This window comes from Equus asinus, chromosome X (genome assembly GCF_041296235.1).
Source record: "Equus asinus isolate D_3611 breed Donkey chromosome X, EquAss-T2T_v2, whole genome shotgun sequence".
Taxonomy (NCBI): domain Eukaryota; kingdom Metazoa; phylum Chordata; class Mammalia; order Perissodactyla; family Equidae; genus Equus; species Equus asinus.
The window spans coordinates 68,094,975-68,671,690 of record NC_091820.1 but is presented as its reverse complement, the minus strand read 5'-3'; the positions used below and the strand labels follow the sequence as shown (position 1 = coordinate 68,671,690).

At 36.5% G+C, this 576,716-nt stretch overlaps 5 protein-coding genes across 20 annotated transcripts; 2 read left to right on the top strand and 3 right to left on the bottom strand.

Moving 5' to 3' along the window:
* Window positions 1–186,328: 186,328 nt before the first annotated feature.
* POF1B (POF1B actin binding protein) lies at window positions 186,329–262,192 on the top strand. 4 transcript variants are annotated; one of them, XM_070502921.1, is made up of 17 exons: window positions 186,329–186,426; window positions 186,549–186,871; window positions 205,448–205,522; window positions 207,841–207,921; window positions 215,648–215,749; window positions 220,747–220,929; window positions 234,809–234,939; window positions 239,629–239,656; window positions 241,040–241,114; window positions 245,739–245,831; window positions 246,686–246,799; window positions 247,617–247,769; window positions 248,074–248,193; window positions 249,513–249,641; window positions 250,464–250,546; window positions 257,594–257,708; window positions 260,205–262,192. In XM_070502921.1, exons 2-17 carry the CDS (start codon window positions 186,587–186,589, stop codon window positions 260,208–260,210), a joined length of 1,773 nt encoding a protein of 590 aa, XP_070359022.1. In that variant the 5' UTR covers window positions 186,329–186,426; window positions 186,549–186,586; the 3' UTR covers window positions 260,211–262,192. The 4 variants fall into 4 exon arrangements, with proteins under 4 accessions (XP_070359022.1, XP_070359020.1, XP_070359023.1 ...); XM_070502922.1 differs by having other exon boundaries at window positions 186,357–186,464; XM_070502919.1 differs by lacking the exon at window positions 260,205–262,192 and having other exon boundaries at window positions 186,349–186,426; window positions 257,594–257,747.
* A 3,464-nt stretch (window positions 262,193–265,656) lies between these two features.
* Window positions 265,657–292,291, bottom strand: ZNF711 (zinc finger protein 711). 8 transcript variants are annotated; one of them, XM_014827505.3, is made up of 11 exons: window positions 291,892–292,094; window positions 290,065–290,191; window positions 288,862–289,118; window positions 288,383–288,487; window positions 280,680–281,240; window positions 274,796–274,951; window positions 273,631–273,768; window positions 271,441–271,578; window positions 270,278–270,325; window positions 268,854–268,997; window positions 265,657–268,357 (listed from the first exon to the last, which is right to left on the bottom strand). In XM_014827505.3, the coding sequence occupies exons 4-11, from the start codon at window positions 288,459–288,461 to the stop codon at window positions 267,180–267,182; spliced, it is 2,442 nt and encodes an 813-aa protein (XP_014682991.1). In that variant the 5' UTR covers window positions 288,462–288,487; window positions 288,862–289,118; window positions 290,065–290,191; window positions 291,892–292,094; the 3' UTR covers window positions 265,657–267,179. The 8 variants fall into 8 exon arrangements, with proteins under 8 accessions (XP_014682991.1, XP_070359018.1, XP_044619083.1 ...); XM_070502917.1 differs by lacking the exon at window positions 271,441–271,578 and having other exon boundaries at window positions 291,892–292,291; XM_044763148.2 differs by lacking the exon at window positions 288,862–289,118 and having other exon boundaries at window positions 291,892–292,283.
* Window positions 292,146–415,383, top strand: SATL1 (spermidine/spermine N1-acetyl transferase like 1). 3 transcript variants are annotated; one of them, XM_014827512.3, is made up of 10 exons: window positions 292,146–292,448; window positions 306,240–306,361; window positions 329,242–329,346; window positions 369,960–370,096; window positions 397,427–398,423; window positions 401,891–401,942; window positions 413,186–413,275; window positions 413,689–413,790; window positions 414,365–414,405; window positions 415,062–415,383. In XM_014827512.3, the coding sequence occupies exons 5-10, from the start codon at window positions 397,608–397,610 to the stop codon at window positions 415,230–415,232; spliced, it is 1,272 nt and encodes a 423-aa protein (XP_014682998.1). In that variant the 5' UTR covers window positions 292,146–292,448; window positions 306,240–306,361; window positions 329,242–329,346; window positions 369,960–370,096; window positions 397,427–397,607; the 3' UTR covers window positions 415,233–415,383. The 3 variants fall into 3 exon arrangements, with proteins under 3 accessions (XP_014682998.1, XP_044619447.1, XP_070359024.1); XM_044763512.2 differs by lacking the exon at window positions 413,689–413,790; XM_070502923.1 differs by lacking the exons at window positions 292,146–292,448; window positions 306,240–306,361; window positions 329,242–329,346; ... (1 more) ...; window positions 413,186–413,275; window positions 413,689–413,790 and having other exon boundaries at window positions 397,471–398,423.
* On the bottom strand, window positions 315,283–368,095 carry LOC106822370 (uncharacterized). Of its 2 annotated transcripts, XM_070502924.1 has the most exons (7): window positions 367,937–368,095; window positions 365,849–365,954; window positions 359,852–360,043; window positions 357,349–357,442; window positions 326,391–326,473; window positions 325,676–325,814; window positions 315,283–315,923 (listed from the first exon to the last, which is right to left on the bottom strand). In XM_070502924.1, the coding sequence occupies exons 1-7, from the start codon at window positions 368,013–368,015 to the stop codon at window positions 315,792–315,794; spliced, it is 825 nt and encodes a 274-aa protein (XP_070359025.1). In that variant the 5' UTR covers window positions 368,016–368,095; the 3' UTR covers window positions 315,283–315,791. The 2 variants fall into 2 exon arrangements, with proteins under 2 accessions (XP_070359025.1, XP_070359026.1); XM_070502925.1 differs by lacking the exon at window positions 359,852–360,043 and having other exon boundaries at window positions 315,647–315,923.
* A 3,028-nt stretch (window positions 415,384–418,411) lies between the features above and the next one.
* Window positions 418,412–488,866, bottom strand: APOOL (apolipoprotein O like). 3 transcript variants are annotated; one of them, XM_070502926.1, is made up of 11 exons: window positions 488,755–488,795; window positions 482,037–482,121; window positions 480,663–480,719; window positions 454,103–454,207; window positions 441,595–441,714; window positions 438,612–438,666; window positions 437,083–437,181; window positions 432,482–432,573; window positions 425,993–426,106; window positions 425,669–425,786; window positions 418,412–418,976 (listed from the first exon to the last, which is right to left on the bottom strand). In XM_070502926.1, exons 4-11 carry the CDS (start codon window positions 454,205–454,207, stop codon window positions 418,888–418,890), a joined length of 792 nt encoding a protein of 263 aa, XP_070359027.1. In that variant the 5' UTR covers window positions 480,663–480,719; window positions 482,037–482,121; window positions 488,755–488,795; the 3' UTR covers window positions 418,412–418,887. The 3 variants fall into 3 exon arrangements, with proteins under 3 accessions (XP_070359027.1, XP_014682997.1, XP_014682996.1); XM_014827511.3 differs by lacking the exon at window positions 482,037–482,121 and having other exon boundaries at window positions 488,755–488,857; XM_014827510.3 differs by lacking the exons at window positions 480,663–480,719; window positions 482,037–482,121 and having other exon boundaries at window positions 488,755–488,866.
* Window positions 488,867–576,716: the final 87,850 nt, after the last annotated feature.

Sequence of the window (576,716 nt, the reverse complement as noted above, 5' to 3'; positions counted from 1 at the left end):
TTTTCACCTCCAATACTCCCTCTACATTCACCAGATAGACCTCAACATTCTACTTTAAGAAAGAGTCCTTATCCCATTTTTATTTATATATTTATCTATTATTATCAGCGTGGACTCATGAATTCTTATTTTTATCAATGGTTTACTTAATTCTGGTGCTCAAATTGTCTCAGATTTGGCCAGTGGACACCTTTTCAATCATCCTTGTGACATATTCCCAATAAAATAAAAAATAAACATTATATTTTTGGTATAGTGAGATGTTCTAGGTTTCTCTTATGTCTACCCTACTCTAGCCCTGGAATCAACCATTCCTCCAAATATCTGAGAAACAGTTTTTTGTTACTGTAATTGTTGTATTGTTACATGTTTTGAGAGAGTTAAGGTCTCAGGATTTAGTTATTTTATTGTCAATCCATTTTCTTTCATCTTTTCACATTTTAATGACATTCCAGTATGAATGAGTCACTCTCACTGGGTGGAAAGAGACATTAACTTGGACATTCCCCACTAAAAACTTTCTTCTCACTCCTTTACGTAGATCTGAATTAGCCCCATATCTAATTTGTGGGTGCAAGAATGTGTGTGCCAAAATAGACAAAATGTATCTATTTCACTTTCAGTTTGAGTATCTATATAGTTTTGTGTATGAATGCCTATTGAATGTATTTAAATATATATATTCACCAACATATATAATGCAAGAATACAGAAGTTAAATTAAGCTATTTCCTGTTTCCTCCAAAATGCATAGGATGACTTTTAAATGCTTGGAAGGAAGGACAAGACAAAAGCAAATGAGAGTGTGTAATTCTCAATGTTTAAAAAGCTTTTTCAGTGCAACTTTTACATCAAGAAATAAATGAATAACCTGGATGTTTTGTGGTACTGCCTGGGGCCCCAGGTATATTGTGCATCACCACACTGGAAGAGAAGACTTGTTACAAACCAAAGCCCTAGACAAGTAAAGATTCTGTATGAAACCATTTAGTTATAGCAAACCCTTTTTCCTGGAGCAATCTAATAGGAGGTGAGGATGGCAGTGCATCACTTATGGGAAGGCAGAACAACTGTGATTTGGTTGATGAAGTGCCCTAATCATAGCATTTCTGGCTCCAAGAATAGTCCATGCTAACAATAACTATCCTTTTTGAAGCTATGAGAGGCTGAGAAAATGAATATGAGCTCTTTACCACATAAAGATGAGGAAGTTCCATTTCTAGGGAATCATTTTTCTCTGTCTTGGAAGAGAATAGCCAGGCTATTGAGAAAGCAATGAAAAAGGGGAGGTTGGAAAGTTGCATGCACGCTGACGTGTGCTCTGCTGCAGCCAGCCCTCTCTCATCTTAGGGAGGAGTGCAGGGTCATTCACAGGAAATTAAAATTTCAAAGGATGAATTTAGCTATGTAGTAGAGAATGGGCTTCAATCAAAGAAGACTATTGCAATCTGGCTGAGAATATCTTCATTATTAATTTCCCTTTTTTTGTTTCAAGACTTCTTGTGTAAAACAATGCAAGGTGAAATTCATAGAAAAAAAACCCCTGCCAACATTTGATGGTGTTATTTCTCCTGGTACCAGCATCTGCCTTTGACCTATGAGAGACAGCAATATCTCTCAAAGCAACTTTAAACCTAAGAAGTTATATTGCTTCTCGGCCTTTTGGCTAAGAGCAAGTGTAAACCTAAGAAGTTATGCCTTGTCCAAACCAAATCTAAGAAATAACTTCGGCATTAGCTAGGATATCAGATTGCAACATTGCACCTACTACAGAGGCCCTGAATAATCATGGAAATCTATAGCTGCTTCTCTGAAGCTCTGCATGAGAGATACGTTCTATGTTAATTTCCCAAATAAATCTTTTTTGTTCGTGACAGCAAATCTTCACCCTCAGCATTTTCTTCCTTGGAACATTTATTAAGCAACTGTGTCCTAGTCAGGATCTACCTTAGGAATTGTCATAGTAGAAAGCAAGTCCTTCATGGTTGGATTTATGGACACATCATATGAACTGATATTTCATAACTACAGACTGTGCTTTCGGGCCCTACAGCATTTCCAACTACCTGCTGAAAGTCTCCATTTGGATGTTCCTCAGATACCTCACACTCAGTAAGTCCAAAAATGAACTCATCTTCCCATTGAAGCCTGCTTATCCTTTTGAATTCCTCCTGGGCTTGAAAACTTCAACATCTCAGTGTCATCTTTGACTCTTCTTTAAACCCCAAGTTCAGTAAGAATACACATTCTGGAGATTCATCCTTTACAGTATCTCTAACACTCAACTCATGTTTTCAGTCTCCATTGCCATCAACTTGGCTTAGGCATTACCACTTCACCTGTGAATGTATGCCACTCCCAAATGTAGACTTAATACCACCCACTCCTGTGTCCTAGGAGGAAAGCTCTTAAGTCAATACCCTCTCCCTTTACCCCCACACAACTAACAGGGGGCTAAAATGTTGAGAAAGTCCCCGTATAAATATAGATCATGCTCTCTATTCTACATCGTGATATTAGAGTATTGCCTCTGGGAAGAAAGGCCAGCAGATTGTCTGCCAAAAGTTTCACAGGATAGTCTTCTTGGTGTGTCAGAAGAGGATTCTCTGTTTCCTCCTTTCATTTAACTATTTCTTATCCTCATCCATAAGTAAGGAATGAATCTATTAAAATTATGCAAAAAAGTTAAGCTTGAGATATGATCAGTATAAGAGAAAGGTTGTTTTGCCATAAGGATAGTCCACTTGAAGAATCCAAGAGATGTAAGTAACTTCTTCAGAGGACTATAAGGAACCCTTATTACCACACAGCAAGTCTGATTTTGTCAGTTGTATTTGGATGCCTTGTATCCACTGTTGGAATCTGAATAGCTCCCATCCAGGAATTGTGTATGTCAGGATGAATGACATATAGGCTCCTATCAATATGAAATAAAGTTATTACTCACATAGTAAACAGTAAAAATGATTCCCCAAAGAGAAGGGCTCAGGTTCACTGCAGAGTGAAACAGAACCCAAGAGGGGAGCCCATGGCTTTGGGTTTTTATTGTGCTTGGTAGGGGACAGGGTGAAGGAATCAGGTTTGAAATTTCTGCCAGTGTCAAAAGCTAGAGGGAGTGTGGGCATTCTTATCAGATACCCCAGATGTGGAGTAAAAGGGAAAGAGACTTGAAAACTGTCAAAACTTCAGTCTTCTAATTTACCACAATTCACCCATGATGGTTAACTCATAAGTTCCAAGTTTAATTGAATTGAGTTTAAATTTGCTTAAGGATGAGTTTTAAGAGCCTAATAACTAAATACCATATTATAATTAACACGAATAAACCTTGAAATAAATTTCTAATCAAATCATCTTATGCTGAAGAGGACAACCAAGAAAATAAGTCAGTGGGAACACATGACATTTGTTTAAATAGTCTAGTAATATTATTGACCACTTTAATTTTTCTTGAATGATTTTAATAGAGGATTTGGATGTATCCTGATTGGCTTTAATAATTTTAGCTTGTTGTATGATGGTGTAAGTACCAAGAGCAGCTCCTCTTGTTAGAGCTAGTACATGAATTCAGCTAAGTTGCAGAATACAAAATCAACATGCAAAAATCAGTTGCATTTCTATACACTAATAAATGAACAATCCAAAAAGAAAATTAAGAAAACAATCCCATTTACAATAGCATAAAAATTAATAAAATATTTAAGAATAAAATTAACCAAGGAGGCAAAAGACTTGTACACTGAAAACTACAAAATATTGCTGAGAGAAATTAAAGACACAAATAAATGGAAAGCTATCTTGTGTTCATAGATGGGAAGACTTAATGTTGTTGAAATATCTGTACTATCTGTATTAGTCAGGGTTCTCCAGAGAAACAGACCAATAAGTTGCGTATCTATACTTATATCTGTATCTATCTGTCTCTATAGAGAAAGATAAATAGATTTATTGTAAGGAACTGGCTCACATGATTATGGAGGCTTGCGAGTCCCAAGATCTACAGTCAGCAAGCTGAAATCCTGAGTTTGACAGGCTCTAGACTCAGGAACAGCCAATATTGTAGTTAAAGTCTGTAAGCAGGAAAAAATGATGTCCCAGATCAAAGAAAGTCAGGCAGGAGGAGTTCTCTCTTACTTAGCCCTTTTGTTCTATTCAAGTCTTCAACTGATTGGATGAGGTTCACCTACATTAGGGAGGGCAATCTACTCTACTCAGCCTAACAGTTCAAATGTTAATCTCATCCACAAACACACCCAGAATAATGTTTGAACAAATATCTGGGCACCCCATTGGCCTAATCAAGTTGAAACATAAAATTAACTATCACTCAACCCAAAGCAATCTATAGATTCAGTGCAATCCCTATCAAAATCCTAATGGCATTTTCTGCAGAAACAGAAAAAAAAATCTTAAAATTTATATGGAATCTCAAGGGGTCCAATATAGTCAAAACAAATTTTAAAAACAATTTGGAGGACTCACAATTTCTGATTTCAAAATTTCCTACGTCTATAGTGATCAAAACTGTTGTATTGGCATAAAGACAGGCATATACATCAATAAAACAGAACAAAGAGCCCATAAAAAAATCCCTCATGTGTATGGCCAAGTGATCTTTAACAAGGGTGCCAAGACACAATAAGGAGAGTACAGTCTCTTCAACAAATTATGTTGAGAAAACTGAATATCCACATGCAAACAACAAAGTTGAACACTTACATTACATCATATACAAAAATTAACTCAAAATGGTTTAAAGATTTAAACATAAGACCTAAAAATATAAAACTTCTACAAGAAAATATAGGGGAAAGACTTCATGACATTGGATTTGGGAATGATTTCTTAGATATGACACCAAAAGCATGGGCAGCAAAAGAAAAAATAGACAAATGGGACTATATCAAACTTCAAAACTACTTATCATAGGAAACAACAGAGTGAAAAGGCAACCCACGGAATGTGAGAAAATATTTTCAAAACATATATCTGATGAGAAATTAAATTTAGAATATACAAAGAACTCCTATGACTGAACAACAAACAAAACCATTAACATGTGGGCAAAAGATCTGAATATAGATTTCTCCAAAGAAGATATACAAATGGCCAAAAAGCATTTGAAAAGATGTTCAACATCACTAATCATTAGAGAAATGCAAATCAACACCACAATGAGATATTACTTCATTAGAATGGCCACTATCAAAAACAAGCAAACAAACACAATACAGTAAGTGTTGGCAAGGATGTGGAGAAATTGGAACGCTTGTGCACTGCTGATGAGAATGTAAAATGGTGCAGCTGCAGTGAAACCAGTATGGGGATTCTTCAAAAAATTAAAAATAGAACTACCATATGACCCAGCAACACCATGTATGGGTATTTAACCAAGAATTAAAAACAGAATCTCAAAGACGTATTTGCATGTTCATTGCAGCATTATTCCAGGCAAAAGGTGGAAACAACTGAAATGTCCATTGACAGGTGAATGTTTGAAGAAAATGTATTATATATATATATGTATTCAATGGAATGTTATTCAGCATTTAAAAAGAAGGAAACCTTGTCAATGTCCTCATGGAAGAACCTTGAGGACACTATGTTAAGTGAAATAATCCGGTAACAAAATGATACTGTATGATTCCACTCATATGAGACATCCAAAGTAGTAAAATTCATAGAAATAGAAAGTAAACAGAAAGCCCCTGGTGGTTTCCGGAGACTGGGGAAAGGGTGAAATGGGAGTTGTTTTTTAATGGGTATATTGTTTCAGTTTTGCAAGATGAAACAGGCATGGAGACTTGTTTCAAAACAATGTGAATATACTTTACACTACAAAACTGTACACTTAAAAATGGTTAAGATGGTAAATTTTATGTTTTTTTACCACAATATAAATGAAAATTTTAAAGGAACTTATTCTATGAAGAGTCACTGTGGAGGTTCAGGGGGTTTTGACAACCTCCCAGGAGCCCAGACCTAATTGGCAGATTATACAAGTTATATTGGGGAGGAGTGCCCTTTGGGATAGAGAGGGGTGGTAAAACTATAATCCTAATGGAGCTTTAATTTTAGTTTTGTTATTCATGGGTAATAAAAATTTAAAGGATTTACAAAATGCTTATTTGGGCACAATTTTAAGCCATCCTTTAATGGGGGGGTCTCATATTTTAAAGGGGAGACTTGGCATACAATTTAGTGATAATTGAACATTTGGGGATAACTATAAGGCAATGGAGTGAGCAGAAATATCTTCAATAAAAATTCTTGGAAGGTCAGCAGGGTAGTCAGTAATTAGAGAAGGCAGGGCCAATGAGGGACCATGGAAATCCCAACAATTTGCTTTATGAAGGATGTGGGCTGTAAACTTTGGGTGCAAGAGGAAAAGGAGTAGAAAAATGGGTCCTATAGATTGAATGTTTGTGACATCAAAAATTCATATGATAAAAACCTAATGTGATGGTGCTGGAAGATGGGGCCTTTGGGAGGTGATAGGCCATGAATGGGGAGCCCTCATGAATGGGATTAGTGCCCTTATAAAAGAGGCCCCAGAGAGATCCCTCACCCCTTCAGTCATATGAGGTTACAGTAAGAAGACAGCCATCAATGAGGAAGCAGGCTCTCACGAGACACTGAATCTGCTGGTGCCATGATCCTGGACTTCCCAGCCTTCAGAACTGTAAGAAATAAATGTTTTTCGTTTATAAACCATGCATTCTATGATATTCTGTTATAGCCACCTAATAGTCTAGGACAAGGGGAAATTTTAAGATCTAATTTTGGAGAGATTTGAGGGGTAGTAAGCTATTTAGAGGTAAGGGTATGAAGGGAGAGAGGGGTTATACCTGTGGGAGAGCAAATGAAGGGGAAGAGGACATGGGAGTCGCCCTTGGAATTATGTCTAATGATTGAGATGGATCTCGAAGCTGGATTGTAGTCACAATCAGGGATGAATCTGGAAGCTGGTCTGAGGTTAGGGATCTGAGAATACTCTTGCTCAAATTTGTAATATAGTAATTTTGAGCCAAATCTATAACCTATAGATTTAGAAACTTATCGGTCAGGGTGTCACAAAGAGATATGACTGCCATCCAATAGGGTGCACAATGTGCATTTTGACAATGGCGGTTATGTTACCTCGTAGATATAAGAAGACCTAAGGTTCCCCAAGTATTTGGGTAGTCATTTCTAGTATTTTAAAACAACTTTGCCAATAATATTAACACATAATGGAAAGAAAGTTAGAGGACTTGCATGGGGAAAATCTGTCAAATTTTGGGCTTTGTGTTGTAAAGTGCAATTTCACTTAAAATTTTAGATTGCTGGGAAAATGATGGCGTAGGTGAACTCTGAACTCACCTCCTCCCATGGATACAAGAAATTTAAAACTCTCCTTGGAACAATTATGCCTGAGAGAGAACCGGAAATTGGATAAAAAGAACCCCTACAATAAGCAACAGTGCTGACTGAGGTGGACGAGGCAGAAATACCTTTCTGGAGAGGAAAAAAACACATTCTAGCTACAATGCTTCACAGCCAGGAGCAATATTATAGTATGAAGCTTTTCCTGGAGGAGCCAGGGATCTGAGTGGGGTAGCTTTGCCACAATAAGCAGCGTTTGAACTCAGCACAATTGAGATGAGTGTCATAATATCTGGCTTTGCTAGCTATTAAAAACAATGGGAGGGCAAGCCCCAGTGGCCTAGTGATTAAGTTCAGCATGCTCTGCTTTGGTGGCCTGGGTTCAGTTCCTGGGCATGGACCTACACTCCTCTGTTATCAGCCATGCTGTGCTGGTGGCCTACATACAAAAAAAGTAGAAGACTGGCACAGATTTTAGCTCAGGGAAAATCTTCCTTGGCAAAAATAAAAAGAAAAAGAAAACACAATGGGGAATACCTCCAGAAAAGCTATTAAGCATAAGACGAAGAAAAGCCTGTTCTTAAAGGGTCCATGCACAAATTCACTCATTCTGGAAAGCAACACAAAATCACCAGAAAGAAAGATGCACACCCCTTTGGTGAAAGAGACTCACTTGATAGGTTCTTGACACATCTCAGGGAGGCGGGAGGTGGCTGAGACCACCCTCCTAGGGACTGAGACATTGGCGGCAGCCATTATAGTGACGTAGTACAAGCAACCTGATACAGACACTTGCAGACACCATTGGAGTTCTTCCCTTGTCCTGTTAGTGCAGGGATTTGACCCACCAACTAGATCACTGATTTAATCCAGCTCAGCAAGGGCAGGCAGCCTGCCCTGGGGACTGACCCCACCGACTAGCAAGCTCTTCGCCAATGTGTGGGCCTGCAGAGGAAGAGTGTGTGGGACCTTTGCAGCAGAGGAAGTGGGTCTGCCTCTGTAGGGTAGGGTGAGTTCAAGGGGCAGGCCTGCACTGGTAGAATGTGTGGGGCCTCTGCAGTGGGCAAGTGGGTCTGCTTCAGCGAGGTGGGGCTTGTGCACATGGTGGGACTGTGTTGATAGGGTATGTGGGCCTGCAGGTAGTGGGGCTTGTCAGTTGCAGCAGACTTGCACTTCTCAAACAGCCATGGAGGAGGCCAGCCTCACCTTCCAAAGCATGAAACAATTGGGTGCTGCCATGCCTTGGGCCAGCCTCACTGAGATGCACTCCTTAGAGAGCTGAAAACTCCAGCAATTGTGAGTCCCTGAGAACAGCAACTAGCCATGCTGGGGACCTACTCAATTAACAATAAAACAGCAGCAGGTATGTGCTATTAGTCCTTGAAGCCAACTGTGCTGGGGCACCCCCAACCCAACCAAGAACTAAAGGAACTGTAGCAGCCACACACAGCTGAGCCTTATAACTAGCCAGCCAGGGAGACAACTTAGCTTTCCCATGCACCTGAAGTGAGAGCAACCCTGCCACAACAGGATACATGTAGCCCATACAGGGGCCACTCCTGGAACATTTAGAACTGGTGATGAGAGGAAAGCACATTGCTGAGCTTCATAAGGCATCTCTTACATAAAGCCACTTCTCCAAGATGAGGAGATGTAGCTGATCTACCTAATACAAAACTATAAGCACAGAGAAAGAGGTAAAATGAGGAGACAAGGGAATATGTTCTAAATAAGAGAAGAGGATAAATCCTCAGAGGAAGAACTTAATGAAACAGAGATAAACAATCCACCTGCTAAAGAGTAAAAACTAATAGTCATAAGGATGCTTACTGATCTTGAGAGAAGAATAGATGAATACAGTGAGAACTTCAACAAAGAATTGGAAAATATAAAAAAGAACCAATCAGAAATGAAGAATTCAATACTGGAAATGAAAAGTTCACTAGAGGGACTCAATAGCACAGTATATGATACAGAAGAATGGATCAGTGAGCTGGAGGAAAGACCAGAAGAAATCACCCAAGCTGAATAGAAAAAAGAATAAATAATTAGAAAGAATGAGGACAGTCTAAGGAACATCTGGGACAGAATCAAGAATACTAACATCTGTATTATAGGTGTCCCAGAAAGAGAAGAGAGAGACAAAGGGGCAGAGAATCTATTTGAGGAAATAATAGCTGAAAACTTTCCTAACCTAAGGAAGGAAATAAACTTCCAGGTACAGGAAGCACAGAGAGCACCAAACAAGATGAACCCAAAGAGGACCACACCAAGACATATTATAATTAAAATGTCAAGAATTAACGATAAAGAGAGAATCCTAAAAGCTGAAAAAGAAAGGCAACAAGGGATACCCCATAAGGCTATCAACTGACTTCTCAACAGAAACCTTACAGGCTATAAGGGAGTGGCATGATATATTTAAAGTGCTGAAAGGAAAAAACCTACAGCCAAGAATTCTCTACCCAGCAAGGTTATCAATCAGAATGGAAGGAGAGATAAAGAGTTTTCCACACAAGGAAAAACTAAAGGAGTTTATCACCAATAAACCAGCCATACAAGAAATGTTAAAGGGATTCATTTAAGTGGAAAAGAAAAGACCACAAATAAGAATAAGAAAATTATCCCCCAAAATGCACTGATAAAGGCAAATATACAATAAAGTTATCAGATCAACATCTATGAAGCTAATATAAGGTCAAAAGATGAAAGTACTAAAATTATCTATTTCCACAAAAAGAAGTTAAGGGATACACACACAAAAAAGGTTAAATATGATATTAAAAACATAAAATATTCTGGGGGGATAAAAGAGTAGGGCTTTTAGCAAGAGGACAAACTTAAGAGACAATTAACTTAATACAGATAGCTATATACATAGGTTATTATATATGAACTTCGTGGTAATTACAAACCAGAAACCTATGATAAATACACAAAAAAAATTAAGAGAAAGGAACCCAAATATAATACTAAAGAAAGTAATCAAACCACAAGTGAAGAGAGCAAAAGAAGAAGAAAAGAACAGAGAAGAACTACTAAAACACCCAGAAAAAAAGGAACAAAATGGCAACTACATTCTTATCAATAGATACTTTAATGGACAAAATGTTCCAATAAAAAGATATAGGATGCCTGATTGGATAAAAAACCAAGACCCATATATATGCTCCATACAAAAGACATACTTCAGACTTGAATACACTCACAAACTGAAAGTGAAGGGACAGAAAAAGATACTCTATGCAAATGGCAGTGAAAAGAAAGCTGAGGTAGCAATAGTTATATCAGACAAAATAAACTTTAAAACAAAAACTTCCAGAAGAGACAAATATAGGCACTACATGATGATAAAGGAACAATTCAAGACGAGGCTATAACACTTGTAAGTATATATGCACCCAACATAGGAGCACCTAAATATATAAAGCAATTACTAACAGACATAAAAGGAGAAATAGACAACAACACAATAATAATTGGGGACTTTAGCACTCCACTTACATCAATGGATTAGATGATCCAAAAAGAAGATTAATAAGGAAACATTGACCTTAAATGACTCATTAGACCAGACGGACTTAGTAGATATATACAGAACATTCCACGCAAAACCCACAGAATACACATTCTTTTCAAATGTACATGGAACATTATCCAGGATTGATCACATGTTAGGCCAAAAAATAAATCTCAATTAATTTAAGAAGATTGAAATAATTTCTGACCACAACCGTATGAAACTGGAAATCAAATACAAGAAGAAAACTGGAAAAGCCACAAATATGTGGAGATTAAACAAAAAGCTACTGAATAATTATTGGGTCAATGAAGAAATCAAAGGAGAAATCAGAAAATACCTGGAAGCAAATGAAAATGAAAATATGACATGTCAAACTTTATAGGATACAGCAAAAGTGTTACTAAGAAGGAAGTTAATAAAAATACAGTTCTACCTCAACAAACAAGAAAACTCTCAAATAAGTAATCTAACAATGCACCGTGAGGAACTAGAAAAAGAGGAACAAACAAAACCAAAATCAGTAGAAAGAAGAAAATAAAAAACCAGAGTGGAAGTAAGTGAAATAGAGACTAAAAAAATCAATGAAACTAAGAACTGGTTCTTTGAAAAGGTAAACAAAATTGACAAACATTTAGCTAGACTCACCAAGAAAAAAGAGAGAAGGCTCAAATAAATAAAATCAGAAATGAAAGAGGAGAAATTACAATGGACACCTCAGAAACACAAAAGATTATAAACGAATACTGTGAAAAGAAATACACCTGCAAATTGGATAATCTGGAAGAAATGGATAAATTCTTAGAATCATACCAAAACATTACAAACTTGAATCAAGAAGAACTAGAGAATGTGAGTAGACCAATCACCAGTAAGGAGATTGAAATAGTAGTCAAAAACCTCCCCAAAAATAAAAATCCAGAACTAGATGGCTGCCCTGGTGAATTCTACCAAACATTCAAAGAATACTGAATACCTATCCTTCTAAAATTCTTCCAACAAATTGAAGAGAAGGGGAAGCTTCCTAACTCATTCTACGAAGCCAACATTATCCTGATACCAACACCAGACAAGGACAACACACAAAAAAAGAAAATTACAGGCCAATAGCAGTGATGAACATCAATGCAAAAATCCTCAACAAAATGCTAGCGAATCGAATACAACAATACGTTAAAAAGATCATACACCATGATCAAGTGAGATTTATGCTAGGGATGCAGGGATGGTTCAATATCTGTAAATCATTCAACGTGATACGCCACATTAACAAAATGAAGAATAAAAATCACATGATCATCTCAATAGATGCGGAGAAAGCATTTGACAAGATACAGCATCCATTTATGATAAAAGCTCTGAATAAAATGGGTATAGAGGAAAAGTGACTCAAGATAATAAAGCCCATATTCGACACACCCACAGATAATATCATTCTCACTGGAGAAAAACTGAAAGATATCCCTCTAAGAATAAGAACCAGACAAGGATGCCCACATTCACCACTCCTATATAACATAGTATTGGAAGTCCTAGCCAGAGAAATTGGGCAAGAAAAAGAAATAAATGGGATCCAAATTGGAAAGGAAGCTGTGAAACTGTCACTATTTGCAGATGGCATGATTTTATATATAGAAAACCGTAAAGAATACACCAAAATATTTTTAGAAAGAATAAATGAGTACAGTAAAGTTGCAGGATATGAAATCAACATACAAAAATCAGTTGTGTCTCTATACACTAACAAAAATTTAGCAGAAAGAGAAATTAAGAATACAATCCCATTTACAAAAAGAACAAAATACCTAGGAATAAATTAACCAAAGAGGTGAAAGACCTGTACACTGAAAACTATAAAACATTGTTGAAAGAAATTGAACACACAAAGAAATGGAAAGATATTCTGTGCTCTTGGAGTGGAAAATTAAAATAGTTAAAATGTCCATACTTCCTAAATCAATCTACAGATTCAATGCAATCCCTATCAATGATCCAAAGACATTTTTTCAGAGAAATAGGGCAAAGAATCCTAAAATTTATGTGGAACAGCAAAAGACCCTGCATAGCAAAAGCAATTCTGAGAAAAAAGAACAAAACTGGAGGTATTATAATCCCTGATTTCAAAATACCCTACAAATAAATAGTACAAATAAATAAAACATCATGGTGCTGGCACAAAAACAGACACACAGACCAATGGAACAGAATTGAGAGCCTAGAAATAAACCCACACATCTATGGACAGCTAATTTTCAACAAGGGAGCCAAGAACATACAATGGAAAAAAGGAAGTCTCTTCAATAAATGGTATTGGGAAAATTGGACAGCCAGAGGCAAAAGAATGAAAGTAGACCATTATCTTACACTACACAGAAAAATTAACTCAAAATGGATTGAAGATTTGAATGTAAGACTGGAAACCATAAACTTCTATAAGAAAACCTAAGCAGGACACTCCTCACCATTGGTCTTAGCAGAATATTTTCAAACACCATGTCTGACCAGGCAAGGGAAATAAGTGAAAAACCAATGGGACTATATCAAACTAAAAAGCTTCTGCACCGCAAAGGAAACCATCAACAAAATGAAAAGACAACCTTTCAATTGGGAGAAGATATTTACAAACCATATATCTGATAAGGGGTTAATATCCAAAATATACAAATAGCTCATACATCTCAACAACGAAAAAGCTAACAACCCAATTAAAAAATGGGCAAAAGATCTGAACAGACATTTTTCCAAAGAAGATATACAGATGGCCAAGAGGCACATGAAAAAAATGTTCAACATCACTAATCATCAGGGAAATGCAAATCAAAACTACAATGAGATAGCACCTTATGCCTATCAGAATGGCTATAATTAACAAGACAAAAAATAACAAGGCATGGAGAGGATGTGGAGAAAAGGGAACTCTCATACACTGCTGGTGGGAAGGTAAACTGGTGCTGCCACTATGGAAAACAGTATAGAGATTCCTCAAAAACTTAAGAGTAGAGCTACCATATGATCCAGCTTTTACACTGCTGAGTATTTCTCCAAAGAAAAGGAAAACAAGAATGCTTAAAGATATGTGCACCCTTATCTTCACTGCAGTATTATTCACAGTAGCCAAGACTTGGAAACAACCTAGGTTCCCGTCAAGGGACAAATGGATAAAGAAGATGTGGTATATATATATAATGGAATGCTACTCAGATAAAAAGAAAAAAGATGAAACCTGGCCATTTGTGACAACATGGATGGAACTTGAGTGTATTATGCTAAGTGAAATAAGACAGGCAGAGAAAGTCAAATACCATATGATCTCACTCACAAATAGAAGATAAAAACAACAGCAGCAACAAACAAACACACAGATTAGATTGGTGGTTACCAGAGGGGAATGGGGGAGGGAGGAGGGTGAAAGGGGTGACTGGGCACAGGGGGATACAGGGGGGATAGTGATGGATGGTAATTAGTCTTTGGGTGGTGAACGTGATGTAGTCTACACAGAAATTGAAACATGATGTACACCTGAAATTTATCTAATGTTATAAATGAATGTTACCTCAATGAAAAAAAAATTAAAAATAAAATTTTAAATGCTGTTAATTGAAAAATCTAAACAGAATTTATATTGTTGGAATTTATTCATTATTTTAGATTCTAAGAAACTATAACCCCCTGCAAAACATTGAGTAAATTGAATAATACTGCGTGGCAGTCAGTCCAAAAGATGGCCCATTGAATACTGCAGAATTGGGTGGGATCTTCTCAGTGGGTGGCAGTATCTCAGATCTAATCTATAAATCAAAGTAAGCAGAGTCAAGCAAAAGGTAGTTAGAAAGTCAAATAGTGACATTTTTGGTGCAATGGCATGGGTTTGAAGACCTGAGAGCCGGGGACACCATAACTTGGAATAGATATTATTTGGGCATCTCATTTAATATCCACATACTCAGGAAGATTTCAGAGCATCTTCTATTGGAAGGCACTTTATGATGTGCAAATTTTAATTCTTAACTTTTGTGATAGAAATTATTACTAATGTTAATTACGCATTTCATATTGTAGGTAAATCTTGCAGTATGTAGGTCCACACTGTGGGGCTATCAAAAACAAAGATCAAGCCCATTTGGAATTTATAATTAAGGGTTCATATTTAATGATATTCACCTTTGCTCTTGATCTTGTCTCCCTTCCTAAAGAGATGAAGTAAGACTGAAAGTGTGGAAATTTCATCTGAGTCCTTTGCTCAAGAGCCTACCATTTTGTATTTTGTCAGGTTGAAATATGAATCATTTTTCACTGTGTATTAGAATGTTATGAGGCAATACATTTTGCAATGCTCTTTTTATAAGTGACAACCCATTGGCACAGCTCAGGAGTCAATAAAAAGTGTGGAAAATGTCCATGGTTGCCCAGAGTATTTTCTGATACTAAAACAAAAGCCTATAGTTCAGCTAATTTAGCTGACCCTTGGGGCCATACTTGGTCAGTGATGTCCTCAAGAGGGAATGGAAAACAGCTGCTCTCCAGTGGGCTCCATCATTTGTGATAGTGACTCTGCCCATCTGTAAAGTGTACAAACTCCTTTTGTTGTTCCCCAACATGTCCCATCCCTGCAAGTGGCTGATGGCTCCAGAAGAGGGGTGACATCCTTTAACATCATAGTCGTTGTCAAGGAATTGAAGACAAGAAGAAAGCATTTCCTCCTACAAATGAAAATCCCATATAGCCCAGATCTGGCTTTGTCCTAAAGATGTCCTTTTTATTTTAGCCAGAGGACTTATGTTGCTGTACCAAGCTGATGGGCCACTGCCTCTGTGACTCAAGGCATAATGGGTAACTGGGGCCAAAGGGCCATTTGTTTAGGACCAGTGATCTTCAGTGTCCAATAAGGCCTAATATGTGGCCAGCAACTTCTAATAGAGTATTTCCAGGAGCTGAAGAAGGCAGTTTTTGTGCCAGAAACCTGTGGACAAACAATGGCCATCCTGAGTAGTCCAAAAGCTCCAGGAAACATGAGTAAGGGTGACTAAGGCTTTATCTAGAAAGGTGTGGCCTGGTAACTTTAAAGGAAGTGTTCGTAGCATAGTACAGCCTCTAGGGCTTGTTGGTGAGTCAGGCTTCATTTATAACAAGCAGATATATGAGTAATAAAATTTGTAAATGGGAATATGTCACCTCAAAAATCCAAATAAGCACTAGAAGTGTTCTTAGAAACGTCTTTAATGAGTATTTGGATGTCTACATAGAAAAAGTGTTATCAACAAAATGTCATACCTGCATTCTGGGAGGGAACTGCATGTGACTGAGGTCTTATCTGCATAGTCTACGTGATGGTATCATGGGGAGCCAAGTAAGGGTGTATTGTGCTCCTTGGAAGAAGAATGTAAATTAAGGCCGGGGGGCTCTTGAAAGAGGCACTGAATAGAACATTAGCAAAATCTATGATAGCAAAGTATTTTTCAACAGCTTACCTAACAGAATTTGTTATTTCAATAATGTTTGGAATTGGAGTTTTATAGGTGGCACTGTGATAGGAGGCATTATAATAATTCATAGAATCAATTCTTTTTTATTCTGTCTTAATATAGGTCAAATGGGACTTGTGAAAGGGAAAAACAATTGGAATAATTATAAACTTCTTCAAGAAGTATTAGAGACTGGTCTTGTTTGGTGCCCTTTATTAGTTGTAATTTTTGAGTGCTATGGCATATGTTTGGGGTCTCATTTAGTGAGATTGACCATTACAACTGAAGATTTAATTGTAGGTAATCTATTGTATATGGTCTGGACCATAGACATAAAGTCAATTACTCTCCCTTTCATTATTATGCAGTCTTATAATAAACTTTGAATTTTAGTCTAAGGACTTTGATTTGACAGAACAAAATTTGTGTTATTATGATAATGATTTCTCTTTTTACTCTTGGTAATTTTTCTTTACTTTTTGTAATTTAGAACATTTTAGGGGAATTTTGAATTTTATTTTAATTTTTTCTTCTCTGAGGAATCCCCCAATGTGGATCAGAATATTGGAACAGAATTGAGGCCAGCTACAGAAATATACGTACATTTGACTTTGCAGAGCTTTAATGAAACATCTGCTGTTGGAAGCATGGAGCTCTGAATGCCACATGGTAACTCTTCCTCACAAAAGCGACTGCTTAAGAGATTCCTAGCTATTTACAGGCAATATTCTGGAAATGCAGAGGTCACTGCCTAGCCACGATACAGACCTGTGGCTCTATCCTCTCCAACAAAAGGACCTGGCACCTCCTAGGGTGTGGTGAGCGATCAGGTTCCTCAGCTTCTATTCCCTTTTATGTTCCCCTAACCCCATTTAACATCAGGCTCCTCATCCCTGTTTCCCCACTTGTAATGTCAGGCTTAGACATTAAATTTGAGGCAAAGTCTTGGTAGAACCCAGGAGACCAAAGCGGCAGCCCTCAAGTTGCTGAAATAGCACTACACTTCCTTCAGTCCTAAATGAATCAGGGTTGTGTTCTGCCCCGATTTGGGAAAATGCCTCTCTCCACAATTTGTGTTGTACTCTATTGCCTAAGCATGAAAGTAGCTCTGCTTAAGCCCTAAATCCCCAAAAGCCTCTTTTACCTTGAGGCTAGGGCTCCACTCTCACTAATGCTTAAACACAGTACAGTAGTTCCCCCTTATCTGTGGTTTCACTTTCTGCAGTTGCAGTCAACCCTTGTCTGAAAATATTAAATGGAAAATTCCAGACATAACCAATACATAAGTTTTAAACTGGGCACCGTTCTGAGTAGTGTGATGGACTCTCTTGCCATCCCGCTCCATCCCATCCAGAAGGTGAATCATAGCTTTGTCCATACTGAATACTACTAGCCAATGAGTCATTTAATAGCCATCTTGGTTATCAGATCAACTGTCATGGTATAGCAGTGCTCAAGCAACCCTTATTTTACTGGATAATGACCCCAAGGTACAAGACTAGTGATGCTGGCAATTCTGGTATAGCAAAGAGAAGCCATAAGGTGTTTCCTTTAAGTGAAAAGGAGAAAGTTCTCCACTTAATAAGGAAAGGAAAAAAATCATATGCTGATGTAGCTAAGATCTATGGTAACTTTTATTGCAGTATATTGTTATAACTGTTCTATTTTATTGTTATTGTTGTTAATCTCTTAACTGTGACTAATTTATAAATTAAACTTTACCATAGGTATGTATGTATAGGAAAAACATAGTATATATAGGTTTCCATACTATCTGAGGTTTCAGGCATCCACTGGGGGGGGGGGGTTCTAAGAACATATGCCCCCATGGAAAATGGGGGACTACTATACATGAATTCAGGCTGGAGAACAAGTGTCAGGCATTCCCCTCCATGTTCCTGTCCCCTTCCACCCACTCAGCAAGTCTTTCAAGCAGAGCTCCTTTTCCCAGGCTCTTTTCTAGTACAAAAAGATGGTCAGTGCATCAGAGAGCCCAGACACTATTGTTTAGGCTCAGCCAGTATCCCTAACAACAGTCAAAAGTAATTCATTTTAAAAAATTGGTCTTTATTGCTGATGAAATGCCACATGAGCAACAAAAATAAGTAGTACTATTACTGCTGCTACAGTGTAGTTACCCAATTCTGTTAGCTAGCAAAACCTAACCAAATAAAAAGTTTTATGAGCATAAGATCAGTGCAAGAACTGATCATTCTTAGGATTTGATTAGGTGAATTTTCTCTTGGTTTCATTCGTCCTAACATCTATTAGTGATATCCCTTTACCAGGTTTCAGGTTGTACTCGCACAGTGAAGAGAGAGTTTTGTGAGCACTATCCATAACTGAAATGAGTATAACCCTTTATGTCTTTCAACATCTGAAAGATGGCTCTGCTCATTGGCAGGTCATGAATAGACTTGGAGTTCAGGGAAAGATACAAAATATTAATTTTCTGAGTTGCCTTTCAGTTCACTCAGAGTCACCCCATATTGGCATCTGGGAATTCCATTTCCTTTTGGTCTCTCTCTCACTCTTCATTTTTAGCTCTCTTCCACCCTGCCACAGTTCCAATTCTAGGCCCTTGGTTACAGGAACAGTCATTCCTGACTCTTTCTTGGGAGGATTTTGGTAGATGGTCATAGGCCTATGTATGGAGAAGTTTAGTTCTTTCAACTTCTTTTAGAATTGAACTAGAATTACAGCAAATAAGGTAAAGGGGCTGCTTTCCAAAAGGGGGGTTTTAAGCTCTTTCATGTTGACTGTTTGCTAATATGAAATTGTTCTCTATATCACCCAAAATGACCACTGTTAGCATTTTGAAATTTTGATTAATTTTCACTCACTCAATAATCTGTGCATGTGTGTGTGTGTGTGCACAAATAATATACAAACATACATAGTTAGACAAAATTTAAAATACCTTTTTCTTTTCTTCAAGTACGAATGCTTTCCAAATATAACTAATCTTTGTTCTTTTCTTATAGTCAATGGGATGATTTGATGTTCACTTCTGTTCTTATTTCTCACCCAAAAATAAATTTTGTAGCCATTTCAATTTTCTTTTTAAAAAGCACAGCTCTCCACAAACATTATCATTAGCTGGAGAATAGCATTAAGGATCTTACGGGATTGCCAATGGAATATAGTGCTTTTGCTTCTACAATTACTGATCTCACCAAGCTGAACATCCTCAGCATTTAATGGTGAGCATGGAAAGCCCTGTAGGTAATTGCCAACATTACTACCTAACCAGCACTAGTAATTAATTTTATTGGAAACACCAAGGACTACTATCAATACCAGAGGAAACTAAGACCTCTTCATTAACTGATCCAATTCCTTTGGCTCAGATCTTCCTGTTCTAATTAACCGCTGGAAACATCGACAATACAGAAGTGGTAAATAATTACCCATTGTTTGCCATGAACACTATCAAGTTGCCAAATGGAGTGCGTAATATTTTCTGAGATGATGCCTTTATGAAGACGTAAAATTTCTGGAAATATTGAAATCATGAAACAGGAGAGTGGGAGAATAAGAAACATAGGAGAATATATACAAAATTATATATTTTATATTATTCTTTACAAATGAAGTCACTCTGTTAGTACAGAAATCTAGAAATATTTGTATGCATAATTTACTTTGTCTATAAAAATGTCATGTTTGATTTATCTAGAGATATAAAGGCCCAGGTAAATCTGTCATGATATTTGTGGAAAAGATTTCTCTTACTTTTTTTTTAAATCTTTTCTTTTTTTTTTTAAGATTTTATTTTTTTCCTTTTTCTTCCCAAAGCCCCCTGGTACATAGTTGTATATTCTTAGTTGTGGGTCCTTCTAGTTGTGGCATGTGGGATGCCACCTCAGCATGGTTTGATGAGCAGTGCCATGTCCGTGCCCAGGATATGAGCCAAGGAAACACTGGGCCGCCTGCAGTGGAGCGCCCAAACTTAACCACTTGGCCACGGGGCCAGCCCGTCTCTTACTTTTTTTGAAATTGCAATGTCCTTGGTTTTGGGGGAGTTGAAGAAAGGGGATGATACTTTTGATCACAGATCTTTCTAGTTGCCTTGAATTCTTCACAACATATCTTGATTTTTGAGTTGGGGTGAATTGGGTTAAGGAAGAGATTTTCAACTTAATAAAGTGCTGAGGGGAGTCAAGGAAGGAAGAAAAAAATTAATGTTAGTTGAATACCTACTGTGTGTCAGCAGTTCCCTAAATGTTTATCTCATTTAATCCTTTGCATAACCATGCAAGATCAACGTTATTTTCAATTTTCAAGTGAGGAAATAGCCTCAAAGGGAATGAGAGACTTGTCAGGGTCACACATATAGTAAATAGGGACATTTTCCCCAAAGCCTGTGGGTCTCAGATTTTAATGTGCATAAGAATGACTTGGGGAGCTTGTTAAATACAAATTCCTATGACAATACTGAGATATTCTGAATAAATACATTTGAAGCAGGGCCCAGGAATATGAATTTTTACAAGCACATCTCATATATTTGATGCAGAAGCTCCTTACCACAGTTTGAGAAATACTGCCATAATCCATATTTCCCCAGACAAAAGATAGTTTTCACTGAGAAGGCGTAGCCTATAGATGTGTTTCACCTGTTTGGAAGAGTACTCCTGGGCCTTAACAGCCAAGGCATATACTTCTCACTCTGTTCTACTTTTAATAAGAGCTTTTTACATCAAACAGAAACTCTCAGTCAAGACTAAGGCAGATAGAGATGATCTGGAGGATAGAAGGAATGTGTTTTCCCTAAGCTTCCTATGTCAACTGCCACCTACTCCTGCCTGGCCTTGGTTGCTTGAAATGAGATGTCCGACCCTAAGCAGCCCCACATGCCAATAAAAGCCAAGCCCCAGTAATTATTCTAAAAGCTGTTCATGCTCACCAACTCCATCCCCAAAATTGGCTGCATACAAAAGATTTATAATCAAATTAGTGTCAGATTTTTCAGTAGCAACACAGAAAGCTAGAAGACAAGAGAGCAATAACTATAATAATAATAATCTGAGTGAAATTATTTTTCAACCTAGAATTTTATAACTGGACTCAATAAAATATGAGGGTATAAATAAGATATTTTCAAACATTCAAGGACTCAACAGCTATCTTCCATTGTGCCTTCTCTGGAACCTAAAAGAGGGTCTATTCCACCAAAAACAGAACAAACCAAGAAATTTTTGATTCTATGTATGATGTAGTAGGTCATAGTAGACAAGTACCTAGAGTAAATCAAGGCAACAGTCAGAGAAAAAAAAGATAAAATTTCAAACCACACTTCAAAATGTAGGAAAGAGAATACATTAGTGAATAAGCCAGTCATAGCTTTGCCATTATAGAGCTTATAATTTAGAATGCTTTCCCCATATTCCTAAACACAAACTGCTGAGTCATTTTTCTCTAGATCTCCACCCACTGAGGTGCCAGGAACCATCCTTTCCTTTCTTCCTTGTCTCCTTTGAATTATTCGATGTAACCACACCATAGGTTTAAGTAAAGAAATTAGCATAGGATGTGAGTGTAAGACGTGGAACTTTGTGATATGAGCCATAGTTATCCAAATAAAACTTTTTCAAAAGGTAGAGTAATTACAATCATGGAATTTTATGTTAACATACTGACAAAAACTGGAAAGTGTCATGGATGAATGAACACAGTAACCTGTTGGAGTAATGGGATTCTGGCTGAATCATACATTTTAATACAATATTATTTGCATAATAAATAAAGACATGGAAGAGGAGTGCGAGCAGCAAGGACCAGATAAACTGAAATTCCAGAAAGGGAAGAGCTCTTCCTGAGAGAGTTGATGATCATTAGCCAATTCTGTGTGGGGGATGAAGATTGTACTTGGCCTAGGCAGAGGGACTTCACTGGAGAAAGAGAAACTAGAAGAGCTTATAGTGGTTGTGCAATGCTAGTAAGAGAATTGGAAACTGGAGGAGCTCGAAATGAATGAGCTTGTTTGAGGAGTTTGTTTCCCCCACAGGAATTTGGTGAGATTGGGGCAGTGTAGGTGGCTTAGGGGATGGCTTGGAAGCTTCTAAAAGGGCACAGAAAAATCTACTGATGTCTCATGGTGCTTAAGAGATAAGGGCCTGTTTGGGAGTTGGCTACTACAAACACAGAGCAAATCTCCCCTTCAAAACATTTGACAAGTTTTGAAGCTGTGTAGTACAGGTGACTAAACAGCTAAACTAAAATCCTCCAGTTGGTAAACCTGAATCTCTGTAAGTCTTTTAGGGCTGAGGAGACAAACTCTTGCCAGGTTTTGAATCAAAAGTCAAGAAGGGCAAGTCATAGGGAATAGAGATGAACCAGAGATGAACTGAATCTTACTAAAATTGTAACACACATACAACCTGGATCAATCTCTTATACTTACGTGATTAACCTCTCACCCTATCTGCCAAGGAAATAGAGAATCTTCTCTGATCAGTGATATAATCTAGATCTTCTACAGTCTTTTTATACACAATGTCTGATATACAATAAAACATTGCTAGACACAGGCAGGAATATCTGGCTTATAATCATGAGAAAAAAATAAACAATTGCATAACCACAGATTATCCAAATGCAGGAGATGATAAAGCCTGTAAAATATTTATAATTAACAGATGAAGGTAAATAGATAAAAAGATGGACAAAATGGAGGAGAATGTGCAAAAATTCATCAGATGGTTGAAATGTATAAAAAAATCACATTGTTCCAATAAAGACATACAGATGGCCAAGAGGTACATGAAAAGGTGTTCAACATCACTCATTACCAGGGAAATCCAAACCAAAATCACTTCATATCTGTTAGAATGTCTATTACTCAAAAGACAAGAATCGATAACAAATATTAGCAAGTATCTAGAGAAAAGGGAACCCTATTGGTGGGAATGTAAATTGCTACAGCCACTATGAAAACAGAACGGAGGTTCCTCAAAAAATTAAAAATAGAACTACCATATGATCCAGGAATTCTACTTCTGGGTGTTTATCTGAAGAAAATTAAAACACTAACTCAAAAAGATATATGTACCCCCATGTTCATTATTTACAATGGCCAAGATGTGGAAGCAACCTACATGTCCATAGATGGATGAATGGATAAAGAAGTGTTGGATATGTATACCAAGGAATATTATTCAGGCATAAAAAAGGAAATCTTGCCATTTGTGACAACATGGATGGACTTTGAGGGCATTATGCTAAGTGAAATAGTCAGAGAAAGTCAAATACTGTATGATCTCACTTATATGTGGAATCTAAAAGAAAAAGAAAGCTCATTGATACAGAGAACAGATTGGTGGTTTCCAGAGGAAGGGGGTGAGGGTTGGGCAAAATGGGTGAAGGGGGTAAAATGTAAAAACTTCCAGCTGTAAAATAAATAAATCATGGGGATGTAATGTACAGCATGGCAACTATAGCTAAAAATAATGTATTGCATATTTGAAAGTTGCTATGAGAGTAGATCTTAAAAGTTGTCATCAAAAGAAAAAATTTTTTAAATATATATGGCGATGGGTGTTAACTAGACTTACTATGGTGATTATTTTGCCATATATACAAATATTGTATCACTATATTTTTCACCTGAAACTAATATAATGTTATGTATCAATTATATATCAATAAAAAATAAAACAAAAAAATTGTTGGTTATACGAAAATTTTAAAAAATCAAATTGACTTTCTAGGACTGGAAAATATAGTATCTAAAATTAAGAATTCATTAGACAGGATTAATAGCAGACAGGACACAACAGAAAACATGGTTAGTAAACTCTAAAGATAAGCTAATAAAAAATAACCAAACTAAGACACAGAGATAAAGTGAACAGAAAAGATAAGAGTGAAAGAAGAATGTGGGACACAAAATTTCTAATATACAAGGAGGAGAAGAAAGAGGAAATGTAACAGAAGGAATATTTAAAGATATTATGGTCAAGAATTTTTCCAAAACTCATGAAAGACATCTTCTACCAGTTTCTATAAGCTCAACAAACCCCACCTACACCTAGGTACTACATAGGTAGGTGTAGGAAAACTACACCTAGGTACAACATAGCTAAACTGTTAAAAAGTAATGAAAAAGGAAAAAAAATTGTAAAAGTAGCCAGAGGAAAAAAGACATATTCTCTTCAAAAGAACAGTAATAAAACTAACAGCTGATTATGTAACAGAATGTATAACCAAGAAAGAAAGTAGAATATCTTTAAAATGCAAAAAGAAAAAAAGTAATAAGCTAGAATTCTATACCCAATGAAAATATCTTTCCAAAATAAAGGTGAAATAAAGACGTTTTCGAACAAGCAAAAGCTGAGAGAACTCACTGCCAGTAGACATTCCCTATAGGAAATACTAAAGAGAAGTTCTTCAGACGGAAGGAAAATTATCCCAGAAGAAATCACAGAACTTCTGGAAAGAATGATGAGTCCCAGAAAGGGCGCATATGTGAGTAAATAAAAAAGAATAGTAATTAATTAAATCAGCAATAATAATTATGTTATTTGGGATTTATAACATATAGTAGTAAAATTATGGCAACAGTATCATTAATGTTGGAGGAATACTGGTAATGAAATGTTGTAAAGCTTTTCCATTTTTTGAGAAATTGTTAAAGTATTAATTTGAGGTGGAGTATAATTAGTCAAGGATGCATATTGTAGTGATAGGGTAGTTTAAAAATACAAGAATATATAACTAAAAGCTAACAGAAGAGACATAATAAAAATCTTAATTAGTCCAAAAGAAAATAGGAAAAGATAAATAAAAGAGCACAAAACACATGGGACAAGGTGAAGACAAATAGCAATATGGTAGATATGAACTACATACACCAGTATTCAATGTAAATAGACTAGATATTGCAATTAAAAGAAAAAGATTGCCAGACAAGATTTAAAAATATAATAATATGAAATGTACTTTAGATATAAGGACACCAATAGGTTAAAAGTAAAAGTACGGAAAAAATATACAGTGCAAAAAATAAACAAAAGAAAGCTGCTCTGGCAGTATTAGTATCAGAAAGTAGAACCTAAGACAAGAAGCAAGTTTAGAAATAAAGAGTGGCATTCCACGATGAAGTATAAATTCCAACAGGAAGCACAGGAGTCCTAACTTCACATGCCTATCTTCAAAAAGTATAAACCAAAAATTAACAGAAGAAAAACATAGGCAAATCCCAATCATTGTTGAAGATGTTAACACATCTTTCAGTAACTGATAGATCAATCAGACAAAAACAAAGTAAGAATATGGAAGATCCAAATAATAGAATGATAAAAATTGACCTAATTGACATACATAGACACCAAATAATTGCAAAATAAACATTTTTTCAAGTGCATATGGAATATTTACCAAAATGAATCCTATATTAGGCCAGAAAGCAAGACAATAGATTTCAAGGGACTAAAGTCATATAGAACATGTTCTCTGAATACAGTGAAATTAAGCTAGAAGGTAATAACAGAAAGATAAAAAGAAAATCCCCAAATGTTTATAATTAAAGTATATACTTTCGAAAAACCCATTGGTCAAATAAGAAATCATCATGGAAATTAGATAAATTTTAAACTAAATGGTAATGAAAATATGACGCATCAAAATTTGTGGGAATCAGATAAAACAGTGCCGGAGGAACATTTATAACTTAAAATGTATATGTTAAAAAAAGAAAATGTTAAAAATGAATTATTTAAACTTCTATACCAAAACCTTGGAAAAGAACAACACACTAAACCTAAATAGAGCAGAAGGAAGGAAATAACCAATAGAAGAAATCAATAAAATAAAACACAGATATAAGGTAGAGTCAATTATAAAGCCAAAAGTTGGTCCTTTAAAAGGCTTCATAAAATCAACAAACCTCTAGCAAGACTGATCCTGAAGAAAAAGAGGGACAACACAAATTACTGATATCAGGAGTTAAAAGGGAGATAATACAGATTCTAGAGACATTATAAAGATGAGGGGACGATATAAATAACAAAGCCAATGAATTTTATAAGCTAGATGAAATGGACTAATTTCTTCAAAAATACAATTTGCCAAAATGGGACAAGAAGAAATTGAAAATATTAGTACCCTGTAACTGTTAAAACCCTTGAATTCATAAATTAAAGCTTTCCCATAAAGAAAATTCCAGATCCGGAGAAAGGGGAAATATTTAACAACTCGTTTTGTGACGTCAGCATAAACCTGATACCAAAACCCGATAAGGACACTACAAAAGAACAAATATAAAAATAGACATTAAAAATGCCAAACAAAATATTAGCAAATTTGAATCCAGAAAAACATAAAAAAGATAATGATCAAGTGAGATTTCTCACAGAAATAGATTGATTTAACAGAAAAACCTACCGATGTAATTAATCGTTGTATAGAATCTTGTATCTTTAAGCTACCCTAACACTACAACATGCATCCTTGACTAATTATAGTCCACTTCATATTAACAGATTAAGAAAAAAATCTTATCTTCATCTCAATAGATGCACAAAAAGCATGTGATCAAGTTCAACAGCTGTTCTAACATGAACTCTTAGCAAAACTAGGATGAGTAAACTTCCTTATCCTTATAAAGGAAACTTACAAAAACCCTACAAGTAGACTACTCAATTGTAAAATAGTAAATATTTTACTACTAACATCAAGAATAAGCATGTCCACTATTACCACTTTTAGTCAACATTGTGCCAGGGAATGTAATACGGCAAGGAAAGTACATAAAATGTATAAAGACTAGAAAAGAAGAAATAAAATTGTCTTCATTTGCAGATGACATGATTATGTACAAAGACCAAAAATAATCTACAAAGCAGCTATTAGAATTATTAAATGAATTAAGGAAGTCCTCCAGATACAAGATGAATACACAGAAATCGATTGTACTTCCTATATAGTGACAATTGGAAAATGAAATAAAAAATAATATTTACCTTAGCATCAAAGCACTTCAAGTGACGATACAATATCTAACAAACTGGAAGACATTTACACTAAAACTATAAAACAGTGCAAGACTTCTATACAAAGAATGTAAAACTATATAATTTTGAAAGACCTAAACAAATTGAAAAATATATCACGATTTTGAATTAGAAAGCTAAAGAATATTAAGATGTCAGCTTGTCCAAACTATAGGTTAAATGCAATCCCAATCAAAATACCGCAAAGATATTTTTTATTGAGGTATAATTGGCATACAACAATATATTAGTTTCAGATGTACAGCATAATAATTCTATATTGTGAAATGATCACCACCATAAGTCTAGTTAACATTCATCACCATACGGAATTAGAAAATTTCTTTTTTGGTGTTGAGAACTTTTAAGATCTACTCTCTTAGCAACTTTCAAATATACAATACAGTATTATTAACTATAGTAACCATGCTGTACATTACATCTCCATGGCTTATTTATTTTACAACTGGAAGTTTGTACCTTTTGACTGCCTTCACCCATTTTTCCCATCTCCCACCCTCTCTGCCTCTGGCAACCACCAATCCATTCTCTGTATCTATGGGCCTGTTTTTATTTTTAATTCCATATATAAGTGAGATCATATGGTATTTGTCTTTGTCTAACTTACTTCACTTAGCTTAATGGCCTCGATGTCCATCCATGTTGTCACAAATGGCGAGATTCTCTTCTTTTTTGTGGTTAAATAATATTCCACTGTGTATATATAGGCCACATTTACTTTATCTATTCATCTGTCAATCGATACTTAGATTGCTTAATTTTTCTTGGCTACTGTAAATAATGCTGCAATGAATAAGAGGTTACATATATCTTTTTGAGTTAGTGTTTTTGCTTTCCTCAGATAAATACCCAGAAGTGGAATTGCTAGAAGATATGGCAGTTCTATTTTTAATTTTTTGAGGAACCTCTATACTCTTTCCCATAGTGGCCGCATCAATTTATGTTCTCACCAACAGTGCACAATGGTTCTCTTTTCTCCACGTCCTCACCAGCACTTGCTATCTCTTGTCTTTTTGACAATGGCCATTCTAATAGGTGTACGGTGATATCTTATTGTGGTTTTCAATTTCATTTCCCTGATAATTAGTGCTGTTGAGCATTTTTTGTGTAACTATTGGCCAACTATATGTCTTTTTGGAAAAATATCTATTCAGATACTCTGCCTATATTTAAATAAGATTTTTTTTTTGCTATTGAGTTACATGAGTTCTTCACGTATTTTGGATATTAACCTCTTATCAGATATATAATTTGAAAATATTTTCTCCCATTTCATAGGTTGCCTTTTCATATTGTTGATGGTTTCCTTTGCTGTGCAGAAGCTTTTTAGTGTGTTGTAGTCTCACTTGTTTATTTTTGGTGTTGTTGCCTTTGTTTTAATATCCAATCCAAAAAATCATCGCCAAGACCAATGTCGAGGAGCTTACCACCTACATTTTCTTCGAGTAGTTTCATCGTTTCAGAGCTTATATTCAAGTGGTTAGTGTATTCTGAGTTAATTTTTATGTATGGTGTAAGATAGTGGTCCTTTTTCATTGTTTGGCACATGGCTGTTCAATTTTCCACAAACCATTTATTGAAGAGACTATCCTTTCCTCATTGTATGTTCTTGGCTCCTTTGTTATAAATTAATTGACCATATATGCATGCGTTTATTTCTGGGCATTTTATTCTGTTACATTGATCTGTGTGTCTGTTTTTATTCAAACAACATACTGTTTTAATCACTGTAGCTTTATAATATGGTTTGAAATCAGGAAGTGTGGTGCCTTCAGCATTGTTCTTCTTTCACAAGATTGCTTTGCCTATTCTGGGTCTTTTGTGGTTCCATACACATTCAAGGAATATTTGTTCTATTTCTGTGAAAAATGTCATTGAAATTTTGATAGGGATTGCATTGAACCCTTCTATTTTTTAGGTAGTATGGACATTTTAACAATATTAATTCTTCTGATTCATAAACATGGAACATCTTTCCATTTACTCACGGCTTCTTCAATTTCTTTCATCTTTGTCTTATAGTTTCTGGTGTGTAGATCTTTCACTTCTTTGGTTAAATTTATTCCTAGGTGCTTTTTTTCATTTTGATGCAATTGTAAATGGAATTATTTTCTTAGTATTTTTCTGATTGTTCATTATTAGGGTATAGAAACACAACAGATTTCTGTACATTGATTTTATATTCTGCAACTTTACTGAATTCATTTATTACTTCTAACAGTTATTTGGTGTAGTCTTTTGGGTTTTCTATACATAATATCATGTCATCTGCAAATAGTGGCAGTTTTTCTTTTTCTTTTCCAATTTGGAAGGCTTTTATACTTTTTCTTGCCTAATTACTATGGCTAGGACTTCCAATACAATGATGAATAAGAGTGGTGAGAGTGAGCATCCTTGTCTTCTTTCTGATCTTAGAGAAAAAGCATTCAGCTTTTCACCATTGAGCATGATGTTTGCTGTGGGCTTGTCATATGTGGCCTTTAAAATCTTGAGGAACATTCCCTCTATACCCACTTTCTTGAGAGTTTTTTATCATAAATTGATGTTGAATTTTGTCACATGCTTTTTCTGCATCTATCTAGATGATCACATGATATTTATCCTTCATTTTGTTAATGTGGTATATCACACTGATTGATTTGCAGATATTGAACCATTCTTGCATCCCTGTAATAAACCACACGTGGTCATGGTGTATGATCTTTTTAATATTTTGTTGAATTCAATTTCCTAATATTTTGTTGAGGATTTTTGCGTCTGTGTTTATCAGGAATATTGGCCTGTAATTTTCTTTTCTTGTGGTGTCCCTGTCTGGTTTTGATATTAAGGTAATGCTGGCCTTGTAAAATGAGTTTGAATGTATCCCTCCTCTTCTGTTTTTTGGAAGAGTTTGAGAAGGAATGGTATTATTTCTTCTTTAAATGTATGATAGGATTCACCAGGGAAGTGAACTGGTACTGGACTTCTGTTTGTTGGGAAGTTTTTGATCACTGATTCAATCTCCTTACTGGTAATCAGTCTGCTCAGGTTTTCTATTTCTTCATGATTCAATCTTGAAAGGTCGCATGCTTCTAGGGATTTATTCATTTCTTATAGTTTGTCCAATTTGTTGGTGTATAATTGTTCATTGTAGTCTCTTATGATTCTTTCTATTTCTGTGGTATCAGTTGTAACATCTCCTCTTTCATTTCTAATTTTATTTACTTGAGTCCTCTCTCTTTTTTTCTTGGTGAGTCTAGCTTAAGATTTGTCAATTTTGTTTATCTTTTCAAAGAACCAAGTCTTTGTTACACTGATCTCTTCTATTGTCTTTTTAATATCTATTTCACTTATTTTTACTGTAATCGTTGCTATTTCCTTCCTTCTACTAACTTTGGGCCTCATTTATTCTTCTTTTTCTTGTTATATGAGGTGTAAAGTTAGGTTGTTTATTTGAAATTTTTCTTATTCCTTGAGGAGGGCATTTATCACTATGAACTTCCTTCTAGAACTGCTTTTGCTGCATTCCGTGAGTTTTGGTATGTTGTATTCCCATTTTCATTTGTCTCAGAGTATTTTTTTATTTCTCTTTGATTTCTTCATTGACCCATTGGTTGTTCAGTAACATGTTGTTTAATCTCAAGATATTTGTGAATTTTCCAGTTTTCTTCTTTTGATTGATTTCTAGTTTCATGCCATTGTGGTTGCAAAAGATGCTTGAAATTGTTTTGATATTCTTAAATTTGTTAAGACTTGTTTTTGTGGCTTAACATATGATCTATCCTGAAGAAAGCTTGATGTACACTTGAGGAGAATGTGTATTCTGCTGCTTTTAGATAGAATGTTCTGTATATATCTGTTAAGTCCATCTGGTCTAATGTGTTGCTTAAGGCTGATATTTCCTTACTGATTTTCTGTCTGGATCATCTATCCATTGATGTAAGTGGTATATTAAAGTTCCCTACTATTATTGTATTGATGTCTATATCTCCCTTTAGATCTGTTAATATGTGCTTTATATATTTGGGTGCTCCTATGTTGGGTGCATAAGTATTTACAAATGTTATATTTGCTTGTTGGATTGACCCCCTTTATCATTATGTAATGCCTTTCTTTGCCTTTTATTACAGCCTTTGCTTTAAAGTTAATTTTGTCTGATATGAGTATAGCTATACCAGCTTTCTTTCAGTTTCCATGCCTGGAATATCTTTTTCCATCCCTTCACTTTCAGTCTGTATGTGTTTTTACATCTGAAATGAGTCTCTTGGAAGCAGTAGAGAGATGGGTCTTGGGTTCTTTTAATCCATTCAGCCACTCCATATCTTTTGATTGGGGAATTTAGTCCACTTATGTTTAAAGTAATTATTGATATTTTACTTATTGTACTTATTGTACTTATTGTCATTTTGTTAATTGTTTTCTGGCTGCTTTGTAATTCCTCTGTTTCTATATTCTCTTGCTCTCTTCCTCTGTGGTTGGATGACTTTCTTCAGTGGCATGCTTAGATTCCTGTCTTATTATCTTTTCCATATCTATTATAGGTTTGTGCTTTGTGGTCACCAAGAGGCTTACATATAACAACTTATATTTATGAACTGAATTTTTAATAGGAAATTGACAATATAATTCTAAAATTTATATGGAACTGCAAAAGATCTACAATAGCCAAGAAATCAACCCAAATGTATAACAACAGGAGGATTGATAAACAAACTGTGCTATATTCATACAATGGAATACTGCTTAACAATAAAAGGGATGACTCATGACCTGATGAGTGAATCTCAAAAATATGTTGAGCAAAAGAAGCCAGCCACAAACGAATACATAGTCTATGACTTAATTTATATAAACTTCTATAACAGGCAAAAGAAATCCATAGTGATAGCAATCACAATAATGGTTGCCTCTGGTGTGGAGAGTAATTTACTGGAAATGGGTATATGGGAACTTTCTGTTCTGCATCTTGATTTAGAAGGTAAGTAAATGTGTACAAATAGCTGTCAAAACCCATCAAACTATACGTTTAAGACATATACATTTTATTTTAAGTAAATTATACCTCACTTTAAAAAGAAAAGAATCAAGAAAGAGGAATACATAAGACCCTGGAAATAGGGGATCTAACATAACCAAAAAGGTAAGAGAATTTCTAGCATGATGCCAAAGAGAAGTCCCAGGATGATGGCTGAGCAGAAGGCCCAGAGAGCAACCAGTCCAGATTGAGCAGGAGAGTAGTGGTCTCCAGGAGAGAGGCTTCCCAGGAAAACTGAAATTGGTGTATTGCCTAATGTATTTGATTACTTGGAAAATTATATTAATGTGTAACAGACCTGACAGAGCATGAAGAAGTAATTAACAATAGATACACAGATGACCAAACAAGTAAAAATATTGGGCAATTACTATCTCTAGAGGGAGACTATAAAAGACAGGAAACATAATTACAGTACATTACTTGGCCTCACAGATAATGCTTAAATATTCATAATAATGTAAACACTGGCTAATAGTTTTTTGAAATGTGAGATAGCTATATTTGGAGGATGAGGGAAAGGGAGGTTTGTGTGTATGTGTGTGTTGAAAGACAGCTAAATTTCATCTACCATAATATGAAATCAACAGTTGTTGAAATGGAAACTTTAATAAATAGTATATTATTTAGGTATATAAATTTAGAACCCCCCAAAAACAGCTAAAATAGTGAAAAATTGTTGCTTTTGGGGAGCAGGTATTGGGGTTGTAGAGGAATAGGCAGGGTTTTATTTAATTATAAGCCTTTTAATAATAACTACGCATATATTTTTAGGTTGAAAGTGCAAGTTAACTTTAAAAGAAAGGTGACTGTTGTAGGGAGAATAATGCCACCAAAGATGTCCACATCCTAATCTCCCAAATCTGTGAATATATGTTACATGGTAAAGAGGAATTAAGGCTGCAGATGGAACTAAGGTTGCTAATCAGTTGACCTTAAAATAGGAAGATCATTCTAGACTATCTGAGTGGGTCCAATGTGATCACGAGTGTCCTTAAAAGTTGAAGCGGGAAGCAGGAGAGAGATCAGGGTGATGTGATGTAAGGACTCAACTGCTATTCTTGACTTTGAAGATGGAGGAAGGGGAAACTAGACAAGGAATGCAGGTGGCCTGTAAAAGCAGTAAAAGGCAAGGACATGGAGTCTTTCCTAGACCCTCCAGATGGGAATGAAACCTTGCCAAAACCTTGATCTTAGCAGTGAGACCCACATCAGACTTCTGGTCTACAAAACTGTAAGGTAATTCGTTTGTGTTGTTTTGAGCCACTAAGTGGTGGCAATTTGTTGCAGGAGCAATAGAAAACTAACATAGTGACAAGGTAACAAAAACTCCAGAACAAATATCTGTATATTTATGTGTATATTTTCTTACGTACATTAAATGATCTTGTCTTTTCTTGTATGTTTAGGATTAGCTTCCAAACACTATGTTACACAAATGCCATTAATAAGAACAATGCTGACCAAAGCTATTAAGGCAGTCATATACACATCTGTTTCATAATGACAATGATATTTTACTCCATAGATGTAGTCAATTATGGCATAAAATTATTCCAGATTCATAGACAAGATTATCCCACAATGGTTTCTAATTTACTTAAGCACCTATTAACTAATGTAATAATTCACTAGTGATTTATGCTATTATAATGGGTGTATTATGAAAGAAATTATTATTTCTACATACTTACCAAACACATTTGTTAGATCACTGCTTTTTCATTAAGGTTTAGTGCATCATCACCAATATATTATTAAAGAAGGTAATGAAAGACTTTTCTAGACCTCAGTGTCAAAAACACTAAAGGATTCATATTATCCTTACATAAGAAATCTTATCTCTCTCCTGTGTAAAGTCTTTCCCTTTCAAATCTTTTCCAGTTCAAGGGCTAGAGAAATATATGAAAGAGGTTGTCTAAAAATACTATATCTAGTCAAGCAGATGAGAAAAATTGAAACTTTTAAGATGCATTGTTTATGGTTACCTTTTCAAGTAAGAAATACAGATAATCATACGATTGCTCAGAGCTGTGTTTTATTTCCAACTGCTAAGATTCAATTAACGTGTAATGTATATATAGATATATACTCTGAAGTGTGTGTGTATATATATATATATATATATATTCTGAAGATTAAATCAAAATGTACGTTTAGGCTGTTTGTCATTATGATTGGTGAAGAATTCTAGCAGTGGCCTGTGTGGTTTGGGGAGAAAAATCTCCTGGCAAGGTTAGTAATTGCCTCAAAGGATGCCTTGTGTTTTGATGTCCCCTTTTTTCAGAAATGATGAGTGGGCTATATATTATTAGTTATTATAGTGTATATAGTTATTATGAGTGTAGAGTCATATGCTTATGATGTCATTAGCACTGACAGGGATCATAGAGGTCATGTAGTTCATTAAAGATGAGAGTACTGAGCTTCCAAGTTTCTGGAAAAAAATTGAGCAGACATTTTTGGCATTTCTTCAGGCTCTCTGACTCGTTCATGAAGGGCTTTCTTAAAATAGATCTCCAAGGTGCCAAATAGTTCAGGGCTCTAATGGTCTTGGGTAGCTTTGGAGGTCTATGAATCATTCTAGATCCTAGTATTGTGGACTGGAGAGACACTGGCACGAGTACCAGCAGGTTTTAAAGGGTGCACGTTAGCCTCATATCATACTGTTTGATGGCAAGGATTTATAAACTCCAATGCTGTCACACCCCAGGGGTATCAGAATTAATTCACTTTTTTCTTCACTATGTCATTGTAGCAGGGGATAATAAGATCCTATGCTAACCAAGAAAAATTAGGCCCCTCCATCTCCAGCCCTGGAAATGGTAGTAATCTTGAAAAGTGCACCTTTTGACCTCCTCAATGAATCACTCGGCAGCACACAAATAATATACCAGTGAGAATTTAGCTTCTCAGAATGAATCATCTCTATTTTCAGCATTAGGAATCCACATCTCTGACCCTCTCCAAGGTAGCATACTAAGAGCCAGCTTGAAAAAGGTGGGCTTAGGATTTTATTTTCTTTCAATTTTGTCTAACTTCTGTGGTGTGCTCTTTCAAAAGATTACTATTTTAAGTAGCTAGAGAATGGCAAGGACATATGTTCATTCCACAGCTCACACAGGCATGAAACTATTCTTTATATGTCTATTTAAATCCAGACCAAAATACATAAAAGGGTTCATTCTTGGATAGTTAGCTTTGGAAAGGCTGTCTCCTTAGGAGCCATCACTGCAATTGATATTCAGATGTGGGCATCAGTTTGAACAGATCAGATGATAACTCTCTCATACTTTACAGGATAGCTGTTAAGTAAGACTGCCCAAAATAACCTCTGGTGTAAATATATGAAAATGTAGGCATTTCTAGTGGATTCATCCTTCTTTTTATTTCAAAGTAAGTTTTAATCATGTCATGACATGCATGAGAAAATTTATGTATTTGATTACTTTGGAAGAAAAAGTTATTCAAGAATGCTTCATTTTATGCCATATATGCTTTCTATAAAAACATAGAAATTGTATCTTTAATTTGGACACATTTTTTGAATGACAAAATACACGATTTCAGGGCCTGGCCAAGTGGTGAAGCAGTTAAGTACGCACATTCTGCTTCTGCGGGCAGGGGTTCACCAGTTCAGATCCGGGTGCACACATGGCTCCACTCATAAAGCCACGCAGTGGTAGGCATCCCACATATAAAGTAGAAGAAGACGGGCACGGATGTTAGCCCAGGGCAAGTCTTCCTCAGCAAAAAAAGGAGAAGGATTGGCAGTGGATGTTAGCTCAGGGCTAATCTTCCCCCCCGCCCCCCCCCAAAAATACATGATTTCAGTGCAACCTGGACTGAACATACCATTTCAAGATTATTGTGAAGTGAGATCTTCAGGGCTTGAATAAATTTAGAAATATGAAGAAATTTTCCACGACATTATTAAGCCAAAATTTAAATCAATTATGTGTTACATAGGCACCTAAATTTGCCATTTGACTGAATTTATTATTCCAAATTAATATAATTCAATGGCAATTTATTGAATATATATAGAATGTTTTCTGTATCTCTCTCAATCCCAAATAAATTGATCCTTCCAAGGACACATCATCTTTTTAGGTAAAAATCTTCTATAAAGTACCATTTTCTTACTAGTATCACTCTTCTAAAGTAGCTATATTTTAGACCAGCATGGACCAGGATATGAAGATAGAGCAGGCAAAGAACCAAGATGAGGTAAGAAATAAAATGAATTTCTTTCCATAGTGGCTGCACCAGTTTGCACTGCCACCAGCAGTGAACAAGGGTTCCCTTCTCTCTACACCCTCTCCAACATTTGTTGTTTCCTGTCTTGTTAATTATAGCCATTCTGACCGGAGTGAGATGATACCTGATTGTAGTTTTGATTTGCATTTCCCTGATAGCTAGTGATGTTGAGCACTTTTTCATATGCCTGTCGGCCATCTGTATGTCTTCTTTGGAGAAATCTCTGTTCAGATCTTTTGCCCATTTTCTAATTGGATTGTTGGTTTTGCAGTTTGGAGTATCCTCAGAAAATTAAGGATAGATCTACCATATGATCCAGCCATTCCACTGCTGGGTATTTATCCAAAGAACTTGAAAACACAAAGGCATAAAGATACTTGCACCCCTATGTTCATTGTGGCATTCTACACAATAGCCAAGACTTGGAAGCAACCTAGGTGCCCATCAAGGGACGAATGGATAAAGATGTGGTATTTATACACGATGGACTACTACTCAGCTATAAGAAATGACCAAATCCAGCCATTTGTGACAACCTGGATGGACCTTGAGGGTATCATGCTGAGTGAAATAAGTCAGAGGGAGAAAGTCAAATACCATATGATCTCACTCATAAGTAGAAGATAAAAACGACAAAAAAAAACAACACATAGCATTAGAGATTGGACTGGTGGTTACCATTGGGGAAGGAAGGAGGGGGGACGGCAAAAGGGGTGATTAGGGTCACATGTGAGGGATGCACTATAATTAGTGTTCGGGTGGTGAACATGATGTAATGTATCCAGAATTTGAAATATGATGTACATCCGAAAAAAATAAAAATTAAAAAAAAATTAATTTCTTGAAAGCTCTTAGAAAGAAAGGGCTATTTCACATACTTTATTATAGTCACAATGCAAGTGATCAGTAAATTTGACTGCATTATTATAATATTTAATTTTCCTGATAACCCTATGAGGTCAGAATATCATTTATCCTTATTACCCTCAGTTTACAGATAAGGAAATTGTGGTTATTTCCAGACACTTACTCTTCAATATGAATTAAAACTCATTTAGTTCAGTCCCAAGGAAAGTCACATTCAGGTTATGGTTGGAACTCAATTAACTTAAAAATTAGTGATTTGTTATTGCTAGTATAGAGAAAGAGTACCACTACGTAAGGATGCGTATATCAAGATGTGATATGCAGCCTGACTTTTAATAGTACAAAAACAGTAGTGATCTGAATGACCATCAATAGAGGAATACATTATGGCATATCCAAATTACAGATTTTTGTGATCCTAGTAAAAAGAGTGCATTATATCTCTATATATTGACCTGGAGGGATGTCCAAGATATTTTATTAAGTGAAAATGCAATTTAAAGGGCAATGTGTGTAGTACGATCCCATGTTTGTAAGAGAAAGGTGTGGAAAAGCATATACCAGACTGAGGACATTGGTTACCTCAGTGGAGTGCACATGGTGAGGAGTTGGTGGAAGATTATTGTTTATTGTTTATATTTCCTTTTTTATACATATTACAATGACCATATGTTACTTTTGTGATTAAAAAGAAATAATAATAATGTCTTTTTAAAAACTAGAGGAAATAGCAAAGTATTATAGTGATTTTCCCTAAGTAATGGAACATGGCTGCTTATATTTTGCATATTTTTTTACTTTTGCAGCATGAATAAAAGTTATTTTATTGAAGAAATAATACCTATCTCCTAGGATTGTTGTGAAGATTAAATGAGTAATGACTATGAAGCCCTTTCCAGATAGAATAATCTTAATGATGATAGCTGCTTGCTCAGAGGGGTAATAGTTCAGTAGAGAAATAATTTGTACTTAGTTATAGAGATAAAGAAGGTAGAATTTGAGATGGCTAAGATTTGAAGAATAAAGTAAGATTGAAGAATGGGTAAGATTTCCACAAGTGAATGTGGGGTAATGGGTAAGGAGATAACAAACATAAGATGCATTGAGGGAAATTGATTGGAAGAACTGTGTTTTAAAAAATTGACGTGAAAGAAAATAAAAGGTGATAATGGTAACTCAAAAGAATTACTGGGTCCAGGAAATGTATTTTTGGATAGGAAGAAACTGAGAATGTTTGCAAGCAGAAGAGAAACAGAGATTGAAGATCAGATTTGAGAATCAATAACTCCTTGTTGGAACAAGGTATAGAGGATACAGATAGGGATGGAATCAGGACATGAGTAGAGGTCCAGCTTTGGCAAAGGGGGATATACTTTATTATAAACACAGAATAAAAGTAAAGTGAGGATTCAAAGTAATTTTTAAGATGGATAGAAAGAAAATTGAGAGAAATTCATATTGGAAACCTTTACTTTTTTCAAAAATAAGGAGGCAAAAAAAGAATAAGAAGGCTATAGTGAATTTTGGTACTTTGAAGAAAACCAAGAAAGCTTGGAACAATTACAAGGGAGAAGACCATAGAGAGTTACTAAAGACACTTAAAGGGACTGGTAATCAGCAGCAAAAGCCTAGCTGAGATCAAAGTACATAATCAGCATGATTTAGCAATTCTTTCACCAAAGCCCTATTCCTAAGAATTAAGAGTGAATGACAAGCATCATCCACAGCTGGAAATTAGTGTGGCAGTGACTGCTGGTGGCCCCCCAATATCCACTCCCTTCTTTTTCTATAGTAATAGAGCCCATGGATTTTAGCTGGACACTTTGATACTCAGAATAAATCTATGTTTCCTAGTTTTCTTTGCAGTTAGGTATGGCTACACGACTCTGTTCTAACTAATGAGATGTGAGCAGAAGTGATGTACACAAATTCCAGATTGTGTCTTTAAATAGAAAAGATATGCCTTCCCCTTCCTTTTTACCCACTTCGAGCAGGTACTAGATGGAACGCAGATATAGGATGGGTCATTGTGGACTCTGTGAATGAGGAGAGCAGCTTAAAGATGATGGACCATGAAGATAGAAATAATTTGGACCCCTAATGACTTTACAGAGCACAACATACTAACTGAAGGGAATTGACATCACCAAGATGGTGACATAGGTCATTCTGGACTTTGCTCCCTTCACAAAAAAAGCAAACAAACAAACAAACAATTATTCAAGAACAAGTCACCATTAAGAGAATCCTAGAACATGAGAGTAAGTCTGAAGCAGCCTCCTGCACCACAGAGACCAAGACAGACTGCATTAGAAGGATAAGAGAAGTGGCTAAACATTGACCACTTTGCCCTTCCCCTAGGCCAGTGCAGCACCATAAGGAGAGGTCTCCCCTGAGCCTCCATTTCTTCCAATGGGAAAAGGGAACCCAGGGAGGCAACAAGCAACCCCCAGTATTGTAGATCACTTTGTGACAGTTTCTACTCTGGTCTCACCCCACAGAGATTGCAGGGAAAACTACAAGGCTTATAGACTAGGAATCTAGCTGTGATGGAGAAGAGGGGAGAGGCTTGCAATAACCAGCACAGGATCTTGGCAGACTGAGTTGATAACTGCAGGCCCTAAGTAGTAATCCCAATCAGTGGCTTTGCTCATCAGCAGAACCGAGTCAGTGGTGCACTTTGACCAGGGAACTTAGTGGGGTGCAGATCTGCCTGATTTGGATTCTCAAAGGAGGAGTTTTATCAGTCCTAGAGCCTGGTTTGCCCACACCCAGGCAAGGAGCTAAGTCATAGTCCCATCCAGTGTGGAGAGTGTCTCCCAACCACATCTGACCAGAGGGGTTATCAAAAACACCTGGAAGCTATGCAGCCCAGCAATGTTTGAGTTGAGAGATAGGCAAGCAGAGCTGATCATCCCCAGAGCAAAGCCAGTACCAGGAACAAAGGATTCCCCTGCTATGCACAGGCAGGGGGAATAACTCATAGCCAAGGTTAAGAGTAACTCCTGGTCCCTTCCAACCAGAAAGCCTGTTTGGGAAATTGAGTTGCCTGCAGTGACCCTACCTTTTCCCACCCAGGCAAGGGAGCTAACACATAGCTTCACCCACTGTGATTCTGGCCCCGTCTGACCATAATGGCTGGTGAGAACACCTGGAATCTGTGCAGCTCAGCAGTGTTGAAGCTGAAGAAGGGAGTCAGAGCTGATAGTTTGCAGAAGGAAGTCAATGGATCTTTTCAGCCAGGGAATTTGAGGTGCAGGTTGGCTTAATTAAGAAAACAAACACAAAGTTTTTGCCAGCGTTGGAGCTACTTCTGCCACTGCCCATGGGCAGAAAAACTAATTCCTAGCCCCACTCATTTATGAATACAGCCTCCAACTTTCCCTACCAGGGAACCTAACCAGAGCACACAGGGAGCTGCATAGCTCATCTAAGATGATGCTTACAGGAGCATTTGAACAGAGAGCACAGCCTGTGGCTTTCCTTCTCTGCAGAGCAAAACCAGTGGCCCAAACTGATTAGGAAATTCAGGGCACACTCTTATCTGATTCAGGTCCCCAAACAATGAGCCATATAGGCTCTGGCTCTCATCCTGTTGCCCTGCCAGGGCAGGGAAGCTAATTCATAGTCTTATCTAGTACTGAATATAGTAACCAATCCCAGCCATCTAGTAAGCCTGACCAGAGAATCTGGGAAATGGCAGAGCCCATCCTACAGCCTAACTTGTGTAGGGAACCAAGCCAGCAGTCCTACCCAACTGTTCTCAGCCAGTGGCACACAGCTTCATCCCTGACCTCAGAGCTTGAACAGTTGCCTAGCCCAAAAATAGACCCTAATAGCAGGCCCCACCTGCTTAAGGACATTAGCAGCAGACACTCCTTGAAACCCAAACTGAGCTGACAGGTGAATATCTGTCTCTGACAAAGCAAACCTGCAAAGTTGGTAAGAGAAGACCACTTACTCAAATGTGCAGATACAATGTAAGTAATCAAGGATCACAGATAACCAGATAAATATGACACCACCAAAGGAAACTAATAAAGTTCTAATAACTAATCTTAAAGAAATGAAGATCCATGAACTATCAGACAAAGAATCCATAATAATCCTCTTAAAGAAGTTTAGTAAAATACAAGAACACACAGACAGACAACTAAACAAAATTAGGGAAACAATACGTAAACAAAATGAGAAGTTCAGCAAAGCAAGAGAAACCATTAAAAAAACCCAAAACACAGAAAGCCTACAGTTGAAAAATACAATAAGTGAACTGAAGAAGTTAATAGAGAGTTTCAAAAGCAGACTTGACCATTCAGAAGAAGGAATCAGTGACATGGAAAACAAGACATTAGAAATTATGCAGTCAGAGGAGCAAAAAGGAAAAACAATGAAAAAGAGTGAAGAAAGTTCATGAGACTTATGGGACACAATAAAAAGAAACAATATTCACATTATGAGAATTCCAGAAGAAGAGAAAGGGACAGAAAGTATACTTAAAGCAATAATGGCTGAAAGTTTCCCGGACCTGAGGAGAGAAATGGACACCCAGATCCATGAGGCCCAAAAGACCCCAAAGAGGTTGCACTGGAATAGGACTACACTGAGACACATTATAACTAAATTGTCAAAAGTCAAAGGAAGGAAAGAATTTTAAAAGCTGCAAGATAAAAGAGAAAAGTTACATACAACAGAGCCCTCATAAGATTGTTGGTGGATTTCTCACCAGAAACGTATCAGGCCAGAAGAGAATGGGATGACATATTCAAAATATTGAAAGAAAAAACTGTCAACAAAAAATACTATACCTGGCAAAGCTGACCCTCAAAAATGAAGCTGAAGGAATTCATTACCATGAGAACTTCCTTACAAGAAATAATAAAGGACATTTTTTAATGGAAATAAAAGGATGCTAATTAGCATGATAAAAACATAACAAGGTAGTGTAAAACTCACTGGTAATGGTAAATATATAGTCAAAGTTAGATTCCATAATTTGGTAGTGGTGGTGCATTACAATTCTAGTTTAAAAGTTAAATAAATGAATGTAGTAAAAATAACCACAGCTACAATAATCTGTTATTAGGTACACAATATAAAATGTATGTAAATTGTGATAGCAATAACTTAAAATGTGAGAGGGAAGAGAAGTAAAAGCATAAAGTTTAGGACTTATATTCAAGTTAAGTTGTTATCAGTTTAAAATAATGTGTTACAATTTTAAGATATTTTATGTAACTTCATGGTAACCACAAGGGACAAACCTGTAGCAATTACACAAAAGGACATGATGAAGAAGTCAAAGCACACTGATACCAAAAGACATCAAAATATGAAAAAAGACCACAGGATAAGAAACAAGGAATAATGGACCTACAAAACAATCAGAAAACAATTAACAAGATGGCAATAATAAGTACTTACTTTAAATGTAAACAGATTAAATTCTCCAGTCAAAAGACATAGAATGGCTGAATGGATAGAACAACCCACAAGATACAACAATATGCTGCCTAAAGGGACTCATTTTAGCTTTAAAGACGCACCTAGACAAACTAAAGGGTTGGAAAAAGTCATTTTGAGCAAATGGTAACCAAAAGCAAGCAGAGGTAGCTATATTTATATCAGACAAAATAGACTTTAAACTAAAAATGGTTAAAAGAGACAAGGAAGGTCATTACATAATGATAAAGAAGGCAATCCATCAAGAAGATATAATAATTGTAAATATTTGTGCACCCAACATTGGAGCACCCAAATATGTAAAGCACAAACTAACAGAGCTACAAGGAAAAATAAACAGTAATATAATGATAATTGGGGACATTAATACCCCACTTTCAACAATGGATAGATCTAGGCAGAGCATCAATAAGGAAACCGTGGATTTGACCAATACTGCAGACAAAATGGACTTAATAGACACATATAGAACACTCTATCCTACAACAGAATAGGTATTCCTCCCAAGCACACATGGAACATTCTCTAGGATAGACCATATGTTAGGCCAGAAAACAAGTCTTAGCAAATTCAAGAAGATTGAAATCATATGAAGTATCTTCTCTGACCACAATGGCATTAAACTAGAAATCAATAATGAGGAAAACTGGAAAATTCACAAACACATGGAAATTAAACATTCTCCTGAACAACCAATGTATCAAAGAAGAAATTAAAGGGAAAATAAAAGTTTCTTGAGACAAATGAAACTGGAAGCACAACATAGCAGAACTTATGGGATACAGCAAAAGCAGTTCTAAGAGGGATGCTCATAGCAATAAATGCCTACATTAAGAAGCAAGAGCAGGGCCAGCCTGGTGGTGCAGCAGTTAAGTTCTCGCATTCCACTTCTCGGCAGCCCAGGGTTAACGGGTTCAGATCCTGGGTGTAAACATGGCACCACTCGGCAAAACCATGCTGTGGTAGGTGTCCCACTTATAAAGTAGAGGAAGATGGGCATGGATGTTAGCTCAGGGCCAGTCTTCCTCAGCAAAAAGAGGAGGATTAGCAGTAATTAGCTCAGGGCTAGTCTTCCTCAAAAAAAAAAAAGAAAAAGAAGTGAGAGAAATCCAAAATAAACAAGCTAACTCTACACCTTAAGGACCTAAAAAAAGAAGAACAAACTGAGCCCAAAGTTAGCAGAAGTAAGAAAATGATAAAGACTAGAGCAGAAACAAATGTAATAGAGAACAGAAAAACAATAGAAAACATTAACCAAACAAAGAATTAGTTCTTTGAAAAGATGAAATTGACAATCTCTTAGCTAGACTAAACAAGAAAAAAGGCAGAGGAACCAAATCAGGAAAATTATAAATGAAAAAGCAGACATTACAAATGATGCCACAGAAATACAAAGGGTCATAAGAGGCTATTACGAACAACTATATACCAACACCACACTGGACAACTAGAAGAAATGGAAAAATTCTTAGAAACATACAACTTACCAAGACTGAATCTGGAAGAAATACAGACATGCACCACACAACAATGTTTTGGTCAACAATGGACTGCATATAGGACAGTAGTCCCATAAGATTATAATGGAGCTGAAACACTCCTATTGCCTAGTGATGTAATAGGCATTGTAACATAACAATGCAATGCATTACTCATGTGTTTTTGGCGATGCTGGTGTAAACAAACCCACTGTACTGCCAGTCATTTAAAACTATAGCACATACAATTATGAACAGTACATAATACTTGATAATTGTAATAAATGACTGTTACTTGTTTATGTATTTACTATGCTATACTTTTTATCATTATTTTAGAGTGTAGTCTTTCTACTTATAGAAAAAAGTTTACTGTAACACAGTATGCCTTGTTACACTGGCAGCAGTCTCATATATCTCATGTTTACTGTTTCTTGATTGCATCATGTTCTCTCGTGCTTGACTTAATCTTGTGGTTTTTTGTTCATCACGGCCCCTAAGTATACAAAATTCACTGCTAATGTTGCCAATAAGAGGCCACATTGAGTGATTGATTTGCAAACAAAATTAAAAGTGATTAAGGACTGTGAAGGTGTAATGTCAGTGAGGGTTATTGTTTGCCAGTCAGGCACGTCCCATTCCACCATAGCTATGATCTTGAAGAACAAGAACAAAGTGATGGAAGCTGTTAAAGGATCTGCTTCATTGGAGGCAAGAAGGCTAACAAAAATTTGAGAAGGGCCTATATCAGACATGGAGAAACTTCCAGGGACCTCGATTGAAAACGAGACACAGCCCTGTATCCCTCTCAGCACCATGATGATCACAGCCAAAGGAAAAAGTTTGTTTGTGATATTGAAAGAAAATGCTGCACCCAACTACAATGTTGAATTTACAGCTAAGTGTGTGTGGTTTAAACAATTCAAGAATTGTTATTCATTACATAATGTGAAAGCGAGTGGTGAGTCTATAAGTGCTGATGTGAAGGCAGCTGAAGAATTTTTGGAAACTCTGGATTAGCTGATTATGGTGGGGAATTTCTTGCCAGAGCGAATCTTCAATATGGATGAAACTTCCCTATTCTAGAAATGGATGTCTCAAAGGACTTTTACCCATAAGGAGGCCAAGTCAATGCCAAGTTTCAAGGCTTTTAAGGACAAGATAATAGTCTTCTTTGGGGCAATGTTGTACGCTATAAATTGAAACCCTTTGTGATCTGGCACTGTGAGAACCACAAGGCCTTCAAGCGTATGAATAAGCACACACTGCCAGTGTACTACAAGAGCAATAAGAAGTCATGGATGACACACCTCCTCTTCCAAGATGCCTTCCTGAATTGCTATGCCAGCAAAATGAAGTACTTTTCCATAATACCTTTCAAGATTTTTGCTTATTGTTGATAAAGCTCCTGGACATCCTCCTTTTATTGGTGATCTTCATCCCAATGTCAAATTGGTGTTTTTCTCTCCAAACACCACCTCTTTGACCCAACCAATGAATCAAGGAGTTATAGCTGTTTTTAAGGCCTACTACCTGATAAAGCTATTGCTGCAACTGAGGAAGACACTGACAAGGCACTGATGTGGTTCTGGAAGGATTATAATATCTATAACTGCATCAAGAACCTTGCTTGAGCTTGAGGTGATGTCACCAAGGAGTGTATGAATGACATCTAAAAGAAGACACTCAAGAGGTTTGTCCATGACTTCAAAGGATTTGCCAAGGATGATGAGGCCACAAAAATCAACAAGGCTGTGGTTGAGATGTCAAACCACTTTAAGCTGAATGTGAATTTCAAATGACATTGAGGAGCTCCTAGAGGTGGTTTTTGAGGAAATGACTAATGAGGAGTTGTTGGAACTGGAACAGGAATGCATAGTTGAGAAAGAGGCAACAGAAAAGGAAACTGCAGGAGAAGAAAAAGAACCCCCAAGAAAATTCACAGTGAAGCATTTAGCAGAAGCTTTTTCAGATCTCAGCAATTGCCTTAAAAGTTTGAAAACATGGATCCCAACACCAAAATGTTTTCAATAATAGAGAGGAATGTCCATGGTGCATTATCTGCTTACAAGCAAATCTATGATAAAAAAAAAAGAAACAAACCACCATGGGCATATTTCTGAAAAGAGTGACAGCTCCTCAAGAAGAGCTTCAAGCGGATCTTTCAGGATGTATTCTCAAAGAATGCATTGTTATAGTAGGCGATGACGGCTCCATGAGTTTTATTGCCCTTGAAGACCTTCTAGTGGGACAAAATGTGGAGGTGGAAAACAGCAATACTGATGATCCGGAAACTATGTAGGTCTAGGCTAATGTGTGTGTTTGTGTCTTAGTTTTTAAAAAAACTTTAAAAAGTTAAAAAAAATGTAAGTAGACAAAAGCTTACATAAAAAGGATGTAAAGTAAGAACATATTTTTTGTACATCTATACCATGTATTTGTATTTTAAGCTGAGTTATTACAAAAGAATTAAAAAGTTAAAGAAAATAAAAGTTTATAAAGTAAAAAAGTTACAGTTAGCTAAGGTTAATTTATTACTGAAGCAAAAAACATTTTTTTATAAATTTAGTGTATCTTAAGTGTACAGTGCTTATAAAGTCTACAGTAACATACAGCAATGTCCTAGGCCTTCACATTTACTCATCACTCACTCCCTCACTCACACAGAGCAACTTGCAGGCCCACAAGCTCTATTCATGGTAAGTGCCCTATACAGGTGTACCTTTTTAAATCTCTTATAACATTTTTACTATACCTTTTCTATGTTTATTTATGCTTAGATACACATATGATGACCATTTTGTTACAATTACCTACAGTATTCAGTACAGTAACATGCTATACAAGTTTGTAGCCTAAGAGCAATAGGCCATACCATATAGTCTAGGTACATAGTAGGCTATTCCATCTAGATTTGTGTAAGTACACTCTATGATGTTCACACTATGGCAAAATCACTTAGTGATGCATGGCTTAGAACATATCCCCATTGTTAAGTGACACATGACTGCAGAAAATCTGTTTAGATCAATTACTAGTAAGGATATTGAATTAGCAATCAAAAATCTCCCAATGAAGAAAAGCCCAGAACTAGATGGCTTCACTGGTGAATTTCACCAAAAATATAAAGAAGAATTAACACCAACCCTTCTCAAACTCTTTCAAAAAATTGAAGAGGAGGGACTACTCCCCAATTCATTTGACAAGGCTAGCATTATCCTGATAACAAAATCAGAAAATGACATCATTAGAAAAGAAAACTACAGGCCAAAAGCCCTGATTAAACTAGATGTAAAATTTCTCAATAAAATACTAGTAAACTGAATTCAGTGGCACATTAAAAGGATCATTCACCACGGTCAAGTGGGTTTTATCTCTCAGGTGCAAGGATAGTTCAATATATGCAAATCAATCAATGTGATACAACATATTGATAGAATGAAAAAAATCATATGATTATCTCAAAAGATACCCAAAAAGCATTTGACAAAATTTAACAGCCTTTTATGATAAAAAAAAAAAAGCTCCTAACAAATTAGGGATAAAAGGAATGTACCTCCATGTAATAAAGGCCATATATGACAGGCCCACAGCTAACATCATACTCAATCGTGAAATGTTGAAAGCTTTTCCTCTAAGATCAAGAAAAAGACAAGGGTGCCCATTCTCACAACTCCTCTTCAACATAGTAGTGAAAATACTAGCTAGAGCAATTAGACAAGAAAAAGAAATAAAACATATCAGAATTGGAAAAGAAGACATAAAATTGTCTATTTGCAGATAGGATGATTTTATATATAGAAAATTCTAAAGGGTCAACCAAAAAACTATTAGATTTAATCAATGAATTCAATAAAGTTGTAGAGTACAAAATTAACATTAAAAAATTAGTAGTGTTTCTATACACTAACAACAAATCATCTAAAAAAAATAAATTGTTCCCATTCACAATAGCATCAAAAATGATGAAATACTAAGGAATAAATTTAACCAAGGAGTTGAAAGATCTCTACTCTAAAAAGTATAAGACATCCATGGAAGAACACGGAAATAAATTAACGGTATCACGTATTCATGGATTGGAAGAATTAATACTGTTAAAATGTCCATACTTCCCAAAGCCATCTATAGATTCAATGCAATTTCTATCAAGATTCCAAGGGCATTTTTTGCAGAAGTAGAAAAAGCACTCCTAAAATTTATATGGAACCACAAAAGACCCTGAATATAAAAAGAAATCCAGAGGAAGTAGAACAAAGCTGGAGGCATCACACTCCCTGATTTCAAGTTATACTTCAAAGCTATAGTAATCAAAATAGTAAGGTACTGGCATAAAAACAAATAGACCAATGGAACAGAATCGAGAGCCCAGAAAAAACCAAACATGTATGGTCATCTAGTATTTAACAAGGGAGCCAAGAATACTCAATAGAGAAAAGACAGTATCTTCAATAAATGGAGCTGGGAAAATTGGGTATTAACATGTAAAAGACTGAAACTTGATTATCTTACACCACTCACAAAAATTGACTGTAAGTACATTAAAAACTTAAATGTAAGACCTGAAACCATGAAACTCCTAGAAGAAGACATAGGAATAAAGCTCCTTGACAAGGGTCTTGGTAATGATTGTTTTTTGGCTATAATACATAAAGCAGAAGCAACAAAATGAAAAACAAGTGGGACTACATCAAACTAAAAAGTGTTTGCATAGCAAAAGAAACCATCAACAAAGTAAAAAGACAGCCTATGGAATGGGAAAACATATTTGCAAACCATATATCTGATAAGGAGTTAATATCCAAAATATACAAAGAATTTATACAACTCAATAGTAAAAAAACAAATAATTCAATTAAAAAATGGGCTAAAGACCTGAACAATTTTCCAAAGCAGATACACAAAACCTTAGCAAGTACATGAAAAAATGCTCGACATCACTAATCATTAGGGAAATGCAAATTCAAACTACAATGAGATATCACCTCATGCCTGTTAGAATGGTCATCACCAAAAAGACAAGAGATAACAAATGCTGCCACAGATGTAGAGAAAAGGAAACTCTTGTGCACTGTTAGTGAGATTGTAAATTGGTGCAGCCACTATGCAAAATAGTATGGAGGATCCTCAAAAAACTAAAAATAAAACTATTATAGGATCCAGCAACTCCACTTCTGGGAATATATCCAAAGAAAATGAAAACACTAATTTGAAAAGATAATTGCACCCCCATGTTCTTGGCAGCATCATTTACAATAAACAAGACATGGAAGCAACCTAAGTGTCCATCAATGGATGGATGGATAAAGAAGTTGTCATCTATATATGTGCAAAGGAATATTATTCCCCCATAAAAAATGAGGAAATCCTACATTTGCAACAACATAGATGGACCTTGAAAACATTAAACTAGGTGAAATAAGACAGAGAAAGACAAATACTGTATGATCTCATTTATATGTGGTGGAATTTTTTAAAAATCTCATAGAAAAAGAGAACAGACTTGTGGTTACCAGAGGTGGAGGATCGGGAAGTGGGAATCGGAAGGAGGTAGTCACATTGCCAGTTATAAGATAAATAAGTACTAGGGCTGTAGTGTACATCATGATGACTATAGGTAACACTGCTGTATGATATATGGGAAAATTAAGTTGTTACGAGAGTAAATCTTCAGAGTTTTCATCACAAGGAGAAAATTTTTTTCCTTTTTCTTTTCTTTTTTTTCTATCTATATGAGAAGATGGATCTTAGCTGAAACTATTATGATAATCATTTCACAACATATGTGAGTCAAGCCATCACGCTGTACACTTTAAACTTATATAGTGGTCTATGTCATTTATTTCTTAATAAAACAAAAAAGATACTAACTTACATTTTTACATAAAGATGAAATAAACTTCTATCTCTTTTAAGTTGCTATTATTTTGGGTCTCTGTCACAACAAACACATTTATATACTAGAAAGTTAGTGAGCCAGAATTTAAAAGATATTCTATAGTTGAAGTGATAATAATGATGACAGTGAGGCAGTATAGTTACTTAATCTTTCTGAATCTAAATTCTTTAATCTTTAAAATTAAATAATATTAGTACATACCTCATAGTGTTGAGATAATTAAATGAAACAATGCATATAAAACTCCTAACACAGTGTGTTCCACATAGTGGATAATAAATAAATGGTAGCTCCTCTTATTATTGCTGGCATAGAGAAGATTAAATCAGATAACATGAAATATGCTTAGCACATCGTAAATAGTAAGTGGTAGATTTGTTTTTGATGTTGTTTTTATTGCTACTATTATTATATTTATTGTTATTGTTATTGTTATTGATGACCATGGGATCCATATTGCATAAGAAAGCAATTAAAGCCTGAATTATTTTGAGATAAAGGAGGGATCATTGGAACAAATGTCACAATGAGTACAAAGATCAGATTTAGGTGTGAGTGAATAGCAGCAATAGAAAAACAAGGAATTAAGGTCAGAGAGAGAAAGAAATTTACAATGGAATCTGAGCTTACACAAGCCCCACCAGTTATGGGTGCAGATGATGCATATTAATAATAATACTTGAACTCTACCAGCTTTTGTTCCCATCTACTCATGTGTAGTCTCAGTCCCCTCTAAAGTGCCACTACCACTTTTTCTCCCAAGCGTTTCTAGAAACATATAGGTAGCATTTTTCATGGTGCTTATGAATACACATACTCCCTCTCAGCACTGTTGCTACCAGACATTCCACTGGGCTGATGCTGGGGATTTTAGTCTCTACCAGATCCTGTGGTCTCTGCTAAGCGCTGCTATTGACTCTATCAGGCACCACAGCTTCCCCTAGGCATCATCGCTGAGAAACTACAGTACTCAGTGCCAAAGCTCTACAGAAGTCGGTAGAGCTCATGTAGAGTCTACATGAGGTAAAGATTGCCTTTCTCCTCTCCTGTGTTGTACTTTCAAATGGAAGAGGCAGTGCTGCTTTTGCCCTAGTTGTCTTGCAGGATATTTAGTAAAACAGCCTTTTCAGTTTTATTAATATCTCTCCTGCTCCCCTTAGGCCCCGGACATGAGTATTTTAGGGGCCAGCCTAAGAAACAATCAGAATTAGAACCACTATATTATACTTAGAATTGTTTCTCCCTCCAGGGATTAAGGATTCATTCTGGGTCAAGGAATCATGCCTGGTTCTCTCTTCCTCTAGGCAGGGTTACCCAAGAAAGACTTGGGTTTCTCTGCAAATGTACTTCTGTCAGGCAATCACACTTTCATCAAACATGTTCAGAAAAATCTGAATCACAGCTTAATTTAAAAATCTGGTCTATCTCTTCACTCTTTTGCAGATAAGCTGGGGCCAGCCCACCAGACATCTAGTTAGGATGGAAGCAGTAGTTGCAGCTGAAAGATGCCCTGGGATGAAAGGGAACAACCAAAACAGTGGGTGATGCCAGGGTCAGAAGGGTAAGCTAAGCCTAAAATCATGCAGGAAATCTGCAGTCCAAATTACCAGGAAGAGAATAAAGAAGTGTGCCATTACCAAGAGAGACCAAAGACAAGTTTTAAAGCCAGAGTACAGAGCCAAGAGTCTGGCAACAGAGAAACGAGAGCAAGTACAGGCAAGTTCATCTCAAACAGGCAGTATCCTGAACAATTGTCTAATGTCAATTTATGTATGCTGCTTCTTTTTGGGGTCTAGTGAGGGCAAGATGTGTGGGTTTATCAGTCTGGTTTGAAGGGCCAGAAGTGAGACCGCCACTCTTACTCCCCCAAACATCTTTCCTGGATGAAATAAGGCTAGGGTTGCCCTGTATTCACTTGATGGACATCCTTGACATATTCTCTGGCATTGAAAACAATTATACAACTTTTTAGTATGTTTTGAAATATAGAGAGATAAAAGAAGAAAAAAAACCAAAATAAAATCGTCCATAAACTCCCTAACAAACTAAATACATTGACAATTTTTTAAAGGAACATGTGAATAAACAGTACAGAAGGATTTTAAAAAGTACAGAAGGACATAAAATAAAAAGTAAAGACTCTGCCCACTCCCTCAATCCTTCTCACCAAAGGTAAGAATTGTTAACAGTTTCTTATAATTATCCCCAGAAAAATTATATATATAAATATTGCTTAGAATTGTTTTCCTTAGTCTTAAAAATAAATAAATTAATAAATAAACTTTTCTTGGAAACTTATTTACTTATTTATTTACTTTGTGAGGAAGATTGGCTCTGAGCTAACATCTGTTGCCGATCTTCCTCTTTTTGCTTGAGGAAGATTGTCACTGAGCTAACATCTGTGCCAATCTTTCTCTATTTTTCATATGTGGGATGCCGCCACGTGTGGCTTGATGAGCAGAGTGTAGGTTTGCGCCCAGGATTCAAACCCATGAACCCAAGGCTGCCAAAGTGGAGCACATGAACTTAACCACTACACCACCAGGCCAGCCTCTTCTTTATTTTTTAATATTTAAGTATTTGATTAATCTGGATGTGCTTTCAGTGTTAAGAATGAGGTAGAGAATCAGTTCAATTTTCCCCAGTTATTGTAATACCATTTTCCTTTCCTTTCCCCACAGGATAAAAATGCAACTCTATTGTAAACTAAATTGCCATATACATTGGTTTTTTTTTTTAGGCTTCTCTATTCTGTTCCATTGATCTATTTCTTCTCCAGTATCAAGCCATTTTAATTATTATAACTTAATAATATGCTTTAATGTTTGGTAGGGTTTGTTGTCCTTCACTAGTCTTTTTTTCATATTTTTTTCTAACTATTTCCCATGTTTATTTTTCCAGATAAAACTAAATATCATTCTGTCATGTTCTAAAAAGACCTTGTTGATATTTTAGTTGGGATTATATTTAACTTTAGAGATTAATTTAGGTAGATTTATTTAGGGAAATTTATTCCTTTTTTCCAGCTTTATTGAAATATATTTGACAGTGATGTTGTGTAAGTTAAAAGTGCACAAAGTGTTGATTTGATACACTTATACATAGCTAAGTGATTACTGCCATAGTGTTAGTCAAGAACGCTGTGCCCCTTATCATCTATTTAAAGTTTCTTTTATGTGTTAATGGGGTTTTAAGGTTTTCTCATATGGCTCCTTCACATTATTTGTTTAGTTACTGCCTGAGTATTTTATCTTTTTGATTGCTTTATAAATTGAATCTTTTCTTCCATTATATTTTTTAATTGAGTTGATGGGCTATCACAGAGCAGTTTGGGGCCATCATATTTTGGAACAATAAACCATAGAATAGCTCCTCATGAAAGTTTATTTCTTTATTTCATAAATGAAGTTCAGGTGTAGGCCCTTTGATGCTGGTATTTTTGCTTCATGGTCATCAAAGAGCCAAGCTTTTTCTATCTTATTGCACTGCCATCTGTAGCACATTTCTGTGTGCTACAATATGCTATACAAATGGTTCCAAATAACTGCACTAGCTACACTTTTCCCAACAGGGTGGTTTCATTGCAATTCTCCACATGGCATGTATTCTTTGTCTGCATTCTAGACAACAAGAGGATGAAAAAGGACAAGAGCCATGAACCTCCTCCAGTCTAAGGAGGCTTCCTGGAAAACCATTACCTTTTCCTTTGTCTCATTGTTCAGAATTTAGTAACAAAACCGCTCAGAGCTGTAAAGAGGCTGAAAAATGTCTTCTCTTCAAAGAAAAGGTATGCCCATCTAAAAAAATTAGGATTTTGTTACTAAGAAAAAAGAGAAGAAGAAATGATAGGGGGGGCAGCTAGCCATCACTGCCGTCCCTCTGCATCTACTCTTGTCCCCTTCAAGCTACAGCCAAAGAGTTTTCTGAAACACAGATATTATATCCATCTATTTGCTTACACCCTTCAGTGCCTTCTGCACCATAGTGTCAAAGACCCTGCATTGTCTTGATTCTGCCTCCTTTGCAGACTCTTCTGCCCCTCTTTCCTCTTGCTTTCTGCACTCAAGCCTCTCTGGCTTTTTTAAAGTTATTTAACCATAACATGGATTCTTCTGCCTCATAGCTTTTACCCATGTTGTTCTCTCTGTTTTGGATGATCTTCCCTCTGACTAGTTCACCTAGCCAAACCTTACTTACCTTTCAGATCTCAGCTTAAAGGTCACTTCCCCAGGGGTCTTCACTGAGACTCCCTCCCAGAAGAGATCATATCTCTCTTGTTATATGATTTCACAGTATTTGTATTTTTTACATCATAACATTTATTTCAGTTTGCAATTTTATATTTGTGTGATTATTTTATTAAGTAATCTTTGTTTCCCCCAGGAGATAGTAATTCCACAAGATCAGAAACAATGTGTATTTAGTTTATTGATGTACCCACAGTGCCACACACAGTGCCTAGAACATAGTAGGTGATTAATAAACATTTATTGAATGAATTAATGAAATTCATCACAGTATTATACCTTGGATGTTTGGGGATTAGGACCCAATATAATGGTTCCTCTAGCTTTTCAGGTCCAGAATTTTAAGAGGTCACTGTGGTCAAAGAGTAGGATTTAGGAATTTAAGATTCGAGATCAATGTGGTTCTGGACAATAAATTTCAGGGTGTGGCCATGTTAATGAGTTATTAAAATTAAGTGAAGATGCACATGGTTGGAGTCAATCAGTTAAAAAAAATTAAAGCTCACTTACATCAATGGATAGATCATCAAAATAGAAGATCAATAAGGAAACATTGGCCTTAAATGACACATTAGGTCAGATGGACCTAGTTGATATATATAGAAGATTCCATTCCAAAACCATGGAATACAGACTTTTTTCAAATGCACATGGAACTTTCTCCAGGATTGATCAAATACTAAGCCACAAAACAAGTCTCAATAAATTTAAGAAGATTGAAATAATACCAACCATCTTTTCTGACCACAAAGGTATGAAACTAGAAATCAACTACAGGAAGAAAATCAGAAAAGCCACAAATATGTGGAGATTAAACACAGTGCTACTGACCAACGACTGGGTCAATGGAGAAATGAAAAAGGGGTCAAAGGGGAAATAAAAGAATACCTGGAGACAAAATGAAAAAACTACATGCCATGGATCTATGGGACACAGCAAAGGCAGTTATAAGAGGGAAGTTTACAGCAATACAGGCCTACCTCAAGAAACAGGAAAAATCCCAAATAAGCAATCTAACAGTGCACCTAAAGGAACTGGAAAAAGAAGAACAAAGAAAGCCCAAAATCAGTAGAAGGAAGGAAATAATAAAACACAGAGCAGAAATAAATAAAATAGAGACTAAAAGAACAATAGAAAAAATCAATGAAACCAAGAGCTGGTTCCTTGAAAAGAAAAACAAAATTGACAAACCTTTAGCTAGACTCACCAAGAAAAAAAGAGAGAATGCACAAATAAAGGAAATCAGAAATTAAAGAGGAGAAATTACAACAGACATCTGGGAAATACAAAAGATTATAAGAGAATACTATGAAAAGCTATATGCCAAAAATTGGATAATCTAGAAGAAATGGATAAATTCTTAGAATCATACCAAAACATTCCAAACCTGAATCAAGAAGAAATAGAGAATTTGAATAGACCAACCACCAGTAAGGAGATTGAAACAGTAATCAAAAATCTCCCCAAAAATAAAACTCCAGGACCAGATGCTTCCCTGGTGAATTCTACCAAACATTCAAAGAAGACTTAATACCTATCCTTCTCAAACTCTTGTAAAACATTAAAGAGGAAGGGAAGATTCCTAACTCATTCTACGAAGCCAACATTACCTGATACCAAAACCAAACAAGGACAGAACAAAAAAAAAAATTACAGGCCAATATCACTGATGAGCATTGATGCAAAAATCCTCAAAAAAATACTAGCAAATCAAATACATCAATACATTAACAAGATCATACACTATGACCAAGTGGGGTTTATTTCAGGGATGCAGGGATAGTTTAACATCTGCAAATCAATCAATGTGATACACCACATTAACCAAATGAAGAATAAAAATCACCTGATCATCTCAATAGATGCAGGGGAAGCATTTGACAAGATACAGCATCCATTGACAATAAAAACTCTGAATAAAATGTGTATAGAAGGAAAGTACTTCAACATAATAAAGGCCATATATGACAAGCCCACAGCTAATATCATTTTCAATGGAGAAAAAATGAAAGCTGTCTTTCTAAAAATAGGAACCAAACAAGGATGCCCACTTTCACCACTGTTATTTAACATAGTATTGGAAGTCTTGGCCAGAGCAATCAGTCAAGAAAAAGTAAGAAAAGAGATCCAAACTGGAAAGGAAGAAGTGAAACTGTCATTATTTGTAGATGACATGATTTTATATATAGAAAACCCTAAGGAATCCACTAAAAAAACTTTTAGAAATAATAAATGAATACAGTCAAGTAGCAGGATACAAAATCAACATACAAAAATCAATTGGATGTCTATACACTAACAACGAAGTAACAGAAAGAGAAATTAAGAAATACAATCCCATTTACAATTGCAACAAAAAGAATAAAATATCTAGGAATAAACTTAACCAAAGAAGCAAAAGATCTGTACACTGAAAACTATAAAACATTGTTGAAAGAAATTGAAGAAGACACAAGAAATGGAAAGATATTGCATGCTCTGGGATTGGAAGAATTAACATTGTTAAAATGTCCATACTTCCTAAAGCAATCTACAGATTCAATGCAATCCCTATAAAAGTTCCAACATTTATCACAGAAATAGAACAAAGAATCCTAAAATTTATATGGAACAACAAAAGACCCAGAATAGCCAAAGGAATCCTGAGAAAAAAGAACAAAGCTGGAGGTAGCACACTCCTCGATTTCAAAATATACTACAAAGCCATGGTAACCAACACAGCATGGTACTGGCGCAAAAACTGACACACAGATAGATGGAATAGAATTGAGACCCCTGAAATAAACCCACACATCTCTGAACAGCTAATTTTCGACAAGGGAGTCAAGAACATACAATGGACAAAGGAAACTTTCTTCAATAAAAGGTGTTGGGAAAACTGGAAAGCCACATGAAAAGAATAAAAATAGATCATTGTCTTACACTATACATAAAAATTAACTCAAAATTGATTAAAGACTTGAATGTAAGACTTGAAACCATGAAACTTTCGAGGAAAAGATAGGCAGTAAGCTCTTCGACATTGTTGTTAGCAGCATATTTTCAAGTACCACGTCTGACTGGGCAAGCGAAACAATAGAAAAAATAAACAAATGGGACTACATCAAACTAAAAAGCTTCTGAAAGCAAAGAAATCCATCAATAAAACAAAAAGACAACCTAACAACTGGGAGAAGATGTTTTTAAACCAAATATCTGATAAGGGGTTAATATCCAAAATATATAAAGACTCCTACATCTCAACAACAAAAAAACCAACAACCCAATTAAAAAATGGGCAAAAGATCTGAAGAGACATTTCGCCAAAGAAGATATACAGATGGCCAACAGACACATGAAAAGATGTTCAACATCATTAACTCTCAGGGAAATGCAAATCAAAACTACAATGAGGTATCATCTCACTCCTATTAGAATGGCTCTCATTAACAAGACATGAAACAACAAGTGCTGGAGAGGATGTGGAAAGAAGGGAACTCTCATACCCTGCTGCTGGGAGTCCAAACTGGTGCAGCCACTATAAAGAACAGCATGGAGATTCCTCAAAACACCAAGAATAGATCTCCCATATGATCCAGCTATTCCACTGCTGGGTATTTATCCAAAGAACATGAAAACACGAAGGCATAATCACCATAGCCAAGACTTGGAAGCAACCTAGGTGCTCATCAAGGCATGAATGGATATAGAAGATGTGGTATATACACACAGTGGAATACTACTCAGCCATAAAAAATTAGGAAATCTTGCTATTTGTGATGACATGGATGGACTTTGAGCATATTATGCTGAGTGAAATAAGTCAGAGGGAGAAAGTCAAATACCATATGATCTCACTCATAAGTAGAAGATAAAAACAACAAACAATTCCGTAGAGACAGAGATTGGATTGGCGGTTACCAGAGGGGAAGGTGGGAGGGAGGAGAGTGAAAAGGGTAATTAGGCACGTGTGTGTGGTGATGGATTGTAATTAATGTTTCAGTGGTGGACGTGTTGTAATCTACACAGAAACCAAAATACATGATGATATACACCTGAAATTTATATAGTGTTATTAACCTATGTTACCACAATAAAAAATAATAAAAATAAAAAATAAAACAAAACAAACATACAAAAATTTAAATCTGAGTTAAGGCTTTTGATAAATTGCCATCAATGTGTCCATCATGTCCATGACGATGACAATAATGGAGACAGAAAGATTGAATCAAGTGCCAGAGTCTCCAGGGAATATGAAAGAGGGATCAGGGGTTTGATAAAGGAAGAGAAAGAAGATGGGGCAGGGTCCTATAGTTAGAGTTTCAAAACAGGAAAGGCTTTTGAAGAAATATGGCAGCATAGCCGCCTGCAAGTGGCAACAGGGAGAATGTTAACCCTGTCTCACAGCCACGTGATATGTGTACTATAAGACAATAAGCAGCTTTAGCACAATAGGGTTGAACTGAAAGTGATGTCTTCTGGATAGCCAAGTTTCAGTCAAGACCCGGAGGCACAGGCAGGGTTTTGAGAAGAGGAAGAGAAGACAGGGGAGTTTAGTTATAATGAAAAGGGAGATTTCAGAGCACAATAGAAACATGAGGAAGGAGGGGAGCAGGGGGAGGATGAGACATAGGAGAAGAAGGAGAAAAGGGAATAGGTAGAAGAGAAATGCCTTTAGAGGATTTGTATCTGGATCAGTGGTCGAGTGGGATTGCTAAAAGGTATTTTGGATGACCTAACTTCAAGACTCTGAGACCTGCTTGGTATCAGAGGAATGATGAGTCTAGTTGGCTGTGACTTGAGCATGAGTCTGTAGCTTTTCCTCAGAGACCAAACCAAAAGTTTGAGAGGAACTGTTTTGATATCCCCAAAAGAGTTGAAGTGAGTCCAGCTCGAGTAGTTAGGAATGAATACTTACCAGCTCAGAGAAAGATTGTCACAAAGAGAATCTTGTTTTACAATAAACTCTCTTGCTGACTATACCTCCCATTTATAATGCTGAAATATTACTTCATAATCATCATCAAAGAACTGAATCAATTATGTCTGCTTTCCTCCCAAATTTTCATCTTTGTTGTAAAATCATGTGACCATAGTCTTCTTTACTGTCCATGTAGCAGTTTCCAGCTTATGCCTAAACACTTTCCCCCCATAATTTGGCAAGTTTATAGTAGTGGCAGGGCTGTTTCTTTAGGTATATGCCATGCTTCATTAGTCTAATATACCACTGGCTGTAAGTCACACCATTATTTTAGGTACCACTAAGAAAGAAAAGATAATGCTGCCTATGATACAATGCTTTCTTATCACTTATGAGTTGCATTTTACACTTATTTTAAGAACTCTTTTAGGATCATTCAGACAGATTTTTATTATATATCACTCTTTTACATACATAGAAATGAAAATATAAGCAAAACACATAAGTAAGGAATTCCTGAAACTTCTTCACATTCACAATCTAGCTTTTTTCAGTCATATTTTGACTCAGAGTTACTGATGTCCATGTATTTTTCTCGCAGAATCACTCTCTATGTCATCAAGAGCATTGATGATAAATCATTCAAAAACAACAAAAAACAAGACGGAGAGGTCCTTTGTTATCTCAGATTTTCTTCCAACCCAGTGACACTCATTTTGCAAGTCTTGATGCTGGCAGTTACTCCTCCGGTGATACATATTTGCTTCGCTAATATAAAATTTACACCCTCCTCTTCCGTTTCCATACCTTTCTGCTTCCACAATCACATTTTGTTCTGATGCTTAATGGCAGTGTAATCTTTTTGAAGATATTTTAAATGGCAATTAACACACGTAGTACCAACAATGCATATAACTCAACTGGAGTGTTGATATGATGAACAGCTATGACAAGGTTTCCACACGTATATGCGATGACAACTACATCACAATAGCTACCCAGCCAACATTGGCTGTTGAGACACATTTGTTAAATGTAAATCCTAATGTCAGAGACATATAATTTGTTGAAGGTAAATCCTAATTTCAGAGATTTGTCACAGAGAAAATGTGACAAATAGTGTGTCTTAGAACTGATGAAATAAGGTATTTACATGAGAATTGATCCTAAGAAGAGAAAATTGATCCTAAGAGGAGAGACCATTAAGGTTTACTAAGTTGTCCCAAGGCAATGAAGTAAGTTCAGAGGGAAGCAGTGGCTTAGAATAATAAGATGACTCATTCCAAATGTTCTCTGGGCCAGTAACCTTGGACTCTTCCTGAATCTCAGGGTAAGGGAACTACTCTCAGTGCAAACATTGGTGGGCATCAATCTATTTGATGAGAATAATCGCACCGTCATTGGTGGTGACAAGAGACATTACCACAACAGGCCTGAGTAGGAGAGACATCTCATTAATTATCTAATCCCAACCCATCCCCAACTTGCTTCCCATTATAGAAGCTGGAAAGCCAAAGACTCAATTTCCCATACTCACTTACAGATAGATAGAGTGACAATGTCACTCAGTTCTGGTAGTGAGACACTAATCAGAAGTCCGCTGACACTGACCCTTTCCTCTTCCTTCCTTCTCTCTGCCTTGAATGTAAACGTGATGTCTGGAGCTTCAGCAGCCATCTTATGACAATAAGGCAACAAGCATAAAGATGAAAGTCAACATATTAAGGTTAGTGGGTCAGGAAAAAATAAAGCTTTCTTGAGTCCAGATGGCTCAAGAACTAAATCAACACCAGCAACAACCTACCTCTGGACCTGTTTTTATGTGAAAAAAATAAGCCCATTATTTGCTTAAGCCCTAACTGTTCGGTTTGTAACTTGCATCTGAACATATTCTTAATTAATATAGAGGCTAATGGCAGCTGCCACTGAGTGGCCAAAATTTCTAATTTGTGGACCATATGATATACTACCCACTCTCCTCACCCCTCAGTCTCTACAGATACAGAGTACCTAGAGAGAAAATGATGGTCTGGAGTTCATGCAGAATGTTCATGCATATTATTTATGGATTCTGTAAGGAAATTTGGAAAGGCATTATGCTAATCTGTGTCATTCAAAAACACAAATAGGTCTATATAATAAAATAAGTTTAAGTATGGACTATGCAAATAATAAAAGTATTTGCAATTATACAGTATTTTTTTCTGAAATGGGGCCTTCAAAAACCCTCCAAATGCTTTCACAAATAAGAATACCTATGATTTACCTAATGTTTCCATTTTCAATTCTCTGAGATAATTTATTGTTTCAGGAATATGTTAATTACATGGTGCACGGATTTGTATTTACAATTCAACAAATGTGCCAGCAATCTTATTACCTAGTGAGCTTTGAAAATGTAGCTTGTAACATGCCTCAGAAACTGAGGAGCCCTGCTGAGCTGGGACCATTTCTCCCAACTATTACCTACAGGGGCAAGAGAATGAGTTTAATGACATTCTGCAACATGCCACTACCAACGGAAAAAGAAGATCCTGCTTCTTCTAGATAAAATTCTAGCTTGAAAACACCCAAAATTGGCAGATTAATATTCCATTGTAGACCATCATGCAGATTTATTTTCAAAGTATCTTTCATATAAATTACATTTGAGTCATATTAGTTCTCAAGATATAAAAGCCTAGGGATCCTATGGTCTTAATCCATTCTGTAGCACAAAAATTTCAAACATCTAAAAGTTGAGATAAAACAGAAATATAGGAGAGAAATTTAAAATTACAAAGAAACAGAAAGCTTTAGAGTTCCGGATGTATAAACATCATCACTATGATCATGATTTCTTTTCTTTTCTTTCCTTTTCTTTTCTTTTGCTGAGGAAGATTAGCCATGAGCTAACAACTATTGCCAATCTTCCTCTTTTTTTGCTTGCGGAAGATTACCCCTGAGCTAACATCTGTGCCCATCTCCCTCTATTTTATATGTGGGACGCCACCACAGCATGGCTTGATGAGCAGTATGTAGGTCTGTGCCTGGGATCCGAACTGGCAAACCTCTGATCACTGAAGCAGAGCACACGAACTTAACCACTACACACCTGGGCTGGCCCAGAGGATCTGCCTTTAAGGAAGAGATAATAACTTCATGTTGGATATGTTGAGTGTGAGGTGTCTGGTGAGACATCTAAGTCAGAACTTTGTCTGAGACAAATTAGTTACAAGACATGGAGACTGATTCCCTCAGCCCTCAGCATGGCTGGGATTTTCCTGGGGCAGCTAGAGTCCTCATCTGGTAAGGCTGCACACCTCAGGCTGTACACTACCCCATGCATTAACTTCAATGTGTTGTATAATTATTTCCATTTTCCACGTGTGCCATGCCATAATAGAATTTGGGAAGCATCAGTCTAGGTGATGGTGCCCAGTTGGCTGCTGAATATATAAGTAAAACTTAGAAGAGCTATCAGGGGTGGAGATACAGCTGTAGGCATCATCCACGCACAGATGCTTGTTAAATCCAGAGAAGCTGATGAGGTAAAGAGATGCACAAGAAAGAGTCGATAAGGAACTAGTCAGAGAGGTCCAATAGAGTGAATTCAGTGTATTTCTGTTGTGCAAATGGTACATTAAATAATAAAAACAATAATGGCTAACATTTTTGAGCAGTTAATGTGTCAGGCATTGTTCTGAGCACTTTGCACTTATTTGATTTACAGCCATCCCGTGATGTAATAAGCATTATTGTTATCCCCATTTTACAGAGGTACTGAGAAGTTAAGTAGCTCCCAAAAAGTCCAGTAACTAGGAAGCAGAAGAGCCAGAGACTAACGTTATTAGCTAGTCAAATCATGCTGCTTTCTCCACTTGTTCAATATCTTGGCTCAACAAGCAAGCTTTTGATAATGTTTTGACTTCCCATATAAGCTACTGGGAGAGAATGGGCTGATCAAAGAATGAGTGATTATGATCCCTTTGACAATTATAACTATCATTATAAAATAATGAGCCAATGTTCTGATTTAGATGCCAGTCTTTGGTGAAGTTGCTGAGTGTTAAGTCAGCACTTTAGAGACTAATCACCTTTAGAATACTCACAGGATTGAACATTTGGCCTTGAAAAGCTGATTGCCGCCTCTAGATTCTGAAAAGTATCAATACAAATGCTACCCATTAAGGTCTCTAGGCAGCTGAAAGACTTCTGGTAAGGCCTGACATAATTTTCTTTTGCATTTCAAACTATAGAAGCAGGAAAAAGGAAAAAGAAGGCAAACTAAATGAAAGAGATGTGGGTGTAGCTTTCTTTCTTTCTTCTTTTTTTTTCTTTTTAAGATTGGGACCTGAGCTAACATCTGTTGCCAATCTTTCTTCTTCTTCTTCTTCTCTCCAAAGGCCCCCGGTAAATAGTTATATATTCTAGTTGTGAGTGCCTCTGGTTGTGCTATGTGGGATGCTGCCTCAGCATGGCTTGACGAGCAGTGCCATGTCCATGCCTAGAATCCGAACTGGGGAAACCCTGGACTGCCGAAGCAGAGCATGCAAACTTAACCACTTGGCCATGGGGCCGGCTCCTGGGTGAAGCTTTCTGTATGCGGAACCCATTGGTGTAGTGATCCTACTCACCAGGATCTACACAAGATGAGGAGGAACCCAGGCTTTGGCTCAGTAAATAGAGCAAATTGTTTGCACAGGTTAATACTAGAAATACTGCATTCAGAGCCAACTATGTCGTTGACAAAGAGCAAACCCAATACGATTACACATGTAGTTTGCATTTGCTTTTTTACATCTGTCAATCAGGTTTGCAGTCAGACTGGAAGGCCAGGAACCCCAGTCAAAGAAAAGTAAACCACAAATGGATTGAAACTCAGAAAAAATGCCATTGTTAATTGGTGAGTTGAGTAGCTCAGAATTGTTTTTCCTTTCATCTGAGAATGAAGAGGATATTTTTCTCTTGGCAATGATGCAAAACTCTATGCTGTCTCTGTTATACTTTCTTAAGTAAACATACTTTCAAGTAATCAAGAATCAAGAACAAGAGTTCTAAGCAAAAAGGTCAAACTTTATAAAGAAAAATAAAGAAATGTTAGATGGGATTTTGTATCTTATGCATAAATATTACCTGCAGAGCAAATTACTTAAACTCTTTAAACCTCAGTTTCCTCACCTATAAAATTTGAATAATGATAGTTACTTCACAAGATGGAGATTAAATGGAATAATTTGTGTATATAAGTATCCAGCACATGCTGCCTGACACATGTTGGACAATCAATAAAAGATGAATATAATACACTCTGTGCAAATCTTCCCACACATAATGTGATTAGAGTTTTCCTTTGAAAATGTAAGTCATCTCACTGTTAACCATATACAGTGATGACTTCTTAGAAGTATTTAGAACAAAGTTTTCAGGGTGTATTTAATCTCAGTTTTCCTTTAAAATGCTCTGTGGCCGCTGCCTGGTAAATCTCACGCTGACGACCTTGTCATATCAGTGCCTATTGTTTGTATACAGGTTTTAGTTGGTGACATCATCCCATCTTGAAACTACTCCTATGCAATGAAAAGTTACTTTTCTTTCATTTTTCAATTTTCAATTCCCTTGAATCCAGACCTGCCTTATACTGCCATCTCCTGGAAGTGTCTGGTCTTGAAGACCGTCTCAATTTACTTAGTGATGTTTTGCTGGTCAGTGGCTTGCTATCAGAGATCAGTGTCTACACGTTGGTTTTGATCTCCCTAGTGTCCCTTCTTTTAGATTACAATCTTAGTGATCACTGGGCAATAAGCGTGCAGATTTTCTAGAGTGCCTCATGACTTGATCCTTAGGCAGTGGTATCAACAGAGGCATTGTAAATGAAAATGGCCAGTAAAGATTGAGCTTTTTTTCTTTCTATAGCAATTTCTGCTGGCTATAAGGCCGAGTGAGATAAACACAATTTTATAAATTATCAAACGTAATGCAGCTAAAATCTACAAGATAATTTCTTTAGAGGATCGTTGGGGGAAAAAAACTCAATGAAAACGTGAAACTAAATATTCATTCCAATGGACCTTGCTTTCAGATGATGACCCCTAGCAGTATGGCAAAGTAAAAGAATATCAAGACTAGGAGTCAGGAGACTGAGATTCTAGGTCTTATCTTAATAGCTGTGTAGCCCTGTACAAGACAACTCCTCTTTCTGGGCCTCAGTTTCCACATGTTGTAAAATAAGGGAGTAGGACTAGGTAATCTATAAGTTCATTACAAGGATCTCACATTCTGTGGTTTCATGATAGGTCCAGATGACATTGCGCTGAATCATATCCAGTGTAAGGAGACTGTTTTATCAAAATGGTGTTGCTGAGTCTTACTGAGACGGGGGGAGTGACACATATATGTTTGCCCATAACTGCTATTGCAAGAAAAGATATTGGTAATAATGGGTGTATGTAAGAAACTTGACTGTGATTATGTCTTACATCGAATACAAGTTTTCTGGTTCTCTTTAGATGTTACTACCCTTTTTGTTGCATTCTAGTATCAGGAACCACAGTTCTGCTATCTGAACACAGGTCAGCTTACACATTAATAGCCAACTAGGAGGCAAGATTCAAGAATCACAGGTCTAAGACACCTGTGGGTTGAAACACCATTGGGCCCTGATAAAACATGCTTACTAACAAGGACACAAAGTCTTTATTGGTAACTAAAGCCTTAATTTGAGATAATTTATCGTTTCCCTAGCACTGCAGGGTTCTACTGAAATTGGGACATTAGACTATGAAGTTCGAGAGCCAGCAGAAAGACAAGAGCAGTTCAAGGTACACTGCCATGGAGGAATGAAAAAAATGACTACAATCAACTAGTTGTAGAGGTTAGAGGAGACAAGATTGTGAGTATAAACAATTGTCATTTCGTGAACCTTGACTGTGAAGGGAAAGAGAGAAGCTAGACTGCCAGGAACAATGGATAACGCCCCAGTTTTTAAAGTCATCATGCCTTAAGACCTTTACAGTCATTCAACCCCATGATGTAACATGGACAGGAGACTAATAAATCTGTGTCAGACCATCCAGATGAGATCCAGATCCACTAGAGGGAAGCACTGAGAAGATGTGTGCTCCACATTAATGGACTCTCTGTGTCCAAGCCAGCTTTGCAGTTGAGTGCATCGACTAGTGCACAGCCTCTGCAGTTGGACATTGCACCTCATTCAAAGAATTGGACCCAATTCACAGGGACTTTTGATGGCCCAATGTATTAGCTTCCTAAGGCTGCCATAACAAAGTATTACAAACTGGTTGATTTAAAAGGAGACAAATTTATTTTCTTACAGCTTTAGAGGCTAAAAGTCCAAAATCAAAGTGTCAGCAGTCGTGCTTCCTCTGAGACTCTGGGTAGAATCCTTTCTCGCCTCTTCCTAGCTTCCCATGGTGGTGTTAATACTTGGTGTTCCTTGGCTTGAAGCTGCATTACTCCAACCTCTACCTGTGTCATCACATGACATTCTCCCTATGTGTCTCCCTGTGTGTCTTCTTCTCTTCTTATAGGGAGGACAGTCATATTGGACTAAAGGCCAGCCATATTTGAGTAGGACCTCATATTAACTAATCACATCTGCAACAACCCTATTTTCAAATGAGTTCACACTCTGAGGTACTGAGAGAGGTACTCAGGTCTTCAACATATCTTTTGGGGGCACACAATTGAATTCATAGCACCCTACATGAAACAAGACACTCTCCAATAGGAGACCATTTGCAACAGAAGATTGGCTTCTTTTTTCCAGTTTTATTGAGATATAATTGACAATTAGAAATTGTATATATTTAAGGTGTACAAATTGATTTGATATACTGGAAGTTTGGCTTCTTCATCTCCCAGTCTCTCAGTGTTCCTGGGACATATTTTGTGTGTACATTTCATCTCTGGCTTGCTCACTATCCCTCATCACTTCCCCCAACACACACACACACATACCTCCTCTAAAATCCTCCCCTAAGGGTGGTGGATGCCCTTATTCAAATGGAAGACTTCATCTCCTACACTGACTCCTGGTCTACATTAGCCACCAGCATCCTACCTGTCAATTCCATTGCCACCTACCCAATATCTGACTGTCATTTCCAATTTGTTCTCCGGTTCTGGAGGGCATTGTTCAAGTTCCTAAAGTCCAAGTCTACATAAAATCCACTCACTACTCACAGACCTGTGCCCGAATACAGTGTAACAAGCTGATACTTGAGAAATACTCCCTGTCATCTCCTACTGAAAACACTGCTGGTGTTTCTAACTACAGAAAAATGCATTGGTAAGAATTGCTTGTATTTCTCCACCCAGAGCACCCCCTACTACAACAACTATGGCTGCCACTCCTGCTTCCTCCGTATTCTTGACAGCGTTTATGACTGAGCAGCTAGGAAGTATGTAGGAAAGCCTGTTGAATAGCTGTTCAGCAGTTGAGAAGAAACTCTTGGACACCACTAGAGGGTTGTTGTAAGAATTTCATGAGATAACGAATACAAAATACCAAGTACCTTACCTGGCACACGTGGTAGAAATTCAATGAATGATAATTTAAGCTATTATTATTTCTCTACCTTCATATAAAAATACCTCCTCTGAGGATCATCTCATCTAATTATACCATGTTGTTGCAAATGGCACAATTTCCTTCTTTTTTATGATTGAATAATATTCTATTTTACATATGTATCACATTTCTTTATCCATTCATCCTTTGATGGTTGTTTAGATTCTTTCCATATCTTGTTTTTTGTGAATATTGCTACAATGAACATGGGAGTCTTTTCTACTGTAATCTTCAAACTTCCAGGGCAATCCCAACATTCATTGAGGACATTAACTTTCTCTCCATATCTTTTCTTGACACCATCCAGGACAACCTCAATGTCTATGCAGATTATTCTAGTCAACCTTCTAGCCCTACCTCTAACCTTGATCACTTCAACACCAAAGGATTTCATTACCACTTCTCATCATTCACCCATTTCTATGACTATCACTTAAATCTTATAGTCCAATATTGCTTCATCTCTGAAAATTTAAACTCCAGTATTCCATGTTCTGACCACAATCTTTTATTGTCCCAGTCATCTCATTCCTTTATTACCACCTCATCTAAGCTTCTACCTGGACCCTCCTTTCCCTGGACCTGGGTCCCCATTGATCAGCTCACTTCCGAATTCACTTCTGTCTCTATCCAGTCTAAATCCTATAATCTTAATTTATTCATTCATTAAACAAATATTTTTAAAGGTGCTTACTGTATGGTAGGCTCTGTTCTAAGGACGTTGGATATAGCAGTGAAAGAAAAAATCCAAAGCCTCATAGAAATTGCATTCTACTGAGAGAAAGCAAACAATTAAAAAATAAACAAAGGACAATATAATATATCAGGAAATAAGTGCTATGGAGAAAATCAGGTAGCGATGGGTACATATGGAAGGTGGTAAGTTGATATATGAGAATGACTTAAAGGAAATGAGGGAATAGTGTTTCCAAATTCCTGATAGATGTTAATCTTTGTAATACAGGATCAATAAATTGGAATTCCTGGGAATTCTCAGAAGTTTCTGAAATCATAAGATACTCAGTATTTTTCATATCATTTATTTCCATGTTTCTAATTAATTGGGATTTTCTATTGTAATAAACAATGAATCATTTTTCTCTGTTAACAAGTTTCTGTAAAATAAAATCTCATATAATATACATGAATGCTTTATTATTATTATGAACCAATATATTGTGAAAATATTATATATTTTATTACATGCAAAAATTCTCTCTACTTGATGTAGACAATTTATAATAGAAAACATTAAAAGAAAGTAAAATTAACACAAAAATGCCAAATAAAAATCATTTAAAAACTTGAAAGATAATGCCACAAATTTTAGTATTTTAAAGATTGCATTCTTATAATAAAATTTAAATAAATATATTGCACTAATTTTTTCCAGCTTTATTGAGGTATGATTGACAAAAATTGTATATATTTATGTTGCACAACATGATTTTTTTAAGATGTACAGCATGATCATTTAATATATGCATATCAAGTTAATTAACACATTCATCACCTCACATAGTTATCTTTTTTGGTGTGTGTGGTAGGAACAATCTACTCTCTTGGAAAATTTCACGTGTACAATTCATTATTATTAACTATAGTCACCATTCTGTACGGTAAATCCCCAGAACTTATTCATCTTATAACTGAAAATTTGTGCCCTTTGAACAACATCTCCCCATTTCCCCCACTTCATAGCCCCTGGCAAACATGATTCTACTCTCCAGTTCTATGAGTATGACTTTTTTAGATTCCAGAGACAAAGAGAGAGACTATGAATTTGAGGAGTGAGAGAAAGTAGTCATAAATGATACTGAGGTTTTTGGTCTTCAATAGGAAGAATAGAATTGCCATTAACTGAGATGGGAAAGACTGCTGGAGCAGTAGGAATTTGAGGGGAGGTAAAAGTGCTGGGAGGATCTGGGGTAGTTTTAGGACATGTTAATTTTAAGATACCGGCAATACATCCAGGTGGAGATGTTTAGTAGATAGCTAGATGTTTAAGTCTTGAATTCTAGGAAGAGGTCTAGGCTACAGATATAAATTTGAGAATCATAAGTGTTTAGATAATATTAAAAGCCATGCAACTGGATGAGCTCTCCAAGGGAACAGGTATAGAAAGAAAAGAGAAGATATCTTAGAACTGATTTCTGGTACTCTGTAACATTTATATGCCAGGTCATAAACAACAGTGGCTAGAGAAGTCGGAGGAAAATCAGGAGAATGTATTATATTGGAAGCCAAGTGAAGAAAGTATGTCAAGGAAGAGGGAGCAAACAAATGTATCACATGCTTCTAATTTTTCAGGTAAGATGAGGACTGAAAATTGATCATTGGGTTTAACACCATGGTGACCTTGACAGGAACAATTTCACTGGATAGGTAGGGACAAAGCCTTCTTGGAGAGGGTTTAAGAGAGAAGAGATGGAAAGGAAATGAATATAGTGAGTATAGAAAATTCATTCAAGGATTTTGGCTGTAAAGGGGAGCAGATAAATAAGATTAATTCCTTTCTACTTCCATTCCTTTCCATTGACACCCACTCATAAACTAAAATCTTAGAATAATCAAACTATTCAAATACTGTTTCTATACAAGAGCTGCTGGATCAGTTGGAGACAACCACACAGTCATGTTGATTGATACCACCAGATATTCATGGTCTTCAACTTTAGCTGGAGTCCAAATGCTTCAAGGCATCCTTTCTACACACCCTAAACAGCTTTTACTACCATTATAAAATTTTTCTTCTTTCCTCAAACTCCCCCAAACCATACTCCTCACTCTCTACTTAATCCCCACAGGTAATCAGTTACCAAATATTGTTTGTTCTACCAGTGCAGACCCACTGTCACCTCCTTAATGATTTAGTTCAGTCTAGTTTATCATCTGGTTTATAACAGTAGCTCACCTGCCTTCAGACTGTCTCATTTGTGGTGCATTTGTCCCACTGCTGCCTCAGTGGGCTTCTAAAACACAAATATGAGCATATCACTCTGTTTAAAGGACCTCAATAGCTCCCTATCATGAATAGGATAAAGTTCAAACTCTCAAGTTTAGCATCTAAGTTCCTTCAAGATATGACACATGCTGTTCATTCATTTATCCATTCAAAAAATATTTCCTGGGAGTCTGTTCTGTTCCAGGTTCTGTGTTAGTTGCTGGTAACACCAAGGTGAATACATCCTGATCTCAATTTCAGTGAGCTCACAGTTCAATTTCATTTCTGTATCACTCTTCAGTACCTACCATTACTTACAGTCAGACTTTACTACTTAGGGTTCCTGAAATATGTCTTACTGCTTCAAAAGCCTTTGCTTTTCTCTACCTAAAATATCATCCTTCTTTCTTCAGATCCTGGTTAACTCCTTTAAAATTCAACTCAAGCATCTCATCTTCATGAACACCATTCTCATTTAAATGCCCTTCCTCTGTCTTTCCTTAGCACTCAGTGCTTACCTCTATCATACTATTTATCACACTGGACTGACAAAATTGATTTATCTGCCTCCCCCAGTGAGACTGTGAGTTCCTTGAGGAAGTATGTCTTGTTTATCTTTGTATCCTCGTCACCTAGCCCAGTGCCTAATATATAGTACATGCTCGATAAATGTTTGAAAACTTGAATGAATTAAGGAAAATGTAGCATGCTTTGCTTAATCTCATTAAACTTTTACCCTGTAGAGAGCTTTATGGATCCTGATTCTTTCATTTTGCATTTTAGCTTTCTTTCCAAGTTTTGTATAACCTGCAAATCTGATCTGCATGCATTTTAGTAGTGTGACACTGCTAGAGACCTCCCTCTAAACTTAGCATTCGTCTGTTAATCACCACTCTTTGGCAAAGGTCTTCCAGCTATTACCCTCCTGGGCAATGCTGTTACCCAGATCAGGTTATCCCAGGACCTTATCAAATACCTTGCTGAAATCCAGATATTTTTTAATCTACATAATTCTTATCATCTTTCTGTATAGTGACCTGATGAAAGGTGAAATGAGGCTAAACTGACCTCTAAATTGGTTACCCTTACTAAAGCCTAGATTTCCCTCCATACTCCATCTCCAGTCCATCCCTCTCTTCCATATTTAAACACAGGGAAGATCATGTTTTCCCATCAGTCCCTCATATGCGTGCCTTTTCTCACACTATTCCCTATGTCTGCTATCACCTTCCCTCTTCTCCACTTGTTAACGTTATTATTCAAGATCAATTTCAAATTCGACTTCCTCCCAGAACTCCTCTAAGAATCCCACCCCTCATTTCACCTTTTATAATGAGGTGAAATGGGATTTTCCCTGTTATTTTTCTGTAGTCTGGGAAGAAAATGAGAGATTTGAGGAAAGAAACTTGGTCCTGGTGTCCTTTACAGTCAATTATGGAGCAGGGAGTAGGACAAGAATCTCTTAGTATAATAGAGTCAAAATTAATAGTCCACATAAAGTATGTTTAAAACTTTCAAATTTACCAGATAGGCCATATGGGGCTTGGGGGAAGAAGACTCATTTTAAGGTGTCAGATATGATCTACATTAAATTTATTAGGAGAGAACATACTTATAACCCTACCCCTATGCTTACCCATACCCACAGAAGATATCTAGAGATGAATTCTGAAGGACATAAAAGAGTGATAGAAATCTATTGCATGGATTCTAATATATCATGTATCTTATAAGCTGCTTTGCATTATAGTAAGTCATCCTTGTGTTAATTCCACATCATACCACCCTACATACACTAGAATATGTACTGCTTGAGTTTTAAGACTGTCTCATAATCACTGTTGTAGAATTAAATTCTTTTGTTTCTGAACATGTTTCCATGAGAACCTAATTTCTAAGTAATTCTTAAAGCTTACGTTAAAAAATATCTGACAAGTTTTCAGTTTGAAAGATTCACTACTATTCTGTCTTCTGTGTTGGTGGCGATGTCTATAATTGTCTAATCAAACAACTAAATAAAGGACCAGGGTTTTTTCAATCTTTAGGAAAGTTCTTACCTCAGTTTCTGCCTGATAGTGCTATCTTCATATGTCCTTACATGTTAATTTAATACCTTGAACTTTCTTCCTTTAAGTTTAAATCCTGGGTCTACCACTTATTAGTTGTCTGCCCTCTGGCAAATTAGTTATCTCTCAGTCTTGGTTTCTTTATCAATAAAAGCAGGAGCATAATTCTTACCTCAAAAGATTTTTGTAAAAATTGAATGAGATAATATATGTGTAACAGGGTAAAAAATATTTAAACCTCACCTTAAATATAACTTCTCTTGCCTCCTAAGGTGTGTGTGGTGGGGGGGTAAGGGCGTTGGTGGTGGCATACATTTTCATCAATAAGAAAATTTGTCTTTATTCTCTTCCAATCTGTATTAGTTTCTTGTGACTGCTGTAACAAATTACCACAAACATGATGGCTTAAAACAATATTATGTAATAAAATGAGAAGAATTAAGTTTGGAGAGACTGACTCTGGTGGAGCCTGGCAAACAGCTTAGCAGGAAGATGTAAGGGGAGCCTTGAGGGCAAGAGGGCTGAGCAATATGGAAGCGTCCTGGAGCCTGGGAAAAAAGATGACCAGAGAAATTCCTCATAGCAGTATAGCCAAAAGGCTTGCAACAAGTGGCATGTCTAAAATTCAGTTTCAAGTTGCTCATTTTGAATCAGTATAAAATCTCTCTTTGGTTCCAAATTGCAAGTAAGGTGTGCTCTTTACTATACATTGCTTGTATGAGCAGTTAAGGAGAAAATCAATGGAAAAGAACAGAGTACCCCAACTGGCTAGGTGTCAAACAGAAAAAAAGAGAGAAACTGAGATAGAGAGACTACTGGAAGCAGGAGCTCAAAACCAGATTTGACTGAGACCATAATTCCCTGAGGACTCACAGAAATCACAGGGAGAGCATTGGACTTCTCTGCAATGTGTGCCAGAAGACTTGTGCCAAAATTATGGAAATCTCCAAGCACTAATATCAGCTGACATCTGGGTAGCATATGCAAATTTCCCAGTACAGTGCCTGATGTTTAATAACCACCTAGAAAGTGATGGTTTATTTTTCCCTTTCCTCTTCTTAATACTGATGAGGATGAGTGGGTCTATCTAAGAGTTGAAATAAAACAAACTTTTCAATAAATTATGGCTGGATAAATATTCGGCTTAATCTTTTGTGTAGTATCTAATACTTTAGTGTTCAGAAAGAAAAGTGCGCACTATTTAAAAATAATGAGCTTCAGGGGCCCCAAGAGCAGTGTGAACATTTTGTAGGTTTTAGGTAAACTAGCAGAAGAAAAATAATACTCTTTTTTGGCATAGTAATTTAGAACCCAAAATTTAGAAATCACCCCAAAACCATAAAATGAAGGCCTGCCACTGGAAAGTTCTTGAGGCTTCCTTTTTCTCTGTTTTCAGTAGCTCAGCTACATACTACAGGCAAGAAGTAGGAATGCATTTTTTCCAAATTTGGCAGAACATGAAGCATCTTCAAAAATGATATAAATCAATCATATGTATTTAGGCTCTTTGAAGTTTTGCAGCCATGAAAGCCCCACAAACTTACAGATTGTGGAAGTTAATAACAAATTCCAGAAGCCTCAGGTCTCCTCTAGAATTCTATTGAATAGGAAGACATGCACAGTGTCTCATATGAAGAATGACAGTCCAGCATTTGGGGAATGTTTTTCTAGCAAAGACTCAGGGAATCACAGCCAGCACTCCTATAACCTCAAGGAACGTCAGTACAGATAATTAAGTCTTCCATAAGAGCCTAGGTCTTCTTTGGACAGTTACATGGATGTCACTCAGCACTCCTATCATTTCAAAGATTCTGCCTTCTCCTCACCCCCATCCCCACAGAAATGGAAATCCTTCCAGCTATTGCTAAGTAAAGTTTTATTACAGAGCAGAAAATTACGATGAGCTCCTCCAACATAACTACTGATGAGAGAGATGGTTCTTAACTGAGTCATTACCCCCTGAAGGAGTGAAGCAAATTCTATTTCTTTAAGCTTAGTTTCGAAAATTATTTCAGGACTGCTGAGGGCAGCAGAAAGAAGATCACTTGCACTTGGGAAGCTCATACCTCCTCAATACTTACATTTTTCAATTGACCAAAATCAGTTCTATAGTGGCCCCCTAGTTAAGTAGCATAATTGTCTGATTGCAGATATTGCAGCTGACACAGAATGAAGTTTCCAGCAGGCAATATGAAAGGATTCCTCCAGACCAAAGCATTGCATGAAAAAAATTGGATTGGAAAGTAACTTTGTAAAAAGAAGCATTAAAGATGCTTAGAACTTTTATGATGGAAAGATATGCAAGACATAAGTGGAAAAAAACAGAGAACCATGAATAATATCCAATTTTTGTTAAAAAATTTATATATTTATTTATATACACACACATACACACACATGCAGGAGTAAAATGTCTGGAAGTGCATATACCAAATTCCTCACAAATATAATCTCTTGGTTAAGTAATTACTGGGGATTTTTTTCCAATTTGTATTTTATACATTTTCAGTAATGAGCATTATATATACAATAATAGAATAGTAATAATATTTTTGAAGAAAGAAATTCAACTATTCGAATCCACTTCACATTTCAGCATCCAGGTGTTACTACAAAATTTATAAATTTGTAGTAAGATTTGTAGTAAAATTTATAAAATTTATAAGCTTTCTATAGGATTTGCATGCCTTTTTCCACAGAGGACCACACTTGTCAAACCCTTGGCTCCTTTCCCCACTTTAAAAAGTAAATTTGGTTCGTCAGTTGAAAAATATTCACTGAAGATTTGGTCTACCATCTTGGTCTAAGAAGTGGACTAATTCTCCCTATTCTCATTGCCTTAAACACGGGATTTTTTAAATGGAGACTTCCTTTGCTCAGTAGGATAGGTCGGTGCACCAATTACTTTGAAAGCTGCTGTCCCAGTCTCTAGAAGAAAGGTTTTAACTAGAGTTTTAAAGTAAAAAAGGGGCATTGATTTCAGAGAGAAGAAAGGGCTTTTCAGGATGGAATGGTGTCTTTGAATAATGATAACTAGTATTGATTAAGCATGTGCCACGCATTTTATATGTTTTTTACTTTGAAACCCTCAAAATAATGTCTTTGATGTAAGTGCAATTGTCCCTATTTTCCAGGTTAGGAATTGAACCCTTACTCTATACCTTTCTTATCATGATAAGTGAGCACCGGAGAGGGAGCAAGAAACACTGGATTTAATTTCCAACGACTCCAGGGACAAATTTGGGGTGCTTATCTCATTGTGCCCTGGAAGGTAGTCTAATTAAATCATTCCCGTTTTCCAGCTGAGGAAACATATACAGAGGACGTTGCTGTAGAGTTAACAAAGCAAAAGAAAAAGAGAGAGAGAGAGAAAAGAATTGATTTCAATATATTTAAAGAATTGTATAACAGGGACAAATATCAGTTTGCAAAGTATATTTTATATACGTATACATATATTAAGTCTGTACATATTAAGGTCTCTGGACATATGTAAATATAAATAAGAAAATTTAAAAATTCTATGATGTAGTATTAATTTACATGCTTTATCCTCAAAATAATGCTTTTGAGGTAAGAACAATTGTTCTTATTTTCCAGGTTAGGAATTGTGGCTTAGAGAGATTAAGTGACTTGATAAATAAATAAAATGAGAAAAAATAAAATACAATATAAAATAAAAATATAACAAAATTTGAAAAATAAAAATAGAGAGATGACATCAGCAAGATGGAGGGCTAAGAGGTCCCAATGTTCATCTCTCCCACAAAAACTACAAAAACAATAAATAAACTACAAACTGACAAAAATAGCTTTAGAAAGCTCTGGACTACAATGAAGAATCAGCAGAAACCCTACAGAGCTCAAAAACTGAAGATGGTCACATAGAAAAGCATAGGAAACATTTTTATGCACCCCAATGTTTATTGCAGCATTATTTACAATAGCCAAGACATGGAAGCAACCTAAGTGCCCATCAACAGATGATTGGATAAAGAGGATGTGGTATATATATACAATGGAATACTACTCAGCCGTAAAACAGAACAAAATTGTCCCATTTGCAACAACATGGCTGGACCTTGAGGGAATTATGTTAAGTGAAATAAGCCAGTTAGAGAAGGACAATCTCTGTATGACTCCACTCATATGAGGAATTTAAAAATGTAGACAAGAGAACAGATTAGTGGCTACCAGTGGAAAGGGGGGGTGGGGGTGGGCACAAAGGGAGAAGTGGTGCACCTACAACACGACTGACAAACAATAATGTACTACTGAAATTTCACAAGATTGTAATCTATCATTAACTCAATAAAAAAAAAAAAAGAAAACCATAGGAAACATTTTACCTGTGTCACCCCAGCCCCCAGTCCAGAGTAGCTTGGCACCAGGAGGGATCCCCTAGGAGGAATTTCACTCCGTGGGGGAAAAGGAGAGCAAGAGAACCCCAATAAGCCTCACCACCATGGATGTTTGCAGCCTTTGCTACTGAGGATTCCCAATGTATTCACCAATGCTGAACCCAGCTGATGGAGCTGCCTGGAGTCCCTGCTGGCTGCATCTTCTTTCTGGGGTTGGAGCTATTGCTGCAGTGAGACTTGCTCCCAGGGAGCCCAGTTGCTGCTGTGCCCAGCTCTCTGGCATCAGGACACTACAGAGCCTCACCATATACAGGACCAGAGTGTCACTGCTCTGTACTTCACCTCTGGGGCCCAAGTTGCAGCTTTGACCCACCACAAACAGGACTGCTTATGCTGCTGCTCTGGACCCTTACCCCAGGTACTAAGTCAGGCCCATGACCCACCATTACTGGGGTCACACTGCTGCTGCTTTGCACCCAACTCCTGAGTGCTCCTTACATGCAGCTTTAATGGGACATCATCAGGCTGAGCTGCTGCTGATCTATGGCTGTCCCCTGGGGCCATAGTTGTACTTTGACCTACTTCCCTGGGGTGTGTTGCTACTGCACCCTGTCCTGTGGACCCAAGCCACCACCACACTTTCCCATCTTAGGGTCTCTGCCACTGCTGCATCTCCACTCCCCAGGACTGAGTATTTGTGGTGAGACTCAGAGACTCAGGTCCTTCTTCCACGGGAGATTTGTATATTCCTGCATCTCAGACATTGGTACCATTATTGTAGCAAGTGCACCTGCGACCCAGGACCCAGGGGCTGTGGTAGTTCCACACATGCTTAATTCCAGAACCCAGGTTCTGCTTCCTTTCAGAGTGCAAGCATGCAAGATCTTCCACCAACACATATCTCCTCAGCTAGAACTTTCTCCTACAGACAAAAAAAGAGAACAGGAAGACCCCAGCAGCCTTTGCTTCCAAACATCACAACAGTCTTAGCCACCACTGCCACCTGCAGGATCTCTAGTGTCTTTATCACAAAAGACCTCTGCAGTCTTTGCTGATGTTGACCTCAGCTGATGGAGATTCACGGAGACTACACCATTGTGTCCTCCCAGGAAGCAGAAACTGTGTGTCACACAGCCCACATTTCACATCAGGTGAAATTCTTTGTCTATCAAAACCAGTTTAAAAAGGCTGGAAGAGGTGACTGCCCCTGTAAATGTGCAGTCATCAACACAAACCCATTCAAAAAAGCAAAAGAACAAAACAGAAATTCTCAAGCTAAAGAACTGAATAAAGGAGATGAAGAAAGCATTGGAAATAGAGCAGATCATATGGAAGATAGAATTAGTAATTGAATATAGAAACCTAGAAATAATGCAGGTAGAAGAAGACAGAGAACTAAGACTTTAAAAAAATGTAGGAATTCTATGAGAATTATCCAACTCCATTAGAAAGGCAAACATAAGGATGATGGATATCCCAGAAGGAGAAGAGAGAGAGAAGGGAGCAGAAAGCTTATTTAAAGAAATAATAGCTAAGAACTTCCCAAACCTAAGGAAGAAACTGGATATACAAACCCATGAAGTTAATAGAACACTCAATTATCTCAACACAAAAAGACTTTCTCTAAGACACATGGTAATAAAACTGTAAAAAATCAGTGACAAAGAAATAATGTTAAAAGCAGCCAGGGAGAAAAAGAAGATAACCTACAAGAGAATCCTCATTAGGCTATCAGCAGATTTCTCAGCAGAAACCCTACATATGAGGAGAGAGTGGAAAGATATATTCAAAATATTGAAAGATAAAACTGTAAGCCAAAAATACTGTATCCAGTAAAGTTATCTTTCAGACCTGAAGGAGAAATAAAGGCTTTCACAGATAAACAAAAGCTGAGGGAGTTCATCACCACTAGACATGCCTTAAAAGAAATGTTGAAAGGAGCTCTCCATTCTGAAATGAAAAGACAAAAGTATACAAAGCTTTGAGCAAGGTGATAAATAGAATGAGAAAATTACAAATCTGTATCAGAATAGGATATCTTAGACATAATTATAACAGGTTAAAGGGGAAAGAAGCATTAAAAATAACTCTAAACACTTCAATTTGGTAATGAAGTCACAATACAAAAAAAGATAATCAACAACAAAAAATATAGAAGAGGAAGATGAAAAGAATGGAATCTGCATAAGCAAATGAAGATAAGATGCTATCAGCAGAAAAAGGACTACCTATGGGACCTTTTGTACAAACCACATGGTAACCAGAAAAAAAATTCAGAGCAGAGTCACAAAACATACAAAAGAGGAAACTGAGAAACACGTCACAGAAAACCAGCAAACTGAAATGGCAGATAGAAATCAGAGGAAAAAGAAACAATGGAAATATAGAGCAATCAGAAAGCAAAAGATAAAATGGCAGTATTAAGTCCTCATATATCAATAATCACACTAAATGTACATGTATTGAATTCACCAATAAAAGGGCAGAGCATCTGGATGCATTAAAAACTGAGAACCAGGAGCCCAGCCTGGTAGCATAGTGGTTAAGTCCATGCACTCTGTTTTGACAGCCCAGGGTTCACAGGTTCAGATTCTGGACATGGACCTACACACCACTCATCAAGCCATGCTGCAGAGGCATCCCCATACAATGCAGAGGGAGATTGGTGCAGAGGTTAGCTCAGGGACAATATCTTACACACACACACACACACACACACAAAATGAGACCAACAGTATGCTGCCTCCAGAAGACCCATCTCAGCTCTAAAAGACAAATGCAGGCTCAGAGAGAAGGGATGGAAGATGACACTCCAAGCAAATGGCAACCAAACTAAAGTGAGTTTAGCCATATTTATATCAGACAAAAAAAACTTCAAGCAAAAAAAAGGAATAAGAGACAAAGATGGACACTATAAAATGATAAAGAGGACATTCCACAAAGAAGACATAACATTTATTAATATATGTGCACCTAACATAGGAGCACAAAAGTATATAAAGCAACTATTAACAGACCTACAGGGAGAAATTGACAGCAACACAATAATAATAGGGGACTTTAATACCCCATTTATATCAATGGATATATCATCTAGACTGAGGGTCAACAAGGAAAGATTGACCTTAAATGAAACATTAGACCAGATAACTTAATAGATATATATAGCATATTCCATCAAAAAGCAACAGAATACACATTCTTCTCAAATGCACATAAAATATTCTCAAAGATAGACCATATGTTGGGAGACAAAACAAGTCTTAATAAACTCAAGAAGATTGCAATCATATCAAGCATCTTTTCCATACAATTGTATGAAACTAGAAATCACCTACAAGAAGAAAGCAGGAAAAGTCACAAATATGTAAAGACTAAACAACATGCTACTGAACAACAATTGAATCAATGAAGAAATCAAAGGAGAAATCAAAAATTACCTGCAGATAAATGGAAATGAAAACACAACATACCAAAATCTATGAAATGCAGCAACAGCAGTACTAAGAGAAATGTTTATAATAATATAGTCCTACTTCAAAAAACAAGAAATATCTCAAACAATCTAACATTATACCTAAAGGAAATAGGGGAAAAAAGAGCAAATGAAGGCTAAGATCAATGAAAGGAAGGAAATAATAAAAATCACAGTGGAAATAAGTGAAATAGAGACTAAAAAGACAATAGAAAGGATCAATGAAACCAAGATCTGGTTCTCTGAAATGATAAACAAAATTGACATACCTTTAGTTAGACTCACTAAGAAAAAAAGAGTGAAGGCTCAAATAAATAAAATCAGAAGCAAAAGAGGAAAAATTATAATGGATACCACAGAAATAAAAGGATTATAGGAGAAAATTATTAAAAGCTATATCCCAAGAAACTGGATAACCTAGAAGAAATGCATAAACTCCTAGAATCATATAACCTTTCAAAACTGAATCAAAAAGAAATAGAGAATCTGAATAGATTGATCATCACTAGCAAGGAAATTGAAAGAGTAATCAAAAATCACCCAAAAATAAAAAGTCCAGGACCAGACAGCTTCCCTGGTGAAGTCTACCAAATATTCAAAGAAGACTTAATACCTATCATTCTGATACTTTTGCAAAAAACTGGGGAAGAGGGGACACTTCCTAACTCATTCTATGAGGCCAACGTTACCCTGATACCAAAACAAGACAAGGACAACACAATAAAAGAAAATTACAGACCAATATTGCTGATGAACGTAGATGCAAAAGTCCTCAACAAAATATTAGTATATCAAATACAACAATGCATTAAAAGGATCATACAACACGATCAAGTGGGATTTATTCCAGGGATGCAGGGATGGTTTAACATCCTCAAATCAATCAACGTGATACACCACACTAACAAAATGAAGAACAAAAATCACATGATCATCTCAATAGATGCAGAGAAAGCATTTGATAAGATTCAGCATCCATTTATAATAAAAACTCTCAATAAAATGGGTATAGAAGAAAAAGACCTCAACATAATAAAGGCCCTATATGGCAAGCCCATGGCTAACATCATCCTAAATGATGAAAAACTGAAAGCCACTCTCCCAAGAACAGGAACAAGACAAGGATGCCCACTTTTACTCAACATAACATTGGAAGTCCTATCCACAGCAATTAGGCAAGAACAAAAAGAAAACATACCTCAATAGGAAAGGAAGAAGTGAAACTGTCATGATTTGTGGATGATATGATTTTATATATAGAAAACCCTAAAGAATCCACGAAAAAAACTATTAGAAATAATAAATATAGTAAAGTTGCAGGGAGCAAAGTCAACATACAAAAATTAGTTGTTTCTGTACACTAACAACAAACCACCAGAAAGGGAAATCAAGAATACAATCTCATTTACAATCATAAGAAAAAGAATAAAATACCTAGGAATGAACTTAACCAATGAGGTGAAAGACCTGTACACTGAAAACTCTAAGACACAGTTGATAGAAATTGAAGAAGACACACAGAAATGTAAAGATATTCCATGCTCATGGATTGGAAGAATTAACATAGTTAAAATGCCCATATTACCTAAAGCAATTTACAGATTCAATGCAGTCCCCATCAAAATCTTAATGACGTTTTTCCAGAAATAGAACAAAGAATCCTAAAATTTATATGAAACAACAAAAGATGCCAAATAGCCAAAGGAATCCTAAGAAAAAAGAACAAAGCTGTAGGTATCACATTCCCTGATTTCAAAATATACTACAAAGTATAGTAATCAGAACAGGATGGTACTGGTAGAAGAAAAGACACACAGATCAATGGAATAGAATTGAAAGCCAAGAAATAAATCTGCATTTATGAACAGCCAGTTCTCGTCAAAGGAGCCAAGAGCATACAACGGAGAAAGGAGAGTCTCTTCAACAAATGGTGTTGGGAAAACTGGACAGCCACACGCAAAAGAATGGAAGTAGACCATTATCTTCCATCATACACAAAAATTAACTCAAAATGGATTAAAGACTTGAATGTAATACCTTAACCCATAAGACTCCTAGAAGAAAATATAGGCAGTAAGCTTTTTGACATTGTTCTTAGCAGTATCTTTTTGAATATGTCTCCTCAGGCAATGGAAACAAAAAAAAAATAAACTAATAGGACTACATCACACTAAAAAGCTTCTGCACGGCAAAGGAAACCACGCCAAAATGAAAAGACAATCAACAACTGGGAGAAGATATTTGTAAATCATATATCTGATAAGGGATTAATATCCAAAATATACAAAGAACTCATACAACTCCATAACAAAAAACAAACAACCTGATCAAAAAAATGGGCAGAGGATCTGAACAGACATTTTCCAAAGAAGACACACAAATGGTAAATAGATACATAAAAAGGGGCTCAATGTCACTAATCATCAGGGAAATGCAAATCAAAACCACAATGAGATATCACCTCATTCCTGTTAGAATTGCTATCATCAAAAAGACAAGAGATAACGAGGGTTGGCATGGTTGTGGAGAAAACAGAACCCTAATACACTGTTGGTAGGAATGTAAATTGGTACAGTCATTATGGAACACAATATGCAGATTCTTCAAAAAATAAAAAATATAACTACCACATGATCCAGCAATCCCACTTCTGGATATATATCCAAAGAAAATGAAACCAATATCTCTAAGAGGTATCTGCACTCCAATGTTCATTGCAGCAACATTCACAGTAGCTAAGACATGGAAACAATCTAAATGTCCATCAATTGATAAATGGATAAATAAAATATGGCATATATATACACAATGGAATATTAGTCAGCCATAAAGAAGGAAATCCTGCCATATGCAGCAACATGGATGAAACTGGAGGGCATTATCCTAAGTGAAATAAGCAGACAAGAAGACAAATACAGTATGGTGTTATATCTGGAATCAGAGGAAAAAAGGTGATTTCATTGAAACAGAATAGAGTGGTTGTTGTCAGGGGCTAATGAGGGAGGAATAAGGAGATGTAGTTTAAAGGGTACAAACCTTCAGTTACAAGGCAAATAAGTTTTGAGGACCTAATGTACACAGGGTAACTATAGTTAATAATAAGGTATTATATACTTGAAAGTTGCTGAGAGTAGATCTCAGGTGTTTCACCCCTCGTGAACAAGTTAACTATGTGAGGAGATGAATGTGTTAATTATCTTGATCTTGGTGGTCATTCTTCAATACATATGTATATCAAATCATCTTGTATACTTTAAATATATACAATTATATTTGCCAAGTATTTCTCGTAAATTTGGAAAAAAATATTCTGATAATATCAAAAAGTACGAAGGGAGATCTATATTTGAATGATAACCTAATCCTCTTCCAATACTTATTCAATTCACAAGGAAAATTCTCTAATGTATACAAATAAGGGAATAAAAACATAATAATGCTTCATTCTTATGAAGCACTTCTCTTGAGGGCTCAAAGCACTTCCAAATCCATTCTCTTCCTCCCCACACTGACATGTAAGCAAGTATATATTTTTAAGAAGTTGTAAAGAAAAAGATCGTTAAAAATTGCAGAGCGAATATGGACAATAGTTAAATTTCAACAGTAGGTGTTGCTGCTTTCTGAGGCGGGATCCCCAGCAGGAGTTAACGAACACTGTGGTCTCATTTCAAACTTAAGAAACCTATTTTTAATTTGCCATAAACTTTACCAAAGAAAAATGATTAGCTCAAAATAATCCCCCTCAATTATACCCACAATTACATCTCGTCATCTGAGAGATTTGTAAGGTAACAGCTCTTGGCTGATCCTGTTTTTCGGTATAAGGCAAACAAGTGAAGTCAGCAACTACTGTATTCAGTAGTGTTGTATATTGACAAAAGGCGTCATCATAAGTGTCAAAAACCACATGAAATTTCTCATTCATTCATTCATCTGGTTTGAATCTGAAGCAAGCCATACCTACCCTGCATTATATATATCAGGGGATACTCTGATTCCTTGCTCTCCCCCAATCCCATTTCTCCTTGAGCTCCTTAGTTGTTCTACAGTCATTCGACACGGGTTTAACCTACTGCAGTTTTTGCTCTATTAAGGTACTGTTTGTTCAAAGCCTGTCTCTCCCCTGCTCTGCCTAGCCTTTGTTTGAAATCACTAGCTGAACCAACACAAACACCTAACAATCAAAGGTCCACTGTGGCTTAGGGGTGGGAGAAGGTGCAGGTGGAAGAGGGTATTGTAAAGGTTTCAGTTCTTATAGTTTAAAAAGTGACTTTTGACGTTCTGCCAAAAGAGGCCCCTACCTCATGATAAGTATTGCTTTGATAAAGCTCTGTACAAATGTTGGAAATGGCAGAGAAACCTTGCTCACAGATTCAAGTACATAACAAGTGAGGCTAAAGCCTGAGCTGCACACAGCATAGTAGTTTCTGGGAGGTTAACCCAGACCTCTCTCAGGATCCAAACATGCTCTGGAGTGAGCAGCACAGTCAGCGCTTGCATAGGAGTAGAGATAGATTTACAATTTATGTAGATCCATACAAACGACTATATGAGTGATTGTGCCAAGCACATCAAATGAAAGGCTTTAAAGGTTAGAATGGACTTTGAAGGGCATCTAGTTCACCTTTCTATCTCTAACCAGGATTATAGCAGAATTATCTCACAAACTCACAGCTATTGTTTCTTGTTTCTTTAAAAAATCTCCGAAGAGATGTCACAAACACTTGGTCGAATGTTCCAATCTTATGCTTCTCATGCAAATATCTTAACCCTAATAAAGTCAGAGTTATCACAGTAAATAATTTCCATTTCCATCACTTTGTGCAGTGAGCAGGGCAAACAAAGCTACCAACAAGAGGCCTTGTACATGGCATGCACTGCTGCTAACAAAAGAACAGATTATATGCACATTTAGCTCTGAAAAGATTCTAAAGCATAGAATAATCCTTACACAGACACACACACCAGACTAATCAGCTAATAATGCAGAAGCTAATCATGAGGATGTCTGTAGGAGTCGTTCACATTTATAATGTTTAACATTGTAGCCTTTGTTTCAGGAAATGTCCCCTGCTTTTAAAATGGGGCTGAATTCCTACTCCTTCTTGCAGCAAAATTCAGACCTTGCTGGAAGATCACAGCTCCCACCAGCCCAGTTCTGCCTAAAGGGAGTTTCATCCCAATGGTCTTTGCTTCATAGAAGCCACTTCCCCTAATGCATCTGCAAGGATTAAGACCAAATGGCAGCCCTAGATTTAACTGGGATTAATAGCCATAGGTCCCAATCTAAATCATTATGAAGACGAGAGCATTTAAGCAAGCATGCACACGACACCCTTTCAGAATTGTTTCCACAACTTGTGAGAGGCTTGGGGGTTTATATTCGCAACAGAAGAAACTGAATCTATGTGTAATTTAGGGGACTACTTTGTGAAGACTGTGTATCAACTGAGGGGCTGCTCTGTCTCAGACTGATGTCTGAGACATTAACACCTCTGAAGAAAAGGGCTGGCTTAGCCAAGGCCATTGCTTCTGCTTAATTTATGTCCCACCATTGTTGGTCCACCATATGCTATTGGGATTGCCATTCCCTTACTCTCCAGGGTTCCAGGGCAGCTGCCATGTCCTCTAATAATAGACCGTGTTTCTCCTGACCAATGTGTTTCAAGAGACTTAACACTACCGCAACTGCTCTTTTTGTATTCTGATCCTAAATACTGTTGAGCCTGACCTCCTCTAGCTAGAACTTTGCTCTTTGCTAGGGTGTTTTAGTTTGGCTTTAAACTGCCAGACAGAGGCCTTTCTTCTCAGAACTGCTTTTCAAAACATCAGTGTGAGACAGAGCAGCCCCTCAGTTGATACACAGTCTTCACAAAGTAGTCCCCTAAATTACACATAGATTCAGTTTCTTCTATTGAGGATATAAACCCCAGAGCCTCTCACAAGTTGTGGAAACAATTCTGAAAGGGTGTAGTGTGCATGCTTGCTTAAATGCTCTCGTCTTCATAATGATTTAGATTGGGACCTATGGCTATTAATCCCAGTTAAGCCTAGGGCTGCCATTTGGTCACTGACTCTACTGTTCTAATAAATGTCTTCTCTCCAAGACAGAGGTGTCTTAACCTGGCTACATATTCAGAAACTCCCAGGAAATTATGAAAATGCGTATTTCCAGGTCCTACCCCAGTCCTCCTTAATCAGAATACTCATTTTTTTAAAAAACTACCTGGGCTAGAGTTTGGAATGACATAACCAAGATGGCAAACTAGAAAGCTCCAGGCCCTCATTCCCCTACAGAAATACTGCAAAACAACTAGATGCTGACTAAAATAACTTTATAGGCGCTCTGAAAATCATTGAAAGATGTACAGTAACCAAGCGAACATCAAATGAAGAAAAAAGCCACATCCAAAACGGTAAGAAATTTTGCGACGTTTTTACTTGCTCTTGTCCACCCTCTTCCTGGTGATGATTCCAAATCCCTTTCCGAGAACTGGAGAGCACAGAGCAGACCAAATTTACAATTTTCTGACCTGTCTGTGGGCTACCTGAGAGATTATTCTCTGTGTAACCTAACTCAAATGTCGGACAGGAAAAGCCACAGGAAGCAGCAAGCATAGCTCCAAATGTCAGCTGATGTATGAATGGATAAACAAAATGTGGTATATACATATAACGAAATATTATTCAGTCTTGAGAAGGGAGTTCTGACACATGCTATATCATAGACGAATCTTGAAGACATTATGCTAAGTGAAATAAGCCAGTTACAGAAGAACAAATACAGTATGGTTTTACTTAGGTACTTAGAGTAGTCAAATTCATAGAGACAGAAAGTAAAAGGGTGGCTTCCAGGGACTCGGAGGAGGGGGAAATGGGGAGCTATTGTTTAATGGGGACAGAGTTTCAGTATAAGAAGATGAAAAAGTTTTGGAGATGGATGTTGCACAACAACGTGAATGTACTTAATACCACTGAACTATACACTTAAAAATGGTTAAAAAATGGTAAACAAACTTCCGAATGATTCTGAACCAGTCAGATTTAAAAATTACTGCTCTGAAGTTATCCTTCTTAAATCCCCTCTCGTCAGAAACTTAAGTGAAGAGTGGAGGATCCTAAAGAGTGGCAGGAGTGAGAGGGTTAATAGGTGAATGTGAAAGAAAGACATCTTTTGCCACCAAAGATTCAAAGGAACGTCTTCTGTCTTAGAGCCACTTAGTGCTCTAAAAGTCACTGGTAAGCAGGCTATCTCAGTCAGAATGGAAATTGACATTTTGTGTCTTGCGGTACTGGTCAGATCTGAGAGATGCCATTTTGGATTTCCCAACGAAAGCCATTTGCTATTTCCAGCTCTGTAGATCCTGATTTTGGCCTGAAGCATTCTCTGAAAAGGTAGTATATGGCTTGAGTCCAAAATTGTCTACTAAGCCCTTTGAAAGCCAAACAGTGATTTCTCTGCCAATTACAAAATATTTTCAATGATGTTAAATACTGTCCTTTTCAAATCACTAACTTACATAAACTAGAAAAGCTTTTAACTCTAATCAACAAATTTTGCATCAAATAGATTAGTAAAGACCTGACACACAATAAAACAATGTGAAGACAAAATCAGTTTTTTTTTTTTTAAATCACTGCCTCGAGCATTCTGTCTAATTTAAAGAATCTATTAACAAGTTTACCTAACACCAAGAGCTATCCCTAGGCAAAACTGAAAGTAGTCATCAATGCAATTTTATTTCTGCCTCCTCTCCTTTTCTGGGTTGTTTCCTCCTTTTTGAGGTCCCTCAACCCCACCTGTTTCATTAGTACCTACTATTTAGAGTGCCATGTCTTTTCACAACTGGCAAAACTATTTCATGTTACCATGCACTCAGGAGCAGTATATAAAATTAATATTTGAAACGAGACTCTCTGGACACTTTAATTAACTGAAAGAAATGATTTACTAAATGGTTGAATTTTAGGCACCTGAAGAAGTCTCCAGGAAAGGAGAGAGTTAAGGGATGAGAAACCTTCGATTTCTCAAACCATACCAGGTACCAAGCAGCCTAACCATAAAGACGGCCCCACTATCACTTTCTTTAACCACAATTTTACGTATCTCGCACTCATTTAAGACGAGCAATTCTCTGATCAAGTTCTCACATGTTTTGTTTCTTAGAAGTCTTTATTAGCCGAAAAAGACACCAGGAACTCCTTTGACTGTCGTTCTGCTTGATTCACGGGGAAAAAAACATGTTTTTATCTCCTCTCCCACTTATTCTTTTCAACCTTACATCCTAGGGAGAAGTTATTCTTTTTCAAGATAGTTAAGAGGCAGATGGATGGACCAACCTCAAGGAGTTGTTGAGTCTCATCAAGACTCTATGTGCCACTATATTTTTGAAAACCCCAGTATTTAAAATTGGAGAGAGAATTTTAAAACTTAGTGTTTATACGCAGTTTTTCGCCTAATATAATGGTGTGTTTATGGGATTCCTAATGTAAAAAATATTCTATTTTTTTGCTTTTGATGCTCTGCTCTGGAGGGTTCTTCCAAAATCAGGCAGCATTTAACAAATCATGATTACTTATGAAATGGACATTCCTTTTAACAATGCCTCATTGATACAAGAATTTTATATCTCTCAGCATTGTCCCAAGATTTACTCTGAACAATAAAAAAGAATTGATTGTTCAATTGCAGCTGTATTATTCCCCCCCCAAATCATTGGCTCTCTTGCTTTCATCAAACTCTTTCCTCCCAATAATTTAAATTTTGTTGCCATTTGGTCCGTGGAAAATGGAACTTATAACCACTGTTAATGTACTGATTATTAATAATGGTAAGGAGAGAAATAATTTACTTGTGCCAAACCCAAAACTCAGACTGCTAACTCAGGGAACTTATTTTGGTATATTACAGGAAGCATGTTACTCCACTTAAAAATATCTGTTAGAGATCATTTAGGTAATTAGACTAGTTGGCAAATATTTTCATTCTATGCCCATTTCATAATTATTTTTTCTCTAGAGTATCTACCATTCCTCCTTTATTCAGTTTATCTTTTCTTTTGTAATACTATTACATTTTTCTAGGGCACTAAAAAGAACTACAGATTTAATTTATAACATAATAGAATCTGATAAAACTGTGATGCCAGAAGGTTTAGCGAAAATCCAGTTAAGGCACGCAGTTGAACCACATACAAATCCTCATTTTCTTTGACAGAAATTTTAGTAATGTCAATAAAATGCAAGGAAGAACTTGTTTAGTTCAGAATACTTTTGATATCATTGAATATATATTTTAACTGCTGGCAGGTCATGCAATATTTTTCCAATAAATCACTTTATTAATATACCTTATGTTTTGTAATATTTCTGGCAGCTAATGAAAATCTTGATGCCACTTATTCTCTTTTTAAATTGTTCTCAATTGTCGGGTTTTTTAATGTAATTTTTGAGGTATAATTGACATACAACATTATATTAGTTTAAGGTATACAACATAACGATTCTATGTTTGGATATACTGCAAAATGATCATCACGATGGGTCTAGTTAACATCCGTCACCACACATGGTTACGTAACATTTTTCTTTTGATGAGAGCTTTTAAGATCTATTCTCTTAGCAACTTTCAAATATACAATACAGTATTATTAACTATAGTCACCATGCTGTACATTACATCCACATGACTTATTTATTTTATAAGTGGAAGTTTGTACCTTTTGACTCCCTTCACCCATTTGCCTACTCCTTACCTCTGGCAACCACCTATCTGTTCTCTGTAGCTGAGCTTGGGATTTTGTTTGTTTTTTTAGATTCCACATATAAGTGAGATCATATGGCATGTGTCTTTCTCTGTCTGACTTATTTCACTTAGCATAATGCCCTCAAAGTTCATCCATGTTGTTGCAAATGGCAAGATTTCATGCTTTTTATGGCTAAATAATATTCCACCATATATATATACACATACATATACATATATATACACACACCCCACATTTTCTTTATCCATTCATTCATCAATGGACACTTAGGTTGTTTCCATATCTTGGCTATTGTAAATAATGCTGCAATGAACTCAGGGGTGCATATATCTTTTCTAATTAGTGTTTTCAGGTCTTTTTGGATAAATACCCAGAAGTGAAATTGCTGGATCATATGGCAGTTTTATTTTTAGTTTTTTGAGGAACCTCCATATTGTTTTCCATAGTGGCTGCACCAATTTACATTTCTACCAACAGTGCACAAGAGTTCCCTTTTCTCTACATCCTTGCCAACAGTTGTTATGTCATGTGTTTATGATAGTAGCCATTATAATAGGTGTGAGGTGCTATCTCATTGACATTTTGATTTGTATATCCCTGATGATTAGTGACATTGAGCACCTTTTTGAGTCCTTATTGGCCATTTGTATACCTTCTTTGGAAAATGTCTATTCAGATCCTTTGCCCATTTTTTAATCGTGTTTGTTTTTTGCTTTGAGTTGTATGAGTTCTTATATATTTTGGATATTAACCCCTTATAAGATACATGATTTGCAAATATTTTTTCCCATTCAGTAGGTTGCCTCTTCATTTTATTGGTGGTTTACCATTTATTTTCTTTATGTACTTCTAGATCTCCTTTGAGGCCGAACTTGCTAAGTGACAGGAGGAAAATATCATGAAAGGAAAGTAGTAACTCCCTTCAACCCCACAGGGTGAAAGCTCTCTTAAGATGCCTCTAAAATAACATAGCCTAACCTTTTTCTTCTTGCAATTTTATTATTTGATATCTGTCTGATATACTGTATAGTGGTTGCTCCCAAATAACAGTTTATTATTTGACCAGTGCCAGTCCAGCAAAGTGAGAAAAATAAGGGCCATATATTGCATTTTTCATAATACAAACTGTATCACATTTTTCAATAGGCTGTCTTTTATTCTAAAATTGTGTCATTTTTACCTGTGTGAAATAATAAAAGTGAGTTATAGTTGTAATGATCTTAACAAGTAAAATAAAAAATTGGCATGGTAACCATATATTGGTCACTATAATTTTGGGGGAAAGTCTACTGGTCCATGAAATCCCAGAAACTCAAAACCATTTCAGAAAATTACATTCACATGGTTTTTGAGAATCTGATTTTTTTCTTTTCCTTTGGATCCCTGAAGAACATTACATTTTTGTCAGTGATTTATTTGTACCTGATCCCTTATGTCCCATAAGTGTTTTCTTGTAGTTGTCATTGACCCACCCAGACTCTCAACCTTATGTTCCGTTTACTCTTTAAATTTTTCAATTTTGCTTGGTTAAAATTCCAAATCTCTTGCAATCATTGTACAACTGTGTTTTTTCTTAAAAAATATTTTTAGAACAATATTTTCAAATATTTCAAAATAGTTCCTAATACTAACAGTAGATGGTGCTAGTGACTTTCTAACAAAATAGTTTCACCCTTAAATTTACTACAAAATGGGGAAAAAAATGGATGAATCACAACTTGAACAAATGTCCAAAGTTTTAGGACTTTATAAGGAGTCACGGCTAAAATACTAAGCTAATTGGTTAAAGCATCAACATTTGTTACGTGGAGTACAACAAAAATTGTCACATCAAATCTCTTTTCTCTGACTTCAGCGCCATTTTATATCCGAAAATGCCGTGAAGGTATTTTCGAGGTAAAACATGAATCCAAATGTAAATTCCTGACTATTTTTATAGAGAAAAGGACTTTTAGAATATCGCTAAGGTAACTCCCAAAAGGACCCTTTGTGGCATGTTGAAAAGGGTACATTCAAATCATTAGGATTGCTCTGAATAGAAGAAGTAACACATACGAGTCACAAGCATTTGCAGTTTGGTATGGCTACTGAGAAATAAGCGAGTTACTTTTTTTTTCATGTGAAATGGCTAACAAAAATGTAACTTTCATTTATTGTTATCCTCAGGAATAACCTGTTTAAAAATTGTGAGCTTTCAATGGAAACGCATCACATGAAAAAGAAACACCTTTGGGATTTATAATGCACCTAGTTTGTGTGATAATGTGATATTGGCAATGAAGTTACCATTCAGTGATCGTGCTTCTGAAAGTATTTTTGGCCGAGATATATTATAAAAGGGTCATAAATTACAAGCAATCTCACTCTTCCAATTTTATTTTGATTCACATTTTTGGAACCTGGATTTCACAATGCATTTCTAAAATTAAACACATATTGTCCCGGGAGGTCTGAGCTGATCTAGGCTGGGAGAGGAGGGTGGAGAGGCTTGAAATGACTCGTTATTTTGTTCCAGTGTTTGTCAGCATTAAATGTTGAACTGTTTTTGTTCCCCCCAGGGAAAACTAAAATAATGTGCCTCCATGGAAGCAGTAGAATGTGAATCATGTCAAAACTAACTAGCGAAGCTTTTTTAAAAACCAAAGTTTTTACATGCACCTTTAAAATGATCATAGCCCATCAATATCCCATCCATGTCTCAAAAAGGTACACTTATGGAAACTATTATAAGCTGATTCTTGCCCATCCACAAATGCTATACTCATTTTTTTTTCTTTTTTGGTGAGGAAGATTTGCCCTGAGCTAACATCCTTTGCCAATCTTCCTCTTTTTTTGCTTGAGGAAGATCAGCCCTGAGCTAACATATGTGCCAGTCTTCCTCCATTTTGTATGTGGGATGCCTCCACAGCATAGCTGATGAATGGAGTATGCCCATATCTGGAATCCAAACCTGCGAACCTGGGCTGCCAAAGTGGAGCATGCAGAACTTTTAACCACTCAGCCATGGGGCCGGCCCCATTATAATCATTTTGAGAGTGAAAAAAATGAAGGAATACATTTACACAAGTTTATTAAAATGAACTAGTTAATTCTCTGCCATAAATCACCTGCTTCACTGAATTCAGTTTTTAAGCTAGTAAGTTTAAACAGTCAAAGAAATCCAGGGTGCCGGCCCCACGGCCGAGTGATTAAGTTTGCAGGCTCTGCTTCAGTGGCCCAGGATTTCACCAGGTCGGATCCTGGGCATGGACCTAGCACTGCTCAGCAAGCCATGCTGAGGTGGTGTCCCACACAGTGGAACTAGAAGGACCTAAAACCAGAATATACACCTATGTACTGGGGGGCTTTGGGGAGAAAAAGAAAAAAAAGAAATAAGATTGAGAAGGTTGGCAACAGATGTTAGCTCAGGGCCAATATTTAAAAAATGTAAAAACATAAAAAAATGAAAAGAAATCCAGATACTATAGGCTATCTTAATTTGTGAAAAATCACTAAAGCTTTTTCCACATAAGAAGAAGATCCATAAGGACATAACTTGTCAGTACCCTAGGGACCTTAAGACTGTTTTTACACTGGCAAAGTGAAGCATTCAAATTTATAAAATTCGGGAGAATGCCAACTTTTCTTCTTAAGCATTTTGTACTATTTGCAAAATGAAAGCTCTACTCTCAGACACTTTTGCAAATAATCCACTGAGCCCATATGGAAAGCATCATGCATTTTGGAGGTGTTGCATATAGTTTATTTTAATTCACCATTACAGAAACCACCACAATGATTTAATTAGAATACAGTTTTTTTGTCTTGTTTTCCTCCAACTGTTTTACCTGAAACCCCTAGTTCCAGACTAATTCTTGAAATTGTCTTGAATTGTAATGTGAAATGGAGTGAATTAAGTGTACAATTCCTCTTGTTACTAGAAAATATATAGTTTTGTGTGAGAGTTCTATCAGAATTGAAAGTTCTCATTTTTTTCTAATTTACAAAACTGATTATTGTATTTAAAGCAGTAAAACCTCCTTTATTTCAGATTATTATCTATCTGCAGTCTCTAAAAATCTACATTGGAAATGTAACCCAGAGGGAATAAGAATTAGCCCAATTGTTATCATATGGCAGGCAACGCAGACACTATACCATTACTGTTAGGTGGTATGACTACGAAAATTTCAAGGCCTCAATATGTAATCATTTACTCGAAATGTTAAAAATAATAATAGTAAGAATTTACATTCTAGCCTTGTGCATTTTAAGCAGGAAAAAAATAGCCAAATGTCATGCTGCTGCTTTAACATGAATGTCACCCAGGAAGCACATCCTCATTCTATGTTATTATTGCATTATTAATATGAAAATATATTTGAAAAGAGCAGGGACAGGATGAATTAGAAAAAAACCACATTTTTACTTGGACTCATTTTGGTAAATCATTCCATTTAATATAGCACCTTAAACATATTTACTTAATTTCATTTATGGATTTGGAAAAAAATTGTAATACAATAGGGCAAAGATCCCTCATTAAAGAATGGGAGGGAATGAACATTTTCTAGCACTTATTGTGTGGCAGTTTCTTTGCTAGGTGCTTTATATCTATTATCTCCCTTATAGATATCTATGATCGTTGTTAGTGGAAAACGATCCCCTGGAAGAGTTTGAGATAATTGATTTTTATGTTCCTGTTTTTAACAGGAACCTCAAATACTGGTAGGGTACAGGATAAATGGGATCTACCTTAAAACTAGAGTATCAAAATAGCTAATCTGGAGTTTAAAACAGCTATGGTTTAAGATCAGAAAATAATCACCTTGGTGAATTATATGTTTTATATGTGTCAAATCTGAAAGATAAATCTTTGACCTCCCCAGGAATCTGAAGATGTGGGCATACTTAGATCCGATGGGATACATTCTTGGGTATTAACTATTTACATATAAGTAACTGTCCTCTATGTAAAGAAATATTTGTGATCAACAAGTGTTATAAAATCTCATGACAGCGCTAAAGCATGCAGTCCTGCCTCTGGTTAGTGGAATGCAAGATTGAGTTTAACCAAAGCAAATGGTGTTAAATAGAATTATACCACAATTCCTTTAGTGCAACTGCTGTTGAGCTGGGTTTAATAAGTGAAGGGGGAAAGGGAGAAATAACATATATTATTTTCTTTTTGTTCTAAGGGAGCATTTACAGAAGGAGCATTTTAATGTAGGTCATCACTTTAAGCTAGTTCAATGAGCCTAACCAAAATATGAATGCATAAATTTCAAAATGTCATTAAAATTTCTATACTACTGAAAGTGATCTACAGACTCAATGTAATCCCTATCAAAATTCCAATTTTTTACAGAAATAGAAAAAACAATCCTAAAATTCATGTAAAATCACAAAAGACCCTAAATAGCCAAAGCCATCTGGAAAAAAATGAATAAAACTGGAGGCATCACCCTTCCTGATTTCAAACTATATTACAAAGCTATAGTAATCAAACAGTATGGTATTGGTATAAAAACAGACCCATAGATAAATGTAACAGAATAGAGAGCCCGGAAATAAACCCATACATTTACTGTCAACTAGTATTTGACAAAGAAGCCAAGAAATACTCAGTGGAGAAAAGACAATCTCTTCAATAAATGGTGTTTGGAAAACTGGATAGCCACATGCAAAAGAATGAAACTAGACCCTTATCTTGCACCATACACAAAATCAACTCAAAATGGATTAAAGACTTGAGCATAAGATCTGAAACTGTAAAACTCCTAGAAGAAAACATAGTGGGTTAGTTCCTTGACATTGGTCTTAGCAATGATTTCTTGAATTTGACACCAAAAGGAAAGGTAACAAAAATGAAAATAAACAAGTGGGACTACATCAAATTAAAATGCTTCTGCACAGCGAAGGAAATCAACAAAATGAAAAGACAACCTATGGAATGGGAGAAAATATTTTCAAATCACATATCTGTTAAGGGATTAATGTCTAAAATGTACAAGGAACTTATATAACTCAATAGCAAAAAAGTCAAATAATCCAATTAAAAAATGGGAAAAGGACCTGAGTAGAATTTTCCAAAGAAGACATACAAATGGCCAATAAGTACATGAAAAGGTGCTCAACATCACTAAGCATCAGGGAAATGCAAATCAAAACCACAATTAGATATCACCTCACACTTGCTAGAATGGCTATTATTAAAAAGACAAGCTATCGATAACAAATCCTAGCAAGAATGTAGAGAAAAGAGAACCCTTATGCACAGTTGGTGGGAATATAAACTGGTACAGACACTATGGCAACAGTATGGAAGTTCTGCAAAACAATAGAAATAAACTACCATATGATACAGCAGTTCCACTTCTGGGTATATATCCAAAGGAAATAAAATCATTATCTCAAAGAGATATCTGTACTCCATGTTTACTGCAGTAGTATTCACAATAACGGAGGTATGGAAACAACCTAAGTGTCCATCAATGGATGAATAGATAAAGAAAGTGTGAGATATATATATATATATATATATATATATATATATAATGGAATATAAATCCGTATATAGTGGAATATTACTCAGCCTTAAAAAAGAAGGAAATCCTGCCATTTGTGACAACAGGGATGAACCTGAAGTGAAATAAGGCAGACAGAGAAAGACAAATACTGCATGGTTTCACTTATATGTAGAATCTAAAAAGAAAAACAAGTTGATCTCACCAAAACAGAGAGTGGAATGGTGGTTGCCAGGAGCTGGAGTGTGAGGGAAATAAGGAGAGGTTGGTAAAATTGTACAAAGAAATTAACAAATCAAAATGTCATTTTAGTCTTTGTGTTCTTATGCACACTTGGGCATATAGTTAAACGTAGGTGGAGATGACAAGGAATAACATTCTCACGTAGTGAAGTCACCATTGAGATGCCACTTTAATTGTGAAATTATGTCTCACCCTTTCTTAACTATAAGTCAATAAGTCCTAAGGGCATTGTTTAATGGACTAAAGCTGACGCCAGATAGGGCCTCTCAATTTGAATTTAAAGTAGCAAATGGAGAATGTAACGATTGTGACTGATACCTGGTTGAGGCCCAGGATGGAAATTTTACTAGAAAAGCCAGGGCTGGTCCAGGCTTTATGTCAGCTGTAGACCTAACAAAGGAGTAATGGCAGGTGCCTTTGACAGAAGATTTTGTTGATTGCAAAATCAACATTTGTAACATCCTCTTATTTGTGTGAATTCTTGGCTCTGGCCTGTAGTAGGAAGGGGAGCACTGAGATGTTCCAGAACATGGGAGAGAAATAGGAAGTCAAAACCAACTGGCTAAGGCAGGTGTCATTTCAGGATTCTGTGGGCTATAAACTCTGCAAGGACAAGGACCATTCTTAATTTGTGATTTGCAACCCCATATTGCCTAACACAGGAATCTACACCAAGTGCATGTGCAATAAACATAGGCTGCTGATGATAATCTTGATGCTAAAGGGTTAAGATGATCTGCAACACAATGAGAAGCAGTTGGACAACCACAAACTTTGAGAAAATGGAAAATAACCCTTTTACCGAGTGACGTGACCTACTCTTTAAATATTTGTGTTAGGTATCATTCAAGGCTGCTGTCCTCTAGGAGTCAGTCTGCTCAAATAGTAACACACATTACACAAACCCAACCAAACATTTATTCCAGCCCTCTAAGCAGTATCCTTAGATTTAACAAATTTGAAGTGGGTTATCAGAGTAAGGGGAATTCTTAGAAAAATTTCAGGGAAACAAAAGTATATTCTAGCGTCTTAGTGAGGGAAATATCAGTATTGTATTTATTCTTAATAAATGGTGAATATCCCAGCAATAACAATTGTTCCAGAAACTACTCTTCATGATGCACAGTGAGGTCAAACATAGGTAAATGGAAGAAATGACAAGACAGTGGGCTCTATTTCCCCTCCTCAAACATCTAATCATCAATGATGTAAACCCAGTTCATGTCTGGCCGTTGAGTAGAGGAACTGTCGTAATTTTCCAGAGAAGTCTCATCAGGAAAAGCCAAATTGAAAGCAAGTTTTCCAAGACTTCCATCTTTTTTGAAGATGGCCAATTCTCATTATAAAAATACCTACCTTAGGGTTTGTATGAGATGTTAATAGATTATGTTGTTACTCGACTATGCTGTTTGAAAAATAATCTAAGAGAATAATCAAAGAGGCTACATTAATAGAAAAATATAAAAATAGCATTTAGAGATCAAGGAAAGCTTATAGGAGCAAACCTTGATGTAGATGAGAAACAGAAAGATATCACAAGGAAAGAACAGCTACAGGAGAGAGTGTCCTTCTTGGAAAGTAAGCAGGACTTGGGTAGAAGGGAAGTCTTGCTATATTGTGGGTATTGTGGGAATCACAATTATGTGGTTAAGGAAAAGTCTAATCTTTGTTTATACTAAAGTAGTAGAGACTTTAAAAAGTCATTGCCATAGAAAAAATATTATTTTAAGGTGCTAGTATACTGTGAAATAACCAGTTATGCACAATCCTTTTCTAAAGCTAATTTTAGAGAACATCTCATAAATAGAGACAACTTCTCTGCAAAGGAAACTGCAGGGAAATAAATGTTTCATTCTTCCAAATCTACAGAAAACCGTCTTCTGTTCTTTCTCCTCTATGTCTGAGGAAGTGGTGTTTCTCCTTTCCAGGCTTTTTCCACTTGTGCTCTTGATTCCATTTCTTCTCAACATCTCCGGGGCCTTGCTCCATCAGTTGCCCTTTCTCTCTGTGTGCGATCTTCAATTTCATCTTTTCTACCCCTTCCTTTCTCTTGACCTACATGCATGCTCTGGTTTTCTTACCCTCAAATTGAAATAAACAAACAAAGACTTTTTTCTTGATCCTTTGACTTCTTTGAACTCTATTTCTCTTCCTCTGTTCCATAGATAAGCTTCTCAATAATCTGCACTTGCCATTTTGCATTTTGGTTACTATCCCACTTCATTTTGCTTCCAGTCGTTTCTTGCAATTGAAACTACATCCCAAGCAGAGGTTCATAGCCTGGCATTCACACACAAGAATTCAGGGTTCTCAGAACTTGCATCAGAAAAAAACTAAGTTTAATTTTCATTAAACTCTAACTGAAATTTGACATTTCCTTCTCCATGAATATAGGCAGGAAACCACAGTAGTATTAGCAGTACCTGTGACTCTGTCACCAAGAGAAATCACAGATATATTCATATCACATAATTATCATTGCATATTTCTTAAAATGCCATTTACACTCGTCACTACTTTGGAATTAAGGTAGTTATTAGATTATACATAATTGCAATCTTCCTGTCTACAGAAGCTTAGTCCACATAGACAGCCAACTATTGGACAATTCCTCACCTACTTGTCATTCAGCCACCAAACAGTGAAGTCAAATGTTCTCACAATGGTGATATAGGCATATAAATTACCTTCTGATAGTCCCTATCTATAATCAATAACTGATCAATACACAAAAGGAGGTGAGCCAAAGATCACTCCAGAGTTTAGTGTCTTCATTCAATCTAAGTAACAACCACCTTCACATCGATATGTCTTTTGAAAAATAAAACCCAACCTTAAATTGCCTGTATTTTAAATGTGTTATCTTATTCAGTACACCGATAAATTAGACATATGTTACTATATAATCAAGTTTTAAAATATTTTGATAAGTAAATTTCTCTTAAAAGCCTACATGTTTTATTTTATGCATTTAAACACATCATTCTGAGAGGGATCTATAGGCCTTACCAGTCTGCCAAATGGCCCATGGAACAAAAAAGGATTAAGAACCACTGCTCTGTAGGGTTACAAATAATGCTTCAGCCAATGGCTTTTTCTCCCAGTCAGTAACGAGAATTGTTCTTGTTCTTCTGAGATTTCAGCTAAATTGAAGAATAGCGAAAATTTATTCTTTCCTCTTCTTATTTTTAGAACTTTTTTCTTCCATAGCCTCTGGCACTGTTGCTCACCCCCTACAACTTGTCAGCCTCTCCTCCACTGGCTCACATGATATCGTAATGCCCCGATTCTCATCATATTTCTCTAGTTGCTTCTCCTTAGTCTCTCACATAGACTTCTTTTCATCATCCTATCCTTCAGTTTTGAAACCTCAAAGTGATCTTTGACTTTTCCACCTCTTGCAAAGCCAATATCAAATCGATTTTGAAGACCTGTGAATTCTTTCTTATTAATAGTGTCTCTCATACATATCTCTTACCTCTCATTATCACTGCCACTGCTTTAGTCTAGGTCCTCAATACTTGGTTCTTAAGCTACTATGACAGCCTCCTAACTGGTAGCCTTCACTTTATTCTCTCTCCTTTCTAATTCATTCAGCATAGTCTTTCCAGAATACTGTTTTTAATACCTCAGTTTGATTGGATAATTCCCCTTCCTTAACTTTGCCTTCAAAGTTTTTTTTTCAGTGTAAAACTGGTTTACTTTCAAGCTTTCATCAGGTTCTTTGGTGTAAACAACAAAATTGACTGGCTAACTGAAGAAAAAAAGGAAAAAATGAAATACTTATTGGAAGGACATAAGGTAGTTCACAGAACTGAAGGATCAACTGAAGAGACTAGGCTTAGAAGGAACATAAACTAGGAAAGATCCAGGATTTCAAGTAGGAGAAGAAAATGAATGAACCAAGCAATAATTTTTCTCTCATTATTTTAGCCTGCTCAAAACCCAAAGTCCAGGAGAACATCAAATGAACCTAGCTTGGTTTACAGGTCCACACTTCAGCTAGAGAGAGCAAGACACTTTCATTTACATTTCAAGACTATCCATGTTAGAGAAAAATTAATTCCACCATAGAACTTCTAAAAGAGGAAATATTTACTGGACAGTCCTACACAGTAAATGTCTACTTTAAAGGTTCTTTTCTTTTATGGCCACAACATATTTTCCAGACTTATGTCTAGTTTCATACACGCTCAAGGCTTTAGTCAAACTGCTCCACTTACTTTTTCATGGGTCATTCCTAGTACTTTTCTGTCTTTGTAACTTTATACATATCATTCCTTTCCTTAGGAAAGTATTGGTCTTTCCCCTTCTTCTGTTGAAATCCTGTTCACCCTTTAAGATTTAAATCAAACATCTGTAAAGCCTATCTGGTTGAATTTAGACAAAAAACATCTCTCACTTTGTTAGTATGATTTTAGGGTGGTTATCTCATACTTGCCTGTATTGTAATTATGTTTGAACAAGGTTTCCCCCCTACTAGAACATAATCTCAGTGAGGATTGAGAAACACAACATTCACCACAGTGCTTTAGATAGAGTAGGTGTTCAGTAAATAGTTTTGTAAAGAATAAATGAATAAGTGAGTAAAAAAGTGAAAATAAATCTATAGTTTTGGGCTCCTGGAACCATATCAGCAATATTGTATTGAATTTAGTAACATGAAATGTACCTCTATCTACCACAAGTGTAGAAGAGACATTTTCAAATTTGACCAATAAATTAGTGTGTTTTGTTAAGAAGCACTAACATATCTATTTGAATGATTAAATTGTTTTTCTTAATAAATCAACTTATCCCCCCAATCCACCAGTTACTTCACTGCCGTCTCTCAAAACCTAAGAGTAATTCTAAAGAACTTCAAAACGAACATTTCACTCAGTGAGAATCTGGAATCTCAAAGCTGTAATGTTCCAAACAGCAATTACAGAAAATATGAAGCTACCTCCTCACTAAAACAATTACAAACCTTCTTTTGTAATGACAGGTGGGGATGGTGATATGATTATAACAATCCCCATCCCTGCAAGAATTTGTGACTTCTGAATATGACTATTGACTTCCACCTACATTGCTCAGTCCAGAACTGTGAATTGTAAACATCTAAATAGATGAGTGAGGCTAAATTGAGTCTCCAAACAAGATTTTACAAAGGAGTGTCCTTCTAGCCTATAGAAATGTTTTCCCCATACTCCCTGAAATATTTTTAAGGCTCTCTCGTACTACACAAACTGTTGGAAGTTTTCAACATCTATGTTTTTAGATAGGTGTTGTGTTGTGTACTACTATGCTTATGACTGGATTTAAAGGTTCCACTTTTCTCTGAGATTTGTGTAGAACAAATATCCTGCTGTAGAAACATATTTTACAATGTTTGAATTGGATGTTTTATGTTAAGTTGTTTAGCCTTTATGTTTTCTTTTAATTGGTAATAATCTTTCTATCTCTTTGTCCTGATGCCTAAAAAGTTTCCTATTATGAAGGGTTAAAAAAGACAAGGGAGTTTGGAGCTGAATTGCAATTGCCTATTACCAGAGGAGGTACAGGGAGGGACAGGGAGGTTCCCCTAATCATAGCAAGAATTATGTAGCAGCAGAAATAACACTGAAATAAACCTTTTGTAACAAAGATCATTCTCTCAAACCTCCCCAACTGGTTAGAGTTGGTTTCGGCTGAGGTGGAGCCAGCTCTGCCATTACATTGTTGTTGTTATTACTGATAATTATTTTTATTGTGCATGCATATCTACATGGTATTTTATAGCTTCACAAATAAAGACCAGGTTTCTTCCTTTCAGTTCTTGAAGTATTACTTGGGGGAAATACTCAACTGTGTGGACTTTTAAAAAGTAGGATTTAATGTTAATTTTATATGCATCTTATTTCCCTGTTGAACTCCATAGATATTTACTAGAAACTTTTAATACTTAAAATGAAATATGTGACAAGACCTCTCAACACAAATCTAACAGCTGCCCTTGGCATACATCTCACTTGAGGGAACCAGTCTTTCTTCCTCCATTCCATTAATTCATTTATTCATTTACTCATTTATTCAAAATTTTCATTTGGTCTATTAGAAGAAAATAGAGGGGTCTATTTTGGAAGTTTCTAGATTGCAAAATTTTTTTCAAATGACAACCATTTGAGCAATATTCACTTATATTAATGGGGGGCTTCAGTCAGTTGCTTTTAGGTAGTGCTTGATATGAGTAGACAATTGAGAGAAATATAAAATATAGCCATTTATATGAAGCCATCCATGATCCACAAAGCTTTTCTGATATTTACATAGACAACTAAATTACTTAAGACCAAAGTATTTCCATCTACTCAGCATCAAATTAGAAATATTCCAAATAGAAATGCTGAATCAGTGAGCAAAATACCTATCATGAAACCTAAACTGACTCTAAGAATGTTACCAAAAAATATAAGGAAACCCCATACGTGGAAACACTTCAGAATGGTTCATCACAAGATTGCCGTTTTTGTGGGTCAACACAGACCTGCTTAATATTGAAGAATAAAGAAAGACCACAGCATTACATTTTCCATGTTTGGCTTATTAGAAATGTCAAGATGCTTTTGTAGTGTGTATGTATATATCTATCATGTTAAGAACAATCAAATTTAAGACATTTATTGCTTCAAGACTGTCTTCCATTTTTTTCTCTCTCCATAGATAGATAGATAGAGATGTAGGTAGATAGAGAGAGAGATACGTAAATGTAGATATATATACATGTAATTTGCTAGTGAGCTTATTCGTTATTTCCTAGGTTTTCACCACATATTATTCTCTAAGCATACAAAGCCTAAAACTAAGTACAAATTACAAGGTTTTTGATATCCTTGTTTTAATCTCCTTGATGAAAACATCTAAATTCTCTGAAATGATTTATGTTTTCTTATAGCACTTTAATGCCTCTAATTAAATATTACAGGAGAATTGTATACTATACCAATATATTATATATTAAAAGTTTGTTCATTTATATTTATTATGCTATTTTTTCCTGTGATATACTTCACATTATTTATAAATTAGGATTTTGAATCTACGTCATTGGGTTCAGGTGTTAAAATACAAATTTTAGCTTGATGATTTGATTTATAATGCCCTGACCAAATTCCCCTATGGTGTTCTGATTTACCAATGTCATAGGTAGAAAATAATGAATTCTAGAAAATATAGCGGATTTTTCATAATATTTTTGGATTAGATGAGGTAAATGTTGAATTTTTATAAATCCTGGGGTATTTCATAAGAAGTTACATCCACAGTTTTCTTCGTATATTATAGTGAAATTTAAATTATTATTGGTAAAAGAAGAAGCTTTTTATTTATGATGAAGATACTTTACTAAAACCTTATTCACAATACTGGTTCCCATCACAAGATATTTAGACTCAAGATTTTAATTTCATTGCTCAGCATGTGAGTAAAACCGTTTTCATGAATGTCAGACACACCCAACTAAACCAGTTTTAAATTTGTACACACTTGCATTGCTTAGATTGACAAGTCACAGCATGCTACTGTCTAGTACATTTGTGAGTCATTAAAAATTTTTGAAAAAGACTTCTGGAATTCCACCTTGTCAACACTGATGACAATTAGAAAAGAAATGCAATTGATTTATTCAAAAGTAGAGTCACTTAAAATTACATACCATCTTTATCATCAGTTACACTACTTCAAGTATACTGGCCTGTAAGAAATAAAATGTTTTTATCTCCCGCAGTGCCAAATGGTTTTACCATTAAGTGGGATAATTGATTTCAACAGTAGACTTAGATGTCACTCTTATCCTTACCAAAAAAATTTTCATTACATAGCTAAACTAAGCAGCTAGTTTTGAAGCCTAAATCTTCTAAACCACTCAGTTTGGGTTAGCTCTACAAGACATGGTGAGTACAGGACAACTACACAGAAAGGAGCCAGATGAATTGAAAAATGGTTAACACAGTCACAAGTTTGTGTTCACCAAGTTGTTTTGCAACTGACAATTAATTGGAGTACATCATTGAAAGGATTATCCATTTATTTTTACTGAGAAAAAAAGATAGCACAAAATAATGGGATAAGCTTCTCAGAGGTCTGGGCACACTCCATCCATTAATTCATCTGTTCATTCATTTATTCATTTATGCAGCTAACATATTGTGTGCTCCATCTCTGTGTGACTCCCTGTTGTTCTAGGTTTTAAGAACTCAACACATTTACAATGCATTGTGATAAATGTTATGATGGGTTTAAGTATGGGGTGCTGTTAAAGTATGCAGGAGGAGAACTTAATCCAATCTTAAGACGTCAGGAAAGGCATTTTAAAGGAAGTGACATGTAAGCTTAGATGTGAAGCCAGGAGAAATGAAATGAGTTGGGTGTTTCAGATGGAGGAGCAAGCAGTGTATACACAGGACTGTAAGAAATGATTTTAAAACCTAGAATTCATTATTTTCTGCGTTTTCTCCACATATTTGTAGTCTCTAATAATGCAAAAGCCTCTTTCTCTTTTCCCCTTGTGGCAGAGCTCAGCCGGGTAACTGTATTTGTTTCGGGTTTTCTTTAAACATTAAGATGAAAATGCAATTGCAACAAAATGCCCGTATACAGAATACAGAGAAAGTATTTCAAGAGCGGCAACCAGTATTCATGGAACGTGTATTCTTTCACAAAGTTTCCTAACCCGATTAACTGTGTGGAATACACAGGAACCTGACTGTGAGAAAAGTTGATTAAATCAGAGAAGCTGACTTATTAGACCAGATATTAACCAGATCAATTTTAATGCTCCTGATTCCATTGTCTAGTATGCCTTCAAACAAATTTCAAGTGACTGATAAGATAGCCTCTGTCTCTTGTCTAAGTCACCTAAGCATTTCCATTTTCAGCGATGTTGGCTGTCAAATAGCTTCAGAACGACGTTAGAGAAGAGGCTGAGAGGATAGAGGACAGGGAAAGCATCTGACACAAGTACATTCAATCTTTAAATTTGAGTCATTCTATAGGGTGTTTCTATTGGAGTTTCTACAGATGTTTTTATTGGGAAATGAAACATTGTTCCATGCTCTATCTCCCTGATAAAAATCATGTACTATATTTTTATGGGAATGATACTTGTTAAATGTCAGCATCAGCTTAAGGCCCAGTCTTAGCCCGAATAACTTTACCCCTAAAGCTTGAATCTTTCTGCCACATAGTTTCTGTAACTGAGTGCCTAGAGCAAAAGCTGCATCAATGGCTCTATTGTCACAAGATAGTCCTTTATCCTCCAAGCGTCTTCTCACAAAACATCTCCTTGTTCAGTAGTAAAACACTAGCTACTTCATTTACTTACCATTAGAAAATCTTGTTCTAAACTGTTTGAAATCTCCAGGGAGGGAAGTAAATGCTATAAATGGAATTTGTTTTCTTTTGCATAAAGTGGGACCCTCTGGGAAGGGCCTGTGGTTATTGTGAGGAGGCTTTAGGAGATCCAAGGTGTTATATGAGTTATTTTAAATTTTGGTCCCTAATTTTTTATTTATATTATGGATGTGTGCAGTTAATTTGGCCCTTCGCATTCCTCAAGTAGTGTTAAGACAATGCTAAATGCTGAGGCAAATTTGAAAAAAAAAAAAAAAGATACAGTTTGTGTTTTGGAGGGGTTGTTAAAGTAGAATGAATTTAGTTAGAATCAATCTTATCTATAAATCAGACAAGTGCATTTTTTTCTTTATGAGAACCTTGATGAAGAATTTAATACCATGAACAAGTAATCAAATTGCTGTCTTTCCACAAATTATCATAATAACACTTTCTACCATAGTTAGAGACATTTCCCTAGATACGCAAACTATACTGATATTATCTAATCTAAAATTTGAAAACTCCTTTGACACATTGAGCACCTGAGAGTTAATGGTGAAATAACTCTTTGTTCAGCTTTCACAAAGATAGCCACAGAAAGGGGAGTTCAGGAAAAATCTGGGAAAATAAATTTTGGGAGAAATTTCAAATCTCAAAATTGAATAGCTATGAGGCAGCAAATTGTGGTATAAAGAACTCTAAATAGGAGCCAAGAATGCTGGGTTCAAGTCCTGGCCTTGCCACATATCAGCTGGGTGAATTTGGGCAACTCACTTAACTTCTGTTGATCTCTGTGAATCTATAAAATGATAAGATTGGAATAGATTATCTCTAGTGTCCCTTCTGGATCTAATAGACTCTGATCAATCCATTACCTTTTTTGAGTGCTTGAATTTTTCTAATTCTTCTTGCAACATCAAATAAACAAGGTTTTACTTACTACCATGTTTTATGAAGTCTTAGAAGGGGTTTCTGTCCTGAGAATGGGTAGTGAGGCAAAGTATAGTTTAAGGGACATTGCTTTATTCAATTTATATGAAATATGACATTGGAATATAATTCTACATAAATCAAATTTCCACACAGTTTTGGCTTATTTAAATCCTTTGGTATTCCAGATTTGAGTATGAGAAGATTAAGAGTGAAGGCAAACCTATTCCTAGTTTGTTGACTAAATACCATCTCTAACCCCTTCCTCCAGCAACCACTAAGGAAAGGCTGGTGTCACTCAGATTTATGCCCTATTAATACACACACGCACATGCACACGCACACGCACACACACACACACACACAGGCTTTGGCATCCAGATTTGAATGATAAAGCTTTCTCTTTCTCCCTCCTCTCTCTCTTCTCTTCCTTCTCTCTCCTCCCACCTCACCCTTCTTACCAAGCACACATTAGGTTTTGTGAGGGTAGGGGAAGGGTAAGCCAACTGATGAAGCAACAGGGGAGCAGTGCCCTCAGATTAGTCACTCAGCTATCTGTTTTGAGGGTGACATTAACCACGATTAGAACTTGACAGGGGCTGGCCCTGTGGCCGAGTGGTTAAGTTCGCGTGCTCCGCTTCTGGCGTCCCAGGGTTTCACCGGTTTGAATCCTGGACGCAGACATGGCACCGCTCATCAAGCCATGCTGAGATGGCATCCCACATGCCACAACTAGAAGGATCCACAACTAGAAATACACAACTATGTACCGGGGGGCTTTGGGGAGAAAAAGGAAAAGAAAAAAGAACTTGACAGAAGTGTCTGCAGAAACAAAAAAATGCAGTCTTTGGCAACAATTGGTAAATTTAGAAAATAGAATGAAATATTTGGTTTTTCACAATAAGAGCAAAATAGCACAAGTTGAAATGATCAATTATCCTCACTAGAATATATCAAAAGAATAACAGCATGGTCTCAGAAGATAATCTAGTCTGATAGGAGTTGGGAAATTTTTCCCTTTAAGTCTGAACTTGTGTTGAATGCCTGATGGGAAGGGATAAAGAGTAGAGTTCTTTATTGCGTCTAAGAATATATTTCAGTAAAAATGTTAATAATGGATTTTAAACTGAGATTTGCTAAAGACAGGAAACCTTGAAAAAAATGTATCTGTAGCAGCGAGACCAATGCCTTGAATGCAGTAGGCTTTCAAATATGTATTAGTCAGTGGAATGGTTAAGTTTTAGAAGTTGGAAAAATAATGAGAGAGTCTAGTCTAGTTCAAATTTTCTCATTTTACAAATGGAGAAACTGAAGTTCAGAGAAATAAAGCAACTCGCCAACGTTCATGTAGCTGTGAATAAGTTAATGCATTGAATTTCTTATGTGAAAGATACCAAAGGCAGTATTCTATCAATATCGGTTGTAAAAGATGATTGTATAATTAATAGGTACACACTGTAATTATGGGAAATTATGAGGAGCGTTGCTACAAAAGAACCCACTAATGCAATTATATAATTATTGGGATAAGTGTTTTCTAGTGAGAGTTTCTTAAAGAGAGAGAGAGAGAATGTACTTGTGGTTAGCAACAGCTCTTTTGAACAAAATCTTTTTTTTTTAACTAGAAATGGAAACAATAAAATTAAGCTGTATAATTGGAGATATCTTTCCATTAACTGCTATAAAACCTTTGCTTTGATTAAGTAATTCAATTTTAAATCAATAACCAAAGTTTTGATCCCCAAGAAAAGGTGGGAAGAAAAGGACTAAAACACATTTAGCAACAACCTGACCTATGGTTCTGAGGTCCTCAAAGTTTATTACTAATTAGCTTAATTTGCCCCACTGTCTATCCACCACCAAAATGTGCATATGTAAACTTGAGTAAAATGATAACAGCTAACATTTCTCAAGTGTTTACTGTGTGTCAGGCACTATTCCATATGCTTTACATGCATAACTTTGTTAATTCTCACATCAGTTTTATGAGATTAAATACTATTATTGTCAACTTGTTATTACATAGGAGGAAATTGAGGCACCCAGAGAATAATTTGTCCAAAGTTACACAGCTCATAACTAGTGGTGCTCAGAATTAAACCTAAATAGCTTGTCTCCAGCACTCCACGTTTAATTATTTATGTGAATAGAGATGAGTAGAAACTAGCCTTTATTTTCTGCTCACTTCCTAATATGATGGGTTTTCATGATAAATTAAAAAATAAACAAATTTATATTTAAGTGTTCATTTGCATTGTAAATTTTGAAAAGGGTAAAGAATCATCATCAAAGAGAAATATTATCTTCCCCAAAAATGACATTTTATCATGAAAAGAGTGAAATTGTACATTTTTTAAAAAGTGAGACATTCACCTCTTCATCTACTATGAATCTCAAAGTTTATAAAGGAGAAAAATATCTTCAGTTAAAAAATGATTTATTCATCTGGATGAGAAAAATAAGGTAGAATAACGGAATATTTGGTCTTACTTAGTGAACTAAGCTAAATCAAAGCATCAGACACTTACCAAGATTGCATAAGAAATGCAAAGAGAAAACCTCAAGCCTCACAAATATAGAATCTATGATCTTTTACATTGGTCTTTGGTTACAGTATAAGAGAAAAATATACTAAGAAAATTAACAAAGAAAATTTCTCTCCTTGCAATCTTAATTATGCCAGTTAGCACAAAATATTCAAGTATGTTAAAAGCACTCATTTACATATAACGTATTTGTACTAATTATAAAATGTTCTCATTTATTCATTTAATTAAAGTTATATAGACTAATGCATGATAAAGCACATTGCAAGATACAAATACATTACAAAATATAAGATTTTAAAAATAAAACTGGAGGGGCTGGCCCCGTGGCCAAGTGGTTAAGTTCGCGCGCTCCGCTGCAGGCGGCCCAGTGTTTCGTTAGTTCGAATCCTGGGCGCGGACATGGCACTGCTCATCAGACCACGCTGAGGCAGCGTCCCACATGCCACAACTAGAAGAACCCACAACGAAGAATACACAACTATGTACCGGGGGGCTTTGGGGAGAAAAAGGAAAAAATAAAATCTTTAAAAAAAAAATAAAATAAAATAAAAAATAAAACTGGAGACTGGACCTCTTCTTAGTAACTTTGTTGAACAATCTATTTGCATGCCTGAGATTAGGAGGTAAGATAAAATTGTTCCTATTATCTACTACATTCAGGAGCCAGGGGAAATAGATAGCTGTCCTTTCCCCTTCTCCCACCTTTTTGTTGGCATTCTGAAGCACTTTAGACCTAAGGCTTTGGTCTATCCGCCCAAATAACTTATTCCTCCTGTTTCCTCTGCCTGAAGTGTTTGCAAGTGAATTAAGATGATTAAATACCTGTTAAATGGGAATAAGATACTTTCCGGCTGCATAAGACCCCTACAATTCCCTTGGGCAGCTCGTATTTGGATGCTACTCTAACACGTGGTTCTTTCTTTCAACTTGTCCTCGCCTCCCACCTGGGACCCACACAATGAATAGAGGCTGCAAAGCCTGTGAGAGGTAGCCTGATGAGAAGCTAAGGCACTAGAGACAGACCACTGAGGCCTCAAACCAGCTCTTCATGTAACTTCTTCAGCTTCAATTTCCCTATCTGTAAAATAGGGATCTTGATAATATCTCCTGAATGGATTTTTTTGTGAAGCTTAAAAATGAGATGATAAATGTAAAAGCATTTAGGATCATGTCTGGCACATTGTAAGCACTCAATAAGTTTCAAGTAAAAATATAAAATAATAAAAAAAATAAGGTGCAGATCTCTGTTGACAAGGAGTTCATAATCTACTAGGGAGACAACTTTGAGAACAGTGTTCATAAGATAAAAAATAAAAGTGATAGCTGAAGCAAGTATAAAGTATACTTTTGGGGTAGTAGAAGAGGGAATGACGAGTATTTTAAATTATAAGTAAGCAAACGAGTTTTTGAAAATCATCAAAATGAATTTGAGCATTCATATTTTGTTCATCTATTTTCACAGGCAAATTCTTTCTTCATAAATCAATTTCAGTCCAACCTCCACATGAATCAATGCATATTTTGCATTTGATGAGTATAAAATAAGGTGTAGCTTTATTGTATTTTGAAAGCTGGGACTTGATTTAATAATATCATTTTCTTATGGTGTTACCTTAAACTCTTCCTAAAAACAGAACGAAGTAGTGGCAGAATTATCTGAATATGCCATAGGCATACAGAAAATAATGCCGCTAACTGAAACGTTTTTTTCCCTTGAACTAACTCTTCAACAAAATATCAAATTTTAAGCACTTTGCCAAGGCAGTTTCTTCATCTAAACATACGAATCACATCCAGATTAGAATAGCTGAAACCTAGGATTTGGTGCTTGATTTGCAACAGAATTTTAACTGTGCCTCTTCTTTTGAGATGTATGTATGTACAATATCTCTTTGTATGGATGACGCATATATTTATTTTTTAACTGATGCTATTGATTCACTGAGTAGGCCAAAAACAAAACACAGGAATCCTTTTGTCATTTCATTTACTTTTAACTAGAATTGTTGACTTCATTGTCTCAAAAAAAGGTGGCTTAGAGAAAGATGATAGTGACAAATTGAAATTATAAAATGTAACATTTTATAACTTATTTTGAATTTGTTTGGGAAACAAGAAAAATACATCAGTTGGTAAACATGGAGCTGAGAGTGAATCTCAATGTTTAAACACATTGGAGAAATGGTGAAAGATATTAACTAATACATTGATGATTTATTGGGTTTCCTTGTATAGGAAGAACTGTAGTTCAAGGAGTGACCCTTTGCTTAGTAAATGGGCTTTTTGCAGGAGTACTTCGTATGTGTCTTGGGCCATTAATCAACTATCTGATTTGATGCTACAATTACAGCCCTAAATCCATAACAGCTGGTCTGCACAAGATCCATACTTGAACACTAGAGGCTTTATTCAGAACAGTTGACCTTTGGAAAGCATTGCTAAAATTTCCAGTCTAGTGTTGCATGTTCCTCTTACTAAAAACGAGAGAACAAATTTTTCAAAGTTAACAAATAGCTCTGAAAAGACCCATTTTCACATAGTGGCTGGTCTTCATGACCCTTCCAATCCTGAGCTCACCTGACATTACTATAGTGAGACAGTAATTTGGCATGATGTCCAATAAGTCAAAGGTAAAAAATTATGGGTGGGAAATAAGAAATCATGTTTCTGAGACCACTCCACTAAATCAATCTACAAGTCGTTTAAGCATAAAAGTGCTTGAAAAAAATAAAATAAGTGTTCCTAGAAAATAATGTGACAGTCACAGGTAACCAAGACATTAACACTCATTTTCCTTTCTAGATACAGTGTTAACGTGTTATTTTTATTTTTGCCTTTTAAAATTATATTCCTTAGATTTGACTATTAAACCATTCTATATTTTACTGCTATCACTTTCATACTTACAGTGAATAAAACCATTTGCCTGTTTGTATCATAAGGCCCGGTTTATTTTCTTGAAATTGACACCAAGTAGGAGTCCATACACCTTCAGGATTTGGGCCTCAGTAAAGCAGTTTAGCATGGATAATAAGACATTGGAATAAAAATTACAAGACTTGAGTGCCTGCAGACTTTGCCAGTGATTTATTCTGCAACCTTAAATAAATTGCCTAGTTACTTTTAGTAGCTTGAAAGTGAAATTCCTCTTACGTATCTAACGTGATGCCTTGCTATTTAAACAGAAAGTGTTGCAAAGATCTTTGGGGAAAGTATTTGGTGAATGCACAGGATAAGTTTTGTTTTTCCCTTCCTCTCAGCTCCATTAGGCACAGCCAGCTGACTCCAGTTGCTATTGGTGGGTAAATAGCTAGGGGATTTTTATAGCTAACATTTACTGAGAACTTACTCTTTGCAAAGCCCTGGGCTTGGTGCTTTACATGCATTATCTCACATCTTCCCAGGATAACTTTATGAGATGGCTATTTAATTACAGGTCTATGGCAGCAGTCAAGGAAGAAATAGCTCCAAATTGCAATATATTGCAGAGTAAAATTGTGAAGAAAGATCTCTATCTTTGATGACTTTTTGTCTTTTTTCTTTTAGATAAGCAACATCTCCCCAGACTCTAGCACCTAAAATACCAAAGTATAAATGACAATTAACAATTTAAAATGTTACCTTATCCCAGAGAATGTCCATTTTAAAGGGAATAAAATTTCACTAAAGAAATGACACTCTACCAATGAGACTTTCAACATCATATAGTATGGACACTTTGCAGTAGATATCAGGAAGTACAGGCAGATCAGAAATCACATGACATCAGAATTGCCCACTGTTGTTGAGATTAATTTCTCAGGGAAATTTCTATAAATATTCTCTCTCTCTCTCCCTCCACAGTAGCCAAATAAATCTTCTCATTTTTAACTACTGAGTTGTTTAAGAAATGTGGGGTGGACATCAAAGGGTTGATCTCTTAATAGTTAATGTTGAGGCATGCCTCAGGAAAGATTCCTATCTCTTAGGAACACATATTCCAAGAAACTTGTTTCCTCACATTCAAAAACCTTCAATTTAGGTAAAATCTCAAAAGAGCATGCACAGTCCTCAGCCCTGACTAGGAAGGAAGTTGTAGCAGCATCAAGCCATGAGCAGCAGAAAAGTTGTATACTACAACTTCCTTAGGAAGTCTTTCTCTGTACTCACTCACCATGTTCTCCAAATTATTCTCCACCTGCCCCCGCCTTCAAACTTTAAACTTCTGTCCATAGTCTAGAGAAATAGCTTTTGCATGCCATGACGGCATCTAGTGACTCAATTTATCTGTTACAAAGTCATTCATATGTAGGTGCATCCCAGGCTGTAGACATACCTAAAGAATCATTTTAAAAGATTAGGCCATTATTTCCAACTTAAAGTACTTCCAATATACACATTCACCAGGACATCATTAGATTTCAGGGCCACATATTTAAAATCTCTGTTTGCACAGTTGATTGTAATAGCCTGAAAAGCTTGATGTGCCTGTTTTGAGAGTATGACTGAAATAAAGTGTCTAGATTTCATATTGTCTGCTCTTAATTATGGAAATATTGTGGGGGTTTTTTTGAGGAAGATTAGCCCTGAGCTAACATCCACTGCCAATCCTCCTCTTTTTGCTGAGGAAGACTGGCCCTGAGCAAACATCTGTGCCCATCTTCCTCCTCTCTATATGTGGGCCGCCTACCACAGCATGGCCTGACAAGCAATGCCATCTCCACACCCGGGATCCGAACCGGTGAACCCCGGGCCGCCGAAGTGGAATGTGCGAACTTAACTGGTACGCCACCAGGTCTGCCTGGGAAATATTGTTTTAAATTCACTTTAGAAAAAGCAAAGAGATAATCAAGATGATTTCATATATGCTAACTAATAGCATTGGCTACTAACATATGTCATGTGGTTATCACAGGCAAAGAACCTGCTTGAAGTTGCTTCTACTTTAAAGCTTTTGTCAGTGGAGATGCCCAGAAAAATACTGAATTTCAAAGAACTCCATTTAACCACTATCTTTGATTACAAAATCCACATATATAATTTAACAACCACTTTGTAACAGAAACAGTAGCATAACCATTCAAGAAGGAAAACAATTCTGATTATGAGAGAAGTGCCATTGTGTCTTCTTGAATTCAGAAACAGACACAGCAAGTCAGAGAAAACAATGGAATATAAATATTGGTCATTAACTGGAACAATGTCCACATCATGACACTCAGTCAGTCTTCCTCATTCTGAATAGTGGTTAGGGCTATTGTTATTTAGTGTTAAGCGAATTGATGCCCTCGTGTCTTTCATTTGATTCCATCATCAGAATCATCAAAATAACATGGCCAGGTGTTGTCATAAAAAAGATAGAAATAATTCATGGAGTGCTTAAGTGGGAGTCAGGTTCTAATAATGGTAGAATTTGTCCATTGTATAGCACATTTCAGTGAAAAAGAGAACATTTATGTGAATTATCTCTTTTAATCTTTGGCACAATTCTCTAAGGTTTGTCTTATTATCTTCCCTGTATAGATAAAGAAATTGGGGCTCAAAGAGAATAGGAGACTAACTGGAGAGCTATACTTCAAACTCAGTTCTCCTATCTCCAAGTCTAAGACTTTGTCTCTTACCCTACAGCTCTGCCTTCCTGTCCCAGTACTGATGCCAACTACCTCAAATCACATGGTCCCTTTGAACCTAATTTTTTCCACCTGCAAAATTGGCCATGGGGTGTGGAAAGTAAGGATTGAATCTCAGTAGTTTTGAAACTGTGAATGAAGGATTCTTTGTGGTAGTAGTGGGGAAGGACTCAAAAATATTTCAAGGTGTACATTAATTCATATGTCCATTAAACATAGGCTTTACAGTACATAAATAACCTATATTGCAATATGTGTATGTAAATGCTGTTGAAATTAATAAAATACACATTCACTCAAAACCGATATTAAATCCATTGCAGCTATTTGTTATCATGTATTTTCTCAATCAACGACTACTAAAAGTACCACCATTATCTTGGGAGAGCCACCAAATTTGCAATGTTAAAAAGAGTCTCTTTACTGGAAAGATCGGGAATCTCTAAACTAGATGATCTCCAAAACATCTTTGAGCTTGAAAACTCTATGAAATTGTTATTCAAACCAGACCTTATTCAGTCATTAAGACAGAATAGGACTGATTAATTGTGATCCAATTGGCTCTGTGGCAATTGACTCATAGTACAAATGATCTGATTAATCATGTAAAACCAGCTCAAGTATATTTTCACCTAAGAAAGCAATCAGGAGAGGGTGAGATATTTGATAGAACAGTGGTTTCAAAAAGAAGAATATATCATTATCTTCATAATTCTCATCTACACTTATTTTCTTATGATTCTGAGTTGTAGTTGGGATAAGACCACTTAACTATATTGGGGCTTGAAACTTCTAGGGGCTTGAAATATAAGATCTTTATTACTCTACTGCTCCCTCTCATGTCTTTTGAAATATTTCTAGAATATGACCAATTCTCACCACTTCTTGTGGTCCAAGCTGCCATAATCTCTTGCCTGTAGTATTACATCACCTTCCAAATTGATTTTCTTCAGCCCTTGTCCCCACTATAGTGTATTCTCAACACACAAGCCAGAGTAATCTCTTTAAAACAGAAATCAGATCATGTCATTCTCACTCTCACAACTCTCCAATGATGTCTCATATCATTCAAAGTAAAAATTGAAGTCTTTCAAATGGTCAGGTGCCCTATATGATTTTCCCCTTACCTTCTCTCTCTCTGTTATATTAATCTCTTCTACTTGGTCCTTTCATTTGAGCTGTGCCTGCTTCCATTTCTGGAACTAAAATTTCCAGGGGGTAGTTTTTACTTTGTGCTACTGGTTCTCTATGGCTACCTTGCAATAAATTATGGTGGTATGAACAAGTGAGGTCACTTCCTTAGTGCAGCAGCTCATATCTTGGCGCAAGGCGTTAACACTTTGATAAGAAAGCTCTATTTGCGATGGCTTGACTAGAAGTGAATCTTGATTCCCCAGGTAACCAAGTAGTAGTAAAAGTAGCTAACAAGTCCCACCTGTTTGTTTTATCTGGTATTTCCCAGGCACCTTTGACTTTTATGTTTTACATTGACTTTTATTGTTTTATGACTTGAGGATCACAACTACTCTTAAACTCAGGGAAATTTGACAGACATAATGAATAACGTAAGTCTTAATTTTATGCATGGATATTACACATTGTTCAAACTGGAATGGATGATAGTCAGGAACAAGTTACAACATGCACTTAATTATGTGTCATGCAAACACATTACCAGGGCAGTTTCTGTAGGCACAGCTCCAGTAACAACGTGAGTTCGTGCTAAATCATATTTACTACAACACAGCGAAGTGTGAGAAAGAAACTCCTAAACAAAGATTTTTTTCTATTAGCATTTTTGCTACTATCATGAGCACAATAAAATAGAGATTTCATTCCTTCTCCAAGTTCACAACTCTAACCTCAGAGAAGAACTCTTGAGTATTCAAATATCAAATGATACACCTCTCCAATAACGTATTGTACAGAGCACCTTCCAAAAACCAATGAGCAAAATATAATTTAAATATATAATTAAAAATATAATTTATATATAATATAAAACATGAAATAAGGAGGAACTGAGAGGGAGTGGTTGGAAAACTCAAGAATATATGTAATGATACAACTCTGAAGAACCTGTTTTTACATGAGACTTGATTTGAATCATCAAAGCTCAGCTATATTTAAGGGGAAAAACGTAATGGCAGGAGATGGTGAGAAAAAGCTTGGGTAAGGAAGGAGCCAGCTTGAATGTTATGACTACGTTCTTGTGACTCTCTGTATTCAGAAACGGATTCACGGGTATAGATCCCTTAAAAGGGATATTTTATACAATTTCCTCAGAGCCAATCAGAAAGAATACAAATGCTAGGACAAAGGAAAGGAGGAATTAAGCAAGAGATGGAAGGCAGGATAAAGGAGGGAAAGAGAGAAAGAAGAAAGAAAGAAGGAGGCAGAGGAAAGAACGTAATATTTATTTTCTGCTAAATGCTGGGTACTTTACATACATGTTCTCACTTAATGTTCACAATAACCCAACAAGGTAGGCATTGTTCATTTATTTTGAGAAGGGGAAACTGGGGCTGTGAAAGGTTAAGTGATTTGTCTAAGTGATCTTGCAGTCACTAAGTGACTCAGTTAGAATTCAAGCCTAGGTTTGCCTGACTCCATGTCCATGTGATCATTATAGTATGTCACACTTTTGTGATAACTCTGACACAGAACTCTGGTTTGTAAGTTGTGGTCCATATTGGCCCTCCAGGTGGCCCACAGGCTATTGTATACCATTAATAAAAATGTACATTACCTATTCTTTAGTTTCTGTTATGCATTCAGAGTTTCTGTTTTTAATAAAAAGGCAGACATAACCTCATCGCGTCTCATCAAAAGTAAGGCTTTCCCTAATTCTGGGGACATTTGGTTGAATTTTCTGCAGAAAGGCAGGAACAAGTAGAGTAGGTGGTCCATGAAGTCTTTGCCCATCAATGGACTTAAAATCTTTTACAACAACTTACCCAGGTATATTTTTAAACCAGATAAAGGAGTCAGTTTAAGCTCTGTAAGTATTTTTTAGAAATGAGGGCAAACGTACTACTGAAACAGTATAATTTGACATGGTGGGACAAGTCTTAAAAGTATAACTTTGGGTGGTAGCATTGGTATGGAAAGAAGTAGTCATAGTTTATTAATTGACTCCTAGATTTGCTACCATATTCTCCTTCATTATATTTTTTTCTCTATTGATCTTTTAAAAGTTAAAAACAAATAAAACATGCACATAAAATCCAAACTATAGAAATGGGTATGAGGTTTCTTTTAGGGATGATGGAAATTTCTAAGGTTAGGCTGTGGTGATGACTGCCCAACTCTGTAAATTTAATATAACTCGTTAAATCATACCCTTAAAATAAACAAATTTATGGTATGTGAATTATATCTCAATAAAGCTGTATAAAAAAGGATTGAATGCAAAAATGTCCAAATTACACAGAAGAGTACAGAATAAAAAGTAAAACACTACAATTTAAGATCAATTAATAAATATACTAAATGACAGCCTTAAAAAGAATGAAAGAAAAATATTGCTATATAATGCTATGAGACACAGAGATTGATCAGTTCAAAATTTCTTTTCATCACAGTGATAATCTAAATAGAAATAGCTAAGAGTATCAATTATGTACCATATACCTGGGACTGTTCTAAGCAGTTTACAGGTACTATCTCAATTTATAGCCACCACAATTTTACGAGGTAAGGAGTATTATTAATATTTTCATTTTACAGATGAGGTAATTGAGGCAAAATGATTAAGTACTTTCCCAAGATCACAATAACCAGCATATTTTGAAATTAGGGTGTGTAATCCAGGTAGTTTGATTCCAGGAACTTTGCTCTTAACATTTCTAATAAGCTAATTAAATTCTATCTAATTTCAAGACCTAGCCCATGTGCCACTGCCTCTGTGAAGCTATCTCCAGGTACCCCTTTCACTTCAATACTCAATACCACACAGTTTTGTTTTTAGCTTGTTTCATGTATTTGTGTGTCATCTTACCAGCTAGACTCATTGAGGATAAAGAGAACATGAATAAGTCATTCTTTTATATCCTCCACAATGCTTAGTTCATGACCAAACATACAGCACATGCCTAATGAACACATATTTATTAATTGGCTGTTCAGGAAAATTCACTATTATGAATATATAATCTGTCTATACAAGACCAGTAAAGAAGAGGCTTGAGGCAGTTTTGTAAATTCATCACACCAAAAGCTCAGCAATTGAGGGATTAAAACATTTAATTTGAGGACCAACATTAGTAGTGACATTGATTAAACTCATTAGATAATTACTCTTCTACACTCTGCCTGAGTAGACCTACTGAGGAGAATATATTTCTGGTATCAATCAAAAAGATGCATTGTGCCCACTTCATGCAGAATATGTGTGTTGAAGCCTTTAATATCCCACTGTTCTTCTGGATCCAAATGAGACAGCTTAATAATTAAAACACCCTTCTATGGAGGTCCTCTTGGTACTTCGTTGCCTGAGAAACTAAGAAGAACATGTCTTATGCAAAATTCCTCTGCAAAATGAAACAAAAAGTTTTACAATAAGATTGCAGTGTATCAAGTTTTGGGTAAAAATAAAAAGACATGTAAACATGGTCCTTGCCCTTTGGAAGTATATATATATATATATATATATATAATATATATATATTTAAGATTAAAAAATGTTCTCTAGGGGCCGGCCCAGTAGCACAGCAGTTAAGTTCTCACGTTCCACTTCTCGGCAGCCCAGGGTTCGCTGGTTCGGATCCCGCGTGCGGACATGGCACCGCTTGGCAAGCCATGCTGTGGCAGGCGTCCCACATATAAAGCAGAGGAAGATGGGCACAGATGTTAGCTCAGGGCCAGTCTTCCTCAGCAAAAAGAGGAGGATTGGCAGTAGTCAGCTCAGGGCTTATCTTCTTCTTCAAAAAAAGTTTTCTAAAGTGGATGGGAAAGATAAACACGAAACTGTTAGCAATAGCTACTACTGGGGAGTAGATTGGGATGGAAGTGGGCATGTCTAAACAGACCTGCCACTTTTTATTGCATATACTTCTGTAGTGTTTAAATTTTCTACAGTAAGATGCGTTCATGTATTATTTGTGTGATGTTAAAAAATTAAACCAGTCATTTAAAATAAAAAAAAACTTTCCAGCTTTGTGATTGTTATTTTAAAAGGTGACAGATTTCGATGAAAAGGAGTAGGTAGAAGGTATTGCTAGGAAAAAGTGAAGAGAAACCCAGCTACCCCAGCAAACCCTCTCTCTCTCTCTTTCACTTTCTTCATTAAACACCCTTCCTTCTTCTCAATCCCTCCCCTCAGATTATCCGCACTTTGGAAAAAAGGAATTGAAACAGATTTTGCAAGTCCAAAGTCTTGCTGGTTAAATAGCTGAACTTTTTTCAGTTGAACCAAAAACTTAACACTGAGTATTGTTCTACTGTTTATGTATTTTTGAGCTTGAAAAATGATGTTTAAATAAATCGAGATTTGCAGTCAGAGAAGGAATCAGAAATTTTTCCAAGTAAAAATTTCAGGAAGAGACTTTTTAGTTTTGTTTTCTGACATTAAAAAAGGTAGAGAATCTGTACTAACAGAGTAATCAAGATGCCAAGGTCCTATTGTTTTCATCTTTTGAATGTATTTATTTATATTAATTGGTCTTCTCTGCTGGAATAATTTTTATGGACGGATAGAATCTGCTATTTTCTAGCCCCTGGTGAATACTTTCTATGTGGTTTTGTAAGAAATCTTCACTTCAAGGCCTATTGGGTTAGGGCACGAAGCCAACTTGAGGCTTCAAGTTGATTATTTTCAGATGTTCTTTCCAAATAATGTGATGTGGCCAGGAGCAACAAAAAGACAGAAAAGAAACAAGACTATCCTTATTGTAGCAAAGGTACGCAATTCTAACTTCTCTTTTCCTAAACAAGATAAACAAATGACTCTGTCTTATTTGCTTTCCAGAAATGAAAGAGTTAAAACAGTCATTCCCTTCCCCTCTGATTCCCACTGAGTCTATGACCTGCCCATAAAGGATATCATGACATATTATGGGCTTTGTTTGTTAGGCTCTTAGATGTGATCTTTAACCATGTTTCCTAAAAGCTTCAGGGCTCTTAGCTTAGCTTAGGAAACTTACTTTAAATATTAGTTTGCATTAATGTTAAAATGTGAGAAATGCCAATCACAGAATAGCCATGTAAAATGATAGAACGAACTACAAATATAGGCCATCATATCCCACATGAATCATTCAGTACACTTTGAAACCAATCAACATAATGACATCCTGGATTAGGAACGTTAGGAACCCAGCTAAGACTCCCTAGCCCTTGCTGGAGGGAGATAAAGAGCAGGCACACTCATCTCTCCAGACCGGAGGATGACTATTATGTTACATCTCACACGGCACATTTTTGCTTGCAATATGCTAAGACCTTGCAGCTATTACCTGTCTTGGAAAAAGACTAAATTAAAAACAAAACATAACAGCAAGAACAACAAAACTGAATAAAATTTGTATCTCCAAAGGTATCCTTTTCTCCAAAATACTTCTCAGCACAGTCCCACTCATAAATTTATGATAAAAAGCACATACATTATGTCTTTTGAAGGCAGTGAAAATTCAACTTTCTTCTCCAATTGAGTAATTCAAATAAAGCTCACACTCTGAACAAACATCTACTAGGTTCTATGCTTTTTAAGGACTCTACTACTATGTCTCTCAGGTTACAGTAAAACTGAAATAATAGGATGGATGAATTTAACTCTTTCTTTCTTTCTCTTTCTTTCCTTTTCTTTCTTTCTTTCTTTCTTTCTTTCTTTCTTTATATTTTCTTTCTTTCTTTCTTTCCTCTCTTCCTTCATCCCTTGCTTTCTTCTTTCTTTTATTAGTATAGTAAATAATTATTAAGTACTTACTATGTGTCAAGTACTGGCTAGGTGACAGGTATATAAAATAAACCTGACCCTTGCCCTCTAGGAGCTCACAATGTATGGGAATTTCCAGACTAGTAAATCTAATAATTATGATATAATGTGATAAGTACCAGGATAGGTAAAGTATGAGATGTTCTATAAGCATGAAAATTGTATTTATCCAAAGTCAAAGAAAAAGAAGAAAAAACCTGAAACCTGGTGGATAAATATGAGCTGGTCTATAGGTTATTGTATGGTAAAATGTTTTTTCAGTTTATTAATTGAATGTTTCAGTTTAGCTACAAATTGGAGAATGGATTTGGGGAGAGACAAAACTGTAAGAAAGGCAACCTGTTAAGAGATTGTTGCAGTAGTCCATATAAGAAATACAGGTAACTTGATCTGAGTCAGTGACAATGGGTTTGAAAAGAAATCGATAAATTGAAGACCTATTAAGAAGATAGAATCAACCTGATTCAGCAGTTGATTAAATGTATGAGATAAAGAAGAAGGAGGAATCAAAGATGACATCCAGATTGTGAATTGAGCAATTAGGTAGGCGTTGGTGGTATTTGTTGGGTCAGGGAACACAGAAGAACATATTTGAGAGTTATTTTGAAGGTGAGTTCAAATATGGATGTGTTCTACTTGAAATGGTTGGGAAACATCCAGGTGGAGATGCTCGGTAAGCAACTGGATATTTGGTCTGGAACCTAAGAGAAATATCTGGGATAAGTGATAGAGATTTGAGAGTCATCAACAGAGATAGTTATTCCAATCGTGAGCATATATGAGATAATCTATGGAGAATGGGTATGGTAAGAAAAGAAGACCCAGGATACCAACATGGACCCAACTAACAGACTAGCCAATTTACAGGAGGTGGCACATCTATCATAATGTATATGTTCATCTGAATGCTTATTAGGTTATTTATGCATTCATTCAATGCGAATTTATCAAGTGCCTACTATGGGCCATACATAGACAAGTATAAAAAATGCACTTGCTGTCACCATGACAGAACATATGGGTAGTGAGAAAACAAAACCAAGACCTATCATGAAGGTGCCCATTTGCCTTTAACAAAAGTGCTTGACAAGTAGCCTAAAATAATCCTTTTTTAGAAAATCAAATGTTGCATTCCAGTTCTTTTATGAAAATTAGCAAAGAAAATGAAAACACAAAAATGGTTTAAATCACATTGCCTTCAGAGGAATATAGAGATTTCATGATACGATTCTTTGTAAAAGACAAAACTTGACTCAGGTCTTATATCAGAATAAGTAGAGAAAATGAAACCTAGCTCTTCTGTGGCCTTGTATCAGATTGCTTATGACTCCACTCATTGCATCCTTCAGGTCATCATAGAGAGTGTTTGAAGAAATCTGCACTGATTAAGCACTATTCCTCAAGAAATTTCCTGGAACCATCCTACAGAAAGATGATGATAATGATAATTTAGCCTCCAACTGATGACTCAGAATCATTATATTAATCAGGTCTAAGAACCCCGCTACACTGAGCTGAACTTTGTTTAGAGAATTTTGTCTTTTATTTATTAGTTAGGATGTATACTGTTAGACGGAAAAGACAAGGAGACAGTTGGAAGTATTGTCAGCAATATTCAATGCTATCTTTACATTTATTATGCTAGGTAACCACTTATGAACATAAATATTACATTGTACCTTAAGTATAGGACTTGCTCTGCTACAAAATATGCAAGAAATAGAAAAATTAAAAGGTAGATGCATGTACAAATTAAAGAACATAGACATTTTCCTGAAAAATATAGGTGATTCTAAGGAAATCAAGGAGAGTTTAGTTCAAGTTAAAAATTAGAATTGGTAAAAAAAAGTATAAGCAGATTATTCTTAATAATGCTTTTTTTAAAAGTATAAGTAGGACCTTAACGAAAGGTACATATTGTTGTTAATTTAGACACTTTACTGTAAAAATTTTGGAATTCTTTTGTTTTGCTCCTTAATCTTTTCGTAGACAGATTTTATCCTAAAAGGGAAGGAAAGCATATGGAATAGGCACAGTCTTACGATGAGATCTCTATACAAATCTAATTTGGTTACTTATAAGAAGAGGAAGAAAGTCTCTGAGATAAGATGAAACTTCAGTATTTACTGCTCTGAAGAGCTGGACCGTGACTATAAGCAATACCTAACATCTGAGTGGGTAGTTTGGGTTAGGTTTTGCATTCCTCTATAATTTAATTACTTGGTGTCAGTATTATGCTAAGAAAATGATCTCTTTGGGGTCCATCTATAGTAGCATCGTATACAAGCACCAAAATTTAATTTAATTATTCTCTCATATGAGATCTGATTTTTCGGTATATTGTCCCAAGTCTCAGATGAATCTTGGTTTGAATTCTAGCTCTGCCATTTTAAGTTGTGTGGCTTCGGACAATTAATTTAACCTTGCTTACCCTCAGTTTCTTTATCTGTAAAGTGCAAATAATTACATTATCTACCTCATATAATTGTTTTGAGGCTTAAATGAGGCAGAGTATGTCAAGGTTATGCATAGCACATGAGCCTGGAATAGAGTAAGCATTCAATTCACCTTAGCTTTTGTATCATCATGTGTGATCTCTGTCATTTCTCTTTTCAGGGAGCAAAGATTTCTGAGAGTTAACACAGTTTTAATCAGTAATTTTTCTATATCTACGAAACAGAGACTTCATCTAAAATGAAGTAAGATCCTACAAGATTTAAGCCCTGAAATCAAGCAACTTAATTCAGAAAATGAGACAATGGATGAGTTGGTACAATGATTTCTGATTCCTATACCGGGACTTACACTCAAGTGTTAAAATTATGACACCTGCTCAGTATTCCCAGTTGTTGCCTCCACTCAATATTTTTCAGGCATTCCCATCATGAAATATCTTTGACAATTTGACCAGGTTTATATTTTAATGTGAAAACCCATGGTGAGCGAGGGAGCATCTAATGGAGACTCCAAAGCTCTAAGAAAATGTGTTAGAGCCTTCTGTAATTCGCTTTTTGATATTTTGGGCAGAGATGGGGAGAAAATGATTCTGGGGAAAAGCTAATAGTTCAGATATTTTAAATGTCACAATATGAGTTTAATGGGCTGGCAAAAATGTCACCTGGAATTCTCATGATCACAGAAGAAGCAGTAATTAACTGTTTCACAATGCTTGATGCAGACACACCTTTAATGTCCTTGTTTTCTGCACTGCCTCTCATTTCCTAATGAGGTCTAGGCAAGACGTTCTGCATGTGGAGGTCCATTGGTTGTTTGTTGAGGAAAGCTGAAATCTATCTGGACAAACTTATGACACACGTACCTTTTGTGCTACAATTCATAGCCTTTTCTTTCCCTTTTGGAAAACTTCCCTCAGGTAGCCCGTCTTTTTGCAGTTCTTTGGCTTTTCATACTCCTGAATTGCGTATTTCCTTCCCGAGGTATTTCTCAGCTCTGAACCTCTATCCTCCCATTAAAACCATCCATCAAAGCTTTTTATCTCTCTCATTCCTCCAGAACCCTGGTAGATGAGAAAAATAAAATCTTTTACCACTTACTGTTAATGTCTGCTAATGAAATACTTGTCTACAGCATCAAATCACCTGGGTTTCCTGGCAAGTATACAGATTCCAGGGCCCCATGGCAGACACACTGAATCAGGTATGTGTAGACTCTGCTAGAGTAGAGTCTAGAAATTTGTACTTTAAACAGATTCCCCAGATATGTCTAATGTGCAGTCATGAGAACCACTGTGAATACTTTCATGAAATCATGACTTGTCACAGGAGACTTCCAGAAAAAATAATGCTGTAAGCAGAAGGAATAATTCTCAGGTGGTAATACTTGGTGTATGGTGGCAAGCTGCTAGAGAGGATGTATTCTGGGTGGGAATGTCACTGAAATGACATTTCACTGAGTACTTTTCAGCCTTTTTGAGCTATTAGAACATTTAGTCTCTCCTTTCCTCAATCTTCCTGGTCCCACTCAGGAGATGCTTTAGCCATCAATTGTTCTCTCTTCCTACGACTTTCCTGAGAACGTAGCTAGTGACAAGATCCATATTTGCCCTCTGTAGCACTCTAGTTCTGTCAGAGACCTCACCATATGAAACTAAAGAACACTCTATACTCAGTGTAGATCTCACAAAAACAGCTCCTTTGTTGATTAGGTCTTTTTGCTTTCCAAAGTTTCCACCTCATGCCACAATTACTGTGAGGTAAATAGCATTATCATAGTTGTTCTAGTGAGAGAAATGGAAGTTGAAAGACCAATGGATCAGTGAAGGAATACAGAAAAGACTTGGGAGTCTCAGTTCTCTCTAGTATGCAGCTCATACTACATGCTTTCTCAGCTTCAATGTGGTTTCTCAGCTTCAATCAAGAGGATGTTGAGTGTTATATTTTAATACTTATATAGACATGTCCATAATTTCAGTCTTCTAGTAGTTACACAGGATTAATTGATATTATTTTACATTTGAGGACAAAAGTTGAAACACTGGCAGGCAAAAATGTTTGGATCTGATGACATTTAAAATTGCCCTAATGCCATGCCTTTCATAATTGCCAAAATTTTGATTACAGATGAGAATAAACAATATAGTCATTTTTCTTTTCCCCAGTACAAGACTGATTTCAATTACCAGGCTAAATGAAAATTCCAAATATCTTGGAGAAAGTATCTAATTCAATGCTGGTTTATAATAATCTATTGGGGTTTTATCTCAATTTGAGGATTTTTCAAGTTACTGTGGTTTCCATAAGTTGCTTATGTTATTATGATTCTTCCTTTCAGCTCATTTCCTTTTTCAAATATTGTAACTTTTAGCTGTTTACTATCAATAAACCTAACGCAAAGAAAGAAGGCCACTTCTGATTGAAGAACTTGTTTTAAATGACATTATTATTGATTTAGAATGTGTTCGTATATTGAGTTCTTTCAAAGTCACATCATTTCAGTAACTATAATAGAAAATTGATCTCAATGAGAAAAATAAGACTCAGAACATAAAGTATAAGCCTTAATTTGTAAATCGTTTACTGAGTGTAACAAGTACATAGAGATCCAAGTCTTTCATACTTGTCGTTACTATTGTGCCACTAATAATGTAAATAGAGCTATAAAATGTTGTTGTAATAATGATAGTAAAGATTTCTAGTTATGAGTCATTGCATGAGTAACTTTTTAATGACTTAAGCTTCTTTTGGAGGGAATGGTTTCATTACTCAACAGCAACAAACTTTTACAGGTTGCTTTTTTTTTGAGGAAGATTAGCCCTGAGATAACTGCTGCCAATCCTCCTCTTTTTGATGAGGAAGACTGGCTCTGAGCTAACATCCATGCCCATCTTCCTCTACTTTATATGTGGGACGCCTGCCACAGCACGGTGTGCCAAATGGTGCCGTGTCCGCACCCAGGAGCTGAACCAGCGAACCTTGGGCCGCGGAAGCGGAACGTGCGCACTTAACCACTATGCCACCGGGTAAGCCCCTACAGGTTGCTTTTCAAGTGACTCCTTTTTAAGAATATAGGTACTTGGGACAAATTATATCAAATAAAGCAATTCTATGTAGACCAACTTAGCATGCTACTACAGCAGTAAACATAATTATTAATAACTAAAAAGTGTGGCTTGGAAAAAGCCTACATTTTACAGTAAATTAGAGATCCATCAAGGATTTGAGAGGTCCCATTATTTCTCAGCACCCTGTTTCCCCTCCAACCACAACGATGATAGGATGAAGCTCATCTTATGTTGTTGCATAAAAATGAATTTCTGGGGAAAAAAACTATTTATTTTGTCTCGGTGTAAATGAGCATAGATCCCTCTATGTGCCCATGATCTCCCAATAATGCAATCATGTGATGACTAGCAAAACTGCAATACATTGAAAGGCCATTTCTCTTCCCATCTCATCCACAGAATTTCTCTTCCTTTTTCTACTTTTTTCTTACAAAGCAGTCATGACTTAGATATCGTGACAATTGATATGTCGTCTGGTAAACCATTAGAGCTCATTCTGTGGGAAAAGAGGCGAAGCAAACAAGCAAGCAAAGGCTGAGCTTTCTGCAAAATTTTATCTTTCAATATCTAAATAAAATCTTCAATACCAATCATTAACAGCAAAATAAACTATCTTCAGACCATGTCAGAGATTGTAATTGGTTTAATTCTATTGCAGATGAACACACACACACTCGCACCACAACTCTTACAGTACTATTCTGTAGCCCAATGAGAATGAAAGAGGAAGATTCTTTTCAATCCATATTTAGTACCTCTGTTTTTCAACTTCAGGGGTCATACACCAAAAATTGAAACCGTGATAAAAATTAAAGAAAGTAAAGTCAATGGTTGATAGAAATGTCTTAATTTGCATTGGAAGTTCACTTGTTCATGTTACAAGTTAAATTCCAGAAATTAAGTTCCGGGAGAGATCCTACAGTAAGGCTGCAGCTCCTTCTCCATCCTCAAACTAAATAAGCCAAAGCCAGTTGCTAACAATGCAGAGTATGAATGCACCCTTTCTCCACTTCCATTTTGCCATCTCCATTCTCCCACGGTGCTCTTCTCTATTCATTTGTTCTGCAACCTGAAGTGGGCCTAAGTGCTCCCAATGAATTGTCCCTTTGCAGAGCCCTCATTACTGCTCTGTTTTCATATCTTTAAACAGAGAGGCTAGGAAGAGGGAAGAGCATTATATTAAACATCAGAAACCCTGGATTTGAAGCCTTGTTTGATTAAAAATATTCACTTTTCATTTTTCTATAGACTTCAAGTTTTCTCCTCTATAATTAGATGTGGTGGTTTATGATTAAGATTCAGCACTCTCACCGCCATGGTCCAGGTTTTTTTCCTGGACAGGGAACCACACCTCCTGTTTGTCAGTTGCATTACCATGAGGTTGCATGTTGCTGTGATGCTGAAAGCTATGCCACCGGTATTTCAAATACCAGCAGGGTCAAATACCAGCAGGGTCAGGTGGGCAGGTTTCAGTGGAGCTTCCAAACTAGACAGACTAAGAAGAAAGACCTGGCCGTCCACTTTCAAAAAATTGGCCATGCAAACTCTATGAATAGCAGAGGCACATTGTCTGGTATAGCACCGGAAGGTGAGAAGATGGCACAAAAAGACTGGGCAGGCTTCCACTCTGCCGTATACAGGGTCACTAAGAGTTGGATTGACTCAAGGGCACTAACATAAACAACTAGATTATTTAGATAATTGCTATGTTTCCTTCAGATTCTAATATTCCATGATTCACAAGTGTTCGTTTGCCTCCTTTGCTTATTGTGATTTTATTTCCAGTTTTCTCCTTTTTTCCCACTTCACAAATGGCTAGGTTAAACAATGAGATATCAAGAATTGAAAGCCCACTTAGTTGCTTAATTATGAAGTCAGCAGAGCTCATAATCTAAATATATGAATGTGCAAAATGGACAACTTCTCTGCAGAGTAAAATAATACATCACCTCAGTAAATACAGTAATAAGGATAGTCTTCAATTCGTGGAGGCTGTTCATTAAATAGCTCACAAAACCAGCACATACACACGCACACTCACTAACTCACAAATATGAATTATAACAGCTAATGAATGTAGCAAGAAAATGTTTCTTAGGAAGCAATTGAACAAATACTTGACGCTCGTGCTGTTTGAGACTGTCCCAGGACAACTTTCATCCAATCTACTTTTTACTTCTTGTTAGAAGAGAACTGTGGCTTTAAGGACAGGGTAGCTGTCATAGTGGCCATTATAGGGGGGCATTCCAGGTATTTGGTGATGATGATGGTGATAGCAACTACCATTTATTGAGCTATTGTGTGGTAAGCAATACGTTACCGTACCAGGTAGATGGGAATGTCAACCTGATATAAAATAATGTAAATGTAAATGTAATGTAATATAAAATCTGGAAACGAAAGCTCAAGAAGACTAAGTAAAGTTACTGAAGGTTATAAAACTAGTAAGTGGCTCTGCCATTATTACAGGTCAGGAAATTAGTGATGTGCTATTTCTGGTCTATATCTAAGGCTCAGAATGAGGAATGCACAAAAACATAAAACAGCCAATTGTTCCTCAGGAATCTTCCCCATGCCCCTCCTTTTTCTCTCTCAACATCCTTTACATTATAAATTTCATCTGTTTTCTTGAAGGTTTTCATGTAAAATTCTGCATGAACCTTTCCAATCCATCTCTCTCCTATCACTTTTTATGTCTCTTTGACTATCCCTCTCTGTCAACATGTCTCTGTGTCTTTCCTAGTTTCTTTCTCTCTCTCTCTCTCTAAACTTCTCTCTAGTGAGAGAGAAAAATAGAAATCACTAGGCTAAAAAGAAAAGTAAATTTGGAACCTAAAACTACACTCTATACCCAGTGGAAAACATCTGTGGACATGCAGCTGTGTGCAACGTGCTTCCCATCAGCAATTTAAAACTCGTGAAAACAGAGAGTAGAATGGTGGTTGCCGGGGGCTGAAGGTGGGGGAAATGGAGAGATGTTAGTCAAAGGGTACAATGTTTCAGTTATGCAGGATGAATAAATTTGGAGGTCTAATGCCCAGCGTGGCGACTATCTTTAATAATACTGTATTGTATAATTGAAATTTGCTGAAAGAGTAGATCTTAAGTATTCTCACCACAGAAAAAGGTAACTACGTGAGGTGATGGATATGTTAATTAGGTTGATTGTGGTAATCATTTCACAGTGTATACATGAATACACAGTGTACACCAAAACATCGACTTATACATCTTAAATATATACAATTTTTACTTGTCAATCATACCTCAGTAAAGCTGAAGGAAAAAGTGAAAACAGAGAAACAAACAAACAAAAGGTGGTCAGGGAAGGCCTTTCTGAAGAGGTAATAATTGAGCAGAAACCTGAAAAGGGAGGGAACAAGCCATGCAAATGTTTGAGGGGAGAGCACTCACAATATAGAGGGTAGGGGGTCAAGAGTAGAATCAGGGAGACCAGTGAAGGGCTACTGCAAGTATGTAAGCAAATCCAGGCAAGGGTTGATAGTGGCTTGGACTAGGAATATAGTAGTAGATATGGTGAAAGATGTTTTGATTTCGAATAAATGTTGAAGGTAAAACTGACATATCTTGTTGACTAATTGGACTGAGGGAGTGAAGAAAAGAGAAGGGTCAAAAATGACTCCTAGATTTTTGACTCTAGGAGCTTAGTAAATGGGAGTGACATTTATTGAGAGGGGAATTACTGAGGGAGGAACCAATTTGAGATGAGGAGAATCAAAAGTTCTATTTTGGCCATGCTAAGTTTGAGTTGCCTCCAAGCGGAGCTTTCATAGGCAGTTGGAATGTGAGTTTGGGGAATAGGGGATGAGGTCAGGGATGGAGATGAATTAAGCAACCACTTTGTGACAAACTTTAGAATAAGAACCATGAAGTACATACTAGAAAATATGATAATAAAAGGCACTATCATGGAAATTTGTAATACACAACATATGCCTGCAGGACATACTCAGTAATGTTTACAAATAGAAAGGTTTGTACAAGTGATTATAAATTAATATAAATTAACATATTGCCAAAATATCCGAGTAAAAAATAAATATTTATTTGAGGACAATGTGGAGCTAATGCAGAGTTCCCTGAAAGGTCTGGGAAAAAAGGATTAATGAAAAGGCATGATTTGTTTTCCTCTTGATAAAGACTTTATAACTAGGTTTGTATTGTGTAGATTTAATTTAAATATTCGCCATTTCATATTTGTAAGATCACAAAAAGGAAGCGAGTGGTACATTTAGTGTTTTTTAAAAATGTACTTACCATTCTGGTTTCGCTGCCTTTGTTAGGGGGAAAGAAAACCAATTAGGAAACAGGTAGCTCACGCGGTCCTACTGCAATTTTCCAGATTCACAATAAGCTAACTCAGGAAACCGGAACAATAAAGCCTGTCACTCATTCAGTCAAGCACATGAGATCATGGAACCAAAAGAGAAGCATGGTTTGAGCAAGAGGTTGGGAACAACACCAATTAGATGGAACATGCTTTATATTAAGCACTATCCCACAGTTTTACTTAAAAGTGGCTACAGCTGCAACATAAGTGTTTCCTATGGGAAGCAAATTTGCTCCTTTAACTTTGCCTTTGTTCTCTCTCACTCATGTCATGGTGCAGATAAGTATGGACATGTACAAAGATATCTCTAGGACACATAACAAAAATAAAAATAATGTATACTAGAAAGTGCTTTAGTGTGTTGAAATGAAAATAAGAAACCTCTTGGGATTTACAGATTCGCAGATGCCCGAGGGTAACATGCATTTCAAGAGATTAAGGTCAGGAAGGATGTCACAGCACCCCTGCACCTGGGGCTTTTTGTCTTTGAGGGGAGGGTGGCAAGGGGTGGGTATAAAGACTAAAGGCTTGAGAAACCTTAGCGTAACACCGGGCACCACTAATCTGTTTCTTTGGTAACCATTATACCTCAGCAGCTATGGCTTAGTTTTTAGTTGCTATCTTAAATTACAAGGCTCAGAAATATTAAGCAAAACCTGGGAGAAAAGAGAAAGTCAATGAAAATGGGAAACTCATTTGGATGACTGCAAATACCTGCAATTAACTCTAGGCTTGTTTTTCTTTTCTTTCCTTTTTTTTTTTTTTTTGGCTTGGAAAATGAATGCAGATAAAAGAACACTAAGAATGTGGATTTACTCCTCAGGGCAAAGATTTTGGAAAGGTCAAATCATCCTACTGGAAGGATTAAACAAATCCTGTAAAATGATTATTTTATGTAAGTTTTAAGGGCAGTTTTTGCAGCTTTGGCTCTTCGAGGAAAAGTGATATTTAAATAGAGTAGATGCACATAGGCACTTCATGTTATTGTTTTCTAACATTGTGAAATATTGTCATCTGATCTCCCATCCTGTTTTCATTGCCTGTTGGTATTATTGAATGGCAAGGCAATAGCCCAATCCATGGCCCAGAATTTTACATATATGCAAAGATCTGTTTAGGGTGATCTTTGAGAAACCAGGCAGATTTTACACAGATTGTCAGAAAAAGAGGCAAAAGAAAGACTTAAACAAACTCCCAAAGTCTACTTCGTTTTCTGCCATTGTCGGACAGTGTACCTGTCTCTGTGCTCCTCTTGGTTCCTCAGTCTGGCAGTTGCTGCTGCTTACAGTAGGAACCACTCCTATTCATCTTTGTAGCTCAGGCACTTAGAACAGAGCTTTGTCTTGTCTTGAGTCCTACTTTGTGCCAGGAATTTTTCTAGGTCCTATGAAATAAAACAGTGGATAAGACAGACAAAATCATTATCCCCAAAAAAGCATAAATTTCAGGTGGAGGGTGGAGCAAGGGGAATAAACAAGGAAGTAAATATAAAATATCTTTGTTAGTGATAAGTGTTATAAGAAAAATAATGCAAGATATCAGGGTAGAGAAATACAGAGGCTTATAATTTTAAGTAGGCTCATTAAGGAAACGCCTCTCTGAGGAGAAATTTTAGCGAAGACTTGAATGAAGTAAGGGGAGGAGTCATGCAAGGATGGGCAGAGATGGTCATGAAGTTGCATTAAGGCCCTAAGGCATGCTTGCTGTGTTCAGAACAGCAAGGAGCCCAGTGTGGCTGAAGCACAATGAGGACGAGAAAAGTGCTAGGTGCTAAGATTGAAAAGGTTGGGGTCAGATCATGTAAAGACTTACAGGTAAGTAAGTGTAAAAGGAAGCTAGTGGAATATTGGGTTTTGAGAAAAGGAGGGAGGGAATGTGATCTCATCTAATTTACACTCTGGACAATGTATGAGGAGCTGACTGGGATGGGGTGGGGAGTGAGCATAAGGGGAAACTGAGAGCTCAATCAGGAGGCTAGTGTAAAAGCTGACGGTGGGTAAAAGTTGATGGTGGCTTAGATAAGTGGCTGTAGTGGAATTGGTGAGAAATGGGCTTATTTGAGATATATTTTGAAGATTATCTGACATCTATTGAGATTTCACTATTCTTTATTTTCCAGTTCTCTTTTATTGCCTCCACATGTGCTGATCAAACCATGGATTCATCTTTGCTTGGAAATGCTTGACTCTTGAAATTTTAAACTTTACTATCCCGCTCTCTGACTATAATAATCTCTAATCCTTTCCATTCTCTCCTTCCTTTCTTTCTGCAACATTCATATTCCACCTTATGGATATCTCCCAGTAGCTTTTCTATCAGGTTGCCAGACCCCTTTGGTCTTTCCTTTCTCCATCAATCAGCCTAGACTGCATCATCCACCATGTCATCTACTACTGACATCCATCCACAAGACTGTTCCTTCTATTTACCTCTCCTTTCAACTCACCCACAAACTCCCATGTCTCCAGTCTCACAGACTATCTCACCTCTTTCACAAGCCATTAGGCTAGACTCTCTAAGCACATCATTCTATACGTATAAACTTATCTACATCTATACCCGTCTTTCCCTGTTTTCCATCTTCCTGTTCCAGTCTAAATAATTCCTTTGCACATGCTCTGTATATTATTCTCTCCCATTTTTTTAGGATCCAATGTCCATCGCATATCCCATCCCTCAATTTTCCTCAAAGAATTTCCCCCTGAATCCTCTATTTTGTTTTCTTTCTTTTAGTTATTTATTTTTTCTTGGGGTAACATTGGTTTACAACATTATATAAATTTCAGGTGTACATCATTATACTTTGAGTTCTATGTAGATTACATCATGTTCACTACCCAAGGACTAATTACAATCCATCACCACATACATGTGCTTAATCACCGCTTTTGCCCTCCTCCCTCCCCACTTCCCTTCTGGTAGCCACCAATCCAATCTCTGTCTCTATGTGTTTGTTTGTTGTTGTTTTTATCTGTTACTTATGAGTGCGATCATATGGGTTTGGCTTTCTCTCTCTGACTTATTTCACTTAGCATAATACCCTCAAGTTCCATCCATGTTGTCACAAATGGCCAGATTTCATTGTTTCTTATGGCTGAGTAGTATTTCATTGTGTGTATATACCACATCTTCTTTATGTATTCATTCCTCAGGGGGCATCTAGGTTGCTTCCAAGGCTTGGGTATTGTAAATAATGCTGCAATGAACATAGAGGTGCATGTATCTTTACGAGTTCATGTGTTCATGTTCTTTGGATAAATACCCAGCAGTGGAATAGCTGGATCATATGGGAGATCTATTCTTAATTTTTTGAGGAATCTCCATACTGTTTTCCAAAGTGATTGCACCAGTTTGCACTCCCACCAGCAGTATATGAGAATTCCCTTCTATCCACATCCTCTCCAACACTTGTTGTTTCCTGTCTTGTTAATTATAGTCATCCTGACAAGAGTGAGGTGATATCTCATTGTAGTTTTGATTTGCATTTCCTTGATAGTTAACATGATACACCGCAATAACAAAATGAAGAATAAAAATCACATAATCATCTCAATAGATATAGAGAAAGCATTTGACAAGATACTGCATCCATTTATGATAAAAAGTCTGAATAAAATGGGTATAGAAGGAAAGCATCTCAACATAATCAAGACCATAAATGACAAACCCACAGCTAATATCTTTCTTTCTTTGTTTTTTTTTTTTTAAAGATTGGCACCTGAGCTAACAACTGTTGCCAATCTTCTTCTTTTTTTTGTTTCCTGCCTTATCTCCCCAAATCCCCCACCCCCCCACCATACAGAGTTGTATATCTTAGTTGCGGGTCCTTGTAGTTGTGGCATGTGGGACACCGCCTCAACGTGGCCTGACGAGCAGTGCCATGTCCGTGCCCAGGATCCAAACCAGCGAAACCCTGGGCTACCGCAGTGGAGCGCGCGAACTTAACCATTCGGCCACCGGGCTGGCCACAAGAATGGCCATTTTTGACCTAAAATATGGAATGAGCAAAGATGCCAAGGCAGAGATACATGTGCTATGTTCAGGGAACTGGGAATAGAAACATCTGATAAGAGTGAAAAGTTCAGGGCATAGTTTTACCATTTTCTCACTGTGTGATCTTGAGTTTCCTCACCAGTAGAAGGGGGTTATAGTGCTGCCTACCTCATAGTGCTGTTGGAAAAGTAAAAATTTAAAAAAATGTATATATATATATAATGTCTGACCCATAATATGCACTAAATAAGTACTATCTTGTGGCTGTTGTTATTACTATTAGGAAGGAGAGAGAGATAAGAGAATATAGGTTGAAACCAGATTCTAGATGACTGTAAATGCCAGAGTGGTTTTTACTTTATCCCCTAGTTCATGGAATATTCTCCCTTGAGCAGAGGAGTGTCCCATATAAAATGTTGCTTTAGGAAGATTGTTCTGAGAGTGGTGTATAGGATAGATTTAGAGGTAGAAAGACCAATTAAGGAGCAATTGCAGTAGTCCAGAGATGAAGTTCTGAGACTCTAAATAAGATGGTTATCATGGGAATGAAAAAGATAATGAAGCACTGAAAAGAATTTAAAGGAGACATTGGAGGTAAGGGAAAGAGATGAGTCAGTGGGCCTCCAAAATTTTTAAGACTGAGTGGCTAACAGAGTGGTAGTGACACTGACAATATTGGCTGATCCATGGGTGGGGAGTGGTGGGAATTGGTTTTCAGAAAAATAAGATAAATTTGTTTTTTGAAAATGCAACTAACATGCATTGATTGAGGGTCTATTTTGGCTGATCATTGGTCTGAGGATATGAATGATACAGAGATAACATCCCTACCCTCAAGAAGTTTGCAATCTAGTTGAGTAAATGAGACTTAATACATAAGACAATAGAGGGCACTATAAGCTAAATACTCAAACTTTGAGGCCAGAGAACCTGGGGAAAAAAGCTGCAATATATTCTTAAATTTAGAGCATATTTCTTATTTACAGAATTCACTTTTTAAAATGTTTTTTGTTAAGAATATGTTTTTGCGAAATTACAAAATATGTTCATTATAACAGATTTGGGAAATACAGAAAATATAAAGCAGAAAATTAAAATCACTTATAATTTCACCACCCAGAGAAACTGCAGTTAATATATTGGTGTATGAACCCTCACTTTTCTCTCCAGAAGGTGTATACATCAGCAGTATATTAGAGTGTCCATTTGACAGTACCATTACTAGTACTAGGTGTTATCATTTTTTTCACTTTTATTAAGTTGATAGGTGAAAAATAATATCCTATTTTTGGTTTAATTTTCACCCCTGATTTATAGTGAGAATAAAATTTTTTCAGATGTTCACTAGATATTTGTATTTTTGTGAAGTATTTGTTCAAGTATTTTACCCATTTTAAGTGACTATTACCCTATTTTTGATGCTTTAAATCAAAGCCCTTTTTAAAAATCTCATCAACCAAAGTTTCAAAACTGATAACCTATTCCTACAGTCTCTGTGGAGGAGGAACACACACTGCTGATCTTCATGTTATGTGTCATTTTATAACCTTTTAAGTATTAACCTTTCTCATTTCTGTTGGCCATGAAGCTCTATGTGGCTGTGACTGATTATACTCCTTTCTGTTTGTTTACCATTCACTCAAGGAGGCAAAGTTATGCCAGTACACACAGGACAGCTCCATTATATCATCCTAATATTCCTCTTGGAACAGAATGATGGCATCATTCAGTCCTTCCTTCAAGGGACTAAATAAGAAGCAGTGTTAAGCCACTTCATTTTGTTTTATGTTAGAAAGTTCTGTTTTGTTGACTTATTTAAATACTTCTAAACTGATAACCTTTTCACACTGCTGCCTCTTTTAGAAATGATGACATTATAGATATTGCTGAGTTGATATGAATGTATACCCACTTTTAAAAATGTATTAGAATAGGGGCTGGCCCCATGGCCGAGTGGTTAAGTTCGCGCGCTCTGCTGCAGGCGGCCCAGTGTTTCGTTGGTTTGAATCCTGGGCGCGGACATGGCACTGCTCATCAACCCACGCTGAGGCAGCGTCCCACATGCCACAACTAGAAGGACCCACAACGAAGAATATACAACTATGTACCGGGGGGCTTTGGGGAGAAAAAGGAAAAAATAAAAAATCTTTAAAAAAAAAATGTATTAGAATAGACTTGCAAAGTCACTCAACCAGGGAAAAGGACAGCTTATTTCAAGCAAGTAGAGAAAAATGACAATTGACATTATTTTACTATTTATGTGTGTGCTGCATAGAAAATGGTCTAGGGGTGTGGTGGGAATGGAAGGTGTGAACTGTTCACAATATTTTATATTTATTTTAATATCTTACACTTACCTTAATTTTTGTTAAATTTCTTACTTGCCTCCCTTTAAAAAAAACATGCACCAACTTACAAACTACTTCTCTCTTCTTGGGAATAAGCAGTCTGTCCAGCTGTTTCTTCATCGATTATTTTTGTCAGTCTTATCTCTGCGCTATTCTGTTGCTACTAAGGTATTTTGTAGTGAGTGAAAGCTGCTCTTACTGATCGTCCAGTGCCTTGTGTGTTTGGGGCTTTGAGAGGGTTTTATTTTGTTTTGTTTTGTTGGCTAGGAAGTCTTGGACAAGTGATTTGTTAATTCAAGTGCTTTTCTGTTCTAGTATAGCAAGACGCTTCTGTGATGTAATTATGAAAGAGGCATGCTTTTCTTGACTAGCAGAGATGGGTGAGATGTGGCACAATTACATTGTTTATTCAATCAAGGTCAGGTTAAAGCAGTTAGTGGATCTGGCAGCAAACGTTGCTGAGAGCAGCAGGGAGAGTACCTTATCTGGAACACAGAGTGTGAATATTGTTTTTATGATTTCCAAGCTAGCTCTCCTTTTACAGGGAGTAAATTTCTTTGTTCTAACATTGTTTCCAAAATGGATTTCTCCCAGCACACTATATTCTGGTACACTTGTTACACTGAAATCTCCTCATAGTGTTTCTAAAAATGTTTACATTGAAAAGAAAATGCCCTTTCAACATGAAGCATTGCACAGCAGCAGCAAAATCTGAATTGGAAACTATGGACAGGCCCTCTGGCTCAGCTGAGTTGTGAAAAAGTCACGCTGCTGAAATGGCAACATCTTCAACTTGATGTGATTCATGAGGCATTGGTGTCTAGCGCAGACCATAGACTAGGATAGCAGATATTTACTTTTACAGTAAGTGATGTTAGGGGCTGTTGGGGTGGGGAGCAGAGGTAGGTTCTAAGAAAAATAGTCCCTACATGGAGCTTAGGGATCACTCTGTGAAAGCTTAAGACAACCTGTTTCACCAAAATCATGTAATCATTGACTTGGAAAGAACCTTAGATGTCCACCAGAGTTTGTCAGAGTGCTGATCAGTAGTAGGGACTCCTTAAGTAATTGTCGATGAATTTAATATATAATATAATATATATGTTATATAATAATAATATGATGAATTTAATAAATGGGTGAATGCATAAATACGCCACATGCAAGAATTCCTTCTACAGAGATTCCTGCCAGGTAGTCTTCTAGCCTCTGCCTGAACACCTTAAGTGACAAGAAATTCACCAGCACCTGAGTAATCCAGTCCAATTTTGAATAGTTCTGATTGTTAGAAAGTTCATTCTAATAGAACTAAGATGAGTCGCCTTGTGGCTTCCACCTATTTATTTCTCTTATTGGTAATGCTTAGAGTCATGCAGAGTAAATTTAATCCTCCTTTACTAACCCTTAATATTTTGGAAGACTACCATTATCTCATTTTTCCCACTCCAAGTTTTCTCCAGGCCTAATATTGTTTCCCATATTTCAGCCCTCCTCAGTATCCTCCACATAGACATACTCTTCCAGATGTGATTTGACACAAGTAAAGTAGGAGTATTTTATTTCTTGTTAATAATACTTAGTGTATTGAATGTTTGCACTTAACCCAGTGCTAAATGTTTTACACGGATTTTGTCATTTAATCCTTACAAGAGCCCTACAAGGAAGGTTTTGTTATCATTATTTTGATTTTACAGATCTGGACACTAGGCTCTTACTAGTGCCAGCAAAGATTGTATTGGTCTTTTTGCTTTGTTGCATTTTGTTGTATTAGTTGGTTCAAAGGATGCTTGTGGTCAATAAAATTCTAGATTTTTCCTGATAAATGGCTGTCAAGTCTTTTTCTCAGTTCTCTGATTTACTAAAATAAATACAGAACTTTACATTTGTACCTATTACATTTCTTATCAATTTCATACAGCTTTTCTTTCTGTTCTTGTATTCTGGATGGGGGTGCATGTTTATAAAATTCTATTTTGATCTAAATAAACATTCAACATCTTTTACAACATTGAGTTTATCACTCAGAATGTTAACTACCTTTCCCAGCTGTGTTTCTTTTACATACATGATGAACTTGCCTTCTGCATCTTCATCCAAATAATAATAAAAATGCTAAAGAAAACAGGGTGAGGAACAAAGTTATGTAGCACAACATTCAATAGCTCTTTCCAGAAAAGCAAAAATCAACACTGTTGATTCAGGTTCCATTGTTCACTCCATCTACCCACTATTCAGCTTTCATTTTCTCATCTTATTGACCGGGAAATTATGAGACACGTTGTCAAATGAGTTGTTGAGAATAACATATACTATATCTGGGACATTCCCTTTTCTACCTATCTAGTCACCTCATCAAGAAAGGAAATGAGACTCATTTGGTATGACTTGTTACCAAAAGACCTTTGCTGTCTCTTAGATCTCTTCTAAGTATGCATAAATCATCCACAATATTATATTCTTAAATTTTTTCAAGGATCAAGGTTAAATCTACTTGCCGATGATTTCCAAAATCCAACTTGCCAGTCTTTTGACATCTTTACAGATTTTCACGATTTACTCAAGATTACTGACAGTGGTTCAGCAACCCTATCAGTAAATTCTTTCTTTTTAATTTGTCTGAGTTGAAGAGTTAAACCTGCAAAACAGGGCTGAGTGATATCTTGCTATTGTCTACCCTATCTCAGGCTTCACTCTTTATTTACTTCAAAGATATATATCAGATGTATTGAGTTTTGGTATTGATCCCCCAGTTTCCTTTCTGTCCTGTCTTATTTCTCACTGGCCAAGACAAATAAATACGCCATTGGCAATTATCTAAACAAAAAATAATTCTAAACAAGAATGTTCTCAAGATAAGAGCAACTTTATATTTAGACAGTGTCATCATCTCTCACTTTTATTTACAATCAAGATAGAATAAAGCGAATTTGATCCTGTGAAGAATTGTAAATCAAAATCTAGTATATTTAGGGGAGGAAAACGTTGGAGTGGGGGAAAGTCACCAAAGCAGAAAGTGAGACACCAAAACTATATGAAGTAAATCCACTAAAATAACAAAAGAAGTCTCAAAACCAAGCAAGAGAAAACTATGACACATAATAGAGATAAAGATCTTACAATTGATGACGAATGGACACTAGAAGGAGAAACTCTCTAGTGAATTAAGAATCAAAAATAATTGAATATTAGTCATTTCAGAAATCAAAATGATGAATTTGGGAAACAGGAATTGCGGGAAAACCAGAAGCTACGTCTTTGACATGCAGTTTCCATAGTAGTAACACTACTCCCTATAATCCCCCTCTCCAAATTCTAAAGTGATGAATAATGTCCTATATCTGCAAATGATTTTATTTATCTTGTGCTTAATTTATCTGCAAAAGAGTCTCAATCAAACAAGAATGTGTTAGGATTAATGACTGCATCATATGGATTAATGCTTCAAGCATGAAGAAATATATATTGAGGTAGAGGTCCCAAAGCTAGGTAGCAGGCAATTCTATTTCATTTGGCCCCAGATCACAGTGAAAACTCAAACCATGGTGTCTTAATCTTTCTGACACACACATACACCCATATATGTATTACCAATTCCTCCCTGACTTCCAGGGACCTTATCACCTTTTAGTCTCAGATACTCTACATCCAACTGGTTGATGTTTACATTCCTCACTGGTTTCTTAAAATTGTCTTACCATAAACTTCTCACTAATCGAGAGAAGCTTTGATTATCTTCTATTTTTTTGAATCTGCATCATTATTTTTCTTCCATAAACATGAATATTTGAGACCTGACTGCACTATTTAACTACTAACCTAACTTTGTCTCCTCCCATCTAAGGCTCTAGTTTCACAGGACTTCTTTAAAGAGCGCTGATATCTGATAATCTTTAAAAACAGAGACTTGTCATGACCTTTTATAAAATACAGGACTATGGTTGTACCTATCTGAGACAAACACCTGATGTGTGACTGTTTGCAGGAACCTAGAAATGAACCAACTGAGAACATACTTGGGTGTGGTGCACTATCAGCTAGTAACTAATTATTTTTTCTGGAAGTTTCCCTTAAGGTGGTAAAACTTATTAGTTGAAAACAAATTTCTATTAAAGTGTTTGGTAGGACAAGCCAGTTCTTACATTTAGGAACTTACCCTAAAGAATAGTGCCCAGCTAGTTCCTTACTAAAAGATTAACTTGCTATTTCTTATGCAAGTTATGTGTTAATCTTTTGACTAGTAAAAGAATATGCCACTTTCTTAGAATTTGGTGAGTTGTTCCAGGAACTATTCTGAAAATTGAAGAAACATTATGCCTTAGTCCAAAATTTAGGGAAATGAGAAAATACCTAGATATATAGAAGAAATTGAATGACCTGTAGTGTTAACTTCAATAGTATCTGAGTGAAAGATAATTTCTTAAATGTTCGGTTTTCAGTATCCTTGTTGGCAATCATTCTACTCAATACATGCCACTGTAACAGACAAGAATCATTTCAAAATAGCCTCCAGTCAGCTTCCTTTTTCAAATCAAACAGAAACGTTAATTAAAAATAAAACATCTTTCACCCATCTGTGAGGTTGAATTTTATATTTTAGAATAGATTTCTTTCAAGCTCTGACTAAGCACAACATTAGATTACGTTTGTGCCTTTAATCTGTCTGTCAGTGCTGAAATGAATCAAACAGGCCTTTGGCCTCTTTCAAAATAATTGCCTTTGCAGTGATTTTTAGAAGCTAATAAAACCATGCTAGAGATAAGGCACTAGGAAAAAGGAGAGGCTAGATAAATACTATCTTTAGAATTGAGTTCTTTCAGCAGTACCTAAAAACAGCAACATTCATGATGAGGAAAAATTAATAGATAGTCATTTATTTCCTTTCTCGTTAAGTAAAGCACATGAAGCACTTAATTCAACAGCATGTGCCTGGTGGCTACTTAGGTAAAGATGGTGATAATAATGACTATTGCTTATGCAGAAAGCTTTCCCTGCAGTAACCTTCAAACCAAGTTTCATCTTAGGCCATTTCTCCTAGTGAACACATATTATTAACATAGATTACTATATATGTTTTTCTCTACACATTGTGCATATTAGTATCTCATTAACTTGTCTTTTTTAAGATTTTAAAAAAATTATGAGAAGAGATGCTTCATATAAAACACATTCAACAAATAGTAGCTATGATTAGTAGTATTTATGCCTGATGGAGTAGCATCCAATTCAATCTGTATGTTCTCCTCAAAGAACAAAATCTGTGTTTCTTTTCCTTGGTGAAAGTACAGTGAGATGGGCACACTTATACACTGATGGTCGATGTACAATTTTGTATATTTCCAAAGGGTAAATCAAAAACATTTTAAACAAAATAATATATACTGCTTTACCCACTTTAATCTATTCTAAAGACGTAATTATGAAAAGTGTGAAGACTTCTTTACAGGAATATTTGTCAAAGCTGTGTTTATAATATCAAAGTAAATGTTTAACAATAAGAGATCTGTTGATTAAAGTATGATACAATTTTATTACATGGCTATTAAAATCTTGAAATGTAATATGTGTTGGCATTGAAATATTTATGGAACATTGCTAGTTGTAAAAGCAAGTTACAAGAGAACGTGTTCAGATGATATTGTTTGTTTTTAAATTTCTATGCATATGCATAAAACAAGACTGGAATGACATTTGTCTTTAGATAGTGGGATTATGGATGATTCATGCTATTTTTTTCTTCCCTTGTTTTCCACAAAAATCAGGTATTATTTTAGAAATTAGGGGGGGAAATAGCAATTGGTACCTTTTACCAGTGAAAGCATGGGCATGGAAGATGCCCGGAAGAGCTTTTACTCCAGCTTTAGCAATCTCTAGCTTCCCTTCCTCTCCTTCATAAAGGGTATCAAGGAACATTAGGTGGAATGGGGAGAGGAAGTAGCTTAAAGCTACTTGCCTTCTCATATGTCTGTTGGAGGGTTGCTACCCTAAATCTCTGGTGCCCTCATTCAAGCCAGGCTCCTGAGAAATGCCTCACTGGCTACCCCTCTGCTAAATGCACTACCTGTTCCTGGACAATGATCTTGGTTCCAAGATCTGCCTGTTTTCCTGCCCTGGTTAACCGGGTTAGTCAATAAAATTCTTTTTACTGCCCTAGCTAAAACCTCTAGAGCTTAAGGACAGCTCTGGCAAGAAAGCCTTGCTTTCTTTCCTCTCGGATCCTCCCTTCTTACTCTGGAGAGTTAAAGGAATGTACCTGACAGAATAAACCCCAGGCCACCAAATTAGCTTCTCTCTGTATAACCACTAAAACAAATCAGGAGAGTAGAGGAGGAACAAAGCTTTTTATAATTCTTTTGTTGTTCTTACCATAAGCACAGAGAGGAGAGGTGGGCACACACCACATCACAGTTCCCAAATTTCTGAAAGTTTTGTAACTCTTAGAAATGTGATGTATGTATCAAAAGTACCTGAAATCAGGTACTTAATGTAAATCATCCTTCTATTTGTTCTGTGAGAGTGTGAAACTCACAGTTTCAATAAGATAGAAGATAAAAGCTGAGCACTAGGACATCTGTGTAATCAATAAGTCTAACCATTTTAGCTACACCATGCATGTGTCACACCACAAAATCTGTACTAACATATCATGTGTTGTACTAACTTGGGGAGGAAGTTGGGTGTGAAAATCAAGGGATGTCTGTTACTCTTTCTGACCCATCAAATGGTATTTTCCACCTCCTGTTACTCTTTTCATTACTATGGTGGCTTTTTAAAGCTGCCTACTTTTTAAGTCTTTGATGCATGTGCCAGGGCCCCTGAGGGGGTTGGAACAAGGACAGGGAATATGGGGCCAAGAAATAATTCACTCAACATGTTAAATCTCTGGTAAAAAAAAGAATCCTAAAACTATATCTTTCAAGTTCCCAGTTCAAATAGAACATGTTCATCTAAACCATAAACTCATAAAATTTAATAAATATTTGGCTTATTTCCACCTACTCTGTATTTTCCTAGACTAGAAAGAATCTTTATGTAAGTCTTTATGCACTAGATAATTTTATTTTATCATCTTCCCTATAAGTTTTCCTGGACATTTTTATTCTATTTTGCTTGACATAGAGTGATTAAACTTAGACACAGTGTTCCAGGTATATACATTATGTTTTTGTACTAGAGAATGTTAATGCTTTGTGGTTTTTTCCTCATACATTTCCTATTTTTTAAGACAATCCATTCTTATTTTTTATTGAGATGTAATTGACACATAACATTATATTACTTTCAGGTGTGCAACATAATGATTCAATATTTGTATACAGGCATACCTCAGAAACATTGCAGATTCGGTTCCAGACCACTGCAATAAAGCGAATGTCACAATAAAGTGAGTCAAATACATTTTTGGTTTCTCAGTGCATACAAAAGTTATATTTACCCTATACTGTAGTCTATTAAGTGTTCAATAGTATTGTCTAAAAAAATACCCAATGTACATACCTTAATTAAAAATACTTTATTGCTAAAAAATGCTACCATCATCTGAGCCCTCAGTGAGTTGCAATCGTTTTGCTGTTGGAGGGTCTTGCCTCCATGTTGATGGCTGCTGACTGATCAGGGTGGTGGTTGCTAAAGCGTGGCTGTGGAAATTTCTTAAAATAAGACAATGAAATTTGTTGCATTAACTATTCCTTTCACAATTTCTCTGTAGCATGTGATGCTGTTTGATAGCATTTTACCCACAAGTAGAACTTCTTTACAAATTGGAGTCAATCCTCTCAAACCCTGCTGCTGCTTTATCAACTAAGTTTATGTAACACTCTAAATACTTTGTTGTCATTTCAACAATCTTCACAGTATCTTCACCAGGAGTAGATTCCATCTCAAAAAACCACTTTCTTTGCTCATGCATAAGAAGCAACTTCTCATCTATTAAAGTTTGACCATGAGACGGCAGAAATTCAGTCACATCTTCAGGCTCCACTTCTAATTCTACTTCTCTTGCTATTTCCACCACATCTGCAGTTACCTCCTCCACTGAAGTGTTGAACCCCCTTAAAGTCCTTCATGAGGGTTAGAATCAACTTCTTCTAAACTCCTGTTAATATTGCTGTTTTGACTTCTTCCCATGAATCACAAATGCTCTTTTTTTTTTGGTGAGGAAGATTGTCGCTGCGCTAACATCCCTACAAATCTTCCTCTACTTTTTGTATGTGGTACACCACCACAGCATGGCTTGATGAATGGTGTGTAGGTCTGTGCCCCGTGAATCCCAGGCCACCAAAGTGGAGGACAGGAACTTAACCACTATGCCACCAGGCTGGCTCCACAAATGCTCTTAATGGCATCTAGAAAGATGAATCCTTTCCAGAAGGTTTACAATTGTCTTCTCCCAGATCCATCAGAGGAATCACATTCTATGGCAGCTGTAGCCTTATGAAATGTATTTTTTAAATAATAAGACTTGAAAGTCAAAATTACATTTTGATCCATGGGCTGCAGAATGGATGTTGTGTTAGTAGGCATGAAAACATCATTAATCTTGTTGTACATCTCCATCAGAGTTCTTAGGTAACCAGGTGCACTGTCAATGAGCAATAATATTTTGAAAGGAATATCTTTTTCTGAGCAGTAGATCTCACCAGTGGGCTTAAAATATTAAGTAAACCGTGTTGTAAATAGATATGCTATCATCAAGGCTTTGTTGTTCCATTTACAGTGCACAGGTGGAGTAGATTTGGCATAATTCTTAAGGGCCCTAGGGTTTTCAGAATGGTAAATGAGCTTTGGCTTCAACTGAAGTCACTAGGTGCATTAGCCCCTATTGAGAGAGTCAGCCTGTCCTTTGAAGCTTTGAAGCCAGGCATTGACTTCTCCTCTTTAGCTATGAAAGTCCTAGATGGCATCTTCTTCCAGTATAAGGCTGTTTTATCTACGTTGAAAATCCGTTGTTTAGTGTAGCCACCTTCATTTATTACCTTAGCTAGATCTTCTGGATAACTTGCTGCAGCTTCTACATCATCGCTTGCTGCTCCACCTTGCACATTATGTAATGCAGTTGGCTTCTTTACATAAACCTCATGAGCCAATGTCTGCTAGATTCAAACTTTTCTTCTGCAGCTTCCTCATCTCTCTCAGCCTTCTTAGAATTGAAGAGAGTTAAGGTCTTGCTCTGGATTAGGCTTTGGCTTAAGGGAATGTGGCTGGGTTTGATCTTCTATCCAGATCACTAAAACTTTCTACATATCAGCAATTTCACTTTCTTATTATTCATGTCTTCACTGGAATAACACTTAATTTCCTTTAAGAACTTTGCCTTTGCATTCAGAACTTACCTCATTGACTGGTGCAGGAGGCCTAGCTTTCAGCTTGTCTTGGCTTTCGACATTCCTTCCTCACTAAGCTTATTCATTTCTAGCTTTTGGTTTAAAGCGAGAAACATGCGACTCTTCCTTTCACTTGAACACTTAGAGGCCATTGTAGGGTTATTAATTGGCTTAATTTCAATACTGTTGTGTCTCAGGGAACAGGAAAGCCTGAGGAGAAGGAGAGAGACAAGGAACGGCTGGTCAGCGGAGTAGTCAGAACACACGCAATATTTATTGATTAAGTTTGCTGTCTTTTATGGGTGTGGTTTATGGCTTCCCCAAATAATTGCAATAGTGACATCAAAGATCACTAATCACAGATCACCATAATAAATATAAAAATAATAAAAAAGCTTGAAATATTTTGAGAATTACCAAAATGTGACACATTTTGTGGCATGAAGTGAGCAAATAGTGTTGGAAAAATGGCGCTGATAGTCTTGCTCGATTCAGGGTTGCAACAAACCTTCAATTTGTAAAAAATGTGGTATCTGTGAAGCACAATAAAACAAGCTATGCCTGTGTATTGCAAAATGATCACTACAATAAATCTAGTTAACATCCATCCCCATACATAGTTATAAAAATTTTTTTCATGTGATGAGAACTTTTAAGATCTACCCTCAGCAATTTTCAAATATACAATACAGTATTATTAACTATAGTCAGCATGCTGTACATTACATCCCCATGACTTATTTATTTTATAACTGGAAATTTGTACTTTTTGACCCTCTTCACCCAGTTTTCCACTCCCCACCTCCTGCCTCTGGCAATCACCAATCTGCTCTCTGTATCTATGAGCTCGGTTATTTTTTTTAGATTCCACATATAAATGAGATCATGTTGTATTTGTCTTTCTCTGTCTGACTTATTTCACTTAGCATAATGCCCTCAAGGTCCATCCCTGTTGTCTCAAATGACAAGATTTCATTCTTTTTAATGGCTGAATAATATTCTATAGTATATATACACCACATTTTTGTTTTATTTTAATTTTTTATTTTCTTGAGGAAGATTAGCCCTGAGCTAACTGCTGCCAATCCTCCTATTTTTCCTGAAGAAGACTGGCCCTGAGCTAACATGCGTGCCCATCTTCCTCTACTTTATATGTGGGATGCCTACCACAGCATGGCATGCCAAGTAGTGCCATGTCCGCACCCGGGATCCGAACCGGCGAACCTTCGGCCACCAAAGCAGAACGTACACACTTAACCACTGTGCCACCGGGCCAGCCCTATACACCACATTTTCTTTATCTATTTATCCATTGATAAACACTTAGCTTGCTTCCAACTAATACATTTCTTAATGATGTCTATATCTGTATAATGGATCTATAATCCTTTACCAGAGTCGTATCTAATATTTTGGATGTTGAATGATTTTATTGCAAATTTATTTAGTCTTACTTGCCCATGATGAAACTCATTCATACTTTTCTATTGGCTTAGCCTTGGGAAAGTCTTCTGAAGTTTTCACCATAGGCTTAGCAGTACATCACCTAGATAGAAGTTAAGTATCCCTCACAAATATGGAGGCACAGAGGCAACGTATTGTGGAAGAAAGAGTCAACTAAGGGTCAAGATGTCACAGTTCTTATCACTGACTCTGTTGCTAACTAGCTGTACGATACTGAGGAAATCACCTAGAGTCTCTTTCCTCTTCTGCGAAGTAATTTCATCATGGACTCCCTCTTCCATGTTTATTAAATTCTCTGGTAGTAGAAAGGAGAAACATTGCCTCCATCTCTTGGATAGTCCCAAGTTCTCAGTCTCCTAATGAATAAAAAGCACTTCTCCTTCAAAGTGGGATGTGTGTCTTTGGCTGCAAAATAATATAAGGTTTAACAAAGAATTCAGAAAATGAATCACAATTAAGCATAAGATAGGATGCAAGGAAAAATTTAAACTCTTGCTTGAATTCACATATTTGCATGATTTTCTGTAAAGAGAACATGAATACAGGGTAAGCATGATTAAATTCATCAAAACCCACACAAGAATATATCTACTCACTTAGAATACTGGGTAGACCAATCTAGGTAGATTTTTACCCTGATGGGCTGCAATCAACTATAGAAGGAAAAAAATCTTTGTCTGGAAGTTCATCTTTTGTATTTGAAAATGTTGTTTCCGATTGTGTATTTTCTTTGACAGACGCATAGTCAACAGCAAGAGTTACAACTGACTTATTTTTATTATTGGCTCTTATATTTTCCATACTGAAAAATTTCAACCTATAACAATATTGTTCTAAAGCACCCCTTATTAGCCAGTTTTTAGAATTAGCAGTTCATCCCCCTTAGGAATAATGACACAAACAGTGACTCTATTCCCCAGCTAGTACACAAAAGTCAATTTAATTCATGATGTGGCTGAGGTATATTATCAATAATTTCTTTAAAATTGTAACAGAGAACACTTTTGGGAGATGGTTCAGAAAAAGTCAGTCGAAAACCAGAAGAAATTTTAGTCGAAGCCAGGATTTGGAGAAGCAAGTGGTCTGGAGTGGTGTCTATGGGAGTTACCTAATAGACAACAGGAAGATAAAGTCCATTAGGCAAAGACAAATTTAAATTTACCTCAGAATGTTTAAGAGGAAGAATTTCCAAGGAAGTAGGGAGAGAAGGGGGAAGAAGCAAAGAGAAGGAAAATAGGTCTTACTTATTAACAATCCAGAAGCTAGGCTATCTTCCTTGCCAAATGAATTGCAATATGATAGCATAAACATTATTATTTCAGGTGGCATCAGTATGGTAGTAAAATAGGGTACTTTGTTAAAAAAAAATCTTTGGATCATTCACTAAAAGTCTAGTCCTGGAAGTATCCTCTTTCTGGTGTCTCTCTCTTGGGGAGATTCTTGAGGTATTTTACATTGCATTCATAAATCACAAGTGCCCACTTTTACAGATGGTTCCCACCACTCTATCTGCCTTTCCTACCCTGGTTCTTGATCACCTGAAGCTTCTATAATACCCCATGAAATCACCTTTCCGAGCTATTGATACCTTTCCACTATTTCTTATGCTTCATTTAGATGGATAGCCAGGGTTTTATTTAACAATCATGACACTGAAGTGAGGGAGAAAACTTCCTCCTTCATTTCCTACCCATCATCTGCTCTGTTACAAGGCCACAAAGCAAAAGAACCTCATGCTTTCTTTTTCTAGTCTACTTTAAGAACTTAAATGTAGACCTTTTGTTTCATTCACTCTTGAGTCAGGTACAGACCACCTTGCCCTAGGGATCTGTCACAGTTTCCCGAGACAGGAACATAAGTCATCACCATCACATGGCACTGACTGACACCAACATTATTGTACTTACGGTCATTCTTCACCTGTTACCCCCACCACACTTCCAAACCAAGTTTGAATATCTTGACTGTTATTTTCCTCAGTAAGTGCCTCCACTATTAAGTCAGCATTCTGAAAAAGCACAAGTCAAGAGGTCACCCTTATTCCCTTACATATGTGTGTCCTTAGTCTGAGGAGGCATTTGTTAGCCCCAATTCATCCAACATGAAGATTGTTAGCCCTGATCCAAATAAACTCCAGTTGAGAGACACAGAGGCCCACAGTACTTTTCCTCAAGTCCTGGAACTATATTTTCTAAATAAGTGATTCTTGACTTCTGGATGCAGAGAAGACAGATTTCTGGAGCTTTAAAAAGCTATTAGAAAAGATGTTCAACATTATAAGTCACTAGGGAATTGTAAATCAAAACCACAATGAGATATCACTTCACACTCACTAGAATGACTATAAAAAAAATCAAACAAAATGATAAGTGTTGACAAGAACGTTGAGAAATTGGAACAGGTATGAATGAAAAATGGTGTGGCCACTTTGGAAGGCAGTGTAATGGTTTCTCAAAAATTTAAATATAAAATTACCATATAATCCAGCAAGTTCACCCCCAGGGCTCTCCCCAAGAAAAATGAAAACATAAATGTTCACACAAAATTGCAAACAAAAATGTTCATACTAGCATAATTCATGACAGCCTAGAAGTGGAAACAACCCAATTATCTATCAACTGTGTGAAGAGGTATGAATGAATGGATAAGCAAAATGGGATATATTCATAAAAAACAATAAAAATTAATGAAGTACTGATACATGCTATAATATGTATGAACCTTGAAAACATTATTATAAGTGAAAGAAGCTAGACACAAAAGGCTTGTAAGATTCCATTGATATAGAATGTCCATAATAGGCAAATCCATAAATATAGAAAATAGATTCATGGTTGCCAGGGGTTGGCAGGGCTGTAGGGGGAGTGACTATTAATGGGTATGTGTTTCTTTTTCAAGGTGATGAATGTGTTCTGGAATTGGATAGTTGTGCTGGTTGCACAACTCCAAGAATACGCTAAAGACTATTTGATGGATAGTAATTAGTCTTTGGGCAGTGGACATGATGTAATCTACACAGAAGTAGAAACATATAACGATGTACACCTGAAATTTACATAATGTTACAAACCAATGTTACCGCAATAAAAACAGACTACTTTATTGTATACTTTAAATGGGTGAACTGTATGGTATGTGAATTATACCTCAATAAAAAGAAAACCTATAGAGACACAGTAGGTTGGTGGTTACCTGGGACTGGGAGTGGGAATAAAAGGTGTCTGCAAATGAATGGAAGATTTTTGGGGGAATGATGGAAATGTTCTAAAATTAAATTGTGGCGATAGTTGCAAAACTTCATAAATTTATTAAAAACTACTGAATTGTACACTTCAAATGAGTGAATTTTATATTATGTAAATTATACCTCAAGAAACTCTTTTTTAAAAAGACATGAATGTCCGGTCTCCTCCTAGACTAATTAAGTAAGAATCTTTGGGAGTAAGTTCTGGTCATCATTAGTTTCCAAATGTTCCCCAGGTGATTGTAACGTGTTGCTAGAGTTGAAACGATTGTCTTAAATCATGGCTTCCAGATTAAAGAATTGATTGATATTGGAATGACAATTCTTATGGCTTATAAAATGTCTGGTACTCTCACTAGTACTACACCCTCATCTCACCCTACTTGCTCCTTACATAGGATTCATTCATGCATTCAACAAGGATTTATTAAGCATATATTGTGTGCTAAGTGCTGATCTCATCACCAAAGACACAGCTTACATTCCAGTGGAATAGAAAGATACATAAACAACAAATTGTCATATAATGTGATAAGAGATAACTGAGATATATACTAGGTTCATAAGTCCAGGGAAGGGATAACTAATTTGTCGAGACACTCTGCTAAAAGCTTACAGTCAAGTGATGAAGTAGACATGCAAATGAGTAAAGTGCAGTATCATAAGAATTGTTATAGCTTACTCATTCACAAAAGGCAATGTGAGCACAAAGCCTACCTGGGGGTCTTAGAGAAAGCTTTACAAAGATGACATCTGAAATTGATCTTAAAAGAAGAGAAGGAATTTGCGAGGAGAAAGAGGTTGGAAGTAAGGGAGAACAACTATCATTCACTGAGGGTTTACCATGGACCAGTTATTGTTTTGAACTTTTTATACATGTTCTTAGTGAGCTTCATAAACTTTTGCAATACTACATAATTAGGAGATTGTAAGGCCAAACTTTGAACCCATTTAGTCTGAATATAGATCCCCAAATCGTAACCACTACACTATTGTAGACTGGGATTCTGGTAGCTAGCAAGACAACTACAGTGGAAAAGCAGCTAAAGTATGAATAGCTTTAACAAACGCCAAAACACCCACTTAAGACGTGACGTTATCTCAAATTGAAGGTTGATTGGTCTGCTACATTATGAGTTTATTAGTGAGTGACAAAGTTAGTCTTGTATAATTTCTGTAATTCCTGTATTCTTTTGTTCCTGTGGTTCCAAAGATAATAAACCAAACTGGTTGAAAAAAATTAGGACATAGAGCTGAGTTACCAGAAAAGAATCTTTATGTTAGCTCTCAGTGGAGTGTACTGTCCTTTGAATCGCTTACTTGAGAAGCTTGACAATAGGATACACTCCATAAATTATACCTAAAGAAGGAATAATAGTCATCGATATCTATAGCAGGAAAGATTAATAGTAAATTCATTCAAATATTGGTACTGATCGCTGGAGTAATCCCTTTTTAGGAGCTGGCTACCTCCTTAATTTATTACTCTTTCATTAGACCTTTTTCCTTTTGGTTATTATATTGTCACCTAAGTTAGTTTAAGACCATAAGACTTAAAATCTGGCTGAACCTACTTTATTATGAGATAGTCATCTGAACTTACGTGCAATTGCCACTTGTGAAATGTAAGAATATGACTGACTTCTAGCAACATAATTTAAAAGGATTGTCGAAAGAATTTTGCATGAGCAGTCCATATAAAAGTTATGACTACAGGGGCCGGCTGAGTGGTGCAGCAGTTAAGTGTGCACGTTCCACTTCAGCAGCCTGGGGTTCACCGGTTCGGATCCTGGGTGCAGACATGGCTCCACTTGGCAAGCCATGCTGTGGTGGGCACCCCACATATAAAGTAGAGGAAGATGGGCACGGATGTTAGCTCAGGGCCAGTCTTCCTCAGCAAAAAGAGAAGGATTGGCAGCAGATGTTAGCTCAGGGCTAATCTTCCTAAAAAAAAAAAGTTACGACTACACTCAATCTGAAAGAAAAGGATCCTGTGGCTCACTTTCTCTTTGGAGGCCTGTGTTTTTATATGCTTTTATAGATATATTTACAGAGACCCAACGGAAGGATTGCTCTTTTTCTCTTGACTGGACCAATTTGACAAGGCAGGCCCAATTCCATGCCAAAGTGAAGACTCCTATAATGATGTCCACTTTCCTTTTCTGCTGTTGGAATATATTCAACTTTCTTGGAGTAGTAAGAGACTAGAATCCCTTGCTTCCTTTTTGGCTCGGTGAAATTAGAGTTAGCCTTTATTTCACTAATACTGTGTAAGTCTATGTTTTCTGTGTAAAGGCTCACTCATTTAGAGGGAAAATAATCTGCTATTCCACTTTGGAAGTTAGAAATCTGTTTTAATCAGATTGAGATAATCCATTAATGCGCTATTCACATTTTGGTGGGACTCTGATCACTAATTTGCATCGAATACCTGGATAAATATCTGACACAAAGTTGAAGACCCTCAATAAATATTGATGGATTGGTTTGATCAGTGAATATACATTTAATTGATAACCTACTTTGAACCAAGGCTTGGAAGAAGTCTCACGGAAGACTGAAGAGAAAACAATGACTGGATCCATCTTGTAAAGAAATTAAAAACTTGCTTGGGCAGAAAAGACTGACACATTTTCAAATAATTGATTAACAGCTATACAAAATAGCATGCAATTAGCATAAAATTAAATTTCACAGGCTAAATGTTCTAAGTATAATTAGGAGCTTTGAGTAGTTTTTGAGTAAATGGAATATTAAATTATTCATATTGTCAATGAATTAAATATATATTTGCATGTTCACAGAAACATTAGACCATGCTACTCTTTTCAACTATAACTGAGGCTCAGTCAATATTTTTCTTTTAACAGATAATAAACAAAATCTTTTCTGGACTTGTGGGAGACATGAATCTGAAGATATGAAAAAGATTATAAATCATTTTCAAAGAAATGCAGTTTTATGGCATGCAATTTTATAGCCATTAAATAAAGCAACAAATTATACAGTACTTCATATAGAATTTGCTTTAGTTAATAGATTTTTAAATGAGAGTTTGAAATTAGCATAGCAAACTTTTGAAAGGTAGTTAGTGCTTTTAAATCTCACTTTGTTCTCTGAGGGTAGCTTAAACATTTTCCAAAAAATGTATTTACATTATTAACTTGCATAGCAAAAGATTTCCTACATAAATATCAAGAAACTAAACTTAATCAAAGGCAATTTCTCAATTGTAAAAAATTTCTAAATTAAAACAACCCGAATTATTCATGCAATAAAGAAATATTTTATAGAGAACCGAATAAGTGCTGGGCAATATTCCAGGTACTTGGGATGCATCAGTGAACAAAGCAGACAGAAAGTTTATGACCTCCTGAAGCTTACATTCTGACATGGAAGGTTCATGAGATTTTAACTACGCTCAGAAATGGAATGAGGATGAGAAACATTTACTTAACCCAAAGGCAATAGCCTTTCAAATGCCTATGTTACACATAATTTAGTAAGATGTTTTGGCTGTTATATTTCAAAAGGGTGCAAGACAGAAATATTAATTCTTGATTCTGTGTCGCCCTTTTATTCTCTTTGTTTGACTTTACATACACTATAACGCACTGTGTGTGTGTGTGTGTGTGCGCTTGGCAGAAGATGGAAAAGGAATGTTTTGTAACTGTAGCTCTGGTCTCCCTCTTGTTTCTTACAATTTCTTTCTGTTTGTCTCTTTTTTTATCTGCTTGGGTCTGTCAGTCTATGCTATGCCTCTCAATGTAGTCTCTGCTTCTATCATATATCTCTAATCTCCCAACAATGCTTTGAGATAAATATGTTTATCATTTCCATTTTACAGCTGAGAAAGTAAGACACAGAGTGGTTTCTACTTTACCAAGATTATCCAATAAATAAGACAAAGCCTAGGTATTCTGACTGTAAATCATGCAATATTTTCACTCCACCACAATGTTCCACATTTGTCTCTTCAAAAAAAAAGACAAGGAATCCAGTTCTAGGTAAATGGAGTAAACACACAGAAACCATTTTCTCCTATAGATGCAACAATAAGATCTGCAGAGAATACATGGTGCAGCTATTTGTGGTCTCTGAAAAGTAAATGTCAGCAGGAGAATCAGGAGAGAAGACCTGAATTTGAATTGTTACTAAACCAATGGTGAGTTTACCATTGTTTTCCTCTGGTGTCCTCTAGCCTGATTTCAATGTTGTCTGAAATGGAAGTGAGCACTGAGAGAGAGAGAAACAGACAGAGAGATAGAGGCAGAGACAGAGAGATCTAGGAGAAACCTGCTAGCTCTGGCTCAAGAAGAAGAGGAAACTCCTAAATTTCAGAGGCAGTAAGGAAAATCCTTCAGGTTTTTTTCCTCTCCTTTTTCTCCATTTACTTGACTTAACCAGGTCAAGTGCTCGCTAAAGCAAAAATATAAATATCATTGATAGACTATAAATAAGAGAAAAAAATCTCATAATGTCCTATTTGAGATGCCTAAAATACAAACCAAAATTACTTAGCATATAAATAACCACACAAATCTCAATTCATGTCAGGAAAAACAATGAACAGATGCCAATGACAAGGTAACCCAGATTTTGGAATTATATGAAAAGATACTTTTCATATTATTATTGTGATGCTCTAACATTAAATCATAAACGTTCTTGAACCAATATAAAATAGAAAGAATCAGCAGAGGAAAATGAAGCATAAAGAAAAAGCAAAGGGAAATTTTTGAACAAAAAATGCAAACCAAAATAAAATATCTCAATGGATGGGCTCAATAGCAGAATGCAGATAACAAAGAGTTAGTGATTTTGAAGGTAGATAAATAGAAATTATCTAATCTGACCAACAGAAAGAAAAAAAGATTGAAAAAAATTAACAGAGCCTCAGGGACCTGTGCAACAACAAGAGGAGCTAATGTTCATGTCATTGGAGTCCAGAAATAGAGAAGAAAGCGTGTGGTGCTGAAAAATAATTCAAGAAATAATGGCTGGCATCTTATGAAGTTTGATGAAAGACATTAACCCACAGATTCCAGAAACTGAGAAAACTCCAAACAAGATAAAACCAAAGAAATTGATATCTAGACACACCATAATCAAACTGTGGAGAACTAGAAAGCAGCCAGACAAAAATGACATATTATCTATAGGGGGGAAATGATTCAAATGATTGTAGATTTCTCTTTAGAAAATGTGGAGATCATAAAGAAGTGGCATATAATTTTTCAAGTGCTGAAAGAAAACAATTGTCAACCCAGTATTCTATATCCAACTGAAATATCATTCAGAAAGGAAGATGAAATAAAAACATTATCAGATGAAGGAACACTAAGGGAAGTCATAACTAGCAGAAGTGCTCTAAAAGAATGGCTAAAGGAAGTTCTTGAAATAGAAAGGAAATAATACAAGGAAATTTCAAACATCCAGAAGAAAGAAAGAACAATGGGAAGAGTAAAACTATGGGTCAATACAATAGACAGTTCTTCTTTTGAGTTCTTCAAAAAATATTTTACTTTTGAAAGCAAAAATTATAGCATTGTCTAATGGGGTTGTTAATGTATATAGATGTAATATATATGAGAACTACAATATAAAGGGGGCAGTATAAAGGAAATGCATAGTGGTAAGGTTTCTACATTTTGCTATAGTAAAATATTGATTCTAGACATACTGCGAAATAGGTGACTATGTATTTTGTAATTCTTAAAGCAACTACCAAAGAACTTATATAGAGAGATATAGTCAAAATTACAATAGATAAAATGGAAAACTAAAAAATATTCAGATAATCCAAAAGAAGACAAGAAAGGGGAAACAGAAAAGAAAGATAGTACAAACAGAGAAGAAATAACGAAGGGGTAGACCTAAATCTTAACATTCCTGGGTATTCATTCTAGAGAACTAAAAGCTATGTTCACACAAATACCTACATAAAAATGTTTGTAGCAACTCTGTTTATAACTGCCAAAAACTAGAAACAGCCATGATGTACTGCAATGGGTAAATGGATATACAAACTGTGGTCCATTCATACAATGAAATTCTAGTTAAAAATAAAAAAGAAAGAACAACTTAGACAAATCTAGAAGATATTATGCTGAGTGAAAGAATCCAGTCTCAAAGGATTACATGTCGTATGATTTTATTTATATGACATTGTTGAAAAGATAAAACCATAGGGATAGAAAACAGATCAGTGGGTGCCAGAGGTTGGGAATTGGGGGAGGATGTGACTATAAAAGGGTAACACAATGGACTTTTGGGGAGTGATGGAACAGTTTTGTATACTGATTGTTGTTGTGGTTACAAAAATATATATGTGTGTTTAATTTTATAGAACTGTACACCAAAAGAAAAAAGTCAATTTTACTGCATGATATTAAAAAATAAGCAAGTTGTAACTTGCTACTTATATGGCCCTGATGTTTATTTATCTGCTAGTAGCCCTGAATGGGCTAAAAATCATCCTCAATACTGGACAGTCTTAAGCTGACCAAAGAATATTTTTTTTACAAACTACAATCAATGTCATGGATTTCCTAATTATTCTTCCCTCCTAACAATAAAAGATTCTGTTCAGTCTTTATGTGAGAAATAGCCTCAATATTTCAGTATGACACTGTACACTATTTGGTATGTTTCCATTAAGTAATCAATTGTCTACATCACCTCCATAAAGGAGAAGTTTGTATTTCAGCACATATTAGGATCGCTACCTAGAATTTAGTGCTTTTGCAGCCATTAAGATGGGTGGTTATTAACGTGGAGATAGCTGAATGGAAACCTGTGCTTGCAGGCAAGTGGGAGCCCCAGATGTATTGCTTTTAATTTGCAATGTTTACGACCTTTAACCAAATGCAGAGCTGTTCTGTTTGGGTCCCCTTCTGAAAGCACAAAGATGGTAAATAACATAGTGGCTAGTAATTCTCCTGAGAAGGTTGTGTCTGCAATAGCATCTAATAACTAGAAATCTTTGATTCTAGTACCACAATAATCTCACTCTCTATCTTTCTTCTGTTAAGCCCTGGCTTTCTTGGGTACCTATCTTTTATTAAGAGAGAACCATTTTGGCTGAGAAACTATGTATATATATTTAAAACCACAATAAAATAGCCCCTTCATTAGATCTTCTGTTTGAGAACAGGGACTTCCACCAGACTTGTCTTATGCACTTTTCTGATAATAAGTGCATTATTGATTTGAGTTAACTGCAGCCATTTACGAACACTAATAAAAAGCTGATTAAAAGTCTCAGCCCTGATCAATAAGCCTGTCAAGAGTTCTCAGTGGTAAGGGTGGAAGGTGTTAAGACTGATGGAAGCTGAGACTGGTCCAAGATGGAGACTAGGGAAAGAATCAGGGCAAAATGACTAGCCACCTTTAGAGAAAAACACAGTCCAAATCACCAAGTTCCAGGAATGTGAGGGAGTACATTGCTATCTGGATCATCATTCATTTGTTTGATCAGTCAATAAATATTCGTTGATCACTATTCCATGCCATGCATAATTCAAGTTGCTGGGGATACTGCAGTGAACCAGACAGCCAAAACTCTTCTTCTCATGGAACTATAAGTTTAGTAGGAGGAGAGACACTAAACAGGTAAATAAGATATTTTCAGATAGTCATAAGTAATATCAAAGAAATGAAACAGAGTAATGTAATAGAGAATGACTAAGGATGAGAATAGAGGTGGAGTTGGGGAGGCTATTTTACATAGGAAGATCAAGGGGACATTTCAATTGAGACCTAACTGATGATAAGAAGGCAGGCACAAGAAGATCTAGGCTGAACGAACAGCAAATGCAAAAACCCTGAGATGAGAACAAGTTTGGCCAACGTGGCTAGGGCATTAGAGAAGCAGGCAGTGGAACAGATCACTTAGGGTTTTAGGAGCCATAGTAAGTAGTTTGGATTTTATTATCGGTCCAATGGCAAGACACTGGATAATTTATTGTGAACAGGGAATGATCTGATTTACATTTTTAAAACAATTAGGATTTGGTTATTGTGTGGAGAGTGGTTTTTAGGGGGTAAGAGTGAAAGCACAGAAATCAGTTAAAGGAATAGCACACTTATCTAGACAAGAGAAGATGGTGACTTGGACCAGTGTAGTGGAAGTGGAAATAAAGGGAAGTGGGCGCACTCAGAATGTATTTTGTAGATGTTACTGACAAGACTCAGTGATGGATTGTATGTGGACTGTGAAGGAAAGTGGAATCAAGAATGACTGAAGTTTGTACTATGAGCAATTTTATTGAAGATAGAAGCATTTGCAGAGATGGGAAGTATAGGTTCTTTTGCTGATGAAGGAAGGAGACGAGAAAGAGTTCTGTTTTGAATTTTTGTGTGTGTGTGAGGAAGATTGGCCCTGAGCAAGCATCTTTTGCCAATCATCCTCCTTTTGCTTGAGGAAGATTGTTGCTGAGTTAACATCTGTGCCAATATTCCTCTATTTTACATGGGATGACGCCACAGCATGGCCTGAAGAGCAGTGCTAGGTCTGTGCCCAAGATCCAAACCTGCAAACCCCAGGCTGCCAAAGCAGAGCGTCCGAAATTAACCACTACACCATTGGGCCAACCCCTTTTTTGAATATTTTTAATTTGAAATGCCTATTAGACATCTAAATAGATGTACCAAGTTTGCACTTGAATATACAAGGCTGGAAATAAGAAAAGAAGTTGGGGCTTTAAATTTAAATTTAGGAGTCATTAATATAGAAATCATAGATGAAAATGAGACCTGGTGTAGGAGATTAGAGTGCAACAGTGAAGAATTCTAAGAAAAGCATTAGTCTAATGTTAAGCAGTTGTGACAACTGTAGATCAAAGCACTCCACCTGAGTTAATACAGTAATAGAAAAACTATGTCCAATCTATGTTGGAGGTGAGGAATGAAGGGGTCAATTTTACTCCCAGTGCAATAGGAAACTATTGGAGTATCTGATTTACGTTTTTAATAAGTCTCTTAGGAGAATCATGTACTGAATGGATCATATGAGGACAAGAGAAAAAGCAAGGTGTGCTAGGTAGAATTCTAACATGGCCTCCAAAGATTGACAGTCTCAGAGTAGACATACATTCTCTCAGTTACTCAATCAAACTCTAATCTAGGTAATGTTGTGAAGGGGTTTTGCAGACATATTAAGGTCCCAAATCAACTGACCATAAAAAAAAGATATTATCTGTGTGGGTCTGATGTAATCAAGTAAGCCCTTTGAAAGCAGAGAGTTTTCTCTGGTAGAAAAAGAGAAAGTCAGAGAGATTCAAAGCATTTGGGGAGGGGGGGAGCGTTATGTAGCATCGCTCGCCTGAAGATGGAGGTCCCACATGGAAGGAAATGAAGGTGGCCTCTAGGACCTGAGAGCAGTTCCTGGCTGACAGCCAGCAAGGAAATGCGCACCTTAGTCTTACAACCAAAAGGAATTGAATTCTGCCAACAAGAAGAATAATCTTGGAAGTGGATTTTTCCTCAAAGCCTCCAGACTAGGATTCACTCTAGTTGACACTTGGATTTCAACCTTTACAGTGCTCTGAGCAGAGAACCCAGTCATGTCACACCAGACTTTTGATCTACAGAACCATGAGCTAATAAATGGGTGTTGTTTTGAGCTGCTAAATTTGTGTTGATTTGTTATGCAGCAACAGAAAACTAATACTCAATGTGTTAGTTTGCAAGGGTTGCCATAACAAAGTACTATAGCCTGGGTGGTTTAAACAAAATAAATGTATTTTCTCACAACTGTGGAGGCTCAAAGTCTGAGATTAAGGTATTGGCTGGGATGGTTTCTTCTGAGGCCTCTGTCCTCGGCTTGTAGATGGCTGTCTTTTCCCTGTGTCTTCACATGACCTTCCCTCTGTGTATGTCTGTGGCCTAATCTCTTCTTATAAAGATACTGGTCATATTGGATTAGGGCCCATCCTAATCACCTCATTTTAACTTAGTCACCTAAAGACTCTACCTCCAAATATTGTCATATTCTGAGGTACTGGGCATTAGGATTTCAACATATGGATTTGGGAGGGATGACATTATTCAGCCTGTAACACACAGGGAGACTAGTTAGATTTTTGTGGTAGTCCAGAAGAGAAATAATAGTGACTCAGACAAGGACAATAGAGTTGGAGATAGAAGTGAATGAATTCAAGATATATTTTTAATAAATTGCTGACAAAGACTTGCTGATAGATTATACATGGACTGTGAAGGAAAAAGTGAAATTATGAAAAACTGAAACGTTTCTTTCCTAAGCAATTGCAAGGAAGGTCGTATTATTTACTGAGGTGGAGGAGACAGGAACAAGTATGGGATTTTTCACAAGGAAATAAAAGTTTTGTTTCGGTTATGTTCAGTTTGACATGCCTATTAGATTCAAGTAGAGATGCCAAGTAGGCGGTGGAAATATGAGTCTGGAATTCAGAGGAATGGTTGGAGACATAAAGTTAAGGGTTATCAGCATTTAAAGATTTTATTTTTTTGTCTCCTTTTTCTCTCCAAAGCCCCCCAGTACATAGTTGTATATTCTTTGTTGTGGGTCCTTCTAGTTGTGGCATGTGGGACGCTGCCTCAGCGTGGTTTGATGAGCAGTGCCAGGTCCGCGCCCAGGATTCAAACCAACGAAACACTGGGCCGCCTGCAGCGGAGCACGCGAACTTAACCACTCTGCCAGGGGCCAGCCCCATGGGCTATCGGCATTTAGATGGTATTAAAGCCACGAGACTAGAAAGGAGAGGGAGATATCTTTCTTGAAAGTGTAAAAAATGAAATGTCAATGTTATTATAAAATAAGTAAAAAAAGAACTCTACATATTTGTTAGATCCAGCAAGTAACCTCTTTAAAAGAGATAATTATTAACCTATGTTAGAAATAAGTGCTCAGATTTCTTTATAACATTCAATAGCCATAATAAGGCATCTATGGGCTGGAAGGTTCAGTGTGGGGGAGGGGGAAGTTAGAGGGGGCACATGTGAGTAAAGACCAATTTCAAAGTACCAGGTACTTGAAAGTAAGGCTAAGGAGTTCAGACTTGATTATGCAGAAGAATGGTGAGATACTAAAGAGTTTTGAGCAGATGCCTAGCCAAAAAAATATGGTGTTTTGAGAAGATTAAAGTCTGGTGCTGGTACAATGGATAGTTGGGGAGAGTGAAGGTGGGGTTTGGGGGACATAAATTTAGAAGTAGAGAGGCCAATTTAAGATTATGATAAGAATTCATGCAGGATCATCAGACACCAAGGATTCATGGTGTTTCAAAAGAGAGGTAATATATTTTCCTGATTAAAAAAGTGTCCAGTTCAACACAGAGTAGGTCCTTAAAAAAATGCTAATTTCCTTCCTTTTCTCCTTTGCCAGAACTCCAATTATTGGGCCCATGAGACACAAATTAAATTCTTCCTTTAAGAGTGGAGTAAGATAAGGAAATTGAATCTTTACCAGTGTCTCCTGTGTTTCAGGGTTTGATATGAGACAAGCAATTAACATTCTTGAACTATGTCTTAGTAAATTATCCCTGAGAGAATTTTTTTTTGTGGACTATGCACCTCCTGGAGTAAATGTTACTTCATAATGTCATTTTCTTTATTTGATCATCAGAATCTTCCATAAATTAATTGAGGGTATAGTCCTGATACATAAAACTCACTAAAGCAATTTTTTTGTAATACAGAAGTTTGAATTTAAGTACCAAAGCTAAGTTTGAAATATAAGTTTGTACTTGGCTTCTGGATACATGATTTAAAAGGTTGGTGGGCTTATTTTATTCTGGCAGTCAAGTCTCTTATTGCCTGGCCACTCTCATTAATTGTCAGTAAGAGTAAAGACTTCATCCACCGACCCTGTAAAGATGAGGGTACAGTGTCTCTCTAGGTCAGCTTGAAGCAACAGATCATGAATCTAGTGGGGCTACTACTGTATCCCTAGTGGAGGTTCTACTCCCCACCTTCCCAAACACACACAAATAGATATGAAAGGTCTGAATTACCTTGGAAACTCTCAGGCTAGCAGAACAACTCCACCATTATTTACCACAGGATATCCCATAGGCTACCCAGTGTGGTGAGGACTATAACCCCTAACTCAGCTATGGATTCTTACTTTCTGTCTTCACTGGGTCTAGGGCAAAAAGGAAGCAGCCATTTAAGATTGCTTGTGATTTACCTTTATGGTGTGAGTCTTTGTGCTCTTGGAGAAGCGCCATTCATCTATCAGAAAAGGAATCCAATTCCAGCCAAACTCCTGGAAAAAGAAATGTAATTAGACACAGTTGCTACCGTCAAGGAATTCTCAGTCAGTCTAGATCATCGAGTCCATCTCCTGTTTTATGTATGGTATATGCCTATGTATGATGGTGGTTGTTTTTGAAAACTATCTTTCATGAGAGAATATATCTGTAGTGTGATTGTATCTAGTATTATATTTATTTTGGGACAACGATGGTAACACTACCATTTGATGAATATCATTTCTCGTTATAAAAGTATAAGAACATGGTCAATATATTCTCCTTAGGTGTGTTGATAATTTTTTTCTCAATGTTCTTTTCTCTTCTCTTACCACATTTATATTACACTGTTGTAATTATTTATTCTAGCTTTTATCAGTCAACTGCACACTGTTTATTGGTTCTATGAAACTTGAATACTCTGTATAGTGCAATTTTTCATCGTGCAGTTTTGCCTTCAGTAACTTGGTCATCTTCTCCTCAGTAGCATGTTTCAAATGGTCTTACTCGAATTAATAGTTTAGCTTTTATTCTTTAACACTTTTATTTTTGAACAAAATCTTGTTTATGAAACTTAACAGTACACAATCAATATTTTTAGGCTTAATAGTTTTATTTACAAACATCCCTCAGATTCATTTTCTTCACCACTTTCAAGGATTTTCATTGATATCATTTCATTTAAGTTATATATTTAGTATGATACCAGAGATTTAAAATATAGCCATAACTAGGGAGAATGTTGCAACATTGCTTGAAATAGAGAAAAAAAAACACAGGTCCTAAGTTAAATATTCATCTGTATGGAGGTTGATTTACAATGCCTCTGTACATTGGAATATTATGTAGCTTTTTATAAGAGTGAAAATTTTCAACATGCTATTGATGTAAAAATTACCCATGATAAATTATTTGGAGGAGAAAGCACATTGCAGAATATTTGTATATGTGTCTGTGTATGTAAATATACATTTATTAAAAGTAAGTATATATACAAAGTAAGTTTGGGGGAAGATCAGGAGGATTTCTGTTTTTACTTTATACCTTACTGGATCATTTGAATTCTTTAAACAAATCTGTATTATTCTTGCAGTTTAATAAGTAAATATTAAAATAGAGAGAAAGGAAGGAAGGAGGGAAGGGAAAGGAGGGAGGGAGGAAGAGAAGGAGAAGTGGCCATATCATGTGGGAACATCTGGAAATCTGATCACAAGCTTCTCAACTGAGGAGATAGTAAATAGTTGAAATAATCAACCAATAACTCATTCAATGAAATTTACTGAATATCAAACTTTTGAGAAGCTCCTGAACATGATGGCATAGAATGAGGTGATGTTTAGGTTCCTTTCCAAATATCAGATTGTTTTTCCTAGTTATCTTTTTTTTAAATTATTTTATTCAATCATAATTGTTTATAACAGTGTAATTTCAGGTGTACATTTTTATTTATCAGTTTCTATATAGACGCATCATGCTTACCAGCAATAGTCTAAGTTTTCTCTGTCACCATATACATGTGCCCCTTCCCCCTTTTGACCAACCCCAATCCCTTTCTCCTCTGGTAATCTGTTCTCTTTATCCACATGTTTGTTTGTCTTCCACATGTGAGCGAAATCATGCAGCATTTGTCTTTCTCTGTCTGGCTTATTTTGCTTAACATAATTCCCTCTAGGTCACTTCATGTTGTTGCAAATGGGACGATTTTGTCTTTTTAATGGCTGAGTAGTATTCCATTGCATATATATACCACATCTTCTTTATCCACTCGTCAGTTGATGGGAACTTGGGTTGCTTCTACGCATTGGCTGTGGTGAATAATGCTGCAATGAACATAGGGGTGCATAAATCTCTTTGAATTCCAACCCTCAGATTTTATTATCTTAACTACCAGCACTCTGCTAGGTGCCAAGGGAGATATAGAAGTAGAATAAAAGTCTTGTATTCAAGAAACTATCATTTATCAAACACAATTTGTTATCTTTGCAGAAGAGGATCATAGGTTCTGTGAGACATACGACGATGTCAAGACATATATAAATGATACGTTTTTAAAAATACATTAATAAACACTGTTGGTTCATTCTCTAATAATCCTTCTCCCTTTTCTCCTTTCTAAAACAATCTCAATCTTGTTTAGGTGTCCACCCCTTCCAATTGCAGTTCACATGCTTCAAGGAAAACTGATCTTACCTCCATCTCCAGAGGTTGGTCTAATAGATCCAGAAGTGAGCATATGACCCAATTTCATACAATTAGACTGAAAGGCTTCCAGTCAACTTATTCCTCAAGATTGTGTGAGGGACTGGCCCGGTGGCACAGACATTAAGTGCACACGTTCCCCTTTGGTGGCCCAGGGTTCACCAGTTTGGATCCCAGGTGCGGACATGGCACCGCTTGGCATGCCATGCTGTGGTAGGCGTCCCACATATAAAGTAGAGGAAGATGGGCACAGATGTTAGCTCAGGGCCAGTCTTCCTCAGCAAAAAGAGGAGGATTGGCAGCAGTTAGCTCAGAGCTAATCTTCCTCAAAAAAAAAAGAAAAGATTGTGTGAGAGAGACCTGATTTTGCAGCTGGATGCGAATGAGGCAGCCTGTAATCCTGATTACTACAGGCAACCATCATATAAACATAAGGGGAAATTGCTTTAGGATGAAATTGATGCTGTGGAGAACAGATTAGATAGATATCCCCCAAATTGGCAACCCAATGACATCATTGAGCTGCTGAATCAACCTTTCTGAATCTCATACTAACTCTGGGCTCCTTATTAAGTAAGATAATTAGTATTCTTATTGTTTATGTTAGGTTGAGTCAAGTTTTCTACTACTTATGGATGAAATCATCCTAATATATAATGTGCAAACCTATCTCCTATGGTGGCGGTATTACAAAGGCTTTATTTCTTTTTTTATACTTGCTAGCTTTTCCAAATATTTTATTTTTCTCTTTATTCTGTTGTTCTTTTTTTAAAAAATTATTTTATTGTGGTCATATTGGCTTATAACATTGTGTAAATTACAGGTGTACTTTACTATATATCAGTTTCTGAATAGACTGCATCATGTTCACCATTGTGTTCACCATCAATGCACATAAATTACTGCTAGAATTAAGAAAGAGAAATAAATGTTACTTTAAATTATATTTCATGTTACAAAACAAATATATGCTCATTGTAGGGAATATGGAAAACAATAAAACACAAATAAAAATTCTTGTAAACACATTATTTCAAAATAATCATATTTTGTTGTAGCCTTCTAGTCCCTTTGTCTATATATGCACATTTTTTCTTTACAAAAATGAGATCACACTTTAAATAACCTGCTTTTTCACGTATTAATTTATTATTTTATGAACATTTTCCATGAAATTAAATAAATTTCTATAATATAATATTAATGGTTGCGTAATAGTTAAAATTATGGATAGAACAATGAATTCTTAGGTATTTAGGTTACCTTGTAACTATACAATTCTTTATTGAAATATATTTGACATATAACATTGTATAAATTTGAGATGTACAGCATGTTGATTTGATACATTTATATATTGCAATACGATTGTCATTGTAGCAATAGCACTTCTACACGTCACATAATTATCATTTCTCTTTTTGTGAACAGAGCAATTAAGGTCTAGTCTCTTAGCAAGTTTGAAGATTATAATATGATATTGTTATCTATATTTACTATACTGTACATTAGATCTCTGGGACTTATTTACTGTGAGTTGGAAATTTGCATCCTTAAACAACATTTTTCATATTCCCCCACTCCCCGGCGCTTGGTAACCACCATTTTACTCTCTGTTTTTACAATTTTGGCTTTTTCAGATTCCACTTATAAGTGATATTATGCAGTTTTTTCTTTCTATATCTGACATCTCACTTAGCATGATGTCCTCAAGGTCCATCCATATTGCTGCAAATGGGAGGATTTCCTTCTCTCTCATGGCTGAATAATATTCTTGTGTGTGTGTGTATCATATCTTCTTTATCCATTCATCCTTTGACAGGCAGTTAGGCTGTTTCCATTTCTTGGTTGTTTTGAATAATGTTGCAATGAATATGAGAGTGTAGATATCTGTTTGATATCCTGTTTTCATTTCCTTTGGGTATATACACAGAAGTGGAATTGCTGAATCATATGGTAGATCTGTTTTTAAAATTTTGAGGAAACTTCATATTGTTTTCCATACTGGCCAAATCAATTTACATTTCCACCAACAGTGTATGAGGTGATATCTCACTGCTGTTTTGATTTGCGTTTCCCTGATGATTAGTGACGTTGAGCATCTTTTCATGTATCTGTTGGCCATTTGAATGTATTCTTTGGAAAAAAGTCTATTTAGTTCCTCTGCTCATTTTTTAATTGGATTGTTTGGGGGTTTTTTGTTATTGTTATTGAGTTATAGAATTTCTTTATATATTTTGGGTATTAAGCCCTTATCTGATATATGGTTTGCAAAATTTTTCTCCCATTCTGTAGGTTGCTTTTTCATTTTGTTGATTGTTTTTTTTCTGCTGTGCAGAAGCTTTTAAGTTTGTTGTAGTCTCACTCAGTTTTTGCTTTTGTTGTTTGTGCTTTTGGTGTCATATCCAAGAAATCATTGCAAAGACAGAAGTCAAGGAGCTTCTTCCCTACATTTTCTTCTAGGAGTTTTATAGTATCAGGTCTTATGTTTAAGTCTTCAGTCCATTTTGAGGTAATTTTTGTGCATGGTGTAAGATAGGGTCCAATTTCCTTGCTCAGCATGTGTTTATGCAGTTTTCCCAGTACCATTTGTTGAAGAGACTATCCTTTCCCCATTGGGTGTTTCTGGTTCTCTTGTCAAATATTAGTTGATTGTATATGCAGGGGTTTAATTCTGGGCTGTCTATTCTGTTCCACTGGTCTGTGTGTCTATTTTTATGCCAATACCATACTGTTTAAACTGCTATAGCTTTGTAATATAGTTTGAAATCAGTAAGTGTGATATCTCCAGCTTTGTTGTTCTTTCTCATGATTTCTTTGGCTATTTGGGCTTTGAGGCGGGGTTCCATACAAATTTTAGTATTGTTTTTTCTATTTCTATAAAGAATGTCACTGAAATTTTGATAAGGGTTGCATTGAATCTATATGGCTTTGGGTAGTATGGACATTTAAAAAATATTAATTCTTCTGATCCATGAACACAGAATGTCTTTCCATTTGTTTGTGTCTTCTTAGATTTCTTTCAACAAAGTCTTGTAGTTTTCATTGTACAGGTCCTTTACTTCTTCAGTTAAATTTATTCGTAGGCTTTTTATTGTTTTTGATGCTGTTGTGAATAGGATGGTTTATTTCTTTTTCAGCTGTTTCATTATTAGTATATTATAATAACACAACTTATTTCTGTATGTTGATCATGTCTGTGGATCGTCCACAAATAATGACAATTTTATTTCTTCCTTTCCAATTTGTCTTTTACTTTTTTGTTTTGCTTAATTGCTCTGGCTAGGGCTTCAAGTACTATGTTGAAAAAGAGTGGTGAGACTGGTCATTCTTGTCTTGTTCTTGATCTTAGAGGAAGTTCTTAGAATTCAATTTTTCACCATTGAATATTATGTTAGCTGTGGGTTTGTCATATATGGCCTTTATTATGTTGAGGTATGCTCCTCCTATACCCACTATGTTGAGGGTGTTTATCATGAAAGAACACTGTATTTTGTTAAACGCTTTTTCTGCATCCTTTGAGATGGTCTTGTGATTTTTATCTTTCATTCTATGCATGTAGTGTATCACACTCATTGACTTGCATATGTTGAACCATTCTTCATTCCAGAAATAAATTCATTTGATCATGGTGTTTAGTCCTTTTAATATGTTCTTGAATTCAGTGTGCTGATATTTCATTGAGAATTTTGCTTCTATATTCATCAAGGATATTGGTCTATAGTTTTCTTTCCTTGTAGTGTCCTTATCTGGCCTTGGTGTCAGAGTAACGCTGCCTTCATATAATGAGTTTGGAAGTGTTCCCTCCTCATCTCTTTTTTGGAAGAGTTTGAGAAGGATTGATCTTAACTGTGCTTTAAGTGTTTGGTAAAATTCACCAGTGAAGCCGTGTGATCCTGGAGTTTTCTGTCTTGGGAGGTTTTTTTTTTTTTTAAAGATTTTATTTTTTCCTTTTTCTCCCCAAAGCCCCCCGGTACATAGTTGTGTATTCTTCGTTGTGGGTTCTTCTAGTTGTGGCATGTGGGACGCTGCCTCAGCGTGGTCTGATGAGCAGTGCCATGTCCGCGCCCAGGATTCGAACTAACGAAACACTGGGCCGCCTGCAGCGGAGCGCGCGAACTTAACCACTCGGCCACGGGGCCAGCCCCTGTCCTGGGAGGTTTTTGATAAATGCTTCAATGTCTTTACCTGTTATCAGTCTATTTAGATTTTATATTTCTTCCTGATTCAGTCTTGGTAAGTTCTGTGTTTCTAGGAATTTGTCTATTTCTTCTAGGTTATCTAACTTATTGACATATAATTGTTCATTGTAGCTCCCATGTATTTCTGTAGTATCAGTTGTAATAGCTCCTCTTTAATTTCTAATTTATTTGAGTCTTCTCTCTTTTTTATTCATTAGTCTAGCTAAATGTTTTCAATTTTTTTGTCTTTTTGAAAAACTAGCTCTTAATTTTGTTGATTCTTTCCTTTTTTCCTCTGATCTCTTTCATTTATTTCCACTCTGATCATGATTATTTCCTTCCTTCTACTAACTTTGGGCTTAATTTGTTCTTTTTTTTCCTAGTTCCTTGAGGCTTACAGTTAGGTTGTTTCAGATCTTTCTAATTTCTTAATATATGCATTTATCACTGTAAGCTTTCCTTCAGAACTTCTTTTGCAGCATCCTGTAGGTTTTGGTAATTTGTTTTCATTTTCATTTGTTTTGAGGGCTTTTTAAATTTCCCTTTTGATTTCCTCTTGACCCATTGGTTGTTCAGAAGTATGTTATTTAATTTCCACATGTTGTGTATATAATATTGGACAGCTTTTGTGTGACCCATGGAGTGTGGTGGAAGTGACACTATGTGACTCTGAAATTATGTCATAAAAATTGATGCAGCTTTACTTTGTAGGAGTTCTCATTCTTGTGGCCTTCAGCCATTAGGAAAGCTGTCTAACTGCCGTGAGAATTCTATGCTATAAGGAACCCCAAACTATCCATGTGGAGAAAAACATGCAGAATTCTTGGCACTTCTTGGAGAGGGACGCAGATCCAGCCTTGATCTGCTCTCACAACTCAGTGTTCCAGCTCCAGCCACTCTCTGACATGCAGCTGCAGAAGATCGTAACACAGAGCTACCTCACCAAGCTTATCCTACAGAAACTGTGAAAGATAATAAAATTATTACTGTTATTTTAAGTCCCTATGCTTGGAGGTAATTTGTTACAAATCAATAGGTAATTGAAATGTCTTTTTCATTCTTGAAAGAGATTTTCACTGATAATACAATTTCAGGTTGGCAGTGATTTTCTTTGAGCATATTGAAGATAGAATTTTCATTGACTTCTTCCTTTTGTTATGTGGCTGTAGAGAAGCCAGCTGCCATTCTAACTATTGTTCTTTTAAATATGTTCTTTTTTTCTGACTGACTTAAAATTTTCCTATCTCTTAGATTTTATGCACTTCCACATGATGTGTGTCAGTATTTATTTGTTTTTATTTCCCTAATTGGGATTCATTGGGTGTTTTGATTCAGTAGATTGATTCCTTAAATCAGGAAAATACTAAGTCATTGTGTTTTTTTTTTAAATTTTGGAAATCTTAACATATTCAAATTAGTGCTTTTTTTTTAAATTTAGACTTTTTTTTTTACTGAAGTAACATTGGATTATAACATTATATAGCTTTCAGATGTACATTGTAATATATTTTGAATTCTGTATAGATTACATCGTGTTCACCACCCAAAAACTAATTATAGGCTATCACCACACATTTGAGCATAATCACTGCTCTGTTGCTATGTGCTCATTTGTCATTGTTTTTATCTTCTACTTATAAGTGAGCTCATACAGTATTTGACTTTCTCCCTCTGACTTATTTCACTTAGCATAATATCCTCAAGGCCCATCCGTGTGGTCACAAATGGCTTGATTTCATCATTTCTTATGGTGGAGTATTCCATTTTGTATACATATCACATCTCCTTTATCCATTCATCCCTTGATGGGCACTAAGGATGCTTCCAAGTCTTGGCTGTTGTGAACAATGCTGCAATGAACATAGGGATGCATGTATCTTTATGCGTTTGTGTTTTCAAGTTCTTTGGATAAGTCCCCAGCAGTGGAATAGCTGGATGATATGGTAGATCTATTCTTAATTTGGGGAGGATACTCCATACTGCTTTCCATCATGGCTGCACCAGTTTGCACTCCCACCAGCAATATATGAGGGTTCCCTTCTCTCCATATCCTCTCTAACACTTATTGTTTCCTGTGTTGCTAATTATAGCCATTCTGACTGGAGTGAGGTGGTATCTCATTGTAGTTTTGATTTACATTTCCCTGATAGCTAATGATGTTGAGCATCTTTTCATATGCCTGTTGGCCATCCGTATATCTTCTTTGGAGAAATCTCTGTTCAGATCTTTTGCCCATTTTTCAATTGGGTTGTTGGTTTTTTTGTTGTTGAGCTGTATGAGTTCTTTGTATATTTTGGATGCTATCCCCTTATCATATATGGTTTGCAAATATCTTCTCCCAATTGTTAGGTTGTCTTTTCGTTTTGTTGATGGTTTCCTTTGCTATGCAGAAGCTTTTTGGTTTGATGTAGTCCCATTTGTTCATTTTTTCTTTTGTTTCCCTTGCCCAGTCAGACATAGGACTTGAAAATATGCCACTCATACTGATGTCAGTGAGCGTACTGCCTGTGTTTTCTTCTAGAAGTTTCATGGTTTCGGATCTTACATTCAAGTCTTTAATCCATTTTGAGTTCATTTTTGTGCATGGTGTAAGATAATGGTCTACTTTCATTCTTTTTCATGTGGCTGTCTAGTTTTCCCAACACCACTTATTGAAGAGACTCTCCTTTCTCCATGGTATGCACTTGGCTCCCTTGTCCAATATTATCTGTCCATAAATGTGTGGTTTATTTCTGGGCTCTTGATTCTGTTCCATTGATCGGTGTGTCTGTTTTTGTGCCAGTATCATGCTGTTTTGGTTACTATGGCTTTGTAGTATATTTTGAAATCAGGGAGTGTGATACCTCCGGCTTTGTTCTTTTTTCTCAGAAATCCTTTAGCTATTCTGGGTCTTTTGCTGTTCCATATAAATTTCAGGATTCTTTGTTCTATTTCTGTAAAAAATGTTGTTGGAACTTTGATAGAGATTGCATTGAATCTACAGATTGCTTTAGGAAGTATGGACATTTTAACAATCTTCTTTCTTCCAATCCAAGAGCACAGAATATCTTTCCATTTATTTGTGTCTTCTTCAATTTCTTTCAACAATGTTTCATAGTTTTCAATGTACAGATCTTTCACCTCTTTGGTTAGGTTTATTCCTAAGTATTTTATTATTTTTTTGCAATTGTAAATGGGATTGTATTCTTAATTTCTCCTTGTGCTACTTCATCATCAGTGTACAGAAATGCAACTGATTTTTTTTTAAGATTTTATTTTTCCCTATTTCTCCCAAAGCACCCTGGTACATAGCTGTGTAATTTTAGTTGTGAGTCCCTCCACTGTGGCACATGGGACACCACCCCAGCACAGCCTGATGAGCAGTGCCATGTCCACACCCAGGATCCAAACAGGCGAAACCCTGGGCCGCCGAAGCAGAGCCCTCGAATTTAAACACTCAGCCACGGGGCCAGCCCCACAACCGATTTTTCTATGTTGATTTTGTATCCTGCGATTTGACTGTATTCATTTATTATTTCTAAAAGTTTTTTAGTGGATTCTTCAGGGTTTTCTATATATAAAATCATATCATCTGCAAAGAGTGAACAGTTTCACTTCTTTTCCAATATGGATCCCTTTTATTTGTTTTTCTTGCCTGATTGCTCTGGCTAGGACTTCCAATACTATGTTAAATAAGAGTGGTGACAGTGGGCATCCTTGTCTGGTTCCTGTTTTTAGAGGGATAGCTTTCAGTTTTTTCTCCATCGAGAATGATATTTGCTGTGTGTTTGTCATATACGGCCTTTATTATTTTGAGGTATTTTCCTTCTACACTAATCTTATTTAGAGTTTTTATTATAAATAGAGGCTGTATCTTGTGAAATGCTTTCTCTGTATCTACTGAGATGATCATGTGATTTTTATTCTTCATTTTATTAATGTGGTGTATCACCTTGATAGATTTGAGGTGTTGAAGCATCCCTTCCTCCCTGGAATGAAACCCACTTGATCATGACGTATGATCTTTTTAATGTATTGTTGTATTCGATTTGCTAGTATTTTGTTGAGGATTTTTGAATTGATGTTCATCAGTGATATTGGCCTGTAATTTTCTTCTTTGGTGTTGTCCTTGTCTGGTTTTGGTATCACGATAATGTTGGCTTCATAGGATGGGTTAGGAAGCCTCCCCTCCTCTTCAATTTTTTGGAAGAGTTTGAGAAAGATAGCTACTAAGTCTTCTTTGAATGTTTCGTAGAATTCACGAGGGAAGTCATCTGGTCCTGAACTTTTATTTTTGGGGAGGTTTTTGATTGCTGTATGGATCTCCTAACTGGTGATTTGTCTGTTCAAATTCTCTACTTCTTCTTGATTCAATTTTGGAAGTATGTATGTTTCTAAGAATTTATCCATTTCTTCTAGATTTTCCAATTTGTTGGTATATAGCTTGTCATAGTATTCTCTCATTATCTTTTGTATTTCTGAGGTGTCCATTGTAATTTCTCCTCTTTAATTTCTGATTTTATTTATTTGAGCCTTCTCTCTTTTTTCTTGGTGAGTCTAGCTAAAGGTTTGTCAATTTTGTTTATCTTTTCAAAGAACCACCTCTTGGTTTCACGACTTGTTTCTAGTTTTCTAGCCTCTATTTCATTTATTTCTGCTCTGATTTTTATTATTTCCTTCCTTCCACTGATTTTGGGTTTTGTTTGCTCTTCTTTTTCTGGATCCTTTAGGTGCACTGTGGGGTTGTTTATTTGGGATTTTTCTAGTTTGTTGAGGTAGGCCTGAAGTGCTATAAACTTCCCACTTAGAACCACTTTTGCTGTATCCCATAGATTTTGGCATGTCGTATTTTCGTTTTCATTTGTCTCCAGGTAATTTTTGATTTCTCCTTTGATTCTTCATTGACCCAATCATTGTTTGGTAGGATTTTGTTTAATCTCCACATATTTGTGACTTTTCTGACTTTCTTCCTGTAATTGATTTCTCGTTTCATACCTTTGTGGTCAGAAAATATTCTTGGTATTATTTCAATCTTCTTAAATTTTTTGAGACTTGTTTTGTGGCCTGATATGTGATCAATGCTGGAGAATGTTTCAGGTGCATTTGGAAAGACTGTGCATTCTGTGGTTTTTGGATGGAATGTTCTATGTATATCTACTAAGTCCATCTGGTCTAATCTGTCATTTAAGACCAAGGTTTCCTTATTGATCTGTTTGGATGATCTCTCCATTGGTGTAAGTGGAGTGAAAAAGTCCCCTACTATTATTGTGTTATTGTCTATATCTCCTTTTACGTCTGTTAATGATTGTATTATATATTTAAGTGCTCCTATGTTGGGTGCATAGATATTTACAAATGTTATATCCTCTTGTTGTATTGTTCCCTTTATCTTTATGTAGTGCCCTTCCTTGTCTCTTGTTACAGTTTTTGTTTTAAAGTCTATTTTTTCTGATATAAGTATTGCTACCTCAGCTTTTTTTTCTTGGCTATTTGCATGGAATATCTTTTTCCATACCTTCACTTTCGGTTTGTGAGTTCCTGTAGGTCTGAATTGTGTCTCTTGTATGCGGCATATATATAGGTCTTGGTTTTTTATCCAATCAGCCACCCTCTGCCTTTTGATTGGAGTTTTTTGCCTGTTGACTTTTAAAGTATCTATTGATAAATATGTACTTATTGCCATTTTGTTCCTTCTTTGCTGGGTGTTTTAGTAGTTCTTCTCTGTTCCTTTCGTCTTCTCTTGCTCTATTCCCTTGTGGTTTGATGGCTTTCTTTAGTATTGTTTTTTGGTTCCTTTCTCTTAATTATTTGTGCTTTTATTATAGGCTTCTGGTTTGTGATTACCATGAGGTTCATATATCATCATCTATGTATATAGCGGTCTATATTGAGTTGATGGCCTCTTTAGTTCGACCTCTTTGTACAAGCTCTACTCTTGCTTTCCTCCTCCCACATTTCATGTTTTTGATATCATATCCAACCTCTTATTTTGTGTGTGTGTATCCATTACCTTCTTACCATTTAAATAGGTAATTTTAGTACTTTTGTGTTTTGACCTCCATATTATCTTCATAGCTGGTGAGTCTGATATCTTTACTGTATTTTTGCCTTTACCAGTGATTTTATTGCCTTTTCTTTTGAGAATTTTCTTATTCCTATTTGTGGTCTTCTCTTTCCCACTTAAATAAGTCCACTTAGCATTTCCTGTAAAACTGGTTTCTTGGTGATAAACTCCTTTAATTTTTGCTTGTCTGGGAAACTCTTTATCTCTCCTTCTGTTCTGACTGAAAACCTTGCCAGGTAGAGCATTCTTGGCTGTAGGTATTTTCCCTTCAGCACTTTAAATATATCGTGCCACTCCCTTCTAGCCTGCAAGGTTTCAGCTAAGTCAGCTGATGTCCTTATGGGCCTTCCTTTGTATGTCACTTGTTGCCTTTCTCTTGTAGCTTTTAGGATTCTATGTTTATCTTTAATTTTGGACTTTTTAATTACAATGTGTCTTGGTGTGGGTTTATTTTGTTTGGTGCTCTCTGTGCTTCCTGTACTTAGATGTCTGTTTCCTTCTTTAGGTTAGGAAAGTTTTCATCAATTATTTCTTCAGAAAGATTCTCTGCCCCTTTGTCTTTCTCTTCTCCTTCTGGGACACATATAACACAGATGTTAGTGTGCTTGACAGTGTCCCAGAGTTCCCTTAGACTGTTCTCATTGTTTTTAATTCTTTTTTCTTTTATCTGTTCAGTTTTGGTGATTTCCTTTGGTCTTTTGTCCAGCTCCCTGATTCGTTCATCTGTATCATCTACTCTGCTATTGAGTCTCTCTAGTGAATTTTTCATTTCCAGCATTGTATTCTTCATTTCTGATTGATTCTCTTTTATATTTTCCAATTGTTTGTTGATGTTCTCACTGTGTTCATCCAATCTTCTCCCATGACCAGTGAGCAACCTTATAACATTTTGTTTGAACTTTTTGTCAGGTAGATTGTTTATTTCTGCTTCATTTATTTCTTTTTCTGGGGTTTTCTCCTGTTCCCGTGCTTGGAATGTATTCCTTTGCCTCTTCATTTTGCCTAATCTATGCTTATATCTATGTGTTAGGTTGGTCAGCTATGTCTCCTGATTTTGGAGAAGTGTCCTTATGTAAGAGATGCCTTTTGAATCCCAGCAGTGTGATTCTCTCTTGTCACCAGTTCCACATATTCAAGCAGTGTCCTCTGTGTGGGCTATGTGTGTCCTTCTGTTGTGGCAGTGTTGCTCTTGCTGCAGGTGCCCAGGCAGGCTAGGCTCTCCTCTTGTCTGGCTTGTTGTAATTCACAGCTGCATGTGGCTGCTATGGACCCTTCAGTCACTTTATAAGGTGTGTGGAACCCAAGCACAGTAGGCTGCAATGTCTAATAACACATTCCTGTTTCAGTTTTTCTGATAGGTTAGTAGGCCCACATTGTTGCTGGCTACTAGGCTCAGGGGCTTAAAATTGCTGCAGGCCTTTGGCCTGCAAGACTGTTGTCTGCTCTCTCAGGATTGCAGGTGAGTGGAGGTGGCCCCAGGCTTGGGAGTACCCAACTGTGTCAGGCTTTGGAAGGCGGAGCTGATCCCCTATGTGGCTGTTGGTGAAGCACAGGTCTTCTGTTGCTGATAAGCCCCATGTCCCACAGGTCCACACATACTGTCAACATAGTCCTAGCCCATGCACACAGAGCATACGCAGTTGCCCCACTACAGAGGCCCACACACACTCCAATAATGCACTACTCACTCCACCTTTCCTCACACGTGCCCTTCCCTGCAGAGGTGGAGCCACTTGCCTGCCTGCAGCAGATCCAGGCACCCAGTATATGCAGGTCAAAAAGTTGCTGGAGAGCTTGCTATTGGGTGGGGCCATTTCCTAGGGTGGGCTGCCTGCCCTGGCTGAGCTGGACTAAATTGGCACTCTAATGGGTGGCATAGACCCCTGGGCTAACTGGCTAGGGGAACAACTTGGATGGCATCTGCCTGTGTCTGTGTCTGTATGCCTCTACTAGGTCACGGTAATGGCTGCCACCAATGTCTCAGTCCTCGGAGAGGTCTCACTTCTCACCAAGACACATCCAGAGCCTATTAAATGAGTCTCTTTTCACCACCGGACTTTGCACCTTTCTTACTGGTGATTTTAAGTTGCTTTCCAAAACTGGTGAATTTGAGTTTGGGCCCTTTAAGAGCTGAATTTTTTCAGCTTATGTCCAATAGTTTTTCTAAGGATATTCCGCCATTGTAGTTAATAGCCAGCAAAGTGAGATATTATAAGACTCATCTCAGTTGTGCTGAGTCCGAGGGATGTTTATAGCAGTAATGCTTCCTCATTCAGTTACCTCGCTCCTCCAGGGAAGGCTGTGTACCTTATAGTTGCTTCTGGCTGACTGTGGAGCACCACAGCTTGTGAAGATGGCTTTTTTCTCTCCAGAAAGAATTTCTACCTCTTCAGCTTCAGTCAGGACTGTCCTTTGTTGCAGGGGTTCTTTTTATCCAGTTTTGACCTCTCTCTCTGGGGTAATTGTTCCCAAAATAGTTGTAGCTTGGTTGTGTTCATGGGAGGAGGTGAGTTCAGAGCCTGCCTACACTGCCATCTTGACATCCTTCAGCTGTTCTTTTTTTTTTTTTTTTAAGAAGGGAATCTTTTTTTAAAGATTGGCAGTTTACCTAACATCTGTTGCCAATCTTCTTCTTCTTCTTCTTCTTCTTCTTCTTCTTCTTCTTCTTCTTCTTCTTCTTCTTCTCCCCAACCCCCACCCCCCACCCAGTACATAGCTGTATATTCTAGTCATAGGTCCTTCTGGTTATGTGATGAGGGACTCTTCCTCAGCATGGCTTGATGAGTAGTATTAGGTCTGCACCCAGGATCTGAACTGGTGGAGCCTTGGGCCACCAAAGTGGAGTGTGCAAACTTAACCACTCACCACGGGTCCAGTCATTTCTGTTCTTAATCTCATTGATTTCAGTTTTTATACTTATTATTTTCTTTCTTCTGTTTGCTTTGGGTACTTTTGTACATATATTGTAAATAATTTGGTTGCATTAAAATTACTCCTTATAATTTCTCTACAACACAGATACCTAGAACAGATATCACAGGACTTTGCCTTGTAATGAAGCTCTTTCATCTTGGCCAAGTTCTTTAAATTATAAATGACTGTCTTACAATCAAAGTTTATTCTGCCTTCTTCTTTTTGTTAAGTTGATTGAGCCTTCTCTGTGACTATGTCATCTGGCATTTCTCCTCTTCTCTTGTTTTCCCCTTTCACAAGTCAGGCCTGCCTCATATGACACTTTCTGCTGTAGTCAGATTTCTATCTGTAAAGCCATGGCAAGCCCTTTCTTCCTTTATCACAAGCCAAATCTAGTGCATAATGTTAAGAACTACCATTTATTGTGGTACCAGACACCATGCTAAACACTTTATGCACATCTTATCTAATCTACACAACAAGCCTTTTGCTAGGGGCTATTATCCATTTCATTGAGAATAACAGAAGCTCAGAGAAGTAACATGATTTGCAACACCATAGAACTAATATGTGGCCTAGCCAAAATTTAAATCTAGGTCTGTCTGACTATAAAGCTACATTCATCAACACTACACTATATAGCCTTCTGGTATACTCCAATATTCTCCTTTTATTAAAATAAAAACATTTTATTTTTAGTATCAGAGTATCTCAAGTAGCTATACTTAATGTACTATACTGTAGTTCGTTCTCGTCCTAACTTCTCCATAGATGTAGAACAGTTTCACTCTTACCCAGCATTGTAGCTCATCTCTACTTCCTCGTAGACTTTTAGTCATCCAGTCCTGAGTTGCTTACAATTTTTTACCCAATACATTGGAAGTCTCATCTCTCTGGCACTACCATCTTCCTCGTTTGTCCTGCCCCCAACGTACTGGTATAATTAGGGGATTTTCAAACTTTAGTGTGAATCAGAATCACCAGGTGGGCTTGGTAAACAGAGTGCTGGGCCCCACTGCCAGAGTTCCCGACTCAGTAGATCTAGGGTGGGGCCCAAGAATTTGCATTTCTAGAAATTTTCCAGCTAAAGCTGATGATTCTCGTTCAGGGACCTAACTTCAAGTATCACTGGTATAGTGATGAGGCTGATCAAATGGTCTTTGGTATGTTTTCATGATATTGGTAGAATTATAAACTAGATCTGAATTCCCACTTTGTGAGTTTGGTTTAAAGCATATGAAGGAAAAAAGCATAAAGAAGAAAAAAGTCTGAAGAACACAAGCCGCAGAAGTTATTCCACACAAAATACATTTCATCTCCAACAAAACTTGAAAAATTCTACACATCTTTGACCCATTTAGAAGATCACAGGGTACATTAGCTTATAAAAGGCTATGTGAATTACGTCAATAAAGCTACTTCTCAAATTATATTTAACCAAGTATTTCTTGAACTCATTTAGTTGCAAAACACTTTTCTAGGTATAACACACTGTAGACTAGTGTTATTCAGGACACACTTTGAGAAATGCTTCTCTAAAGTAATCTTTTTTACAGGAAAGGTTAAGCATCCCTGGGGATTTTCCAGAATCACAGAGGCTTGGTGCCTGTTCAACTGCATTCAAATCATACTGAAGAGTTATTTACTCTGTCCAGAATCCAGGTCTGATTTTCTCTAGTGTGGCTCTTGGTACATTGGAATCAGTTAGTTCTGAGCAAAATTACACCACAGTTAAAATTTATTTAGAGATTCAGAAACCAGGATAGAAGATACCAAAGGTCTTTCTGGGATCACTTATCTCTTTTCTAAGTATATGTATCATCAGACATCTGATATAGACTTTTTATTTGATGTCAGACTAAACTGTTCAGTTTGTAAACTTAGCTATTCATTTTTTCAAATCAAGACAATGTTTTTTCATACCTGATATTCTGCAACATTGCCCAGTGTAAAGTTTCCCAACAGCAGTCAAGCAAGCTCCACTTTACGTTCTGTCAGAAGGCTGGAATGGAGTTCTGCTGGGTCAAGTGACTTAGACTCATTTAGTAAAACATAGGTGCTTTCATATAATCATCTCAATACCTTGGACTTCAGCACCCTCTGACCAATGCCTGTTGACCCTTTCCATATGAACATACTTCTCCTTGATCATAGAGAAGGCCTAAGTAAAAAGACCTGAGTAAATTCTCTGTAACTCTCTATCCTTTGCCATTACACCACTAACCTAAAGCAGTGGGCCAGGGCTAGAGATAGATTTGAGCGTCTTTTCCATTAAACGAGAGGAGGAGTACAGGATTGGGTATACACATAACAACTCAACTGCTGATGCTGATGAAATTCATTTGGTGTTAAATTTATTTTTACTTATATTGTTTAATATTCTAAGATAGCTTTGTACATCAATTTTGATAAATTAATTACTGATATTTTACCTTAATAGTTTTAGGTAGCTAAGCTTTTAAAAAACTGGGCCTGTAGCCTCCATGGGACATTCATATTGCCTTTTCAAAGCTTATGATTTAACAAAAATCATACCACACCTTCTGTGAATAATATGTTTTAAAATCTTATATCTGGATAGTGTATTACAATTATCAGGCACTTTCATGTTTGATCCTAAAAACCATTTTATGAGGTACATAAAATCAGAACTTTTTCAGATGACCTTCAAAACAACTCAGTCAAAATGTAAATCATTGTTGTTTTTTTTATTTATTACCAACAATGTATACGACAGACCTTCCTGATCCTTACTCCATTCCTGACTCCCACCTTCAATATGGGAAATTTCATTTTCTACTTTATTCGTGTCTTTAGTTGCTTGAATTTTTAAAGAATGAATTATTTTTATTTTTATTTTTTTTGAGGAAGATTAGCCCTGAGCTAACTGTTGCCAGTCCTCCTTTTTTTGCTGAGGAAGGCTGGCCCTGAGCTAAAATCCGTGCCCATCTCCCTCTTGAATTATTTTTATAGTCAGAAGCAATAAAGATGTTTTTAAATCTGTTAGAACTGAATTAGCTTCTAAAAGGATATCAGTTCTAAGGAGAAATCAAATCTAGCATCATAAATGAGTTTTTTTCAGTACTAAACAGACAATATACATATTAGTAAGTTAAATAAAATAACTACCAGAAATATAATTAAGGATTCTCTGAACACGTCTGGGACTGAGAACAAAGAATAAACTCTTACTATCTCATCCACCAAAATCACAAAGCTTGCAGAATGCACAGTGTCAATCCCTTGGGTTTTCAAGTAGGAAACAGAGCAAGTATCATTATTAAACAGTCAAATATATTTATAAACATTTATTAATCAAAAATAGGTAAGTTTTAACATCATCTGCATGAAAGAGAAATAAAACAATTGGAGATACACTTCATTGAATGCACAAGTGAATTCTCAGAGAAGAAGTAGAAACTTTGGTGAGAATGATTGATAAACCTCTCTCAGGTGAACAAGAGTGGTCAACATCTGCTTCATAGTTAGATGTGGTGTGTCTGCCAGATAGTGCCTAATCTCATTTCTTATAAAGTATCCCCGAGCATCAACTCTCTTTCCCTCATACCCAGAGATGGGAAACAGTGATGGATGAGGCTCAGTGATTGGATGAGGGTGTCAGTTTTCCACATTAATTTTTGCCCAACTGCATCAAGATGGCTGCCTCAAAATACCATATATTCAAGAAATGTGGAGGGCAGGTAGGGTCACCATTTTATGAATGAAGGAATTTTTATTCTTCATCTTGATGTCTTACTTTATTTACTAGGTCAATTCTTGGCTGCAGGTATTCACAGCACTGTGTGTATGTGTTTGTGTGTGTTTTAAATTCAGATTTGAACAATCAGAGTTGACTGGATGACCACACTTAACACCCATTCCCTGTTCATACATAAAGCTTACTCAAAATGATACTGATGATGATATTAATAAGTTATTGATCTGATAATTTGCCAGGCTGTTTGATGGGTCATGTGCTCCTAATTAAATTTTCATTGATTCTTAAGGAACAGCATTAAAATGAACAAGGATTAGATTTGAAAGCTCTGCATGCAGCACACAAATACAAATATAAATACACAGTAAATCATTTTAAAGAGTTTTTAAGGTCTATTTTCAGCATTTTGCATACCTCTCCTCCATGAAAAATTCAAAGATTCCTTTTAAAGTCACTTACACGCCAGCAATTCAAAAGTTTTTTTTCACCCAGAAGATTATTGTATGGCCAGATACAGAACATAATTTTAAAATTTATCTAGAGGTATAATGTAGTAGATTAGAGCTTAGACTCTAAAAAGAGTTTTCCTATGTTCAACCTCCAGACTCATCATTTACTGGTTGTTTAACTTTGGGAAGTTTTTCAACTTCTCTGTGTCTGTGCCTCAGTTTCTCACCAATAAACCCTCATAAAGTCGTGAGGATGACAGATAATCCATGTAAAGTTCTTTGCGTAGTACCTGGTCATAGAAAGTGACCAGTAAATCACTACCTTTTGTTCACTCAGCAGACGAAAAGCTGGCTAGTCAGCTTGACGATCTTCTCTTCCTCTCCAGAATGGTGACGATGCACTAGGTTCTATGGTGTATAGACACACTAGGAAGACATCCCTTTTCTGAAGTCACCTTCAGTGAGTATTCTAGAGTTCAGTGGTGCTGAAGCATCTTGCAAGGCAAATTCTGATGGGTAAGTAGGCATTACTTACTAGGTAAGTGCTAAGCATGTGTAAATCTCATTACATCGGGAAACCCACCTCTCAGGACTTGCAGCTCCCTTTACAACTAGATATTAAAAAGGCAATCTTGGGGCTGGCCCTGTGGCCGAGTGGTTAAGTTCACGCTCTCTGCTTCGGCAGCCCAGGGTTTTGCCGGTTTGGATCCTGGGCACGGACATGGCACCGCTCATCAAGCCATACTGAGGTGGTGTACCACATGCCACAACTAGAAGGACCCACAACTAAAAATATACAACTATGCACCAGGCAACTTTGGGGAGAGAAAAGAAAAATAAAATCTTAAAAAAAAGGCAATCAAAACTAATGTTTCCTAGGGCACAAATAAAGTCAGGGTACATTTCTTTGTAAAAACACAAAACAATAGACATAAATGCTAAAATGCAGAGCATTTGTGAAATGCTTAGATTTTTCATGACCAATCCCCCATGCATAAACAGTGCTTCAATCATTTAGACAAATCTACTTCAGTGTATGTTTGAAAGCCATACTAGACCTGGAGCAAGATAAACAGGTCCATAAATTAGAGAGAGTTGCTTGAAGGAGACCCCATAGCAATATCCCTTAAATGCAGTTACCAGGTGTGTTTTGCAAAGTATGCAAATTTATCTGTGAAAATTAGTGTCCCTAGGCTAATACCTGTATTTTGGCTTAGGACTCTAGAATGATAATACTCATGCTCATAACTACCTTTCCTAAACTTAAGATCCATGGGAAAGCCACTTTCGTGTGACGTTTGTGACTTTTTTTCTCTACTAAGTCTTGATATGGGCATGTCTTTGTCTGCCTATTTACAGTTAAAGTGAATCTCCAAGTCTGTGGACTTGGAATATCTGGCCTCAGCCCTGAGATTCTGCATTTCTGCTCTTTCCAGACTTCCTTACCTACTCTGCAGCCTTGTAGCTATCTCTGTGGCAAAGCAGAGCCTTTCCTGGCAGGTAAACCTGCCCTGTGAATCCGCCCCTCAAGGGCGTGTCAGTACCATTTCCTGGAGCAATCTCACAGGGTGGCTCCACTTTCCATTTGTGCTCAAATACTTTGCTGCTTCCTCTGCAGCTGCCAGACCTGCTCCTGCTGCTGCTCGGTAACTCTCCTCTCTCCCTGGCACCACCATAGGCAGAGGTGGTTGATAAATGGCTTCTACGTGTGCCTGCCTGCCTGCCTTCCTACCTTTTCTTTCATGATCTCTCTCTCTCTGTTCCATAGGGAGAGCATCTGGGAGCACCTTGCTGACCACTGAGAAGATGATGAGCTCAAGCTATTGGAATGAGACAAGCAGCAGCAGCTGTGGGACTCAGCAGCCCCCAGAGGTGCTGCAGGGCCAGCCCCAGCATTACCACTGCTACCATCAGTCAAGCCAAGTCCAGCAGCCACCAGAAAAAAATGTAGTGTATGAGCGAGTGAGGACCTACAGTGGGCCTATGAACAAGGTGGTTCAGGCCTTGGACCCCATCAGCTCACGGGAAGTGCTCTCCCCTCTCAAAACTTCCTCCTCCTACCAAAACTTGGTTTGGAGCGACCATTCTCAGGTACGGCAAAATCAGGCTACTAGAGAGGGAAAATGTCGACCTCATTTCTTTTTTTTCAGCTTCTTTGCCTCCGTTCTATAAGATATTATCTCTTGGCAGATTGCAGCTATATGTGTAATGTACAGTCACCCAAATTCTATCTCTTGGCTGTTCTTTCATTTACTAGTGCCTGTGGTTGTTTTTTTACCAGTTCCAATGATTTTCATAATCTAACTAGAGCATAGGATGGCTCATTTCTTGTTGGATTTGATTGGAATATCCAATCTGAGGTATTCTTTTGCCCCTAATGCAAAGCAATCCTCAACTCAAATACAGTAATTTTTATAGAATAATTTCCCGCTGATTCACTTCATGTCAGAAGTAAACAGGTTTTTTGTATTAAATATGGTGGTGTGGGGACAATGGCATGTACGGAGCGATGAGCAATTGTTTCTGTTCATCAAACAGTATGCTGCTCCAGGATAAGTGATAAGCACAAATGTCTGTTTGAATTGTCATATGTGTTTCTTCTGAAAATGACACATTGGTTCTTATACAGTCAAGGTGAATAACTTATGAATATTGATAGAAAGAGTATTGAAAGAGCGGATATAGGATTGAGGAAGGAAAGACATAAGCAATTGTTATAGGAAAGCTAAAACAGGTGAAATTCTAAGACAACCTTTAATATGAAATAAATTTATTTTTATTTTTATTTATTTATTTTTTTTAAAGATTTTATTTTTTCCTTTTTCTCCCCAACGCACCCCGGTACATAGTTGTGTATTCTTCATTGTGGGTTCTTCTAGTTGTGGCATGTGGGACGCTGCCTCAGCGTGGTCTGATGAGCAGTGCCATGTCCGCGCCCAGGATTCGAACCAACGAAACACTGGGCCGCCTGCAGCGGAGCACGCGAACTTAACCACTCGGCCACGGGGCCAGCCCTGAGATAAATTTATTTTTAAAGGAGTTATTTCAGCATCAGTGTCTGTGCTAATAATCTTGCCAATGAACGGAAAGGAAAATTGCAAAACTACGTAAAATTGACAGCTCTATGTCTGTTTTTATTCTTTGACTTTCTTTACATTAAATTTGTATGTCTTTAAGCTTTCCAGAAACTTCTGTAGAAATTGGAATTTTATTTTCAAGATACAATTTGTACTGTGAAGAGCTCAAAAAATGATTCAGATGATATTATCCTATGTTGCATGATTATACCAATCTGGAATAATATGGATTATTTTCCCCAAAACCACAATTTAAAGTATGATATGAAGCAACATTTCCAAAGCATATAATAAAACTATTTTAAAAAAATGTTTAAAGGTATAAATAACCCAACAACTACAAAGGCCAGAGTTTTACTCTTTTATTCCACTCCTAGCTTAATTTGAGGGAAAAAATATGAAGAAAAAAGTCCAGGATTTATTGTTAGCAATTTCCTAGTTGAGAAAAACCCTACCTATATTGAAGTCAAAGGAAAGAAAAATATAAAGTTCAAAAAATACTAGTTTGTATAAGTGATAATAATAATGCAAATGCACATTCCAATATTCAGTATGGGGATGTTAATGAACAACAAAGTGGGTGCCACCTATGTTCCTTAGTAGTCAAAAAACAATGCGACGGTCAAAAACAACAATTGCCAGTATCATAGGAATGCTAAAATCACCCTATCTGTTATAGTTATTTGAACATTAACTCCTTTTCTTGTTGACTTGCTAGTAAAAGAAAGATGAAGAGATAAAAATTTAAAAGCCGAAATTTGGCAAGTTATAAATATTGACTACAGAACAATTTTTAGGATCAAACTTTATTGTACGCTCGTTAATTTGACTTTCCTTTTTAATAATCCCAGGACCAAGCTAATCAAGTTTTTTACAAGACTTTCCTTCTTTCTTCCTGATATTTGCTAAAGTGATCCTTGCAAGACTCTCTCCATCCTGAAAAGTAGTTTCCTGTAGAGGAATTTAAAAAGAACCTTAGGGATAGAAAGTATGGCCACAGAAACTGGGATAAGAGATTGGAATGGAGGGTGTTGTGAAGTCCGAAGCTATTTATAATTGAAAAGAAAGAAAAGGAAGGGCTGGGTGAGGATGAAGGAGGTGAGAAGCAGATACTTGATAAAGGAAAAATATAAGAAGGTTTTCCATTCCCTAAGTGAAACAAGAAGAGAGAAAATTTGTCTATAAAATTTCAAACTGAGTTAGATGTCAAAGGCATTCACAAATCCACCAAAAAATAATTTTGCAGAAAAGCTTTTAGATAGCTGCCGCAAAGAATGTGACTAGGAAACCATTCTATTTTATTTTCCTGTATCCTTGTTTATTGGTAGGACAGCATTGGGTACAGTTGGATCTAGATTTGATCTGAAATTATCTTCACGCTAACGAAATGGGTAAGATGTGGAAGCCACTTTATTATGTACCATACCAAGAACAAGCAAGCAGTACATATTACTCAAGCTCTTCTTACTTTTCTGGTTTGGTTTATGTTTTAATAAAATCTCTCCTTAATACGCCATGTTGCAGAGACATTTTGAGTTGATATGTAGCAATTACTCTGATGCTAGAGTTTGTGACCATGGCAGCTAGGAAAATGGATATTATAATCAATTATTGGTTATCATGAATTCAATTAAACTTTTACTTTATATGTTTTTAGCACTTTGGATGACATTCAGAGAATTCATAAGATTTAAAAAATACATATAATCGTCAGTAGTGAAATATGTTCCTTTTGAGAAACCAAAATTGATGGCATTCTGCTTTGCTTCCTGAATCTTAATTTTAGCTTAAATGTAGTAGACATTTTAGATTTAACCAAATGCTTTTGCAGCACTTCAGTATTTTCCATTTCCGGCTTTTCAGTACATGTTTTTCCTCTATTTTGTTCTTGTGCACTAAAATGGTGTTTATAGACCTAAACATATTCTAAATTTCTTGAGATATAATGTTGCTTTGTTTCTTGTCTATAATTGATTAGATATGTTTTATGATTCTCGCGGTTATTATTTTGTCTGATTGATAGAGTGCTTCTCGGAGAAAATCAAATGTACGTATCAGTTGTTGGTGAAATTGTCTAAATTGACAGTAGAATTAAAATTAATAGGTTTATCCATATGAGCAAGTAAAATCAAACACGGGTGTAATCAAGGTCATAGATGCATTTTAGAACTGAATGCAGTCTTGTAAATAAATGGAGTTCCAGAAACTACATAAAACAAAAGAAAACAAGAAACCTTAGAGCTCAAGCTTTTAAAAAGCTTAAATATTAGCCTACCATCATTGACTCAAAATGAAATACTGTGTTAAATGAACAGCATTGACATGAATTATTGATTGGAAATATGTTTGTCCCTTCCCTTAATTTAGCTTTTCATGAAGCTCAAGATATTTTCCATGTATATAGAGGAGCTCTGTTGTGTGATAGAGAAATGAATCAAAATAAAATATTTTTAATACCAGTGATTCATTGAACATATATTTATAAAGTGCCTATTATGTAGGAAGCACTCTGATTACCTGTATAAATACCATTTGCTTATCCAGGGACAGCCCACATTGAGGACAGATATATAGGACCTAGTCCGTAGGTGTCCCATATGTCTATATTTCATTTTTAAATATTATTTTATGCTTTGTCCCTCAATATTTTATTGAATAAAACAAGCGTTGGTGCAAAAAGAGATCTCTTAACATATGTGTTATATGGGCTACCATTCTTTTGAATTTGAAACTTGCAACCAAATTTAGCTCTATAGAGAGCAGCCCAGAGGAGAATGTGTGTTTATGAATGGCCTCTGCTCTCAATAATTATTCAGCTTGGTCTTATCTTTGTTTACATAATTTTTTTTCTTTTTCTTTGGTACAAAGAATGTAGATAGCTCCCTTACTATGCCAGTATTTCATTTCACTAGTAGAAAATTTTCCTCTTCTGTGGAGAGGGGTGTGTTGCTTCAATAAATTGTTGTTCAAGGGTGTGGTACTAAAGTGAATGATTGTTCAAGGAAGTAGGTTGCCTGAAAAAGGAATGAGGTCATAGGATAAAGAGACCTATGTTTTCAGCTTTTGTCTTCTCTTTTGTGCTTAAAATTAAATGAAGCTATAGAAATTCTGAGTGCAACTAATTGTGGGGTGAAAATGCCCATGCCAATTGTTTCTTGTTTAAGGGAGGTCTGATAAATTGCTGGGCCTGTTTTCAGTCAATGGCACTCACAAGCTGTCATTATGTATGTGTGTGGCAAGGTGGGGGTGCTGAGGAAAGGGGAAGAGACATGAAGTTGTCCTTTAACTGTTGTGATCCAAATTTCTTTTCTCGACAATTCATGGTAAAACAACTGGGAGATTAGCCATGCTCTTAAACTCCATTTAAAAGTGAAAACCTTTCTAAACAAATATATTTGAGTTAATTTTTTCTTCACACCAGCAGCTATCTCAATAGTGATCTTTTTTTGACTTCCGGTGGAGCATATATACTTCTAGGTTTTAAAGGCAAAAAGGATGTACTGCAAAAGGACGGTATACAGTCACGCACCATATAACGACGTTTTGGTCAATGACAGACAGCATATATGACAGTGGTCCCATAAAATTACAATGGAGTTGAAAGATTCTTATCACCTAGTGATATTGTAGCCATTGTAATGTCATAGCATGATGCATTACTCATGTGTTTGTGGTGATGCTGGTATAAACAAACCTACTGCATTGCCAGTCATATAAAAGTACAGCACATACAATTATGTAAAGTATATAATACTTGATAATGATAATAAATGACTACATTACTGGTTTATGTATTTACTAAACTATACTCTTTATCGTCATTTTAGAGTGTACTCTTTCTACTTATAAAAAAGGTTTACTGTAAAACAGTATGCCACGTTACACTGGCAGCAGCCTTATATATCTCATGTTTACTGCACTCTTGATTGCATCATTTTCTCTTGTGCTTGATTTAATCTCATGTTGTTTTATTCATCACGGCCCTTAAGCATACAAAATGCACTGCTAATGTTGTCAGTAAGAGGTTATGTTGAGTGATTGACCTGGAAACAAAATTAAAAGTGATTAAGGACTACAAAAGTGGAAAATCAGTGATGGTTATTGCTCGCCAGTCAGGCATGTCCCATTCCACCATAGCTATGATCTTGAAGAACAAGAACAACATGAAAGAAGCTGTTAAAGGCTCTGCTTCATTGAAGGCAATGAGACCAGCAAAAATTCAAGAAGGGCTTATATCAGGCATGGAGAAATTTCTAATGACCTGGATTGAGGACCAGACACAGAAGCATATCCCTCTCAGCACCATGACGATCATGGTCAAAGCAAAAAGTTGGTTTGCAATGTGGAAAGAAAAGATTGGACTCAGCTACGATGTTGAATTTTCTGCTAGCTCTGGGTGGTTTAAACAATTCAAGAATCGTTATTCATTACACGATGTGAAAGTGAGTGGTGAGTTTTCGAGTGCTGACTTGAAGGCAGCTGAAGAATTTTTGAAAATTCTAGATAAGCTGATTGTGGAGAAAAATTACTTGCCAGAGCAAATATTCAATAGGGATGAAACCTCCCTATTCTGGAAACTAATGCCTGAAAGGGCTTTCATCCATAAGGAGGTCAAGTCAATGCCAGGTTTCAAGGCTATTAAGGACAGGATAACAGTCTTGCTTGGGGGCAGTGTTGCAGGGTACAAATTGAAACCTTTGTGATCTGGCACAGTGAGAACCCCAGGGCCTTCAAACATATCAGTGAGCACACACTGCCAGTGTACTAGAGGAGCAATAAGAAGTCATGGATTACCCAGATCCTCTTCCAAGATGCTCTCCTGAATTGCTATGCTAGCGAAAAGGAGAAGTACTGTTTGGAGATTAATATACCTTTCAAAATTTTTCTATTGATAATGCTCCATGACATCTTCTTTTTATTGGTGATCTTCATCCCAATAGCAAAGTGGTGTTTCTCCCTCCAAACACCACCTCTTTAATCAACCAATGTATCAAAGAGTTAAAGTAGCTTTTAAGGCCAACTATCTGAAGAGAATCTTTGCCTAGGCTATTGCTGCAATGGAGAAAGAAACTGGGAAGACAGTGATGTAATTCTGGAAGAATTGTAACACTTATGACTGCATCAAGAACCTTGGTTGGGCTTCAGGTGATGTCACTAAGGCATGTCTGAATGGCGTCTGGAAGAAGACACTCAAGAGGTTCATTCATGATGATTTCAAAGAACTTGCCAAGGATGAGGAGGTTGCAAAAATCAGCATGGCTCTGGGTTGAGATGGCAATCAACTTTAAACTGGGTGTGAATGAGGATAATATTGAGGAGCTCCTAGAAGTGGTTCCTGAAGAATGGAGTAATGAGGAGTTGTTCGTAGTGGAATAGGAACACATAGCTGAAGAAGTGCAAGAGAAAAGGAAAGTACAAGGGAAGAAAAGAAGAACTCCCAAGAAAACTCACAGTGAAGAGTTTAGCAGAAGCTTTTGCAGACCTCAACAATCTCCTTAAAAAGTCTGAAAACATGGACCCAAACACTGAAAGGTTTTCATTGAGAGGAATGTTCATGATACATTATCTGCTTTTAGGCAAATCTATGATGAAAAAAAGAAACAAACCAAGCAAGCCATCATGGACATATTTCTGAGTATGACCTCAGGCAGGTCTTTATGAGATATTCCAGAAGAAGGCGTTGCTATCGTAGGAGATGACAGCTCCATGAGTTTTACTTGCCTTAAAGACTTTCCTGTGGGACAAGATGTGCAGGTGGAAGACAGTGATATTGATGATCCTGACTTTGTGTAGGCCTAGGCTAATGTATGTGTTTGTGTCTTCATTTTTAACAAAAATAAAAATAGAAGAAAGCTCATAGATTAAGGATATAAAGAAAGAACATATTTTTGTACAGCCGTACAATGTGTTTGTGCTTTAAGCTGTGTTATTACAAAAGAGTCAAAAAGTTATAATGTTTATCAAGCAAAAAAGTTATAGTAAGCTAAGGTTAACATTATTAGAGATAAAAAATATTTTTTATAAATTTAGTGCGGCGTAAGTGTGCCATGTTTATAAAGTCCACAGTAGTGTACAGTAATGTGCTATGGCTTCACTTTCACTCCCTACTGACTCACCCAGAGCAACTTCCAGTCTTGCAAGCTCCATTCACAGTAAGTTGCCTATACAGGTGTACCATTTTTTATCTTTTGTACCGTATTTTTACTGCACCTTTCCTATGTTTAGATATATTTAAATACACAATATTTACCATTGTCTTACAATTGCCTGCAGTATTCAGTACAGTAACATGCTGTACAGGTTTGTAGCCGAGGAGCAATAGGCTATACCGTATAGCCTAGGTGTGTAGTAGGCTATACCATCTAGGTCTGTATAAATACACTCTCTGATATTTGCAAAAGGATTAAATCACCCAACAACACATTTCTCAGAATACATCTCCGTGGTTAAGGAACACATGACTGAACTTTATTTTCTCTCCTAGTTTCCTTCAGGAAAAGAAGAAAAATAATACAGGAATGAGTCTCTTAAATGAGGGATTTCCATTGGAGGGAAGGGACGAGGGGAAGGAGTTCTATTACTAGTACACTCTAGTACATTTTCTTGCTTTCATTACATGATAATAGAATCACAGGTTTTATCTTAAATTAAAGAAGTGTTTGTTTCATCTAAAGAGAGATCATTATGATTTTCATGTTTCTTCCTGTACAAAGTTCAGAACAACATCTCAGCAATAACCTATGGCAGGTGTTTAACCATGTTACTGGCTGTGATAGGTTCTAACAAAAACATCTCCCATACTATTCAGGGAATTTATTCAAATGGCAGTTTGCCTTGGCAAATTCTGCCAGCTCAAGCGTCAGGTGGTTTTCAGAGATTTTCAGAGTCATTAGGACTGACAGCAACATCCGTAAAGCTACCATGGTTTTCCTTCTTGGAACATTGTATTATCTATTAGTCTTTAGGTAAAGTTTTAAAATTTAAATTAAACAAAATGAAAGAGTTCCAAGTCCATTCCAACAAGCTTCCAAATATTTAGAGAACAAAGTCCTGTACTATGTATGTAATCTTCTCTATTACTTAATTCTCATTCCCAGCAACCTCACTGTCTCTCCTATCTGTTGCACCAAGGTCTTGAACTCTTTGATCAGAGCTATCAATAGGAAAATGAAAGCTAAGAGGTATTGACTGAAGAGGTTCATATTGTGCAATGTCTAAAGATCAGTCACAGAGAACACAGTGTGGAGAAAACACCCACACAAATAAATCTATGTGGAATGTCTCAGGGAGAGCTGCAAATAATAAACAGGCAGTAATGAGGTAGACTTTGGCAGAGCCAAACTATGAAACAGTCTAGTGCAGTGGCTAAGAGTGTAGGCTTAGGTTTTAAACTTCTTGGGTTTAATTCCTGGTTCGGAGACTTGCTAGCTATACGACTCAGTGGCCTCATTTGTAAAACGTGGCAACAGCAACACCTAACACGTAGGATTGTTGTAGAGTCAAATGCTATAATATATGGTGGAAAGCACAGTACAGCAATTGACACGTAGTAAATGTTAATGCTGTATTATCTAGAATAAATTACTTGACCTCTCAGGACCTCAATGCTCTCATTTGTAAAGCGGGACCATAACACCTTCCTTCAGGGTTGTAGTGAGTATTGAATGAGGTAACATGTGAAAGTGTCCAGCACAATGTCTGGCACAGAGTTAGCACTCAATAATTCTTTCCACTTGTATTACTGATTTATAAAAGTATAGCCAACGAAAGCTCCTACCTGCACAAACAAAATAAGATAATAAAATAAATAAATAGACTATAAAGTAAGAGTTCCTTTGACACTGGAAAGATTAGGTAAACATATGCTTGAAAGGCTTATTAGGGCTCTACTAGCTAAGAGAGACTAATGAGGAAAAGCATTAAAGCAATTTTCTAAAACTCATAGTATATGATCAAAAGACTGGAACAGCAGGAATGTATTTATAATGTTTACTGGCATAAATATCTTTTAGAAAGAGTAATTTCGAAGTTCCCGTGCTCTTAGAGTCTTTGAATTTGAACATCAATATTTGAGATGGAGCTTTTTTATTTTGTGGAACTTTTCTTTTTAAAATGTAGTAACAGTGAGCATTAAAGCTCGCTTGCAGTCTACCTCTTACCTAATGTTTCCTTTACAGCTGCACTTCTAATAGGGTAGCATGTGCCTATTTACATTTACACTTAAATTAATTAAAATCAAATAAAATTAAGTACTCAATTTCTATGTCTCACTAGCCACGTTTTACGTGCTCAACAGCCTCATGTGGTTAGTGGTTACTGTATTGGAGAGCACAGACACAGAACGCTTCCACCATTGCAGAGAGTTCTACTGGACACTGTGGATCTCTATATTCAAGCTACTCTTTTAAATACAGAAATACTTCTAAGATCATCACATTTGAAGAAATTGATGGTGGCACAAATGTATGATCAAAGTGCTGCCAATTTACACCATCAGCTCTAATGGGCACCTAGGAATGGAACAAAAAATGAAGGCACAAACTGTCAAAGTATAAGTTTAGAGTGACTATTTCAGTAGAAGGAGAATTAAATTCATAAACCTTTAAGAAAAGACCTGAATAAAAGATTTTTATGTATACATGTATGTATCTATCCTTCTGTCTATCTATATAATTTTTCCAGAACATCACTTTTTGACAGAGCAAATGCTTAAGTAGGAAAAAGATGAAAAATAACCCCCCTCAATCAAAACGCATCTTCCTTCTTTTTTTTTTTTTTTTTTTTTGAGGAAGATTAGCCCTGAGCTAACTACTGCCAATACTCCTCTTTTTGCTGAGGAACACTGGCCCTGAGCTAACATCCATGCCCACGTTCCTCTATTTTATAAGTGGGACGCCAACCACAGCATGGCTTTTGCCAAGCAGTGCCATGTCCGCACCTGGGATCCCAACTGGCGAACTCCAGGCTGCTGAGAAGCGGAATGTGTGCACTTAACTGCTGCACCACCAGGCCGGCCCACGCATCTTCGTTCTTTTGGGCACATAATCTGGGTTTCATAGCATTACTGGAACTGCCTATCTCTCTTAACCTACTGAAGTAATTTTAAATTTTGGTAAGTAAAGTTCAAATATCATTCCCATTCTTGTAGATGAGGTGACCAAGGCACAGAGACATTATGTGACTCGCTCAAGTTCATACAGCCACTATGTGGTAGAATTGGGATTTAAATCTAGCAATCTAGTTCCAGCTGTGTTCTTATAACCGTCATGCTCTACTGTGTATACCCGATCTACACATTTGACTCTCACGTTACACAGTCTCTGATATCCGATTCCTATTTATACTTCACGATCATTTTCTTTTACGCTCCCATTATGAATCACCTAAAATCTTTTGGGACACAAACCAGGGCAAAAATAAATAATAATTGAATATTTCAATAATTTTTAAATATGTTATTTACCAAGAAGGCAGATTTTTTTGTCACTGTTCAGAATTTTTTAAATATTTTTCTCATAAATTTTACTGATTGTTTCATGTCAGAATATACAAGGCTCCAGCACTGAGTAATAAGTTGATTAATTTTTATTTAAAAATTCATAAATGCTTTGGGAGAACTTTGCTAGAAATATTATGAAGAAATAAAATCAGCTTGTATCTTATTGTCGAATTTATGACCTCAGCAATAAAATGGCATTGGATTTGTAATTTAGAATCTTTTCAAAAACTTTGATAATGAAGTTCCAAAGTTAGGTTCCAACTCCTCGCCTTAATGATATTAAAGACCCTCCTTAGGACAGTCCCATCCTACTTTCACAGTCTTATCTCCCACTACACATCTCCTCCCACCTTGTGTTCTAGACACACTGTACTGTTCTGTTGAACAAACTGAGTATTTTGCCTCCCTCCCATCCCCGCCTTTGTTCATTCCTCCTCCACTCTGGCAACATCCCCCCTTCCCTCACATTTCTGCTGGAATTCCACCTATCCCTCAAAATCCACCTGGAAAGTCATCTTCTTCAAGACATCTTCTCCAACCCGGAACCTTCTTACCCTCTCCTTAATGTAGTACTCCAATCGCACCTCCATTCCAGATGTGGTCTCCTTTTTAAAGCTAATATCACTTTTTATTATTTAACTGTAAGTATTATAAGGTACTTATAATACTGAGTAGTATATTCTTTCTGTGATCCTTCTTTCCCTCCACCACGGACTGTAAACTTGTTGAGGGTTGAGATTTTTTAAATCAAAACTCGAAGATAAATCAAAATAAATGTTTCGGAGAATGGAATGGAATAGGAAATTCCCTCTCTCTTTCTCTCTCCTCTCCCTTCTCTCCCCTCTCTTTGTGATTACAGCTTACAAATATGCCTGAATGTGGCTGTCATCAGGGGCTTTAATAAAGACATATGACTAGGATTGTTTGTGGGTTTCACTCTCCTATGCTTTCTCTTTGAACTGAAAATGGAAAGTAGGACACAAATTGCCTCTTTAAAAAAGTAAACAACATAAATTAAATATTAGAAAGCTATTTAATAAGTCAATTAGTTTTCTATTCTAGTTCTTGGGTCCAATTAAGCATCTAGATTTGACTTCTTTATATTTGATTTACACTTTTTTTCCTATGGACAAATATTTATCATTACTTACTATGGCAAATGCTGTTAAAGGGCTAGTGATTCTGATCTGTCATCATATCATTTCCCTAGGATCTTGTTGTGATGCTTCCTTTAAACAAATTAGCTTGAAGCTGCTAATTAGTCTACTTATACAAATATTCCCTCGACCCCCCCGCTACTGAAATTTTGTCTAGATGAAGTGCTTTTACTTATTGAGTCTTATTCTGTTACCCTGTAACTGGTTGAGCATATCAGTTATGTGCCCTGAGAGTCCCTCATAAAAACTACTACTACTGTTCAATACTCAGTCACACACTAAAATACATTTAGAACTTTCTGAAGAAAGATTTTTATGCTCAAACACAGTATTTACCCATTTCTCTTCTACACAGACTTTAGCTTGGATGCATAGGTTCCTGCATAAAATTATCTAAGAATCTTTACAAATCTAATGTATGTAAGATGTAATCTAAGAATATGTTCTCTAGAAAAGTTGCATAGGGGCCGGCTCCGTGGCCGAGTGGTTAAGTTCGCGGGCTCCGCGTCAGCGGCCCAGGGTTCAGATCCTGGGTGCGGACATGGCGCAGCTCGTCAGGCCACGTTGAGGCGGCGTCCCACATCCCACCACTAGAGGGACCGGCAACTGAGATATACAACTGCGTACAGGGGGGGTTGGGGAGATAAAGCAGGAAAAAAAAAAAAGATTGGCAGCAGTTGTTAGCCCAGGTGCCAATCCTTAAAAAAAAAAAAGAAAGAAAGAAAAGTTGCATAAATTCCCTACAAACACCTTATATCACTCTTCTGCCCAAAAAAACTTCAATGGCACAGCGTCTATAAATTTCTTAGTCTGACTTTCAAAGCCCTCCATTATCTGGCTTCTAGGGACCTTACTTCCTGGAACTCCCCTTCTAGTATTTTGTATTTCAGCCAAAATGTAAACCACCGTTCTCTAAATATAGCCCCCAGTTTTCCACTATTATGCCTTTGTTCACGTTGCTCTTACACCTGAGATACCCCTATGCCCCCCCCATCCTCACCAATCTAGAAATGCTGACTCATATCAATTTTTCAAGACTTTCTTCAGCTGTAACCTTGTGATGAACTCTCAAATTGTCCCAGGCTGAAGATGTCTCTTAGCCCTCGAAACTCCCATGGGAAGTTCCTTATAGCTCTTATGATACTCTATTTGATTTTTATTTACAATAATAGTTTCTACCCTCTAACTGATTACAAGCATGATGAAAATAGAGAGTATATTCTGTCTTTCATATCTCTTTCAATACCATTGCATAACAAGTACTGAAGAAATAATTTAGTTACACGTGTAACCAATCCAGTAAGAATAATGCCTCATATTAATAAAATTTTTATCTTTCAAAATTCTTTTACATACATTATTTACACAACAGAACTCCAAAAATTAAGGAGGAAAATAATTACACCCATTGTACAAATTTTACAGTGTACAAATAAAAATGTGCATTATATATGATTTGTCTGTTGTACAAATAAGGAAATTGAGGCTCAAATAGCTCAAAATAACTTGTCCAAGTTTTAACAGCTAGTTAATGAATGCCCTGGGTTTAGAAACCAGCTCTTGATATTTCCACTGTATCAGCTATCTCCCTTAATTTACCTTAGTTAGATACTAAAATATTTTTAGTTTAAACAAGTTTGTATGCTTTGGTTTCAGTAAATCAATTGATGACTACTCTTCCTGTATGTTTCCCATTCTAATGTTCCATTATCAGAGTGGAAAGTATCAAAAATATATTAGAGGACAAAAATAGTTTGTCATTTAATTTTCAAGGTTTTGTCCTGAAATAATCTTGGAATTCAGAGCCCCAAGTTTTTAGTTTCCCTTCTACCTAAAGGAGAATAATGCCTCTCCTGCTTCTGCTTTCCCTTCTTTCTCCACTGCATTGAGCTACTCAAAAGCTCTCCCTGAGGTAAGTAGCTGAGAAATTAGGGCCATTTGCAGTTCATATGATTTGTTAACTCTGAAAAAGATGCTATTTTAACAAAGAGTTCTAAATAAAATAGAGTTTTGTGACAACTGAATTCTCCCTAGGGCAACTAGGGTTTCCCAGTTCTGATTTAAGGCGTACTAAGGGGTATGGACAATTATCTCAAGTGATGTAGTGAAATTATCCCCCAAAGCAGACTGATTTTAATCTACTCTGATCTTAAAATTGGTAATACCATAGGTACTTTACAAAAGGAGGAGGAGGGGGAGAAGGAGGAAGAAGGCTACTACAACTTTCCCAAAGCTGGAAATCATTACTTTAGGCAGTGGGAGAAAAATAGGCCTGGATTTTATACTAAGTATGAGCCCATCTAATTATAAAGAAAATTATTTTCACCAGAACTCTACCTAAAGAAAGTTGCCAACAAGGCAATATTTGTGTATTTAGCAAATTTGAGCCACAGGAATAAACGGCCCAATACTACGCTGAATATTTCGTCAGAAAAAGTAGGGCCTTCCAGCAAAATTGAAGGGTGCAGATGATATGAGTATTAAACAAAAATTCAATGATTTTCAAGGTTAGAGGCCTGTGAGTGCACTCTGTAAATATATCATGCAGTCTACTAAAAAATCCCTATTAAATTTGTAGAAGTTTAAATTATTTAATCAAGCCGATTCTCTCACACAGTAACTTTTGGGTGGACCTCTTGTTTCAAGCGCCCAAAAGTTGCCTTTGACAGTAAATAATTTAAAAAAGACAAATATCTAGCCTCCTATTACAAGCACTAGTCAATCTAACAGTAGAATTATGTTCTACAACTTGAAAAACAGAAACTATAATGAGGCAAACTATAGATATGGCAAATTATAGTGATTAAGAGCATGAGTTCTGGAGCCATGCTACTTGAGTTGGCATTCCAACACCTTAGTATTAGCTGTGTGATCTTCAGCTAGTTTCTGAACTATCTTTGTCTAACTTTACTCATATATAAAATGGGGTATAACAGTAACTTATTTGTGTGGTTGTTTTGAGTGTTAAATAAGATAATCTGTGTAACATATTGGCATAGAAAGATCTTAATAGGTATTAATTGCCATCATCATCAAAGGAAAACAAGACTGGCAAGTTTAAAGGATTTGAAATTGTTTGTATGGAAAAATAAGTTGGGGATGATCTCTTATATTGACAGAATGTCAGAAATAGAAAGGTGCTTAAAGATCCTCTAATCCACACTCACCCACACCCACATCCCGTTTATCACACATGGAAATCGAAGCTCAGGGAGATGACGTGAGTTGTTCAATATCAACATAGCTGGCTGGTAGTACAACTAGAAGTAAAACCCAGGGCTCCTGACTTCAAGTCCAGAAGTCTTTCCACTATATTATGGTAGTCATCCCCATCCCTTCCCCAGCCTTTAATTATTTTGTTATAAGGAATGTGGGGCTGTGGCACAGAGGGCATAAGCTCAGAATATTTAACTATTGATTAAATTTAGTGATTTCAACATGAAGGATTTAAGTAAGCTATATACAGATGAGTGATACTGAAAATAAACACTGATATAAGTTATCAAGAGGGAAATTTAGACTCCTATTCCCAGGATGCCTTTAAAACCAAGACATCTTCATTCATTGATTCATTCACAAACATTTTTGATCACTTCTTATGGAACAGGCAATGGCTATTTATGGCATGACATGCTGCAATCCTGCCTAGAGCTAGCTGCCACGGAACGTACCTTTCATCATCAAGATAATGTTCATTTTGGACGTTTACTCAAACTACCTTACCTAATTCTGTAGACTTCCAGGGAAAAGGGACTTTCTTTAGCAAGTCTTTCTGAAATTAATAAACCTTATATTCAGATAGGTCTTTTCCACCTTATGATCAGCCTAATACTGCTACAATTTAAATTCATGCTGGTCAACACCATACGCCTGTTGGCTGAAGAAAAATCACTACAATTTAAACAGCAGATATTTATTTGGGCAATCGGAATTGCAATTTGGGAAACACAGATTCAGACAGAAAACCAAAATGTGCTCCAAGGAAGACAAAGAAGGCAAGGGTTTATAAAGGCAAAAAGAGATAAATTAGGGGCCAGCCCGATGGCGTAGTGGTTAAGTTCACGCACTCTGCTTCAGTGGCTCAGGGTTCACAGGTTCGGATCCCAGGCATGGACCTACACACTGCTTATCAAGCGATGCCGTGGTGGCATCCCACATACAAACAGAGGAAGATTGGCACAGCTATTAGCTCCGTGACAATCTTCCTCATGCAAAAGGAAGAGGATTGGCAACAGATGTTAGCTCAGGACCAGTCTTCCTCACCAAAAAGAAAAGAGAGAGATAAATTACACAGGTTGTTTTGCAAGATTTGTGACTGGTGCTGGCAACAACTGTTACTTCTTGGCTATACGTGATTGGTTGCTAAGGCCATCTCTAAGGCAAAAAGTTCTAATCTATGGGAGTAAGCATATTTCTTGAAAGAAGATCAAGATGACAACAGTGAAGCACAGTTCAAAAGTTACATTTCATCTGAGTAGAGAAGTGATATACATGCATAAACCCCATTTCCTTAATGGCTTCCCAGCTCCATTTTAGAAGCCTCGACATATGCCACTCCATTTAGTTATTGCTGTCCACATGTCTTAATCTCTTTGACTCATATTAAGCTACCATCTTAATATTTTATTTTTGAAGCTATTTCATTTGTCCTCTGTTTTCATGAAGGTTGGATGGTAAAAGCCACATTTTCCTAGATAATTCTAATAATGAAGGCTCAAAACACTTAAGTAAATTATAATCTATGGAATCAGTGTACCAGCCTTCCAAATATAAGAAGATTGAATAATTTATTCATTTTAGGACTAGACTAGTCTGTGTGCAAATACACTAATTTGCCTTTTAAATATCTACTATCTTAGCACCTGAATAAAGTAACCCTGACTATACTACTATAAATAAATGTCTTAAGGGTATGATATATATATATATATGTGTATGTGTATGTGTGTGCATGCGTGCACATGTGTGTGTGTATGTGTGTATGTATTTCTACTTGGGTTAATATCTGCAAATTTATAAAACTTCTCAGTACACTCTTTTATCTTAAAAGCTAGTCCACTTGACTGGTAAGTTTCATTCTGTTTAATTTGCTGATGTCATCAGATTTGGACTGGTTCAAGCGAGAGGGAAAGAACTACCATTTATAGAACACCTACCAGGTGCCAGGCAGTGTGCACAGAGTGACCTCTCAAAATGATTCTAGTATTACTAGCCTCAGCCTAAAAAGGCTAAAACATGCAGAAAAGCATTCTTTAGATGTGGGCACCTTTACACACTGCTGGTGGATGTGTAATTGGCATAGCCATTTGGGAAATCAATTGGGGAGTATCTGTTAAAATGAATAATGTACATACTCTGTGTCCCGGCAATACCACTCCTTTGTGGGATCTTAGAGAAATACTCATGTTTCACAAGGATGCTTATCGCAGCATAGTGAAAACCTGGAAACAATTTAAACATTGACTAGTAGAGAAATAGATAAGCTATCAAACAAATATTATGGAACACTATATATTAATTTAAAATAATGAACTGAGACATATCTATAATAAAAGATATTGTTTGGTTTACATTGCAGAATAATAAAAGCAATAAATATTATTGCTTATACATATATCTTTATGTAAAATACAATTGGCAATAATGGTTACTGCTGGGTAAGGGATCTGGATGGAGGGAGGATAGTTAAGGGAAGATCTTTAACTTTCTCTGTTTAAATTTTTATATTAAGATGTATTCATGTACTATTGCATAACTAAAAAGCATCCTTTTTTTTCTTGTCTCTCTAAACCCACTCCTGTTGGATCTGTGGGCCAAATCTACCTGCACTGGGTTGTATTTATAATCATCTTCCTAAACTGAAGAACATGTACCTGTTGGATCTGCAATTTTTAATTCTCTGCACTTGTCTGAGCAATTCTCCTGAGCTACCAGCAGGAAATCTGGGAACATATTCAAAGGCTGCCTTGAAACATTAAGCTTGAAGTATTGCTGCTGATGTAATGGGGAGAGGGGATGAAAATGTTACAAGTTGAACCAAAAAGAAAACCACAGCACAGAACATTTGGCAGTTTGAGTAAACCCATAGTCCTGTTTTAAGAATAGCACATTACACCTACATTATAGCTATACTTTCGTATGAGTCTGTCAGTGTTTCCTTTGGAAGTCCATGATTCTGATTTTTAATAGCGTCCTTGCTCTAAATAAAAAAATATTTTTATCATTGTGGGAACATATCCTGGAGTTGTGTCAATTGGTTGTAAATTATAGTAACGTATGAAGAGATTGGGTAATGCTATCAACTCTTTGCACACTAATAAAACTATGCAGTTTTGCTGATTTGGGAAAAAATGTAAAGAATGCCAACATAATCAATAGAGTGATCATTTTATCTAGTCACTATTAAAAATCATACTCTCACATTTATAGATCATTTTTTTAACATCAGAACCTATACTTTGAAATTAAACTAGAAGCAGATAACACAATTAAGAGTCAGAAGGGCAGTAGTCTTAGCTGAGTTTTCAAGGGTACTTCCCTGTAGTATTGGTTTGAGAATTTTTACATTTAATGTTTTTGTTTGCTAAATTTTGCATCTTGTTAATTGCAGCCATATAATAACATTGGAGTGTATATGAGCAGAGTTCTCAAAAAAGAAAAAGGAATGCAATCTAAAAGTACAAGAAGAATGTATTGTTATGAAAGCATTCTAGAAATTATTTTATCATTAGGCTACTTGCAAAGCTGACAAAGGAATTCAGTAATGTGCTTTTAGGAAAGATGGACATCATTTAAGAAAGCACTAAATAATGTTCTTATTTCTGACAAATTGGGTTATTATAAAAATAAAGGAAATAAAACCTCAAGAATGTAAGACATTCAAATGACACTGTTCAGGAACAATTTCTAAACCCCCTTTTGTTTCTCTCAACAGGAACTCCATTCTCCAACTCTGAAAATATCCACTTGTGCCCCAAGCACTCTACAAATAACCCAAAACACGGAACAGGTAAAAGAAATTACAGATTAGTCTAGATTCTTTTCCTTTTAAGTAAGTCTTGCTCATATGTTTAAGCAATCTGTAGGCCCTCATAAGGCTTTATACATTCACAGAATGTCAGGAACATAAAAATGGAAAGGGGATTCTCACATATGAAAATCAGTCCAGCCCATTAAAGGAATGTGAAACAAGCGCTGAAACAAGTGCTGTGAACTGAGGTTTTTCAGTTTCAGTGTCTGTTCAATCTGATTGCTTTTAGTTTGAGTGCAGTTTATTTTTAGCCAAGGATCTCCTATGATTATGTATATTTTAAGGGTCCTTGATTTGAGCACAAATAAAGTGCCTAGGTCTTGGATTGATTGAGGATCTGACTTCGTGAGTGACAGCACTGTAAGATTACATTCAGAGAGAGTAACTTAGAGAATCAGATTTAGCCCTTCTCAAAGGTACATGATTTGAAAGACACACGGGCCTAATTCCCTTAGCCTTTATGACCTAATAATACTACTTTTAGGATTATTCTTGAATCCAGGCATTATATCTCCAAAAGGTAGCTATAATAACAATGTAATACCATATTATCAAATGTGTTTAATGAGCTAGTCACCATATATCTAAAAGTAAATTCTAAGAAAATAAAACATAAAACATCCTAAGTTTGTTACTACATAGGAGAAGAGTATAAAAGATATGTGATTTGGAGGATAGGAGAGAGAAACATGATGTTCTAAGAAAACAGGCCTGCCCAGATGAGGTGCCAGGATGTGAATTTGGACAGTAAGGTGACAAACGGACCAAAACTGGCCTCTAGACCTTGGGCACAATAAGGAAATGGTGATATTATGCAGAACAAATAAGATTATCAAAGAAAAGTTTGCCTACCACTTCCTAATTTGGCCTAGCCTAGAGCTAGGTCAATTAGAGTCATGCGTTTATTCAGCAAGGATTTGCTGAGTGCCCAGTATGTACCAAACATTGCACAGAGATAAATTAGACCCAATCACTATTCTCAAAGGGCTCACAGATTAGCATGGGTCAGTCACATACATAACAAAACAGCACAGCGGGATGAAGGCTACAGTTGAGTTAGAAATGGAGCCCTACAAGACCACCAAGAGAGGATTACCTCAGAAAATTAAGTCCACTTAAATCACAGAGCTGTTCATCAGACTCAAATCCGATCAAAAAATTGCATTAACTGTTATTTTTTTATAATGAAGGGCTTTAAAATTGAGTTTATTGTGTGCTTTATTTCTGATAATAAAATTGTGTTTATTGTAGATAATTTTGCCACTATAAAAGGATTAAAGAAGAAAAAATAAAAATCACTCATGATCCCCTCCCCTACCCAAACATGCTACTCTTGGCATTCTGTTGTGTTTTCTTCCATTCAAATAAAAAATTGAGATCATACCATATATGCAGCTTTATACCTTCATTTCTCACTTAACCTTATATAATATTGTGAGATTTTTTTCATGTAAATTTGTATTACTCAAGATTATTATTTTAATGGCCGCGTATTTCAGCCTATGGACGATTTTTCAATCTTTCCCTTCCCCATAGGAAAGTGCTCCTCCTACTGGACCCTCATTGGCATCATTATTTTAAAATTTTTTCCAGTTAAAATATGGTATTCGTTTGTTATGTTTATTTGATTCCTAGTTTGGTTGAATACTTTTTGTTGTTTATTAACCATTTGCTTTTCTTCTTTTATAAACGTTCGTGGTCTTTGCTCGTTTTTCTATTAGTATGAAAACATTTCTCCTATTGAGGTATAAAAACTCTCTTTATATTAATGCTATCTACTCTTTTTCCATCAAAAGTTTATAAATGACTTTTCTCTAGTGTTTTGTCTCCCTTTTAATATTCTTTATGACCCTCCCTCCACCACACTGAAGATTTAGTTTAAGTATACACACGCTCACAGATATTTTTCTCTTTGCATCTCCTTCCAGTTTTTAAAATATAGGATGTCCTTTTCAAACAGAAAAGCTAATAAAAAAATATTAAGCTATATTTTCTTCTAATCATTTAGGGGCATTTACAGTGAAACAAATGTTTTGAAACTCTCATCAAATGTTGTTTGGAATGTGATGAATTACCATGAAATGAGTATAATAGAAATACCTAGCACAATGCTGAGCACACAAACACATGCTTTCACATATGTTTTTGAGACTGAAATTAACTAGAATATAAGTTCATACGTCATCATTTATGCAAATGACTTTAAAAATTTTACTCTGAAAATTGCTCCCTGTTATCATGGCTCCAAGGTCACTAAATGACTATGATTATATGCAGCATTTATCTTTTCTTCACAGGAACTCCATTCTCCCACAGTGAAAGTCACTACATATCCACAGACCACTATTAGGAGATACATAGTACAAAATCCTGAACAGGTAAGCTCTGTCACGCGAACTCTTGTCCCAACCTGCAGTTGTTTAGAAACTGATAGATTAAACAAGAAGGATGACTCAGTTACCAGATCCCTAAAATCAGATTGTTGGACTTTCTTCCAGCCACAAAGTTAATTTCTAATCATTAACATAAAGAAGTCATGTTTAATTCCAGACAACAATGTACCCATACATTCTGACTCAGAGATGCAATAGTTCCAAGCAGCATGGAAATTCCTGGGTTATAAAGTTTTCCTACTTCTATAGCCCCATCCTTGTGCTACAAAGGATTTTTGTGCACTTTGAACCAAAGAAAAAGGCGACAAAGTTCTTTCACAGGGTTCATATAAAAAGTATCAGCTGTTCCATCAGGGATTGGAGTCTTTAGTCTATTTAGATTTACCATTGAGGTATGGGCTAGGAAAAAGAAAACCCAAAGTTAAAAGTTCAAAAGTGTCTCCATGCCTTTGTTGCCTAGCAAGGTGTATAAATCTTTGTGCCTAGCAATGGGCTCTTTTGAAAATTACATAACCTTATATTTTACAAAGTAGGATATTATTCCTTGCCTTATTTTGAGAAGAAAATTAAGAAAGATTTTTCTCACAGTAGTAAGCCTTCCTCAACACACATGCATGTGCACACACCCACAGAGCCCTTCTTTAACTGCAACAGGAGGTTCTTCTATGAGGTTATAAGGACAAAAGTTTCACAAATAGAAACAGTGTGCCTCAGATAATAATACAGCAATTCGTTGCTTTGTTCTTTATTTTATTTCTCCACTATTGCGGGAAACAATCTTCCCCTCTCTCACAAAATAAAATTGATTATTTGCTTCAGGTGTGGAAAGCAAATGGTTAAATCAGGGCAGCACACTTGGTGTTATTTTAGGTGGATGAGGAGGATGTACTTCTGCTTGTATCTATCTCTCCTCTTGCTTCTTTCTTTATTTTAAAATCATTTTTCTCAAGTGTCTTTAGCTAAGGAGGCTGTTAGTTGTGCATGTGTGCTTCTGTGAACCTATGAGCATGCAAGCTCTGTGTTGAAGGGGGTGATTTAGACATTTGCTTGCGTTTTCATATAGCTATGTATATATGTATTTAATATCAAAAGTGAATGTGATTACAGTAAAGCAGCTGCTTGCTCCTTCTTTTACAGAATCATCTGTTTAAGCAACAAATCTGAAAAGTGTGTGGGGGTGAGAGGGACATAACGAGGGCCCAGGAGATGAGAGTGTGCCTCTTTCTATAACTTGGCTGATCACTTTATGCTTTCCCCTCTTTCCTCCCTCTTTTCCTTTCTTTCACACAGAAACTGGGGGATATGCATACTTGGATGCATATCACCCTTGATATCCTTGGCTTTCAAAGAATTAGTTCTAGATAGCACTTTTCTTTTTCATGATGTGAGAATTACTATGTTTGTCTAAGATATATCCACAAAGAAATTTTAAGTATCAAATCATTCGGATTCCAACCCACTTTGCCAGCGATTCTTATGTGACTTCGGATGAATTCTTACTCTTTAGTTAAAGGGGAAAAGGAAGAATTAATATTTATTGGGTATACACTCCATGCCTGGCAAGTTACACATTTTATTTCATTTAATCCTGAGAGGTGAGAGAAAACGGAAACACGGAGAAGTTCAAGTCATTTATCAATGAATATTTATTGATTGCCTACTGTGTGCCAAAAATTGCCCCAAGAACTGGGGATAGAGGAGTGAACTCAACAATGTCCTAACTTCCTTTAAACTTAAGTTCTTAACTGGCCCCAAACCATTCAGTTACAGCGGAGCAGAGTTGGGACTGAAATGGGACAATGCAGATGTGGAAGAGAAACATTTACAAATTACGGACAATTGATGATGTACGTGGCTTAGGAGCCAGAGACTCACTTACATACCACCTTCCCCTTCATCCTCCCCAGCCACAGTATAATTACAAAGGCAGAGAAATTAGAAGTATGTATGCAAGTACATAACATACTTGTAACACTGAACCTGCCCCTGTAAAGGCTTATTGTTATGGCTGTGTTCAACTACAAAGAAGCAAACGGTTTCTCAGGGAGAAGACTCAGCAGAGAGTTAAAGAAAAATGATCACTTTAACGCTTTTAACTCTTTTGATTATTGAGGAATAAAATAAATTTCAATCCCCATGCTTTGCAAACAAAAATAATCTGACTAGTTTTGCAGAGCAGCTTGAAAATCCTGTCTAGATATATTCCCTATTTTATTTATCTAAGTATATGCCTTTTTGTTTGCTCTTTTAAATTCCCCCAGGATAAGATTCTGGCTTAATTACAATATTTATAATAAGCTGAGCTTCCTAAATGGCAACTTTACCCTCTTTCACCTCCCAGCTTGTCTAATCTTTACTTCTCCTCCCTGTAATTAAACTGATCTCAATCTACTTCTCTCATTATAATTTCCTTAAACCTCTGTTCAGCCTTTTTATTTTTGGCTGCTCCTAATCTTCCTTATTCTCCATTTATTGTCATTTTAGTCAAAAGATTTATGCGTTCTGGTATATAACTTGACCCAGAAATGAAGGAAATATTTTTGTTCCATCAGTATATAGAATCCAATTGATATTAATCAGTTTCATTAATTTTCCAGTTGTGGAGCTCCTGCTGTGGGGAGGGCACTGTACAGTCTTCAAATAGAAAAAAAAAAAGGAAATAAGACATAATTCCTGAACCAATGGAGCTTCTAGTTCCTCTCAGGAAGAGAAAAAAAGATGTCCACAAGTAGCTGCGTAAGATACACGTGGGGTGTATGATAGCCGCTATGAGAGAAATACAGATGAAGTCTTATTGAAGTTCAGAGTTTGGAGATAATACGTTTATTTGGGGGAATCAGAGAAGGACTTATTGTGATATTTAAGGCATTATTACAATTAACATTGTTATTAGTATCATGTTACTAATGAAGAAACTAAAGCTTAAATAAGTATGACTTGCTCAAGTCTTCTGACTCCAAATCCATCACTCTACCTTTTCTGACAGTTATTCTTGGAGTAGTTTTGACAAGATTTGAAAACTTATATTGCACATGGGGTTAAAAGAAGAAGAAAAGTCAAATATGACCCTAAGCTTTCAGTGTGAGATACTGAGAGTATCGCAGCCCAGTTAAAAGGATTAAGAAGTGAGGGGGAGGAGAAGCTGATTTGGGAAATGGGGAGATTATGAGATTTGTTTGAACCAGCAGCCTCTGAGGTTCATGGAAGGGAAGACGCCCAACAGGCAGTTAAAAATGACTCGGAGAAAGGTCACATTTGAGATAGAAACATGGGAGTTATTCCTCTTAAAGTTATCATTGTAGTTGTGGGAATGAGTGAGATCACTGAGGGGTAATGGAGAGGACTGGGGTCAGAACCTTGAGAAATGCCTACTTTAAGGAAACAGAAGGAAAGAGCCATTTTCACAGGCAGAGGAGTTGTCACAGAGATTTGTGAACACAGAGTAACTGATGCAAATAGAGAATGGGGCTGGTCAACGGTCTCAAATGACCAAAAGGCCAAGAAGGATAAGGTTTGAGAATAGAGTTTGACCATGAAGAAAGCAATGGTGATAATCAGAGAGAGCAGTTTTGGTATACTTGTGGAGGCAATATCTAGATGCAAAAGGTTAATGGGTGATTAACCTTCTTGAATAGATCAAGAAGTGGAGGGAATAAGTATTACTCTTTGAAAAAGGATATTGGTCAAAGGAAGGAGAGATGGGATGGTAGCTAAAGGATAAAACAGGATCTTGGAGATCTGAGAGGTTTGTAGACAGAGGGAAAGAACTAGTAATAAGGAAAACTAAAGATGCAACCGAGAAAGGGACAAATGGGATAAGACTCTGGAAGAGACAAGACAAGATAGGATTCCAAGTATAGACAGAGAAATGACAGAGAAATGACATCAAGAAAAAAAAGAGTATGTCTTTCCCTCTAATAAGATGGAAGGAGCAGAAACTGAGAGATTTTTGAGGTGGGGAGGAAAGGGAGGAATCTCACTGGATAGATTATCTTGGTTTTCTCAATAAGTAGGAGAATGGCGGAGCATGAGCACAGGGGACTGAGGAAAATGAAAAGATTTGTAACCACAGTTATAGAGAATTTGATGAATACAAGTATGACCGTGAAGTTTGGAAGGCCTCTTAAAATCGGATAACTTGAATTTGCACTAAGCCAAACCAGCAAATCTTTTTTTTTTTTTTTTTTTTAAATTTCTCCAGCAAGGTTTCATGGCCTGGGAACAGTAAAGTAGATGTTGGGGACTATGTACTTTGTTAGTTGTGAGAACTACTGCCAGAGGTTCTAAAAGTAACAATTAAAATTATAAGATCAGCCATCTTTGAAAACACCTGTTAATTTTTAGGGTGGATCTGGAACCAATTCAAATGTACAGATAGAAAAAAATAAGCTGCTAAAATAGTAAAACTGTCTAGCAGCTCATTTATGAGAAATCTTTCTGATTAAATTTATTTTGTTGACATATTACTTGTTTTACTCAGAACGATTTATTCATGGTAATATTTGGTTTTACTTTCTTGTAGATTTTGGAAAAATAATAGTCCCCTAAATTTGGACTTTCTTTTTTTCAGTAAGTCATTTAAAATAATAAATGTGACACACATTTTAGAGAGAATCAACACTGTTAGCATCTAAGTGATTTTTCTTCTTCAAGTTTAGCATGTATAGTGAAGTTTAGTTCACTGAGAAGAAAACTTGATGCTTTTGCTAAATTTGTTTTACCCTCTTAGAAGATGCTGATATCCTTAAGATAAAGGTTCATGTCATCTCTTCTCATTCAATCATCTGTTCATTCACTATGGGGTATTCAAGATGGATAAAGTCCCTGCCCTCAATAAGCCTACTTTTATGTATTTTTAAATTTGATATCCTAGAAAATATCTAACAAGATTCTCATAAATTATTTTAAAGGCATTATGGATTTTAAATATTATATCACTATATTATTAAAAACCAATGTCATTTTAACATTAAAATTACAGATTAAAAGTACTTTAAAATACATTATTTTGCATGATATAAAGTACCCAGCATTACTATTCCTGTGATAAGGAAACCGAGCCTCAGAGAAGGTAAATGACTTGCCTAAGTTCCCACAGCAAGTAGGTGATAGAGGCAGAACTGAATACGGGCTTTATGACTCCAGAATTTTTTTCCATTGCACTTTCTTCAACTAATTTTAGTAGTCAAATCCAATGGATTTGTTGTAGTCTAAATCCAGTCCAGTTCGTAATTCTCACCGATTGACCTCTCTGAAGCATTTACACCTTCACTCACCTTCCTACTGCCTTTTGAAATGTTCTCTTAATTTAGTGAAGTTTTTCTCTTCTGATTCTCATACATGTAAAGGCTTGTCTAGTTCTGTCTTTGATCTTCACTTGCCTTTTCAGCAATTGTGTGATTTTAACTAGAACTTGTAAGCATAGGATTCTGAAATCTAGAACTGTAGCTATGAAATCCCCACTCAGTTCCAGACATGTGTTTTCAACTGTGTGCTCGACATTTACACCTGAATGCCCACCTGTACATTTTTTGTAAAAGAGTCTCTTTGCTAGCTTTTTGCAGGAATTTAATACATGTTTAAGGGATTACTATGCACGATATACTTTGCTAAGTGTTATGAGGAATAAAAACATGAATCAGACCTAGATTTTTACCAGGAGCACATAAAACTCAACATGTTTCAACTTTTTCTTTTTTGTTTTTGGCACCATTGGCCAGATAGTAGATTTCTCAGGTTCAATATCTCAGTCATCTTTGAAAAGTACTGTCCTTGATGATTTAGGATAATCTCATAACTGGCCTCCTCGCCTGTACTCTTCCCATTCTCCAATTAATCTTCCTGAATTAGACTTATGTTCACCTCATACCTGTTTAAAAGCATTCAAAGGCTTCTTACTGCTTGCCGAACCAAGCTCCATCTGCCAAGTGTGTCCCCTACATATAACTTACACTTTTCCAACCTCGGTGTCTTGACTAATTTTGTTTCCTTCACTTGGAATACCATTTCCTTCCCTCTCCTCATATCCGAAGCCCACCTTAACCTTCTGTCAAGTGCCACCTGACCCAAGTAAACTACCTGAGCACTGCCAGATGGAACTCAGGTTTTCTCTCTTTTGAATTCCATATCATAAATTATTTCTCTGTACGTCTTAAGGGTATTTACCTCTTTCTACCTCGTATTATAGATGTTTGTGTTCATATATCATCTAGATCAGGGACTAGCAACATTTTTCTGTAAAGGGCCATATGGTAAATATTTTAGTCTTTGCTGGCCACATAGGGTCTTGGTCTTCTCTCTCTTTACTTACAGTCCTTTAAAACTCTAAATACTATTCTTAGCTTGAAGACATTATAAAAACAGGCTGCTGGCTATAGGTTGATGAACCCTGATCAATATTCAATAGTCCTGGTAATAATCTGATTCATGCCCTATAACCCTTAACAAAGTATATTGTGCATAGTAATCACTTAAACATGTGTTACATGATTGCAAATAACTACCAAAGAGGCTTTTTTACAAAATTAAACACAAAATAGCTTCTAGGGAAATCTTTCTAAATATATCTATCTTTAGATTTAATAATTCACCAGCTAGTCAACTTTAATCACTTAAATGTTTGTTTTACCAAAGTATCCCAGGAACATGTAGTTAAAGCACCCTTTCTTCAAACTTGAATGAAAGAAGTGCATAGCTGTGAGTTCAAGAGTGTCTTGCCTTTTCAACAGCCAGCGTTTTAGTCCAGTTGTTCTAAGAGATTTTACAATAGCAGACTACAAAAATGCAAGCACATTTTGTTGACTTTGAAATGGTCCTAAATACATTATCTGGTAACAGGCTTCGTCAATCCCCTTCTATACTGTTCCCTTGTATTACAAAAATAAATGAATGCAATTTTCGGTTTATAGCAAAACATCCCCAATTCTCCCCATACATAAGTAAAGACTCATATGAAAACCAAAAGAGGGGAAATAAATATAGTACACATTACATTTATTTTAGAGTCCTGGTCTGATTCTTAAAAGCTCTTCCTTGGTTTCTTTCAGATCTTGGACTTGTCACCAGCCCTTATTTCATTGGCTGACATCTTCTAAGCACTTGGATAACCCTGTATCAATTTTGTTTATTATATGGAGATACAGTGGCTCCTAAAGGCTCAACTCTGTTCTCAATATTCAAAACATATGTTTGTACTGAGAGACTTACCTTTGATTATAGTCACAAGTAAAAATTTATACTTCAAGGGCACCCAAATTGAGTTTCAGGAAAAAACTCTTTATGGCTCAGTGGTGCTGAATTATGTTTATTTTGCATTTCATGGATAATGCTTTTACATAGACAGAAACCTGCCAGTGAACCCAATTTAGATGAGGTTGACCTCATGCCTGTCTGCCTCAAAGGAAATTCATTATATCTTGCCTTAGGAACAGAAAAAAAATATATATCTTTCCCACTCTTCCACTTTCCCCAAAACACTGTGTTAGGCCTAGGAAAATGTAGTAGCTGAGATCCAGATTGTTGTTTGAGAAACTGGACTATCTTTATTACTATTTCCTTACATCTCTCACAACCTTATTGGGATATCATTCCACTCTCCTCCTAATGTCTGCCACTACCTCAGAGTTCATTAGAGACTGGGTATTTGCTTAAATTAAGGTTCCTCTGAAAAGGTACCTTTCAAATCAAAACACTGTCTTTACTGTCTTTATAGGAACCACTGTCTCCATTCTTAAGAGGAGGCCATTTCTTCCCAGGAAACAATGTTATTTATGAAAAAACAATAAGAAAAGTGGAGAAGCTAAATACGAATCAGGTATGTAAAATTAGTCTTAAGGCTTATTTTTTGTGTATACTTTTGAATTATGAATATTTTAATAGAGCTAAAATGACATTCAGTTGTCTTCAGCCCTTTATATCATCCTTAACTCTTCCAAACCCATTTTCTCATGTGAAGTATTATTGTCCCTGTTCTACTGAAAGGAAAACTGAAGTAGATATGTCAAGTCACGTAGAAAATTAATGGTAGAATCTGAACTTAATAGAGATAGCGCAATCATTTGTATGTCTCTTTTAAACAGGTGTCACAAAAATCACAATTTAAAAAATTATGTTTGTCTTAATTTGTTTAATATGAAATGAATTTTTACATGAACAATATGCATAAACAGATATGTAAAATATTGCATACTGTAAAAGATCTAGAAAACTAAAGCTTCAAGTCGCATTTTAAAAATTCCATTAAGCTCACTTGAGAGACCAAGTCCAGAGCATAAAACTGCAGCAGGGGAATGGTAATTTCATGGCATCTAGGGTCCCCAGTCCTTCAAGCAGAGTTGTTACTGTAACCAGTAGAGGTTTCACATTTATCTGCTCAGTGGATACAAGCATGTCCAGTCCAGACAAAGTCTGGGACTTGTCTCTTGGACATTCTTGAACCAGGACAGTGTATTAGTTTCTTACGGCTGCTGAAACAAAGTACCACAATCTGGGTGGTTTAAAACAGTAGAAATTGATTGTCTCACAGTTCTGGAGGCGAGAAGTATGAAATCATGGTTTTGGCAGAGCCATGCTCCCTCTGAAGCCTCTAGGAAAGGAACTCTTCCATGCCTATCTCCTAGGTTCTGGTGGTTTCAGGCATTCTTCAGCTTATAGATGCATAACTTTAATCCTCCATCTTTCACATGGCATCCTCCTTGTGTGTCTTCCCATCGTCTTCCCTTTGTGCATGTTTGTCTCTGTGTCCAAATTTCTCCTTTTTATGAGGACATCAGTCATATTTGATTAGAACCCATTCTAATGACCTCATTTTAACTTGATCACCTCTGTAAAGACCCTGTTTCCAAATAAGGTCCCATTCTGCGGTATTGGAGGTTAGGACTTTAATGTAGGTCTTTTAGGGAGCGCACAATTTAACCCATAACAGAGAGTTAAATAATATCAAATGAATTTTGATCACAAAATCATTTTCCTCATATACAAAAGAAACACTAAAATATATTAAATTCTCCTTTTTAACTTCCTTGGCATGAGAACGTCTTATTTTTATGAGCATTTATAGGTAAGTGTTATTAGATTCCTAGAAACTAATACATTATTACTTATTTGATGCCCAATAAAAATGAAATAGAGTAAACTCTCAGAATCATAAGCATGCAAGTTTTTACGATTCTGGTCTCTTTGGAAAGCTGGATATAGTCTGAAGGATTTGGTATGGTATGTATTGAACACATATATTCAAGAGGACTGGCAAAATATGTCTGGACATTGTGATACCAAATAGAAAAATTTAGTCAAATATGTCAGTTCTTCAAGGGGCACTTTCCTCAAGCTATCAAATTATAACATTTGTCCTTTATCCAAGTGGACTGCCAAAACAATAAGTTTGACACATTTTAAATAGTAAGGAATGTTCAAGACACATCATTTCATGCTGCTCTAGCTTCTTTTTTTTGAAGAGAATAAACAGATTTTGTAAATCTTGGTCCCTAGAGGAAAAGATTGAATATCCTATACATTATTACTGCTATGCATTTGGAACAATTTAAGAAGAATGCTTTTAAGGGAACACTGCTGCTACTTACTATTCACTTGAATATTTACTATTTCACATCCATTTTTCTTATTAGCGACTTAAATGACTTGGGAATTTTGGAAGTGCCATGGGAGACTGTCTAGGATAAAAGGAACTATGTATATGAAACAAACTACAACTTCTTTGACCTACTTGAGTTTCCTCAGTGGTAGGGATACAGTAGGACAAGCTGGATAAAGCCAGGGTCTGCAGGAACCTGCTTAATGTCACATGAAACTAGTTCAAATAGGACTAGCTCTTAAGAGATGGGATCTGTCCGAAAAAGATGTCTTTGTTGTGGAAGTGTGGTAAAGTGGCGCCAGTTGCAAGATAATTATCCAATTCACATGAACTTTACTGTCTTTTTGTCTATCAAAGAAGACAAACTATATGATAAATCAGAAATGTTTGATCTTTTCTACATTAAAAATTCAGCTTGTGGTATGCTTCAAAAGTATGAGTAACCTATGAATATCTTGCCATGGAACAAGAATTTTAGTAGTCAGATGTGAGAATCGAAAACTGAAAACCTGCTCAGACTTCAGTGGTACCAATAAGTGGTTCAGAGGCCAAATAGGCTCAGGGAAACCACGAGACACCCCAGATGGACAGACTGTCAGCATTCTATTCAAGAATCAACTGATAAATTAACAAGGAAAGATGATTAAGAAATGGGTTTTGTTTTCTTTATTGTCCTATGTTGATGTGTGCTTTCAAAATGTTTCCTAACTTTCTTTTTAAGGAACACATTAATTTTTTTGGAGAAATCCTATTTCAGTAGTGTACAAGCTCCCCACTGGGTGAAGGTTTTCTCAGACTGTCACTGACTTTATCCTAACCCAGTATGTGAATGGATTTTGTAACATAATAGATAATACATTCACCCCCAAAATTTGTACAAAAGTTGCTGATAGTACACAGTTGGACTTCTAAACTGTAGACATTTTAGTGCTAGCATATTTTTAAAGTGAGTGAAATTTGAAAAGAGCCTAGAGAAAATGATTCTGTGAACTGATTCTATGACCTTTATTATCTAGATGTCTATCAAGGCAGTTTCTATTTGTAAAATGGATTTCTTTATATAATTTTTCTTTCTTTAAAACTATTTTTGTATACATGAAAAGATAATTTGTACACATGGTAAAAAATTGCAAAGCATAAAAATTATAAAAAGAGAATAAAAATGTATACAGAGGAAAAAGACCCCTCTATCCTGAGCCTTCTGTCCTTCAGTTCGTCTTCCAAAAGTCAGTCACTCTAAAAGTTTTTTGCTCTATGCATTTAAAAGCAGTTGTATACGTTTGTAAATATACATGTATGTACATTTTTTAAAAAGTCACACAAAAAGGAGCATACTATAATCATTCTTATGCATCTTGCTTCTTTCATTTTAGTTTGAAAATTGTTACATATAAATGATTTAAAATTTGAAGTGCTTTATTTTATTAATATAGGTCAGCTTTCCACAGTCAAGTGGAAATATAGCACCAAATATATACTTTCAAAGTTAATTGTATGTGCATGAATGTAGCATTATGATTAAAAATAGAGTATTTTTTCTTTGAAAACTGGCTTTCAGATGCCTGTTATAAATGTAGAACAATAACAGGATAATATAGGAAATTCAAGTGCAGATCTTCCTTGACTTATGATAGGGTTACGTCCTGATAAACCCATTGTGAGTTGTAAATACCCTAAGTCAAAAATGCATTTAATACACCTAATTTACCGAACATTATAGCTTAGCTTAGCCTACCTTAAATATGCTTAGAATACTTATGTTAGCCTCCAATTGGGCAAAATCATCTAACACAAAGTTTATTTTATAATAAAGTGTTGAATATTTCATGTAATTTATTGAACACTGTACTGAAAATGAAAAACAGAGCAGTTGTATGGGTACAGAATGGTTGTCAGTGTATTGGTTGTTTACCCTCATGACTGAGAGACTAATTGGAAGCTGCAGCTTGCTGCACTGTCCAGCATCACGGGAGAGTATCTACCACATATCGCTAGCCCGGGAAAAGATCAAAATTTAAAATTCGAAGTACAGTTTCTATTGAATGTGTATGGCTTTTGCATCATCATAAAGTTGAAAAATCATAAGTCTAACTATAGTAAGTCAGGAACTGACTTATACCTGAAATCCCCCAAACTGAAATAACCAGATATATTTTCTTATTCTGTGCTCTATGCTTATCAAAAAAAAAAGTCATGACAAATAAACAAGCAGATAGCAAACATTTAATTTAAAAACAAGTTCTAGAATATTTTGAGGACAGGACAAATTCAGCTTCATGCTTTGAAAGAAATCTGAGCTAGAAATCATGAGTTCTAGTCCCAATTTTGCCATTCATTAGTTGTGTCATTATAAATAAATCATCTCACTTCTCTGGACCTCAGGGGTTTTTTTCCACCAGCAGAATTAATGGGATGAAGATTAAGTTGATGATGACGATGACGACGATGATGAAATAATACAATAATAATAATAAATGTTTATTACCTACTTTGTACTAGGCACTTTATATACATTAGTTCATTTACTCCTCACAGCAACCCAATGAGGCACATACTATCTTCACTTTTACAAATGAGGAAACTGAAACTCATAACGGTTGCATATACAGTTTCCCAAGATCTCAGAGTAAGTGGTAGAATCAGTTAGAATCCATGTTTTCTGGATCTGAAGCTTCAGTCACTGTTTTCCAAACTTTTTTCTTAATTCATGCTTGATTTTCGTAAGCATAAGAACTTTGCCCACCCCCACTGTGATTCTAATATGCTTCCTGACATCGCAAATCACTACATTATATTATTTTCTAATTTTATATCTGTCTACATCTTCAGTATCATAGTATTATTATGTCATTAGATCCTGAAGTGCCTGTTGAATCATCAAAGAAGATTAGTTAATATTAATATTCATTATAGTGAGTGTTAAGTATAGTTGGAATATTAATTTAATCAAAGCATTCAATTCCCAGGCCAATTTAGGTAAGTATTTGGGTGGTCACAGCCGCCTGATCAAATAAAAATAGAATTCACTATAACTTCTTCCAATGGAATAATTTGAGAAAATAATATATCACTTACTAAAACTACACATCCTAGGGCTTGAATTATCTTGTGAAAGGAGATTTTAAATTTTAAAGTTTTAAAAATGAATTCAGTTGGCTTTTTCTTGATTAGTAACTTTTATTCTCAGTGACTGTTTTTGGCATGTGTGTGTGTTTTAGGAATGCTATCCTCAGGTTCAATGCCATCATCACATTGTCCAACAGCCTCAGATCATCCATTCTCCACACTGGCAACAATCCCATTCTAGCTCGCAAATCCAAACCATCACAGGAAGTGATTCAATTTCTATACATGCTGGAAATGAACTGTGCCGTGGTGGATCAAGCCAAACACATGAGCAGGTAAGATCAGTCAGCTGATTCTTTATAAAGCTGAAATAACGCTGTTAAATCCTTCTCACACCAGTGTACAGATACTCACATGAAATTTTCATCAAAATAAGGAGTAAAATCACTGGTATTTGTGTTTTGTTATGGCATTTTTAAAGCAAAATTTTCAACCTCTTCTCAGAAGACAAAATAATTCAAGTCTATTAATACATTAAATCTATGAGGGAAGTTATGAACTGATTAATGAATACCTAATTTTTAGCTGACTCTCAGTTCTAAAATGGGTCAAATGGTTGTGTGACATTACATATGTTCATGAGGTATGGTATTTAAATGAATGATGAATTGGAAATGTGATCTAAGATGATTGTAATGGTCACATTTCACGAGCTGGTAATTACTTCCTATATGTCTTCTTTGAAAATAAGGTATATTAAGTCAGAATATGTGTACATTTCATTGTATAGTACATCAGCAAAATAGAAACTAAAACTTAATTGCTAAGGAGAAATCTCTTGGGATACAATCGTCAGTGACTAATTTATGTTCTGTAGACTTTGGAATCTTGTAAACATCTGTTAAACAAGTGCTAAAGGAAAAAAGATTTTCTTGTATCCTGATAAAACTAACAATTATAATAGGAACAATGAGGAATCAGCCATCATTTGTATTTTTTCAGATCTTTTTTCCAATGAGGAATAACTTGCTCAAATTGACCTCTCTCATAGACAACTCTCACTGAAAGAATAAGAAAAAATAAAGAAGGAGCCTGACCACATAAGAATTTGATTGTTTATATCAAATATATGTGAGATTATGTTTAAGGACTGAAACTCTGAAATACGTGCTTTGGCCATATTGGCCAAAAAGAACAACAAAATATTTAAAACCCAGGTTTCTCCAATCTAAAGAAGCCTAAAATTATCTTTTCTCTGAATATCATGTATGGAAATATTGGCCTCTAGAATTACTCTAAATCATGGTCCAGATGGTGTTGAATTTTTTACGTTAAATGGATTAGTAATAATCATTAAAAAGCTATTTTATTAGGTTAAATCATTTGAAATGATCGTTTTATAGGTCAAAGTTGGTCACATAGCAACAATTTCATATGGTTTAATCTAATACTTAACTTTGCTTCAGTTTCCTCATTATAAAATAGAGAAACATCATCCATTTCTCACAGGATTATTGTAAGAATAAATTATGTCTTGTATGTTAAGCACTTGCCATTGTTGAGTGCTGATGGTAAATACTTAACAAACGGTAATTATTAGTTTTCAGTAGTAATTATTATTCATAAACATTACATCTTCATGCCAGGTACTATGAGAAATACAAAAGTGGGTAAGATATTGTCACATTTCTCATAGGTGCTTACTGTCTAATAGGGGAAAGTGGGAAAAACACAAAACATAATACAAAGCAAAGTGTTGTCTGTCATAAAAGAGGAAGAAGCAACATGCTTTGGGAACAGAAGAGAGAAGAAATTAATTTCAGCTGGGAGATCATGGAAAGCTTTGTTGAGAAGGTGGGAATTGACTTGGGCTTTGAAGAGTAAGCAGAATTTTCATATGTGGTATTGCCATGTGGCGTGGAGATGACATCCTAAGAAGAGGGAATCACATGAAAAAAGTCATAGATTTGGGAAGGTACATTTTGGGTTTCAGAAATAGTTAGCAGTTGGGTTTGTATGACAAGGAAGACATAGGATGAGGAGTACTAGAGTGTAGGGTTAAAATGATACATTAAAGACAGATCATGAGGTCCTTGAATTTTAAATTTAAAATTTTGAACTTTATTTGGTAGGTAATAGAGAGTGAGGGAAGGTTCTTGAGTAGGAAAATACCACACAGGTATGCTTTAGGAGGTAAATCCTAGCAGCTTTGTACAAGACAGATTGGTATATTAATTAATTTCCTTCTCACAATGATCAGATGAGGATGGTGTTATTGTTGGCCTTCTTGTTCAGATAAGGAAACTGGGGCTCAGAAAGGTTAAGTCACTTGGAAAGGCTTGTACAGCTAACATGTGGCAAAGCCAGGATTCATACATAGGTAGTCTGACTCCAGAGCTTGTTGAGAGTTCCCTCTTGAAGTTGTCAGTAATGTGGAGAGTCCGTGATCAATAGTGTAAACGTGAATAGAGCACTGGATTAAGAGTCTGACAGTGGTGAGGTATTGGTGGTATAACAGAGTGTGGACTAGCTTCAGGTTAAGAAGACCTGGGTTCCAGTCCCAGCTCTGTCCCTTTCAAGCTGTATGCTCTTAATAAATACCAAATCTCTCAAAAGTGTCCGTATCCATAAAATTTAGGTAGTAATGTCTACCTCACAGCGTTGATGTAAAGATTAAATGAAAATATACGTTGAAAGTGCTCCATAAACTATAAAGTTTACAACATGAAAAAAATGCCATGGAGAAAGATTTGCAGAGAGAAGATTATTAGAAGCTATTTCAGTAGTCTAAGTATAAAACTTAAACTAGAATAACGACAGCAAGAATGGAGTGAGGGACAATTACCAGAGTTGGGAACAATATAACAAGATTAAGAATCTTGTCTGGTGGCAATGGTAATGCTACGATATCCTTTCACTAGCTTAGTACAATTAATAATATATTTGATCAGATTAAATATTGTCTATTTAGAAAATGAGCAGAGTTGGGTAACTAATATATTGCTTTCTATTTTATTATTCATACTTTAGTTTGAGATTCCGATTTAGCTTTGTTATAGACTGGAGGCTTTTGGTATAGATAAAATTTTTTCTTGTTTTTCAATATTTTATGAGGATAAAGTTGAAGTGCTGCTGAAAATAGAATAGTGTCCTGGGAAGCTTAGAGCTTGTAATTCCACTTGTATGGATAACATAGGACTGGACCCATTCCTGGTCAGAGTGAGCTCAGGGTTACCTGTTGTGCAGATCCCATGGACAGAGGCAGAGTGAGTTCTCTCACCTAGGCTCCTTCGTGTTTACACGTCTCTTCTACGTGGGTGGAAGAGTCTCTTTTCCAGGATAATAGAGCAGACGTAAGTTAGATTCTTTTAAAACTAAATGTTGACCCATTCTTAGTTTGTGTTCAGAGTTAAATTGTAATTTTGAGGTAGCATAATAAGATGGAAAGAATATAGATTTTCAGTTAAATTATCTGAGTTTATAAAACCTGATTCTGCTGACCTGCATGATCTTAGCTAATTAACTGGACTGAGCTTATTGACTTAACTGGACTGAACCTTAGTTTCCCCATCTATAAAAGAGGGAGAATCATACTCAATGTGCAGTGTATCATACAACAGGATTAAGTGAGATAAAATATGTAAAGTACCTCCCTTAGTGCCAAGCACATAGTAGGCACTCAAACGAATGTTCAGTTCCCTACCTTCTTCCTCCCCCAACCCCAGCCCTCAAACCTTTCAAATCACCGATATAAGACACTGGTTCCTATTGTAATGATATTTCTAAATGAAACTAAATAGACTTTAAAATGTTTTCCACAAAGCAAAAGGCATTAAAATATTTTTGAAAATCAGGTGTCAAAAAACCTGGTTTCAAAATATTTTTTATAAAACTAATTTATGTATGTTTTCCATGGTTCTCCCTAGAAACATCATCATTTTGGTTTCAAATTCAAACATCACCGATCACATTTCCTTCCCTGGGGACAATAGGAGTAACGTGCTATGATCATTTCCCTGCCGTTAGCAAGGAATAGATAACTTCACATATGTTAGTGACAAGGAAAAGCTCAGCTGAACTCATTTTACAAGTTATCATACAGGTGGTGTTTATAAGAAAGACTCAATAATTATGTATATTGCGTGTGTAACTCTTTTCCACTTGGCTTGAGGCTTCCAAGAAACCTTTTGGAGTAAAGGGAACAGTCCTGCTCACTTGGATATTGCTATTGTCAATGGAAAATACTCCAATTTGTGATGACTTTCTTCTGTCATTTGAAAATTCAATTTTTGTCAACATCGAGACAGTACAGATCTTAGTGCCAGGTGCTTTTTCTGGCAAGTATCCAGGAAGCTTGCTCTAATGTTTATGTAACATAAGTCATTCACTAATGGTGGAATCTCTGGGCTGGTTAGCTCAATAAACTCAGCAGTTCTGCCTGTTCCTTCACCCATTAACATGTGGCTCAAGTCCCTTTCCATATTTACTGCCTTCTTCATCACCGTTATTGAAAATGGGTGTCTTTTGCGCAAACCTCTATCCCCTGCTATCCCTTCCAAAAATTTAATTCACATCTGTTTTGGGCCCATCTTTTCCCAGCACCACCCTTATCTGTCTCCTGCTACCTCCTGCTATGATGCCCTTTGAATTCTTGTTTTGTGGCAAACAAGAATTATTTATTTGTTCTTCTAAAAAGTACTTTTTATTTTTTTAAATGAAAGTAATGTATGTATATGGCTTAAAAGGTCAAATAGTACTAAAAGTCATATATAACAAACAGCAATTTCTTGCCCCAATCCTCTTCACATACACTTGATCCCCAGAGGCAACCATTTTCAACTCTTAGCTTTTTTTTTCCTGGTATTTACCTCCATATAGCTAAATAGTTTGTATGTACATATGCTGCTATTTCTTGATTTGTCAATGTTGTATATTATCTGTTTGGTTCTATTAATCCCCCATCCATCTGTTTCCATCCCTTCAATCATCCCAATATAGTTAAATCCCCATTTTTTTTTTTTTGCTAACTCAATGTTTATATGATTATTGCTATGAAAGTATGATTTACTGCTGAACCAATTTGTGCACTATTTTGCTTCTTTATTAGTACAACTATTCTTTGTTGGTGTTAATAATTCCTCTATTTTTTCATTTGTTTGGTTTTCTATGTATCTATTGTTAATTCTTTTCTCAGTAAAATTTTTCTACAGTCCAATGTTCCAGTTTTTGTTGATCAACTATCTACTCTCTTTAAAACCCTGCAATCCATAAACACCACCCTTCTTAGCTTGTATTTTTGCTATCTACTGACCTTCTAGTCACTCTCCCCATCCTTCAACAATTTCATTGGCAGGCTTACAATCTTCTCTCCACTTCCCACTGACCTCCACCCTGGAATCATCTATGAGGAATTACCATTCATATCAGTGATCTTTCCCCTACTCTGCCCTCATGGTTCTTCATCACAGTCAGCTGCTTCATTTCTCTACATCTTCAGCCCTCATAGACTTTGGCCACTCCTTGAACCTCATCATCCCTTGAAACTGTTTAATCTGGAATGCTGAATGTCTCTCTTATCATCACTTTCTCACTTCACATCCTACTTTCTCATTCCTACTGAACCCTGCCCTCAACAAGCTCTCCAATTGTCAGTTCCAAGCTAGGCTGGTCTTCACTGTCAGCCAATTCAACAATGCTCTTGCTATAAAGCCTTACAATTTTTGTTGCCTTCTCTGATTATTGTCCTCTCCTTGCTGGTCCCTTACTGTGGGTAGACTACCATCCACTTTCTCTGCCCCTATATTTTGATTTCTTTGTGTGCTAGAGATAGTCTACAAACTAGGCCAATTTAGTGTGGTACAGATTGTCTCTATCTTGCTGGATTGCCCATGTCGCTGGAGTCCTTTTAATTAATTCTAATTGACTTGCTACCATGGTCTTCAATATCTAATCTTTATCTTTCCCACCCTCCTCACACACTGGGTCCCAGTTCTATTCTCTCCCTCTCCGCAGTTGGCCTTGCCTTCTACTGAGAATGGGCAGTGGAATTCAAATTTTCTTGTGCACCACAATCAGTTGGAAGGCTTGTTTAAATAGAGAGTACTGGGACCTGACAATTTGCATTTCCAAGTTCCCTGGTTATCCCAATGCTACGGTCCAGGGATCACAATTTGAGGTCACTATGTGAACTTCTTCAACGCCCCACTTTACTGAAAAATTTCTCGGTACTTTCAGCAAACTTCCGATTCTTTCAATTTTCAAGAATTAAGAATCTAACTTTGCCTTCAAGGTGACTCTCTTAACAACACTACCATCTTTTTCGTTCCCTTCATCTACTAAATTCTAGAAGGAGGAAGGCATGCTCACTACTGCCATTTCCTCACTACCCACACATTTCTTAACACTTTGAAAACCAGATTCTAGTTTGAGCATGCTCCTGAAACTGATTTTTTTTTTTTTGAGGAAGATTAGCCCTGAGATAACTACTGCCAATCCTCCTCTTTTTGCTGAGGAAGACTGGCCCTGAGCTAACATCCATGCCCATCTTTCTCTACTTTATATGTGGGACGCCTACCACAGCATGGCTTTTGCCAAGTGGTGCCATGTCCGCACTGACGATCCGAACCTGCAAACCCCGAGCCGCCAAGAAGTGAAACATTCAAACTCAACCACTGCGCCACCGGGCCGGCCCCTGAAACTGCTTTTATTGACCTTCAAGTTGCAAATTCTACCTCCTTTTATTTGTGCTCATCTTATTCCAGTCCTATAGCATATGACGCTGTCAACCCATTCTATTCTTGATATTCTTTCTTCCCATTATGCTATACTGCTGCTTCTACGTTTTCTTCTGAGGCTGCTCTTCCATCTTTCATCAGGAGATCTTCCCCAGGGCCCCATCTTTGACCTCCTTCTCCTTTCTTACCCACTTTCCCTTGACTATATGATACAAAAGCTTGACTTCTGAGGCTTTTACATGGACACCGTTACATGATCACCTTTACATGGACAGCACCCAAAACTTTCCTCCTCGGGTCTAATACATCATTTTTAATGGACTAGTTGACATCTGTATTTGGCTGTCCTACAGTCACCTCCAACTGACCACATACTGGCTTTTCATTCTAAGCCCTCTATTTGTATTAATGATATCTCCAATGCCCTAATTACCAGACAAAATTTAGCACTATTTTTTACTTTTCCTCTCCTTCGCCATCCCACACCTAATCAGTTGTCATAGTCTGATGATTCTTTCTACATATAACCTCTCTCATATAGTTGAAAGTTAGGTTTCCTTCTTGTAACTTTCTTAGCATTTGGTCTGTGCCTCTCTTTATAGCCCTTATCAAGTGGTCAATCTATTCCTTACGTTAAATTTATTTAGGTACATATCTTAGCTCTTCTAAAAAACCATAAAGTCTTTGAGAGAGGAGACAGTATCTTATGTGTCTTTTTTTCCAATAGTGCTTAGAACTATGCCTTAGACAGTGCTTAGTAAGTTCTTAATAAATGTGTGCTGAATGAATGAAAGAATCACGCTCCTGAGACCTTTTAAATCCTGCATGCGGCTTTTGGATATAGATGTTAGCCTTTGGTGTAAGAAAAAAGTTAGAATATAAGATAAATTACATTAAAAGAGCTACTGCATATGTGTAGTAAGTTCTTCCATTGGCCTACCTTACATAAAGAAGTGGTTCCGTTCCTTGAATAAATTATATACTAAAGAATGGCAGATTAGAGAAATGACAGACAAGTGGAGAGGAGGAAAAGACAGCAACAAAAGTATTACCAATAAGTTACATATTAAAAAATACATATTCATTTAAAATTAATTTCTTTGGTGTATATATATATATGTGTGTATACACACACACATATATATGTCTGCATATATATATATACTTATACCTGCCACTTCATTACAAAAAGGATTTGGAGTGGCTTAAGAGAACAAATAAGATATAATAGAATAGAGAAAGAAATGTCAGGGACAGTGTAAATATAATGGAGTAATAACAATAGAAGGAAAAGAGAGTACACAGAAATGCAGGCCACAGAGTTCTATGCCATTAGCAAAACTGGGCTAAAAACTTAGCTCTGAGCTTTCTGGAAACATTAGAAAAAAAATGTAAAACATGATTAGTAACATAATTCCTGTTGTCCATGAGAACAAGCTTCATTAATTCTTGATATTCACTTGTATTATAGGAAACTATTATCCATTTTATTTTCCAGTCAGAAAGAATAATTTAAGCTGTTACAAATGTTACAAATTCAATCACCTGTATTCATTATAAAGTAACAATCCAAGCCACCTACTTTTGTTTTCACTTGGTTGAGAGTGGAATAATCATCTTATTTTATAACATAATGTCAAAAGGTACACATACACCAAAAAGGAGTGAGAACAACCTTGGTTAGGTCTTAATAAAGCCCATTTCAGTGTGCTTTATTAAAGCATCTCTTCCAACTAGTGCTTTTACATTTATTATACTTAATATTTAGCCCCAGTTACATCCTTTATTATAAACAACTTCTTCATGACTTACCTTGCAACAAATGTTTACTTAACATCTACTGTATTCAGGCCCTGGGCTAGGTACTAGAATCAAAACAATACATGAAGACGATGTCTCTACTCTCAGGCAGCTGAGAGTCTTGTGGAAAATTTATAGTCATCTTCCACGCCTATCATTATTCCAATAGCCAATTGTCCATATGTCTTAAGTTAAATGAGACCATTATTTATGTAATGGTTTTGCATTATGGCTTAACAATTTACCAAAATATATGTGATATCTACAGCAACTTTATAAAATAGGTATTAAATTACCTGTATTTTACAGTTGAGGAAACTGAGGTTCAGAGAGGTTATGCAGTATGCAGCATATGTAACCTACAGCTAGGAAGCGGGAGCTCCGCTTTTGGCTCCAATTTCCATTCTTTCTTCATTGAAACACTTTGCTGCCTAGCTTTACTCACATAGAAAATTAAATTAGGCCTTTATTTTTAAGAACAGAACTGTTGTTATGAGTAAAGTTTTCATTTTAGAAGTGTGATTATTGTAAAGTGCATTCAATTCAGTGACAGCATTTATTGAAAATCTTCTACGTACCAGGTACTGTATAATGCAATATTTCTTTACTAAAATATCTATGGAGGTTAAAAATAGCAGTGAGGATTTTCAGAACCTAAAATTCTGACACTTTCTCTTCTGCTAGGATTTCTTCTTGTCGTACAAAATAGGAAGAGAGCAATTATTTCTTTTACCCTATTAGCCAAATAACGCTGGTACCTAAAATGCATTTAATTTCACAGGGATTAATGACCACTTGATTAACTATGGTTTCAATCAGTCTGACAGCTATTAAATGTCCCAAATCAAAGCAAAATTAATGAAGCAGTAGCCTCATTTACCTACAAATGTCACTATATGATTATGAGCTGTTCAGTAAAATAAGCTATACATTGTAACCTTTTATTAATAGTGATGTTTTCTGTTGTCATGTAGCAAAACGTTTCTACCCAGTAGGGTCTAAGCACAGCAGACCTTGTTACTTAACATGTTCGTGATATTTTAGAGGGTTAGGCATTTATGTATAATCTCTTTTATATAACATTGCATTTTAAGCACTTTATAAGCTGCTAAGCAACCCTTCTAAATAGGCGAAACATGCACACATTTAAGCCAGTTACCTAGCGGGAATAAACTTAATTAAGCCAATGACCTGTACTACCGGATTGTGATTTATGCCTTGATCATGAACTATCCCGAGTCCTGAGTAGCATTCTCACAAATGTATGCCCTTAAGCTTGAGGGGGGCCAGGCAAGAAAATACAGGTAGCTCAGCCAGAATTTGTTACTACTGTGTGTCTACCGTCTCCAGGGCTCTATAATAACTACCACTGACTTTTGTAAATATGGTCATCAAAAGTATCATCTTTGAACATCCAAGTTTATATAATGTAGACGCTAGCAAGAAAATTTCACTCCTAGAATCACATAGACCACAAATAAGAAACAAAACCCAAAATTGGAACCAGGATAAGAATCTCCAAGGCAGTAGTGAGGTGAGATCCATGGTCTCCCTTTACAAGGTACTTCCTTTCTACAGATTTTCTGAAAAATGACCACTAATTTACTCCTGGTTTCACACCTAAACATTTTTGCCTTGCCTTGAGTTTTCAGCAGCAATTCTAATCAAAGATTTTTTCACTACAATCAGAGACAAGGAATTGGACTCTTGGCAATTATTATAGTCAAATAGTGATCTGATTAAAGGTACTTGATTGACACATGCTAAGGCTCTTTAATAATTTTTGTAATTTTTTGGAGAAATATCACATTTTGTGTATCTGGGATAAACTATTCTTAGCACAGTTCATATTCTTGTCCTGCTTATATGTTCAGAGCTAAAGCTATTATCCAAGATTGAGACTGGAGATAGCTCTCATTCATCAGGCGGAAGAGTAGGTATGGGGTACACCTATATCTCAAGTATCCTATCAGCTCGATATTGTCACAGAGAGAAAATTCCATCCACTAGATTTATCATTATTCTGATCCCAAACCTTCATGTTTCCTTGGGTAGCTCCCTATTTTGGCTCTTTCAAAGCAAGAGCATGGCTTTGAGACAACTCTAAAAGATATGTCAAAACACACCTCTAGACAGTTCCTATAAAACTGAGAAGCTCTAAGGACCTGTGATTTACTAATGGGAAATATTGCTACCTGGCACATCACAGTTTACAGTTAGGAAATTTCATTTTATTGTTGAGCATAGTCCTGTCAAAGACTTAAAAGTAGATGAGAATCTGACTTCTGTCTTCTCCTCTCCAAATTTTTGAACTCAATTGGGTTTTGGTTTTTACTGAGTGTTACTCAAATGTTATTGTAAATTGTAGACTGTACAAAACTGAGAGGAATATAGATACAAAGGAGTAAAATTTTGCTTCCTGCTTTGTCACCTTGACATCTCTTTTGCCAAAAGAACCCATTCTTCAGTTCTAATGCTGTTCCCTTTTCTCTAGCTGATTAAAATTTATTACATGAACTTTAGGCATATTTTGCATAGTTTCACACTAAGAAAATCAAACTCTTACTATTTCAAGTCTTAGCCCAACTAACCTCCAAAATAATGCAGTTAGGGACGGTATAATTTCAAAGTAGCTGAGAAAACAAACACAAGAGGTCACCTGGGAGGCAATATGGTGTAGTGGTTATAAGATAGCATTACCTCATTTTATCTTTACGTAAAGTTCACAGCATAATGGCTGGAACACAGTCAGGGCTAAATAAATATTAGTTATTATTATTATTTCTCAAAATAAAATCACTTCCCTTTGGTAATTTTTAACACCTCTTTCTAGCTGTGAACACAGACACAATGTTGATGTAAATAACTCCTTGTCCTAGACTCTCTGATTCTTTGTTTGGGTGCCTAAATCCACCACATAGAAATCACATGAGCAAAAGTTTTAGCAATGGCACTAAAAATCCATGTGGGCAAAGAATTATGTACCCAAAACGTCTATTAGTGTGCAGTGCAATGACAGGAGAATATTTGTGCAAAAATAAAAAAGAAATAAATATTTTAAGACAATTTGAACCTATGAAATTACTCTGTAAAAGGAATCAAATTGGAAGGAAAAACCATGATTTTTACAGCATTATGAGGGGATTATAATCAGTTAAGTGAGAAAAATATGTAAAATATAAACATATCAAATCAGTAGTTTGGAGATTCTAACAGGGGGCTTAGTACTTGAATATCCTTGGCTAAAGAAATGCCCTCTTTTATTTGGGAAAGTTACAGTTTTGGAAAGGACACACATAGAGAGGTGAGGCAGGAAGAAGGTATCTATCTGGCCAGCTACAGCACTGAAATAACCTGAAGACCCATGGAATGACATTGACATGACAGCTAAATTTTCTTCTTATCCAGTTAACTCTGATTTTTAAAATCATATTTGAAACCATGTTTTTAGGCCACTTCCAGTTTGGTGAATATATAAGTGGTGTATAAGGGAGAAATGCATGAATAAAATATGAAATCAAAAGTATTCATGGTTATTTTGAATAAAGACTTGCCTAATTTTGACCTTCATTTCCTGAGAGGGGACTGTCACTGAGGAGCTGACTGCCAAGATCTAGAAATCTAGATAGAACTGAAATGTCAGTCTCCAACACTACAAGGAGTTCAGTTTAGTTGCTACTATTAGACTTACCTGAACTTAGGAAGAGGGTGTAAGGGATCACTATGGTATTCTTGAGGAAGTGCTGCCTATGCTCTTTTTGGCTTCCTTAACCATTCTTGGTTAGTTGCTTTAAAAGAGAAACATGTAAAAAAATTCTTTCCAGAAACAGCTGGAATTCGGGGTCTCTCCTAACCAGGTAGATGACTTCTTTCAATTCAACAAGTACTTACTGAACAATTATAGGGTGTTCAATCAGTATTGTGCTAGATACTATTGGATATACTATAAACAATGACATTCTTTACTCAAGTTTGTTTATTTCTTTTGGGTAAGGAGAGGATGCTAAGAGAACAAGATTTACATATGTAAAATAATATGAAAACAATTCAAGATAATTGAGCACAAAGAGCTAAATTCAATTAGCTCATTGGCTGGCATTATTTCAGTTTTCATGGTGGTGGTAGATCTTGAGAGGGATTTCAAAGGATAGGTAAGATTTGGATACACAGCACGAAGGAGAGAGAGTATTCAAAGGAGTCAAAAATGTGAGTAAAAACCAGAGGCAGGAATAACGGGATGTGTGGCCAGGACAGTGAAATTTACCATGTCTGGAACAGAGAACACGTTGGGAAATAGAAAGTGTTACTATGTTTATGTAAGCATTTAAAGGTTTTATGCTGAATATACACAATTTATTAATTCCATGACGTTTAAACATACTGTGTGATGATATTCACTTTACCAGCTTATCCATCTACTTATGCCTTCATATAGGAGACTACTCTGTTTAGGAAACAATCACTACTTCCCTATGAAAGCAACTTCCAAGGGTACATGGATAAGATAGCATTGTGGTATGTTCATCTAGATTTTAAAAATGTGAAATATATATATATATTAATAAAAGCAGGATGATACTATATTTTATGTTGAATGTGGCTTTTTCCATTTATCTGTATTTTATAAAATGGCTTAGCATATCACAGACACAATTATGAAAGCCCATCTCTGCTTACTTTGCAATCCTTCCATTTGCCTCAGCATGCATGCTTTTCTGGGATCTGCATTCAGAGGACAAGTTGAAAAGGAAGTATCCAAATTTAAAGTCTATTTATCATATAAATATACATATATATATATATATATATATTCTCAGGAATAAATGTGTTTATAGGACACCTTTGGTTCCACGTGTAATATCAAAGGTAGTATGGAATGCAACCTAAGTTATTAACCTCCAGGTAGTGTTGTTTTGAGGATGGAAAGCAAGGTAGTCAATAATATTGAAAAGATTCATACCAAAGGATATGAAGCCAATAGAATAGGTCTTATTTAGGACACTATTCACAGTAATTTGTGTTTAGCATCTCAAATGTCTCTGAGGTCTATGAATTTTCTACACTTGGCCCTGAACTACTCTCTTTCATGTCAGATTGACTAGATATGCAGTCCAGACAATAAATGGAGGGAATCCAACAAGAAATACATAAAAACACATTGAATTGAGAAGGTTTATTTAATCTAACTTCAAGATACACTAATAAATCAAGATGACTTTCACTAAGAAGATGCAAATCCAAATGAAATCAATTCTTCTAGAGTCAGTAAAATTCAAATAATTCACATTTTCTTTTCCAACAGGGGACAGATGAGTGAGCCATGTTGTGATAATGGGCAATTCAGGGATTTTGATTTACTTGTTTTACTGTTTTACTTAAGCATCTATATTCAAGAATTTTTATACAAATTATTCAAGTTTTGCATTCATTAGGTCATTTAGACTTGAGTGAAGTGAAATTGAAAATGTTATTGCAATGCTGCTTTTCCTTTAAATTCCTCCCATATTGAAAAATGTATATTCTAGATACAAAGAAAATTTAGTGGCTTGATTCATGTGATGACTTTGTAATGAGTTATTTGTATTAATGGGTTATTTCACTTTTTTCATTTCTCATCAAAGCATTTGTGAACTTAGAAACACTTAATATTATTTATAATTGTGGCTGATGCTTTCTTCAGGTGATAATTCAAGATGATGGCCCTGAAAAATTGGACCCCAAATATTTTGGAGAGTTGCTTGCTGATCTGAGCCGTAAAAATACCGATCTATATCACTGCTTATTAGAACATTTGCAGAGAATTGGAGGAAGGTACTGTAAACATATCATTTGCCTTGATGTTGTAGCTATCAAACATTTTACAATTCTCTAGTATTTTTTAAATAGACTTTTTAGAGCAGTCTTAGGTTCACAGCAAAATTCTTGTACTTTTAATGGGGAAATAGGGCAACTCTATGAGCAAATCTCAGCAAATGTCTCATTTTAAGAGTTTATGTACTACATGAAAATCATCAAAAAGATCACACCAGCCCTTTTAGGATCAGTAAAGAATTCTATGTACCTTCTTTCATAATGTACTTTGATGGCAAATGCAACCTCTTGGGCAAGGAGCTCAAAAAATGCATGGCATACTATGACTTGTTTTAAGATATAGGATACAATCCCACTGCTAACACACTGTTATCTTCCACTAATGTGCACTCAACGTATGAAGGCCAGAGTTTAATAGTTACATTTACTGTTATACATTTAGTGTTATATATTATTATATGTTTATATTAGTTTAATAGTATATATTATATTACATATAACTTGTTTAACAATAATATATCAAATGTAAATTATATAAATATCTATTTATAAATCAATGTAAATATAAATATGTATATTATATAATATCTAATAAGTAATATATATTTAAATATATATATACATAAGCAATTTATCAACTGTTCACGTATAGATGAGAGAATATTATGTCATGAAATGAATTCCATAAGCTACACACCAAAAGTTGCCTTCTACTATATAGTCACATCATATATGGTCCACTATCAGGCAAAAATCTGGGAAAGCTCCACAAATTCAGAAAAATCTGGAGGATAAAGGAAAGTCGGTAGAATTTTTTTCTAGTTCAGACTTCACTAACTAGATTCTTCTACTTCTTAGAGCTCTTTAATCTCTTGTCCATCTCTTTTCTCTCAATTTATTACATCTCTTTCTCTCCATTTATTAGCTCCCTCCTTCCTGACTTTTCTTGCTTTCATATTCATGACTGAAACCATTCTCTTACCATCACCCTCAACTGCTTTGCCTTCTTACTTTATTATCTCTCCCACTTAGCAAAATCCCAACTCTGGATTAGTCTAGCTTTTTGCTTTTTTTTACGTTTCTCTTTACCACCATCTCCTCCATCCAATACCCAGCAATAACTACCCCTAGAATTCAGAGGGCTCCATGAGAGCTGTTTTATTTACCCTGGTTTCCTTGGTGCTTAGTGTGGTGACTGGTTTAGTGTGGTAGTCAAAAAAATATTTGTTGAATAAATGAAGGCTTTCTTTACTGCTACATCCATGCAGTTGAACACTGTTAGAGAAAAGCACAGCCATTTATTAGAATTGGAGTCAATTCAATTCAACACGTGAATAAACACATGACTTCAATCTTCAGCTAGGCCTTCATCATTGTTTTATACTAATCAACACCCTCTCCCATTACCCAAATGACTATTTCACATATTCATCCATTTGTATAAGGTCACTACCTTAAAATTTTTCCCGTCATTTTGAGTTGTCAATTATTTATTGAGTGTCCACTATGTGCCAGACACTGTGTTAAATGCTTTTTTTACATTATCTAATTCACACAGTAACCCTAAAAAGTTTCAAATGGAGACCCAAAGGGAGTAAGCTATTAACTTAAGGTCGCACAGCTACTAAGTGCTTGAGATGGATTCAAACATTCTGAGTACTATTGTACATATAAACCATGACAACTTTTCTGGAAAGCCTTCCCTAGATACTCAGTTTGGTCTAGATGTTTCTCTTCTGTGCATTAATCAGCCCTGAATATTTCTATCAAAGTATTGCATTGTAATATCAAGAGCATATGGAGACAAAGTCTTAAGTACCCTGATTCTAGATCCAGAGTTCACAACAGCGTTCATGTCCCAGCTTTGGTTACATATTGGATGTGTAATATCAGACAACTTATTTAACCTCTCTGTGCCTCAGTTTCTTCATCTGTAAAATAGGGATTATAACAGTAATCCTTATCTCATAGATTTGTTATAAGCAATAAAAGACTTAATGTACTTACAAGCAGTGTCAGAATCATGTGAGAGCTCAGAAATAAACCTACAGAATCAGAAACTCTGGGGGTAGGGCCCAGCCACAAGCCCTCCAGAGGATTCTGATACATGCTCAAGTTTGAGAACCACTGACCTAACGCCACAAAAGTGGCAAAATCTGGGACTAGAACTCTTACTCTTTTCTCCTTAGGCAAATCACTTAACCTTTCAAAACTAGATATGTATCTCCAAATTATTTAAGATATTGCAGACAAATTAAAGAAATCATAAAATTTTTGAATCATCAAATTTGGAAAAATCACAGGATTGACATTGTTAAAATTTTGTCTTGGGACAATTATGTTTGTATGAAGTACAGGACAAGATAATATTCGTGTTTTGTATTGCCCCAAAACACTTCAGAGCACGTGGCCTTGACACAATCTACTTGATAAAGTTTATAGAATGACAGTTAAATATATTCCAAATTTATTAGTCTCATACTAATAAACGAAAAAACTAAAAACTAGAAGTAGAGAAAATAACTGAGCAAGAGAAGTTAAATTATTTCATAATGATCATCCAGGTAAAGGTGTAACCCGGGGTTTTGAAATAACTTCCTCTCATCGAGGGGTTTTGATAAATATACATGGGTGACCTTAATGTGTAATTGAGCACTGCAAAGCCTTGAATTTAATTCGTAGAGTAGCTAAACATACCAAAAAGAAAATAGAAAGCTAGTGCCTCCACCTAAGTAAACACTCTAGAGTGGAGAGGGTCTCATAAAATTTTGGTGCTTAAGAGTTTCTGTTTGTCAGAAGGTTGTCAGTTTCCTTCTTTTCATTCCTTCCTTCTCTCCCTCCTTTCTTTTCTTTTTCCTTACTACATTCCTTCCTTCCTAGGAGGCGAGATGGTGTATAGTGAGTGCTACTCTTTTTTTTTTCTTCTGCCCAATGTAATTCTAGTCACCACCCTCCAGTGCTGAATGGAGATGTAATCCACACTGACCTTTCCACCTCCCTGCTCTGCTCTATTTGTTTGCACTCTCTGCCTCTCTCCCTCCCTTTTTGTTTCCACTTTTCTTCTCTTTCCAAATTGCAGTTCAGCAGTGAGTGGGCTGCAGGGTAAGAATTGAGGAAGGTTGTCTCATGAAACCATTCTGGTTATTTTTAAAATTCCAGTATTAAGTGCCGTTGATAGTCCCTTGTTTTGTTTCTTTGTTTTGTATTCTTATTTGTAGACAGAAGTAAGTGACTAGAGACATGTATAGTAGGTTGTCATTGGAATCAAAATTTTAAAGATAAAAGGTCTATTAATACAGTGATAAGTCCAGTTAACAGTAATGCAAGACTACTAAAATTGCATTGTGATTCATATTTTTAACTTGTTTTAGCTTCCAATATATGTATGCAGTTACTTTAGTAAAACATTTAAAAAGTAGAAGATATTTCTTTTTTTTTTTGCTAGGGCCTCTCCACAATTTCTATTTTGGGCAACACAGGAAATACCACATACATACAGACAGACGATTGCACATATGCAGTTATGCTTCGGGAAATGGAATCTTCAGTTCTCTTTCTCCACATTAGCTTGTATATTTTTATAAATGCATGCAAGAGGTTTTGCACAGTGAATGACCCACTTATCTCTGTAAACAATATATTACTCATAAGCACTTAGAACATAAAGATAGGAGCTAATGTACTAGCTTATATCTCTAAAACATTTTTCTGTTATACTGAGGATATGGCAATCATATATCTATGATTTTCTAAGACTGTCTTACTTTAAAATATTCTGTCTTTCTGTCAGAACGTGCGTACTGGTTTCTCTTTCAGAAGTATGTTCGCCATATGTATTTTGAGCCCATTTCTTCCACTAAGTGCAGAGAGAGCAAGTAAGCAAAAATAAAGGCCTGTCTGTTGCCGCTGACAACACTAGAATTGTATCCTTCCCAGCTTTCACCATTCCCCAAAGGAGCGAGTGCCAGACTGGTATAATGACTAACAATTCTCTCGCAGCATTTGCCTGCCTAACATGGTTCCACAAAGGGCTTTCCAACCCTCGAAGCCAAACCCTCATTTTAATCCTGGAAATTCTATTATCCCCCTAGAATTTTGGTCACGCTGCTTAAGGCTCTGTCCCTGTGTAAACATTCAAATACCCCTTAAGCTTCATCACTGCCATACACACTGTAGTGTAGATTGAATGAGTTACTCAGTCTTGTCTTGCAAGTTTTGATCTTGATAAAAAAGAGTATGAATAACTTGAAGACACTGTAGAGAGAAGCTGGAGTCAGCACTGAAAGAGGGCAATACAAGGAGAAAAGGGAGGTGAAAATAGAGAGAGAACAACTATTATTGCTATTTATTCACTGAGGTAGCATTTATTGCCAAGCACCGAGGACCTCTATATTGTAGCCACAAATGGACTGGTGCAAATGGATGGTACTAGCCAATTCTGCATATTCTATCAGCTTGTTATTTGGATATTGTTCATTTTTAAAAGATTAGCTGGTTCCAGGAAAATTATCTTTATTTTTATCGTGTCATTGTCATTTTAGTTTTAAACTTTTCATTTGGATTATAAAATGAATCAGTGCTATTATGATATATCAAAAAGAAAGATAAAGTAATTGGAACACTAGCATTTATCTATGACCAATATATACATTTTCCTAAGGTTGTGTATCTTTTTTTTCATTCTTGCAGCAAACAGGACTTCGAGTCTACAGATGAGGTAAGTGCAAAAACAGATGAAAATCAAATATAAAGCAGATTATGATATTTGTACTAATAACACTGTTTTAGTTTGGTACCTTTATTAGATTGGAAACATAGGTTAGTGAAAGAAATAATGATCATTTTGCCTTTAAAATGATATAACCATTAGATCTTTGTAATGGCTGTAAAAGTAATAATAGTAAAAATAATAATCATTCACACAAAAAACGTTTTATCAGCTGCCACCTAATGATTTAATTTGGCCTTGCTTATCAGAACATTTAAAATTTCATTGACCACATACTGTCTGCTTTAGAAAAGTGAAATCTAGGGGCTGGCCCCGTGGCCGAGTGGTTAAGTTCGCGCGCTCCGTTGCAGGCGGCCCAGTGTTTCGTTGGTTCGAATCCTGGGCGCGGACATGGCACTGCTCATCAGACCACGCTGAGGCAGCGTCCCACATACCACAACTAGAAGAACCCACAACGAAGAATATACAACTATGTACCAGGGGGCTTTGGGGAGAAAAAGGAAATAATAAAATCTTTAAAAAAAAAAAAAAAAGAAAAGTGAAATCTACGTTAATAAATAGCAAATTTAGTTTAATGTATTTTGAAACCTGTGTCCCGTGCCAAATAGCCAGCAACTTGACGTAAATTTTTTTCAAGTATTAATTCTAGTATACATGCACATTTTATTAATAATTACTTTTAATGGAATAAACCATCAAATAGAGAAATGCCTGATTTCAATGCAATATATAAAGCACAATGGCCTCTTTTATGTTACTTTTTATCTTTGTTTCCAATGTATTGATATACTGCATTCATTACCATAATTCAGTAAGTCCTAAATTAGGGAAGTACTGACTTCAATTCAGCTTTTCACTTAAAATTAGTTGAAGCTTCTCAACGTTGCTGTGGCAACATCATAATCTTTCAAAAGTCACCACAGCTTTATGTAAATTCTCCATAAACAATTTCATTTCCCCCAATTTTTGTTATTTAAAAAATTAGCCTCTAAAATGTCATATTTACCACCCAACAAAACTTTCAGTTGTTGAAAGATACACTGAAATGAAGTATTTAATGGGATTTAAGAGACCATCTTTTGTTCTTAAAAATAGGAATAGAACACCTGATTGGCTGCCCCAAGCTTTTTCTTAAAATGCCTGGAATTCAGGGTTCTTTCCGTAGTGTATGTAGTATAATTGATTTTTCAAAAGTAAGAAAGAACTTATAATGCTAGAAATGAAGTTTGTAGCAACTCTTGCCCTAAAAGTGGAATAATCTTTTGACGTCTCTAAAAATATGCCCTGCTGCATGAGTCTGTGGACTGCTGACCATAAGATTAACATACTAACGTGTATCTGTTCAATGGATAAGCCTCTCTTTTCTTACAGTCAGAAGACATTGAATCTTTGATTCCTAAAGGATTGTCAGAGTTTACCAAACAGCAAATTCGCTATATTCTGCAGGTGAGATGAGGTCAAGAGTGGGCATGAGATCAACACTTAACAAACCACTACTCTGGGATGCTTCCTTTAATTAAGAACAGAAAGTTTCGAATAAAAATCCTGTTTCACAAGAGTTGATTATACTTCAATTAAACAGGTTGCATTATATAGTTTTTCAAAGTAGTCCATTTAATCTAAACTGTCAAATTTATATGTGTACAGTTGTCATAGTATTCCCTTATTATCCTTTGAATGTCTGCAAGGTTTGTATTGCTATCCCCTATTTAATTCCTGATATTAGTAATTTGTGTCTTCTCTATTTTTTCTTTGTCAGTCTTGTGGGAGGTTTATCAATTTTATTGATTTTTTTCAAAGAACTTAGATTTTAGTTTTATTGATCTTCTCTATTGTTTTACTGTTTACACTTCTATTGATTTTTGCTTTTGTGTGTATTATTTACTTCCTTCACTTCCTTTTGGTTTATTTTGCTCTTCTTTGTCTAGTTTCTTGATATAGGAAGTTATATTATTAATTTGTGACCTTTCCTATTTTCTAATGTAAGCACTTCATGCTATAAATATCCTCTCAGCATGGCTTTAGCTATGTCCCACAAATTATGATATGTATTTTCATTTTCTTTCAGTTCTACATGTATTTAATCTCTCTTTAGATGTCCACTTTGACCCATGGATTATTTAGAAGTGTATTGTTTAGTTTCCAAGTGTTTCGAGATTTTCCTGCTGTCTTTCTGTTATTGATTTCTAGTTTGATTCCATTGTGGTCAGAGAACACATTTTATATGAGATCAATTCTTTGAAATGATTAAATTTTGTTTTATGGTCAAGGATATGGTCTATCTTGGTATATTTTACATGGACACATGAAAGGAATGTGTATCTGTTATTGGATGGAGTGTTCTATAAATTCTGATTAGATTCTTTGGTTGATGGTGTTGTTGATTTCTTCTATATTCTTGCTCATTTTCTGCCAAGTAGTTCTATCAGTTGCTGAGGAAGGGGTATAGAAGTCTTCAGTTACAACTGTGGATTTATCTATTTCTCCTTTCAGTTCTCTCAGTTTTTGTTTTATACATTTTGTAGTTCTGTTGTTTGGTGCATAAACATTTAGGATTGCAATGTCTTCTTGGTGAATTGGCCCTTTTATCATTATGTGGTGTTCCTCTCTGTCTCTGGTAATTCTCTTTGCTCTGAAAGTCATTCTTGTCTAATATCAATATAGCACTCTTGCTCTCTTTTGATTAATGTTTGCATGGTCTTTTTTTCCAACCTTTTACTTTCAATATATATATTTTAATTTTCATTGTATTTGAAGTGAGTTTCTTGTAGAGAACACACAGTTGGGTCATGATTTTTTTTTCACGCTGCCAATCTCTGTCTTTTAATTGGTGTATCTGGACCAAGTTGTAATTCCTGATATATTACAGCTAGATCTGCCATTGTTATTTTTTGTCTTCTGTTTGTTCTCTGCTTTTTGTTTCCCTGTTTTCTTTGTCCTGCTTTTCTGTGGATTACTCGAACATGTTTTAGAATTCCATTTTGATTTATCTCTAGTGCTTTTGAGTGCATCTCTTAGTATAGCTTTTCTAATGCTTGCTCTAAGTATTACATTATATATAGCCATAACTTGTCCCAGTGTACTGGTATCAGTATTTTACCAATTTCAGCGAACTGCAGAAAATTTTTCTTCCTTTCTCTCTCTTTACCCTCCACATTTATAATATAATTTTCTTAAATAGGTCCTCTACATACATTGAGAGACACATCAGACAGTGTTATAATTTTTTGCTTCAGGCCTCAAATATAATTTAGAAAATGCAAAAGGAGAAGAAAAAACCTATTTACCCATATTTTTGCTTACCATATCATTTCTTGATCTTTTAAATTCCTTCTTTTATCATTTTCTTTCTCTTCAGAGAACTTCCTTCAGCCATTTTTTTAAGGTAGGTCTGCTAGTGACAAATTGTTTTCATTTTTCTTCGTCTGAAAATGTTGTGACTTCCCCTTCATTCCTAAAAGATATTTTCATTGGATACAGAATTTGCAGTTGACAATTCTTTTCTTTCAGTGCTTAAAAATGTTGTGCCACTTCCTTCTGGTCTCTATGGTTTCTGATGAGAAATCTGCTGTCGTTTGAATTGTCATTCCCCATAGTTAAGGTTTCTCTTGCTGCTTTCAAGATTTTAAATTTATCTTTAGTTTTCAGAAGTTTGATTTGTGTAGACATGGATTTCTTTGGGTTCATCCTGTTGGGGGTTTGCTCAACTTCTTGAATCTGTATATCTATGGTTTTTGTTAATTTGGGAAAGTTTTCAGGCATTATTTCTTCAAATACTTTTTCATCTCCATCTTCTTCCCTTCTAGGACTCTGATGACATAAATGTTAGATATGTGTTACACTCCCACAGGTCTCTGAGGCTCTGTTCAATTTTTTTCCAGTCTATTTTGTCTCTGATGTTCAGATTGAATGCTTTCTATTGTTCTGTCTTCAAGGTCACTGATTCTTTGCTCTGTCCTTTCCATTCTGCTTTTGAGTCCATCCATTGAGGTTTTTTGGTTTTTATTCTTTAGTTATTGAGCTTTCAGTTCCAAAATTTCCATTTAGTTTCTTGAGATTTTCTGTTTTGTTGCTGAGACTCTCTATTTTTCATTTGTTTTAAGTTTGTAATTTCTTGTTGAGGCATTTTTATGATGGCTGCTTTAAAATCCTTGTCAGACAATTCTAACATTTCCGTTATTTTGATGTTGGCATCTATTAATTGTTTTTTCTTATCAAGTTGAGATATTCCTGGTCCTTGGAATGACAAGTGTTTTTTTTATTGGAATCTGGACATCTGAGTATTATGTTGTGACTCTGGCTCTTATTCACATCTTCTGCTTTAGCAGGACCCCTCTGATACTGAAACAACAGGGGGAGTGGGGGCACTGCTGTTATTGCCAACTGGAGGTGGAAGTCCAGGTTCCCCACTCAGCCTCTATTAAGACTAATCAGGGGAGGTGTTCCTTATTCCTCCTGGGCATGTGTAGGAACTATGGCTCTCTAGCAGGCCCCCAGTGATACCACCTTGGTTTGGATGGGGAAGAGTGCTTCATTACTGTTCCCCACTTGGCTTCCACTGACACTGCAAGGTGAATGGCCTCATTTCCATTGGGCAGTGATGGAAGTCCTGACTTTCCAGTAAGAATCCTCTAACATCACCTCAGCAAGGAGGTGAAGCAGTATTTCAATAGTGCTGGATACGGTGAAAGCCTAGGCTCCCCTCCTAGTCTCAACTGACACCACAGTACTTGGGGTCTCATTTTTGCCAAGAAGGGATGAAAGTCCCACTTCTCTACCCTGCTTTCTCTAACACCAACCTGGTGAATGGTGTTGGTATAACTTTTAGAGCCTGGTGAGGGGGAAAGTCTAGCCTCCTTTCTTGGTCTTTGATGGTTTGGATGGGAGTAGAGTTGTAGGTTTCTTTTCTGTGGTGTTTGGCTGGAGTAGAGTGGTTATTATTTAAAAGTTCTTTGCCTTGGGGCTGGCCTGGTTGCGTAGTGGTTAAGTTTGCTTGCTCTGCTTCAGCGGCCCAGGGTTCACCAGTTCGGATCCTGGGTGCAGACCTAGCACCACTTATCAAGCAATGCTGTGGCAGGCATCCCACATATAAAGTAGAGGAAGATGGGCACAGACGTTAGCTCAAGGCCAATCTTCCTCAGCAAAAAGAGGAGGATGGGCAGCGGATGTTAGCTCAGGGCCAATCTTCCTCAAAAAAAAAAAAAGTTCTTTGCCTTACTAGGCTGCAATTTTCATGGTCCTTTGGTTAGAGAGAGCAGGCTTTTCTAAGGACTTTTGTTATCTGTATCCATTGTTGTTTCTGGGTTACTAGTTCCCCAACACCAGTCTGTGATATATGAAGCAAAAAGAAAACCCAGGAATTCACTTCTGTGTCATTCTTCAGATCTCAATATTCCTAACCAGACTTCCTCCTTCTTTTCATCTTTCAGAGTCTTTTAATGTTTGGTTTATACATAACATTCCAGGCTTTTAGTTATACCTACCAGGAGGAATAGGGAAAAGTATTTCTACTCCATCTTTCCAGAAATGGAAGTTGCCTGCTTTTTAAACCATTTTTATTTGAAGAAATGAGTTTAATCTAGTGAAAGGGCTTTTCTCCCTCCTCTTTAAAATTTGAGATGTTTCTATACTTCAAGGTTAAACTTAATTTGTATTATATTCTTCTCACCTCAGCCAAAATCTGTGCATTTGGCAGCATTCATATGGAGGTGCATCTTATTATTTGAAGGTTGACTGCCTCACCTTTTCTAATCTTTAAATAAAAGTAAAAAGTAAATTTGAGAATTTGCTCATAGATTTCTGTCTTGTGAGAAAGATGATACTTCATTATGGGAAAAATAATAGACCCTTGTTCTAATCACATAGCTATGATCTCTTCAGGAATATTGCTTGGATTACTTACGCATATTATTCACAAAATGCCCCTGTATCACTATTCTAATACTGCCATATCAAAAATAAAGCTGTTCATAAGTTTGCTTGTAGGAACAGAAAAATAAGATTACTATCATTTATATTGCCTGTTTTTAAATGTTAGTAAAATAAATCATCAATCATTTTTTTCCTCCAGATGAGGGGTATGTCTGATAAATCACTCCGGCTAGTGCTGTCCACATTCAGCAACATACGGGAGGAGCTTGGACATCTTCAAAATGACTTGACAGTAACATTTATTTTGATTTTTCTTTCCAAAGACTTTCTAGTTCCTAGCTTTGTAACATAGAAATCAATCCATTCAGTCTACATTTTTAAAATTTAATACAAAACAACAATGTTATGCTCACTCAGACATAGTTACTGTCTTGAAAAAGTTAATTGGGGTTGAGAGAGGAGAAAAGAGCTGTCCAATGGAAAAGTGAAAGAAAGTTGAGTGTGTTTTTATTATTTAGTTTACCACTAAGGTAATTCAATGCTTAAAGCCAGGGAGTAGCTTGTAAAATTGGAATAATATGACTCATTGAATGGGAATTTCTCCCTTTTCTGTAATAATAAAGCATACTTTGAGTTTCTTTGAATACAAGAAAACTTCTTTCTCCAAGCACTTAACCCTTTCTATTTTAATTGATGTTCTTGGTGCCATCAGCTAGATGCATTCAGAATACTTTCCATATAATGAATAACTCCTTGAGGACTTTGGAGTGGTTTTTTTGTTTGTTTCTGGGTTCTGACAAACACATTTAGACTCTAATTTGAAAATTCACCACCTGCTGGCATTAACAAGGAGTCTTTGTAGATTGGGGGAAATCGTTAAAATAATTCAGAAAGTTCTGCCTCATTGCCCTTAGAATTAGTCAATACATCAAAATGTCTCTTTCAGTGCAGGTTTTTAAAGTTTCAGTCCTTTTGTAGTCCACATTTTGCTTAACTTTTAAGAATTCTGTTTTATTAACTATATTTACCAACTATAAATGAAACCAAGTGTGTATTTAAACCTTCCAATGTAAACAAGTCTTTGTATTATGTGACTGTTGACAAATTTCTGTAATTCTGAGTCATAACAAATAATTTTGCTTCTAGTCACTTGAAAATGACAAGATAAAACTTGAGAAAGACCTGGCATTCAAAGAAACTCAAATAAAAGAGTATGAAGAACTCTTGGCATCAGTGAGAACAAACAACCGCCAGCAGCAAGTAAGCTGATATTTTCATTGATGATAAACTAGATTGTTAGCTTTTCATATGCACATGGTACACTGGAGTTATGAGATACAATCCAGACAGAATTAAAATATGATGGAAAAATTTGTTCATATGAGAAATGAGTGGCTTTGAGTGTTTCCAACGACTGAAAGCTCTCTCAAAAAAACAGATAAACTTATGTATTTTAGATATAAAGTATATACGGTTCACAATTATCTGTATTGTTGGGTGACAAGAATTGTATAAGTATTGGAAATCTAAGTTCACTCATTTATTTAATCTACTAACGTGTTGATGAAAAGGGTTTTGTAGATCTTAACACATTTGTGCAATGAATAAATGAATGAACAAACTCTAGAAGTGTTCTCCAGATGTCTGAGCAGAAACAATTCCTAGGAAATTGTAATGAGTCTCTAAGGCTGATCCCTTCCTAATCTTCACTCCCATGAAGGTCTGCAATTTTTTCTGTTTCCAGTTGTCACATAAATAATCTGGCATGTGGTCATTTTTGTGCCTACTAAAGGGCAGGATACAGTATGGTCAAAGAGTTGCAAGAATCAGATTGCTAAATTAGTACACGGAAAATTCATCTAGTCTTGATTCCTTCTCACTCAAGATAGGCAAGTCAGACTAGGAGCAAGAATCTAATAACTTTCATGGCTGATTTAACTTACCATTTAAGGGTAAATATATAAGAAAACTGGGCATAGAAAAATATCTGCTTTATTTCACTAATTAATCAACGAAAAGAGCACTCTTACCCAAAAAGTAGAATCCATTTGTCTTATTTATTTGTGTCTTCTTACAGCAAGGACTTCAAGACTCAACCTCAAAATGCCAAGCATTGGAAGAAAGCAATCTCTCTCTTCGACACACACTATCAGATATGGAATATAGACTAAAAGAACTGGAATACTGTAAGCGTAATTTAGAGCAAGAGAATAAAAATCTTAGAACACAGGTATTAAAATTTTGTTTTAAATATGTTATTGCCTTGGTTATACTATTGTAACCCTAGCCTTGGCCATATATATATCCTATTCACCTTGAGAAAACAGACTGCTTTGACTGCTTTCTGATGATCTCAGATGCAATTAGGTCTTATTTCACTGCCGTTTGAGCTGCATAATGAAATTCCTAAAAATCTCTCTTGTTATTTCAATGTCTCATTTAATCATGTGGTTTTCACCTAATAATGTCTTGTAATATAATATGTATTTCTTTCATAACAATCCAATTACAGAAAGTTATTTTGTCTTGTGTAGGTTTCTGAGACTTGCACAGGCCCGATGCTGCAGGTTAAAATGGATGAGATTGGCAACCATTATATGGAGATGGTAAAAAATTTAAGAACGGAGAAAGATAGAGAGATCTCCAAGCTAAGGGTATGTTGATCCCACACTGCATAAATGCACAGGTCAGCACAAACTTTCTAATAGGATAATTATGATTTCAAGTTCAAAGCTACAAAGAAAAATCAACTGAAGGTAGAGTTTTAGGAATATACCACAGAACCTTTTGTTTAAATACATATATATCAGTGTGTATAAACTATTGTTAAATTGTTTTCTAATTTAGCTTAATCTTTTCTAGGAAAGCAAAGGAAGACATTAAGTTCAGGGTTTTGGTATTTAACTTTTATTTATTTTTTTGTGGCAGGAGAAACCCTTTATGATCTTGCCTAAAGTATGCTTATGCAGGCAAGAGATTCCAGCAAAGCCACAGGTGGATTCATAAAAATACTCACTTGACTTTGAGAGATGATACATAGCAAGAACTTTGTCAAGCACAAGGGTAAAAATGGTGTTGAATTATATACCTGTAATTGGCATCAAAATTAGGGTGATATTTGTGAGAATAAGTATACATTGCCTTATCTTGTAATTCTGGGTCAAATAGACAAATTCTTAATTTACTGGTTCTTAAATGTAGTTAAAGATACTTAAACATTTTAATGGAAAAACTGACCACAGATTTTTCTCTCCAAATATCACTGTACACTCTCTACCAAAAATCAAAATGAAACAAAATATAATTTGTTCAAAAGCCTACTGATTTTTCTAGCAGATTTCCTCCACTGGTTTCTCTTCCATCCCAACATTACCAATAACACTTTAACCCAACAGTCATCTATGCACACATAATGCAGTAAAGAGGAAAACGGACAGAAATTGGAGTCAGAAGACCTGTTTTGGAGTTGCAACTATGTTGTTTATTAGCTGTGTGACTTTGTGTTATTTGACCTCTCTGGATTTCATTTACCTGTTTTGTAAATAAGGATTATAATACTTTTTTCACAGGGCTGCTGTGAGGACTGAGATAAGCCATGCAGGAGGAATATTTTGTGAACTGCAAATCTCGATAAAATATTAGTTACTATTATTAAGTTTTCCTTAATTAGTATTTGAAGGAGTCTAAAGTGCCTGTTTTCTTAGCTTTATTTTAATTCTTGTGGCCTAGGACTGTTACTTAGGTAATGCCAAGCCCTAAATAAATAGTAAAGGCACTTTTAAAAAAAATGAGAAATTCCTAATTGGCATTTCAATTATATTTTACATTCATAAAACTCTATAAATGTTTATAACTATTAGTATTTTGCTCTTCATTTCATAACTAGCTGTATGACTTTATGTCACTTCACCTCTCTGGAACTCAGTTACTCATTTTGTAAATGAGAAATTCTTATTTCTTTTTAAATACTTAGACTCAATTAAATCAGTACCAAAAAGATGTTTCAAGAAGAGAAGGAAGTTTCAGTGACTTCCAGTTCAAGCTTCATGAACTGACAAGCTTGCTGGAAGAGAAGGATGCTCTTATAAAGCGTCAGTCAGAGGTAAGAAAGGAAGGAGTAGGGGTGGAGAGGAACAATACAACTCAGTCCTGTAGGACAAATGCTTCCTATGAACTAGAAAAAGACACATTTCCAGGACTCACTTTATTCAAGAAGTAGAATATAAGTGCCTGGGGAAAAAGTAAAATATTCATATTTCAGGAGAAATAATTCAAATGAAAGCTAGAATTGAAGCAAAAAATAAGTTCTATTGTGCATTTAATATTTTTAAGACTGATTTTATACTTCATTAGGAGTGAAACTCTCAATAAGACTGTGAGCTCCTTACTAGATTATTAGCTGCTTCAGCAAGAGGCTGTGTTATAGTCCTCTCTACCTGTAGCATGTAGCCCAAGATCTTATAAAATAGGTACCGAAGGAAAGAACCACCAAAAATGGTGGTTAACATTGTATTGCTGTTATTGAACAAATGGTACTTGTGGTAACCTGCAAGGAAATAATACCTGCTTCCATATTGAAGTTTCAATACTTTTCTGCTAATGGCTATACTTTTAAGCATTTTAGAACAAAATCTTTCATATCTTCATCTTGAGAGCCATGCCCATTCAATCTCATGTTATCCCTCAAATATAGAAATCCTATACCAGTTAGTGGATTCCTGCACAGTCATATAATGTAACTTATTAGGTACCATGAAGCAAGAATATATGGTATTCAACAAGTGGGATTAGAACATTCTTATTTCAAGGCTAAAAAGAAAAGAAAAAGGTAATTATTCTTAGTAGCCTTGTTAAATGATCGAACATACTTCTTACCTAATGTTTCTACTGATTTCAAATGATTATATTGTCTTTTATTTGTAAGGAACTGTCGAAGTTGAGACAAGAAATATATTCATCTCATAACCAACACTCCAGTGGTGGAAGGACTACTATTACCACTAAAAAGTAATGTATTTTTAAATGAAATTTGAATATGACTTTGGTTATTATACAAGTTACAGCATGTTTAATTGATATATATACCCCTAGACAAAGTTTGGTGTTTTCTGCAGGCCCATAATTCTATTGAAGAATGAATATTCACAAAAAGACATAGCTACTATGGTCAATAAAATTCTGTAGCAGACCTTTCCTGTATTTACAATATATTAAATACAATGAAAGTGCAAAGCAAATAATCAGTTGTTTAATCAACCATGTTAGTCAGGACTCTTTCAGTTGCACATGCTAGAAACCCAACTGACTGGGAATTAGTTAATTCACTTAATTGGGATCACTCAGTGTCCAGATGCATTTGTGTGCTCAAAATATGTCTTCAGAAATCTGTCTTTCTCTATCTCTTGGTTCTGCTATAGATGTCATTCTTAGGCAGGATCTCCCCTCACAGTAGCAGCGTGACTACAGTTTACATCCTAGAAATTTAGCAAAACCAAATAGAAAGTGACTCTTTATGAATAGCTCCAGCAAAAGTCTAGATTATTTATTTCATATACATGTAATAATACATAATGTGGTCTTTTGTGACTGGATTCTTTCACTTTGCATGATTTCAAGATTCATCCATGTTTCTATGTTTCAGCATGTGTCAGTACTTCACTGCTTTTTCTTACTAAATAATATTCCATTTTATGGATATACAACATTTTATTCATCCATTCATTAATTGATGGACATTTAGGCTGTTTTCAATTTTTGGCTATTATGCATACTGCTATTGTGAATATCTGTGTACAAATTTGTGTGGACATATGTGTTCATTTCTTTTGAGGTTATACCTTGGAGTGGAATTGCTGGGTCACATGGTAACTGTATGTGTAACTTTTTGTTAAAAGTTTTCAAAAAGTGTTTTTGAACTGTTTTCCAAAGAAGCTGCACCATTTTACATTCCCACCAGCAGTGTATGAGGGTTCCAACTTCTTTCCATCCTCCGCAACACTTGTTATTGCCCATCTCTTGGATTATAGCCACCCTAAGGGGTGGGAAGTGGTATCTCATTGTGGTTTTGATTTGTATTTCTCTAATAATTAATGTTGATTAGTATTTATTCTTGAGCTTATTGGCCATTTGTATACCTTCTTTGGAGAAATAACTATTCAAATTCTCCATTTTTAAATTGGATTATTTTCTTTTATTCTTGAATTGCAAGAGATATTTACATATTCTGGATACAAGTCCCTTATCACAGATATGACTTGCAAACGTTTTCTTCCATCTCATGGGTTGCCTTTTCACTATCTTGCTAGTATCATTTGCAGCACAAGTTTTTAATTTTGAGGAAATCCAATGCATTTATTTTTTCTTTTCTTACTTGTGCTTTTGGTATCATATGTAAGAAACCATTACCTAATTCAAGATCGTGAAGACTTACACCTATGTTTTCTTTCAAGAGTTTTATAATTTTATCTATTACGTGTAGATCTATGATCCATTTTGAGTTAATTTTTATATAGTGTGAAGTAGGGTTCCGAGTTCATTCTTGTGCATAGGGATATCCAATTGTCCTAGCATCATTTGTGTAATATACTATTCTTTCCCCGATTAAATTGACTTGGGATCCTTGTTGATAATCAAACGACCATAAATGTAAGGATAAATTTATAGACTTTCAATTTTACTCCATTGATCTATTTGTCTGTCTTTATGCCAGTACCACACTGTCTTGATTACTGTAGCTTTTTTGTTAAGTTTTGAAATAAGGAGTGAGTCTTCAAACTGTTCTTCTTTCCAAGACTGCCTTGGCGATTTTTGGTCCTTTGCTTTTCCATATGACTTTTAGCATGAGTTTATGAATTTCTATAAAAAATCCTATTGAGATCTTTGTAGGAATTTTTGGAATATGTAGAAAACTTTGGGTATTATTGCCATATTAGCAATATTGTCTTCTAATCCATGAGCATGTGATCCTTTTCCATGCAGATCCTCTTTAATTTTTTAAAGCAGTACTTTGTAGTTTTCATTGCACAAGTCTTACATTTCTTTTTTAGAATTTGTTTCTAAGTATTATATTCTTTTGATGTTATTGTAAATAGAATTGCTTCCTTAATTTTATTTTCAGATTGCTCATTGCAAGTGTATAGGGTTAAAATTGATTTTTGTGTATTGATTTTGTATTCTTTAACCTTGCTGAGCTCATTTATTAGTTCTAATGGTTTTATTGGATTACTTAAAAATTTCTATATACAAGATCATGTCATTTTCAAATAGAGATAGTTTTTTACTTCATTTCCAATTTGGATCCAGTTTATTTATTTTCATTGTCTAATTCCTCCAAAACCTCCAGTACAATGTGAAATGGAAGTGGCAAGAGTGGATATTCCTGTCTTATAGTTTGTGTCTCTCAAGGAATTTGTGCATTTCATCTAAATTGTTGAGTTTTTTGGCATAAAATTGTCATAATATTCCTTTATTACGATTTCAACACAAGGGCTTTTTTTTATGCTTTCAAAACAAAGAATCTCTTTTAAATTTTTTTATTGAGATATAATTGACATATAACATTATATTAGTTTCAAGTGTACAATGTAATGATTTGATATATGTATATACTGTGAGATGATCACCACGGTAAGTCTAGTTAGCATCCATCACTATACAGTTACAAATTTTTTCCTTGTGATAAGAAATTTTTGTTGTTGTTGGTAGTGGTGAGGAAGATTGGCCCTGAGCTAAGATCTGTTACCAATCTTCTTCTTTTTGCTGAGGAAGATTAGCCTTCAGCTAACATTGGTGCCCATCTTCCTCTATTTCGTATATGGGATGACGCCACAGCATGGCTTGATGAGCAGTGCATAGGTCTGTGCCTGGGATCTGAACCTGCAAACCCCAGGCCACCAAATTAGAGCATGCAAACTTAACCACTATGCCACAGGGCTAGCCCCAAGAACTTTTAAGATTTACTCATTTAGCAACTTTCAAATATAATAGAGTAATTATTAACTATAGTCACCATGCTGTACAATATATCCCCTAGACTTATTTATTTTATAACGAGAAATTTGTACCTTTTGACCACCTTCACCCATTTTTTCCACCCCCTAGCCCCCACCTCTGACAACTAGCCATCTATTCTCTGTATATATGAGTTTTTGTTTTCAATTTCACATTTAAGTGAGATCATATGGCATTTGTCTTTCTCTGTCTGAATTATTTCACTTTGCATAATGCCCTCAAGGTCCATCCATGTTGTTGCAAATGGCAGATTTCCTTCATTTTTATGGCTGAATAATATTCCATTGGGTGAGAGTGTGTGTGTGTATGTGTATATATACGTGTGTGTGTGTGTGTGTGTGTGTATAAAACACATTCGTTTTCTTTATCCATTCATACACTGATGGACACTTAGGTTGTTTTCATGTGTTGCCTACTGTAAATAATGTTGCAGTGAATATAGGGTTGCTGATACCTTTTCGAGTTAGTGTTTTCATTTCTTTCTGATAAACACTCAGAAATGGATCTCCTATTTTTAATTTTTTGAGGAACCTCCATACTGTTTTCCATAGTGACTGCACCACTTTACATTCCTACCCACAGTGCACAAGAGTTCCCTTTTCTGCACATCCTCACCAACATTTGTTATTTCTTGTCTTTTTGATAATAGCCATTCTACAAGTGTGAGGTGATATCTTCTCTTTCTTGATATTAGTAAATTGTATGTTCTTTCTTTGCTAATCAGTCTGGTTAGAGCTATATCAATTTTAGTGATATTCTTGAGGAACCAGTTTTTGCTTTGCTTTTTCTCTACTATTTTCCATTTCATTGATTTCTTCTCTCATCTTTCTTTCTTATGTTTATTTTCCAGTTAATTTTCTCTTTTTTCCTAATTTCTAACCTGGAAACACAGGTCATTGATTTTAGACCATTTTTAATACAAGCTTTTAAAGCTATAAATTTCCACTTAAGCCCTGCTTTAGCTGCATCCCTCAAATTTGATAAGTTGTGTTTTCATTTTGCATTCAGTTCAAAATATTTTTTAATTTCCCTTTTCATTTGTTCTTTGATCCATGCATTATTTAGAATTGTATTTTCTAGTTTCCAAATCTCAGAGATTTTTCTACATATGTTATTGATTCCTAATTTATTGCCATTATGGTCAGAGAACATACTTTGTATTGATTATAATGTTTTTAAATTTATTGAGACTTGTTTTGTGGCCCAGAATATGGGCTCTCTTTGTAAATGTTCCATGTGCCTTAAAAAATATGTGAATTCTGTTGCTGATGGGTGTAGCATTTTATAAATGTCATTTAGCTCAATTTGGTTAGTAATGTTGTTCATGTCTTCTATATCTTTACTGATTTTCTGTCTACTTATAATATCAATTATCTTGGAAGGCATGCCAAAATCTCCAACTATAATTGTGAGTTTGTTTATTTCTTCTTTCATTCTATCAGTTATTTTGCTTCATGTATTTTGAATTTCTGATAGGAGGTGCATGAACATATAGGACTGTCATGTTCTATTGATGAATAAACACTAAGGATTGTTACATCTTGTTAATGAGTTGACTCTTTTATCATTTAAATGATCCATTTTATCTCTACAAATGCTTAATATTCCAAAGGTTACTTCATCTGATATTAATATAAGTACTCTAGCTGTCTTTTGATTACAGATTGGATGACATATTGGTTTCCATTCTTTTAGTTTAATCTATTAATTTATATCTAAAGTTGTTTTTTAAATAAATAGCATATATAGTTGGGACTTGTGTTTTTATCCAGTGTAACAATCTTTGCCTTTTAATTGGAGTGTTTAGACCAGTTGTATTTAATGTGATTATCTACATGGTTGAGTTTAAATTTAACAGCTTGCTATTTGTTTTCTCTTTGTCCCATATTGTCTTTGTTCTCCTTTTCCTCTTTTCTTTTTTCCTTTTAGATTAATTGATCATTTTTCATTATTGCATTTTATCTATTTTATTAGCTTATTAGGTATATTCCTTCTTTATGATTGCTATAAGGCTTACAGTATTCTTCTTTCTTATCCAGTCTACCTTCAAGTAATATTATACTTCATCACATGTAGCATACAAACTTTATGATAGTATACTTCCATTTCCCCTTCATGATCTTTTTGCTATTTTTGTCATATATATTTACTTTTACATATATTATAAACCCCCAAATACATTATTATTTTGCTGTCAATAATCAATAATTTTTTAAAGAAATATTGACAATAAGAAAAACAATGTTTTAAATTTACACACATATTTATAATTCCTGGTACTATTTTTTCTTTTACTTAGATCCAAATTTCCATCTGATATCATTTTCCCTCTTCCTGAAGGACTTTAACATTTCTTGTCCTACTGCTTTGCTGGTGAAGACTTCTCTTGACTTTTTATGTCTGAAAACAGTCTTAATTTTGCCTTCATTATTCAAAGCTATTTTTACTGTGTATAGAATATTAAGTTGATAGTTTTTTTCTTTCAGTACTTTAAAGATGTCATTCCACTGTCTTCTGATAAGAAGTTTGCTGTTAATCTCATGATTTTTTCCTCCTTAAGTAATGTTCCTTTTTCTCTGGCTGTTTGTAAGATTCTTTATCACTGGTTTTTAGCAATTTGATAATGGTTTGCCTCTGTTTTTCTTCATCTTTCTTTTCCTTGAGGTTCACTGAGCTTCTTGGATCTCTGTGTTTATAGTTTTCATCAAATTTGGAAACAGTTTAGTCATTAGTTCTTCAATTATTTTTTGTCTCCTGCCAATCCTGTAAGACTTCAATTACACCTACATGAGGGCACCTGATATTTTCTATCGCTAACTCATACTCTGTACATTTATTTCAGTCTTGTGCTTTATTTTGGATAATTTCTCTTGATGTCTTCAAATTTAATAGCATCTTCTTCAGAAGTGCCTAATCTGTTGTTAATCCCATACAATATAATTTTCATCTTTAGAAGTCAAATGTAGATCGTTATATACTCCACTGTTCTCATCAAGTTCATGCTTTCCTCTACCTTCTTGAGTATAGATTTTATATAATTTTTATATTTCTAATAGATGCACCCTTGCCTACTTTTTTTATTCTGTAATTTCTTGATCTGTTTCTACTAATTTATTTTTGTCTTCATTATTAGTCATATCTTCTTGCTTCATTGCATGCCTACTAATTTTTTATTGAATGCCACATATTGTGATTTTACATACTTGAGTTCTGGATTTTTTTTTGGTATTACTCTTAAGTACTTTGGGGTTTTGTTCTGACATGAAGTTAAGTTAAGCTACTTGGAAACAGTTTAATACTTAGATGTCTTGCTTTTAAACTCTGTTAGAACAACCTGCAGTCTAGAACTAATTTCATCCCATTACTAAGGCAATACTCTTCAGTAGTCTCTGCCTGATGCCTCCTGTATTGGGCAGTCTTTCCACTCTTTATAGTGGAATACACACTATTCCCTTCACCATGTGAGCTCCAGGGATTTCCAGATTGCTCCTTACCAGTGGTTCTTTCCTCAGCCTCGGTAACTTTTTCACATGCATACACTGAGCAGTACTCACCCAAAGACTTGTGGGGAACTCTCCGCAGGTCTCCTGACATCTCTCCATCTATGTAGCTCTCTTCTGTCTGGTATTCTGCCCCACAAATTCTGGCTGCACTGGCATACCTTTACTCAAAATTCTGTCACCTCAACTTGGTAAGACTGCTGGGATCTGTTTTGGCTTTCATTTCCCTATCCTGTGACCAAGAAAATCTCCATGGAGTGAGCTAGGCACTTGTAGAGCTTATGTCATTTGCTTCCCTTCTCTGGGATCACTGTCTTGTGCTGCCAGTGGTCCATCATTGCCAGAGCAGAAGTACCTCCCTCTTGCTCTCTTGAAAATAATAGTAGTAAATCTTTGCACATTGAGAGGGGATTTTCTTTTTAGAAAGAGTTAAAAGTCATTCAGAGCCAAGTTAGCTTAATAAGGAGAATCAAACTAAGAGTGACTAAAAAAGAATAAAAGTTATTTTCTTGTACAGCTTGTAACTAACTTTTTTTCTGTATAGGTACAGGACACAATATCCAATCCTAGGCCTCCTGTATGATGACTATGAATATATACCACCAGGTAGTGACACACAGACTATTGTGATTGAGAAAACAGAAGACAAATGGACTCGTGTAAGTTCACTTGTGCATTTCTAGTCCTTCTAGGACTACAAATTTACATATATTTTCTATATGACAGCCTTCAAAAATTGTGGTAAAATATCAAAATGAACTAAAATCTTAGAGTTTATTTTTTCCTTTTAAGACTATTCCATGCTTCCCTTGCTGAAATATACTAGGAATTAAGAAACTTTGGAATTCTTCATACATAGGGCAATATAATTGATTATGTAAACTATAATAAATTAGCATGAGTTTTACTCCAAAGAAGAAGATGATTAACATTGGCAATATACTAATTTTATTTCCTTGCATATCTTAGGAATTATTGAACCGATTCCATTCCAATTTCAAAAAAACTCATTTTTTCTAAAGCAGGTAGAAAATGTTATAGACAATTATGGAGGGGAATGGAGGATGAAGAGGAGGCATGTTTTAATAGAATTTGTCTCGCAATCTTGAATGTGGTATTTATTACTGTAGATTATAAATTTTTAGGATTTTGAAAGAGAGGAGCTGTGTCTGTCTTTCTCACTAGATTGTAAGATCCTCCAGCTTTAAATCCCACAGTTATAATGAGGCTGAAGAGCACTTTAAAGGTCATGTACTCTAATATCTATCTTCTACAACATCCTCCAAGATAACCAGTGACACGGGCCTTAGCATCTTTTTAAGTAGCCCAATACATTGTTAATTGTAATTAGCAATGGGCTGATTAATAAAACTCTCTTCTTATAAAGGACTGAAAGCTACATTCCTAAAACTTTTAATTATTGACCTATTAACTTTTAAAGTGGTAAACGTTAAAACAGGGGATATATATTTCCCTAGCACAGTGGTTCTCTACCCAGGGCAATTTTTCCCCCTAAGGGACATTTAGCAATGTCTGGAGACATTTTTGGTTTTCACAGCGGGCAGATAGGTACTATTGGCATCTGGTGGGTAAAGGCCAGGGATGCTACTAAATATCTTACAATGTGCAGGATAGTTCCCCACAACAAAGAATTATCCAGCCCAAAATGTTATTAGCATCAAGGTTGAGAAACCCTGCTAACACAACAGAATGGCCTTGGGGTTTTTTTCTTCCTAATTATACACTCCTACACTACTGCCAAGAGATTCTAATAGTAAGCCATTGATAGTGATGTGAACTATGATATCCTTCAGGTGCAATGGACAGAAAAAAGGTTGAGAATCTCAGCTCCAAAACCACACAGAATCTGACTTTAACACTGTGAAAATGACAGCTTTGTTTTGTTATGTTAAAAACTGCTTAGGTACTAAAAGCAGGTAAAACTAATCTACAATTATTAAAGTCAGGAAGTGGTTATTCTTGAGGGTGGGTACTGATTGACAGGGAGCATAAGGAGGACTATAGGGTACTAATAATGTGATGTTTCTTCATCTGGGTGATGGTTGCATATGCGTGTTCAGTTTGGAAAATTCATTTAGCTGTATACTTATATGTGCACTTTTTCTATATGTTTATTATACTTCAGTAAAAGTCTTAAAATGCTTAAGTATACTGTGATGAACAATAGATAAATATACAAATGTCAATTATTCTGCAGAACCTTCTGAAGAACTTTTAAAATTGCAGATTTATAGTTAATAAAATACTGCACATGTATAGCTAATAAAATTAATCTGTTAAATAATTCATTTTAAAAATTATCTTTTGGTCGAACAAGCTCAAATATTTGAGTAAACAAAAAAAATTAGGAAGTTTTTAGCTCTGACGCCCTTCTCTAACAACAATCAAGCCATCAATCTTGTATAAATGGTTGTCTATCATCAATGAAAGGGACCAACATTTAATAATCCCAAAATAATTTCAGCTTTGACATATGTTGTGTTTATTAGGTCATTAATTAGTTGAGAATTACTTACTACTAATTATTAACTCATAAAAGGTACTTGATGGCCCAAGAACCAAATGAGCAGCAAAGGAAAGTCAACATATGATTTAAAATTTGTCCTTCAGAAATGATTTGATGCTCAACTTTAAGACTGAGAAGCAACTGCTGCTACTAATCACATGTGCCCCAGAGGTGGCATCAATGTGAGGACCTGCCAACTAAAAGGTCTACAGAATAGTAGTCATTACTTCTCTCTCAGTTGCAAATGGGCAGCAACAAAAATCAAACCTGGTATCTGAAGGGACTAGATACTGATAGCAAATTCAAAATATATTTAAGTATGTTCACAGATGATACATCTATGTTAATAAATATTTAGAGACGTTTGGACATATTGAACCTCTAAATATGACACCAAGGAGGAAATCCACTCAATCCTCCCTCTTTCCTGCTAAAAATCATTTGAAACATATACCTTGACTAAAGTCAGATAAACAACTTTTCATTGAATATACATATAAAAGAGTACCACAAAAGTGCAGTACATTTCCTTTGGTTTTATATATATCAATTTAAACCATTTTTCACAACTGTGTGCATACAACGTCTTAAATAATGAACCAATTATAAACTTTTTTTTCTTTTCTAGCCATGAATGAATCTCCACCTAAAAGGAGTTTTTATGTGTCTGCATTAGTACTTTGTTATTTTTCCACAACTAAAGGCCAATCAAAATTTTGAACCATGCTACGACCCAGCAAATATAATGGAATGAATGAGTTCTGCAGATGACAGTTCCTCCAGCCATTTATGAGGCCTGAATCCTTTCCATCACATTTTGGTATTCAATATAGCAACAGACGGTTTGTTTAAACTTCAATTGCAGACACTGTAGGACATAATCCACTACTTTTCAATAGAGTGCTTCTTAGACACTGAATTAATTTGTTGGGGTAGAGATTTTACAAGTTATTCAATTAGAATATTTTCTCTTATATTAGATGTGCAATTCAGCTACTGTTTTTAACCACAAAAAGAGGCGGAAGACTATTGAATTTAAAAAAAAGACAGTTTAACTAGTGCATGGTACATAGGTATATAAAATATAAAAGCATATATTTGCTTTTCTCACACTAAACCTTGTGACTAAAATAGATGCTTTATTGCATGCTATTTATAACTCTTGGAGACATAACTAAATCAAAGGTGATGGTTAATTTCATTTAGCAGAGAAGTGGGATAATATGTTTTTAAATAACTAAATCCACTATAGTGTACATTATGCTATTATAGTTCTAAGGACATATCAGTGGCTTGGAAAATCTGTTCTTTCAAAGCATATCATCCCCAAATGAGCCCACTCATTTCCTTAGAAACATATAACACTATATTGTAGTAGTGGGTGGAAGGAAGGTGGGCTTTTTTTATAGCGGTATACAAAACATAACATTGAAATATTGCATAAGGCTTAGGGAATAAAAATAGCAACAACAAATACTCGATATCTATATCCTACTTGGGAGAAAGAAATTTTAGAGTATTTTATTTACTTAGAAGATGGTTGATTAATTGGGTTCTAATGACGTTACAAAGTGAACACAAGTATTTTCTAAATACTATAGTAGATAAGAAGGAAATGTCTTAATTTCAACCCCTCTGGTTAAAGTTAAGAATTAAGTAAAAATCAAAATGTTTGAATTTTACACAGTATAGATTAAGGCAACAAATATATTTGGGTGACATGTGAATGAGGTTTTGCACTGAAATATCTCTGCAAATATCTATATAGAATTCTGTCATGCTTTGTAATTATATTCTAATAATTATTCATTATACCAAGAAACTGTTAAGATAGGAACAGATGAGGCACTACACTAAATCAAACCATAAATGAGGAGAAAAATGCTTTTAATGCTCTCCTATAAATAATCAAATAAGTCTGGATATGAAGCTAAAAGCGTTTTTCTTATCTTAATACTTTGACTAAAATGTTAAGCTCTGATGTGGGCTGATACGTTTTCACTTTCATCAATATTTTGTGATAGAAAATGTTAATATTCTTCATGAGCTGTATAGTCCTTACATTTTTTCCCTTGGTGTAGGAACAGGGCACTTTCTCCTCTGCTAACTACTCATGTATGTGACTGTAACAAAATCATGCCATGTTATCTACCCATTACGTAAGATATGAATGGAAGTTTTTAGTAGCCTAATAGAAAACTGCCACCCTATCTGTTTGAAAATTAGAATGTGTGATTTTCCCCAAAATACTCTTAAATAAAAATAAATGTCCAAAATTGGGGGCAGTTAAGAAGTCAGCACTTCATTGGCTCACTTGATCCATGCATACTGAGTGAATGGGGGTCATAACAAAGTGATTATAGTTAACAAATGGAAATGAGTGTATTTTTTTTTTCGAATTTGTGATTAAGACCAATAGAAATAGTAGTGATGTTTTTCCCTCTCACAAGTTTCACACAGCTTCTCTCTGAAAATTGCAAAGATATTGTCAGGTGAGGAATGCCTGTTTATCTAATTTCTATTCCAATATGTTTCACTTTAGATGCTGAATAAAATAGAGACTGTGCAGTGACATGCAAAGTAATTTAAGTGTCTAAATAAAATATGTGAAGTATCTGTATGGTCTTTGTGGAAGTCTTAATAGGAAATATGCAGGATGGATTTTTACCTTAGCTGTATATTTTTGTCAGGAAGTTATCATCATGTGAATGCTTATGTTAGAGTTAACAAGCACTAATTTAAAAAAACCAACTTCCTAATGTGGAATACTATAGACAACACTTTAACGTAGTTGGACCTCAGGTTACGTCAGGTTTTTGCTTTAAATGAAAATTTCTTTGCTTACAAACCTAGTCTTCTAAGTTCTTTACTCACTTGTTTCAAACCTGATTCCATAAAGCGTTCTTCCCATCCTTATAATGGTGCTTTAATTGTAACACTTTTTCTTAACATAAACAGTACAAAAGGAACAAAGTAAAGCTTGAAAAATTGCATCTCACCACCCAATTTAGATCACCTTAACAAAAAGCCATTCTCACTTTGTTCTCATTATTGTAATCTACAAAGATGACATGTAGACATAATTCTTTTGAAAAGTAAATAATAAGATGTGAAAAGACTTCCCTACAAGGTACCACTCCCCCACCACACACCATCACTAAATTTATTGGATTACCATAGTACTTTTTGTCCAATAAAAAAATACAAAGCATTTCATGCTCATCCTAGGATAAAATAGTAAATATAATTTTAAAAAATGAAGAATGTAATAACAATTACATCTCTCTTAATAAAACTTTTAATATTTAGTGACAAAATAGGACATAGTACTTTTGAGTCTTCAAAGGAACACTGGAATTGTTATGACATAATTACATAATAGCCAGGCAGTCTTGGTAATCTCCTTGGATTGGTCTTTTGTAGATGAGATGCTAAGTCCAGGGTCTTTAGGTTTGGTTTCTGATCCCATTACATTAAAATAATTATTAAAGTTTATGTTCCATAAATCATTTATGTTGAATACTCCTAGCTCATGTGTGCCAAGATACAACAAACCAGACCAATTTCTCAAAATGGGAGAATACATAGACTTTTTGAGGTACTCCCCTTTAGGGGTTGATGAGCCAGGCATTTTATGATGGGTAGGTGGTGTTCGGATCTAGGATTAACAGAGTTTTGGAGTCATATGGGAGGTGACTGAGACTTACATTATGGGTTAAATGGGATAGTTTCAATAATGCCAACTGGTCTGGATTCAAAAATGTAGCAGAGTTCCCTTTGGAATAGTTACTTGGGTAATGCTCAAAGAGAAAGGCATAGTAACTCTAACAAAGCAGTTGAAATCATTTTTAGTTTGGGCTATCTAGTGCTAGAGGCTTGACCCTACAAATTCAGTTTCTTCTGTGGGGCCTCCAGATTGCCACTAACAGTAGCCAGTTCTTATCTAGAATTCAAGGTTCTTAGAAACCTTTCTAAACCACCTATCAAATACACAAGCTAATTCTTTTGGAAGGACAGGGTGGAGCTAAACAAAGTTAGGAGGATTCTCCTATCCAATGATATTCTAGGGTTCTAATCTAGTTCTGTATTTTCTCTAAATGGACCCTTACTAGTCTTAAAAACCTTATTGGATAGAATTCCAAGTCTAGCCACTTTTTTCTTGATTTTCACAAGGAGAAACAGAAAGATGTGAACAAAAGGATTTTTTTGTTCCTCTGCCTTCACGGGAGTCAAGTTGTTTTTTTCCTGGAAGGAGGGATATTTAAGATTAAGAACTGTGCTGTATCTTCCTTCAAAAATTCATAAAAAGACGTCTGGGATTTACTTCAAATTAAACCAGTGGAAGAAGGGGGCTTCCAAATAAACCAATCAAGGGCAGGTGGGTGAAGGGAGCAGTGAAGAATATAAATGAAACAAAATTGGTCACGGAGTGACCATTGTTGAAGCTGGGTTATGGCTATATAGGGGTTCACTATATTCTTCTATTTCTGTATGTGGTTGAAAATTTTCTGCAATAAAAGTTATGTATCTATCATACATATCTTTAAGAGCTCAAGGTTCAAACTCATGGTTGTCCTGAATGATACACGAGTTCAATTTGAGAACTCTGAGTAAGAATTCCAAATACTTCCCTCTCCATCATGGTACAGGCCATTTAGAGGTGGCAATCATACAAATCCATCTCCACATAATGGCCCTGAACTGTTCTGGAAAAATGCTTTTTTAGTAATTCCCAAATTACTTCTTCTTGTGTACGTACTTTGACCTGCATTTTTAGGTGAACTATGTTTTGTCATATAAGGCAAGCCTGTGCTGAGAAAATCCGTTTTTAAGACAATCTTTTGTTTGTAACATGGGCTGAATTCTTATCTGTTCTATCTTGGCTGAGGTTTTCTGGATCCAATTTATAAGTAAGAGAAAGAAAATTTATCTACTTTTCTCCAGCTCCACTGTAACCATGGACAACTGGAATAACCTTTTCACACAGCTCCCTACTTCCCTTGGCTCCCCCACAATACATTCCTCAGACAGCCTCCAGAGTGATCTTCAAAATGTAAATATTACATTACTCCCTTCCTTAAAACCCTCTGATGTCTTCCCATTTCAATTTCTCTCAGGTCTTCTCTCTTATCAGTCCCCACTCACCATGGTCTAGGCAAAGCTTGTCCTATCTCAGGTTATTTGCATCTGCATGTTTCTCTGCCATGAATGCTCTTCCACAAGATCTTCATATGAGTGGTTCCTTCTTGCCACTCATGCCTCAGCTCAAATGCCATGTCCTCAATACAGACTGCCTCTACCCATTCACCCATAGCTATCTGTTTAAGCAAAGTTGCCAAAGTGCACCAGAATTACACTGGGGGCTTTGGTCTAACACCTTATTACTCCTATGATGGTAACATGAGAGCTTGCTAAGAATGCAGTTGTAGGCTCCACCCCACACCAACTGAATCAGAATATGTATTTTAACAAGATCCCTAGGTGAACTCTATAGACACTAAAGCTTAAAAAGCACTGGTCTAATATGTAACGGTTAATAGATTTCTTCTTTTTCTGTTACTGATCATTAAAGAATAATTAACCCAATTGACAAAGAGTCTTAAGCAATAGAGCTATATATCTAGGTACATGAATTCTATTGAATACTGGCTAATTTGAATATAGCAGGTTATTTTTATGCTCATTTGCAGAAATCTTTCCCAAATACTTGATTTAATACTTTTTCTTCTGAATGTATATTGGTCTACTGGGCACATAATTAGATTCATTTCTCAGGATAGTGTTACTTAAGTAGGTTAAGAACTTTTAGTTTTCTCTATAATACTAAATCTCAAGTCTTAAGATGGGCACCTTTAGAGCATCTGTCATGGTTTTAGCAAAAACATACATTTTTGAGAAATAATCATGGCATAGTCATCATAATTGCTTAAATTCCTAGCTCATGTTGTTGTTAATGCACAAAATTCTACAAGACATTAAATTGCGGACCAAACTGCATATGAGCAATTTCAAGTGAAAAGTCTTTTAATATAGAATGAACATTACAACACTACTTTAAATAAACTCATAAAACCTTGAAGTGCAATAAATGCTTTTTATTGTATGCTCATTTCAATGAGTAACATTTAGAAATAATAATCCCACGTAACAGTGACAATTTTATTTTACAGCGTGTACATCATTTACAGCCACATAACACACAATTTTAGATTTTCCAAATTTAGTATTCTCAAGTTAAGAAAGATAAAAAATTTATTTTCAAGGAACTGATTCTTATCTGGTGCAAAAACATAAAGGTGAACATTATTTGAAACACAAAGCCACAATATAGCATGAAGTAAAATTACATTTTAATTATGTTGAACAGCTGAGTGTAAACATGAAGCAACTAAAACTTAAAAGTACACGTCATATGCATTACGTTTATGAACATAATTTTCATTAAATTTCCCTAAACCAGCTTTTTATATTAAGCGCCATTTTGATTTGCAGCATGCTAACACAAAGCGTTGTTAAAGGGATGCATATTTAAATTTATACACTGTAAACTGAATATCCACCTTCAAACTCTATTGGCAGCATAGTGTTTTGTTAAATACCGCATAAATACTGTCTCATATTGAAAATGCATGTTAATAATATGGTATATAGATTTTAAAAATCAAAATCTTCAATAATGGCATAAAATTGCACCTTTAAACATTAGAGCAAGTAAGAGTAGAAGAATCATACTTGCTAAGACTGTCCTAAAAAAAAAAACCTCTAAACATTATAATATTTAAGAAAACTGTGTTCTCTCAATTTAATCTTTAGATCATTAAGAAATATAGTGCTAACTTTGTTTGCAACACTACTGTTGCATCTGTTTTAGAAAGCCACATTTGACTCAAATATACTTTTGTCATATATGCCATACTGAACAACAATCAACTTGAACATCAGAAAAAAAGGGAACTTCAATCCTTAGACTTCAGCACAGAATGCTCTATTTTAAACATCCTATCCTGTGATAAAATCTTAGCAGCTTTGAAATTCTTTTTAATAGTACTGAATTAATCTAACCTGTTTTCTGGTGAAATTCTTTTAATGAATACACAAAACTTTGCCATTTCTGGAATTCAGTTTCCAAGTACCATATAAAAAGGCTCAATGACGAAATGATTGATGGATGACTACATTTTATTTCTCCACCCCATTTCTAAAATTGCATAAAAGTGAGGCTTGCTTGCCATAGCAAAGCATTGCTAAAGTCCTCAATTATGTATAACCTTTTCAGGAACATTTGTCTCTAGTATGATCAGCCAAATAAAGTCATTGTCTTTGCTCTTCCCCTCTGTAGTTTAATTATGCATATAAGACTATTAAATAGACACTTAAGAAGTTTTTACACAACCATTCTATGGTGTTTCTTAAATTCTTTAAGTAATTTTCAAAGGGCTATGTGATCCCCTGTTAATTCAAATATGTTAAGATCTTTAATACAAAGAATGTAAAGTTATGATTTAATATCAAGCTTTGTAACCAGATGAAATAGTTTGTGAAAATTTCCTCCCATGTAGTTTATCATATTTTCTAAATAGGTTCTTTCTTTATACTGATCTTATTACATAAGAGCCTCCTTGTGGTGCCTCATAATATGCTGATTTTTTTCTGATGGTCTTCGGAATCCCTTCTTGCAGAATTCACACCTGTGTGGATAGTCTTTTGTATGTATTGATATTACGTGTCGTTTAAAGCCAGATGCATCTGTAGTGCTGTATTCACAATACTCACATTGGTAAATCTTCCTTCCAGTGTGTGTTTTCATATGCTTTTTGAGCTCATTTTGTTGTCTAAATCCTCTCTTGCACCTTTTACACTTCAATGACTGATCCTTAGTATGAACTGAAAGGATATGACCACTAAGAATAAATGGATCTGATGTTTTAAAGTCACAGTGCCTACACTGATGAATCTTCCTACCCTTATGGATATCACTATGCTTTTTGAGCTCAGAAGGACGATGGAAACCTTTATCACAGACCTCACATTTGTGAGGAAAATCCTTAGTGTGGACAGATATGATGTGCCGCTTAAGGTCACTTGAGTTGGTGCTCTTATGGTCACAATGAGGACACTGGTGTGTCTTATGTCCTTGAAATAAATCCAGATGGCGCTGAAGCTCCCTCTCATCACCAAATGCTTGGGGGCAATGCTCACATTTATATGGCAAATTGTTACCATGCTTAGACTTAATATGAGTTTTCAGATTTGATTGATCTGCACACCTGAAGACACAATACTGACACTGATATGGCTTCTCACCAGTATGGGTTCTCATATGTTTCTTGAGTTCAGATGGATGTCGAAAGCCCTTCCCACACTCAACACAAACATGAGGAAAATTCTTGCTGTGAACAGCCAGTAAATGTCTGTTTAACAGTCCTTGTTCTGCAGTTTCATAGTCACAGTATTTGCACTTGTGCATCTTCGGCTCCTTGTCTCTTAGTATAAGTTTATTTGAACTCAGTGGACTAGCCTCTCTGTATCTTCGTGTGTATTCTGTAAATTCATGGGTTTTGTCAACTTTGTTTATAAGCTTATGGCTTTCTAAGTGGTTATGGAAACTCACTTTCTTGTTAGTTGTAAAGTCACAATCTGTACACTGATATTTTTTCCTTATCAAATGATCAGGATGATTCTTCATGTGTCTTTTCAAGAATCCCCTGGATTTAAACTTTTTTGTGCAAATATGGCAAGGGTATACTGTCAGGGGCTGTCCATCAGGGCCTATTATGACAGCTAGAAAAAAAATAGGGGAAGTTGTGACATTTGGCTGAACTGTTTTAAAGGGTTTTACATCAAGGGCGCCAAAATCAGCTAACATTCACAATGTGAGAACTTTACTAGTGGAATAAAATCCTATAAGATAAAATATACATTAAAAGCAATTTATGATGAAGTAGCTCACTAAAAAGTAATGAACAGCACTCTACTAAAGACTACTTACCTCCCAAAATGTTCTATCACATGCACTTTGTAAACTAGAAACAAGACCCTTTATTGTTAAACCAACTGAAAATTCTCTTTACAAACATCATTTTGGTAAAGAACAAACAAGCATAGTTTTATTAAGTATCAAACACTTAAAAAGATCCAACTATTTAGATCAAATACAAACAGGTACATGGGAGTAGACTATACTATAAACAACTGACTTTTTTTCTTTGATTGCAAAAAAATACTTCCACATTTCAAATCGTTATAATATTCATAAAGCAAAATATTAGTATTTTACCTGTTTGCCACTGCCTGGTTTCTCCCCTTCTCCTCTTCTTGGCTTTTTGTTTAAGTACTTTATTCGTATTAATGCTATCGCAAATTTGAAGGTACTGTGTAGCTGTACTACTTCTGTTTTCTAATGTTGAGTCTAAAGTATTTCCTGAAAAAAAAATCAATATAGAATTAAACTACATATATTTATACTTTTTTGGTTTTGGTTAGACGAATTACCATAGATGACATAGCTGCCACTGCAGTACTAAATTTCACAAAGTATACCCATTTTCTCTTTCTCTCTCCTTTACACTCATAAACACACACATGTGCATATGCAAACACTTTAAATAGGATACCACACGAAAACAACTTCAAAATATCCTAACTTATTAACTCTAAAGGAATAAACTGATAAGGTGAACATAATGTAAGAAACTGAATTTTATGACCCTAAACAAAGTCTCGGCATCCAATCAATTTCTCACCAATGAAGGCTGATTAATTTAAAATTAGAGATGTAGCAAACAAATGTACATGTCTCAATGAACCAATATAGTCGTGGTGACCATATGTAATGCATAACAAACAACAGATCTGTTGTATACATGCCTTAGAATAGTTTACCTAATGTGAAAAGTATTAAGATTGATTTTAAAGGTTAAGATAGATGTAGCAGGCAATTCACCACAATTTCAGTGGGATCAGTGTAAATAGAACAAAGTACTTAACAAAATCTCAGTTCTCATAAATCTGTTGTTATGCAGTTTAGTTAAAAAATGTAGACCTACAAAATTTGTTTAGCTCATATGCTGTGATAAATGCCTTTTATCAATTCCTCTGAAATCTACATTTAAATTTAGAGAGTCAAATACCTTCAAAGGGTAGAAACAGAGCAGTCAGACACTTTATCATGAGAAAAAGTCTCCTCGCTTAAGAAAATAAAAAGAACTATCAACCATGGAATTACACTATACGGAGTGTATTAAAACTAGAAAAGAAAAAGTTAAGCTGACACATAGTTTTATGTAACAGTTATATAAATCTACTGGTTGCCATAGAAATTAAGAAAACAGTTCCTCCCCAAGGAAGACATTAACGTGGTTGATATCATGGATAATTTTTACTTTTCTGTCAAAATAATTTCTATTTTATAATTTTTTCCATAGCAACCTTTTATGGCACATGTGGTAAGTTTCCCAATATTTGTATCTTGAGGTAAATCTAAAATAAAGTGCGTTCACAGAATAACACACATTATGTCTGTATATAAATTAATCAATTCCCCAAAGAGGCAAACTCTTATGTAACTAACTAGATCAGATATGACTAGGCAAGTAAGAGTCCAACATATGTGTCTATATACACAAACTAATACTTTTCATTTACTGAGCAATATACAAAACCGGCTATTTAACCTACATCTCACATATAATGCTCTCTCACCTGATGCTTGACAATCTTCATACCTTCGGGAAACTCTTCTTTCATCTCCTAAAAAAAAAAAAGAGTAATTAAAAACTGATATACTAAGTATAATGAGTACTAGTGGATCACATCTTAATCTACAAAATCTTACTTTGACCACCGTTCCTTGGATTAAAATTTTTTTTGTTGAGTTCTTCCACTCTCATAGATTAGATAATTTCACCTACTGAAAATAAGGGCTGCTGTCAGCATCCTTGGAATTGTTAACATCTAGAACAATCTTACTTTTTTTGCTGAGGAAGATTGGCCCTGAGCTAATGTCTGTTGCCAATCTTCCTCTTTTTGCTTGAGTAAGACTGTTGCTGAGCTAACGTTTGTGCCAATCTTACTCTATTTTGTATGTGGGATGCTGTCATGGCGTGGCTTGATGATTAGTGTGTAGGTCCGCACCCAAGATCCAAACCTGCGAACCCTGGGCCGCCAAAGTAGAGTGTGTGAAATTAACCACTATGCCACTGGGCTGGCCCATAGAACAATCTTACTTTTAAAATAAAAACTGGGTAGATATTTCTGCAGAGTACCCTCAAATTTGAAGATGCTCAATAAATGACTGTTGAATGAATGAACCTTTGGAAAAAGCAAGTTAAGATTAATGAATTTGAACACCAAAATTTTTCAAAGTAAAGAGCATACCTGGACCACCTTGTAAATTAAGTAGGAATGAGTTAAAATATAAAGGAAAAAATAACTTGATAAATTTACCTTGTATTACATATTTTCTAGAAGAGCACCCCTGGATTTCTGTTCCTTTTCAAAACCCAAAAATCTTATTATTTGTGGTGTTAATACATGAAATAAGTTTTTCCAAAAGGGGAAGGATCAATTTTCAAAGGAAATTTCTATTTTAGAAGAAACTTTTTAATGGCACTCACTTCTACAGGTAGGATTTAAAATAAATCCTTCTGAAAAACACAATGCATTAAGCAAGGTTTATCTTAAGTAACACAAGATATGTGATAGGAAAATCAGGTAAGTAACTAGAGATCAACCAGTCCACAGCAAAACATTTTATAATATTAGCCAACTCATGGGGGGCATCAGCACAGCATATTTAATGACCTAAAGGCTGATCAAATAGATATGTTATGTACTTATCAGGTGAAAAAATGCCAGTGTCCTACCATATGCCGCAGACCAGACAACAGGGACAACTGTTTTATTAACATCAGAGTCCTCAAGCTGAGTCTCAGGGAGAGAAGTTCCTTCCTCTTCCCCTACAATGACTTCCATGTAAACTTCATCTGCTATTTCAGCGCAACCTAAATTTTAGAAATAATTGCTTGTTTATAACCCCCAATATTTAATAAATGGGTAAAAAATTCTAAACAATTTAAATCTTTCAACTTTCGAGATTTCAATTTGGTTAACTTAAAAATAACATTAGGCACTTTGGAGGCTAGTGCCACTAGGAGACAATGATTTATTAAAATTCTTCTCCTCTTAGAACTTAGTTCTATGAAAATGACTTTAAGATTAGACAAAACGTGCGCTTGAAATATACTGACTGATTTTACAGTCTATTGGGCATTACAAATTTATTAAAAGGGTTGTATTCCATAATTCTGCCTGATAGTTCTTTGGAACTCAAAAAGCATTTCCCATAAAATCAATACTAGAAAGTGGCCCATGCTATCCCACATACTGTAACTTAAATGCAGAACTGTACATGCAACGAAAAATAGTCAAAAATACTAGTAATTGAAAAAAATTTAAAAATAAAAATAATTAAAATTATATATATATAAATAATATATATAATGCTGGAGCTCAAGAATGTGTGGACACCCTTTAATAGGCAGAGTTTTCAGACCCTACTGAGGAAAAAAGCATTAAGTGAGACTCATTAAAAAATATATAGTAGTAGTGTAAAAAAATTTAAACCTAGAGGGTTACTCAGTGTATGTTATGTGAAATAATCCATTTAGATTTAACCTGTTAAACAGAAAATTGGTTTCAATTTATGCTTTTCCTTTGATTCACATACTGGGGTCTTCTACTCGCTATAAAAGAAACGTGGAAAAAATGTGGAGAAAAAATGTCCCTCTTCTCCTAAGTTTCCTTTCTTTCAATTAACTAGAAAGAGATATTGGTTTAAGTTTTCAACATCCCCATGGAACTGTGGCTTCAGCTAAGCTAAGCCTCAGCCTCCTACCTTCTACTGTGCCCCTTTTACAGACCAACGAGTTAAAAAAAAAAAAAACTTAGAGACCAAATAGAAATTATTTCATTTAACTCTTTTCCTCTCCAACCAAACCCTCCAGACTCACTTATTTTGATATTTTCAGCTGTGGTATATTATTTATGTTTGGGATTGGAACTCAGCTCCCCATGGCTTTTAGGGAAGAAGATTTGAGCGTGGGGATCAGAGTGCAGTATAGGTATAACCGAGCATTGTCAAGGTAATGCACTGAAATAAAGACTCTTGCTCTCATAGGGCAAAACAAAATAGTTTTTGTCTCAGCATGGCAAGACGACAGAAGAAGACTTAGAGAAGGACTGCACTGCTACACTGAGGTGAGGAGAAATTAGGCAGAGAATAAAATGACTTTGTTCTGTCACTGTCTGGAAATGGGTACTAAGAGCAAGAAAAGAATCTGAGAAGCTTTTTTACCCTGTGGTACTCAGTCCCAAGAAACCTTAAGCAGCAACTACTTAGAGATCATCAAAGGATGTAAGTCAAGATCCTGGCAGCTTGACTTGGAAGAATACTTACTCAGCTAATCCCTCAGTGCCAGAAGGAAAACAACCATTTAGCCCTTCCACTGCTAAATCCAGAGAGGCCAACAGTGTTCACTGCCATGTGAAAAGAACACTGGCAGTAGAGTTAGACAGATATGAGTCCAAATCCTACCTTACTCATTTAATATTGGAATGATCTCGGGCAATTACTTAACTTCCCTGAGCATTTCTTCCTTCCACAAAACAGGGATAATACCACCTACCTCAGAGATGAGTTGTGAAAATTAAATGAGGTAATATATGTAAAACATATCCAATAACACACACAAAGTAGATTCTCAATAATTCCCTATATATTTGTGGGCTCTACTGAAGTCAGGAAGCTTGTGTTGCTGATTTCTGTGTCCCTAGTATGTGAGAGACAGTATTTCATGTTTGCTGATTTGAACAATACATGTATGCATGAATGTTTAAAAGAACACTTCCCTTTTAAATTAATTACAGCAAGGGGTCAGGCTTATTTTTTTGACCTGTGTTCCTAAATAGTGCTTTTATCTCTGAGATTGCTTTATTTTTTAAAAAGAATGCATGATGGCTACTGATAAGTCACTACAGTGCCCTTTTTTTCTTACTGATATCATCTTCTTCCTGAGAAGAATCTTTAACTGCCATATAAACCATCTTCTCCCGCTGCATTCGGCTCTGGTCAAGCACTCCAGATACAGAATGTCCATTGGTGTACTCGCTCTCTGTGACAATTTCTGTTCCACCTTAAAAATTAAAACACGTATCAAAATAGAGAAGTATCATGGAATAATTCCCTAAATTAATAAGGAGGATATATAAGAAGTATTTTCCTTTAGAAAACTATTCCCCCAAAATATTCCAATATAAATTTCTAAGTGTCACGGGAATTTTCTTATAAATTACACTTTTTCAGTCATCACTGAGAAATAACACATGTTAACAATAATATCACACTTACATGCCAAGCACTATGTAAGTCTTTTACTTGTATTTACCTATTTACTCCTCACAACAGCCCTATGAGGTAGTTGCTATCATTATGGCCATCTTATGGAGGAGGAAACTGAGACAGAAGGAGGTTAAGTAACTCATCAAAAGCCAGTCACCTAAGCGGCAGAACTAGGAAATACTACTCAACTATAAAAAAAGATGAAATCTTGCCATTTGTGACAACATGGATGGACCTTGAGGGTATTATGCTAAGTGAAGTAAGTCCGACAAAGTCAAATACTGTATGATTTCACTCATACAAAACAACAACAAACACACAGACACAGAGATTACACTGGTGGTTATCAGAAGGGAAGAGAGGAGTGAGGAGAGCAAAAGGGGTGATAGGACATATGTGGACGGTGGCGGATGGTAATTAGCCTTTGGGAGGTGAACATGATGCAGTCTATGCAGAAATCGAAATATAATGATGTACACCTGAAATTTATATAATGTTATAAAGCAATGTTACCTCAATTAAAAAAAAATCCAAGCAGCCTGCCTCTAGCCTGCCCTTAAATACTCATTATAATTTCCTACTCTAAACCAAACCCTCTCCACTCATTTGATATTTCAACTGTAATATTCTACTCATGTTTGAAAGAATCTAAGAATGACATATTCTGCATTCCTGTTTTATATTCATGTACATTTTTCTATATTCCATCCTCAAAGAAACTTATAAAAAATCTGCACTTTGAAGACAATTTTAGAGTAGTCATCAGAAAAGAATAAATTCTAATTCCTATTATAGCAATAAATTAAAATTAGTCTTTGTACCTATTTCAACATCATCTTCCGCCTCAGCTTTAAAAATATACACTTTTATTACTTCTGAACCAAATCCATCTTCTTTAACATCTTCTTGTGAACCATCACTGCCGATTTTTAATGGTGTGTTCCCCATATGCTCTAATTTTTCCCCAACATCATCCACTGTAAAACATAAAGAGGAAACTACTGCATTCAAAAAGTATTATTGACATTTAGTGGGTGTTAAGCATAAGTGCAACATGAAATAATGTGTTAACAACCTACCCACTATATTCACTTAATGAACAATAATGCAACCATTAAAAGTGATATGTTTCATGAAAAAACAGTAGACGAGATCGGATATACTACAAGATCACAATTATATAAAGAACCTATTCACGGATTTGACTTTACATATACAAAATACTTAATAACCGTAAAGCTTTAATTAATGGTTTGGGAAAAGATTAAATAATCTTCCATCATGTTCAATATTTTAAGTTAAATCCTGACATCAAAATTAATAAGAGAAAAATCAGAACACAAAACACATAGTACTCATTAAAAAAGCTCACGTAAACAATAATTCCCAAATTAAAGAGCAGTATTTCTAAAACCAATTAACAAATGAAATGTAAAATTAAAACAAAACAGGTAACAGGGGCCAAACCCGTGGGTGTGGTGGTGAAATTTGACATGCTCCCCTTCGGCGGCCCGGGTTCGGACCCCAGGCACGGACCTACACCACTTGTCAGCCACGCTGTGGTGATAACCCACATACAAAGCAGAGGAATATTGGCACAGATGTTAGCTCAGGGCTAATCTTCCTCAGCAAAATAAAAAAGGGGGGGGGCTTTTCAGAAATCACTATAGAAATAAAATCTTAGTAAATACTCAATTTCTGTTGAGTCAATGGAAGACAACTTCAAACAGAAATTTTGTATATTCTAGGTTTACCAACTTATGCTTTACTTCAAAATCATATACAAAAGTAAAGCAACAATATTTGAAAATATATTACTTAGATTTTAAGCATATTTTAAAATTTTGATTCTCTGCTATGCAGTCTTTAATGATAACAATTAGTTTCAAATGAATACTATGCACAAACTATTAATGAATATATTAATAAACTTTGTTCTTTGACCATAAATATTAAACAACATATTCTCCCTAATATGCACCTACCATTTTTTATTTCAGTGCTTGTCCCTATAAAAACTGAAATGTAATCTAAATAAAAAAACATGCTCACCCTATTACAAATACCTATTACAAATACCATAGAATCATATATGAAACAAAATCCTGAAGCCTCTGACGGCATGTAAACAATTCAAGAACTACTGAAAACAGAATAAAGTGACATTAAAAAGTTATTAACTCAGTACACTTAAAAAACGAATTTCGAGAAGATCTAAATGGGTCAAAGTCTAGATTTTCCCTATCTCAGTTTCAAATTTGAAACATACAACTTCAAAAATATTCTTTTGGTCCTTCACAATGGTGAAAAACAACACATTTCAGAAGTTCTTTTCACAATGCAAAGCTACTTTAACTTTGTGATTAAATACAAATGATTCCATACTATTCAAGAATTCAAATAGTCTGTCCACGAAAGAAAGCACCTAAATGGCCAAAATAAATAGACTAAATATTTTCATTCCATCATAGACCCTAATTCTATTACTACATTTTTTGGCAAATATTTTTTTGACGAGATACATTAAAACGAAAGGAAAAAAGATGAAGTATCTAATATCACTGGTTCAATAGCTTCTCTTTAAAATATGTCGAATAAAACAATGAGATCATAGAAAAAGTTGAAAGAATCAAGTTTTCAGACAAAAAGTACTTTCTTATTCTTGGAAATAAAGACATAGGATATACAAAAACCTCAACAAGTGTCCAAAATATGAATTTCTTAGTTTGGAATAACTTACAGTAAGTTAATGAAATAATAAAAATACTCTCATTTGATAAATACTGCTTCATTATATTTGAATGGTTTAAAGTAATCACAGATCCTTCTGGGCTAAACTGAATTAAAACTGTAATTCACAAAATTAAAGCTCACGATATAGAATACACATTTTTTGTCACTTCTCAATAGTTTTGCACCATAATTTTCACTTTAAGTATTTAAATTAGTTGCTATTTTGATTCCATTGATACTTGTCCTTAAGGTCCATAGTTTAACGTATCAATTATTTTCTACTTAGATTCCTGAGAATGAACAATTTTGAAATGTACTGAGGAACTAAACTTGTTCTGCATTTTAAGTTTATAGAAGATGACAAAGTTATTAAAGATGTTAGTATGCAGTTTTAAGAGATAAACCATCAACTTCACCAGGATTTAGGCTATATCTTTTGTTATAGAAAGTACAAAGTTAACAAAGACTTTATGGGCAATCAACTCAGTTCAGAAATATATCCTCAAACATTCTTCTTAATGCAGATAATACTCAAAATACCCAAAATTCAAGTTTAACCTTTTTGCTGGTTGTACGCCTTGCAATACTCAAGTCCCACAGTGTTGTTTCTCAACCCACATGACATCCCCGGTAGTAATAAGCAGAGAATATTATACACACCACAGAATCCTACTGGTGCTAAATATAACATAAAAGAATAAACCACATTGTTTGCCAACATTGCAAAGTTTGCTAACTCTTTTATAGCCCATGGGCACAATTTGATTAAAATTTCATTGTAGCAAAATGTAAAATATAATATCCCTTTTTAAAGCTAAGTAGGCTTTTTACTGTACCCTTTTTTTAATTACCTTTACCAAAACTATATGGTGGATATGATATTATCAGAATAGAGTATATTGATGTACCACAGGGATTGGGTTAGACAATGTGGAAAGGATCTGTATTTCACAATGATGAACCAAACAAAAATTAGTAACATTTAAATTATAAAGGTGTTCCACTCCCATGTATATACCCGAGAGATCTGAAAACATATGTCTGCACAAAAATTTGCACATAGGAGCATTATTCATAATAGCCAAAAAGTGGAAACAACCCAAATATCCATCAACTGATGAATGGATAAGTAAAATATATATGTATATAATGAAATATTACTCAGTAATAAAAAAGGAATGAAATACTGACACATGCTACAACATGGATGATCCTTGAAAGCATTATGCTAAGTGAAAGAAGGCAGATACAAAAGGCCACATATTATATGATTCCATTTATTGAGAACAGACAAATCTATAGAGACAGAAATTGGCTAAGTGATTGCCTGAGGTAGATGGAGGTGGGGGAGTGATTGCTAAAGGGTACGGAGTTTCTTTTAGGGGTGAAGAAAAAAATTCTAAAATTGATTGTTGTGATGGTTGTACAATCCTGAGAATCTACTAAAAACCTTAAGTGGGTGAATTGTATGGCATGTGAATTATATCTCGATAAAGTTGTCACTATATTAAAAAAAATACAAAGGTGTTAACTTTTCTCTTTTATCCCTGAAAGTGGCGAGGTTTGATGAGATCTCCCCTAATGACACTACCAAGATATTTTGCTTTATACAAAATTGTTCCTGAATGAAATATAAACTGATTTTAGAGGTTAAAAAAATAATTTGAATGCATTCTATTGGTTCATTATTTAAAGGAACCTCCCTCCTTCAGTGAAGCTTTTCATAAAGGAAATCATCACCCATAAATGTCTTATGGGTGTTAGATATCTTTAAAGAAGAGTGTGCCTAGGATAACTTTAGACAGATACAGTTATCCTATATTAATTTCCAAGTTACTTAGCACAAGTGGGAGAGCCTAACCGTCTGCTAAGATAAAGAATTTGTGAGATAAAGAATTGTGACGTTTGGCCTGAAAGCAGAAAAAAACTCAGACACACCTAAGACACTGAGAAAAGACAAACTCCTACCTCTAAGACTCAGCTATTGATAAGATTTCCTTAGAGAAATATTTAGGAATTGAGGAGGAAGACAAAGGTTGGCTTGAAGTCCTCAACTTTATCTCTGAGATGTTTTGAAAATCTCTATCTTGGGGAAAAAAACAGGGAAGAGGGCTTTTTAAATTAACACTGAAGCCTTTTAAAGCAATTTTTTTTCTGAAAGATGCAATGGCCAACAGAAACGAAGAGGTAAAGAAAATGAAGATTAAAAGATGAAGGAAAAAAAGGAAAAACTAAATCAATATAGAATAAAATAAAATAAACGGAAGTGGTAAAAAGACTAGTCCCAATTTGAGTATTATAACCATTATAAAAATGGCCAAGGATCTGGATGGTGGAAAAATGGTTGCTATAAAACAATATTTAATTTTTGAATAATTGTATATTCCATTTTAAACAATAAAACAAATTCCTTAAGTTTTAAGGAGACTTTACAAAATTTTTGCTGTTTCTCTACTAATAATTAAAAAGTTAATTAATTCTGAGTCTAAATTCCCCCTAAAATGACCACATAGCAGTTCCAATATTATTCAAGCAATACAGTGTTCTTTATAATTTTCAGTCTAATTCTATTAGACTAGAAAGAAGTCCTTTGAATTTGACATATATGGTAATATCAAGGTAACTATTCTAAATTATATTATTCTAGTAACTTTTTTTAAAAAACCTTTTGCAGAATCAAATCACAGAAGATAAGTTAAGGTGTGACTATTCACAATACATATGATGTCTACATTTTAGACCACTTAAATAACAAAGAGTTTAATTTGACAAGTATCCTTTTAAAGGCATACTGAATTTATTTTGGTACAGAAAGACTACCAACTTTTGCCACACCATTTTATATAAGCATAGCCACAGTTTTGTTTTTTTTAATGTCAGACTAAGATATAAATATGGAGTTGCTTTTGTAATCCACGTCAATTTAAAAAGAGGTAGTAACATTTGCAGTCTTTTAGTGGCTTAAATCATTCTCTTAGAAACATTGTAAATATTCACCTTCAAAAATGCTTATAGAGGAAAAAAGTTAACATGCTAGACTTCAGAATCATATTTACAAATTAAATAAATCTAATTTGTTTTTAGTTTTAAATTCACTGATACACACTTATACAATCACTCTATACACAAATACACATATTCTACCTGGCAATGCACTCCCCAAACATCTAAGAAGAAAAGATCAAAATTCCTCCCTGGAAAAGTGAAATCTTTATTTAATCTTTACTACTTCCAGCATGAGCCCTTCAAATTTTCTGAAGAATAGAACCACTTCTTCCTCAAGCTCCATCAATAACTTATCATGAGATTTTTATTACTGTTGCTCTTCAGGCAAACCCACCACTTAAATTGGGAACAAGATATTTCTCTCTTCCTCTTTCAGACAGAATGTCTTAAGGACACTGTAAAGCAGTCTGAAATAAACATATTAAAGTGTTTTTGCATAGAATATACACACATATTTAAAAAGAGAAAATAAACACAGGGAGAACTATAAAACACAATCTGAGCTTATGTTTTACTTTTCAAGTATTTAATAAAAAAACTAATTATACATTTCTTAACATAGCATACTTAAATTCCTAAGCAAAACTGAACTGACAACTCCAGTACCTGCCATATTAAAAAGAAAGCAGCGGCTGCCTAAAATAAACTTCTCATTTTGAAATATATATATTTATCATTAAAATTTAGTATCAGTTAATATTCTTGTTGAACCTTCCAAATCTATGTTTCTAGTCTAAGATATTAATAAATTGCATTATTTTACTTAATTTTGGGCATGAATTTTCACTGAGTAAATTAAAAACATCAACAAATTCAAAAAATCATCTCAACACAGCTTTGAAAAAATTTAATTTTCAAAGACTACCCTCATGACTTTTATTGAATAGATGCCCCATCCCAGAAACCCTTTCCAGGTTATATATAAATCGATCTCCCAAGTAATTACGGAATTTATGTTTCACTTACAAGATATCATTAAGTAGTCTTCAGAAGCACTCTTGACATCGTCATCATCATCATCATCATCATCATCATCATCTTCAGTTTTAATAGTAACTGTGGAACCAGGAACACCACCAGCTGCTTGAATCACAGTTTCTGTATCTGAATTAGTTACAAGAACCTCCTCTGATACCATTGTGGGAGAGTCAACTCCTGAAACACAATCTTGGACCACATGTTCTAAGTGTCCATCAGGACCAGTAACAAGGTCAGCCACGAAAACTTGCTCAGGTACTCTAACAGTTTCTGTAATTAGCTCAGAAGTCAAGATGTGATCACCATCATCTTCCTCTAAATCTTCTTCAATGGCAACATCAGCTTCAAGTACAGCTTCAGGAACAATAACACCTTCTGTTACTACATCAGTTTCGGTGATGATATCAGGCCCATGGACAACTTCAGCTGCAAGGCCATGATCAAGAGTTATCCCATCATCTGTGACAACATCAGAAACTAATACAGCCTCAGGAACTGAAACAACAATATGGTCTCCATCGATATGCGCAGTACCAGCCATTCCAGCCACTATAATACAAACAATTAACCAAAAAAAGTAAAGTTATTTTATTAATTAAAAGTACTGTAGATGGAGAAAGACAAACACAGTATGATTTCACTCACATGTGGAAGATAAAAACAACAAATAAACACATAGACACAGAAATAGACTGGTGATTACCAGAGGGGAACGGGGAGGGAAAAGGGTGAAAGGGGTAAAAGCCCACATGTGTATGTTGATTGATGGTAATTAGACTCTGGGTGGTGAACATGATGTAGTCTACACAGAAATGGAAATATAATGATGTACACTTGCAATTTATATAACGTTATAAAGCAATGTTACCTCAATAAAAAATTTAAAATGTAAAAACATACTGTATTTAATATATTACATGCATAAAATATTTTTAAAATATGAAATAGTACTGGCCAAACTATTATTTTAAAAAATCACTGACAATTTAACTGCAATAAGAACCATCACCAACCAGCAACTGGGGTGGAGTTGGGTAAAAATAATGTTAGTAAAATCTAAATTAAGACCTTAAAAATAATGTACTTTACTTTCAAGTAAAACATAAAAGCTACAGTGAGATATCACTACACACCAGTTAGGATGGCTAAAATAAACAAACAGTGATAACACCACAGGGTGGTGAGGATGTGAAGAAACTGGTTCTTTCATACTTTACTGTTGGGAATGTAAAATGGGAGCAGGCACTCTAGAAAACAGTTTGGCAGTTTCTTTTTTTGGCTGAGGAAGATTCACCCTGAGCTAACATGTGTTGCCAATCTTCCTCTTTTTTAATTGTTTTAATGAGAGCCACCACCACAGCATGGCCACTAAATGATGAGTGGCATGGTTCTGCGCAAGGGAACTGAACCCGGGTCTCCAAAGTTGGGTGTGCCAAACTTTAACCACTAGCCCATTGAGTTTGGTCCAGTTTGGCAGTTTCTTACAAAACTAAACATGCACTTACCACACAACCCAACAATTGCACTCTAGGGCATTTTTCCCAGAGATATTAAAATATGTTTACATGAAAAACTGCACATGAATATTCATAACAGCTCATAGTAGCAATGACTTGTAGTAGCAAAAATTGAAAACAACCCAAATGTCCTTCAGCAGGTGAATGGTTAATTAAACCAACTCTGGCACATTCTTACCATGAAATACTACTGAGCAATAAAAAAGGGACAAATTCAACAACCTGAATGAATCTCCAGAAAATTATGCTAAGTGAAAAAAGCTAATTACTAAAAGTTACAATACTGTATAAATGGAATCATTTATATAACATTCCCAAAATTATAAAACTATAGAGATGGAGAACAGATTAGCAGTTGCCAAGGGTGGGTGTGTATGTGTGAATATATTGGCACAGCATATACATGGTGATGTAACAGTTCTGTATCTTCTTTGTGGTGGTGTTTACACGAAGCTATATATGGGATAAAACTGCACAGAACTATATACACTCACACACATACAAATGTATATAAAAAAATGGTGAAAAGTGAATGAGGTCTGTAGTCTAGTTAACAGCATTGTGCTGATGCTAACTTCTTGGTTTTGATATTGTACTACACTTACATAAGATGTCACCACTGGAGGAAGATGAGTAAAGGTACGGTACATGGGATCTATGTACTATTTTTTCTACTTCCTGTGAGTCCAGTATTTCAAAAACTTAAAATTAAAATTAAAAGGATACACAAACATAAAAGGGTGCTAATATATTAAATTAAGTGAGTTAATAAAATAAGACAAGCTTAATACATTAGAAAATATGTATCATAAACACAAAAGTCCTTGAACTACTTTATCTTCTAAGAATTACTACATTTAAAAGTGGAAGGCATCTGTTAATACCTGATTTGGGAGGAAGAAAAGCACGACTCATTTTAGACAAAGATTTGGTTTGATTAAAAAATCCTACATATGGACTCTAAATTGCATTAAATTCTAAATTAGTAAAACTGCAGAAACAAAGCTTTAAATAACATTTTTCTTGAGCATCCTGGTAAACACCAACTCCTACCCCCATTGTAAATATTGTAAGAGTGTAGAATCACTTCACAAGGAACTCTGTTAAATTCCGCCTCCCTGAGGAGGTAAACAAGTTAGTAAGAGTTTGTGGACCAGGTTATAACAGAATTACCCATATGAAATAAAATACAGTACAAAGCCTTTTCCACATAATGATCACTTTCTATAAAGTAATACCTGAAAGAGTGCCATTTGCTACACAGTGCTCACTATTACTAACCAATTCATTATGGAAGTTAGTTAATGAGTTAGAACGGAGACCAGTGGACACTATATTAATATCCTTACCCGTCAAAAAATAAGGTGAGAGGGGAAAGCTGCCTTTCAGGATTATCTTCCTTTTAACCCTTTCGTATCCTTCCCACCATTCTCCAACTCTCACTTAAACCACCAAATTACCCCAAAAGGCAAAGCCTCAATCTTGAAAGTCTGGTAGACAAAGTGAGTATGTACAAAACAAGTACTTTCTATTCACTTGTTACTCCACTGACCATTTTAGAGACACCGAGAGGGTGGGAGTTCAAATTTAGCTTTCAACCAGACTGGAAATGTGGTTTTTACCTAGAAAAAATTTAATGTTAAGCCTATAAAATTCACAGTATTGGATTTCTATGCATATAAACAATAAAATTAATATTTTATAAAATCTTTTCACAAGTCAGACTTAAAACATGGGACATTCCATTTTTCAGTTCACCTGGCCTCTACTCTAGTAGGAACTTATAGGTCAAAATAAACCAGATATAAACCAAAACAAATCCAAATATGCTTGTTTACCCTGAACTAAATAATCACAAGGATCCTAGACCAAGAATTGACGAGTTCCCCCATAGGGTACTGGCAAATTACTCACACCTTGATTCAAGACGTCTCCTGTTAATTTTTGCTCTTTTCTCTTATCAGCTCAGCTCATGTGTTAGATTCCACTGAATTTCTAAACAAAGTCACTTATTTAGCTATACACCAGCTATAGTTATTTAGCACTGACTGTGCTCCAAGCAACCTGCTAATACTTTTACATATAATATCTCATTTAAGCCACAGAAAGACTGTACAATAAGATGAGTGTTATCATCTCCGTTTTAAATATGAAGGAACTATGGTTTAGAGAGGTTAAATAAGCTTGCCCAAGGATCAAGCTGGGGACTGAACTCATTGTTTGACTCCAGACTGGCTTTCTTCTATTTAATTTACTTACTCTAGACTGTTTTTAAAGAGATTTTTAGAATTAACCAAGTGAGCTGCTACTAAAGGAATAGTCTGAGAAAGAGTAAAAAGACCTATCATATAGTCAGTCATTTAAATTTTAAAGCATTTAGTAAGCAGCATTAAGTGGCATTAAAAATTTGTCTCACTAGGTAGCAAATTATAAATGATAAGAAAAAATCATTTAAAAACTGTGAAATCAATTCAATAACCAGATAACAGTAAGAAACAAGTCATCATTCCAAGCATTTCCCATTTTACTAAAGTTATTTCATTTAAATGCAAATACCTAGAATTTCACCAGAGGCATAGCATAAAATTTGGTATTTGTTGGGTGTGTCTTGGTCCACTATTTAAGGCTGTTTTGCTATTTAAATTCCAAAGCAACACAGAATTTTTGCAGCAATAGAATCTTAAACGACTGTTAAATTCAACGGCAGAGAGATTCCACAGATTCCAAGGACAACCACCATACTGAGACATGAGCAAACTTAGTACATAAAGCATAATGTTGTAAATCTAAAAATCTCAAATATCCTTCAAAAGAAACTGGTCTAATGAATTTCTGAATTAATGTTTCAGATTCTTAATATAGTAGCCATCCTGTTCCAACCAAGAACCTTATAGAATTTAGAGATTCTGTGCCACATTGTACTTGGCTAGTTCCACCTGTGTATGCTAAACTCGATGTTTCACAAATATCATCAATTTACGGGACTGCAAATACGTACATCTTGATGTTAGCAGAAAGTGAAGGAATGTATCTAATTTATAATGAAATTTTATAACTCAGAAAGTTTAATTGGTGGGGGGGACTAATCGTAGGGGGGCTGCTTTCAGAAGAAACCTAAATTACCAGGGCTAAAATTGTCACTGTCAAAAATCCTCCCAATAAAGGTCCCTTTAGGGTCAGGGTGTAGTGGTTAAGTTCGGGTGCTCTGCTTCAGTGGCCTGAGGTTTGCGGGTTCAGATCCCGGGCACGGACCTACACACTGCTCATCAAGTCATGCTGTGGTGGCACCCCACATACAAAAAAAAGCAGAGGAAGACTGACACAGATGTTAGCTCAGGGACAATCTTCCTCACCCCCCCCCCAAAAAAGTCCCTTTAGGTTTAGACCTATTTGACACTTTTGTATTTTTTAAAATAGCACACAAAGAATGAAAACATCTATGTACGAAATTGAGCTCAAAACTGAACATCAAAAAAATACAGAGTTCCTGCCTTCTAAGAGTTCAGAATTGATTTACCAAAAACAAATGCAAACCTAAATACTTTAGGTCAACATCATCCCTAAACACAAATGAGTGAACATTTCCCATATTAACTATTTCTGATCTAACTGGATATTCAGCAAAATAACCTTACCAAAAATGTAGAAACAATTTGGTTGCTATCTGTTTATTTGCCTAAATTTAAAAGAGCATAAAAATTAAATTAAAAAAGAAATTAAAAAGAATGCATCCTTTCAAAAACCAATAACCTCAAAATACTACTTGGCAGTTGAATCATGAACAGCTGTATAAGAAAAAACTGTGGCTTCAAACTCTTTGTGGTATAAATAAGTTGACTTACTCTATTAAATTCATTTTAGAAAGGCTTTAAATGATACTATGAAAACACCAATAAAAATCTGGAAGTAGTTCTCAAACTTTTCCATTTTATTATTCACAAAAAGACAGGGAATAGCAAATACAAATTTTGCTTTCTATCCAATAACATGTTTACATGAGTATAATAGTGTCTATATTTGTGTGTATGTGTTTTTCCCCCATTCAAATGAAAGGTACTCCAAGAAGATGTGCTGTTTATCCTGTGGTTTCAGGTACATCATCACATGCTTCCAAGGGTAATGATACTCCAGTCTAAGACACAGAGCTTTAGGTCAAACAAAAAAGTGTTATAGTGCATTAAAAATATTTCAACAACTCAAATGTCTGTCAACTGATGAAATATTATGCTAAGTGAAAGAAGTCAGACACAAAAGGCCACATATGGTATGATTCCACTTAAATGAAATGTCCAGAATAGATAAATCCATAGACAGAACAATTAGTGGTTGTCTAGGTCTTGGGGAGGGGGGTAGGGAGTGATTGCTAATGAGTGTGATGTTTTATTTTTATGATGACAGAATGTTCTAAAATTACATAGTGGTGAGTACAAGTCTGTGAGTGTACTAAAAACCATTGAATTGTATTCTTTAAAATGGGCAAATTGTATGGTATACGATTGTACATAAAAACACTTCAATATGCATGTCCTATTTCCCTAGCAACTAAAAGATAATAAAGTATTAGATGTAAGAAGGGATTAATTAAACCTCAAGACACTGAGGAGGAGGATGGAAAGGCAGGTAAGACGAACACCAAGTAAATGTTCACCAGCACCAATCAGACATTTTTTTCAATCTTTCAAAGGAATCATGCTTTACTTGTTAACAGGCAACTTCTTCAGGAGTGAAGGGGGTTCTGGAACTTTACCAAATGCTATAGGGTAGGTAACATTTTGTAGTAAACAGAGAAAACCTGTATTACTTCCATTTTTAAAATACCTTATTTTTAAAAGGTAAAAATTAAAGTTCACATTTCAAACAAAACTTATTTACCATACTGAAGTTCAAATGTCTCAGTATTTTAAAAACTAACTCTAGCAAGCATTCACAAAATTCTTTGTGAAATCTCTTATTCTTCAGCCCTTTGTGCTTCTTCTAGAATTTATTCCTGCACTGTTTTTCACCCCAAATCACTTCTAAGTTATCCATAATCAACACGACTCACTTCTGACTTGAGCAGAATAAATCCATGATTCCTTTCTATTTCATCAATTAACTACACAGTCATCTCGATCTCCACCACATTCAATCTTGACCTACACACCACACCTTCATTCATCAGACAGAAATGTCAAGGAATCACAGAACTGGAGAGGACCTTAAATGTTCTCCAGTCCAATCCCCTCATAAAAGTGAATCAAGTAACTTTCCTAAGTTTACACAGACAGTTAATAGGACTGCTAAGACTAGAATCCAGTTCTTCTGGCTCTCATTACTGTGGGCTTTACAATGGGGGACAAAATAACATATTATCTGAAAACAGTAGTAGCATTTTCTTAATTGAGCAATGTATGTAGTTATAATTCCCCATCTCTAACTTAATCCTTGACAATTCCATAATACCTCATGTTTTCTGTTTACTTTTTATCCCAATTTACCATTTGTCTTTTCTACTCTCACTCTGATCTTTTCTTCAATTCTTACCACACCCCAAGCCTGCCTCTTACACTTCAGATACCTCTGCCTCTTCTATAACCCTCACTAACCTTGCTCAAATTCAGTTTCTTTGTTGACTGTCAATGGAGTCTCAGCATCTTCATCAAAATGACTACGAAAAACTTGGCCACAAAAGTAGGGAATTTTTTTTTTTAAAAAAAGAAAAATGTAATGCTATTAGTAACAACTTTCTGAGGATATAGCATCAGAATATAATCACCCAGTGAATGATTTTCCCGTATCACTATATAAGCATCTAACTTCTTTGAAATGACTAAATATTTCCTTTTCGAGCTTTATTAAAAATGCAACTTAAAATGTATTTTAAAAAGCCAATTTACTATTCCTACATGCAAGAACTGAAGCAGTTATTTATGCAAATTGAGTTCAACATTTTCAGTGACATATCACCACTATATTCCAAGTTTCCTTATCTCAACCTTCCCACAAAATTTTAAGAATGATTTTAAGTAGACTGCTGACATATCACTTCACTTTAAGAAACTAAGCCCTACAAGTGTATTTTCTTAGCAAAAGAATTTTTCATTTTAATTCTACCCTTCTTCATTATAGTTTTGATATTTAGCATGTTCCGACTTTTAAAAAAGAAAGAAAAATACAACAAAGAAAATGCTTTACCAAAATCCTGCATAATCATGGTATGGGCCATTCTAGAGTCTGATGTGTGCAATCCAAGACTTCCACCACCTGAATCCATACTTAGCAAAGTTTATTCACAAATCTCTGTAAAAGAAATGGTTTTAAAAACAGTTTAAATACATTAGGCCAAAGTCAGTCGTTTTGAGAAAAAAATGCCATTGAAAATATGCCTCTCAACCAGGTGTGCAAATCTCAATACAAAGGAAAACAAAACAAACAAAAACCTTGATTAGATGTTTTATGTGACAAACATAAATAAAAGAAGGGCCAAGTGGAGGTAAACCAAAGATAATGAAGAATAAGACACAGTAAGGGTGACGAGCCATAGGGAAGTGATAGAAGCAAGCAAAAGGACAAAACCATAGCACTGAGGTTCCAGTTAAAATATAGGTTATAAAATAAGAAGAAAAAGAGGAACAAGATGACAACAGACAATAGTTGGGATATTTATACGTTACTAGAGGACTCAGGTGTCTAGCATTAGTGAATTTCATCCAGTGGTTCTCATCCATTTCTTCCAGACCCAGATCAGCCCTGCAGCGGAGCTCTGCAGATAAACTTGTATTTCACCTCTGGCTCCCGGGGTTCTACTTATAATGTAAAATGTTCTATCCCAGTTTCCCTGGAGTTCTTTGAGCCAGTAAGGACTTCTGGCCTCACTCTACTACATTCTCTTGTCTCACAGTTTTGAGGACTCATGAAACATGACTGCTTCCTAAATATGGTAGAGATAAGATCAATCACATACAAACATTTAGCAAATTGTTTCTTTCAGAATATACCTTACTTGTAACTGTACAACTGATTTTTTCCATTAATGATTAATAAAGACATGTTAGCCTCATGCTAGTTTTGAAAACAAGAGCTCAATCTATTTCATTTCAAGTGACTTACCCTATATTTAAGATCACCAGATAGTACAGAACCTAAAGTCAGATGCTGTCACTCAACATATCTCTTACAATTAACATATGTGTATTTCCCCTTCAAACATTAGATTTCAAGTAAATCAACAAAAACATCTGTCAATTTTAGAAAATATTCAACTCATTTTTAGTTAGGGGTGTTAAATAAATTGGGCTATATTACACAAAAGATGAGGTTACATCATTAATGAAAGTTTTAGAAAGCTGCTGTGTAAAACAACTTAATTCATCCTTAAGTGCAAGAGATCACTAAGATTTTTTTTCCTTGCCTTAAAGTTCTTTAGGTGTACAGGTGGCAGGAGAGTTTCCCAGAGTAACCTCTATTAACATTTGAGTCATGTATATAAAAACCCTACAAAGTAGGTGACATTGCTGAGTACCAAATGATTCAGACGATATTACTTTATGTGTGAGCAAAATTACAAAATTTTAGAAATTCTTAGCTGTATTTTGTTATCTTTTTTCAAATACCGCATTGTTTTCTGCCTTCAAAATGAAGTCAGGAGAGGCCAAGAGAGTTCACAATAAACTACCTGTGTGTTCACAGAGATAAAGTAAAATGCCATAAGGACTTATTTTTAACATTAAAAACAGTGTACTATTTCAACTTTAATTAGAGTAATTGCTTGCTTTATCACATAACTCAGAACAATTAGAAATGTATTAAAATGTTTTAAACACTTAATTTTGTTTAATTATTAAATAAGGCAAAACATTAACTAATATGTTATTCACCTTAATATGAGAGTCTTGAAGAAACTGTAGATTTTCTTACATATTGTAAAACAAAATCTGCAGCAAATTCTTTCTGTTATTTTTCTTTCTGAACTATGTTATTTTCTTTGGAAAACGTTCTCTTTACCTAGTGTAAAAATACATTCAAAATTAGATATTTCAAAACATTTTAAACCAAATCTCTTACACAACCTGAGAATTTTTCTTTACACTTTACTGTGCAGGGTGAGGTCGGGAAGGGCTCATATGCTCAAATCTGTTCATCTAAAAAGCACCCGAAGGGAACCCAACAGAAACAACTACCTACTGCGATATTAGCAACATTATTGAACTGAGAGAGAATTCGACCACGTAATTAAAGCATAATCTTCCCTAAAGCAGGTTTTAAAAATCACTAGCAACATCTTATTTTGGAAAGTGAAAGAGACCCAACCAAGGGCAAGCTTTATCCTTGCCAAACCCATAGAGAAAAATCTGCACGGGCACTTAATGAAGTGTAAAAATTTTAACACACAGTGCAACTATTATGGAAAGTATCACCCTGTAGGAATACCAAAGAAATCAAATGGAACGCCTTTTCCCCATACAGGAAGTTTCAATAAGATCAATAATAAATGAGGTAAGAGAACAGCAGTGTGTTAAGTATTCAATAGCCAAAAGAGAGCGAGGCTTCTCAGTCTCCTCAAAAGTAAATCTCACATCGCTATCGAATGGAGGTGATCACCAAGTAGGCTTCCAGTAAACACCTTTCCTGAAACGTACGGGGGCAGCAAGCAGAAAAAGAAAAGCGAAAACATTTTACTCTTATCCGTCTCCTCGAAACCCAGCTCCTTCAGGATCAAGCTTCTGGTGAGGTAAATAGGGTGAGGGACAGAAGAGAAATCCTGAGGCGGCCGAGCAAGAGAATGCGAAAGTAGTATTTGCGGAGACAGGAGACAAAGGAGCCCTGGCAAGTAGCACTATTGCAGCTTTGGACGCAACCCTCTTCCCGCAGAAGTCGCCCTCTCCCACGACCACGCCAAGTTGCAATCGTTTCGAGCAGAACGCACACACGTGCCCTCTCATCCAGCAGCCTCCCGGCTGGATCTTCAAGCGAACAAGAGCAGCTCGACCGCGGAGAGGCCGAGCGGAGCCACAGAACACCCTCTCCCCTCCTCCCTCCTCTCACTTGGTGCAGCGGTCGCCACCGCTGCTGCCCATGGCGGGCTGCCCAGCCCCTCAACCTCCTCCCGCGCCCGCTGCCCCGCTCCCTGGGAGACGGCTGCGAACCAAAATGGTGGTGTTTTCGCGGAGGCGACAGTTGCCGCACACGCCCCCCCACCCCCCAGGCTCTGACGGCTCGCGATCCCCTAAAATGCCCGCTCCGGTACCACCTCGTCGCCAACGCCGCCATCCCTCGCGCATTCCAAGGTTACCCTCCGCGGCGGGCGGGCGCGAGGGAAAGGCATATGGGGGGGTCGCCGAGAGAAAATGCCAGGGGGCCGCCGCATTCTTCACTTCACCGTTTTGTTTTCCGCCATTTTCCCGTCACCCTAAACCACCGACGGCCTCAACGACGGCTCTCGCCCCCAGGGGCTCCGGCCTAGGGGAAGGCGACGCGGCTGAGGGGGAAACACTCCCTTCCCTCAAGCCCTCCGGCACCCCGCCGCGGCTGAGGAGAAAAATCGTGCGCCCGAGGGGGAGGGAAAGCTTAGGGACTAGACGCCACTTCCATTGTTCCCTTCGCCCTACACTCCACGCTGGGTGTGAGCCTCTCCTCCCCTCCCACAGCGACACTGAGAGCGGCGGCCCCGAGCGCCTCCACTTTCTGCCCCGGAGTCGCCTTACCTGCCGCCGCCGCGGCTGCCGCCGCTGCCAGGGGGCCGCGCTCCGGATTTTTGCTGGGGGCGGCAGCTGTGGGTCCGTAAGGTCCTCCTCGCATTCGGGTTTCCGAGGTTCCGCAGCTCGAGCCAATCACAAGCTACTCTGCGTCTGGGAGGCGCGCCGCCTCGTCCTCCTTTATAGCGCGGCTGACATGCTGAGGTTGCATTACGTCACGCTACCCTTGCTGCAGGGTAGGGGGCCGCGGGGGGCCGCGCGCACGCGCGTGCCGGGCCGAGCAGCCCGCGCTGGGCTGGTGCTCCCAGACCCCGCGGACTCGCAGTGGGGGCTGCAGCGCCGGGCGAGTCCAAGTGCGCCAGCCTCGATCTCCGAGCGCCCCTGAGGAGTTTCCGTGGGAAGATTGTCTGTTTTCCAGGTTTCCCAAGGGAGACGAAGAGGGGGAGGGGGGAAATCAATGACTGAATAGCCGCTCACTGAACCCGTAATCGATGTTGGACGACGTTAAAAAAAATCGACCCTACCCTCGAGGATTTGACCAATTAGGCTGGCCAGAGTGGTAAGAGGTATGCCTCTCCCCAATAAAACCTGTGTGTGTTTTGCAGTTTCCTTCCCTCCCTCCCTCCCTCCCTTCATTCCTTTTATATTTCGTAATAGTAGACAATTCGATGAAGAAAGTAAAGAAGAGTGAAGAAAGGCACAGAAGGGAAAGGTGGAGAAGGGACCTAAATGAAGTGAACACTAAATATCTTTTGAATGTGTCATTTTTAGCTTGTGTCTGCACAAAATTGGAGAACAGTGAGAAATTCGGTGGTGACTGGTGGGAAAAAGTGATGAGATGTATCCAGAAGGTTGCATTTGCAAAGGGCCTTAGATTCCGAAAATTTAGCTTTAGTACTATAAGCATTTGGAATGAATAGCAGTGTTTAAGCAGGGAAAGAATACGGTCCTTTGTTTTTTAAAAAAGAAGGTATAAATTGAATATTTTACAAATAAGACATGTGACTGTTCTCGATTAGCTAGATAATTTCTCCAGGTCTCTATAACTTAATATACTATAACTTGATATACTAAAGGTTTTGAGAAAATTAGAGGACACATGACGTGGAAGCCCAGCACAGTCCCTGGCTCATAGTAGACAAGGAGTTGGCGAACTTTCTCTGTACCGGGCTGGGTAGTAAATATTTTAGGCTTCGAGGGCTGTAAGGTCTCTGTCGCAACTATTCACAACTGCTTGCAGTTGTAGCCCCAAAGCAGCCATAGACAGTATGTACACAAATGGACGTGGCTGTGTTCCAGTAGAACTTTATTTATGGACACTCACATTTGAATTTTATATCCTCTTAACGTAATAACAAAAATTATTCTTATTTGAATTATTTTCAACTATTTAAAAGTGTAAGAACCATTCTTAGTCGCAGGCCATTAAAAAAACAGGCAGCCGTCCAGATTTGGCCTGTGGGCCGTACTTTGCTGACCCCTGTAGGTGTTATTTATTTCACTATTTTCCCTCCTAGATGAAAAAAGAGTATTTTTATGAGCGTATTCCCATAGATGACACGTCTCTATATTGGAAACCCTGGAAAATACTGCTTGAAAAGTCTTCTCCCAGCGACAATTTCAGTAGGACACTGATGGAAGAAAGCTGAGAAAGGTGTGGGGTTTTTACATCAGTCACCTTTGTGAATGGTACATTGTGGTAGATAATTTTTAAAACCTGAAGTTGATCCTTGCTCTTCCCTCTTTCTGCAAATATCTTGTCCATCAAAATGTCCTGAGAGGGGCTGACCTGGTGGCGCAGCGGTTAGGTTCGCACGTTCCGCTTTGGCGGCCTGGGGTTGGCCGGTTTGGATACTGGATGCGGACATGGCACCGCTTGGCGAAAGCCATGCTGTGGTAGGCGTCCCACATATAAAGTAGAGGAAAATGGGCATGGATGTTAGCTCAAGGCCAGTCTTCCTCAGCAAAAAGAGGAGGATTGGCAGTAGTTATCTCAGGGCTAATCTTCCTCCAAAAAAAAAAATGTTCTGAGAATTCCACTTCTTTAATATCTGTGGAATTCATCCCTCTTTTTCCATTCCTAATATCATTATCTCGTTCAGGTTCACGTCCCTTCTTACCTGGATTACTGCAACGCCTTCCTGACTAGTTCCTCTGTTTCCGTTTGCCCATCAAATCCTGAAATCAGAGGTCACCAAATCAGAAAAATATCTCAAATCAAGCCTCCTCACTCCATTTTCACTTCAGTTGAAGCCCCCAACAGGTGGGACTGTGCAATAGCCTCCTGACCCATTTCTCTGCTACAAGTGTTTCTTTACCCCACTCCATATCTTCTACAGTGTAGAGTCTACACGACCACAGAGATCACTTGCATAACAAAACAAACAAACCTGGTTATCTCACGCCCCTGCTTAAACATTGCTGTCAATTCCCAGTAGAAGTCAAGGATGACTTGTCCCAGGCAAGGACAGGAGGACACTTGTGGACATCCCAGCAGGACAACAATGTGGAAGACCATCCCCCATATGTCTTTTAGATATTTGGTCCATGTTTATTTAAAGGAGTAAATTAAATACCATGTTAAAGATGGCTGGCTGTGTTATTATTTTAAGTAGTGTTATTTTTGTATTCATGCTTCAGTGTTTTTACCGTTTCATATTAGACCCTAGACCAATAATATTAATTAGGTGCTTTAAATTCTTTGCAATTTGTAGCTTGCTTTGTTTTATAGCTTGCTCATTTCACTCCCTCTGCTTCCTCTGGTAATCTTGGCCAACTAATAGTGTTTTGCTGTGGTACATTTAGAAACCGTATATTGCCGTCTCTTCTTCCTCATATGCCTTTGAAGTTACAGTTTGTCGTCAGCTATAGTCCCTTTAACCTCAGCCTCTTCTATGAAACCTCGTAGCCTTCTTGCTTTACCTGTAACCTGACCATCTCCCAAGGAAATAATCTAAAATAAATTAACATAAGCATATTCTGGGTCATCTAGAAGACTACCTTCTAACTGAACATTGTCATACGTTATAACACTTACATGTGTATTTGTATTTACAAGCATATTGACACCAGATAGTAAAACTTTAATTGTTTTGGGTTGATTTGAAATGAAGGAGTTAGACTTTGTTTGTAAATTATATAGTCCTCATACCAGGTGTGCTGTACATAATACAATTTCTTGGTAGTTAGAATGAAGTGGTGGGAGAAGTGAGTCAGCCCATGGCATATAGTAAGACAAGCTGCACTCAGTATGCTATTGCAGAATCATATTTATGTTGTGAACTGTAATTTAGTTTCAGCAAAACAATATAATGCATAACATTAAATTAGTGCTGTTAATTTATTAGTTTGGTTGTTTGTTGTTGTGTTTTATAAGTGTATAAGCATCGTAAGCCTAAGGCATTTATTTATACATGGCTCTACTGTCGCTTATGTTTAAGTAATATTATAATAAAACTAATTTAAATCAATATTGAGAGTACAAATTTTTTTTCCTTTAAATTAGTGTACAGTAAAAAAATACAAAATGATGCACAAAAGGTCTCAAAATACTATTCTACATAAAAAGTATCAGGACTTCTTGGGGGAATAGCTAATTCCAGGTTTGAGATAAGAAATAAATAAGATGAGATTATCTTATATTGTTTTGTCAGTGAGCAAGAAAACCATCAAAGAATAATTGGATCATGTCAAAACTACACAAGAGCATCAAAAAATGTTAACTGCAAGTGATGAAACGCATTGAATATATAAGAAATCGTGAGTTGATTAAGCATATTGAGAAAGAAATAAAGGTTTCCTCCCGCACTCCCCCCAAAAACCTCATTGGATACCATTTGAGGTAAATAAGCCATCAACTTCTTACTCTGAGAGTTAGCAATTAGAAGAAAATAACTCAGTATTTTATTGTACTTTTCCTGTACAAACTATTTCAGGGCAACCAAATAGCCATAGTTTTGGTAAGGGAAAGTTCTTCTTTTCACAAGAAGTACAATTAATAACTATAGAAGAAATATAGAAATAAATGTAGAACATCACCATTTTACAGCCTCTAATGAGGTAACAGATCAGGCAATGATCATTGGTGGGTGAAACATTAGAGGAAAGACTGATGGAAAACTTTATAACGGAGTTCAGGCTGTCATCACCTGAACCCTCTAATCAATTTCTCCAAATCCTCACCGGCATTTGGTATTATCACTACTTTTTATTTCTAATAGATGTGCAGTGCTATCTCATTGTAGTGTTAGTTTACGTTCGTCTGATAGTTAATGATGTTATACATCTTTTCATGTGCTTATTTTCCATAACTTCTTTGGTGAAGTGTCTGTTCAAGTTCTTTGCCCATCTTTTAATGTGGTTGTTTCCTTATTGTTGAGTTTCAGAGTTTTAAAAATATGCATTGTGGGTACAAGTCCTTTATCAGATGTGTGATTTGCAGATATTTTCTACCCATTGTCACCTGGTCTTTTTTTTTTTTTTCTTTAAAGTGTCTTTGACAGAGCGAAAGTTTTTAATTTTGATAAAATCCAATTTATCAATTTTTTTCTTGTATAGATTGTGCTTTGGTATGGATTCTGAGAAGTCTTTGCCTAGTTTCACCTCACAAACATTTTCTCCTATTTTTTTTTCCTAAAAGTTTTCTTGTTTTAGGCTTTACTTTTACATCTGTGATCTATTTCGTGTTAGTCTTTGTATAAAATGTGAGATTTAGGTTGTAGTTCATTTTTATGCATATGGATGACCAGAAGTTCCAACAACATTTGTTAAAAAGACTATCCTTTCTCCAGTGAGATTTTGCACCTTTGTGAAAAATCAAGTGGCCATGTTTATGTAGGTTTATATCCATCCTATTTATTAGGTTCCATGGATCTGTGTGTGTTTATCCCTTCACCAATACCACACTGACTTGATTACTTTGGCGTTTTAGTATTCCTAAAATTGGATTCTTCTAACTTTGTTTTTTTTTTCAAAATAGTATTAGCTATTCTTGTTCTACTTAGTATCACCTTACCTATCTATAAAAAATTCTGCTGAGATTTTGATTAATATGGTGTGAGTCTATAGATCTCTGAGGAAAATTGACATCTTTAGTATGTCGATTCTTCTAATTCATGTAACACAGTATGTCCGTTTATTTAAGTCTTCGTGGGTTATTTCATGAGCATTTTGTAGTTTTCAACATTCAGATTCGATATATGTTTTGTTAGATTTATACCTAAGTATTTCATCTTTTTTTGGAACTATTGTAAGTGTGCTTTTTATGTTTTTAATTTCAGTTTCCAGTTGTTCTTTGTCTTTAGTTTTAGGCAGTTTGATTATAATGGGTTTGGGCTTGGATTTCTTTGAGTTTAAACTGTTTGGGATCCACTCAGCTTCTTTTTATTTGTATATTTATGTCAGTTAATTTGCCAAATTTAGGACATTTTCAGTCATTATTTCTTTGAATACTCTCTCAGCATCATTATCTTTCTCCAGTCCTTCTGAGACTTTGATTATATGAAATTTAGACATTTTGTTGGAGTCCTACAGGTCTCTAAGGATTTGTTCATTTTTACAGTCTTTTTTCTTTTTGCTATCCAGATTGGATAATTTCTGCTGCTCTAACTTCAAGATCACTGACTCCTTCCTCTGTCATCTCTATTCTGCTATTGAATCCAGAGAGTGAGGTTTTTGTCAGTTTTTAGTTATTTTGGTTATTGTATTTTTCATTTCTAAAATTTCAATTTGATTCTTCTTTGTTCTATTTCTTTACTGATACTTTATTTTAATATTTTATTCAGGAGTGTTCGTGATTGCTTATTTGAGCATTTTTGTCATAGCTGATTTAAAGTCCTTGTTAGACAAGTCTAAGCTTTTGTCATCTCATCATTAGCATCTGTTGATTGTCTTTTCCTCTGTAAATTGAGATTTTCATGGATCTTCATATGCTGAATAATTTGGTTTGTGTACATTTTGCATAATATATTGAGACCCTGGGTCTTGCTCATATCCTATGGAGTATGTTGATATTTTTAATAGATGCTTGACTTGATTAGGTCAACTGAATGGAGAAAAATGAGAGAGAGAAAAAAAACAAATGGTGTTTTCCCTTACTCTCTTTGAGCTTTAGGAATTCTCTTTTCCTCTCCTCCAGCCAGAACTAGTGGATTTCTCATGGCTCTCTCTGCCTACCCCCCTCACTCACTCCTGTGCTCACTTTTGGGTTTCAGGTTACATCCAGTTCAGGCCAGGGAATACTGGAGGGGGAAAGAAGGGTAAATTAACCACTGGTTCAGTGGTACTTTGAATTCTGGTTTTCTTTGCTGATCCTCCTGCTGATGTTTACTTTTCAGAGTTCTCAAACAGCTCTCTGTGCAGTCTGTCCTTGTTTTATATTTGAATTCAGTAGGAGATAAAGAGAAGAACGTGTTTACTCCATCTTAACTGAGAGCAAAAGTTTCAAGGTAAACATTTTCAATTGTTTGAAATTTATTTAAAAATCATATTTTTAAAAAAATTTTTACCAAAAATGTGATGAATGCTCAACTGTATCAAATGCACTTGACAGACAGTTTGAGTACAATAACAGTTAAAAACTGATCATTAGATTTGGGAGTGTGAAAGTTATTGGCGATCTTGACCAAACGTCTTTTGGTAAAGCGGTGGAGACAAAAGCCTGGTTGGAATACGTTCAAGACAGAATTGGATGAGAAAAAGTGAATATAATGACTAGAGGAAACTCTTGAGTTAATAAGTTAAGGCTTTAGAGACCTGAGGCATAGAGGCCTAGTATTAGTCATTCATTCAGTCAGACAGTCATTCATTCATTTATCACCTATTTGTTCAATAAAGATTTAGTACCAGGCACTTCTAGACACTGGCAATGAAGATGAGAACAAGACAGTCTCTGCCCTCATGGAGTTTACATGCTTATAAAGATCTAATGTTTAAGTCAAAGCAGGAGTGAACTCACACGGACCACTCACCACTTTAGGGACTATGGCCAAAACTTTAAAACTTGCCTCAGTTTCCTCATTTGCAAAATGAGAAGTTAAAGTGTACTTCACCTCATAGGATTGTGAGAATTGATATGAGAATTAAAAGAGGGAATCCTTATAAGCGTAGTCAAATGCTTGATACATAGTAAAAACTCAATAAGTATTAGCTATTTTTAATTAATCTTATTATCATCTTTACTAACAGAACAATTTGAATATGTCTCTTCCCTACATTCTTTTCTGGGAATCTCAGATGATGTACTCAAGGCTAAATATCTATGAGTAGCCATAGACTTGCTTAAACTTTGTTTGTGTGCTTTAGAATAGTCCAGTGATATGCTGATAAACAGTCTGGGGAAAGATGGGAACTTTGATTTACAGTGTTTCCTGATTTCCGTGATGTAAAATACTCCCACCATGGACAATTTTAAGCTACCAATGTGACATCATTGAATACGGACGTTGAAAGAGATGCACACGATTGGCTTTAGGAGTCAGTACATATAGCTCTAACATGCCATTGCAATACCCCTGCTATTTCTTGAGTTCCTGTAATAGGAATCTACCTCACATCAAACTAAGTAAGATTTAGGCAACTTGTGACTGTTTTCTGTAATGTTACAACTACTTTGGAAAAGGCTCTGGCAGTATCTACTAAAGCTGAACATACGCACACCCTGATACCTAGCAATTCCTCTCCTGTCAGATATGCATACATAAACACAACAACAACTACAATATGTATAAGAACCTTTGCAGCGGCATTATTCAAAATAGCCAAAAATTGGAAACAAACCAAGTGTTATCAAGTCATTCATTCATTCATATTCTTTGGGGGCCTACTATGTGCCAAACACTTGTCTAGTGTGTCTCTGCCTCTTGAAGCTTACATTCTTAGTTGAGGGATACATATAATAAAACTAACAAACAGATGCATACAAATTGTGGAAAGTGTTATGAAGGAAAAGGAGTGAGCGCTCAGGTAAAGCCTCTCTGAGGAAGTGATATTTAGGCTGAGACCTAAAGTTTGAGAAAATTTTAGTCAGAAGAAGAGTTGAGTAAAGAGCGACACACACAGAGAGAACAAGCATATCTGAAGGCTCTGAGGCCAGAAAAATCTTTATGCATTTAAGAAATTGAGAGAAGGCCACTGTGGCTGGATCATAGTAGGTGACGGGGAGAGCAATGCAAGATGAAGTTCAAGGCAGAGCCCAGATCATTCAGGGCCTTGTAATGAGTTTGGATTTTATTCCATTCACAATAAGAAGTCATTGAAAAACCCTATCAATTCTACCTTCTAAATATTTTTTTTCTATTCTCCATCCCCAGGGCCTCTATCATATTTCAGGCTGTTATCATCTCTCACCTGGATTGCTACAGTAGTTTCCTAACAGATCTCTTAAGTGGTTCTGTCCCCTTCCTTCAGTCTATCCTTTTCACACCCATAAAAGAGATCTTTTAAAAATGCAAATCTAATCATTCTGCTATCCTCTTTAAATCCTTCAGTGGTTCCCCTTTACTCTATAAGATAAAGTTCAACTCCTTAACTAAGCTTGTAAAACCTAGTGTGAAAGACTACATCATGACTTTCATGGGCCCTAGAGACTTTTGCCTTGCTCCATAAGAATATGCTAAAAATTCTGTTTTATGACTGTGTTGGTATAAAGATTAATATGATTCAGACTGGATTCATTATTATATGTTCATTATTATTATATTCCTTTTTTCCTTCTGATTTTAAAATAAAGTTAAAACATTTTCATGACCTTTAAAGGTCCTAGGCACAGTGCCTGTTGTACTTAATGGATATGTCAACCCTGCTGGTGTGCTTTAGCTCCAGCCTAACTCTCTAGATTCACTTACTGATTAATTTAAAAAATATTTATTGAGCACCTCCTGTATGCCAGACACTGTTCTAGGAACTGGGAGTACATCAGTGGGAAAAAAAAGACAAAAAGCCATGACTTCATATTGCTTCCATTCTATTGAGGAGGGAGGGGAACAAAAGGTAAACAATTGATTAAGTAAAATGAGGAGTGTGATAGACAGTGATGAAGCAGGGAAGGATAAGAATTTGGAAGATGGTTTGCAATTAAAAGTAGAATGTTAAGGGAAAACATTATTGAGAATATGTTATTTAAGCAAACACTTGAAAGAGATGAGGGAGTGAGCTAGGTGGATATCTGGGAGAAAAACATTCCAAGTAAAGGGAACAGCAAAGGTTCTCAGACAGGAATTTGGCTAGTATATCACTCAGTAGCCAGGAGGCCAGTGTGGCTGGAGTCAGAGAGATAAACGTGGATCAGATTGTGGGCTTTTTACCATTATAATAACTTTGACTTTTTCTCTGATGGAAATGGAGACCTAATGGAGGATTTTGCCTATGGAAGTGACATTATTTGACATATATTTTTAAAAAGATCATCCTGGCAGCTGTGTTGAGAGTGGACTACAACAGTGCAAAGGGTGAAGCAAGGAAACCATTTAGGAAGTAATTACAATAATCCAGATGAGAGATAATGATGGCTTTGACCATGGTGGTAGCAGTGGGTGCTACCCACTGCTTGGATTCTAGATATATTTTTAAGGTAGACTTAAAATGTTTCACTGATGGATTGGATGTGGGGCAGAGAGAAGTCAAGGATGACTCCAAAGTTTTCAGTCTTGAACAACTGGAAGGATGGAGTTGCTATCAACAGAAATGAGGAAATCTATAGAAAGGAAGCGTGTTTTTTATGAGTTCAGTTGTGGATCAGTTAAGTTTGTGATGCCTGTTCAATATCCAAGTAGAGTGCGAATTTCAGGGGAAAAGTCCAGGATATAGATATAAAATTTAGAGATGATCAAGAAAGAGTGTAGATAGAAAAGAAAAGGACTGAACTCTATGGAAGTGAATTGTTTAGAGATCAGAAAAGTGAGAATAAACCACCAAAGGAGACTGAGGAGATAACAGCAAGGAAGGAGGAAAACTAGTAGAGTATGTTATTTTGGAAGCCAAGTGAAGAAAGTGTTTTGAGAAGGGAGTGATCAACTGCATCGAATGCTACTGATAGTTCAAATAAGATGGTGACTGAGAATTGACCACTGCATTTAGCAACATCGAGGTCAGTGGGAGTTCCAGTGGAGTGGTAGGAGTAAAAGCCTGGTTGGAATGGATTCCAGAGAATGGGATGGGAAGAATTGGAAACTATGAATGTAAAACATTCTTTTGAAGAGTTTTACTCTAAAAAGACAGAAAAATGGGGCAATAGCTGGAGGAAGATACAGGGTGTCTTTAATGTGGAAGATTATAGCATGTTTATATGTGGATTGGGGCTGACCCAGTAGAGAGGGAAAAATTAATAGTGCAGGTGAGAAAAATGAGAATTACTGGAATGACATCTTTGAATAGGTAAGAGGGAAGGGGTTCCAGTGCAGAAACGAAGGGATCTGCCTTACCGGGGAGCATGAATAATGGCGAGAGGGAGGCAGAATATGTGTGCACTGTTGCAGGTAGGTCAGTAGGATGTTCTCTTCTGATTGCTTGTGGAAAATCTCTCTTTTTAATACTTCTTCATTATGGAAAAGCTCAAACATATATAAAAATACACGGAATAGGATAATGAACCTCCATGTTCCCATCACCCAGCTTTAACAATTATCTGTTCGTGATCTATCTTGTTTTTCCTATAGCCCCGCCTATACTCTCTCCTTTCCTCAGATTATTTTGAAGGAAACCCCACATGTCATATTATTACAACCATACATACTTCGTTATATGTCTCTAAAAGGTAGCTCTTTAAAAAATATAACCACATTACCACACCTAAAAGATTAGTTCCTTAATATCATCAAATTTCCAGTGTTCAAAATTCTCCAATTGTCTCTTAGCAATGTTTGTTTGAAACAGGATCCAAATAAGGTCTATGCATTGCAATTGGTCGATGTGTGTATTCAGTCACTTTTAATCTATAGATTCTCTTTCCAACTATTTTCCCTTATTTATTTGTTGAAAAAAACTGAGTATTTTGTCCTATAGAATCTCCCACAGCCTAGATTTTTCTGCTTGCATCCTCATGGTCACTTTTAACATGTTCTTCGTTCTCTGTAATTTCTCTTCTAGAAGTTTAGTGAGATTTGGGATTTTGCAAGAATACTTCGTAAATGGTATTGCATACTTCCATCAGGAGGCACATAATGTCCAGTTGCCTCTCTTGTTAAGATGTTAGCAGCAATTGATGACTTTTGCTTAGACCTATGAATTCATTAAGAGTTTCTGGAATTAGCTGGAATACTTCTAAAATGAGAAACTTCCCCTCATTCCTGATAAGGTTACACTACTGTACAGTTGGAAGTTTTATTTTGATTGCTTCAATTTTCTCAGAGTAAAATAGGCAGGAAGGTCATCAGCTAAAGTGAGGAGAGATAGGCGATGTTGGAGATTTGAAAAGGAGAAGATATGAAATCGACATGTAGGAGAGTGGGAACATGATTGGACTAAGGAAATTTAGTATGATTGCTAGGTAGTAGTAAGAGCACAGGCAAGGTTCATGGTCAAGAATCTGGAGACTAGTAAGTGTGGTTGTGTGCTTTTCTCATGCAACTTTCAGCTGCATGAATGCAGGTAAAAGTAGGTAAAGAAGTTGATTTAACCAGGATTGAGTTTTGGCAGATGAGTACAAGCAAGGAAAGGGCAAGAATGTTGATGGTATGTGCCCAGAACTGATTATAATCATGAGCCATGGAATTTGAATTAGGTAAAGGGGGAAGTGAAGGCATGAGAATGATGAGGAACGGTGAAAAGCTGATAGGGTCAAAGGAGTGCATATCCTGTGAAGACTGAAGAATTTAAAAAGTCAAGGTGCTAAAAAGGAGTGTGCTGCCGAGATAGGAGGTGTTGATCAGATAGTGGAATGTTTAAAAATTGAGATTATGGAGAGGATAATGACTAGGGCTAGGGAAAGACTAGGGGAGTAAATGGCTGAAGTGAAGTGAGGGACAAGATCCCTGGAAGAGAAAAGATCAAGGAAATGAGAGGCCAAGGAATTAGAAACTTCATTAATCTAGATATTGAAATCATTAAGTGTTATGACAGTTAGTGGGCCAGAAGCTAATCTTCTCAAGAAATGACTGGTATAACTCCAATAAGGAGGGGTAGTATATAAGCTCCATGTAGGCAGGGATTTTGAATGTATTTTTTTCCATTGTATCCCCAGCTCTTAGAATAATACCTATCATATAGTAGGCTGCTCAATAAATGATTATTATATGAATGAATATGTGAATGAATGAATAAATGAATGACTTGAAATTCTAAGCTGGGGAGTGTTTAGGGAAGAGAGTGAGTGTATGGTCTGGAAGTGACAATAAGGTGTAAGTAGGACATTTAACCCACCTCTAGGATTTGAAAGATACAGGAAAGAAAACAGTTGCTACTTGATAGGACTTTCGGGGAAGCATTGTCTTCATGAGAGCTAGCATTCCTAGATCAAGAAGGTAAAAGGAATGTTCAGAAAAGAGGTTGAGTATATAGAGAATTTTTCTGGTGATGAACTGTAAGTTCCAGTAGACACTGTAGAAGAGATTTAGGAGGTTGTGATGAGTGGGGAAAAGGGTCAAAAGGAGAATGTGCAGAGTTGTATGCAGATTAGAGTCTCAGGATTTGGAATTTCTGGACTTCTTTAGGTGATTGAAGTAAACAGAGATAAAAGGTGTAATGAGCTGATCCTGATGATCTCAGAGCAAGTAATGGTTGTGAAGCTGTGAGTGTTGACCGTGAGAGGGAGAGAGATGAGGATCCTGCAAGGATCACAGAGAGATATGAGGCTGATTCTTCATTCATGTAATGAAAAGGTAGAGATCAGGTTAGAAGGTGTGGCTCCTTCCTAAATTCCTGGAGAACAGAAAGCTCTGGGGTTCCCTTTTGATTCTTGTGTATCATAGTGTTGAATGCCAGGGATCCTTTTTGACTACTGCTAAAGTTGAACATTTCAAGAAAAGAGATATCTCCTGCATATGCTCTTTATGTTTCAGCTATACTTGAATTACTTGCAGTTCCCTCAATCCAGCATGCTCTCTCAGATCTCTTTGTCTGCTAGTCTCTCTTCCTGGAATATCCTCTATATCTGTTCTCCATCTAACCAAAGTGTTCCTACTCATTCTTCAAGACTCAGGTTAGATATATCTTTCAATACAAAGTCTTTCCCCTTCTCAACATCCAAGGCAGGTTTAGGTACTTCCTCCTATTGTATCCTTTAGCCCTCTATAAATATACAATAACACTGAAGTTTTTATTGAAACTTTTGTTGGGATAGTGTAGATTCACATGTAGTTGTAAAGCATAATACAGAAATATCTCAGGCACCCTTCACCCAGTTTCCCCAATGGTAACATCTTGCAAAACTGTAGTACAATATAGCAACCAATATAGCAATTAATTGTATTAATTGACATTAATACAATGCACCAATCTTATTTGTATTTACCCACTTTTATTTGTATTTGTGTGTGTGCGTGTGTGTGAATTTAGTTCTATGCAATATTATATGTGTAGGTTCTGTTATCCACCACCACACTAAAGATACAGAACAATTCCATCACCACAAGAATCCCTCTTGTTGCTCTTTTATAATCACGGCAAACTCTCCCATCTCCTCAACCCCACCCCTGACAACCACTAATCTGCCCTCTATTTCTAAAATGTAGTCATTTCAAAAACTGTTATGAAAATGGAACCATACAGTATGGGATTGGCTTTTTCACTCAGCATAATTCTTTGGGATCCATCCAGGTTGTTGCATGTATCAGTAACTGATTCCTTTTTATCATTGTATTACATCATATAGATGTATCACAGTTTATTCATTTACCAGTTGAAGGATGTTGGCTTTTTACCCCCAATTTTGGCTACTATAAATAAAACTTCTATTAATGTACAGGTTTTTGTGTGAACATAAGTTTTCCTTTCTCTTGGATAAATATTCAGGAGTGGAGTTCTTGATATAGTGTAAGGACCAGGGAAGTCTGTCTCCTCTCATCAGGAAGGCAAAAACTTTCCCAGAACCCTCTCCCCATCATACTCCCCCTTCAATCTCATTGGCTGGAACTAGCTGCAAAGGAGGCTGGAAAAACAGGGACAACCTTAGATGTCAAAAACAAAATTGGGATTCTCTTAGCAAAGGTGAAGGGGATATTGGTTATGAAATTAACAATGCCTGCTAAAATGTCAATCTCTGAGAACAAAAGAAACTGAATAGGAGAAAGTGTATCATAGTAGTTGTAGTGTGCTGAATGGTGGGCCTCAACGAGGTATGTCTATGAGCCAATCCTTGGAACCTGTGAACATTGCTTATATGGCAAAAGATGTCATTAGCTTAAGGATCTTGCTTGTCTGTTAAGGTAGACACAGAAGAGGAGACAGAGACACACACAAAGGAGAAGATGATGTGAAGATGGAGGCAGAGATTGGAGTGATATGGCCACAAGCCAGGGAATCCCAAAGCCATCAGAAGCTGGAAGAGGTAAGGAATGGATTCTCCCCTAGAACCTCTGCAGGGAAAGTGACTGTGCCGACACCTTGAATTCATGGTTTTGTATTCCAGATCTGTGAGAGAATATCTATTGTTTGAAGTCACTCAATTTGTGGTAATTTGTTATGGCAGCCACAGGAAACTAACACAGTAGTTGAGAGCACTGACATTAGAGTCAGATCTGAATTCAAGACCTTCCTCAGCTACTTAGGACTATGACCTTAGAGAAGTGACTTCACTTCGCCATGTTTGAGTTTCCTCATCTTTGAAATGGCAACACAACATAAAAACATTTAGCACTGTGTGGCACATAGTAAGAATTTATTAGCTTTTAACCAATAGCCAGAAGTGGAGCTACAAAGGAAGGCAAGAAAAGCACTGAAATTAGTAAACAATCTTTCTCTCTCTCTCTCTCCCAGTGTTATCGTTTCCATAAAGAACACTTCATTTTCATTTTGTAATCTGAAAGCAGTAGGCAGTATACTCCCTACTATGATTTGTGCCTGCATTCATCCTCTACATCCAGAGGCATAAAAGTGTATAATGCCTTCTTCATTCCTATACTTAAGAATATATTCTTTTCCTCTGGATCTGAATACATGATTTTGCGGTGTTTACAGAGAAAATATCAGAATGTTAATGTAGTGACAGATCTGGTTATATCTGTTAAGATAAGGCTCTGGGCATTGAAATACTAGCCTACTACAGCTACCAAGGGAGTTCCACAATATCAGTAATGAGTTCACTAGTGATAAGTACTGTTGCTTCAAGGAGCCCTGGGCAATAAAGTAATTTAATATATAGTAGAATACTTCAGTTTAATTATGTGATTCAAAAACAGGTAATATACATGTGTTATAGGTCTTTTTTTGTTTGTTTTGAGGAAGATTAGCCCTGAGCTAACATCTGCTGCCAATCCTCCTCTTTTTGCTGAAGAAGACTGGCCCTGAGCTAACATCCATGCCCATCTTCCTTAATTTGTGGGATGCCTACCACAGCATGGCCTGACAAGCGGTGCGTAGGTCCACACCCTGGATCTGAACCTGTGAACACCGGGCCGCCAAAGCAGAATGTGCGAGCTTAACTGCTGCGCCACTGGGCCGGCCCCTGTTATAGGTGATTTTAAATGGATCTACCTAAGCAGATACCATACAGTTAAAATTTGGGGTTCCCATCAGAAATCTTAATATATTCACCAGTCCTGTATTTGAAAAGTGAGCATGCCATTGCCAACTCTCAGCTTTCTTAAAAGGAAAACAATTCTGTGAATTTCAGGCTTCTAACTAACACAGAAATTTTTGTCTCTTATTTGGGGATAATAACTGGTCCTTTTTCTGACAACACAGAAGGGAAAGCCTGGAAAGTGTATCAGGACTACAGAGTTTCAAGAACTTTTTGAAAAGACAAAACATGTTCTGATTTCTTTACGAATGTTGAAAGCTCCAGACTTTTCAAATTCATGCATAATGGCCCACTACAAAATTGGATGCATTTTAAGAACATGAAAATGTAAAACGTCTTGTAATATATCTCAATAGAAAGTCATTGCTAAAAGAAAGAAAAGTGTTTTCTTTCTAGAAGTAAGATCTAGTAATTTTTCAGGCTTTGCATAAGTCACTCAGGAGATAAGCTTTAGGTAGGAATTTTCCTTTTGAACTCATCTCCAATCTATGACAGAGATAATTACTATGATGGCTATTATCTAGATCAATCTTTCCCTCTGTTCTTCTAGCCCATTACTTCGGACAGTCACTTCTACTTTTGTGTCTACAGATTCAAGCCTGCACCTATTTTGAAAACTATTTTGAGTGACCCTGGGCAGGAGGCATGTAGGAAGTTCCTGCCTAAAAAGGTGTTTGGCTCAGTATCAAGTGTCTCTTTTGTTGCTGATCCCTGTGCCTATCACTTAGATCCCATAATTAGATAGCAACTTTTTGTGGCCTGATTCTTTGGTCTAGGATTTTTGTTCCCCAGTCAGCAAGCCTGGGTTTCTGATCTCTGGTCATTGTCCTCCTAGATCTGACCCACTTTCTGGACCTATTCTCCTTATCGTGGCTCATCCTCCAGGATTTGGATGATGCGACATAATGACTGGAAGGGAGCTGAGAGGTCATGTAGTCTAACCTCTTCATTTTATAGAGAAAGAAACTGAAAACTTGACCTCTCTTTTCTCTCTGGTCCTATCACATCTACCTGCATCTCTTGGTCTTAGCTGACTTCCCTGAAATTCTCTTTTCTGCCTTACTCAAAATGTTATCCCTCTTCCAGTCTAATAAAACTCCCAGCCAGGCACTCACCTAATCCTACCAAGTCTCCAGATTACAATTGTCATAAAACAAACTTTGTGAGCAAGGACATGGCATAATTCCTAAGATAGAATATTTTTACTGTCACAGTATCTCAACCAGATGATGTGAAGGCACAAAACTTGAACATGTACTACCTAGACTAATCATAACTAAATATACAGTGTACTCAAAACATCTATCAAGATAAAAGCTTAACAGTAGAGGAAAAATAGAAAATTCCTCTGAAACAGTTAAAAATCCCAGAAGGGATGAATAGTCCTTCAGAAAACAGCATGAACAACTTTGTAACCAAGACTATAAAGTTGTAGCTCTTTCAAGGATAACTAAAACAAGAGCTATTGTGCATAAACTTAAAAATAATCTTAGCTAGAAATTTCTAGTTAAAAAAGTTACGTAAGTGGAATCTTTTATTCCTTGAGAGTTCAGTAAAAAATTCTCTCCTGGTTGAGAACCTATTCATGGGGGTACTTACTGTCTTAAACTGTTACCTGTGCTATTTTTTTGTCTCTCTTTTAGTCATGAGGAGTAAAGGATATAAGGACTTATGATTGTTGCTTGACAGGGTCAGAAAGACAAACCAAAATCGTCTTTGGAAAAAAAGGAAGCAATTAAAAAGCAAATTGCCTTTGTCACTATGAGGTAGTTGTAGGAGTCAACAAAACAGACCTGACTGTAATTTCATAATTAGGTAGTTAAATCAGACAATCCAGGTGGCATACACCAGAGGAACAGACAGGATTGAAAAGAGTAAATACTGTATTTGTGTGCAAAATTTGGAAAGGTCAGCTAAGGAAGGTATAGTTAAGCATATACTGTACATTCAAACGTGATGTTTATTCCTTGGAGTGCCAAGAGCATAAAGGATAAGTCATTTGCCCAACGTCCCACAGCTAGTAAGTGGAAAAGCTGGGATTTTAATGCAGCAAGCTGATTACAGAGTTATCTAGCTCGTTAACCACTGTGCTATATTATCTCCTGTAAATACACTATGCCTTTGACTATCCTGGGTCTTTTCCTGCTGTGACTCTAGCACTTACAGTAGAAGCTTCTGATGTCTTCAGTTTATACAGACAAAATCTCTAACTACCCAGACTATGTTCTTATGCCATCCTCATCATGAGGGGACCAATACTCAACATCCAATGTATATTCCTGCTTATATCTGCAGGAGCCAGCTAGAGCTTGCTCTTTCGTTGTATTAAACATCTACAGAAATCCTACCACCCAGGGTCTGGTCCTACATGACTCTCAGGATGAGTAAAGGAAGCTTTCATCAACCTGAATCTTGTTCCTATCCTGGACGCTGTGGCATTTCATACAAAACTTTCAACCACTCAGGAACTCTTTCAGGGCCAGCATAACTTAGAGGCTTTTTTCCAGGATGGCCACATCTTCCACAGAAGAAATGTCTGAATGTCACGGACTTATTTTTGATTAGGTTATCCATGTAATGGGCGCTACACATATGAAGGCCCTAAAAGAGAAGCTGAAAATCCAGTATGACTAGAGCAGAGAGAAAGATGGATAGTGGTGTGTGAAGAAACTGGAAAGAGTATACTGCAGTAGTAACAAACTTTGGAGTCAGGCTAGTTGTGTTTGAATCCTGGCTCTAGTACTAATTGTGTAGCCTCAGGCAAGTTACTAAACTACTTGAAGCCTCAATTTCCTTATTTGTAAAATGGGAAAAATAATATTACCTATGTCATAGGCACTTTGTGAGGACTGTGTAAGATAATGCATGTAAAGCATTTTGCACTTACATCTTGGTACGTGTACCATAAATCTTACACGCTAGCACACACTTGATAGATATAGGTATAGATGTAAATATATATAGAGAGAGAGAGACAGAGAGACAGAGATCCTAGGTCTTGGAATCTTGGAGGACCTTATACAGTATGGTAAGGATTTGAAGTTTAATTCTGGAGTAATTGGAAGCTATCAAAGGGTTTTAAGGAAAGAAGTAATAATATTAGATTTGCATTTTAAAATATTACCCTGGCTGTACTGTGGCAAAAGGATTGGTTGGAAGCAAGTAGTTATTGGGAGCCCAATTAGAAATCTGTTGCAATAGTCCAGGGGAAAGGTGGTGGTGTCTTAGACTAGGTTTGCAGCAGAGTGCTTAGATAAAGGTGGAAAGGGGAATATATTTGAGATATACTTAGGAAGCAGAAGGGATAGGGATTGGAGGCCAGATACATTGCAAGTGAACTGACACTCGTCAGCTACTTCTTCTCTTTTTCTTCCTCCTCGCTTCCCTCTCCGCCAGGGATTGAGAAGAGATGACTGAAGAACAGGACCAATAGTTGACAAGTTAGTGTAGGACACTTTGTGATGTATCTTAAATCTAGGAAGGGACAGTTGCTCTCTTACCATAATGTTAGTTCGGGTGGAGAAATGTGTTTGATTTTAGATACTCTAAATAAGAAGTAGCTTCATTGTAGCCTAGACTAGAAGACTTCTACATTTTCTTCATTCCCACTCCATCTATGGAATCAGAACAGATGTTACATTCAACACTGGAGGCCATGGAATTTGAAAAACCCGAAAGGGGTCTTAGGACTTGATCATTTCTGTAGGTCTCTTTCCAGGAGAGACTGACCCAGAAAGTTGGCCAGTGAGGAAAGGGGCTGAAAGGGAAAGGGGTGCTGAAAGACTGAGTAGAGCAAGAGAGTAGTGGAGAAAAAGAGACAAAAAGAAACAGAGAGATTGAGTAATTAAGGAATAAGGGTGGTCCATTTGGTTCACTCTTCAAAGTTTTAGAGAGTAGCTACATGCTTCTACCTCCTCTACAAAGGAGGCCTAATCAGATCTTACCGCTTATCCAATGGAGAGAGTAGAGTAGCAGCCAGAATTACTATGCTAGATTCTTCCTCCTCCAACTTTGGAACAATCATATTAACCCCATTTTCTCTAGCTGTTGACAAGAATGGCAACACCTTTACTGTGGAGTACTAAGTGGCAATTTAACATTTTCTTGAGACAACAGCCTAGCTGGAGAAACAGTTAAGTCAGTCTCCCATCTACTCATCCCCGTCTACCTTTCTGTAAGAGAAAAAAAGTACTGCATGGGTTAGCATTATATTTGGGGCAAGTGGCATACACTTCTGGATACCATTCCAATATCCATTCTGTCCTTCCCTCTTGCTAACAAAACCTGCATTGTGATCAGAGCAACTTACTCATTTATAAATTTAGAATACCTTGCAATTAGGACTGGCCATATGACCAGTTCTGGCCAATGAGATATAAGGGGAAATTGCTGAGTAGGACATCCAGGAAAGTTTTCGAAAAGAGACAGATAGCTGACAAGTGCTCTGTCTCATTCCTTTACTCATTTGCCATTACCCTTTCCTCCTGAACTTGGATGTGAAGCTGTAGGTGAAGCAGCCACTTTGTAACTATGGATGGTTGTGACATGCTGAGGATGAAAGCCATTTGCTGAGAAGAGTGGACTAGAAAGATGCTATTTTTGAGTTTCTGCACCAGCACTAGACTGCCTACTTCAGGACTTCATATTATGTGAGATAAATAAACATATGTGTTGAAGGTACTGAATCCAGGTTTCCTCTTACTTGCATACAAATGTAATCTTAAAAGACACAGGGTGCTAAAGAGATTAAACAGTAAATGGTGACTCTCAAGTTTCTGACTTGAACAATGCAATAGTCAGAATAATGCCCCTCCTTCAAAGATGTCCATGCCATGATCCCTGGAACCTGTGAATGTTAGCTTAAATGATAAGGGGAATTAAGATTGAAGATGGAATTAAGGTTGCTAATTAGCTGACTTCAAGATAGGGAAATTATCCTGAGTTTATGTAGGTAGGCCCTATGTAATTCTTAAAAGTGGAAGAGGGAGGCAAAAGAGGAGTTTGGAGTGATGCTGTATGAGGATTCAACCCACCATTGCTGCCTTTAATAGGGCCATGAGCCAACAGATATGGCTAGCCTCTGGAAGCTAGAAAAGGCAAGGAAATGGATTCTCTCCTAGAGCAGGGGAAATGCAGCCATGCCCATATCTTGATTTCAGCCTGGTGAGAGTCATGTCAGAATTCTGACCCACAGAAATCTAAGAGAATAAATTTGTGTTATAAGCCAACTAAGTTTCCAGTAATTTGTTACAGTAGCCATAAAAAACTAACACAAGCCACTAGATAGATGACCTCACTTTCAGAAATAGTGAGTTTTCCATGCTTTTGAGATACCCAAGTGGAGATGTCCAATAGGCAGATGGCCACATAGGAAGGTCAGGAAGATGTTTAGATATAGAATTGAGAGTTATTGCAGATGATAATTAAAATAATGAGGTCAAATTAAATTGCTTATGGAGAATGAATAGGGTTAAAAGAAAAAAGGGCCTAACTCCAATGGTTAGTGAGTTGAGTAGAGGGAGAAGCCAGCAAAAGATGCTGAGCAAAGAGTTAAGTATAACACAAGGAGAGCATAGCCTCACAAACCAAAGAGAATGTTTCAAAGAGGATCATTGGTGATGAATTCTGGTGACTGGTAAAATAAAGATTAAAAATCATATATTAGATTTTGTGACCAAGAGGCGATGGGTGACCTCAGTAAGAGTAATTTGGATGTGGTAGTAGGTATTGAAGCTAAATTGGTGTGAATTGAGGGATGAGGCAAAGAGAAGGAAATGAAGGCAGAGAGTAAAGACAATTCGTTCCAGAAGCTTGACTGTGAAGGAAAGAACAGTAAAGTTGAAGGGGAAATTGGTGTTAAGGGGGTGTGTTAAATAACTAGGCCCTCCCAGAAGCAAACATCAGGGTGGGATTAGACTGTGCAAGGATGTTTTGTTGGAGGAAATACCTGTTGAGAGAAAATGGGGAGGAATCTGGAAAAGACTGAGAGTCTGACTGAGTGGAGGAGAGAGGAAAGGAAAGTTGGGAGGAAGTGTCCAAGACTGCTGTGCCATCTAAGGGGAGTTCAGCAAAGCCATTAGGGAGTCCTCAAGCCAAAGCTATCAGAGGGGTCCCGTAACTCTCAGAAATGGACCAACATTAGTATCCCTCCTTCTCTCTGGCATAAGCTAGGAGCAGCCTGGGGGAAGCATAGTCTCCAGGCAAATGCAGGGATAGATTTTGGGAGCACAGTAGCTTGGGCCCTTTGTTAGATGTTGTGACATACATTCTCATGGCTTCCACAGAGGGGTTCTCTGTCTTTCTTAAAGTTTAGTGTATTTTTCAGCTTATGAGATGGAGCCAGTAGAGAGAGAAATTGAAGATACCCAGGAGAAAAGGAAGATAATTGATGCAGCGAGGTCCAGGTAAAGGCAGGCGAGGATGGGATTCAGAGAACAGGTTGCTCTTAGATGGGATGTGAGACACCTTGAAATAAGAGAGTGAATGCGTGACCATTTGTAGGTTTGGGAGTTCTCATCTGATGGGTTCCATTTACTCTTTAAATTACAAGGTGAGGTCATCTCCTGAGAACGGGATTGTAAGAGTAGGGAATGAGTCAAAGCTCCAGGAAAGGTGTAAACTAATCACTGTGGGGAGTTGGAGAGTGACCTATCTCGTGGTCCGATGGCTGGGTGATATTAATGGCCCAGTTGAGTCTGGAAGTTATGGGTTTACAGTGGCATTAATCTGCCCCTACATGTCCAGCTCTTTCCTTCTCTTACTCCCACCCAGCCTGCTCACTGACCTGTTGACCTGTTAACAGGAGGTAAACTTACCTCCATGAATAGTGCCAACATCCTTTCAGACATAATAACTTCTTCCTTCCATCTGTGACATCTCATGAGCCTCCAGGTCTTGTCAATTTACTTCCAAGAAGATGCTTCTATCTGTTTTTCCTCTCAGTTTTTTTTTCTCACTTCTCCAGTCATAGTACTCATCATCTTTGCCTTCTTAATAGTCGCCCTGCCTCTCATCTTATCTCCTTCAAATCCATCCTCCACACAGTGATCAGAGTGATCAGTCTAAATCATAAAATCTGATTATGACTATTTAAAAACCTTCCATGGATGCCCATAACCAATAAGATTTAGTCTAAACTACTTAACAAGGCATATGAGACCCTCCGTGACCTAGTCTTTGGCTAACTCCTCAGCCTTACCTCTTCTGTTCTCTTCCTCACTTTTACACTCCAGCAGTACTTGAAGTTCCCTGCATACTCCATGTTGTTTTTCACTTCTGTTTTCTTTTTCTTTCTCTCTCTTGCAAAAACGCTCTCCAAACCTCCTTTCATAAAGCTAACTCCTACTTAGCTTTATGACAGCTTAGGCATCACCATTTTTTGTGGCCTTATTTCTCCACCATTATCATCACATTTCTCACCATGCTTGGTTAATTGTTCTTTGATTTCCTACTTTCTTGTATACATTTCTATCATTGTAATGATCACATTGGATAGTAGTAAGTGATTTTTGTCTCAGTCTCTTCTACCAGTCTGAGCTCCAGGGACTACCTTAGATTCATCTTTGTACCTTAGAAACTAACCAATGCTTGGCACATAGTTGGTGTGAAGTAAGTCCTTTTTAAAAGAAGGAGAGATAATGGGAGAGAAGAAGGAATAAGGGAAGAAAGAAAATAGAGGAAGGAGGAACCAAGATCTTGGGATCATTCCACTGCACCACTCACTTTACAGAAATCATTTAGCAATTCTTAGTTTATTTTAAGAAATTAATTTATAATCAAGTTGTACATTTCAAACAAAATTCATTATTTATATACTGATGCTTTGGTGCAATTCCTTAGATTTATCTGGTAACTAAAAAGTATTTAATATTCTCTATAAGTAATTTGCAACCAACCTTCTATGCATTTCACTGAGCACTTTATAGAGATACATGTCATAAATCAGTAAGCAAGTGTTATGCTGAATTTTAGAGATAACAAGTATTTGCCATCCCTGCTGAGTTAATGAAGTTGGATATTGGAAATGAAAGTTTTTCTCTGTGGCCATGGGGGTGGGAGGAAAAGTTACAGGTATAAAGAGATAAAAATTGATGGCATAAATACAGAAAGAAAGGTAAAGTATAGTTTACAGCATAGGTAAATAATACTCATAGTGTTGTCTTTAAGTATTTTGAGTATGCTTTTAAAATGATTAGATGATTATATCTATCTATATATATAATTTTTCTGCAGGAAACTTTTAATAGTTGAATTTCATTTTTGCACGTCCTATCCTATAAGGGATTTCTGGCTCTTCAGAACTTGGATATCCAATTTGTTGTCTCTCTCTTTGAATGTGGCTTGACTTTGGAACTCCTGGTGTGGAAGAACTCTGCAAGGAAGTTAAAAATATCAAACATAATTAAATGGCATTTAATAAAATTTATGTTCTTGTTTAGATACACTTATGTATTAGAAAATTGGGCATATAATATCTGAGTCATTTTAAAAATCTGTTTAATCACCATTATAAATTTTAGTGATTTAAAACAACACACAAAAATATTTTCTTTTAGCAAATGAATTGTTGGCTGCTTTTGAGTAACCATTAAACACTGTACGTGTAATACAGTTCCTCCAGACATGTTTAGATATTGTGCAATCCAGAATGTCTGTACTAAAGTAGGAAGCAAACATTACAGGAACAAATTTACGTAAGAAAAACAAATACCTCTTTTTTCTGAAATTATAGTACCAAAGTTCACACTCTAAGCTTGCACAGTGATGACTGTTAGTACTGTATAACTGCAAAATTAAATTTGTTGCTTTTACGAACTATCCCACTTTTATTGTATGATCATACGCACATACGTTATATTACATCACTAGTGTTTTAACGTCATATGTTATTATAACAACATTATTTATGTCGTACTAACCAGAGTTTTGTCACTGCTATAGAATTTTTTTATAATAGGGATTCATGATAAAACTTAATTTTCTCAGCATGACATGTTACTTTTTGACAATTAAAAATCTCTACTCACAGATGGGTTTTCTATTGCGGAGATCCTAAGGAAACATGTTCATGAGCACTTAAAAATACCATTTTAAAACAGATCTGAGAAAGTATGACTATTGTAGGCCTTTGAGAATTCTCTATTTTTATTGGAAAACATTGTGCTGATCACCTTCTCCATTTGTAAGAGAATGGTTCAGAAATAAATACACACACACACAGACACACACACATATATCTTGACCAACAGTCTCTGGCAGGCACTGTGTGCTTGGTACTAAGGATATAAGAATGAGTAAGAGATGGTCCCTGATCTGGATGAATTAAAAATCAAGTGGGAGAGAAAGACTAATAGACAGGTAGACAAATAATTATAACATGATACCTTAGTACAAAAATGAAGGCATTAACATAGTGCTGTTGGGAGGACAGAGTGCTACCTCTGCTTAGAGATTTGGGAAAGGCTTCATGAAGAATGTGATATTTTAGGATGACTAAGAGTTTTCCAGGCATGGAACCATAAATGCTTGGCAACCATATACTTGGGAAGCCGTATATTTGGTATGGCTGGAACATAGGGTGCAAGGCCAAGATCAGCAAGAGATGAAGCTGAAGAGATGAGGGGGGCTAAAATATGAAGAGGCTTTTATGCTTTCTTTAGTTTTGACTTCGACCTATATGCAATAAGGGTTGAGTAGTGTCTTTTAAACTGGACCACAGTAAGATCATATTTGGTTTTAGGGTAATAACTTTAGCAGCAGTGTGACAGTTAAACCTGAAATAGAGAGACAGGTGGCAGGGGAGTTAGTTAGCAATAATTTAGAAGGGACTGATGAAGACTTGAACTTAAGTCAGTGGCAGAGGTAATGAGTTTCCCAGGACAGGGGGTTCCTGGGATGTGGGATTTCAGTTTTAAAACCAAGACTGTCCCAAGCAAACTATAATGAGTTGGTCACCCTAGATTTAGGACAAAAATACGTATGACTTTGTGCATGATTATATTTAGAGAGAGCACTAAAGGAGAGAAAAGAACCTTCTAGTGTTCACAGACTTCAGGCTTAGATGATTGGGTAGATGATACCATTCACTGAGATACAGAATATGGGAGAGGAGCAGGGTGGAGTGAAGAGATAATGACTTAGGTCTTTAAGGAGCCTGCTAGAAATATAAATGTGCAATATTCTGTAGACTATTAGAATCGCTGGTCTAGATTTAGAAAGACTTTTATGAGTTGAAATTAGTTTTGAAATTCACCGACAAGTTGGAACCCTGGAAAATAACACCATTTAAGCTGTGGACAGAGTTGGAGGTGTTTCGGGAGGAGTTTGAAGATTAGTAAAGAGATATGCATGCAACCAGGACAGTGGTCCCTGGTAGTCAAAGGAAGAGTTCAGGAAGCAATGAGTGTCAAATGCCAAGAGAGATGTCAAGTGAGGGAAAGTCTTAAAACAGGCCTTTAAGTTTGACAACTAGGAAATTACAGATCTACTCAATGAGAGCAATTTTAATAATATGGCTTGATAGAATGCTGAGCTTGGTTTCTATGTGTCCTTTAAATCACAGTGCAGTGAGAGATTTCTTGAGAAAAAGATAAGTTCAAGCTGTCAGAAGAAACTCAGATGAAATTTTCCTTCAGCTATTTCCTAAGGAGCTCTGGGCACATTCTGTCTTGTCTGGTGCACTATCTTCTACCCTTATCAATATCAACTTGACTTCAACTTTTTCTTTACTTTGTCTTTTCCAATTCCAATCTTGCCCCTAATTCTTGGAAATTATTGCTAGTACTTTTTGACTGAGGTAGTCATGACAGGGAGCTATGGCCCACTTCTTCCCTTTTAAGTCTCTTCTCCATCTCTTGTGTATTATTGCTTTTCTTTTAGTGGCTATCATTAAGAGTAATACTGGCACACACACTGCACTGAAGGTGATTGCACCACCCTTGTTATTTTCTCTCACCACTCTCTGAACTATTCCTCTATAGCACTTGTCACAATTTGTAATTCTGCATGTGTTTACTTGTTTGACATGTTTCCCCCACTGTGTTATAGCTCCATGGAGCAAGGGCAGTAACTTTTCTTTCATCATTGTTTAACTACCACAACAGTGCTCGGTACATAACGAACAATCAATTGGTTGAATGAGTGAAAAATGTCACGTTACTCAGTTAACTTCACTTAGTTTTAAAAGATTAATCTGTCTATCCCAAGATTCCTATAACCCTGTAACCTTTAATGCTCACTATATATATATTTTTTTCTGGTCATTTTGCCTTACAGTGAAAAGCTGAGCTATTTCATTTAGTACCATTTTAGTCCCCTTTAAGGGGTAACATGCTGTTTGTCTGGACACACCCTAATGAATGACCCCCAGTGAGTCATGTCCCTTGCATAACGCCCTACCCTTGAGTGTGAGCAGAACGTGTGACTTGCTTCTAGCCAATAGAATATGGAGAAAATGATAGGGAGCATCAATGGGATAGTTACTTCCTTCAATAGGTTGCATTGTATAAGACTCTATCCTAGCAGAATGAAGCTAGATATTTTTTTGCTGGCCTTGAAGAAATCTGCAATGTTGTGAGAGGATCTGCCAGAGGGCTACGTGGCAACTGTAGGTAGCCTCTAGGAACCGACAGTGATACCCTAGCTGACATCTGTCAAGGAAAGAGATGGGGTGGGGGGTGGGGAGGGAGGAGACAACCTAAGTTCTACAGCTGCAAGGAACTGGATTCTGCCAACAACCATGTGAACTCAGAAGAGGACCCAGACTCCAGCTGAGAATGTGGCCTGCCTGACATCTTCATTGCAGCCTTGTGAGACCCTGAACAAAGCCCCCAGATAAGCCATATACAGACTCCTGACCCATGTGAACTGTGGCAGAATAAATGTATGTCGTAAGCTGCTAAGTCCATGGTAATTTGTTATGCAGCAACAGAGAACTAATACGCAGATCAAAACTGATCCTGAAGCAATCTGCATTCAAACCCAGCCAGTTTTCCCTCTGTATTCTCAATATTAGCCTTTGCTCTTTTATTACTTAGATTTTTCTCATCTTGCATTTCCGCATATATTGACCCACAGTGAGTTCAGTACCAATCTTTCTTGTTTCCTTCTCTTTCTGATTTCACATGTCCCTAAAAGTTCCCAGTTTCTTCCCAGTTCTATCTTCCTGGATCGCTGGTCCACATAGATGGTACCATCTATTTAATGTATGCTAAGCACATTAGAAAAATTAGTTTTTATTCCATCACACATCCAGTATTTTGTCTTCATCTTGCACAAGTAACATACTTAAAACTCCACATTTACATTTCCTTAATTTACCTCCCTGAGGTCACCCATCAATTCAGAGTGGGTTCTTTTTCCAGTTTTATTGAGAAATAACTGACATACATCACTGTATAAGTTTAAGGTATACAGCATGATGGTTTGATTTACATATATTGTGAAATAATTACCATAACAGGTTTAGTTAACATCCATCATCTAATATAGATACAATAAAAAGAAAAACAAAGTGTTTCCTTGAGATTTCTTAGGATCTACTCTCTTAACAACTTTCCTGTTTGTTATACAGCAGTGTTAGCTATAGTCATCATGTTATACATTGCATCCCTAATACTTGTCTTATAACTGGAAGTTTGTATATTTTGACCACCTTCTTACAACCCCCCCCTCCCCACACCCCGTGCCTCTGGTAACCACAAAGCTGATCTTTTTTCTATGAGTTTGAAGTTTTTTTTTTTTAGATTCCACATATAAGTAATATCATACAGTATTTGTCTTTCTCTGTCTGATTATTTCACTTAGCATAATGCCTTCAAGTTTCATCCATGTTGTTGCAAATGGTAGGATTTCTTCATTTTTTATGGCTAAATAATATTCCATTATATATATGTATGTATATATATATATATATATACATGGAATACATATATATGTGTGTGTATATATGTGTATATATAAATGTATAACAGAGTTTATTTATCCATTCATCCATTTATGGACACTTAGGTTGTTTTCATGTCTTGGCTATTGTAAAAAATGCTGCTATGAACATGGGGGAGCAGATATTTTTTCGAGTTAGTGCTTTTGTTTCCTTTGGATATACTCCCAGAAGTGAAATTGCTGGATCATATGGTAATTCTAATTTTAATTTTTTGAGCAACCTCCATATAGTTTTCCATAGTGGTGGCACAAATTTACAATGCCACCAACAGTGCGCAAGGGTTGCCTTTTCTCCACATCCAGGCCAGCATTTGTTATCTCTTGTCTTTTTGATGATTGCCATTCTAACAGGTGTGAGAGGATATCTCATTGTGGTTTGAGTTTGCTTTTCAATGCATTTAATGACTAGTGACGTTGAGCATGTTTTCATGTACTTGTTATCCATTTGTATATCTTCTTTGGAAAAATGTCTATTCAGGTCCTTTGCCCATCTTTTTAATGAGATAATTTGGGTTTTTTTGCTATTGAGTTGTATGAGTTCTTCATATATTTTGGATGTTAACCCCTTATCAGATATATGGTTTGCAAATATTTTTTCCCATTGTCTTTTCACTTTGGTACTGGCTTCTTTTGTTGTGCAGAAACTTCTTAGTTTGATGTAGTCCCACTTGTTTGTTTTTTATTTTGTTTCTTGTGCTTTAGGTGTGATTTCCAAATAATCATTACCAAGGCCCATGTCAAGGAGATTTTTTCCTATGCTTACTTCTAGGAATTTCATGGGTTCATGTCTTACATTTAAATCTTTAATGCAGTTCAAGTTAATTTTTGTGAGTGATGTAAGATGGGGGTCAAGCTTCATTCTTTTACATGTGAATATCCAGTTTTCCCAGCATCACTTATTAAAAAGACTGTCTTTTCTCCAATGAGTGTTCTTGGCTCCCTTGTCAAATATTAGTTGATTGTATATGATTGAGTTTATTTCTGGGCTCTTGATTCTGTTCCAGTGATCTATTTGTTTTTATACCTGTACCGTACTGTTTTAATTACTATAGCTTTGTAGTATAGCTTGAAATAAAGAAGTTTGATGCTTCCTGCTTTGTTCTTCTTTCTAGGGGTTTCGTTGGCTATTTGAGGTCTTTTGTAGTTCCGTATAAATTTTAGGAGTGTTTTTTGTATTTCTGTAAAAAATGTCATTGGAGTCTTGATAGGGATTGCATTGAATCTATAGATGACTTTTGGTAGTATGGATATTTTAACAATATTAATTCTTCCAATCCATTAACATGGGACACCTTTCCATTTATTTGTGTTTTCTTTGATTTCTTTCATCAGTGTCTTATAGTTTTCAGAATAGAGATCTTTCACCTCCTTTGGTTAAATTTATTCTTAAGTATTTTATTGTTTTTGATGCTATTGTAAATGGAATTGGTTTCTTTATTTCTTTTTCAGAAAATGTATTATTAGTGTATAGAAATGCTACTGATTTTTGTATGTCAATTTTGTATTCTGCAACTTCACTGCATTTGTTGACTAGTTCTGACAGCTTTTTGGTTGAACTTTTAGGATTTTCTGTATATAGAATCATGTCATCTGCAAATAGAGACAATTTTACGTCTTTTTTTTCCAATTCTGATGCCTTTTACTTCTTTTTCTTGCCTGATTGCTCTAGTAGTACTTCCAGTACTATGCTGAATAGGAGTGGTGAGAGTGGGCACCCTTGTCTTGTTCCTGTTCTTCAAGGAGTAGCTTTCAACATTTCACCATTCAGTGTGATGTTAGGTGTGGGATTGTCATATATGGCCTTTATTATGTTGAGATATGTTCCTTCTATGCCTAATTTGTTAAGTGTTTTTATCATGGACAAATGTTGAACTTGCTCCTCTGATTGGATCATTTCAAATATCCCATCCTCTAGGTCACTGATTCTTTCTTCTGCATGGTTGAGTCTGCTTTTGAAATTGTCTATTGAATTCTTCAGTTTAGTTGTATTTTTCAACTGTAGGATTTCTGGTTTTTTAAAATGGTTTCTATTGCTTTGTTGAACTTCCTCATTTTGCTCATGGATTGTTTTCCTAATTTTGTTTAGTTGTCTGTCTATGTGTTCTTGTAGTTCACTAAACTTCCTTAAGATAATTATTCTGAATTCTTTGTCTGAAAGTTTGTAGATCTCCACTTCTTTAAGGTCAGTTATTGGAGCTTTATTATTTTCCTTTGATGGTGTCATATTTACCTGATTTTTCATAAAACTTGATTTCTTACATTGGTACCTGCACATTTGTGTAATTGGCTCCTCTTCCAGACTTCACAGATTTGCTCTGGCAGGGATAGCTCTTCACCAGTCAGCTCAGTTTGGGTTTCAGGGAGTGTCTGCTGGTTATGTCCTTGGAAAGACTGAGCCTGCTATTAGGGTCTATTTTTGGGCAAGGTAACTGTTTGAGCTCTGAGGTTGGGGATGGGGATGTGTGCCACTGGCTGAGGACAGTTGGATAAGACTGCTGGCTTAGTTCTCTACCCAAGTGAGGCTGTAAGATGGGCTCTGTGGTTGCCCAGATTCTCTCGTGAGGCTTACTAGATGATCAGGACTGGGTACAATGCTCAGTAGTAGATGGGCTATGAATTAGCTTCCCTGCCCTGGCAGGGCAGCAGGTCAGGACCCAGGCCCTGTGCAGTTTGTTGTTTGGGCACCTGAATCAGGCAAGAGTGTGCACTGAATTCCCTGGTCAGATGAGGCCGCTGGTTTTGCTCTGCAGACAGAGAAAGCCATGGGTTGTGCTCTCTGTCTCAAGTGCCCCTGTAAGCTGGGCTGTTGGATCGGCTATGCAGCTTCCTGTGTGCTCTGGTTAGGTTCCCTGGTCAGGCAGGCTGGAGGCTGTATTCAGCAATGAGCAGGGCTATGAATCAGTTTCCTTGCCCAGGTACAGTGGGAGAAGCAGCTCTTAAGCTGGTAAAGCTCTTTGTTGTCTTAATTCAAGCCAACCTGTGCCCCATGTTCCCTGGCCAAACAAGGCCACTGGCTTTGCTCTGCAGACTATCTACTCTGCCTGCCCATCTCTCAGCTAGTGTTTCTGGGTTATATAGCTTCCAGGTGTTCTTGCCAACCCTTCTGGTCAGATAATGCCAGGAGACACTCTTCAAATTGTGTGGGGCCATGTCTTAGTTCCCTTGCTGGGGCAGGTTGGGGAGGGGCCACTCCAGGCCTCCCCAACCTTTTCCCAAACAGACTTTCCAGTTGGGAGGGGCCAGGAGCTACCTTCATCCTTGGCTATGAATTAATCCTCCTGCCTGGGCATATCACTTGAGCCCTCTGTGCTTGGTACTGGCTTTGCCACGGGGGGCAGTCAGCTCTGCCTGCCTGCCTCTCTGCTGATTACACAGCTTCCAGGTGTTCTTGCCAACTCTTCTTGTCAGATCGGACCCAGGAGCCACAGTGTGTGGGGCTATATTTCAGCTCACTTGCCTGCTTGGGACAGAGAGAGGCCACTCCAAGCAACTCCCAATTTTTTCCAAGCAGGCTTTCTGGTCAGGAGGGGCTGGGAGCTACCCTCAGCCTTGGCCATGAATTAATCCCCCTGGACATAGCAGGGAAACCCTCCATGCCTGGTACTAGCTTTGCTTTGGGGGCGATCAGCTCTGCCCGCCTCTCAGCTGGAGCATTTCTGGGCTACATAGCTTCTAGGTGCTCTCACAAACCTCACTGACCAAATGGGGTTGGGAGATACTCTCCCCACTGAGTGGGGCTGTGACTCAGCTCCTTGCCGAGCGTGGGCAATCCAGGCTCTAGGGCCAGTCAAACTCCTCCTTTGAAGACCCAAATCAAGCAGATCTCCATCCCAATCAGTTCCTTGGTTAGAGTGCACTACCACCTTGGTTCTGAAGATGAGCAAAGCCGCTGGTTGGGATTACTATTTGGGCACTGCAGGTATGAACTTGGTCTGCCAACATCTGTATGCAGATCTGTGATTGTTGCAAGCCCCCACATCTTCTCTCTCACAGTCAGATTCCCAGTGGTTGAGCCCTGTAGATTCCTCTGCAATCCCCATGGGGCAAGACAAGAGTAGGGGCTCCCATGAAGTGCCCCACAATGCTGGGAGCCTGGTTGTCCCCCTGGGCTTTCTTTTCCCACTGCAGGAACCAGATACTCAGGGGAGACCTCCCCATGTGGTGCTGTGCTGGCCTGTGAGAGGGGCAATGCAGTCATTGTGTAGCCACTTCTCTTACTCTTCTAATGCAGTCTTTCTTGGTCTCTGTGGTGCAGGAGGGGTGCTTCATTCTCACCCCTATGTTCTAGGATTATCTCAGTGGTGTCTTGTTCATGAATAGTTGTTAGTGGTTCTTGTGAAGGGGAGTAATGTCAGGAACGACCTGTGTTGCCATCTTGGTGACGTCACTCTCCCCACAGTGGGCTTTTGGGGGAAGGTTATTTTGTTATGTGGTCAACTCAACTAAAATGCGCCCCCCAAAAAACCCCTCAACAAACACCAGGTATTAATTTTTGGTGAATCAGTTTGGTTTTTCTATAATTCATTGCATTTATCAGGAAAATTCATACAGATGACTTTTAGGTGGCAATCCATTTCACTGTTTTTCTCTGATCATCTATTTTTAAACACTGTTTGTACAAAGAAACACAGTTTGCACTTTAAGTTAATTGTTAATATGTCTTGTAACTAGAGATCAACGATTAGCTAGTGTTCAGCATTAGCTTGAGCAATGTACTGTTTAACGTATTAAGTACACTAAAACACAAAATAGAAGTTACCTTGTTAAATTATGACAATTTAACGATTATAATAACACAAGACCAGCCTGACCTCGAGTTAGTCTCATGGCATTTAGCCAGTCTTCCTTTGATCTCAAAGATCTCAAATCTCCTTTCTAAAGATTTCAAATTTAAGTAAGATATATATATATATATATATATATATGTGTGTATATATATAAAGTATATTAATACCTATGAAGTACTATATATTCTTTACCTTTGACTCATATTTACTAATCCCATTTTATAAAATGAAATAGTAGTGATAGTAGGTCTTATAAGCTAAACTCCATATCTTTATCTTAACTGATTCTGTCATATCATTTTGCTATAGCAAGGTATTAGTATTCGTTGTGTTACCTGTACTTGAATTATAGTGATGATAACCATATATAAAAATGGAAATGTATGATACATACGAAGAATGGCTTCATGTGCATGGTTGAAGAATACTTGTTCCCATAATTTGCTTCAGATTTAGCTGTTTCCAGAGAGCTATCCCAATTATAAGATGGATTGATGTAAGGATTGACGTCCTTGGGCTCATGAATCATAAAGCTATTTTAAATAAAAAAATAAACATGAAATGTTTTAGAATACTTACAAAAATCAAACATAGTGTTAAGGTTTATAATGAAATAGATTATCACTATATTCCATAGGGAGCAAATAAATGAAATCATCCAGAAGTCACATTACATTGATCTAGCAGATATAATAAAATAATGGCATCCTCATAAAACAAAGAAAATAATTCTCCTTTTGTCCTACTTCTCACTAAAACTAGAGTTTTCTTTATGCAATATTTCCTTTTTTCTTGCTCAAAATATCTGAGAAATTACTATGATAAATGAAGGAAATCCAATTTAAATAATCTTACAGATTAATTTTTGTCAGTGCTGACTTTTTCTCAGAAAATGTGTTGCAGAGTTATCTTGTACTGTAGCATAAACACAGTTATGTAGGCATTCATAGTAGAAACATTGTTATCTCTAACTATGCCCCTTCCTCTCTGCAACCCCACCTCCTACTGAAAAATACATAAAACTCTCAGATAAAATTCCAAGTAAGATCCTGCTTGCTTTCTTTTCCAGTATTTACAAGCTTTAACTTTCCTTTTAAGAGACAGCTTACTTGTAATTTCTTCCAGAGAACTGTGGTGGTGGAGATATAGGACTTCTGGGAAGGACACTCTGAAGGGATGGGCTCCAGGGTTTCTGCACATAGATTTTTTTTTTTAAGGGAGAGAGGAAAAGTTTAGCCATTATTTTAAGGAAATTTGAAATAAAATAGCACACACTGATTCTACATGCTAAATATCTAAATGTCAAGATATCTCTAGGCCTGATTCTGAAATATGACAAATAAAGGTATTGCTAAAAGGCAAATATTTAAACATTATAGTGATAATGTAGCTAACTTACTCTATTTCTATCTATCTGTCTATCTATCTATCTATCTATCTATCTATCTATGTATCTATCTATCTATCTATAATGGGGAATGGCTTACTGAAAGGGAAATGCAATGGAAGATTCATTTCAGCTGCCACCCTAGGCTGTAAGTGATTCTTTCAGCCAAAAGGATTAAATATAAATCCCCCTTAATATTGTCAAAGTGTGAAAAACACTTATCCCCAGAGAAAACAGTTGACAAAAGTAACTCACACACAGAATTCTTAGGCTGAATATAGAGGGAAGCATAAACAGCCACAGCATACAACAGAGAGTTTTGGAAGGAAGGTCATATGTACAAATCAATTGATAAAGACTTGGTACTTGAAGACTGTACTTTGAGTCAGTGCATAAGTGAAGAGTAGATTGTGGTAATGTGGGCATTGAAGCAAGAAAGTGGCATTTTAACACAGACATGGGGCATATAACAGTGGATCCAGACCAGATCTGCACAGAGCCTATTCTTTTTTTTGTTTTTAGGACGATTAGCCCTGAGCTAACATCTGCTGCCAATCTTCCTCTTTTTGCTAAGGAAGACTGGCCCTGAGCTAACATCCATGCCCATCTTCCTCTACTTTATACGTGGGACACCTACCACAGCATGGCTTTTTCCAAGCGGTACACTGTCCGCACCCGGGATCCAAACAGGCAAACCCCAGGCCGCCGAGAAGTGGAACGTCTGAACTTAACCGCTGCACCACCGGGCCGGCCCCAGAGCCTATTCTTATAGCCACACTGGTTATGTGTAAGTACATAACATTGTGACATGGCTATTTTGATGGAGCCATATTGAAATCAAGGGTATTTTTACACAGCTACTTTGATAGAGATGTTTTGACATGGGGAAATTTGATGCAGATTATAAAATAATCCACTCCACTTCTTGATTGAAAAAAGATTAAGTACTATGTGAAATATACACCATGACTCATCCCTGACTTTCAGCTCATGTCCACATCTACCCCTGGGGGGTGGGGAATCTTGAATTGGTAAAAATGTCAGAGATGAAATAAAGGTTAGGTATTATCTGGAAACACAAAGTGATTACAAACAGGAAGAATGAGACAGATTCAATATTTCTCCTCCATTGTTTGAATAGCTTTCTTTTGTCTTTGGGCTTTCCTTTTCTACTTTGTTTTTGCAATCTTCTTTGCCAAAAAAAAAAAAGGATAACAAAAAAAAACATGACTCTTGGAAGTGTGATTTCAGTGAAGCTTGACAAGAAAGCTTCACTTGTGTCTATAGCCAGTCCCTCTGATCTTTGCTCCCTGATGTCATAGTAGACAGAATCAAGGGTTCCTGCCCATTTTGTACATCAGGTCTTAAAGGGACTACCTTTCTTTCTATGGTGGACTTAACTTCATTAGTACAGGCCACTTTCTCTGGCAGGCAAGAGACAGTAGTATATCTGATGTGATGAAAAGTAGCTTATCTAAAATTTGGATTTGGGGGCCATAAACCAGATTCTCTAGTTCCAGAAGTATGGATAAACTGGGGGGAAAGATCCCACAGGAAGCAGTAAGAGGAGTCTCAGCATGTAGAGGAACTACTATGTACCTCCCACTTGTCCAGATTGGGCCCAACTTAAACTCATTAATCCAGACCTAGCCCTTAATTCAACTAGATGGATGTAGAAGTGTTTCAGGCAGAACCTAAGAGTAGAACATTATAGAGTAGAAGGCAGGGCTAGATGGACACGGTGAGATTTCTTTTTTGAGATCAGGCCCTAGGGGCGGTGGTGATAGTAGTGTTGTACTCTACTCTTATGAGTACATAGGAGTCCAGAAAGAATAGCATCTAGCTACTGAAGACAGTTTTCTCCAGAATCAGTGACTGTATCAAATTCTTGAGGTAGGGTGACCACATAATTTATTGTTCAAACCAGAACAATTATGAGAGTAACAGGGAACTCTTAATGTTTACGTTGGAACAAGGGAAAGAAAGTGGGATTATCCTGGTCACCATACCTTGAAGTCACTGTTGTTGGACCCAAAGCTGAGTCTTCCCCTGTTTTTTAGAAACACAGTCAATGTAGCTTTCCACTTTCTTCCATATCTTATTTCAGAAAATCTTGAAACACCTTATTTGATATTGCATAGGCACAATCATTGATTTCGTTGTTCAGCACCCTCAGTGAAGTTGATGCTGTGAGAGTGTGGGACAGATGTGTTCAGTATAGCATTAAGCCACAGTTCAGCTTAACGACTTCAAAAGACAAAGAAAAAGTCATGTGGAGGGGCCCACTAGGACATGATAAGTGTAGAAAAGTCAACAGATTCCCATTTAAATTCATAATCAAAGAGCAAAATATCATCTGAGCGTTGGGAAATGTAAAGAAATCGAGAGAAGTTTCTGGAACTCTGATGACATTCCAAAAAGCAAAAAATATGTGTGCAAGAAGACACACAGGTCCATCGAATCTATCTGGGACAGCCTGACTAGGTGCCCCATGTATTGGAAGTCACAGGTAAAGTAGCTGTCCTATTCATTTCCCTCTCCAATGCCAATACAGTTTTTTCTAATTGTTACAGATTAAGGCTCTATCTAAAGGCAGCAGTACCTGGAACCAGGAGTAGTCTGCACCATGGACGGTTGGATCTGAGTTTCTCAGAGAATTTCAGGTTTTAGAATGTATGGTAAGAAATCTCCAAAAGGCCCAACAGCACTGCCTATCCATCCTACAATTCCCTAATTAATTAATTCTCCTACTCTCTGAGACAACTATTTCACCACCCCCTCTCTCTCCACAAACCTCCAGCTTCTCCTCCATGTTCTTTCTTCCCAGTTGATGACCTCGCTTCTTATTTCACTAAGAAAATAGAAACAATCAAAAGAGAACTATTTCATCTTCCCACCACCAAATTTTCCAATTTACCTGCATCTGTATCCACATCCTTTATTATGGATAAAGTGTATCCACTTGTATCAAAAACCAAAGCCTCCAAATGTGCTCAGGACCCCTCTTCTTCTGGGCCTCTCAAGGACTTTATTCATGCAGTCATTCCCATTCTATTCTATAGCATCGCTTTTCTCCCTTTCTACTGATCATTTCCAGTAACATACAGATTTACATTACACAAAACTCTCTTAACTCCACATTATTTCCTAGCTGCTGCCTCAATTTTTCTGCCTCCTATCACTGTAAAACATCTCAAAAAAAGTTGTCTACTCTCATTGTAGCCACTCCCTCACCTTTTTCACTTTTCAGTCCATGCAAGATTGCTTCTCTCCCCATCGCTCTGCTGAAACAGCTCTTGTCAAGATTACCAACCATCTCATGTTGCCAAATCCAATGTTATTTCTGTCTTTATCTGACTTTATCTCTCAGTAGCATTTAACATAGTGGGCCATTCCCTAATTCTTGAAATACTTTCTTGTTTTTCTTTGCTTCCATGATACCACACTCTCCTGGATTTTCTCTTATTGTTCTGTATGATCATCCCAGTTACTTTTGCTGGCCCAGCATCTCTCTTGCTACCTGATCTCCAAATGTTGGAACACCTGAGATTTGTTACTAACCTCTCTTTTCCTCTGTATCTATACTCTGTCCATAAGTCCAGTAACATGACTTTAAGTAGCACCCATATCCTGATGACTATCAAATTTAAATCTCTAGTCCATACTTGTCTCCTGAGATCCAAATTCGTATATCCAACTGCCTATTTCAGACTTCAGTAGACACCTCCAACTAACCATGTCAAAACCAAAAATTTTGATCACCCCCCCGTGAAAACTCTGCTCCTCCTCCAGGGTTCCTCATCCACCCAGTTGCTCAAAACAAAATCCTGGGAGTCATCGTTGGTTCCTCTCTTTCCCTCATGACCCATGTCTAATCTATCAGTAAGTTTTGTTTCTTCTACTTATAAAATAGTTCACTTCTCTTTACCTCCACTGTCACCACCCTAGTTCAAGACGTCATTAGCTCTCTCTTGGACTTCTGTCAGATTATGAACTCTTCTTCCTTATTCCAATTGTGGCCCCCTCCAAACCACTCTCTGCACAGCATTCAGAATCATTCCCATGGAAAAGTCCTCCAGTGTGACTGTCCACTTAACTGACAACAAAATCAAATGTCTTACCATATCCTACAAAGACCAGCATGATCTGCCTACCTCATCAACATTTCAGCCATGTTGAATTTCTTTCTTTGAACACATCAAACCTGTTTTTCCCTTAGGGTTTTTGTACTTTCTCTTCTCTCTGCTTAGAAATTTCTTTCCCTGACTTTTTGTGTGGAAGAGTTTTTCTCAGCTTTTAGTCTCAATTCAAATATCACCTCTTCAAAAAGTCTTCCCTAACTTTCCTACCTTTGTTCACCCCTAAGTCACTATTGCAGCATCCTGTTTATTGTACTTACAGAATTTATCACAATCTGAAATTATCTTATTTACATACTAATTTGTTTATCGTCTGCCTCCTCTCCCTTCCCGTTAGCTCACATGGAGCTAATGTAAGCTCCATGAGGACAAGGCTTAATCTCGGAGACCACCGTATCCCTAGAGCATAGAACTGTTCCAAGCATATAGTAGGCACTCAGTAATTTTTTGTTGAATGGATAAATGAATAATGAGATATAATGAACACCACTGAATGATTTTTTATGCTAAGGACCAAAGGGAATAACATTGGTTTCTTCAGTCCTTTTGGTGTGACCCTATACTTTAGTGGCCTCTTGATAAATCTATCTTGAAAGAACACCAAGTCCAGATGAGGAGTAATCTGAATAATAAATAAGGCGTAGTGGGCTCTCAAATCTGAACCTGTCTACTGATTATCCAAGTTCCTTAATTCTCTGTCCTTCTGATTGCCTACCTTTTGGTACCTTTGTGCCCTCATAAGAAGGAGAAGAAAGAGAAATAAAATTTGATACTAAAAATCATCAATTTGGTTTCCATTAGCAGCTTTAATCAAAAGTTGGTAGAAGGAAAAATATTCTGAAAGGAAATTTGATTAATTTTTTGTTTAGAGATTTAATATATCCACATTTCCTCTTGTCTCACTTCCTGATTAGAACTAAAGATAAAAAAGCATTGGATATTTAAGATCTGGTGAATAGAGGTCACACATCCAGGAAATAAGTGAGTCAAAGATGTGGAAGAAAGGAAAAGAGTAAGTAGTCTTCAACCTCCTACTTCAGGATTACTCCAACAATCAGAAAGGAACAGTCTCTTTCTCAGCTACTGCCCCAAATAATAGCCTTGTCCACCAAAAATAGAGGCTCTAGGCCCCCTTTGAGTTCTTTTGGATCAGTTGTGAATTGAATTTTAATTTTCTCTGTGTTCTTTAATTCATGCTAGACTGACCTGTGAAACTCAGAGAAAAGGTTCACACCCATGACTCTTCAGTCAAACAAACAAATCCATAAATATACAGAAAGTAGATATAAATGGAGTCAACTCATTGAGAGCACAACGTAAAACATATCAAATATGTATTAACGCACAATACAATCTATCAAATGGGCTTTTAAAACTAGCATAATAGAACTTTAATCTCCTTTAAAAAATCATGTTAATTAACACTCTCCTAGGCTATGTTTATGTTCTCTCTAGCCAGAAGCACAGAAGTCTAGTGAAACTGAGTATTTTTATGCTCTGAGTAAAATTTTTTTCTTACTTTTGATCTAAGGCACATGTACACACACACACACATTTATGTGAGTGTATTAGAAGCTGTATTATAATGCAGTCACCTTCCTTGAAATTTAGAACCATGAAACAGTACCCTAAGGTATTGTAGACCAGAAAGAGCGAATGCATCTGCCAAAGGTACACGTTTTACAACTGTTGAGTAATTTAAATCTTGAGAGAATATGACTCATGTTATTCACAGTTTCCTCCATTGGCACTACACCTAATAGAGAGACCATATGTCTTAAATTTTTATAGGGACAATACTGACTTCATATAACTTTATTTCAATAATAGAAATTTGCTAAATGTGTTACTTAAATATGATGCCATACCTATGCAAGAAATACACAGATTAAAATACACAGATTAAAAAAACTTTTTCAGACCATATGTCTTGATTTTTATATCATGTCCTCATTACTATTCATGTATTGTCTCTTATTTTAAAGAAATTCCTTCATGAATTAGTGATGTGTGAAAGAACTTAAAATTTAGTGGGATGAACCTGAGGATCAAGGCAAGGTTCTATAGTTACTCCCTTTTTTTATCCATGTGCTCTCCTTGGGTGATCACATCTACTCCCAGCGTTTGATTACCAGCTCTGCATTATTTAACCTCTTGGATCCTCAATTTCTTCCTTTTACAATGGGAATAATAACAATATCTGCCTCATACATTTTTGTTATAAGCATTAAATGAGACAATGTGTAGATGTGCTGAGCCCAATGCCTGGTAAGGCATATCTTTTTATTGGGTCTGTCTAAAGGAAAATATTTAATATAGGGATATAGCTTCTTCAATTATTTATGCCATAATTTTTTATTGAGCATCTTCTATGTATCAAATATCTGAACATAGAGATAAGACACAGATATTATAGTTTAGGGGGAGGGGATGACAGATGAGTAAGTAGTCTAGCCTCTGTCTCCAAAGGATGTTGAAAGGATTAAGGGGGAGAACATGCATGAAATATTTTAAACATGAAGAGTGCAACACTATAGTAATAGAATCCTTGTCATTTACACTTACTTTCTTTTTTAAAAAACAGTTTTATTGAGATATAATTCACATACCATAAAATTCACCCATTTAGAGTGTACAACTCAATGTTTTTTAGCGTAGTCACAGAGTTGCGCAACCATCACTATAGTTTTAGAACATTTTCATCACCCCCAAAAGAAACTCTCTCCACACAAGTAGTCATTCATCATTTCCCCCAGTCTCCCTCCCATCCCTGCTCTGGGCAGCCGTCAATCTACTTTCCGACTGTATGGATTTGCCTATTCTAGATATTTTAAAGATTTTATTTTTCGGTTTCTCTTCCCAAAGACCCTGGTACATAGTTGCATATCTTTAGTTGTGGGTCCTTCTAGTTGTGGCATGTGGGACGCCGCCTCAGCATGGCCTGACGAGCAGTGCCATGTCCGCACACAAGATCCGAACCGGCGAAACCCTGGGCTGCCAAAGCGGAGCACGCGAATTTAACCACTTGGCTACCAGGCCAGCCCCTAGATATTTTATATAAATGGAATCATACAAAATGTAAGTCTTTGTTACTGGCTTTTTTTCACTTAGCACAATGTTTCCAAGGGCCATCCATGTTGTACCATGTATCAGTATTTCATTCCTTTTTTTCACCAATAATATTTCATTCTATGGATATAACACATTTGTTTATCTGTTTATTAATTAATGGACATTTAGAGTTATTTCTACTTTTTGGCTATTACGAATAATGCTGCTATAAACATTGATGTACAAGTTTTTGATTGGATATATGTTTTCAGTTATTTTGACTAAATACCTAGTAGTGGAATTGCTGGTTGTATGGTAACTCTACGTTTAACTTTTTGAGGAACTGCCAGACTGTTTTCCAAAGTGGTTGTACCATTTTACATTCCCTCCAGCAGTGTAAGAGGGTTCCAGTTTCTCCACATCCTTGCTAACACTAATTATTGTCTACCTTTTTGGTTATAGCCATCCTAGTGGGTGTGAAGCAGAATCTCATTTTGCATTTCCCTGATGACTAATGATGTTGAGCATCTTTTCATGTGCCTATTGACCATTTGTATATATTCTCTAGAGAAATGTCTATTTAGATACCTTGCCAAATTTTTGATTAGGTTATCTTTTATTTTTGATTGTAGAAGCTGTTTATGTATTCTAGATACAAGTCTCTTATCAGACATAGGACTTACCAAAATTTTCTGGGCTGTCTTTTTGCTTTTTTAATTGTGTCCTTTAAAGCACAAAGGCTTAAATTTTGGTGATTTCCAGCTTACCTATTTTTTTCTTTCATCAGTTGTGCTTTGGGTTTCCTAATCTAATAAACCATTGCTTCAACCAAAGTCAGGAAGATTTACACCTGTTTTCTTCTTCTAAGAGATGTATATTTTAGCTTTTACTTTTAGGTCTTTGATCCATTCTGAGTTAATTATTGTAAATGGTGTGAGACAGGGGTCCAATTACATTCCTTTGCATATGAACATCCAGTTAGCCAGCACAAGGAGAGGAATCTTTCCCTCATTGAATTGTATTGGTGCCCTGTCAAAAATCATTTGACTGTAATGTGAGGGTTTATTTCTGAACTCTCAGTTCTTTTCCATTGATTTATATGCCTATCCTTATGTTGGTACCTCACCATCTTGATTTATAGTAGCTTTTTCTTTTTATTATTATTTTTTTCCCTTTTTTTGCTGAGGAAGACTCACCCTGAGCTAACATCTTTGCCAATCCCTCTATTTTGCATGTGGGTCACGACCACAGCATGGCCACTGACAAGTGGTGTAGGTCCATGCCCCAGAACTGAACCTGGGCCACCAAAGTGGAATGCACTGAACTCAACCGCTAGGCCACGGGGCTGGCCTTTGATTTATAGTAGCTTTGTTGGAAACTGTGTGTACTCTAAATTTGTTCTGCTTTTTGAAGATTGTTTTGGCTATTCTGGTTCCCTTGCATTTTCATATTTCATATTTTAGGGTCAGAATGTCCATTTCAGCAAAAAAGGCAGTTGAAATTTTGATAGAGCTTGCATTGAATCTGTGTATCAATTTGGGCAGTATTGCTGTCTTAAAAATAGTAATTCTTCCAATGCATGAACGTGGGCTATCTTTCCATTTATTAAGATCTTCTTTACTTTGTTTCAACAATGTTTTGTAGTTTTTAGTTTCATACTTCTTTTGTTAAATTTATTCCTAAGATTTTATTCATTTTGATGCTATTGGAAATGAAATTAGTTTCTTAATTTCCTTTTAGGATTGTTCATTGCTAGGGTATAGAAATACAGTTGATTTGTATATGTTGATCTTGTATCCTGTTCAATTTCAGCTGCAGGCTCAATATGCCTTGAGGTTATATTCAATCTCATGGCCAGTGTGGGCTTGTAGGAACGTGTTGGGAATGCTCTACTTCTTCCTTTAAGGGCTAAAACCCTGTTGTGTTGTTTTTCCAGCCTTGAGGAATGCACACATTTATGAAATAATTTAACTACCTCCAATTTAATCTTCACATGTTGTCATAGTAATCTTTGTAAAATGCAATTCTGAACATACCCTCAACTCTCTGAGCCCCCACAGACAAAATTATTTTTATTCAGACCCGTCTTTACCTGCTTGTCTCCAGTTTCAGTGGAAAATATGTCCTTCTTTCTGAATCCCACCTCTATCGTCAGCTCTTTGATCCTAAATTTTCTCCAGGAATAACACTATCTCTTGAGCTCTTCACAGTCAATCTTCTTTTTGGTTTTTTTTTAAAGATTGGCACCTGAACTAACATATGTTGCCAATCTTCTTTTTTTTTTCCTTCTCCCTAAAGCCCCCCAGTACATAGTTGTATATTCTAGTTGTAGGTTCTTCCGGCTCTGCTATGTGGGACGCCGTCTCAGTATTGCTTAATGAGTGGTGTTAGGGCCATGTCCAGAATCTGAACCGGTGAAACCCTGGGCCACCAAAGTGGAGTGCACAAACTTAACCACTTGGCCACGGAGCCAGCCAGCCCCTCAATCTTCTTAAAAGTGTGAACCACACTACCTATACTTCTTTACTATCCACTCTCTTCTCAATCTACTACCATCTGCCTTCTGTCCTCCACTAATCCACTAAAAATATGTGCTCACTCTGAGTCTAGAGCCCAGAAGAAAAGCCTTGGCTAAAAGCAAAGATTTGGGAGTCATTTATTCTATGGTTTTAACTGCTATCTCTATGGTGATGTCTCCTGAATCAATATTTACAGCCAAGACCTTTCTCCTAATCTGCAGACCTATATATTCAACTGTCTACTGTATGTCTCCACCTCATGACCCACAGGTCCTTTATACTTAACAGGATCAAAACTGTTGTCTCGAAATCTGTTCTTCCTTCCTTATTCCCAGTCTTTGTGAATGATATATCCAGTACTCAGATCAGTAACTCAAATGCCCAGTAATCCAAATCAGAAATCTAAGACTATTCTGGACTCTCCCTTTTTTTAAACATGCACATCCTATCAGACCTGTCAATTCTATGTTTTAAATATCTTTTTCACCTCCACTACTACTAAGTCAGTTTAGGCCATGATCACATTTTGCCTTGGATATAAATGTAGTCTCCATCTCTGATCTCGTCAACTGTTTCCTCCACTCTCATCCATTCTGCACGCAATAACCAGTGATATTTCTAAAATGCAAATCTGATCATGACATTCTTCTATTTAAAATTCTTCAGTTATCCTCCCCAATTCCCCACCCCCTGTCACAGTCTTAAGGATAAATTTCCATGCCATGACTTAGATATGTGTTTGAACTGGACCATGCCTGTTTTAACCCTGTGTCCTCTGTGTTCTAAATATATTGAAACATGCATATACTATGTGCAATTCTTCAAATAATCCACACTTTCACTCACTTCCATGTCTTTTCTTGGTCTCCTATGCCTGGATTATCTATCCTGCATCTTTTCCTGAGTAATTCCTACTCATCTCTAGGAAGCCTTCCTTAACATTCCCTGGGTTAGGCACATAGGAGATCATATAGCATCCTGTGAGTGCTTCTCTATTACAGAATTGATCACGTAGTATTATCATCATTTTTTCTCCCCATTAACTGACTTTAAGTACTGTGTTATAATCATATCTTTATCTGTAGCACTTTGTACAGTGCCTGGAATCAATTAAGTGCTCAATCAATATCTGTTGAATGAATGATATCGAATATACAGTACTATTATCTCTAGATGTTTGCATATCTTCCAAAAGTACATAACTTCCACTAAAGTTACAACCATGGCTTACCTTTAACTAAAACTGTTATATTATCTTCAGTTTGATTGCTCTACTCTTTTATAGTAAAAGCATGAAGAATAGAGTACAGAGGAGGTCAAATACTTAAGATTAAAACTACTGCCCATGATTTTTAAAATACACATATGTGTTTTACTTGTGGCATATTGTCTATAACCCATTTACCAAATGCCATATATAAATATAGTCAAAAAATCGTCTAACATATAATTTTGGAGAACTTACTAGCTTCTAAGCATTCTGCTAAACACTAGGGATAAAGAAAAGAATATAATACAGTTTCTGCCCTCAAAAAGCTCAAAAACTAATGGGGAATATAGGAGTACAGGTATATCCTTATAATTCAATGTAGTTTACCTTACAGGGGCAGTGTATGTGAGACACTGTGGGAGCCAGTGGACAAGGAAAATGACTAACTTCAGTGAAGGGTTCTACAAAGAATATGTTTTTTGAACTAAGCTTTGAAGGATGAGTATGAGATTTTCAGGTATGTGGAAATAGGGGTCAAACAAAAGGGAGGGCATTGGAGGCAGAGAAAATAGCATGTGCAAAGCATGGAAAGTACGAATATATAGGCAGTGTTTGTGGAACTCCAAGTACCTTGAAATGGTTAGAACATAGGATGATGAGTAGAAGGGAAATCATAGAAAATGAGGTTGACAAAGAATGCAGGGAGCCTATCAGGAAAGGCTTTATGAGTCGTGCCAAGGAATATGATATTTATCCTATAAGCTACTAGGCACCGTTAAAAAGCTTTTAGTCATGGAAGTAACAGGATTTTGTTTCTGTTTTGGAAAGATCATGCTAGATCTACTATGGGAAATGGATGGTGGGGATTGGAGTGGGGCAAGACTGGAAGCTGATAGACCAGTTAGAAGACTGGTAATAGGCCAGGTGAAAGATGATGGCTAGTTGAACTAAGACAGTAGCAATGCAGATGGAGGCATTTGATGCATTTAAGAAATAAAAAGAGCTAGCAGGTGGGATTTGGTAATTGATATGGCAAGTGAGCAAGAGGGAACAGTCAAGGATAAAGTCCGTGTTCCTGGGTTGAGTAACATGGGTGGGTGATGGTCTCTTACTGAGACAGATTAAACTATCAATGGATTACACCGTTAGGTGTTTATAGTGGATATATCTTATGTTGGAAGATCATTGAGCAGGGGTTTTAAGGATAATGGAGCAATTAGCTTGTTTCAGGGAATGTAGAAGAGAAAATACAATAACAAATCCCTAAATCACCATTCTCTCATTATATTCTCCTACATAACTTGAATAAGTGCCATAAATCTGACCTATTGGGCAAGAGCTCTGGCACTGACTAGTCCCAGCTCTATCTCTGCCTCAGAAGTCAAACTGTATATTTCATAGGAGTATTTCCCACAAGGTTATAACCCTCATCATAGTCAAGGCTTGGCCACTCAGTGACCCCACAACATTGTGCCCAGATCATCAGCTTCATTCTGGAGAACGTCATGTTACTATTACTTGAACCTCAAGTGATACATTCACATTTTAAAAAGGAACAATTAACCTCAATTGAGGCTGAAAAAATATGCTTGCTAAGGAAAGAATGATAACATCACTCAGCTGTGCTTGTAATACTGACCTTGATTCTGATTCAATTCAATACTTGAGCAATTCTCTTATGACCCATGTCAACATATGCCACATTATGTACATTTGGTTTTAACTTTTTTCATGGTAGTGCATGCCTTATACTAGTTGATAGATCATTTTTCTTCTGGACCTGCATGCATAAGTGTTCAAGTTTTATCTTGTTAAGCTGGAAGTGATTTTCTTTTTAATCTACTATATTAGTCTGTAAAATGGAAAGAGAAAGCTCAGATCAGGCACTCTATTCAGGCTGAGATTGTAATCTATCTGTACTTAGGAAAAGAAAAAGCACCACATACAATACATGCATTTGACATTTTAATTTTTATAGATTGATCTAGAGCTTTTGCCAAGTAAGTTACAGCGATTGATTATTGACACATCTGTCATAGGGTGATCCTCTAAGAACCAACTCAAGTATTAACTTCACCATGATTAAACTAACTACCCTGGCCTACATTGATTTCTTTCTAACCTGCTATTGTTCTTATTGTCAATTTAGCTTTTAACTGTACTTAAATGTACATATGTTGCTTTAGTCTTTCCAACTTTATTATAAGCTTGTAGAGATGAGGAAAAACATCTTGTAATTACTGATTATTCCATACAACATTTAGCATATAAGTATTCGGTTGGTTGATTGAAATATCATATGTATAGAAGTCCTGCCTACTAGGGTACATGAATTGCCTATATAGTTGACATTATTCTAACAGTCTCAGTTTTCACATTTGCATCAGCTCTTCTGCCATAGTCAGAATAGGAGTATGATAATAATTTAATGAGGCTGATTTTTTGTTTAGCTTATGAGGACTGGCCTCATTATTTTATAGTAGAATTGTGAACTCTTGAGTGAACGATAGGGTCTAGTGATAACACAATTAAGTAAAACTGCTAACTGAATAAGTTCCATTTCTTTATTAATTTTATTAAATAGAAAAATATTTGTTCTAACATCTAGTATATCTTTTAGTGGGTACAATTATCTAAGATATTCTGTCATTCATTTTAATAGTTTTTTTATAGCACATTTGCTAATCATTAATCTTAAGCATTACTATGCCTGTTAGGGGAATAATGCAAGCTGGTCTGATTTCCTTGATAAATAGGGCCATCACCTTTATCCACCTGGGTTAGATGCCAACATGTGTGGATTCACCATCTGTAGATAATCATGAGTTTTTAGTATTATTACTGTATTTTATTTTTATATCAGATGACTATGACTTTAACTTATTCAAAGAAGACAGATACTGCTAGATACACACATTGGTTTTTAGAATAGAATTTTCCTGGTGAGACAAAAAGTTTTTTATTTTATTTTATTTATTCATTTTTGTTTGTTTCGTTATTTTATTGAGGCCATCATGGTTTATAACATTGTGTAATTTCAGGTGTACATTATTATTTATCAGTTTCTGTATAGATTGCATCATGCTCACCACCAATAGTCTAATTTTTATCTGTCACCATACACATGTGCCCTTTGCCCCTTTTGTCCACCCCCCAACCTCCTTCCCCTCTGGTAGCCACTAATCTGTTCTCTTTATCCATATATTTACTTATCTTCCACATATGAATGATATCATGTGGTGTTTGTCTTTTTCTGTCTGGCTTATTTCGCTTAACATAATACCCTCAAGGTCCATCCGTGTTGTTGCATATGGCACAATTTTGTCTTTTTTTAATGGGTGAGTAGTAGCTTTTTGGATACTAATTTTTATTTCTATCTCTAAATTTTACTGCTGTTATTTCTAATTTTATATATCTTACAGACTAGACTATTTTGTTCTTAGCTCATTATAACCAATAGAGGCACTATTGGCCATGTGTAGCTGTTTTATAACCATAATTTTAGAATAAATATGTTTTAAAATAATTTTATTAAATACAAACCTGCAATAACTATAAAGGCTGAGACTGGACATTATATTTATTTGTAATTCAATAAAAGAACATATTTAAGCATGAATAAGTGAATGCTCAAATTTTTAAGTTTTTACATTTTTAAAAAGGAGCTTGGCAATCATATTTTTCAATTTAGTAATAGATTGGTATGGGAATAAAGTAGAACTCATCAGCAAGGAAATGATTAAAGAAGAGATAAGAAGTTGTTTTCTGGGTGCATTCACTTATTGAATGCTGCTGTTAGCTATTCTGACCGTGCTGTATAGCTAGCAGTTGTCTGGCTCCAACTGTGCAATATCCATATTAGAGCGATACATACCAATTGAATATCAAATCCTGCCAAGTAGCATTCATAGTTTTGTATTACAGATTTCTTTCTGTGCCTGATTTCTGAAAACTCTATATATGATTCAGGTGGGTATTAGCATTAATTTCATAGAGAACTTTTACCTGAGAAGGGAGGTTTTGAAGCAATAGTTACACAAAGTGGCTCCCTTTTTGGGTGTCATGCAGCTGTCGGGAAATCTTATGTGATTACATTTAAGCCTTGAACCGCGGGGAAGCCAAAAACCATACATATTCAGAATTCACCAGGTTTCAATGCTGGAACCTGGTTGAAGATCTTTTGATACAACAAAATTGCCACATTAAAATTTTGTCTGCTTTCAAAAGGAATCCCCTTTGCAGCAAGTTTTCTGGGATGTCATGTTCATAGAACCAGGATAGAAACTTTCAAAGATAGAACATTCTAGCAAAACTAACAGAAATGAAACTTCAGTTTTTATGTTTGGCATATATGACTAAAATGACTGGAGCCTAAATAATTTGGTATGGTTATTTTGATCAGCCTAATGGCTGAATTATATTGCTGCATGGGTGATCTAATTAATTGTGTGATCAACAGTTCATTCTATACACTGAAATACAAAATCCAAGAATATTGTGACCAATTTGGTAGTCACATTTTGATGTAGATAATGCTTTTCCCTTAATACAGTATGAGAACTAGAAATGAGAGGTGAAAAATGAGCATTGTTTACTAGATATCTCTGTTGTTTGTTATTAAATAATATTAATTGAGCATTCATGAGGTACATAGCACTCATATAAGCATAAAGGGATATCATAATGAGTGTCACATCCTGTTTATTAAGAAATTTGCAATTCAAGTGAAAAAGTAATGAAGATATTTCCTGCCAATATTTTATAGTATCTCCTTTTTGAAATGTACTGTTTTGCATGTACAAACATGTTTAAGAAACCTATCTCTCCATAAAAAGGTTGTGGTTAATTTATGCTAACAATTACTTTCATTTAAAGTTTCCTTTTCATAATTTTAACTATTTTTACTTCTTACCATAAAACACATGCATGTACACACACAGGCACTTACACACACACGCACCTTTTCCCAACTTCCTCCTTAAATCCCTTCACTTTCCCACACCCTGCCTCAGTCATGAACATTTAAAATGATCTTGAAACCCACACCAGCTTGAAAATTTGATAGTTAATTATTTTATGGAATGTATGGAAAGCAAAGTAGCATATCTCCACCCAATTAAAACATTTTTTTTGCATTTTCATGTGTATATTATGGCCAAATATCTTTCAGTGTACTACATCTTTTACATACAAGAAAGATAAAACTATTTCCAAAGAGGTAATAAATGGTAGAATATGCTAAAAATATATCAGAGACCTTTCACAAAATCGTAGTATTTTTTAGACAAACAAACTAGAAACTATTTGAATTCTGTGCTAATTTGTTTTCTTTTTGAAATGATAGAGTAGAGGTTATAAATTTCCAGGAAAATTTAAAAGGTTTAGAACTTTTTAAAAATGATGTCTTGCTTTATTTTGAGAAGTGTATATTTTAAATATCAAAAAAAATCCAGAAAAAAATGTACACATTATTTTATTGCTTAATGCTTAAAAACACTTTTGCTTTTTCCCCTATAATAATATGTTACTTTGTGTAACAATTTTGTGTATTTGAAGCACTTTACCATTATTGCCTCATTGAATATTCCTAAGAGCCTTGTGAGACAGAAACAGGACATATTCCCATCTCCTTTTTTACAGATGATGAAACTAATATATAGAGCTGTGATCTGACTGTATTCACACAGCCAAACCCATAGCTCTATACTCTTTCTGAGAGATCAGGATCTTTGAAATTATTTAAGGGCTTGCTTTTACAAATTATATTCAGATTTTGCTTTCAGAGTTAAAGGAGAGGGACTGGTGACTAAGACTCATAAAATTCTGTCCCTTTCTCCAAGCAAGTTGGATTTGAGTCTTCTCTGGAATGCTGGAATGCTCCCAGGGCTCTTGACTTATACTGAATCCTCCAGCTCCCTCCAAAGTACAATTGAAAGGCTAGGTTAAATAATTGGGAACTATCTCAAGTCTCCAAGAGTAGGCATCCTGAATCACTTTCGACTTCAGATTAACCTTTGGTTCTTCCCCAGACTGAACCAGAAACGGACTACCAAAAGAGACAGGGAAGAAAGCAATATTTCCCTGGGCACTCACTTAGGTGAATTTTTCTCAGTATTTAGTTCCAGGAGGGAATTATGTATACATACATACATACACACACACACACACTTAGATTACACCCAGCTATTTTTTACTTATTTTTTCAGGTTGAGCTATTTAATCAAATAACAAATTTTACTCTTATTAAATGATTTTATGAGCTTGGCCAGCACCAGCTCTAATCTTTCCCTTAGATTGTACTTACTGTCTCCTAGAGCAAACAAGAGAAATTAAAGAGAATAGGGAAAAGCACCATAAGCCTGAAAATGTCTACAAATACACTTTTGAGAGAGTTATTATAAATAAGAGATCTGAAAGAGGAACATTGAAATGCTTGAGACAAGGTAAAATATCTAAGTGATGAAACAGAATAGGAAAAACTGGATCAGGGATTTATAAACAAGAAGTAGCCTCTTACATCACTGGTACTTTGACTCCAGTCTAAACAGCCTTAAACACCTTCCACCTTGGCCCTACCTATTTCAATATAATTACAATACGACTTGTACTAGGAACCAAATTTGTAATAAATAAAAATTATGTATCACTGACTTTGCTTTCAAATTGAATACCTTTTGGTAAATTTTATAGAATTTGAACAGGGCAAGGAAGGGATACTAATGAGAATGGAAGAGCAAAAGACAATCTGGTTTTATGTATCTTTGCAATGTGCCCACTCTCCCCAAGCATAGTATAGTGCTTTGTACATGGTGAACACTCAAGATATATTTTGAAATTGAAATGTAAAGAAGACCTCAAACCAGTAAATTACCACGCTTGAAGAAAAATGAGGATAGTACAAAAGATGACTCGTCAAATCCTCCTTGACCTCCCTAAAGCATTTGAACCTGCTGATTTAAAGTTATTTAACCTGTGTTTTATAGTTTTTTCTCTGTAAAACTCATAGAGTTGTAGTGAGGATTAAATGGCAATGTATGTAAAGTATTTAGGATACTTCCTGGAACATAAGTACTAACCTATGCTAGTTATTATTACTGTTTTTTAAAAATTACTTAGGAGGCAGCTGTGGTTTAGTGGAAAGAAGATTGAACTTAGACTTCAAAGACCTGGTTTTGAATCCTGGTTCTGTTGCTTAGTCCCGTGGCTGTGTGTGAGTCACTTAACCAATCTTATTCTTGATTTCCTCATTTTTAATAATAGGGGTCATAAGACTGAGCAGGGCAGTCATTAAAATTAAAATAGATATCCTATGATTAAGGAAATGCCTAATATATGGGAGGTGTTCAATAAATGTTAGTTCTTCTCTACTCCATTACCTACTCATATCCCAGAGTACCTTGATCACAGTAATGGCTTAATGAATACTGAATGGATGGTTGATTGGAAAAAAATTCATCGGAACTACTCACTGATTATGATTCCACAGATTCAGATTTTATAAATTAAATATGTAAAACAATCAGGGTCACAGAACCACTTCTCAGACTCTGATCACGATTCCAAACTCTGAGCTTTTTACACTGTATAACCCAAAGATGAAAATGAGAGAATAGACACAAAAGCGACTCTTAGAATTTAAAAAAAAAAGATTATAAAAGAGACTACATGAATTATTTTCATTGATTTTTACTAAAAGTAATCAATAACAGTGTTTACCTGAACGTATTCAGTAAAGCAAATAGGTCAGGGGTATCAGAGAAAATTATTTTAATGTGTAGGATGGTCTGTACCTGTTCTATCCAATATGGTAACAACTAGCCAGATTTGGCTATTTAAATTTAAATTAATTAAAATAAAATAAATCCATTCCTTAGCCAAACTAGCCCCATTTCAAGTCCACTATAGCCACATGTGGCTGGTGGCTGACTCATCGGAGAGCATAGATTTACGGAACTCTTCTGTCACTGCAGAAAGTTCTGTTTGAAATCGTTGTCAAGATTTAATCAATGTACTTGGTGTAGGAGAATGATAAGGGCTGGAGAGCATCTCCTGAACAGTTTGAAGGAACTCAAAGTTGAAAATGTGGACTAGTGACCACTAAGTGCTAACTGTGATCCATAAGAATAGAATCCTGAGAACTATAGACCAATAATTCTTATTCTCCCATTGTGAGTGAGGTGGCGGATTAATAAAGAGCAATGTCATCAAATGCTTAGGCAAACATAACCTACTAGGTAAAAGTAATCATGATTTCTGTAAAGGAAAATTATGACTGACAAAATCAACTAAGATTTTCTGGGCATTTTTAATATGGGGGTTGAAGTAGTTCTAACTTATTTAGATTTTTAAAAAAACCTTGACAAGTGTCCACACCAAAGGCCTTTTAAAATTTAGGTCACTATTGGGCCAGAGTGTCTGTCATTAAATAGATGTTCTTTAAAATTTCTTCCCAACTAACATTTGATGCTGGCCTTCCTGAAATTAACTGCCTGCCGAGCTGACAAGGATAATCTGCATGGAGATCTCCCAAGGCTGTGTGAGCGAGTAGAACTCAGCAGATAAGCGTCAATGAGCTAAATGTTATTTATTAGAAAATGAGCTTCAAAGAATAACCTTGGCATTTAACAACTGAGAACACAGAGTTGAAGGATAGCAAAAAAACAAGAGCTCCTTTTACTCTTCAAATATGAAGGAAGCTGCAGCAAATTTCAAGTTTATATGCCAAAAAGGATGCAGAATCTTACAGTTGACTATCATAGAATCTTAGCTGTTAACTAGTCTGCTCTCCCACCTGAAGATGTCACTTCTGTACATCCTAGCCTCTTCTGGAATACATCCAGTTTTGAGGAGTACACCCCCTCACTGGAACAATCTATTTAATTATTCGATTGTTCCAACTGTTAGAAAATAAATGTATTACATTAAGCTAAAATTTGCCTCCCGTAATCCTCACCATTGGTTTTGGTTCTGCCTTTTGAAACTATGGAAAATAAACATAAATCCCTCTTCCACTTAAATGCCCTATATATGCTTCAAGACACCTATCATGTACAGTTTGTGCATACATTACCTTGCTCCTGTTAAACTTAGAGTCTAGTGGGGAAGCAGACATTAAAAAAATAGCCATCCAAATGAGTGTATAGTTACAAAATGAGATGTGTTACAAAGGAAGAAACATCTTCCTACAAGAGCATATAGCAAAGGAACCTGACCTAGACTTGTCCATTGTTTCATACATCTTTATCATATCCCTGGGTACCAGAGATAGTGAGGTTCGCCTGTCTTCCCACACATCTCAGCAGGACTGGAGACAAAAGAGGTTTTCAAACAATGCTTATTTTAAAATAACTTTTTATTTTGAAATAATTTTAGACTTACGGACAAGTTGCAAAAATCGTACAGTGAGTTCCTCTGTTACCTTGACTCAGCTTCGTCTAATGTTAACATCTTACACAACCATAGCACATTATCAAAATCAGCAGAATAACAATGGCACAATATTGCTAACTAAACTGCAGACCTTAGGTGAATGTTAACAGTTTTCCCACTAATATTTTTCTGGTCTAGGATCCAATCCAAAATCCCACAATGCATTTACATGTCATCTGTCCTTAGTGTCTTACTATCTGTGACAAACCCTCAGTCTGTCTTTATCATGACCTTGACACTTTTGAAGAATACTAGCCAGTTATTTTGTAGAATGGCTCCTTAAATGAGTTTGTCTGATGTTTTCTCATGATTAGATTGAGGCTTCTCATTTTTGGCAAGAAAACCACAGAATTGATGTGCCCTTCTTAGTGCATCATATCAGAAGGTACATAATGTCGATGTGTCTTATTACCAGTAATGTTAACCTTGATCACACGGTTTAGGTGGTGTCTGCCAGATTTTTTTAAAAAGATGGTTTTATTTATTCCACTATTAAAAGCAAAATCCTCTGAACATTTTTGAGTGAGTAATAATTTAAACAATGAAGTTTTTTTTTCCTACCTCTGTCCCCCAGCCACTCAGTTCCCACCCCCTAGCCCTCTAAGCAGTAATCACTTTTATAGTTGCTTGTGTATTCATCCAGAGTTTCTTTATATAAATATAAGCAAATATGAATATATATTCTCATTTCTTCTCCTTTCTTACACAAAAAGAAGCATACTATACACACTCTTTTGCACGTTTTTTTTTCACTGAACATGTCATGGAGAGCTTTTCATATCAGTACAGAGATTACTTTCTTCTTCTTTTGTAAAGTTCCATAGCATTCCCTTGTATGGATGTACTATGGATTGTTTAACCTGCCTCTCTTGATAGGCATTTGTGTTGTTTCTAATCCTTTTCTATTACAATCAATGCTGCAATAAACATCTTGTAAATACATCAGTTTGCACCTTGGGAATATATCTGTAGCATGTACTCTCAGAAGTGATATTACTGGGTCAAATGATATATGCATTTGTAATTGCCAAACTGCCTTTCCACCAGTCATTTTCCTCATAGCCTTTCTGATAGAATATATTATCAAGTTTTTGGATATTTACTAAAATGATAGACAAAAAAATGGTATTTCAGTGTAATTATAGTCACAATTCTCTCCTAGTAAGGAGAGAAGGTAAACATTTTTTGATATGTTTAAGAGCCACTTGAATTTCTTTTTCAGTGAAGTGTCAGTTCATATAATTTGCCCATTTTTTTTAATCGAGTTGTTGATCCTTTACTTCACGATTATGAAGAATTTTTATATATTAAGGAAAATTAGCCCTTTGTAATATTTATGCTGGATATCTTCTGTTTGCCTCTTTGGATCTACTCCCCATCTTTCTCCTCCTTGTTCTCTGCCCCAGAATGCTGACCCATATTGTATCAATGGGCTCCCTTGGCCTATAAATGTGTTTGGTCAACAAGAAGTCTCATTAGGAGATAAGAGGGAGGGAGGAGTGAGAGTGAAGCATTTATTCCTCCAGCACCTTCACTACAGGGTTGACTTGAGATGACTGCATCCCTTGACCAAGGTGGCCTCCTCCACATAACTCTTTCTGTCCAAGTTCCAGTAACCATTCACTCTCCTCTCTCCTTCAAGCCTAGGGGTGGCAATAGCCCTGATGTTTCTACCTCTGAGCTATTACATTATCCTTGTGGTTTCCTTATTTACCCTGTCCACACTTTTCTAAATAGTTCCTTTATTAAACTCTCCTTGAATTAATCATCTCTTTCTTCCTGGGACCCTGATTAGTACAATACAAGATGCAAAGACTTTTTCCTAGCTGTGTCATTTGTCTTTGGTCATGGTGATTTGACTACGTAGAAATTTTTTGGTTTGGTTTGGCTTGGTTTTAATGCAGTAAAATTTCATTGGTCACTTTTTATGGCTCCTGTATTTTGAGTCATAGTTAGAAAGAACTTCCCGATTCCATGTTATAAAGGATTTCTCTAATGTTTTCTTCTAGTAGTTATATGGTTTCAATTCTCTGAATGTAAATATTTTATCCTTTTTATTACTATTATAAATGGACTAGTTTCTTCCATTATATCTTCTAAACTCATTGTTTGTATAATGAAAGCTACTGATTCTATGCAAAATTTTCTTGGTTTTTCTATACACATGGTTTTACTATACATAATGATAGCTTTAACTCCATCTTTCTAATTTTTGTAACCCTAATTTTTTTCTTTGTCTAATTGTGTTGGCTGGTACCTAAAATATTGTTAAATAATGGTGGTGATAGTGGGCATGTTTGTCCTGTTCCATACTTTAGAGGGATTGAGTCTATGTTCCTTATGACTGATGCTGGCTTTTAGCGTGGGAGAGAGAGATCTCATTATGTTAAAGAAGTATTCGTCTATTTCTATTTTTATTAAGTGCTTTTTTCCATAAATTAGTATTAATTTTTATCAATTGCCTTTTCAATATTTGTGGAGATGATCATAAAATTTTTTCCTTAGATATATTAATATGATTAATTATATGATATACCCTTGCATTCTTGGCATAATCCCACTTAGTCATGATGGGTTAATTTTTAATGTGCCGCTAGATACTATTTGGTAATATTTTATCCAGGATTTTAGCATTTATATTTATAAAGGTGATTGGTCTAAGGTTTTCTTTTTAAATGCAATCTTTTTCAGATTTTGATATCAATGTTATACTCACTTCATCAAAAATTTGGAAGTTTTCTTTCTTTTTTATTCTCTGAAATAGTTTAAATGTCATTGGAATTCCTCATCGAAACTTCTGGTCCTAGTGCTCTGTTTGTGTATATGTGGCAGGGTGGGGGCACATTCTCTATTAATTTCGTGGAAATCAGTCTGTTCAAATTTGCTATCTTTTCTGGAAATAGATTTTCCTATAAAATTATCTAATTAATCTCTTTAAATATATGTGTATAGGGCTGAGCAAAGATGTCTCTTGTAATTCTTTTAATTCCTTCTGTTTTTGGAGTTATTTCCCTCATCACTTATTTTGTATATTTGAAAATTACAAATAATTATTAATTTGGAATTTTGCAAAACATGGAAAAATGGAAATAAGGGAGAAAAAAGCGCTTATAGTCTCCTCCCTAAAAGAAGTATAGTTAATATTTTGGTAAATGTATTTCCATTGTTTATCCATACTTTAGAAAAAGGATAGCTGTGGTCCTTCAGCAAAAATTTTCCTATTTTTTACTTGACTGATTCTTGCTTTACAATGCTGTTAGTGTGACACAAATCAGTTAAAATTTTATCAGAATTGCCATAATATGATACTAGTGGTACAGTCTTCTGAATAATTTGGCCCTGAGCCCTTCATTACAGGTTTTCTGCTTTTGAATGTTTAGAGGAAGCTCTTCCTCTCCAAACCAGGAACACCAAGATGATATAATGGTTAATCACTGCCATCTACTGGTAAAAAGGGAAAATTTCATCCAGTGATTTTTCCTTATGGCATGGATATTTTATTGTTTATGAACATATTTTAAAAAATGGTTCCAGAAAACTTGGAGGCATCATCATCTTACATAAAATGACAAGAAAATAACTTGGGCCGGCCCCGTGGCAGAGTGGTTAAATTTACGCACTCTGCTTCGGCCGCCCAGGGTTTCGCCGGTTCGAATCCTGGGCGCGGACATGGCACCGCTCATCAGGCCACGCTGAGGCGGCGTCCCACATGCCACAACTAGAAGGACCCACAACTAAAAATACACAACTATGTACCGGGGGGCTTTGGAAGGAAAAATAAAATCTTAGGGAAAAAAAGACAAGAAAATAACAAAAAATTAAGGAAGCTTAGGAGTTTATTCAAAACATTCTTTATCTTGGCTTTTCTTTTCAATATAGATGTTCATCCTATAGATGTAAAAAACTAATCTAATCTTACTGCTCCCAAACTAGCTGATAACTCTGTAAGCAGGTTCTTTACATTTACCATTATCTATGGTGCCATACAGTCTAGGCAATATATGAAGAGTGGTTTAACATAAGGTAGAGATTGAAAGTTGTATTTTAGTTATTTAGTATTTTATTGTTGATTCATGTATTTGTGTATTTATTTTGCTTAGGGCATGTCTATATAAAACCTAATTAAGACAGCCAGTCTACAAGGTACAGAGAACGTGAGGAGAGAGGATAGAATGGTCAAACACTTGAGGCATAGAATAAATGAAAGCACTTTCCTTTCCCTTTTGTTCTGTTACATGTAACATTTGAACTCTCCTAGCATTGCTCTCCTTCTGAACAATTATTGCAGTTATAATTTCACATTTATTTGTATGATTATTTGATGGATATCTGTCTTTTTTACTAGACTAGAAGCTCCATGAGAGACAGAACTGTTTGTTTTATTTGACATTACATCTCTAGTACCTAGCAAAGTGTGACATGTAGTGACTCAATATCTTTGAATAAATATTTATGTGAATAAATGTTATGGTTAAACACTACATATCCCCCTCATACATGTATATATTCCTTTTTATATAAATTTCCACATATAGACTTCTTTTTTCTCCCAGTAAAAGTTCCAGAGAGTTTGAAGGAAAGGTGATATAAGATAATTGGTTGATAATTTCCTTTCTTTCCTTTTAACGTAGAAGTGAATAATTCAGTACATTGTGGCCACATTGATCTCTTCAAAAGTAATGTAAGAGATATGCTTTTAGGTGCAGATAATTACGTATTAAATGATATATCTCCTTTCAACTTCCATAGTGCCAACCATTAGAACTGTTTTTTGACTTAGACATCGTTTTTAAGTCATTAATGCTCACAAACACATGAGAGAGGATTTATTTACCTAATACAATCCTCTTTTGAGCAGAACATGTAGAAATATACACAAGAGGCTTTATTCTCCATATCATAAGCAAGATAATGCTAGCTATAGCCCTCGTTTATTGAATGATTTGTTGCTGTACATAGTTACCCCAAGGGGTATGGTTTTTGTCCTCATGTTTTAGATGTTAAAACTGGCACTTGGTAAAGTTAAGTTACTTGTCTGAATTCACACAGCTAGTAAGTGTTGGAGTTCCTCATTCTAGATCCTCCTCTCTTCTCACTCTATATTCTCTCCCTAGACAATCTTATTCACTCTTGTTTATATACCAGTGACTTAAAGCTCTTCTATCTGGTCCACCTCTCATCACCCATTAACTATAGATTAAAGATCTAGCAGTAGCCTGTTAGAGAAATATCCTGGAAAAGTCATAGGATGCAGGCCTTAATATCTGCCATTATTGAAAATTAGAATCATGTGGTGATGCCCAAGTTTTATTATATGCTACAAAGTTTTCAGGCTAGAAAATTTCTCAGGGTAGGACAGCCTCTACTGCCTTTTAAAAATTCTGGCTGACGAGACACAGAGCCTGCCTAGTGGTTTTAGCTGCCCAGTATAAACATGATGAAGAAAACTAGCTAATTGAAGATAGTGGTTCTATTTGTTTGACACGGGCTGCTCTGGGTTGTGGTGTTGGAAGCACCACTTCATGGTACCAAGCCCCTTCAAGGAAGTCCTCCAAGCTTTAGTGAAGTATTGATAGCCCACAGCTTTAACCCAGTACGGAAAAAGTGCCTTCTAGAGAAGTAAACATGGAGATGATGGGGTAGCTCCAGGGTTTCCCTGTGACAGGATAGCCTGCCTGCTCCTTGGTCCTAGAGGCATTGGCCCCAGAGCTACCAATCTGTTGTCTGGCATTATGGGAATTCCTCGGTTGAACAGGGCACAATCTACCAAAATACTTAGGAAACAGATGATCAACAGATTTTTTTCTCACTCTTTTGGTTGAATGTTTCCAAAGAACTGTCTCGGGAGATAAGCTCTCAATGCCAAATTCTTGTATTTAAATAGCAATAAGGGAAATAAGTAAATCAGTTTTGAGGACAGATTTAAAAAGAAGAAAATATCCAAATGTCACATCATATGTGGCATTAATAATATGCTGTTTTTTTCTTTTCAAACTTCTCTTGTCATCAATTCATGTCTAATAATTCTTATGGTAAGCCCCGACAAAGAGTAATCTCTTTTCTGGTGACCCTTCTGATGAAGGAATCTTTAATGATAAAGTTTCGGAATGTGAGAGACACTTGGTCTCTTCTTTTTTAAGGCTTGGGGTATTTACACTCTTACGTGTATGGGCAAGAAAACACAGATTTTCTTATCATAGTTTGAAGACAAGAGTTGGAAGGGGAAGATTTTCTAAACATTAAAACATTTGAATGATGTTTCAGATTACAATTATGTATTCATTAACTGTATTTCAATAACATCCTTCGAATGAAAATACCAAGAAAGTACAGGAGGGAAATAATGTGTTGATGCTATTATAGAAATAAATATTCATAGTTAAGCTCTAATATTATCTATCGATTTAATTTTATGAGATTAAACAGTAAGCAACAAACAATAAAAGAAATGTTTAGTTCTAATAAGATTACTAATTTACGTTTAAACAGTGTACTGCCCATGTCTTGTGATCACAACACAGAAATGGAAATAGGCTTACTCTGATTTATGCCAACTCTCATGTTTGGTCCCCTTGTAACCAGTGGCTTGCATTTGAGGTTTGTAACCATGAGAAACTGTTATTCTATCAGTATTTCATAGTTTCAAGTCACCAAATATGCAAGATTTTCTTGACTCCAAAGGTCCCTTTTTTGGTCACCAGGTCATCAACATATGACACACATGATAATATATGACAATTTATACGTGTAGTAGAATAAAACTCATGGGGTATATTCATTTACTCATTCATGCTTTCATTCATGTATTCAAGTTCTCATTTAGCTTCTGTTGTATGCCCAGTGCTTGTAATAGGCAATGTTGACGATAGCATGAAAAATAACATCACAAATGATCCTCTGCCTAGGCCTCTAACAGAGATACTTTCTTTCCTTTTATCTTATATATTGTTTCTTGATTAAAACTACTATTATTTTAACTGCATCTGCATGTCACAAATGTTTGACTTTCACAGGTTTTGCATTTTACACTAGAATACAAACTCAGTTAACACTTTCATATGGAAATTCCTGATTTTCTCAAGGCATGAAACCTGGCTTTATACAAAACAGAATAAAAACTTTAAAATGAAAGAGAAAACTGAAGGATAATTTGTGACTTTGATAATTGTTCTTTCCTGCTGTGGACATTAGTCTAAGATCATAAGATATACTATATACTTTTCATCAGTGCATAAGATTGCTTTCTATCATCTTTTAAACCAATTGAACTAATATTTAGTGGAAACTAAGTATTACCACTGCTGATTTGAAGAAAACAAAGATAAAATGCTGAAGAATAATACTGCCTTTTCAGTTACTAGGGTTCCTTTAGTGTTTCTAGTCAGTAGTTTTTTTTTCCTAAGCAAAACATTGGACTGTTGAAAAAAATAATCACACTAAAGATGTTGTTTCTACTTTGCTGATTTCTGGTTCACTTTACATAACCAGTTGTCTTGAACAATTAATTTAATGAATTAGGTAAGTGCCATAACATAAGGCTTTAACTATGCAAATACTGTGACTAGTCCTTTACTGATAAGGTAGAGCTAATGTACATATCCAATGATAGTGCATATTGAAAATGTAGCAGTGATCTGGAGATTATCACAATTTGCACCGTGCCATCTGTAGTGAAGTTCTTGATAACTATTTGAAGATGATATTAACAGCTTCTAATGAGAAATTTTTTAAATTATGATAATATTCTCAGAAATGTTGAGAACACTTTATTGGATATTATTTTCATTTATTATCTAAGAAGAATAATTTTGTGTATTTAGTAAATGGATAATTTAAACCTTAGCTCATCATCTCCTCCCACTTTCAATTTATTCTATTTGAAAACACAATATATCTAGCTATTTGGTAAGTTTGTGATTATCACTGCCAAATTTAGAAAATCTTATTGTTAGTCAAAGTATTCTTCTTTTTCAGTGAGTATTTCTCAGTATTTTTTGCCTCTATTATATGATTTATTATATGCTTTTTAAGCCATATCAGTATTTATTTCTATGCTGTTCAGATTATGCTCATTATCTTGGTCTCTAACAAGTGTAGGATTTTTTTCTCCCCTGACGTAGTTGCTGTATATTTTCACTAGGTGAAAATAATTCAGACATGTTATATCCTGTGGAAAGGGCTGAACCATGCCATGTAAGCTTCGTTTTAAAGGGAGATAAACTTTAAAATCATGTTTATGATCAGAACAACCACCAAAAATAAATAACAAAGGCAATGGTGAATTCTTCTCACAGGACTAAACTACGCAGCACACTTTTCTGCCAGAGATTCACAGAATATCTTGGGATTTCTAATTATATGCTCATGCTAGGATTGTAACAACTTTGAAAGCCACAAGCTACGCTGTGCTAAATGTAAAAGTGGGGTGAGGGTGGGATGAAGAAGAGGTAGCAAATATGTAGTCTTACCTCCACCTACTCATATCTAATTGTTAAGTCAATTAGAAAAGATTAACGTTGACAATTCAAGAGTGAACTCAGGCTCTGCTTATTAATTCCTGGTTCTTGGTGTGTGAGCTAGCTGAATAAAGAAAATAGTGATGAATTTGCATGAAAAAGCATTATTCAGTTCTATGGAGACTTGATCTGGGCATTAGCTTCTGAGAAGTCATTACATGCCAAAGTCAATATTTTAAATGTACATTCAGAGCACAGCACATCGGGACACCTTTCTAAAGTTTAACTCAACTGGTAAGTTTCCTAGTTCTCTATTAAATTGTTAACCTGTAGTCCATTTTTGTTTCTTAATTCCTCCGACTTTGGGAAACAATCAAGAAGAGAATATGATAGATTGAGACCAGGCATGGTGGTTCACCTGTGGTGTGCCTGTCAAGGGAAGTTTAGGAAATGGTCACAGAACTGAAGAGAAAGGGTCTACAGTGGAAGTATTCAGATGGATGTAACAGGAACTCAAGCAGACATTTAGCATAGGAAGATTGGGACCGAAGAAAGGGAGAGTAACATTTATTGAACACAGCACAAATGACTTGGCTTTCCTCGTGAATTTTATCCACAATTAGAGCTTGTATAGCATTAGGTTAAAAAGGATCATGAGTGGAGAGAAGATGAGAAGGTCAACTGGGAAATTTGAAAAAATAGGTGGGTGGTAGAAGTTAACTAGGGAGGCTAAGAGTAAGTGAATTCTTAGAAAAGGAATGGCACCTCTAACTCTTAGGGTCCATCTACAAAACAATTGGTCACTTCAAGAGAAAATTTGACAGCCCTAGAGTTAGCCTTTTGGAGACGTCAACATTAATCACCACAGTATATTCGCCCAGAGTACCTTAACCTTCTTTTCTTTTTTGAAAAATTATGTATACACATATATATATGTATATGTATAATATACACACACACATAAACCCATCATACTACAATTTAAGTCCAAATATTTAAGTGTTCTGACTTTAGTAGAAAATATCTGACCACTGTCCTTCATTCATCAACCCTTTATCAACTTTTTATCTCAACCTTTTCATGAGTTTCAGTCTTAACTGACCTTGATATTATTGAGAAAGTACCATATCAGGTACATATGTAGAATTGTACTGAGGCTGGAGTTCTGTAATCTCAATGTTGGTCTTCCTTAAAATATAGAGATCATAATTGGGCATAGTCTAAGACTTAATATACCATAACAAAAAGATGATTTTGTGGTATCTTACTAATTATTTATTTGATTTAAAAACAATAAAAGTATTGCTGCTGCTTTCGATACTTGTGGTCAAATATGACCCTCAGACCTTTTTCTGTATTCTGAGCTGTTCCTAAAGTACAGTGAATTGAAGAGATCCCCACAATTCTTCTGTTTTAGAGACTCTGTGCTACTGAGAACATATTATTAGATAAGAAGAGATTTTCAGCTAGTCCAAAAAGAAAAGCCACGTGGCTCAAATCCTTGTCCTTTTATCCACATCTTTCTGGCCCTGTTTTAGTGATTTCCTTCCCCTTTGATATGTGTTTTAACTTTCCCCAAGTTGTCTTTGATATGTGTTTTAACTTGATTTTACCTGGAAACAAATGATGGAAAGAAGTAGAGAGCACTCCCAGTGTAATTTGCCCCAGGCCTGGCCTGTACTCTACTGATAAATAACCTGTCATCTCCCATTCCATATTTGTGCAATTTGATCTTCTGATAACACTTCATTTTGTTGTCTCTGACTACGTTTTTAATCTCCCAACGTTTTTGTTTTGTTTTGTTTCTCCAAGGCAATTCTCTCTTTGGTGTCTTCTATAAACTTCGTTTATCTGACAAATGAGTTTTAGTGTTTACCTGGCCTTGATCGGGTTGAGAAGGTCTCATAGCAGTATCAAAAGTATATGCAGAATTATGCTGAAGTTGGAGTCCTGATAAACTCTTCTGTCCTCTGGCACATTAATTTAAAAAAAAAACATAGTTAGCATAGAGCATTTGTTTAATTGACTATAAATTACCTTTTTGATAAACTCATTTTTGTCAATACAGAATGAGTGCTCCCATCTTAAGACTCTATTATTATATGTAGCCAAGAGATAGAATAATAATGGCTACCATTTGTTGAATGTTTTCCATGTTCAAAGTGTTTTGCTTAACATCATCTAATTTTTTAACAAAAATTTTCAAACATATAGCAAAGTTGGATTTTGTGGTGAATGTCCATGTATCTACCACCTCGACTTTATCATTAACATTTTACTATACTTTCTTTAACATATATCTGCCTATCTATCCATCCATTAATCCATTTTATTTTTTGATCCAACTGTTCAGACATCAGTTTATTTCACAAAATATTGTATTATCTTATTTGAATATTTACAAAAAGCCTGAAAGATAGGTATTATTAACTCCATTTTGCAGATGAGAAACCTGAGCCTGAGAAATTTCAAGGAAATTCCCCAAAGCCACACAGTCAGTGATTTAGAGCGCAGGGACATGAGGCCCAGTCTGTCTGGCTTTATGCCCAGACTTTTCCCACTATACTAGGGAATCTCCCAGATTATATACAGAATCACTCTGTCAACTCACAATTCAGAGAATGGCAGAGAGGAAAAAAAGGAGCTCAAACTAAATTATATTTTAACTGGAGGAAAATAAGGCAGCCTAATTCTTTACCCAAGAAGCCTATTAGTAACCCCAAATGCTTTGAATGCTACTACTATCCTGATTTATAATCAAGCTTTTTGTTTTGTCTTTGCTTCTCAATGCAGTTTTCCATTAATAATTTCATCTGGTTCTCATAACTATGGAAAAGTAGGATATGTATTACTCAACTCCCCACTTATAATGGAGGAAACTGGAGCTAAGTGATCCACTCAAAGTCATAGCCACTTACTAGAAAAGAGAGGATGAGAATACAAATCCAGTATTCTAGAAAGCTTTGGAGTAGGAAAGTTATGGAGAATGTTTAAATGGTGACTTGTTTACAGGTATGATTTCTAATTATAATGATTCTTTAAAATCTCAGGAGGTTTCCAACCTAAGTGGTAATAAGAAATTCTCCATATTAACTTCAATTTACAAAGTTAATGTTGGTTAGCATTGACTTTATGCATATGTACATGTGTACCACATGATACTTTAAAGAGTATGGAATGATGGTGCAAACAAAAATTAGGATTTTGAAACAACAGAAAGGTCGGAGAGTTTATCTCACCCCTCCCAGAGACAAATATCTGAGCCTGCTCAAATTGTTGATTTTATTGCAATTTGTAAACCTGTTCTTAGAAGTGCGAGGCTCACAGTAGCAGCCACTTCCAATTTTAATGTAATATTTCAAACTATCCTCATATTACATAAAGGGTAACATTATCTTGACACTGGAGAATGATACTTCAAAGTAGATGCTAATTTGAATTAACTGATATAAAAATTGATGAGATTTTACCTTACTGGTATTTACGCCTCATACCTCTATCATTCAGAAGCAGTGCAAAGTATAAAGGCTACTGTTTGCTTTTAAACAAAGAAATAAAAGGCATGGAGCAGGACTTCACAGCTTTCAAAGCACTGTTTTATCTCATGAGATTCCATTAGGATAGCATGGAGGTTAAGAGTTTAGGCCTAGGATCCAGATTGCCTGGGAACAGACTTAGCCCTGTAACCTCAGCCAAATTATTTGATCTCTCTGTGCCTGAGTAATCTCATCTGTACTTTATAGGGTTCTTGTGAGGATTAAATAAATTGATAGGTATGAAACATTTATAATTCGGCCTGACACACATAGTAAACTCTCAGTAAATGATTGTTGCTTTCAGTGTCATTCTCACCATCTCTGTGAGGTGGGTAGGCCAGATTATAGTAATCTCTATTTTATAGATGAGGAAATTGAAGCTCAGTAAGGTGAAGAGATTTACCCAAACAGAGTCAGATTATGGTCAAGTCTATTGGATTCCTCTTTCCATTTCTCTGACATTGTTGCTGGGGGTTGGGGGTGAGTAGGAGATACTGGTACAGCAGCACACCCACCCCCCCCCCTCGACTCTTAGGAGAGTATGTGTGGTGCACACAAATACTGCCTTGGTGGAAGGAAGGCACTGAAGTAGGACAATTCTTTAATGAATTACACTTGGCTTTTATCTGAGGAAGGGGCTTTCCAGTTTTTTCTGTATCCAAATCCTGAACAAAATGTATTTGGTTATCCAGACTTTTGTTTGAATTTAATTAAACGTTGATGAATATGAAAGAGAACATACCAGCTGTAGGCATGATAAATGATATTCATTATTTCTTGAGTCATTTGCTGATCTCACAAGATATTTCCCATCATTCTCAGAGGTACTTAGAAATTTCTTACCGGTGATCATTTATATTCTTCTTCGACTTCTTTTTACAGTAGTGGATAGTCTGGATTGTTACACCAACTATTAAAGCCAGTCCTATTCCAGGCAACACTGCTACTAAAATCAGGTCCAGAGTATTCCAGAGTTGGTCACATTTCGCCCCCATGTACCAATAATTTCCCCATTGACCTCTGAAATTTGGACATCTAGATAGAGATAATAGAGATAGAAAAAGCTGACAAATTAGAAAAAATAAGTCTCCCCTGAATGAATGAAATCTTTCATTGTTACTCAACCATGAGGTTTCCCTTTAAGGCCCTCAAGAGATTTATGTTGTCCCATTTTCCACTTAAGCAAACTCAAAAACCTACAGGTTTGAACACGCTGAGTCAGCATACAGAAGGCTGTCAGGATTTCCCAACCATTAGCTAATGAAGATGTGGCACTTAGAAATGGAAAAAAGAAAGGATCACCCAGAAGGGCTGTCTCAAGATTGCTTTTAAAACTATCCGCATTTTACCCGCTGCTCATATCTCTATTCACTCTGGCTACTTTAGTTCTGTCAGTGCTATAAAAATAGTTCGAAGGAACCTAGTCTACCAATTCTGTAACTGCAGGCTGGGTGTTCCCCCTACCCATTCCTACCGCGATGAATGCAGTTTAACAGACTAACTCTGCCACTCTACAGTGAATACAAGAAAAAACATGAGGAGGTGAGGACAGAATATCTGCCAGCAAAATCGGCCTGCCCCCATCTTTCCCATGGCTCCAGATTTTCCTCCTCTATGTTTATAGAAATACGTGACTCATATACGAACTTCTAGTGTGTTTTTATGAAGCCTTAAAACTCTGCCAAATAACCTGAATGTAATTCTCTGGAGCATAGACTGAACTGGCATGGCATACACCCACGTAGAAATGTCTATGTGTTTGTGGAGAGGAATAATATGACTTCTCACCATCCTCCAAGGGAATGACTAATGGGGAGGTTAGTTCATGTAGTATCTTTAGAGGTTGCTTCATTGTCTCCTATAGAATTGATAAAGGATTACCCAGTTGAATAGTAAATGTCAGATCCTCAGTAAGTTACTCTTGGTTTGTATTGTTCCAATATATTAAAGAGTACTGTCATGGATGACATGAAGGGACTGATTAAATCATTACTATAATCTTTTATAGCTCTGGTTGTCTAGGATTCTGTAGGAAAATGCATCTACCAGCTTCAAATAAGTAGTAATCTACTCAATAGGACATGGCTTCTAATATGTAACATAATGTCATTCATTTAAGGACGTCAAAATATATTTGAAAAATATGTCTTATCAAGCCTCATGGATTTCTTCCTAGAAAAAAGGCTTTTGCAAGGGTATATTTGTTGTTTAGCTTAGAAATGAATCACAAAGGAATAATCTATTAAGCAACAACATTTCATTCATTTATTTAACAACATTTATTGGGTGCCTACTACATGCCAAGTACTGTTCCAGACACCTTAGATCGAACAGTGAATAAAACAAATATCTATGTCCTCAAGTAGCTTAAAATGTAGCAAAGGAAGACAGACAACAAAAATAAGCATAATTAGTACATTATCTAGAATGTTTAAAGGTGATAAATGCTAAGGAAAAAAGAAAAAGTAGAGCAGGGTAAGGGGGATTGGCAATGTGCAGGGTAGGATAGTGAGACAGGTTGCTGTGATATAATAGGGTAGTAAAGGGCAGGCCTCATTGAGAAAGTAACATTTGAAGAAAGACTGAAGGAGGTGAGGAAGTTAGCCATAGGATATTTTGGGAGAAGAGCATTCCAAGCAACAGAAACAGCAAGAACAAAGGCTCTTTGTTCTGAAAACAGGAGAGAGGGTGCGTACATGTTTGAGGAACACAAGGAAATCAGTGTGGCTGAAGCACAGTGGGTTAGAGGAGTATCGAAGACAATAAGGCCAAAGAGAGAAGGAGACTAGACATGAAAGACCTTGTAGGTGATTGTAAGGACCTTGACTTTTACACTAAGTGAAATGAGAAACAATTCCAGGGTTTTGAGAAAAAGAGTGACATGATCTAGGTTGTTTTAAAAAGATCACTCTGGGGGCCGGCCCCATGGCTGAGTGGTTAAGTTCGCGTGCTCCGCTGCAGGTGGCCCAGTGTTTCGTTGGTTCGAATCCTGGGCACGGACATGGCACTGCTCATCAAACCACGCTGAGGTTGCGTCCCACATGCCAAAACTAGAAGGACCCACAACGAAGAATATACAACTATGTACCGGGGGGCTTTGGGGAGAAAAAGGAAAAAAATAATAAAAACATCTTTAAAAAAAAAATCACTCTGTTTTCTACAGTACTGAAAACAGACTATAACAGACAAAGGCAGAAGCAGGGAGAAAGGCCACAAAGCTGTTCAGTAATCTAGGCAAGAGATGACCAAATGGCTTAGACCAGAATGGTAACAGTGGGGGAAATGGTAAAAAAAAATGGTTGATTTCTGCTTATGTGTTTAAGGCAGAAACAACAGGATTTCCTGATGGACAGGAAGTAGAATGTGCAAGAAAAAGAGGACTGAAGAATGACTTTAAGGTTTTTGGCCTAAGCAAACAAAAGGATGAAGTTGCCATCAATTGACATGGAAAAGATGGCAAAAAGAACATGTTTGAGGTGGTGATGGGAGTTGAGGAGTTCAGTTTTGTACTTGTTGATTTTGAAATGGATGTTAGATATCAAAGTGGAGATGTTGAGTATGCAGTTATATATCTGAGTCTGGAGGTATGAATTTTCCCAGCTTGCATGGTATTTAAAGACATGAAACTGGATGAGATCACCAAGGGAGGAAGTATAGATAAAGAGGATGAAGAACTAAGCTCTGGGCCACTCCAACACTAAGTAGGTGGGGACAAGAGAAGAGACTAGCAAAGGGAATTGAGAAGTGGACAGTGAGGCAGAAGGAAAAAAACAGGAGAGAAGGATATCCTGGAAGCCAAGTGAAAATTCACGGAGGAGAGAGTGATCAACTATATTAAGTGCTGCTGATGGGTTAAGTAAGATGAAGACTGAGAATTGACAATTGAGCTGAGCATCGTAGAGGCTAGGGAGAAGAAATGAACTAACTTTTCGGAGCACCTCTCTGAGCCAGTTACTATGCAAGGAATTTTAAATATTTTATCTTATTTAATTCTCATAGCAATCCTGGGTGGTATGTAAATGTTTTTTTTTTCTTATCATCAATGGGAAATAAAACTGTTGTATAAAATACATTTAAAATGTAGTCTACGTTTTTTTTCTCAATGACTAGTAAGTATGTGAGAAATGTGAACATTGGTTGAGAGATATTTAACTGTTCCAAATAAAAATAGTCAAACTCATAGAAGCAGAGAGTAGAATGGAGGTTGTCAGGGGCTGAGGGGAGGGGGAAATAGGGAATTGTTTTTCAATGGGTATAAAGTTTCTGTTATTCATGATAAAGAAGTTCTACACATCTGTTGTACAACATAATACCTAGAGTTAACAGTACAGAATTGTGCACTTAAACATATGTTAAAAGGATAGATCTCACGTTAAGTATTCTTACAAAAAAAGAGAAAAGATATCACAAAAGAACACATGGAAATACATTTTTGGTGGTGATGGATATGTTTAGTGCCTTGGTTGTGGTCATGGTGTCGTTGGTGTCTGCATATGTCCAGACTCATCAAGGATGTGTACATTAAATGTGTGCAATTTTTGTACGTCAATTATACCTCAATAAAAACAACAAAACCAGATTCGAATTCTGTTTAGATCTCTTACAATACTGATTCTCATTTTTGTTACGATTATGGAGGTAGGGGATCAGAGTTAGTTGAATTTTTTTTTTAAATCTGAAATTAAATAATTTTTACTCTATTTGTAACAATGTAAAATGTAGTTCTTTGAAATAAAACATGACTGAAAATTTTAAAAGTATATGTCAGGCTTGTGTTCTTAGTTTGGCCAGTTTTGTTTAGTTTTCTATCTTTAAACAAATTTTGAGTTTGGCTTTTGTTCATTCTTTATTTGAATGAAACATTTGGAACGTGTGTGTGTATGATTTGCCTGTAGTGGTGTGGACAGTGTTTGGTAGTATGTGTATCCTTAGACAATTTCAGCAATGCCATCAAAATGTTTTAAGAACTTAAAAGTAATGATTACATCATTTAGCTTGATACATTCAATTCTGATTTGTTACTGCCTAACTCTGATTAACAATGTCAAAATAACTGACTCAAACTGTGTGGTGCTAAATATATTTAGTAATAAAAATGATCCTTGATCATCAGGTAGACATTCAAAGAACTTGACAGATACATATATATATATGCACAGGCACACCAAGTCCAGAGCAGTTATGCTCCACATTGAGATCCACCAGTAAAATAAGTTGAGGTAACTTGTTTGAATCAACTTGATGGAGAAAAATTTCGAAAAAGGGATAATGTCAACGTGATGTGGCAATTGTAAAGACTTGTAAAACAAATGAGGCAAATGCTTGTAATAAAGATTATAAAGATAGGTAAAGGGTAATTGGCATTTAGCCAAAATGTTGATTAGATGCCTCCAGAACTCCTCTAACTATAAGTTTGCAAATAACATTATAATCGTCAAATGACATATATATTTTTTTCATTGCTGTATAACATTTACTTCCCACTCCTTGGATGTAATTTTGCAATCTGGCTTGTATTCTTATCTCAATCTTGGAACAATATTTTCAAAGGGTATCACCAACAAATCTTAAATGCTAAATCCAATAGCTTTTTAAAATCACTTTTCATCTTCAAAATTCTTGCAATATTTTGCACTATTGAGCAACCATTCCCATTGAATGACTGATTCATTCAACAAATCATTGCAGAACACCTTCTATATGGCAGGCATTATGCTAGATGCTGAAGAAAAATAAGACTAAATTCTTGTTTTTGTGGTGCTCTCACAAAGGAAACATAAAACCTACATTCAAAGAAATTGCAGCAGAGCGGTTTAAGTGCTGTGTTAGCAGTATGATGGAGCTTCGTCTAGAAGGTTAGGTAGGAATTTATCAAGGGAAGGAGAGCTGTGGTAAGAGGAAGGACGGTGAAGGAAGAGTAATAGAGAGAAGTTGTAGTACATGTGAACATCCGAAAGTGAGAGAGAAAATAGTACACTTGAGGAACTGAAAATACTATCATTTAGTATGTGCAGAGCATGGTGTGCAAACTATTCACATTTCTCCAAACATAAAATTCTCTCAAACCTCAGTGCTTTTGCCCATACTGGTTCCTTTGCCTACACCTGGTTTTCTTACTATCTTTTTTCAAAATTCAGTTCAAGAGGCATGGACCCTGGAACACCTTTCACTATTGCCCCCTCCCCACCTATCCTCTGTTTCTCTCACATATGCACTCTTTATTATTCTTATATTATCTTCTTTCCTAGGTCTTCTTCTCATTTTCTACCGAACTAGTCTCATTTTTATGGTCAGAACAAGTGAAAACTCTGCCTAACTTTTAAAGGAAAAAATTATCTATGACTCAAAGAACACAGTTTTTTATAAAAAGTAAACCTGGAAGTAAAGAGGGGGAGTCACAGTGCATTTAAAGTATTTCTTGATTTACAAAAAACTTCATTCACACATAAGATGTCAGGATTATTGCCATTGCATAACATGAGGCACACCTTAAACTTTTCTTCTTTAGAACAGTAAAATCGTTTATTTATGAATATATGTAACATCTTTAAAAAATCTGTCTGAGGAAAGCAGTTTTGAATGGTGCTAATCTCTTAAGTTAAAATAAATCGTCTCAGTTAATGTTTTAATTTTTATTATATTGTTTTTAAAACAGTATATTAAAATAGTTTAGGGTATCTACAACAATAGTGCTGTATGTATAGGAGCCATTTCTGATTAAAATATCATTTTAAAACAAGTATTGCATCATTGAATACAGCAAACAGGCAAAAACAAAGTGAATTATTACTTACAATATGTTGTGCTTACTCTGCTTTTACAGCATATATAACCACTTACTTGCAAAAAGGCTCTCCATCTTTGCATGTACAAACAATGTTCTCTGGACAAAAACCTGTTGTATTCCCTGGACAGTCATCAAAGTCAGTCACAGATGTACAATTGGCTGTAAATGACAACATTCAAAAAAGTCCTCAACAATATAGAACAAATGTTTCAGAGTTGGCTGATACACATGTGAGAAGTTCTGCATGTTAGAAAAACTATTCATCTTAAAGAATCTTAAAATATGAAATTGAGGATAGCTTTGTGGTACTTTGGGAATATTCAAATATCATATTTTCAAGTACTAGTTTCCAAAAATCAAGACGAACAACAAACGTGATTTCATTCTATTATTTTGTACCTGGTGATTTTCACAGCATGGCTTTAAAAACAGTCAATACACAGCATTATAGCCCAAAGGACATCCAACATTTGAAACAAAATTCTTTTGGACTAAATTTGAGTATCATCTCTGGCAAAGGGAAGACAAAACAGTATATCTAAAGATAAAGTCAACATATATCGTGGTAAGCTAGAACAGTTCCAGTTTACGCCTGTTGTCCTGGAATAATTATTACTACTGCTCTCTCCAGTCTCAAAGTGCCCTGATTGAGACAAATAGTAGTACTAGTAGGCTACTGGGGGTAGCAGGCACCTCAGCCTCAACCCTTAATGGTTTTTTAATATTTCTAAGGCTACCCTGGAGAGTCATTCTGCCAATAATATGGCTACAGTATTCCTTCCAGCAATCTGGACTGAGAAAAGGTATTCTAGAATCTGAAAATCAGTGAGTAGGGAAATTTATTAGGAGTCACAAAACCTCTAAACATGAACAAAAACTCTAATTCCAAGAAAGGGAGAACTATTTTGACCTTCTGACAGCCTAAACACAAAGAAGAGATAATATAGTGTGAGATTTCAGATTGCCTGAGTCTCAGGGCTCTGAGTATCTGTTTGAGGTTATGGTGGCGAGCAAGAAGGGAAAAATGTCTCTGATAAGATCAGCCCTATAGAATCCAAAGAAAAACTGCTTGCCTTTTGGATAGCATATTTTTTCCCTAACGTAAAATATGATACACTGATTTTGCTACATAAAAGAATTTCCAAAAGAAATGAAAGGGTGACATCAGAAAACACAATGGAATTTTTTTATTTTTTATTTTTGGTGAGGGATATTAGCCCTGAGCGAACATCTTTGCCAGTCTTTCTCTATTTTGTATGTGGGACACCTGCCACAGCATGGCTTGATGAGCAGTGTATAGGTCTGCACCTGGGATCTAAACCTGCGAACCCTGGGCTGCCAAAGTGGAGTGTGAGAACTTAACCACTACGCCACTGGGCCAGTCTCATAATAGAATTTTTAAGTGAAAACATAGTACAGTACTTTAAAACAGTTTCACTCTAATCTTTGAATAAGGAAACAACTTCAGTTGATCAAAATGCTCCACTGACTATCTAACTGCCCAACACTGCAAAAATCCCTCACCAGACTAGTGGCTCAAATGGTGTTGCTTGGAGAAATTTAAGTCACATCTGCTTTCAGTGGGCAATGTTTTGAAAAAGAATTGTACTTCTTGGCTTGGCAAAGATTTTAGGCTATGTTCTATAGACGGATGTGATTATATAATTTATTTCTTTAGATATCTATTTCCTTTTGTAGGGATTCACATGGTTTTTATTATATCAAGTAAGTATATGTTTGTATTGAACACATTGCAGAGCCAAAATTCTATGAAAAATAAAGTACAACCTTTATATATTATGAGAAACAAAGTGTTAAATATAAGTAGCCTAAAACAACCACTATTATTGACACAAGTAAAAATTTTAGTTGGTAATCCATAGAAATTTTTATATTTATCTCAGAGGACAGAGACAAACACATTAGCTTCAAGAGAAAACAATTATTTATCCATTCTAAAAATAAACACACAAAAAATCAGATACTTTCAGGTTTGTGAATTTTTAACAACAAAACTTTGCTTGGAATACTGTTTAGTCCCTTAGCTACCTACTGCAGCCTTGATTCCCTCTCTAATTAAAATCTAATTAATTCTTTACATCTGCAACCTATGGAAATAAAGCAATTTAAAATTTTCTTACGTTGTGCACAATGTACAGTCAGAAAACAGCAGGAGATGAGCAGAATTCGAGTCAATATAGACATGCAATCCACCATCATGAAACACAAGCAGTCCTAACAACTGCGCTTAAAGACTACTGCGATTATGAGAGGCGATCAGTGAACAGATTGAGAGTGGTTTATATACGAGATAAGTGAACATGGATTTTGAACTTTTCCCCTCCAGCCTGAGCAAATTACTAGTTAACTTTTTGGTTGTACACTTGCTTCTCTATATCTCCAGTTCCTATATATAGAACATACATGACTTGATGAGCTGTATACTGCTGGAGTTTAGTCAAAGCTATTTGTTACTTACAAGAACTATTTGTTCATCTTCGTGCTAGGTTTCATAATGTCTTATCATTTTCCCCCCCCTGCAAAAAAACACCTCATGCTTGAAATATGCTGCTACGACTGCAGTTTTCAACCCTGTTCAAAATCAGCGATCTTTGACTTTACAGCCACCAGGACTGCTAAGCAATAATCTGAAAACATTATTGAGTATTCTTGGCAAGGAGAAGAGATGAAAAAAGAGTAAGAAAAAAAAGGAGTGGAAGAGGGCAGAAAGAGAGAAACAGAATTAAGGATAGTTGCCAAGAAGAGAAATAAAGAGGAGACAGGGAAGGAAGTATTAGGCAGGGCAACAGACACAGACATAATCCAGCTGTACAGCAGACTTTCATTAGGATTCTCTCTCCCTCATTCATTTTCTCTCTCTCCCTGTCTCTCTCTCTCCTCAAGTTCACATTTGTCAGGATGTCAGTTCACATTCTGCTAATATTACCTACCATATATTTTCCATCTGGGTCATTTTGATAAGTTGTTAACCTTGTACCTCCTGTGTATCTCAAAATCTACTATTTCCTCTACCTACTGGCAAGTGTATTTTATGTTCTATTTCCTGCTGGAATTTATCCATTATTGTACTTTACTCTACACTCCTTCTTTCTGCCAAACAATAAAATGGTAGTTTCATGAGAGTGCCAGGTTGAATCTTCATGCCACCTGTTAATACAGACAATTTTTTATCTACCTGGCCCACATTGACCCAGTATAACTTACTTGTTTTCAATAATTCTATCTCATTTAAAAATAATCTCCTTGTTTTACAATACTTATAGTAGTAAAATATGTATTTAATCGCATTAGTACAATATTATGAGAATATATAAACCCATTTTTGAAAAATGGAAATTTTATGTTTATTTCTATTGCCATGAGAACCAAGTCTTTAGAGTGTTTATTAAGAAATAAGATACAAATGGTTATGAACCACAGTAAATAGAGTCTAACTCTCTACGTAACCTCTGCCTGAATCCCCTCTACAAAATTACCCTGGCTTTAGAGATGAATCTCAGTTTCCTTTGGTTCAGAATTTATGGATTACTATTGTCACTAAAGTGCTCTGCTTAAACATTCTGGTGACAGGTAACTCAGACCCTCTGGAAGCAGCCAGCTCTGTCAGAAATAGTCTTTCTTTTATTAAACCAAAATCTACTCTCCTGAAGCTTCCAACCAATAGGAAACAAATTCACTGTGGCCAACTTGGAAAGTCCTGCCATATGGTGAGTTTTCAGAAGCACAGTAGCAGACAAGTTGTGGGAAGAAAACATGTCAGCTAACATATCCTGTTTACTATGGGAGTAGATAGTATCTTCCTTCTTCATCGCTACCTTTCTAAGACATTAAGGTTAACTATAAATTATCTATGTGAGGCACACATGGTGGTTACAAATCCAACAGTAAATTATTCTCCCTCCCCAGCCCAACAAACACCTTCTTTTATGTAGGCAAAAGCCTTTTTTCCCCCCAACAAGGGCTGAAAGTGCCAGTTATTGCTATCTCAGCCTACCTTGCAGCTGGATGTGGCCATACGAAATGATTCTAACCAATGAGACATAAAGGGAAGTCTGCTGGGGTTTCTCAGGAAATATTCCTCCTTAATGAAAAGAAAAGGGCTATTTTCCCTTGCAGCCCCCTTTCTTCCTTCTTTGCGTACAGGTGTATCAGGATGTGATGCTTGGAATGGCTACAGTCATCTTGCACCCATGGGTAGAGCCATCCTAATACACTGGAAGCTACAGAGTGGAAAAATGGAAAAAAACCTAGGTCCTTGATGGTCTTATTGAACTACTAAGGTAAGTCTGGGGTTACCTAACTTCAGACATTTTTTTATATGATATTTATTGATAAACTTCTGCTATTTAAGCTATGTTTAGTTGGGTATTCTGTTACTTGCAGCCAAGAGTGTTCTAACTGATACACTATGTTAATGAAAAGGAACAATAATATGGATCAATTAAAGTGACATTTTAAGAATTCTAGAGATATGAGGTAAAGATTGCAAGCCTTGGTGGTCTAGCGGTTAAGAGTCAGTGCTCCTATCATTGTGGCCCAGGTCTGTTTCCCGGTCAGGGAACCACACCACCCATCTCTTGGTTGTCATACTGTGGCAGCTTCATGTTGCTCTGTTGCTGAAAGCCATGCCACCAGTATTTCAAATACCAGCAGGGTCACCCATGGTGGACAGGTTTCAGCAGAGCTTCCAGACTAAGACAGACTAGGAAGAGGGACCTGGCCACCCACTTCTGAAAATATTGGCCATGAAAATCCTATGACTAGCAGCAGAGCACTGTCTGATATAGCACCAGAAGGTGAAAGGATGGTGCAAAAAGACCAGGCAAGGTTCTGCTCCGCTGTGCACAGGGTCGCTAGGAGTTGGAATTGACTTGATAGCACTAACAACAACAAATGTAAATATTCTATATTCTAATGCATTGGGGGTAATGGCTATAAACCTGTTATTCTGATTACATGAAACAGGATGCAATTAAATCCAAGGAGGCTAACAACAGATCCTAAATTTTGAAGTAATTGTATAATAGAGAATCCAGTGTGACCTTCAATTAAAGTATAATTAGATGTGAATAAGGTATACTTAAATAATTCAGTAAAAGTAACCTTATAATAACAAGAGCTCATATATATGAATTGGGATATATCAGCTTGATCTAGATATGGTCAAACATACTATATTTCACAGGACCAAAAAATTTACTCCAGTTGTGCCATTTGCTAACTGTGTGACCTTGGGAAAGTTAACTAACCTCTCTGAGCCTCGGTTTCCTCTTTTGAAAAGAAAGGATGATAATAATAGTACCTTCCTCATAGCCTTGTTATGAGGATTTAAAAAGTAGCATAGCAGTTATTTGGCACATGATAATTGCTCTATAAGTGAGAACTATTGTTATTATTTATAATTTTATGACATAAATGTAGTTCAAATAAAAACTCAGAAGAACAAAGAAGTGGTCATTTAGGTGAATAGGAAATGATATAATTTTAGCTTTCATCCTTGAATGAGTTGGAAAGAACATCAAAATCAGGCAATAAATATAAAGATTGTTAATGGAAGTAGGAGTGAATTTAAAAGGTGGGTTGGATTTAAGTTCAAAAACATAAAGCTGATAGTGGTTAACTTTGGGAGAGTAGTGACTGAGAGTTGGCAAGAGGGGGATCCTGGGGTGCAGATAACGTTCTGGTTCTTAATCTGGGTACTAGTTACATGGGTGTGCTCAATTTGTAAAAAGTTATCTAACTGTGCACTTATAGTTTATATATTTTTATGAATGTAATACTTCAACAAAAAGTTATTTTAGGGGCCTGCCTAGTGGCATAGTGGTTAAGTCTGCATGCTCTGCTTTGGTGGCCCAAGGTTCACAAGTTTGGATCCTGAGTGTGGACCTACACGCTGTTCATCAAGCCATGCTGTGGTGGCATCCCACATACAAAATAGAGGAAGATTGGCACAGATGTTACCTCAGTGACAATCTTCCTCAAGCAAAAGGAGGAAGATTGGCAACAGATGTTAGCTCAGGGACAATCTTCCTCACCAAAAAGAAAAAAAGTTATTTTAAAAAGGGGAGTCAGGGTTGCTCATAGAAAGGTATAACAAGTTTAATGTAAATTAAAGTCAGATCCTTTACTTTCAGAAAAGCATATATGACTTCTCTTTACATATTTATGGACAAAGGCAAATCCACAAATAATGAGTCATAAGAAAGTGAAACTCATCTGAGAGGTCTTTCTGAGATTTATGAGGATAGGCCAAGACACTGAAATAAAGAACTAAGCTTGCTTTCTTTTCTTTGGAGACTAAACTAAGCTCAGTAAACCTTGAGATCTTCACCACGGCCTTGAATAAATTCTTGTTCAGAAGACAGGAAGAACACTGTGGTGGGGTTAAGTACACAGACTCCAGAGCCCAATAGTTGAGGTTCATAACTTGGCTCCCCCATTTATTTGCTGTGTATCTCTGTTTCCACATCTGTAAAATGGGAATAACAGTAGCATCTACCCCATTCAGTTATTGTGATAATGAAATAAGTTGATATATGTAAAATGTTTAGAACAGTGCTTGGCACATAGTAGATGCTATTAAAGTCTTAGCTATAGTCATAAATTCTAGGCTCCCCTCATTTTAAAAACATCATCCTATACACTGAGGGACTCTTACTTGTTTGTAGGATTAAGACTCCATTCTGGTCTCCAAGCTATGATTTATCCAAGGGAAAGGCTGGTTATGATGGCGGTTAGCAAAGGGCTAGAAAATTCTACATGGAACAGTAGAAACAGATTCATATGAATCAGGAAAGCCAAAGGGCATTTGAACATTTGTACTGAGAGGAATAAAAATAATAATAATAGTAACAATAACATTTTTAGTGATAATGATAGTGAGATCATTGGTATCATTGGTTCTTATCCCCTCTTGCCCACTTAAGGAGTTTGCTCAGCAATTCTTCCCTCTCTCTTGTGCATCAGAATTTTTGGTTTTCCCTTGGATTATTCCCATTAACAAACATGCTCTTATGTCATGCATATCAAAAACAAACAAAAATTCCTTGACCCCACATCTTCCTTCAGCTATTTTCCTTTACTCCCAGTAACAGTAAAACTCCTCAAAGCAGATGTCTAGACTTACCTCCAATTCTTCTTCCACATTCTGTCATGAATCGACTTCGATCAAACTTTCTTTGCCATTCCACTAAAACTTCTCCTGTCACGCTCACCAATGATCATCATGATGCTAAATCCAATAGTCAATTCTCAGTACTCATCTTACATGACCTATCTTGGTGACCAGATGTCCCAGTTTGCCACGGACAGTCAGTTTTTGCCTGTTTTCCCTATGTGATTATTAATAGTGTTCTCTTTCACTCTCAAAAGTATCCCATTTTGGACAAGTTACATGATCACCTGATCTTACCTATTTGACACAGTTGCTCACTCTCTATTTCTTGAAACACTTTCTTCACTTGGGTTCCAGGGCATCCCTCTCTTTTGCTTTTCCTCTTACTATATTGGCCACTCCTCCAGAGTCATCTCTGTTGGCTTGTTAATTTCTAAACCATGGCGTGCCCTGGTCTAAATCCAAACCTCTTCTCTTCTCTATCTCATTTCATAGGAGATCTCATCTCATCCCAGGCCAATGACTCCAACATTTCTATCTCCACTCCAAACTCCAGACTCATATATCCAACAACCCACCTGACATTTCCGCTTGGTTGTGTAATAGGTGTCTCAAACTTATTTCCAAAACCATCTTCTGATATTTCCCCTTAAATCAGCTCCTCTCAGTCTCACTATAGCCTAAAGATCCCACATAATCTAGCCATATCTCCTTCTAATTGCCTCCTTGCTTACTGAGCTTCCAGCCACTATACTGGTCTCCTTACTGTTATTCCAAAACGTTAGGCCTTTGTTCTCTGGGACTATGTACTTGTTGTTCCCTGAGCCTTGAATGCTCCAACTCCAGATATCCAAATGTCCCACTCTCTCACTCTTTCAGGTTTCTGCTCAATTGTAAGCTTTTAAGTGATGCCTTCTCTGGCCACCTTATTTTAAATTTGGATCACCTCCACAACTCCAGCTCTCCCAAATCTTTCCTGCTCTATTTTTCTGCAAACTTATAACCATCTGACATTCTATACATTTTGTTATTATTTCTGTCTCCCTCAATTAGAAGGTAAGCTTCATAAAAACAGGTGATATTTGAGCAGAGACTTGAAAGAATTGGAGGAGGGAGTCCCATTGCTTTCTAGCTGAAGAGCATTCTGGGCAAGGGGAACAGGGTGACATGATATATCTTATATTTAAAAAATATCATACTGGCCACTGGGTGGAGAAAATACTGTGAGGGGAAAGGGAAGAAGCAGGGGGGCAGTAGAAAGCTAATTACAGCTTTCTGGTTTCAGCTGCAACATGCGAAGAACTTGGAAGTCGTCACTCCATCTTTACAGCAAGGAAAAAGCTGAGCAAATGGAAGATCAGTGATTTTTCTTAGACCCTTCAGAGAATTGAGGTCACAGGGCAAGTCACTGCCCCCCAAAGTGGAGAGGCAGATGAACATAGAGAATAATAGTCCAGATCAGCTTACCTGGAACAGAAGCCACTGGAGCTAGTAACTGGTAGGAACACTTAAATGGTAATTGAAGAATTGCTGGAAGCTGAACATGGACCAGCTTGAGAGTTAAAAAACTTCCTGGGGGGGCCAGCCTGTGGCCAAGTGGTTAAGTTCGCACACTCTGCTTTGGTGGCCCAGAGTTCCGCTGGTTTGGATCCTGGGCGCGGACATGGCACCACTCATCAGGCCACGCTGAGGCGGCATCCCGCGTGCCACAGCTAGAAGGACCCACAACTAAAAAAAAAGTACAACTATGTACCGGGGGGCTTTGGGGAGAAAAAGGAAAAAATTAAAAAAATCTTAAAAAACCCACAAAATTCCTGGGGCTGTCCATCTTAGGGGAGGCATAGTTTCATTAATTTTATCTCCAGGAGCCCCACCAGGTTCTCATGGTGAAGATGAGAGGAAAATCCCTCATGCTTTGGGCAGGGGGAGGGGAAAAATAACCATATTGAAATATGACCAGAGGAAAATAACGACTTTGAAATGGCCAGAGTGTTCTGTTGTCAGTAACAAAGGCCTGCCCTCAAGGGGAACTACTTTACCAGAGCCTTATCTGACTTAGGGGAAAGGCAATTAATTCCAGCCCCCTTTAGTCTTCATTTTTCAGATATAAGGGGTAAAAATGGCTAAGAAATGCCTCTGAAGGTCATAGCCCGAGAACTCAGGCCCGCTAACAAAATGAGATGTAATCACAAGATTATACAACACTCCTCCTCCATACCTTACTACCACAGCAAAAGGCCTGCAGTAAAATAATAGTGGATTACAACTGAGAGAGCTGCAAGACACAGACTCTATTTATGGCTCTAGGAAAATCCAAAGACAATAAGGGAGGCAAAAACAAGGACCTAGACGACATTTTAGCCACTGACACCACAACTACAGCAGTCAATAGAGCCTAACTCTGGATAAACATAACAACTCACATTAAAGGTCTGTTTACCTTAGGTCCTTCTACCTGATACATCATGTCTGGTTGTCAACAAAAAATTATAAGGCTTGCTAAAGGCAGGGGAAAAAACAGCCTGAAAAGACAAAATGAGCATCAGAGCCAGACACAGATATGGCAGAGGTTCTGAAATTACCAGATTGGAAATTTAAAATAATTGTGAATAATATGCTAAAGCTTCTAATAGAAAAAGTGGACAACATGCAAGAATAGATGGGTAATGTAAGCAGAGAGATGGGCACTCAGTGTCAAAATGGAATGCTGGAAACCAAAACACTAACAGAAATGAAGAATACATTTAATAGGCTTATTAGCTGACTGGACATGGCTGAGGAAAGAATATGAGATGGAAAATAGGTCTATAGAAACTTTCCAAACTGAAATGCAAAGAGAAAAAAAGAATTAAAAACCCCTCGGAACAGAATATTGAAGAATTGTGGGCCAATTACAAAAGGTGTAATCTATGTGTAATGGGAATACCAAAAGAAGAGAGAAAGGAGCAGAAGAAATATTTGAATAATGGCTGAGAATTTTCCAAAATTAATGACACACACCACAGATCAGGAATCTCAGAAAAAATTAAGTAGAATAAATACCCAAAACTCTACACCTAACTATATCCTATTCAAATTGCTGAAAACCAGAGACAAAGAGAAACCCTTGAAAGAAGCCGAGGAGGAGGGTGGGGAGGAGAAAGCCATTACAATAATCAAAGAGAAAGATGATGATAGTTCAGACGAGGGTGGTGGCAGTGGAGGTATAGAAAAATGGTTGGGTTTAGGATGTATTTTGAAGATAAAGCTGAGAGAATTTCCTGATGGATTGGAAATGGGATATGAGAATAGTAGAAATGAAGAGCATGGTACATTCATGGCCTCTGTCATCAGACAAACCAGGAATTCTTCTTAACCCTAGTCATCTCCTTCAACCATTACCTTCACCTACTATTCCAGACTTTCACCACCCTAAATAACAGTTTTCACAGGGTAAACTTGAGGTTATGATGTGATAACTCCTCAAATTCTTGGCCCTTGCCATTGAGCCTTGACAGATATAAACTTCTCTGCATTGGCCTCCATCCTTAACTTTCATTCCTATCTCATTGAAAGAGGTATTTCTCATTCTTAACAAATCCCATCCTTCCTTTTGTGTTCCAGATCGCATCCTCTTATTCTTCCTTATTGTCCCTCCTTGATTATCCCCTCTTTCTTGAATCTTCGACCTCTTCCTTTCTGTTGGTTCCTTCCTATCAGCATTTAAACATAGTCAAGTCTTTTCAGAGAGGGAGGCAGGGAGGGAGGAAGGGAGGGAGAAAGAGAGAGATCTCCATCAAGCTCATTGCCCCTTCTGTTATCACTATTTCTCTCTTCTTCTTCATAGCACAGCTAGTTGGAAGAGTAATATTCACTCATCGCTTCTACTCCTTCACTTCTTATTCACTCAGCCTACTGCAGTTTGGTTGCATTTCCTTCATTCCACTGAAATTGAAACTGTACTCAATAAGGTTATATATAACCTGCTTGTTGCTAAATCCTGTGGGTACTTTTCAATCTCTCTCTCCTGTGAACATTTGCAGCATTTGACAGTGGGGACCACTCCTGGAAACTCTACTCCCTTGGCTTCTGTGACATCACTATCTTTCTGACTTCCCCTCCCTCTATAGACAATTCTTTTCAGCTTTCTTCACGTGCTCCTCTTCTTCCACTTAGTTCATAAACATTGGTACTTCTTAGGACTCTATCATTGGGGCTCTAATCTTCATCTCACTTTTTTCTACTCTCTGTTAAGTGACCTTGCTGTAATTGTGTTGCAATTACCGTCTCTCTGAAAGTAGGCCTAAATCTATTTCGAGCCCAGATGTCCAACTGCTAACTGAACATCTCTGCTTGGAAATTTCAAAGATATCTCAAATTTGACATGCCTGAACTCATAATTTTGCCTCCTTACCTGCTCCTTCCCCTCCCTATATGCCATATTTCATTAAACTGCTCTCTCTTCCATCCATTCACCAAAGCCCCAAATCAAGGGTCTTGCTATATGCCACCATCTCTCCTGTCATCACATGTAGTCTATCACCAAGTCCTCTCACTTCTACCCCCTACATAATTCTTGAATGTGTCCCCTTTTATTCTCTACCTCCATGGCTTTATTTCAGAACCTCATTTTTTAAAAAAAGATTAATATAACAACCTCTCGACTGGTTTTGGCTCTTTCCCCTTTTTATTAAATTTATCTCTAAACCATAAAACTTATCATGTCACTTCAATTCCTTCAATGACTCTCAATCACTTCAAGATAAAGACAAACTCCTTAGCAAAGTTGTGCCGAGGTCTTCATCTGACTCCTGGCTACCTCTTCAGATTCATCTATTGCTACTCCTTCCTTCACACTCTAAGCATTGAGAAAGTTGAAGATCGCTGGAATCCTCCTTGCTTTTTGTTGTGTCCAGACTTTCATAAAAGCTTCCTCCACTACCTGGAACACACCCCACTCTCCTTTAATATGAATAACTCTTATTTCTCACTTACAACTCAGCTCAGACTATCTCCTCCAAAAAGCTTTACTTGATCCTTCAGTTTGAGACAGATGTTCTTTTTGCCTGCTCCTTTGGCACCCTCTGCATATCTCTAGCACAGCACTTACATTGACTTGTAATCCATCCATCTATCTATCTATCTATCTATCATCATCATCATCATCATCTAACTATTTATTGGTCTGTCTCTCCAACAATACAGAAATCTTAGAGAGCAGAGATTTATCTTATTCATCTTTGTCTCCTCAGAGCCTGACATAATATCTCCTTGGCACATAGTAGGTGATCAGTAAATGTTTTATGAATGAATGCTTTTCCCCTTTCTTCAATCTAATCTCCAAATTTCTACATTCTTCTCCATTTATGCCTCCTGTTTCTTTTTGGTTTTGTTTTGTTTTTGTTTTTGTTTTTTGAGGATATTAGCCCTGCGCTAACTACTGCCAACCCTCCTCTTTTTGCTGAGGAAGACTGGGCCTGAGCTAACATCCATGCCCATCTTCCTCTACTTCATATGTGGGATGCCTACCACAGCATGGCGTGCCAAGCGGTGCCATGTCTGCACCCGGGATCTGAACTGGTGAACCCCAGGCTGCTGAAGTAGAATGCGCGAACTTAACCGCTGCACCACCAGGCAGCCCTACCTTCTGTTTCTTATGAATCAAACATTTCTCATTTTTGGTTTAATGTGCCTTAAAGACTTCTGTCTTGAAATTTTCTATCTGCAGAAAACTTAAAAGTGTGCATGTGTGTACACATACATACATATATATATTTGTATATTTTATTACTGGAATAGAATACTCATTAATTGGAGTTCATATACTTTTGGTGTGTTAATTCTGAGCACAGAAGAAATATCTTTATCCAGGTGCAAAATTATTTTATTTTATTTACTTCAAGAGCTCCCTAAAATATATATTTCATTTTATTTTTGAATAATGCAAATAGAGTAATTTTCTCTTTTCCATATAAAGTAATATATGTGTAGCATTTGATCTGTCATCATTTATAATTATGAAAAACAGGAGGAATTAGAATAACTTATTCATGCAAAAGAGTTATGTAACCACTAAGTGGCAACACAAAGCAATGATATAAAATAACTTACTTCATGGCATGGTAATCATTTGAGTTGAAAATTTCAGTAAAACTTCAGCTTTTTTTTAGTATTAGATTTTTTGTTATTTGCCAACAGGATATGGAATAAATTAAGATTATTAGATTACAAAATGTTAAAACTGTAAGCTGCTTCATTTTACAAATGGAGAGAATGAGATTCAGAGAAGTTAATGCCTTCACCCAGGTCATACAGTTTAGATTAGAGGCTAATCTAAAATCTAAACTAAAATTTCTTTGCTCTCAGATGTAGTAGTATGAGTAATAATAAAACCTACATTTGTATAATGCTTTAGTTTAAAAAGTACTTTCAGATGCATTATTTTCTTTGATCCTCAAAACCATCTTTAAGGTAATGCAAATATTGTTCCCAATTTATAGATGAGAAAGCAATTGTGGGGTGAGATGGCGGCGAGGAGGGGTGGGGATGGGTGGGAGTGGGTGGGCAGGACTCAGATTAAATAAATTAAATAATCTCTCAAAGTTATATAACTAGCAAACTGGGACTAGGATGCAAGTCTTTTGGCTCTAAATCACACACTAAATCACAATAAACTATATAAGAATCTGAATCAGCAAGTTAGTAACAAAAATTAATTAGCTTTTTATTTTATTTTTATCCTCTCCTTTTTGTAAAATACCTCACTAAAGAATTATAAAATGGCAGATTTTGAGGAAGTTGAATTGATAAATTAAAATATTCCCTGAGTCAGTTTTCCAGTGTTTCAAAATAACTTTGAACTTTGATTCATGAGTCATTTTAACTATGTTGAATAAATTTCCTATAAAGGTATATAGCAGCTTAACCAAAACAGGAGGGTAAAACTTGTAATGAAAGGAATAAAGGCCATCATTGGGTATTTCAACCCCTGAAGGTTTGTTCAAGTCTTGGGCAAATTATTAGTTGCCTGGCCCTGTGCTAGTCTTTCTGAGGGCTACAGAACTCAAATAAGACAGGGTTGCTGCTCCTTGAGAATTTTATGCACTGATTGGGTTGTCCAAATCAATAAGCATTAAACAATAACATAAAAAGCAAGTATGAAAATGGTGTAGTTTGTAAGTGCTGAAGAAATTCATGGAAAAGAAGATCAGTAAGGCCAGAGGAGCAGGAAGGTGTCTCATTAAACTGAGAGCAGCAGTATAGGATAGTGGTTAAAAGCATAGACTGGTGCTAGGCTGCCTAAATTTAAACCTCAGTTCTAGAGATTGGATTGGTGGTTACTAGCAGGGAAGTGGGAAGGGAGGAGGGCAAAAGGGGTGATTAGGCACATGTGTGTGGTGATGGATGGTATTTAATCTTTGGGTGGTGAACATGATGTAATCTACACAGAAATTGAAATATATAATGAGGTACACCTGAAATTTATATAATGTTATAAACCAATGTTACCGCAATAAAAAAAAACCGCTCGGTTCTATCATTTACTAACTGTGACCTTGGGCAAGTTACTTGACCTCTGTTGTGCCTCAGGGTCCTCACCTTTAAAATAAGGATAATAATATTACCTAGATCATAGGATTATTGGTAATATTACCTAGATCATAGGATTATTGGGAACATTAAATGAATCAATGTGTTTATAATGTTCAGAACAATTCCAGGTACTTAATGCTATACATGTAAATAAACCATAAAATAATGAATAACCTGGATACATGGAAAGGGTAGGCTAGAGGGGTAAAGCTGAAGCTAGGGAGACCAAATGAGAAGCTGCTGCATTGATCCAGGCTGAGGTGATGCAGGATGGGGAGGATGTGACAGATATAAAATTCAAAGGAACAATGGGCTCCTTTGTGATGGATTGGACATAATGAAGGAGAGGGAGAGCCTGAAATCTATTATAGTCATGGATTGCCCCTCAGATTAATTCTTGGGAAGCCAGTCAATTCTGGGACGTTTGAGACCATTTAGGGTTTCCTGGGTCTGTACTGAAACAGTCCGGAAAGCTATTTGTTGTCCCTGAAGAGATCTTCTGGACCAGGAGTAACACAGGAGTACAATCAGTGAAACATACTTGAATCTCCTAAGCTACATCATTGATCAGGTAATCCTTTCCCTTCAGAGTTCACTAAGTACCTTGAGCAGGCAGTTCAGATTTAAAAAAAAAAAAAGGAGATCTCATCAAGATGGTGGCCTAGGCAGACTCTGAACTCATCTCCTCCCATGAACACAACCAGGTTACAACTATTTTTGGAAAAATTACCCTGGATAGAAAACTGAAAACTGGATAAAAAGAAGCCCCACAACAAGGGACAGTCCTGACTAAGGTGGAAGAGGCAGAAATTCCTGCTGGAGAGAAAAAAAGCCACCTTCAGGAGCGGCAGAGTTTCTCAGCCAGCCAGGAGAGATCCACCCTAAGGTACACAGCTGTCCCTGGAGGAGTGAGGTCCTGAGCAGGACCTCATTATAAGCATCTTTCAGATTCAGCATAACTGAGATGAGGGTCTTATTATCTTCTTTTGCTTGCTATCAACTGCGGTGGGGAATACCTCCAGAAAAGCTAACAGACAAAAGCCGGAAAGACCCGGGTCTTAAAGGGCCCACCCACAAACTCATCCATCTCAGCAACCTAAAAGCACCAGAAAGAAGGCTGACAGTCCTTTGGTGAAAACAGACTCACCTGGTAGACTCTGGGTGCATCTCAGTGAGAGGAGAGATCTCTCAGGAGACTGAGATATTGGTGGTGGCCATTGTTGTCATCTAGTCCAGGCCTGCTGACACAGACACTGACAGACGCTGTTGAAGTTCTTCCCCTGAGCCTGTTAGCCCAGGGGTCTGCCAAACCAACTAGAGCACAGATTTAATCCAGTTCAGCCAGGGCTGGTAGCCCACCCTATGAACGGGCCCCACCCAACAGCAAGCCCTCAGGCTACATGTCGGCCTACATTGAATGGGTGCCTTGATCCTCTACAGGGAGGCAAGTGTGTCCTTCTATGTGGGGCAGAGCCTGTGTGAGGACCAGGTGAACTGTGGGGGCATTGGTGGAGAGGTGGGAGCCACTGCAGTGCAGCATTGGGGTACACTCCAGGGGGTTGGGAAGTGTGCATGGACCAGGACTGTGTTGATGGTGTGTGTGGTCCTTTGGGGGGTGAGGCTTAGCAGCAGAAGACCTGTGCTTCACAAATAGTCATAAAAAGGATCAGCCCCACCTTCCAAAACCTGAAAAAATTGAGTGCTCCCATGCCTAGGGCCAGCCCCACTCAGCTGCACTCCTAAGAGAACTGACAACAGCCTTCTAGGCCTGAGGCCTATAGAAACTCTAAGCCCCTGAGCCTAGCAACCAGCTACACTGGGCACCTACCCAATTAACAGGAAAAATGCAACAGGACTGTGCTGTTAGACCTTGTAGCTAATGGTGCTGAGGCTCCCCAAACCAGATTTGTAAACAGCTGCCCATGGAAGGAAAGACTAGACTCCCTGGGTACCTTCATTAATAGCAAATCTGACACAGCAGAAGGACACAAGTAGCCCACAAAGGGGTCACTCCTGGATCATTTGGACTGGTGATGAGAGAGAAGCACACTGCTGGGCCTCAAAAGTCATCTCTTACATAAGGCCACTTCTCCAAGATCAGGAGACATAGCCGACTCACCTAATACACAGATATAAGCACAGAGAAAGAGGCATAATGAGGAGACAAAGGAATACATTCCAAGCAAGGGAACAGGACAAAACCCCAGAAAAAGGACTAAACAAAACAGAAATAAGCAACCTACCTGACAAAGAGTTCAAACAAAAACTCATAAGGATGCTCACAGATATTGGGAGAAGACTGGATGAACACAGTGAGCTCATCAACAAAGAACTTGAAAACATAAAGAAGAACCAATCAAAAATGAAGAATACAATACTGGAAATGAAAAATTCCCTAGAGGGACTCAATAGCAGAGTAGATGATACAGAAGAATGGATCAGTGAGATAGACAAAAGACTAGAGGAAATCACCCAAGCTGAACAGAAAAAAGAAAAAAGAATTAGACAGAATGAGAACAGTCTAAGGGAACTCTGGGACAATATCAAGTGCACTAACATTTTTATTATAGGTGTCCCAGAAGGAGAAGAGAGAGACAAAGGGGCAGTAAATCTATTTTAAGAAATAATAGCTGAAAACTTTCCTAACCTAAGGAAGGAAACAGAAATACAAGTACATGAAGCACAGAGAGCTCCAAACAAGAAAAGACCAAAGAGGCCCACACCAAGACACATTATAATTAAAATGTTCAAAATTAAAGATAAAGAGAGAATCCTAAAAGCAAGAGAAAGGTAATAAGTGACATACAAAGCAAAGCCCATAAGGCTATCAGCAGACTTCTCAGCCAAAACCCTACAGTGGAGAAGAGAATGGCATGACATATTTAAAGTGTTAAAAGGAAAAAACCTCAACCGAGAATACTCTATCCATCAAGGTTGTCATTCAGAATGGAAGGAGAGATAAAGAGCTTTCCAGACAAGCAAAAATTAAAGGAGTTTATCACCAAGAAACCAGTTCTACAAGAAATGCTGAAGGGACTTATTTAAGTGGGAAAGTGATAACCACAAATAGGGATAAAAAATTATCAAAACAAACCCCCCCAAAAAAACAGGGAATAAAATCACTGGTGAAGGTAAAAATATAGTAAAGGTAGCATATTAATCACCTGTGAAGATAATATGAAGGTTAAAAGACCAAAGTACTAAAATTACCTATTTCAATGATAAGAAGGTAATGGATAGACACACACAAAACAAGAGATTAGATATGATTTCCAAAACATAAAATGTGGGAGGAGGGGAGTGAAAAAGTAGAGCTTTTAGAAAGAGGTCAAGCTAAACAGTCTCTCAACTCAGTATAGACTGCTATATACATAGAATACTATATAGGATCCTCATGGTAATCACAAATTAGAAACCTATAATAAGCAAGCAAATAAGTAAGACAAAAGAAATCAAACATATTACTAAAGAAAGCCATCAAACCAGAAGGGAAGAGAGCAAGAGAAAAAGAAAGGAACAGATAAGAACTATTAAAGCATCGAGAAAAAAAAGTAACAAAATGGCAATAAATATATATTTATCAATAGCTACTTCAAATGTCAATGGACTAAATGCTCCAATCAAATGCCATAGGGTGGCCAATTGGATGAAAAAACAAGACCCATATATACGCTGCATACAAGAGAAACACTTCAGACCTAAAGACACTCACAAACTGAAAGTGAAAGGATAGAAAATGATATTCCATGCAAATGACAAAGAAAAGAAAGCAGGAATAGCAATACTTATATCAGACAAAATAGACTTTAAAAGAAAAACTGTAACAAGAGACAAAGAAGGGTGCTACATAATGATAAAGGGAACAATCCAAGAAGAAGAAATAACACTTGTAAATATCTATGCACTCAACATAGGAGCACCTAAATATATAAAGCAATTATTAACAGACATAAAAGGAGAAATAGACTTCAACACAATAAAAGTAGGAGACTTTAACACTCCACTTACACCAGTGGATAGATCATCCAAACAGAAGGCCAATAAGGAAACACTGGCCTTAAATGACACATTTGACCAGATGGACTTAGTAGATATATAGAGAACATTCCATCCAAAAACAACAGAATACACATTCTTTTCAAATGCACATGGAGCATTTTCCAGGATTGATCATGTATTAGGCCACAAAACAAGTCTCAATAAATTGAACAAGACCGAAATAATACCATGCATCTTTTCTGACCACAAAGGTGCAAAAGTAGAAGTCAACTACAGGAAGAAAACCAGAAAACCCACAAAAATGTGGAGATTAAACAAAATGCTACTGAACAACGATTGGGTCAAAGGAGAAATCAAAAAATTCCTGGGGACAAATGAAAATGAAAATACAACATGCCAAAATCTATGGGATACAGCAAAAGTGGTTCTAAGGGGGAAGTTTATAGCAATTCAGGCCTACCTCAACAAAGAAGAAAAATATCAAATAAACACTCTAACAGTGCATCTAAAGGTGCTGGAAAAAGAACAAACAAAGCCCAAAATCAGCAGGAAGGAAATAATAAAAATCAGAGCAGAAATAAATGAAATAGAGACTAAAAAAACAATAGAAAAAATTAATTAAACTAAGAGCTGGCCCTTTGAAAAGGTAAACAAAATTGACAAACCCTTAGCCAGACTCATCAAGAAAAAAAGAGAGAAGGCTCAAATAAATAAGATCAGAAATGAAAGAGGAGAAATTACAACAGACACCTCACAAAAGATAATAAGAGAATACTATGAAAAGCTATATGCCAACAAATTGGGTAACCTAGAAGAAATGGATAAATTCTTAGAAACATACAACCTTCCAAAACTGAACCAAGAAGAAGTAGAGAATTTGAATAGACCAATCACCAGTAAGGAGATCAAAACAGCAATCAAAAACCTCCCAAAAAGTAAAAGTCCATACCATATGGCTTCCCTGGTGAATTCTACCAAACTTTCAAAGAAGACTTAATACCTATCCTTCTCAAACTCTTCCAAAAAATTGAAGAGGAGGTGAGGCTTCCTAAGTCATTCTAAGAAGCCAACATTATCCTGATACCAAAACCAGACAAGGACAACACAAAAAAAGAAAATTACACACCAATATCACTGAGGAATATCAATGCAAAAATCCTCAACAAAATACTAGCAAATCAAATAGAACAGTACATTAAAAAGATCATACATCGTGATCAAGTGGGTTTCATTCGAGGGATGCAGGGATGGTTCAACGTCTGCAAATCTATAAACGTGATACACTACATTAACAAAATGAATAATACAAATCACATGATCACCTCAATAGATGCAGAGAAAGCATTTGACAAGATACAGCATACATTTATGATGAAAATTCTAAATCAAATGGATATAGAAGGAAAATACCTCAACGTACTAAAGACCATATATGACAAACACACAGCAAGTATCATTCTCAATGGAGAAAATTGAAAGCTATCCCTCTAAGAATAGGAACCAGACAAGGATGCCCAGTGTCACCACTCTTATTTAACATAGTATTGGAAGTCCTAGCCAGAGCAATCAGTCAAGAAAAAGAAATAAAAGGGATCCATATTGGAGAAGAAGAAGTGAAACTGTCACTCTTTGCAGATAACATGCTTTTATATGTAGAAAACCCTAAAGAATCCTCCAAAAAAACTTTTAGAAATAATAAATGAATACAGTCAAGTTGCAGGATACAAAATCAATGTACAAAAATCGGTTGCATTTCTATACACTGATGACAAAGTAGCAGAAAGAGAAATTAAGAATATAATCCCATTTACAATTGCAACAAAAAGAATAAAATACCTAGGAATAAACTTAACGAAAGAGGTGAAAGATCTGTACACTGAAAATTATAAAACATTGTTGAAAGAAATCGAAGAAGACACAAAGAAATGGAAGATATTCTGTGCTCTTGGATTGGAAGAGTTAACATACTTAAAATGTCCACAATCCTAAAGCAATCTATAGATTGAATTCAATCCCTATCAAAGTTCCAACAACATTTTTCACAGAAATAGAACAAAGAATCCCAAAATTTATATGGAGCAACAAAAGACCCTGAATAGCCAAAGGATTCCTGAGAAAAAAAGAACAAAGCTGGAGGTATCACACTCCCTGATTTCAAAATATGCTACAAAGCCATAGTAACCAAAACAGCATGGTACTGGCACAAAAATAGACACAGAGACCAATGGAACAGAATTGAGAGCCCAGAAATAAACCCACACATTTATGGACAGCTAATATTGAACAAGGGAGCCAAGAGCATACGATGGAGAAAGGAGAGTCTCTTCAATACATGGTGTTGGGAAAAGTGGACAGTCACATGCAAAAGAATGAAAGCAGACCATTATCTTACACCATGCACAAAAATCAATTCAAAATGGTTAAAGACTTGAATGTAAGACCCGAAACCATGAAACTTCTAGAAGAAAACATAGGCAGTACACTCTTTGACATCAGTCTGAGAGGCATATTTTCAAGTCCCATGTCTGACTGGGCAAGGGAAACAAAAGAAAAAATGAACAAATGGGACTACATCAAACTAAAAAGCTTCTGCACAGCAAAGGAAACCATCAACAAAACGAAAAGACAACCTAACAATTGGGAGAAGATATTTGCAAACCATGTATCAGATAAGGGGTTAATATCCAAAATATACCAAGAACTCATACATCTCAACAACAAAAAAACCAACAACCCATTGGAAAAAGGGCAAAAGATATGAACAGAGATTTCTTCAAAGAAGATATACGGATGGCCAACAGGCATATGAAAAGATGCTCAATATCATTAGCTATCAGGGAAATGCAAATCTAAACTACAATGCGGTGTCACCTCACTCCGGTCAGAATGGCTATAATTAACAAGACAGAAAACAACAAATGTTGGAGAGGATGTGGAGAGAAGGGAACACTTGTCTACTGCTGGTGGGAGTGCAAACTGGTGCAGCCACGATGGAAAGCAGTATGGGGATTCCTCAGAAAATTAAGAAAAGATCTACCATATGATCCAGCTATCCCACTGCTGGGGATTTATCCAAAGAACTTGAAAACACAAATGCATAAAGATACATGCACCCCTATATTCATTGCAGCATTGTTCACAATAGCCAAGACTTGGAAGCAACCTAGGTGCCCATCAAGTGGCGAATGGGTAAAGAAGATGTGGTATCTATACATAATGGAATACTACTTAGCCATAAGAAATGATGAAATCCGGCCATTTGTGACAACATGGATGGAACTTGAGGGTATTATGCTGAGTGAAATAAGTCAGAGGGAGAAAGTCAAATACCGGATGATCTCACTCATAAGTAGAAGATAAAAACAATGACAAATGAACACATAGCAACAGATATTGGATTGGTGGTTACCATAGGGGAAGGAGAGGAGGGCAAAAGGAGTAATTAAGCTCAGATGTGTGGTGATGGACTATAATTAGTTTTTGGGTGGTGAACATGATGTAATCTACACAGAATTCAAAATATATTACAATGCACATCTGAAAGCTATATAATGTTATAATCCAATGTTACTCCAATAAAAATAAATAAATAAATAAAATTAGGCATTGAAATTTAAGGCATTGCTTAGCAATGGATCATATATCTGGTGAGGTCTTCAATAAAATGATTCATGAATGAGTTCACTGCATTGTGGAAGAATGGTTTTATTATTGCAAATTTCATGGCATTGATGCATTGTGAAGAAAACTTATAGGTTGCTAATAAAAAGATTTTAAAAGTACTTGAGCATTCAAGCAAGACTTTTTTCCTACAAGATCTACACCTATCTATTTATCTATATGGTTTTTTTATCTGAATGTTATGGTACTGTAGATATTTAGTTAAGCAAATTCTTATAGGCTCATTACAGATCAACTTTGAGATAAGTTCTCATGTGTGCAGAGTTCAGAAGTGCTATCTTCTGTTTATATAAGGCACTGGGCAATTCTGTTTTATTTTTTCACTTCCCACACACAAACACACACACACACACACACACACACACAAACTTTCCCATGTTTATCTACTTTCAAATGGAAGGAAGAAAACACTTGCTTCAGATTAAAACAATACAGGGTTCATTTTTTTAACTTTGCCTTCACTATTTGCCTGGCCAACACCTACTCAGTTTAATTGTCACTTCCCAAGGAAGGTACTCACCTTTCCACATTATAATGAAACCCAACAAATTAGATACCCCTGTGATAATCTCTCATAGCACCCTGTAGTTTTTCTTTACAGTACTTATAACACGTTTTTCTCTAGGCAGATAGATAGATATAACTTAATGTCTGTCTCTTCCACTATACTCTAGCTCCATGAGAGCAAGGACCATGTTGGTTTTGTGCGTCAGTGTATTTCCGGTGTGTAAAATGGCATCTGGCACACAGGCGCTCAGTACATATTTGTTTAATGAACAAAATGGAGAAGAAAGCTGGCATTTATCAAGCATCTAACCCCATGCTAGAAATTTACACATAAACTCACACTTGTTTTTTACAATAGTTTTGTGAGGAAGATATTATTAGCACACTTTAAAGAGAGGAAACTGAAATTCAGAGAGACTAAGTAACTTTTCTAATGTCACATTAAATAGCAGTGCCAGGATTCAAACTGAGGACAGTTTGGCTTCAAAGCTAGTGCTCTTCACTCTACTGCATTCTTTTTAAAAAATTGAGATATAATCAACATATAACACTGTGTATGTTATGTATTGCAATATGATCACCACAGTAGCATTAGCTAACACCGCTATCACATCGCATAATTATAATTCCTTTTTTTTTGTGTTGAGAACAGTTAAGATATAGTCTCTTAGCAACTTTGAAGTTTACAATACAATATCATTGACTATAATCACTATCCTGTGCATTAGACCTCCAGAACTTATTTATCTACTAGTTGCAAGTTTTTACCCTTAAACAACATCTCTCCAATTCCCCCATCCCTCAGCCCCTTACCACATTGCTTCAATATCTGCTTAGTGTGACTTCTCCAGTGAATCAATGATGTAAGATATGTACTCTGGAGCCATATTTAAAAGTGACAGAACATAGGAATAAGGCAAATATTTGAAGCTAAATACTTCCACTTCAACCCCAAATATCTAAATATCACAGGGAAAGTTAGATTATAAACAACTATCCAAATGCATTTTTGTAGAGTAGCATATTGATAAATCATGGTGTCAATAGCACAGCCCTTAAATTTTTAAAACAATTATTTTATTTTTGGTAATTTTTTAATTTTCAAAGGTAATATGTGCTTCTATTTTAATAAAAGCAAACAAAACAGAAGTATATAAAGTAAAAACCAAAATTCCTTACCTTCCTTCCCAATCCAACTTTCAGGATGTAACCAGATTTAACAGTTTGCTGTGTTGTGAACATGACTTTTTGATTTCTGAAAAATCATCTACAATTTCCATTAAAAGACTGTTATGAAACTCATAGTTGGCAGTTATCATGACAGTGAATCCAGGCATTGGTAAATGTTTTGCATTTAGTGTGCATGTTCTTACAGCATGTTTCTTTGAAGTAATTGACATGCAGGGTTCAAAGGGCCACGCAGAGTTCATATGGTTCTTCTCACTTTAGGAGACCTGTTCTTTCCACTTCTTTTCTTTCTTTCATATAGTTATTTATTTGTTTGTTCCCATATGTATCAAGTGCTTATTATATGCCACGCACTGGAATACAATTGTGAACAAGACAGACAGCATCCCTGCTCTCATTACAGGTTAGAGGGAAGAGACAAATATATAATTTTAACGTAGGGTGATGAGTAGCATGACAGATGTGGCTCTTAAACTTTAGCGTGCATCAGAATCATTTGGGATGCTGGTTAAATTGCAGACTGGTCCTATTCCAGACCCACTAAATCAGAACCTCTAGAGGGTGGATCCTAGGAATTTGCCTTTCAGTAAGCTTCCAGGTGGTTCTGATGTGGGTATTTTGGGGGGGCACTGTATAGAGAAAGAATGGGGTACAATAGGGAGTGCATGGAGGACAAGTTAGTTTAAAGGTAGTCAGGGAAGACCTCTGCAAAAAGTTATGTCTGAATTGAGACTTGAACAATGAGTAAGAATTAATAGGCAATTGGAAGTTGGGGGTTGGGAAGTAGGTAAGAGCATAACAAGACGACAGACACACCTGAATATGAGAGGGAGAGTGCCTGCACTCAAGAAGTGAAAGAAGTTTAATATAGCTAAAAAGTAGAGTTTGAGGTAGGTAGGGTAGTGGCAAGTGGATAAGAACCTCCATGGAAAGGGTAGCTTGAGGTGGTAACCAAGGCTGGCAACACAGGGATCGTTAATATTTAAGGAAAATGTGAAGGAGGAGGTCAAGAAGATTAACAAGGACCATTCAATTATTTTCTGTTATATCCTTGGTCAGTCAGCCATTTCTTGTTTTTCAGTTATATATATCATTCTCTCTCTAAATATAATGATAATCCCTTACATTTGTACTTTATTATACATTTTTTTCATTTGAAGGGACCCTCACAACAAATCTGTGAGATAGGTTGGGCAGCTGTTATTATTTCCATTTTACACATGAGAAAACTAGGGCCCGTGGAGTTTAGGTTTCTTAAGCCCTCAAAGTTACTAAGAAGCACAGAACTGATTTTTGTACTAGGACTTTTTTATGTTTGTTATGTTTTGGTTTTGGTTTTGTTGATGCTGAGTTCAACGTTCTTCTGCTATCTCTTTCCCTACCTGTGAGAGTATTTTGAATTCTGAGCTTATCCTCCAAACTTCTCTACACTCCAGCCAACTGAAAGCCATTACAATGTTGAGAATATCGTCACCAAACCAGTTTGATGGCACAGGGTTCAGGGTCAACTTAAGCAGGACTCATTTTTTTTTTGTCACCACTCTCTATGATGGTTAACTAATTTTTTTTGGTAACAGATAGGCTTGCAGAAGAAAAAGAGTGTGTCTTAGAGTATATGTTGCAAAAGCACTAACCTCTGATGAGTACTTATTAACTAAGCACAATGTTCATGGTAATAACCTTATCCAGAATAGCCCTAGATATTACAGAAGGTAGATTATTGTTATGATTTTTCCAGTTCCAAAGTTCAAATGAAGCAGAACTCTCTCATGAAACACAATTGACACAAAGTTTCTGGAAATGTGATTCCTTTATCTTTGCTTCCTGCTGTCTTGAATAACTGCAAGGTAAACTGAAGTCTCAATTTCTTGAACCTTTATAGCCTTTTTGGTCTGCTTTCCCCCCAGAATTATGTCTTTCTTAAGAGCTTCTAATCTCACCTCTCATTTTCTCCAAGAATGTCACTTCTTGATTGGAGGTGGAGAGAGACTATCCATTGTTCCTCTTTTGGAGCTGGGATTTCCATTTAAACTGGGGACATTTCAGAAAGACAATAATTAAATGGTTAAAGGTTATTAAGATTAGTGAGTACAAATAAGGGGAAGAGAATATAAAATTTCTCTGGGGCCACAGCTGCACCATCAGTCCCCTGCCTCACCTCCACTGCGCGCCGGAGAGCGAGGCTTTCCCAGAGCGTTAGTGTGGGAGCAGGAATATTTGAAGAGACAAGAAAAGGAAGGTTATAATAATATTTAGCTGGGTTATGAGGCAGTTTAAAAGGAAGATTATTTGAAGGGCAAAAAGCAGGATTTAAATTACATTAAATTTCTTAATAACTAAGAATTAAAGTGGGTATAAGTTATTCAATAAATACTTCCTGAATTATTTTATTCTAGTACTTGGATTTTTTTTTCCTTTTAGTCTTTTATTCACTTAATTTAAAAATATCTTTATCCTGATTTTATTCTTTGTTATTAAAATAAAATGGAAAAGACTAGAAATGTTAAATATCATTAATTGCTGCTAATGATATCCAAAACTCCTTTTAAGGATAGCTTTTCTCCACCAGTTTCTTCTGATTCTCTTTAAAATATCTGAGGAGTTAGAGTAAAAACACGTTTTTTTAACACAAAGAGAATGTTCTAACTTGACACTTATTAGGTATTTGCTAACACTTGTATATTGAGGGAGATCTTTTAACTGTGTCCTATATATCAAATGAAAGGTATTTAAACATCTTAAATAGAGCTTTTGTCTGGGCTTCATCTACTGCTATTTTTGCAAAAAGTTTCCAAGTTTTCCAGGAATATTTAAAGTGATATTTATTTAAAAACTTATTACACAAATATGCTCACTGGCACATTGTTTGATACCACAGAACTGGAAACAATTAAAAGCACATCAAATATGGATTGGTTAAATAAAAGAGAACACATACATAAACAGTGAAGTGACTCAGCATCTGGTTCAGAGTAGTGGGTTCAGAAGTCACACTAGTCCTGGGTTTGAATCCTGGCTGAACTATTTCGAACTTGTTTGATCCCAGGCAGGTTAACTTCTCTAAGCTTCAATTTCCTTCTCTGTGAAATCAGGATCATTATGCCCACCTCAATGTGAAGATTAAATGGGATTATGTATATCAAATATTTGCCATAGTACCTGGCCCTTGATAAATGTTCAACATGGCCTCAAACAATTTGGCACATGGTTGGTGTTTAATAAAATATTTGTTAAATGGTAGCAAATTTTTTAAACGTTCCATGTAATGCTACAGTAGCTGGGGAAGACAAATGATATGTTAAGTAAAAAAAGATAGTTACTATGACGTCAATTTAATTAAAAAAATTATGTATATATATATGTGTGTAGAGAGAGAAAGAGTAGAAAGATAGTCATTGAAATGTAGATAATGGTTATCTCCAGATAGTATTCTGAGAGATTTTTCATTTCTATTTCATGCATTTCTTAGGTAGCCCAATGTCTCCCAGTCTTCTGGAGTCACTTATTCCTGTAAAAACCAAATGTCTTGAGTTCCTACCCCAGGTAACAGCAGGATCTATACTCTTTACCCATCCCTCCTTCTCCAGGGTAAACTTCTTCTTATATATCTGTTCACACATCAGTCCAATCTACAGTCTGTTTACTCAGTCCCTAGGTTCAACTCCTACAGCTGCTGTCTTCTTTCAGCACCTCTGCCTGGCATGTAGCCTTCATCCCTCCACCTTCATGACCAAAAACTACTACAAATACCAGGCTAGTGTGTGGTAAGTGACCTCCACTAAATTACTGGAGAGGAGGGAGGCATATGTCCACGCAGCATCTAATATGAAACAATTTAAAACAATACTAACATCTTAAAGAGAACCTTTACTGGCTGTCTTGTGCCCTAGGACTCAGCCTACCACCATTTTGCCAGGTTATGCTCCACAAGCCAAGAACTTCTCCTGTTCATTTAACCTTTCTTTTCCTGGTTCCTGGAATTTCTCCAGATTGCTCCCTGAAAATAATCTAAGTTCTTCTTTCTTTTTTGGTAAGGAAGATTGGCCCTGAGCTAACATCTGTTACCAATCCTCCTCTTTTTGCTTGAGGAAAATTGGCCCTGAGCTAACATTTGTGCCAATCTTCCTCTATTTGTATGTGGGTTGCCGCCACAGCGTGGCTTGATATGAGTGGTGGAGGTCTGCACCCATGAACCCTGGGCTGTGGAAGTGGCTCCTGCCAAGTTTAACCAATATGCCGCCGCTGGCTGGCCGCTAAGTTCTTTTTAAATGCAAAGCAATTTAATTCCCCATCCCAGATCATGCTCTGGACCCATCTTGCCTTTCATAAAAAGTTGCTGTTGGGGAACTTTTCTAAGCAAAAAAGCCGTGTATCCCTGATCTGCCTCTTCAGCTAAGCAAAGAGACAGCATAAGCAAAGTGATGATTTTCCCTTAACTGGAAATTTACTAATGATGTCTGGAATGGAAGAAAACTCAAATTCTTAGGTGTGCTAATTTCCAATCAGAGCAAGGTCTAGAGGTAATTTTTTTTGTCTGTTACAGGTATTTTCCAAATGTTTTACAATGAGTATGTATTCTTTGATAAACTAGAATACAGCAAATATTATAAAAGTATTATTAAGTGCTGCTTATTGATGAATGACTCTAAAGTACTTTAAGTTTTTATTTCAGAAAATACTCTATATGTTAGCTCTGTTCCAGTCTAGCTCTTTGCCTTAAGCCCTCTCCCCTCACTCAATTTTCTGCCTTTTCATTTTCTTTTTTTCTCTTTGTTTGTTTGCATTTTACAGGGGTAAAAATAAAAAGCTCGTAAACGTAAAAGGGACAGGAAAAAGATACTGGTTCCAAGGTATAGAGAGATTACAACAAATTGAAACTCTGCTTGCTATAGATGAAAATTACACAAACGACTTTCTCAGTTGTGAATATTCATTTAAATGAAACCAAGCTGGAGTCAGAATTCAGAATATTGGATGTTACTTAGCATCTTCAGAAACGGGGATCTTATATATTGTAGTCATTAGAGTTTAAATGCATAAACATATCCATATTTTCAGATCTATGGGGGTGGCTTTATATATTATATTAAATTAAAAACATTTTGGTAGAGCAGACAATGCATGCACATTCTGAAGTCTTAGAAAGAGAATTTGGCAGGTCTTGACTTACAAAATTCACTACCTAGACTAGATCTGTAATAAAATAGTGTGTTAAGACTGAAATTATATTTTTGGAAATTTTCTGATAAGATATGAAAGTGATAAAAGCCTCAAATTCAAATAATTTATTTGAACTTTTATTAAAGTTTTATTAAATGTAAACAAACTATTTATCATTTAGACTTTTGGTTCTTCAACTGGATAACACTGCCACCTTGTGGTAAAGACTGATTATTGAAGGTTTTGTTTAAATGCTAAAAAAAACCCTCTATTTTTTCCCTGATGGTGTATTAGCTACAGTGGGGAGAGATTTACATGGCTGATGGAGGCAATTTCATTCTGTGCTTCTAAGATGAGACAAGTTGCGTTAATAAATGTGAGAAAGAATATGCATTTTGGTGTATCCTCTTAAAATCACAATCACATAATGTTCAAACCCAACATTCTTTAAAAAGAAAAGCACAAACTAATGCTGAATGGCCTTCAAGTGATATAAATTTTCATGAACCAAAATAAAAAAGAAACTTGTTAACAGTTCTAGATCACTAAACTGTAATTTCTAATTTTACCCCTTTAAAGCATCAACCAGAAACCTAACACATGCGTCCTCCTCTAAAAAAGTAAAAAACAAATGTCATCCATCCCCACAATAAGTTATGCATATGGTTTTATTTGGAAAGCAAACATCAAAATTCATTCACCTTTTTCCTGGCATTTCAGAAAAACCAAAATGATAACTGAGTTTTCCTTATTTTGTCTCTACTTTTAGTTGTGTGACCTAAATCAAGTTACCTAACCTTTCTGAATCTCAATTTCTTTACCTGAGAAAAGGGCATAATAATATCATCTACCTCACTGGTAGTTTGATTGTTGTGGGGATTAAATGAGTTAATACAAGTAATTTGTTACTTAGAACCATGCCTGAAACCACGGGAAACATTCATGAAATTTTAGCTCTATTATTACAAGTGTATCAAGATAAAAAATGTACCTACATCTAATTTGTGTTAGTTTTGGTATAGTTCTGTGATGTGGCTTGATTTGCTTGTCATGCTAAGAAGGTGGGCTCTCTAGGTTCCATTTATAGCCAGTATATGCTGAATGGTGATTGTGCTCTATACTTTTATTTGAACCCTTCTGTCTATGGGATGGGCCTTAGGCTCTGTCCCCATTCTGGCATGTGTTAGACTTGGGAAAATTAATGTTTCTAAGTTCCAGTTTCTTTATTGATAAAATGGGGAACAACAGTACATATCTCACAGGGTTGCTTCAATGGTTAAATGAAATAATGCATATATAAAGCCCTTAGCACAATGTGAGACTCAGAACAGCCTCAACCAAGGTTCTCTGGTACATTTAAAAAGTAAGAGACTCTCCATCTACAATAATATTTATATTGGTTACAGAATATACATTGTTGAGGAAATGAGCCAACAGATACAATGATGGGAGAAGGAATTCTGCAAGGCAGGATAGAGTGAAAGGACAATATACCTCATCTCACAGATATGGGGGTGGGGAATAAGTATAATGTGTGTAAAAGGCAGGAGAGTATGATAGTAAAAGGCTTGGAAATGGAGTTGGATAAACCTGGGTCTGAATTCAGGCACTTCACCAACTGTTGGGGCCTTGGTTAGGTTATCAAATCTTTTGAACCAGTTTCCTCAGAATTGGGGTTAATAAGGTTGCTATGGGATTGAATGAGAAAATGTAAAGTGCTTCCCACTGAGCCTAGGTCATAAAATAACTCAATGAATAGTAACCACAGTTATTCTTAATTATTTGTAAAGAAATATTTTCTGCACAAGGTCCTTGAGCACCTCATTAGGACAACCCTTTTAAGCATTCTAGTTTCTATGCCTACAGAAAAGAGGTAGTAAGTTGAAGTCAGGACAGAAATAGGAAGTGAATTAGTTCAGGACTGGGGCATGGGGAAGAAAGGGTTAGGGCAAGTATCTTTGAATTGGTTGGTTAAAACAGCATGCACTCTTAGGGTGACTGCCAAGCATAAGCCCTGAGACTCCGTTCAGCTTCTTGCTTCATCTTCTTAAGCTCTTGGAGAGGAGGAAACAGAGCTGTGGTGAAGTGGGCCCTGCTTTGCCCCTCCTTCACCACATGGGGGAGCACGTAGGCGCGTAGATACAGGCATTGTGACCTCATCACTATGACGCAGTGACTGTGCAAGGGGGTTAGACGGTAACAGTCCTCCGGGGTCATTTTATTCTTCCCCTCACTCAGGGCTTGTTGATGGGGAAGGGCCAGATGACAACCTGAAACAGCCAAGTCTACAGCTGTGATTGCTGGTGAGGTCAACTCCAGCAAATCGGAGGCATCAATAATCTTCTTCCGGTAGCCCTCCTTTATTTCTCCCATTCTCATCTTGATATAGGTCTACCTTGAAGTACGAATCGAGCTGAGAAAAACCAGAAACATCCTATAGCCTCCTGCCACAGCACTGTAGTCAAGGGCTCCTGTTCCATCGAGAGACTTAGTCATTGGTCAACCAGTTCTCAGCCAACCACTCTGAAGTCAACCAGTCCTCAAAACAACCAGGCACGAATCAACTGGGCATGAACCAATCAGGCATGAACCAATCAAGCTTACCACATATGAATCAACCAGGCACCAGCCAGCCAGGCACAAGTTTACTTGGTATGAACCAACTGGACATGAACCAACCAAGCACAAGCCTACCCAACACCCACCAACTGGGCATGAAACAACCGGGCATGAGCCAATCAGGAATGAGGCAACCAGGTATGAACCAATTAGGCCTGAGCCAACCAGGCCCAAGCCAATCAGTCCTCTGGCAACAAGTCATGTGCCAATCATGCATGAACCTGTCAAGAAAGAGTCAACAGCAACCATGCCCGAGTCAAGCCGGCACAAGTCAACCAGGTAGGAAGCAACCAGGCCCCAACTACTCAGGCCTGCGTGATCCAGGCATGAGGCAACCATGCCCAAGCCAACCCAGCACAAGCCAACGAGGCATGAGGCAACCAGTCCCGAGCCAACCCAGCACAAGTCAATCAAGCGTGAGTCAACTATGCCTGAGTCCACTAGACTGGAGCCAATCAAGCACGAGTCAAACAGGCCAAAGCCAATCAAGCATGAGTCAACCAGGCCTGAGTTCACTAGAGTGGAGCCAATCAAGCATGAGTCAGCCAGGCTCAAGCCAATCAGGCCTGAGTCAACAAGGCCCAAGCCAATCAGGCACAAGGCAAACAAGCAGGAGCCAACCAGGCCTGAGCCAACCAGGTCCGAGCCAACCAGGTTCGAGCCAAGCAGGCGCGAGGCTATCAGGCTCCCGGGAACCAGGCATGAATTCTTTCCGAATAAGACCTGCGGAGGCTCGAGACTGCCCAGAAATCCTGCGCCTAATTAAAGTAAGCTTTTTTCTCCTTATTCCGTGGCGCTTCGTGGTATTAGTTCAGGGCTGAGGGTAAGGAAGGCATAGGCTGGGTGTGAATCTTACCTCTGCTAATTATGACCCATGTACGCGACTATCTGGAAGTTACTTAACCTCTCTAAACTTCAACTTCTACATCTAAGATCAAGATCATAGTACTATCAATATCCAAAGATGGTTGTAATGATTCATTAACATAAAATGATTACACATAAATTGCTTGACTTATAGTAGGTGGCTCAAAAAGTCATAGGGGAAATAATTCATGGAAATTTCAGGGGCTTAATGTGTTGTCTCTCCTGGGGAAATTTTGACTTTAAAAGAGGATCTTTGAAAAAAGGAATGCTGTGATACAAATGACCTGTGATAGAATTTTAGGTATTGATAGCTAAGATTTTAGAGTACGGAATCTTGTAGCTTTTAAGACCACACTCACTTGTAGAAGCTAATGACTGACTACCCAGCAAACAATATTCATCCACAACAAATTTTCCATACAGTTCTTTGACTTCTGAAGTCCATCCACAGACAGCCTCGAGGAGTCCAAGGAGCTGGATTCAAAATTTCTGATTTAAAAGTTCATTTGAATGGTTTTATTGGAAAGTAAAGGGAGCAAAGTAACAGCCGTAGTTCCTGTGATAGAGTTCTGTGGCACTCAAGGCAATCATTTATGTGATGCACAGCCTAAAGAATTCTATAGAAAAGCCAATATGAAAGCAGTAGCCTAGATTTTTAATGGAGTAAATATGTGGCTGGAACAAGGCACAGGTTATAGATAAGGAAACCTTATAAAAGAGTTTTGTAATGAAAATGTTGACATCTACTTATATATATAAATCTCGTTTAAATCAGGCCAAGTTTCTGTTCCCTTTGATTAGAGAATGTGTCTTAATGGCCAAAATAAAATAACAAAAAGTTTTCTAGTTTTCAACATATCCATCTGTTGAAATGATGCAAAGCCCCATTACAGATCTGTAAGAACTGGGTCTCTATCCTTCCATGCCTTTTATTCTATTCTATCCCTACAAGTTCCCACATCATTTCTCTAACTGGCATTAATTTGCATGATTAGATCATCAATCAGAATACTATGCCCAACATGTTAACTATTCCAGAAGTACATTTTTCCAGGTAAAAAATAATTTTAAAGTTTTTTGTAGCATAGTATCTGACACCCGGTTGGAAATTAATACATTTATTATTGAATGAGAGTGAGTCTCTCTATTTCGAAAATTTACTTTCCTTAGCTTTCCAAACAGTGCCCATTACTATCACCAAGGGAAAAATATATCACTAGACCCTCCCACTTCCGTGAACCTGTATCTGTACAGTTCCCGACCATATTTACTTCCCAATCTGCCTCATGTACCTGAATATACACTAGGAGTTTTCTGGGAATAATTTTAATGAATATTCACGGTAGAAAAATAATAGGAAAGCTAAATTACCTACTGTGCATCATAGACATGAATGTAATGATTAATTAGCTTTGAGCTTTATGTTTTTCTCTAATATGCATATGTCCATTTGTCTTTACTTCTGTTCATTGCTAAGTTTGCAAAGCATTCTCTTTTTGCAAAGAAATTTTTGAGAGTTTGCCATCATAGTAATTTATTGCTTAGCTGAGTACTTTGCAGGTTTTATTTACTGTCCTGCCTCTAAAATTCTTTCAATATCCTCTGTACGCACCTGTTTCTTCCTATTCTTAATCACCACATCACAGCATTATTGGGGATCTAGTTATTTCATAGCTAGGCAGTCATAACTTCTTGTTTACCAGACTTTCCATTCAAAGCCTTTTATCATGGTGGTTCTCAAAGTGTGGTTTTTGGACCATTGGTGATCCACGGATAAGAGCTGTGTACTACTACTATCTGATTTTTGTTCATTATACAAACATTGAGTGCATATTAGAGGAAAGCCACGTGATAAGTACTATAAAGGATACAAGGCTTACTGAATTATAGTCAGTGCCATCAAGCAGCTTACAAAGTCATAGGGGAGGTACTCCACACAGCAGCCCAAATGCTCAAAGCTCCATTGGGTTCTGGTTACATTGAGAATAAAATTCAAATTTCTTACTACCACTCTACAAAATCTGGCCCTTGCTATCTTCTTTATATATATTAAAAGCTTTTTTTCATTATAAATTTAATGCAATTCCAGTCAAAATCCCCAAACTTTTATGTGGAAGAATAAACATGTGAGTATTTCTAGAAAAATTCCAAAAGGAAGAATAATGAGGGGAGATGATCCCTACCACATGTTATAAAGCTGCAAGTAATTAAAATATTCTGGTAATCTATTACCATAGATGCAGAGATGGATCAATGGAACAGAATGGAGAATCCAGAAGTTCTCTTAAACATATATGAGAATGTAGTATATGATAAATTGGATATTTCAAATCAGTTAATAAAAGATGAGTTATTCAATAAATGGTGTAGGGACAATTGGGGGAGAAAGATAAAGGTGAAATTCCACCTCACTTCTTACATCAAAACAAATCAATCAATTATTAAGATTGAGAACTTAAAATAGATTGGTGGTTGCCAGAGGTGGCAGGTGGGGGGGGTGGGGAAAATGGGTGAAGGTGATAAAAAGGTAAAAACTTCCAGTTATAAAATAAATAAGTTCTGGGATGTAATTAACGTATAGCATAGTGACTATAGTTAACAATACGGTAATGTATATTTGAAAGTTGCTAAGAAAGTAGATCTTAAAATTTTCATCGCAAGAAAAAAAATTACAACTTTGTGAGATGATTGATGTTAACTAAACTTACTGTGGTAATCATTTCACAATATATACATATATCTAATCATTATGTTGTACACCTTGAACTAATACAATTTCAAATTATATCTCAATAAAACTTGAAAAAATAAAATTAATAAAAAGAAATTAAGAAGAGAACAAGAGTGATTATTTTTATAATCTGAAAGTGGGGAATGCCTTTCCAAGCATGAGATCCAAACCATGAAGACTTAATTTGAATGTGTAAAAAAATCATACATTAAAAAGCCAAATAAACAAAGTCTAAAGTTAACTGGGAAAAACACCTCACAGGCATACATGACAGACTTTTCTGTACAGTTTGTGAGCTTTTTTTTTTTTACATAGACTTTGTGACATCTACCTTGAATGCTCAGAAACTCTTCGGGCTTTACTTCCTCATTTCTGGTTGTATTTATTCAAGGCTAGTTACCTAGACAATTGAGCTTCATAGAGTGAGGTATAGACGGAGTTAATCCTCTCTCTACATATTCTGTTGTTGCATGTACTGTTTTAGATTTTAATTTTCTAGATGACTGGGGTTAAGTCTGACTCACTTTTATTACTGCCCGGGACATCATGTTAATAAATGCTCAATAAAACCTTCATGATTATCATCTCAAGAATTTCTTACTAAAGCAAAAACTGAAAGTTGTCTCTAATTGACAGGAATTGGCTGCCTGTGAAAACATGCTAGATGCAGTGAAGTTAACAGCAATGGGTAAGATATTTTACGGTATTTTCAGAGCTAGAAAAAGAAACATGACATAATATATGCACACAATACTACTTGTACCTAGATATGTGGAAGCTGCTATCCTTGGTACACAAAGATGATGCCATTAATAGTATCTACATCTATAGGACATAAGTTTGATAGCTTTGTCAGTGCTCCACTATTTTATATTTTCTCCACTTTTTAGTATGAAATTGATAGAGCTTTTACATCTTTACAGCTGCAATAGACTTCAACTAATTTTCGAATTGTAGAATGAGATGTGTAATTGGTCAAAGTATAATTTAACGCTGAATATGTTGGTAGTAGCTTGATAGGATGAAATGGATAAAAGCAAAATGACTCACCTATTTTCAAGATATTTACCAGCAATATTAATAGGATAGGTTTTATGATGTTTTATGATGAATTAGAACTACTGTTTTATGGTGAATTAGAACATTTTAGGCAGAAAATATGAAAATTAAGAGAAGAGATGATTAAAGTTAGAATTCGAAATAAATTACTTGGAATTCCAAATAAATTTGAGGATCAGCTTTACCATTTCTGTGAAAAGGGATGTTGGAACTTTGATAGGGACTACATTGAATCTTTGGATCACTTTGGGTAGTACTGACATCTTAACAATGTTAAGTCTTATGTATTAACACATGATGTCTTTTAATTTATTTAGGTCTTCTTTAATGTCTTTCAGCAATGTTTTATAGTTTTCAGTATGCAAGTATTTCACCTCCTTGGTTAGACTTATTACAAGGTATTTATTTTAGGGGTTATTGTAAATGGAATTGCTTTCTTAACTTACTTTTTGGTTTGTTCTTTGCTGGTATATAGAAACAAAACTGATTTTTGTTTGTTGATCTTGTAGCCTGCAACTTTGCTGACTTCATTTATTAGCCCTACTAGCTTTCTTTTGGATTCTTTGGGATTTTCTGTCAGTAGGATCATGTCATCTGTGAATACAGATCATTTTATGTCTTTGTCTCTAATTTGGATGGCTTTTGTTTCCTTTTCTTGTTTAATAGCTCTGGCTGTAACTTGCAGTACAATGCTGAATAACAGTGATGAAATTCGGCATCCTTGTCTTGTTCTTAATCTTAGGGGAAATGCTTAGTCATTCACCATCGAGTATGAAGTTAACTTTTTTTTATAAGTACCCTTTATCATGTTGAGAAATTTCCTTCTGTTCCTAGTTTTCTAAGGGCTTTTGTCATGAAAAGGTGTTACATTTTGTTAAACGCCTTTTCTGCATCAATTGAGATGATCATGTGGTTTTTTCCCTTTGTTCTGCTAACGTGAAGTATTATACTGATTAATTTTCTTATGTTGAGGCATCCTTTCATTCCTAGATAAATCAAACTTGGTCATGGTGAATGATCCTTTTAATATGCTGTTGAGTTCAATTTGCTAATCTTTTGTTGAGAATTTTTACATCTATATTAATAAAGGATATAATTTTCTTTTCTTTTGATGTCTTTGGTGTCAGAGTAATGCTGACTTCATAGAATGAGTTACAAAATGTTTCTTCTCTTCAGTTTTTTTGGAAGAGTTTGAGAAGGATTGGTGTTAATTCTTCTTTAAAAGTTTGACAGAATTTACCAATTGGTGGTCTCTGACTTTTCTTTTTGGGGAGATTTTTGATTACTGATTCAAAGTCTTTACTTGTTAGAGGTCGGCTGAGATTTTATTTCTTCTTGAATCAGTTTAGGTAATTTGTAAGTTTCAAGAAATTTGTTCATTTCTTCTAGGTTATCTAATTTATTGGTGTACAACTCATAGTACTTACCTATAATCTTAATTTTATCTCTGAAAGGTCAGTAGTAGTACTGTTTCATTTCTGATTTTAATTACTTGGATCTTCTCTTTTTTTTTTGCTTTGCCAGTCTGGCTGCCAATTTGTTGATCTTTTCAAAGAACCAACTTTTGGTCTCATTGATTTTCTCTATTGTATTTCTATCCTCTTTTTTTGTTTATTTCTGCCCTAATCTTTATTACCTTCCTTCTGCTAGCTTTGGGCTTAGTTTGCTCCTTTTTGTAGTTCCTTAAAGTGTGAGGTTAGGTTATTTTGAGGTCTTTTTTTCTTTTTTTTTAATGTAGGCATTTAAGGCTATAAGTTTCCCTCTGAGCACTGCTTTCACTGCATCCCGTAAGTTTCGTATGTTGTGTTTTCATTTTCATTCATCTCAGTTTTCTAATTTCCCTTGTGGTTTCTTCTTTGACCTATTGGTTGTTTGAGTCTGTTGTTTAATTTCCACATATTTGTGAATTTCCTAGTTTCCTTCTGCTGTTGATTTCTAGGTTTATTGTGATTGGAGAAGATACTTTGTATGATTTCAGTCTTTCAAAATTTATTAAGACTTGTTTTGTGGCTTATCATATAGGCTATCCTAGAGAAAATTCGATGTGCACTTGAGAAAAAAATGTGTATTATGTTGTTGGGTGGAGTGTACTGTATATTTCTGTTAGGTTCAATTGATATGTAGTGTTGTTCATGTAATCTATTCTTATTTATCTTCTATCTAGTTGTTTAATACGTTATTGAAATTGAGGTATTGAAGTTCCTACTGTTATTGTAGAGCTGTCTCTTTCTATCTTCAGTTCTATCAATATTTGCTTCATATATTTTGGAGCTCTGATGTTTGGTGAATAAATGTTTATAAACATTTTATCTTCTTGGTAAATTGACCCTTTATAATTATATAATATCCTTCTTTGTCTCTTATAAGAGTTTTTGACTTAAAGTCTATTTTGTCTGATATTAGTACAGCCACTCCATCTCTCTTTTGGTTACTATTTGCATGAAATATCATTTCCCATCATTTCCCATACTATCAACTTTTATGCGTGTTTTTTTTAATCTAAAGTGAGTCTCTTACAGACAGCATGTAGTTGGACCATTTTTTTTTAATACATTCTGTTAATCTCTCTTTTGATTAGAGCATTTAAATTACTTTACATGTAAAAATGTAAAGTAATTAGTCATAAGGATGGACTTCTGCCATTTTTCTATTTGTTTTCTATGTGCCATATAGCTTGTTTGTCCCTCATTTCCTCCATTGCTACCATTTTTTATGTTTATTTTTGTAGTGAAATGTTTTGATTCTCTCCTCATTTCCTTATGTGTGTATTTCATGGATATTTTTTTTGTGGTTATCATGGGGATTACATTTAACATCCTAGTTATAACAATTTAATTTGAATTTATAGCAGCTTAACTTCAATAGCATACAAAAACTCTTCTCCTACACATCTCCATTCCCCCCTTCTATGTTACTGGTGTCATAGATTATATCTTTATACATTGTGTAAATAAGGAGTCTACTGGAGGAATCTGGGAGTTCAAAGTGTAATGGCTTTTTCTTGGCTGACTTGTGACAGTCTCTCATTGGCTGAGCTTCTTGCTAATTAAGAAGAAGTCTTTCTTCTTCCTGTTGGGCTCTGCACTTGATCTAGGGCATGAGAGCTCCCCCATTTGGCTTCCTGACTCCATTTTAATATGGTTTCTGTTTATTAATTCTCACATTTCCCCTTCTGATTGAGATCTTTAAAAGCATAGCTGATCAAGAGTCATTTTTTTTTTCCAGTTCTAGCAGCCTTTTGTCCCTTGATGCCAGGAAGGACATTTCCTGAGCATCATGTCCCACATTGGAGAGAAAGTGCATGGATTAGAAACCTAATGTGGCCACATCGAGTACTAAGGAGGCATAGAATAGGAGAACTCTTTCTTTTCTAAAGTCCATATGTAATCAAGATCATAGGCATTAGAGATCGTCCGAAGAGTTACATCATCATCAAAGATTTGGCAGACAACCTTCCAACAGGCCTGGTCCGAACATCTTGGGAAAGCTGTCTCATCAGGTGTCGTCTGCTTCAATTCTGAGAAATCTTTACTTTTAAGGCACCAGATGATGTGCAGGTCCAGTCAGGGTTTCATGCTATTTTTAGGTATGTCACATGAATCCAAGAGATTATTCCCTTGAGTTTTGCGGCACAAGGGTTGATTAATAGTATCTGATAAAGGGCCTTTCTGGTGAGGTTAATAGTATCTGATAGCGACCTTTCCAGCAAGGTTAAACAGAGTCCTTCTGGAGGTGTCTTTTCCAATAGGTGAAATCTCCAGGTTGCAAGGTGTGATGCTTAAAAGTCTTTATCTCCCTGGAGCACACTGTGAAAGACTACTCCACCAAAACATGGTTATTGTTTATAGAAGCAATTAGGCCATTGCAATATTGGAGTATATCTCCTTTTATCAGCTGTGAGTCCAAAGAGGCAGGAGCCAAGAATATTGGTGTCCTGTGACAATCTCAAAGGGTGAGTTTTATGAGTTCCAAAAAGGGTGGATCTGAGATTAAGAATGACCAACAGGAATGCTTTTGGCCAAGGTAACTGCAGGGTCTCTACAAACTTTGCCAAGCGAGTCTTAATAATGCTGTTAGTGTGTTCAACTAAACCAGAGGATTGAAGGTGGTGAGTGCAGTGAAAGTATTGTAAAACCAGCCAAACAGTGCAGACTTGCTGAAGTACCTGACCAGTAAAATGGGCTCCTCGATCGTTATGAAGTTCAAGAGGAGTTCTCCAAGAAGGGATAATCTTTTCCAAGGACTTTAGCCACAGAAGAGGTAGTGGCCTGTCTGCAAGGGAAGGCTTCAGTCCAGTCAGAAAACACACAGGCCATGACTAAAACATATTTATCTCTATGAGATGGGGGAATGGTATCAAACCCATTTGCCAAATCAAGAGTGGTTCATCAGGAAGTTTAAAATATCCAGGAGCAGTTCAAACAGGCTTCTCTTGGCTGTATTTTGGAAAAGTGGGACAAGTGAGGTAGGTACTTTTTATGGTCTTGTTAATATTCCCTCACCAATGTTGATTCATGAATGCTATCATTTTGTCAGTAGACCAGTGGTTTAATGCATGTGCAGTGGTTAGGAGTGGAAATTTTAGAGTCTCTGGTAGGACTGAGTTATATGGTCTGAAGCAGAGCTTTCTCTTTTTATGAAACCAACAATTGTTGAATTTCTAATCTTGTTTTTCCCTCTCTGAAACAAATTGTTGGGCTTCTCTAGCCAGTTTTCTAAGTTGTCATCTGGTGAAGTATCCCTTTGCAGCATGACAGAGGTTTGGCTGTTGTTGGTTCATTTAAGGGTTGCATTCCTTGTGGAAATGTCAGCAAGGTAATTTCCTTTAGCTTCCAGAGTCAAGTTTAGAGTGCTTCGGAATCTTAATATTAGCTAAAGCAGCAGGTAAAAGTATAGCATCCAATAATTCCTAAACATAGGGGCCATTTAAATTATATTTCTGCTGGAAGAAAGGAAGCCATGTTGCTTCCACAATATTCCAAAATCATGAGCTATTCCAAGAGTGTATTTACTGTCAGCATAAATGTTGGCAGTTTTGCCCTTGGCTAAAGTACAACCCCGTGTAAGAGTGTATAATTCAGCCTGTTGGGCTGAAGTAGCCACAGGTAAAGGTGCTGCCTCAACCATATCAAAAGGAATTGCAATAGCATACCAAGCACAACATTTGCCATTGTCACCTTTTGAGTAAGAACCATCAGTAAACCATGAGCACTAGGTGTTACCTAAAGGAATTTTCCTGCAGATCATCACAAGGATAAAGGAGGTGATCCATCAGCGTCAAGCGGTCATGCGGGACTTTGTCGATAATGGAGGAGAGAAGAGTAGCAGGGTTCAGGCTATTTTATAAAAGAGTTATGTGAGGAGCAGTTAACAAAAGGATTTCATAGGAGGCTTGGTGGCTGACTGAAAAATGCTTAGTGTGATGAGAATTCACGAGGGCTACCACAGCATGACGTACAAAAATGTTTAAAGGAGATTCCACAACAATTTTCTCGGTGGCTTTAACCAAAGGGCAGTGGCAGTAACGGCTTAAAGGCAAAGGGAATATCTCCTTGTCACGGGGTCCTGCTGGTGGCTGTAATACTCTATGGGTGAGTGGCAGTCCCTGTGTTTTTGGGTGAGTATCCCAAGGGCATTCCCTTCCTTTTCATATACAAAAAGGAAAAAGGGAATTTGATAATTGGGATGTCCAAGGGCAAGTGGGTTCATCAAACTCTCCTTTAAGGCCTTAAAGGCTGTGTCATCCAGTTCTTCCCATAAAATTTGGATTAGGTTGTTGTTCTTTAGTAAAACATATGGAGGTTTGGTCATAAGAGAGAAATTTGGTATCCAATTTTGGCAATAACCAACCAGCCCGAGAAAACCTCACAACTGTCAATTAGTTTTGAGTTTTGGGAAACTTAGGACACCGTGAAGCCTATCTGGATCTAGGTGAAGGTCTTCTTCTGATCTAAGACGCCCTAAATTTCGAACCTTGGTTTGGACAAACAACAATTTATCTTTGGCAACCTTGTGTCCCTTTAAGGCTAAAAGCTTTAGCAAGTGGATGTTATCTTCCTGTGAGGAGACATGGGAGAGAGAGCACAGAAGAAAATCACCCAGGTATTGCAACAAAAAGAACCTCAAGGGAACTTTATATCATCCAGATCAGCCTTCAGGATTTGTGAGAAATAAGAAGGGCGCTCAGTAGAACCCTGAGGCATTACTCTCCAGGTGAATTATTTTTCTTCCCAAGTGAAGGAAAAAACGGTATTGGCTAGCTTCATCAACTGGAATGCTCAAGAATGCACGGCATAAAGCAGTTACCATAAAGAATTTGCTTCCAGTGGGAATGGATGTTAGTAGTGTACAGAGGTTAGGAACAACGGGGTTTTGAGGGATAACGATGTTGTTTATTGCTTGGAGGTCCTGGACAAACCTCCACCCTCAGGCCTTGGGTTTTCTCACAGTTAAAACAGGAGTATTACAGGGACTAATATGAGGGATAATGAGGCCCTGAGCCTTGTAATTCTCTATTATGGGCTTTATAACTTGAAGAGCTTCCTTACTTATAGGGTATTGATTAATTCTGGGGAGAGGTTTTGAGGGATCTATTTGAATCGTGATGGGAGGTGTGCTCTGAACTTTACCAATATCAGTTGGAGATTTTGCCCATAAGGAGGGTGGTAGCTGGTTCAACAAGAACAAATGATCAGTGTTTCCAGAATCAGCTCTGGTACATCAGAGATGGAGCAAATAAAAGATGTCAAAGAGTCATTTAATTTACTTGATTGGCTGTTTTGATGGCTACTGTCAAATTCTAGAATTATTTCCCCCTTTCGGAAGAACTAAATTCTGGCATAGTTTTCCAAGACGTCTCAGCTTAACAGATGGATTGGGGCAGAGGAACTAAGGAGAAAAGGGTGTGTGTCTCTGAAAGAGCCGAAACAAAAGGCAGTAGGTTCAGAGACAGGAACCCACTGAGGTTTACTAGAAATTCTCACTATTTGAACTGTGTTTGTACTCCAAGGCAGGGGCTGCTTTACAGTAGTGGGGTTGAGTATCGAGAGTGTGGCTCCCGTGTCAATTCGGACAAAAAGAAATTTATCTCCAACCTGGAGAAATGTTCCTCTGAGCCAGTTAAGAAGGAGGATTGGGAAGAGCCCCTGTGGCTCCTTGGAGCCCTGTCACTGAGAATTTGGAGGGCACTGGAAAGGCTGGTTAGAGGGCTGAAGGCACTTTGAAGCACTTAAATTTGTAACAATTTCTTTTCCAATGTCCTGGTTCTTTGCAATAATAGCAGAAGCCGGGGGGGGGGGGGGTTTGATTTCGGTTAGGGGACTTCATTTACTGGAGTTGAAGATTAAGAATTTTGGTGGTCTTTCTTTTAGGTGACTCAGCTAGGGTGCAAGAGAGTTGGTTTGCCAGGTTAACTAAATCTGGAGTGGACATAGATTCCCATTCCATCCTGGTCCTTTTTACTAGGAGGGAAAGGTCCCAGTTCAGCTCATTAATAACATAGAGTTAAAAGCTACCTGGGTGGAAACATCTGAAAGAAGACCAGAATATTTTTAAAAAAACAATCAAGTTGATTTGAATAGGCATAAACAGTTTTATCAGGTTTTTGTGCACAAGGCTGAATTTTGTTCCAATCAACAGGCTTTGGGAAAGCCCTAGGAATTGTCCAATGTAGTCATCTAGTGATTGCCTGAGCCTGATTATACATACAAGTCAGCAGGCTGGTCTCCTGGTTTTAATTCTAGACACCTTTCAGGATTTTCCCAATTAACAATTTTCATCCAATGCTGGGCCTGGCCTTCACCGACAAACACATGAACCGGCTGATGTAAGTCAGAGAACCCAGGTTGGTAAGTTTGAATGACTATATTAAATTCCTCAGCAAATCTGTGAGGATATTCGGTTACTATGGGAAAATCTTTGTGGCTCACAGTTCAGCTTTAGTCCAGGGAGTATAAGAGATTCGGAGTTCAGCCTTTGGATCCTCAGAAGGCTTATTTTTAGAGGGACAGGTTCTGATAGGTTCAGAGGACGAGGGAGTGGGGAGAGTTTCAGGGAAAAGGGGAAGTTTGGTGAGAGTTAGTACAGGGAAACTGAGGGTATAGAGGAGGTGTAGGCATTAGAGAAGGTGAGCAGGCAGAACCAGAGCACGAGGAGCCAGGGCAGAGGAACAAGAGGCTTCGGGAGCCGTTTCATCTTTCTTTAATCATTTGTTTGCCTCAGTTAATCTTAACATTTTATTTTGCAAAGAGGCAATTTAGGCTCCTGGTAATGTTTGGAAGCCTCAAAATACCAATTAAATTAGGCATTCCATCTAGTTTTGCAAATTACAGAGCTTTGATTGTCCAATCTGGTTTTAAGTAAAGTACGTTTGGGAGTTCAAAAGTTCACCACAAGGGCCACTGCTATTCTAAATTACTTTTGGTTAAGTTGGTCCATTTAGTTAGAAATGCGCATGAGGAATGAGTACATAAACATAAAATCATAATCAATTTTAAACATAAAATCAGCCAGGGTCCCTGTAGGGGGCGCACCCTCAACATATTTAGATAACTGGGATCCCACTTCTTAGAAATTTTTCTCTAGAGCCAAGGAATAATTCTCAAACAGCCTAAACAGCTTACACAGCTTGCAACTCAAACAGCTTGAACAGCTCAAACCACCTGCAAGCTTAATGCCAGCCAGTCCGAGTAGGAATAGTCTGATTTCAGTGAGGCGGACCAAAAGTTGAATCAACGCAGCTCCAGTGGAACAGTTCAGTTCCAAAAGGAGTCAGACCAAAGGTTGATCAACAAAGTTCCTATGAAACAGTCTGCTCCAAAGGGAGTCAGGCCGAAGGCTGGCTCAGCACAGTTTCAACTGGAACATCCAGCTTCCAAAGGAGTCAGGCTGCAGTGCCAGCCCAGTTCCAAGTAGGAGCAGTGTGGTTCCAAAGGAAGTGGACCGAAGGCTTAGCATAGTTCTGGTAGAAACAGCCTGATTTCAAAAGAATCAGGCCAAAGTGCCAACCGAGTATTCACAAACAAGGCCTTAAGCAGAACAAAGCCTTAAAAGAGATCTCAAATAAAGCCTGGAGAGCCTCAGATGCAAAGAGGGTGGAAGCTTGGATCCAGGAGAAGAGACTTACCCTCAAACTCCAGGGTTGGCGAGAAAAGCAGCAAGCTCAATGGGCTCTGTTGTGGGTACCACACCTGTTTGCTCACCAGCCTCGGAATCATCTGGGTCTTCTCTGGATCCCTGTACAGGCCACCAAAATGTTGACCTTAAACAAACAGACATCCAGTTATTTCTCCAGCAAAAATAGGTTTATTCAAGATCAGCAAAAAATTGCAATTTGGGGTCTGCAACCATGGCAAGCCACATGCAAGTCCTGAGCAGAAAGGGGAGGAGAAACTCTTTTGTGGAGGGGAAGATGAAGTTGGGAGGGCTATTGTAAAGAGTCCATTGGAGAAATTGAGTGTGCTAAGTGTAGGGGCTTTTCATTGGCTGAGCTTCTCACCTGCCAAAACGAGGAAGTCTCTTCTTCCTGTGGTGCTCTGCTATCAAGGTAGGGTGTGAGAGCCACCCCACCTTTTGGCCTCCCAACTCCATTTTAATGAGGTTTCTGTTTATTAATTTCCACCATGTCTTGCATCAAATTTGGGAAGTTTTCAACCATTATTTCTTCAAATATTCTTTTTTCCTCTCTCTCTTCTCCTTCTGAGAGTACCATAATATGTATGTTGGTCCTCTTGATGGTGTTCCATAGATCCCTTACTCTGTTTACTTTCCCTCATCTTTTTTTTTGTTCCCCAGACTTGATAATTTCAACTGTCCTATTTTCAAGCTCACTGTTTCTTCTGCTTGCTCAATTCTGATTTTGAACCCCTAAAATGCATTTTTCATTTCACAGTTATACTTTTCAGCTTCAGAATTTTTTGGTGGGGGTTCTTTTTCATAATTTCAGTTTATTGATTGATATTTGTTCTGTTCATACATCTTTTTCCTGTTTTTGTGCATGTCTTCCTTTAGCTCTCTGAGCACTTTTAAGGCAGTAGTTTTAAAGTCTTTGTCTAGTAAGTCTGACATCTGGGCTTCCTCAAGTATATTTTCTGTTGATTCACTCTGTTCCTTTGAATGGGCCATGCCTTCCAATTTCTTTGTATATTCTTCTGATTTTTCTTGTTGTCATTGAAAAGTAGACCTTTGAATCTTATAATGTGTTAAATCTGGAAATCAAATTATCCCCTTTCCTCAGGGGTGGCTGTTTTTTTATTGTTATAAAGTGTCTGTGTCAGAGATAAGCCTGAGTTGACTGTTTAAGGTGTTCTGAGGTCTTTTGCTTGATCATGCATAGTGGCTTTCTAGATTCTGTTGTATACATAATTGTGTTTGAATATCTAACAAAACAGATGTGGCTCCTTTAAATCTCCTGGAAGCTGCTTTAGTTGATGGAGGTTGAAAATATAGTGGCCAGCTTTCAGGTCTTCACCTCAGCGTTCAGAGCAGCAATCCACAATCAGAACACAGAACTCCAGTATTTGGAGGATAAGTCCCTTATTGCCTACCTTGGCTCCAGCAAACCACTTCAGAAATTCAGGTTGCTGTCCCCACAGCTGTCTGCCATGAGGCAGAGGTGGGCAGGCTTGGAAGCCAGCACTGGGCTGACGGCTGAATTTGACCAAAATTAACTGCAATTTACCACCCAAGTTGTCCTCTGAAAGTTAGTTGCAAGTGTTCAAATAAACTCTAGAGTTCCAAAATATTCACTTTAGGCAGTTTCTGCCAGTACATCTGTACAAGTGAAGAGACAAATTCCTGGTACTGCCCACTCTACCATCTTCTTTCTCTTTACTGTAAACTTTCTAACATATTGTATGTGAATTGATATTTCAGATTTACTCAGGGATGGCTTTGGGGACAGGCCCCTTTTCTACTGCCTGATTGCAGAAGTACCAACAAAACGAAGTCAACAAAAACCATTAGGTAAAATAAATCTTCCGCCTCCAATTTAATTTGGAGTATATTTTCTCTACCTTGAAAACAAAGTACAATTTGATAACATATAATTACTGTTAAGCAGAGGAGGAGATATTAAGTACATAAACTCAGTTTTGTTTTTCAAAAAGAAAATGTGTGATATGTACTTATGTTTTCTATATGCATAGAAAAAATCTGGAAGAATATACTCCACAGTGTTAAAAGATGGCTTATCTCTTAAAGGTTGTATTATAAAGGACTTAAACCTTCTACATTATGCATTTCTGTATTGAACTTTTGTCCAGTGAGTTTTTTTATGTTGGTAGTTAAAAAATAACAAAGATATTCCATTTTGGAGGAAAGAACATTCTAAGACTCAAAGCATTAACCTCTTTATTCCTTCTCTTCCTTCTTCCTAGGAAAAGTAACCGTTGGGTTTGCCATGTACTACTTTACCTACGACCCCTGGATTGGCAAATTGCTTTACTTAGAGGACTTTTATGTCATAGAAGCTTACCGAGGTCAAGCTACATTTATAGTATTACTTATAATTTAAAAATTAAAATGGTATATTTTAGTTTAAGGAGATAGGGCTTTCATATAAATATGCTGTTTAAGTCAGTTTATGTTACCTAATTTCTATTTCATGAGCCTAATCACTGTCCTAGTTATCTTTGCATATGGTGAAGTATTAGAAAAGGATTTTCTTATTATTTCCCATCAAGGCTTGGATAAGCCAAATTATCATAGCTCTATTTGTATTTTTAAAAAATGCTTTTATATTTTGGGTTGGTTTATCTAGAAAAGAATAAGAAATATACTCTGTGAAAGGATGTTAGTGACAGGGATTCGTTTCCTTTCCACTGATCTTTAAAATAAATCCAAAATCCTTTCCATTACCTTTGGAACCACATTTTAATTAGGAAAAAGAAGTATGACAAACATTCATGAGTTGGATTTCAACACAAGCTGTTAAGAATACATAACAACCAGATACAGGGTTTTATATTTTATTTCTTTCAAACTAAAGCAAATAACTTGTTAAGTGGAAATTTTCAACTTACAGTTTTTCATTCTGCATTATCTATTTAAAAGGTCTAGGTATTGGAGCTGAAATGTTGAAGAGGCTAAGTCAGGTATGTGTTACTATTACTATTGGTATTCTATGCGTTATCTTTCTTTCATCAAATATTATTATTTAATGGCATAAATTAGATGAATTATCTCACCATCTGAATATAACCTCAAAATGTACTTAATTTATTCCAATTAAACAATTTTCAAATCAGATACTCATATAGGTTATATTTGAGCATTATATTTAATTAAAAATTGATTTCTATATAATCCACAACCACACTATCCACCTATTTGCTATAAAGCAGAAGTAAGCAAGAGGAAGATTAGAAGGCAATTTTACCCATAAAATAGGTCCACAGTATGAATATGAGAATAGTATAAAAACCAGATCCTTCTGTATTTTGGAAATACATATGAGAATTTTAGGTAAACTTTTTCTATAGAACAAAGAAAAAACCAGTGAACTCAATTTATAGAAAAACCAATAAGTGGACTTTGCAAATCAGTTTTGGATTTTTAAATAAAGGGTTTTAAAATTGAACAGTAGAACTTGTTTCTTTTTATAGCTTTAGAGAAGTCCAAAAGATAACTATTGTATTATTATTTGAAAGTATTATACACACAGTGCCCTGAATATAGTAGACCTTCAATAAAATAAACGTGTTAATGAAGCCTATACTTTCAAGTAATAGTAATCTCTGTTTTTAAACAGATAGCCATCATAAGCCAATGTAACTGCATGCACTTCCTTGTCGTCATTTGGAACCAGGAGTCTACTGATTACTACACTCGTCGAGGGGCTTTAGACCTTTCCTCCGAGGAGGGCTGGCATCTGTTCAGATTTAACAGAAAAGAACTCATGGAAATGGCATGGGAAGAGTGAAAGAGGACTCATCATAACTTGTCCCAACAACAGAGGCTCCAACATTTGAATGTCACCTGAGCCCTACAGCAGTTTGACTTTAAGTGTTGTACAATACAGCAAGTGACCAAACTCTGGTTTGAGATCTCTTACTTTGAAACAGATTTTGCAGATACAGTCAACTCTCCATTATCCAAACTAATGTACTAATGTGTTGTAGCTGAGCTGATGATCCAAAAGAGTAGAGAATTCAAAAATCACTTATACTTAGCTTTAGGATATTTATTTTTTTACCTACCATCTCTCACTAAATTTAAGATGATTATATTTTCACATCTTAACATGTCTGAAATTGGGATAAGTATAATGATCAACTGGCAGTACTTTTTTCTTAGAGGTAAATAATGTGTCTTAGATTTGATGAAAAATGAGTGTGTTTGGTTATAAACAGAGCTGAGGTACAAAAAATTTACTTAAAATACTGAAGCCAAATTTTGAAGAGCTTACTTATGAAAAACTAGTAAGTGAACTGCTTCCCCTCCTTGAGCAGCTCAAGTACCACTGCCTCCTTAACATCATCCCAGAGCTACATTCCATCTCTGAGCATCCATGGCTCTTTGGCTGTACTTGTCTTAGGGCAGATACTACACACACCACTGTATCTGTATATGTTTCTATCCTTTCTAGTAGAATATAAGCCCTTTGATAGAATTACCTTTGCATCCTGTGTTATAACCAGCATGGTAGAACATGTAAGTTTCCAATATGTACCAGGTATTTTATGGGCACAAAAGCTATAGAAAGATGATTCAGTCATACTCACAAGGAACCCTGTCTGTGAAAAAATACTAAACTAGTTTTAGTTTTATGGTAAATTGTATGGGCCATTACAGCTATAAATACCAAATGTGAGGGAATGTAGAGGAGAGCACATCTAAATCCCACCTTGGAGAACTGAGAAAGGTGACACTGGAATTGGGTTTAAAGGATGAACAAGAAGTTGGAATATAGAGCAGGATGACATAGAAAAAAAATTCTAAGGTGAGACACAAGCATAGGCAGAGAAAAAGGAACATAAAAGAACAAAGCATGTCCAAGAAGCAAGTTGTAGGTTATAGATAAAATATGACATACATTGGCAGTAGGGTGGGTGGGGAGAGAAGATAGGATTAAAGTTGAGCTGGGATCATATATGAAGGGCCTTATATGTCATACAGGAAGTCTTGATGTGATTCTGTAGGCAATGATGAACCACTGAAGTTTCCAGAAAGACAACCAACCAGAATGGTTGTTAGTAAGACAACTATTTCATCATAATATGACAGATGGGTTAGAAGAAGAGGGTAGCAGGCACTGGATGTTAGCTCAAACTCACACCCATTCCAAATCCCTTACCCCTTGCCTTCCTCACCATAGAACCAAATATGTTTTGCCAATCTTCCTTGCACTAAATGTGGCTACATGACAAGTTGTGGTCCAGATATAGACAGAAGTCTTTTGAGAGGGGTTCTAGGAGTGCATTTACTTTTCTGATAAAAGGGGGTCAGAAGCATCTGGTACATAGTTTGTCCTAACCCTTCTTCCTGCTTTGAATGTGTATGTGTCCCCCACAGGTACAACAGCCATTTTCTGCCTATGAGGTGATAAATTAACACAGTAAAGAGCAGAGTGGAAAAAGTCTAGGCCCTTGATGGCACCAATGAGCCACTGTACCAACCCTGTAATACTTAATTCCAGATTTTAAATAGACTCTTATTTATTTAAGCTACTGTTAACTGGTTTACTGTTACTTGCAAGCAGAACACATTCTGAAGTGACAGAAAACAAGATTGATGGCAGGCAGATCAACCAGAAGGCTAGTGTAATAATCCAGGAAAGTGATAATAAAGAGGTGAATGAGAACAAGGATTAGAAAAGGTGGAATAGATTTGAGAAACATGGAAATAAGAAGAGAGAGGTAGAGGGGCTGGCCCCGTGGCGAGTGGTTAAGTTCGCGCACTCCACTGCAGGCAGCCCAGTGTTTCGTAAGTTCGAATCCTGGGCATGGACATGGCACTGCTCATCAAGCCACGCTGAGGCGGCGTCCCACATGCCACAACTAGAAGGACCCACAACGAAGAATATACAACTATGTACCGGGGGGCTTTGGGGAGAAAAAGGAAAAAATAAAGTCTTTAAAAAAAAAGAGAGAGAGGTAGAGACAATTTAGTTTTAGACATAATGACATTGGGGATATCTATGGGATGTAAGGTAGATACGACTAATAAATAATTAGAAAGAAAGGTCTATAGCTCTGGAGAAATACAGGAGCTGAAATAGAAATAATAAGGACATATAAATGGTGGCTGAAGTCAGTGAAGTACGTTGAATGAAAATGAGCACACAGAATGAGAAAAGAAGGCTAGGAATGCAGCCCGGGGAGCCTCAGCATTTAAGGCATTCAGAGCAAGAGAAGAATGAAGAAAAACAAGAGAAGCAGGAGTAACAGAGAGCAAAGGGAGGAGTGAGTTTCAAGGAGGGAGTGGTCGAGAGTCAATAATTGCAGAAAATTCAAGCAGATATAGAGACCAGGGTGTCCCAAATTAGAGAGGAATTGAAAGCGAGGAAGTAAGAAAGTGACATTAATTACTTCTTTAAGAAGTATGGCAATTATGGGAAGGACAAAGAAAAGATAGCTCTAGAGGAAGAGGCAGGGTTAGGGAAAGGGTTTTGTTACTGTTGTTTTTGGATAAAGAAGATCTGAAGCTATTTAGATGTGAGGAAAATTAAATGAGTGAAAAGAGAAACCAAAGACTGAAGATTAAACAGGATAGACCATGGTACCAGGAAGGATGCGGAGGAATGAGATGAGGAACACAAATAGAAGCACTGACCTTAGAAAAGGGGGCTGCATGGCTGAAAAGACATAAGACTTTTGAAGGTAAATGGGAAGAAGTTGGGAATGGTCATGTCTAAATAACATTCTTTTTTCTCTGAGTAATAGGAGACATGGTCATCTTTGGCAGGAATAAGAGGCTTGGAAATAAAAGGTCTGTAATACCTCTCCTGGGGAACAGAATAGGAAACCACCTAGGAACCAGCAGGACTGCTAAACAGCATTGGGGGTCCCACGTAGCATATGGTCCTCTTGAATAGAGGTGTTTGGGGACACTTAAGAGGAGTTAACACTAATAAAACAAAGAGACGAAGCCAAGCCCAAGTGTCTTAAAGTATGGATATTTTATTCCAGCTCTGGGAAATGAAAAAAAAAATGGGAAGAAGGGAACACATCCTTCCACACACCATTCTAATTTAGCTGACATTAATTCAGAAAAGCTAAAGCAAATATGTATGTGTATACGTATAAATATTTATATGTAGACATAGTTTTTCAGATTTTAGTCTCATCAGTGTTCATATATTTACTGTTTTTGTTTTTTCATAAACATCCTTAAAAGTCACCAAATGCATCCTAATACTTCTACCTCTGCCTCTTCATCAATCATTTAATATTGTTTGGATTTTGTTCATAGTTGGTGTTTTAATCACCTATGTGATTGGTCAAACGGTACGTTAGAAGATGTGAGGGAAAAACATGGTTTAACTTATACTCTGTGCGTCACAGTTACCCATCACATGATTGTTTTCATCATTATTTGCAGCTTCACACATCTTGTAGTTCTCTACGCAGACCATTTCAGCTTCTAGTGCTGTACATATCTACGTCTTCTGGATGGGACTGCCCGTGATCCATGAGCTTGGGGTCAGGCATAAACTGTGTAGCACCTGATAAAGTATTAAAATGAAAAAAAAATTAGTCATTCATTTAACAAATTTATTGTTGGCACTGGGAATACAGTAGTGAACAAAACAAAAATCTCTGCCAACATGGACCTAACATTTAAGTTGGGTGAGACAGACAGTAAGTTAAGTAAAAGATACGAGATGGTGGTAAGTGCTATGCAGAAAAATCAACCAGGGAGGGGCGTATGGAGTGCTTGGGTAATTTGCAATTTTAAATACAGTGGACAGGGAAAGCCTTCCAGAAAGGTGATACCGAGCAAGAACTGAAAGAGGAGAGGGTGTGAGCTGGTAGATATCTGAGGAGCAGGCAGCAAGTATAACAGGCCTGAGGCATGTCTGAGGAAACACAAAATGGCCAATATGGCTGGACAGAGTCGGCCAGATGTGGTGATCGTGGGTACAGTGAGAGTGACAGGAGACATCATCAGAAAACAGGTGAAGGCTAGGCCACACAGAACCATGGTAAGGTTTTTCTTTTTTATTTTAAGTGAGATGAGAAGCTACTGGACAGTTTTAAGCAGAGGAGTAACATGATGTTATGTTTTCTAAAAGATCACTTTTAGCTATGGGAAGAAGAGACTACAAGGGAACAAGGCTGGAAGCAGGGAAAGCGGTGAGAAAGCTGCTGTAGCACTCCCAGAGCCACACGCTGATGGCTTTAACTAGGGCAGCAGCAGTGCAGGCAGGGAAAAGGGAATGGATTCAGAATAACTTCTGAAGGTAGAATGGACAGGATTTCCTAAATGGATGGAAGATGTTGTGTGAGAGAGACTCTTTAACTTGAGAAACTGGAAGAATGGAGTTTACATTTACCGAGATAAAGAAAAATGTGGGAGAAGCATGTTCAGGGGAAGGCAAATGAAGCGTTAAGTTTTGGATGTGTTAAATTTGAATTACTAACTAGACATCTGAGTACAAATGTTTCAGTAGGCAGCTAGAAGTCTGAGTCAGTAGGGTTGAGGAGAGGCCTGGGCTGGTTTATAAATTTTACAGGCCTATCCTATACATGGCACTTAAAACTATGGGACTATATGAGATCATATAGAGCGCCAGAGAAGAGGCCAAGGAATGAGCCCTTTGGATACTCCAACTTTTTGAGATTAAGAAGATTAGAAGAATGTAGCAGAGAAGACTGAGAAGGAACAGCCAGTCAGTGAGGTAAGAGAACCAAGAGCAAGTAGTATCCTATAGGCCAAGTGAAGAGATTGTTTCAAGGAGGAGGGAGTAATCACTCGTGGTAAAAGTTACAGATGGATTGCATAAGATGGAGACTGAGAATGGACTCCTGGATTCGGCAATGTGTGGACCAGTGGTGATCCTGATAAGCTGACTGTGTGCAAGGCGAGGTGCTACATTATTTCCATGCACTGTCTCACAATACCACCATGGGACAGATGATATTTTTCTATTATCCTTGTTTTACAGATAAGGAAATTTTCATTTAGAGAGGTTATGAAAGTTGACCAACGTCACTCAGTTGATAAGTGATGGAGCCAGGATTGAATCCAAGTTTGTCTGACCTCCAAGAGAACAACCCTGGCTCTCCTGTAAAATGGGGGTTAGAGTAGTAACAACATCATACAATTATTTTTAGTATTCAATATAATAATGTGCACAAAGTGCTGCATATAATACCCTGTGCACGGCAAGTAGGAAAGGAACAACTATATATTTACTTCATGACATAAGACTAAAACTATTTTTTCAGAAATTTGTTTTTATTTTAAATATATTTTTCAAAATCTGATTCATTTTAAAATGATTTTATTACATTTGGGAGACATACCTTTTTTTCCACAGAGGAATTTAATTTCAAGTTTTATGATGAAAACAAAGGGGAGAAACATTTATATACAATGATTTATTTTACACCTATCTTTTCAGAAACATTTTTTATAAAGTGTGATATACCTATATGCAAATTCAGCACCAAATATACTAAAAAACAACCAGATCACAAGTAATCACTACTCATGACACTAATATAGTTCTCCATAGGACAGAGATTCTTAACCTGGGGTCTCTTTGGGGTCTGTGGATAGAATTCATGTGATCTATGAATTTGAATGGGGAAAATTTGTCTTTATTTAATTAAACTCTGACTAAAAATGAACATTTTCTTCAATAATAAATGTAGGCAATAAACCAAAATAGTATTAGTGGTACCTTAGATTTTGTCACTAATAGAAATCACAGATATTTTCCTATCACACTGCAGTTGCAGATATCTTGATATAGTTACACTTACCACTATATCAAAACCATGGCCTTTATTAGATCTGCTGTTAGATGTTGTTGTTTAATACATTTAAGGAAGCTCATATATCACTATGTATTTTATTTGATGCATTTAAAAACATTATTCTGAGAAGAGGTCTGTAGCACACAAAAGAGGTAAAGACAGTGGTTCTGCCGGCCCTTTTCTCAAATGTACTCTTGCTGCCACCTGGTGGAAGCCTTTGCTCAGTACAAGTGAAAAGTGTCCTACAAAATAGTTTTCTTCATCAGACAGACGTACTACTTGCATGTGGCAAATAATTATTTTATATAAGTCTGAATGTGTCTAATTTGCTTAACAATGTTAACCAACTGACTCAGTTCTCTAACGCTTCTACTCATTTTCTTAATTTATATTCTTGTCCAAACTCTGGTCAAAGATACAGTTCATCCAAATGTGAAAGACACCTTGCCTTTAGATCTCCACTTCTCAAAATTTCTTGAAAGGCTTCAAATTTTTAATTGATCCTTAGCTCATGTCAGACCTTATGATTAGAGGAATATGCACAGAGAATTCCCGGTGGAGCTTTTCTTACAATCCGCCTGCTTGGAGGCCTCCCCTCTGGAGATCCTAATTTATAATTCTTGGGTAGAGTGAATTTAAAAAAAAACCTCAAGTAATTGTGATGTGGATCCCTCTGGTTTAGAATCACTTAGCCTAGGTCATTTGATTTCTGCCTTTTCAAAAAGATTCATCTCATGCTTTTCTGAGTAATTAAGGATTATATCACTCCTCTTAGAAATTTCTTCACCCCTTGAGCTGATCAAAGATTAGCAGTCATAAAACTCTTCTTGAATCTCAATCCCCTAATAATTATAATGCTTTTCTTTGAGCTTTGTCGTGTTTTTAATCTCTAATAAAAAACATTTTATGCTTAAAGTTTTTATTGCAGACTTTTAAAAAAGATGGTGTTATAACGAACAGGAAAGGAAAGGAATAAAGATGTTTAAAGTCATAAAACAGCAATGAATTATTGTCTCAAATAGCCATTAGGTGGTATCTGTTCACTGATAATTTAGTTCACACATTATCTCATTTATATTTCAAGCAAGTTAGGTAGAAAAAATGGGACAGATCACTAATTGCTGAGTGAAGTTAGGATTGTTAGAAATTCTATTTTTGTTTCTTTTGTATAAAATTGGGATGATATTCAGCATTCAGCTTCTCAATAATCGAAATACTTAAAGATACTAGTCACTGCAAAGGACTTCCTCACACTTTGTTCTATTCTTTTCTTTCTTTTTTCTCTCTGTGCTTCAGTTTGGCTATTTTCTATCAAACAATATTTGAACTCACTACTTCCGTCCTCCTTTGTATATAGTCTGCTGTTACACCCATCTAATGAGTTAATTTCAGATACTTTTTCACTTCTAGAATATCCACTTGGTTTTTTAATAGATTCCAATTTTTTAATGAAATTCTCCATCTTTTCATCCATTTTGTTCATGTTTTCTATTTAATATATTAATCATAGTTAGTTAAAGTCCTTTTCTGCTAAGTTCAATATTTAGATTACCTGTGGGTCTGCTGTTATATTTTTCTCTTTTGATTATGAGTCCCATCTTCCTGCCTCTTTGCATAACTAGTATTTGGTTTGCTTGTATGGTGTATTAAAAAAACTGTAGAAGCTCCAGACGATAGCTTCTACCAGAGAGGGGGACCCTCTTCCTCTTTTAGGAAGGGTGAAGTGCTTATCATCTCAATCCAATCAGGCATTGACCTGAGTTGCAGTTTTGGTAAGAGTAAGTCAACCTCTGCTTTCTCCCTGGTCCTCAGCCATGGCACCCGCAAACTTCTGACTGAGAGCCTGACAATTTTCTCTCTCCCTTGCACTAAAAGACAGTAGGAAATTCAGTTCTGCCCTTCAGAGGTTTTGAACTTGGCTATTTAGTCTCCTGACCTGTAAAAAGTCTCGCAGATATCATGAAGGGAAGTCATGTATGTGTGGCACACCTCATCCCTCTAGAACAGGAATCAGCGGACTTTTTCTGCAAAGGGCCAGAGTAATATTTTTGACTTTGTAAAACATAAGGTTTCCATGCTCAACCCTGCCATAGTAGCATGAAAGCAACCACAGATCATACAGAAATGAATGAGTGTGGCTGTGTTCCAATAAAATTTGTATGAACACCGAGATTTGAATTTCATTTAATTTTCACTTGTCATGAAATATTTTGTGGTTGCTTTTTAACCATTTAAACCATGTAGAGACCATTCTTGGCTCATGGAATGTACAAAAATAGGCGGTGAGCCAGCTTTGGCACAAGCGCCATAGTTTGCAACCTCTGCTTTAGAGGGACATTAATCCTGTGAGACTGTGAGAGATTTTATTCTGCTTTCATCAGATTTCAAAAAGGTCCATTTCACCAAATTTCCAAATTTGTGATCCCCAAAATAACATAATTTTCACCATAAATGTATATCGATGATAGAGAACAATCAAACTCATATTCAGAGGCATGATATACAGTTGGACAGTACACCCAATCTATTTTGTATCGTGGTAAGTGGTGGCCATGGCTAGGCTCCCCAGCTAAGTAACATGCTCTCAAAGTGTGCTCAAGGAAAATAAATTTATTGGAAAAATGGCTAATTAGGCAAATGATAATGTTATCTTCTAACGCTCACTGAGAACTTAGTGTGTGCTCGACATTGTACTTTGTGCTTTACATGTAGTCTCTCATGTAATCCTCACAACAACCATGTGAGAATAACACTATTATTGTCCTCCTTACATGGATGAAGAGACTAAGGCTTAAGGTATTACATAACTTGCCCCAGACAATAGAATTAGTAAATGTTGGATGTAGGATTCAGATCCAGGTCTTATTCTAAAATCTGTGCTCATATTCACTACTGTTTCCTATGTCTTAGACCTTTGGGACTGCACGTGAAATGTAGAAATGGTGAATCCCAAGGCTCTACTGTATAATCAACTCTGAATGATACATGATACAGATGAATAGTACTAGCATCTCTCTCCCCTCTACATGTCTCCTTAGAATTCTTTTCATCTATCACATTACCCATGACAGGTGGGTAAAGGGTTCCAGAATCTAGATGTGTGAAGAAAAGACATTGGCTAGGGATGGTTTGGTCCCACTATTAAGCTATAACATGTTTCATCTCCACAAAGATACTTGGAATTGACAGACATTTAGGAAAATGACTGGATATATTATATACTTGTGGGAATGTGGTCAACTGTTGATTAATCAGAGAGAGTCTAAAAACTGCACGACTTTTCTTGATTAGAAAGGAGAGGTAACAGAAGAAAACAGTAAAGCTCAGATTGGGTTTGTTAGTCAGTGACAACCTTAGAAAGATTAAGTGAGAAAGGAGGAGGCTGAAATTAGACACTAAACTCTAGTTTTAAATTAGATAATCTATACACAACAGAAAAGAGGTGGGACTTTGGTGTTAGGAAGATCCAGACTATAAACACAACTCTGCCACTCATAAGCTGTATGATTTTGGGCAAATTACTTAAGCTCCCTGAGTCTCAGTCTCTTCACCATAAAATGATTATAATTACATGTATACACCAGAGTCCTTTTTGTTTGTTTTGCTTTTTGGGTGAGGATTGAATAACATACTTACTGCTCTTTGCACCAGAGTAGGTGTTCAATAAAAGGCAGATATTATCATTATTTCCTAATTCTCTACCTCTGAGTTGGCCCTATTTCCTTTGCAATAAGACAACTTATGGGTAGTACCATTCACCTTGTACAGAAAGACAAACCTATGCAAGCCAGTGACTGGTGGGTTTATGTGAATACACTATTGAAGTGGTATTAAACACTCTGTTACCTTCTTTTTTATCACAGTAAAACCATGGTATATTTGCCTAGACAGTATAATTGTTGCTATTTGGTCCCACAAGATATTAATTGTGAGTATCTAATACTAGCAAAGTTATTAGTATTATAATTGGTGCTATTTTTCACTATTTAATGTTGGAAGTTCTCCCGGTATCTAAACTAAATAAAACTGAGAGGGGTAAATAGCACAAGAAATGGAAAGCTGATATTTCTTCTAGGTAGATGTGATGCATACTTAGATCCTGCAAATTGATAGAATCCAGAAAGGCAGATTTTCCTCCACCTGATGAGAAAGCTCACATTTATAAAGTAATATTAAATGCTTCACTCACTCAACCTGCCAGTGCTACTCTATACCCCCATATGCAAAGATCTGCGTTATGAACCATGTGGCAATCAGAAACAGCCCCAGGCACCTCAGTACTTCATAACCTAATAAGAAATATAGACTACAGACATTAGAAAGACAAAACATTTACGAAGAAAACAAGTAAATAAGTTCAAACTACTAATTATAACACTATAAAATTATTTAAGAAAAGAATGAAAACAAAATTGAATCATTTCAAACAAACCTGAGGGGGATTCCGATTTGGTCTTCGTTTCGGAGCTGAATTCTGTTGGCAAAGGCACTGAGTGTTTCAGGTCGTGAGGCGTTTTTGCAGGTATTTCTATTTCAGCAGGGCTTCCTAGCTGTATACCAAAAAGATTTTCCTTCATAAGTAAATCAGTTTACTAAAAGAATAAAATATCCTAAAAAAATTACAGCATGCGAAGGGATTAGGCTCCTTCATCTCCTTTCATTCTATTCTTGACCTCTGTCTGGGACACGCCGTTACAAGCCAACAGCCACCCAAACAAAACTCAATGTCTACTTTTTTAGTCCATTTAAACTCTACCTTAGTTTTTTCTTTAGGTTCAGGAAGTGACTCTTTTTTGTTGTTTTTTGTCCACAATGATTTAACTGCTTCATAAATTTGCTGGCTTGTAGCATATGCCTTTCTCCCAGTTACCTAATTAAAACAAAAAGTGAGTCAAATAACATATATTTTTAAGAGTTAAAATAACAAATATTTAAAAACTTATGTCAGGTATTTTATATGAACACCCAGGTCAGAATCAATGGTAAAGATATAAATCTCTAGATCATATAACACAAAGCTCCATTTTCTGTCTCATACGAAAATTCGTTTCATGTAAAAGGCTAAAAAGTGTACAGTTAGTACAACACCAAGAGTGAATCCTGATGTAAACTGTGGACTTTGGGTCATAACGACGTGTCAGTGTAGGCTCATCAACTGTAACAAATGTACCACTCTGGTGGGGACGTTGATAATGGAGGAGACCGTGCATGCATTGGGGCAGAGGGTGTATGGGAAATCTCTGTATCTTCCCCTTAATTTTGTTGTGAACCTAAAACCGCTCTAAAAAAATGAAGTCTTTAAAAAATGTATAGTTTTCAATCATACGGTAAAATGTAAATTGAAAACTATGTCTGTTTCACAGGAGTCTCGGAAAGATAGTTTGAGATAATAAACAGCTGACTGAGAAAATGAGATTTGAAGATGCTACAAAGTTAATGATTTGCTTTAATTTTTATAGTGCTTTCTCTGGTCACAAAGAAAAAGCATCAGTGTTTTTCTCCAGAGAATAATACTGTTTTTTTGGTAGAAACCTGAAATAAAAAATGAACTACAAACACACTAAGGTAGAGGCTATGATGCTGACTGAATTCCTGAAGCTGCTGTTACTTTCATGCATATCTCTTTCTCTTTGAAAATCTTCTTCTGATTCCTTCTTTCTATTCTTTTCCCATCCTTTTGTTCATTACAGTAAAAGTAATTTCAATAGCTATTGATTTTTCAAGTTTTAAAGTGGTTTTGGGGAACTTTCCAGGATTATGCTTTCTATGAACTTATTTATTTATTTTTTTCCTGAGGAAGATGAGCCCTGAGCTAACATCTGTTGCCAATATTCCTCTTTTTTGCCTTGAGGAAGATTAGCCTTGAGCTAACATCTGTGCCACTCTTCTTCTACTTTATATGTGGGTTGCCACCAGAGAGCATGGCTGATGAGTGGTGTAGGTCTGCACCTGGGATCTGAATCCGTGAACCTGGGCCGCTGAAGCAGAGCATGCTGAACCTAACCACTATGTCATGGGGCCGGCCCCTAAACATAAATTTTTGAAAACTATGTTTTTCTTCCTTAAATAGAAATATTTCTATTGTTTTTGGTAAGGATATGCCTACACTTAAGAAAAATCAACCAATCCACTATTATAAAGACAGTCCTCTTCCTCCCTCCAATGTAACCTTTGTCACCAGTTGTATGGATATTCTTTCTCAATTTTTACTCTTATATGTATATTATATACACACGTGCATAGTATTTTAAAACAAATGGAATGCCGATACTTATAGATCTACCAAAAAGGATGAAGTAGATCTATACGGACTAACATGGATAGAAGTCCATGACAAAAAGAGATTAGAGAATAATAGATTATACACTACAATCTCAGTTATGTTTTAAATTAAATTTTAAAAGAAACTACACACATATATACTTAGCTTGGTTTCTTTTTAAATACAAATGGGATCACACTATACATATTATTTTGACATCTGATTTCTTAAAAGCTTAACAACATGTCACAGAGATGTTTCCATATCAGTTTATATACCAATAGATATGCTTCTTTTTTAAGATCTGCATAGTTAGTATTCTATAATGGATATACCACAATTTGTTTAACAAATCCCCTACTGATGGGCATAAGGGCGTTATGATTTGTTTAACAAATCCCTTGTTAATGGGCATATGGGATGTTTCCCCTTTTTTGGGCAATTATGAGCATGCTGTGATTAGCATCCGCACACATACAACTGGGACCATATACCTTTGTGGTGTTTCCTTGGGACAGGTTCCTAGATGTGAAATATGTGGATTAAAGATTACATACATTTTAATTTTTGATAATATTGCCACATTGCCTCCAGAAAGTCAGGGATATACTGCAGCAATTTACACTCCCACCAAAAGTCTGGTTTTCCACCCATTTACCAGTAGCAGTATTATGAATCTTTTACATCTTCATCAAATTGAAAGGCTATAAATCAATTATCTAAATGATCTTTTAAATTTGCAATTATTTGATTGTTGATGAAGTTAAACATCTTTCATCTATTAGGCCATTTATGTTTCTTTTTTTTTTTTAAGATTGGCCCTGAGCTAACATCTGTTGTCAATCTTTTTTTTTTCTTCTTCTCCCCAAACCCCCCCAGTACGTAGTTGTATATTCTAGTTGTAGGTCCTTCTAGTTCTGCCATGTGGGACAACACATCAGCATGGCTTGATGAGCGGTGCTAGGTCTGCACCCAAGATCTGAACTGGTGAAACCGAAACCCTGGACCAATGAAGTGGAGTGTGCGAACTTAACCACTCAGACACAGGGCCGGCCCTCATTTATGTTTCTTATTTTGTGGATTGCTTCTTCATATACTTTCTTCATTTTCTTAGAGGGCATTCATCTTTTTCCTATCAATTTATAAGAGCTCTTAATATATGAAGGATATTATTTAGTCCTTTGTTATATATGTTGCAAATAGTTTTACCAGTTTCTCATTTATCCATTACTTTTGTGTATGGTATACTGATCAACAGAAATTTATTTATTTTGATGGAGTAAAAAACATTTCTTTCTTTGATGGCTTCTGGATTATGTTTTGTTTAAGAAGGCCTTTCCTATCTCAAGATTACACAAATACGCCTCTTTTTTCTTCTAATATTTTTATAGTATTATGTTTTATGATTAGATATTTATTACACCTGGAATTTATTTTTGCACGATATTTGGGAAAGATCTAAGCATTTTTCCAAAAAGTCAATTATTCCAACACATTTCTTGAATAATCCATCCTTTCTTTACACGCTGATCTGAAATGTCACCTTTACCATACCCCCGCAGGTCTCCCCATAATGTATACAAAGACATACTCGATACATTTGTTTTTGGACCTTCTTTTTTGTTCTCTTGGTCTATTTTATTGTCTATGCTATAGCTTAGTATAGTTACTGACACATGGCAGATGGACAACAAATACTGCTTGAATCAATGTCATGTTCCCTCCAAATCCAGGAATTTTCTAAGAACTGAATTTGTAAATTTGGAAACATCTGTCATATTCCATATTGAGTCCTTTCATCCAGAAACAAGATGTATCTCTCAATGTATTCAGGTTTAAGAAAATGCCCTTCAGTAAAATTTAATAGTTTTTAAAAAAACAGGTCATAAAACATTATTTGATAAGTTCTTAAATATTTTATAGTTTCCAAAACAGATTGCTTGTTACTCTTTATATAAGTTAATAATGAAAATATTGTAAAGAAAAAATATAGAAAGCAAAGAGTAATTCCATCTTGAAGTGTATTTCCAAAATTGTGAATAATGGGAGTGTGACTTTTATTTTTCCAAGGACCTTCTGGACTATCGTTTTGTAACCTATTTTACATCATAGAACCCTTGGAGAATCTCTTGAAAAGAACGGGCCCTTTCCTTCAGAAAAATACACATTCAGTAGAAGAGCTCTCACCTGACATCCTTTTAAGAGGCTTGTCTGATTAAATGAAGATGTTTAAAAAATTTATAATAAATGATTTTCATAGAATGCTGAATATTCATCGTTAGTAGGCACTGTCCAATATGCTCAAGTACTGTCTGTCACAAGTCACAAGTCTGTCACACTTACCAAGAATAAGTTGTGTTCGTTTGCAAGTCTCTACATCAGTTTTACTATAATTCAACAATTTAAATGTACCATAGTAGGATGAAATATGAGTGTGAAGATAATTGTTGTGTCTAGGAAAATTAAGTTAAATGCTTTGCAAAAACTCCAAAGTAAATTACTAAAAGAATAACTACTGCCAAAGGTGGGCAAGACAACTGTAAAAGGCTGGGGTAAATAATAAAAATCTAAGAGGATTCCGCACTCAGATTATTTTAAAAATGTTTTTAAGTGTTCATTCTATTTTTTTTTAAAAGATTTTATTTTTTCCTTTTTCTCTCCAAAGCCCCCTGGTACATAGTTGTATATTCTTCATTGTGGGTCCTTCTAGTTGTGGCACGTGGGACGCTGCCTCAGCGTGGTTTGATGAGCAGTGTCATGTCCGCCCCCAGGATTCGAACCAACGAAACACTGGGCCGCCTGCAGCGGAGCGCGCGAACTTAACCACTCGGCCACGGGGCCAGCCCCAAGTGTTCATTCTATTTTAAAGAAACCTAAACTGAAAACAGTAAAAGACATATTACATATATGGCTAACGATAAGAAAGATGCTGTGGACCTTCAACTAGTCGTCCCATACTCATAGAAAAGCCCTGCTTCAAAAAGAGAGAAAAATGAACACACATTTATGTTTTAATTTGAAATAAAATATTTAGGGTAAATATTTATTATTTTTTAAAAACTTCCTGCTTTAGCACTTTCGATTAATTGTTAACTACTAGTCCTGATAATATCAAAGTAGAAGGCATCTATTGTATACATACAATTTTTCACACAGTTTCGGGTGGGGGAGTCACAGATTCTGTGAAGTCCATCATGGATCTCAGGTTAAGAACCCATGTTCTATATATAGTACACATACATATACATATATATATATAATACATGTATATACATATATATGAATCCACCAATTATTACATATGACATTGTTATATGACAGTCAAAGGAAAAGCAAGGGTCTCAACTCTAGAAATTTAAGTAACAAACATTGTTTAACCATAGAAGAACTTTTAGGAACTCATATTAATCCCTCTTTTATCATAAAAATTTTTATTTGAAGTTCAGCAATTCTTTATTTATTTTCCTTCTGTTAAAGAAAAATTAAAAAATTTTGCTTCTGTTAAAGCAAAATTAAGTTTAATACTTTATTTTTAAAATTAAAAATAAGATGCATACTATAATGTGATCCTGTTTTTATGAAACTGTATCTGCATATTCACCCATCAATCTTTCTATCTCTATGTATGCAGGGAGAAATGTTTAGAATAACATTCTATCAAATGTTAACACTGATATTTTTATGGATAGAAGAATTTCAGGTGGTTAGTTGGCTTTTTTCTACACTTTTCATTAATGTTTAAATTATTTAAGGATGAGTAGGTACCAATTCTATTAAAAAACATGAAGTCATTACTCTAAAATGAACAAAAAGAATCAGTGGCAGCATCACGCACTGGCAAGAAAAATGGCCAGGGAAGCAGGCCCCCTGAAGCTGAAGAGAACTCTGGACAGATCAGTCACCGCAAAACTGCTGGGCCATGGTTTCCTTATCAGCAAATGAGAAAATGAGGACGTTGAATTTAATGAGCTCAAAGGTTTCTCTCAGCACTAACATCATAGGAATTTAAGTGGCTAATTCCTATGTAAATTCTTAGGCAAGATTTTTAAAAATAAGTTTCTTATTTTATCCATCAATTACCTCAAGTATAACTAGATTTAAAGAACAATGCTCTCTTCCTTTGCTATAAGCTTTTATAGCTTGATCACATCACAAACTACATAGGGGACTATATGCTTTACGTTCTCAAAATACTGAATAGGCAATTCTATCTACCTCAGCAACTGAAGAGATGCAGTAATGAGAACACAAGTACAGAAAATCCTTCTGGTAACACTACACATTGCTTCAAGTATGAGGGGAAATGTTAACTGTTGGAAATTAAGGAAAGAAGGAAAGGAAGAAAAAACTGCATATCTGAAAGCTCTCCTCAATCTGAGTATGTGTTAAAAATAAAATAAAATACTGACACAAACTGTTCAAATCAGTAGGAGAATCTGAATTTGTAGGTCAGCTCACAAGAAAATGACAAAACAACGATAATGCAGATTCATGGAAAGTGTTGCTTAGTTCCAGGTGGTTTCAAAATTGAGTTTGTATATGTGTGTGTATTTTTTTTTTACCTTCAGAAACCTCTGTTATCTATCAGTTGGTTGTTTCTTGCATTAGGTTAATCTGCTGAAGTGACAGCTGCGAGCAGGTGGAATTTCCTGTTAATTACAGATTGAATTTTGCATAGCTCAACAAGGGAGTGGTATTTCTCCTCATAAATTATAATTCAGTGTCTCTGAACTTAATCCTCAAACCAGCATTTATATGGTTAAATTATATTTAAACAAAGTCATCCTATTTATTTGTGATCATGTAATTAAGAATGGCATTTACCATGCTGAGATGCTAATGTCATTTTGCCAACGTAAGAGTTGATACCAACTATATTTCTCCGAAAATTAAATGTTGCAGGTGCTGTATGACATTTAAATATTGTCACACTGAGAGTTTAAACAAATACTGAAATGTAGCTATCACTTAAAAAGAACTTACCTTTGCAATTATTACTGACTGAACTGGGTAGCAAACAGATGCTCCTAAAGTGGCCAGCCCCAGTGGATAAGCAATTTTCTTAAACCTAGAACCTATGAAATTCAAACAAACTATTAAACTGCAAACAGATGTTACCAGAGACTTGATAGTTTTATAACTTTAATGTTTTCTTTGTTCCCCTTTAAGCCATCGTCCTCTGTTAAATTACTCTTTAGGTAATAAGACCAGCCAAGATGGTAGCTCAAATGTCCTTAAGGATCACAATTCCGTTAATACTCCTCATTTGTCATGTCCAATTTAAAAGTATTCTTAATCTAATATTGATAATTACCTACACAAAGGGAGTTGATGATTTTCTTCTTTTTTAAAAGTAGGTATTTTTTCATGTCTTAAGAAACCCAAAGTTGTAAGGACATTTTTTTCAGGTATCTAATAAAGCATGATAATATAAAGAATTAATCAACTACCATGTTGAACTGAAATGGACTGTCTTTATATATCCTTTTTGATTAAGTTCCTAGGAAGGTTAAAGATCCAACTAACTAATCAGCTAAAGAATTTAAAAGACTTTAACTTCTTCATGTCAATGATTTAAAATACTGAAGTAATAATTTAATAATTGCAAGTAACTTGAGATAATTCATTCATTTCCAAAAGTGCCGTAACTAAGCATCTAAGATTCATTTTCAAACTTTTTGACACCAAAATCCTTTTCAAAAGAAAATCTTCCAAAAACAATTTCACTAGGAACTTGATATATAAAACCCATAAACTTGAAGCTACTCTGATTAGCCCAGGGGAGGGAGGCTCAGTACTGAGCCCCACCTGCATGGCTTTTCCTTTATCCCTCTATCACCGCTAAACACTTCCATGGAACGCCAGGTTCTGGAGAATAGTCTGAAACTCACCAGTCTAAGCCATAGCTTAGTTCAAACAGACTGTTGGTTCAAGAAAATATGTACCTTAAATGCTTGTCTGGGTACACTGGACTCTGTAAATATGATCTGGGCAATTCGATGATGGGATTTCTAATTGGGGTAAGTACTTTCATTGTCTGGAACAGCTCCTACAGTCCTTAATTTAAAAATGAAACAGCCTATCTGGTATATCAATAAAGACTAAGGCGAAAAATACCTGGCAATGTTTGCAGGCGACTTTACAGTTTAGGGAAGGTGAAAACAAGAGGCATTTCTCTGTCCCGTTTAACTATTAGTACAGAGGCCTTCTACAGTCATGTCTACCATAGACTGAGCTTGGGGGAGGTGGGTGGGTAGGTTGATTCAGCCTCTAATTTAGCTTTCCTTTAGATTTAGATCGGTTTTTCTCATAGTGGGAAAGAGGGTCTATGCATTTTAAAATATGTCCTAAGTTGCTCCTTTACTCTAGTCCTACTCATTACTAGTCTAGCATCTATAGTTTGCTTCTTGATTTTACTGACCGAACATTTCCTGTTGTAGGTTTCCTTGACTTAGCCAAATTCTCCTAATTGTGCTGTTCCTAAACTTGAAAGGTGGCAGTTTTTCCTTGACATGTCATTTTGAATATTAAAAAGACTTACATTCATCCTCTCTTTACTTGATATGAAAGGTCAGTCTATGAGAAAATAAATTTCATTTGGGTTCAGTAGCCCTACTCCCATAAGTAGGAACGACTCTAGACACAGTCAGTAACTAGCTATGTACTATGAAATCACTGAGAGATTTTCATTCTCTGCACCTCTATTTGTAGCATAACAGGATTAGACTAAACCAACAGCTTTCCAACTTTTTTGACCATGACTCATATTAAAGAACAAACTACATCATGACCTATGACCTATCCCACACACATACTCCACTGAGACAAAAGTTTAACAATATTTACCCATACTAAGTACAAAACACTTTGATATTTGCTATTCTCCTCTATTTTATTTTTTAATAAAATGTTTCCTAAGATCCACTATGTTTATTTTACTACCTACTAATAGGTTGAAATCTGAAGTTTGAAAAATACTGGGTTGGATTATTCTAGCTCTGACATTTGGAGACACTGTGAAAGACCTAAGAAACATTTTCTCTTACAATTGGGATTATGAGTTTCTCACTGAGAATTAAGTAATATGTTTTGGCCAATTTCCTTCAAAATTTAATTCTTTGAGTCCTATTGTTACATATGGTGATCTTGGTTTTCAATTTTTTTCCTAATGAATAATTTATCGTATGTATTCAATAGAAGTTTCTCACAGTGTTAGAATAAAAGACGAGATATAAGGAGCCATTAATATTAGCTACAGGGAAAGTGTTAAGTTTATTGGGATGAGATACCTGGGCTAGAGTTAGAATGCTGGAATGTTCTTATAATTCACAGAGGTTTTGTATCTGATTAGGTGTACTTGAGGTTACTTTAAGGACTAAAGCTGGGCAAACCAACCATAAGGTATCTGACATCAGATTCCACACTGGTTCAGAGCTGTACTTCCAACCACATGTACTTTAGTTTGGGGACAGTGACTGGCAACTTGAGTTGTGGAGAGAGGATGAATGGAAGGTGATCAAAATGGCTACTGACCAGAGAACTGCACCAGCTTAGAAAGGGCTTGAGTGAGGAGGAGAGGCAGTAATGCCTACTGAGAGGGACTTCCATACCAGAGAGGGAAGACGGGCAAAGACAAAATTCACCATGTGCTTATGAAAGAAAGTTATTTAATGGTGTGCAGAAGAGAGTTAACATAGTATGCTCGAGTCTGCCATTGTTAGAAAGGCCTGCTTTGAAAGCTGGCCCTAGGCTGGCATATGGGAACCTGAGTGGTAGGCAGTTCCCTACACTGTTAGAAAACATTCCCTGAATCATAAGAGTGGTGCATTGTGCCTAAACTGTTTATGCAAATAATGCGGTTTATGCTGAACAACTACTTTCTTCCTGGGAATCTGGTACATGCTAGATAGACAGTGCTTACATGTCCAGCCCCCAATAATAACCTTGGCCACTCAGGTTTTAATGAGCTTCCCTGGTTGACATCTCACACATACTGTCACAACTCATTAATGGAGGAATTAAGTGTATCTTATATGATTCCACTGGGGGAGGACTCTTGAAAGCTTGTACCTGGTTTCCTCTAAGCTTTGTTCCATGTGCCTTTTGCCTTTACTGATTTTACTTTGCATCCTTTCACTGTAATAAATCTTAGCCAGAATATGACTATAGGCTGAGCCCTCTGAGTCTTCCTAGCTAACCATCAAACCTGGGGGTGGTCTTGGGGAGCCTTTACACAAGTGGTATAGTGAGAAGGGGAGGACAAAGTTGGTAGAGACATACGAGGCAAAAAAGGGGAAAAGAAATCAAATATTCCAAGCCTCATGTGCTGAATGAGAGTACTGAGTGACTTGTCTGTCCATTTCATAAACTCCATTCTGAGCTGGCTGATGTCACTTCTAGCAACCTTGGTCAGGATGAGACCAAGAGGAAATAAAACTTTTTCTGAGCCATCATCATCTCTGCCTCAAATCCTTAATACAGCCCTCAGAATATGGGTGGTTATGACTAAGCAGAGAAAAGTAGTTTGAGTGGTTAGTATACATTTTTACATTAACATAAAATTTTCAAGATCTTTTTTTTTGATAGCTAGAGAATCTCAAGATCTTTTAAAAAATAAAATTATCTAGAAGATGAGAAACAAAATGATAAATTACAATTTTAATAGGAACAGCTATATATTTTTAAAAATTTACTTTTAAATGGTGATACCGGAAATTCAACTTTTTTGGTGTACACTTCTCTCAATTTTAATATATATATAGAGTCATGTAACCACGGCTACAATCAGGATATGGAACAGTTCCATCACTCTTTGCAGTCACACCTTCTCCCCACTTCTAATCCCTGGGAACCAATGACTTGCTCAACGTCACTATAGTGTTGTCTTTTTGAGAAAGTCATATAAATGGAATCATACGACACGTAACTTTTTTAGACTGGCTTCTTTAACTCAGATTTATAAAGACTGTCACATGTGTCAATGGTTCATTCCTTTTGTTGCTGAGTTGCATTCCTCTGTATGGATATGCCAAGGTTTAGCTGATTGTTGAAGGACGTTTAAGTTGTTTCCAGCTTTTGGCGATTATGAGTAGAGTTACTATAAACATTTATGTATAGGTTTTTCATTTCTCCAAGGAAATACCCAGGAGTGGATTACTGGGTCTCAGAGTAAGTGTATGTTTAACTTTATGAGAAACTGTCAAATTACCTTCCAGAAGGGCTGTACCATTTTGTATTCCCACCAGCAGTGTATGAGAGCTTCATTTGCTCTACATCTCAACTACACTAGCTCTGATCAGTCTTTTTAATTTTAGACATTCCAATAGGCGTGTAGTGGTATCTGTGGCTTTCATTTGCATTTCCTTAATAACTAATGGTGCTGAACATCATTTGGAATAGCTATATTTTTGAAAACACAAAAAGTCTTTATAAAAGTAAACATGCTGTGCTACAGAATTAAAAAATTTTTACGACAGCCTGTCCTAATAATATTCAATAAAGGATATGAGGTTTTCCTGTGATAGTAAAATTCAGAAATTAATATAAAGGCATTGGAAAAGGGAATACATATTTTTAAAGCCTACCTTTTCTCGCTGAAACCAAGCCTGCCAACCCTGAGACTGTAATGACTCCAACTTTCGGAAGAAAATCTCGAGGTGGATTCTTCAGATAGATATAGGCATCTCAAGAAATCAGTTAAAAATTAATATAAATGACTTACTACAATTGGGCTTTATATATAGATATCATGCAGAAAACTTAAAGAGATTTGCTAAGATGGTTTAAACACTCTTCAAAAGAGCCACACAAAATAATGATTTGAGCAGCAACTTAAAAAGCTGGTTACAATAGTTACTTGCTACAAAATAAAATCTTCCTTCCATAGCTGGTTTAATGATATTTGTTTTCTTAATAATAGAGGTGATTATCACTCTTTAATAAAATATGATGCTAGAGTGTACATCTTAATTGGATTACTATAAAGTAAATTCCTGTGTAATGTATTATATCTCCATAATGGAAATGCTCCTGGCCTTATCTGTTCAAACATTAGTAGGATCAAATAATAACTGAAATAGATACTTCATCAGGGAACTTTGAACAATAGTCTAAGGATACACAGAGCTAGCAGACTCTGCTTGACACTACTCCCCAATAACCTCAGAGCAGCTGTTGCTTTTGGTTAAAACCAATGATCAGGATGAGAAGTAAACCTAGACAAAAAGTATATGGAGGGTGGGGAAAAGTACAGATTTCTTGGCTTTTTATATATTTAAATTGCTTCTGGTTCCATGCAATCCAAAAAGACACATAATTATTTAATGGCAATCACTTATATTCCACAAGATTGATGAGGAATCTAATTTGGAATTAACTAATACATACATTAAATAATGATAATACACATACAGGTGATCAACATCATGGAGACATTTAAAATTTTAGCTGATCTTTCTGTCTCCCATACACATTTATTTTGACAACAGGCTTAGGCCAAGACTAGTTGGAAGCTTTATCTGCTGCCAAACACTATTATCAAACTAAAGAGTCAAATACAATTGCTTTACAACATTAGCTCAAATATTCTAGGGTGACTGATAGGTATAGTGTTTCCTAGCAATCTACAGCAAAATACTATACATTTTAAAAGCAAACAGCACTTATTTAAACTAATTGATAACAATGGAGGCAAGTTTCCAATTTATGTTTTATGAGTATATAATACAGACTTTGTAGCTAAAACAGACCTCGGTTTGAGTCCAGGTGCTGCCATTTACTAGCTATGTGACCTTGGTAACCTGCTTAGCCTTTCTAAACCTCAGTTTCCTCATCTGTAAAATGGGAGTAATTCCAATATTAACACTCATAGAAATGCTACAAAATTAGATAAATTACGTAAAATGCTTATCACAAGGCCTTAGCATATAATAATTGCTAAAGAAATGATAGATACTATTGCTTTATTATTATCATAAACTGCTATACAAAGCATCTTCTGAGTTGGCAAAATATGATAATGAATAACATACCATGTTTATTTTTCTCACATTTAAACCTTGCAAGTTAAAAAGACAATAGAACATTTCTAATTACGGACGGTTCACTCACCTACCTTTTCCAAATTGTACTGTATCCATTATCCCATTTTTCACAAAGTCATAAACACCCTAAACAAAAAGGGAGAAAAAAGAACATCTGCATGTTTGAAGATGTTTGATGATTAGATCAAACAGTCCACATCTCTGAGATTATATTAAAACGGTGACTTCGCATTCCGCCCAAATCTAAATCTAGCTGTGCTATTTATTCACGATGGGGATACTTGTTGAACTTGGCTTCTCTTCATTTCTTACTTTTCAATCTATTTAACATAGATAATACTTGTTTCCTCATATAAATGGGTAAAGTAATACCTATAAATTAAGCAGAGCAAGTCAAAGAAAAGTTATTGCAGAAATACAAAGATTTATCATCTTATTTTATAATGGCCTAGGAAAATGAATGAAATTTAAATAAAGCATGAAGAAAGATATATTTCATCTTAGAAGCAATATCTGATCAATAAATAGGCAGCACAAGAACATAATGATTTGTGGAGAAAACAAAAACAAGAGAAAGCCTAAAGAAAAGTGCTTCATCTTCTCTTCTTAGTGTGCATTAGAACAAGAAAAAATTGAAATAAGACATTTATCTCAGGATAGAAATCATCCTACACAGACTAGTGTCCATCTTATTTTTAAATAGGAACATAAATTCTTTGCAAATTAAGATTATATTAACCCACTGGAGGGATTAAAGCTTTAACTCACATTTTTCCTTTTATCTGTTTCTAACTAATTTATTTTAATGCAAGAAATATTCTTATACACATTTGTTGACAGGTAATATCTCAATTACATCAGAAGAAAACTGAAGGCACACAATGATTTACCCATAGTAATTGCCCATAGTCATGCAGCACTTTATTGAAGGAATCAGAAAACATAATCCAAATACATGATCTCTTTCTCCGACCTAGCTGCTATGAAATCATGGGACAAAAACAACAACAAAAACTAGCTGCTATGAAACCACGGGATAAAAATAACAACAAAAGGGATTTTCAAAGCAAATATAAACGATTATATTAGACAAGAAAGAAATAAGTTATTGCTATTGAGATATTTTGGTTAGTATCTTTGTCTCAGATATTTTCATGGTGATCAGAGATGCAGAGCTTTATCCTGTTCATCCTGGTTTGAAGCTATATAAACCAGCACAGACCCTAACTGCCTCTGAGCTACCTCTCTTCTCTTTAGGGACTGTCCCTTGAGAAAATTCCACCTTCAAAGTTATAATACCTAGTGACGAATTGATTGGGGATCGTGTAACTGTTGAGGAAGAAAACTAGTCACTTCTTGGAGGAAATTTTCCTAAGCTGAGGTTAGGAATCCACTTTTACCAGTGGGGGTCACTGCTACCTAAATTTCAAAACACTAAGGAGTAGGAGTAGGAATGGAATGTGCCCTACATGATTCTAACTTTAATGTAGAATGTAATTTGAGCCAGAAGTAATTTTTAAAGAATAGATTATGTTTTTAGGGAAAAATTAGAAAGCTGTTTACCCTGAAGATGAAATGCATTCAAAAGTGCCCTTCTTCAACCTATTCATTTCAACATATTAACAGAATAAAAAGTTCTTAGTCTTAAATTGGGTGTTAGTAACAACAGCAATTTAAAGATCTCTCAGGAACAATTTACCTCACTGAAAACAACTTCGCGAACCTATGGAAAATTAGGTCTTAGGAGACTTAAGTCTGAATCATCCAGCTGTTGGCATAGCCTCAGGGTCATGATTCAGATTCTAATTAGTTAAGATATTTCCCTCGGAGATCAAATTATTAAGAGTGTGTAGTATAAACTAGTACTATTGGAATTGTTTGACAGGCACAAATTTTCAAAAAATTACACCTTATATTCATGAAATGTTTGAAATATCATCTGAAATGACCAGAGTTCAAAGATTTGTTCTTTCATAAGATCATTAGAATTTTCTTTTTAAAAAGAATGTATTACAAACAAAAAAGCATAAGGGTTCACAAGTAGATAGTTTAGAATTGAGGAAAAGAAGTGTGGTTACTAGGTCAGAAGGATGACAACAATAATACCAACATTATCTTTATGACACTGACATTGGAGATACTGATGCTAACATACCTATGTTGATGTGATGATAATGAAACATCAATATTGTATCAGCGTACTCCATCACTCTCCTGCTGAATAATGCTGACTGAAGGCTAAGTATTAAAATAAGGTGAATTTTATTTTGCCCAACAGCCGACTGTATTCAGAATGGTATTATGGGCTAAACTCAACAAGTGAATATTTTGCTTAGCCAAATAAGGTACAAATCAGAAGTAATCTCAGAACTTCATGTATAAGGGCAAACAATGTTTTGTACACACTAGGTGTCAAATGCTTGCTGAACTACTTTAATCTATGTAGTAGTGGTATCATAGGTTAAATATGGCCACAAATTCTTTGCTGCTACTCGTACTGAGAGGTCACATCTAATTCCCCTCCCTTTAAAACTGGGTTGGCCTTAGTGACTTGATTTAAAAATAGAATGCTATAGAAGTGACATTCTTGGACATCTGAGGATAAGACAAATTCTGCCTAGGGTGTCTTGTAACATTTTCTCTAGGAGCCTTCAACTGCCCATGTAAGTTATCTGACTACCTTGAGACCACCATGCCTGAGAGGCCATGTGTAGAGCTTCAGTCAACATTCCCAGCTGAGCCCAGCCTTCTGACCATCTGTGACAAGGTGCCAGAGATGAGAATGAAGCTGTCTTGAACTCTCTAGATTAGCCCATTCACCTGATGAATACCACTGAGTGACCTTTGTCAACACCACAGACAACAGAAGAATCACCTGTCCAAATTCTGATCAAATTCTTGACTCACAAAATCATGAAATGTAATAGAATGGTTGTTGTTTTAAACCACTAAGTTTTCAGGTAGTTTGCTACACATCAATGGGTAAATGGAACAACTGGTACGTAATACAAACCAGAAACCTCCAATATTAAACCACTATTAGAATTGACTTACCTTGCACCAGCCAATATAACGACCAGTTGTAGCACGGATGGACGCAAAGCTCATTTGTAAATTACCAGGCTGCTCTTTAACATACTTAGATCGGAGAGGTGGCGCAGTATATATGGGGAGCTAGAGGGAAAAAGAAAAGTCATGTCAAAAATGTAAAACAGTTGGACTTCTTTTCCCAGCAATATGGCAGAATAGGAATCCTCATCAACTTTCCTGCTAAAAACAACTAAAAATGCTGATAAAATATTTTTAAAAACCATCTTAAATGCAGGAATGATCTGGTAAGCTGTTTATAAAGACTGTTCAGAAGCCAGAAATTAAGTGAAGATAGAAACCCACAGACATGAGCAATAAAACCAGCTTTTACCTTGACATCATTTGCTATAGAAGAGGGTTCATGGGGTATGGGATCAGGATACAAAACCCAGAACAGACTTGAGGTAGGCAATCTTACTGAAGACTCTATAAAGGCAGCATGTCAGGATCTTACCTTTAACATGAGGGTGAAGTGGAATAAACAGTTCACTCCAAGGGACTGTTAGAAAATTGACTACCTCAAAAATTGGGCACCGAGTAGAGAGGAAGGAAATATTTCCTAAGAATTGGCAAACACAAGTGAGAACTCATATAATCTGCAGCATAAAACTATCTGGGCAATCTTAGAAACCTCAAACCAACAATACATTTAAAGTGCTTCCAGGCTGGTAGCCCCCAAAGATGCTTGGCAAAAGCAAATAAATATCTTCTCTCTGGAGGAAGCTACTCAGACTTCAAAAAATTACAACAGATAAAGTTCCAAAAAGTATGAGACCAAAATTTTTAAAAATTAGAAAACACAAAGAAGCATCTGGACAAGAGCTAGCAAAAAAATAAAGAGCAGACTCAGATCCATAGAGAATGTAAGTATTATTACATATATATATATATATATATCAAATACATATATTTTTATTTTTAAAGAAATAAAAGGGGGAAATATGAGTTAAGAGCGAGATTACAAAAATTACCAAAGCTAATGAAAATAAAGAGAGCGAGAACTAGAACTGGAAATCGAAAACAAATCAAGAACTCAACTGATAAGTTTGACAGATAGGATACAGTTGCTGAGAGATTTAGTAAACTAGAAGATCCAAAAAAATATGCAAAGAAGTGAAAAACATATGAAAGAGATACTTCAGATAGAGCAAGAAATACCAACATACATCTAATCAGAGTTCCAGAGGAGAGGAGAAAGAACGAGGCTAAGGTAATATTTGAAGAGAATGGCCAAGATTTTTCCAGGACTAATGAACTGAACACTTGACAGATACAGAAATCCAACATATCACAAGCAGGATAAATGAAAAGTAATCCAAAATTAGACAAATCATAGTAAAACTCCATAACACTAATGACAAAGAGGGGATTTAATAAAATAAAAGCCAGGGGGAAAAGACAGATTACCTTCAAAGGAATAATAATTAGATAAACTTTGACGCCTCAAAAATAACACTGGAAGGCACCAGATAGACTGGAAGGCACTAGATGATATAATAATATCTTCAATGTGCTAAAAGAAAGTAACTCAATTGAGAATTATAACTCAATAAAATATCTTTGTTTCAAAAATGAAAGTGGAAGTAAAGACATTTACATAGACAAAACCCAAGACAGTTAGCAACCAAATAACCCTCACTGAGAAATTTTAAATCATGTACTTCAAGCAAAAGAAAAATATTCTCATTGAGAAGGTCTGAGATGCAAAAAGGAACGATTAACAAAGAAAGCAGTAAATATGTGGGTAGATATAAACCAATGAATATATAAAATACTAACGTTTTATGTTTGTGTTTTTAAACTAGAACTAAATCCTGGAACATCAATATAGTATAAGTTAGGAGGGGATGACAGAAATTAAAATGTTCTAAGTTCTTAATATTGCTTGGATGGAGGGTAAATATATTGATGAGATTTGAAATGCATGCAGGTTATAATTTCTAGGGTAACCAGTAAAAGAAAATCAACAGAAGGCATAATTACCAAACTTTGTTGTGGAAAAAATAAAAAGAGAAAAAAACAATCCAAAAGGAAGAAAGAAAGGAAATAAAAGAACAACAGAAGAGGTAAAAGACAAAAGAACACAAAAACTTGCAGAAATAATTCCAAAGATTTTAGTAATTATAATAAATGCAAATGGATAAAACGATCTATTTCAAAGCCAAAGATGATCAGATTACATTTACGAAATACAGTCACATGCTATTTATGAGACATTCCTAAAACAACTATTTAGAAATGGTGTAAAAGAAAGGAATGAAAAAAATGCATATTGAGCAAACAGCAACTAAAAAGAAAGCTGCTATAAGCTATATTAACATTAGACAAAATAGACTTTAAGACAAAAACCACTACTACCAGAGATAAAGTGACTAAAGACAAAAAGTTTAAAAAACTAGAGATATTATAATCTTAAACTTGTATGCATCTATTAACATATCTTCAAAATATATGAAACAAGGAGAAATAGATAAACGCATCATTATAGAGGGAGTTTAACTTATTCTCCAGCAATTGGTTGATGAAAAGCAAATTTTAAAAAAACTAATAAAGCAGGGGTGGGCAAATGACAGTCCATGGGCTGGTCAACTGTTTATGTAAATAAAGTTTTATTGGGCGAGAGCTATACTTATTCATTTATGTACTGTCTGTGGTTGATTTTGTGCTTCAACAGCAGTTGAGAGACAGAGTTGAAAATGTTTAAAGTATTTACTATATGGCTTTTTAAGTAAAGGTCAGTTGACTCCTGGTACAGAATATAATCAACAAGCTTGATCTAACGGACATATATAGGAGATTGCATTGAAGAACTGCAAAATATATATTACTCTCGTATAAAAAATTGACTGCACCCTGGGCCATTTCAGAAATTGAAAATCTTAGGGAATTTCAAACAATTGGTATAATGAACCATTATCTCTCAGTATAAAAATCCCATAGCTAAATCATACTTAATGGTGAAAGACTGAATGTTTTCTCCCTTGTATCAGGAAACATACAAAATGTCACTCTCACCACTTCTATTCAGCATTGTACTGGAGGTTCTAGCCAGTGCATTCAGGCAAGAAAAAAAGAATAAAAGGTATCAAATTGGAAAGGAATAAATAAAACTATTTCTATTCACAGATGACATGATCTTGTATACAGAAAATCCTAAGGAACCACAAAAAAACCTTATCACAAAAAATAAATGAATTCTGCAAGGTTGTAGGGTAAAAGATCAATATACAAAAATCATTGGAATTTTTATTTATTTTTTTGCTGAGGAAGATTCACCCTGAGCTAACATATATGCCAATCTTCCTCTACTTTGTGGGTTGCTGACACAGCATGGCCGCTGACAAGTGATGTAGGTCTGCATCTGGGAATTGAACCCAGGCCGCCAAAGCAGAGCATCAAACTTAACCACTAGGCCACAGTGCTGGCCCCTCAACTGTATTTTTATGCACTAGCAATGAACAATCTGAAAATGAAATTAAGAAAACAATTCCATTTACAATAGCATCAAAAAAATACTTAGGAATAAATTCAAAATGGTGCAGTTGCTCTGGAAAACAGCCTGGCAGTTCCTAAAAGGTTAAAGATAGAGTTACCACATGGACCAGAAATTCCACTCCTAGGTCTATACCCAAGCGAAACGAAAACATGTCAACACAAAAACCTGTACACTAAGTTCATAGTAGCATCAGTAATAATAGCCAAAAAGTAGAAATAACCCAAATGTCCATCAACTGATATACAGATAAACAACATTTGCTATATCCATAGACTGGAGTTATTATTCCATAATGAAAAGGAATAACACACTGATACAGTCTACAACATGGATGAAACTTGAAAACATTATGGTAATTGAAAGAAGCCAAGTACCAAAGGCCACATATTATATGATTCTATCTATATGAAATGTCCAGAATAGGCATATCCATAGAGAAAGAAAGGAGATCAATGGTTACCAGGGGCTGGGGAGAGAGCAGAATTGCGAGTGACTGATAATGGGTACAGGCTTTCTTTTTGCAGTGATGAAATTGTTCTAAAATTTGTAGCAACGGTTGTACAACTAGGTAAATATACTAAAAACCAATCAATTGCAAAACAACCCGCCATTAAAACACGAATAAATATTTGTGACTTTTAATTTCTTAGACATGACACCAAAACCATAATTCATAAACTCAAAAATTAATAAATATTACTTTATCAAAATTAAAATCTTCTGTTCCTCAAAGCCACTGTTAAGAGGAGGTAATGTGGGCAAAATAATGACCTCCACCCAAAGACATTCATGTCCTAATCTCTGGAACCCATGAATATGTTATGTTACATGACAAAGGGGAATTAAGGTAACATTAATCAGGCGACCTTAAGATAGAAATATTTTCCAGGATTATCTGGGTGGGTCCAAGGTAATGATAAGACATTAAAAATAGAAGAGGGACGTGAAAGGGTAGAGTCAGGGGGCGATGTGACTAGAGAAGAATGGTCAGAGTGATGCAATGTGAAAATGACTTACACTACTTTTCCTGCCTTTGAAAATGGAGGAAGTGGGCCACAAGCCAAGGAATTTGGGCCAACTTCTATAAGCTAAAAAAGGGAAGGAAATGGATTCTCTCGAGAGCCTCCTGTGAGGAATGCAGCCCTGTCAATATCTTGATTTTAGCTCAGTGATACTTGTGTGAGAATCCTAACTTACAGAAACTGTAAGATAATAAATTTTTTATTATCAAACAGCAAGGGAACTAGATTTTTTTTTTTTTGAGGAAGATTAGCCCTGAGCTAACTGCTGCCAATCCTCCTCTTTTTGCTGAGGAAGACTGGCCCTGAGCTAACATCCATGCCCATCTTGCTCTACTTTATATGTGAGACACCTACCACAGCATGGCGTGCCAAGCCGTGTCATGTCCACACCCGGGATCCAGGCCCGCAAAACCCGGGCCACCGAAGCGGAACGTGCGCACTTAACCACTGGGCCACCAGCCGGCCCAGGAACTAGATTGTTAGTGGCTTTGGACTTGATCTTCTACCAGCAACAAACATGAAACAGCGTAGGTTTGGTAAAACTTTACCAGTAATGGGTCACAAAAGTCTTGTTTTACATTTAAATGACCCTTTACTACTCACACCAAGATTAAAGAGTTAATGTTTCTCTTTCCAGACTAATGCTTGAATTTTAAATCCACCACTTTGGCAAGTACGTATAATTAGGAAGGTCAGGTGCATATTTTATATTAAAGGTGCATTTGATGTATAGACAGCAGGTACACAGCAGGTAGGGAAGTGTTCCAGCTCCCCTAGAAAGGGAGCATGCATGTACGTAGATACATGGGTATCAGAATGGACAAAATTATTTACTTATATGTTTGTCCAACATGTCCCCAAGCCTCTCAATTCTTTATGCTCCTCAATTCCAAACTTTATGAGTCATTAAGTGTTCTTACTCTCTCCTCTATCCCAACCAAAACCTACTGATTCTTCATTTATACTCCAGGAAAAATTAGATTAATAGTTTAAGGAACAGGTTTGTTATCTGTGGTCTGTTGTAAGTAAAATTTTGTATATGCACTTTTCTAAGGAAGAGCATCCAAAGTTTTCATCAGATTCTCAAAAGGGTCAAAATGGTTAAGAACCAGTGCTTTAAAGTATTTTCTTTCTTAGGTATGGGCATTCAAGAATACTTGAAAAGTTTATGATAAAAGTATTTACTGAAATGATAAAAAAATTGACAAATTCTTAGCTAGACTAATAAAAATAGAAGACAAATAAAATTAGAAATGAAGTAGGAAACATTAAAATGGGTACTTCAGAAACAAAAAGGATCATAAGGCACTATTATGAACAAGTATATGCCAACAAATTGTATAACTTAGAAGAAATGGATAAATTCCTAGAAACATACAACCTACCAAGACTGAATCAAGGAGAAATAGCCTGAACAGACCAACAACTACTAAGACTGAATGAGTAATCAAACCGCACCCCCCCCGCCCCCCCGCCAAGAAAGAAGAGCACAGGACCAGAAGGCTTCCCAGGTAAATTAAACATTCAAAGAAGAATTAATAACTTGCAAAAAACAGAAGAAGAGGAAACTCTTCCAGACTCATTTTATGATGGTATCACTTTGATACGAAAGCCAGACAAAGACATCACAGGAAAAGAAAACCACAAGCCAATATCCCTAATGAACATTGATGGAAAAATCTTCAATAAAATACTAGTAAACTGAATTCAACAGTGCATTAAAAGGACTACACAACACGAATAAGTGGGCTTTATCCCTGGGATGTTAGGATGGGTCAACATCCTTACAATCATATCAATGTGATACACCATATTAACAGAATGAAAGATAAAAACCACACAATCATTTCAATAGATGCAGAAAAATCATTTGAAAAAATTTAAAAATCTCAACAAAATTGGTATAGAAGGAGCTTACCTCAACTCAATAAATGTCATGTATGAAAAGCCCACAGCTAACATCATAATCAAAGGGGAGAAACTGAAATTATTTTCTCTAAATCCAGTACAAGGCAAGAATGCCCACAGTTGAAACTTCTATTCAACACAGCACTTCAAGTCCTAGCCAGAGCAATTAGACAAGAAAAAGAAATAAAAGGCATCTAAATTGGAAAGGAAAAAGTTAAATTATCTGTTTGCAGATGATATGATCATACATGTAGAAAACTCTAAAGACAACAAAAAATTGTTAGAACTAATAAACAATTCAGTAAATCTGCAGGATACAAAATCAACATACAAAAATCAGTGGCTTTTGTATACACAAACTATCCAAAGAAGAAATTAGGGAAATCATTCCATTTACAACAGTAATAAAAAGAATAAAATAGGAATAAACTCAACCAAAGAGATGAAAGACCTGTCCGCTGAAAACTATAAAACCCTGATGGAGGAAATTAAAGAAGACACATGAAAAGATGAAAAGATGAAAAGACACAATGAAAAGATGTCCTGTGTTCATAGATTGGAAGAGTTAATATTGTTAAAATGTCCATACTACCCAAAGTGATCTACAGGTTCAATGCAATCCCTGTCAAAATCCCAATGGCGTTCTTTACAGAAACAGAAAAAAAAAATCCTAAATTTCATATGGAAACACAAAAGACTCCAAATAGCCAAAGTCTTGAGTAGGAAGAACAAAGCTGGAGGAATCACACTCCCCGATTTCAAAATACATTACAAAGCCATAGTAATGAAAACAGCATGGTACTGGCATAAAAAAAAGACATATAGACCAATGGAACAGAACAGATTGTGCAGAAATAAATCCATCCATTTACAGTCAACTGATTTTTGACAAAGTTGCCAAGAACACACAGTGGGGAAATGATAGTCTCTTCAATAAATGTTGCTGGGAGAACTGGATATCCACATGCAGAAGAATGAAATTGTATCCTTATCCTGTATCTCACATCATAAGCAAATAGAAACTCAAAATGGGTTAAAGACTTAAGCATAAAAACTGAAATGTAAAACTACTAGAAGAAAGCATAGGGAAAAAGCTTCTTGACATTGGTCTTAGCAATGATTTTTTTCAATATGATCCCCAAAGCACAGGCAACAAAAACAAAAATAAACAAGTGGGACTACATCAAACTCAAAAGCTTCTGCACAGCAACGGAAACAATTAACAGAGTGAAAAGGCAACTTACGGAATGGTAGAAAATATTTGCAAACCATACATCTGATAAGGGGTTAACATCCAAAATATGTAAGGAACTCACACAACTTAATAGCAAAAAAGTAACTGGATTAAAAAATGGGCAAAGGACCTGAATAGACATTTCTCAAAAGAAGACATACAAATGGCCAGCAGGTATATGAAAAGGTGCTCACCATCACTAATCATCAGGGAAATACAAATCAAAACCACAATGTGATATCACCTCACACCTGTTAGGATGGCTATCATCAAAAGACAAGTGAGAGCACATGTTCTGCTTCGGCGGCCCGGGGTTCACTGGTTCAGATCCCGGGTGCCATGCCATGGTAGGCATCCCACATATAAAGTAGAGGAAGATGGGCACGGATGTTAGCTCAGGGCCACTCTTCCTCAGCAAAAAGAGGAAGATCGGCAGCAGATGTTAGCTCAGGGCTAATCTTCCTCAAAAAAAAAAAGACACAAGTGATAACAAGTGTTAGCGAGGTTGTAGAGAAAAGAGAACCCACATATACTGTTGGTGGGAATATAAATTGGTACAGCCATTATGGAAAACAGTATGGAGGTTGCTCAAAAAGTTAAAAATAGAGGGGCTGGCCCCGTGGCCGAGTGGTTAAGTTTGCGCGCTCCGCTGCAGGCGGCCCAGTGTTTCATTGGTTCGAATCCTGGGTGCAGACATGGCACCGCTCATCAAACCATGCTGAGGCAGCGTCCCACATACCACAACTAGAAGGACCCACAACGAAGAATATACAACTATGTGCCGGAGGGGCTTTGGGGAGAAAAAGGAAAAAATAAAATCTTTAAAAAAAAAAAAAAAACCACGTCGTTAAAAAAAAAAAAAGTTAAAAATAGAAGTATCATATGATCCAGCAATCCCACTTCTGGGAATATATCCAAAGGAAATAAAATCTGGATCTCGAAGAGATACCTGCACTCTCATGTTCTGCAGCATTATACACAATAGCCAAAATATGGAAACAACCTAAATGTCTGTAGCAGATGAATGGATAAAGAAAATATGGTGTATGTTTGTGTATTTGTGTGTGTATGTAATATTAAATAGTGCAAATTTCATGGTTTAAAAAAATGTATACATGGAATACTATTCACCCTTAAAAAAGATATCCTCCCATTTTGACAAAATGGATGAACCTGGAGGACGATATGCTCAGTGAAACAGGCCAGACACAGAAAGAGAAATACTGTGTAATCTCACTTATATGTAGAATCTAAAATAGACTCAGAAGTAGAGAGCAGAACAGTGGTTAGCAGGAGTGAGGTGGAGGGGGAAATGGGTAGGTGTCTGCCAAAGCGTACAAAGTTTCAGTTATGCCAGAAGAATAAGTTCCGGAGACCTAATATACACCAGGGTGACTATAGTTAACAACACTGTATTGTATACTTGAAATTTGCTAAGAGGGTAGATCGTGTTATCACCACACACGTGCACACACAAGAAAATGGTAACTACGTGAGGTGACAGACACGTTAATTAGCTGGATTGTAGTGATCATTTCACAATGTAGACATATGTCAAAACATCACGTTGTATACCTTACATATATACAATTCCTATTTGTCAGTTATACCTCCATAAAGCTAAAAAAAAAAAAGGATTTCAACTCTCCTGTGAGAATTCTGTCTCAACTGAGGGAAGAACATGCTCACTACAGATTGGAGGCCCTGGGCTTAAATGCCACTTATTGTATAAATGCAAATTGTTTGTACTTGATTGGAAACTACAATTAGATTCAGTAAGCTATAAAACCACATTTAAATTAAATTGAGCCAAAGTAACTAGAACTCACAAATCAATATTTCCTCTCTATTATTTTTTCATGAAAACAAGCAAATGACAAGAAAATAAGTCTAACTCACATCACAGAATAAAGAAACATCCAGTGATATCTATGGCTAACCATATACACACAGCCCAACTGCCGGTAATTTTATAGATCTGAATACTGCACATTTCTTGGTTTACAAAAATGATCACTGCACGGCTCTGCAAAGTTTTCTAATAAAGAAGAGATTTAATTATATTCACTAGATGGTATTTAATAAGGCAGGAGTATATTGATACTTAAAAAAAATGTTTACCAAGAAGAGTTGAACTAAAAAAGAATTTTCTGGTTAGCCACAAGTTTACTAGAAGATTCAAATAACCAGAACACCTCATTCATAAAGTGCTTTGGTTTAGTAGAGCCTTTATTGTAAATAGATTTAAACAGAGGCATAACTGTTTAAATAATAAAGTACCTAGAAATGTTGGATGCAAATCACATTTTCATTCCTTCAGAAATTCTAAGTTTCTCAAGGACTGGATCCTGGCTTTGTGAATAGTCCCTACCACTTAGCCAGCAACCAACTGTGTTTAATAAGTAATTCAATTAAATTCTATTTAAAATGTACTGGGGAATACAATAAATACCAAGGAATCCTGTGTTTTTCCATAACGTAGTAAAGGGCACAAATTTATGTTAAAATTCAGAAATATGTAAATCCAGCTATTAGGGACAAATGCTAGTTACTTATCTTCCTACCTAGATTTTGAGCTTTCCAAAGATGGGAGTGACGAGATAGGCTTAAAAACATCATCTAAGTTTAATAAAAAGGATAAAGAATCCTGAGAGTTAGCAAGTATGGAGGGAAGTGAACCTATCCTAGATGGCTAATGAAAATTAATAAACCTTTACCCAGTGCTTAGAACAGTGCCTCACACACTTACAAGAGGAGTTCAGCAAATATTTTTTGTTGAATGAATGAATGAATACCACCATGTCGGTTTGGCAATGTAATGATATTTTTCATGCCTTCTGACCTACAATTCCACTTCTAGAAATTTATTTTAAGAAACTAGCTATAGATGTACATGAAGATTTATGTACAAGGTGTTTTGACAAAGCACTGATTACAACAGCAAAATAATTGGAAATATGCTCAATTTCCAAAAATGTATGGAAATTGTACATTTGGTAATGGTACATTCATACAACAGAATATTTATACCACCATTAAGAATGCTGGGGGCCAGCCCAGTGGCACAGTGGTTAAGTTCATGCTCTCCACTTTGGGGGCCTAGGGTTCGCAGATTCAGATCCCAGGTGCAGACCTACACACTGCTCATCAAGCCATGCTGTGGCGGCGTCCCATATACAAAACAGAGGAAGATTAGCATGGATGTTAGCTCAGGGACAATCTTCCTCACCAAAAAAAAAAAGAATTCTTTCCAATGTCATCTAACTAGTCAGCGGTGGAGTCAGGATTCAGATTCAGGCCTGTCCAACCCAAGCACACATTTCTAGGTATGCAGATAAATCTTACTGGTGACTTGAGGCTGGAAAGGATAAAAAGTACAATGGTGAATAGAATCAGTAACTACAATTAGATATTAACATGCTGACACGATAGACTACATCAATAAGATGAAACTTAAACAGGCATACATATATCTGCAACTGAGCCCAAAAGGCCATACATATAATTACAGACTGGGAAAAAGACATAGCTTACCAGTAGCCCATGTAAAAATGTTTAATGAATTTTAAAGAACTGCAAGTTCACTATGTCATGGTCAAAGGCTGATTATAGGCAAGGGTGATTCTGAGGACTCAAAACAAAAATAAATATAAAAAACAAATGTGATCTTAGGCAGCATTAATAGAAATATATCATCTAGAACAAGAGGAGTCAGAGTCTGACTCTAGCCTACCATGGTCGAAATACCTACACCTGGGTCCGGCCCGGTGGCACAGTGATTAAGTTCGCATGCTCCGCTTTGGTGGCCCGAGGTTTGCCAGTTCACATCCTGGGTCGGACCTAACACTGCTCATCAAGCTATGCTGAGGCGGAGTCCCACACAGAAGAACTAGAAGGACTTACAACTCGGATATACAACTATGTACTGGGGCTTTGGGGAGCAAAAAAAAAAAGAGGAAGATTGGCAACAGATGTTAGCTCAGGGCCAGTCTTAAAAAAAAAAACTTATACCTGAAGAAAACTCTAACCATTCTGAACATGTTTGGCAGCGAATGATCATGATAGTGAAGGAACTTAAAGCTATGACATATGAGGAATGGTTAAAGTTACTAATAGACTTATCCAGGAAGGAAAACTACTTAAAGTTTAACTGACATCTGAAGAGTGGTTTTGTGGAAGAGAGACGAGAACTTTTCTGTATGGCACCAATGCAAGAGATACAGGGCCAACTGGTGGAACTTATTATGAGACAGGTCTGTGTTTGCCATAAGGAAGGACCTTAAGTTCAATAAGAGCTGTCAGAAAATGGAATGGGCTGCCTTAGGTTCTTTTTTCCAGAGTTTTATTCATGTGGAAGATAAATAGCCACTTAGCGTGCCTATTGTAAAGGGGATTACAGTACCATACAGAAGGTTGAACTAGAAAACATCTAAGGACACTTTCAAAACTGAGATCTTAATGAATTTCTTAAACTAAGGCTTCCAAATATCAGGGGTACCTGTATACATTTTTCAAGAGAGAAAAATCAGACTGCTTAGAAGTACTAAGACCCTGTACTACTCAATGATTATTCATTAAGAAAAAATCACCAACTGTTTTTCATTTGAGTTAGGATTTTAGATGTTTAGGTTAATTATAATCAGTGCTTATTTTGAGACACCTTATAACTATTTCTTTTGACTTATGAAATGTGCCTAACTCTTATATTTCAAAGACATTTTTGATGAATAGAGGTTAGTAAAAACAAAACCTCATAGTTTTTGCATCATATTTATGTTATACAAAATTCACCAACTTTTGTAGGCAAGTTACCTGCTCTGGCTTCACTAGCTGCTTTTTGGAGTCCTCTTCTTTGGCTGCATACACGGTTATAGATGCACATATCAGACCTGTAGGCATGGTTGTCAGCTTTCCCATCTGAGAAAGATATATCAAACAGATATTTTTAATTGAAAAACTCCCCATCCTCCATTTCCAGATAAAATTTTAGGGCATCGGAGGGACACCATGGGTTTCATTTAAATTTATTAAAAACTCAAATACTCTAAATTACTTTATATATTTTTAGGATATAATTCCTAAAATTCTCTTCTCATACAAGATAGTAGAGCATTATTTTTACCAATTTGTTAACTTCCTACTTCATATGGAATATAGTAGTATAATAATTACCAGGAAGGAGTGAATTCAACATCTGAGGGATGGAGTGGGATAGATCATGGTATTCACTCAGTCCACAAACATACATTGAGCAACTACTAAGTGCCAGACCCTGGTCTCAGTGCTGAGGATACATCAGTGAACAAAACAAAGATTCTTGCTCTCATGGAGCTGATATTCCAGTGGAGCAGAAACAGGCAATAAAAACAATAAATAAACTATATGATATATTACAAATTGATAAATGCTATGGAGAAAGTAAAGGATAAGGGTGATCTGGAATACTGGGTAACTCAGGCTGCATCTTGAAATATAACTTATATTTATATTTATAAAAATAATTTTCTTCCATTACAAATCCTTTGCCCCTAACTTTCCCAGTGCATTCTTTTTTATCTGTGTCATGCTTAATCTAAAGCCAAAAGTGACCTTTGTTTTGGATATAACTTGATTTGAATTAAGAAAGCAGAAAAATTACTGGCTCTAAGAACAAAGTGTTCCAGTGTTTATTCAGGTGTCAAAATAATTCCGGAAGATTATCCATTCAACAAGGCCAAATGAAAAGCTTTCCAAGGATCAAAAATTTTAAGAGCTTAATTCTTTGGAGGGGAAAGGAGGCTTGCTGAAATCAACAAAGGACATCTGGACGGAAGAGGTCTCTTTGTCCTACACATAAGCGGAATTGTGCAAGAACTGGAAAAAACACTGGCCAAAGGATTCTAAATGCTCTCTGATAACAGTGATGGTGCCTGCACCTCATTTCTGACACATTTTTTAATATCTCCTGAGTAGAGCTACAGACACTATCTTGTTTAAACTAGGCATGACTCTGATTTAGACTGAGACTCCAGAAATACAGGGTAAAATGAAGACAATACTAATAATAGAAATTTTGTTCACTGCTTCTCTCCATTCAAGCCTCCCTCTAGTGCACGTTAGCATCACAGAATGATTCATCTAGGCCTGCCTTCCCAAAAAACATCACTTTCGATTTCTTATATCCAGTTGGTATTCACTAACAAAATAAGATTTCTACTCCATACCTATGTCAGGTATCAACTAAAAAACATTTTAAGACTGATGCCAGCAAACATGCTCTCCCATGTTCCTGAGAAATGTTGTTAATAAAGCTCTGAAGTGATTATTTGAAGGATGTCAATTCTGACAACATTTAAAAGCTATTTTTAAAACACCTGATTAGACCTTACTTTCCAGATATAAAAAAAATACTTTTGAACTTCAGGTTAATATCTGAAAAATGTTTAACCTAATGTTCTCAGAGTATAGTCATCTTACTCCACATAAGGCAATAATAATTTTACCAAGCAAGGGCTCGCTACCTGACGTGCATAGAGGCCAATACTATGGTATTGGTTTTTGAGAAAAGAAAGAGCTTTATTGTGAGGCCAATCAGAAGGAGACAGAAGGCAAGGCTCTCAAATCTGTCTCCCTGATCCAGGGTTCCGGGTGAAATTTAAGGAGTTAGGGGCAGAAGCTGATTGGCTTGTCTCGAATCTGTCCCTATATGGTAATCAAGTTGCTCAAAGCCAGATTTCCCTTATTAAAGGACTTCTCGCTTCAAAAAAGGCTCAGGTGGCAACATTTCTGAAGATTTTTGGCTCTGGGATCATCGTGGGGCTACAGGTTCCCACCTGGCACATGTGCAATGCTGTCTCTGTTATTGAGCAAGGTTTAATCAATCAACAACCTGTTTGAAGGAAGCAAAACCAGTTTAAGCTGGTCAATGTTTGATGTACTGTTTCAATAATAATATGTAGACTATAAAATAAATTTATAGGTATTGCTTGATAATTATGATTAATGCTTCAGAGTCTGGATTGACTAACTGAACTAGTGGCCTAAAAAGTGAATATACCTTGAAAAAACGCCTAAGTATCTTCACTACATTTTTTACTCAGTAGGGCAGAGTCCATCCATCTTGACTTTTACTGATGAGGCAGCGTGGCATAACGGAAAAATACATGAACTTAGGAGTTGCATAGACCCGGTTTTGAATTCCAGTTGTGGAATTTAGTATGCAAATCTCGGCAAGTTTCTTAAGCTCTTAGAGTTGAGCTGCCCAGTATGGTAACTACCATCTACATGTGGTTATTTAACTTTAAATTCATTAAAAATAAATCAAATGTAAAGTTTAGTTCCTTAGTCACATTAGCCCCATTTCAAGTGCACAAAAGTGTACTGTAGTGCACAGATATACAATAATTCCATCACTGAAGAAAGTTCTACTGGACAGTACTATCTTAGAATCTCAGGTGATATATCTGTAAAAAATAGTAATACCTTCTTTTTTATGATTATCATGAAGATTAATTATATTAAAATGGCTTGCACTTGATAAATGGGTAATTATCTTTAGCTCCCCATTCCTTCTGATTGCTGAATAAAGATTTTTCTTCTCACGCGTATTTGATGTTAATCAGGCTCTAGTAAGAACCATAATAACAATAAAAAATATAGCAAACTTATTGCCTCTAAACAAAAAAGGCCAAAATTTTGACAAAAGAAAACAAGCAGAATGGCACACTCAGGCATTTTCAAAACAAAGGTTATACTGATGAAGAAGGCATCACCATCCAAAGAAAGGCAGCTGAGTGTATACGGCACTAAAAATTTAGAATTGGGATTGGCAAACTACAGCTATAGGCTAAATCTGGCCTGGACTGTGAGCTAAATTTTCTTTTTAAATATGTAAAGATATGTAAAAGCAAAAATAAAAAACAAAGAAGACTATTTGATCTTATCTGTCCCGCAAAGTCTAACATATTTACTATCCGGCTCTTTACAGAATAAAAATTGCCAACCTCTGATTTAGAAAATAAAATATTTAAAAAGTATCGGAGGAGCCAGCCCCATGGCCTAGTGCTTAAGTTCAGCACACTCTGCTTGGGCGACCTGGGTTTGGTTCCTGGGCGTGGACCTACACCACTTGTCAGCAGCTATGCTGTGGTGGCGACCCACATACAAAATAGAGGAAGACTGGCACAGATGTTAGCCTAGGGCGAATCTTCCTCAAGCAAAAAGAGGAGGATTGGCAACACATATTAGCTCAGAGCCAGCCTTCTTCAGCAAAACAAAACAAAACAAAACAAAAAAGGCTTGCCTGAGCTCACCAGGCCACCACAACATGAGAGGGAGTGGCAGAGGCCACCATAAAAGAAAAAAAAATGTATCAGGGCTTGGGGGGTATTACAAAAACTTATAAGCTCATAAGGTTGTTAACTAAATAGCATTAAAATTGAGCAGAGGCAATCCTAGTTTGCAGAAGAAGGTAAGACCTCGAGTTAAAACTACTTTTAACTTTAAAATAATGATGTCAATTCAAAATTATAAATGACTTGTTTAAAATCAATGAGAGATAAAAACTGGCTCCCTCCGAAAGCTAACAGCTCCTAGAACAGAATTCTATCATATAGAGATCTACAAATAGCAAGACCAAAGATGAGCATCAGGTAGCTCTCCCACAAGACTCAACTCTTCTAAGTGCCTCTGTAATCAAAACATAGTTGATGGGCAATATTTGCAGCAGTTACATTCCATAAATTAGCCTCGAACACTGATTTAGGGAACACTGAACCACTGCTCCTAAGGAAAATACAGGGTTAATTTCTTGTGAACCTCTGGTTACATTTTTATCAACTGATAAATACATAACCTTGTTTTATATGTGTTCCTGTTTAAATACAACTTATTTAATATATATTGTTGATTCATTAACACTGAACTCACAGCAACAGCATTATAACTCATGCCCTGAATGAAGTTTATCGAACGTGTATATTTTCTCCATAAGGCATATCACAGCTTTCTTGCACTTAAGAACACTACATATAGCACTTTCAGCACTATGCATAGGAGCCATTTTAAATACCGGCATTACCAAAAAAAAAAAAGTGAAAAGATGTAGCACTAATTCAACCATAAAAGGGACACTTGTTCACAGTGTGAGAGCTGAAACAATAAGGCAGAGCACTGATTTATTCAACTTCACTTGGTGTAGTGTAAGCCTTGACAGTTATTTTTTTTCCTTTTTTGTAATGCAAGTGACTGACTGATGCTTTGGACTGTGGAGGAATCCATTTCAAAGAGGCATCCACTTCAAAGTGGCTATCTTTCAGAAACACATTGCTAGCCACAGGACTAGATAAAGAGCCAGGCCACAGCTTCCACTGACTGAGGCTCCTTTGTTTTAGGGATCTTGATTGATTTCAATAACTGACTATTTATACTACTTCTTTTCTCTTCCTGTGCTTTAAATGCTCACTCTTATGTTTTAAATTCACCCATAAAGAGTGAGCCCGAGAAACCCTAGGCCCCCACCCTCAACCCCAATAAAGGCAGAACCCCTGGCCTGTGCACACTCGCTCTGTCTACCAGCTATCTCACCGTGTCGTCCCAGGTGTGCTGTGTAATTTCCAGGTCCTGTGAGTAATAAGCCTTTATTTTTTCAAAGTCTCCTGACAGTTATTGCTGAAAGCTGTCTTGCAATCATAATAAGAACTACAAGGGTCGGTCTAACCACAACATTCGTTATTGATAGGCTGAGACTAGCACAAAACAACTGGTGTCATCAGCAGGATTGCATAATTGCCCATGCAAGTAACTGAGGTGAATGCCCTTTACTTGCAACTTGTTTACTAACCACCTAAGTCAGGAAGATAACACTATCTTAGAAAGGAGCACCGCTTGCTGGGAAGGTCTGTCTTGCTGCCATGTGCTTTTGCACATTGCCTTTGTTGTGTGTAACCTGAGGTATCCAACCCAAAAGGTCATGGCTGCCAAAATAATCCAACCATCTGCCCAGAGTGGACCTCCCTAGGGCAGTGTGATCAAGGCCATATGGCCTAAGGAGACAATTAGACCACTAATTATGAAGGACTTAATTGACTATTAATATGCGTAAGGGTCCTCCATGCCTCAAGGGCAAGCAGAGCTAAGGAGGACGGATTGGATCACACGAGGCTATTGTCACTGCCCAAAGAGAGGCTCTAGGCTAAAGGCAAGAGAAAAAGATTCAGGTAGGTGAGGAGGATGGGAGACCTCCACCTGCGACCACTGACTCAGTGGGTTGTGCCCTGGCTACATGTCATAACCTACAAGAGTGAAATAGCCCTGCAACTAGAAACCAATGGCACCACCAGAGGAAAAATTCAACAGAGGCCTGCAGTCTCTGTGTTACCACTTCACTCACTACTGTCATTCTTCATCCCCTGACCTGATGGGATATTATGGGTCCAATTCCTGGCGTGATATCACTAAAAAATTATTGGACAAATATAAATGTCCTGAACATCTGGTGCCAGCACCTCCTAAGAAGCCTGAGGAGGTACACCAGCTCTTTGATAAGTGTAAAACCTCATGGAAGCTTCCCGGGCATTGCACAGTGCCATGGCATACCAAGATGCCAAGACTCTGGTATTATGCTCCAGAGGTCTACGGGCTTTTCTCAAAGACCCTGTATGTATCACGCTAATGGAAGCAAACCGCAATCCCAGAGAGGTCTCTTGGGACACCGTGGAAAAGAAAATGGCCACCTACAAAGAGGGCTCATAGTGACGTCATCCAAAATTTTCCAGTGACAACACGTAAGATTACGCTAACAGGAGAAAATCAAGAAATAGAAACTAAGATCAGAAACTATACCTTAATGAAATTCAAACCTTCCTTAAAGATTTAATGCAGCAGGAAAGAGACAGGGGGATGAATTGGCTATGGTGGGAGGTTTCTTCGGTTGGTTTGTTTGGAATGGACTCTAAATTGCTATTCATGGCTGCCAAAATGCATCAACTGGCTGGTATTGTGATCACAGACCCTCCAGAACCAGTTCAACTGACCCCATATTATCAACAAAGTGATTAAGAATTGCCTTTCAGAAAATTTGCGATGTCACGTAGCCAGAGCATGTGCAGAAGAAATGTTGACATGAAATAACTGCCGAACCAAAGATTCTCCTCCCCACAGAACCAAAGGACAAGGACATGACTGGAACTTAAAAGTCAGACTCTAGCAGAAGCGAGAGATCACTCGTTCAGGAAGATCTGGTGTTAAAATTCCTTCCCCACCTCATCATAAGCGTTTAGAACCCTACCATAAATGTTTACAACCTCATTATAAATATTTAGAACTCTGTAATAAATGTTTAGAAGCCCACCAATCAAAACCTGTCCTGCTATCATTTCCAGGTGCCAGCCTGTTCTCCATAAGCTCTTAAATTTTGCCACAAATCCTGAACTGGGGAGACATATCTGAGGGCACACACCCCATCTCCCTGCAGATGGATCTTGCAGAATAAAGCTGATTTCTCCCCCAAAAGCTGATGCCATAATTAATTGTTTTTTTATGTGCATCAGGCAAGAGAACCCCAATTTTGTGCAGTAACTGTATCTTTAAAGACCCTAAATTCCATAACTTTCTTAAAGATCCATCAATGGTACATGCTTCTTGCCTTTGAGATAACCAGAGATCCTAAGCCCCCTCGGCTTCCCCCTGAATGAGGCAAAACTAAAAAACACACCTCAGGAGGCATCCCTGCCACCAAGGGAAAAGTTGACAGCGTTATCTAGGCCTCTAGCGAGGAGGAAGAGGGAGAAGGGAAGGCAAAGGCCCCTAGAGCCACCAAAATTCTTACCAGGGCCCTCCTTCTCCTCGCCAGAGTATTTATTGCCTGGAGCCACGCCCATCTTTCCCGTCGCAGTGACCACTGCTAAGGCTCACAGTGAATAGAAAACACTAAGATGAAGCCCATCTCCTGCTGTGCAAAACTGCCATGATCCAATGGGTTTACCATTTCCATGACCACAGTGAGCCAAGTGACTCCTCTTCATTTCCAGCCCTGAAGAGGCTCCATTTCCAGGTGGCATTACATTTTAATTAGGGCTGCCAAAACCACCCAAAAGGCACTGAAACTTCCAGGAGAAAACGTACATTTTCTTTCTCTGTCCCTTGAAGATGTAAATCTTACCATGTCTTTGAAATGTAAACACCCTAGGAGGTAGTTAAAACTTTGCCCAGACTGAAGGGAAAAAAAAGAGGGAAAGAAGCCTTTTTCAAATACAAACTGCTATAAAGGCTCCTTTGCCACAGCCTCCATAAGATTACTTCTCAAGGGCAAACACAAATCTTAAAAGTCTTCTTCACAAACAGTAAAACACCTCAGCCATCTGAGCAAGTAAACGATTTTTTCCAACTATTCCTTATAAACTAGTGAGTTTTATATTGTTTTAAAATCGAAGCTATAGGGTTGTGTGTCTGTGGATGTATGTTATATGTATGTGAAACTGTTCTACCTCTGGATAGTACTGCCAAAATTAATTTGCGAAGAATTTTATTCAATTGGCTTAAAGTAAATTAAACATATACAGTCATGCATTGCACAACAATGTTTCGGTCAACGACAGACTGCACATACAACATTGGTCCCCTAAGATTAGTACCATATAGTCTGGGTATATAGTAGGCTATACCATCTAGGTTTGCATAAGTGCACTCTATGATGTTCACAGAATGATGAAATTGCCTAATGATGCATTAAAACGTATTCCTGTCAGTAAGCAGCACACGACTATAATAGAAACTCACACAAATGCTTTTCATGTTCACGTGATCTAGAAAAATATTCAGTATTAAAGCTAGCTTGTTGGTTTAATTAATACAGACATGTCTTCAGAGTTCTTAGCATTAAATATAATGCAGATAACTTTTATTCTACCCTGGTTGACTAGTCAAATAAATTCATGTCATCTCTATTACAAAATTTGTCAACAAGAAAAACAACTTTGGATGATGACTGACGACTGACATCTAATGTCTAACGAAGTTTCTGTAGGTAATGTAGGGGAGGAGGACATTTCCTCTCCCCAAATGGGGGTTCGTCTGGCCGGAGAACGAATTAAATTCACATGAGACAGAATAGCAAGAGAAAATTAAACAAAGCTTTATGAGGAACCATGGCCCGGGGCCTTTCTTCCCTGAAGGAAGAAAGGGCACCGAAGAAGTGGGGTGCACAGAGTGGTTATATACCCCCAAACAGGGTGTTTCACATGTGATTGAAATGTCCCTCCCACAATAGTCACAAGATTGCCCTGTCGGCACAGAGCTTGATGGACACAGCAGGTAGTGGTCTGCTGTCTCAGAGGGCGTAGCCGGAGGCAAGTGGATTGTCTGGAGCTGGACAGTCACAGGTGAGGGCAGCAATCAGTTCCTAGCCTAGGGAAAGATGCTTAATCCTTAAGAAATGCCAAAGTTGGGAGGGGGAGGGAAGTCAGTTACAGGAGGTTACCAGACTAGCACAATAAAATGCAGATTTAAGTCCTTGCCTTTGGTATTGATTAAGAGTTTTTAGAGAGAAGGTCATCTCCTTTCTTCTTCCTGGTACAGAGAGGGAGGCACCTTTTACAGATAGAGATTTACCTTACAAATGTAAACGTGTCCTAACAAAGGGCAAGTTCCATTCCTCAGAGCCTCCTTCCCTGTCCCAGTTTATCAAAAGCAATCAGCCTCAAATAATCCTCATGCCAAAGAGACATATCTTGGGGTGGCCATTTCTAGGTCCCCACAGTAATCTAAACATGATTGTTAAAAACAAACAAAATAAATAGATGTAATTAAGAGTTTTTAGGTGAATTTTTTAGCAAAGATTGTTTTATGATACATCTATTTAAAGAGTCTCCAAATCTCTTTGTAACTTCCACCCTTGGAATTTTTTTTGCTAAGTTAAATGAAATGGTCAGAATTCACTGAATGTCTAGATCATTTCCAAGTAAGATAAAATACTGAGATAGTAATTGCTAAACAAGTCTAAGTTTCCCTACTTTTGACCTTGTATTTCAGAGGAACTGAAGATATTTGGATCTATTAGTAAACACGTTTGGTGCGACATTGGAAAACTGTACTATGAGGAAGCACATGTCTAGAAATTACGAAATTTACTCATAAGTTTGCACATCTAAAAAAGGCAGGTGTGGCAGACAGTTCACAATTACTTCTTAGTTTTCACTGGAAATTAAGGTGTCTTAGGGTTGAAAATTCTATTTAATATATGTGATTAAAATGACTGGAAGTAATAAGGGAAACATCGCTGCATGCAAAGAAAGTAGAATATGTTTTTGAGTAAAAAAGGTATGAAGTATGGAAATGCACTTTTCTTAAAGGAAGGGAAAATGATATTGTCCTAAAGTGAGGCTAATTGTTTCAGATTGGAAAGAGGAAAAAACATAGGACAAATAATCTGAATGTAAAAAGGAGCGTTATGGAAGGTTTGTGGAAAAGGAATCTTGGGAAAGGAATTTTACGTGTGATCAAGCAGGCTAAAATTAGAATGGATCTGATTAAGTAAAAGAAATGAATGAATATATTATAATATCAAAAGTACACTGGTACAAAATTAGAATTTAGTTTATCTCTCTGTTGGGAGGACAGCTTTCTTGGATTGTTGGTCTGTTTTTTTTTTTAACATTGGCACCTGAGCTAACATCTGTGCCAATCTTTTTTTTTCCCTTCTTCTCTCCAAAGCCCCCCAGTACATAGTTGTATATTCTAGTTGTGAGTACCTCTGGTTGTGCTATGTGGGATGCCACCTCAGCATGGCCTGATGAATGGCGACATGTTCGTGCCCAGGATTCGAACCAGCGAAACCCCAGGCCGCTGAAGTGGAGTGCATGAACCTAACCACTCGGCAATGGGGCCACCCCCCTATTGGTCTGTTCTTGATAAAAGATTATGAAGTGGTTTTTTTCCCCTTTTGTGTAATCTATCTAGAAAGTAAAAATTTTTTGTCTTACCAAAACAACTTAGCGTGCTTCACATTATCTTTATCATCAGATCTTTGATTACTTACATAAACTGAGTCTTCTCAAGATTAAAAGAACTAAATTTTGCTCAGAAGCACGTAACTTTCTGTATTTGTCTTTGAAATCTTTTATTGTCACTTACGTTAAATGGATAATTAAGTAGCATTTCATAATGATCTCTGATCCTTTTTAGTCAAGTGTCCAAACCTTTTGATGTTTCTGACAAACTTCCTCAAATCCAATTCTAAATGAAGTCTTTTTGACCTGAAAATAACACTGGGATTTTTCAGACAGCCCCTGGAAAATCACAAAGATTTGTCCTCTCTCCTTATAAACAGAGAGAGATTAAACTAATTAGGCTTATTTGATGTGTTAAATTATACGGGAAGCATTGTCAATTAAGAAATAATGCTACATCTTCTGTATGGATATCCTTGTATGGTTATGTTGTTAATATAAGTGTTCTAGAAATTATAGAAAACTCCTAAAATTCTGATATGTCTTGGTATAAAATGATCAGTTATAATTCTAGCTATTATTTTGAAATGTGTCACAAAAATAAGCAAATTCCCTTGTTAATTGCTGTCTCATCAGATCATTAGCTACAGCAATTTTTAAGTCTTTTCATTATTTACAGAGTTATTGTTTTACTCATGCTTTTTGCAAAAGTGCTTCATCTTCAAGGAGACGCATGGAAAATACTTTAGAACACAGGTTTCTGATAACTTTAATATAACAAAACTGAACTGGGTAAGAATTTCCAGTTCTAATGGAAAAACTGGATTCAAGCAGAACAAAAATTAATCATGTGGGACTGAATGAACTGATGAGGATGATTACATTTATCTTTTTCTCCCTATCTGATCCTTCCAGAATTCAGAAACTCTTAGTGAGCATTCTTATTTTCATGGCAATATAGCTATTTACATAAGTTCAATAAGAATCTGTTCTCCTTGTGAGAGGACTCAATTGGAAACACTGGTTATATTACCAAGGCTTTGACTAAAACGTCATATTTGAGAGAGACATACCTAGACTCAGATATGACCGTCAGCTTTAAGGAACTAAGGTTAACTTTATGGAGCCAACGAAATCCCTTGGAAAAACTGGTCTGGTACCTTGCTTATAAGGTTCCCAGCTGAATTACCAGGTGAGTAAAGAAACTCACTTCCTGGCAGGTGCAGGAACCTCAAGATATTTGGGGGACCTTGGGAAGAGAGGAATTCACTCAAATCTATAGGTATTGCAGGTGAAATCTGATGGCAAGTCCTTGGCTTGTCTTTCCTGGCCTCAAGAGGCCTTTAAAAGTTCAATCTGAGATTCCTTATGAAAAGTTCCAGCAAAGTATATTTACATGGTCAGTTGCTATTCTTGCTGTACTTATGTAAATAATCAGGCCATGTTTACTGAAACTAGACTTATTTTGCAAACAAATTAGCCTTAATTTGACTATCTTTGGTAAAAATGGAGGGTGATTTTTGAGAGAAAAAATGTATTTCAATGGAAAATTATAGTATACCCTTGTGGATATCAGATTCTAGTCCTATTAATTGTCTTTGAGGCTTTGTTTCCCACCTGTAAACTGGACTGGATGCTGAATTATTCTCGTTTCCTCCAATATCTGCCTACAACTCTCCAAAATGATGTTTCCATTTTTTCTCCCAGCCATCTGACTTAGAGTCATTAGGAACTAAAACTGGCCTTTTTCCAAAGCCATGCAAATTAAAGTTGGACAACTTGATATAAACTTCAAAGAAATCACCACAACAGCTCATGTACAGACAATCTTTGTGCCTGTTGCTGTATAGGGCACTCAGAAAGCTCACCAGAGAAATTCAAACTGCAAACCAGGAAAATGTGTCAGATTGCCACTGCCTGCCCTCATTTCATCTGAAGATTCTTTGAGCCCAACATCTAGAAATCTCAACTGGCTGCCTTCAGAACTCAGAAACTGGCATTATAATATGATCCAATCATTAACTTTTGTGGGTTTTTTCTTCTGTTTCAAAAGAAATGCCTCTTATTAAATACCTGATTATTTGTACCATATAGTCTTACCTTAGGGAACCATCACCAGCTCCCGTAATGAAGCACAACCCTTTAACTAAACTGAACTATTCTCAGGACTAAGAGACTAATTTGAGGAGCTATGGAGCAATCTATCAGCTCAGGACAGGTTCAAACCTACTTATACCACATGGCCCAAGATGTTAAAATATTTCACAATACCCAAGTCCTTTAATAGACTCCTAGGCCCAGTCCCTAAGATCACTGACCTATTTGCATGGCTGGACCATTCAAGTTTGGAATAATAGATCCAAGTTTGGATTTCGGACTATTGCCTGTATAATTATAGGATTTGCTACTATAATCCTATTTAGATGTGTACTTTCTAGGTTACAGTGTACCCTCTCCCTGACTTTTAGCATATGAGCTACCCAGGCAGTCAGTGTCCTCACCATTGATTCTGATGTCTGGGCATCACAGGGTAGATTGTAATGTGAGCCCTGACAGGTTTTTTTTCTCTTTTTTGTAATGCAAGTGCTTGACTTAAGCTTTGATTGCTGAGGCATTCATCTCAAAGAAGCTATCTCAATAGTGGCTTCAAATATCTCTTCGAAGTGGCTACCTCAAATAAACACACTGTCAGCCATACAACTAGATAAACAGGAAGGCCACCTCCCCTGACTAAGGCTCTTTTGTTTTAGAGATCTTGGTCGATTTCAATAACTGACCATTTGGGCTACTTTTTCTCCTCTTCCCACTTATGTTTTTTGTTTTTTTTTTTGAGGAAGATTAGCCCTGAGCTAACATCTGCTGCCAATCTTCCTCTTTTTGCTGAGGAAGACCGGCCCTGAGCTAACATCTGTGCCCATCTTCCTCTATTTTATGTGGGATGCCTGCCACAGCATGGCTTGACCAATGGTGGGTCGGTCCACATCCAGAATTCCAACTGGTGAACCCGGGCCACCAAAGCAGAATGTGCGAACTTGACCGCTGTGCCACTGGGTCGGCCCCAAACCACTTATGTTTTAAATTCACCAATAAAGAGTGAGCCCAGAAATCCTATGCCCTCACCCTCAACTCCAATAAAAGCAGAACTCCAGGCCTGCTCCCACTTGCGTGCTCTCCCCCCACCCCATGAACTTGTTGTGTGGCCCAGTGTACTGTGTAATTTCCAGGTCCTGTGAGTAATAAACCTTTATTTTTTCAAATTTTCCTGATAGTTATTGCTGGAGTATGTCTTGCAATCATAATAAGAACCACAAGGGCCGGTCCAACCACAATATTTGTTATTGATAGGCTGAGAAGGGCACAAGACAGTTGGGAACATAAACATATGGGTTTTCTCTTCTTTACTAACAGAATTGGAATTTAAATTTCTCTTCTGTAAGAATTTTTGTTACCTATTTTGTAATAAAGAGCATATATTTATTATAGACTAATCTAAAATCAGTCCTAATTATTAGTTCTGCTTTAGAGATGTATCATCATGCAGCAAAAGTTGTTTTATTAAATCAAGAGTCCTGTGAAAAGTGTAAAACAAAATTAAAATTTAAAAAGGTAAGCCCTAAAAACTAAAAGAAAAGTGAAATAAACCATGTAGAGGTAATGATCACATAGACAGGAACAATTCAAAGTGAATTTACAACTAAGTAATTGCCCGTCCCTAATGGGCTATACTCAAAGGACTTACACAAACCTAGATGGTATAGCCTATTACACACCTAGGCTATATGGTACTAATCTTACGGGACCACCATCATATATGCAATCCATCGTTGAACGAAGCGTCGTTATGCAGTGCATGACTGTATTTTACTGCTACTCTATCCTTAAGCACAAAAATGAAGTAGTTTATTGTTTATGTCTTTTGTTTACTCCTTATTTTCTATTCCTCCATTCAAGAAACACTGTCAGGTGCCTACTTTATATTAGGTGCTGGGTTACGAAGATGATTAAGATGTGATCCATGTTCTCAAAGAACCACTGTCTAGCGGAGGAGACAGGTATACAATACAAAAAGAGCCCAAAGTGATGAGTGTCATAATACAGGTGGGTGCAGAGTGCTCTAAGGGCCACCAACCTACACCAGGCCCTTACCATCTGTTTCATAAAGCAGTGGAAAGAGGACAGACTTCAGAGTTAGACCTAGATTCAAATCCTAGGCCTACTACTTACTAGTGGTGTGGCTTTGGGCAAGTGATTTGACTGGGTGTCAATTTCCACACATGTAATATTACCCATCTCACAGGGATGAGCACAGAAAAAGGGCTCATATATATTAACTACTACCATCATCATTGTCATCATCAATCTCCTAGCCAGTGGCCAGCACTCCATTCTCATCTAATTTCAACCAAATGTAATTACTGCTGTCAAACCAAAACAATTCTTTGGTCGGTCAGGTTACTACCTTGCTGAAGAAAATAAATTGGCCTCCTCTTTCCTAGTACACTGTTTAAAACTATTTTATAGTTTCCAGGCCCTCCATAATCTGTTTCCAATCTATATAGGTAGTCTTATTTCCCACTACTCCCCAACACTTATCCTTAGCTTCTTATGGTACTTGCAGCTAGCCAAAGGTATTAATATTTTCTCCCCAAGTAGAATGCTAACTCCTTGGGAACAGGGACGCAATATATACTGGTTGATGAGATTAGTTCCCTGGCACTGATGAGACCCTCTGCTAGACATGTAAATTTAAACATCAATCACCGGGCCTGGGAAGTTCATAAGTTTATGACTGTGTATACTTCCCCTCTGAAGCACCACCACTGCATTTTCAATGTCAGTCTAATAGTGGCAGCAAATGCCATGGCAGGCTAGAGAATTGCACTGTTGCAGGAAACTGAAGTAAAACACTGCCTTTCAGTCTTCCAGTCACCAGTCTGGCTTGTACTATATCTTGGCCTCATAGCATTCAAACCCACGTCTGTCCTTTGACCAACACAGTTCATCAAAGTGACTATGCTTTTTCCACTTCACTGAAAGAAAAGGTAACCATATTTTTGACACTTGTGGGGTGGTTACAAGCCTCAGCAGATGCTGGCATATTGGAATATAGCTATACAACAAGTACCCCATGCAAACAGCCAGACAGACCTTCAAATTGAGATTTGTAAGAAAATTCAATTGTGCTTGCAATATTGCAAGTGTAAATCGCTTTTAAATATTTGGCTCAAGAACTTGGTGAGTCTGTTTCCAGCACCTAATGAACTGTGACAAGTTGAGATTAGTCATCAAAATTCAGGACAGCCATTAGCAGCTTAACAGAACTTTTCATGCAGCAGTGCCCTTTGATTTGTTCACTTGTGAAGATCTGAGACGCAATAGTGATATAATGGAAAGAACATCAGGGCTCTGCTAATAACTCACTATGCCACCTTTAACAAGTAAATTCCCCCTCAATGTACGTCAGATTGCCCATTTGTGAAAGGAGGTGGCACTACAAAATGTCCAAAATTCCTTCTAATTTTGACAATGCACCGTTCTGACGTTCAGTGATAATTTCCAAGTGTATAATTTACTACAGATAAGATATTGCCACTTGTTCCTCTAAAAACCAGAAGGGAAGTCACCAACAAATAATTATCTTAGGTTAAAATGATAGTCTACACGATCAGAATCACTTTTACCCACACTGAACGTCTTGAACGTGGAGACCACACAGGGAATTTTAAGAATTTAGAAGGGAAAGTCATTTGAAAACACAAACAATTAAAAATTACTTCCTAGTAAAATAAATGAATTTGAAAGCTTTGTCTTAAAGACAACTTTTTTTTTTATGGAGATGGTATAGGTGTGTGTGAAAGATTAGAAACAGTAGAAAGGATAGGAAAAATGGTTAATTATTACTAAACACAATAAACGGAATAAATGTGATAATTACAATTTGATTAGCAACTTACAAATTTCAGCGTTCTGATCTAGTAATACCACTGACTTGGGCATCAGGACACCTGTGTTTAGTCCTAGCTCTGTTCTTGAACAACTATGCAAACTCTGGTTAGTCACGTCACCTCTCTGAGCCTAAACATCCTTATTTGTAAAATGAAAAGACCTCAGGCAGATAATCCCTCAGTACCCTTAGAAGTGCAGTGTCCAATATGGTGGCCACTACCCACATGTACTATTTAAATTTATATTTCAATTAATTAAAATTAAATAAAATTTAAAATTCAGTTCCTTCATCCCCTGGCCACATTTTAAGGCCTCAACAGATACATGTGACTGTAGTGGCTATCATACTGGACAGCACAGAAACAGAAGATTTCCTTCATCAAAGAAAGTTTTATTGGACAGCACTGCCTTACAGCTCTAACCTTTAGGGTTTCCTTATGATTCTATCAAAAAGAAGAGATTAAGATTTTGATGAGATATATGCATTCCCATGTTTATCATAGCATTATTCACAATAGCCAAGATATGGAAACAACCCACATACCCATCATGGATGAATGGATAAAAAGGATGTGGTACATATACACAATGGAATATTATTCAGCCATGAGAAAGAAGGTATGCTATCCTGTCATTTGTGACAACATGGATGAACCCTGAGCACATTATGCTAAACAAGATAAGTCAGACAGAGACAGAAAACTACTGTATGATATCATTCATATGTGGAATTAAAAAAGTTAAACCTGTAAAAAACAGAGAGTAAAACGGTGGTTATCAGGGGATGGGAGGGAGAAGATTAATGATGTTTAAGGGTACAAACTTGTAATGAGTAGTAAATAAGCCACAGAGATCTAATACACAGTATAATGAATACAGATAATAATATTGTACTATAATTATGTAATGTGATAAATACCACTACAATGGCAATCATATTACAATAAATAAATATATCAAAGTGACACACTGTACACTGTAAACTTACATAATCCTACCTGTCAAATTTATTCAATAAAAAAAGATTAAATTATTTACATGATTTTTGGTTTCAAACATACCAGTTTTAATTCTGTACCCATCCATTCAGGGCATATATGCTGACCTAAAAATAGCAATTTTGGGGTCAGCCCAGTGGTGTAGTCATTAAGTTTGCATGCTCCATTTCAGCGGCCCAGAGTCTGTGGGTTCGGATGCCAGGTGTGGACCTACACACTGCTCATCAAGCCATGCTGTGGCAGCATCCCACATACAAAAATAGAGGAAGATTGGCACAGATGTTAGCTCAGGGACAATCTTCCTCAAGCAAAAAAAGAGGAGGATTGGCAATAGATGTTAGATCAGGGCCAATCTTCATCACCCGAAAAAAAAAAAAACACCCCAGCAGAAGAAAGAGCCAGACACTGTTTATGCCACTACAGAGGAATATAATGGCACTACACTTTCAAAAAAGTAAAAGGAAAATATGAAAATGAGAGACTTTATCCTTATGTTGGATTGGTTCTGAAAGATGGTCTGAATCTACAAATCAGAGAACAGTCTCACAAAATCATAAAAGCAAACATAATACACATTTAATTTACATTTTTCCCATTCTTTAAAAAAAGATTAGTCAAACACTCTGCTAGATACTAGGGATATAAACACAAAAAACGACATGCTCCCACCTCTCCCAAGTCCCATCTCTGAGGAAATTCACCTTCACTTTTCTAGCCTCATCTCTGTTCACTATTCTCCTTCAGGAATTCTTCGATGTAGCTAAACTCAGCTGGTTGCCTCCATGTCATTACCCCAAGGGGTACCCTCTCTACTAAAATCCTGGCCATTCTTAAGAACTACTAGATATGGCACTCTTGATGTAGTCTTTCCTAACTCTCTAATTAGATTTGTTTTCTTGCTCTATTTTGAACCACATAGACTGCATTTTCCTTGAAGACAACGACCAAATCTTCACAGTGTTGTAGACACTCTATCCCAGCCTTGTCCCAAGTACATGTTTTAGTATAAATTAATGATACCAGTTACCTACCCTTGGACAAATGTAAGATCCAAGGTCTAAAAAATGAAGTGATCGTATCATCTTTATCCATTCTTTAGATTTTCATTTGACCTACAAATCATCACCACTTTTCTAAAGTGTTAAAACTTTCAGCAGGGGGTAACAATCAGCATATTCAAGGAAACCTCTCCAGTTATAAATTATTGTATATTATTCCACAAGTTTAAAGTTGAAATAATCTAGCTTTATGCCTCAAACAGGTCTCTTGTCTTGAAATTTTGAAACACAATGCTTATGAAATACAAACATGGTTTAATTTATTAATGGTCATCAAAAGTCTACGAATAAAACCAAAATCTATTAGAGACCCTTTGTTGGCTTATTTGGCATGAAAACTGTCAAATCATGAATTTGCTTATTTTTCCCCTCAGTCCTGAACTGACACTTTTGTTGAAAACAAAAACAAAAAAGTGTCACCTGGGAAAAATTATCAAGCTTGTTACTTGCATTCTAAACATAAGGCTGCTTTCTATGATAGTTACCCACTATCACCCAGCATTTTCCTAAAATAATATTTATAAAATATTTGAATCGCAGTTTTATTACTCCTAGCCTAACAACAGTATAGGGACACAGGATGATCAAGTACAAGCCCAAACTGAAATAAGGGGCGGGGGAGACATTCTGCAAAAAAGATATTTTTTTCCCAATGACACCACACTTGGATAATGTTAAGACTTTTTTAATTTAAAAATATACATGGTATTAATGGATTGAATGTCTGTGTCCCCCGCAGATTCATATGTTGAAGCCATAACCCCTAATGTGAAGGTATGAGGAGGAGGGGCCTTTGGGAGGTGATTATATTTAGAAGAGGTCACGATGGTGGAGTCCCCATAAAGGGATCAGTGTCCTCACAAGAAGAGGAAGAGACAGGAGAGTTCTCTCTCTCACTCTCTCATGCACAGAGAAGACATCACGTGAGCACACAGCTTGATGGTGGCAGTCTGCAAGCCAGGAAGAGACCCTCATCAAGAACTCAATCTGCTGGCACCTTGATCTTGGACTTCCCAGCCTCCTGAACTGTGATAATGTCTGTTGCTTGTCCTGTCTATAGTATTTTGTTATAGTAGCCAGAGCCGACTAAGACACATGGTGTGACTCCAAAATAAGGAGATTAATTCTCCTGTGGCTTTTGGAAACCTGTCTTACACATCATGCTTATTAGAAGGTATAGTATGACCTTAACTACCAGAACTTTTAGGCATCTAGAGGATTTCTAAAACCTGGGGGTGGGGAGAGAAACAAGACCTCATATTTCAGAATCTCTTATGGCCAAAAAGCTGTGCCTCCTGAACATCCAGCAACCAACAAAAAGGGAGAAGAACCAAAGAGCTAAGAATTAGAGACAAGGGTATTCCAATTGGCTAGCTGTGCCTGTAAAAAGCTAGATTTATCATACACAAGCCGAGAAGTGGAAGAAGTAACAAGAAATACAAGAGATAATAAAGAATAAAAGCAGAATGAAAGATAGTAGCAGAGGTACACACTATGGCTGGGAAAGAACCAGCAATGAAGTTACAAATGAATGATGGAACAGCTCTCCAATCTGGTAGTGGTACCTGTGCTGTACCTTAATATAATGTCTCTGAAAACATAAGGGATCCCTAAAGACAGGATGTTCTGTGTTAAAGGATGCTCTATGTGCCCGGGGCTTTACATACATTGAGTCTTTTAATCTTCAAAACAATCCAATACAGTAGGAATCATTTAGGATTATTTTGGCTAAAGTCTGGAATCCCCAACTCAAACTGGTTTCAACAATGACAAAACATTATTCTCTCATATAAAAGGAAGTCTAGAAGCAGGCAGAACTTCAGGATTGATTGATCCAGCGACTTCTCAAGAACCCAGGTTCTTCCATCTCTCTGCTCTGTTGCCCAATTAAAAATGCCATTTTAAATGGTGCATAGCATCTGGTCTTTTCTTGGAAATTAAATATTAAGGAACACTAAGAGAAGGTAGTGACCTGTAGCATATCTGTAAAAGTGAAATAATGTGAAGATGAACGTGCTGGCAAAATAATACTTGTGTTCTAATATATTAGTAACAGGAAAGGGGTACATAATATTTTTTGAATGCCTACTATGCATCAGAAACTATTTTATGTTAATGATGCAGAAAGCATAGACAATATTTAAAATGGGACAGACAAGTAAAAGGACACAAGTATCAGCAGTGACCTTTGGAGGGCAGAAAAACACTGAGAAAAAGGCTGCCTGTCATTCACTGAGCATATTACACTGCCCACAAAGCTAAGAGGTTGTATATATTTTATTTCACATCTATGGAAAAAAAGCAAATGACACCAGAAACCTTTTCAAGATAGCATATTCTAAGGCTATTTCTGTGTTCAATATCCATTCAGTTTCACCATTTATATTTGTATTTTCATTAAGAATAACAGCTATAGCATATTACAATTGCCGAAGTTAAATATTGAAGACACTGAATGATGAAGAATGGGTTAAGCTCTCTGGTTTAAGATAGATGGGAAGTGCATGGTACATGTGAGATATAATCTTCATCAAAATTAAGGCTCCAGCACTTAAAAGGCCAATCTGAAGATAGCCAGAATAAATAACTGCACAGCTCAGTGTGGCTTAGATATGGTCTTTACTGCATTATTAAATTCTAGAACATTAATGTCAAAGGATTTCTGGTACCAAGTGCTTTAATTATGATGCTATATGAAAGAACAAAATTATTTTGGAATTTCTGAACACTCAAGAATTGTAATTATTACTAGTAATACCCAAAAGTGTCAAAAGTTTATCTTAGGTAAATAAAAATTTAAGAAGTAGAAAATTAAAAGTAAAAACATATGTAGGGAATATAGGAGTTACACAAATAAACATTTAAAAAACCCTCTAGAAGTGGCACAACAGATTGGTATAATTCAACTTTAGTCAGTTTACAGTAATCAGGGTCAAACATTAAAGTCAAAATCAGTAATTGAATTTTAAAAACATCTACCAGCTCCCTTTTACACATACATATATACACACGTGTGTGCTATATGTAGGAAAGAAATTGGGCTATATCTACCTGTGGGGACGTGGGAAAGGAATACTGAGAGCCTTCTGTTTCCTTGAGAAGACAGTAACACTCCAATAAGAGATGATTGTCAAGGTGTTGTCAGTTTAGAATTCAGTCACTACGAAATTTCAAAGCAAGATTAAATAAACTATACAGGAAAGCTAAATTAATCTTTCTAAAATACTGCTTTGTTCTCCTGGCACAACAAACAACCTTTACTCTGCCCCTCTCTGTATACATCCTCTAGCCAAATTAGTCTTCGTAGGCCCCAAACATGTCAAGCACATTCCTCCCTCAGTGCCTTCACTCACTTCATTTTCCCTGTTGGAATGTCTTCCCCTCTCCTGCACCTAACAGTGCATGGCACATAGCAAGTACTCAAAAAATATTTGTTGAATGAATACACTTACCTAAACCCCGCCCTTCACTGAAGGCCTAGCTCAAGTCTCACTAGCTCACTCATGGCCATCTCTCTGAATTCATATAGCTCTTATTTGTGTAAAGCGCTAATCTGGTATTAAACATAATGTTATATTATTATTTACCTTTTAAAATGCATGTAGCCTACTTTTCTACTAAAATGTGGGCTTATGCCTCTTGTGAATAGCCTTATGCCTCCTTGTATCCAAAGGGCTTTGTAGGACTTAGAACCTCAAAACTAAGTAATAAAATAATTCATAGGTTTAAATAAGACAGTATACACAGGTAATCTAGCAAGTCTTATGGAACATTTACTGAATGCCTATGTGCCAAGCATTTGTAGAGGCAAACGATAACTAAAGGTCCTAAGGCTAATCCGAAATTGTAACACAGATTCCATGGTCATAACTTTCTGAGAATCTAATGAAAATTATGAATTATAGTCTCCCAAAATGAAGTTACTCTCAAAATTTTGCATATGCTTGCAGGCCTCTCCATGCTCTGTGAAGCATTTGAGGATCCAATTAATCCAGCCCCCCACAACTAAACCTTATCAGAAGTATATTTTATCCTGATACACAAATAAGTACCTTAGAGAATATTTCTTATTAAAAATTCTCACAGTAATGTTCTAAGAATCAAATACTATAATAGATTAAAATTTTAAAACTGTTTAGTGCTAGATAAATGGAAGGTAGTATTCTTATAACACATTTCTTGACTAAATTTCAACCTTTTATATCCAAGTGAACAACAGAGCAAGCCTGATTCTTTCTTACTGGAAATAGCATTCTACTTTGCATGTGCCATGACAAAATTTCTTGGTCAAATTAATGTGAAGATTATTATAGTGTATCAAATAAATACTTTAAAATGTAATGCTGTCTATCCAAATTAATGCATTTTTAGCTAGAATGATCAATAATACCTTGATTAAGGAATCTCTTAGGGAAAAATATTCCTTTATCTATAATTGCTTAAATACGTAGTTTTAAAAGGCTTCATTTTGTGGAGGTCAAAAGATCCACAAATAGAGGGAGTTCGAAAGATATGAAAAGAAGTTTCCCCTTCCGTGAGGGGCTGCTGTCTGAGGAGCTGTTCACAAGGAAAAACTCATCACCAGAGGGCTGTTTATGACTCCACTTCACGAGACTTGGGTGGGGAGGAGAGGCAAGTTATGGAAAAAAACAATTCGAATGACAGCAGATTTCTCATCAGAAACCATCGTGGCCAGTAGGAAGTGGCACAACAGTTTTGATGAAAGAAATGAACTGTTAACCTATAATTCTATACCCAGAGAAAATATCCCTCAGACATAACAAGGAAATCAAGACATTCTCAGATGAAGAAAAACTAAAGTTGTCACCAGTAGACCAGTCCTAAAGGAATGGTTAAAGTAAGTTCTCTAAAGAGAAAGAAAACGATAAAAGAAGGAACCTTGGAACATCAGGAAGGAAGAAGAAACAATGGGAAGAGTAAAACAGAAGACATTCCTAGAAAAAAATCACTAAAATACAGAGATACTTTAAAAGATACTACAGATAAATCAAAATGGAGTTCTAAAAAAGGTACCAAAAAAAAAAAAACATAGGAAGGCAGGAAAAAGAAAACACGGAAAGGAAAAAGAGAACAAAGAAAAAATAAAACAGCAGTCTTAAACTCTAACATATTAATAATTGCATTACATGCAGGTTGTGTAAACATACTAATTAAAAGACAGATATTGGCAGAGTAGATTAAAAAACATGACCTGTCTACAATAAACTCACTTCAAATAGAATGATACAGGGAAGCTGAAAATGAAAAGATAGAAACAGATATACCACACAAACAGTAATCAAAAGAAAGTAGGAGTGGCTATATTAATATCAGGTAAAGCTGAATTCAGAACAAAGAAAATTACTAGTGTCAGAAAGCTCTACACAACGATAAAAGGATTGTGGTAGACTGAACAATGCCCCCCACAAAGATTTTGATGTCTGAATCCCCAGAAGCTGTGAATATGTCCCCTTACATGGTAAAAGAACTTTGCAGAGGTGATTAAGTTAAGGATTTTGAGATTATGGTGGATTATCAGGGTGACCCCAATGTAATCATGACTATCATTATAGGAGGCTGAGGGAGACTTGCCTACAGAAGTTCCAAAGTAATGCAGCATGTGAAAGACTTGACCAGCCATTGCTGGCTTTCAATATGGAAGAAGTGTTCATGAGACAATGAATCCAGGTGGTCTCTAGAAGCTAGAAAAGGTAAGGAAATGGATTCTCCCCTAAAACCTCCAGAAGGAGTGCAGGCCTGCCAACACCTTGACTTTAACCCAGTGAAACTGATTTTGGACTTGTAACCCCCAGAACTGTAAGGTAATAAATTTGTGTTGTTTTCACCAGAGTCTGTGATAATTTGCTAAATCAGCAATAGGAAACTAATACAAGGGTCAATCAACCAAGAACCAGTTTTTTAAAAAACTAAAAATAATTACCACAGGACCCAGCAATCACACATCTAGGCATTTATTCCAGTGAAATGAAAACATATCCACACAAAATCCTGTACACAATTGTTCATGGCAGCTTAATGTGTAAGAGGAAACTTGCATTTGGTTCTTGAATGGCAGTGTGAAGAGCCTGGTGAAATCTCTCCCTCAGAGGGACATCTATTAAACTAGTCAAATCAGTAAATTCTCTGGATATGGATGAAAGGGCTTAGAACAAATTGAGATGCCTTTATATTCAACAAAATCTACAGAACTTGGTAAGAATAGGAGGCAGTTGCATTCAAATTAGGGCCTGTACCCATCCTCTCCAGTGCTGTGTTATGGAAGAGCTATTTTGGAAAGCTCTCCAACAGAGGGGTAACTCCCATCTTTCCCATATTCCTGAGCTAAAAGAGGTATTCTAGGTGGATTTGGCAGCTGGTGAAAACTAGCAGATACCATATACGTTGATTCCCCATCCCCAGTTCCTGCTCCATAGAGCAGATTCAGGAAGGCAGCTGGTAAAATTTCCAGTCCTGTATCCCCTTAGATCTCTATCTTGTTAAAGAGCTGTTCTGAGAGAACATCTGATTGGAGTCTCCCAAATTCACCAGGTTGGTGGTACAAAAGAGCTATTCCAGGTACATTTGGCAGGGGTTCTACTGAGGGGAGAATCTCAGAGCAAGCCTCACAGACTGGAAACATTCTGCTGCTGCCAAGGGACTAGACTTTATTTGGACCAGACTGCAAAGTGATTTATTACTCAGAGTGTTGTCAAAAACAACAAAACTATCAGCTAGCAATCAGGGGAGACTAACAGCTTGGTATGATACCCATGGAAACAAAGAGCCAAAATTTCACTGGAGAGATCATGGAAAGAGACAGAGAGCCCTGATAAAACCACAATCATTCCCAGTGGTCCAGTATACGGGGCATATACCTAAGGCTTCATTGTCTGAGGAACGATTGGAGAGAAAAATACTGAGCCCCAAGTGCCTGGCTGAACATGAAGCAAACTCCTAAACTCCCTGAACTGTGAAAGCAGTCTACAAGCCACAAACAGGCTCACTGGTAAAGGGTGAAAGCCTTACTGGTTTAAGGTGCTTAAGCACAACATCTGGCCAACCACTGGCTGATCATTAAGCAGTGCAACCTCTAAGAATCTAGGCTTAAAGATAAAAATAGGAAAAAGTATCTGGGTAAGGATATCTAAGACTGCACACTATGGGAGAAACAGACATCACAGAGCTAGTCCAGAAAAGTCACCCAACAAATAAATAAGTGAACAAACAAGCAACAACAATAACAAGCCGGGGTGGGGGTGTGTGGCAGAAACCAGAGTTGCTATATTATCTACAATGTATAGTTTACAACAAAAAACATATAAAAATGCAAAGAAACATGAAAAAATGGCAAAAGAAACTCTTTTTTCCTTTCCATTCAAAGGAAAAAAGGCAATAGAAACTTTGTTAGAGTGAACTTGAATGATGAACATAGCAGAGAAAGACTTAAAAGCAGCTATTCTAAATATGTTGGGAGAACTACAGGAAACCATTCTGAAAGATTTAAAAGAAGGTATGGTAATCTCATAAAACAGAGAACATGAGAGCAAGCCCTGAGGGCCTAGTGGTTAAAATTTAGCACTCTCACTGCTTCAGGGCCTGGGTTCAGTTCCCAGTCGCAGAAATACACCACACGTATGTCAGGAGCCATGTTGTGGCAGCAGCTCACATAGAAGAACTAGAAGGATTTACAACTAGAATATACAACTATGCACTGGGGCTGTGGGGAGGGGAAAAAAAAGCAATGATGGACATTAGTAAAGAGACAGAAATTATTAAAAGAACCAAAAAGTAATTCTGGAGTTGAGCAATACAATGACTGATATTTTTTAGAAATCACTAGAGTGACTAAACAGTAGATTTGAGAGGGCAGAAGAAAGAATCAGTGAACTTGAAGATAGATCAATAGAGATTATGCAATCTTAAGAACAGGGAGAAAAATGAATGAAGAAAAATGAATAGAGACTCAGAGAAATGTAAGCCAGCATTAAGTGCATAAACATATGCATAATGGGAGTACCAGAAGAAGATGAGAGAAAGAAGAAATGTTTAAGAACTACTAAATGAAAAGTTCTTAAATTTGATGACAACCATTAACTACACATCTATGAAGCTCAATAAACTCTAAGTAAGACAAACATGAAGATAGCTAAATCCAGAGACATTACACTCAAAATGTTAACAAAGACAAAGGGAGAACCTTGAACACCGCAAGAGAAAAATGACTTATCACATACAAGGAAACCCAATAAGATTAACAGCTGACTTCTCATCAGAAAGAAAGGAGACCAGAATGACATTAGAATGACATACTCAAAGTGCTGGAAGTCCAAAAAAAAGTCAACCAAGAAATTTTATATGCAGGAAAACTACCTGTCAAAAATGAAGGTGAAATAAAGACATTCTCAAATCAATAAAAACTGAGAGAATTTATTGCTAGTGAACCTACCTTAAAGAAGTACTAAAGGAAGGTCTTCAGGTTGAAAGCAAGTGACATCAGACAGTACTTTGAAGCCACATTGGAAAAAAGAAAAGAGCAACAGTAAAGGAATTATGTAGGTAATTATAAAAGACAGTATAATTACATATTTCTTCTTTCTTCTTTCAACTGATTTTAAAAGAAACAACTTAAATTTGTATTGTTGAGTCTACAACACATACAAATATAATATATTTGACAATAAAAACACTAGAGAGGGATGAAATTAAGATACATTAGACTAAAGAAATGACACCAGATAGTAACTTGAATCCACAGGAAGAAATGATGAGAACTAAAATTATTAAATAAGATATGTGTGTGTTGGTGGTACATGTTTGCATATATATGTGTGTGTATGTATACAGACACACTGAACCACACATATATACTATCTATAAAATACTTGTGCTCTCAGCTTCTTTAAAAGACATTAGATTATAAAATAAATAATAATAATAATATAGTTTGGGGTTTATACCATATATAGATATAATATATATAACAAAAATGGCAGAAAAAGAAGGGGAAGAAACAGAGCTATAAAGCACTCAAGTTTCTATATCTTACAGGCATTAAGTTAGTATAAATGTGGAATAGAGCCTGATAAATTAAGGTGTATGTTGTATGCCCTAGAACAACCACACAGAAAATAATTTAAAAGTATAGATAAATCATCAAAAAATTACAATGGCATACCATAAAATACCCAGTGAATACAAGAAAAGGCAGTAAAGGAGGAAAAGAAGGACAAAAAAGACATGACACAGAAAATGAAAGCAAAATGGCAAATATAAATCCAATCATATTGATAATTACATTAAATGTGAGTGGGTTGAACACTTCTATCGTATCCACCTGTGCCCCTATGTGTCCCTATAACCCATTTCTTCTAACTGCTATATATTACTACATGATGGACCCCCACCACATTTCACCTATCCACTGTCAGTGATGGACACCTATATTGCCTCCAACTGCCCACCACAGTAAATAACACTGAAACGAACATCCTTGTACAAGTGCCCTCATGAACTTGTATATCGTTGTGACATACACTCAGTAACAGAATTACTGGGCCATAGGATGTGTATATATACTCAATTTCACTAAATAATATCTGATTGATTTCCATAATGGCTGTGCCAGTCAACATTCCCACCAGTAGCACACGGGGGTGCTTATATTCCCATATCTCTACCAACATTTGGACTTAGCTGGCATTCTATTTTTTTTCTAGCTTAAAAAAGCACTGTCTCATTGTTTCAATATGCAATTATCTGATAATTACTTTAAGCATGTCTTTACATGCTTGTTAGTTTTAGTGTTTTCTCTTCTATATACCTCTTGTTTGTATCTTGTTGATCTTTGTATCCTCAATGTTTATCACCATCTCCTGCTCATCATAGGAACCAAAATGAATGAATGTCTAAAAGAATGAACATATAAAAGAATAAGAATGTATGGAAGAGCTAGCCCTGATGGCCTAGTGGTTAAAGTTCAGCATGCTCCCCTTCAGTGGCCTGGGTTTGGTTCCCAGTAGTGGAACCACACTACCTGTCTCTCAGTAGCCATGCTGTGGTGGCAGCTCACATAGACTAGAAGGACCTACAACTAGAATATACAACTATGTACTGGGGCTCTGGGGAGGAAAAAAAAAAGAGGAAGATTGGCAATAGATGTTAGCTCAGGGCAAATCTTTCCCAGCAAAAAAGTAAAATATAATAATAAATAAAGTATTCACAAGACTTGTTAACAGTTTGGATACGTGGGATACTTTAAGATGATCCCAGGATCACATGTTGATGTTCTCAAATGAAATAAGGAGAATACAGCAGAAAATCAAATTTGGTAAAGATAAAGAAATTTTGAACATGTTGAATTTGATGTACCTAAGATATCAAGTAGGAATTTGCAAATATGAATGAATGAGGTGAACTATGGAGCCAGGCTGAGGAGGCGATGTGGCAGTGGCAGTTTGCATACTGATATGAAAAGCCCCTGGTGAGTTTCAGAGTGACTGAGAGAAAAGATCCAAAAACAGCCAAGCCAAATCTACATTAAGTATGTAACTCATGCCTTGGCCTAGAGTAATAATATCTATCAAGTTTATATAACAGATGGTCTCATTCAGGAATGGGTTATATTTTTTCCCCGACATGTTCAAATTATATTAACCAACTTTCATTATCCACCAGATTGCTACTTGCACTGGTTGTCATAAAGTGTTTTTTATCCTTGAGGAACCAATTTCCCAATTTAAATGACAAGATCTTAATAAGTTAGCTTTTAACAGCAGCTCTAAAGTATTCTACCATATTTTCAACAACTTTCTTACTTACTTCTGGAAAGCATTCAAATGTAAATCATACCAGATAGACAATGAACCCCAAAAGTATCCATCCATTGCCTTTCCCCTTCTAAGAAGCCTCAGAGCATCTGACAATGATATTGCTCCTTTCTGTGATTCCTAACGTAGGTCGCTACACTTTGAACTACAAGACTGATGCACAGGCCAAAATATACTGGACTAGAGAGACTGGTACCTCAGCCAAAGGCAGCCAACTAGAAACTGTCTTATAAAGGGGCCTGATTGCAACTTCTTCCCAAGAAGGGTACTTTGTAACGGTTAGGGACTAACTAACCCCATCAGATGCTCTCTCTAGGAAAGTCTGGATGTGAAACAGAGTTAGCAGAAGAAGAACAGTTCAGTCATGAGAATGGTAACAACTAGAGTTGCTATGGTATCCTGAATAACTCTTCTTGAGGTTTATTAAGCTGGTGAGACAGTTTCCTAGGCTTTCTTCCTAATCTACGTATCCTTCCATTAAACTGCTACTTAAGAAAACTGGAACATGTCTCTGTTCTTCATAACCTGCAAAAGCCTAATACTCTCTTCTCTAGAACCTGTATAAAAGCCACATATTCCCTCCCTAAATCATTGGTTCTCAAACCTAGCAACACATCAGACTCATCTGGTGGGCTTTAAAAACATTAAAATGCTCCATATGGGATGGGGCTCAGGCATCAGGACTTTTTTTAAGCTCCCCAGATGTTTTTAATGCACAGCTCGGATCAGGAAACATTGACTTAGATGAGCCCAATGTGCAACAATTTTAGGGAATCTTAGAATTCATGACAAGCAACCTTTTATTTCCATATTCAACGACATTCACAGAACACCTAACAGTTGTCTGTGAGGATGGCATCACAGGGAACAATTCGGTCATATGGGTGTGGGAGGAGGCAAGGCACAGATCATTTTCATTTTATGGCATGAAGCAACATGCTGGAACCTATACCAAACACAGTTAAATAGGCTGAAGGTTTCAAAGCATAACTTTCAAAGTTACACTGAAAATAAAAAATATTCAACAATGCTGAGTGGAAACAGAAAAACCTATTTCGCTGTAGATAACCATCAGTCTTTCCAAGTACAAACTTCACTTTATTAGATTCCAACTATCTTCTGGTACCAGTCAGGTGAAACAAAGAAGAGGAAAAAGACAAGGACTAAAGTTGATACAAAGGAACGTCCGGCTGGTATTACCAAGGCTTCTGAAGGCTTAAGGCCTGTAAGATCCTTTCCTTCCCAGACTTATCATCCTTGGTCCAAGCCCAAAAACATAATCTCAGCGTCATGTATCATCTCCTGTATTCTAATTCCTACAGTGCCCTGCATTTTCTCTCCACTGACCAAACTTCCTGCTACTTCCCAAAACCCCTTCCATTGTGCCTAACGTCTCCTCTCCTTGCCTGAAATGAAACATGACTGTCCCCTGAGGTCACTGCTTCCCTTGTAACCCTCAGGTGTAGGCTATTCAGTGTCTCAGGGACAGGAGGTAGACTTTGTCTTCTTCCTGATTCTCAATGCTGCTTCTAAGCCATGAGTCCGCTGCCCTTTTGTAAACATCTGTTCTTGTTAGTGAGGAAGTGGAACAACTGGAATCCTCACAAATAGGAATATAAATTGGTACAACCACTTTGGAAAATTATTTGGCAGTATCTACCAAAGCTGTACGCCATATGACCTGGCGATCCCATTCCTAGGTATACACTTAACAGAAATGTGTACTTATGTGCACCAAAAAGACACATACAAGAATGTTCATAGGAGCATTATTTGTAATAGCTCAAAACTGAAAATAATTCAAATGTCCATCATTGGTAGAATGGATAAATAAATCATAACATATTCACCTTATGGAATACCATACAGCAATAAGAATGAATGAACTAGTGTTATGTGCATAACAGCTGGATCTCAGAAACATAATATTGGGTGAAAGAAGCCAGACATAACACAGTAAATACTATAATCCCATTTATATGAAGTTTTAAAGTAGGCAAAATTAATCTATGGTGGAGGATAACTATGCAGGGGAACGAAGGGGAGAGCTTCTGGGCTGCTAGTAATACTCTTATTTTTTTTTTAATTTGGGTGTTGGCTGAACCCAAATTATGATCAAAAGTATGAACCCAAAAGTATGATCATTTTGTAAAAATTTACCAATCTGTTTATGATTTGGGTATGCTATACTTCAATAAAAAACTTAGATAAAGGAAAGAAAAGTAATTCTGCTCCTTTGAGGCTAATTATCATCCATGTATTCAACCTTAGCACTATCGTCTACCTGGCTCCTGGTCACTTCATCACATCGAAGATTTAGGATCCTGGGTAACAGTCTTCTTCTAGACTCTAAACCCTGTCATAACTCCGAGTGACTTTAATGTCTGTGCGGATGAAAAATCCCACAGTCTCCCCTCAGTGTTCTTTGACCTCACCTCCATAGACCTGCACATTCACTCCACTGTGGCTGTTCACTCAAGGAGCACACCTTGAATTTCCCACTACCCAGAACTTGTTAATAGCTAAAATCATAAACTCAACAAGCTTTTCTCTGACTACAAACTCCTACTGCATCTTTGATTTCCTTACTGCTCTATTCCTGTTCTTTGAGCTAATAAAATTACATACCTTAGAAAACTTTTTGTGAGAATTAAATGAAATAATGTGAATCAACAGCTTAGCACAGTGTCTGACACACAGGAAGTACTCAATAAATGGCAGCCACATTTTCATATTCAGGACCCAAATTTTCCTCAACTTCTGGCATTAACGAAATGTGGCTTTTGTTTGACACTCCTACATTCCTCCCAATCCTTTTAAGTGATGGCCAGTCCTCCAGCCATTCTGTTTCAAGAAGTCAGGAGAGATCGGCACAGTCCTTGTTTCTCAAGGCTAATTCCACATCAATATTCCACTATCACATCTGCTCAACAAATTCTTATATTTCGAGATGTATATAAACTATTTTCAGAGTTATCTACCAACCTTTAGGACTCCTTTCTACCTTACTCCTTGTTATCTAGCTCTGAGGCTTCAAAACTAATAGTGATCACCCTTTTGGTATGTTGGCCTCCCAGATGCTCCCTCAAGCTTAAGCTCCACAATCTGGACTCGGATCATGTGATTCCAGCTCTACTGCTTACTACTGTGTGACTGTGGGCAACTTACTCAATCTTTCTAAGCTTCAGTTTCCTTACCTGTAAAATACTGATAATAACAGTACCTACTCATAGGGCCACTGTGAAGCATAAATGAGAAAATTCACATAAAGTGCTTAGCGAAATGCTTAATAGAGTAAATGTTCAATAACATAATAACTATGTTTACTATTCTTAATTATCGTTCCTCTATACTATTCTCTGCAAATTTCCCCTTGCCTTCAAACCTGCTCAGGTCTCCTGACCGTTTTTCCCAGTTTTATTGAGATATAATTGACAGAGAATCTTCTTTTTTTAATGAAAAGACACTTTTTCCGGCATTTGCTACCCTCATCCCAAGATTTCTTTCCTTTCTTTCATCACACACTTCTCTAAAGAGTAATATACATTTCCCTTTCCAGGAAGCAAGGAGTACTGGAAAGATCATGGACTTTGGAGGGAAATATTACTTGTGTTTGAACCTGGCTCTTCCACTTAGCAGCTGTATGACCTGGAGCAAGCACTTTTTCTAAGCCTCAGTTTTTTCATATGTAAAATGAGGATACTACTCACTTTTTAGGGTCACCAAAAGGATTAAACTGAAATAATATAAATAAAGCAGCTGGCCAAAGTAGGTGCTAAATGAATGCCAGTTTCCCACCCTTATCCTCTCCTTAACCCTACAATCTAGGTTCTCCCTCTACCACTTTACTTATCACTTTATCTCACTTCAGCTCTTATTAGCATAATGACTTGGGGCAATTTACTTGACTTCTCTAAACCTTAGTTTTTCATTTGTAAAATGATGATCGTAATATCTACAACATAAAGTTGTCTTGAGAATTAAGTGAAATAACAGATCTAAAGTATTTTAGCATTGTGCCTGGCCTTGTAGCCAGTAATTTATTAGTGGTCAAATCAAAAGACTGTTCGACTCTCCTCCTCTATTCTTCAGTGACAACACACTATTCTGGTTTGCTTCTTACCACTGACCATTCCTTCTGTCTCTGCACCTCCTCCATGAAGTCTCTTTATTTTCTTCAATGAGGTGTGAGCTCTCTCTTTTGAACCTTCAGATCACTTCATACTTCTCCTGAGCCAAGGCACTTCCCTTACTCTGAGTCAGTCATTTGCATTAAATGTTGCATTCATTGCCTGGCACTTACTTATTCAAGTAGAATTTATTGAGTACCTAATATAAGCCACACCTGTGCAAGGTACTAAGGATACAAAAATTAATGTTTTAATTACTGTCCTCAAGTAGCTTATAGTTTAGGAGGGTAGGACAGACAAGCAAATAGTCTGTGTTATTTGCAGTGTAATAAGTCCTATTGTAAGGGTATGCCAAAGGTCCCCTGGGAACACAAAGAGAAGATATTTAAATTAGACTGGGGACACCACCTTGGAAAAGGCATTCTGTGCTTAGCATATGGGGAAGCAGTACACAAACATCTGTTAAATGAATGAAAGAACTATGAATAGGAACTAACTGGTTGAGGATGGGAAAGGACACTTCAGGCCCAGAAAAAGGGCAGATATTAGGAGAGTTCCTGAGGGACAGGAGATGAAGTTGGAAAGCCAAGGCAGGGTCGGGTATTCTAGACGTAGGAGTTGGACCTGACCCCAGAGAGCAGAAGATGGAGTGCCAATAAAGGTTTTTAAGCAGGGAAGGGGCATAACCAGAGTTGCATTTTAGTAGAAATACTCTCGCAGTACAGAGGAGTAAGGATTCCATATGAGCCAGGCTAGAGGGAGTGAGTCCTGTTAGAAGGGTGCTGTGACAATTCAGATAAATTATGAGAGCCAGAATTGTAGAAATGGAGTGAGAGTGGTGAATCAAGACAGATACTGAGTCAACTTAAACATAGGCTGAACTGAATTATTCATGTTTGTATCTCCTGCAAGCAGTGCATTTTACACTTCAAACCCACTGTTACTGAAGTCCACTTAGAGAACTGCAGCTAGCAGCTAGCTGAGTCACTTCCTGTACACAGATTCCTAAGTAAAGGCACCTTTTCCCATTACAGAACTCGAAAGAAACTCAGGTTTGTTACTCAAATCCGGGGAATAACAACAGTGAATACAAAGCCGTGCACTGCAGAGAGACTCTGAGACGTTTCTATCCTGGTCTGTTTCACCCCAAATAATGATTGAACAAAGTCCTTCAAGGGTCATCAGGCCCCGCCCTGTGCACCCAGACAAACGTTCCGGATTCTTTTCTCTTTGTTTCGGCTCAAGACCCAGACGTTTGCTGTTGCTCGTGGCCCGGCCGGCCATTTTCACCTAGTCATTTCCCAGTTGTCACTGTGCCGCTGTATCAACCGTCAACCGCAGGATATTGAGGAGAGAGTATTATCCCAGGCTGAGAACACTAAACTCTAAAGGAAACTAAAGCCCCAGGTGTCTTGAGGCTTCAAATGTTAAAGATTCACTGATCTTGCCAATCCTCTCACCACCCCACCTCCCCCCCGCCTCTTGCTGTGGGGCTCCCTTCGGAAGTTCCGATGATTCCTTCTATAGTTACCAGAATGCTATCTGCGCCCAGAGAAACTAAGCAAGGTTTTTTTTTACTCACCCTAACGGCCGCCATATCTGTGACCCTCTCCGCCCCAGTTTTCTACGGAGAGCCGAGGGGGACAGAACAGTTCGATTCGTCTCCCCTCGCCACAGCCCCGCCCGGTTACGCCCCTTGTTTGCTAGCTCCCGCCCTTTCTCCGCCCTCCTGGAGCCGCTTTGGGAAGCTGCGATGGTTGCTCAGCCGTCTTCCGGAGAAAGGATTCATCCTTAGGTTGATCCCCCTATTCCTGATAAAGCCTTTCAGAATATTCTCCTTAGTCCAGTTGAAAGCTATTTTGCTGGGTGCAGAATTATCATTATTTTCGTCGTTGAGGCATATATGATTTGTCTAGATAATGATTTAAAACCAAAGTCCAGCTGCCTTAGTAAATAACTAGGAATATAGTGACAGAAAGGACATGTTACCTCTGTAATACATGGGCAAGTTCATACATTCTAGGGCAATATCACCAGAGCCTATATATGCCGGGCACTTGTTCAAGGTACGGAACAAAACGTAGTGCCTTCCCTCTCGGAGCTTAGGGTTCCAGGAGGAAAAGTGAGACAAGTAAATGTTAGAAAATGCCAAATGCTATGAAAGGAAATAGTATGAGGATGGGGTGGGAATTTACTGGTTTAGATAGGCTAAGGGAAGGCTTTCTGATAAGGTGACATTTGAGAAAACTTCTGAAGGCGTTTAGGGAGGAGCATTCCCTGCAGAAGGAACTGCACTGAAAATGGGCAGCGTGGCTGGAGTGATAAGTTCAGAGGGAGTGAAATAACACACTGTGTAGGGGCTTTTCGTGTCACCTTATGGACTTTGGATTTGATTTTTAATAAAATGGTAAGCCAACGGAGGATTTTGAACAAAGATGTGGCATGATCTAAGTTAAATTTTAAAAGGATCATTTCGGTGCTGTAAGGAGAATGTACTGTGGATAGCTGCCATCTCAACAGGAGCAAGATCTCCCCTAGGCCTCCAATGAATGATTCTAAGGAAAGAAGATGCTACAATCTGCCCATCAACATGCCAAATATTAATTCATTTATTCATTCAACAAATATTTAAGTGCAAACTATATGCCAGACATCAGTTTTCTTACCTAACATATTTGACACTAGAAACAGATCATTTTTTTTTTTTTGATTTTTTTGATTTATCCTTTTTCTCCCCAAAGCCCCCCGGTACATAGTTGTGTATTTGTAGTTGTGGGTCCTTGTAGTTGTGGCATGTGGGATGCTGCCTTAGCATGGCTTGATGAGCAGTGCCATGTCTGCGCCCAGGATTCGAACCACGAAACCCTGGGCCACAGAAGCAGAGCACACGAACTTAACCGCTGCGCCACAGGGTGCACCCCTAGAAGCAGATCATTTTTTAACAGCCTCCTCCTCTTTATGACAAAATTATTTTAGGAAATAATGATGAAATTAAACTAATAATAAAGGCCATAAAAGCAACAGAGTAAAATATTTCTTTTATTGAACTTTATATCTATAATGCCAGTATAAAAATAAATAGTACAATACCCAAAAGGAAAAATGTAATGGGTCAATGTTTTTCTAATTGCATTAATGTAGTTTTTAAAGGAGAAAGAATACATACATACATAGGGGTCTACTGCAGTAAGTAATAATAATACTACAGTTTCTGCTTTTGAGCTTTAACATCTGCATATTTGTCAATGACTTCATCAAAATCTACTATTTCCACCATCAGTAGATGGTGTAGGTATATTTGTCACTCTATCTTTGTTCATAGTTGATAGATTTTAATTAATTTTAGTATTACTAAAGTTTGTTTCATATTCAGCAACAGATATACAAATAGGAAAAGTCTTAAAATTGTGAGTAAGTTTGGAAGAGAATCATAAAAATCCTATTTCACAAAAGTTCCATGAATTCCAATACCAGCCTTGTTTTTGTTTCTTCAAGATCAAATCCAGAGGCGTTCAAATTTTCCACAGTTGAAAATTTCAAGGAAAATATTTTACCAGAAAATTAATCACGTTTCTATAATAGTTGGTAAAAATTTCAGAAGTTCTTCTTCTGTAAAAATCAGTGAAAATGTCTGAATGCAAGGGAACTTTGACATCATTTGATCAATTGTTTTAGAACAAGTGTCCAGTGCTTGCTGCAAATGATCAAGGCATTTTAGATACTGCCTTTTTGGTTTCTTCTGGCAATGTCAAATGAACATCTTAGTCGTTTCTCCCACTATGGTTTTTTAAAAATTAGATTACTTTTTCTATGTAAATATCCATTTCCTTACATTGTGTTGTTGTTGCATAGTAAGTGACTTCTCAATTTCTGTGACCCTATCTACAAGAAATAATTTAAAGCTTAGTTTTTCACTGTGCATTGCTCAAGGCTAATTCTGGCTGTTTCCACTTATTTTTCTGTCTAATTAATAACCTCATCTAGATTTCCAAACCGGTAAAATCCAAATTCAGTAAAATATTTAATGTTACAGTTTACAAACAACACTTTGTTTCAGTGTTTTAAATTTTAAACACAAATAAAAACACCAAGTGGTCACATAAGCTGGCAGAATTGAAGTAACCCAGGTTCAGTTCCTCTAGCTTGTACAAACACTGTGCTATCATTGTTTATTTCTAATCTACTGTTTAAATGCAGAGGTATGTAGTACCACAGGGCATGGAGATACAAACTGCACCAAAGCTGAGCTCGAACAAATTGAGAACTTCGTGAATTTATGCTCTAAAAGAGTACGTGTAGCTCAGTCAATACGTTTCTGGAAACCAATTGTATAACTGGGAATTCTCCAAATTAACATTCATGAAGAATACAATCTTTGTTAAAGGATAAGTTATCAAAATGAGCTAATTCAAAGGTTACACATGTAATGTTAAAACTCAGTGGTGGGGCTGGCCCCGTGGCAGAGTGGTTAAGTTCGCGCGCTCTGCTGCAGGCAGCCCAGCGTTCCGTTGGTTCAAATCCTGGGTGCGGACATGGCACTGCTCATCAAACCACGCTGAGGCAGCTTCCCATATAACACAACTAGAAGGACCCACAACGAAGAATATACAACTATGTACCGGGGGGCTTTGGGGAGAAAAAGGAAAAAAAAATAAAATCTTTAGAAAAAAGAAACAATGGTAACCACAAAATTTGTTTAGAACTTAGACTAAAGCAAGGTTTTCTAGGGGAAGGAATACTTTATCACTGACATTGCTTAGAATTGCTAGCGTGTGGCGATAATAAAAAGCAGAATGATTTTTTTTTTAAAGATTTTATTTTTTCCTTTTTCTCCCCAAAGCCCCCCGGTACATAGTTGTGTATTCTTCGTTGTGGGCTCTTCTAGTTGTGGCATGTGGGACGTTGCCTCAGCGTGGTCTGACGAGCAGTGCCACGTCCGCACCCAGGATTCGAACCAACGAAACACTGGGCCGCCTGCAGCGGAGCGCGCGAACTTAACCACTCGGCCACGGGGCCAGCCCCAAAAAGCAGAATGATTTTATTTTGTTTAATTATTGATTTTAAATTCTCTACAGAGAATTCATTGCCTTATTGCCTGCACTCAGTGCCTGCACTGAGGTCAGCCTACTCCCACTCCTGCCCACGGGGCGCCACAGCCTGTCGTTGTTCTATGTGCTGCATATGAAGCAATGAACAAAACAGACACAATCTCTGGTCTGGTGGAGCTTAAGTCTAAATTTTTGACCAAAAAAAACAACAAATCCCAAGGTTATTTTGAGTAGGGATGAATACTATAGAAGGTGAGTGGGTTGGGGTGGGAATTACTTTATTTTTTTTTAACTGAAGTGAGAGCCATGTAAGGCTTTTTTTTTTTTTTCTGGGAAAGATTCTCCCTGAGCTAACATCTGTTGCTAATCTTCCTCTCTTTTTTTTTTCTCCCCAAAGCCCCAGTACATAGTCGTCATAGTTGTATATTCTAGTTGTAAGTCCTTCTAGTTCTTCTATGTGAGCTGCTGCCACAACATGGCTACTGACAGATGAGTGGTGTGGTTCCATGCCTGGGAACCGGCCTGGGGCCACCAAAGCAGAGCATGGCAAATTTTAACCACTAGGCAAACAGGACTGGCTCAGGGTGGGAGTTACTTTAGATTGGAGGACAGAGAATACTTCTTCAAGGAGCAGATACTTGAGCTGAGACTCAAGTAACAAGAGGGTCTGCTCACCTGATTATCTGAGTGTCCAGGCAGAGAGAACAAGTGCAAAAACCCTGAGGTGGGAACAAACTTACTGGAGAATCGTGAGTGAGGCAGAAAGTGGTAGAAGAGTCAGGCAGGAGCCAGTTCACATGTAAAGAATTTTCATTTCCTTTTCAAAAGAAATATTTAATAGAAATATTATTTAAATAGCATTTGAATTATTAGTGTAGATTTACCAGTTGCTACTGATTGCTTTGGGCACAAAAGGCAGGCTTATACAAGAAAATATTAGAATCAAAACAAGATCTTGGCCTCTAAAAAAGGAGTCATAAAATAAAGGAGTTGAACTAGATCAGAGGTGCTGAAAGTTAATGTGCATAGGAATCACTTGGACAATTTGAAAAATAAAGATTCCTGCATACCAGCCCTTCATATTAACGTTCATTTGTTCTAACGTAAGGAAATCTTGCAAGAATTCTTCAGTTGTTTCTAATGTGGGTATTCCTTGGGACACACTTTAAGAAATTAATTAAGTCCAATTAAATGGACTAGGTGACTTATAGTGGCATGTCACTTCTAGCACCATCAACCTAGGATTCTATAACGGTTCAGTTCTAATGGTATTTGGTGATCCTTGGTAACTTCAGGATTCTTGTGGACACATGATATCCTCCTCTCCAGTGACCTTTTCTCCCACTTCTCCCACTCCACTTCAGCCACTTCCACAACAATGATTATACACTTGACTTTGTTATCACTACAAGAACACTTTCACCTCTGAAATTTTAAATTCAAACATTCTCTTCCCTGGCTACAACTACTATCCTTTATGCTCTTTGACTCACACCTTTTCTTTGGTTTTGTCAAAATCTCTAGGCGTTGATGTCTGTATTAGCTGTCTTTGGCTACATAACAATTTAACACAAATTTAGCAGTACAAAAAACAAACATTATCTCACAGTTTCTATGGATCAGGGATTCAGAAGTGGCTTAGCTGTGTGATTTTGCATCCAGGTCCCCCAGAGATTCTTGTCAAGATGCCAACTGGCTCATTCACTTATATAACTGGTAGTAGGAGGCCTCAGTTCTTTGCCACATGACTCTCTCCATAGGGTTGTTTAAGTATCCTCATGACGTGACATCTAGCTTCCTCCAGAATGAGCAATCCAAGAGAAAGAGCAACAAGGAAGCTACAATACCTTTTAGGTCCCAATCATGGATGTCACACATTGTCACTTCAAACACATTTTATTCTCTTAGAAATGAGTCAGTAGTAAAGCCCATACTCAAGGTAAGGGAAGTAGGCTGTAGCTTTGAAGGGAAGAATATCAAAGATTTAACATACATATTTTAAAATCAACACCTCTCTCTTTTTTCATTATCTAGTAGCCCCTTCTGGCCTCATTTTATTTTCCAACCAGGCTAGACATCATGGTACATTGATGGGGTTGAGGGCAGGCTGCCCCAAGATGCACCACTCTGGTATGTGGACTATTTCTAGCTGAAGACAATAAAGGCTCAGACTCAGCAAGAACATTCAACTTTTCCCCTCTAACTGCCTAAAAGAAATTTAAAATAATGGCCTGTCCCCAGGACACCATAGATAACTTTGGGTTCCAGTAGACTTGGAGGATCCTTGCTAAGCCCACTTTTATCAAAGTTCTATTTAGCAAACATTTGCTTTTCCATTTCCATGTGAGTTGCCTTCCTCCCCTTTGAAGACCCAAACCACTACCCTAAACGTCCTCCTTGTCTGTAGCTGGAGATACTTGAACAGGTAACCTTGGCCAATTGGCTGAGTTGCTCAGTTTGCCTGAGCCTCTCCTACGTATACATGTTATAAAGCTTTGTGTAATTTTCTTCTGTTATGTTTCATGTGAATTTAATTCACTTTCCAGCCAGAAGGACCCAGAATGGGTAGAGGAAATGTCTTCCTCCCCTACAGTTTGGTGACGAGGATGGGATAAAATTTCACTGACTGGACACTGCTTGCTCCTGGACTGCTGCAGCCGAGAGATCCTGGGCCCCTGACGAGAGCCAGCAGGAGGTAAGAGTTCTTACCGTGTCAGTCTCCCAGATCTCTGCCTGTAGGGTCCAATGGAAGCAAGAGTGGTGAGGGATTTTTTGCTTTTCTAAATTTAGATTAGCAGGAGAAAATTTTGGTGAGGCTAGCTTCTTGGATTCAGCGACTCTAGGATTTGGTTGAGTACTTATTGGTTGTAGATCCTTTTCCTCCCAGACATAGTACTTTCCTTGTCTCTGTCTTTTTCTGTTGTTTGTCATAAGACACGGGCATCTCTATAAGCCTGTTGACTGGGAATATGTGCACAGGTGAAAGCTGTTGCTAAGGGCATCTTGGAAGCCAAAAATGCCAGAAATTTGGTGGGTGTGAGTCAAGCAGTTAAGAGCTGCTTGGGTGCTCACCACCTGAAGAAGTCTCCTGTGAAAGGATGAGTTGGTCACAGAATGGGGTAGATGACACAGGTCCCCCGCCAACTTCAAGAAAATGTCCATGTAATGACAAGGTACTCTGTAAAGCACACATGATCCCCAACCCTGTGGCACCTCCCTCCTGGGTATTATTCTGGCTCCAAGAGACCCAAGGCTTAGCTAAAGCTGTTAATGTGCATATTAGATGAGGTGTGTTATTTTCTCTTGTTCTATGTCTTGAGAGCTTGGCTTTGTGACCTTTTTGGTCTCTACCATCGGAGGATGCATGTACGGACATGCATCTTCGTGGCCAGTTGAGTAGACTGGGGTTCCGGGACACACTCTCTTTGTCCGGCTGTGTCAGCTCTCAGGAGAGTTTGTCATAAAGGGTCCCAATTGCTTTCATAAGGGACCTTTGTCATCTCAACCTTCATTGCTTGCTGTACAATGAAGGGCTTTACTGTCTTAGACTATTTGTGGGAATGAACTTTCTGGATCCATGGTTAAGCTTATTGGTTGAGTCGCTGTTAAGATCCTACTCATCAATGTGGCCAAACAATGGATCATTTAAATTGTGAAAACTTCTAAACTTGGGGAAAAATTTGTGAGAGTTCTCATCATAATTTTTATTGGTACCTATGAAAAAGCCAAATTAAAAAGGAAACACACATGCAAAAGAAATAATGACTAGCTTTAAGCCTCTGACTCAAGTTACAATTGAATTGATGAAATGTAAAAGTCTAAGTGTTGATAAGATTACAAAGGTTGGAATACTTAAGTTGATTTTCTTTGTAAAGAGGTTATATCAACTTTGCCTGAGTATGTTTTAAAATGTCTGGCCGGAAATACTTCCCTATCCAATATTATAAGACTAAGATCTATTAATAAAGTCCTGCCCACAGGTCCTGTCCCCATGCTGCAGCTCTTCACTGCCCGTGGGCCCTGTCCCCACACTATTCTCTGGATAAAGGAGCACTACTACCAGACCTTGAGAGTCCAAGAAATCTTTCTTTCAACTTCTTGGCTCGCTGAGCCTGCATCATTTCTTCTGGTGGCCTGTACCGGCATCTCATTTCATTGGCTTGTGAGCTGAAGTTCTAGTAAGTGCACTTTTCTTCCTTGTGCCTTTCCCTTTGTCAAGGATGGATCTAAATTCATTTCTTCATCAGGAACCTTCTCGGACTGCTGTATGAATCCACATTTGCTGCCCTTGGCTACTCTATGGGGCAAACCATGGCATTCAGCTCAAAGAGAACCAGTACCTTAAGCCTGAGGGTGATGAATAATGAATTAATCCATTCCTTCCTAATTCTATCTCTCATATATAAACTTTACATGGGCGCAGGTCGACCACTTAAGTCATTAGGATGGTCACCAATCTCCAAGACTCCCGAGGCAGGTTTCTTTTCCTAAGGCTGGATTGGGATCCCTCCCTATGGCTCCTGATCACACTCCAAACTGCAGGAAAGTCCCAACCAGGACTCGAGTTCAAGGAAAGTACCAAACTCGAAACTTTGGTTGAGTTTGGGAACCCCTACTTAGGAGAACGGCTCCAGGACACAATTGGGTAGAATGTCCCCCAGACTGGTGGAAAATTCTACACTGATTTTCTCTATTCTTTTATCTCTGGGACAATTCACCAGACACCTATTACTGTGAGGCATAATAGGGAAGATATACAGGGGATGCAGTGCAAGGGGACGCCCCCCCATCATCCCTTGCTATAGGAAACCCACAGGCAGAACAACAGATAGGATGCTGCCCTAGGTTCAGTGGGCATTTCAAGGTAGTGGACCATTTTCTTTCCTCTCTCTTAAAGTTACTGTTGTCATTTTTGGGCCCCTTTTGAGCTTTGCAACTGGGAAACAAAGAAATCTTTAAAGTGTCAAAGGCTCCACCCCTGGCAGCCTCAACTCTGGTTTCCGGGCCTGATCACCCCAGCAACCCCAAGTGGGGTGCCCTCTCTTGGAGGTTGACTCATTATTTTAGGCACCTAAGGAGTTGGTTATGAGGATAGGAGACCTGTGATTTATTCTGTGAACTGTCCTGCTGCTATTGTGTGCCTTGGCACGGGAACTGCTGTGTGACTCTTATCTTAATAACCCTCAGGAAGAGGCCATGAGGGCAAGGCCTGGTCTCTTCTTTTCCTTTCTTTGTGTGTTTCGTTTGTCACCTCCTCTGTTGTCACCAAGTTGAGGTTAAGTTCAGGCTGGACCTGAGCAGAACCTGGACCTTCTGTAAAATTGAAAACTTGAAACACTTTTGCCAGAGACTTAACTCTCAACCCAGGCACTGGGAGCCCCAGCCCCCAGCCAGCTCCAGGCCTTTGCCTCCTGCTTCCCTGACTTACCTCGTGCTGGCTCAGGGACTAAGTACCTGGGCTGAGTGGAACTTGACTACATCTTATAACTATATCCATGCCCACAGTGGGGCTTTGCATCCTTCTCTGGGCCCGCTTTCAGTCGGACACTGGCTTTACTGCCATGGGGAACACCCTAAGCATCCCTAGAGACTCACTCCTTGGGTGCATTTTAATTGGAAACACTCCAAATTGGAGAAACTCCATCTCGGAGAAAACTTGAGGGGTTTCTCTGTGCCTTTTTGATGTAGTTGGACAGGTGGTTGGACAGGTAGATCAACCTATACTGCCATTTGAGTTACAACCCAATTTCTGGGAAGTCAAGAGCAACTGTCCTTAAAAAATCCTTGTAAGGCTGGAAAAGCAGTTCTAAAGGCGGTTCAGGTTCCACCCATTTCCCTTATCTCAAAGAGCTTACAAATCCTCTGGGGACTATCTAGCCCATCACTAATTCCTAAGACTTAAAAAAGACATAGGGAAAGGTCAAAAAAAAAAAAAAAAACCATAAGCATGCCCATGCCAAAAAGATCTAGCATCTTGGAATTCTTCTCCACAAATATTAGTAAAAGGCTCAAAACAAAATTTGGATTCATAACTAGTGAGCTTTGTATTACTGTACCTAATTCATGGCAGTAATTTTTAAAACAATAGCTGTGGAGACTCTGGGTATGTGTGTCTATATGTATGTTATAGATGTGTGATATTTTACCTCTGGATGGTATGGCCAAAGTGAAGAAGTCTGTTTAATTGGCTTAAAGTGAGCGCTTACATAAACTCTAAATGTAATAGAAATTAATCCAATGTGTTTTAAGTTAAGATGATATACATTAATCTTTGGTTAATGAAAGTTTAATTGTGTTCATTTGATTAACATAGACATATCCTCCAGAGTCAGCATTGGGTATGATGCAGACATGCAGCCTGGGTTTACTAGTTAGGAAAAAAAAAAGCTCCTGTTATCCCTGTTACAAATTTGTCAGCATAATAACTTAGAAAGATAGCTAATTTTGCCTAATGTCTCATAAAGTTTTTGTGGGTACTCTAAAGATCATTATTGGGAACAAATGATTTAGATATAAATGAAATAAGAGTTTATAGATAAACTTTTAGCAATAATTATAGTTTATGACATGTGTATTTAAAATAACTTCCAAAATCTTTTTGGGAACTTGAAACTTTGAAGTTTTGCTAGATTAATTTAAATGATAAAATTCATTGAGAACCTAGATTATTTCCAAAGAAGATATTGGACATTAATTATTAGGTGTAAGTTTATCTACTTTTGGCTTCTCATTGCAGAGAGGCTAAAAGTGTTGGGTCCATTACTGTAAAGTGGTGAGTTTCTAGAAATTATTAAGTGTTTAGAATGCTTTTATAAAAGATAACTTATAATTGCTTACCTTTTTAGTGTTTACTAGGGTCTGTTGAGTTAAAAGTTCTAATTAATATATGTAATTAAAGCTACTGGAAATAAATAAGGAAAACAACTCTGAATTCAAGGAAACTAAAATGTATGTTTTTGGTAAAGAAGGTATAAAGAATGGAAATATTTTTGTTTGTTGGGTTAAGAAAGATAAATTTGTCCTAAAGTACTAGAAAGGAAGAAAGAAAGCATGGGGCAAATTCTGAAGGTAAAAAGAAAGTTGTAGAAGTTTGTGAAGGAGAAATTCTGAAAGGAGTTTTATACTGGTCAAGTTGACTAATAGTAAAGCAAAAGAGTTTTAGTGTTAAAAATAAGCTGGTGCAGAAATTAAAATTTGGGTTTTCTCTCAAAGGATAATTTTCCTGAACTTCTAGTCTGCTCTTGGTAAAGAGATTATGAAAAATTTTTCTTTAAGTAGTCTAGCAGAAGGGTAGGAACTTTATGTTTTATCAAAATAAATTTCCTGTATTGTTTATCAAGTCTTTAATCACAGGTGCTAAGGTTTTACAGCTATTTAATCTTCTGGATTTGCCTAAAAATCTATAATTGTCACTGTAGTTAAATGGATAACTAAACATTGTTTCAAAGGGAACCGTGGTATCATGTGGGTAAATGTTATTGATATAAATGTTTTGAAATTATATAACATTCCTAAAATTCTGATCAGTCCTGGTTGTCAGCCACAATTCTAATTATAATTTTAAGGTGTTGTGTATCACAGAAATAACCACGTTTCTTTGTCAATTGTCATTTTTAAGTCTTTTGTCATTTACAGACAGTTATTGTTTTACTCTGATGCTTTTTGCTTTTGCAGGTATGTCTCAACTTCAGAGAAATTCATGGAAAAGGACTCTGACACTCTGGAATACAGGTTTCTGATAAACTTTCAGATCATAAAACTGAACTGGGCAAGAAATTACAGAAATGTAATGGAGAAACTGATGACGTCAAATCTACTAACAGAATATTAAAATCAAGGATCAATTATATGGGACTATATAAACTGATGAGGATAATTATAACTTTTTAATGACTTTTTCGTTTGAAATAATGTTGATTTTTTGATATTTTGTTTTCTCAGACTTAAGGAAATCTTTTCTCTTTTCTTATGCTAACTATGACTTACAGCAACTTGATGAAATTCTACCTTCGTCAGCAGAACTGAAACATTTTTTTCTCCCTACCTGATCCTCCAGAACTTGGAAACTTAGTGAGTCAGTGAGTATTGTTATTTTCATGGCAATATAGTTATTTGCATAAGTTCAGTAAGAATCTGTTCTCCTTGTGACAGGACACAATTGGAAATACTGCTTATCTTTCCAAAGCTTTGACTGGAATGTCATATTTGAGAGAAACAGACATAAACTCAGATATGACCAAACAGCTTTTGAGAAATAAGGATTGGACTTTACAGAATAAAGCTGCTTGGAAATATTGGCCTGGTACCTTGTTTACAAGGATTGCAGCACCCCAGGTAAGTAAGGAAGGTCACTTATCTGGCAGGTGCCTGGAACCTTAAAATATTTGGGGGAACCTCAAGAGAAGAGAGGAAATCACCAAAATCGAAGCTATTGCAGGCAAGGCCCGATGGTGCAAATCCTTGGCTTGGCTTTCCTGGCCTCAAGGGGCCTTTAATGTTCAATCTGAGATTCCTTATAAAAAGTTCCAGCAAAGCGGATTTAAAAGAGCCTATATGATCAATTGCTATTCTTGCTGCACTTATGTAAATAATTGGGCCAAGTTTATTGAAACCACACTTATTTTGCAAACCAGTTAGTCTTAATTTCGCTATCTTTAGTAAAAATGAGGGTGATTTTAGAGAGAAACATTATGTTTCAGTAAAAAACTATAATACACATTTGTGGATATAAGATCCTCTAGTTCTGTTAACTGTCTTCGAGGTTTTTTTTCTACCTGTAAACTGGACTGGATCCTGAATTCTTCTAGTCTCCTGAAATATCTGGCTACAAATCCCTAAACTAGTGTTTTCAATTTTTTCCCTCATTTTCATTTGGAATCATTGAGAATTGAACCTACCCTTTTTCCTGAAGCCTTGCAAACTAAAGCTGAACAACTTAATATAAACTTGAGAGATTCTTGTCTGTTGCTGTGTAAGCTGTAAGCCACTCAGAAAGATACCTCAATGCCCAATGACATCATCAGAGACATTTCAAGCTGCAAAAGATGCTTTGACTCTGACATCTAGAAATCTTCTTGACTGGCTGTCCCCTGGGCTCAGGAACTGGTTTATAATTTGCTCCAACCATTAGCCTTGTTTTTCGTTTTACTTCCATAGAAATAATTATTAAATACCTGATTGCTTGCTTCCACAATATAGGCCCAACTTTGGGAGCCCACCTGCATCACTGCCTTCCAAAGTCAATTTAACTGTTATCAGGACTAAGAAATGTGTTCAGTGAGATGAAATAATCTACCACTCAGCTTCTGGACTATAAAAGTTCTTAAAGTTTCAAAGGACTGTGAAACTTAAAAGTTTCAAGGGTGGGACAAATTACAAACCTGGGTTCCTTTGCTCATAAGATTGTGCCACATAAATGTGCCAGTTGGGAAATCATGGAGAATCTGCTTGTGTATCACAACTCCAAAGTTCTTTTCAGCATTGAGAGTCTTATTCCCCAGCTTTGGAGACTACGAGTTGGAAAAGGTGATCTCAAATCTCTCCATGGTAATGGAACAAGAGTTCAACATGACCACACAAATTTTGAATACTCCAGTCAGAGATTAACAGCCTAACCTCTGTGGTACTACAAGATCGATGTGCTCTGGATACACTGACTGCCCAGCAAGGAGGAACCTGTGTAATCATCAGTGAAAACTGTTGCTTTTATGTGAATCAAACTGGCCACCAGCTGAGCTTTTTATATGTGAAACTTCCAGGGAAGTTTCAGAGGAGGGAACTGATGGGGTTGAGGGCAGGCCGCCCCAAGATGCACCACTCTGGTATGCAGACTATTTTCAGCTGAAGACAATAAAGGCTCAGGCTAAGCAACAACATTTGTCCTTTCCCCACTAACTGCCTAAAATAAATTTAAAATAAAGGCCTGTTCTCAGGACAGGTCATCACCATAGATAACTTTGGGTTCCTGTAGACTGGGAGGATCGTTGCTAAGCTCACTCTTATCAAAGTTCTATTTACCAAACATTTGCTTTTCCATTTCCATATGGGTTGCCTTCCTCCCCTTTGAAGACCCAGACCACTACCTAAACATCCCTCTTGTCTGTAGCTGGAGATACTTAAACAGGTAACCTTGGCCAGTTGGCCGAGTTGCTCAGTTTGCCTGAGCCTCTCCCATGTATACATGTTATAAAGCTTTGTTTAATTTTCTCCTTTCATCCTGTCTCATGTGAATGTAATTCGCTTTCTGGCCAGAAGGACCCAGAGTGGGTAGAGGAAATATCTTCCTCCCCTACAACATTTCTTCAACCACTTTGTTATCCATAAACTCAACTATCTAACCTCACTAGAATAGTTTCATTTTACCCCCCAAAAACTCCCATGCTGGATCAATCTAGATGACCTTAGTCAGCTCATCCTCCTCTTTTCCATGGTAGCTGTGATGGTTAATTTTATGTATCAACTTGACTGGGCTAGAGAATGCCCAGATAGCTGGTAAAACATTATTTCTGAGTATGTCTATGAGAGTGTTTCTGGAAGACATTAGCATTTGATTCGCTAGTAAAGAAAAGTAAAGAAGTAAAGAGTAAAGAAGATCATCCAATCCACTGAGGGCTTGAACAGAACCAAAACATAGGGAAAGGGCAAATTTGTTCTCTGCTTGAGTTGGGACATCCATCTTCTCCTGCCCTCAGACATCAGTGCTCCTGGTTCTTGGGCCTTGGGACTCAGACTATGATTTACATCATTGGCTCCCTTGGTACTCAGCCGTTCAAGTTTGGACCGGAAATATACCACCACCAGTTTTCCTGGACCTCCAGCTTGCAGATGGCAGTTCATGGTACTTTTTAGCCTACGTAATTGTGTGAGGTGATCCCTCATAATAAATATCTTTCTATATACCTGTATATTTCCTTTTGGTTCTGTTTCCCTGGAAAGCCTTCACTAATACAGTGGCTATTTTAAATCTTTTCTTATGAACTCAAACTGGTTGCTGTTGCACTCTCCTTTGGGGGCTTCTCCTTTTCCCATTCACTGTCTTGATCAGGTTCAGGTATAAGTAACAGAAAATCCTATATATCAGTGATGATGTATTATTTCTTTCTTTTTCATGTAAATGTTGCTAGCCTAGGCTAATATAGTGGCTGCATAATTTACTGGAACCCAGGCCTCTTCTATCCTGTTGTTCCAGCATCTTCAACATGAACTTCCACTTCCTGGTTCAAAATGGATTCTGAAGGTCCAGTCATTATATCTACATTCCAATCAGCAGGAAGGAGAACAGGGGAACAAAAAGAGTATACCCCCTCACATTGAGGACACTTCTCAGAAGTAAAAGATGCACTGCTTCTGCTTATTTTTCTTTGGCCGCAGTGTAAACAAAGTGATTATCTGATCATATCTATTCATCTCCTGAAACACTTCAAATGCCTTCCATTGGTATTACAATGAAATCTAAGTTACTTAACAGGAATATATATAAATATACATATATTTATGTAATGAATATATGAATGAATGATTATACAAGTCTGAAGCTTGAAGATAGGTATAGGTTTGGGAGTCAACTCCATATAGTTAGTAATTAAAGTCATGAGAAGTGTGAAATTGTCTAGAGTCTATAAAGTAAAAAGGGCAAAAGGCAGTTGAAGAGACTCCAATATCCATTCTCCCCTTTTTCTGTAATAATAGAACTCACAATTTTTATCTGGTTGTATGGCTGCTCAGAATACAGACTTAACTTTCTGTCTCCGGGAGCACTGGGTGACAAGATAGCTGTGGTCATAGAATAAATAATTTAATGGGATGAAGAATTCTTAGATGATTAGGTAGGATTGTGTATCAATTAGCAATTTACTGTTTGACATACTAAACCTAAAACTTAGTGGCTTAAAACAGCAACCATTTTATTTGCTCATGATTCTTTGCATCCACAATTTGGTCTGAGTTCAGCTGGCAGTTTTTCTACTGGTCTCTCCCGGAGTCACCAATGTGGTTGGCAGTTGTTTGGCAGCTTGGCTGGAACTGAATGATCTAAAATGGCTTCACTCTCTTGTCTGGAGGTTGGTGCTAGCATATCTTTCCACACATTCTCTCATTCTTAAAGATGCTAGCCCAAGCATTCACATGGAGGTCTCAGGGATCGAAGAAGGTGAGAATGGAAGCCACAAGGCCTCATCATATCCTCACAGTCTATTCATCAAACAAGTCATGAGGCCAGATTAGATTCAAGAGATGAAGGAATAGACTCTGTCTCTTGATAAGAATAGACAAGTCACATTGCAAAAGGATGTACGTAGAGGAATGAGAATTCATGGCCAGAAAAGAGTCTACCACCGATGGCTACTTCTGATGGCACTGACTAATTTAACAGGAGAGGAAAAATATGTGCAACTTCCTAAATTTACCCCAAGGCATATTAATAAACCTCAGTGAGTTTTCATGTCCATACTGAAAAAAAAAACCCCTTTATTTCCTGTTGGCCAAAAAAGCTGAGATTATTTAAAAGCAAACACAGAAATTGATTCTTTAGGTTTTTAAATTATTCGTTGAATTTATACCTCACCTTTTTGGATCATTTATGTAAAAATTTAGAGCTTTGAGAAGGAAAGAGTGATAGCCTGATATTTGAATGGGGCTATCTGGGAGAGTCTGGAACACTAAGAGAGTATTTAAAATATCTACACCCCTTCCTCTGAACTACTCTTCAATCCTGATACCAATTTCCGTATTGGTCAGCGTTCTTTGATTACAAGCAACAAAACCCAGCTCTGGGTAACATAAGCAAAAATGGAACTTATTAGAGATGAATAATAGGTCCAAAAGAAAAGCTAAATAATCTGATCTTTGAAAAGACAGGAACCAAGATAGCAGCAAGAACCTAGATAGGAGGAACTAATCAATGATCAATTCTGGGCCCCACTGTCTGAAAGCATGTGTTCCAACACTTTTTGATTCTTGTGCGATCTGCTTATGTCCATTGTGAGTTTTAGTTGTAAGCAGAAATTGTTAATGATTTTAGCTAACTTAAATATAAGATAATTTTTTAAAGATATTAGGCCATTAACCAACTTAAGAGAAAGGCTGGAGACTTAAGACCAGAAATATGAGCAGGCAACAGTGTAGGCTAGGATGCAGGCAGCACAGCTAACATTGCTCCACAGGATAAGTATGCATCTTTCAGTTTTTCCCTCAAGATTCAAAGTTCCATATGGAAGCTTCCCACTTGGCCTAGACTAAATAAATGCCCATGTCAAAGTGTGGAGAGAGCAGGTTCCTTATCTTTTCTATTCTCAGGTGGAAAGAGGGGTATGCCTCCTACAAAAATTCACAAAACTCAGGATTCCACCCGGTGGAAGAGGTTTGGGTCCTGGTGAACCAAAAAAGAAAAGAAAAAGAAAGGAACCAAAGCACCAAACAAAAAAACTGACAATGTCCGTTACACTGGTCAAAATTAAAATCCTATGGAAAGAGTGACTGATTGGCCCATCTTGGATTGCATGTTTACCCATTAGCTAGGGATGGTAGACCTTTTTAATTGACAATTTCAAAATCATTGACTGACAGCATCTGATAGATGTGACGTGGTTCCCTAGAGAAAATATAAAATGCTTTTATTGAAAGAAGAATAGAAGCTGGACAAACCAAAATAATAAATATCCACAACTCCTTCAGATCAAAGTAGATTGGCGAATGTAAGCAGCTCTAAATTCATCTTAGATGATAGATATTCCAAGGGAGAAGCCCAGGTAACTGAGTTTAGACTGCTTTGCTTGAATGATTTTTTTTCAGTCTCTGAGAAAGGAAAGAAAGGCTCTATTAGCTATTGTTGTGTAACAAATTACCTCAAAACTTAGTGGCTTTAAAACACACACATTTATTATTTCACAGTTTCTGTGAGTCAGGACTTTGAGCACGACTTAGCTGACTCCTCTGCTTTGGGGGTCTCTGACAAGGCTACAGTCAAGGTATAGGCCAGGGCTGTGGTCATATCTTAAGTCTTTGCTGAAGAAAGGTCTGCTTCCAAGTTCACTTAAGTGGTTGTTGGCAAGATTCAGTGCCTTGTGGATTGTTGGACCAAGTGCCTCAGTTCCTCATTGGTTATCGGCTAGAGGCCTCCCTAGGTTACTTGACCTATATACCTCTTCATAGAGCATCTCACAGCTTGCTTCACCAAAGCAAGTAAGAGGACAAGAGTGTGTCAGCGAGACAGAGAATATTAGAAAGATGGAGGTAACTTAACACAGAAATAACATACTGTCATATTCTGTTCATTGAAAGTGAGTCACCAGGTCCAGCTCACATTCAAAGGGAGGGAATTAGACAAAGGTGTGAATGCAAGGAAGCAAAATCATTTTGGGCCATTTTAGAAGTCTGTATACCGTAAAGATATCCTTCTTCTATGAATGAGACATGGGCTATGTGATAGGGGAGTAGCAAAAATGATCACGTGACTCCAAATCATTTAGAGAAGAGTCTAGAAGGATCGCTGTCAGAATAAATGATTTGTCAGACCATATTAAGGAATTCTTAAACAGTGAGTAATTATAATCTCATTCACCAATCTACCAACTTAGAGGGTCCACACCCATCCCAAGTATATGTGTTTGGAGGTCTTCTATAGCTCCTTCTCTCTTTTCCTTGAGTTTGTGGGTGTTCTTGGACAATTTATGGAGGGAATGTTCACATGGAGCAAATCATACTGGGAGCAAATAAGTCTTGGTTCATGGATTGATGAGATTCCTGCTGGGTAGTCACTGGATGTTTGATGAAGTTAAATCTTTACCAGATGCCACTGGGAGGATCAGGTAACCTAAATCTCTAGTTGTAGATGATCAGTAGATAGTTCTTGCTTAGTTGATGACTAGAAAGTCTGTGAATAATAACTCCTATGTCCTGGGAACTCCAAAAGTATCCCTCATTGTGCTCCTTACCTATAAACACTCAGTTTTTCATAGGTGGTGGGCGTGCTCGTTTCTAGGAAAACTTCCCTGGAGTTAACACCCAGATTCAGGAACTTGTTATGGCAACCCTTATTCTTTCACACTACCCTCTCCTTCTTATGACCTACTTCTTAATTTAAGTTCTTTTCAGCTTCATTGAGGTATACTTAATATACACAAAATTGCACATATTTAATTTATATATTTTCATGAGTTTGGACATACGTATGCACACATGATACCATCAATACAATCAAACAAATAAACATATCCATCACCTCAAAAAGATTTATGTCCTCTTACTTTTCTTATTTTTGTGATAAGAGCACTTAAGGTAAGATCTGTCCTTTTAAGTTTTTAAGTATACAACACTGTATTGCTAACTATAGGCACTATATTGTACAGCAGATCTCTAGAACTCATTTATCTTGTATAACTGTAACTTTATACCCATAGAACAACAACTCCACATTTCTCCCTCCCTCTATCTCCAAGCAAAACCATTCTATTCTCTACTTCTATGAGTTAGAGTATTTAAATACCTTGTATGAGTGGAATCATATAATATTTGTCCGTCTGTGACTGACATTTCACTTGGCATAATGTCTTCCAGGTCCGTCTGTGTTGTTGCAAATGTAGGATTTCCTTCTTTTTTAAGGCTGAATGATATTCCAATGCATGTCTACACTACATTTTCTTAATCCACTTGTCTGTCAGTGGACACTTCGGCTGTTTTCATGTCTTGGCCATTATGAATAATGTCTCAATGAACATGAAAGTGTAGATATTTCTTTGAGATCCTGATTTCAATTCTTTTGAATTGAAATACCCAGGAGCAGGATTTGTGGAGCATATGGTAGTTCTATTTTTAAATTTTTGAAGCACTCCCATACTGTTTTCCATAGTGGTAGCACCATTTTGCGTCCCCACCAACAGTGTACAAGGCTTCCGATTTTTCCATATTCTTGTCAATACTTGTTTTTCTTCCTTCCTTCCTTTCTTTCTTTTGATAATGGCCATCCTAGCGGGTGTAAGATCATTATCTCATTGTGGTTTTGATTTGCATTCCCATGATGATTAGTGATATTGAGCACCTTTTCATATACCTGTTGGCCATTTGTATGTCTTCTTTGGAGAGTTGTTTATTCAGGTCCTTTGCCCATTTTTTTTTTTTAAAGATTTTATTTTTTCCTTTTTCTCCCCAAAGCCCCCCGGTACATAGTTGTGTATTCTTCGTTGTGGGTTCTTCTAGTTGTGGCATGTGGGACGCTGCCTCAGCGTGGTCTGATGAGCAGTGCCATGTCCGCGCCCAGGATTCGAACTGACGAAACACTGGGCCGCCTGCAGCGGAGCGCGCGAACTTAACCACTCGGCCACGGGGCCAGCCCTCCTTTGCCCATTTTTTAATCAGGTTACTTATTTTTGCTATTGAGTTATAAGAATTACTTATATATTTTGCAAATTGACCCTTTATCAGATATATGGTTTGCAAATATTTTCTCCCATTCCATAGGTTCCCTGATACCAAAAGCACAGACAACAAAAGCAAAAATGGACAAGTGGGACCACATCAATCATTTGTTTTTGAAATTGAAGTATAATCTATTTGTAGATAAGTGTATAAATAAGAATTATTATGGAGTAGACCCATCATATGACAGCACACAGACAGATCAAGGAATAAAATATTGCCAGCAATCCAGACCTTCCTTGTGCTCACTCTCAGTAGGTACTTAGTGGCCTCTCCAAAGATAACAACTACTGTATCCTCTAGCACCATATATTAGTTTTGCCAGGTTTTCTTTTATTGAGTTCGTAATAGTTTACATCATTGTGAAGTTTCAGTTGTACATTATTTCTTGCTCGTCACCATATGAGTGCTCCCCTTTACCCCCTGTACTCACCTCCCACCCTCCCTCTCCTGGTAACCACTGAACTGTTCTCTTTGTCCTTGTGTTTGTTTATGTTCCACATATGAGTGAAGTCATATGGTGTTTGTCTTTCTCAGTTTGGCTTATTTCACCTAACATAATACCCTCCAGGTTCTTCCATGTTGTTTCAAATGAAATGATTTTATCTTTTTTATGGCTGAGTAGTATTCCATTGTATATATATATATATATATATATATATATATATATATATATATATATATATGTATACCACCTCTTCTTTATCCAATAATCAGTTGATGGGCACTTGGGTTGCTTCCATGTCTCAGCTATTGTGAATAGTGCTGCAATGAACATAGGGGTACATAGGTCACTTTGGATTGTTGATTTCAAGTTGTTTGGATACATACCCAGTAGTGGGATAGCTGGGTCACATGGTATTTCTATTTTTAGTTTTTTGAGGAATCTCCATACTATTTTCTATAGAGGCTGCACCAGTTTGCATTCCCACCAGCATTGGGTGAGGGGTCTCTTTTCTCCATAATCGCTCCAACATTTGTTATTTTTAGTCTTAGTGATTATAGCCATTTTAACAGGTGTAAGGTGGTACATTAGTGTAGTTTTGTTTTCATTTCCCTGATTATTAGTGATGTTGAACATCTTTTCATGTGCTTATTAGCCATCTGTATATCTTCTTTGGAAAAGTGTCCATTCGTATCCTCTGCCCAATTTTTGATCAAACTGTTTGTTTTTCTGTTGTTCAGTTGTGTGAGTTCTTTATATATTACAGAGATTAATCCCTTGTCAGATATATGATTTGCAAATAATTTCTCCCAATTGGTGTGTTGTCTTTTTATTTTGATCCTAGTTTCTTTTGCCTTGTGGAAGCTCTTTAGTTTGATGAAGTCCCACTTGTTTATTTTTTCTTTTGTTTCCTTGGTCTGCAAAGACATGGTATTCAAAAAGATCCTTTTAAGTTCGATGTCAAAGAGTGTACTACCTATATTTTCTTCCAGAAGTTTTATGGTTTCAGGAATTATCTTCAAGTCTTTGATCCATTTTGAGTTTATTTTTGTGTATGGTGTGAGATAATGGCCTACTTTCATTCTTTTGCAAGTGGTTGTTCAGATTTCCCAACAACATTTATTGAAGACACTATCTTTTCTCCATCGTATGTTCTTGGCACCTTTGTCAAAGATTAGCTGTCCGTAGATGTGTGGTTTTATTTCTGGGCTTTCAATTTTGTTCCATTGATGTGTGCCTGTTTTTGTACCAGTACCATGCTGTTTTGATTACTATGGCTTTGTAGTACATTTTGAAGTCAGGGATTGTGATGTCTCCAGCTTTGTTCTTTTTCTCAGTATTACTTTAGCAATTCGGGGTCTTTGTTTGCCTCATATGAGTCTTAGGATTTTTTTGTTCTATTTCTGTGAAGAATGTCATTGGGATTCTGATTGGGATTGTGTTGAATCTGTAGATTGCTTTGGGTAGTATGGACATTTTAACTATGCTTATTCTTCTGATCCATGTGCATGGAGTCTCTTTCCATTTCTTTATGCCATAATCTATTTCTTTCAATAACATCTTACAGATTTCATTGTATAAGTCCTTCACCTCCTTGGTTAAATTTACTCCTAGATATTTCATTGTTTTTTTTGATTGTAAATGGAATTGTATTCTTGAGTCCTCTTTCTATAAGTTTGTTATTAGAGTATAGAAAAGCAACTGATTTTTGTAAGTTGGTTTTGTACCCTGAAACTTTACTGTAGTTGTTAATTATTTCTAAAAGTTTTCCAATTTATTCTTTAGGATTTTCTGTATATGAGATCATGTCCTCTGCAAACAGCAAGGGTTTCACTTCTTCATTTCCTATTTGGCTTACTTTTCTTCCTTTCTCTTGCCTAATTGCTCTGGCTAAGACCTACAGTATTATGTTGAATGAGTGGTGATAGTGGGCACACTTGACTTGTTCCTGTTCTCAGAGGGATGGAGTTCAGTTTTTGCCCGTTGAGTATGATGTTGGCTACGGGTTTGTCATATATGGCCTTTATTATGTTGAGGTAATTTACTTCTATTCCCATTTTGTTAAGAGTTTTTATCATAAATGGCTGTTGGATCTTGTCACATACTTTCTCTGTGTCTATTGAGATGATCATGTGGTTTTTATTCCTCATTTTGTTAATGCGGTGTATCACATTGATTGATTTGTGCATGTCGAACCATCCCTGTGTCCCTGATATAAATCCCACTTGATCATGATGTATGATCTTTTTGATGCATTGCTGTATTCAGGTTTCCAATATTTTGTTGAGGATTTTTGCATCTATGTTCATCAGTGATATTGGCCTGTAGTTTTCCTTTTTTGTGTTGTCCTCGTCTGACTTTGGTATCAGAGTGATTTTCACCTTGTAGAATGTGTTAGGAAGCATTTCATCTTCCCTAATTTTTTGGAATAGCTTGAGAAGGATAGGTATTAAATCCTCTTTGAAAGTTTGGTAAAATTCTTGAGGGAAGCCGTCTGGTCCTGGGCTTTCATCTTTTGGGATGTTTTTGATTACTGTTTCAATCTCTTGTGATTGGTCTGTTCAGATTATCGGTTTCTTCTTGATTCAACTTTGGGAGGTTGTAAGAGTCTAAGAATTTATCCATTTCTTCTAGATTGTCCATTTTGTTGGCATATAGCTTTTCATAGTATTCTCCTATAATCTTTTGTATTTCTGTGGTATATGTTGTAATTTCTCTTTCATTTTTAATTTTATCTGAACTTTCTCTCTTTTTTTCTTTGTAAGTCTGGCTAGGGGTTTATCACTTTTGTTTATCTTCTCAAAGAACCCACTCTTTGTTTCATTGATCCTTTCTACTGCCATTTTTGTTTCAATTGCATTTATTTCTGCTCTGATTTTTATTATTTCGATCCTTCTGATGACTTTGGGCTTGGTTTGTTCTTATTCTTCTAGTTCAGTGGAGTTTGAGATTGCTTATTTGAGATTTTTCTTGTTTGTTAAGGTGAGCCTGTATTGCGATGAATTTCCCTCTTAATACAGCTTTTGCTGCATCCCATAGGAGTTGGTATGGTATGTTTTCATTTTCACTTGATTTCTCCTGTAATTTCTTCAATGATGCATTGGTTGTTCAATAGCATGTTGTTTAGTCTCCACATCTGTGTCCCTTTCTCAGCTTTTTTCTTGTAATTAATTTCTAGCTCCATAGCATTGTAATCAGAAAAGATGCTTGTTATTATTTCAATCTTAAATTTATTGAGACTTGCCTTGTTTCCCAACATATGGTCTACCCTTGAGAATGTTCCATGTGCACTTGAGAAGAATGATGTGTATCCTTCTGTTTTTGGATGCAGTGTTCTATATATATCTATTAAGTTCAACTGGTCTAGCTTTTCATTTAATTCCACTGTTTCCTTGTTGACTCTCTGTCTGGATGATCTATCCATTGATGAGAGTGGAGTGTTGAGGTCCCCTACTATTATTGTGTAATTATTATTATCTCCTTTTCAGTTTGCTAATAGTTGCTTTATGTACTTTGGTGTTCCTGTGTTGGTGCATAGGTATTTATAAGTGTTATGTCTTCTTGATGGAGTGTCCCTTTGGTCATTATATACTTGCTCTCTTTGTCTCTCTTTACCTCTCTTATCTTGCAATCTACTTTGTCTGCTATAGGTATTGCAACACCTTCTTTCTTTTGTTTGCTATTAGATTGGAGTATCATCTTCCATCCCTTCACTCTGAGCCTATGTTTGTCATTGGAGCTGAGATGTGTTTCCTGGAGGCAGCATATTGTTACGTCTTGTTCATTAATCCATCTTGCCCTCTGTGTTTTTTTATTGGAAAATTCAAGCCATTTACATTTAGGCTGATTATTGATATATGAGGGCTTAATGCTGCCATTTTATCACTTGTTGTCTGGTTTTCTTGCATTTTCTTTGTTTCTTGTTCCGTGTATTTCAGTCTATCAATTGAGTTATGTAGTTTTTTTATGTCAGGTTTCTTAGTTTTCTTCTTATTTATTACTTGTGTCTCTTTTCTTCTTTTTTGTTTAGTGGTTACCGTGAGGTTTGTCTTCAAAATCTCATAAATAAGCTACTCCCTTTTCTGATGTTCTTTTATTTCCTTAAACTAAACTGATTCAATCCCCTTCCTCTTCTCCTCCCATGTTGTTTTTGTCACATCTTATTCCATCTTGTGTTGTGAGTTTGTGGTTAAAATGATAAGATTATCTTTGTTCTTGGTGTTTTCCTTTGCTTTATCTTTAATGTTATACTTGAGTATTTTCTAACCTGTTCTGATGTATAGCTACAATTTTCTGATTTTGTCTACCTATTGATCTCCTTACTCTGGGCTTTGTAACCCCTTTCTTCCTTTTTTTTTCAGATATGAGGGCCTTTTTGAAGATTTCTTGTAGGGGGTTCTTTTGGCTATGAACTCCTTTAGCTTTTGTTTATCTGGGCAAGTTTTTATTTCTCTATCATATCTGAAGGATATTTTCTCTGGATAGAGTATTCTTGGCTAAAAGTTGTTGTCCTTCAAAGATTTAGATATATCATTCCAATCTCTCCTAACGTGTAAAGTTTCTGCTGAGAAATCTGCTGAAAGCCTGATAGGGATTCCTTTGTTGGTAATTTTCTTCTGCCTTGCTGCCCTTAGTAGCTTTTCTTTGTCATTGATTTCTGCCAGTATTGCTACTATATGCCTTCCGGTAGGTCTTTTTACATCGGCATATTTAGGAGATCTGATAGCCTCTTTCTCATGGATTTCCATCTCTTTCCCCAGGTTTGGAAACTTCTCTGCTATTATTTCTTTAAACAAGCTTTCTACTTTGTTTTTCTGATCTTCTCCTCTGGAATACCTATAATTCTTATGTTGCATTTCCTCATTGAGTTGGATATTTCTTAGAGACCTTCTTCATTTCTTTTTAGTCTTAGTTCTCTCTACCCTCTCTGGAGCATTTCAATATGTCTATCCTCAATTATACTGATTCACTCCTTGATGACATCTTCTTGAGCATTCAGGGAATCCATATTTTGTTTTATCTCATCCATTGTGTCTTTCATCTCCAATATTTCTGATTGGTTCTCCTTTATAGTTTCAACCTCTTTTGTTAAGTAGCTTCTGAACTCGTTGAATTGTTTCTCTGCATTCTTTTTTAACTCATTGAGTTTTTTGATGATAGCTCTTTTGAATTCTCTGTCATTTAGATTATATATTTCTGTGTCTTCAGGATTGATTTATGGATACTTGTCATTTTCCTTCAGGTCTGGAGATTTAATACAATTTTTGATACTGCTAGAGGGTGTGGCTTTGTTCTTTTGCATTGTGGTATTATTTGGTTTTGGTTACCACGTATCACCACTGTGTGGACGTCAAGAGCTCTGTATTCTGAGCCCTCTGCATTCTGCCAGAGTCCCAGGTGCTGGAGCTGGGCACTGGGCGGGTTGCGGGGAGGGACACTTTCTTTCTCCTGCATTTTCTGCCCTCACTATCTGCTCTCCTGGGGTTTTGGCTTGATGAAGTCACCCCTGTGACAGCTAGTCACTTTGGTAGGGGGATTTCTCCTATGCTGCAAGGGACCTTGTGGATTTTTGATGATCCTGTGAAGGGGTTCCCCCTCCTCCCTTCCTTCCCTCTTGGATTGCAGTCTTTTGGGAAATCTTTCTCTTATCCCTTTCCACCTCCTCTGAGGGAGGCTCCAGCCTCTCCATCTTCTGAAGTATTGATGTGTGGGTCTCTCAGATGTCTTTTGTGTTGTGTGAATGTTCTCTGTTGGAATATGAATGTCTTTTTCATTGTATCAGGGATGGGAGAATTCACTTGGAGAGCTCACTCTGCCATGATGCTGACATCATTAGTTTTGACAACATTTGGACTTTATATAAATGAAATCATACAGTAGGTATTCGTTTGTGTTTGACTTCTTTTGTCACATTTTTTAATCTACTATACTTTGATGGGCATCTGAGTTGTTTCCAGTTTTTGGATATTGTGAATAATGTTGCTATAAACATTCTTGTACATGCCTTTTAATGCACATATGTATGTGATTCAGTTGAGTATTTCCTTGGCCTGGGTTCCTCAGAAAAGCGAGCTTGAGAAAAACCTTATGTTCTATTACTTTATTAGGTAGCACGTTCCCAAGGTGACTAATTCTCAGAAGAAAGGAGAGTCAACACAAATGTGTGTTACTGAGCTGACCACCACTTGGAAGCAACAGAGCTGATTGTTCAATCTCACAATCAACTTCATCTTTGAAAGCCTATAGAGACAGTCTCAGGACAGTCTGGCAGTGGGAAGAAGGGGAAAAGTATTTATCCATTGCTCCCTGTCAGCCATTCACTAAAGATTCATGCCATGGAAGGTTGCCTGCCCTCAAGTTCTAGGCTGAAAACATGCAGGTGCTGAGTGGGTCCATAGCATCGCATGCCTCTAAGTCAACAGGGGAGCCCTGAGGTGCAATGCAAGAAGAGTATAGCATGAGGATGAGGCAAGGCATTATCAGATTGCCACTGAGTGAATTCAGTGGGGATCAATATACAGCTGGTATTTGCCTTGGCAGCAGGCACATAAAAATTGGCTAAAGGACAGAAGACAGAAGTGGATTTGCTGCATCATAGTGCATGTGTTCAACTTTAGTAGATACAATTTTCCAAATTTGGTTGTACCAATCTACACTTTCACCAGTAGTGTTTGAAGATTGCATGTTGCTCAGCATCTTGATCAGCAATTAGTATTGTCTTTTTCATTTTAGCCGTTCTGGTGGTTGTGTAGGAGTATCTCATTCAAATTTTAATTTGCATTTCCATGATGTCTAACTAAATTGATCACCATTTCATATTTTGATTGGCCACTTGTGTAAAGTGCTTGTTCAAGTTTTTTGCCCACTTTTTCTATTGTGTTGTCCATTTTTCTCACTTATTTGTAGATGGTCTTTATAAGGTTGTATACAAGCACATAATACCTTCAAGATCCATCCATGTTGTCACAAATGGCCAGATTCCATCATTCCTTATGGCTGAGGAGTGTTCCATGGTGTATATAGCACATCTTTTTTTATCCATTCGTCCCTTATTGGGCACCTAGGTTGCTTCCAAGTCTCTGCTATCGTGAATAATGCTGCCATGAACATAGGGGTGCATGTATCTTTATGCATGTATCTGTTGGATAAGTACCCAGCAGTGGAATAGCTGGATCATATGGTAGTTCTATTCTTAATTTTCTGAAGAATATCGACACTGTTTTCCAAAGTGGCTGAACCAGCTTGCACTCCCATCAGCAGAGTATGAGAGTCCCCTTCTCTCCACACCCTCTCCAACACTTATTGTTTCCCGTCTTGTTAGTTATAGCCATTCTGAGGAGAGTGAGGTGATATCTCATTGTAGTTTTGATTTGCATTTCCCTGATAGTTAATGATGTTGAACATGTTTTCATGTGCCCGTTGGCCATCTGTATATCTTCTTTGAAGAAATGTCTGTTCAGATCTTTTGCCCAATTTTTAATTGGGTTGTTAGTTTTTCTGTTATTGAGATGCATGAGTTCTTTGTAAATGTTGGATATTAACCCTTTATCAGGTTGGCAAATATCTTCTTCCAATCATTAGCTTGTCTTTTCATTTTGTTGATGGTTTCCTTTGCTGTGCAGAAGCTTTTTAGTTTGAAGTAGTCCCATTTGTTTATTTTTTTCTATTGTTTCCATTGCCTGGTCAGACGTGGTAGTTGAAAAAGTGCTGCTAAGACTGATGTTGAAGAGCATACTACCTATGTTTTCTTCTAGAAGTTTTATGGTTACAGATCTCACATTCAAGTCTTTAATCCATTTTGAGTTAATTTTTGTGTATGGTGAAAGATAATGGTCTACTTTCATTCTTTTGCATGTGGCTGTTCAGTTTTCCCAACACCAATTATTGAAGAGACTTTCCTTTCTCCATGTTATTTTCTTGGCTCCCTTGTTGAAAATTAGCTGTCCATAGATGTGTGGCTTTATTTCTGGGCTCTATTCTATTCCATTGATTTCTGTGTCTGCTTTTGTGCCAGTACCATGCTGTTTTGGTTACTATAGCTCTGTATTATATTTTGACATCAGGGAGTGTGATGCTTCCAGCTTTGTTCTTTTTTCTCAGGATTCCTTTGGCTATTTGGGGTCTTTAGTTGTTCCACAAGAATTTTAGCATTCTTTGTTCTATTTCTGTGAAAAATGTTGTTGGAACTTTGATAGGGATTGCATTGAATATGTAGATTCCTTTACGAAGTATGGGCATTTTAAGTATGTTTATTCTTCCAATCCATGAGCATGGAATATCTTTCCATTTCTTTATTTCTTTCAATGTCTTTCAATAATGTCTTATAGTTTTCTGTGTGTAGATCTTTCACCTCCTTGATTCAGTTTATTCCTAGGTATTTTATTCTTTTTGTTGTGATTATAAATGGGATTATATTCTTGATTTCTCTTTCTGCTAGTTCATTATTAGTGTATGCAAATGCAGCTGATTTTTGTATGGTGATTTTGCATTTCTCAGATATTTTTACCATGAATTTTGTCAATGCTTTTTCTGGTATGTATAGGGAGGATGATATAGTTGTTCTCTTTTGTTCTGTTAACGTGGTAGTGAATTACAGAGTTTGTTTTTCAAGTGGCAAATCCACCTTGCGTTCCTCAAGTAAAGTTCACTTGTTTGTGGTATATTATCTTCTATGAACTGAACTGTGTCCCTCCCCAATTCATATGTTGCAGCTCTAACTTCCAATGTGACTGTATTTGGAATAAGGAAGTAATTAAGGTTAAATGAGGTCATAAGGGTGGGGCTCTGATCCAATAGAATTACTGTCCTTATAAGAAGAGACACTAGAGAGCTCATTCTTTCTTTCCTACCTGAGGACATGGTGATAAGATGGCCATCTACAAGCCAGGAACAGAGCTCTCACCAGAAATCAATACTGTTGGGCCTTGATCTGCAACTTCCAGCCTCCAGATCTGTGAGAAAATATATTTCTGTTGTTTAAGCCATCCAGTCTATGGCATTTGATTATGGCAGCCCATGCAGACTAATACATTAGTCTTCTTATATATTACTTTATTCTGTTTGCTGATATTCTCTTTAGAATTTTTACATTTATATTCATGACGGTTATTGGTTTGCAATTTTCTTTGCTTGTGATTTTCTCTTAAGATTTTGGTATCAGCATTATATTGGCCTCATAAAAACAAATTGGGAAGTGTTTCCTCTTTATTTTCTGAAAGAGTTTGTTTAAGATTGGCATTATTTTTTTCTTAAATGTCTAATGGCTTTCACCCGTGAATCCATCAAAGCCCAGAGATTTCTTTGTAATAAGGTTTTAAATTATTAATCCAAATTTTCTATCATGCTGTCAGATTTTCCATTTCTTCTTGTGGTTGCTTTGGTGAGTTGTGTACAGTCAGTTCTACAATGACACGTTTTAAAAAGGTGAATTTGTTCTAACACGATGGATATATTAGGGAACAATTTGAAAATAACACATTTCATGTTTGCTCATGCACTATCTCATCCATAAGAAACACCACGTCAATGTGGGGAGAATTGTACCCAGTCAACCCAAATGTGTAAAAATACACAAAACACACACACAGGCCCTTCAAACATCTGTCAGATACTTTGGGTCACTCCATGTGTTATTCTACAAAGTTGTGTTGGGCTATTCTTTTTCATTTGTGAACTTTTCTATGCAAGAAAATACTCATTCAATATTTCAGACTTGTATAAGCACCCTGGGCCAAAAACATCAAGTAGTGTATGAAAAAGAAAAGATTTAGGTATTAAAGTGAAGCTTGAAGTAAACAAGCATTTTGAAAGAAATGAGAGAACATGTGATATCTCCTGAGCAGCAGGTATAAAGAACTCTGCATTTTGGACCATATTGTGAAAATAAAAGAAACATCTATGGCTGGAAGAACTTTCAAAATCAGTAACAACAAGGCCTAATGTAATAGAAGAAATGAAAACATTGGTAAGTCTAAGGATTGAAGACTCAATAGTGAAAAATTTGAGAACAACCTTTCTCACGATCAATGAGAAAGCACTATCTATTCACAAAGCCCTTACATGAAAATGTCAAATTCTGCAGAAGTGGCTCCTTTAATTGCGAGTAGTGGCTGGTTTGTTGGTTTAGAACATTGCTGCAATTTCCAATACTTTCAGCTGTTGGGTGAAGACATGATTGTAGATGAAAAATCTGCAGAAGAATTTCTAGCAGGGAAACACATGTTAACACAAAAATTAACTCAAAATGGATTAAAGACTTGAATGTGAGATCTGTAACCATAAAAATTCTAGAAGAAAACATAGGTAGTATGCTCTTCAACATCAGTCTTAGCAGCACTTTTTCAACTACCATGTCTGACCAGGCAATGGAAACAATAGAAAAAAATAAACAATTGAAGAAGAAGGATTAAATTGGATTACATTTGAATTTTAACAAAACAGGTGTCTATTATGTATGCATCCTTTGAAGGACCTACATGTTAAAGAAAGAATAATATAATCTAGTGTTTAAGACCATGAAAGATTGCAAATTTCGATAACCATGTTTAAAACTACTTCACAATAACTCATGAGCTGCAATTCTTCGTACATCCACTTCCATCAGCAAACTTCAGGTGATTTTTCCTATATATTGTACGTGGTATCTCTGTATTTCTTAACTGTTTAACATGCCCAAAAGTGTGCTATCCTGTTTATTAAGTTCCTATCTTTTTGTAATGTGTCACTGATGAAGTGTTTGGGTGCTGTATCCTTAACCTCATTCTTCCTCTAAACTCTGAAGTTTTTATTAAAAGATTTTACATGGTACATTGATTTTTAGGGATGCATTGGTTGAGTTACAGTAGTACTGACTTATTTCATCTTAATTGTCAAATACATTGGCACAAAATTATTCATAATCTGTTAATGTAAATGAGTGAAGCACAAGACATGTAAGAAATATATGGCTTTTTTGGCCTATGTTTTATTTTCACCACTTTCAATAGAAATAAGGATACAAAGACAACACCAGTGTAATGATCAATGGCCACTGGTACTCAATCTCAGTACCAGGAAGACAACAGAAAGAGAGAGATACTCTGGCCAACATCAGAGCAGTCCCTTCTGATCATTTCCAAGATTTCAAGAGAAAATATTCTGATTTTTAAGTATTTAGGCCACACACATAGTTTGCGACCCAAACTCTGGAGGTTATGAGTGGTAGGAAGTGGCAGGAAGTCACAAATCCTGTGCTCATTTTGTGCTCAAGGCATTGAGGCACAATGTGGCAAGGTTCCTGCTCAGGCTGAGTGGCCTAATCAGGTGAGTCATCTCCGGGATGTGGTGCTGGTGTGAATTCACCACTTAATCAGAGATCCTGGACACTTGCACAGTACCCTTCATAGCAACTCACTAGCTGAACCACCTTTCAGACTACAGACCGCTTATGGGACTGCTCTTAAGGATATGGCCAGGCATCTGAACCTCAGGATACAGAGCCTCTTCAATCTGTCTTTTGCCCCACTGCTCTTAGCTACTTTTTCTTTAGGATTTTACTAATCAAAGTCTTCATTGTAAAATGTCTCCTCAATAATAGAGTCTGATCATCATGAAAAATAGCCTGTTGCCCCCAGTCCTTCACAATACATTAACTTTTTTTTTGACATTTTCTTCAAGACCTTGGAAATATGATTTTCCTTGGTTGGAATGGTGGAATAAATACTTCATACTTTTTACAGTTAGTATCCCTCAATTTAGGATAAAAGAGGAGCTCATTGCTAAAACAGCAAAACAAAATCCAATAACTATTATGCCTTGCAACAGTTGGATTTCATGATTTTTTTTTTAAAGTTGAACAATCTTGAGTAAATTTCTGTTTCTTACAATCAATTGTGCCCAAAGATAGTTCTCTAGTGGAGTGGGTTAGGATGAGAGTGGGTGATGTGTTCGGTTTGGGATGTGCTAAGTATGAGATATGTGTGGGGCCTTCAATTGTGTACCACAGCTCAGACAGGAAGTCTGAACTGTCAACAAAAATTTTGGACTCTTGTATATAGGTGGTGAATGGATGAGGTTGCTCAAGGAGAGTATAGAATGGTCTTTCAGTTATCTCTTAAGGCTATTTGGAAGGAAAAGTATTATGAAATAATTTTGCTCACATATTCACAAATTTGAAATTTAAGATTAATATTTTTACAGAAATTCCATTATATTCTTAATAACAATTGTATACTCAAAGGTTGTGTGTGCACATCAAGAACATTTAATTTCATTTAATTTCTAACTGTTCAATTCTCTTGCTTAGAATATTTTCCAGCATTTGTATTTTACCTTTTAGATTTGTTAAATTTGCATTTTATTATTACTATTAGGTTGCCTTAGATCTTCAATTAATAAAAATGAATTATTGGTGGGAAAGTGTGTCAATAATATGTAAAACAATTTTAAAAGTAGTCTGAGTACTACAATGAGTAACCAAAATACCACAAGCCATATAAATATAAATATGGATAGTGAACATAACTTTCTTTTTTTTTTTTAAAGATTGGCACCTGAGCTGACAACTGTTGCCAATCTTTTTTTTTTTCTGCTTTATCTCCCTAAACCCCCCAGTACATAGTTGTATATCTTAGTTGCAGGTCCTTCTAGTTGTGGGATGTGGGATGCCCCCTCAAAGTAGCCTGACGAGCAGTGCCATGTCCGCACCCAGGATCCAAACCCTGGGCCGCTGCAGCAGAGCACGCGAACTTAACCACTCGGCCACGGAGCCGGCCCCTGAGCATAACTTTCATGTTTTTCTCTATTTCTGTACCAGTTGAACTTTTTTCTGATGAGGGTGTTTTCACATATTGCATATTTAACAGAAATAAAGATATCAGGGCTGGCTTGGTGCTGTAGTGATTAAGTTTGCATGCTCCACTTCAGTGGCTGGGGTTCTTGGGTTTGGATCCTGGGCGTGGACCTATGCACCACTCATCAAGCCATGCTGTGGTGGCGTCCCATATACAAGGTAGAGGAGGATTGACACAGATGTAAGCTCAGCAACAATCTTCCTCAAGCAAAAAGAAGAAGATTGACAACAGATGTTAGCTCAGGGCCAATCTTCCTCAGCAAAAATATAAAAGTAAATAAAGATATAAAAAGGTGATGAGTTGGTGAGGAATTAGCGGAAATAGTATAAAGAACTCTTTTCCTATGAACAGAGGTGAGACAGAGCAGCATCTAGAAGGGGAAAAAAGTAGTATTCTTTTTATTTTAGTATACTTTTTGGACAAGTATAGACTATTGATCATTATGTGCTTGGAGAAATGAATATAAGAATGTGATAATTTTGCATAAGTAGATTTAAAAGAAAGAAAAGAAAAGAAAAGAATAAATGGTACCAGAAACTACAATGGTAAATGTCTAAAAATTAGATTTTTATTTGACCAGTGATGTGTTCACTGCAGTCCCTAAGATGTTGTCCATTATGAGAATTATACAAATAGTAGATTGAGTTCATTGAAACTTTTTTACCATGTTCAGAGTACATTCATCTCTCTAGTAAACAAGCTGAGTTTTTCTAAAACAAGTACAAAGTAATGATTTATAAAATAAAATTGATGATTTTTTTCTCTAAAAAGTGAGAAGAGACCAAAACAAAAAAGGCATCATTCAAAGTTGTACTTATCATCAGAAAAAGAGGGAAAGATGCTATTGCTAAGAACTGTGTAAAGCTAGCTGCTAAGCATTTATACAGAGAGAACAAATTGTTGGTAAAATTCCTCTATAAAACCATGCTGTTAGACATTGCATCATATCGAAGCTATGGACAAGGCAGGAAAGGAATTGTTATGAAGAAATGTGTGCAGAGCAAATCTTCATGACTGTGTGTTAGGCAATATTTCCTAGATATAATACCAAAAGTGCAAGCACAAAAAGAAGATTAAGTTAGACTTATCAAAATTATAAACCTTTGTGCTTCATGGGACACCACCGAGAAAGTGAAAAGGCAACATATAGAATGGGAGAATATATTCGCAAATCATATACCCAAAAAGGGACTTGTACCTAGAATATGTAAAGAACTCTTTCAACTCAATAATAAAAAGACAACTCAGGTAAAAGTCAGCAAAGAATCTGAATAGACATTTCTACAAAGGAGGTATGCAAATGGCCAATAAGCATATGAAAGGATGTTCAACACCATTAGTCATCAGGGAAATGCAAATTCAAACACCAGTGAGATACTTCTTTACACCCACTTTTTGATTAGCTATAATAAAAGTTGGACAATAACAGTTGCTGGTGTGAATGTGGAGGAATTGGAACCCTCCTACACTGCTGATTGGAATGTAAAATCATACAGTCTCTTTGGAAAACAGTTTGGCAGTTCCTCAACTTGTTAAATGTAAAAATAACATATGACCCAGCAATTCTACTCTTAGGTATCTACCCAAGAGAAATGAAAAATATGTGCACGTAAAAACTTGCACACAATTGTTAACAGTAGCATGATTCATAATAGCTAAAAAGTGGAAACAAGCCAAACGTCTACCAACTGATGAATGGATAACATGGTATATGCAGTCAATGGAGTATTATTTTCAATAAAAGAGAGTGACGTACTTATCCATGCTACAACATGGATGAACTTTTAAAACGTTATGCTATGTTAAAGAAGCCAGCCACAAACTGGAAAAAAAAAGCGCGAATTCTTGTGAAGTCTAATATTCACTTGTATGTCTTCTAAATGATGATTTAAAATTATTTATGTAACTGGAAAGTTGTATACGAAAAAAATTCATGTTTGGCTAGTATCCAACCATCCTTGTCACATAGGAAGAACTGCATACCATTCATTTAAAATGCATTGGGAATAAATGCAGTTTTAAAAGTATAGGAATGAATTGCAGTCATATTTCTCCAAACTGCCCATCTCAGGATTATTCATACACTTTTTTTCTTTAAACACACATCCTAGTTCACAATAATTGGTCACAATTATTTTGCCTTTCTGTATATGCCTGTTTGTAATGAGATCTTCAAAGGGCAATAACTGTATGCACAAAATATTTATTGTCATTGTTTGCATATTATAGTTGTTCAAACAATTTTCTTACCTAAATAAAATAATGATATCTTCTCAAAAAAGGAAGACATTCACAAAAGTTCACATATTATATGATTCCATTTATATGAAGTGTACAAAATAGGCAAATTTATAGAAACACAAAGTAGATTAGTGATTGCCTAGGGCTGGAAAGCGGGGGGGAAAATGGAAAGTGACTGCTAATGGGTACAGGGTTTCTTTTTGGGATTATAAAAATGTTATAAAATTAGATTGTGGCAATTGTTGTACAACTCTATGAGTACACTAAAACCATTTTAAAAGAGTGAATGTTATGGCATATAAATTGTTTCTTAATAATAAGTTGATTTAGAAAGAATACGTGCTAGAAGTTGTTTTCCTATGCAGTGGAATGATACCACAGATATGCAGAATGTGAACTATTTCTTGAAACATGTGCCATTCATATAAGAGAGAAATGCTCTACAACCTTGTTTGGTCCATCACTGAAAATGCATTACACAGAAGAGATATCTTATTAGTTAATTATATTGTGAGCTATGATATAAACTTGAAAAGAATCATCGGACTAGGATATTGGTGGCCACCTGAATCTAAATGTTTCCATATACTCTAAAACAAAACAATAAGATCAGCTAGGAGTACAAATAAAACCACACATGACTCATGTCTTCAGCATTAATATGAAAGCATACCACGAACTTCAAATTCTAGTTAAGTAGAGAAATAAACACTAAAGTCTAACAGTTATTGCTGGAGCTCCATAGTCATTGAGAGGCTGTGGGTCTGTAGAGGTAGGGAGAATAGATTTAACAGCCTCTGTGAGGAGGAAAGGGGCCCAAAGTTTCTATAGGAAGCAAAGGGACGAAAATCATCCCTAGAAAGAGAAAACTGGGGCCAGCCTGGTGGCGCAGCGGTTAAGTGCGCATGTTCAGCTTCTGCGGCCCGGGGTTTGCTGGTTTGGATCCTGTGTGCGGACATGGTACCGCTTGACAAGTCATGCTGTGGCAGGCGTCCCACATATAAAGTAGAGGAAGATGGGCACAGATGTTAGCTCAGGGCCAGTCTTCCTCAGAAAAAAGAGGAGGATTGGCAGATGTTAGCTCAGGGCTAATCTTCCTCAAAAAAAAAAAAAAAAAGAAAGAAAGAAAGAGAAAACCTAATACTAATCGCTGATTGCTGAAATCATTTGTAAGCCTTGGTTAGTTCACAGTATTGGCAATGTAGAAGGAGCTTGAAAGTGAGTATGCCCAGAATCTCTGAAGAAGTAAAACAAAACATTTAACAGACTATTTAGAAGTAGAATCTAAGAAAACATTTCAGAGTTAAGAGAAAACTTACATCTAAGTATTGAAAAGTCCTGCCAGGTACCTGGAAAAATCAATTTGTAATTATCAACTCTGAGACATATCCTAGTAAAATTATTAGACATTAAAGACAAAGAAAAAAATCCTCAAGGTCTCCACCAAAAAGACCAAATTATTTATTAGGGAAATGTTTTGTGTCAGTCTCAGCCTATCAGCAGTGATGCTATTGTCTAGAAATGACTGGACACTCACTTGGGCCTGTACTACTTGTGGGAAGCCCCCACAGATGTTTCCCCAACTGGAACCAATGTTGTAGCTGGATGGCCCTTGTGGTTCTTATTATGATTGCAAGATATACCTCAGCAACAGGCATCAGGGAACTTTGAAAAGATTGGGTTTATCACTCCCGGATCCTGGAGGGTACACAGCACACCTGAGGGCAAACAGCAAGTCTCAGGTAGAGAGAGAGAGTGTGTGTGCAGATCTGGGGTTTTGTCTTTATTGAGGTCAAGGGTGGGGTACTTAGAATTTCACAGGTTCACTCTTTATTAGTGAATTTAAAACATAAGAGTGGGAATTAAAGCAAGGGAAGGGAAAAGTAAGAAGTCAGTCAAACGGTCAGTTATCTAGGTCAACCAGAGCCTTCCAAAAAGGGGAACTTCATGGGTGGGGCAGCCTGGCTCTTTACTTAGTTGTGCAGCTGGCAATGTGTTTATTTGAGATGGTTGTCTTTGAAGTGAATGCCTTAGCAATCAAAGGCTTCATGTCAGGTTCTTATATTACAATAAAAAAAAAAAACTAATTGTCAGGCGCTTACACTACAGGAAAAGAAATCACACCAGCATCATATTTCTCAGAAAGAACATACAGATCAAGGCAACAGAGGAGCAACATTTTTAAGAAACTCAAGGAATGAAAGTACAAGAGGTTTTTCAGTTATCAAGGTTGCAGAAAACCACAGAAAATACCGAACACATGAGCCCTTCTTGAGAAATCTTCTAGAAGATGAGTTTTATCTGACTAACAGATAACTGGGGAAACTTTGGTAAAGATCTAATGATAATTATTTATTTAATCGTAGAACTGATACTAAAACAAGGGTAAGAGCAGGGGTGAAAGAATAATCTTCAGTTATGACAAAGTGAAAAGAATATTATTTTTAAAATGGAAGAAGAAAGAAAGAATGAGGGAATTAGAATACGATTATCAACTGCTGTATAAGTAATAGGTGGGAGTAAAAAGATTACATCTAAATATGACTAACTAGATTGTGAAAGGTAAGTTAGAAGGAAGAGGATTAAGGACACAATAAAAGATATAAATACAAAGGTACAGATCATGTGGATAAATACAAGACAGGCTATGTGGATAGAACATAAGGATATAAAAGATCTAAACAGCTGTGGCAGATAGATCCTAAGGTGGCCCACATGCTCATGTCCTCTATAATTCCCTCTTTGCAGTGCTGACCTGTGACTTGCTTTTATCAGATAGGATATAGTAAAGATGCAATGTCACTCTTGTGATTATGGTGATACTGGGAAACACACACACACAAAGACATATCAATCTTGCTAGCTGCACTAAAGAGATTCTGCTTCTTGCTGTCTTGATGAAGTAAGCAGCCATGTTGAGGAAACCCACATGGCAAGAAACTATGTGAGACCTCTAGAACTTGCGGGTGAACTCCAGGCAAAAGTCAGCAAAAAACCAGGTCCTGCAGTCATGCAAAAACAAGAAAAATAATTCTGCCAACAAAATGAATGAGGTTGGAAGCTGGTTCCTTCTCAGGTAAGATTCCATATAAGAAGGCAGCCTCCCTGACTTCTTGATTGAAATCTTATGAGACCGAGGAGAGAAACTAAGCCATACCCAAACTCTTGATGCGTGGAAACTGTGAGAAAATAAAATATGTGTTGCTTTAAGCTTCTAAGATTGTGGTAATCTGTTACTTAGCATAGAAAACTAATACCGCAACAAAATCAATAATGTAAATTTTAAGGATAAGTGTTGACCACTATATGCTTATGATAGAGAATATGCATTCTGCTCAGTGTACATGGAATATTCACAAAAATTAGTCACATGTTAGGTCACAAAAAGTATCATTGTTTCATAAAATAGAAATATTACAAGCAACAGTTTCTGATCACAATGTATTAAACCTAGAAATTAAAAATGGAGTCATATGGGGCTGGCCCCGTGACCGAGTGGTTAAATTCGCATGCTCCACTGAAGGCGGCCCAGTGTTCTGCTGGTTCGAATCCTGGGCACGGACATGGCATTGCTCATCAAACCACGCTGAGGCAGCGTCCCACATGCCACAACTAGAAGGACCCACAATGAAGAATATACAATTGTGTACTGGGGGGCTTTGGGGAAAAAAATAAAATCTTAAAAAAAATGGAGTCGTAAAAACAAAAATGCCCTTCCAATTTGAAATAAGAAACCTATTAAATAGCTCTTTGGTGAAAGGTAAAATAGAAGAGAAATTATAGAATTCCTGAAAAATGTATCATGATAACAATGTATATATCAGAATCTGTGGTACACACTTAAAGAGGTAATCAAGAAAAATTCACAGCTTTAAATGTTTTTATCAATAAAAATAAAATGATGAAATTAAATGAATTAAATCACTAACTAAATAATCTAGAAAGCAAGTAGCACAGTAAACTAAAACAAAGCACAAGAAAGGAAACAACATATTAAAAGCATAAATTAATGAGATAAGGAGTAGGAAAAGAGATCAAATTAACAAATCAAAATCCTAGTCCTTTGAAAAAATCAACAAGATAGACAAAACACTAGGTGATTCAATCAAGAAAAAAAGAATGAGTACAAATCTACAAATAAGTAATGACAATAGGGAATGAACGATTGACACTAAGGAACTTAAAAATCATAAAACATAAACCTGAACATTTCTATTAAAATGCATTTGAAAGCCTAGATAATGTGAATAATTTTGTAGAAAAATACAGTATAACAAAATTGAACCCAATGGAGATAGAAAGCTTAAATATACTAATTTTTGTAGAAGAAATAGAGAATGGTGTAAAATAGCTAATCTACAAAGAAAAAACAAATTGTCATTGGAATAAATACCTATGAAGCACCAAATAAGCTTTTGCTATAGGAATGAAAGCGATTGCACCGAATGACAATCCACATAGTGCTTTATTCAGAATGAACAATTGGTGATAAAAAATATGCCTCTGGATTCTGATTCAGCATTGAATTAAACAGTGAAAATTGTAAATATGATCAAACTTCAACCATTTATTACACAGATTTTCAATGTGTTATTCAAAAAAATAGTGAATACATAACTGTATTTCCACACTGAAATATGCTAATTGTCAAGTTTTTTTTTAAAATGAAGGGAGATTTAAATTTTTTGATTTATAGATAATGCCAATAAAGAGACCATTTCTATTATTTATTTTGCTCAAGTAGCATATCTCAATAATACAGGCAGTATTTGGAATAACCTGAAAGTTCTTTCCTTTTTTAAAGATGTACTTTTTTAAAGGTGTAAAGATGACAGTATATATATACATCTTGAAATGATTTTCACAATCAAGTTAATTAGCACATCCATTATCTCACATCATTACTATTTCTTTTTTTATGGTGAGAGCATTCAAGATCTACTCTTAGGAAATTGCGAGTATAAAATACAGTATCATTAACTGTAGTCACCGTGCTGTACAATAAAACCCCAGAACCTATTCATCTTTTAACTGCAAGTTATACCCTTTGACCAACATCTCCTTATTTTCCTCACCTTTCAGCCTCTGTAATCACCATTCTACTTTCTGGTTCTATGAGTTCCACTCTTTTAGATTCTACAAGTGAGATCACGCAGTATTTGTCTTTTGAAAGTAGGCATCCGTGCCTTGAGCCAGATCTTAGAGAAAAAGCTTACCGTTTTCCCCCACTGATTATGATGTTATCCGTGGGCTTTTCATACATACGACTGTTATTATAAAGAGGTAGATTCTTTTTATACTTATTTTGTTGAGAGTTTGTCCTCATGAACAGATTTTGAATTTTGTCAAATGCTCTCTCTGTGTCTATTGAGATGATCGTGTGGTTATTTTATCTTTCATTCCGTTAATGTGGTGTATCACATTGACTGATTTGCATACATTGAGCCATCTTTGCATCCCAGGTATAAATCCCACTTGGTCCTGGTGTGTAATCCTTTTAAAGCACTGTCGAATTCAGTTGTTAGTATTTTATTGAAGATTTTTGCATTTATATTCATTAGGGATATTGATCTGTAGTTTTCTTGTGGTGTCTTTGTCTGGCTTTGATATCAAGGTGATGCTGGCCTCATTAAATGAGTTTGAAAGTCTTCTTTCTTCCATTTTTGGAAGAGTTTAAGAAAGATTAATATTAATTCTTCATTGTCTGTTTGGTAAAATTCACCCGTGAAGTAATCTGGTCCTAAGCTTTTCTTTGTAGGAAGGTTTTTGAATACTGTTTTAATCTCCTAATTTGTTATTGGTCTGTTCACACTTTCTACTTTTTCTTGATTCAGTCTTGATAGGTTGCATATTTCTAGGAATTTATCCATTTCTTCTAGGTTATCCAATTTGTTGGCATAGACTTGTTCATGATAGTCTCTACGATCCTTTTTTTTTCCTGGGGCAGGTATTGTTATGTGTCCTCTTTCATTTCTAATTTTATTTATTTGACTCTTCTCCCTTTTTTTCTTAGGTAATCCAGCTAAAGGCTTTTTGATTTTGTTTGTCTTTTCAAAAACCCAAGTTATTTTAATAGATTTTTTTCTATTGCTTTTTATTCTTCATTTGATCTTTTTCTGCTCTAATATTATTTCCTTCCTTTTGCTAACTTTAGGCTTAGTTTGTTCTTCTTTTTATAGTTCCTTCGGGTGTAAAGTCAGGCTGTTTATTTCAGATTTTTCTTTTTTTTAATGTAGGTATTTATCACTATGAACTTTCCTCTTAGCACTGCTTTTACTACATCTCGTAAGTTTTGTTATGTTTTGTTTTGTCTTTTTGTCTCAAGATATTTTTAAAATTTCCTTTTGATTTCTCTTTGACTCAATGGTAGTTCAAGAGTGGGTTGTATATTGTCCATGTATTTGTGAATTTTTCTTTTTACTTACTGTTATTGATTTCTATTGTTTTATTGTTTCATTCTATTGTAGTCAGAAGAGATACATAGTATGATTTTGATCTTAAATTTAAGACTTGTTTTGTGACCTAATATGTGATCAATCCTGGAGAATGTTCCATGAGCACTTGAGAAGGCTGTATATTCTGTTGATGAGTGAAAAGTTCCGTATATGTCTGTTAGGTTCATTTAGTCTATAGTGTTGTTCAAGTCAGCTGTTTCATTATTGATTTTCTGTCTGGATATTCTATTCAATATTGAGACTTGGATTTTGAAGTGTCCTACTATTGTATGGCTATTAATTTCTCCTTTCAGATCCATCAATATTTGCTTTATATATTTAGGTGCTATGATGTTGGGTGCATATATATTCATAATTGTTATGTCTTCCCCATTGAATTGACCCTTTAATCATTATATAATGACCTTCTTTGTTTCTAGATATAGTTTTTCACTTAAAGTTTGTTTTGTCTGATATAAGTATAGCTACCCCTGCTTTCTTTTGGTTACCGTTTTTATGGAATAACTTTTTCATCCCTTCACTTTCAGTCTATGTGTGTCCTTGAATCTAAAGTGAGTTTCTTGTAGACAATTTACAGTTAGATGTTGGTTTTTTTATCCATTAAACCACTGTATGTCTTGATTGGGGAGTTTAATCCACTTACGTTTAAATAATAATTGATAGAGAAGGATTTACTATTGCCATATTGTTAACTGTTTTCTGTTTGTCTTGTATTTTTATTGTCCTTCTATTCTCTCTTGCTGTCTTCCTTTGTGTTTCGTTGTGTTTTTTTGGTATCGATAAATTTTGATTCCTTTCTCTTTTTCTTTTGTGTAACTTCTATAGGTATTTTCTGTATGGTTAACGTGGGGCTTACATAAAATATGTTTATAACAATCTATTTTAAGCTGATAGCAACTTAACTTCACAAAACTTCTATGTGTCCAAATCCCCATCTTTGTTCTTAGTGGCTCCCAGGAGGCTAGAGTACGCCAAGTCTCATCAGTGCCCTGAGATGGATGATATAGAAGCCAGTCCCTCAAGTTGTAGCCAGAAAAGTTGGGGCACTAGATGTTTGGTTCAATTCTTTCTCTCTTCAGGAAAAGCTAGGAGCTGGAGTTTATCATCCACTCACTACGCACTGAACCAGAGGGAGGATTTGTTGTAAATGCCTGCATACTTATTTAGACCACATGCTGTTTTAAACTGTTGCTTTGCTCTCTATCATCCCCAGGGGCCTAGTTAATGCTAGGTCATGCCAGCTCTTAGAGACAGGTCGGTTAGAAAACAGTCCATTGGGTAGCAAATAGATGTGCATGCAACTCCTTCTAAGGACATGCTGTAGGCTTGATTTTATTACTGAAGTGAACTACAGGGAGGAGCCTTGGGAAGTGCCCACACACACCCAAACTCCCAGTAGACTAATGATTTCCTGCTATGTGGCCTCCCAGAGATAAGTGAGTTTGAAGCTAGACCCTTGTGCAGCAGCTGGAGAAATTGGGGCACTAGATGTGCACTCTAAGCCCTTCCAGGGAGAGGCTGGGATCTGGGCTTTATTTCTGAAGTGAGCCAGTTGCTCCTACTTTTATAATAGTCACTTCCTTAGGAAGCACTCAAAGTTTTAAAATTTGCTAGTGATTCTTAATTGGGGTTCCTGTTGAGATCAAGAACTTTGTTTCCAAAACATTCCAAAATCAAGGACAACCCCAAAAGCATATCTACTATCAGTATATGTACTAACCCTCTTAACTCTTTCTAACTGGAAAGCTCTGATGAGTGCAATGAGTTCTGCCATCTAGGTAGATTTTCTCTTTGGCAAGGGATCAAATTTAAAACACAAAGTGAGATATGTTACAGTGTATCATGCCTGATATTTTCCTCTTTCAGCTTTAAGATGTGACCCAGTAACAAAGAAGATAAAGTATGGATTTAAAAAGTGGTTTCTAAGCAATCTTTTTGGAGTATATACAGTCATGAGTTTCCCCTTGAGATAATGGAAGAAGCATAGCAAGATTAAAATTACTATGATAAATGGAAACATGTGAGGAGGTAAAGCCACCTACTGACAAATGTGTATTTTCAGTGAGCAACAAAGATTATACATCACTAGGGGCCATCCAATTAAAAGAAAACCCTAAAAATAAGTCAGCATAAATCTCTATTAGTTTAGCTTCTGTACCTAATGTTTTTAGAGAAGGTAGGTAAACTTTTGACACCAGCTAAAGAGAGAGACTGTAATAAACTTTTAGTTTCTGATGATCCCCATGAAGTTGAGTCAGAATGCAAGGGTTTGTTCAGATCTCTCATGAAGAAATAAGTAGGATGATTTGTGCTAATTAGGAAGGCCCAGAATTGTAGATGATTGAAGAACTAATTTTAACTGACCAAAAACTTGTTTATTTTAGGTTTTCAATGAAGATATTTGGTTACTGAGGACTTGATCAAGTCACAGTGGCTTGGCAATTTCTGAAAACTTGTGTATCCACTGCCTGAAGTAGCCAGTGAAACCCAGAAATCCTCTTAATTGTCTCTTAGTTATTGGTCTGGAAACATTTTTCTGGCCTCTAGACTTTTAGAAGTAAAAAGTTTATCTCCTGGGGATAAATCATGTCCTAGATATTGTACTATATTTTGGCAAAATTGTAACTTCTCTTTAGAAGCCTTGTATCCTTTCTGAGCTAAAACAGTAATAGATACATGGGATAAATCATAGATTACCTCATCTTTAGAGCACAGCTAAAGGTCATCCACATATTTGATTAGTAGAACTCCATGAAAATAAAGGCTTTAAGGTTCTTATGAAAAGTAGAAAGGTGTCCCAGTAAATCCTTGGGGCATGATAGTTCAGGTGTATTGATTATTGTCTCTATTTTATTAAGGAGTGTGGATCAGGAGATGAAGCTGGTACAGTCAAACTATCATGACATTGTTAAGTAGTTTTTCAATAGAAGATAAAGTTTTTCAAACTGAAAATGCTCTGGAAAGCTGAACATATGACATAGATGAATCTCAAGGGCCATATGGTGTGAGTCAACTGATTTGTTATCTGAAAAAGTGTCATCAGTGGTGAGGCACCACCAATCGTCCTGAGAAGGGTCCAATGAGCTCATGTAATCAATCTCCAGGAGCAGGTGGAGCCACTCCCCATGTCCTCTCATATCTTGAGACAAAGGAGTCAACTTTTGGTAGGAATTGCAAATCTAACTTGCAGTGGTAACAGCTGGATCAGAAACAGAATCAAGGTTGATCAGCAGCTTGGTTCAGCTTCTTCAGAGAACAGACTTACTATGGGCATCTATATGGGTGAGTCAATTTGCTCAAAGGCTCTAATTTGTTTTCACAGTTCACAACCCCCAAAAAAGAAGTGCTTTTAATCTTCCACTCTGTGGTTTTCCAAGTGGCAGAGCAAATACCTGGGCCATTGGCAACAGCTCAAAATTGTAAATTCTGCCCAGTGAGTGGAACAACCACACCTACTTTTGGTTTTGCCTATCAGGTGCTGAGGCTGAGCAGTCACCCACGTGGACATTGGGTTTCAACTTAGTTGGCTAGGCCAACTTCTTGAATATACCACTTTCATTAGACAAACGAGGCTTTTTATACCCTTCCCACTTTGTTAGTCATTGAGTCTGCATTGGCCTATACAAAGCATGGGAATATCAGGCCAGTGAGTCAGAAGGGGTACCTGCAGCTGAAGGCTCTTTCCTGGTGGAGAACTTCCAGCGTTTTCAGTCCAACCAAAGCTCTATGTCAATTTTGGATATTCTTTGACCCTTCCTCCTTCCACTGGAAAAAATGGTTGGAGAGACAGTCAGGGGCAGAGGGAAATGGAGGAACATAGAATTGGAAAAGAGGACTAGTAGGATAAAGGCTAATCAGGTCCAAGTTGCGATTTGGGGTAAATCTGAAAAAGAGATTTTTTAAGTTTTCCTTTTCTTTTTTTTTCCTTGGCCAAGGCATTTTTCAAAGAGATAATTTTTAAATCTGAATTTCTTTTTGAGATTTTCTCATACCAATCAACAATGCAGATCATTGAATGTTTGAGATTTTCTTCCCTTTTTGTTCTAAGATATCTCTCAAATACATAATTTTATTCATCTCAAAAGTTTCTTAAAGTGACTACTGTAATTAAAAATTATCCTTAATGAAATTATGTCATTTATAATAAGGACATGAATTCGAATTGTACCATAAAAACAAAGTAAGAATCAGGAGTCTAGCCCAGAAGGGGTGAAATTTAGGTTTAGACTGAGACAAATACTTCATGATTGTAGTTATGTGAGGTATCTAAAATAGTCAAATTCACAGAATCAAAGATTGGGATGGTGATTACCAGAAACTATGAGGGAATAGTGGGGAGTTGCTAATCAATGGACATAAAGTTTCAGTCAAGCAAGATGGGTGAGTTCTAAAGATCTGTTATACAACATTGCAACTATAGTCAACAATAATATACTGTACACTTAAAAATTTAAGAGGGTAGATCTCATGCTAAGTGTTCTTTCTAAAATAAAATAAAATGAAATAAAATACTTAGGAAAATTCTCACAAAATTTTAAAGAGTGATCCAAGGCAAAGTCTATCCAAAGGATGCCACTCTGAGAAAAAATCTGAATGTGTTACCCCCAAGACTGGATTGAGAGCAGACTTATTTGGGCCTATACCTGTCCTCTTTCTTCTGCACTTTCTTTTATATATGTACAATAAAATGAAAAGGAGAGACAGCAAGAAAAAGTAGTGTTGTGAGTAATAAGACAAATTTCCACCGAAGATTAAAGGTTTTTTCAAATATGAGCAAATAATTAAAAGAATTCCTACAAAGGGTCCCTGATTCCTAGGAGGCAAAACAAACTCAGTATTTGGAGAGTTCAACTGTTTTGGAGAAGCACATTGTTTATAGGTCGAGGGTTTTGGGCCACTTTGATGAGGAGGTCTTGATCTTGACTAGATCTCAGTGAGATCTCTAAGGCTGTACCAGTGCCAACTCCTCAAAATATTGCCAAAATAACCAGTTGATAAAACGAAGCTGAGTTTATTGCTTACTGAGATGAGGGAGACTACTATCTCAATAGAAACTTAACACCATCTCAGAGAGCAAAAGGTCAAAGTTGAAATACTTATTGAGATTTTTAAAAAATGGACTTTAGTTTTTAAAGCAGTTTTAGGTTTACAGACAAATTGAGCAGGAAGTGCTGAGAATTCCCATTTACCCTCTGCCCACCCTCCAACCCAGTCTCTCTCCCTATCAACATCCCTCACTAGAGTGGTACATTTGTTACAATCAATGAACCTACATTGACACATCACTATTGCCCAAATTCCGTAGTTTACATTATGGTTCCCCCTTTAGTGTTGTACATTAAGTGGATTTAGAGAAGTGTATAACGACATATATCTGCCATTATAATATCATACAGAATAGTTTCACTGCCCCAATAATCCTCTGTGCTCCACCTATTCATGCCCCCCTAAAAAATCCCCTGGAAATCACTGATTTTTTTACTGTCTCCATTTGCTTGCCTTTTCCAGAATGTCATATAGTTGGAATTATACAGTTTGTAGCCTTTTCATATTGGCTTCTTTCACTATATGCATTGAGAGTTCATCCATGTCTTTTCATGTCTGATATCTCTTTTTTTGAGTGCTAAATAGTATTCTATTATCTACCTGTACCACTTATTTTTTTGCCGAGGAAGATTAGCCCTGAGCTAACATCTGTTGCCAATCTTCCTCTTCTTTTGCTTTAGGAAGATTAGCCCTGAGCTAACAACTGTGTCAATCTTCCTTCACTTTATATGTGGGTTGCTGCCACAGCATGGCTGATGAATGGTGTACATCCATGCATGGGATCCGAACCCAGGAAACTGGGCCGCCAAAGTGGAGCATGCTGAACTTAACCACTATACCATGGGCTAGATCCCCAGATATACCACTTTTTATTTATCCATTCACCTACTGAAGGATATCTTAGTTGCTTCCAAGTTTTGGCAATTATGAATAAAGCTGCTATAAAGATCTGCATGCAGATTTTTGTGTAGACATAAGTTTTCTACTTATTTGGGTAAATATCAAGGTCTGTGATTGTATAGTAAGAGTCTGTTTAGTTTTGTAATAAAGTGGCAAACTGTCTTCCAAAGTGGCTGTACCATTTTGTATTCCCACCAGTAATGAATGAGAGTTCCTGTTTCTCAACATCCTTGCCAGCATTTGGATTTTGTCATTCAATGTTTTGCATTTTGGCTATTCTAATAGAAGTAATATTTCATTGTTGTTTTCATTTCATTTCCCTGATAACACATGATACTGAGCATCTTTTCATATGCTTAGTTGCCATCTGTATATTTTCTTTGGTGAGGCATCTGTTCAAGTGTTTTGCCCATTTTTAAATTGGGTTGTTCATTTTCCTACTTTTAAATTTTAAGAGTTCTTTGTATATTTTGAATAGCAGTCTTTTATCAGACGTGTCTTTTGCAAATATTTTCTCCCAGAGTGTGGCTTGTCTTTTCATTCTCTTGGTGACAACTGATCCTTTACCAAGGTGCAAAGTCAATTCAATGAGAAAAAGATAGCCTTTTCAAAAAATGTTGGCGGTACAATTGTATATCCAAATGTAAAAAAAAGAAAAAGAATTTTAATTTTAATCCTTTTCTGGCACCACAATCAAAAATTCCAGATAAAAAGAGAGAAGAAAACCTTTGTGACCTTAGGTTAGGCAACGATTTCTCAGATATGACAAAAAAGGGGAGTAGAGGTGACCTTAGTAGCGGTGGTATGAAGTAAATATTTATGTATCCTAGCATGAGGTCAATAGATAACATCTAAAATGTTTTAAAATAATAGTATAGGCATATCATTTAAATTTAATTTTTGCATTTTATTTAAAGAAAAATGTTAAGTAACAACCATTAGAAGAAACAGCTAAAATATCTAAAAAGTGGTTGCCTCTGAGGAGCTGGACTGGAGATGGGAAAGCAGTATGACAGGAAACTGTCACATTATAATTGACTGAATTCCGCTCTGGAAATAAATTCTTCTTGTTCACTCACAGCATTTGTATGTTGCTTAAACGTTAGCTTAATTTGCATAATTACATATGGTTAAATATCAAAATATTTTTCGAATCCTAATACAACTGAAGAGTGGATTAAGAATCCATTTGCTCCTAGCTCCTAAATTCAAACATTTAACCTTTTAGCACTTGAGTTTGATATATATATTGCTTAGCATCTGGTGGAACACTAAAACTAATCTTTAGTGAGAATTCTCTCCATAAATTCTGGGTTTGTGTTTGAACTGAATATCCGGAACTATTTGACAGGGCCACCAAAGCCTCTTTGCCATTACTGATGACCTATAGTTGTGAGTTAGGATTTTCTGATTTAGTAGAAATAAAAAATGATAAGAAATGATTTGGAACCTGATTCCCATCTGAAGCTGTGGAAGCTGACCTAAGGGCACAGACTATGAACAGGCAATTTGCAAAAAAAGAAAGTAGAAATGGTGGAAAGGTGAGCAATCTCTTTAGTAAAGAGAGAAACACAAATTAAAATAGTAATGAGATACTGACCCTAATGACACCAAGTACTTACAAAGGTACAGGGAAATGATTTTACTGCTCGAGGCAGTGTAAATTTGTACAGCTGTTTTGAGGGGCAATTTGACTATATCTAGTAAAATTTAAAATACTCATACCATACGATGTAGCAATTCCATTTCTAGGTGTATTTCTACAGATGCTCTCCCACAAGAGTAGAAGGAAACATGCACAAAGATATTTTTGTGATATCAAAGAAAAGGAAAACAACCTAAATGTACATGATATGGTAGTCTGTTTTGGTTTAGTCATATTATGGAATATCATGAAACATTTAAAGAGGATGAGATTCTTCTATATATACAACTTAAAAAGATCTCCAAGACATGATTGAGTGAAAATAGCACATTTTAAAGAAATGTACTTGGTATTATCTCATATATATAGGAAAAAACCCACTTCATACTTTCTATGGGCGCTTATAGAAGTATGTGAATGTGTTAGGTCTAGAAGGATACATATTAAGCTGGTAGCAGTGGGATGAGTAGGATGGGGAGGGAGACTGGGATCAGTGGTGGTGGCCAAGGAGGAATTTATTCTTATCTGTAATGTTTTGAGTTTTTCCTCTTAAATCAGACTGTTTTCATATATTCCTTCTGTTATTAAAAATCTATGAAAATGGAAAGAAAAGAAATTCTATTGGAATAAGGTGGCCAGTGCATAACACAATCTACAATTGGATTGGTTCTAGATATTTTGGTCAAACATTACAAACTACATAATTCCACTTACTTATATGAAACTGCTTTTATACATTTATAAATGTTATATCTTATTTTTAATGTAAGTATCTCATGAATATTTTAACCCTTTTACTGAAAATTCATAGTCCCTTTGTAGGGGGAATACCTATCAAGGGATCTCCAGAGGCTTAAAGTTCAAGAAACACTAACACAGTGATAGATAGAATATTATGGATGGAATCCTCACAATAGCACTACAATTTCTCAGGCAAACAGTAAAATTAAAAACTGAGAGAAAGTGATTTGATAGTGAGAAGTAGGAGAGAGTGGCAATAGCAGAGAAGTGAACATGGGGTCAAGTAATAAGTAGTGATTAATGACTTTAGTGAGAGTAGTTTCACTGGAGGGGCGGGTAAGAAAATAGATTGTAATGGGTTAAGGAGTGAGTAGGAGGCAAAAAAAATTAAAACAGGAACCATGGGTTGCCCCTGTAAGATGTTTGAATCTGAAGAGGAGAGAGAGTGTTAGCTAGATATAGGTACAGAGTTAGGGTAAAGTTTTATTTTTTCCCTGAGATGAGAGAGTGTTAATCATGTTCACGTGTTGAGTAGAATGAGCAGACAGAAAGGGAGAGTTTGAAGAAAAAGGAGAGAAAAGTGATCATTGAAAATGAAAGATGGAGGAGAAACAGTATCAAGAGCATATGTGGAGAATTGAGCTCCAGTCATGAGACAGGACATTTCTTCCTTAGAAATGTGAATGAAGAAGACAATGGGTACTGATGCAATGAGTTTGTCATTAGGAGTGTGAAAAATTCATATAGTTCATATTTCGTAGCCTTTTTCCCCCCTGTGAAGTTCAGCTTTTTGCTGGAAGATCCATGAGTTAAGGCACCTGAGGAGAATGGTGATGGTTCAAAATAGCTACTATTGTTAATGGGAGAAAGAACTGTCTGCAGATTCATAGAAAGATTACTGATTGACATTGAGGACTCAGCTGAGGTTGGAGACCATCTATTGGTAGGGATATCGGTCCACAGGGTGTGACTTTTTCCTCTAGTGCTCAGAGAGGAGGAGAGAAGAAGGGAGATAATGGTATTGATTCAGGGTTTGGAATTTGCATGGTGTGTAAAGGAAAGACAAGGGAGCAAGCGATTTGAAGGTCCTGGCAAGAGAACAGTTGAGTTCCTATGGAAAAGAAAGTCAGGATGTGAGCGGGCTAATAAAATGGGAGATAAAGGATTTGGAATTAAGGAACTAGAAGTCTCCATGAGACTGAAGAACATGTGTAATATTTTAATGGAGAGAGAAGCTCTCAGAGAGCAAGATGCTATCAAGCCAGAGTTAAGTGCTGGACTGAGGGTGTGGCTGAGATTTGTTAAGAGGCATGTCTCAGAGAGGTTTCCCAAGGTTGAATGTTTCCTAAGAGAGGATACATGGATGCAGTAGGTCAAGTAAGAGCCTATGAATGCAAATGAATCAGGCTAGAGGTATAAACACATTTACCACAGTCACATTTCAGAGGAGACTTTTGAGGTAATGGATATGTTCACTTTCTTGATTGTGGTCATAGTTTCATGATGAGTGTGTGTATGTGTGTGTATACTAACAAACTGTAGATCTTAAATATGTGTAGTTTATTGTATGCCAATTATACCTCAATAAAGCTGTTAAGAAATGACATTTCAAAAGAGAAGTCTGACAAGCAGAAATGCTAAGATAGTCTGCCCACGAAGACAATGAAGCGATCCAGGACCATGGCAGGAGTTGGGTTAAAGGCTTATGCCTGCACAATTTTTATGACTTCCTAATTAATCACCTTGCCAGTAATTTGTACTCCATTCCAATACATCTACCAAACAATTGTTAAATTAATCTTCTTAAAATATTACATTATCTTGTCTTCTTTCTCTGCCAGTCCTTTCAGATTTGACTAGGCAGATTTCACAGTAATCAAAGTATATTTTACTTCTTCCAAACTCCAAATCTTTGCTTATGCCATTTCCTCTGTCTGAAATATACTTTTCCTTTTAGTTCCAGTTACGATGATTATATCTCAGCTTTTTGGTAAGATTTAAGTTAATATAGCTTTCAAATAAGAGTATTCAGACACAGAATAAGTACCAAAAACAAAACAGAAGTTATTTCTATTTGAATAATTCTATTCAGGTCATTCAGGCTCAGGTTACGTTCTGGATGATATTGAGGTCTTCTATACTTTTGAAGACTGGAATCTAGTGTGATGGTATGACTGAAGAGTTAACAGCCATGCCAATCAATATTCCTATGAAAGCTTGAGTAAACTCTCATTTCAGAAGGTAATTGTGTACACTTGCAACATTAATGAGCCAAGATTATGTAGAAATATTACCAAGATGGGATTTCAAGAAGCAAGTCCTCAGAGAGGCTGTAAAATTGATGCCATGACTGGTAGAGAGAGGAGGGATCTAGGAGGTTCTGAGTGTGAGAAGCAATGTAGTTTGTGATACTGGATCTTACTTGTATTTCTGGTTATCTTGCAGCTCTGCCCCCAACCCCACCCCTTCAAGATTAAAAGGCTTCTCTTATCTGTGCTAGGCTATCCAGGAGTGATCTAGAAGTTGTAGTAACAAAAAGAGAAACAGAACAACCAGAGGAGGGTGGGCCTATTTGCCAGTTATAAAAATTAATTTTCAACCAGGTGGGGCAGCAATTTAAGGTGGAGAGTAGTCTAATATATCTTTCCTTTGGCTTAAGGATTATATGGCATCATATATCAAATTGACCACGAGGACCCAAAGGTTACACTTTCACCAGAGGAGTTCCATGACTGATAAAAGAGGCTCAGCCTGACTCAAACATACAAAACAGGACATCTTTGCTCACGTGTTGTATTCTGACCAAGATCATTTAATAAACTGGAGTCCTTTGAATGAAAGGGAGGCCAAGAAATTTTAAGTAAGATTTCTAATGCCTCAAATATGATTTGTAATTTTATTTCTAGCCTTTTACAAAGGGACCTGAGCCAGTATATCCATTCATGTGACTGAATACAGGGTAAAGGAAATTATAATATTTTTCACTGGCCCTGATCTAATACTAATCCCCAAGGATTCCAAGTGCCATGATGATCTATTGGTTAGGAAGCAGATCCTGAGATGGAGTTAGAAATGTAACAGGTCTATTAGATGGGAGTGGGAAGAAAGAGTCAGCCTGGAAAACCTCAGCCCCTTTTCAGATCTGACAAAGTCTCAGCCATCATAATGGGGAATTATGAAGCAAAGAGTTCCTATTAGAGGAGTTCCACATTGGGCAGAAATGGCCAGGTCCTAGCACCTCCACCATGCTTAGTCACTAACTGGGGCTGCTCAGAAGAGGATGGCCTCTGTTCAAAAATTGAAGTGGATCCTGGAGGTGCTAAGAGTTGGAGGCTGTCAGCTAACTAAACTACTTTCAGCTGAACAGCAAGTTTTCTCTTAAAAGGAGAACTGAGTGGTGCACTTCTATGTCCGGCCCAGAGGATAAGCGACTCTTGATATTTTTGCCTCATGTTAGGTTCAGTGGGTCCCTAAATTCACCTTACTTATCATCTTGGTTCCTGAAAGAGTAGGGGAAGCTAATATCTTTGGTAACTGGTAGAATCTTAGTTTGAGTTCTTTGACTGATGGAGTAAGAGTTATCATAGGAAAAGCCTAGTGAAAACCATTGATGCACCACTTTTCTATCAAAAGACTAAATCAAAGACAATAATACCACCTCTCTAGGGGAACTCCAGATATTAGAGTCACTATCAAAGAGTTGTGTGATGTCTCCTACTTATTTTCCCAGTTCAGTCATTGCAAAAGATGAATGGTCCATTGACTAGTAAAAACTTAACCAAGTGATAGCTCTGATTATATTTTCTATTGTGGATGTGATTCCCTTTCTTAACAAGATTAATTTAAATTCCTGAATTTAACATGCAGCTATTAATCTGTATAATGCCTTTTTTCTCTGTTCCTATCCATTAGGTGGCCATCTGAAGTAATTCACCTTCACATGTCAGTGTTTATAGTATGTCTTTACCATTCTATCCAAGAGATATACCAATTATCTTGCTATGTAAAACAAATAATTTTGTCAAGACATTGACTTACTTTGCTAGAAACTTTGCCATTTTACTCTCCTCCAAGGTGTCATCTGGTGCACCATAATTCTCATGGTGTACAATTTTTGTGGTGCACATAAAGGCGCTATTTTGTTCATTGGCCCTAGGTAACTGGGATTTAGAAAAATGCTAAATATCTTGGTAAAGCATATAGGTAAGTATGAATGGAAAATAAATGTTGAATAAAATATTGTGACTTGCTCCCTCAGTAAAGGGATTCTTTATTAGGGAAGTGCTGTGGAATGGGCATGTGGGATTTCCCTGCAAAGAGAAAGTTAAACTGCAACACTTTGAGCTCCATACCAGTAGGAAGGTACTACATCTGATGGGGGTCTTTGGATTTGGAAGCCAGCATAAACTTCACATGCATGTTTTTTCCTGCTCAGTTAATGTGCAATGAAGAAACTGTTTCCTCTACATGCAGCTGAAAGTAAAAGAAAACTCTCAAGCTAGTCCAGGATGAAGCACATGCTTCCCTACTCATTGGTCCTTGTAATTTTACTGATCTAATGGTACTTGAATGGCTATTTTGAAGCCTCTGACAAAAACAAGGTTAAGGTTGGGGCAAGCTCAATGGAGGCCCATGAGATTTTGGAGCAAGACTATGACCCCTGCAGTATTTACCTACTCCCCTTTTGAGATAGAGCTTCTAGATTGCTACTGGACAATTCTGGAGACCAAAGACTTAGTCAAAGAACACCAGGTAACCATGTGTCTTGAGAAGCTAGTCATACATAGAACACTCTCATCTGCTTAGTCATAAGGTTGGATATGCTCAGCAATAGACAATTATTAGGTTGAAATAGTTGAAGACAGCCCCCATAATCTTCAAAGCCACAAGTAGGCAACATTAATAGAATTACCTTAATCCCAGTGTGTATTAGTCTGTTATGTTGCTATCCCTTCGCTTTCAAATGACATCTACAGCTTAATGAAGACTTCCCTATAACCAATTGACCAATGATAAAAAGACACTTTTCTGGTTTACAGATGGCTCTTCCTGATATGCTGGCACCTGCTGGAAATGGACTGCTGCAGTATTACAGCCTTTCAAAAGGTGGCCCAGAATGCTAATGGAGAACGGATATTCCTCTAGGAGGTAGAACTTTGAGCCGTACATCTTACAGTGTGCCATTCCTGGAAGCATTGTCTGAGATAAGAGCTTGAACTAATTCGGGGTAAATGGCTAATGGCTTGGCTAGGTGGTTAAGGATTTACTCTAATATCATATATGTAATGTGTATTAGTGGTGGTTTTATTTACTCCTTAGAATGGTGTAATTGTGACAAATAACAACTGAGTAGAATCCTGATAAAACTGGAGGAGAAATTAGTACAAGAAATGGTATCACCTGTAGATCATGGGCTATGAGAATGGTGAGCAGTGATGAAAGTAGTCTGACTGCTGACATCTAGGTGCAATAGTTATAAGTGAATTTGGTTTGCTATCCATTAGGAAAATAGTTCCTTTGGGGATGTATCCAGGAAACATTGGAGATCTCTCTGGATATATATGCCTGGAAAGAAGGATGCTGTGTGTTAGACAGGCAAAGAGAAGAATATTTTATTTTATTTATTAAAATTTTTAATTTTTTTTCATTTATTTATTTTTTTTGAGGAAGATTAGCCCTGAGCTAACTACTGCCAGTCCTCTTCCTTTTGCTGAGGAAGCCTGGCCCTGAGCTAACATCCGTGCCCATCTTCCTCTACTTTATATGTGGGATGCCTACCACAGCATGGCGTGCCAAGCGGTGCCATGTCCGCACCTGGGATCCGAACCCTTGAACCTTGGGCTGCCAAGAAGCAGAATGTGCGAACTTAACCACTGTGCCACCGGACCAGCCCCCAAGAGAAGAATATTTTAGATTGAAATCCATGAAGTCCTAAATTCCTGCAATGCTTTTATCCCTTTTTCTGAGGAAATGGGCTCTAAGCAACTCTTTCTGAAGTGGCTTAATGTGAAATCTGGACTATGGAAGTGCTCAAGATGAGTAAACAGTAGTAGAGTGACTTTCCTAAGGCCACATAGCTTTTGTTGGTAACAGAATTGGCACCAAAATCTAGGTCTCTTGGATCTTAGTTCAGTACATTTTATACTACATGATGTTTTTTTATACTCAACATCTGCTTCTTCTGAACATTGGTTTTCTATGAGTTTAAATTTAGAGTTTCCACTGCTAAATTATAATAATGGAAGTCTCCTTTCAATACAGAGGAGAAAATAAAGTTAATAGAATTTTGTGATGCTTAGTTTTTTTCCTTCGATATTTTTTATGGAATTAACAAAAGGCACAATGACCTATAGATGCTCTGTTGGGTACACTTTCCTTCTCCTTTCTTCCCTCCCTCACTCTCCTTTTGTGGAGGGTTTGAGAATGCCCCTTATAGATCTCCACCTACAGGAAGTATAGTTGACCAAGAGCCCCAGCTGCAGCACTCTGAAATCCATTGCTATATTTGCTCTGAGACCATGCCTCCCATGGACTACTCCTGGCCTGTGACTGAACATGGCAGGGAAATTAAGACAGGCACATTCTTGAGAGACATGGGACTCCTCTGACAGATGATTTGGGCTTGAGGACTCCACAGCAGTGTTGACGAAACTTCCTTAGACTACAAGGCAGTCGAGAACACTTCCACCCAATTTTATTTCCCTCCCTCCATTCAAGGTCTGATGACTCTCCCAGTCTTTCCCACTCCCTTCCCATTTTCTCTTACAGGTGTTTCCTCTAATAAAATCCTTATATATTTATCCATATCTTGACTTCTATTCCTCAGAGGACACAGGCTAATACAACTTCCCTTCCCATCCCTTCCTTTCCATTTCATTCCCAAACAATTCAGTCCTAAAGCCATGGAGTGGGCAGAGCAAGGTAAGTATCCATAATGTTAGGGGCAGGGGCCTCATGATCCACAGCAGGGTGTCATAGGCCAAATATAATGGGGAAAATGTTCATAATTGGAGTGGTGGGCCATCGTGGGAAGTTGGAACCTAAGCAGGGTGAAGAGGGCATCCTTACAGAAGGGTAGCCTTCTGTGATATGTCATAGCCAAATCAGGGTGAGGAGGGCATCCTTGCATATAAATAGCTGGCAGAGGAGTAAGACCACGGTGAGTAAGAAGAGTATCTCTGTTGAAGGGTAGTCTAGTGAGGTATGTCAGCACAAGCAGGATGAGGAAGGTGTCCACATAAAGAATGGCCTGACATGGGTAGTCAGAGCCTGAGTAAGGTGAGGAGAGCATCTCTGCAGAGGAGTGGCCTGGCACAGGAAGTCAGAGCTTGAGTAGGATGAGCAAGGCATCTGCATGGATGAGGGGGTTTATGTTTGGCTCAGAATGGGGACTCAGAGTGGAAACAGGGAGAGGACAGTATCTGCAAGGGGGAAGGGTGTGGATGTATAAATGGGAATTGGTTACCTAATCAAATAAGTAAGTATATTAAGTATGACTAAAGCCAGATTTCTCATTGTCAGAGAAAGATGTTACGAATGCAGAAAAGGTGAAAATTAGAATGAACAGTGTTCATTCTAGTGGTTTTGGTTTGGAATTGGAGGAATTAGTGTGAACTCATGGTTTTCAACATAAGTTGATAGATATTGAAATAAATATAGATGTAAATGTGTTTGCATCTGTAAATATGTATCATCTCTATCTATCTGTCTATCTACCATCTATTCCCTAGCTCTGTATACTAAAAGCAGCCACACTCTTATAGTAATGAGTTCACTTAACACCAAGATCTTGGCCTCTAAACACCAATATTCAAAAATAATGAGGATTCATTGGAGAACTGGCAGATTTGAAGGTTGGGGCAAAAAAAAAGTACTAGATAATCCTGGAACATCTTGAGCCGGAGAGCCAGGAAGCACAAAAGAATGACGGGACATGTTGAGAGGATAAGAAGTAAACTCTTAAGGGGATCTCAGTGACTAAATGAAGAACATTTTGTGCATAAAAATAAATAATAACAATAATGGATTATAAGCAACTGATTAAATTATTTTATTAATTATTAAATGATTAAATTATTAAAATCAGAAACCATGTTATTTACTTACAGATGTAAGTAAATAAGTGAAAAAAATTAAAAGTTTGATGAACAGAACACTTAATTGAGATAAATTGAATTTGTGTGTCATCTTAGAGGATGCAATAAATACACAACATCCTGTGATATTCCTACTGAAGATGCGTAACCTGAATCTAATTATGAGGAAAAATCAGATAAACTCACATTTAAAGACATTTAAAAAAATTCTCTTGTAATCTTCAAAAAAGTCAAGATCTTGAAACTCAAGGAAAGACTAAGAGACTGATAGGTTGAAGGAGACTAAAAAATCACGGCATCTAAATGCAACATCTGATTCTAAACTTAATCCTCTGCCATAAAGGACATTATTGGGACATTGGAAGGAACTTGAATAGGGTCCAGTAATTCCATGATTTTGATGGTTTTATTATGGTTATATAGGTGACTGTCCTTGTTTGTAGTAAATATACACTAAATCACTTGAGGGTGGTGGTGCATCAGGTAAGCAACCTATTCTTAAATGATCCAGAAATAAAAATGTTCTGTACTATACTTAAACTATTTTTCTAAGTATGTGATTGTTTCAAAGTAAAAATAAAAACACAAATTCTTGTGCATCATCCCCAGATTCTTATTTAGTATCAGGGTCTGGATTTAGAATTTGTATTTTTAACTACTTCTCCAAAAGACTTTGATGCATGTCTAGTCTGAGAGTCATTGCAATTGAGAAAAATGTCTTATCAACAAGTTAGACAGTAGCAATGTGACTCGATTTCTTTGCTATGGTTGCATTAAGTTGTGATTGCATGCCATGCCTAGGACTTTGCTCTATTTTAGAGAGAGAATATCCTTTTAGAATTCTTGGTAATAGATACCACTCCATATTTGTCCAAAGCTATTTTACATTATAATAACACAATAAGGACCTAAGTAGACCTTTTCGTCTGTATAAATACTTTGTTCATAGCCAGTTTTAAGAATTATTTATTATAAGAAATGGAGCAAAAGTGATTAACAGTTACTGCCAGAGTGGTCTTTCATGACCATCCTAATCATTGACTGTTTCTCCAACTAGATTATAAGCTCTGAGAATATATGAATGACTTTGTTTTTCCCACCGTTATATCCCCCAATGGCTGGTACAGTACATGCCACATGGTTAGTGCTCAAATGAATGTTGAATAAAATGAATGAATCCCATATCTTTCTCTCCTCAAGTTTCTGCAGTAATTCTCTCCCTCTCAATGAAACACTGCTATCCGGATACCAATGTTCATTTATTCCTTGGTTGGATTCAGTTTATCCTATATAAAATGTCCAGCTTTTAAAAACAAACTTTTTATTGAGATTATGATAGTTTACAACCTTGTGAAATTTCAGTTGTACATTGTTGTTTATCAGTCGTGTTGTAGGTGCACCACTTCACCCTTTGTGCCCACCCCCTACACCCATTTCCCCTAGGAACCACTAATCTGTTCTCTTTGTCTGCATGTTTAACTTCCACATATGAGTAGAGTCATACAGAGATTGTCTTTCTCTATCTGGCTTATTTCAATTAAAATAATACCCTCAAGGTCCACCTATGTTGTTGTGAATGGGACGATTTTATCCTTTTTTATGGCTGAGTAGTATTCCATTGTATATATATACACCATATCTTCTTTTTCCAATCATCAGTTGATGGGTGCTTAGGTTGCTTCCACTTCTTGGCTATTGTAAATGCTGCAATGAACATAGAGGTGCATGGGACTTTTGGAATTGCTGATTTCGAGTTCTTCAGATAGATACCCAGTAGTGGGATAGCTGGGTCATATGGTATTTCTGTTTTTAATTTTTTGAGAAATCTCCATACTGTTTTCCATAGTGGCTGCACCAGTTTGCATTCCCAACAGCAGTGTATGAGGGTTCCTTTTTCTCCACAACCTATCCAACATTTGTTACTTTTTGTTCTGGTTATTTTTGCCATTCTAACAGGTGTAAGGTGATATCTTAGTGTAGTTTTGATTTGCATTTCCCTGATGATCTGTGATGATGAGCATCTTTGCATGTGCCTATTGGCCATCTGTATATCTTCTTTGGAGAGATGTCTGTTCATGTCCCCTGCCCATTTTATGATTGGGTTGTTTGATTTTTTGCTGTTGACTTGTGTGAGTTCTTTATATATTATGGAGATTAACCCTTTGTCAGATATATGACTTGCAAATATATTTTCCCAGTTGGTGGTTTTTTTTTTTGTTTCAATCCTGTTGTCCCTTGCCTTGAAGAAGCTCTTTAGTCTGATGAAGTCCCATTTGTTTATTCTTTCTATTGTTTCCCTTGTCTGAGAAGACATGGTGTCTGAAAAGATCCTTTTGATACTGATGTCAAAGAGAGTACTGCCTATATTTTCTTCCAGAAGCCTTATGGTTTCGGTTCTTACCTTTAGGTCTTTGATCCATTTTGAGTTTATTTTTGTGAATGGTGAAAAAGAATGGTCAATTTTCATTCTTTTACACGTGGTTGTCCAGTTTTCCCAGCACCATTTGTTGAAGAGACTTTCTTTTCTCCATTGTATGCCCTCAGTTCCTTTGTTGAAGATTACCTGTCCATAGATGTGTGGTTTTATTTCTGGGCTTTCAATTCTGTTCCATTGATCTGTGCACCTGTTTTTGTACCAGTACCATGCTGTTTTGATTACTGTAGCTTTGTAGTATGTTTTGAAGTCAGGGATTGTGATGCCTCCGGCTTTGTTCTTTTTTCCCAGGATTGCTTTAGCAATTTGGGGTCTTTTGTTGCCCCATATGAATTTTAGGATTCTTTGTTCTATTTCTGTAAAGAATGTCATTGGGATTCTGCTTGGGATTGCATTGAATCTGTAGATTGCTTTAGGTAGTATGGTCATTTTAACTATGTTTATTCTTCCAATCCATGTGCATGGAATGTCTTTCCATCTCTTTATGTCATCATCAATTTCTTTTAGGAAAGTCTTGTAGTTTTCCTTGTATAGGTCTTTCACTTCCTGGGTTAAATTTACCCCAAGGTATATTATTCTTTTTGTTGTGATTGTGAATGGTATTGTGTTCTTGAGTTCTTTTTCTGTTAGTTCGTTATTAGAATATAGAAATGCTACTGATTTATGTAAGTTGATATTATACCCTGAAACCTTGCTGTAGCTGTTATTTCTAGTGGTTTCCCAATGGATTCTTTGGGGTTTTCTATATATAAGATCATGTTGCCTGCAAACAGCGAGAGTTTCACTTCTTCCCTCCCTATTTGGATTCCTTGTATTCCTTTCTCTGACCTCATTGTTCTGGACAAAACCTCCAGTACTATGTTAAATAAGAGTGGTGATAGAGGGCATCCTTGTCTCGTTCCTGTTTTCAGGGGGATGGGGTTCAGTTTTTGCCCATTGAGTATGATGTTGGCTGTGGGTTTGTCATATATGGCCTCTATTATGTTGAGGTAATTTCCTTCTATCCCCATTTTGTTCAGAGTTTTTATCATTAATGGCTGTTGGATCTTGTCAAATGCTTTCTCTCTGTCTATTGAGATGATCGTATGGGTTTTATTCCTCAATTTGTTGATGTGGTGTATTACGTTGATTGATTAGCAGATGTTGAACCATCCCCATGTCCCTTGTATGAATCCCACTTGATTGTGATGTATGATCCTTTTGATGTATTGCTGAATTCAGGTTGCCAAAATTTTGTTGAGAATTTTTGCATCTATGTTCATCAGTGATATTGGCCTGTAGTTCTCCTTTGTTGTGCTGTCCTTGTCAGGTTGTGGTATCAGCATGAGGTTGGCCTCATAGAATGTGTTAGGAAGTGTTCCATCCTCCCTAATTTCTGGAATAGCTTGAAAAGGACAGGTATTAAATAATCTCTGAACGTTTGGTAGAATTTCACAGGAAAGCCATCTGGTCCTGGGGTTTTATTCTTTGGGATGCTTTTGATTGCTGTTTCAATCTCTTTCCTTGTGATTGTTCTCTTCAGATTGTCTGCATCTTCTTGACTCAGATTTTGGAGGCTGTAAGAGTCTAAGAATTTATCCATTTCCTCTAGGTTATCCATTTTGTTGGCATAGAGTTTTTCATAGTATCTCTTATAATCTGTTGCATTTCTGTGGAGTCTGTTGTTATTTCTCCTCTTTCATTTCTGATTTTGTTCATTTGAGCTTTCTCTCTTTTTTTCTTTGTGAGTCTGGCTAGGGGTTTGTCAATTTTATTTATCTTCTCAAAGAACCAGCTCTTTGTTTCATTGATCCTTTCCACTGCCTTTTTTGTTTCAATAGCATTTATTTCTGCTCTGATTTTTATTATTTCTCTCCTTCTGCTGATTTTGGGCTTTGGTTGTTCTTCTTTTTCTAATTCAGTTAGGTGTAATTTGAGATTGCTCATTTGGGATTTTTCTTGTTTGTTAAGGTGTGGCTGTATCGCAATGAATTTCCCTCGTAATACAGCTTTTGCTGTCTCCCATATGAGTTGGTATGACATGTTATCATTTTCATTTGTCTCCACACATTTTTTGATTTCTTCTTTAATTTCTTCAATTATCCATTGCTTGTTCAATAGCATATTGTTTAGTCTCCACATCTTTGTCCCTTTCTCAGCTTTTTTCTTGTAATTAATTTCTAGCTTTATAGCATTATGATCAGAGAAGATGCTTGTTATTATTTCAATTTTTTTTAAAATTTATAGAGGCTTCCCTTGCTTCCCAACATATGGCCTATCCTTGAGAATGTTCCATGTACACTTGAGAAGAATGTGTATTCTGCTGTTTTTGGATGAGGTGTTCTATGTATGTCTATGAAGTCCAACTGTTTTAACTTTTCATTTAATTCCACTGTTTCCTTGTTGATTTTCTGTCTGGATGATCTGTCCAATGATGTGAGTGGTGTGTTGAAGTCTCCTACTATTATTGTGTTATTTTTGATATCTTCTTTTAGGTTTGTTAATAATTGTTTTATGAACTTTGGTGCTCCTGTTTTGGGTACATAGATATTTATAAGCGTTATTTCTTCTTGATGAGGTGTCCCTTTGATCATTATATACTGCCCCTCTTTGTCTCTCTTTACCTGCCTTATCTTGAAGTCTACTTTGTCTGATATAAGTATTGCAACACCTGCTTTCTTTAGTTTGCCATTAGCTTGGAGTATCATCTTCCACCCCTTCACTCTGAGCCTGTATTTGTCATTGGAGCTGAGGTGTGTTTCCTGGAGGCAACAAATTGTTGGATCTTGTTCTTTAATCCATCTTGCCACTCTGCGTCTTTTTATTGGAGAGTTCGATCTGTTTACATTGAGGGTCATTATTGATGTATGAGGGCTTAATGTTGTCATTCCATCACTTGTTCTCCGGTTTTTCTGCACTTCCTTTGTTTCTCGTCCTGTGTGTTTTGGTCTACCCATTGACTTCTGTGTTACCTTATGCTGTGTTTCTTAGTTTTTTCCTTATTTATTTTTTGTGTCTCTGTTCTGCTTTTTATTTTAGTGGCTACCCTGAAGTTTGTATTCAGAATCTCGTGCATAACATAGTCCATTTTCTGATGGCTTCTTATTTCCTTAGTCTAAACTGATTCAGTCCCTTACCTCCTCCCTTCCTAAGTTATTATTCTCCTATCTTATTCCAACTTGTGTTGTGAGTTTGTGGTTAAAGTGACAAGATTGTCTTTGTTTTTCGTGTTTTCCTTCCCTTTAGCCTAATGCTATAGTCAAATATTTGCTATCTTATTCTGATTCTGTCTATCTGTCTCCTTACTCTGTGTTTTGTGACCCCTTTCTCCCTTTTATTCTTTTTCAGGTATGAGGGCTTTCTCAAGGATTTCTTGTAGTGGGGTCTTGTGGCTACGAAGTCTCTTAGCTTTTATTTGTCTGGGAAAGATTTAATTTCTCCCTCATATCTGAAGGATATTTTTGCTAGATAGAGTATTCTTGGCTGAAGATTTTTATCTTTTAAAGTTTTGAATATGTATTCCATTCTTTCCTAGCTTGTGGGGTTCTGCAGAGAAATCTGCTGAAAGTCTGATAGAAGATCCTTTGTAGGTTATTTTCTTCTGCCTTGCTGCACTGAGTGTTCTCTCTTTGTCATTCATTTTTGCCAGTTCTACCACTATATGCCTTACTGTAGGTCTTTGTACATTGACAAACCTAGGAGATCTGAAAGCTCCCTCTACACACATTTCTCTCTCAATCCCTAGATTTGGGAAGTTCTCTGCTATTCTTTCTTTGAGCACAGTTTCTGCTCCATTCTCCTTCTCTTCACCTTCTTGGATATGTATAATTCTTATGTTGCATTTCCTCATTGAGTCGGATATTTCTCAGAGACTTTCTTCATTTCTTTTTAGTCTTAGTTCTTTCTCCTTCTCTGTCTGGAGCCATTCAACATGTCTATCTTTGATTATGCTGATTCACTCCTCTATGGTGTCCACACGAGCATTCAGGGAATCCGTATTTTATTTTATCTCTTCCATTGTGTCTTTCATCTCTAGTATTTCTGATTGATTCTTCTGTATAGTTTCAATCTCTTTGTGAAGTAGCTCCTGAACTCGTTGAATTATTTCTCTATTTTCTCTTTTACCTCATTGAGCTTTTTGATGATAGCTATTCTGAATTCATTGTCATTTAGTTTACTTATTTCTTAGTCCCCAGGACAGAATTCTGGGTATTTATTGTTTTCTCTCTGGTCTGGGGTTTTGATGAACTGCCTGATGCTGGAAGAATGGGGTTTTCCCCTTGTGATATTATTCGGTTGCAGTTACAGCCTATTGCCACTGGATGGGGGTAGAAAGCTGTGTATTCTGAGCCCTCCGCCTTTAGCTGAGATGGCGCAGCATGGGGTGGCCAGATGCAGGGGTGCTTTCTCCTGCATGCAGACCCTGGTTTCCAGATCAGCTCTCACTATCTGGTCTCGTGGGGTCTTGGCTTGATAAGATCACCCCATAAGAAAGCTTTTGCCCCATTAGAGGGCTTCTCTCTAGGCTGCAAGGGCCCTAGGGAGTCCTCAGTGATCTTGCAGATGCACAACCCCTGCTCCACTCCTTCCCTCATGGAGTCTCCCATGGAGTGATCCCAGTCTTTAGGGAAGGGAGCAAAGTTCTCTCTTACCCTGTTCCAGCTTCTCCAAGGGGGTCTCCAACCTCTCTGCCCTCTGTCTTTTGGCTGCCATGACTCTCTGAGGATTCCTGTGCTATTAGGATATTTTCTGTTGGAATATGCTTGCTCCTTTTTGCTGTATGTTGGAAGGGAGAGAGTCCTGGACAAGCTCACTCTACCATGATGCTGATGTCACTCCTGAAAATGTCCAGCTTTTTAAATCATGAAGATAACCAAAACCGTCAGATTAAAATTGGGACTTAGGTAAGAACAACAGCTATTTTAGTTTGGCCTTATTCATCAATATAATATAGTTGGTATAAACTCTAATATGTATAATATATATTAATATATATACTTTTCAAACACATATATTCATTAAACATATAAATATCCATTCAACATCTGTCTAATGGAAAGGGGTAAATAGTGCTCTTCTGGAGTTATGTTAACCATAGTGGAAGCTCTAAAGTGCTTGAAGTCCCCCAAGAGAGGAAATCAGCTCAACTACACTCAGGGCTCACTGACAAAATTATTTCAAGTTTGGTAAACTGGGAAGAGAGGCCTTTAGCAAAGTTATAGCTGGCGACCCATGCATGACAGAATCCTGGGATGTGGTGGAAGTTGATGTTCCTCCTAAATCCCAAGGTTGTTTAATAGACTTTGTTTACATACAACGAGGTTGAACAATCAAGTCCTCAGGATTTAAAGTAGTGCCAACAAACTTGCTTGACAATTTTTAAATGACTGGACTATTTTTGGGGGGGATATGGCTTAAGTTTTCAAGCAATCAAATAGTTAATGTTATTATTTGCCTTACATTGAAGATATCTGCATTAGGGATGTTTGTAACACTAAACAAAGTGTTGCTAAAAGAAATTTAAAAAACCAATATTTGAATGCAGATGACACCATTTATTGAAATCTAAATTTACAAATGAAGTTTGTAAAGCAAAAGACAAATTTAGTTTCACGAATAAATATGTTCCTTTCACTATTGTGCCAAATATATATTTTTTCAGCAAATTGATGTGTTAGAAAACAAAACATTTTTTAACATTTTGGCAGTGCACCTTACACATCATTGTAATGTATTGGAAAATATATGTCTAATGCAGACAACACAGTGACATTTACCATCAATAAATTTTACCAGACACAAAATATTAAAAAGTTAAACTGGCAGAAGTGATAGGAAAAAATGGCATCAATTATACTCAGTATCACAATTTACTTGAAGAGAAAGAAGAGAAATAACTAACACTTACTGCTCACGTAACCTAGAGTATGTCTCAACATGGTACAAATACAAAATTGAAAATATTTAGGAGAAAAAATATTAAATATTATCCAGGAGTTGAAATTTAGTTTTAAAGATATAAGAGGGAAGCTAATTAATTTCTATTTCTGTAGCATCAAACATTTCTAGTGTTTTCATTTATAAGGTTTCTAATCAATTTGTATTTGAGAAAAGAATTCACTTTCTAAAAAAAGAAAAATTGAACTTTTGATGAGATTTTGTATATAAATGAAACATGTGAAACACATAGAACCAACCAAGATTTTCAGTGTATAAGTCTGGAGGTTAGCTGTCCTTTCTATTTTTATTCCTAATTGGGTAGGACACAAAAGTAAACATTTGAAATATTTATTCCCCACTTGCTAACTTACCAGGGAATAGGTTAAGAACCGCAAGTTTATATTATGGATGAAGACGAAGTGATTTTGGAAACTGAATAATCAATATTTTCGAAATTACTCTCTACCAAAATATAAAGTAATACTTTTAAGGTGGTTAAGAAAACATACATTGTGTTGTCAAAACTGTCAATGATTAAACATAAGTGCTAATAATTGTGTATAAATTTCTCTCCAAATTCCCTTGCCTCTCTGTGACTCACACATGTGTGTGTGCATACATACACACATACTCACAGAGGAACATCCAAAAATGAAAATGTTCCCATCAGGCACTATTCTTGGACAAAAGATTACAGAATAGAAACAGCAGTTGCAATAGGAGATGCAAAAGTAATTTTGGGTTTGTCTGTTTTTGAAAACAGTCCTAATGGATGTTCGGTGTCTTTTGCTACAGAAATAAGATTAATTTAACTTTTAAATGGTCATAACCCCTATGCAATATTCTTTATTAGAATTTTAAGTTAGTAAGATATTAAAACTCCTGTTGTGAGGTTTGCAAACTTAGGATAACCTCATAGACTGAGCACCAGCAGTTCTATAGTCTAGTGCTGTATAATTCAACTCCTGAATAAATAAATACATCACATCAATCTACACCACACTTTATTTAGAGATAGAATACAGGCCAAGATACACATATCACATATATGTTAAAATATCACCTTGAATGATACACTGCTCAAATATATCACAGTAGGTAGTTAATAAATGAGACAGAATTCAACAATGGCCAGCAATTAATGGCAATACACATTTTAAAAAATGTAATACAGCATCAATGTAAAGTGGAAAATGCTTCACAACACCAGTGTACTTCATTTACTGTCTTCCTTTTCTTTGAAAATAAAACTAAGTCAAATGCTTCATTTTCAAAAGGTGGAAGATTTTATTTCATAATGGATGGTAAAACCATAAGCATTGCATCAGCTCTCACTGATTTTCTTGGAGCAGGGAAGAGCTGGGGTCTTTTTGCCAATTAAGACAGATTTGTTCTTTAATCACTGGTGATATAAATGTAGCAAAAGAGAAATGAGGACTGATTTACTTGAACATACTGGACATAGTCACAACAAACTGAAACACTTGGTTTGAGAGCTCGATGGGTTTAAAGGTTTGAGAAGGTGTAATGTGTAGAGGTGTATTTACCAAATTTTGACAATAATGGGTACTTCCAAATCAATAATACTTTTTTATTAATTTTTCTTCTCCATAGACTTGAATCCCTCCAAGTACGGCACATGTATTAACATTAACTCTTATTACATAGTACAGAAATGTTAGGTTTAAGGAATGAACGTTAGTCGTTATAATTCTGAAACTTTAAAATTATCAAATTTATGTGTATTTATTTTTAATAACTAGATACATTTCTGGAGGAATTATAAAAATTAGTTAATATCTTCAAGATTGTTGGGTATTTTTGGACAAATCAATAATACTAACTGTTGATATTTCTAACACTGTTGATATTATATTAACTATAATTTTGAATGTCACTGCATTTTTAAAATGTTTTATTTTTAAGAAGATCTTTTTATTTTATTCTAATATATATATAAGAATAGAGAACTTGGTTTCTAGATGGATACTAGTTGCATTAAATAATGAAATTTACTAGAGGTGAGTCAGTTTTAAAAATAAACTCTTAGAATATTACTTTTTAATAGCAAAAATATGCTCTAGGTAAATTCACAAAGTGCATATTTTATCTTTTTTCATTAACATATTTTACAATTTAGATTAAGAAATTGATAATGCATATGTGTTCATTTACTCAGAAAGCCTAAAATGAGTACTTCTTTAGGTGTATATATGTTTTGAGGTGTACATCATATCTCATTTTATGAGATATGAAAGAAGGAAAAAGTCTTCAAGTCTTTTGAAAGTCATTCAAAAATTAAAATTTAAAAATAAATGGCAAGGGACTTGAAATCACATTTATAATCTTTGAAAGGCTGGCATAAACTAGTGTATTTTCCCTACTGAGGATTTCTTTTGGGGGTACATGATATTCAGGCCCCTACGTTTTGACACAATCATTTTGATTTAGCTGCTTTGATATCATGGATGTTATAATTTGGGATATCTCGACATATTCTGGAAAGAAATCCAACCTTGGAGTTTTATTTTAATAAATCAATAAAGGCATGAAATAGCTAGTTTTACTTCATTCATGGTCCTCAAATTAGTCTTTATTCTATCCTTATTTCTGAAGGTCAAGACTGAGGGAGAGTTTAGGATTAGTACTAGAGTGGAGATTAAGGGTCACAGATGGGGTGATGCTTGGGATGGGTGAGATCAAAGGTGGAGTGAGGGTTGGAATGAGGCTCAGGAATAGGCTGAGGGAAAGAGTGATGATAGAAAATGGGGTGGAGTGCATAAGGAAGTGGAGATCAGGGATAGGTTATAAGCTTAGAATGGGATGGGAAGAGAAAAAAAGTGGGGAATGGGGTGAGGGTAAGAGATGGAGAAGATATGCAGAATGAGGTAGGGTGGGGGAAGGGCAAAGGAAAGATGAAGTGAGAATGAGGTATGGAGGGTATGGAGAAGAGGTCAAGAACAGGGTAGAGGTGGGAGGTGTGATAAGGTGAAGGACGGATTGGAGTAAGGGTTGGGATGAGGAATATGTACAAGGAGTGAGAATTAAGGGATCAGGGGACAGTATAAAATTTAGAGATGTAAATGGTAAAGCTGAATTAATTTAAGGCTTATTTGTTCATATTAATAAATAATAAAATGACAACTTTCAAAAGAGCGAAAAAGCAAAAAAAATACTTTCAAACTAATATTTTTAAGAAAACATCATTTACTTTAAAAGTTACTGTTTTATTCTAGTTTTTTTCTCTTCTGTCTTCCTCTCACTTTCCACTAGATTGTCACTCACATCAGTGAGGCTCTCTGTTCTTGAATTATGTACAAGGCACATGTACTTTACACCCTATGACCTATTAAAAGCACTTTGCTATATTTTGAGTTTTCACTTCTAAAACATACTTAAAATATAATCATCAGATGGAAATATCACATGCAATTAATGAAGCTTTCTTACTAGTTAATGGATTTTAGAATAAATAATGCATACTGTCTGTATCTGCTTCATTCTTAGACAGGGATACTGTTATACATTTGTTTATTAGACTAATCATCAAAAACAATTACCTTGCCTGGTTTTTCTTTTGGTTAAAATTTATTCTATAGTTGTAATTTTTTAATTTTATAATGGACCTTGATACTATAGTCTTCTGAAATAAATTAGTTTCACTACATGTATAAAGCCTCAATTCTCCATTTTACTTTTTAACTATGGACACAATTTGGCCTCAATTTAGAATTCAAGATCATTTTTCATTGTTAGTTAAAATTCAGTTTTCTTAGGTTGTTCTTAATGTAAAAATGATTTTACTTCTCAGTCAGCTCATTTTTGTGCACCAGATGGTCATAGCCCTTTGTTAGTTGGACAGCAGTAATTTTCTTATATACTATGTCTCACTTTGGTAAACTTCAACTTTAAATAGCAGAAAAAGGTCAAGTCAATATAAAAATGAACAATTCTACTTTATATAATTTTTACATTTATTGCTACTATTCAGTAAAAAGGAAATTGGTCTTTAAGGATATTAAAACTTTTAGTAATAGGCAGACCATTTCAAAGATTAGAAAAAGAAGATATTTTACAAACTGTTGAAGTCCTTTTGGTCTAAGGTACCGGTTGTGGTTATGGATGGATGAGTTTTCTACTCAGAATTCTTCAAAAATATTTTTGAATTCAATTCAATGCTTTGAGAAATATTTTTCTAACACTATACTGATTTAAATGAAGGTGGCAGTTAAGTGATTTGAATACCATATTTTTGTTGGTTCTTAGAGGGGTGTTTTTGTGATAATTTTTCTATCTCCATTATATTAGCCATCGAAAATATTTTTCCATTGGTTAATTTTTAAAGACCTAAGCAGAGATAAATGAAACTTTATTTATTAAGGAAAACTTTTTTTAAAATCAGAATTGCTAAGTAAATAACTGTGAATTAAAATCATTTGGACTTGTCTAAGTGCACATTGTGCAATTTAATTTAAAAATAAAAATCAATTTTGTATAATTCCCTAATCAGGAGATAGGATGTAAAAAAAATCTGTAACATTAGAAGAATTAATCTCCTACTCACATTGAGTAGGGCACACTTCACCGTTTTCTAGAACCTTGGAAAGAAATGATCTGACTAATTGGGGTTGTTAAGCTAACTATATATTATTGTTTTCTCATCAACTGTTTTTTCTTGCATAGTAAAATATGCAGGAAAATTTTAGAGTTCTTTCTCCCACTTTATGCCATCATCACTTTAGCAAGTAATTTTCTTCTTCTCTTACAAGGGATATATTAAAATATAGAAATAGATAAGTTTAATCTATCTTTTATTTGGTAAGAGCAAGAGAGTTAGAAATGGCTCCTCATTTTCTTTCTTCAACATTATGCATTTAGATCTGCAATTTTAACTTTTTTTCATGAAACCCTCAGATCCAATTTGTGATGAAGTTTTCTTATCCAATATATTACGTGCTCCTTACTCTCTTTTCTGTAGAATTGTGAAGATTACTGAGTGACTTTAGATAATTTACTTGACATAGATAACCCTAAGACATGGCACAGTCTTTTAAGATAGATAACTATGTGTCACTGAAACTTTTGCATTGCTCAGTTCTGAACTAATATTTAGCAGAATAAAATGAATGCTATAAGTAACTTTCTTTACAGGATTGATAATTATATTTCTTAGACCGTCTTCACATTTAATTCTTTACCTAATTTAGTTTCATTCAATTTCTTAAAATTTTACAAAGAAGAAGCAGCTGGCCATTTTACACATAATTTTTATATTTAAATTTTAAGCCACTAAACACAATATTGAAAATTATGTGAATCATAAGCATGAGGAATAACACTCACACAGCAGGGTTTTTGTTGTTTTTGATGGTGGTGTTTTGTTTTCGTGACCATCTTCAACTATATATCAGTATTATATATAGTTGAGTATAATTTTGTTTGCTTTCTTTCTTTTCACTTACTGTTTGGTAAATGTTAGTTCTTAGTAAGTCATCTCTCAGTTTCCACCTTACTTAACCTCTTTTTGCATTCACGAGGTGGTTCCCTTTGAAGGTTAGAAATGCAATAGTTCTGTTTCACAAAGTTATTGTGACAAGAGAGCATATAGAGTAGGTCGTTAAACAAGGTGAATTGTCAGTTTGGTTTTTACTCAGTCAAGGGTTGGCAGTAACTGAAGTATGGCAGCCCGTATTCTTCCATTACTTCTGTGGTTTTGCCACCCCATACAAAATTCAGGTTATTCAAGTCTGAAATGGTATCCTACCTTCTGGGCTGGTAAGAAATAGGAGAAAGAAATCTCACTACCTTTCCTTTTCTTCTGAGGCCAAGGCCCTGGTTCAGTAACCACACTGAACCAGAGCAGAGTGAAAGAGGGAGGCTAGCCAGCCTCTTTACCTCCTTCCTCATAGGCCAAATCGAACCTGTGAGTGGGCAAGAGTTTTCCCTTAGACCACAGATAACCACCCCTTGCACTCTCTGGTAAGGCACACAATAAGGGGTTAGGTGGTACCCATAATTTAAGTCGCCCTTGGTTTTGTAAAAACAACAGCTACCATTATTCAGGAAAATTGAAAATTTAAATGTACAAATCGATTAGTGGCCCATATGCCCTAAAACTTTGGACAAAATTTATATTATGTATGAATACAAAGTAATGAGATTATTTCCCTCATGTAGTTTATTGAGTGAGTTTCATTACCTTACAGTTATACCTTATATATCTTAAGAGATTTGTGAAACAAATATTTTTGAAAACTCAATTTTATAGATAACTATGGTTGTGTGATTTGAATACTATACTGATCATCTGGGACAATGAAAAATGGTCCTCTTTTCTCTAAGAAAGGCATCCTATTCAGTAATTTAGTAAAATATTTCAATAATTTCTCCTTTTTGCCCTGCATCTTTTTATGCCAAATTAATTTAGTAGTTGGGGAGAATAAAAATTAATTTCCTAAAGAAAAATATTGTTTTAGCATGCAATATTTTAGGCATCCTGCGGTGCTGTTAGTGTTGTCTTACCCATATTATTTACATCATAATCACGTATACTATTTATAGTTCTACAGTTTGTCTCCTGGTATTTTTAAGGCGTTCCAGTAAATATTTACAATTTTGTCAGATATGTGTCACAAAAATAAATATTTGTGTTTAAATACTCTTGTTAGTGAGCTTTCTTCAGAGGTCCTATCTGGACATTTCAGAGAATCATTGCATTCAAGAATCTTCTGCCAAATTTTCTGGTTCTTTAACTTTCAGTCAATAAATTTCTTGGACATTAAGTTGGACTTATCCAGATAACGTAATAACTATAAGATCACTTTCATTTGTCCTTCAAAGTATCCAAGAAAACCAGAAGTTTTGGGGACTATGAGATGTACAATATTATTTGAAGGTTAGTTGTTATTTTGTTTCTCTTTACTAAATAGAAATCTAGACTCGATGATGTAAGTATCTTACTCCTTCACAACTCATCCCATTCAACCAAATTATTCCACAGATTAATAGAGGGTTGCCATTTAGAATAAACTAGTAAGTAGACTCTAACCTAGTTACAAAAATTCTCATAAAAGATATCCACAATGTTTGTATTTATGTATTTATTTATGCATTTTGAATTTAGATTTTTCATTTACTATTTTAGATTTTAAGATCTGGTACAGCTCTGCTTTGATGTTTAGTGTCTAACTGTGTTACTTTAACTATCAGGGCTCCTTTGCAAAGTGTCAGTTTTTATAAACGGTGTTCACCTATCTTTGAGAGCTCAGTAAGTGGAGAGGATATAATACGTCTGGAAGTTCCAACATTATTCCTGAGAGTTTCAACATTACCCATGGAAATTCCAACACCACTGCCCCTGGGAACGCCACCATTGCCTCTAGGAACTTCAAGGTTACCCATGGGGACTCCACCACGGCCCCTGAGAACTCCAAGATTATCCATGGGAATCCCAGCATTATCCATGGGAATCCCAGCATTATCCATGAAAAGCCCAACATTACCCATGGGAACTCCATCATTACCCACGGGAATGATGACACTATTCCTGGGAAATTTAACATTGCCCCTGGGAAGTCTAGTATTATCTACAGGAATTCCAATTTTACCCCTCATTGCAGAAGAATTCTCAAAGCTTGGATTGAAAGGAGGATGTTCTCCAGAAGCTGACAAAATGGCCTCTTGCCAAGCCTCTTCAATGCTGTCTCCGTCTTTTGCAGTTTCTAAAACACAAAATCAAAAGTTGTTTTTAAATTATTGAAGATAAACTTCGGTTTGAGAAGAAATCCTATGGATAAGAATAACAGACAAATATACTCAAATTTGATCCCAATCCAATCTCCTTAACAACTTAAAATAGCATGATAATATTACCACAGTTTGTAACTAAGGTGCTCATATACAGGAGGAAATGGAGAAATTACTTCTTCTTTGCTTCTTTTTTTAATGAGCAGAGGCGAGTTCATTATCCCATAACTTTTCTAATATAAGTCCCTATTATTTAGTTACTGTGTGATGGGTGTGCTAGGGGGTATAACTTTCTATTCTATGGGTTAAAAACTGTGATAGAGTGAGGACTTGTCATTTTCTCAAGATTACCTACCTAGCCGGAAGTTATTTTTAAAAGAGAATATTTTCTTCAGAATATTTTGCTCAGAATTCTGAAGTCATAACAAGCCTGTACATTTTAAGGGTTTATTTTCACATGATTATTACTAGTGTCTGATTGAATTTACACAACTGAAAGTCAGACTGTAATCACCAAGTATAAGGCTTAAAATTGTAGCCTGGTAACCAATTCTCCCAGAATAAGCTAATGACTTAGGGGATAGAAAGAAACAGATTTCCAGGTAGTGAATTCAAAAATAAATTTATCAATGAAAATCTACTTGTCTGGAAAATTACATGTAATTTATAAAAATAGTTCTAGCAAGTTAAAAAATCTTACCTCTTGTAAGCAAATTATGATCACTTGGGAAGAAGAAACGTGTCTCCTCTGGGTTTAACGTTAACTCAGGTACATTTAATTTTCGGCTTCTGTATCGTGGTAGGCTGTGACTTCGCTGCCTCTGAAGCTTAGGATGCTGGGGCAGCAATGGGAAAGGGCCTTGCAAGGCATCGAGATGGCAACCCCTGCGAGAGGTGGTTGCTTGATTCTTCTCCTCTGGTGGCAGCCGGAGGTAGCCAATCTCTTTCTCTTTTGTAGGAGTAGTTTGGAGAATGTGGAGTCCTTCACTGTTCAGTGGTGCTTCTAAGAGCTCTTCCCAGGAATGTCGGAAGATGGGTCTTTCTCCAAAAGGATACATGCTTTTTGCTACTTCCAGGTCACCATCTCTTGGAGACTCTGCATTTTCTGGAGATTCCAGCCACGGATTTCTCGGGGTTCGTGGATGACTGTGTTCTGAGAATGGTGAACATTTATTTATTTAAGCCTCCAGGTGCATAAGCCCAGTGAATTTCAAAGTTGGAATTTCTATATCATCTAGCTTCTCATTTCCAGGCACACCAGCAACAATAATTGTGGTGCCTTTTCTCCTTTCCTCTGACTGGAAATTCCTGTAACTTCTAAGAGTTGAGATTCTGGGAACCCTGGAGGTTTAACTGGCATTTTCTCTAAGTGAAGCTCTGAAGTTTTTAATTTTATAAGGGCAATGCTCTCTAACGTTTTAGATAGTGGTGGTGGGGGTCACCAACACCACTTGATTTGTAATCCCCATGCCCCTCTAATGGATACCTTCTCGGGTGTGTTGATGAGAAGCTAAGGTTTGTTTCTGTTGTTTTTGTCTTCTGGGTTCTTCTCGAACTTCTGCATCAATAGGACGAAAATAGATGAACTCATCAGAAACATCTTGAGCACATCTATATTGGAAGGTTGGACTCGCAGAAACAATCTGAAAGAAAATTCAAGTTCAAAAGATTACATAGCACAGTAAAAAGCACATGTGATGAAATTGTTAAATAATTTTGAAAAGCAGACTATGGACTTTTTCGCTATATAGAAATATACACAGTTCATTGCATTGCATTGATGCATTTAATATCCTTGTCTTGTCTTTGACACATTCTATCCTAGATTTGTAAGTCTAGTATAATAATAAAATAAGTACTGTAAATATACCCACATTCTTCCAAATCTACTGAACAATATAAGGAATACCCCAAAGAATTTTTTCCAATGGATAGATTCTATTCTAGTGTTTCCCAAAGTGTATTTCCTAGAACCTTAGTCTCATCAGGCTCCAACACACACACACACACACACACACACACACACACACACAAGATTCCATGGCTAATAATTTGGAAAATAGTATATATTCTGTCTCATAACTTCATAATGTACAGGAATCTATTAAAAGCTCTGAGAAATCTTTTTTATTGATATATAACTCACTGTATTAACCATGTCTTCTGTTTTCTGTATTCTGATACTTTGACATCTACGGTCTTGCTGACCCTGGAGGGACTGCCCTTCTCAGAGTTAGCCAATTCTTAGAGACAGTAAACAACTCACCCATGAGCAAGCCTTTTGTACACAAACTGACTAATCCAGAGCCCACATCCTAACTACCTCCTTTATCAGGCTTTCACACTCTGGGCCACTATATACCTGCCGTAATCACCCCAGAGCCAGGTACCAGACAACTTGGGACAGCTCCTATGCCCCAGAGCCCACTGAAATTATAGCAATTAGCCAATCTTAAACCTGCTTACCCTGCCTCACCTATTTCTTCCTGTGGAAATCACAGTGAAGGCTCTTATCTAGTTTCTCTCTCCCTTCCTGCCTCCTAACCAACACCAGTGTTTCCTTGTGTGGACCTCCACAGGGAGGGTGCCCTGTACTTTTGGTATTTGTGAGTATAACAAACTATCTTTTCAATGGAAATCATCTGGCTAATTGGCTTTATCATACTTAGATAATAAAACTTATATTAAAACAATTGGCACAGAAATCAGAGTGATTTGGCCTCAGACTGGAATGATAAGCCATTAGATTATTCTTGACTTACTAATTGGTTCCACCAGACTGCCTGGGATAGTATCTCTGCCAGTTGGCATGCACTTGTGCCATGTCTGCTGCTCCATTTGCTGGGTGTAGCCATGAGTTCCAAGCCTAAATTCAGAACTCAAAAGCTGAGTCTTCCACAAGTTCTGGTCTGAGCTGAGTCAAATTCCTAGATTTCTGGACAATGCTCCTAGAGGTACCCCTTTATACTGACTAGATAAGCTAATGAAAGGCTCCTCTGAAGGGAAAGAGGTGTGACTTCCCTCCAAGTGCTATGGGATGGTCTTGATTAGTCAACCAGGCAATACTGACAAGTGGTGGAGAAAACTGGGTTGCTATTTTCCCACATGTTTCAGCCTGCCCTGTTGAGTAGAGGGAGAGTGCTCTTCAGAGGTGCTTGTGTGTTGTGAGGCACACATGGAGTCAGTGTGAGGACATCTACCTCAGTAACAATGGCATCGTGCCCCAAAAGAAGTGTCATTCTAGACATAACTCTTGTGTTGCCACTTGCCTTGCTGCTGTTGCAATTCATCCCCTGACCCAGTGGGGTACAAGGATACTTGTCATCCTCCTAGAAAAATGGAAGAATGCATAATGAAAAGGGAAAGTGGAAGGGGACATTTTATCCCTGACACACCTAAGACCCCTGAGGAGATCATGCAACTGATTCCATGTATAAAATGCCTTATTAAGCACTACTGCATACCACTATGCCTAGAGCCTTATGCTCAAAACCCAAAGACACAAAAATACTGATAAGGCCACTGTTACTCTCCTGGAAGAGGATCCAGACACCCCACATGGTACTTGGGACACCCTAGAGAAAGAGGCTTCCACCTATGGTCAGGGAGACTCATAACTACCAGGAGTTTATCTGGTAAACACCCAAAGGATAAAAACAGTTGGGGAGAAACAGGAGACAAAAAAGAAAAAAGGAAAGAAAAAAACTTCATCTGCCTAGATATACAAGCTATTCTAAAAGATTTTGTTCAAAAAAGACAATGAACAGGGCCTAATACTTCAGACAAGGGTAACTAACTGTGCTGTCCCAAGGAGAGGCTGCTATAGCTCTCTGGGTTCAAATTCCAATCTCAGGGAATCAGACTGGGAAAACCTGAAACAAGAAATGGCATCCTACTGAGCCCATGTGTGAACTCTTTCCTGACCAGTGGAAGAGCCCACAATGCTGCTGTGGTCCCAACGAGTGGCCCAGTCTCAGACCCTTTGAAGAAGCCCCACCCACCAAGCACTGTGGCCAGTGTGACTATAAGAAGAGGTGGTAGCAGATCTATGTGTATGTGAATGCTTTCTTGGCTAGTGGGAGCATCCATAGTACTGCTGCAGTGTGCTTCACTTTGGCAGACTGGGTTTGGTTCCTTGGGTGCAGACCTACACCACTCTGTTGTAGAGGGATAATGGGACAGATGCTAGATCGGGGTGAATATTCCTCAGCAAATAAGTAAAATAATTAAATAAAATAATAAAAAAGAAATACAGCTCCTGCTTCCTCCCAGTGGTAGCAGGTGGAATCTGCAAACTGATGCTCCCACAGATGCTCTGGAAAAGGATTAGTTCATCAAATGTCATGAGAAACTACAGCAACAATTCAGAGCAGAAGGAAAATGACAAGTCCCCAGAATACAACTCTGAAGTCACAGAAATTTACAATCTAAATGGCAGAGAGTTCAAATGGCTGTCATAAAGAAACTCAATGAGTTACAAGAAAACTCAGAAAGGCAGTTGAATGGGTGCAGGAATATAATTAATGAGAGGAAAGAATACTTCACCAAAGAGATTGAAACTATAAAGAAAAATCAAACAGAAATTCTGGAAATGAAGAACACAATAAGATAAAAATAATCTAGAATCCTTAAAAAATAGGGTTGAAGTTATGGAGGAAAGAATTAGTGATTTACAGGATAGAAATACAAAATGCTTCAGGTGGAAGAAGAGAGAGAACTAAGTTTTTTTAAAATGAAGAAATTCTTCAAGAAATATCCAACTGAGAGCCAGCCCTGATGGCTAATCAGATAAAGTTCAGCATGCTCCACTTTGGTGGCCTGGGTTCAGTTCCTGGATGTGGAACCACACTACTCACCTGTCAGTGGCCATGTTGTGGCCCAAACTCACAAAGAAGAACCAGAAGAACTTACAACTATATAGGGGGCTTTTGGGGAGAAAGGAAGAAAAAAGGAGGATGGTTGGCAATGGATGTTAGCTTAGGGTGAATTTTCCCCTAAAAAAAATCTGACTCAATTAGGAAAAACAACATAAGGATTATAGGTATTCAAGACAGAGAAGAGAAGGAGAAAGGAGCAGAGAGCTTGCTCAAAGAAACAATAGCTGAGAACTTACCAAATCTGGGGAAGGAAGCAGACTTAAAAATACATGAAGCCAACAGAAATCCTAATTACATCAATGCTAAAAGACCTATTCCAAGGCATATAATAGTAAAACTGGCAAAAGTCAATGACAAAGAAAAAACATTAAGGGCAACAAGGCAGAAGAAAATAACCTACAAAAGAACCCCCATTAGGCTTTCAGTGGATTTCGCAACAAAAACCTTACAGGTAAGGCAAGAACAGAATGATATATTCAAAATACTGAAAGACAAAAACTTTCAGCCAAGAATATTTTATCTAGTGAAACTATCCTTCAGATACGATGGAGAAATCAAACCTTTCCCAAATAAACAACAGTTGAGGGAGTTCATTGCCACTAGACCTTCCCTACAAGAAATGATCCAGGATGCACTCATACATGAAAGAAAAAGGCAAAAGTCTACAAAGCTTTGAGCAAGGAGATAAATAGACAAAATTAGAAAATTGCAGCTCTCTTTCAGAACAGGGTAGCAAATACATAATTATAATTTAAAAGATAAGGGGAAAGAAAACATCAAAAGTAACTACAAACACTTCAACCTAGTCACAAATTCACAACATAAAACAAAATAATTTATGACAACAATGACTCAGAAGGGGAAGAGGAAAGGGATGGAACCTGCTTAGGCTAATTGGAGAGAAGAGGCTATCAGAAAATGGACTACCTCATCTACAAGATCTTTTATACAAACCTCACGGTAACTGCTAAACCAAAAATCTGAGCAGAGCCACAATTCATAAAAAAAGAGAAAACAGAAAACCACCAAACTGAGATGGCAGTCAAAAACACAAGGGAAGAGAAAAATGGAAATATAGAACAACCAGAAAATAAGAGATAAAATGGCAGTATCAAGTCCTCATATATCAATAATCATTCTAAATGTAAATGGATTGAATTCTCCAATCAAAAGACACAGAGCAGCAGGTTGGATTGAAAAACAAGAGCCAACAATATGCTGCCTCTAGAGAACACATCTTACCTCTAAAGACAAACATAAGCTCAGAGTGAATGGATGGAGGATGGTACTTTAAGTAAATGGCAAACAAAAGAAAACAGCTGTTGTCATACTTATATCAGACAAAGCAGACTTCAAGATAAAAAAGATAATGAGAGACACAGAGGGGCAGTTTATAATGATAAAAAGGACTTTACACTAAGAGGACATAATACCTATGAATATATATGCACCTAACACAGGAGCACCAAAGTATGTAAAGCAACTATTAACAGACCTAAGGGGAGAAATTAACAGCAGCGCAATAATAGTAGGGGACCTCAACACCCCAGTTACATCAATGGATAGATCATCCAGACAGAAAGTCAACAAAGAAATAATGGATTTAAATGAAATGCTTGATCAGATGGACTTAATATATATATAGAACATTCCATCCCCAAAATGCAGGATACGCATTCTTCTCAGGTGCAAATAGAACATTCTCAGAGGTAGACCGTATGTTGGAAAACAAGGTGAGCCTCAAGAAATGTAATAAGCTTGAAATCATATCAAGCATCTTTTCTGACCACAATGCTATGAAACTAGAAATAAACTACAAGAAAAAACTGGGAAATTCACAAATATGTGGAGACTAAACAACATGCTACTGACAACCAATTGATCAATGAAGAAATCAAAGGAGAAATCAAAAAGACAAATGACAATGAAAATACATTATACCAACTCTTACAGGATGCTGCAAAAGTGGTTCTAAGAGGGAAATTCATATCAATACAGGCCCACCTCAACAAACAAGAAAAATCTCAAATAAGTAATCTTAAACTACACCTAATAAAACCAGAAAAAGAAGAAGAAACAAAGCTGAAAGTTGGCAGAAGGAGCGAAATAATAAAAATTAGAGCAGAAATAAGTGAAATAGAGGCTAAAAAAATAGTAGAAAGCATCAATGAAACTAAGAGCTAGTTCTTTAAGAAGACAAGCAAAATTGACAAACCCTTAGCCAGACTCACCAAGAGAAAAAGAGAGAAGCCTCAAACAAATAAAATCAGAAATGAAAGAAGAGAAAGTACAATGGATATAACAGAAATACAAAGGATTATAGGAGAATACTATGAAAAACTATATGTCCACAAACTGGATAACAGAAGAAATGGATAAATTCCTAGACTCATACAACCTCCCAAAACTGAATCAAGGAGAAAGAGAGAATCTAAATAGACCAATCACAAGTAAAGAGATCAAAACAGTAATCAAAACCTACCAAAAAACAAAAGTCCAGGACCAAATGGATTCTTTGGAGAATTCTACTAAACATTCAAAGAAGATTTACTACCTATCCTTCTCAAACTATTCCAAAAAATTTAAGAATATGTAACACCTCCTAACTGATTCTATGAGTCCAATGACACCCTGATACCAAAACCAGATAAGGACAGCACATAGAAGGAGAATTAAAGGCCAATATCACTGATGAACATAGATGCAAAAATCCTAAACAATAGATTGGCAAACTGAATACAGCAATACATTAAAAACATCATACACCATGATCATGTGGGATTTATACCAAGGACACAGGGATGGTTCTACACCCACTAATCAATCAATGTGATACACCACATTAACAAAATTAGGAAGGAAAACCACATGATCATCTCAATAGATGTAGAGAAAGCATTTGACAACATCCAACATCCATTTATGATTAAAAAAACTCAATAAAATGAGGATAGAAGGAAAGTACCTCAACATCATAAATGCCATATATGACAAACCCACAGCCAACATCATACTTAACAGTGAAAAACTAAAAGCCATCCTTCTAAGAACAGGAACAAGACAAGGTGCCCATCCTTGCCACTCTTATTCAACATAGTACTGGAGGTTTTGGCCATAGCAATTAGGCAAGAAAAAGAAATAAAAGGAATATAAATTGGAAACAAGGAAATGAAACTCTCGCTTTGCAGATGACATGATTCTATATATAGAAAACTCTAGAGAATCCATCAGAAAACTGTTAGAAATAATCAACAACTACAGCAAATTTGCAGGGTACAAAATCAACTTACAAAAATCAGTTGCATTTCTATACACTAATAACAAACCAGCAGAAAAAGAAGTCAAGAATACAATCTCATTTACAGTCGCAACAAAAAGAATAAAATATCTATGAATAAATTTAACCAAAGAGGTGAAAGATTTATACACTGAAAACTATAAGACATTATTGAAGGAAACTGAAGATCATATAAAGAAATGGAAAGATATTCCATGCTCATGGATTGGAAGAATAAACATAGTTAAACTGTCCATATTACCTAAAGCAATCTACAATTCAATGCAATCCCAATCGGAACCCCAATTACATTTTTCATGTAAATAGAACAAAGAATCCTAAAACTTATATGGAACAACAAAAGACCCTGAATATCCAATGCAATCCTGAGAAAAAAGAACAAAGCTGGAGGCATCACAATCCCTGACTTCAAAATATACTACAAAGCTATAGTAATCAAAACAGCATGGTAGTGGCACAAAACAGATGCACAGATCAATGGAATAGAGTTGAAGGCCTAGAAATAAAACCACACATCTATGGACAGTTGATCTTTGACAAAGCAGCCAAGAACATACAATGGAGAAAGAAATATCACTTCAACGAATGGTGCTCAGAAAACTGGACAGCCACGTGCAAAGGAATGAAAGAAGACCATTATCTTGCACCACACACCAATATACTCAAAATGGATTAAAGACTTGAATGTAAGAACTGAAACCATAGACCTCCTCGAAGAAAATATAGTCAGTACATTGACATTGGTCTTAGAAGCATCTTTTCAAATACCGTGTCTACTTAGACAAGGGAAACAAAAGAAAATATAAACAAATGGGACTACATCAGACTAAAAAGCTACTACAAGGCAAAGGAAACCATGAACAAAACGAAAAGACAACCCATCAACTGGAAGTAAATATTTGCAAATCATATATCCAACAAGGGGTTAATTTCCAAATTATATAAAGAACTCATACAACTCAATAACAAAAAACCAAACAACCCAATAAAAAAATGGGCAGAGGGGGCCGGCCCAGTGGCTCAGCAGTTAAGTGTGCATGTTCCGCTTTGGTGGCCCAGGGTTCGCCGGTTTGGAACCCTGGTGTGGACATGGCACTGATTAGCAATCCGTGCTGTGGTGGGCATCCCACATATAAAGTAGAGGAAGATGGGCACAGATGTTAGCTCAGGGCCAGTCTTCCTCAGAAAAAAGAAGAGGATTGGCAGGAGTTAGCTCAAAGCTAATCTTACTCAAAAAAAAAAAAATGGGCAGAGGATATGAAGAGACATTTTTCCAAAGAAGATATACAGATGGCCAACAGGCACATTAAAAGATGTTCAACATTACTAATTATTGGGGAAATGCAAATCAAACTACAATGAGATATCACCTTACACCTGTCAGAAAGGCTATAATTACTAAGACAAAAAAATAACAATTGTTGGAGATGATGTGGAGAAAAGGAACCCTCACATGCTGCTGCTGGGAATGCAAACTGATGCAGCCACTATGGAAAACAGTATGGAGATTCCTCAAAAAATTAAAAATAGAAATACCATATAATCCAGCCATCCTACTACTGGGTATTTATCCAACGAACTTGAAATCAATAATCCAAAGAGATTTATGCACCCTTATGTTCATTGCAGCATTATTCACAATAGCCAAGACATGGAAGCAACCCAAGTGTCCTTCTACAGATGAATGGATAAAGAATATGTGGTGTATATATACAATGGAATACTACTCAGCCATAAATAAAGACAAAAATAATCTCATTTGCAACAATATGGATGGACCTTGAGGGTATGTTTGTCTTCCACATATGAGTGAAATCATGCAGTATTTGTTTTTCTCTGTCGGCTTGCTTCACTTAACATCATACCCAGAAGAACTTACGACTATACACAACTATATAGGGGCTTTTGGGGGGAAAGGAAGAAAAAAGGAGGATGGTTGGCAATGGATGTTAGCTTAGGGTGAATTTTCCTTAACATATATGCACCTACCAACAGAACGTTAAACTACATGAGGCAAAAACTGATAGAAGGGCAAGGAGAAATAGATGAATCCACTATCATGGTTGGCGACTTCAACAGCCCTCAATCCAAAATAGACAGATCCAGCAGGTAGATAATCAGTATGGAAATAGTTGAATTCAATAACACCATCAATTAACTGGATATAATGGACATCAATAGACTACCTCATCCAACAACAGCAGAATACACATTCTTCTCAAACCCACAGGGAATATTCACCAGGACAGACCACACTCTGGGCCATAAAACACATCTTAACTAATTCAAAATAGTAAAAATCATATAATGTCTGTTCTCAGACCACAATGGAATTAAACTAGAAATCAATAACAGAAAGATAAGAAAATATGGAGATTAAACAATATACTTTTAAATAACACATAGGTCAAAGAAAAAATCTCAAGAGAAATTTAAAAAATATGTTTAAATAAAAATAAAATCATAATTCATCAAAATTTGTGAAATACAGTGAAAGCAGTGATTGGAGGGAAATTTATAACATTGAATGGATATATTAGAAAGTAAGAAAGGTCTAAAATCAATCATCTAAGGTTCAACCTTGGGAAACTAGAAGAAGAAAAGCAAATTAAATCCAAAGTAAGCAGAGGAAAAAAACATAAGAAGTAGTAGAGCAGGAATCAATGAAGAAAACAGGAAATCAATAGATAAAGAACACCAAAGCTGGTTCTTTGAAAACATCAATAAAATCAATAAGCCTCTAGCTAGGCTAACTGAGAAAAAAGAGAGAGGGCACACATTACTAACATTAGAAATGAAAGAAGGGACATCACTATAGATCCTATGGACATCAATAGAATAATAAAATAATACTATGAACAACTCTATGCCCACAAATTTGATAACCTAAATGAAATGGACCAATTCCTTGAAAGATACAATTTGCCAATACAAACACAAGAAGAAATAATCTGAATAGGCCTGTATCTATTAAAGAAACAGAACCAATAATAAGTAACCATCCCAAACTGAAAGCATCAGGTCCAGATGGGTTCACTGGTGAATTCTACCAAGCATTTAAGAAAACAATTATACCCGTTCTCTACAATCTCTTTCAAAGGATTGAAGCAGAAGGAATACTACTTAATTCACTCTATAAGGCCAGCATTACCTTAACACCAAAACCAGGCAAAGACACTATAAGAAATATCTCTCATGAATATAGATGAAAAAATCTTCAACAAAATATTAGCAAATCAAATTCAACAGTGTATAAAAATAACTACACATCACAACCAAGGGCAATTTATTCCAAGTATGCAAGGCTGGTTCAACACTCAAAAATCAATTAATGTAATCCATCATATCAACAGGCTAAAAAAGAAAATCACAAGATTATGTCAATAGATTCAGATAAAGCATTTGACAAAATCAATATCCATTCGTGACAAAAACTCTCAGTAAACCAGGAATAGAGGGGAACTTCCTCAACTTGATTAAGAATATCTACAAAAAAACTTTAGCTAACATCATAATTAATGGTGATAAACTTGAAGTTTTTAAAGATCAGTACAAAATCAGGTACAAGGCTTTTTAATGGTGAGAAACTCGAAATTTGAAGCTTTTTAGGATCAGGTATCTTTTAGATCAGGTATCAGGTAAGGATGTCCCCTCTCACCACTCATTTTCAACATCATACTTGAATGTCTAGCTAAGCAATAAGACAAGAAAAGAAGTGAAAAGTATATATATATATTGGAAGGAAGAAATAAAACTATCTTTGTTCACAGATGACATTATAATCTATGTAGGAACTCCGAAAGAATTGACAAAAAACTCCTGGAACTGATAACCAATGATAGCAAGATTGCAGGATACAAGGTTAATACACAAAAGTCAATCACTTTCCTGTGTACCAACAATGAGCAAGAGGAGGTTGAGATCAAAAACACATCGTCATTTACATTAGACCCCACAAAAAAAGAAATACTTAGGTATAAACCAAGGAAAATATGTACAAGATCTGTATGAGGCAAACTACAAAACTCTGATAAATGATATCAAAGAAATAAATAAATAGAGAGATATTACGTGTTTATGGATAGGAAAACAATATTGTTAAGACTTCAGTGCTTCCCAACTTGATCTATAGATTCAATGCAATCCCCCTCCAAAATCCCAGCAAGTTATTTTGTGGATATCAACAAACTGATTCTAAAGTTTATGTAGAGAGAGTCAAAAGATGCAGAATAGCCAACACAATTTGAAGAAGAACAAAATTGGACGGTTGACACTACCGACTTTAAGACTTACTGTAAAGCTACAGTAATGAAGAAAGTGTGGTATTGGCAAAAGAAAAGACAAATAGATCAATGGACTAGAATAGAGAGCCCAGAAATAGATCCACATAAATATAGTCAACCGATCTTTGACAAAGGAGCAAAGGCAACACAATGGAAAAGAGATAGTCTTTTCAAGAAAGGGTGCTGAAGCAATTGGACATCTACATGCAAGAAAATGAATCTAGAAACAGACATGCATCTTTCACAAAAATTAACTCAAAATGGATCACAGACTTAAATGTAAAACACAAAACTATAAACTCCTAGAAGATAACATAGGAGAAAACCTAAATGACCTTGGGTATGGTGATGACTTTTTGGATACAACACCAAAGGCATGATCCATGAAAGAAATAACTGATAAGCTGGACTTCATTAAAATTAAAAACTTCTGCTTCGCAAAAGACAATGTCAAGAGAATGAGAAGACAAACTATAGACTAGGAGAAAATATTTGCAAAGGAACATCTGATAAAGGACTGTTATCCAAAATATACAAAGAACTCTTAAAACTTGACAATAAGAAAATGAACAACTGTATTAGAAAATGGGCCAAAGACCTTAATAGACAGCTGACCGGAGAAGATACACAAATGGCAAATAAACATGAAAAAATGCTTCATATCGTATGTCATCAGAGAAACGCAAATTAAAACAACAATAAGATACCATTACACACCTATTAGAATGGTGAAAATCCAAAACACTAACAACACCAAATGCTATTGAGGATGTGGAGCAACAGGAACTCTCATTCATTGCTGGTGGAAATGCACAATGGTACAGCCACTTTGGAAGACAGCTTGGCAGTTTCTTACAAAACTAAACATAATCTTACCATACAATCCTGCAATTATGCTCCTTGGTATTTACTCAAAGCAGTTGAAAACTTATGTCCACACAAAAACCTGCACATAGCTTTATCCATAATTTCCAAAACCAGGAAACAACTAAGATGTCCTTCAGTAGGTGAATGGATAAATAAACTGTAGTACATCCAGACAGTGGAATATTTAGCACCAAAAAGAAATGAGCTATCAAGACATGAAAATACATGGAGAAAACTTAAATGCATATTAGTGAAAGAAGCCA

Excerpts from the sequence above, each read along its gene's own strand:
- POF1B (XM_070502919.1), top strand. The coding sequence starts at position 186,587 with ATGATGAGCTCAAGCTATTGGAATGAGACAAGCAGCAGCAGCTGTGGG. Across the intron at positions 247,770-248,073 it reads ATAAAAATCTTAGAACACAG|GTTTCTGAGACTTGCACAGG; the intron begins GTATTAAAATTT and ends TGTCTTGTGTAG. Across the intron at positions 249,642-250,463 it reads TTATAAAGCGTCAGTCAGAG|GAACTGTCGAAGTTGAGACA; the intron begins GTAAGAAAGGAA and ends TTTATTTGTAAG.
- ZNF711 (XM_044763148.2), bottom strand. The coding sequence starts at position 288,461 with ATGGATTCAGGTGGTGGAAGTCTTGGATTGCACACATCAGACTCTAGA. Across the intron at positions 273,769-274,795 it reads GGAAGATGATGTTGAAATAG|GTGGAACAGAAATTGTCACA; the intron begins GTACAAAGACTA and ends TTAATTTTTAAG. Across the intron at positions 268,998-270,277 it reads TGAAGATTGTCAAGCATCAG|GAAATACTTTAGACTCAACA; the intron begins GTGAGAGAGCAT and ends TTTTTTTTTCAG.
- LOC106822370 (XM_070502924.1), bottom strand. The coding sequence starts at position 368,015 with ATGATGGTGGATTGCATGTCTATATTGACTCGAATTCTGCTCATCTCC. Across the intron at positions 357,443-359,851 it reads AAGAATATAAATGATCACCG|AGGACAGAAGAGTTTATCAG; the intron begins GTAAGAAATTTC and ends TTAATGTGCCAG. Across the intron at positions 315,924-325,675 it reads TGCACATGAAGCCATTCTTC|AGTTCTTCCACACCAGGAGT; the intron begins GTATGTATCATA and ends ACTTCCTTGCAG.
- SATL1 (XM_014827512.3), top strand. The coding sequence starts at position 397,608 with ATGAACCAATCAGGCATGAACCAATCAAGCTTACCACATATGAATCAA. Across the intron at positions 398,424-401,890 it reads AAATCCTGCGCCTAATTAAA|GAATTGGCTGCCTGTGAAAA; the intron begins GTAAGCTTTTTT and ends TCTAATTGACAG. Across the intron at positions 413,791-414,364 it reads TGTCATAGAAGCTTACCGAG|GTCTAGGTATTGGAGCTGAA; the intron begins GTCAAGCTACAT and ends TCTATTTAAAAG.
- APOOL (XM_014827510.3), bottom strand. Across the intron at positions 437,182-438,611 it reads TACAGTACAATTTGGAAAAG|ATGCCTATATCTATCTGAAG; the intron begins GTAGGTGAGTGA and ends TGATTTCTTGAG. Across the intron at positions 426,107-432,481 it reads AGTCAGTAATAATTGCAAAG|GTAACTGGGAGAAAGGCATA; the intron begins GTAAGTTCTTTT and ends TGTTTTAATTAG.